General features: G+C 39.0%; 1 protein-coding gene and 1 pseudogene across 2 annotated transcripts; one reads left to right on the top strand and one right to left on the bottom strand.

The window, feature by feature from the left end:
* Positions 1-101,575: 101,575 nt before the first annotated feature.
* LOC111752674 (U6 spliceosomal RNA) lies at positions 101,576-101,673 on the bottom strand (annotated as a pseudogene).
* A 119,599-nt stretch (positions 101,674-221,272) lies between these two features.
* Positions 221,273-570,608, top strand: NR3C2 (nuclear receptor subfamily 3 group C member 2). 2 transcript variants are annotated; one of them, XR_010317445.1, is made up of 9 exons: positions 221,273-221,846; positions 227,275-229,021; positions 404,917-405,056; positions 473,431-473,547; positions 506,712-507,062; positions 508,879-509,023; positions 538,137-538,267; positions 543,560-543,733; positions 545,763-545,864. XR_010317445.1 is itself a non-coding variant. In XM_064267555.1 (9 exons), exons 2-9 carry the CDS (start codon positions 227,277-227,279, stop codon positions 567,291-567,293), a joined length of 2,943 nt encoding a protein of 980 aa, XP_064123625.1. In that variant the 5' UTR covers positions 221,273-221,846; positions 227,275-227,276; the 3' UTR covers positions 567,294-570,608. The 2 variants fall into 2 exon arrangements, 1 of the variants encoding a protein (XP_064123625.1); XM_064267555.1 differs by lacking the exon at positions 543,560-543,733 and adding an exon at positions 567,138-570,608 and having other exon boundaries at positions 545,763-545,920.
* The last annotated feature ends 1,139 nt before the right edge of the window (positions 570,609-571,747 follow it).

The raw sequence follows: 571,747 nt of genomic DNA, 5'->3' as shown, positions 1-571,747 counted from the left end.
TAGGGTGTGTTTTAAGCCAATCACCTTTGAGATATAAAAAGGACAGACTGGGCACAGAGAATGAAGCAAAAAGGGGAAGATAAACACCACATGAAGACTGCCAAGGAAAGAAGCTGGAAAGAGACAAGGACCTTCCCTCCAGAGCTGAAAGAGAGAGAAAGACTTCCCTAGAGCCAGGATTCAAGGTTCTAGCCTCCTAAACTGTGAGAAAATAAATTTCTGTTTGTTAAGCCACCCACCTGCAGTATTTCTACTATAGCAGCACTAAGAAGCAAAGACAGATACCCTCTGAAGTAAACTGTGAGATTTAAGAAACAAAACATAACAAGAAGTGTTACAGCATCAATTAAAATGAAAACAGGAGTTGAAGAGTAGAAGGGAGGTGAGAATCCCAGCACCCTGCGGCCTCTAGCTTGTCTCCCGCACCTCTCTCCACCTGGGACGAGACATCTCTGATACTCATGGTAAGGATGGGAAAAGCAAGTTCCCAACCACAAATACACATCTTTTTGGGAGGAGAGTATAGCCAGAGGTGCCTGCTCTGATTGGTTGTAGGCTCAGAAATTCTGGAAGTGACTAAAGTCAACTAGGAGCACAGTTCTACCCCTCAGCGCCTTTCAAGAGCATGAGATCAGGAGTCAATAGGCTATGAACCAGGGCTCAGCAGTGAGTCATCCCAACATGGCTGAACAATAACACTTCAAATTTCACAGGTGATTTTCATCCATGAGAAATAAAAATTTTAATACATTCATTATCACGAAAGGGTGGGCCGCAGACACTATTTAAAAGTTATATGAAACTGAATAAAAAGTTTGCATATGATGGTGTGCAGAGATGGTGTGTTCTATGGGTCATTATAGCTTGTGTTCTTATAGAAATTCATTTTTCAAACACTGTTTTTCTATGCCTTTGGTTTAGCTGATCAAAAAATAAATAAATAAATGCCTATCAGGTTTAGCTGATAGGCATTTATTTTTGACAGATGATTCCAGTTTTTACAATGCAAAGCACTTCTGGAAATTGTATCTTAAAGGAATCTTCATAAAAATTAAGCATAAGCTTTTGCATTTGGCAGTTAGAAAATATTTAATGTCAGTGAGATATTCAATAAATGAACAGGTCAAGATGAGAAAAAATAACACATGAATGAATGTTTGTTAAGCAATGTCAAACAAGCAAAGCAGAGAAAAACAGAGACCTTCTAGATGCTTATCTCCATCTCAAAGAATATCTGCTAAATAAGCATCAATCTAGATTGCTGAGTCCCAATATCCTAAGTAGTTTACAGTAAACGCAGACATTGTTGCAAACATAAATCTACCACTGGGGGCTCAAGATCCAACTGAGATGTTGTTTGTTTGTTTGTTGCAATATGCTTGACCTTAGAGTTTTATAGGTATACAAAGGCAGCATCCCCAGCCCAGGACAATGAGTGTGGGAGCCACGTTAGAAAGAAGAGATACCTGAAGAAGATGGATCGCCATCACAGGCCCTAGATCCCACTAGAAAATAAAAACAGAGGAACAAAGAAGGAAACAAAGAAACACACAGTCATTAAAGAGTGGAGCCAGGCAGCCATCTGAGAAAGGAATGGGACCACTAAATATTACGAGAACCTCTGAAAAGAGGCCAGTCAGAAATGTCCTATCAGGGAGTCTGAAATTTATGAGTCAGCCCTTCGTATCCCCGGGTTCTGCAACCTCGAATTCAACCAACCTCTGATCAAAAATATTCCGAGGGAAAAAAACCAGACTTTTCTTCTTATCATTATTCCCTAAACAATACAGGATAACAACTATTTACATAGTGTTTACAGTGTATTAGGTGTTATAAGTAATCTAGCCTATACGAGAGGGTGTGTGTTGGTTATAAGCAAATACTATGCCACTTTATATAAGATACTTGAGAATCCTTGGGTTTTGGTATCTGCAGGGATCCTGGAACCAGTCATCCTGAGATACCAAGGGACGACTATATTTCACATGAAATTAGGTTTGAGATGATATATGTGTGTGTATGTGTGTGTGTATATATATATGCACACACATACACACACATGCACATATACATAGACACATACAGACACATATACATAACCAAAAAAAAAAAAAAAAAGCCCGTTGCGGTCAAGTCAATTCCAACTCACAGCGACCCTATAGGACAGAGTAGAACTGCCCCACAGAGTTTCCGAGGAGTGCCTGGTGGATTCCAACTGCCGATATTTTGGTTAGCAGCCGTAGCCCTTAACCACTACGCAACCAGGGTTTCCCACACATACATACACGTGTACATATATATGCATTTATGTACATGCATATATATGTATGAATTATGTTACATATAAACACATATATATGTACATATACATATACAGTATACACACATGTACATGCATATATACAGGGCATGTCATCGTGCATGGGGTTGCAATGAACTGGAAGCCAGCTCAGCTGTAGCTAACTGTAACAACATATGGGTATATATGTATGTATAATGTTATAAAACATCTAGTTGCTGTCAGTTCGATCCTGTTTCATGGCAACCTCATGTGTGTCAGAGTAGAACTACACTCCACAGGGTTTTCATTGGTTCTTTTTTTGAAAGTAGACTGCCAGGCCTTTCTTCTGAGGCACCTCTGGGTGTGCTCGAACCACCAACCTTTCAGTTATCAACCAAGTGTTTTAATTGTTTGTGCCACCCGAGACTCCATATTATGTGATATGCACACATGGACATGTACATACATATATTGAAATGCTTGGAACTCAGGTTCCTGCAGCAGTCTTTAAGAACTAAGCTTGTAGGTTATGGCCCTCTGATCACATTCTCAGTGAAGGACAATTTGGTTAAGAGGTAAGGGCTCTTCCTTGGGACCTTATGTTTCCTACCTGAAATCTTGAGAAGTTTTCCACAGTTTCTAAGGATGCTTGCTATTCCTTGGATAAATGACAAAACAAGCAGAGGCTGGCCTATCATTATGTATTTTTACTTTTCTATATTCTGTTCTTGGTGGTAAAAGTAGAAAAGGATTTAGGAGATGCAATGTTAACATTTGCATTAATTTACACTTTCTTTGGAAGTTTAATCCTATCAGTCAGGAAATGCAAAAATTTAAAGTTCTTCCATTTATGTTAATTTGCATGCCTTTAATTGGCTGCATTTTTAATTACTTAAGGAGCAATCATTATTTTATTGTCCCATTTTTACAAAACAGCAAGTTAAGTTTCCTTTGTCGCAACTAATTGCCGTGTCATTCTTGGATTTTGAGTTCAAACTGGCCAAATTACCATTTCTCAATGCAGAACACTGTTGTAAAGAGTGTATATTTTGCACATCCAAAACAACATGCATGTACAGTAATTTCATGACTTACAATGCTAAATGATGTTATAAAGGAGTTGTAGAAAGCACATTTCTAAGCCAAAAACCGAAGGCTTTTATAAATGTCTGAATGCAGCCTCCAGTTTATCCACATCCCTGACTTCTGTCTCTCACTGTCTCCCTCTGCCTTAGAAATCTCAATGATCATTAGCACCTCCACCAGGGAATAAGCAAGCGCAAAAAGTGAAACCATGAAATTCAGAGCAGCTTGTTGCTTTTAAGTAAAAAAAAAAAAACAAAAATTAGCCCTTAGAAAGGTGTGTTGGAGAAAAAGTCAAAACTAATGGCTAAAATGAGATTCGGAGAATATCAGCTAGATTTCACTTATTCATGTTCTTCACCACTTCCCCAGCCCAGTACATAAATAATTGAACGTTTGCTTCATTTATCATAGCCCACTAAGAAGTCCTGTCATTTTAAGTTAAGACCACAAAAAGAAAACAGGATTTTAAATTGTTCTAAGAGGGCCCCTTACAGAAATAAACTAAATGACTGCAAGGAAGACAAAAGAAGTTGTTACCAAAAGAGGTTATGGACTCTCCTCCTCTGAGGATTTTTAAGAAAAGCTTCAATGATGACCTGTTTGGAGAAAAGAGAAATTAACCTAAAATTTCTCAAGGTCCTGAGCTCTATAGTTTTACATTGACTCAATTATTTTTAACGTACAAACTACAAATTATTTGAAAAGCAAGGAAAAAATTGGCACAGCTTAATTAGTAAGATACAACTCAGAAAGCCCCAGACCTCACCAAACTGTGACTACAAAATTTAGTTGCATTGCCTTTAAATTCAAACGGACAATAACTCCAATCTCCACCTTTACCGAAGATTAATAGTGTCTATCCCCTCACCCTACACACATACATAACATTATGAAAAATCTTCAGGTTTGTGTACACTCCCCTGTGAATGAGACACACTGTGTGCAGAGGTCTACCCCTGGTGACTTCCGGAGAGCCTGACCCTGACCTTGGCTCCCTTGAGTTCCTCTAACTGTAACTATAACTACTAGAGCCTAAATATACTGTGGAAATGAGCTTGTCCTCAGGCCACCCTCACTACTTGCACAGCTACTAAGGAAGGGCTCTGTTAATGAACCTAAAGTTTAGCAATTTCTTGGAGTTCCTGGTTGGCACAAACAGTTATGTACATGGCTACTAACTGAAAAGTTGGCAGTTCAAACCCACCCAGAGGCGCCTCTGAAAATAGGCCTGGCGATCTGCTTCTTAAAAGTCACAGCCTTGAAAACCCTACAGAGCAGTTTTACTGCACACACATGGGGTCACCATGAGCCAGAATCGACACTAGGACAATTAATCACAGTGGTTTCCTGAGATATAAGGAGACATATCCCTTTCCTTAAAACAAAATCAAAACCTTCATCAAAAAGAAACTGCTTAGGCCCCGAGCATTGATTGGTGGTGTAGCTCTTAGTGAATGAGCAATTTGAATCCATACCCATTGCATTTCCACAGAAAATTGTTATTCTTTCTCTAGTAAAATTATGCTTCAGACCAATTTACATGAAGAAATCTGGGCTATGTATATTGCAGCAGGGATGTTAGTTAGCTTCCATGCCCACCTACTTTCCTCCAATTCCCATAGGCTGTTTGTCCACATGGTAAACCATTATTGTGAACAGCTTATACATTTCCTTAGGAAAATGAAGGTGGCTCAATTCAGTATTCTTAACTAAGCAATCATGTATTGTATACCTATTACTGGCACCTACTGCAGGTGAACATGACATGGTGCCAGCTGTGCTCTGCCCGCAGAAATACAAGACACTGTGGAAACACATAGGAGACACCTGACTCAGTCTGGGTCAGGTTTTCTGGAAGAAGTGACATCAAAATTGAGACCTGAAAGAAGGTCAGGAGCTTATAGGGTAAAAAAAGGAAATGAGTGCATTTAAGGGAAAGAAACTAGATTTGTGCCGAAGATTATGTACGCAGGAGAATATGTTGTGCTCAAGGAATTTCACACGGTTCTACGTGGCTGGGCAGGAGAGCAGTGAGACTCCGCTAGAGAGGTAAGTAGGAGCCAGGTCATAAGGGATCTTAAATGCCACGCTGTAGAACTCGGCTCTTATTGTAAGGCCAACAAAAGTCGTTAACTGGCATTAAACTGAAGACATTTTCAAATTTGTGCATTAGAAAGATAATTCTGAAGATAGGTGGTAGAAGAATGAGGCTAGAGTCCCTAATAGAGGTACAATGTATAAAATAGAATAATTAATTCTGTATAAGAGTATCTAAGACTTCTGTGAAAGAGATATTCATAGTTTTCTAGGTCTTCCATAACAAAACACCACAAACAGGGCAGCTTATGGAGCCCTGGTGGCACAGTGGTTAAGAGTTCAGCTGCTAACTGAAAGGTCGGCAGTTCAAATCCACCAGCCACTCCTTGGAAACCCTGTAGGGCAGTTCTACTCTGTCCTATAGGGTCGCTATGAGTAGGAATCAACTAGACAGCAATGGGTTTGGTTTTTTGGTTTGGGGGCAAGTTATAAGAACAGAAATTTATCATCTCACAGTCTGGAGGTTGAGAGTCAGAGATCAGGGTGTTGACTATGTTGATTACTTCTAAAGCTTTGAGGGAACATCTCTGCCATGCCTGTCTCCCAGCTTCTGGTAGCTCCAGGTGTTCCTTGGGCTACAGCTGCAGCATCACAAGGTGTCCTTCCTCTGTCTTCCTGTCTCTGCGTATCTTCTTTTCTCTCATAAAGATATCAGTCTATAGGATTAGGGTCCATCCTACTCCAGTACAATTTCATGTTACCCTAACTGATAACATCTTCAAAGACCCTATTTCCAAACAGACATTCACAAGTACAGGGCTGAGAATTTCGAGATACCTTTTGGGGCACACAGTTCAATCCATAACAGAGGCAGAGTTTGAGTTGGGCTCTAGACTTGGAGAAGGATTATGCAAGACTGACGGAACAACAAGAATAAGGTTAAGGAGACATGAAAATTTAAGGGCCAAATACATAAGGAACATAAAGCAGATGACAGGGCCAAAGCGTAGGCCTTGAGGAGGAATGTGGTACACAATAAAGCTAGAAGAATAATTGAATATCACACAGTTATCTCAAAATGCATGCTGACTATGTTTATTCTGATAGCAATGCAGACCCCTTCAAAGTTCTTAACATGATCCATTTTTAGAAAAATTCAAGGGGTGGAGCAAATGTTATATTACACTTCTCTAAGACTCAACAGCATAAAACAACAACTAAGCTGTGAGCTTTTCAAAGGCGAAGATCATATCTCATTCATATTTGAATTTTCAGGACCTACCACTGTGTCACTATGAGTCAGAACTGACTCGACAGCAATGTGTTGTTTTTTTTTAACCACTGTGTACATTTGATAGGTTCTCAAACAATATTTATTTATTGGTTTGATAGAAGAGCGTTGGATGGATGGATGGACAGATGGACGGATGGACGGACGGATGGATGGATGGGAGGAATGGATATACGATGGATGGACAGATGAATTCTTGCATCACATGGATAAATGTGTTTGGGGTGAAATAATTGATCTGAGCAAGTAAAAAACCTAGGAAATGTCTAAAAATGGGACCCTCATCATGCCCTATAGGAGATAACAGAAAAAAAAAAAAAAAAAAAAAACACCTTCCTCATCCTCTCTAGAGAGCTCTCCATTTGTTCCTGGATGACTTTAAGTGTGCCATGTGAACTATCCTTGGAGATACAGCTTCCTCCAAGACTATCTTCAAAATCTTGAAATTTTACAGCTATGGGCTCTCACGTGTCCTGAGGAATTGGAAAAGGAAATGCCTGTCTTTTGGGTCATATACTAAGGCCTGGAGACTGAAATGAAAGTACAGTATGTTTTATGGGCAACCATGTATTCTTTTCCCCCCAGAAATCAACACACCTCTCACACCTAAAATGAAACTCTTACAGCCAGCTCCTTAATTCGAAAGAATAAATTGTTTCCTTGATTAACTGCACATTGCAGGCAAAAGACTATGTAGGAGGTAATAATTTATGGCAGCAATTTGAGGTGATTTTGTCATAAACGTTCCATGCTTTCATATGGTAGATTTTGGAAAACATAGTACTTTGTCAAAAAGGGAGGGGGGCAGAGGAAGTAAAATAAATATTTAAGCCCAGAGAGATCATTCCAACAAGTGTTCATTCTTCGATCATCTGTTCCTCATTTCATGATATACATTATAAACAACAGCCTCGCTCCAACTCTCTCATGCCTGCATACTTTAACATTCAACAAATATGTTCGTCCACATCTATAATGCATTGTTGTCATTTGCATTCACAGATAACCCTACTAATGGAGTCATTTGCAGTGTCTACGGGTGAGGTTAAAAATCTCAGAGAAACACCAACAGTTTCCACATAGGCAGGCTCATGTGAGGACAGAATTATTTTTGTAGCTTTCAAGACCATTTCAGAACAAATCAGTTCTCATGACTCTGTCTCTTAGCTCAGTGGGTTACTGGTGTTTTTGTTCTGAAAGAGCTACATGGATTTACTCACCGCCAAGTGGGTCTTTTGGCTGCTGTTGCACCCAGCATATCTTAACAATATAACATGGCTTTAAACTGTATTTCAGAATGTCAAGTTAACTTTTTTTTTTTTTCCTAGAATCTGCAGTCTTCTCCTGCTTCAGTCTTCTACCCAGCTGCTGAAGTTTTTCTGTGTTTTGGTAGGGAAGTAACATAGTATCAGGCAGGGTTAGGAAATGCTGGTCCGTGGTTAAAGTTTTAGGATTTACAGAAAAACAAACAAACCAACTAAAAATACACACGCATACACACAAAATATTGTGTTTTTCAAAAAGCTAAATTTATTCAGTTTGGAAGACAGAACTTTATTTTGAGGTTATGCCTTTCTTACTTATTTCTTCAATTAAAATATACTTGCCCTTCTGAAATGATAATGGCAAAATGCAAACAGTAATAGTACTTACTTCATGGGTTTGTGTGAGGATTAAACAAGATAATCCATGTAAAATCTGGCATAGTGCTTGTCTCATAGTAAATGATTAATAAATGTTAGGTATAATCATTCTCCCACTTACTTGTCTATCAGTCTACTATTCCAGGAATGACAACTTGAAGAGGAATGGTGTTGCATTCATCATCGAAAAGAACACTCCAAGATCTATCCCGAAGAACAATGTTGTCAGTGATAGGATAATATCCATACGCCTACAAGGAAGACCAGTTAATATGACTATTATTCAAATTTACCACCAACCACTAAGGCCAAAGATGAAGAAATTGGAGATTTTTATCAGCTGCTACAGTCTGAAATTGACCAAACATGGAGTCAGGATGCATTGATAATTACTGGTGATTAGAATGTGAAAGTTGGAAACAAAGAAGGATCTGTAGTTGGAAAATATGGCCTTGGTGATAGAAACAATGCCGGAGACTGAAGGATAGAATTTTGCAAGACCAATGATTTCTTCATTGCAAATACCTTTTTTCACCAACATAAATGGCAACTATATACATGGACCTTGCCAGATGGAACACACAGGAATCAAATGACAACATCAGTGGAAAGATAAGATGGAAAAGCTCAATGTCATCAGCCAGAACAAGGCCAGGGGCTGACTGTGGAACAGACCATCAATTGCTCATATGCAAGTTCAAGCTGAAACTGAAGAAAATCAGAGCAAGTCCATAAGAGCCAAAAGATGACCTTCTGTATATCCTACCTGAATTTACAGACTATCTAAAGAATAAATTCCATGCATTGAACACTAATGACCGAAGACCAGAAGAGTTGTGGAATGACATCAAAAACATCATACATGAAGAAAGCAAGAGTTCATTGAAAAGATAGGAAAGAAAGAAAAGACCAAGATGGATGTTAGAGGAGACTCTGAAACTTGCTCTTGAATGTAGAGAAGCTAAAGCAAAAGGTAGAAATGATGAAGTAAAAGAACTGAATAGAAGATTTCAAAGGGCCTCTCGAGAAGACAAAGTAAAGTATTGCAATGACATGTGCAAATAGCTGGAGGTGGAAAACCAAAAGGGAAGAACACATGCGGCATTTCTCAAGCTGAAAGCACTGAAGAAAAAATTCAAGCCTCAAGTTGCAATAGTGAAGGATTCTGTGGGGAAAATATTAAACAACGCAGGAAGCATCAAAAGAAGATGGAAGGAATACACAGAGTCATTATACCAAAAAGAATTAGTCAATGTTCAACCACTTCAAGAGGTGGCATATGATCAGGAACCGATGATACTGAATGAAGAAGTCCAAGCTGCACTGAAGGCATTGACAAAAAACAAGGCTCCAGGAATTGACAGAAAACCAACTGAGGTGTTTCAACAAACGTATGCAGCACTGGAAGTGCTCACTCATCTATGCCAAGAAATAGGGGAGACAGCTCTCTGGCCAACTGACTGGAAGAGATCCATACTTATGCCTATTCCCAAGAAAGGTGATCCAACCGTATGCAGAAATTATCAAACAATATCATTAATATCACACACAAGCAAAATTTTGCTGAAGATCATTCAAAACCAGCTGCAGCAGTATATTAACAGCGAACTGCCAGAAATTCAGGCTGGATTCAGAAGAGGACATGGAACTGGGAATATCATTGCTGATGTCAGATTGATCCTGGCTGAAAGCAGAGAATACAAGAAGGATGTTTACCTGTTTTATTTACTATGCAAAGGCATTCCATTGTGTGGATCATAACAATTTATGGATAACATTGTGAAGAATGGGAATTCCAGAACACTTAATTGTGCTCATGAGGAACCTTTACATAGATCAAGAGGCAGTTGTTCAGACAGAACAAGGGGATACTGATAGTTTAAAGTCAGGAAAGGTGTGCGTCAGGGTTGTATTCTTTCACGATACCTATTTAATCTGTATGCTGAGCAAATAATCCAAGAAGCTGGACTCTATGAAGAAGAACACTGCATCAGGATTGGAGGAAGACTCATAACAACCTGCATTATGCAGATGACACAACCTTGCTTGCTGAAAGTGAAGAGGACTTGAAGCACTTACTAACGAAGATCAAAGACCATAGCCTTCAGTATGGATTGCACCTCAACATAAAGAAAACAAAAGTCCTCGCAACTGGACCAGTAAGCAACATCATGATAAATGGAGAAAAGACTGAAGTCAAGGATTTCATTCTGCTTTGATCCACAGTCAACAACCATGGAAGCAGTGGTCAAGAAATCAAAAGACGCATTGCATTGGGCAAATCTGTTGCAAAGGATCCCTTTAAAGTGTTGAAAAGCAAAAATGTCACCTTGTAGACTAAGGTGCGCCTGACCCTAGCCACGGTATTTTCAATCACATCATATGCGTGTGAAAGCTGGACAATGGATAAGGAAGACCGAAGAATTGACGCCTTTGAATTGGGATGTTGGCGGAGAATATTGAACATACCATGGACTGCCAAAAGAATGAACAAATCTGTCTTGGAAGAAGTACAACCAGAATGCTCCTTAGAAGCAAGGATGGCGAGATTGCATCTTATATACTTTGAACATGTTGTCAGGAGGGATCAGTCCCTGGAGAAGGACATCATGCGTAGTAAAGTACAGGGTCAGCAGAAAACAGGGAAACCCTCAATGAGATGGATGGACACAGTGGCTGCAACAATGGGCTCAAGCTTAACAACGATTGTAAGGATGGCCCAGGACCAGGCAGTGTTTCGTTCTGTTGTGCATAGGGTCGCTATGAGCCGGAATTGACTCAATGACACCTAACAACAACAACAAGGTGTGATCATTATTATTGGTGTTAATTTTCCTTACTTTTTGTTGGTTTTGCTTTTATATTGTCGTTGCCCTTTTCCAAAGAAAGATATTGCTTTTTGGAACAAGAAAAAAAGTTTGCAATGTTTTGTGAGCTCTTCCTTTTGTGTTTAATTTCTACCAGTTCATAAAATCCAACTTCTGGAAACAACTCCCAAAACCAAGCCCACCGCCATTGAGTCGATTCTGATTCATAGCGCATCAGTTCCCAAGGCTGTAAATGTCTACGGAAGCAGTCTGCCACGTCTTTCTCCCTAGAAGCCACTGGTGGTTTTGAACCGCCAACCGTTCAGTTAGCAGTCAGTCTCTTTAATCACTGCACCATCGGGGCTCAAAACTAGTGGAGGGAAAAAAGACCTGAAAGGATACTCAAGAAACCTGTGACCAAGCATGGGCTCACTTGTTACACTGGCTATGTGATCGTAATGAGTCAAACTCTGACGTTTGTGTGGCTGAATTCCCTCAGCCACAAGCATCTGTTAGAGTACCAACATACTGTGATTTTAATAGGGTTGTGGTAAAAAAAAAAAAAAAAAAATGCATTTAAAAATAAAGCAGTTAGGACAGCATCTGGCATATAGTGAGTATATACTGTATACATGTTAACTGCTGTTGTTTTTGTTACATGTCATGTATGTTAGCAGTCAGTATCCCTTCTGTGATGAGAGAATTGAGGTGTTCCAGGCCTTCCTTCTTGGTAAAAATATTCTATTCATAATTTTTTTTGTTAGAGCCCAGGATGTCAGATACGTAGCCATAGTAGATATAAGGCCAAAAGTCATAAAAATATCAAAAACATAAACTATTTGGTGATGTATACAGCTTTATAAAATGATATATTACTTATTGTACAGAATTTTCCCACAGAATTACACAATCAATTGTAACAGATTTTTTTACAAAGTACTCATATGTTTTTCACTGGTTACACTTTGGAATGGACTATTGCAGCAAGTTGTAGACAGCCCTTCAGTGAAGACTGAGGTATAATGATCTGTCTACATGGATGTTCACTTGAGATTCTTCCCAAATCTGTAATCCTCTTCAGTAATAAGCATGTTCATTCCTGCTAACAGAGTTTTCATCGTGGTTATAATGACCTTAGTTACCAACAATACCAAATAAGATATTTTCTCCCTGAAATACAATACTTCAGTCATTATTTATTGACAGCTATGTGCGAAGGGGGCAATGGTGGTGCAGGGGTAGAGCTCTGGCCTTCCGTGAGGGAGATCCGGTTTGATTCCCGGCCAACACACCTCACGCACAGCTGTCTGTCACTGAAGGCTTGTGTGTTGCTACAATGCTAAACGGTTTTCAGCAGAACTTCCTCCCGACAAAGAAACTAGGAAAAAAGGCCAGGTGATCTACTTCGGAATATCAGCCTGTGAAAATTCTATGTATCACAACAATCCAATTTACAACCAGTCATTGGGATGGCCCAGGACCCAGCAGTTTTTTGCTTAGTTGTTCCTGGGGTCTCTATGAGACGGAGACCAAGTCCACAGCAGCTAACAGCAACAGCCCTGTTCAAGCTACTCTATTGGGTGATAGTCTCAGTCTCTACAGGTCTCAGCTTCAATAGCAAGACAAACAAGTAGCCAAAATATTACAAAACAGGATGCAAAATGAAGGTGACAGGGGTATGTATTCCTGGGTGCTGTGTAAACTTGAAGTCGGGGTCCTTAACCCAGGGTAAGTATGGAAGTATTGGGAAAGCCTTCTTGGGGCAGAACATTGAAACTGAGACTTGAAGGATGAATCAGCACTAGCCACGCAAAGGGCAATACACTGTACAATAATAGTCTTTAAATAGAACTACTCAACTATTTCATACGCCACTTCTCTTGCAGATTCTTGTCTAGGGTACCCAGTGTGTCTCTTACCACGGATGTGCTAGCAAGACTCCATTCCCACAAATCCAAATCCCTTCATCCCTCAAAAAAGCTCACATGCTCTCGAAAGAGTAAATGTTTAAAATACATTTGAAATATCAGTTTATAAAGAACGATGCCAAAGTTCAAGGTGAACTGAGTGTAAATAAAATGTAAATTCCATCAATGAAGATGGAATAACGAAATTATCTCACTGGTAAAAAAAAAAATCAATATTAAAAAAAAGTGTTAGAGAGCTTTATCTCTAAAGCAACAAAGAACATCTTTATCTTCAACCAAATTAGCAAAAATAAAAAGAGGTGAAATTTGAAAAACCAGGGCACACATTTCTGGTGTCAGTATGCATTGTTTCTTCTTTGGGCTAAAAGCTGTCAGGACTCCCAAGTGTCATAAAAATATTCATGCCCTTTGACCCAATAATAACATTTCCAGGAATTTATTCTAATGAGATAATAAAAAGAAAGGGAAAAATATATGGGCAAAGATGGTTATAGCAGTTACGTTAATATAATCATAATTTTAAAAATATAAATGATCAAGCACCCAGAAAGCTGAGTAAATTGTGACATATTAACTAGAGTGAAATAAGAGCCATTTAAATGCAGGAACATGAAGACTGTAAAGGCACAAGTAAGTGTCTACAAATAAGATTAAAGGAAAAAATAACTTCACAATTGCAGAACATAATGATGACAGCAATGGATAGCTAAATGTATAAAGATATTTATGATGTAGCTGGTGAAATAATTATATGATGATTTGTTGGTAATTTTTATTTTATAAATAAATGCCAGTCTAAACTTTCTTATAACATACACGTATCTACATAATTTGACATAAATGCCTAAATGTAGTGCTAACATATATACTAAAACCTGCAAAAGCCACAAGCTCTGTAAGGCAAAAATCTGTCAGAGAAGGAAAACTCAAATACTTTCCACTAATAGAAAGCAATAGAAAAGCAGTAAGGCTGGATCCTATCAAAGGTGGAAAACTTGGGAGACCCAGAAAAACAAGGCAGTCTCCTGGAGTTCTAGCTTTCACAGATTTCACTGTGAAAGGCATTTTTTTGCAGTCTTACGTTTCCTGTTATACTTGGCTCCCTAGTCACCGTGTTCTATCCCCTGCTATGCTTATCACCCAACTCACAGTGCTCTCCATGTTTAAAAACCAGTTACACATTGTTCCTTTTTTTCTCCATTTTCTTATAACACACATAGTTATAGGCATACCATTTCATACACACATACATATATTAATAGTTTTCCTCTTTGCTTTACCAAAATTACATATATTTTATCATTTTACACTCAAATAATGAAAATGCTTCTTAGAAACCTCTCCAAGTCAACTTATATAGCTCTAATTCACTCTCTTTAAATTAATAGTTGTGTACTGTAGCATGATGTGTACATACCAAATTTTGTAAAATCAATAACTCTATTTGTACATTGACTTTCTTTCCAATTTTACCTTCTACAAACAGTGCTGCAATGAACAAATTACACACACACACAGACACACACACACAGGTGGCCCTGCTGGCATTGAAATACCAGATGAAGAGCTTCCTGCATCATAGCAATTCTAAAGTCACATAGTACAACAAACTGACAGACTGGTGGTGGCTTCCAGATTAAGATAAACTAGGAAGAAAGGCCTGGTGATCTGCTTTCTAAAATTAGCCCCCCCCCAAAAAAAAAACTCCTGTAGGTCACAACAGAATATTGCCCAATATAGTGCAGGAACATGAACCCCCTAAGTTGGAAGGCACTCAAAACACACAGTGGCCACAAGGGACTAGAGCACTCCAAGGATGGTGAAAGTGGTGTAGGACCAAGCAACATTTTGTTCTGTTGTGCGTGGGTTCACCATGAGTAGGAGCTGCCTCAATGGCAGCTAACAACTTTATATACACCATGTTTTAATGCAAATAACCCACTCTTTTTCCATTTGTTTGCCCCGGAGGTATTTTCATAGCACACACGGAGTCATAGACATATAATTCCATACGCATATACATGTATTAATAGTTTTTCTCATTGTATTACCAATATTATTATAGATACATATATATATATAAAATTTTTTTTTTAATATATTTACTGTTGTTGTTAGGTATGGTTGAGCCAATTTTAACTTGTAGCGAGCCCATGTGAAAGAGTAGAACCGCCCCATAGGGTTTTCTAGGTTGTAAAATATATGTGTATGTATAGATATAATCCCTGGGTAGTGCAAACAGTTAACACACTCAGCTGCTAATGAAAAGATTGGAGGTTTGAGCCCACACAGAGGTGTCTCAGGAGAAAGGTCTGGCAACCTACTTCTGAAAAATCAGACATCAAAAACTCTATAAAGCACAATTCTGTTCTGACACACATGGGGTTGCCATGAGTCAGAATTACTTGACAGTGATTGGTCCATGTGTGTATGTGTGTATTTTAAATATATATATAATTTTATTTACATATAATTTGGTAGCAGAGCTTTTATTTCTATGAAAAACATTTTCAGATGTGACATGTTTGGTCCAAATTATATGTGTTTTTGGTTTTAATTGGTCTTGTCAGATTGCACTCCAAACTAGTAATTCACATTTCCGCCAGCGATGTGTCACGTGCTGCTTTAGTTTCTTGGTGCTGCTAGAACATAAATACCACAAACAGGTGGCTTTAAGGAACGGAAATTTATTTTCTTATAGTTCTGGAGGCTAGAAGTCCAAATCCATGGCGTCAGCTAGGGGAAGCTCTCTCAGCTCTACAAGATCTTTGTCTTTTTCCGCTTCTAATCCTCACTTCCTATCATAATATGGCATCTATCTTCCCTGTTTCTTTGCTTGCTTCTGTGCCTCAAAAACAAAAAACCCAAACCCACTGCCGTCAAGTCGACTCCGATTCATAGCGACCCTATAGGACAGGGTCGAACTGCCCCATAGAGTTTCCAAGGAGCACCTGGTGGATTTGAACGGCCAACCTCTTGGTTAACAGCTGTAGCACTTAGCCACTACCAAACCAGCTGCTCCTTTTATATCTCAAAAGTAATTGGCTTAAGGCACACTCTACACAGCTATATGGCCTCATTAACATAAGAAAAGAAAACCCTATGTCCACACATTTAGGGATTAGGATTTAAAACACATATTTTTGGGGGGATACAATTCAATCCATAACATCTGCTTTTTAATTTTTGGCAGGTTCATAAGCGTAAAAGGATGTTTCATTGGTACTTTAACATGCATTTCCTTATTTGTGAATTTGTAAGCCATTTAGAATGGTTTTTCTGTGAATTTCCTGTTTACTTTTTTTAACGTTTAGATTGCCTGTTCTTAAACTTCATTTAAGCATTTGATATAGTAAGATAATTATTGCCTACTTTTATTGGTCAATGTTATGTCAGGAAATTGAATCAATCTTTTCACTGATTTTTATATATTTCGTTGTTCTTGTTAGGTGCCGTTCAGTTGATTCTGACTCATAGCAACCCTATGTACAATAGAACAAAACATTGCCTGGTCGTGTGCCATCTTCACAATCATTGATATGTTTAAGACCATTGTTGCAGCCATTGTGTCAATCCATCTCCTTGAGGGTCTTTCTCTTTTTCTGTGACTCTCTTTACCAAGCATGATGTTCTTCTCCAGGGTCTGGTCCCTCCTGATAACATGTCCACAGTATGTGAGAGGAAGTCTCACCATCCTCACTTTTGAGGGACATTCTGGCTGTACTTCTGCCAAAGCAGATCTGTTCGTTCTCCTGGCAGTCCATGGAATACTCAATATTCTTCACCAGCACCATAATTCAAAGGCATCAATTCCCCCTCAGTCTTCCGTATTCATTTTGCATGTGTATGAGCAATTGAAAATACTACGGCTTGGGTCAGGCACACCTTAGTACACAAAGTGATATCTTTGCTTTTTAACACTTTAAAGAGGTCTTTTTTTTTTTTTTTTTTTTGCAGCAGATTTGCCCAATGTGATACATCATTTGATTTCTTGACTGCTGCTTCCATGGGTGTTGATTGTGGATTCAAGTAAAATGAAATCCTTGACAACTTCTCTATTTTCTCCCTGTATCACAATGTTGCTTATTGGTCCAGTTGTGAAGATTGTTTTCTTTATATGAACATACAAGTCTTCTACAATTTATTTAAAAGTTTTTTTTTATTTTCCGTTTGAGGGTATTATGAATAAAGATGCTAAAATATTGTTTTATGTGTATTTTGTAAACATACGTAATCGTTTCTTTTCGGTATATAACCCATTGCTGTCGAGTCGATTCCAACTCACAGAGACACTACAGGACAGAGCAGAACTGCCTGATGGGGTTTTCCAAGGCCGTAGTCTACAGAAGCAGACTGCCACATCTTTCTCCCACGGAGTGGCTGGTGGGTTAGAACATCTGAACTTTCTGGGTATATAATATGACAAAAATTACAGGAACACAGAGCAGGCATATATTTAGATAATGTAAAATGGATTCCAAAGAGGTCGTACCAATTTACACACACACTAGAAATGTATTGGAATTACAGTTGCTCCTTATCCTAGCCCATGTGTGGTTCTGATTATCAGTCTTCAATTTAGCCATTCTGATGGATGTGAAATGGTATCTTATTTGGTTTCAATTTGCATTTCTTCAGTGAATAATCATGTTGAGCATATTTTCATGCCTTCATTAGCTATTATGAAGTCAATTTTACTAAATGCCTATTCAAATCTTTTGTTGATTTTTTTTCTGATTGATTTGTTAAGGTTCTTTACATATTCTGTATTCAAGTCTTTGTTATATGTATGTATTGTGACTATCTTCTCACAGCCTATGGCTTCCCAAACGGTATCTTTTGAAGCACAAAAGTTCTTAATTTTAATGAAGTTTAGTTTTTCAATCTTTTATTTTGTAATTATTGCTTTTGTATAGTATTTAATAAAACTTTGCATGTCCTGAAGTAATATATTCTTCTACAAGATTTATTTATTTGCCTTTCATTTTTAGGTCTCTGATGCACCTTGAATTAATATTTTGTAAGAGATCAAAGTTAAGTTTTTCCCATATAGATATCCAATTTTTCCAGTATAATTCATTGAAAAAAACCATTCTTTTCCTCTGGAAAGTGGCACCCTTATGGTAAGTCAGGTAACATATCGGTGGAATTGTTTCTGCATTCTTATTCTGTTCAAGTGGAGAAATTTTTATCCTTGGGCCTGTATCACACTGTCTTTATCACTGTCGTTTTTTAGTAAGTCTTGACACATGGGTTTTCTAAGAACAGAATCTGGTAGAATACACACCCTTCAGCCTTTGTTTTCTTCAAAATTGCCTTGACTATTCAATATTACAACCCTGGTGGTATAGTGGTTAAGAGCTGTGGCTGCTCCTTGGAAAGCCTATGTATGGGGTGGTTCTACTCTGTCCTGTAGGGTCACTATGAGTCAGAATCAACTTGACAGCGTGAGTCTGGATTTTTTTTTTTTTTTTTTAATTCTATATAACCTAAAAGACACACCCACACACTGCTGGGATGGATTTTGATGGGGATTGCTTTGAATCTAATTTGGGGACTAATGACACCTTAAAGACATTAAGTCCTCTTTACATGCAAATGTGAATAGCTCTATGTATTTAAATCTTCCTTAATTTCTCTTAGCAATGTTTTGTAGTTCTCATTGAGAGCCATTGGAAATATTTTGCATCATTAACTTATTCCTAGGAATCTGCATGATTTTTTGGTGCCATTGTAATTTTTTTTTCAATTTTTTGTTGCCAGAAATATACAATTAAGTTTTACATTAACTTTTCATCTAAATTGTTGCTAAATTTACATAGTAAATCTATTTGTAGATTTGTTTAGATTTTCTACATACTTAACCATGTATCTGCAAAAGTGACAGTTTTGCTTCCTTTTTTTCTTTTTCCTAGTCTTAATACATTGGATTTCTTTCTCTTCCTTTTTTTGCCTTAAATATGGCTTCCAGAATAATGTTTAGTAGAAACGACGATAATGGATATCCTTGTCTTCCTCCCAAATTCAGGGATGGGGGAAGCGTGTTAGCCGTAGGCTTTTCATATGTGCTCTTCATCAAGTTAAGAACACTCCTTTGTATTCTCAGTTCCCGAGAGTTCTTATCATGAATGTGTGTTGAATTTTATCAAATTATTTTTCTGCATCTATTGAGATGATTATATGTTTTTCTCATTTATTTTTGTTAATGTGATGAATTACATTGGGTTTTTTTTTTTGATTGATTGATTTTTTTCACGTTAAACCAATCTTGCATTTCTTGGATTAGCTACACTGGCTCATGGTGTTTCATCCTTTTCACAGATTACTAATCCCAAGTTTAAGAATTCACATCTCTTTTCATGAGAGCCATAAATCTCTAATTTTCCCTCCTGTAACGTCCTTTTTAGGTTTCGGCGTCAGGATTATGACAATCTCATAGAACAAGGAGTGTTCCTTCTTTCTCTAATCTCTGAAAGAGCTTGTGAAAGATTGATATATTTTCTTCCTTAAATGTTTAGAAAAATTCACCCCAGCACCATCAGTTTCTAGGATTTTCTTTGTGAGAAGGTTTTCTTTTGAGGCTTCAATTTTTTTAATAGATAAAGAATGATTTATATTTTTCAGTTAATTCTTGTGTCAGTTTTTATAAGTAGTGTTCTTCAAGATACTTTTCCGTTTAATGTCAGATGTTAAATTTATTGTAATAGAGGTTTCCATAATATGCTTTTTTATATTTTCAGTTTCTATAGGTTGTATGGTAATATAAACTTTTCATTCCTTGTAGTGATTTTTGTTTTCTTTCTCTTTTATTTCTTGATTAGTCCTGTTGCGTGTTCAAAGGAGCTACTTTAGAGTGTGGCAGTTTGCTGCACTGTTCCTCTGCTTTCTGCTTCATGTATTTTTGCTGTTACATTATATAATCCTTCTTTCGGTTTTGTTTGTGTTTAATATGCAATTCTTTTTTCTAGTCTTTTGAAAGAAGAGCTTTGATCATAGATTTTCAATCTTCATTTGTAATATATGCATTTAGAGCTAAAATTTTCTCTGTAAGGACTGCTTTAGCTGTAGCCTTCAAGTTTCGATATGTCATATTTTCATTAGTATTCAGTTTGGGATATTTTATAATTTCCCATGGGTTTTCTATTTAATTCAATGAGCTATTTTGAAACGTGCTACTTAATTTCCAAATATTTAGAGATTTTCCAGCTGTGTTTCAGTCACTGATTTCTAGCTTACTTACAATATGGTCAGAGAATATTATCTGCATTTTTTCAGTTCTATAAAATTTCTTGAGACTCTTTTATAGCTAAGAAAATACTCTCTTTTGGTAAATGTTCCATGGCCACCTGAAAAGTGTATGTATTTTTTCTTATGACACTTAGGTCAAGTTGGTTAATCATGCTATTCAAATTTTAAATATCCTCACTGCTTTTTGGTCTGCTTATTTTATCTCCAATTCTGATTGTGGATATGTGTATTTCTTCTTTTAGTTCTGTATGTTTTTTATCAGTTCAACTTAAAACTATGTTACTAGATGCACGCAAGGTCAGGATTTTTTTTTTCCTTTTTTTTTTCTGTATGAACTATGCTCCCTTTCTTAAAATCTGTGTCGCCTGACATTATTATAGTCACTTCAGTTTCTTTTGGTTAGTGTTTCATGTTGTATCTTTTTCCATCCTTTAACTTTTCACCTATCTGTGTTCTTTTATTTAAAGTTTGTCTTTTTAAAATAGGATATAGTTAGGTCTTATTTTTCTTAAATACTGTCTAACAATCTTTGTATTTTTAATTGGAGTTTTTAGACTATTTGCATTTCATGCAATTTCTACTATAATTTATTTTAAGTCTATCTTGCTTTTTTTTTTTCTATTTGCCTCATGTATTCATTTTACCTTTTTTTCTCCCTTCTTACCTTCTTTCGGATTAACCAAGTATTTTTTTATTTCATTTTATCTACTTTACTAACTTTATAGTTATAACATTTGTTTTCTTTTAGTGGTTAAAATTCTGAGATTAAAATATTCATCCTGAGTTCATTTAAATTAATTCTTTTAGCATTTTTCAATCAATGCAAGAACACTGAAGCAATTTAAATTCATTACCCTCCCACCCTTGTACTATTGTCGAAACCATATATTTTAACTCTACATATCCTATAAATCCCACAGGACAGTATTAAAATTTTTGTTTTAAACAGTCAATATTCTCATATTTATTATACATTTACCCTTTCCACTGCTCTTCATTCTGCCCTGCACTTTTCTTCATTGATCTGGAATTGCTTTTACTCAACTTGAATGGCTTCCTTTACTACTTCTTAACATGCACTGGCAACGAATTTCTTCAGCTTTTCTTTGACAATATTTATATTTTACCTTCATTTTCGATGGGTATTTTCACTGAATGTAGAAATCTTGATGGACAGGTTTGTGTTTTTTTTTAATTGTTTGTTTTGGGGTTTTTTGTTTGTTTGTTTGCTTGGTAGTTTTTCTTTCAGCACTTTAAAAGAACTTCATTTCATTGTACAGGTATCCCCTGCTCATTCAAAGTTCACTTTACACCACTTCACTTTTCTGAAAGACCTACATTAATACCTGATTTTCATAACCAACAGAAATCCCAAGAGAAATTTCCCTTTTATGAAAAAATTCAAAAAGTGGAAATAGCGTTCAGCATTTGTTTTGCAATGAGACGTCAAAGGGGCAGCATGCACCCCGACCGGTGAGAGTGGCACTGCTCCTACCTTGGGACTCAGGGCCTTCCACAGGTCCCTGAGGGTAGAAAAAGGGCAGCAATGTGAGTCTCCAACCTGCCCTCCCCACCTGGTTACCCCTCCTTTCCTCCAGCATACCTCTTCTTCACCTCACTTCCTTCGTCTGCCCACCTCTCTCCAGACTCCAGCGGGGTATGATCCACAGTCTCTAGCCTCTCACAGAGCCTGGGCAGTCAAGCCAGGGTCTGGTCTCTGCCCTTTTCCCCTAGGAGAGGGATCCTGTGGCAGCGGTACCCCAGGGCCAAGGCCAATTTTCCCCCTCCCCAGCGTGTGCCATATGCCACCTGTAAACCTCTCTCTGATGGCCTCAATATCAGGCACTGGTGAGGGTGGAGGGAAGTGGCTGATTTGGCCTCTCCTTCCTGGCTTCTTCCCAGGCACCTCACGGCCTCTGTCCTTACCTTGCCCCCTCTCCGCCTAGCTCCGGCCATCCCTGAACTCTAGGGAATAGCTCCAAGTCCCTTCAGGAATGCCAAGATGCTGGACACTCAAGATGGGGAGGAGGGTAAACCTAGGGGTGGCAGTCCCAACCTGGGAAGTGGACAGCCCTCAGGTCCTGTGTCCCAGTTAAGGGGTGTCTCTGTCCTGGGAAAGCTGGTTCCCCAGGAACTACATTGAACATCTCAGCATCAAGCCTTCATAGCTTTGAACAGTGTCTGTGAGCATCTGTGCTTTATTTTGATTTATTTATCATACCATTCCTGTTTTTACTATATATTAATGTTATTTTAGGTTTTATGTGTTATTTGGTATGATATGGTAGGTTACTTTTTGGGTCTGGGAACGCTCAAAAAATTTTCCTTTATAACTTAGTGGTAATTGCTTCTTTGCCTTATGCCATTTCCACTTACTGAAAGGTTACATAGTAACACTCTAATTTTGGATAGCTGGGGAAACCTGTATTGTGGCTTCTATAGCTTCTGTTGAAAACTCAGCCATCAACTTCATTTTTTCTCTTCTGAAAGAAAATTGTGCTTTCTTCTTACTCTAGCTGTCTTTGGAAAAAATTTCCCCATAATCTTTAGTTTTTAACATTTTGAATGTAATGTGCGCATTTGTGGTGTTTTTGTATTTTTCTGTATAGGGTTCACTGAGCTACTTGTGTTTTTGAACTGATGTTTTTCATTAGTATTGAAAAAATTTCACCATTAGGTCTTATATGTTGCCCCATCCCATTCTCTTTCTTCTCCCCAAGACTCCAATTACGTGAATTTTAGACTATTTCAGTGGATCCCACACATCTCTTACACTCCATTCTGTTTCTTTCCATTCATTAATTTTCTACATTTCTGTTTGACCTGTCTCTGGATCTACTGTGCCCAGACTGTGGTTAATCGATCCTGTCTTAGTTACCTAGTGCTGTTATAACAGAGGAAACTCTGGTGGTGTAGACAGCTGCTAACCAAGAGGTCGGCAGTTCAAATCCACCAGGCGCTCCTTGGAAACTCTACGGGGGCAGTTCTACTCTGTCCTATAGGGTCGCTATGAGTCAGACTCGACTTGACAGCAATGGGTTATAACAGAAATACCACAAGTGGATGGCTTTAACAAAACAGAAATTTATTTTGTCACTGTGAATTCAGGGTACCAGCTCTAGGGGAAGGCTTCCTCTTTCTGTGGGCTCTGGGAAAGTTCTTGTCTCTTTTCAGTTTCTGTTTCTTGGTTCCTTGCCAATCTTCATGTTGTATGACATCTATCTTCCTCCATCTATATTTGCTTCTCTGTGCTATCTGCTGGTTTTATTTCTCAAGAGTGATTGGCTTAAGACACACCCTGCACTGATATGGCCTCATTGACATAACAATGAAAATCCTATTACCAAATGGGATTATAATCACAAGTATAAGGGTTAGAATTTGAGCATATATTTTAGGGGACACATTCAATCCATTACACAACCCGATGAGTTCTTAAATTCAGATATTGTATTTTTTCAGATTTATAATGTCCCTATAGTTCTCTTTATACCTTATTTCCAATTCTCTGTTGAAATTCTGTACCTTTTTTTCATCAACATTCTTTAATATACTCAAAATTGGATTTTTAAGTCATTATCTGTTGACTCCAGTGTCTGAATCATCTGTGGATCTGGTTTATATTCCTTGTTTCTTCTCTTAATTTTAAGTCTTACTTTTCTGCCTCTTTACATGTTTAGATTTCCTCTAGGTTTATTGTCTACTTTTAATTCTTTAATCCACCTGGAACTTCGCTTTAATAAGTTGAAGATTTTATTTTTTTCACCAGATGACAGGCCATGGCACCATTGCCCTTTATGAAGTAATCCATCTATTTTCTACCAACTTTAACTATCACCTTTGTTATATATTGGTTCCTCCAATATAATTTAATGTATCTGGATCTGTCCTTCTGTATGTCTATTCATACACCAATACCATATTAATTTGATTGATACCTTTACAGTACATTCTTATATCTGGTAAAGCAACTCCCCTATCACTGCTTTTCTTTTTTGTCTGTTTGGGTTTTTTTGTTTGTTTGTTTTTAATTTTATTGTGTTTTAGGTGAAAACTTACAGTGCAAATTAGTTTCTCATTTAAAACTGTATACACAAATTATTTTGTGACATTGGCTGCAATCCCTGCAATGTGTCCAGTTTTTCTGTCCATCCCTAACTTCTTCTCTTGACTTCTGGGTAGTGTGGCCCATTTGGTCTCATACACTTGATTGAACTAAGAAGCACGTTCCACACGTGTGTCATTGTTTGCTTTATAAACCCAAAAAATAACCAAACCGATTGCCATCAAGTCTATAGGACAGAGTAGAACTGCCCCATAGTTTCCAAGGAGCGCCTGGTGAATTTGAACCACCGTCCTTTTGGTTAGCAGCCGTAGCTCTTAACCAGGTTTTCCCTTTATAGGCCTGTCTAACCTTTGGCTGAAAGATGGACTTCAGGAGTGGCTTCAACTCTCAGCAGGGTGTCCGGGGACCATAGTCTCAGGAGTTACTCCAGTCTCTTTCGGACCAGTAAGCCTGTTTGGTTTTTTTCTTTGTTTTGTTTTTGCAAATTTGAATTTTATCCTACATTTTTTTCCCCACTTTGTTCAGGATCCTCTATTGTGATGCCTGTCAGAGCCATTGGTGGTGGTAGCCGGGCACCACCTATTTCTTCTTGGCTCAGGCTGGTGGAGGCTCTGGTCCATATGGTTCATTACTCCTTTGGACTTATATTTTCCTTATGTCTTTGGTTTTCTTCATTCTCCTTTGCTCCAGTCAGGATGGGTCCAATAGGTGTATCTCCTTAGATGGCCACTTGCAAGCTTTTAAGACCCCAGATGCTACTCACCAAAGTAGAATGTAGAACATTTTCTTTATCAATTGTGTTACACCAATTGACCTAGAGTCCCTCAAGATCATGCTCTCTAGCCCTCAGCCCCAGCAACTTGGTCCCTCGAGGTGTTTGTATGTGTCTAGGAAGCTTCCGACTTTGCCTTGGTCAAGTTATGCTGATTTCCTCTATATTGTGTCTTGTCTTTTACTTCACCAAAGTTAACACTTGTCTAATATCTATATCGTGATTTTGACACCCCATCCCTCCCCACCCTCCTAACCATCAAGTTTTTTTTTTCTGTGTCTAACCTTTCCTTGGGTTTTTATAATAGTGGTCTCATACAATATATGTCCTTATGTGATTGACTTATTTCACTCAGCATAGGTCCTCCAGATTCATACATGTTGTGAGATATTTCATGGATTCATCATTGTTCTTTATCATTCTGTAGTATTCCGTTGTGTGTGTGTACCATAATTTATTTATCCATTCATCTGTTGATGGGTACTTAGGTTGTTTCCTTCTTTTTTGTGAATAATACTGCAATGAACATGGGTGTGCATATGTCTATTTATATGATGGCTGTTATTTCTCTAGGACTTATTCCTAGAAGTGGGATTGCTGGATCACATGGTATTTCTATTTCTAGCTTTTTAAGGAGGTGCCATATTGTTTTCCAAAGTGCTTATAACATTTTCCATTCCCACTAGCAGTGCACAAGAGTTCCAATCTCCCCACAACCCCTCCTACATTTGTTATTTTCTGTTTTTTTGATTAGTGCCAGTAATGTCAGGGTGAGCTGGTATACCATTGTAGCTTTAATTTGCATTTCTCTAATGGCTAATGATCATAGGCATTTCTTCATGCATCTGTTAGCTGACTGAATGTCTTATTTGTTGAAGTATCTGTTCATATTCTTTGCCCATTTTTTGACTGGATTATTTGTCTTTTTGTTGTTGAGGTATCAAAGTATGCTACAGATTTTAGAGATTAGACCCTTGTTGGATACATCATAACCAAATTTTTTCCCCAGTCTGTAGGTTCTGTTTTTACTGTTTTGGTGAAGTCTTTTGATGAGCATGAGTGTTTAATTTTTAAGAGCTCCCAGTTATCTAATTTATCTTCTGGTGCTTGTGCATTGTTTGTTATGGTTTGAATTCTATTTATGCCATGTATTAGGGGCCCTAGCATTGTCCCTATTTTTTCTTCTATGATCCATTTTGAGTTAGTTTTTGTGTATGGTGTGAGGTATGAGTTCTGTTTCATTTTTTACAGGTGGACATACAGTTTTACCATCACCATTTGTTAAAAAGACTGTCCCTCTCCCCGCTCCCCCGCCCCCCCCCCCCCCCGTTAATGGGCTTTGGTCCTTTGTCAAAGACCAGCTCACCATGGGTGGATGGATTTACGTCTGGGTTCTAGATTCTGTTCCATTGGTTTTTATGTCTGTCATTGTACAAGTACCAGGCTATTTTGACTACCATAGCTGTATAATAGGTTCTGAGATCAGGTAGTGCAAGACCTACTTTGTTCTTTTTCTTCAGTAATGCTTTGCTTATCTGGGTCCTCTTTCCTTGCCATATAAAGTTGATGATTAATTTTTTCCATATAGTTAAAGAACACTGCTGGTATTTGGATTGAGATTGCATTATATCTGTAGATCTCTTTGGGTGGAATTGACGTTTTCATAATATTAAGTCTTCGTATCCATTAGTATGGTATGTTTTTCCATTTATGTAATTCTCTTTTAGTTTCTTGCAATAGTGATTTGTAGTTTTCTTTGTATAGGTCTTTTACATCTGTGGTTCGATTAATTTCTAAGAATTTTATCTTTTTAGGGGCTATTAAAAATGGTATTGTTTTTCTGATTTCCTTTTCAAAGTTCTTGTTGTTAGTGTACAGGAATCAACTGATTTTTGTATGTTGATCTTGTATCCCGCTACTCTGCTGAATCTTTCTATTAGTTATAGTAGTTTTCTTGTGGAATCGTTGGGATTCTGTATGTATAAGATCATATTATCTGTAAATAGGGATAGTTTCACTTCTTCCTTTTCAATTTGGATGCCCTGTATTTCTTTTTCTTGCCTTATTGCTCTAGCTAGGACTTCCAGAACAATGTTAAATAGGAGTGGTGATAAAGGGCCTCTTTGTCTTTTTCCATTTCTCAGGGAGAATGCTTTTCAGCCTCTCTACATTGAGAATGGTGTTGGCTGTAGATTTTGTATAAATGCTCTTTATTATGTTGAGGAATTACCCTTTTATTTCTATTTTATTGAGAGTTTTTATCAGGAATGGGTGTTGGACTTTATCAAATGCCTTTTCTGCATAGATTGACATATCATGTGATTTTTTTCATTTGTTTTATTTATGTGCTGTATTACATTGATTGATTTTCTAATGTCAAACCATCCTTTTGTATCTGGTATGAATCCCACTTGTTTGTGATGTATTATATTTTTGGTATGATGCTAAATTCTATTGGCTATGATTTTTGCATCTATATTCATCAGAGGTATTGGCCTGTAATTTTTTTTGTGGTGTCTTTGTCTGGCTTTGGTATCAGGGTTATCCTGGCTTCCTAGAATGAATTTGGGAGTATTCCTTCCTTTCTTATGCTCTGAAATAGTTTGAAATAGTACTGGTGTGAGTTCTTTGACTTTTTGTTGTTGTTGTTGTTAGATTTTTTATTACCTCTTCAATCTCTTTTCTAGTTATAAGTCTGTTCAGATTTTCTGTCTTAGTTTGTGTTAGTTTAGGTAGGTAGTGTGTTTCTAGAAGTTTGTCCATTCCCTCTAGTTTCTCAAATATGTCAAGTATAATTTTTCACACTATTCTGTTATGATCCTTTTTATCTCAGTTGGGCTTGTTATGATGTCCCCCATCTCATTTCTTATTTCGGCTATTTGCTTCCTCACCTGTTTCTCTTTTGTCAGTTTGGCCAGTGGTTTGTTGATTTTGTTGATCTTTTCAAAGAACCAACTTTTGGTCTTGTTCAACAGTTTCTCTGTTCTCTATTTCATTTATTTCTTCTCTAATCTGGTGCCTGTGGGCTTCTTTTCCTGCTCTGTTTCTCTTTGTTCAAGTTGTAGGGCTAACATTTTGATTTTGGCCTGTACTTTTTTGATGTGTGTATCCATTGCTATAAACTGACCTCTGAGCACTGCCTTTGCTGTGTTCCAAAGGTTCTGATGTAATATATTTTCATCCTCATTTGATTCTAGGAATTTTTTTATTTTCTCTTTGATTCCTTCTATTAGTCAGTTGTTTTTAAGCAAGTTGTTATTCAGTTTCCATGTATTTTTTTTTCTTGCTGTCCCTTATTAATTTCAACTTTTATGGCACTGTGATCAGAGAGACTGCTTTGTATTATTTCGATGTTTTGGATTTTATTGAGGGTTGCTTTGTGGCCTAAAATGTAGCCTATTCTGGAGAATGTTCTGTGTGAATTAGAAAAGAATGTATACTTTTCTGCTGTTGGGTAGAGTGTTCTATATATGTCTATGAAGTCAAGTTTGTTGATTTTGGTCTATAGATATTCCGTATCTTTGCTGAGTTTCTTTCTAGATGTCCTGTCCTTTACCTACAGTGGTGTTGAGGTCTCCTACTATTGTTGTAGAACTGTCAATTTCTCTTTTCAGTGATGTTAGAGTTTGCTTTATCTATTTTGGGGCCTTATCGTTGGGTGCATAGATACTTATTAAAATTATATCTTCTTGGTGGATTGTTCCTTTAATCATTGTATAATGTCCTTCCTTGTCTTTTTATGGTTGATTTTGCCTTAAAGTCTGTTTTATCTGAGATTAATATTGTTACTTCTGCTCTTTTCGGTTACTCTTTGCTTGATGTATTTTTTCCCATCCTTGGATTCTTAATATATTTACATCTTTGTGTCTAAGGTGTGTCTCTTATAGACAGTATATTGATGGGTCTTTTTTTTTTATCCATTCTGCCACTCTCTATCTCTTCATGGGTGCATTTAATTCATTAACATTCAGTGTAGTTATCGATAGGTATGAGTCTATTGCTGTCATATTGTTGTGCTTTTTTTTTTGTGGTGCTGACATTTTCTTTGTTCCTCTTACTTTCTTGTGCTGAGTTCCTTTTGTTTATGGATTTTCCTTTCTTTCATTATTATAGATTTTGTGTTTATTGAGTCTTATGTTTTTTCTATTTTATTCTGATGAGTAGGTTTGTTAACTTTTTTGTGGTTACCTTGAAATTCAACCTTTTCTTCCTAAGTTTGAGCTAGTATTTTATTACTTGATAATGCCTTGACCTCCTTTCCATTTGAAAGTTCTATACCTACACCATTTATTCCCCCTTTTGTTGTTTTGACGTAGTCATCATTTACAGATTGACATCTCTGTTCCCCTCTTTTAAGTCTTTTAGCTTTGTTTTATTTTGGGGAGTTATTTACCTAGGTTGGTATCTGGCTTATGCTGTCCTGTATCCTAGACTCCAGTTGTTTTCTGATGCTGTTGACTTTCTAACCGAAGGACTTTCTTTAGTATTTCTTATAATTTTGATTGGTTTTTCCGAGTTCCCTCAATTTCTCTTTATCTGGAAATGCCCTAACTTCACCATCATATTTGAGAGAGAGTTTTGCAGGATATATTATTCTTGGTTAGCAGGTTTTTTCTTTCAAGGTTTTATATATGTCATTCCATTGCCTCCAAGCTTTCATGGCTTTTGCCAAGTAATCAGAGCTTAGTCTTGTTGTTTCCCGTTTTTAAATGACTTTTCATTTTTCTCAAGCTGCTCTCAGGATTCTTTGCCTTTGGTTTTGGTAAGCATGAATATGATATGTCTTGGTGACTTTTGGGGGGATCTATCCTACGTGGGGAAACCCTGGGGGCTTAGTGGTTAAGTACTCCGGCTGCTAACCAAAAGGTCGGAAGTTCTAATCCACCAGGTGCTTCTTGGAAACTCTATAGTATGGTTCTACTCTGTCTTACAGGGTTGCTATGAGTTGGAATTGACTTGACAGCAATGGGTTTGGGTTCTTTTTGGTTAACCCATATGGGTTTCATTGAGCTTCTTGAATGGCCAGCTGTTCATCTTTCATGAAATTTGGAAAGTTTTCTGTCAGGAAATCTTTAACAATCTTCTCTGTGTTTTCCGTTTTATCCCCCTGTTATGGAACTCTGATCACGAGCAAATTTTTGCTCTTAATTTTTTCCCAGATAATTCCTAGGCTTTCTTCATTTTTCTTTATTGTTTTCTCTGATTTTTCCTCAAACAAAGTGGTGTCCATGGATTTGTCTTCAATATTGCTGATTCTGTCTTCCATTGTTTCAAATTTGCTCTTGAAACCTTCTACTGAGTTGTTCATTTCTGAATTTTTTTTATCTTTTGGATTTCTATTTGCTGTTTTTGTATGATTTCTAATTGTTTATTAATTTTGATGTTTGATGTTTTTATTTGATGTTCTTGTATTAATTTCCTGAATTTTTCTATTGCTCTATGTTTTTCATTATTTTGTCTATGTTTTTCCTTGGTTTTGCCTGTATTTTCCTTGATCTCTTTCTTAATCTCTTGGAGATCCCTAAGTATTAGTCTTTTGAATTCCATATCAGGTAGTTTCACTGCCTTTTCTTCTACTGCAAGGTTATCTGATTCTTTATTTTGGTGTCTTGTTGGAGCTATCTTGTCCTTTTTTGTATATGTTTTGATATTGTCTGCTGTCTCTGAGACATTATTATTTTCTGTATTTATTGATTGCTTTTTTGTTTTGTTTTGTTATGTCAGGGTGTGCATATTTCCTGAAAATTCTTACATATTCATTTGTCCACAAAAACTTTAAGATCTTTTTATCCAATTCTCAGTCTTCTTTGATCAGTTGGTATCTAGTGAAGCACGTAATAAACAAATGCAGTTTCTTCACATTTAATATGCTATCGTTATACATTTTATTACTGTTACTATTTATTTTACTTATTTGTTTCCTTATCATTTTTTCTTTTCATGTACTTGCTATTCTTTTCTGTTTTCCGTCTTGTTAACTTAGAAATTCCACCAAACTGTTCTATCCTATTAAGATTTAACTTTCTTTTCCCTGAACTCTTTATCAAGTGTATATTTCTCTGGTATTCTTAGAAAATAAGAAAACAGCCATTTCTTGTCAAATTGAATTTCCCCTATACTTCTCTTTCACTCTATTAAACTGAGACCTCTGTCCTCATTGTCTAGTCTTGCTAAGATAATTGAGTATTTTTATCACTAGATTACTCTTCAAATTTATCATGTGGAAGGCCAGCTAGTATATCATTATCCATATAGGCATTCATATGTATATATAACAAGGTTAATTGCCTGCTCCTATTTCCTTTCCTCTTCATCTCTCCCTACTTCAATGCCCTGTTTTTTGCTATTTGTCCAGAGTCCTCATATAAGGTATATATGTGAAAAGCTCTACAAATTATTGGACATCTTCATATATGTTTCTTCCTCCTTAATAGGTGAATGATATCTAGACTAGATAGAGGATTCATGGGCTATAGCATTTTCTTTCCATAATCTATAGATATTATTGTACTGTCATCTGCCTTCCAGTGTTGCAAATAGATAACTGATGATATTCTATATATTTTTCTTATAAGGAAAACTTTAAAAAAAAAATTTTAACCTAATATCATCATATTTAGGTTTCAAGAATTATATGAGGATGTTCATATATGTGTATCTTTTCCCCTCAATACTACATGAAAGTCAGCAAGCTGATGAACTCTGCATTTAAGTCTCTCTTCAGCTTAGGAAAAAAATATTCTATGATTTGTTTAGTTATTACTTCTCTCCAGCTGTTGCATGACCTCCTAAAATGTCTTTTTCATATTAGGTATTCTGAAAATATTATACAAGTTCTCAATCCTTTCTTCTGTGGTTTCCAACTCTTCATATTTTTGCTCTGTGCTTTGAAACATTTCATCCAATTGGTCTTCCATGATTTTAATTTCATCTGAACAGTGGCCATCTTCTCTTTCATGTTATCTACTGATTTATAAGTATCCTTCAACAGGGTTGAAGAAGTTCCCTCTATTTTCTGAGAGTAAGTGGAGAACACTTTGATTTTTCTCTTCATATCTTGATATGATTATATGGCTTTTCTTTTTTCTCTGTTATTATTGGAAAATACACTGACTTGCAAATGTTAAAGCAATTTTGCATTCCCAGGAATAAAAATATTTGATGATGGTGTATCATCCTTTTCATACTTTGATGGTTTTATTTGCTAATATTTTGTTAATGATATTTGTATCTATGTTCGTGAGGGATATTGGTCTGTAGCTTTCTTTTCTTGTAATACTTCATCTACTTTTTGTATCAGGGAAATTCTGGTCTCGTAAAATTAGTTGAGAAATGTTCCTTCCTTTCTATTTTCTTAAAGAGTTTGTATAGCATTGGTATTATTTCACCCTTAGATATTTGATTGAAATAACTGGTGAAACCACCTGTGCCTGGAGTTTTCCTTTGGGAGAATGAGGGTTAATTCAATTAAATAACAAATTCAAATAAAGAATGAATTCAATTTGTTTAATAGAGGAATATTCAGGCTTTCAATTTTGTTTCAACTCAAATTAGTCTAAAGTTGATCATAATAATCCTTTGTCATCTTTCAATGTCTGTAGAATCTGTAGTAATCTCTCCTTTCATTCCTAATGTTGATTGTCTTCTCTCCTGTTCACTTAATCAGTCCAGCTAGAGTTTATCAATTTTACTGATCTGCTCAAAGAGCAAGCTGTTTATTTCATTTATTTTCTTTAACGTTTGTCCATTTTCTATTTAACTGGATTATGCTCTGTTTCATTATTTTTTCACATTTTTCCCTTGTCTGTTTTAGTCTGAATTGTTAATATTGCCGTATCTTCCAGTTCACTGATCTCTTTTTCTACAGAGTCTAATCCACTATTAATCCCATCATGTGAGCTTTCTTCATACATTGTAATTTTCACTTCTAGAAGTGTCATGTTTCATTTTACATCTTCAATTTATCTCATTATATTCATGTTTTCCTTTAAATTCTTAAACATATCTATAATAGCTGTTTTAAAACCTGTATCTAATATTTCTATGATCCGGGTCCTTTCTGAGTCATTTTCTATTGATCAGTTTTTCTGTTTCTGATTTTTTATGTCCAGTAATTTTTAGTGATGCTGGATATTGTGAAATAGTGGATTCTGTTTTCTTTCCTTAATGAGTGTTGGACTTTGGTCCAGCATGCACACGAATTTCTAAATTACTGGCACGCTTAATGGTTTTGTGTCTTGTTTTTAAACTTTCTTAGGATGGATAGGGTTGCTATGAGTTGGAATCAACTCACTGGCAATGGGTTTGGTTTTTTTTTTTTTTTTTTTTAGGATAGACCTAGTGTAGTCTTTATGCTGTAGTTTTATTTGTACTAACACTATGGCATGACTCTTTTGCAGTTTCCATGGAATTCCCTGGAAAATTCACAGTCACCTCACTCTGATTCAAACACAAATGTCTTCCAAATCTATATGAGCTCTGAGAATTGCTCAGCATAGTTACCTTGCATTTTTCCCCCCAGTCTTGTGGAGTTTTACCCTGCTTATGTTTTTAGTTTATGCCCAGTTTATTATTCAGCAACAGATTCAGGGGGACTCCTATGTAAATTTATGGAGCACTTTTCTGAATAGTTCACTCTTCTCTGGTGCTCTCCTTCAAAACTGTAGCTGCCTTGACTTCCCTAAATTCTGATATCTCCTCAACTTGGCAAAACTTCTACGCTCTGCTTAGAGTCCCTGCCTTTGCTACAGTCTGAAAAATGCCTGCAGGTAGAAAACCTGATTATAGGACTCAGCTCTTTTGTTTGTCTTCTCTCAGGGTCACTGTCCTATGCTGTCTGTTTTCCACTTTCAGAAAACTGTTGTTTCATGTATTTTTTTTCAGTTTCCTGGTTGTTTACTGTGGGAGAGGAAGGCAAGTCCAGTTACTACATTATAACTGGCAGCAGGTTCTCTCACCACTGATTTATTTCACTGGAAATTCATGTTTTTACCTAATGAACGGCAGTTAGGTTGTGTGTGAGTGTATGTGTGTGTGTGTGTGTGTAGCTCAATTTTAATTTCTTCAAGTGTGATTATTATTTTATTTGTTCATGTTGTCATCTGTCATTCAGTAGCTCTAATTCACTGGGTATATGGTCGTTATCTCATGTATTTTTGCTCAGGCTTTTGAACCCACTAAGTCATTGGTAGTAGCAGTAGTAGCAGTAGTAGTAGTAGTATTCTGTACACTTTGGAGTTTTTTGTTTTGTTTTTGCTTTGATTGTTCACTGGGGCCCATGGTTGTTGGATTACTCTGAGAGGCAACATTCTCAAAATGACTGGCATTTAAGCACTGTTCCTAACCATGGCCTTGAGACTCCTGCTGAGAAATCTGAAGGAAGCCTCTCTCATACTCTCCTAAGTTCAAGACTGAATGACTTAGCCACTTCTCCTTTGGAGGGCATGGAGATCAGTCATATTCATGATAGAGGGTGAATACCATCCCCATAATCCTGATTCATAATGTTGCGTATATCAATCTATTTTCCAAGATAGCTTACTTTACAATCCCAGTGCCCCCATTCAGGTCTCTAACCACTCATGGAGCTCACTTAGGATGACACCTTTCAGCAGTGTTCTCTGCTAATGCTCCCACAGAACCATAGGTCTCACTTGACTACAGAAACATATAGGTCTCAGTAGCTGTTTCACTGAGAAGATGCAGCTAGATTACAATTGGATGAGGAAGAAAAGGCAACAGTTTACCTATTGCCATTTCCTTGAATGCTTTCCCAATACTAATTTTAAAATTTAAAACAGTTATTTTTCTCCCTCCATGTGTCATTCCTTTAGTACTCTTGTCTAGGAACTAAAAGCTAAGCTCACAAAATAATCCATGTTGTTGATTAATAAATAATTCCTTCAATTAAGATATTTGCATTACAGCCACAACCGTTTTTAAACAGCAATTTAATTTAAAGGCATGTATTTTTTTTTTATCTGTTATAGGACTTTTAAATATTATGACAAGTTAGTAAAGAAGACATTTTCTGTCTGACTACAATTACAGTCATCCTATTCTACTCATAGGATCCCAATAGGATCTCCTGTTAAAAGAGTTTATTCAACTTCTCTAAGTTGCCTTCATCAAAGGGAAGACTTATGTAACAATAGCAGCAAATGCTCCAAAGGCAGAGGAGTTCGACATAAAATCCTCAATTGGCAATGCTGCTTTCTGCCAACCCCCAGATAAGTCATCACCTAAGACTGTAGAAGACCTAAGCCAAAACCCTGGGGAAAAAATACTGCTTGCAATTATGATATTTATTTAAGAAATATTTTCAGAGAATATAATGTACAATAGTTGTCTCAATACTATAAAAATACCTATTTATGAAAAATTAGAATCAATCCATATGTCAACCAATAAGGGAAAGACTAAATAAATTAGACAGATTCATTAATACAATAGTGTATGATGTATCAATTGTAAGTGTAAGGATATTTAATGGAATAGAAATCTGCGTCATTATTATTACACAATTAAGTGAAAAAATGTCTCTCACAAAAATGTATAGCAGTATAATCTCATGTTTTTTGTGTTAAGTAAAGTAAACTTGACAAATAGATCTGTTTATATTTCTTTTGTTGACTATAGACTTAACATTTATATACATGCATATATATTATATACCTACATATATGGAGTTTTTAAAAGACTGAAGAAAAGCATACTAAAATTAGTTCAATATTCTGGAAAATCAAATTATGTGTAACTTTATTTTTTTCTTTTTTTTTAAATTAGACAAACGTTCTGAAGTTAGTATATGCAAAAATAGAGAAAAATTAAAGATATTTAAAATAAAAAGTATCCATTTCAACAAGGAGATAAATACAAACAGCTCTATTATCTGATTGAGAAAGTAAGTCACTTCTTTGTACAAAAAATATTTAAACATGTATTCTTCATTGTCAAGATCCAGTTTCCATTGATGAACTTTTGATGCTGTAAAACCCAATGCCATCAAGTCAGTTCTGACTCATAGCAACCCCTTAGGACAGGGTAGAACTACCTCATAGGGTTTCTAAGGAGTGGCTGGTAGATTTGAACGGCTGACCTTTTGATTAGCAGCCAAACACTTAACCACTGCTACAGCAACCATAATTTAAACAATATTAACCCAATCAAAATAGCATGAAAGAAAAATTAAACAATTGGAGAAACAAATTTGTGAGTTTGAAATACCTCTGACTTTTTTTCTGAATTAATTTAATGTTTTCTATGTGAGAAACTTAGAACAAAGAGAAAGCAATTATTTGTGAATACTACTTGACATCACATGATCTGTGCAATAAGAAATAACAAAGGAAAAATGAAAAATTGAATGTATTTTTAAAGTTGAGAGATACTTAAACAATAAATAAAAACTTTCCTAACCCCCGTTAGCCCTATAATCTTAGTTAATATGAAGAGTCATTAGGAAAAATATTGGAATATGTGTTCTAGAGCTGGTTGGTTGAGTCATTATGTTTGTAGAATGGTGTAGCCAAGTGATACGGCTGCTAACCAAAAGGTCAGTGGTTCAAATCCACCAGCCACTCCTTGGAAACCCTATGGGGCAGTTCTATTCCATCCTATAGGGCCGTTACGGGTCGGAATTGACTGGACAGCAACAGGTTTGGCTTTTGTTTTTTTTGTCTATGAGGTTGAAACCCATAATCAGTTTGGCGTCATTTGGCCTAAAGTTGAAACTCTAAAGAATTTGAGTATTTGTCCCCTAATTTGGGGTGTGTTGACTATTTTTGGCAAAAAAGGAAGAAGAACCAGTGATTTAATCAATCAAAGTTTTTTGTTTACTCTTGTGGACATTGTTATCATTTTTCTGTGTCTGCAATTATGATAGAGGATAAAACAAGCCTCAGAAGGTAAAGGTTGTGTTGAATCAATTCACTGGGCCATTGAGAAGAGCTTTTTGTTTCAGGCAAATGAATGAAAGGATGATTTATAGGAAGGAGTGGTGGCCCTCCTACAAGTGATAACAATTTATTTTTACCCTTACTTTCCCTTGTATTACAAAGTTTGTAAAGAAAATTGCCTGCAATAAAAATAAAACATTTTGTTATATATTTTTTAAAGTCCTCAGAAATTTCATAAGTGCCTCTTCAGTCTAGTATTTCGTAGGACCTGTTTTTCCCGTTGCTGTCAAGTCAATTCTGACTCACAGTGACCTTACATGACAGAGTAGAGGGCTTCTAAGGAGTGGCTGGTAGACTGCAGATCTTTTGGTTAGCAGCCGAGCTCTTAACCACTGCACCACCAGGGCTAAAATCCAAAACACTGTGTTTTGTCTTAACAGTATATCCCCTCTCTTTAGTTGTTTATATATGGAGGTTCTCAGGATCTTTATATATTTCTTGAGGTACTTTAAGCAGGACTTCAAGGAACACGGGCAGTATCTTACTCTCAGAGGTACAACTCCCCTAGTCTCAGTACATTTCTAAAAGAAGTCAAATGTGCCAAAGGCAAATAAGTTGGTAAGTGGAATTCTTGGCCAAATGTGAAAAAAAATTTATAGGATATCCCAAATTCCGTTTCAACTTTTAAACATAATGTTTAATATATGTTTGTGGCATTTATGTAAGTACTTTTTCTTTCATTATAAAATATCTCACACAAAATGTGCAAAGAATAACCCACAACCCAAATTTAATAGTGTCGCATATTTCCATATTTGAGAATTCCTATTTTTTAGAAAGAAAAATGTTGCAGAAACACTTGAAAGTTCACCATCTTCTCCGATTCCATTTCTGTTTCTCCCTCTGGAAAATAAATTCTATTTTATAGTGTCGTTATAGGGTCGCTATGAGTCGGAATCGACTCGACTGCAGTGACTTTTTTTTTTTAATATTTTATAGCGTATCCTTTCAGTTTACGTTTTATGCTTTTACCACACCTATATAACTGCAAGTGATGTGTATTACTTTATCATTTGTTTTTAAAAATTTTATAAATATTGTCTCTTGTGGTCTTTGAGGCGGTCCAATAAATAGCACTCTTTATTTGTATTTATTTATTTATTTATGGCCAGATTCTAAACAAGTTGAGAAATAAGACAATGGGGATACAGATGGAGGCAAAGAAGCATCACCTTAGTTGCAGATGAAAACTAAATTGGATGAGAGATCTGAACGAGCAGACTTCTTCACTGGGTCTCAGCATTGCATAGAGGTAAACCTCCCAACGCTAGGGTCCTACAGGAAGCAAGAGTAGTAATCATAGTAGTCCCACTGAGAAAGGGAAATGCTGAGCAGCCTATTCCCACTTCAGTCTTCTCAAATTTGCCAGTCAGCTAAGTTACTCTGCCTCTACTAGAGCTGAATAAGAAGTGGGACAAGAGGCCAGGAAAGTTTAAGAAAAATCCTTTCTCTAGAAACAATAAGAATGGAGGTATGGCTTTCCACATAACCATATCTTATTCATTCAACAACTCATTTTTTTTCCTTAACATTATATTTCTAAAACTCCTCGATGATGATACGTGCAGTCTAGTTCATTCATTTTAACTATAGTGCATTCTTCCAAAGTATACGTATATACTGGAGTCCCTGGGTGGTACAAACAATTACAAAACTTGTCTGCTAACTTAAATGTTGGAGGTTCAAGTCCACCCAGAGACAACCTGGAAGAAAGGCCTGGTGATCTACTTCTAAAAAACCATCCATTAAAAATCTATAGGGCATGTTCCACTCTGACACTGGGGGTCACCATGAGTTGGGGTCAACTCAACAGCAACTGGTTTATACATATACAACAAATCATCTATCTTCCTGCTGATGAAAAATTGGATGGTGTTCAGGTTTTCAAGTTTGCAAACAATGCTGCTGTATGCATTCATATACTTGTCTTCTTGGAAAACCTGGTGGCATAGTGGTTAAGAGCTATGGCTGCTAACCAAAAGTCGGCAGTTCAAATCCACCAGGAGCTCCTTGGAATCTCTGTGGGGCAGTTCCACTCTGTCCTGTAGGGTTACTATGAGTCGGAATCAACTCAACGGCAGTGGGTTTCTTTTTTCTTTTTTTTTGCTTGTCTTCTTGAATTTATTTGCTATATTTTCTACAGCATATACCTAGAAGTGGAATTGCTGCATTATAGACTATGAGCACATTCAAATTTACTATATATTACCTGTAATTTTACCATTAGCCATGTATCAAACTCCATACCCTCTGCAACACTTGATATTGTAAGATATTTAGAGTTTTGGAAGTCTGATAGCTGTAAAATGTTAATTAATTTGGCTTTAATTTTGTTAGTATTTGCCATTTTGATCCCCACTTTTGTGAATCGAATGCATATATTCTTTATATCATCCCAGACTTTTTTTTCTTATTTATTGATAGATGGTCTTTGAATATTCTAGGTAATAATCATGTGTTAAAATATTGCAAATATTTTTCCTAGGTTTGTGGCTTGTCTTTTTGATCACATACATTTTTAATGTCAGTGTTGTCAAGTTTATCAATATTTTACTTATAGTTGGTACTTTCACCTCTTGTATTCTCACCTTCTTGTTTAAGAAATCTTTCCAACACTGAAGTCATGAAGTTATTATCTTATATTTTCTTGTAATATGTTCGTAGTTTTTCTGTTCACATTTAAAACATCTATCTACAATTGATTTTTTGTATGGTGTGAAGTTGGTACTGTATTTTTATGCAAATAAGACACACCTTCTGCATTTGTTTGCCAACCACACCCTCCACCCCCCACAAGGTATTTTCATAGCGCATTATGTTTTGTTTTGTTTTTTACAACAACTTATAAAAAAAAAGTTGGCATAGTGGCATTTACGAAAATAACTTGCAGGAGGAAGGTGCCATTGGGAAACCAGTATAGAAGGTGTGTCTTATTTGTATAAAAATACAGTTTATAATTATTTTATTCCTTAGGGTAAGTCCATTTTTACAGCTTCATTAATTGAATCATCTTTCTGTTGATTCACCACTGATTGGTAATGTTATTTCTGTCTTATACCAAATGGGTCTTTTTCTGAGCTTTCTCATCTGTTGTATATCCCTGAGTCAACCCCACATTGTTTAAAAGAATTATTGCTTTATAACATTTTACTATCTGGTAGGGAAATTTCTGCTCCTATCTTGCTATATTCTTCTTCAAAATTTTTGGCTACTTATATACGCTTTTTCTGCCATATAGATTCTAGGATCAACTTTATAAGTATTGCAAAAATTCCTGTGGGATTTTTACTAAAATTATATTGAATTAAGAGATACATTTGGAAATAATTTATATCTCCATAAATACTGAATTTTTAGATGTATTCATAAGATTATTGGACCTGATTTACAGGCTTCTTCAGATTCTCTCTCAGCCATGTTCTCACAGGTCTATTCTCAGAGCTGTAGCCTGTAGCCATGGACTTTCTTCAGGCTTCATCAGGCCATCCCATCACTCATAGACGGCCTGGGTTAGGAGAAGTAGTCTCTACCTAGGACTGTAGCAGCCAAGCCTGTGAGGGAAGACACGCCTCCATCATTTTATCTCCTAAAGCCATCTGTAATCTCAGGGTCCCCCAGGAATCAGGGTCTCCATTCTGCCTTCCATTGCAGGAGCTTCTGCAGGTCCAATGCCCAGGTTGGACACAACTGGACTACCAGAAGATCTGACTTCCTCAGTGGATGAACAGAGGAGCCAGGTAGCACAACCTGGAAGTTCAGAGAATTAACAACTAAGATGGGGAAACCTTTGAACAATTAGAGACAGACGTCAAGAAAGGACTCATCAGCCATGATTGACTGTCCCAATTGACACAAGTTCTATATGCTTTCTCCAGGAACATATCTTATGCCTAAACAACCATCTTGAGAAGCCTGTGGTCAGCTCAGCAGTACACTACTTTGTTTTTGCTTTCTCCTTTCCCTGCCTCGCTTTGCTCTTGCCCTTACTCATGAACTCTTCAAAAACCAGAACTTTAATAAACCTCAGGTTTTGTTTTCTAGAGAAACCAAGCTACGACAATTAGTACCAGGAATTACCATAGAAAGTTGACTCTTAGTATGAGATTTTGGAATTGGATTGCCTCCATTCTGAAGACAATAGGAACTTTTTTTGCTGGTGATGAGTGTGGTGGTGATAACCACTGACATCCTATGGCAATTACTAGAGCATTCACCTGGGCTAATTCGAATGATATGCAGATGGAAGACAAACTGATGGGAGCTCCAGTGGCTGCTGCATATTGTATGAAAGTGATGATAATTATAAGGGCTATGGTGAAGAATGACTTTTTTGAGGAATGTTGATGCTCTTGTAAATGAGAAAACAATGGTCTCAGGGCAGCTAATTTCTACTTAAGGCTCTCTATGAAAGCAAGTAGACTCCTACAGCAGCTTTATAGTAGGCACTCAGCTTCTGCAGGAAGATTTACTAATAAGGGTGGCAGGTTAGATCTGCTGACTTAACAGGTCTAGCATGTCAGTCAGAACCCTGACAGAGAACAATTAAGACCCCGAAAAATGAAATGAAGATACTTAGGTAGATGATTCTGCATCTTCAGCCACCAAATTTCCCAGAATTCACCTGGCTGGCAGAAGCAGTCTATCCCCCCTCGTCATAAGAGAAAAGCCTTCCATTTCTTGGAGGCTAAGCAGTGATCCTACCTGAAAAAAAGTGCCTTGCAAGATACTGCTTGTTTACCTCAAGATTTCACCCCACTACTCCTTATTTCTTCCAAAGTAATAAGCAGGGTCAAGTCTCAGCATAACCTGAATGGAGAAGTATAAGACCTACTACAGAAACAAACAGTATACATGCCAAAGGCATTGCAAGCCCTGGCTAAAAACTTTTATCAGGAACCATAGGTATGTGCGTGGGAGTGAATCTTAAGGGTGCTAGATCAGGAGAAGGCAAACTATAACGCTAAATTGGAAAAAACTCATTTACATAAAGACACCCATGACTCAGTAGTCAATGTTCTGGGTAGTGTTGCCTCTTGGATTTTACCCTACTTTTTTTTTTAGTATTAGTTAATAAGTTAGCCTGTTACTATTCCAATATGTTGGCAAAAAAATAAGACTCTTGGATAAGAGACAAAGGAATTTATTAATCATGGCACAGCAAGCAACCTGATCATCAGCATGTTTGTGTCCATTATCCTTGCCCCCCAAGTCCCATAGCATGATATGACATGCCACAGGTGTATGCACTGCAGCTAAGAAACACCATGGTTGGGAATACACTATTTTAATAGCAAGAAGTAAGCAAGCCCATTCCTTCTCCTAGAGAGAGACATTACCTCATCTTTCAAGGTTTCTCAGTGCAAACACAATTCTGAAAAATAACTCTAGAAAACGGTGGTCTTGAATTCTTTGTATACCCAGCAAGATGCACAAGATCCATGGGTCCATGGAGAACAATCTCTCCTAACGGAGTAGACATCTGGAGTTGGCCCTAAACTATTTCAGGGATGACTCCTTGAAACTTGAACACAATTATGGCCTAAAATAAACAATAAGTACATGCTGAAACTTCCTTGTCATGGTATTGCAAAAGAGATCAGAAGGTTCCGAGAAATTAAAATGTTAGAATGGATTTACCACCTGCCTATATTCTCAGGAGTGCACAGAGATCAATGTATTGTTAGGGTAGAGTGGAATTTTTGAGTTGTTCAGTGGTGACTTTCCTCTGCCGTAGAATTGAGCTCCAGAATGGTAGAATCCTGTTAGAAACACCAAACCAACAGAGACGAGGTTGTTGTTGTTGTTAGGTGCCGTAGAGTCATTTCCGACTCATAGCGACCCTATGCACAACAGAACAAAACACTGCCCAGTCCTGTGCCATTCTTACACTCGTTGTTATGCTTGATCTCATTGTTGCAGCCACTGTGTCAATCCACCTCGTTGAGGGTCTTCCTCTTTTCCTATGACCCTGTACTTCACCAAGCATGATGTCCTTCTCCAGGAACTGATCCTTCCTGAAAACATGTCCAAAGAATGTAAGACACAGTCTTGCCATCCTTGCTTCTAAGGCATATTCTGGTTGTACTTCTTCTAAGACAGATTCATTCGTTCTTTTGGCAGTCCATGGTATATTTAATATTCTTCACCAACATCACAATTCAAAGGTGTGGATTCTTCTTCGGTCTTCCTTATTCATTGCCCAGCTTTCACATGCATATGATGCAATTGAAAATACCATAGCTTGGGTCAGGCGCACCTTAGTCTTCAAGGTGATACCTTTGCTCTTCAACACTTTAAAGAGGTCCTTTGCAGCATATTTACCCAATGCAACGTGTCTTTTGATTTCTTGACTGCTGCTTCCATGGGTGTTGATTGTGGATCCAAGGAAAATGAAATCCTTGACAACTTCAATCTTTTCTCCATTTATCATGATGTTACTCATTGGTCAGTTGTGATGATTTTTGTTTCCTTTATGTTTTTTTTTTTTTTATGTTGAGGTGCAATCCATACTGAAGACTGTGGTCTTTGATCTTCATTAGTAAGTGCTTCAAGTCCTCTTCACTTTCAGCAAGCAAGGTTGTTTCATCTGCATAACATAGGTTGCTAATGAGTCTTCCTCCAATCCTGATGCCCTGTTCTTCTTCATATAGTTCAGCTTCTTGTATTATTTGCTCATCATGCAGATTGAATAGGTGTGGTGAAAGAATACAACCCTGACGCACACCTTTGCTGACATTAAACCACTCAGTATCCCCTTATTCTGTCCGAACAACCGCCTCTTGATCTGTGTAAAGGTTCCTCATGAGCACAATTAAGTGCTCTGGAATTCCCATTCTTCCCAATATTATCCATAATTTGTTATGATCCACACAGTCGAATGCCTTTGCATACTCAATAAAACACAGGTAAACATCCTTCTGGTATTCTCTGCTCTCAGTCAGAATCCATCTGAAATCAGCAATGATATCCCTGGTTCCATGTCCTCTTCTGAAACTGGCCTGAATTTCTGGCAGTTCCCTGTCAATATACTGCTGCAGCCACTTATGAATGATCTTTAGCAAAATTTTGCTTGCGTGTGATATTAATGATCTTGTTCTATAATTTCCACATTGGTTGGATCACCTTTCTTGGGAATAGGCATAAATATGGATCTCTTCCAGTCAGTTTGCCAGGAAGCTGTCTTCCATATTTCTTGGTGTAGACAAGTGAGCACCTCCATCACTGCATCTGCTTGTTGAAACATCTCAACTGATATTCTATCAATTCCTGGAGCCTTGTTTTTCACCAATGCCTTCAGAGCAGCTTGGACTTCTTCCTTCAGTACCATCGGTTCCTGATCATATGCTACCTCTTAAAATGGTTGAACATCGACTAATTCTCCCCCAAGTGTCTGTCAGTTTGTCAAACTGTGGGGGCTTGCATGTTGCTGTGATGCTGGAAGCTATGCCACCAGTATTCAGATCCCAGCAGGGTCACCCATGGAGGACAGGTTTCAGCTGAGCTTCCAGATGAAGACAGACTAGGAAGAAGGATCTGGCAGTCTACTTCTGAAAAGCATTAGCCAGTGAAAACCTTATGAATAGCAGTGACACATTGTCTTATATAGTGCTGGAAGATGAGCCCCCTAGGTTGGAAGGCACTCAGAAGATGACTGGGGAAGAGCTGCCTCCTCAAAGTAGAGTCGACAGAGTCGATCTTAATGACTTGGATGGAGTAAAGCTTTCGGGACCTTCATTTCCTGATGTGGCAAGACTCAAGATGAGAAGAAACAGCTGCAAACATCCATTAATAATCAGAATCTGGAACGTACGAAGTATGAATCTAGGAAAATTGGAAATTGTCAAAAGTGAAATGGAACAAATAAACATCGATACCTTAGGTATTAGTGAGCTGAAATGAACTGGTATTGGCCATTTTGAATTGGACAATCACATAGTCTACTATGCTGGGAATGACAACTTGAAGAGGAATGGTGTTGCATTCATCATCAAAAAGAACGTTTCAAGATCTATCCTGAACTACAACACTGTCAGTGATAGGATAATATCCATACGCCTACAAGGAAGACCAGTTAATATGACTGTTAGTCAAATATATGCACCAACCACTAGGGCCAAAGATGAAGAAATAGAAGTTTTTATCAGGTGCTGCAGTCTGAAATCGATTGAACATGCAATCAAGATGCATTGATAATTACTGGTGATTGGAATGGGAAAGTTGGAAACAAAGGAGAAGGATCAGTAGTTGGAAGATACAGCCTCGGTGATAGAAACAATGTCGGAGAACGAATGATAGAATTTTGCAAAACCAACTGCTTCTTCATTGCAAATACCTTCTTTCACCAACACAAACAGCCACTATACACATGGACCTCGCCAGATGGAACACACAGAAAACAAATTGACTACATCTGTGAAAAGAGATGATGGAAAAGCTCAATATCATCAGTCAGAACAAGGCCAGGGGCTGACTGTGGAACAGACCATCAATTGCTCATATGCAAGTTCAAGCTGAAACTGAAGAAAATCAGAGCAAGTCCACTAGTGCCAAAATATGACCTTGAGTATACCGCACCTGAATTTAGAGACCATCTGAAGAATAGACTTGGTGCATTGAACACTAGTGACCGAAGACCAGACGAGTTGTGGAATGACATCAAGGACATCATCCATGAAGAAAGCAAGAGGTCATTGAAAAGACAGGAAAGAAAGGAAAGACCAAGTCGGATGTCAGAGGAGACTCTAAAACTTCCTCTCAAATGTCAAACAGCTAAAGCAAAAGGGAGAATTGATGAAGTAAAAGAACTGAACAGAAGATTTCAAAGGGCAGCTCGGGAAGACAAAGTAAAGTATTATAATGACATGTGCAAAGAGCTGGAGATAGAAAACCAAAAGGGAAGAGCACAATCAAGCTGAAAGAACTGAAGAAAAAACTCAAGCCTTGAGTTGCAATAGTGAAGGATCCTATGGGGAAAATATTAAATAACGCAGGAAGCATCAAAAGAAGATGGAAGGAATACACAGAGTCATTACACCAAAAAGAATTAGTCGATGTTCAACCACTTCAAGAGGTAGCATGTGATCAGAGGCAAGATGGATGTAATTAATCAAAATGGGCATCAAGACCGGAGGTGGTATTTGGTGTGGTTGACCCACAGGGATCTCTGGGGATGGCTAATAGGTTATCATGCCTGTAGAGGTGAGATAGAAAAATAGCTTACTAAGGAGTTTCTTTGATTTGTGTAACAGAAAGAAATTCAGACCTGGTGAGCAGAAGGCTGAGGTCAGGTACTATAACGGAAAATCAACTCTATCAGTTTCCAGATCTGTATCTATCAACATGGTTTGAAACAGAGGCAAGATCCCTTTGAAGAATGACCCTGGAATGCCACTACATGTATATATAGCAAGCATTCCCTCTTTGCCCGATCCTGCACCATCCTCACAATCATAATGCTTGAGCCCATTGTTGCACTCACTGTGTCAATCCATCTTCTTGAGGGTCTTCTTTTTCACTGGCCCTCTACTTTACCAAGAATTATGTCCTTCTTCAGGGACTGATCCCTCCTGATAACATGTCCAGAGTATGTGAGATGTAGTCTTGATATTCTTGCTTCTAATGAGCATTCTGGTTATACTTCTTCCAAGACAGATTTGTTCATTCTTCTGGCAGTTCATGGTACAGTCAATATTCTTCGTCAACTCCACAATTCAAAGGCGTCAATTCTTCTTCGGTATTCCTTATTTATCATCCAGCTTTTGCATGCGTATGAGGCAATTGAAAACACCATGGCTTGGATCAGGTGCACCTGAGTCTTCAAGGTGACATCTTTGCTTCTCAACACTTTAAAGAGGTCTTTTGCAGCACATTTGCCCAGGCTAATGTGTCTTTTGATTTCTTAACTGTTGCTTCCATGGGTGTTAATTGTGGATCCAAGTAAAATGAAATCCTTGATGACTTCAACCTTTTCTCCGTTTATCATTATGTTGCTTATTAGTCCAGTTGTGAGGATTTTTGTTTTCTTTATATTGAGCTGTAATCCATACTGAAGGCTGTGGCCTTTGATCTTCATCTGTAAGTGCTTCAAGTTCTCTTCACTTTCAGCAAGCAAGGTTGTGCCATTGGCATATTAATGAGTCTTCCTTCAGGCTTGATGCCCATTCTTCTTCATATGCTCCAGTTTCTTGGATTATTTGTTCAGCATACAGATTTAACAAGTATGGTGACAGCATACAACCCTGACGCACACCTTTCCTGACTTTAAACCATGCAGTACCCCCTTGTTCTGTTTGAATGACCACCTCTTGATCTACGTACATGTTCCTCATGAGCACCATTAAGTGTTCTGAAATTCCCATTCTTTGCAATGTTATCCATAATCTGTTGTGATCCACACAGTTGGATGCCTTTGTATAGTTAATAAAACACAGGTGAACATGTTTCTGGTATTCTCTGCTTTCAGCCAGGATCCATCTGACACATCCTCTTCTGAAATTCTCTTGAGTTTCTGGTAGTTCCCTGCCAATACACTGCTGCAGTCACTTTTGAATGATCTTCAGCAGAATTTCACTTGTGTGCAATATTAATGATATTGTTCAATAATTTCTGCATTCTGTTGGATCACCTTTCTTGGGAATAGGTATAAACACAGATCTCTTACAGTTGGTTGGCCAGGTAGCTGTCTTTCCAATTTCTTGGCATAGACAAGTGAGCACTTCCAGTGCTATGTCTGTTTATTGAAACATATTTTATCACTTAATTTGGTACTGGAGAATAGGAAAAAATGTGTGCATGTGTATATTTATATGTGTATATATGCTTTTTTCTTTGAAAATACTAACAATAAACTATCTGCGATAACAATGATTTCCCATTTCATCAGTTTCCATGTTACATGGGTAGACTAATTGAATCTAAAACTTTCTAATGAATTGGCCAAAGCTTTCATTTGTTTTTTGTTCTTTCTTCTTCTGCATATGTTAAGCACGTGGAGCTCAGATGTGGATTTTCCTTTGACATGCAATAATCTTCAGATATTTCAATTGAAACAAAAACTTTTCCATGTCGCCATTTCACGTAATAAGAATACTGAAAAACTCTTCAGCCTGTTGAATACCTTCTGCACAATGAAATGCTGTGGCTTTAGAGATTACTAGTTGATTTCAACATACAAATGAAGCTATCATGATTTCTTTATTCAGACTCTGATATTTCTGCTACATTCTACATTCTTTACAAATCTCAGTGCTGAAAGATAATAAAAACCTTTTTGCAAAGCATTTTTAAACTTCTCCATGCCTAATTTCATAATAACAACCTTTTTGTTTGGCTCTACGGTATTCAGGCTTCACATTCGTCCCATGATGCACCACTTTCATTTTCTGTACCTATTTTGTTAACCTCTCAGGGGTTACAAAACAGATAGCAGAGAAGAGTTGAGCACTAACAATCTGTCTTTACAGACGTGCTTTTTTTCTTCCTCATTAGCAGACCTACCTTCTATCTATGGATTGGCCTCAAGTAATCACACTTCAATGAATAAGACATCCATGCTAAGGCTGTCTTAAACCAACCCACCCACTGCCGTCGAGTCAATTCCGACTCATAGCGACCCTATAGGACAGAATAGAACTGCCCCATAGAGTTTCCAAGGAGCGCCTGGCAGATTTGAACTGCCGACCTCTTGGTTAGCAGCCGTAGCACTTAACCACTATGCCACCAGGGTTTCCAAGGCTGTCTTAAGGGAGAAAAAAAGTACATATGTTCTCCAAAAGATATCTAGTTATTTTCGCATTTAAAGGATTTATTTATCTGACTATTTAGGTGACACCTTTGGAGCTGAGAAAATGAGAGCGGTAGATAATGGAAATAGATGTTCAAAGACACAGGCCAAGACATACAAGTCAGACCTGTGAAGGAGTTAAGACGATGACTAGGAAAACACCAAATGCAGATTCCCCCTAATTCACAATTTTGCTTAAGAACAGTAGTACTTATTAATAACTAGTTCATCAGAGAGGATCGGAATAGTATATCCCAAAAATCAGACTCATGTGATAAAATGAACTGAAACTTTTTGTTTAGCTCTGACTTCACACGTCAATCTATCACTTATTAGTACAAGTTACTGGTCTCAGTTTTACCATCTGCAAATTGTGAATAGTAATACCTACCTCAGAGGATTGTTGTGAAAATTGAGTCATGACACATATGGAACACAATACCTAATACGTCATAAGGGCTCAATGAATGTTAGCTTTTTTAAAAAAAGAAAAAAATTTCCAGAAACAAGAGAATTAGACAAGATGGTTACTTAATCTCTGCCAGTTTTGTGTTTCTGATTCTGTGATTCCCAATGAAGACAGAAGAGTCAGGGAAACAATTCACGCTTAGCTATTATGTACAAGTTCAAAAGGCCACCAAACTGCCCATCTGCAGCACAGTGTTCTCACATATACTTGGTTTCAACTTGTATAAGGCAATTTGGCCATGCAGTATTTACTACACCACTGGGACAAGAACAAGTATTCTAGTTAAGAAGACAGGCTTTTCTTGGATTGGAATTAGAGTCACACTTAACTCCCAAGATATATCCCTTTCTAAAGTGCCTGAGAACACGGAATAATCAAATCCACATATCCCCTCCCTTAAGGGAGGCTCTGTTAACAACTTTGTAAATGCTGCTTTTTACAAATCTTAAAAGTCAAGTTTAACAATAAAATTAAATGTGCACTCCTGGGAGATGCTAATGATAAAAATGATCACGGGATTGCCTCTGGCTACCTCCTGATGGAAAGTTTCTAAGGGTTCTTATGTTTGTTTCGTTAAAACCTCTTTTGTTTTTCCTGGGTCTTTTTTTGAAGATCAAGAATAAAAAATAACGACAGTATAGCGTTTATGTTGTTCATACTTGATGTTTCATTCGGTACCATCTTAGAAATACTAAAATGGATATTTGAAAGAGAAGTCCCTAAGTGGTACAAATGGTCAACATGTTCAGCTGGTAACTGAATGATTAGAAGTTCGAATCTACTCAGAAGAACCTAGGAAGAAAGACCTGGCCATCTCCTTCCAAAAAAATTATTCATCAAAAACCCTATGGAGGGAGCATAGTCTACTCTGACACACACGGGGTCACCTCTTGGTCAACTCAAAGGTTACTGGTACTGGTATACTTGAAAGAGCATTGCTTTTAGTGCCTTATTAACCTGGTTTGAATTCCAATCCCACCACTACTAGCTATGTAACTTTCTGCAAATACTTAATTTCTCTTACTCTGAGTGTCCTTGTTTGCATAAACGTGGAATATAGGAATCTTCCTTACCTGAAGATTAACCTAGAAGGGATGAAACAAATGTAGAATAAAACTAAACCCATTGCTGTAGCGTCGATTTCGACTCATAGCGACCTTATAGGACAGAGTAGAACTGCCCACTTAGGGTTTCCAAGGAGCACTGGGTAGATTTGAACTGCCGACTTTTTGGTTAGCAGCCATGGCTCTTAACCACTGCGCCACCAGGGCTCCAAATCTAGTATTGTAGGCCGCAAAATGTTAGTTCTTGCTTTCCATTCCTATATTTTCTCTGTATTAAGTCATCAGACGAATCCAACAGTGTTTAATAAAAAATATTTTCCTAACCCCTCTTCTTTTGTCACCTATAATTTTTTTCCTGGTTACTTCTATCCTCTTATATCATCCAAAAGTAGTATCACGTGGAAGGCAAATAAACCTAAGGAGCTTTTAAAATGAAAGAAAACTAAAGAGACAAGACAAAAGAATGCAACATGTGATTCTGGGTTGAATCCTGAAATAACAAGGAACATTGGTGAAATTTAAAGATGTGAAGCCGCAATAATAAAATTGCACCAAGGTTAATTTCTCAGTTGTGATAATTGTAATGTGGTTATACAAGAAAACGTCCTTGTTTTTAGGCAATACACTCTGAAAATGTGTATGTGTGTACATACATTTATATACATGTGTATTTTATACATATAGATAGATAACAGGTAGCTAGGTAGATAGATAGACAGACAGACACAGAGAGGGACAGAGAATAATAAAACAAACGTGATAAAACGTTATTATGGGGAATCTTGGTAAAGGATATACAGGACTTTTTTCTACTATTTTTGCAACTTTTCTGTGAGCCTAAATTTTGAAATGAAGTTAAAAAAGAAAGACAAGAAAAAACACTGAACCCTGGTACAGAAACCTCCTCCAGGGCCAAGAACAATCTAGGAGTGCTGAACAAGGGAGAGAGGGTGGTAGAGCAGGCTACACTGACCGTGAGATGCTGAGGGGCAGGCATGGATTTACACATGGTGGCCAGGGGCAGCATATCTCAGATGGCATGAATATGGTCAAGAAGGGAAATAAGAGGTACAAGAAGGCATGAAGAGCGCTGAATGTGAAGAGAGTCATGGGATCAGCAGCCACTTAAAGTAAGGAGAAACTGAGAAGCAAGGTATAAGATGATTTAGAGAAAGAATTTCAGGCTTAAAGCCTTAAACAATGCAACGTCATTGGAAATTCTGCTTTTATGGTTACTACTTACATGGCACCGGGTCAGCCTCATAACTTAAAAAGAAGCAGGAGGGACCCAACCCTTCGTTCCTCTGCATTAATATTCATCTTTCCTCAACACTGTATTCTTCCAGATCCATTTGCCAAAACTTCTTCCGATAAAAAATGAGGTAAAAAAGAATGATCAACAACAACAAAAACCTTACGTTATACCCGGAAAAAAAATAATAATAATTTAGTCGTGTACTGAAATTGATGTGTTTATTTGGTTTGTATGTACTTGGGAGTGGCTTTTTGCTTACTTGTTTAATACATAAGAACATATTCTGGACAGATTTTAAGTGAACTTGTTATTAGTGTTGTAACATACATACAAAAAAAGTGCATAAAGCATAAAGGTACAGCGTAATAACTTTTCACAAAGTAAGCAACAAAGAGAATGTTATCAATATCACAATAGTCTCCTTCATACTCCTTGACAATCTCTCTTTCTACCAAGGTCACCATTATCTTGACTGCCATAGATTAGTTTTGTCTATTTTTTACTTTATATAAATGATGTCATAATTTAATTCATTATTGTCTTTAAGAGAGTCGTGTATGCCATTCCATATGGCAATGTTTTATTCTGTCTCATTGCTGTGTATTATTGCATCATTTGCATATAACAAAATTTAGTCCGTCTACTAATGAAAGGTATTTGGTTTCTTTCCAGTTTAGGGCTATTACAAATAGTATTACTATGAACACTCTTGGATTGTTTTGTGTTTTGCTATACATATGTACACAGGGCTTATACCAAGAAAAAAAAAAACCCACTGTCACAGGGCTCATACCTAGCTGTAAAGTTTTTGCATTATAGGGTATATGTATGTTCACTGTTCAGCTTTAAATTGCCAGTTTTCAAAGCTGTTAAACCAATTTATTTTCCCACAAGGAGTATACCAGAATTATTCTAAACAAGTTTTTATTATTGTTTGCTATTTTTATTTGGTTATATTCAGAGAACATGCTCTATAAAACTTATGCTTTTTGGAAGGTAAATTGTTTTATCGTGACCAAGTATCTAATCAAACTTTTAAAATATTCTGTGGACATAGAGAAAGAAATGTATATACATATACTCACAAAATTGAGACCTGAATAACTGGAGTGATAGCATATTTCTGTATGCAAAGCCAAAATCATTAAAATGCAGTCTTTGCCAGATAAATATATAAATTTAATTAATTTCCAAATGACTTTCAATAAGGAGTTTTTGGAATGTAAAATTTAGATTTTTAAAGTTCATATATGAAGACAATTATGAAAAGTTGACAAAAAACAATTGAAAATAAGAAAATAAATAAGTGCTTTTTTTACTAATATAATACATTACCATCAAGTTCCTATTATAGTAATAGAATGGGTTGGCACAGGAATGGTAAAATAGGAGAATATAGAGACTATCCTACCCAAGTACATACAACTTGATATATGATAATTATGGTTTTTCAATACATTGCATAAAATGTACTTTGCTTTGTTCAATAAACGGCATCAACATAATTGGTTATCTATCCAGAAAAAATAAAATTATATCTTATTTGATACCACAGAAATAAATCACACATGAACTTAAATCTAAATGCCAAAAACGTTAAGTACATTAGAATTTTTAAAATAATACTTCTATAACTTTGGGAATGGTAGAGGAATTCTTGAGAACATTGTGAAGCTCAGAAGTCATAAAGAAAACGATCAACAGATTTGACTACATAAATTAAAACTTTCTATCAAAAGTTGACCCTGGGGAGGCGGGGCCAAGATGGCGGACTAGGTGGACGCTACCGCGGATCCCTCTTGCAACAAAGACTCGGAAAAACAAGTGAATCGGTCACATACATAACAATCTAAGAACTCTGAACAACAAACCCAGATTTAGAGACGGAGAACGAACAAATACGGGGAGACAGCAATTGTTTTCAGAGCCAGGAGCCAGCGTACCAGTCAGCGGATTTTCTGGAAAAACTAGTTTCCCAGTGATGGCTCAGAGACAGCAGTCCATATCAAACCACATAAAGAAGCAGACCATGACAGCTTCTCCAACCCCCCAAACAAAAGAATCAAAATCTTTCCCAAATGAAGATACAATCCTGGAATTATCAGATACAGAATATAAAAAACTAATTTACAGAATGCTTCAAGACATCACAAATGAAATAAGGCAAACTACAGAAAAAGCCAAGGAACACACTGATAAAACTGTTGAAGAACTCAAAAAGATTATTCAAGAACATAGTGGAAAAATTAATAAGTTGCAAGAATCCATAGAGAGACAGCATGTAGAAATCCAAAAGATTAACAATAAAATTACAGAATTAGACCACGCAATAGGAAGTCAGAGGAGCAGACTCGAGCAATTAGAATGCAGACTGGGGCATCTGGAGGACCAGGGAATCAACACCAACATAGCTGAAAAAAAAACAGATAAAAGAATTAAAAAAAATGAAGAAACCCTAAGAATCATGTGGGATTCTATCAAGAAGGATAACTTGCGAGTGATTGGAGTCCCAGAACAGGGAGGGGGGACAGAAAACACAGAGAAAATAGTTGAAGAACTCCTGACAGAAAACTTCCCTGACATCATGAAAGACGAAAGGATATCTATCCAGGATTCTCATCGAACCCCATTTAAGATTGATCCAAAAAGAAAAACACCAAGACATATTATCATCAAACTTGCCAAAACCAAAGATAACCAGAAAATTTTAAAAGCAGCCAGGGAGAAAAGAAAGGTTTCCTTCAAGGGAGAATCAATAAGAATAAGTTCAGACTACTCAGCAGAAACCATGCAGGCAAGAAGGGAATGGGACGACGTATACAGAGCACTGAAGGAGAAAAACTGCCAACCAAGGATCATATATCCAGCAAAACTCTCTCTGAAATATGAAGGCGAAATTAAGACATTTACAGATAAACACAAGTTTAGGAATTTGCAAAAACCAAACCAAGGCTACAAGAAATGCTAAAGGAGATTGTTTGGTCAGATGACCAATAATATCAGGTACCAGCACAATACAAGGTCACAAAACAGAACGTCCTGATATCAACTCAAATAGGGAAATCACAAAAACAAACAAATTAAGGTTAATTCTAAAAAATAAATCAATAAATAAAATAATACACATAACAGGGAATCATGGAAGTCAATAGGTAAAAGATCACAATAATCAAAAAGAGGGACTAAATACAGGAGGCATTGAACTGCCAGATGGAGAGTGATAAAAGGTGATATAGAACGATACAAGTTAGGTTTTTACTTAGAAAAATAGGGGTAAATAATAAGGTAACCACAAAAAGGAATATCAACTCCATAACTCAGGATAAAAGCCAAGAAAAACGTAACGACTCAACTAACATAAAGTTAAACATTATGAAAATGAGGATCTCACAATTTACTAAGAAAAACGTCTCAGCACAAAAAAGCATGTAGAAAAATGAAATGGCCAACAACACACATGAAAAGGCATCAAAATGACAGCACTAAAAACTTATTTATCTATAATTACGCTGAATGTAAATGGACTAAATGCACCAATAAAGAGACAGAGAGTCTCGGACTGGATAAAGAAACACGATCCATCTATATGCTGCCTACAAGAGACACACCTTAGACTTAGAGACACAAACAAACAAAAACTCAAAGGATGGAAAAAAATATATCAAGCAAACAATAAGCAAAAAAGAAGAGGAGTAGCAATACTAATTTCTGACAAAATAGACTTTAGACTTAAATCCACCACAAAGGATAAAGAAGGACACTATATAATGATAAAAGGGACAATTGATCAGGAAGACATAACCATATTAAATATTTATGCACCCAATGACAGGGCTGCAAGATACATAAATCAAATTTTAACAGAATTGAAAAGTGAGATAGACACCTCCACAATTATAGTAGGAGACTTCAACACACCACTTTCGGAGAAGGACAGGACATCCAGTAAGAAGCTCAATGGAGACACGGAAGGCCTACTTACAACAGTCAACCAACTTGACCTCATTGACTTATACAGAACTCTCCACCCAACTGCTGCAAAGTATACTTTTTTTTCTAGTGCACATGGAACATTCTCTAGAATAGACCACATATTAGGTCATAAAACAAACCTTTGCAGAGTCCAAAACATCGAAATATTACAAAGTATCTTCTCAGACAACAAGGCAATGAAACTTGAAATCAATAACAGAAAAACTAGGGAAAAGAAATCAAATACTTGGAAAATGAACAATACCCTCCTGAAAAAAGACTGGGTTATAGAAGACATCAAGGAGGGAATAAGGAAATTCTTAGAAAGCAACGAGAATGAAAATACTTCCTATCAAAACCTCTGGGACACAGCAAAAGTAGTGCTCAGAGGCCAATTTATATCAATAAATGCACACATACAAAAAGAAGAAAGAGCCATAATCAGAGAACTGTCCCGACAACTTGAACAAATAGAAAGTGAGCAACAAAAGAACCCATCAGGCACCAGAAGAAAACAAATAATAAAAATTAGAGCTGAACTAAATGAATTAAAAAAAAAAAAAATTAGAGAACAGAAAAACAATTGAAAGAATTAACAAAACCAAAAGCTGGTTCTTTGAAAAAATTAACAAAATTGATAAACCATTGGCTAGACTGACTAAAGAAATACAGGAAAGGAAACAAATAACCCGAATAAGAAACGAGAAGGACCACATCACAACAGAACCAAATGAAATTAAAAGAATCATTTCAGATTACTACGAAAAATTGTACTCTGACAAATTTGAAAACCTAGAAGAAATGGATGAATTCTTGGAAAAACAGTACCTACCTAAACTAACACATTCAGAAGTAGAACAACTAAATAGACCCATAACAAAAAAAGCGATTAAAACGGTAATCAAAAAACTTCCAACAAAAAAAAGTCCTGGTCCAGACAGCTTCACTGCAGAGTTCTACCAAACCTTCAGAGAAGACTTAACACCACTACTACTGAAGGTATTTCAAAGCATAGAAAAAGACGGAATACTACCCAACTCATTCCGTGAAGCTACCATCTCCCTGATACCAAAACCAGGTAAAGACATTACAAAAAAAGAAAATTATAGACCTATATCCCTCATGAACATAGATGCAAAAATCCTCAACAAAATTCTAGCCAATAGAATCCAACAACACATCAAAAAAATAATTCACCCTGACCAAGTGGGATTTATACCAGGTATGCAAGGCTGGTTTAATATCAGAAAAACCACTAATGTAATCCATCACATAAATAAAACAAAAGATAAAAACCACATGATCTTATCAATTGATGCAGAAAAGGCATTTGACAAAGTTCAACATCCATTTATGATAAAAACTCTTACCAAAATAGGAATTGAAGGAAAATTCCTCAACATAATAAAGGGCATCTATGCAAAGCCAACAGCCAATATCACTCTAAATGGAGAGAGCCTGAAAGCATTTCCCTTGAGAACGGGAACCAGACAAGGATGCCCTTTATCACCACTCTTATTCAACATCGTGCTAGAAGTCCTAGCCAGGGCAATTAGGCTAGACAAAGAAATAAAGGGTATCCAGATTGGCAAGGAGGAAGTAAAGCTATCACTATTTGCAGATGACATGATCGTATACACAGAAAACCCTAAGGAATCCTCCAGAAAACTACTGAAACTAATAGAAGAGTTTGGCAGAGTCTCAGGTTATAAAATAAACATACAAAAATCACTTGGTTTCCTCTACATCAACAAAAAGAACACCGAAGAGAAAATAACCAAATCAATACCATTCACAGTAGCCCCTAAGAAGATAAAATACTTAGGAATAAATCTTACCAAGGTTGTAAAAGACCTATACAAAGAAAACTACAAAGTTCTACTACAAGAAATTCAAAAGGACATACTTAAGTGGAAAAACATACCCTGCTCATGGATAGGAAGACTTAACATAGTAAAAATGTCTATTCTACCAAAAGCCATCTATACATATAACGCACTTCCGATCCAAATTCCAATGTCATATTTTAAGGGGATAGAGAAACAAATCACCAATTTCATATGGAAGGGAAAGAACCCCCGGATAAGCAAAGCATTACTGAAAAAGAAGAAGAAAGTGGGAGGCCTCACTCTACCTGATTTCAGAACCTATTATAAAGCCAGAGTAGTCAAAACAGCCTGGTACTGGTACAACAACAGGCACATAGACCAATGGAACAGAATTGAGAATCCAGATATAAATCCATCCACATATGAGCAGCTGATATTTGACAAAGGCCCAATGTCAGTTAATTGGGGAAAAAATAGTCTTTTTAACAAATGGTGCTGGCATAACTGGATATCCATTTGCAAAAAAATGAAACAGGACCCATACCTCACACCATGCACAAAAACTAACTCCAAGTGGATCAAAGACCTAAACATAAAGACTCAAACGTTAAAGATCATGGAAGAAAAAATAGGGACAACATTAGGAGCCCTAATACAGGGCATAAACAGAATACAAAACATTACCAAAAATGACGAAGAGAAACCAGATAACTGGGAGCTCCTAAAAATCAAACACCTATGCTCATCTAAAGACTTCACCAAAAGAGTAAAAAGACCACCTACAGACTGGGAAAGAATTTTCAGCTATGACATCTCCGACCAGTGCCTGATCTCTAAAATCTACATGATTCTGTCAAAACTCAACCACAAAAAGACAAACAACCCAATCAAGAAGTGGGCAAAGGATATGAACACACATTTCACTAAAGAAGATATGCAGGCAGCCAACAGATACATGAGAAAATGCTCTCGATCATTAGCCATTAGAGAAATGCAAATTAAAACTACGATGAGATTCCATCTCACACCAACAACAACAAAAAAAAAGGCTGGCATTAATCCAGAAAACACAAAATAATAAATGTTGGAGAGGCTGCGGAGAGATTGGAACTCTCATACACTGCTGGTGGGAATGTAAAATGGTACAACCACTTCGGAAATCTATCTGGCGTTATCTTAAACAGTTAGAAATAGAACTACCATACAACCCAGAAATCCCACTCCTCGGAATATACCCTAGAGACACAAGAGCCTTCACACAAACAGACATATGCACACCCATGTTTATTGCAGCTCTGTTTACAATAGCAAAAAGCTGGAAGCAACCAAGGTGTCCGTCAACGGATGAATGGGTAAATAAATTGTGGTATATTCACACAATGGAATACTACGCATCGATAAAGAACAGTGACGAATCTGTGAAACATTTCATAACATGGAGGAACCTGGAAGGCATTATGCTGAGTGAAATTAGTCAGAGGCAAAAGGACAAATATTGTATAAGACCACTATTATAAGATCTTGAGAAATAGTAAAAACTGAGAAGAACACATACTTTTGTGGTTACGAAGGGGGGAGGGAGGGAGGGAGGGAGGGAGAGAGAGGGTTTTTTATTGATCAATCAGTAGATAAGAACTGCTTTGGGTGAAGGGAAAGACAACACTCAATACAAGGAAGGTCAGCCCAATTGGACTGGACTAAAAGCAAAGAGGTTTCTGGGATAAAATGAATGCTTCAAAGGTCAGCGGAGCAGGGGCGGGGGTCTGTGGAACATGGTTTGAGGGGACTTCTAAGTCAATCGGCAAAATAATTCTATTATGAAAACATTCTGCATCCCACTTTGAAATGTGGCATCTGGGGTCCTAAATGCTAACAAGCGGCCATCTAAGATGCATCAATTGGTCTCAACCCACCTGGAGCAAAGGAAAATGAAGAACACCAAGGTCACACGACAACTAAGAACCCAAGAGACAGAAAGGGCCACATGAACCAGAGACCTACATCATCCTGAGACCAGAAGAACTAGTTGGTGCCCGGCCACAATGGATGACTGCCCTGTCAGGGAGCACAGCAGAGAACTCCTGAGGGAGCAGGAGATCAGTGGGATGCAGACCCCAAATTCTCATAAAAAGACCATACTTAATGGTCAGACTGCGACTAGAGGAATCCCGGCGGCAATGCTCCCCAGACCTTCTGTTGACACAGGACAGGAACCATCCCCAAAGACAACTCATCAGACATGAAAGGGACTGGTCAGCGGGGGGGAGAGAGATGATGATGAAGAGTGAGCTAATTAAATCAGGTGGACACTTGAGAGTGTGTTGGCAACTCTTGACTGGAGGGGGGATGGGAAGATAGAGAGAGAAGGAAGCTGGCAAAATTGTCACGAAACGAGAGGCTGAAAGGGCTGACTCGATAGGGGGAGAGCAAGTGGGAGAAGAGAGTAAGATGTATGTAAACTTACATGTGACAGACTAATTGGATTTGTAAATGTTCACTTGAAGCTTAATAAAAGTTAATTGGAAAAAAAAAAAAAGTTGACCCTGGTGGCACAGTGGTTAAGAGCTACGGCTGCTAACCAAAAAGTTGGCAGTTCAAATCCACCAAGCGCTGCTTGGGGAACTCTGTGGGGAAGTTCTACTCTGTCCTATAGGGTCGCTATGAGTCAGAATTGACTTGATGGAAATGGGTTTGGTGGTTTTTTTTTTTTTTGGTCAAAAGTCAAAGATAGACTGGAAGAACTTATCTGCAATCTATATTACAAAGGTTTTGAAAAAAGAAAGTGGCTGAATAAGTTGTGTTTTAAAGCTAAATGTTATTTAACTATTAGAAAGAACAAGTTAGATCAATATGTATTGACCTGGAAGATGGCCATAATTTTTAACACAGAAAAAAAAAGTGCATTCTTGGAAGACGATAGAAGCAGCACTAATTGTGGATCTCTCTTAGTCCTTACATAAACACAGACAGAACAACTAGAGGATGAAACCCAAATAATTATAACTAAAATGGGTAACAGGCTAGCACCATGAAATACAATCAGGTAGAGACAAACCACCCACATCCACAAGACCTAAGTGTTATTGGAATATACATGAGAGAAAGAAAGTATACCTAACAGAACTAATAGGATAAAACAAGATAGTCATCTTAAACTTTGGCACGCCAATTTGAGGACAGCAACTGCATCTAGAAAGGGTTTTGCACCCTTCAGTAGTGTGTAAGTGCAAAGAGTTGATGATAAAGCCTAAAGAGTTTGAAGGAGACTTTTTAAGTTGTTGTTGTCAAGCGTTGTTAAGTTAGTTCCAACTCATAGTGACCCTATAGGACAGAGTAGAATTGCCCCATATGGTTTCCAAGGAGCAGCTGGTGGATTTGAACTGCTGACCTTTTGGTTAACAGCCAAGCTCTTAACCACTATATATGCTACCAGGGCTCCTGCAGTAGTCTAGCCCCTGGTAACTTTAGAAACTGAATTAGCAAGCCTCTCTTTCAGGACAGGGCTACAGACTAAGGAGAAACTTCTGAGAACAAAATGAAAACAAAGCAGGACTGGAATATTACAGGCAGAGGAAAAAGAAGGTCCAAAAAAAAGTGAGTGAAGGGAATAAAACAAGGAAATCTCAGAAAACAATATGCTATATTTTTAACGTCACACAAAAGCAATAGAAATGAAGCTGTTTGAACCAAGTTCTTTCTAAAAATTGAGAACTAAAATTACAAAAAAATGAGCAACATAAAAGTACTGAGATCGAATCCCATACAAAATTATTACAGAAAAAAGAATAAAAACCAGGATGACATCCCTATAGACAATAAAAACACCAAGAAAGACATACTCAAAGACAGATAAAAATCATAATATGTGATTTAAAAACAGGCTAAGAGACATTAAGACAAATAATATATGAAAAAACAGTTACTCAAAATTATAATCATTCAAAATGATGCAACAAAACTCAAGAATTAAGACTAAAAGATAAAATCATTTTAGAAATCAAAACTAACCTAAAAGGAACTTAACAGTGAATAAACACAACAAATTTTGCATAAAAAGAAATAATTGTTGTAAAGGATGAATTTTTTTTAATTAAAAATAGACAAGATTTTAGAGAAAGTGACAAAATGAAACAGGCAAAGAATATCCAATACATGGATAATACGAGTCCTTAAAAAACGAACTTGACAAAGCTAAAAATTTAGTTTAAGAAAATTTTCCTCACATAGTATTTTAAAAACTATTTTTTTGCAACTACATATTGAAAGAGCATAACATGTATTTGAGAACATGGGCTCAGAACAAAAAAAAAAAAACCCCAAAACTCAGAGCAGCCAACACCAAAATATCCTAGAAAAATTACTAGACCATTAAGGAAAATAAAAATCTTTGGTATCTAGGAAAAAAAAGAGCACATAACTTACAATGGGTATAAAAGTATTGACACTGTATCTTTACGCCAGAAGAAAATTAAGGAACATCTTTTAACACAATCAGAGAAAGAAAACGTAAACCAAGGATTTTATATCCACTGATACTGATCTTTAAGAATAAAGAGCACTAACTGTTATCAACATGCAAGAATTCAGGGTATATTTTTTCCGCGAGACCTACTCAATAAATCTGCTAGGAAAGTAGCTTAAATCAATCAAAAAGACTAAGGAGGCATTTCCATAAGGACTGGTGGTAAGAAGTAAATATATAAATACATATAAATCTAATTCTAAATGAGGATTAGAATGGAGAAATTATAGAATAGCACACATAGATGTGTTAAAACCACAAATGAATGAGAGAATGTGGAAATAAAAAAAGCTTTAAATGTTTTAAATAATTGTAATTGTGATGACAGTGTTAGTATTATGAAAATGTTATATACATAAAACAGCATAAAGGAAATGAGTAATTATGGGATATTTTAATTGTAGTGTTCTCTGCGATCTTGCAGTATTCTCAGAATGTAAGAAAGAAGATAGACATGTAATATAGAATAAGTTAAGTAAGAACCCTGTATCTCTGAATTTTAATTGAGGTATGTGTGTATGTGTCCTAGTTCTGTTAATTTAAAAGACCTAAAAACAATGAGCAATTAAAAGCAATGAGCATCAATAGAGCCCAGATTGTGATCTTGAAATACTATTTCCCAACTTTAAAAAAAGGGGGAGTAGGGGCTTCCAGGAGAATGTAACTAAGTCTGACCAGGGAAAGGAAATGAACTGAATGAGTAGGGAATATTTTGATAGATGGCAAGGAACCTATTAAAAACTGTTTTGATGATATCAGAAAGATTCAATTTGAAGAGAGCCCACTATACAAAAATGGAAATTTTGAGCTTCAGTAAGAATAAGAATTGACGCTCATTAAAACCCGACAAATATGTCTAAATCCATGATTTCATAATAATATTTAAAAAAAAAAACTGATGTGTCACCTTCTAAGGATGATTGGGAATCAACTCATCACCTTGAAAGCTGGGTAAATAAAAAGAGAGAATCAAGTCTTCCTTGAGCATTATGCTATTTTAAGAACTATCTATATGGGATCAAATTGACAACAGCAACTTGAAAGATTAGACAGGAACCTTAGCAGCCAGTAAGTTTATGTTACTAAGGGAGGAACAACTCAGAAAAGGAGGGTGAGAGTGGTTGCACAACTCAGCGAATGTAATCTATGTCACTAAATTGTACATGTAGAAACTGTTGAATTGGTGTGTTTTGCTGTGTATATTCTCACCAAGAACAATAAAATAAAATGTAGGGAAAAAAAGAGTCAAACACTTATTCTGTGTCTTTCCAATGGAAATTATACTCACGGGTAATAAAAAAGTAGATGAGGGAATTGCTTCTTATAAAATAATATAAATCAAATAAGTAAAATAATAAAAATGAAATTATAGAAGAAGAATATCATCATTTTCAGGACAAATGTTTGGTAATGGCAGACTAAATTCCTAATATACCAGAAAACAACACAAACTCTGGACATAACACAACAAGCAGCTACTAGAAATCACTACCTGTTGTCATCAAGTCGATTCTGACTCATAGCAACCCTGTAGGACAGAGTAGAACTGCCCCCATAGGGTTTCTAAGGCTATAATCTTTATGGAAGCAGACCGCCCGTGGAGCAGCTGGTGGGTCCTCAAGGCCTATCTTTCAGTTAGCAGCACAGCGGTTAGCACAGGCTCAAACGTAGCAATGATTGTGAGGATGGTGCAGGATCAGGCAGCATTTCATTGTGTTGTACATAGTGTCGCTGTGAGTCAGAACTGACCTGATGGCACCTAACAGTAACAACAATAAAGGACTGTCAAGTAAACAGAAATTAGAAGATTCTGGTGGGGTGCCTACAACTGGAAGAGTGGAGTTATATGCATTGAATACTAGTTCTTATAAATTTATCCAGGGACCAGACACATTCAGCACAGGTTAATGCTTTGAAGACCCTATTATTTTCTGCCTTTATATATATATATATATATATATATATATATATATATATATATGTTTTCATTAATAAAAGTATGCTGAGTCATGAGATGTGTTTAATTTTTTGATTGGTAACGTGGATTTTGATAAATATCACCTGGGACTACATGGTTACCAATGAACTTCTTGAGTTCTCAAGCCTGCTGACTGACAGGCAATGGTCAGTCCCAATGAACCTTGGTTGCTGAAATTATGGTGTGGCACCTTCCATTAGGTTACATGGGGAAACTCTGGTTTTCCAAATGTAACACACACACACACACACAAACAAAACCAAGCCCACCAAGGCTCCCTTACTATCACACAAAAAACAAAAAAAAAACTAACCTATTGCTGTCAAGTTGATTTCGACTCATAGCAACCCTATGGGACAGAGTAGAACTGCTGCATAGGAATTCTAAGGAGCAGCTGGTGGATTCAAATTGCCAACTTTTTGGTTAGCAGCCATAGATCTTAACCACTGCACCACTGTAAATATGCTTACGAGACTTACCTAGTGGTACGAAAGCCAAAAGAGACAAAAGTTTTACTCAATCATACTTCCTGTTCGCACTGCCTTACTTGCAAGCCTCACACTCCAGGTATTTTGCTTCAACTAACATTCATTTCACCTTTCACCATTATGCAAGTCTCCACTGAAAGAGAGTAGTACTTTCAGCAGGAAAAGTATATTCCCAAAGAACTCCAGAGGCATAAAAAGTGGTTAGGATACCGTATGTCCACGGGTCACGAAAGGGCTTTAATCAGTGAAAAACTTGCAGTGTTTCTGGCCTAAGGAACCAGAAAATTCACGCAGAAACCATGATCACTAGAAAGAGAGGGAGAATTCTGGAAGGGAAAAAGCCAAAGAGGGAATCTCCAAAGCATGTCTTCCTACATGTTTCACTGACTCCTTCACCATGCATATGTGGTGGAGGCTCAAGGTAGCTCAGATAAAGAAAAAGACTGATATTGGAGCTGCCTCAGAAGAATCAGAGTTTAGTGTTCAAATTCAAACAAACAAACAAAAAAGACTGGATAAATAAATTTAAAAAAAAATACTCTTCAGAGAAAAATAACAGAACCCAGGATTTCCACAAGTTAAAATTAAAAATGCCAAGTATACAATCCAAAATTACCAGATAAAGGAAGATGCAAGAAAATACAACACATTCTCAAGAGAAAAGAAACTCAACTGAAACCAAATTCAAAATGACCCAGATGTTGGAATGAGTGGCAATGATTTTTTAGAGTTTTAAAGCTGCTATTTTTACTATCCTCAATGAAGCAAATTATGCTATCAATAAATGAAAAGCAGAAAATCTCATTAGAGAAACAGGAATAATAAAAAGAACTAAATGAAAATTCTACAACTGAAAAATAGAATATCTGAAGTTAGAAACCCACTGTATAGACTTAGAATGGAAATGACATAGCAAAGAGTAAGCGAATTTCAAGATATAAAAATAGAAATTAAACAGTATGAAGAATAGAGAGAAAAAGCATTGGAAAAAATGAATAGAGCCTTGGGGATATGACACATAATATCATATGGTCTAATGTATGTGGTTGGAGTCTCAGTAGGAAAGGAGAGAGATTGGAACAGAAACAACTTTGAAGAAATAATAGCCAAAATTTCTAATATTTCATGAAAGACATAAGGTTATACATTTAAGGTGACTGATGAATACCAGGCCCGAAGAAGGTCATGCTATGATTTGCAATAGTCAAATTGTTGAAAGGTACATCCTGAAAGCAGGAAAAAAAAGATGACATATTACATAAAAATGACACTAAATATTAAACGGAGCCCTAGTGGTGCAGTGGTTAAGAGCTATGGCTGCTAACCAAAAGGTCAGCGGTTTGAATCCACCAGTCAATCCTTGGAAACTCTATGAGGCAGTTCTACTCTGTCCCCTAGGGTTGCTATATGAGCCAGAATCAACCTAACGGCAAAAGGTTGTTTTTTTTGTTTGTTTTTTGAGACATTAAATTGAATTCATACAGGGCAACGATAATTCAATTAACAACTGATTTCACATCAGAAACTATGAGAAACCAGAAAAGAGTATAGTAATATTTCTAAAGTACTGAAAGAAAAAAACGGAGCCTTGGTGGCTTAGCGGTTAAGACCTCAGATGCTAACCAAAAGGTCAGCAGTTCAAAACCACCAGTTGCTCCTTGGAAACCCTATGGGGCAATTCTACTCTGTCCTATATGGTTGCCATCAGTCACAACCGACTTGATGGCACATAACAACAGTAACAAAAGAAAAAAGTAAGTCACCCAAAATTATAAGTACAGCAAATATTTCCTTCAAGATGGAAGTCAAAATATATTTTCAGATAAAAAAAAGTTAAGGCAACTTATTTCCAACAGCACAGTACCACAAAAATGCTAAAGTAACTTCCTCAGCACAAATTAAAATAATGCTACACGGAAACACAGATCTTCAGAAAGAAATGTGGAAAAACGGAAAGAGAAATAATTGCATTTAAGACTTTTTTTTCCTTTTTGTATTATCTTCATGATACATATAATGTATTAAAAACAAAAAAATGAAATTCTCTTCTGAAGTTTATAAAAATATATGTCGTTGTTGTTAGGTACCATGAAGTCAGTTCCCACTAATAGTGACCCTATGCACAACAGAATCAAAGACTGCCCAGTCCAGTGCCATCCTCACAATTATTGCTATATTTGAGACCATTGTTGCAGCCATTGTGTCCCTCCATTTCCTTGAAGGTCTTCCTCTTTTTTGGTGATTCTCTACTTTACCAAGCATGATGTCTTTCTCCAAGGACTGGTCCTTCCTGATAACATGTCCAAAGTATGTGAGGCAAAGTCTTGCCACCCTTGCTTTTAAGGAGCATTCTGGTTGTACTTCTTCCAGAACAGATTTGTTGGTTCTCCTGGCAGTCCATGGTATATTCAATATTCTTCATCAACACCACAATTCAGAGGCATCAGTTCTTCCTTGGTCTTCCTTATTCTTCGTCTACCTTTTGCATGCATATGAAGAGATTGAAAATACCATGGCTTGGATGAGGCGTACCTTAGTCCTCAAGGTAAAATCTTTGCTTTTTAACATTTTAAAGAGGCCTTTTGCAGAAAATTTGCCCAATGCAATATATTGTTTGATTTCTTGACTGCTACCTCCACGGGTGTTGATTGTGGATCCAAGTAAAATGAAATCCTTGACAAACTCAATCATTCCTCTGTTTGTCATGATGTTGCTTATTGGTCCTGTTGTGAGAATTTTTGTTTTCCTTATGTTGAGGTGTACTCCATACTGAAGGCTGTGGTCTTTGATCTTCATCAGTAAGCCTTCAAGTCCTTTTCACCTTCAGCAAGTAAGATTCTGTCATCTGCATAATGCAAGTTGCTAATAAGTCTTCCTCCAATCCTGATGCCACATTCTTCTTCATATAGTCCAGCTTCTCAGATCATCTGCTCGGCATACAGATTGAATAAGTATGGTGAAAGAATACAACCCTGATGCACACCTTTCCTGATTTTAAACCAGGCTGAATGACTGCCTCTTGGGCTATTCACAGGTTTCACATGATCACAATTAAGTGTTCTGGAACTGCCATTCTTCATAATGTTATCCATAATTTGTTATGATCCACACAGCTGAATGCTTTTGCAAAATCAATAAAACACAGGTAAACGTCTTTCTGGTATCCTCTGATTTGAATCAAGGCCCACTGGCATCAGCAATGTTATCCCCTGTTCCACATGCTATCATAAACCCAGCTTGAATTTCTGACATCTTCCTGTCGATGTACTGCTACAAATGTTTTTTAATTATCTTCAGTAAATTTTACTCCTGTGTGATATTAATGATATTGTTTGATAATTTCCACATTTTGTTGAATCACCTTTCTTTGGAATGGACACAAATATGAATCTTTTCCAGTCAATTGGCCAGGTAGTTTCCTTCCACTATTCTTGGCATAGACAAGTGAGCTCTTCCAGCCCTGCATCTGTTTGTTGAAACATCTCAATTGGTATTCCATCAATTCTTGGATCCTTTTTTTGCCAATACCTTCAGTGTAGCTTGAACTTCTTCCTTCGGTACCATCAGTTCTTGATCATATGCTTCGCCCTGAAACGACTGAATGTCGACCAATTTTTTTTTGCTATAGTGTCTCTGTGTATTCTTTCCAACTTCTTTTGATGCTTCCTGCACCATTCAATATTTTGCCCAGAGAATCCTTCAATATTGCAACTCAAGTCTTGAATTTTTTCTTCGGTCCTTTCAGCTTGAGAAATGCCGAGTGTGTTCTTTCCTTCTGGTTTTTTAACTCCAAGTCTTTGCACATTTCATTATAATATTTGATTTTGTCTTCTTGAGCTGTCCTTGAAATCTTCTGTTCAGCTCTTTTACTTCATCATACCTTCCTTTCACATTAGCTACTCTATGTTCAAGAGCAAGTTTCAGAGTCTCTTCTGACATCCATTTTGGTGTTTTCTTTTTTTTCCTGTCTTTTTAACGACATTTTCCTTTCTTCCTGTATCATACTTGATACCATCCCACAACTTGTCTGGTTTTTGGTCACTAGTGTTCAATGTGTCAAATCTATTCTTGAGATTCAAGAATAAATTCAAGTGGTATATACTCAAAGTCATACTTTGGCTCTCGTGGATTGGTTTTAATTTTCTTTGACTTCAATTGGAACTTGCGTATGAGAAATTGATGGTCTGTTCCACAGTCAACCCCTGGCCTTGTTCTGACTGATAATATTGAGCTTCTCCACCATCGCTTTACACAGATGTAGTTGAATTGGTTTCTGTGTATTCTGTCCCATCAGGTCCACACATAGAGTCACCATTTATGTTGTTAAAAAAAGGTATTTCTAATGACTAGGTCGTTGATCCTGCAAAATTCTGTCATGCAATCTCCAGAGCCATTTCTATCGCCATGGCCATATTTTCCAACTACTGATTCTTCTTTGTTTCCAGCTTTCACATTCCAATCATCAATAATTATCAATGTATCTTGATTGCATGTTTGATCAATTTCAGACTGCAGAAGTTGTTAAAAATCTTCAGTTTCTTCATCCTTGGCATTAATGCTTGATGCATAAATTTCAGTAATAATTGTATTAACTGGTCTTGTGGATATTGTCCTATCACTGACAGCATTGTACTTCAGGATAGATCTTGAGATGTTCTTTTTGACAATGAATGTTATGCCGTACCTTTTCAATTTGTCATTGCGGCATCATAGACCATATGATGTTCTGATTCAAAATGGCCAATACCGGTCCTTTTCAGCTCATTAATACCTAGAATATTGACCTTCAAGCATTCCATTTCATTTTTGACAACTTTCAATTTTCCTGGATTCATACTTCATAATTCCACATTCCAATTATTAATGGATGTTTGCAGCTCTAAAATATATAGATGTAATATATTTGACAACTTTAGCATTAAGGGGGGCAGGTATGGACTATACAGTTAGAAGTTTTATAAATTTTACATAAATGGTAGTTTTAACTGCAAGTGAATGGTGAACAGTTAAGGATGTTATAGAGTCAATCTTAAACTCTTTAAATTCATTGATATTTGTTTGATGGCCCCGCACATTGTGTATCCTGATGAACATATAATATGTACTCTCACCTCAGAAAAAATGAATTTTTATTTGTTTGGTTTGATGTTTTACAAATATCTATTAGATCATGGTGGTTGACTGTGTTGAGATTTTCTGTTACAGCTTATTTTTGGTTATTGTCTGGTTGTTCTTTCAATGTCGAGTTGTTTGGGATTGGAAGAAGAGAAGAGTGAGAGGTAGAAATTACAAAGAAGCATAAGGAAACTCTTAGGGTGATAGATAAGTTCATTTTCTTGATTGTGACAATGGTCACTTGGCATATACATTCAATCGTATACTTTAATTATGTACAGATTATAGTGAAATAATTGCACCTCAATGACGCCATTTTTAATATTTAAAATTGAAATCATATACATTATGTTCTCAGATTACAATTCAAAATTTATAACAATATTTGGAATTAAACAACACATTTCTAAATACTCCATGAGTCAAAAATGAAATCACAGGGGGAATTACAAAATATGCTGAACTGAATGATAAAAAAAATGTACATATCAAAATTTGTGGTATGCAGCTAAAGTAGTTAGTGCTTAAAGAGAAACTTACAGCTTTAAATGCATACTTTGGAGAAGAAAGATGGTCTAAAATCAATGATTTAAGATTTCACTTTAAGTAATTAGATTAAAAATGTTAAACCAAAATTAAATATAAGAAAGGAAATAATACAGGTAAAAGCAGAAACCAATGACATAGAAATGGGCCAAAAAAAAAATAAGGAAAATTAATGAAATTAAATATGGTTCTTTGGAAAGACCAATAAAATTGATAATCCTCTGTCTAAACCAGGAAAAAAATACAGTAATTACCGCTATTAGAAACTAAAGAGATGACATCACTAAAGATTTTAAACATGTAAACCTATATAAGGAAATATCATAAACTACTCTGTGCCCATAAATTTAGAAACTAGGAAGAAATGTAGAAATTTCTCAAAAGACACACAGAAAAGCCAGCCCAGGAGAAATAGAAACCTTCAATAGCTATATGCCAATTAAATAAATTGAATACATAATTTAATTAAAAACCTTCCCACAAAGAAAACTCTAGGCCCAGAAGACTTTGCTGGTGAAATCTATTAAATATTTAAGGAAAAAATGAACTAATCCTACCCCAAACTCTTTTAAAAAATAGAAGAGTAATAATTGCCAACTCATTTTATGTCAGCAGTGTTACTCTAATATCAAAATCAGACAGAGACATCACAAGAAAACTACAGACCAATATTCTTCAAGAACATAAAAGCAAAAATCTTGAATGGATTATTAGCAAATGGGATACAATAATAATAACAATAATACATTATTACCAATAGGTTTTATCCCAGTATGGTATAACATCTAAAAACCAGTCAATGTAATTCACCATATTAACAGGCTAAGAAAAACCCTGTGAGCATAAAAATAGATGCAGAAAAAGCTTTTGAAAATACTTAATATTCATTCACGATTTAAAATAAAAAACAGGAAACTAGGAACAGAAGATAACTTCCTCAACTTAATAAAGAGCAAATGTAAAGAGTTTACAGCAAACATCATCCTCAGTGGTGAAAGATTGAATATTTTCCACCTAAGATAAGGATATCTATGTTCAACACATCTATTCAAACTTGTATGAAAGTCCTAGCTTGTGCAATAAAGCAAGAAAACAAACAAAAAAGTATAAGATTGAAAAGAGAGAAGTAAATCTGTATTTGCAGAGACCATGATCATTTACACAAGAAATTCCAAGGAATCTACAATAAAACCTCTAGAATTAATAATAAATTTAGCAAGGTCACAAGATATGAGATCAACATAAAAAATAAATTATGCTTTTATACACTAAAATATAAAATGAACAATTGGAAACTGTAAATTTAAAACAGCTCTATTTATAACAGAATATTAAGTCCTAAATAAAGAAATACGTCATATTTATGAATTCAAAGATTAAATTTTTTAAGTTATGATTTTAACCAAATTGTTCTATAGATCCAATACAAGCCCAAATAAAATACTTTCAGGTCTTTTTTATTTTGGTGAGAAATTGATAAACTGTTTTAAAATTAAATGGGAAATCAAAGGACTGAGAATAACCAAAATATTTTTGAGAAAGATAACCAAATTTAGAGGACTTAGTTATATATTGGATTTCGAGAATTACTGTAAAGCTATGGTAATCAAGACCGTATAGTATTAGCTTTTTCCATATACACCAATGCAAGAGATTCAAGAACCCAGAAATAGACATAGCTATATGACTAACCGGTTTCATCAAAAGTGTCAGAACAATTCATTGCAGAAAAGAGAGTCTATGTAACAAATGATGCTGGATACCTGGATATTCACACGAGAAAAAAGAAAAAAGAACCTCCACCCTTACTTCAAACCATTCACAAATATTCACTCAAGTTGGATAACTGTCCTAAATGGAAAAGTTAAATCTAGGATAAAATATTTATGACATTGAATTATGCAAGATTTTTTAAGCAATACATAAAAACCTGTGAACCATAAAAGAAAAAAAAAGATAAAATGAATTTTATTTAAATTAATTTGAAGTCATTCTTAAGGAAATAAAAAGGCAAGACACAGACTGCAATGCACCATTTTCTACAGCACTTTGTCATGGTTAATGTTATGTGCCAACTTGGCTAGGCTATGATTCTCAGTGATTTGGCAGACATTGTGTAGTCACTTTCCATTTTGTGATCTGATATGAGCAGCCAAACAGTTGAAAGGTGAGTTTCCTTGAGGGTGTGGGCTACCTCAGGTATATAAATGGATATTTTGGCAAAACTCCTTCTCTCTTTCTTGACCCACACTCTTCTCATTGCCTGACCTCCAGTTCTTGAGAAGTAAGCCTGCAGGCATTGGACAAAAACAAGGCTCCAGGGATTGATGGAATATCAATTGAGATGTTTCAACAAATGGATGCAGAGCTGGAAGGGCTCACTTGTCCATGCCAAGAAATTTGGAAGACAGCTACCTGGTCCACCGACTGGAAGAGATCCATATTTGTACCCATCCTGAAGAAAGGAGATCCAACAGAATGCAGAAATTATTGAACAATATCATTAATATTGGAAACCCTGGTGGCATAGTGGTTGAGTACTACAGCTGCTAACCAAGAGGTTGGCAGTTCGAATCCACCAGGCACTCCTTGGAAACTCTATGGGGCGTTTCTACTCTGTCCTATAGGGTCGCTATGAGTTGGAATAAACTCGATGCCAGTGGGTTTGGTTTTTATAATTAATATCACACATAAGTAAAATATTGTTGAAGATCATTCAAAAGCACTTGCTGTAGTACATCTACAGGGAACTGCTAGAAATTCAGGCCAGATTCAGAAGAGGACGTGAAACAAGGGATATTATTGCTGATGTCAGATAGATCATGGCTGAAAGCAGAGAATGCCAGAAAGATGTTTACTTGTGTTTTATTGACTATGCAAAGGCATCCAACTGTGTGGATGAAAACAAAATTATGAATAACATTGAGAATAATGGGATTTCCAGAACACTTAATTGTGCCCATGAGGAACTTGTACATAGACCAAGAGGCAGTCATTTAAACAGAACAAGGGGAGACCGTATGGTTTAAAGTCAGGAAAGGTGTGTGCAGGGTTGTATCCTTTCACCATACTTACTCAATCTGTATGCTGAGCAAATAAACCAAGAACCTGGACTATATGAAGAAGAACTTGGCATCAGAATTGGAGGAAGACTCACTAACAATCTGCAAAATGCGGGTGACACAATCTTGCTTGCTGAAGGTGAAGAGGACTTGAAACACCCTCTGATGAAGGTCAAAGACCACAGCCTTCAGTCTGGATTGCACCTCAACATAAAGAAAACAAAAACCTTCACAACTGGACCAATAAGCAAAAACTAAAAAAAAACCAAACCCAGTGCCGTCAAGTCGATTCCAACTCATAGCGACCCTATAGGCCAGAGTAGAACTGCCCCATACAGTTTCCAAGGAGAGCCTGGCACACTCAAACTGCCGACCCTTTGGTTAGCATCCATAGCACTTAACCAATACGCCACCACGGACCAATAAGCAACATCATGATAAATGGAGAAAAGATTGAAGCTCTCAAAGATTTCATTTTACTTGGACGCACAATCAACACCCATGGAAGCAGCAGTCAAGAAATCAAAAGAAGCATTGCATTGGGCGAATCTGCTGCAAAAGATCTCTTTAAAGCGTTAAAAAGCAAAGATATCACTTTAAGGACTAAGGTGTGTCTGACCCAAGCCATGGTGTTTTCAATCTCCTCACGTGCACTTGAAAGCTGGACAGTGAATAAAGAAGACCAAAGAAGAATTGATGTCTTTGAATTATGGTGTTGAGGAAAAATATCAAACAAACAAATCTGTTTTGGAAGAAGTACAGCCAGTTTTTTTTTTTTTTTTTTTTTTTTCCACAGCCAGAATGCTCATTAGAGGCAAGGATGGTGAGACTTATTCTTACATACTTTGGACATGTTATCAGGAAATAACATCCTGGAGAAGGACATCATGATCGGTAAAATAGAGTGTCAGTGAAAAAGAGGAAGACCCCCAATGAGACAGACTGACACAGTGGCTGCAACAATGGGCTCAAACAGCAAAGCATGTAAGGATAGCACAGGACCAGGCAGTGCTTTGTTCTGTTGTACACAGGGTCTCTATGAGTTGGAATCAAGTCAACAGCACCTAATAACAATAATAACAAGCCTGCATAAGTCTTCAGCCTGCCCCCGACCTGCATATTTTGAATTTGTCAGCCCCTACAACCGCATGAGCTAGCAGAGGCCTCCAGCCTGCTGCCTGACCTGCAGATTTTGCGTTCATCAGCCCTGCAACAATATAAGCCAGGAGAAGCCTTCAGCCTGACACCTGATCCATGGATTTGGGCCTTGTCAGCCCCCACAATTGCATGAACTATTTCCTTTAAGTAAATCTATCTGTGTATATTTACATATACACTTCACTGGTTTTGCTCCTGTAGAGAACCCAGACTAAGACAGGCTTGTATGCAGAATATGTAAAGAACACTGACAACTCAATAATTAGAAGGCAAACAATTTGATTTTCAAAATGGGCAAAGGATTTGAACAGACACTTCAGAGAAGAATTATGAAAATGAAAAAAAAAAAATTCTCAACATCATTAGTCATAGAAAAATGTAAATTAAAACCAAAATATCACTGCACACCCAGTAGAATTGCCAAGCATCTGGGAGGATATAGAGCCACTGCTACTTTCATACATTGCTGGTGAGTGTGCAAAATAGTACAGTCACTTTAAGACATATTATGAGAGCTTCTTATAATCTTTCACTGAACATCCGATCCAGTAATCTCACTTCTATTTACACCCTCAAAAAATGACAGGATATGCCTACACAAAGAAGTCTTGCACTCTAATCTTATACTCTAATATTTCTGGCAACTTTTATCAAAATAGGCCAAAACTGGAAACAACCCAAATGTCCATCAGCTGGTGAATGGATTAACAAATTATGATACGTTATTATAATGGAATATTTCTTAGTAATGAAAAAGGAACAAACCACTGATTTATTCAGGAACAGAGGTGAATCTCAAAAGCATTATGCTAAAATGAAAGAAGTTGGACTGCAAAAAACTACATACTGTATGTCTTAAGCTGGGTTCTCTAGAGAAGCAAAACAAGTAAAGTGTATAAATATATGTAGAGATTTATATCAAGGAAACAGCTCACGTGACTGTAGAGGCTGGAACATCCCAATCCGTGGATCAGGATAGAGGCTTCTCTCGATTCACTTAGGCGCAAGGGCTGGCAAACCCAAGATCGGCAGGTCAGAGAGCAGAGAGCTCCCACTCTCAGACCGTGAAGATCCACAAATCCCAAAATCTGCAAATAAGCTGATAGCTCAAGGCACAAGAGCCAAGGGTCAGATGAACAGGAGACAGCCACAGGATCCAGAGTGAGCAAAAAGATAGAACTGATTGGCTACTCACAGCAGATTCCATCACGGGAGTGATCACATATAAATACTGAGAATCACAGCCCAGCCAAGTTGACACACAATATTAAACATCACACTGTATAAATCCGTGCATCTGAAATTCGGGATAATGACAAGCTATAATGATAGAACCAGTGGTTCCCAGGAGACAGAGGATGGGCAGAGGGGTTTGAATGTAAAGAGGCCTGAGAGAATTTTAGGGGTGATAGAAATAGTCTATATCATCTTTGGGGTACATAAAGATGATATAGGTATCAAAATCCATCAAATATTGCATTTAAAATTGGCTAAGTTTCCTGCATATAAATTAGGCCTCAGTAAAACTGATTTAAAAATAGAGCAAAAGCCAGGCTTCATGTGCCTCCTGCTGAAGAAACTCAAAACCACTTAGTGCCTTGCCAAAGTTATTGGATGTGAGTCTGATGGAGCCTCTGGATCCAGCTGCCACTTCGAAGGAAATAGAGGACAGAGAATTACGTTAAACTGCACTAAAAAAAAAAACTAGGAGTATAAAATCAGCAAAATTCAGATTGTGGGAAACGCTACAGGTCAAATGCCCAGGATTCTTCAACAGGTATTTTTTAAGGAAAAAGAGTGTAGAAGGGAAAGGGAAATTATAAATTAATAGAGATTTAAAAGACTTAACAAACTAAAAAAAAAAATAAAATAAAGCCAGTTGCTGTTAAGTTGACTCTGATTGATGGTGACCCCGTGTGTGTCTGAGTAGAACTGTACTCCACAGGGTTTTCAATGGCTGATTTTTCAGAACTGGGTGGCCAGGCCTTTCTTCTGAGGCACCTCAGTGGTCTCAAACCTCCAAACTTTCAGTTAGCAGTGGAGAGTGTTAACTGTTTCTACCACCCAGGGTCTTCATTAAAAAAAATAGGCAAGGTTAACTTGTCTGGAGATTTAAATTCGGATGAGAAGAACACAAAAGTAATGCAAGGAAGTGATTACTATAAATGACAGGACAGTGATTACTTTTGAAGAGAGAGGATCTCTTATTGAAATGGGCCTCCTGAAGGGTGTGCTAAGGTAGCTACAAAGTTCTAGTTTTTCACCTTTGTGGTTGTGGTTACAAAGGTGTTCATCTTATAACGATTTACTGAGCTTGAAGTTCTCCAAGTGTGGGCCCAGGTAAGTAGTCAGCATCACCTGGGAAAACTTGTTAGACATGGAAACTTTTAGGCCCTACCCCGGGCCTACTGACTCAGAAACTCTCAGGGTAGGCCTTAGCAGCCGGTGTTTTAGATTGCACCCCAGATGCAAGCTAAAATTTGAGAATCACTGCAATACACCATGTATTTGTTCCATGTGGTTTGCTGATTCTGTTTTATTTTACAATAAGATTAAAACTTTTTTTAAAGTTGTAATGTGTTGTTGTTGTTGTTGCTGTTTTTTGTTTGTTTGCTTTTTAAAGCAATGGAGGAACCTCTATTATATTGTCGTGGTTGTTGTTAGGTGTTCCTGAGTTGGTTCCAACTCATAGCCTGGTTCTGTGCCATTCTCACAATCGTTGTTATGCTTGAGCCCATTGTTGCAGCTGCTGTGTCAATTCACCTCATCGAGGATCCTCCACTTTTTCACTGACCAAGCACGATGTCTTTCTCCAGGGATTGGTCCATTGTGATAACATGTCCAAAGTATGTGAGACAAAGTCTGGCCATCTATGCTTCTCAGGAACATTTTGGCTGTACTTCTTCAAGACAGATTCGTTCCTTCTTCTGGCAGTTCATGGTATATTCAACATTTTTCACCAACATCGTAATTCAAAGGCATCAGTTTTTCTTCGGCCTTCCTTATTCATTGTTCAGCACTCGTATGCATATGAGGTGACTGAAAATACCATGGCTTGGGTCAGGCACACCTTAGTCCTATATTATATATGTAGATATAAGGTATATATGTAGATATAAATTTTATATGTTACATAACATACACCAAACCCTTAGCATTCATTAACTTAGGGAAGTGAAATTAAAAGGATGAATTTAGCTTATTTAAATTCCTTTGTATTGCTGGTTTACTAATTTGAGTTGAATACGACTTTTGTAATTTAAAAGAACTGTAAAGTTTAAAAGATTAAAAAATACAAAAACTAAAACTTTGTCTTAATGTTTTTCTTAATTGTGCTCCCTGAAGCACCGGTATCCCACAAGATGTTAATAGATGTTTCAATGAAAATGTTTAATAGTCATATAAATGTACAAAATCTCAGATTTTCAAAATGCAAATTAGCATTTTAAATGTAGGAATTTCTACAAGTCTTTAACTTCAGCCAGTGTTTCCCAGTTTTTTGTTTTGTTTTGTTTAATTTTGAACACTTTCTTTGAAGAATTCCTATTACCATCTAGCAGCAGTGGTAATTTGGTGGAATTCCAATTGTGCAAGTCCCTTCCGAACTCTGTGTTCAGGTACATCAGGTTGGTAGCTTAAAATTGGCCATAAAGAGAGTATATGCACTATGGAAAGCAGCCCTCATGGTGCAATAATTGAGCACTCTGCTGCTAACCAAAATGTCGGTGGTTTGAACCCACCAGGCACTCCCTGGAGAAAAGACCTGGCAACCTGCTTCCATCAAGATTACTGCCTAGAAAACCCTGTGGGACAGTTCTACTTTGCCATATAGGGTCACTATGAGTCAGAATCACCTGGACAGCACACTGTAGAAATGAACACTGCAAGTCAAGACACACCCACTCCCAACCAGTTGTTAAACATTTTCTAGCACACCACATCTGGCAGACCCAACAATTCCTAGGACACAGGGAAATTCTGCTTTATAGTACTTCTTTTAAGTGAACTGGTGGTCCTTAGTAATTTTTGAAGTTGTTATATTTCTGATTTATAATCAATAAGCAAATCAAAATTTTACTACTCCTAAAAAAAAAAAAAAAAAGTCAGTAGTTCGAATCTGCCAGGTGCTCCTTGGAAACTCTTTGAGGCAGTTCTACCCTGTCCTATAGGGTTACTGTGAGTCGGAATAGACTCAACAGCTACGAGTTCGGTACAGTTTTTTATCTTACTAAAGAAGCCCTGGTGGAGCAGTGATTACAAGCTTGGCTACTAACCAAAAGGTCAGTGATTCAAATCCACCAGCTGCTCCTTGGAAACCCTATGGAGCAGTTCTACTCTGTCCTAGAGGGTAGCTATGAGTTGGAATCAACTCAATGGCAATGAGTTTGGGTTTGTATCATACTAAAACGTATGGATAAATATTTTTGGAAAAGCACACACACTCAGAGGAAAGTGTAAAAGTTGAAAGAGTAGAAGAAGTTCAAAGTTACCTCCTGCTGGTGTTGTTGTACAAGGTTAGAAATGAGAGTAGAACAAAACATTTATAGTACTTTCAAAGCAACAGGAATAGACAATTGTGGTAATTTTCTATTTCTGAGATATTGCTTTTCTTAGATCATACAAAGTTCCAATTATCCTTTTCTCCAGCCACAACTACCCCCAAACCCTATCATGCAGAAATCGCTCCAATTCTTCCCAGGATTGTACAAGGATTGTTGGAAAGTAGCTCTCGGTTTGTATATTCTTAGGTGGAGATGACCAATGTCCTAAAGCAGGCTGGCACATCTACCTTTGAACCACTAAGCAACTTCCTCGGTGAGAACAGTTTGAAATGTGTTTCCAGTCAAAGCTACCCTTGCTGACACACGGGTCATCATTTTATGCCCTCTCAGCTCCTTTTACACAGACTCCACACAGATGAAAACTCAGTACACCAGCAAAATAGTGGAACAGAAGCCAGCGGTTGAAGGTTTTTGAATAAGTGGTGGCAAGCAAGGGTATGTGGCACCAACATCAGTCAAGTTCATCTTTATAATGGAATATTTATATTATTCCCTAACCTTTTAACAAAAGAGACAGATGTTATACAACCAAAGCTCCACGTTGCCAATTCAAGCCTGGGTTGCTGGCAGCAGCCTTCATTATACAGAATTAGAACACACCACACAGATAAACTATGTAACACGCGTCTATGAAAGCAGAAGCTGGAATCCCAGCAACGGGAAAACAAATTCTGTTGCTCAGTAACACTGTGGCCACGAGCTGTACAGTAACACTGAGCCCAACCCTTGAAGCAAGACACCAATTCCTCCTCCATGGAGTCATGCATACCAGAATTACAGGCTTGCATGCCGTAGGCTTCTGAGGGAAAGAGGAAACCCCGATTGTGAATTGAACTGTGGGGTTTCCTCATACACAGCAGTAGAAACAGGCCGTGAGTTCAACTAGAATTTTCCCTCCAACATGACTGTTCCAGGGCTGGTGCCAGGCCATTTGTCATTTACTAATACATGGTCAATCACCATGAAAAGAGATACAAATTATGTTAACATGTTGACAAGAACATTCACTTGGTCATTATATTCATGTAATTTTAATGTATAAGAAACTACATCACATTTAATCTGCAGAAAATTAAATAAATGGCTGTTTTTATGACTCAGCTTTCTCTCCACACACACACAGACGCACGCGTGCGCGCACACACGAAAGGAAACAATAAAGATGGAAGACTGTTACGAAAAATCAAGTCTGCTTCTAGTCATTTTCTCCACTGTCAGAACATCTCAGACTTGTAAAACATGTTTGTTTGTAGTAGTGATTCTGGGTGTCGCCATGCTGACAGGTGAGCTTCAAACATCTTCGTAGGCTTATGCGAGAAGCGTATATCATTCTTATTTCATAACAAGACCCACAGGAGATGAAGATTCTCTAAGGAGTTCTTAGGTCTTCGGGCTTATTTTATGTTCTTGATAACTACCATTGCTTCTGAACTCTTTATCTATTGAAAACATAGCTATCCACATTCAAATGAAAAGGAATATTCTAATCTCGGTGATATTTTCATTCATCATAATAGCTACTACTTACTGTGTTCATTTTCTAGATATTTTACTGTATTTTATACAGATAAGGATACTGAGAATCAGAAAAATTATAGAAGTTGTCTAGGGTTGCGTAGTTAGCAAGAGGTAGAACTAAGATTTTAATTGTCTTCCTAAAAAGCTTCTGAGCTTTCCCGTTCCAATATTTGCCCACATGACACCATGTAATCATGGTACACTTCTCTTAATCCTTACCTCTTTGATTTCTTCAGCAAGGCATAGACACTATATTCTAACCATTCTTGTGAAAATTAAAAAAAAAAAAACAAGGAAATAAGTATCCTAGTTTTTTTCTTACAGGGTATTTCTGTTGGGAACCCAGTGCAAAAGCTCTGAATTGCCTCTCAGACACCCATTCAAGAGTGTAGCTCTGAGGAAGAAGGCCATTACCAGGCTGTAATTGAGATGAGCTGACTTTTGTGTTCCCTTTGTGAGATCTGCCCCTGGCACTCACATTTCCTGGCTCTTAGCTTGATGAATGTTGGCACAGCACGGTGGCTATTGCTTGCAGGAGTCTTAATGAATGATTGCATTCTGATTGACTTTAGACCAGACAAATTGCTGAATATACTCAGTTTCAATACCCAGTGGTTCTTCCAGTAATGCCCGGGTAGATTTTACATGTAGATCAAAGTCCCACATAAATTCAATGGTTAGATTCAGTGCCAAGAGTTCAAGCCATCCAATGTGACTTGCAGCATATAGAGAGACATCAAGGTAATAGATGTAAATTTGTCATTCTAGGTTTCCTCCATGTGTCTCAAAATTGGTAGCCCGATGATAAGTAAAACGAAATGAATGTGATTTTTTTTCTTGGTAAACACAATTTTCCTCATTAATTTAGTTTTTAAGTTAAAACTATATTTAAGATAATATTTCTAGAATATTGTTTATAGGAATAATACATTAGTATATTATTAATTATATTATATAATACATAATAACATATTATAAACACAGATAACTGAGCTCTTTCCAGCACTATGCCCTATTGATATCTGAAACAGCATGGTGCTCTTACTGGAAACCCTGGTGGCATAGTGGTTAAGTGCTACGGCTGCTAATTAAGAGGTCAGCAGTTCAAATCCATCAGGTGCTCCTTGGAAATTCTATGGGGCAGTTCTACTCAGACCTATAGGGTCACTGAGTCGGAATCGACTTGACGGCAGTGGGTTTGGTTTCTTTTTTTGGTTTGGTGCCTTACTTCCTCATTCACCTCCCCCCTTGAGTTTTTCTTGGGAATCATATCAAATGGTTCCTAAGATAGATGGAGAAACATTTATTCCTAAGAATAATATATCAATAACATTATACATATAACAAATGTATTAACATACTTTATATTATATTCTATTAATATTTATTGCATTATAGTCTATTAATATAGATTACAGTCTATTATATTAATATATTATGTTACTATATATTACATTGTATCACATAATAAATTAATACATCAATAATTATTCCTAGGGAAAAATGCTTTTCTTTTTTTTTTTTTACCTATATATTAATAATATTAACTTATCATGTTATGTATCATGATATATTATTGTCTTAGGTTGGGCTCTCAAGAGAAGCAAAATCGGTTAAGTATGTATATACACAGAGAGAAAGAGAGAGATTTATATCAAGGAAATGGCTCACATGGTTGTAGAGGCTAGAAAGTTCCAAGTCAAGCTGGAGGCTTCTCCTGATTCACGTAGCTTCAGGGCTAGAGACTTCTCTTGGCTCACGTAGCTATAGGACCCGGAGGCTTCTCTTGACTCATGTAGCTGCAGGGGCTGAAGGCCTCTCCTGTCTCACATAGCACCAGGAGCCGGAGGTTTCTCTTGACTCATGTAGCTGCAGGGGCTAGAGGCTTCTCCAGACTCAAATAGCTGCATGGGCTGATGAACCCAAGGTCAGCAGGTCAGATGGCAGGCTGTTGGCTCAAGTCTCAACACCCAGAGTTCAGATAATGACAAGCCGAATGCAGGATCTAGAGCAGATCAAAAGCCAGTGAGTTTTGCCAAAAAGTCCATATGTATTGGGTGCAGGCCATACCCCCAAGGAAACTGCCCTTTAACTGACTGGCTGCTCATAATCTCATTGTGGATGAGATTACATCCGATCTCATCATGGAGGGGGTTACATCATTAAATAACTGCCAAACTACATCGTAACTACCAAATCACTGAGAATCATGGCCCAGTCAAGTTGAAATACGGTCTTAACCATCACAGTCCAACCCTTGTCAACTTAGCACCTGTACCTTAAACCATACATAATCTCTAAATAAAGACAATTATAAAGTCATACTTATACCTAACATGATACAGTTAATACGCATACAATCAAAAATGCACTAGCCCTGTTTACATTTTATTTTTTATAAGTGAAGGAAACAAAAATATTTGATGCACACATACAAGGAAGAAATACTCATAAAAATTACAATCCTCATTTCAGCTACTGGTCACATGGTCATAGCTGGTATTTAGATTTACCTTCTTCCACCACTTATTCCGTATTCCCTTTACCCTTACCAAGCACATCAGCTGGTTGTGATTCTTTGCCTGGAGGAGTGACCCAAACCTTCATTCCTCGAGGGTCTGGGCCATTAGTAGTCATGTCAGAATTGGGTTGCTGTAGTTTTCCATTGACTTTAATTACAGGCCTTAAGGGATCTCCTGCTTTCCAGACACACTATTCTTTACCTCCATTATGTAAATCCTATTGCCTCTTGGAAATCAGGATCAATCACACCATCCAATATGATAACTACCTTCTTTTCCTCTTAATTCAGAGGCATAAGGAGCTCAAAGTGGCTGGGTGGCATTCTTGACTTCCAGTTCAGTGGAATCAGCATTGTGTGTCCTGGTGGGAGCATTCCTCCCTTTGGAATCAAGACCTCTAGACCCACAGAGCATAAGGCTGTGAGGACAGGAAGCAAAAATTTTGCAAGTGGGTCACTAAGGGTAATAGAAGTGGTGCCACTCCCATTTCCACCTCTTGATTCCTGGACCTGTGAATCCTGGCTGTGGGAGAAACAGCACCATATATTGGACGCTGGATTAGAGCATATATGGCCTACTTGAGAACATCACCCCAACTCTGCAAGGTATTGCCACCTAACTGGCACCATAATTGTGCCTTTAAAAGGCCATTAAATGTTCTATCAAGCCAGCTGCTTCAGAATGATGGGGAACATTGTAAAACCAGTGAACGTCATGAGCATAGGCCCATTGCCACATTTCCTTAGCTGTGAAGTGAGTCCCTTGATCCGAGGCAATGCTATGTGGGATACCATGACAGTGGATAAGGCATGTTATAAGTCCACAGATGGTAATTTTGTCAGAAGCATTGCATACAGGGAAGGCAAATTTCTATTCCAGTAAGAACAAAATGCTGCCCTTTCCACAATGGAAGTGGTCCACTGTAATCAACCTGCCACCAGGTTGCTGGCTGATCACCTTGAGGAATGGTGCCATATCAGGAACTCAGTGTTGGTCTCTGCTGCCGGCATATTGGGCATTCATCAGTGGCTGTATCCAAATCGGCCTTGGCGAGTGGAAGTCCATGTTGCTAACCCCATGCATAACTTCCATCCCTGCCACCATGGCTGCTTTGTTCATGAGCCCACTGGACAATGACGGGAGTGACTGGGGAAAGAGGATGACTGGTTTCCACAGAATGTGTCATCCTATTCACTTCATTGTTAAAATCCTCCTCTGCCTAGGTCACCCTTTAGTGAGCATTCACATGAGACACAAGTATCTTCATTTCTTTGACCCATTCAGAGAGGTCTATCTACTTACTTCTTCCCCAGACCTCCTTGTCTCCAATTTTTCAATTATGTTCCTTCCAAGTCCCTGACCACCCAGCCAAACCGCTGGCCACAGTCCATGAATTGGTATACAATCGCATAGCTGACCACTTCTCCTTCCAACCAAAGTGAACAACCAGGTGCACTGCTCCAAGTTCTGCCTGTTGGGAGGATTTCCTTTCACCACTGTCCTTCAGGGAGGCCACAGAAAGGGGCTGCAGTGCTGCCACTGTCCACTTTCAAGTGGTGCCTGCATATTGCACAGAACCAACTTTAAACCAGGCACGACTCTTCTCTTAGTCAACTGGCGACAAGGAACTCCCCGTGAGGCCATAGGTGCAGACTGGGAGATGGAAGGTAATGTAACAGGAGTGGAGACCATGAGCATTTGGGCAACTTCCTCATGCAACTTGCTAGTGCCTTCAGGTCCTGCTTGGACCTGATCTCCTGTATACCATTTCCATTCAATGAGGGAGTGCTGCTGTGCACATCCAACTTTATGGCTCTGTGGGTCAGACAACACTCAGCTCACGACGGGCAGCTCAGGCTGCATGATTACTTGGTGGCCCGTGGTTAAGTGTTCAGTCTCTACTAAGGCCTGGCAACAAGCCAAAAGTTGTTTCTCAAAGGGAGAGTAGTTTTACAGAGTAAGGCAGGGCTTTGCTCCAGAATCCTAAGGGTCTGCACTGTGATTCACCAATAGGGGCCTGCTGAAGACTCCAAACAGCATCTCTATCTGCCACTGACACTTCAAGTGCCATTGGATCAGCTGGATCATATGGCCCAAGTGGCAGAGTGGCTTGCATGGCAGCCTGAACCTATTTCAGAACTTCCTATGTTCTAGGCCCTACTCAAAACTAGCAGCTTTTCAAGTCACTTGATAAATAGGCCAGAGTAGCACATGCAAATGAAGGATAGGTTGCTTCCAAAATCCAAAGAGGCCCACCAGGCATAGTGCCTCCTTTTTAATTGTGGGAGGGTCCAGATGCAGTAACTTATCCTTCACTTTCAGAGGGAATATCTCAACATGCCCCACACCACTGGACCCCTAGAAATTTCACTGGGGCAGAAGGCACCTGAATTTTTGTCACACTAATTACCCATCCTCTAGCACATAAGTGTCTACCAGTAAGTCCAGAGTCATTGACACTTCTTCCTTACTAGGTCCAATCAGCATAACGTCATCCATGTAATTGATCAGTGTGATGTCTTGTGGAAGAGAAAGGTGATCAAGATACCTGCAGACTAAATTATGACATAGGGCTGGAGAGTTGATATATGCCTGAGGCAGGACAGTGAGGTGTATTGCTGGCCTTGCCAGCTGAAGGCAAACTGCTTCTGGTGGTCCTTTGAAACAGGTTTGGAGAAAAAGGCATTAGCCAGATCAATAGCTGCACACCACGTACCAGGAGATATATTAATTTGCTCAAGCAATGAAACCACATCTGGAACAGCAGCTGCAATTACAGGCATTGCCTGGTTAAGTTTTTAATAATCCACTGTCATTCTCCAAGATCCATCTGTTTTTTGCATAGGTCAAATAGGCAATTTGAATGGGGATGTGGTGAGAATCACCACTCCTGCCTCCCTGAAGTTCTCGATGGTGGCAGTACACTCTGCAATCCCTCCAGGAATACGGTATTGATTTTGGTTTAATATTTTCATAGGTAGGAGCAGCTCTAATGGTTTCCACTTAGCCTTTGCTACCATAAGAGCCCTTACTCCATATGCCAGGGATCATACGTGTGGGTTCTGCCAGTTGCTGAGTATGTCTATTCCAATTATGCATTCTGCATTCTGAAACTGGGGAAATCCCTACAGGATAGGTTTGAGGACCCACTGGACTGACCGTGAGATGGACATGAGCTAACACTCCATTAATCATCTGACCTCCATATGCCCCCACTCCGATTGGTGGGCCACACTGATGTTTTGGGTTTTCTTGTATTAGTGTCAGTTCAGAGCCAGTATCCAGTAATCCCAGAAAAGTCTGATTATTTCCTTTTGCCCAAGGAACAGTCATTCTTGTAAAAGGCCATAGATCCCTTTGGGGAAAGCTGAGAGAAATACTAACAGTATAAATTTTTGACAGTGTAGTGGGGTCTTTCCTCAAGGAGACCTGGCGTCCCCTCCATTCAAGGGGGTGTGGATCTGTAAACTCACCATGACTCTCTATTCTGCTGATTTGAGTTAGACTGTCATTCACTTGAACTACAATTTTTCTGCTTGTACAGATAAAGCAAACATTTAGTAGATCTCCTATCTATTTCACTCCTAGGGATACCATGTCTAAGCAGCCAACACCATAAGTCTGTATGAGTCAGAATATTCTGTTGACTGCTTTGACTCCACTGTCCATTACAGTAACCACACTCACCCTGTCTTTGTAAATTGAGTGCCACCACTTGGCCCCTACCACCATGGGGTCCGATCCACCCCATTGTAGTTAGGAGTCTTAATTCAGTTAGGGCAACTCCCACTGTCAAATCTGACTTACATAAAATAGCAATTACAGCAGACTTCATTTTTTTTTTTTTTTTTCAAGGATGCTAAGGCTTCCTTCACAAATTTGTTCCTCTCATTTGTGGTAAAGGTGCACCCTTTGTGCACTTCATGTGTGGATCTGTGGGTCTAATCTGATAAACCCACTCCAACATGCCAATTTCTCTAAGCTTTTAAATACCTTCTTGTAAAGTATACAAAGGCAGGGCTGGTACTTCAACTTTATTTAGTGGAGGCCACTACATAATCCATGCTTCAGTGAACCAACCAAATAAACTATTAGATCCTTTCCTAACTTCTTGAGCTGAAACACTGAAGAATCTATGCTTGGCTGGCCCATATCAATAAACTCAGACTGGTCCAATTTTATGTTCCTTACACCATTATTGCACACCCTTAATAGCCATTCCCACATATATTCCCCAAGTTTCTATTTGTACATAATAGAATCTTGGAGTATAGCCTATCTCCTCCTGGGTCACACTTTGTTTGGCGGGGGGGGTTCACACTTTTTACTTTCACATTTTGAGGTTCGCTGGGACTTAAGTCTGGTCATAGGTCTAGAAGAAAAAGTGGTGGCAGGGATGTGTTTTGAGAACATTCAGTAATGTCTTGTAAGTCATCTGCCTTAAGCAATGTCCCAGGCGATGACTCAGGTGCTGACCCAAGCGATATCTAAGAAAAAACCTCTTGAGACAGAGCTGGGTTAATGTAATCAAATGGGGGTAGAGGGGCTAATGGTTTTATTGGTAGAAGCGATTCAACAGAATTTAGGCTCTCAATGTCCCCAGCTTCCTGATTATCTGCCCATATGTCCCCATCCCAAATTTCGGACCCCATTTTTTCCCAATCAATGCCCTCACTTTAACTTCAGAAACCATTTGAGGTTGGAATTCAATTGGCGTTGTAATTCAGCCACTCTTACAATAAAACTCTGTGTTTAAAGTTTTTGATAATATCAGCTCTGTTACTACAAGCAATAAGATTTTCTTTCAGGGCACAAGTGGCAACTTTGAGGTTGCTTATGTGGTGCTTGAGCTTTGACTCTGAAGCCCTGAGCTCATCTCTTTCTTTCACCACTTTGTCTAGCAAAAGTAGGACCAACCAATCAGCTTCCTTATACTCCTCATTCTGACCAAATTGTAGAAATGTATCAAACATGTGATCACCCAGAGCCTCCCCTTTCACCAATACTTGATCTATTTGTGGTGACATTTTGAGTATTTCTATTGTCATCTCATGCCATGGATTAGTAGTGCCCTCTTTACTACTGGAAACAAAGTCATGAACATCTTTAAGACTAACTAGACTTGGGAACCAATTTAGAAAACTCATCCTTATAATTTTGTTTCTCTACAACCACTCTTGGTACCAAATATCTTAGGCTGGGTTCTCTAACGAAGCAAAACCAGTGAAGCATATAGAGAGAGAGAGAGAGAGATTTATATCAAGGAAATAGCTCAGGCTGTTGTAGAGCCTGGAAAGTCCCAAGTCAGGGTGGAGGCTTCTCCTGACTTGCGTAGCTACAGGGGCTGATGAACCCAAGATCGGCAGGTCAGATGGCAGGCTCCTGGCTCAAGTTCCAAGAGCCAGAGTTCAGATGATGATCAGCCAAATTCGGGATCCATCTTTGAGCAAAACCAGTGAGTTTTTCCAAAAAGTCCAAATATATTGGATGCAGGCCCTACCCACAAGGAAACTCCCTGTCAACTGATTGGCTGCTGATAGCAGATCTCCTCGTATATTACATTATATCAGATATCATCATGGAAGTGTTTACATCATTACATAACTGTCAAACTACATCGTAACTACAAAACCACTGAGAATCATGGCCCAGCCAAGTTGACACACAACCTTAATCAACACAATTATATATTGTATAAAACATGTTATAATATAAAGATAGTTACTCCTGGGAATAAAATGTTTTTTTCGTCTATCTTAGGGACCATTTTACATAAGAATCTTAATAAAAACTTAAGGGAAGAAACTAACAAGTAAGAGCACCAGGCTGTTTCAAATACCAGTCTGTGTAAACAGTACATGGGGAGTGCTAGAAAGAGCTCAGGAATCTGTTTGTCTTCAGGCAAGTATGTTTATTTTTTCTAAGTCTTAGTTTCCTTATCTGGGTATAGTGGTAACATCTTCAGAGAATTGTTGTGAAAATTAAATGAAGTAATGGTTGTGAAACTGTTTTTTTACTCTATAGGGTTCTGTAAAATACTAATATTCATTAATACGATAGTGAAACTTGTCATTATTTGGCTGCTATTCCAAATTTTCAATCACACTCAGTATTGATAGATCTTGTTGTGGAAAGAACACAATAAAGTTGTATGCTTATTTATAAATATTATTTCTTTCATAACAAAAACACAAAAGTACATTTCAAAAACTATACTTTTCAAACATTTCTCTTCTGAACATCTGCTTGGCAGTTCTCTCTTTGCCCTTTCTTTTCTAAAGATTTCTTTTGTTTTTTATTATGAGTGACGACACATCCTTAATGAGTAAATTAGAAAATAAACAGAAAAGGGCATGAAAAATTATTTGTAACACCACCAAGACATAACACTCTTAACAGTTATATGCATTGCCTCACATGCATGCAAAAGCTAGACAATGAATAAGGAAGACCGAAGAATTAATGCCTTTGAATTATGGTGTTAGAGAAGAATATTAATATACCATGGACTGCCAGAAGAACAAATAGGTCTTGGAAGAAGTAGAGCCAGAATGCTTCTTAAAAGAGAGAATGACAAGATTCTGTCCCACTTACTTTGGACATGTTATCAGAGGGACCAGTCTTTGGAGAAGGACATCATGCTTGGTAACGTAGTTGTTGTTGTTAGATGCCATTGAGTCAGTTCCGATTTTACATAAAGGGTCAGCAAAAAAGAGGAAGACCTCAATAAGATGGATTGACACAGTGGCTGCATCAATTGGCTCAAACATAGCAACAATTGTGAGTTTGGCACAGGACTGGGCAGTGCTTTATTCTGTTGTACATACAGTCGCTATGAGTAGGAATTGACTTGGCCACGCCTAACAACATTTTAGCCATATTCCTTTTTAAGTAGGACTATGCCATATATTAAATCATGTATAATAAATTTTTATTTAATCATTTCTCTACTAACAGGTATATTATTTCAGTGTTTTTCTATTCAAAGAATCCCACAATCAACATGCTCAAATATAAAGTTTTGTCCAATCTCTGTCTCCAGGAGGTGAAAATACCGCATATAAGTACACATCCATCAGCCATGAAAAAGTCCCTTGCAGTATGTGCTTGTTAACACTGGTTATTATATTTTCAAAGTTATTTTGCTTACTTGATGGATAGAAAAAGTACCTCACTTTAATTTTATTTTCTTGAATTTCTAATGATGTTGAAACTATTTACGTTCTTAATAATTTAGTTTTCTGATCTATCATCGTGGCTAAAAATCTCCCACCATAGGAAAATTTTCCTGAAATGTCTTCTATTTCCAAAAGGCTTCACTTTCTGTATTAGTGATGCTATATTATTTTGTACATGAGGATTTTTCAATTTATCTTTGTTAATAATTGCATCATCTTCTCATTAATAGCATTTAATGTTTTTGCCTTAAATTCTACCTCCTCTCATGGAAATATTAGAAGAACTTATGCTTCCTATGTTCCAGGCACTCTTGTAAAGACTTTAAATACATTAATGCATTTAATCCTAACAACCCTGTGAAAGTACATTCGTTACCTGCATTGTAATCTTGCTGAAAATGAAGCACTTTGCCCAAGCTTATGTAGCTAATACCCAGTGGAGCCAGGTTTTGAAAACAGGCAGTCTTGCTCCAGTCTCCCCATGACCTTGACCAGTAACCTCTGTTCCCCTCGATTCTAGCATTTAACAGCAAAAAATTTAAAAGCCAGTCAGTGAACTTTGTAGGGAACTTGGGGGACCTATGTTAATATTTTTGTTTGTTTTTCTTGATGTTTATACTATTCTGATTTTTAGGAATTACATAACAATGTGTCTAGGTATGGTTCTGTTTTCATCAGCTTGACCTGTACTTCAATGTGCATTCCGACTTTTGAGGCTGAGATCATCCTTTTGCCAGGATGATATGTTCCTTCTTATTTTGACCATTGCTCTTGATGAATCCTTTCTATTTTCTGTTTAAAGGATTCATAATTTATACAGGTTGATCTCTTGAATGTGTCTTCTATGTCTCTCATTTTTTCTCCTCAATCTCTGAATTCTGGGAGAACATGTTTAATTTATCTTTTACTGCACTGATTCAGTGTTTAGCAGATGGTCATCTGCTATTTAATTCATCCATTTTAGCTATCGATTAAACAATTTAGTTTTCTGTATGCATGCAGTACTTCCAGATGATAAGCTGTTTACAGTATTCTTTTAACATTATGGCTTCTTCATTCTCATTCTCTTTCTAGACTTCAAAAAATTTATCTTAAGTCTGGCAATTTTTTTGCTTGCCCATCCTACAGAGGGCTATCTATGCTTGCCTAGTAGTGACTTATCATCATATAAAAGACTGTTAGAATTTACATGTGTCCCTACCAAAACCTTTCACATTTTAAAGACCAAAGGTTAAGGCAGAAGAAAAAATAGGGGGAATTACACTCACAGTAAATTCACATTATAAGTTCTGAGATCATAAGTCTATAGGGAGTTAGGGAGGGCGTTAGAGCCATACAGACAATTACAGCAAACAACTTCATTTCAGTATTTGTATAGAAGCCCTGCTGCACATTAGGCCTTGGCATTACCGGAATCCCACAAGGGTTGCAGCTAGCTGCTGCTGTCAAAAACCTGTCCTATCTCAGCCACTTCCACCAATTCACTGCTCATTCTACTTGCCAACCTGCTCACAAGCCAATCAAGCACAATCTTCTTGTAATGCACTCATCTCTAGAGACACAAAGGGCACAGGCTTCCTTCCTCTGATGGGCCTAATAAGAAATACGAACACAAAAAAAGAATGGTAAGGGATATGATATGCTAATATCGGATACTATGACAGTTTAGAGAATGGGCACATATCCTTATCAGGTGGTAATACACCACATGCAAATGGAACTATTTCTGTAGAACTACTAGTTGAATCCACTTTGATTGATTTGATCTTTGAATGTGTTGGAATAAACGTATGAGCTTGCTTTGTTTTTCCTTACCTTATTAACCTACTATCGGGTTATTTTGTTCTTAACACAATTTAGTTTCGTTTTCTCCTCTCTAAAATCATCTTATGCTAAAATCAAGCTAACAAAGTTTTCTCCTTACATGTTGACTGATTCTTTCTATCTGCCTCAAAAGCCCACCCAAACAGTTGCACCCAGTGAAATCAGATCAGAGGCAAAACAACCAGCTTGTTCTACCCATGCACTGGAAAAGCAACTTACACAGCAAGACAAGCAGGATGAGAAAACTGTATATAAGACTATCCCCCATCTCCTTACAGCTTGCAAGTCAGTTGCCATGGAGGAGATTCTGACTCATGGTGACTCCATGTGTGTCAGAGTAGAGCTGTGCTCCACAGAGTTTTTGATGTCTGATTTTTTGGAAGTAGATCACCAGGGCTTTTTTCTGAGACATTTTTGGGCAGACTCTATTCTCCAACCTTTGTTTAGCAGCGGAATGCATTAACCATTTCCACCACCCAGGGAATCCCTATAGCTTGTATCCAAAACAAACCCAGTGCCGTGGAGTAGATTCTGACTCATAGCGACCCTATAGGACAGAGTAGAACTGCCCCGAAGAGTTTCCAAGGAGTGTCTGGCAGATTTGAACTGCCGACCTTTTGGTTAGCAGCTGTAGCACTTAACCACTATGCCAGCAGGGTTTCCGATAGCTTGTATAGATTATCATAATTCACCTTGAGCTAATTATTTAATAAATTGAACATGAATTTTAAAAGGGTAAAGAATTTAAAAAGGGTAAATGGATAAACCTTGAGGGCCTGACCCAAGCCATGCTTCATATGCATGTGAAAGCTGGACAATGAATAAGAAGACTGAAGAAGAAGTGATGCCTTTGAATTATGATGTTGGCAAAGAATATTGAATATTGGACTGCCAGAAGAACGAACAAACCTGTCTTAGAAGAAGTTCAGCCAGAACGCTTCTTGGAAGTGAAGATAGTGAGACTTTGTCTCACATACTTTGGACATGTTATCAGGAGGGACCAGTCCCTGATGAAGGACATCATGCTTGGTAATGTAGAGTGTCAGCAAAAAAACTGGAAGACCCTCAACAAGATGGATTGACAAAATGGGCTCAAATATAGCAACAATTGTGAGGATGGTGCAGGACCGGGCAGGGTTCTGTTCTGTTCTGTTCTGTTTTACATAGGGTCACTGATGAGTCAGAACTGACTCAATGGCATGTAACAGCAACAACAACAATACATTTAATATATATACACGTTGTAATGCGTTTATTTGAAATTTGACAGTTTATTGGTGGGAACCTGTGTATAAATATTTGCATGGGGATTTACACAGTGTGCAAAATCATTATGTCTACATGGCAGTAAGGCAAATACTAGAAATCAAAACAAAAAAGGAAGACTGCGGATGAAAGTTCAAAGCCTTGACGAATCATTGCAACAAGGGATTCTTTTCTCATTTTGCCGATGGTCTGTTTCTCTAGATTAATGGTAATCCAATACCATATGTTTAGTTCAGCCCCTACGGCTCTCAGTATACGGCTCTTGCAGACTCAGGCTGCTAGGTCAGCAGCCTTGGCTGCTTTTGGCAGTGTTTTGGTTTTTCACAAGAATTGTTACAGTAACTCCAAATCTAAATGAGTTTCTTAGATAAACTTCTAAGCTAAGTCATTTTATCTCTTCACTTGGCTACCAAACAGCCAGAGAAGTCAACAATGTTCACGCATATTTATATTTATTCAGCTATATGATCAGGAGTTATAAATACTGTCCAGCAGCTTATAAAAAAGTTTGAGAAACTGTCAATCTTATATGATATTTATGTCCAGGTTAAATTTTTAGCATTTTTTAAATTAATAATATTATTTGGATGTGTGGATAATATTTCAATAAAACTGGGATCCCAAATGCGTAGAAAAAGACTATTCTCTGTATACTTCATCATAAACTAAAGCCTTTTCATAGAAACATTACTGTTTGACTTTTAGGGAGAAAAATATCTAACACACAAGTAAACAAAAGACAAAATAAATGATAAAACCAAAGACCCTAATTTGTTTACAACAAATGTGCCCAGTTTATTGTTAATAAACAGAAGAGTCAATAAAGTGATAAGCAAGTGTTCACTACAGAGGACACTGTTTATAGTTATCTGGAAGATGTTGGATACTCTCAATTTATAAGGAAAAATTGTTTTTCAGATCTGTTCAGATTTTTCTAAACATTATTTGGCTTTAATTTTGTTTGTTTGTATTGGTTTGGTTTGGTTTTTGCCAGACGATAAAATATCACTGCATATCATTCTGTGAAAGACTTTGAACCACGAAATTTGAATTTTAAGGAAAAAGAATAACAGTTATAGGGTAACAGTTATAGGCCATGACTTCAATATTCCTGGGGATATTCACCTCACCCTTTGAGAGTGGACTGACTTGGAAAGACAGAGATTCTCTGGGACAACTTTGCCAAGTCCTGGGGTTTAAAATTGCTGCTTGGAGAAGTCTATTCCTTACAGTAGCTCTAATAATTCATTTAGGGAAAATGACCTTGTTGTGCAACTCTGTTTGGAACTGTTAATTAAAATTAACGAGGGTCTTGCTGTTTTGCACTGGCTTATTTCTTACATCAAGCTAGCTTAATCTGGACTGGTCTGACGTCCTGCCTGGACAGGTCTGACTTTCTGCCAAGAAGCCGGTAATAGGCCATGGAAGGTTAAAAAACTGAGCTGGCAAGCAGCAGAGTTCTGAAAAGTTGGAACTGGAGCAGAAAGGAGGACTGAAGCTCAGAAGTAAAGGTGGCAAAACTCTAAATTAGCAGTGGTGAGGGAAGCCACTCCCTCCCAATCAGAAAGATTTCTTATGCTTCTGTCAGTTAGCGACTAAAAGCTATGTGTAAACATTCAGAACATTTCAATAACTAGTTATAATCGCCACTGAAAAACACGAAGATTCAAGGAATACTAAAATATTCAATGCTATAGAATTGCTTTAGAGATCCCTCTTTATTTCCTATTGTATGTCTTTAAAAAATAACAATAAAATAGATTTGTTTCCTATAGGAGCTCCAATTTTCAATTTTAGGAGTTTGAAATATTCCACCTTTTCAACATCTTCCAAGAAGTGATGATTTTTAACTACTTACTGAAATTCTTAAAGACCTACAAATGATATGTAAATTACACTTGGTATATATAGATACTTCCCTCACACTGGAGGGGAAACCAGCAAAGTAAGAGGAGGCTGCAAAAAAAGAATCAAATATCGCTGTTCTTTCCAGATCAGCACAGAGAAATCTCCTCTCCTAGCCAACAACACAAAGTAGTAGTATTTTGATTATATTTATATTCTATGAAAACTTGGAAAAGACAGTGTTCACAATTTCCCGATCATTTAGAAGACACATTTTAATAAACATCTTTCTTTTATTATACAGCTTATTTTCAGTCCTTCTATTTAACTACCGTTAATAATAAAGTAAGGAGAATATTGTTAAGTTGCCAGTTCTCCCCAAATTGATCTAGAGATTCAACAGAATTCCAGTCAAAATCCAGCAGGATTTTTTTTTTTTTAATCATCAAGCTGATTCTAAAATGTATGTGGAAAGGCAGAGATATTAACATATTAACATAGCAAAACAATTTTGCAAAAAAAAAAGAACAATATTGAAGAAATAACACTTCCTAATTATCATACCTACTAATACAGCATAGTATTGGAGAAACAATAGACATATAGATTAATGGAACTGAATAGACAATTCAGAAATACCAAACCAAAACTGTTGCTGTCTAGACGATTTCAATTTATAGCGACCCTATAGGACAGAGTAGAACTCCCCATAGGGTTTTCAAGGAGTGGATGGTGGACTTGAACTGCCAACATTTTGGTTAGCAGCTGAGCTCTTAGCCATTGTGCCGCCAGGGCACCTAGTTCAGAAAGAAAAAATCCATTGCCGTCAAGTCGATCCTTACTCATAGCAACCCTATAGGACACAGCAGAACCTTCCCATAGGGCTTCCGAGGAGAGGCTGGTTGATTCAAACCACTAACCTTTTGGTTAGCAGCCAAGCTCTTAACCATAGACCCACACATATAGGGTCAATTGACTTTCAATAAAAGTGCAAAAGCAATTCGATGAAAAAAGGATATTCTTTTCAAAAAATGGTGCAGGAACAACTAGATGTTCATATTTTAAAAAAGAGAATTTCGATCCATACCCTGTACTCCCTATAAAAATCAACTCAAAATGGATTATACATCTACATGTAAAACATAAAACCATAAATGTTTTAGGGGAAAATCTTTGTGATTTTGGGTCAGCTAAAAATTTCTTAGACATGACACCAAAACCACAAACCATAAAAGAAAAAAAAAATCGAATCCATCAAAATTATGAACTGTTCTTCAAAAGACATTATAAAAGAATGAAAAGACTAGCCACTACTCTGGAAGAAAATATTTGTAATACACATTAAAAAAAAAATCCCCAGCAAGTCGATTCCGACTCATAGCAACCCTATAGGACAGAGTAGAACTGCCCCATAAAGTTTCCAAGGAGAGCCTGGTGGATTCAAACTACTGACCTTTTGGTTAGCAGCCGTAGTATGCCACCAGGGTTTCTGCAATACACATATCTGATAAAAAAAACTTATACATAATATTAAAATATTTCTCAAAATTAAATAAAAAGAAAGCAAACAACCCAACAAAACAAAAAGACAAAAGATTTGAATAGACATTTCACCAAAGAAGACACACAAATGGCAAGTAAGTACTTGAAAGGATGTTCAACATCATTGTTGTTACATGCTGTCACGTTGGCTCCAACTCCTAGCAACTCTATAGGACAGAGTAGAACTGCCCCCATAGGGTTTTCAAGGAGTGGCTGGTGGACTTGAACTGCCAAACTTTTGATTAGCAGCTGAGGTCTTAAACACTATGCCACCAGGGCTCCTCAACTTCATTAGTCATTGGGAATTGCAAACTAAAATCACAATGAGATACCACTAAACACTATTAAAAAAATTAGAACGATTAAAATTAAACAAACAACAACAAAAAAAGGCTGGTAAGGACGCGGAGCAGATAGAATTCTCATACATTGGTGATGAGAAAGCAAAACGGTAACTCCACTTTGGGAAGTTTAAAATGTTAAACATATACTTACTGTAAGAGTCAATGACCCCACTCCTACATATTTACTTAAGTGAAATGAAAACCCACTTTTGCAGTAAAATCACTATGCAAATACTTTCAGTAATTTTTTCTTAATCATCAAAAACTGGAAGCAACCTAACTGTCCCTCAACTAGGGAATGGATAAATAAACTATGGTGCAGCCATACAATAGACTACCCAGTGCCGTCAAGTCGATTCTGACTACTACTCATCAATTACGGAGAATGAACTATCCATACACCTAACAACTTGATGACTCTCAGGTGCATTACATTAAGCAATAAAACCCAGACTGGAAAAAGTATACATGGTATGATCCCATTTATATGACATTCTTCCAAGGGCAAAAGCATAGGGAAAGAAAACAAATCAGTGGTTGAGAGAGGCTGAGAATACAGGGAGGAGTTGACTGCAAAGGGTCATGGGGGAACCTGAGGGTGATAAGACTGTCATATATATTGGTTGTTGTGGTGGTGGTGATTAAATGGCTGTATATGTTTGTCAAAACTTGTAGAATTTTGCATTGCAAAGAATAAATCAGAAAGAAATGTTAACGAACATAGAAGGAAAACAGAAGGCGAAGTTTAGAGTCATCGAGCAAAGGTACAGAATAGTTGGATGACTATGTGACAATACAGGCTAGGGCACAAATCCTATGTCAGCCAATTGTGACCTTAGACATTAACTATATTTGGATCCTTGGGCAAGTTACTTAACCTCTAAGCTTCTGTATCTTCTATGAACCGCAGATATATAACTGCCAACTTATTGGGTGGCTGCGTGGTAAATGAGAAAATGTATGTGTTTTGTCTTAGTACAGTGTTTGACACATGAGTACATGCAGTAGATGGTAGCTGTTGCAAATGCCTCTGGTGCCCTGTGTCACATCCGTTGGCACAACTCCGATTTCAGCCACAGATGGGGTCAACATTTTCATGGGTCTCAGACTCACCCTCTCACTGACAGCATCCTATCTCAAGCATGTGTTTCTGAAACGTGCTGGACCTTCTCCAATGTCCTGGCACAAGCTGAAAGTGCAGCCCAGAAATGTAGGGGGGTTAAGACCCCTGACAGGCAGCCCTCAACAAATGTTGGAGAGCAACTAGCTTCTTGTCCTAAGGAGAATTGTGGTGGTTGCAGCAGAATAGAAGCCTGTTGCTCACAGCTGTGACCATAAAAATGTACCCTAATATTGTCTTCCTCTTCCCAATCTCAGACTCTTTCTCACTCTCCCAAGGTTCCTGAGATCACCCCTCAAATAAACTACCGATCCCAAGTCCAAATTTCAGGTTCTGCTTTAAGAAGAACGCAAATCAAGACAATAGCTATTACCAGGAAGAACCGTTTTAAACTTTGATGCAATGACTTAATGATATGTCCTTCCTCATATCCCCAACCCTACATGCTCCTCTTCAGTAACAACTCTATACGCTGTGATTTATAACTTGTTAAGCACCTGTCTCTATGTTTTTCCATTACTCGACAATCTCTTGCAGTCTTGGAGTGAAGAATTCACAACTACAGACACTAATTCGCTGCCTGTGGCTTTGTGTCACAATCATGTTCCGCTCTGAGCTCCGCCCCTCGTTGCTGCCCAACAGAAAATCCCTATGGGGTACCCCTGTTTTCACATTGCCAATCTCTGCTGTGTCCTATTACATGCCTAGTCCCTCCCCATTCAACTCAGCTACTCTACAAAGTGAGCTGGAACAAGCCAATGGGCTCCTGCAGACAGACTCACCTTCAGCGCCCACAGGAAGCTTTGACTGTCAAGACAAAATAGAAACACAGCGCACTCAAGCAGAAATAGTCGAAGGGATAAACATAGACATCACAATACCTGCCCCATCCCAAGGCACGAATGCTTCGAGAGTCTCAAAATATTCTCTTTCGCTGTTTCGTCTACCCCACCCCTTTTCATTCATAGTTATTTGGAAAACAGCTTGCATCTATTTGCAAAAACTACTTTTACTATAAAAGAAAGTTTAACCCTTGACTGTGTCAGGAATAAGCCTCGTTGTAACAAAATTTAACAAACACAAAAGCAATCTTGAAATATTCTTGTATTCTTTAAAATGAAATTACTATCTATATACGGGTCTCCACGACTGGTCATGATACTAGGTTGTGGTATAGATGGTTTTATAGCTTATACCAGTGCTGTCTAATAGAACTTTCTGTGATGATGGAAATGTTCTATCTGCACTGGCCATTGAGACGTGGAATGTGGTCAGTGTACCAGTGGAACCGAACTTTTTATTTATCTGATTTTAATTAATCTAAATTTAAATTTCCATATTTGACTCCTGTCTTCTGTATTGGACACCTCAGGCTTGTACTTTCATTATCGACTATCACAGAAAGTAAACTTGTGTTTCCTAAGAAGACTCTTTTTTGTTGGCTTACTTAGTTTTATTTTTTCGTTGGGATTGACAGGTTAGGATTTTTCTAGGAAACTCTGGTACTTGAATTTGAATCTTTTTGAGTGCAATCATTAGTATATAGAACCACTTTCTTGGCTATAACATGCCAGGAACTATCAACAAGATATATCCTTCAAAAAGTTTTAAGAACTTAAGCAAACAAACAAAAAAGGCCTCTTGAATAGGAAGGCTTTCCTCAAAAACTGAATGTATAGTTCATCACCATAAATACACCACACATACACAAACTGATAATAAATGACAAGTGAGTGAATGGGCAATATTTCTTTCTGAAGATCAGAAGAGGCTGACCACATGAAGGACCACATGGAGAAGGTGGAATTGAGCGGGGACTTGAAATAAGCCTGGTTTGGATGACAACATGGGGAGCAGAAGGCATTCTGGGACGGCTTGGGAGAAGCTATGCAAGCAACAGTTCACAGGTACAAAACTGCAGTCTGGATGGAGACTCTCTGGCTTCCTTATGAAGAACAGTTTTAAGTAGTTTTCTAAATAAATCTAGGCCTCTAACATTACACTGTTTCTTTAAGTAGTAATATAAAGAGACCCCAATAGTGCCATGTCCTGCTCCTTTATCACCTATGTCATTGTTTAAAGTCTGAAAACATTAATGATTTTTTCCCTAAACAATCTAACCTACTTATAAACTATCAGAATGCAGGCAACTGATAACATCAAGTAACATGATGTGGCCAATAAAAATATACAGGCTACGATAAAGTCTTAATCCCCAGTGGTTCACTAAAGCTGTAATTTCAGATGTCAAGTGACTTCATAATTGCAATTCAATCATCTTTGCTCAGCCCCTTTTCTCTTTACATTCTCTGCAACATCAGATATTACTGAAGACAACCGACTTCTCAAACCTCTCTCCTCCCCTGCTTCCCCATAGCCTATGCTATCTTTGTTACAATCCCCCCTCCCTATTACTTATCTTGCTCCTTTGTTTCTGCCTCCACTGTTACGCATGTTTTCTCCTTAGTCTTCTGTGCTTCTCATTCTACAACTTTTGGAAGCAGAATTTGTCCATCCCCTCCAATTTAGCTTTCACCTCAGGGCTGAGGACTCTCGATATCTAGCCTCACCTATAAATTTCAAATCATGATCTATAACCTTGTATTAGAGACAGCTCACTGCTACCTCCATCTATCATTTCTAGAGCCCAACTCATCACCTACCTTCCGTAAACAGAACCTCAATTTGTTGGTCACCTAGACCAGGGAAATAAGGGTCATCCTTCTTTGCTTCTGATAACAAATGAAGAAATCAAATCCTCCATTTTCTTCCTACCATCAACTTTAGCTGAGTTTCCAGACAGATGAAGGGAGTCTTCTAGTTCTGCTTAGTCTCTCTAACTCTACTTTTCCTCTCTTCGCTCCCACTAGCACTTTTGTCATGTAAATCTTCCAAAATTATTATTTTGAAACCAGTCCTCTTTCCCAAAACCTTCTCTGGATCAACATTACCTACAGAGTACCAAAACCAAAGCCCACGACTTGGCAATTAATTCCACCTTCTCTATCATTTCTTCCTTCCTAATACAAATTCTATTTCTCCATCCAGACTGCAGTTTTGTACCTGTGAACTATTGCTTGCATAGCTTCTCCCAAGCCATCCCAGAATGCCTTCTGCTCCCCATGTTGTCATCCAAACCAGGCTTATTTCAAGTCCCTGCTCAATTCCACCTTCTCCATGTGGTCCTTTATGTGGTAAGCCTCTTCTGATCTTCAAAAAGAGATATTGTCCATTCACTTACTTGTCATTTATTATCAGTTTGTGTATGTGTGGTATGTTTATGTGCGTTCGTGTGTATATGTGTGTGTGACAAATAGAAAGTCAGAATACATGTAAGCACTCAAAATTGTCCCTGGCAGATAGTGAGTACTCAATAACTACTAGCTATCATTCATATGAGTATCCCAATTATTACTACTACTAATGTTATTATAATGAAAGTGATCTACTGACATGTTTTACAGAGCCTACTGCAGTGTCTTGAAATTAGTGTGTACTCAGTATATGCATATTATATTGCCTATAATTGTGCAGGAGCCATGCTAATCTTTTCTATGTTGTTTCAATTTTAGTATATGTGCTGCCGAAGTGAGCACATAAAGTAATGTTCATGTATGGATGATTTGCAAAGCTATTCATAGAAACATAGAAAGAAGTGAGTGATGGGGGGCTTAACTATTATGAATTTGGAAAATAGATTTCACATTAAAAATTCCTCTATGAAAATCTTTATCCAGTTTATGTATACATCCAAATTTTAATACATTTAGTCTCTTCTTGGGGATAACAGCCCTCCTCCTATCCATCTGTCATTTCAGGTTGCACTGAGCAAATGCTAATTTACCTTTTTGATATACCACTTGACAATTTCTGGTTTCAGATATCACACGCAAGGTTGCACATCAGTGGATCAAATTTGAATCCGTGTTGTCAAGTGCTTATTTAGAATAAAAGTATGTTGACTCTTTCATAAAATCTTAAACCGTAAAGTTGTATATCAAACATGTTTGCACATGTAACTTAGATGCAGAAGATAAAAGCAAGGCAAAGGAAGACATTATCATCTTATTGGCTATGAAATTACTGAACCAGCTCAGTTGGTTTATGGAGGAGAGGCTAAATACCTTCAACTGAACTTCTGTGGTGCAACTTCTGGACGCCCATTCCATTAATTCATTAAATAAAAAGAACACTCTTTTAATTCTAATTATCTCAGCTACATGTTTTAAATGTTTAAAAGCTAAACACAAGTAATAATATTCCTATCATTTTTTTATCTGCCAACTCCTCAGAAATAATTAACCTATAACTGAGAGAAGTAATTCTTTACTCAAAATGATTTTTACCAACGCAAAAGAAGCTGCGTGCAATAAAAATTTCTGTAACCTAGTCATTCAGTACAAAAATAGAACTGAAAAGGCATTAACAGCAATTTAGTTCATTACAAAGGAAAAATTTGCTGTTTACTTTAATTTCATAGTATAAATATACATTTCAAATATTGTATATTCTTAAATTTTGGGGGGGAATTTTAGAGATTAATTTTATTGTAACCAATAGTATTTGGAGATTTTCTCATTTTTGCATCAAAAACATCCACAGCGACCAATAATGTTGATATGATTTCTGATCTCCAAAGTCAACAATAGAGGCAAAAAATCAGAGACATGAAGAACAGCTTCAAGTAGGAAAAGACAGAAATGGGAGTTTTCCAAGGAGCTACAGTGTGAAGAGGGATTCATATTTTTCTGGGCACTTGGAGGGAGAAACTAACTCTAAGAACTTCCTCAGCCCCTCATGCTAATAAGATAGACAGATAGATAAATAAGTAAGTAGGTAGGTGAATGGTGGGTGGATGGATGGACGGACAGACGGACGGACGGACAGGTGGGTGGGGGGGTGGGTGGATGGGTGGATGGATGGATGGATGGATGAACAGAGATAGATAGGTGATAGATAAAGATAGAGAAAATCATGATCATTACAATTTCTACAATTACGATGTAGCTGCTCATACACAAAAGTCACCTTGGCTCATACATGAATTTTTGTAGGTCCTTAATGTTTTGCACCACCAAGTAATAATAGCTAAACACAATATACAATAATACAGCTCACCGCAAAAAGTGACAAGTGGGCACCATACCATACCCAGTGAAGCATGCAGTCTTAGAAGAGCTGGGTGGAATATTTTCCTCCTTTCATGCATTTTGTGCAGAGCCTGTGACTTCATAACTTAGAAGCATCAACGTTTTTTAATATGCTTTCATTAAGCTACATTCACCTTTTTTTAAGTAAATCCAAAATTTACTGTAAGTTAATTTTTGTACTGAATTAGTATTTTAATTAGGGTTGCTATTTTTTGTTATGCCCTGGTTATAAAGTTGCACAGGTTTGGTGTTACCTGCCTCAATTCTATTTTTTTTTTTTAATTAAGTTTTGTTATTTTTTAGGGATGATTTTACAGAACATGAATTTTCTTCCCTCCTCCCCCCATAAAAATCACACCACAGCAGGGGGAGAAAATGCTTGTATTCTGTTTGGGGGAAATTTCTCAATAAAATGTTTCATCCTTACATTAAAAACTATATTGCCTATGCTCAAGTTTTAATTCATCATACATATTTGTTTCTAAGATCTTCTCAAGGTTTTTAAAAATCTGTTTTTCCCCACAGCCTGATTTAGCCCTGAATTGTAGAAAACCTCCAAAATAGTCAGTTTATTAATAAATCTACATGAAGGTAAAACCTATTGTTGTCAAGTCAATTCCAGCTCATAGCGACCCTATAGCACAGAGTAGAACTGCCCCATAGGGTTTCCAAGGAGCAGCTGGTGGATTTGAACTACCAAGCTCTTAACCATTGTGCCAACAGGGCTCCTACATGAAGGTAGTCATCAAAACTTATTTTTTGCAAAAAAATATTATTTGTTTTTAATTGGTTAAGTCATTAAAGTTTTTTATGCTACCAATAATCTGTGATTTACAATGTTCCCCCTATCTAATTATAGCACTATGACTCATCTCTTCTAATTCATTGCACTAGACTTCTTTTAAAAGATAAAGGGTTTTTGTTCCCCTGTCATTTTTCTTTTCCTTGCTTTCCCTTCCTTTCCCATATTGGCTTCAGTTACGTGGACTTTGGGATGCCAGTCACCTGCCTACTATCTTTCTGACATATCCTTGCAAGTATTTTTGGCATATCACTGTTCTCCAAGCTTGCCCTTTCTCTCACATAGGCCGCATACTTTAGTGCTTTCCCCCCTCGACTGAACTCTTCCATCTGTCTAATAAGTGATTCATTCCCTTAACAAAAAAAAAAAAAAAAAAAAGAGAGGCATCAGTGACAGTCTTCCAGGATTCCAGTTTTTAATATCATAGCAAATGGACCAAGTGAATGCCTTGGTCCAATTCAAGTAGTACTCATACTCATTTAACTAAGTTTATTTTTTCTTTTCTTAAGTCGGAGTTGTACAGTGTGGAAATTGAGAGCATAAACTCTAGAGCTAAGTTGAGGAGTTCATATCCTCTCTCCATCATCCACTCACTATGTATTCAAGCTACCTAACCTCCCTGGGCCTCAGTCTCCTCACAGAGTTGTGATGATATTTAAATGGGTAAATATACATGATGTGCTTACAGTATTTCCTGGCACATAGTAAGACTCAGTAAGTGTATGCTGCTGTCTCTTTTACTGTTATCAGAATGGTGGCCACCACGTATCTTCCCATATATTGATTTTTATGCTACATCACTGCTCAGTGCTCTGATACTGCATGTTTGAGGGGGTTGAGACATGAAGTACGCTTTGGAGTTTTATGTATCAAGATATGGAAAATCAAAGATAATATCCTCAAACACACACACACAAACACATGTTAGGCAAGAGGGTTTTAAAATCTTGCCAGCCTCTCTACCACACTGAAATAATGACTAATGCAGTAGGCTCTTGGTAATCTGGGATCTCACATCTCTGGTTTTACTCTTCTAAAATCAACCCAAGAGCTTATTCCATTGAAGAATCTGTAATATTGATGAAGCGTGAATTTGAAACATACTTTGTAAGTGACATTTCATGAAATCGTTAATTTTCTGAGAAAATAAGTACTGATCTCCTTTAGTTCCAGGTGCAGTGGAATGTGCTAAGGGTGTAAGACAAACAAAAAAGTTATGGTTTTTACGGCTCAGAGTTTACAATTCAGTGGAGAAAACATACTAAGAAACAAATCCAGTGAAGCCTAAGAGATAAAAATTGAATAATATAAAGTTTCATGACAGTACATGGGAATGGAAAGTATATTGAACTTCTGGGATCAGGGAAGGCCTTCCAAGGAGATCTACAAGTTGAGAAGGAATTAGTCCATATAAAAGCCTGAGTCAGGAGTTTTCTAAGCAAAATGAATAGCATATGTGAAGACTACTGTATCTACAATAGACTGCAAAGACTTAATTGTTTTCATTGTACTTATCATCATACTGTTGTTGTTAGGTGCCATCAAGCGGATTTTGACTCATAGAACCCCATGTGACAGAGCAGAACTGCCCCACAAGGTTTTATTGGCTGTAACCTTTATGAAAACAGATCAGCAGGTCTTTCTCCAGCAGAACCGCTGGGTGGATTCCAACCACCAACATTTCTGTTAGCAACCTAGCATTTAACTCTAATGCTAGAGCTCCTTATCATCATCTTATACATTTATTTGTTTTTTGTCTATCCCCTACTAGAACAAGGGCATATAATTTCTGTAACTAGTGCACTGCTATATATCCAGCTCCTACAAAAGGACATACACAGTGGTGTACAGGAGAGCTCTATAAATATTTGTGGAATGAATGAATAAATTTCAACACAGCTCTGTTATTTTCCACTTACAGCTTTCAACCAGGAACTCTGGTTAGTTTAATCTAAGGATTAAACTTGAGGGTTTGCAGTAGTATCATTTATGCATGCCAAGGATCTACTGTACAAACAATAGTACATGTCATCCTCATGCTCATATCAAAAGCTATGGCTTACTCTTCAATGGTATTAAGAAACAAAAAGACAATGAATACTATCCATTTAAGAAGAAAATGATACATTTCTTGCCTTTTTTTAAACTTTATAAACTGCCATAACAACTCAGCTATACAGATGTGCGTGTGTTCATTCAGGTGCTTGTACACCAGTATTTAGTGCAGTTTCTCCACTATCTCCCTGTCTCAATCACAGAAAAAGTAGTGGAAAAGAACTTGCAAATTGTTAAATTCTGGTCAGAAAAAACATTTGGATTTAATATAGAGTTCAAAATGCAACTTCAGCTCTAGATCCAAGATAAAAATTTCATCAGCATTCCTAAGTGAATCTTCTTGAAGAATCACAGTAAAATATTGAGCTGATGCAAACCTAACAATGGTGAAATGTAGACGAGATGGTTTCTAGGAATCAGTCATTTTGATGCAAGCAAGAGGAAAAATTGTGAACCAAGTTTATTTCTGGCATTATTGTACTTCACCTTTCAGAAACTTTTCTCTCTTTCCCAAACTACCCCTCATCCTGTCCCTACGTAATGCCTATGCTCTCAAGCAATACCCCAAACTTTTGACTTATCTCTTTATCCTCCCATCTTTCAAAAGCTCACCTACTTTAGAGACTTAATTTCTGTGTATTAGAGGCAGTCATGAAGACAGTATGACCTACATGGCACAGAGTTGAAAGTCCAGTTCAACCAGCTACCTGCTGTGTAATCCTGGGCAAGTTATGTGACCTCTCTGAAGTTCTATTTCCTAGCCGTTATGATAATATGCTTTTATAAAAAGCCTCACTCGCTATCACATTGGAAAAATGTTATCAGTGAATTCACACTGGAAAGTTAATAATTAAAATACTCACTGAGTCCTTCCAGAAATATTCACGTTTTCAAAGGACATAAAGCCAAAGGAAGAAAATACTCACAGAAGACTTCCAAGCATCAGTCTGAGTATAATGAGGACAAAGACTTTCCCAAAGGACCACAACCCACACCTCATGGGCAGCTGCCTACTCTACCAACTCCACCTAGTATAATGTGAATGTAGAAAGTGATTAAGATACAAAAGCTGTTAGATAATCAAATGATTCCAATTCAATTATAGGATGAGGTTTAGCCCAGAACTAAGCATATATTAAGTGATTAGTGAATTTTTAATTAAATGAAATGGGTCACTATCATTTATTTTACTGTGCTGTTGACCTCTGAGTATATTTGGGTACTTCCAATAGTGCTACCACTTTTCACCAGTTCTAAAATGTACATTTTTCCTCATTTTTACAGCTCTGAATTCAGGATACATCTTAACAATTAATTAACCTCTTTCTTCTTTCTTGGTGGTCCATAATTGTTTGAATCTTAGCCTCGCTGAAATGTGATAGATAACTCCAGACGATGAATTCAGCAAGTCCTATTTGGAAGTCAGTCAATAGACACTTTAGTGGATCAGCGTGACCTATTTTGCTTCTTGGATGTTTAGTCTCTGAACATTAACTTTAAGAATATTAAATAAAATATAGATATGAACAAAATTCATGTGTAAAAAGGCATATACTTCAAGACTGCTTAGTGCACAACTTTTAAGTATATGCCAGTCAATTAAGAAACCATTCAAACTTTAAGAAGAGTTGACATCCTAGAAGTATTTGTTTCATATTTTGACATTTTTAATCAACCATTAAGACATGGATTTTTTTTTAATTAAAGTGAATATATATTCGCTTATTTTGATATTTTCTCACACCTCTTGAAAGAATTATATATTCCCTAGGCCATCACAATATCTGAGTTTGAAAGTTATTACCACGTAGTCATCAATGTTTATATAAAAACTTAGTTTTATGACTCCTTTAAGCAGTATCCAAACTGTTCAATCTACCCAAGTGATTTAAAAAAAAAAAAAGGAGCCCATGCATTGATAACATCAGCCCAGCAAATTCACATTTCATTGGACAAATCTTCCGTTACATAGGATTAATGCAGACGTAGCCATGTGACTCCCCATGGAATAATTCATGTTCCTGTATAGCACAATGATCAGTGTTGACTTTCATTTACTCACCTTCTCTAAGAGACTGTTTGTTTTTGACATGATATTCCAGTGTCTGTGAAGACTCAACATCCTTATTGCCTTGATATGTTTTGGTTTTGTATTTTTGATTTAGTACTTTGAGTGCACTCATCCACAGACTGGATGAGAATATATAACAAAAACAATATATAACATAAAAACTCCAGCCTTCTGCCAGAGTTTCACACATCTGTGCTAGTCAAAGACTATAATCAATTCCAGATGCCTCACGCCTATAACATTCCCTGAAGTTGTGGAAAATATTGTATTGGTCAGACCTGTTGCACCACAGATTCTCAAAGTTAGTGTTTCTGAGGCATCTCATAACGGTACAGCCTGCTAAAATCTGTAGCTCTTTATCACAGCATCCAATATATTTCCTGTGAGTACTTGAACAATTCCCATGTGCAAGAAAAGACATAGACAAATACAGGGACATATCAATGGGTCCATAGAAATTTCAAAAGCAAAACAAAATCTTACAACTATTAAGCAAAGCACTGTCTCTTCATTTTCCCTAAAGTTTGACCATAGACGACAAAGATAAAACTTACAAAAATCAGTTTTAGAACGTTAATCTTACAAAAAGCAACGAAAATAACCCAAATGCCCATGAACTAGTGAATAGATAAATAAAATGCAGTGTATATACAATGGAATATCATCCCGCAATAAAAAGGAATGAAGTACAGGTACATGCTACAACATGGATGAACCTTAAAAACATTATACTAAGGAAAGAATTTAGTCACAAAAGCCCCATACTGTATGATCCCATTTATATGAAATGTCCATCATATGCAAACCCATAGAACAGGAAGTAGATTAGTGATTGCCTAGGCTCATTAACAATCTGTGATATGCAGATTACACAACCTTGCTTACTGAAAGTAAAAACTTGAAGCACATACTGATGAATGTGAAAGACCAAAACTTTAGTATGGATTACATCTGAACATGAAGAAAACGAAAATCTTCACAACTGGACTGATAATCAACATCAAAATAAATGAAGAAGAAATTGAAGTCGTCAATGAAATTACTTGGATTAACAATCAACATCCATGGAAGCAGCAGTCAAGACGTCAAATGACATATTGGATTGGGAAAATCTGCGGCAAAGGATCCCTTCAAAATTTTTAAAAACAAAGATGTTACTTGAATGACTAAGGTGCACCTGACCCAAGACGCCATCTTTTCAATTGCTTCATATGCATGAGAAAGCTTCATATGCATGAGAAAGCTAGATAGTGAAAAAGGAAGACAGAAAAAAAACAATATGTTGGTGAAGAAAATTGAATATAACATGGACTGCCAAAAGAATGAACAAATCAGTCTTAGAAGAAATACATTCAGAATGCTTTTTAGAAGTGAGAATAGTGAGTCTTACCTTGCTTACTTTGGACATGTTCATCAAGAAAGACCAATTACTAAAAAAGGACATCATGTTTGATAATGTAGAGGGTCAGCAAAAATGAGGGAAGGCCTCAATGAGATGGATTGACACAAAAGTAACAGGAATGGACTCAGATACACCAATGATCATGAAGATGGCAGGACCAGGCAACATTTTGCTCTGTTATACGGTAAGTCTTCATGAGTCAGAATCAACTCAAGGAAAACTAAGGACAACAACAAGGTTGGGGATGGCTGGTGGATGGGAAGTGACTACTGGTTGAGTACGGGATTTCTTTTTTGGGTGGTGAAAAGTTTCCAAAATTAGATTGTGGTGACAATCACACAACTTCATGATTATACTAAAAAATTATTGAATTTTAGCACTTTAAGTGGGTGAATTGTATAAGTGACTTACATGTCTACAATGCCATTTAAAGAGAAAGGCGATAGTTTAAAGGCAAAACTTCTTCCTCCCAGTAAATGGAAAAAACTTTCTCCATGGTAACAGAGGGAAATGCTCTACTGCAAACACTGAACAATAAATATTTGCAAGAGAAAAGGGGATTCATAGCAGAAATTTACTTAAGAGGACTCAGGATGGAGGCAGTTATATAATTCTATTATCTGTGTTTAAACAAATGATTCTAGTCGCCAGAGAACAGTTTTTGGAGCCTGAGTAGGGTTGTCAGATAAAATGCAGAATGCCCAGTTAGATATAAATTTCAGACAAGCAATGGATCTTTTGCAGCGTAAGTATGTCCCAAATATTGCAAAGGACATGCTAACACTAAAAAAAAAAAAAAAAGAACGAGAAGAGGAAGAAAAAACTCGTTTGTCTGAAATTCCTATTTATCTGGGTGTCGTGTATTTTTGTTGTTGAATCTGGCAACTCTGGCCTGCAATTAATTATTTATTTTGTTTAGATATATGGAGCTTTCTTACGAAGAGCTCAGAGCAGGTGAAAACAAAACCATGAAAGGTCTAGGTAAGAATGGCAGAAACTGTTTCATACCCTGTATAAATCCATTTATTTATTCAGTGCTTTATACATGCCCAACACTGTAAACTGTACTGCAGAGACCACAGTGAGCAAGATGGACTAAGAGCTTAAAGTCTGACAAAGAAGACAATCAAGTGAAAAGGCAATAACAATGAAATGCAACAAATGATAGAAGATGAATAAAAGCTAGCAAGTGAAGAGGAAGAGTCAGGAAATTCTTGGCAGAAGGAAGAAATGGGTAAAAGCTCAGAAGTGAATAAGATCATGATTAATTCAAGGAAACAGAGAAGTTTCATATGAAAAAGCACAGCAAAGAGAAGGATGGCTTTAAAGAAGTACAGAGAAACCAGACCATGGTAGATTTGCAAGTCATCTTCAAAGCAATGATTTTAAGCAGAGAAGAAATTTGATCACACTGTTCAAAAAAAAAAAAAAAAAAAAGTCACTCTGGTTCTAAACTGGAGAATAGGCTGGAGGGAGACTAATTAGAAGATTATTGCGATAATTGAGAAGGGCAATAAGGATGGTCTGGAAGAGTGTGGTAGTGGGTATGGAGAGAAGTGGTCATATCCGAGACATAACAAGGAAGCAGAACCCTAGATTTGGTGACCGATTGGATGTGACCATGAAGGAGTGGGAGAAGTCGAGTCAGAAGCCCAGGATTCTGGTTCAAACTGCAGTGCCATTCACTAAAACAGTGCTGGGGAGGGAGGAGAGAGTTGTGGGAATAGACAAGGAGGTCATTTTTTGGCAAACTGAGCTTCAGGATTCTCCAAGTTCCCTGAACGGTGACTTCAGTTACTAACGGGGAACTCAGGAAAGAAGTCTGACTCCTGACATAGATTTGGGAGCCATCAACCCAGAGAAGGAAACAGAGGCTCAGAAGTGGGTGAGCTCATTCAGAAGAGAAGAGGGATTATTAGGACAGAAGCCCCTAGAACCTCAACATTAAAAGTGCTTGCTGAGGAAGTGACAGCCATCAGAGGTGTTTTCATGGGAAACTAGGAGTTGATGGCATCACCAAATAGAAGAGAGTTTCAGGAAGCAGGAGTTGGATTAAGACTTTCAGAGACTTTAAAAGATTCTGGCATTCTCTTACAGGACCCTGGCATTTACTCCTGGTGAAAATGGGAGCCGTTGTTGGGTCCTGAGGAGTAGAAAGATGCTATCTGATGTGGGCTTTAACAGAACCGTTAGGGCTATTGCATTGAGAATAGAACGAAGGGGGTGAAGGGCAAGAATAGAAACAAGGGTCGGGCAGTTAGGAGTTACTGCAGTAATCTTAGAGGAGATATGGTGTGGACTGGGAAGGACCATGGAGGATGCAGAGACGTAGTCAGAGTCTAGGTATAGTGTGAAGGCAGAGCAGACAGGTTGTCCTTAAAGAACGGAGCTGCCAGTTCCCACCACCCCAGCCGGAATTTCCCTCCCGTATGCCCACAGCGCATCCAGGTCATGATCCAGCCCAGTGAGGACATCGTGCGCCCTGAGAACGGTCTGGAGCAGCCCCAGACCAGTAGCTCAGCCAGCAAAGAGGCCTACATCTAAGGGTGTGGGGCCACGCAGACCCGACACTCACACCCCCCTATCTGGCTGAGCAGGACCACCACTTGATGTCTGAAGATACCACCTATCTCAACCTACCTCAACTGGCGAATCCAGACACTGTCACCAGGCAGAGAGGGGAGGTGGGGGACAGTTAATCCCCTGGGTAGGCCCCACTGTGGGCAAAGATTCCGGTGACTTCAGCAGCCTGCTGGCTGGTAACCTTTTTAATCCGGGCCCCAGAAGCACCTGGAAATCTAAGTGTGTAAGTGCCATGGTAGGTCATTTCCATTCCACCAGTGAGTCTGCTGCGATGCGGGCTGCACTCCTGATTTTTCAGTCCTATATATATTTTTTTTTATTCCTGACTGTTCTCTTACTGCCAAAACCCATGACTGTTACCTTGGACTTTGCAGGAGTAGGGTCCCATTGGAATGCTGCTGCTTCGTACCCATGACAAGGGCATTTCGTACAACGGGAATTTCCAGGGAGAGCTCACGCTAATTGACAGGGAGTCAGCGTAGGTTTTACTTTTATCTTTGGGTTTTCTCATTTCCAAGGCAGCTCAACAAAACACCCCCAAAGACCTCAGCCCTATTCCCAGATCTGCTTCCCAAGCAATCTACACAGCTTCGCATCCCCCACCCCCCACCCAGCTAAGCGGGCATCATTGCTGCTAAGCTTCCCTGCAGGCGCCTCCCCAGGCTATACTAACTGTAACCGGCCCAACAGCAACCATTCCTGAGGGGCCTTGCATGTTGGAAAACAGCCACAAGCACAATTGATGTTTTTATTGCCATTTTCGGGGACTGGGAGACTCCCTAATCAGGGCCTCCACTTTATCTTAAGCTGGCCAGTTTTACAGAGCACAAAACAGCTGCAGAGGTAACCAAGTTGAAGGGTCTATCAGAAAGTTCAGAGGGAGCTAATTATATTTTGGTTTCCCTCTTTAACTCTCCCCTCACTGCTACCCCATTCCAAGCCGCTGTCTCCATAAAAAAAAAAAAAAAAAAAAAAAAAAAAACCTCCCCTGAAATTGCTCAGCAGAAATCTCCTCACTGTCACTCACATCAACCCAGCCCACTAAAAAAAAAAAAAAAAAAAAACTGAGGAGCTAGTGTTAATCCAGAGCCCCCCTTCCCAAAGTGCTTCCAAGATTAAAACTGCTTCCTTGAGGAACAGTATTTGTTCCTTTCCAGAACTGGGCTCCGCGGTGGTAGTGGTGGCAACAAATCAAGTGAAGACAGTTGTTTGCAATCTCCAGGAACTCAGCATTTCTCATTTGCCAGGAGAATGGGTTCCCATGTAGCGAATCATATGTTGTGCCCTGTAGCTCCTAGCTAGTTAGCTCACAAACTGTGTTTTATGACTAATCCTTAATAACTATGGTAATTAACTGTGACTATGGATTTTTTAATCTCTTGTCATTCTGATCCAAAAGTGACCAGCATACCAGTTCTTGCAATAAAGTATTACCCTCAGAATATTAAGCACATTATTGTAGAGAAGAAAAAAAAAAAACACTGTACATGCACACATATAGAAATGCACACACGTGCACATTTATTTTCAACGCGTGGCACCTGGGGTCTTCTTTGATATCGTGTGGGAAACCTAAACCTTTTCCTGAGGTCATCTGTAAGATAGTCTCATTGCTAAGATACCCCCAATGCCAACTGGTGGATCCATGATAAAATACAGAAATCTTGTGAAATCATAGGGTTTAGAACGAAAAGAAGACTTTCACTGTGTCCCATGGTCTGCCTTCCACCCTACGTGTGAATTCCTTTAGAATAAGGGCAAGCAATCTTCTTTCTCTTTGTTCTTCAACGTGAAACTGAGATCATGTTGTTCTAAGACAAATGCAGTGTATTTCATGTTTGTAAGCAATTCTAAGTGAGATGTTTGGCAAGAAATCTCCAAATAGATTTCGACCCAAACTGACCTTCTATAGCACAATACTAAGTGTCGTACAATTACTGTGAGAACTGTGAACATGTGTAACTTTTTTTAGTATTGCCCTGGGCAGGGGAAAGATATTGTATTATCACATATGCTTTTTTTCTTTTTTTTTTTTCGCAATAAGGACTTATTCTCAGAACACCAAGTAAATTTATCTCTATATAAAAAAAATATGTAATATATACATATTCAAACTATATACAGAGCCTGTTTTAAAAATTACAGTATTATTTAGCAAAATGATCTGTTCTAAGGACCAACGGTAAAGACATTTATAAATGAAGATGCATTTTAAATGTCTATAACTAGAGCATGGGCGTTATGTAAGTTTCTAAGAATTTAGAGGAAAAATAATAAAGATCCTATGATATTAAAAAAAAGATTCTGGAATTCTTGCTCAATAGGGAATTGAAATTTAAAAACATGTTTTATATATGCAGACTAAAATTAAAGTACATTAAAATTGTTTAAAATTTAAATTATATATATTCATAAATAAATATAAGGAGCCCTGGTGGCACAGTGGTTAAAGTGCTCGGCTGCTAAGAAAAAGGTCAGTAGGTCAAACCCACTAGCCACTCTGTGGGAGAAAGATGTGGCAGTCTGCTTCTGTAAAGATTACAGCCTTAGAAACCCCTTGGAGCAGTTCTACTCTGTCCTGGCTATAGGATCGCTATGAGTTGGAATTGACTGGACTCAACTGGAGTGGTTTTTTGTTTGTTTGTTTTATAAATAAATAAATATATACAATGCCCATCCACAAAGCCAAATTTAGCACATGTCAAAATGGCTGCTTTCTAAATTTTTCTTATTTTAAATTCATTGAACTTAAATGTCTTCAATTTTTTTTGTTTCTGGTTTTGAAAGAGGCTCAAGCACACGCTTAGTGCTTGATTACCTGTTGGATAATCTTGTTTTCCTGGGAGGGGATGGTTAGCAGTATTGAATGTTACCAAGAAGACAATAACATACAAACTGCAAAAGGCCCATTGGTTTTAGAGACAAGGATCCCGAATAAATTTGACAAGTTCAAGTAGAGAAATGGGTAAGAATCCAGACTGCAATGAGTTGTAGACTAAATAGGAAGGGGAGGGAGGGAATGGAAGCATAAAATGTACACAACCCTTTTAAGAAATTCGGCTCTGGAATGAAGGAGAAGTAGTACAAAGACTGGGCTGGAATGTGAGGTTAAAAGAGTTTTTAAAATGGAAAAGTCTCGAGTGTGTTTAGATGCCGACATGAGGTACTGGGGTCTGCAGAAAGGGAGATGCGGGTTCCAGAGAAAGGTGCCGGGTTTGGTCTCAGAAAGGATGGACAACTCCTGCTTTGAGAGAGGAAGAAAGGAGACAAGAAAAGCTGTAGCTGCTGGCAAGCTTAGCGGTTTTGTGGCAGGAAGTTGAAGGTGTTTGGCCTAATGGCTTCACTTTCTTATGCAATAGGGGGAGAAATAATTGACTGAGCATGTGGATTAAAAATGGAGCAGTCAGAGGTTCAAGGTGAATGGTAAAGAAATGGCTGCTGGGCAGAATGGCGAAGTTGACTAGGAAACGATTGTGGTTAGGAAAAAAGAACACTAGGACAAAAAGTTAGTGACATAGCTCTTCTTTTCACTGAGTAGGTATTCTTAGAGTAACATAAGACCACTTATATACACACATAGTGGAAGCCCTGTTGGTGCAGTGATTAAGTGCTCAGCAGCTAACCAAAAGTCGGTGGTTTGAACGAACACACCAGCTGCTCTGCCAGAGAAAGATGTGTCAGCCTGCTCCTGGAAAGATTGCAGCCTTGGAAACCCTGCGTGGCAGTTCTACTCTGTCTTATAGGGTCATTATGAGCTGGAATTGACTCGAAGGCAATGGAGGTTATACATACATAAAAAAATAGACTCTAAAAAATAGGAATATCTTCTTAACATCATTTTTTTTCCATTTTTTTAAATAATATTTTATTGTGTTTTTGGTGAAAGTTTACACAGCAAATTAAGTTCCTGTTTAATAATTTTTATACAAATTTCTCCATGCATTGGTTACAATTTCCACAATGTGTCAGCATTCTCATTATTTCCATTTATTTGTTTTGTTTCCATTGACCTAGCTTCCCTTCCCTCCCTGCTTTCACATCTTTGCTTCTGGGTAAATGTGGACCCTTTGGCCTCATAGCATTGATTGTTTAAGGGAGCACATTACTCACCGGTGATATTGTTTATTTTATGAGCCAATCTATTATTTAGCTGAAAAGTGACCTCCAGAAATAGCTTCACTTTCAAGTTCAAATGGTATCTTAGATGATAGTCTTTGAGGTTCCTCTATTCTCTATCGGTGCAGTAGGTCTAGCCTTTTTTAGGAATTTGAATTTTGTTCTATGTTTTCTCCCATTCTGTCTGAGACCTTCTATTGTGTCTCTGGTCAGAACAGTCAGTAGTGGTTGGTAGGCACATCTAGTTCTTCTGGTCTTGTGTTAGAAGAGGCTGTGGTTTGTGTGAGCTATTAGTACTGTGTGAAAGCCGGACAATGAATAAAGAAGACTGAAGAAGAACTGATGCCTTTGAATTATGGTGTTGGCAAAGAGTACTGAATATACTATGGACTGCCAGAAGATGGAATAAATCTGTCACAGAAGAAATATAGCCAGAAGTCTCCTTGGAAGCAAGGAGGCAAGGCTTTGTCTCACATACTTTGGACATATTATCAGGAGGGAGCACCCCTGGAGAAGGACATCATGCTTGGTAATGTAGAGGGTCAGCAAAAAAGAGGAAGACCCTCAATGAGATGGATTGACACAGTGGCTGCAACAATGGGCTTGAGGCACAACAACGATTGTGAGGATGGCAGAGGATCAGGCAGTGTGTCCTTCTGTTGTACATAGGGTTGCTATGAGTTGGAACCAACTCAACGGCAATTAACAACGACAGCATTAGTTCTGTGAACTAGTTTCTTCTTTGAGCCTTTGATTTCCTTCATTCTCTTTTGCTCCATACGAATAGAGACCAATAGTTGCATCTTAGATGGCCATTGGAAAGATTTTAAGACCCCAGACACTGCTCACCAAACTAGGATGTAGAACATTAACATAACTTTAGATGTATCATAAAGATTCAAATTAAAAGAAATCCATCTACAGAAGAATAATCCCTCCTTCAAAGCAGAATACTCCAGAATGAGAGTCCAGGAAAATAAGTTGTTGCCACCCAACTGCTTGTTATAAATGTGGAGAATCAGGTTCAATTTATTAATCATCTACAATTCTATTATCCATGGTCAGATGCTGGAAGCATTGATCTGAATAATCTAAAAGAGCAGATATTCCAAAATGATTTAAATTAGGTTTTTAAAAAAGTAATTATTTACATTAAATTTACATTTTTAATTTGCCTCACTTAGCCAAATATTACAACTATGTGAATTCTCTGGAAAAATATTCAGTGATATGGGGTTTGAAGATGATTAGAGTTTAGAAAGAATTCAAACCAAGATTAGCAGAAACAGATCATGAAGAAATGAATCCCCTCAATTGTACTGAACAAAATTTCTAACAGAATTCTTTATAATTATAAAGTAATTGACAAGTAAATGATTATAATTTCCAAGCCAGAGTTCTGAAAATTTCCTAAATTTTCAGAGCCAGACCTATTCCCATGCTCAAGCTGATCCCATTCTTACATGAGCTGAATCTTGACCTAAACACCAAGTGTGTCCCTTCCAACATGGAGGTTTACCTAAATTACTGCTTAGTAATAAACAGAAAATATTGAAGCTGTCGAGGATTTCATTTTACTTGGATTCACAATCAACACCCATGGAAGCAGCAGTCAAGAAATCAAAACAACTCACTGCACTGGACAAATCTGCTGCGAAAGACCTCTTTAAAGTGTGAAAAAGAAAAATGTTATTTTAAGGACTAAAATGCCATGGTGTTTTCAATTGCCTCATATACATCAAAAGCTGGAAAATGAATAAGGAAGACCAAAGAAGAATTGATGCCTTTAAATTACAGTGTTGGCAAAGAATATTAAATATACCACGGACTGCCAGAAGGATGAACAAATCTATCTTGGAAGAAGTACAGCCAGAATGCTCCCTAGAAGCAAAGATGGCAAGACTTCATCTCATGTATTTTGGATACATTATCTTTTTTTTTTATCAGGAGGGGCCAGTCCCTGAAGGACATCATGCTTCATAGAGGGTCAGTGAAAAAGAAGAAGACCCTCAGAGAGATGGATTGACATAATAGCTGCAACAATGGGCTCAAGCATAACAACCATTAAGAGGATGTCGCAGGACCAGGCGGTGTTTCGTTCTGTTGTACTTAAGGAGCTATGAGCTGAAACCAATTGACAGCACCTAACAACACAACAACAATAAATAGTTCCACCACGGGTGTGCATCAATTGGAAAAATATCCAGGATTGGTGGCCAGCTGTAATCTAATTACATTCTCTTCACATCTTCCATCCACTCATTCATTCCATCAATTCATTCAATCTCAGTAATAATTCAGGTACTGAGAGCTTACTGTCAGGGGCTGGGCTGACTACAGCAATCACACAGGTGAACAACAGAGATAACCTGAGTAAATCACAAATTAAAAACTATGGGACATGATTTATGATAATTGTTTACTATAAAGGAAGGTGGCTGTAAAGACTCTGGGAGGCACAAATGGTTTGCAGTGGGCTACTAGCCTAAAGGTTGGCAGTTTGAATCCTGCTAGCACTGCCATGAAAATAAGGCCTGGCAATTTTCATCCAAAAGATTACAGTCAAGAAAACCCTATGGAGCAATTCTACTCTATAACATATAGGGTGTCCGTTAGTTGGAACCACTCTGATGGCAACGAGTTTACCCATCTCAGTCTGGTGTGACCTATGAATACTTCTCAAAGAGGATGCTCTTTGAATTAATTCTTTAAAAAATGAGTAAGAACATGGTGGAGAAGAAGGGGGATCGAGAATATAATTAAGGACAGGGGATCTTTTTGGACAAAGAGGTGAGAGATAGCATGATGCTTTCAGGAAAGTAATTTCCTCTGACTGGCACACAGAGGTTAGATCCTGCAGAGACTTGTATGCCAAGCTAAGGAAGGAGGTCATATCCTAAAGTTTAATGGGATTTATTAATTAATGGAAGTTTTGGGATAACAAGATTTATGTTTGGGACAATATGCTCTAGATGGATTGGAAGGGTTTTGGGAAGACTTGAAGCAGGGGGAAGAGCTGAGAAGTTTGATTGAGAGAGATGCATTAGAAATGGAGGGGCTGAAATCAAGAAATACTAAAAGGACACAATCATAGGCTTGGTGATTAGAAGGAAGCAATGATAGGAGAGAAGGAAGAGCCTAACCACGAGTTTCCGATTTGGATAGGAAATGACTATTGGCATTACCACTCGCTAAGTTAGAGAATGGAGAAGAAAAACATTTGGGCAGAAAGCAATGAGTTCAGATCTGGACTTACTGAGTTTTGAATGCCTGTGGGAATATTCTGGTGGACATAATGAAATAGGTCTGTTTCTCAGAAGACAAGTCAAAGCTGGAAATAGAGACTGGGAATCATCATAATGTAGATGGTTGTGGATGAAGGCACAGTCCCCAGAAATAAAACTATGAGGAATAAGCAGAAAAAAATAAAATTTAAAAAAAAAGATACCTTGAACGCTTTCTACCAATTAAAAGATAGTTTCTACTCAGTGGGGCGAAAGGGGTTAAAGTTAAGGTAGAGTTCAGTCTTTTTGTGTCTTGATCAATTCACCCTAGTTATTGCACTCAAAATATTTTTTTAATTTTTTATTATATTTTCCTTGATGAATTATGTTTCTTAATCTCTAATTATAATTAAATCCTACCTTTTAAAAATATCTCCTAAATTAAAGGAAGTAGGTTGATAACATTTGCTTACCTTTTTTTACTTCAAGAACCTGAATCAATCTATAGATCACATAATATTTACATGATATTAAATTCATTGGCTTCATTGACAGAGGAGAGTAAAATTTAATATTGTAGAATACATGGCTACCGATTCCTCCCAGTGTTGTAAGCGTACTCCTATGCAATGTCACTTTTCTGTTCCTCCCAACAATAGAGAAAATTATTTTCTTCCCCCTTTGATTCTGGAGCCCTGGTAGTGCAATGGTTAAGAGCTGTGATGAGCTATGGCTGCTAACCAAAAGGTTGGCAGTTTGAATCTATCAGCTGCTTCTTGGAAACCCTATGGGGCACTTCTACTCTCTCCTATAGGGTTGCTATGAGTCAAAATTGACTCAACGGCAATAGGTTTGGGTTTTTTTTTTTTTTTTTTGATTCTAGTGTTGGCTTTTATTGATTTAGTGAAAAGGACATTGGCAAATACGATGAAAAAATAGAGACTTGAAAAGCACTTTAACACTGGGGCTTTCTTGCTTCTGGGAAACCTTCCATCACCACATAAAGAAGTCCAGTTGTCTTAGTTAGCTAGTGCTGCTATAACAGAAATACCACAAATAGATGGCTTTAGCAAACAGAAACTTACTCTCTCACAGTCTAGTAGGCTAGAAGTCCGAATTCAGGGCACCAGCTCCAGGGGAAGACTTTATCTCTCTGTCAGCTCTGGGGGAAGGACCTTGTCATCAATCTTCCCCTTATCTAGGAGCTTCTCAGTGGAAGGACCCCAGATCCAATAATGTGCTTTCCTCCTAGTCCTTCATTCCTGGTGGTAGGAGGTTCCTCTGTCTCTCTGATTGCTTCTCTCTTTCATATCTTAAAAGAGTCTGACTCAAGATACAATCTAATCTTGTAGATTGAGTCCTGCCTCATTAGCATCATACAGGTAGGATTTACTACACCTAAGAAAATCACATCAGATGGCAAAATGGTGGACAATAACACAATACAGGCAATCATGGCCTAGCCCAGTTGACACACATTTTGTGGGGACACAATTCAATCCATAACACCAGGCTAGACTACTGGAGAATGGGATCATCTAGGGTAGAAATGAGCCATCCCAGCTGGAGGGCCCTAGACCAACCAACCTTCCACCTGACAGACATGCGAATGAAATCATCCTAGATTCTCCAACCTTAGTCAAGCAGCCAACTGATTGTAGAGACGAACCAAACTGACTGAGAACAGAAAAGCCACCCAAATGACCCAGAAAACTATAAGCAAATAAAATGTTATTTTGAGTATTAAAGTGTTAGGAGTGTTTGTTACTCACCAATGTTATTCTACTTTCTAGCATTCAACAAGGAAGAAAGGTCTAGTGACTATTTCCAAAAATTAGCCAGTGAAAACCCTATGGATTACAACAGAATATTGTCTGATATAGTGCTGGAAGATAAGCCCCTCAGGTTGGAAGGCACGCAAAAGAAATATTGGCCGCAACAATGGATTCGAGTATACCAAAGATTGTGAAGATGGTGTAGGGCAGGGCAACACTTCGTTCTGTTGTATTTGAGGTCACCATGAGCCAGGGCCAACTCAATGGCAGCTAACAACAGGGTTGAAATCATTTAACGTGTTTTAAATTGTTTCTAAATTTTAATTTTTGATATATGAAGAGAACCTCACAGCAGAAAACTATGTACCTCCTCTATAACTTTAATGGAAACCCTGGTGGTGTAGTGGTTAAGAGCTACGACTGCTAACCAAAAATGTTGGCGGTTCAAATCTACCAGGTGTTCCTTGGAAAATCTATGGGGCAGTTCTGCTCTGTCCTTTAGAGTCACTGAGAGTCAGAATCGACTCAACGGCAATGGGTCAGCTGGTTATAACTTTAACAGAAAAGCCAGCATGCTTAGAGTATACACAGGTAGATTTAATCATGACAATTAAGAATCTTGAATTTTAATTGCAATTAATAGCCTGGATTAACCTTGAGCCGAAAGACAAGAAGCTCTGACACATGTTCAGCCTGTAATTACACATTTCTGAACTTCATAATTACAGTGAAGCCACATAATTACATTTCTTATCCAAAGAGCACACTGATACTTATTACTGACCTTTTATTTTATTTTTGTTTAAAGTCCAACAAATGTTTTAGAAAACTATATTGGGAAGGATGCCATGGAAATGTCTCCAAAAATTTAGGATGAAATTATTTCATAAGAGACATTAATATTGACCCCCCCCAATTCAATAGGATTCTTTTAAAATACCAATCTCACAAGATAAACTAGTTTTATTAGAATAATGACAGACGAAGTTTATAAATTATTCATCTTTGTATCACCCATAATCCCTCTGGCTTAGGAGGCATTTGACATCTATTAGTTGAATGAGTGAGTGAATGAATTATTGAGTGAGTGAATGATTAATGGGCCAATTGCATTGTCTCAGGCTTTACTATATGTGGTTGTTATACTTCAGGAGATGTGATCTGACCCATGATATAAGTGAATCCATATAATTAATAAGTCATTTCGTGACAAGGTTCTACCAGTTTTGTACTCATAAGTGAAACCATGCTAATGACTCTGAAAGAATTATCTCAACTAAAATCCCTGTCTACAAGTTAGACAAGCCTGTTTCTACCCAGTATCTACAATGGATTGTATTCTTCTTTCAAAAGAACAAAATCAGGCAATCTAAATTCCTTCTAATTACAAGTTGTGTGTGTAGTTACAGACATAGATATATAAGGCGTATATTTATCTTTGTATTTAAGATAACACTACTGGTGGCGATTCCTAGCTGAGTGAACAGGTGTGGCTGAAAAAACCTTTGCCTGACAACTGTTCTTTCCATACTGTACACATATAAAGGCTATTCTGTGATAGGCAGCTGTGGCCCTATTTGCAAAGCCCAGAGCTATTTGTGACTCCACCATTTAGACTCAGGCTCTGCCCATTACCATTATTCAAAAATAGCTATGTTTTTTCTGATAAAAGCAAGTAAAGACGTTCTGCCTATTATTACATGGAATTCCAGAATTACACTGAATCGTCTGAGGCTTTCCTTTGTGGGAGCTTTATAGAGTTTCTTCTGCTCACTGTGTTTTTGCTTACCATCCTTCAGCTTAGCAAACAGCATCTATGTGAGTCTCCTATTGTCATACATTCTTCACACCTGTCCAGTCTCAGAACCTCATGCTTCAGGGAGAATAAACATACTATGTGTGCCAATGGTTAACACGCTCGAGTATCTAACCAAAAAGTTAGAGATTCAAGTCCACTCAGAGGTGCTTTGGAAGGAAGGCCTGGTGCTTACTTCCAAAAAATCAGCCACTGAAAACTCTATGGAACACAGCTCTACTCTGACACTCATTGGGTTGTCATGAATTGGAATCAACTCCAAGGCAATTGGTTATTGGTTTAGCTAAGCTTCGTCCTCACTGGCTGACTTGCCTATTTAAAGTTAAATATCACTCACTGGGGAACTAATGAAACTACTCAAGAAATCATTTATTTATTCATTCACTTGTCGCTTGTTTATTGAAGCACCAGGCACTGTTCTAGGCACTGGAGATTAAGCAATAAAGAGTCCCTGCCACAATGGAGCTATTATTGTGGTGAAACACATTCTCTTCCTACTTCAGAGCAGAGGTAGCATCTCTTCTTTAGTATCTCTTAGACCACAATTGTGCACCTTTGTTGCTGTTTGTTGTTGTCCAGTGGCTCTGACTCATGGCAACCCCTGTGCACTGGAAATAAATGCTGTCCAGTCCTGCACCATCCTCACGATCCTTCGTATGCTTGAGTCCATTGCAGCCACTATGTATTCTGAGTTACTTGCAGCCACTGTGTATTTTGAGTTACTAGGGGAGACTTGTGGCTTAGTGGTTGAGAGCTATGGTTGCTAACCAAAAGGTTGGCAGTTCAAATCCACCAGGTGCTCCTTGGAAACTCTATGGGGCAGTTCTGCTCTGTCCTATACGGTCACTATGAGTCAGAATTGACTTGATAGCAATGGGTTTTAGTTCCAACCTAGGCGGCTCATCTTCCAGCACTATATCAAACAATATTCTGTTGTGACTCATAGGGTTTTCATCGGCTCATTTTCAGACGTAGATCACGAGGTCTTTCCTTCTGCTGTCTTCATCTGGAAGCACTGCTGAAACCTGTCCACCATGGGTGACCCTGCTGTTATTTGAAATATTGGTAGCATAGCTTCCACCACCATAGCAATACACCAGCCCCCACAGGACAACAAATAACAGATGGGTGGTGGTTGTTTACCTAATAGACGCTTAATTAATGCCAGTAGAAGATAGGCCAGCATTCTAGAAAACCCCAGTATATGATGGAGTATGATTAGATAGATAGATAGATAGATAGATAGATAGATAGATAGATAGATAGATAGATAGATAGATAGATAGATAGAGAGAGAGAGAGAGAGAGAGAGAGAGAGAGAGAGAGAGAGATATGCCAGTGAACCCTGAAGAACACTGTATTTCTGATCGATTTCATTGTCCACTCCTACTTACCTGGGTCTCCATACTACCTAAGTAACAAAAATCATGATGGCAACTAGCTCTCTATTGCCAATTAAAAGGACCAACCTGGTGGAGCAACGGTTAAGTGCCTGCCTACTAATCAAAAGTTTGGCAGTTCAAACCCACCAGCCAGTGTGTGGGAGAAAAGACCTGGTGATCTGCTTCCTCAAAGATTGTTGTTGTTATGTGCTATCCAGTTGATTACGACTCATAGTGACCCTATAGAACAGAGTAGATCTGCCCCATATGGTTTCCTAGGCTATAATATTTACATGAGCAGATTACCAGATTTTTTTCTCCCACAGATCCACTTAGTGGTTTCAAAACACTGATCTTTCAGTTAGCAGCCGAGTAACCACTGCATCTCCTGGCCTCCGTTTGTAAAAATGACAGATGGCAGCCTAGGAAACCCCATGGGACAGTTCTACTCTGTCCTGTAGGGTCAATATGAGTCAGAATCAACTGGACGGCACACAACAACTTTGCCCTTTATAATAATCAACTGTCTACTTTGTTTTCTTTCTGCAAACTGGGACATGTCTTTGTTCTTTCCAGACTTACTTCAGACCTATTGTCCTGTTTATTCTCCCAAGTTTTTCATACTTATCTTGAGTGCCCCAAATGTATTCTAGGTATACAAGCACTGTTTCACAGCATGGATTTTAGGGGGCTTGTATGGGGCTTGACACCCTGCCTCCCCTTCTCTCCATGTGTGCTTTTCTACACTAGTATTCATTTGTACACCCACAGCAACTGGAGGCAAGACACAGAAATATTAAGTAGTAAACAAAACACAAACATTCATTTACCTACTTTCCGGGACCTACTGGCTATAATAGCTTAGAGGTTTGATGATCATTTGGGCATTTATTCCAAAGATTATAGTTTAGGAATCCTAAAGAGTTACTGCTACATTGCTACTACAAAAGTTCTTTGTCAAATTCTACCTACTGAACTCCATACTTCCTACTCAATGTAAATTCTCCTAACACCATCTTGTAAGTTATATTCCTAAATTTGGGTTCAAGTAGGTTAGCCATTTTATTACCCAAATTTCATTTCCTTTTAGATTTTTATAAATACCAGATATTTACCAAGATTTACCATCTGTCCAATCTAAGACAGAGTTGGGGGTACGGTGGGAAAGGAAACTCTAAAATCTCTTAACAAATATTCTCCTGGAAAATCAAGAATTGGGATTGTGTGAATTACATTGTAAAATGGACGAAACAGCAGCTTGTATGTAATTACATTCGTTAAAAATACCTGACCGTGATCTCTATTGCTCAAGGCTCAAACCATAAAAAAAAAATAGAATAATCAAAAAGCAAGCATCGATTCTGTACCTCCTGTGTTAATATCAATATGCTAGTTCTGATGAAGAGAAAGAGGGCAGTGGTTGTTCAGCGGTAGAATTCTCACCATCCATGCAGGAGACCAGGTTCAATTCCCGGCCAAAGTACCTCATGCACAGACACCACCTGTCTGTCAGGGGAGGCTTGCAGTTGCTATGACGCTGAACAGGTTTCAGGGGAGCGTCCAGATTAAGATGGACCAGGAAGAAAGGCCTGGAAATCTACTTCCAAAAATCAGCCAGTGAAAACCCTGTGGTTCACAATATTTCAATTCATAACCAATCGTGGGAATGGCGCAGGACCAGGCTTGACGACAAGTAACAACAAAAGTGAATAGAAAAATATTATTCCTCCCCACAAAGGATCCCTAAAATTGTAATAGAGATAAGACCAAATAATAAAATGCACGGCCAACAAGATGGTATTTCATACTATTTTTAGCAAAATCACAAATAACATTAAGAAGGCAAAATCAAGGGGTGATTGAATGGAACCACCAATTAGTACTAAAGGAGTTCAGAGACAATTGGGTATTGAGTAGTCCAGGAGCTTCACTCAAGAGCAAGTACTGTCAGAAGAGGGATCAAATTTACAGAATTGCATCAGGGGCTTGGGGCCAGTGGCTGGGTGTAACAATATGAGGCAGTGAGGCAGAAATGAGCATGGAAGTGGTGGCCTGTGGGAGGTGGGGTGGACATCTGTCACACTTCCTTAACTGTCCAGCAGCATTTGAACACCCATCTTATATTGGGGAATTTGTGCAGAATAACATATACCTCCCCAAAGTAGAAACTAGAAATTTGCTTTTCCAGCCTCCCACAAAGCTAGGGTGTGGGCACATAACTTGAGCCCCTTCAATGCACCCCATGCAAGACATGAGTTTGGAAGAGAATGGAGTAATGAAAGGGTGCGCTGTTGAATTGATGCTGGCAAGGCCAACAAAGAGAGGCAGCCTTCAGAGGCCAGAGTGACAATGGTCCTAGCACAGGCATCCCCTGCAAACATGAGCACTTATGCCCACCAGTAAGTTGATCAGTGGAACAGCACAACACTGAAATTTGGAAATTGTTCCTGGCTGCAAGTCCGCTAAGCTTGATTCTCCAGCCACCTCAGAGATTTTATGAGATGCCCACTATCCTTTAATAAATCCCTTATTCCACTAAAAATAGTAAAAGTGGACTCTGTTATTTCCAACTACAACCATAACAAAGACAAGACTGACTAGAGCAGAATATATAGTATTTGTCCATGAACAAGAAAGAAAAATGTGTATTAGTAAAAATATTAAGCTCAGAACAAGCTCTGGAAAACTAGGGGGAAATGTAAGTAGCAAAAGAATATATATACACACACATACATATGCACACACACACATACACTCATCATTATATATATGTATAGCTGTTCTGGTTGTTAGGTTGTTAGGTGCTGTTGAGTCTGTTCCAACTCATAGGGACACCATATGCAACAGGAGGAAACACTGCCCAGTCCTGCATCATCCTCAAAATCATTGCTGAGTTTGAGCCCATTGTCGAAGCCACTGCGTCAATTCATCTCCTTGAGAGTCTTCCTCTTTTTTTTCTGACCCTCTACTTTACCAAGCTTCATGTCCTTCTCCAGGGACAGGTCTCTCCTGATAACATGTCCAAAGTATGTGAGACAAAGTCTCACCATCCTCACATCTAAGGATCATTCTGTCTGTACTTCTTCCAAGACAGGTTTGTTCCTTCTTTTGGCAATCCATGATATATTCAATGTTCTTCACCAACACTGTAATTCAAAGACATCAATTCTTCTTCAGTCTTCCTTACTCAGTGTCCAGCTTTCCCATGCAAACGAGCTGATTGAAAATACCATGTCATGGATCAGGGGCACCTTAGTCCTCAAAGTGACATCTTTGTTTTTTAATACTTTAAAGAGGTCTTTTGCAGCAGATTTTCCCAATACATGACATTTGATTTCTTGACTGCTGCTTCTGTGGGCGTTGATTGTGGATCCAAGTAAAATGAAACCCCTGACAACTTCACATTTCATTATAATGCTGTGCTTTGTGTCTCAAGCTGCTCTTTGAAACCTTCTGTTCAGCTCTTTTACTTCATCATTTCTTCATATATATCTATATCATGATATTTATGTGTGTGTGTATATAATGATAATTTTGATATATTTGGCCTAATATGGAAAACCAACAGCTTTAGTGCTGGATATTTGATATTTGCTCCTGCCTCCTCTGCACTGCTCTGTACCCTGGGAGGCTGAACTGTCCTCTGCATCACTGGGCTTGCCTTGTTTCTGCATTTCTGCTGGGTTTGTTTTTCCAGTAAGGAGCATCATTAAGGGAAGATCTGAGATCAAAGAAGTCTATTCCCTTAGGTCCCTCTCTGTAAGGTTTTGTGGACTAAAGCCCACCTTGACCACAAACCTTTCTGTTAAACAGCCTTATTCACACCACATTCTCTCTGTGTACCTTCACTTAAATTGTCAAAATGAGGAATGGTAAGGCAACATCAAAGCTACTAGTCCCAGAGTACTACCTTATCTTTTGGGGTTTCCTGTGCTCTGCCATATGTCAGCAAATATTCCTTTTACTAAACTCCATTTAATTTACCAAACGGGGTGTACTATCATTTTCCTGCTGGAACCCTGACTAATAAAGTATGATATATTACTTGGGAGTATGTGTGCTTAAGAGTATAAATACATACAGGGGAAAAATGAACACAAGACTCAGGAGAGTGGTTAACTCTGGGGGTGGGGCAGGAAGGAAAGTAATTAGGAAACCCAGGAGACATATGAAGCAGCAACTATATACGTAATATATGTCATATAAAGATGTATTATTAAACTGAGTCATGGGAACACAAATGTTTTTATATCATTCTTTACAGCTTTTGTATGTTGTAGCCTATAATTTAACAACGTAACTTTTCACTCTCATAATGTCTTGTTTTAATGCATAGAAGACTTAATTTTAGTGGAACCCAACTTATCAATATTTTCTTTTATGGGTAGAACTTTTTAGGTCTTATTTTAAGAAATCTTTGCCTATTTAAGAATAGCTTAGTGCTGAAGGTAGCCTCAAGTGTTATTTTCTGGAAGCTTTATCAGATTCCAGATAATCCATTTGGAATTTATTTTTTGTATGGTGTAGATGAAGAATCAAGGTTTACATTTTTTTCAGTATGGATATCCAGTCAATCCTGTAACATTTCTTAAAAAGATGTTCTTCCCCATGCCAAAGGAGCAGCTTCATTATAAATCAAGTGACCTTATATTTGTGGGTCAGTTTTTGGACTATTTATTCTCATTTATCTACCCTTGTACCAATGTCTCACTATTTTAATTACTGTGGTTTTATAGTAAGTCTTAACATCTAATCATATAAGTCTAAATCTTTGTTCTTCTTTTCAGAATATTTTGGCTATTCTTGGCCCTTTGCATTTCCACATAAATAGAAACTAACTTTTCAAATTTCCCAGGCCAAACAAACAAACCACATATACACACACCCCCAAACTTTCTGTTTATTTTTGTTATTTTTTTCTATTTTTATTGAAATTGCATTATATCTACAGAAAACTTTAGGAAGAATTGATGCCTTTAAAATATTGAGTTTTCCAATTCACAGATACAGAAAAATCTCATCGTTTATTGAGTTAGTCTTCTTCTCAGTCTTGTTTTATAGTTTTCTGTGTAAAGATTTTCACAACTTTAATTATTTTTATTCCTAAGTATTTGATGCTTTTAATGATATTGTTCATGATATTTTTTTAAATTTGATTTTCTAATTATTTGTTACAGAACATATTAAAGTTAGCATATTGAAGTTGTCAAGGGTTTCATTTTACTTGGATCCACAATCAACTCCCATGGAAGCAGCAGTCAAGAAATCAAGCGATGTATTGCATTGGGCAAATCTGCTGCAAAAGACCTCTTTAAAGTGTTAAAAAGCAAAAGTGTCACTTTGAGGACTAAGGTGCACCTGTCCCAAGCCATGGTATTTTTCAATCATCTCATACACATACAAAAGCTGGACAATGAATAAGGAAGACTGAAGAAGAATTGATGCCTTTGAATTATGGTATTGGTGAAGAATACTGAATACACCATGGACTGTCAGAAGAAGGAGCAAATCTGTCTTGGAAGGAGTACAGCCACAACGGTCCTTAGAAGTGAGGATGGCAAGACTTTATCTTACATACTTTGAACATGTTATCAGGAGGGACTAGCCCCTGGAGAAGGATATCACGCCAGGCAGAGGGTCAATGAAAAAGAGGAAGACCCTCGATGAGATGGATTAACACAGTGTCTGCAACAATGTGCTCAAACATAGCAACGAATGTGACGATGGCACAGGACCAGGCAGTGTTTCATTCTGTTGTACATAGGGTCACCATGAGTTGGAACCATCTCAATGGCACCTAAAAACAACAACCCAACCACAGTGCTGAAAACAACAACAGCATATAGAGATAAAATTGATTTTTATGTAAATTTTATTTCCAGTGATTTTGCTAAATGCAGTTATTAATTCTAACATTTTATGTGCAAATTCTTTTCAATTTTCTATTACACAACAATTTTATCTGTGAATAACTACAGTTTTGTTTCTTTCCAATCTTTACAATTTTTTCTTGCCTTATTGCACTGGCTAGTATAACGATAAATAGAAATGGTGATACAATCATTCTTATTTCCTATCTTATGGCAATAAATTCCAATATTTCACCACTAAGCATGATGTTTTCTATACAGTTTTCCTGTATATACTATTTGTTAGAGGGAGGAATTTTTACCATAAACAAGTATTGTATTTTAGAAAATATTTTTACTACATCTATCTATTTTTTTTTTCTCCTTAACATTGTAAATGTCATGAATTAAACTGATTAATTTTTGAAAGCTAAAACAACTTTCCATTCTTGGAATAATATGATATGGTTATTGTCCTGGGTTGAGTTCACCTTGTAACAGGCCCTATGACAAGGATTTGTTTGTGAGAAGTCTACAAGTGAGTTAAAGAAAACTCTGATAGGGAAGTGAAAACATGAGATGGGGGAGGGAAGAAAGCCAACAGAGGGTGAATTATCGAGTCAGTGGACATGGTGGGTGACTTAATCATACCAGGAAACTCTGGGAAATAGTGTAGGCACATGTCTTGGGGTAATTCCACCTGAGAGATGAGGGAACTGGGATATGTATAAATCAACCCCCACCTTCATCAATCATTTATTGAGGGTTATTCCGGGAAGATGTTAATTGTCTGGTAACTCTAGCCTCCATGCATGAATGCAGAGTGGTCTTTGATCAGGGATAGCTCTCAGGCAAGAGATGAAGATACTGAAAGATAAAGGCCACATCTGCTACACTGCTGAAATGTTCTTTTAATATATTCTGTGATCCTTGTGGCTAATATTGTGTTTAGGGTTTTTAGTTTTATGTTCATGAGCGATATTAGCCTGTTGATCTTTTCTGTAATGGTATAGTGACTAGCCATTAGTAATATTTCTTTCTGAATGGTTTGCCATCATTCCTTGGGCTTGGATATTTCTTTCTAAGGTTTTTAATTAGAGATTCTGTTTCTTCAATAGAAGTATTCAAATTTTCTTTTCTTGCATCAGTGTCATGGATTGAATTATGTCCCTCCCAAAAATGTGTGTTAACAATTTGGCTGGGCCATGATTCTCAGTATTGTGTCATTTTCCTGTATGTTGTAAATCATGCTTCTATCATGTTAAAGAGGGAGGTTGGGCTTTTGGGAGATTGGATTGTGTCTTGAGCCAATCTCTTGGAGATACAGAAGAGAGAAACGAGCAGAGAGACAAGGGGAATTCATACCACCAAGAAAACCGTGCTGGGAGCAGAACGCATCCTTTGGACCTGGGGTCCCTGAGCAGAGAAGCTCCTAGTCTGGGAGAAGAGTGATAAGAAGGCTCACAGAGAAAGTCTTCCCCTGGAGCTGACACCCTGAATTTGGACTTTTAGCCTACTTTACTGTGAGAAAATAAACTTCTCTTTGTTAAAGCCATGCACTTGTGGTATTTCTGTTATAGCAGCACTAGATAACTAAGAGAATCAGTTTTAATAAGTTGTGGGTTTTAAAGCTACTTGTTTATTTCATCCGGGTTTTTTAATTTATTGTCATAAGATTTTATGACATACTGATGCAAGACGATAGTTTTAACTCCTTAAACAGAACACATGACAATTCTGGAATAGATAACTTCACTATCATTCGGAACCAACCCAAGAACAAACATCAGCCTTATATTTGCACAACTTAAGAAAGCAAAGGTCTGCTCCTAAATGAATCTCTGCCTCCATAACTATATACTACTAGTAACTTTTCAATACAATTCACTCACTGAAACAAAATTAGCCTCCACCTCACCTGGCACTAATTATGAAAGTTAAATATATAGGAAGCAACTGGAGACTAAAGAGGGCACTTTGAAATCAAATGAGAGCAAGAAATTTAGATGAAGTGGTAGATGAAGCCATAAGAAAGGGCTTGCATTTTTGGGGGGAAAAAACGTACACAGAGAAAAGTGCAAACTTTGAAAAGGGAGGAAAGAGCAATGAAATGTGCAGCCAAAGTGAGATAGAAAGGGTGAAAAGACAGGGAAAGAGCCAGAGTGATGGTGTTGGATATGCCAAAGGAGAACAGTTTCCAGAGGGAAGAGTTGGTCAGCCAAGCTCAATTTTGAATAGTGGTCTTGGAGAAGGAGGACTGATTAGAAACATTGGTTTTGGAGAAAACATCAATGGTGACATTTACGAGAGTGGTTTCTGTAAAGTAATAGATGTTAGTGAGGAAAAAAGTAGTTAGAAAATGTTGGCAATAAATTGTTTTACTGGTTTCAAAGAAATATCCATCCTGAATAGCTGTGGTGCCGAGTAGTTAAGAGATTTTGAAACGCTCCTGTGTAAAAAAAGAGGGAAAGCTCTATATTGTAATCTTAGCAATCAAGATACAAGGAGGATAAACAATTTAAACAGTTACAAGTGAGCCAGGTCTAACACCCAAAGGTCAAGGACATTACAGCTCAAACAACAGCCCCTTCTTCCTTAAACCTGGTATTTACAGTCCCACAGAGCTTTATATTAAACAAAAACACTGCTCTTCCTCTGGCCCCTTGTATCACTTAAAGTGTTTTACCAACCTCTATAATAAAAGGGGCAAAAAATACAACAATTCTCAGAGGAATCATCACAGTCTATCATTTTAGCTACGTTTACATGAAGCAAAGATGTAATGTGCACCCTGGGAAACCGAGCAGAGTGAACTCCTGCTACCCTTACTCTATGTTTAAGGACAATCTAAACTTAAGTGATTTCTGGAAATGTGAAGAATGCAGGGCTATTCTAATTCCAGAACCTCGGGCGGGACTTTGATAAATCTAAAGGTTCCAACAGTGAAATTGTTGTCCACTCCCGCCAAAAAAAAAAAAAAAAGATTTTTTAAAAAGACTCCTTGCTTTTAGGGAAAATTTCTATTTCTTGGAAGCTTGTAACATGCTTAAAGAAAATTCTGCCATATTGGTATAATGAAAAAGCCATCGCTTGGCACATGAAAAGCCATCTCTTCAACAAAAGCATTCCCCACGTCATTGCTTCAGAGGAGTGACCAAAATACCTAAGTGCTAAAGGGCTAATTATTTATCATAGATCTTTCTCAAACCCTTGCTAATTGCATAAAAATATGAATTCCAACTAGTCCAGTGTTTCAGGGTATTGTTTAGCTTTTCCCCACCTTCTCTCTGGGTTGTCTTCTAGGACTGATACAGTTAGGGAAGGGGTGGCAGAGGGAATGGAAGAGGTGAATGATCAGGACTCTCCCCTGGGCAGATTCAGCGATTCTAGGGGCCTCCCTCCATCTAAGTTGGAATACCGGTTACCATCGACTTGATTCAGATTCATGGTGACCCCATATGAATCAGAGTAGAACTGTGCTCCATAGGGTTTTCAGTGGCCGATTTTTGGAAGGTAGATTACCAGGCCTTTCTTTTAAGGCACTTCTGGATAGACTCAAACCACCAACCTTTGTTTAGCAATGAGCCAGAGTAGTGGAGGGTAAACTGGTAAGACTGCTTTTTTAATCCCTTCCATCTAGCTGAAAACAGTTTCCCCTCAACTGATTGTATCCGTGGTTAAAATGAAATCATGAATGGGTGACATTTCCCAAATACTATGACTATTTTCTAAACAATACAAACCAATTGCCCTGGGCCGTATGAGTTATCAGGCCAACACTGTAACATTGCAGAACTGGAAAGAACTTCTAAAAGGTATTGGCCGAAACCCCTTATTTTGTTGTTGTTATTGTTAGGTGCCATCCAGTCAGTTCCAATTCATAGTGACCCTACGTACAACAGAATGAAACAATGCCTGGCCCTGCACCATCCTCACAATTGTTGCTCTGCTTGAGCCCATTGTTGTAACCACTGTGTCAGTCCATCTCATTGAGGGTCTTTTTCTTTCTCACTGATCCTCTACTTTACCAAGCATGATGTCCTCCTCCATGTCCAAAATATGTGAGACACAGTCTCACCATACTTGCTCCCAAGGACCACTCTCGTTGCCTTTCCTCCAAGACAGATTTGTTCCGTCTTTCAGCAGTCCATGGTATATGTAATTTTTAAAGGTATCAATTCTTCTTCAGTCCAGCTTTAAAGTGCATACGAGGACATTGAAAACACCATGGCTTGGGTCAGGTGCATCTTAGCCTTCAAGGTGACATCTGTGCTTTTTAACACTTTTAAAGACATCTCTTGCAGCTGATTTGCCCAATGCAATGTGTCTTTTGATTTCTTGACTGCTGCTTCCGTGGATATTGATTGTGGATCCAAGTAATATGAAACCCTTGACGACCTCAATCTCTTCTCCGTTTATTATGATGTTGCTCGTTGGTCCAGTTGTGAGAATTTTTGTTTTCTTTATGTCGTGGCGTAAGCCATACTGAAAGCTGTGGCCTTTGATCTTCATCAGTAAGTGCTTCAAGTCTTCTTCACTTTCAGCAAGCAAGGTTGTGTCATCTGCATAACACAGGTTGTTAATGAGTCTTCTTCCAAATCTGCTGCCACGTTCTTCTTCATATAGTCCAGCGTCTCACATTATTTGCTCAGCATATAGATTGAATAGGTATGGTGAAAGGATACAACCCTGACCCATGCCTTTCCTGACTTTAAACCATGCAATATTCCCTTATTCTGTTCGAACGACTGCCTCTTGATCCATGTACAGGTTCTTTATGAGCACAATTGAGTGTTCTGGAATCCCCATTCTCTGCAATGTTATCCATAATTTGTTATGAGTCATACAGTCGAATGCCTTAGCATAGTCAATAAAACACAGGTAAACATCCTTCTGGCATTCTCTGCTTTCAGCCAGGATCCATCTGACATCAGCAGTGATATTCCTGGTTCCACATCCTCTTCTGAAACAGGCCAGAATTTCTGGCAGTTCCCTGTAGATATACTGCTGCAGCTGCTTTTGAATGATCTTCAGCAAAACTTTGCTTGTGTGTGATATCAGTCACATTGTTTGATAATTTCCACATTCGATTGGATCATCTTTCTTGGGAATAGGCATAAATATGGGTCTCTTCCAATCTGTTGGCCAGGAAGCTTCCAAATTTCTTGGCATAGACGAATGAGCACTTTCAGCGCTGTATCTGTCTGCTGAAACATCTCAATTGGTATTCCTTCGATTCCTAGAGCCTTGTTTTTCGCTAATGCCTTCAGTGCAGCTTGGACTTCTTCCTTCAGTACCATCAGTTCCTAATCATATGTTACCTCCTGAAATGGTTGAACGTCAATCAACTCTTTTCGGTATAGTGACTCTCTGTATTCCTTTAGTTTTATTGATGAGGAATTAAGGGCCCAAGGATGTGTAATGACATGCTCAAAGTCACCCAATTACTGCCAATTAAGGACTGAAAATATTCTGCCATATCAGACTTTTCTTGATTGAATAAAAATGGGGACCATGAGACTGATTATGTACAATCAAAAACCTCATGGGATTTGGTTCTTTGTTTTGGAGATTTAGCGCCATGGTTTCATGGGACATCCCAGTTATTTGGCCTAATAACATTTTTAGTGCTTCTGTTTTATCTCCTAGTCTGTTGCATAGTGCCTGTGGTCCTAAATTTTGCAAGTAGCCATTCAAGCCACAATTGGTCTCTATTTGCCTGGAGCAACAGAGGGAGGAGAGTCAGGAGTAGAAGGAAGGTATGGAATGTATGCCTAATTGCCTCCAGGAACAACTGCCACCTTTGCCATGAGACCAGAAGAATGGGATGATGCCCTGCTACCATTACTGAAAATTTTGATCAATGTTCCTTTAGAGGAATTCTGATCAAAAGGAGGAAAATGCAGAACAGAATTTCAAATTCTCATGCACTTCAGACTTTTTGGAGCCATGAAGGCTGGATGAACCCCTGAAATGATTGCCCTGAAATAATCTTTAAACCTTAAACCAGAAAATATACCCTGAAATCTTCTTAAAACCAAACAATAGTTTAGCTTAACTAGTAAAAAATGTCTGCCTTGAGAATTATGCTCTTTTTAGAAATATCTACCATAATTTTACACAAATTAATGCATGCCTTATACATTTGTTTGCCAATTTTTTCTTCTCTCCCCCCCCCAGAGATATTTTTATAAGCATGCTACTCTAATTTTTTACAGCAACATGTGAAAAAAAATTGGCATAGTGGCACTTATGAAAATACCTATTGGGGGTAGGGACCAGTTGGCAAACATGTAGAAGGCGTTATTTGCATAAAAACACAGTATATGAGATCAAAGTGACAACAGCAACTCCAGAGATTAGATAGGAACCTTAGGGAGCGGTGAATTTATGTTAATGGGGGAGGAACAATTCAGAAAAGGAGGGTGAGAAGGGTTGCACAACTCAGAGAATGTAATCAAAGTCACTGAATTGTACATGTAGAAACTGTTGAATTGGTGTATGTTTTGTTGTATATATTCTCAACAACAACAAAATACATAAAATAATAATAATTATAAAAGAATTGGAACCAAAGATTAAAAATATTGCGTACTTTTTCTCAACATACCGTCTAGGCACCATTAAGAAGTTTTTAGCAGTTTCTTTGGACTGGAACTTATAAGTTCTCAGCCTAGACAAAATCTTATCTGTTTTTTTATAATTTGAAAATAATTCCTATGTATCTTACATTTTTTTAGAACTTAGCAAAATTTGGTTTATCTCTGTGCTATTTTAATATTTGTTTTCTGTGCATAAATGACCAAATCAGCCATTAAAGTCATTTAAAATGTATCCATTAAAATAGTGAGTGAAATTTTGTGATGCAGGTTGACAAAATTCAGGATGGTTTCATGCATCTGGATTCATTTTAGCACATTAGACCTACTTTTAACCTGACCTTTACACTAATAGAATTTTAAAGTCGAAAAACATAAACTCAAACGCTAATCTAGTTTTACAAGGTTATCTAGGTAATTAACAATACAACCAGCACTAGAATCCAGGCCTCCTGGGTGGATCCCCAGTTCAATTATTTGTTCCACAGCATCATGCTGCCTCCCCAAAACAAGGAGTACAGATGATCACACAGCTTTTTGTGTCTTTCCAGTCCTAATGTTCCTAAAATGAACTTCCATCTCAGAGTTTTGATCCAATAATCTTTCTTTTTATTTGGGGGATGGAAAGGGCAGGGATGTTTTGGTTCTGTTTTCCAATCTTGGGTTTCACCTTTCTTTCATCTTTGAGCTTTTGCTGTAGTTGCCCTGCTGAAGTGAAAAAACAAACCTCCTGATTCTTGTCTGATATTGTGAAACAGGTCTCCCTCCTGGCTGGTGCAAACCATCAATTCTCACGCATCAAGAAGTTTGCTCTATAATTCCTCAAGGATTTGGGCATAGTGGTAGAGGGCAGAATGAGGCTCAGTTTGCATGTTTCGATTTTACAGAGATTGTATAAATTCATTCTCAGGGGAAGAACATAACTTTATCATTTCACAAACAACATTCCCTCCGAGTCAACTCTGAATCCTGTTCACTTTGACTTCCCGAACATTGAATCAAGTGTCAAGTCTCATTGCTTTTATTTCTGAACTTTCTCCCTAATCACTACCCTTTCTTTCATTCTTAACAACATTATAGTAATTCAGATGCTAATCACTTCTTTGAGAACTGGATTCTTCCAATGACCTCCAAATATCTCACTACCTGTATAATCACCTCATTTCAATCCTTCAAAATGTCTTCATCTTACCTGAATGTCCTACAGCTTATGACACTGTTTAATCACTCCCTTCTCGACACTCTCAATTTCTTTGACTGACAAATCAGCTCCTTCTCCTGGGTCTCCTCCCAGCCTTTAACTAATGCTTAGTCGGCTTTGCAGGCTCCTCTTCTTATGCCGTCTCTTAAATATGGCACCCTCCTCTCTTCTCAATATACAAGCTCTGCTGGCTAACTGCATCTATTCAATCAGCACCTAGCCGATCCCTCACAAACCTACATTCCAGCCCACATGTGTCTCTCATATTTTACAGATAAAAACTTCTAGAGCTGTGCTCTTCAACACATAGGCCATTAGACACATGTCATTATTTAAACAAAATTAATTTAATTAAAACTTAAATATATAATTTAAAACTCAATTTCAAGTGCTTGTGGTTAGTCATTAACAGATTGGGCAGCATAAATATTGCACATTTCCATCAACGTAGCAACTTTTATTGAACAGTGCTGCTCTAGAACTTTCTACAGAAGGCATCCAATTACTTCACCTCTGCCTTAAAATGTCTGAAACATCACTTATATGAATGTCTAGATCTGCTCTTCCATACAAATTTTCTATAAGGGAATGACACTATCTTTACCCGGTAACATAAGCCAGAATCTCCCTACCCATACACTTCACTCAACTATCACGTCCCGGAGCTGCCCAATTCTTACCTGTCTGTTCCGCATAACCCTACTGCTACTGTATTAGTTCCCATAAATTTTGCAATGGTATCCTAACCAATCTCCCTGCACCCTCCGAACTCATTTTTCTCAATGGTCTCTTTCCAAAATGTAAATCCATTTGTGTTAACCTCCTGCTAATAACCCTTCAATGGTTTCCCATGGGGTTATAGGGTGACCACATAATTTATCATCTAAACTCAGATAATCTTGATAATAAAAGAGAGTGCTAATGATAACTGCTCACCACTCGTCTGTCAGTTTGTGGTCGCTTGCATGTTGCTATGATGCTGGAAGCTATGCCACCTGTATTTCAAATACCAGTAGGACCACACATGGTAGACAAGTTTCAGCGGAGCTTCCAGACTAATACAGATTAAGAAGAAAAGTCTGCCATCTACTTCTGAAAATGAGCCGATGAAAACCTTACGGGTCACAACAGAACATTGTTCAATTCACTTGCTCAGGACACTGCATCAGGAGGGATCAATTGCTAGAGGAAGACACCATGTTTGGTGAAGCAGAGGGCCAACAAGGGTGTGGGAGACCCTAGGTGAAATGGACAAGCACAGAAGTCACAACGACGGACTCGTACATGCCAGTGATTGTGAGGATGATGCAGGAGCCAGCAACATTTTGTTCTGTTGTACATAAGGTTACCATGAGTCAGAGTCAACTCGATGGTGCTAACAATAATAATTACGCTGCTACAATAAGAGCAAACTGGGATTCTCCCAGGTAAACCAGTGCGTTTGGTTACCCTACCTAGTGTTTAAACTTATGAGTTCTTACATGAACTGGCTCTGTCTCTGTTGCCCTATAGAACTACTTGTGATTCACCAAATGTGGCATCCTGGTTTACACCCCCGTGAACATGCTTTTTCAGCTCCCTGTGGCTAGATTGTTTCTACTCTCTTTGTGATGCCTGCTAACTATCAAATTTTAAAAGGTGTACACAGGTACTATATACTCTCATTTTAAAATTATGTATATATACACATAAATTTCCTCCTTATGAAATAACAAACTTTTGTTTAGAAATTTGGAAAATGTAGCATAAAGAACAAAATCAACCATGCTTTTACTCAGAGACAACCAACATTTGATTTTTACCATTTTGCAACAAGCTTCTTTCATGTAATACATTATTTGTATTTTCCCGCGTTGTTAAATTTCTCCCACAATATGAGTTTTAATGACAGGCTATTAAATCATTGTATGGAGATACAATAGTTTAATCAACTGATTTTGTATTGGGTACTTAGATTGCTTAGAATTTATAAATAATACAATTAAATAAATTTCCTCATAACAAAAACAATTCATACTCACTGTCGACTTTTGGAAGAGAAATGTGCAAAAAAAGAAAAGAGAGTTATCACATTCTGAACGATGACTTTTATGAAGTTTGGAAGATAAGTCTGTATGAAAACACTTCTGAAATTGTTATTAAGTCGATGAAATAATACCAAAATTTCAGAATGTAAATATTTATAGAGGAAGATATGCCTGAAAGTACATCTTTTACAGCAACGAATATTTGTCATCCTAATACTTAATACTGCAACTAAGCTAAATTCTTCTAAATGCTTACACGTTAAGCATGTTTGTAAGAAATACTTAAGGTATTTAGCAGCATTCCAGAAATTCTACCTGTGAACATCAGGGTGGAATGTCATTTTTCTGAAAGTTTCTACTGCGTTTTGATATCAGACGAAATAGAGATTCAGTCTTCAAACATTATGCAAAAATTTTGACCTAAGTTTTTTTTATATATATATAAATTACTAATCCTAAAGAGATGTAAGACTTAGCCAATCCTAATTGAAGCTGAATTTGCAGTTCTAGGAATTATAAATATGGTTAATATAACACTATACAGTCACCATTTGCCATTTCAGCAAAAGAAAGATTTGTGAATATATGAATACCAAAACATGCCAAAACACTACTGTAATTTTGTTAGCTCCTGCTGTTCTGCTAATTTTAAAATTACTTCATTTGACCTCAAAAAGTTTTTAACATGCCACATCTTGGTCTTATTTGTACCGAGGAAAAATGTCGCAAAATTATTCTGCACACCTACATATAGAAGCGTTTTAACTACCTGTTTTCAAAAATAGTGATATCAAAATATTTAGAACAGAGAATGCCACTGGCTAGGGTATGTAGTAACCGAGTCATATAAATATGCAATTGGATTTTGGAGGTGGTGGTTCAGAACTGTTGTTGTTGTTAGGTGCCATCTAGTCATAGCAACCCTATGCACAACAGAACAAACACTGCTCAGTCCTGTGCCATCCTCACAGTCATTGCTATACTTGAGCCCATTGTTGCAGCCACTGTGTCAATCCGTCTCATCGAGGGTCTTCCTCTTTTTCACTGGCCTGCTATTCTACCAAGCATAATGTCCTTCTCCAGGGACTGGTTCCTCCTGATAACATATCCAAAGTAGAACTATACAAATATAAATAACTTTTCTCTAGTCCTTATAGTATAGAACCCAAAATCAAGGTTCGGAAAAAAAAAAAAAAACCTACAGAGGATGGAAAGAATTTCAGCATGCAAACACCACACCTAACTAGCTGCCATGTTTGCATAAGAGAAACTAAGAGGTAAGTGGCCCTTGGCCATTCTGAACTAAACCAAAAAACCAAACCAAACCCAGTGCCGTCGAGTGGACTCCGACTCATAGCTACCCTATAGGACAGAGTAGAACCGCCCCATAGAGTTTCCAAGGAGCGCCTGGTGGATTCCAACTGTCGACCCTTATGGTTAGCAGCCGTAGCACTTAACCACTACGCCACCAGGGGTATTTGGTTGTATCTGGGAAGGACGGGATGGACGAAAGTAGCCTGCAGGCTGCATACACTTGTGCAGGATAATTATAGAAACGTAGAAGTGTCAGCATACACAACTGGACCCCTTTGGCCAAAGAAAAAAAGCTGAGGGTAAGGTCACCTATGGTGGACAGGTTTCAGCAAAGCTTCCAGACTAAGAAGAAAGGCTTGGTGATCTATTTCCAAAATTTAGCCAATGAAAACCTTATGGATCACAAGTATTGTCCATCATAGTGCTGGAAGATGAGTCCCCTAGGTTGGAAGGCACTACACAATAGCCACACAACAATGGACTAAAAAATTCTAACAGTCTTGAAGATGGCGCAGGACCGGGCAGAGTTTTGTTCTGTTTTACATAAGCTCGCCAAGAGTCGGAGCCAACTTGACAGCAACTACCATAACAACATGTTTTGTTCGGAACTACCGTGAGCAAAAGTTTTGTTAAAAACAAAAAATAAAAAAACTTTAGATCACGGACAGTAAATTGGAAAATAATAAATGTAACAATAAATAGAACTCTGAGACTAAAAAAAAACGAAGTAAGAAAGCCAAGGGCAATGACACAGAGCAAAACTGAGCCCGCTTGGTGTGCTGGTTATTTCAGGGACTGTAGCTTTGAACGCTTTCTGGTGAAACAAGCGTACGCAGCATACACTGACACAGGCATGAAACCAAACAAAAAAACCCAATGCCATCGAGTCATGAAGGTAGGTGCTAATCCAGATGTCTAAGGGGTGAGTCCAAATCAGTTCAGATACGTCGCTTTGCTTCCATGTTCTGTTTAATTGGAATCATTTCAGATTGCCAGTTTACTGATAGGAAGAGCTCCGTATACATCCCGATCATCATTATGGCTTTCACAGGACAGCAGGGGGAGGAACAGATGATTAGTAATAGCACAAAAAACTAAAATAAAAATTATAATAACAGCTGCCATTGAGTCGATTCAGACTTATGGTGACCCCATGTGTTTCAGAGTGGAAACTTTATATATATATATATGTATATATACACATATATATTAAGTTTCTAGAGAGAAGAGACTTTATCTGTCTATGTTCTTTAATTCCACAGTTATCCCAACACCGGGAAGAGACAAGGACAAAGCATTTCCTCTGAAGTGGGAGGAGGAGTGGGAACATGAACCCCCCTCCCCTCCTACATGGGAAGAAATGCCAAAGGACGTAACTCTCCACCCCGGAAATACATAAAGCATGACTCATCTATTTTCAGATAATGATGATGGTCTCTGGACTCTAAAATCACTTTTTATACTTGGAGAAAGTTGGCAGAATAAATTCCAACCTACAAGTCAAGAATTGCAGCACTTGGAAGTTTTATTTAAATGACTTTTCCTTTTAGCAAAATCTGAATGTGAGACTTCCTTCTGCTTCTGCGGGCCTCAGACTTGAAGTAAAATAGGGCCAACAGAGAAATTAAAATGTCAACAAGAATAAAGTAAATAATAGACAAGGAGTCCCTGGGTGGGGCAAATGACTACCACACTAGGCTGCTAACAGAAAGGTTGGAGATCTGAGTTCACCCACAGCCACCTTGGAAGAAAAGCCTGGCAATCTCATTTCAAAAAATACAACCATCGAAAACCCTATGGGGCACAGTTCTGCTCTGACGCGCATGAGGTTGTCATGAGTCAGTGTCGACTCAATGGTAACTGGTGGTTTTAAATAATAATAAAAAAAGGATAATACCACAATAGATGATGTTCAAAAGAGAGTTGAATTTAAAATATGGAAATGTCAAGTGAAGGCAAGATTTGTGTCAGCTGACTTAAATTTCTAAATCTCTTAGGGATAGTTTTTATTAAATCTCTTAGGGATAATTTTTATTAGCTGAAAAATATTAAGAGATACTGAATTGTATTTGTCAATGCAACACTTACTGGGGCTTAAATCTTTGTTTTATTTGGGACTCCAGTGAGGCAGTTTTGTACAATTATGTCAACACATTGCCATTGTCAAGAAAGGCAAACACTTGAATTCTTGTCAGTCAGTCATTTCGTTTTCAAAAAGGATCTAAGAGTCGAGAACAACGGGCAACTATTCTTGGTTTCATTAGTGCCTTTATTTTGATCTTTTCCTTTGGCACTCTCAGGCACATCTGGGCAAGTCTAGTTACACTAAGCCCAGTTTAAAGGAAAGTGAAAACTCCGCAGTGAAGTTCTGCACTTGACTAAAAGTTTTTCACAATCAGAAAGGGTGGGGATTGAATATGATTATCTCTCTCACTTTGAGATTCATCTATAATCAGAACAGGGGCATCAAAGTCAGGTTGGTATGAGTAATGAATGGAGGGTGAAACTGTACTATTAGGTTCAAGATCTGAACAAATTTAGCAGGAGTAAGACAGAGAGGCTGACAGAGAGATGAGATCAAGAATAAATTAAATACCACAAGTCTCGTTAGTTGGTCCCTAGAATAATAAATAGTAAGGACTGTTACATTATATTTGAAATGAAAGAAAACATACACCACGAAGGGGTACCATATTTAATTATTAATTAGGCACATAAATGTTACTCTTAATTAATTCACATTTCCCAAAGTAAATAAACACCCAGAGACGAAGTTCCTCTATTAACTAATAACGATGTTAGAAATGCTATGCAGAAAAAGTCAGTCCACGGAGAGCGTAGATCTGTGCCTCTCGAGCTATTGGCATTTTTTAAGTAGCTTCTTTGCAAAGATGGAAATATTCTTAATATTTCTAATTCTAGGTGTAATTAAATCTCTAGGGAGACAACCTATGGTGAGTCTTCAGTATCTGCACTTACCTGGGGAGAAATGATTGTCTCTGTCTTTCAAACAGACTGAAAGAGTCTTTCCATAAGAAATATCTTGGCAATCTTTAAAGGAAAAGTGCAAAAATCAAAATGACTGCATTTCATTCTTATTTTTCATAACACTGATTTTTTCTTTTGTTCAAGTAAGCATTTAGGGGCTTAAAATAGCACTTTTCAAAAACAGGTATCTATGTTTTCCTCCATATGAGAATGGTTAATTGTCAAACTCTCCCACAAGACAGTAAAACTCTACAAGGGTAGAGATTCCCCGTGGGTTTTTTTCATCAGTTTAGACTCAACTCTTATCACAATACCCGAAACACATACAAAGCTCAATAAATATTTGTGAAATGAATGAGGGAAAATGACTTGTATTTAAACTGGCTTCTTGCCTGTTAAACATCTCTACACCTGGAAGAAGGAGCTCAGGCATTAGAGTTAGACAGAGCTGAGTTCTAATTTAGGCCGATGACCAAATTAACTGAGCCTCAGTTCCCTCATAATACTTATAATATTCACTTTGTCTACATAAAATGAGAATTAGAAATAATGCATACACACACACACACACACAAAGACTATCTGCTATACATTATTAAAAAAAAAAATCCATTTCCATTGAGTGGATTCCAACTCATAGCGACCCTGCAGGAGAGAATAGAACTGCCCCATAGGGTTTTCTAGGAGTGGTTGATGGATTCCAGCTGCCGACCTTTTGATTAGCAGTCGATCTCTTAACCACTGCATCACTAGGGCTCCACTATACATGATATGTCCAATAAATACAGATTATTTTTTATTACTTTTTTTTACTTAGATCATTTTATTAAAGTTTAAAATGAAAAATTAAGCCAAAGACTGATGCAACCTCTCACATGATAAATGATGAAAATTAGCCTAGCTAGAACAAGGGATTTGCCGAAGATTCAAAAATTAGTGCTCGCCAGGCAACTGGGGTTCTGTACCAATTCCAGCTGAAGGTTTTGAAGGCAGATGTCACTCAATCAGTCTGTATCATTAATTGCACATCTATCTTGGTACAGTTCAGCATATGTTGTTGTAGGTCTCAGGAAACTCAATACATATGGATTGATATTAATCTTAACCTTTTATATATTTTTAGCTTCTCTTTGAAACAAGGTAAATAAACTTAGAAACCTTATATGATAAATCATTATTCCCAATGAGTGAGTTACGTACACTGGTTGAACTAGATGGTTACATTTTTTTTTTTTTAATGTAGATTTTAGATTTTAATTGAGAGCTAAATAATGCTTGGTTAAATACTCCTTCACCTTGCCAAAACCCTAGAAAAATGTAGTCGGTGCCTAAGGCAAGGTATGATACTGTTAGATGGCATCCTGCCACTTTGCAGAGGCCTCAAATCACACCATTTTTTTTTTTTTTTTGAGCAAATTAAAATTACCCTGGATGTCTTGGAAACATCTGGAGAAGACTTCAGCTCCTCCACTTCCTAGCTCCAGCACTACAATTTCTTCCCCTGTCTGCTTCCAGCACGCCTCCATCTTGACTGCATCCTTCACCACTATCATGGCTTCTTTAATTGCTTCCATCTTGATTCAGTATGTATAGCTAAGGGTCTGAACTGCCAGAGTATTCATCTATAAAAGTCAGCTACAAAATCCAACAGGGGACACCTGGAGCATCAAAAAGTATAAAGATTGGGGACAGATACTCACTGCTTAAATCCTGGCTCTGTCACTCAGAGACAATAGGCCTTGGCTACACTTAACTCCTTTGACCGGCATTGTCTCATCTGTGACTTGATAATGGTGAAAACATTAACTGTAGTAATTGCTTAAGATTATTCAGAGGCTTCAAGTCTATGGGTGCATTCTAAACAAATGAACAACAACAAAAAAAAAAACCCAGTTGCCATCAAGCCCATTCTGACTCATGGCAACCCCACGTGTGTCAGAGCAGAACTGTGCTCCATAGGGTTTTCAATGGCTGATTTTTCACAACTAGATCGCCAGGACTTTCCTCCAAGGTAGCTCTGGGTGGGCTCACGTCTCCAACTTTTCAGCTAGCAGCCAAGTGCACTAACCGTTTATGCTACCCAGGGACTGAAATCTCTACAAATATGAGTTGCTCTTAGGATTATTACTAGATGACCTCTCTTCCTCCCTACCTTCCCCTCCCCACCCGTGCTTACTTGCTAAGAGAAAGTGGAGGTTGATAGCCGCTAAAAAGATGAGCTACAACAACACTGGTGGGTTCCAGTATGTAGTAGTATGGGGTCAAACTATTTTGAAATATCTGAGGCATCACGATGTGTGAACAATGCACTGAACCGGAAGTTAGGATGCAGACTTTTAATACAGGCTCTACAGCTAGCTCTATGAGTCAGCAATTAGGTATGTGTCACACACTGGGCTAAAGGATGCAATTCTTATATGTTAGCCCTAATCTTAAAATACTATTGCGAGGTAGGTAAAATATCTATGTTTTGTAGACACTGACATTGAGCGGTTAAGTAACTTTGCCTGAGCCTACACACTTACACTCGTTTCTGCCCTACTTCTCTCTCCAAAGTCCCTCCTCTCTCCACTCTATCCTGCTGTTGCTTTTTCCCATGGTTGTGAATTGAACGATCACTCCAGACGTTTTCTTTGTTCCCCTTAAATTCTAAAACTTGATGATTGACTGTAGGCCATGAGAATTTGGGCCAGTTAATGGACTACTCAGATAAGGTATTAGAGCCCTTGATAACCTCTGACTCATAGCAACGTTGTATATCCAACTCACAGCGATGTTGTATATGACAGAACTAAACGTTGCCATGTCCTGCGCCATCTTAATGACCATCAGTATGCTTCAGTCCACCGCTGTGGGTATTGTGTTCCATCCATCTCATTGAAAGTTTCCTTCATTTTCGCTGACTCTCTATTTTACAAACTATGATTTCCTTTTCTAGCTATTGGTCGTTCTGTTAAAAGGTTCAGAGTAAGCAAGCCGGAGTCTCTCCATCTTCAGTTTTAAGGAGCATCCTGGTTGCATTACAGCAATTAAAGTGGCTCTAAATAAATCAACCTATATACCTATGAATACATTATAGAGGTGCCAAGGTGCTGATTCTCTTTGCCCTCAGGGTTGTGGGGAAGGGCCTGCAGAAAATGGAGCCCCTTGTCCTACCACTTGGAGCAACTTCTTTCATATATCCCAGAGTGCTATGTAAATAGGACAATTTTCTGGGTACCGTGGCCAAAAGTGTTCTGGAAGCTCTGTAGTAAATGAACACATTGCTAGGTACAGCAGAGAAAGTGCTTTGTAGCTCATAACTATAGATTCTGTATCATTCGAACCATGCTGTGACTTGGAAATGACTTGGTTTCCCCATCAAAAAAAAAAAACACACACAAAAAAAAACCATAGCATATTTTATACATTCTTCAGCCCGTGCAGTTGGAGCAGCAAATATATGGTGGAGGCAGTCAGACTGAACCCAAAAAATTAAACATCAATCCTTTGAGCAGTCCTAGATGACCGTATTTGCGTGAAAGTTTACTTAAACTAATAGTCTCGTTACATGTTTAAAACTTTATTAGGCAAAACAGGGCATATATGCCAGGTTCACCTACTATTGCTGACCAAAATTAATTTCGAATTCTGAGATGTAATATGAGATTCTACATAAATGACCCTTATCATCTCTTTCCATTTATTCAGTGGTTTCTAAAGTCCATTACATTGTAGAAATATGCAAAGTAGTTGGCACAGAATACACACATTGACCTAGCTGAGGTTTAAAATGTTATCACACAAGCGCGTCTTTTAAGATACTAAGATTAGAATTTCTTGGTACTTCATCTTGGTTTGGAGGTCAGACCTTGCATGTTATAGCTAGAAACTGACCTTGAACTGGCTTTATGAAACAGAACTGTGGAGATACAGGCTGTTATGGTTTGTATAATACTCTCCTTTCCAGGCAGTCTTCCCAGGGTGAGAAAGATACTGAGGGTGAAAAGAGAAGAATTCAAAAACACAGCATCCTGTGGGCAAAATCTCACCCTTGCAATTGACTGACTCTAACACTCCTTGGGACCAAAATCAAAAAACCAAACCTGTTGTCATCAAGTCACTTTCGACTCATAGAGACCCCAACCCACGTGGTATAGAGTAGAACTGCCCCTAGAGAATTTTCTTGGCCATAATCTTTACAGAAGCAGATTGCCAGGCCTTTCTTCTGTTGCACCTCTGGGTGAGCTCTGTCAGCCTTTAGATTAATAATAGAGCTCAAACCTTTTCTCCCCCCATGTCTGTCAGTTTGTCCCACTGTGCCGGCTTGCGTGTTCCTGTGATGCTAGAAGCTATGCCACAAGTATAAAGATACCAGCAGGGTCATGCATGGAGGACAGGTTTCAACTGAGCTTCCAGACTAAGATAGACTAGGAAGAAGGACCCGGCAGTCTACTTCTGAAAAACATTAGCCAGTGAAAACCTTATGAATAGCAGCGGAACATTGTCTGATATAGTGCTGGAAGATGAGCCCCCCAGGTTGGAAGGCACTCAAAAGATAACTGGGAGAGAGATGCCTCCTTAAAGGAGAGTGGACCTTAATGACATGGATGGAGTTAAGCTTTCGGGACCTTCACTTGCTGATGTGGCACAACTCAAAATGAGAAGAAACAGCTGCAAACATCCATTAATGATCAGAACCTGGAATGTATGAAGTATGAATCTAGAAAAATTGGAAATCGTCAAAAATGAAATGGAACTTATAAACATCGATATCCTAGGCATTAGTGAGCTGAAATGGACTGGTATTGGCCATTTTGAGTCTGACAATCATATAGCCTACTATGCTGGGAATAACAACTTGAAGAGGAATGGTGTTGAATTCATCGTCAAAAAAGAAAATTTCAAGATCTATCCTGAAGTACAACGTTATCAGTGATAGGATAATATCCATATGCCTACAAGGAAGACCAGTTAATATGACTGTTATTCAACTTTACGCACCAACCACTACGGCCAAAGATGAATAGGAGATTTTTATCAGCTAATGCAGTGTGAAATTGAATGAACATGCAATCAAGATACATAAATAATTACTGATGATTGGAATGTGAAAGTTGGAAACAAAGAAGAAGGATCAGTAGTTAGAAAATATGGCCTTGGTGATAGAAACAATGCCGGAGACTGAAGGATAGAATTTTGCAAGACCAACAACTTCTTCACTGCAAATACCTTCTTTCACCAACATAAACAGTGACTATACACATGGACCTCACCAGATGGAACACACAGAAATCGAATTGAGTAGATCTGTGGAAAAAGACGATGGAAAAGCTCAATATCATCAGTCAGAACAAGGCCAGGGGCCGACTGTGGAACAGACCATCAACTGCTCAAATGCAAGTTCAAGCTGAAACATAAGAAAATCAGAGCAACTCCATGAGAGCCAAAACATGACCTTGAGCATATCCCACCTGAATTTAGAAACCATCTGAAGAATAGACTTGATGCATTCAACACTAGTGACTGAAGACCAGGCGAGTTGTGGAAGGACATCATCCATGAAGAAAGCAAGAGTTCACTGAAAAGATAGGAAAGAAAGAAAAGACCAAGAAGGATGTCAGAGGAGACTCTGAAACTTGCTCTCGAACGTCAAGCAGCTAAAGCAAAAGGAAGAATTGATGAATTAAAGAACTGAACAGAAGATTTCAAAGGGCAGCTCAAAAAGGCAAAGTATTATAATGACATGTGCAAAGAGCCGGAGATAGAAAATCAAAAGGAGATAGAAAAAAAACACGCTCGGTGTTTCTCAAGCTGAAAGAACTGAAGAAAAAATTCAAGCCTCGAGTTGTGATAGTGAAGGATTCTATGGGGAAAATATTATAAACAATGCAGGAAGCATCAAAAGAAGATGGAAGAAATACACAGAGTCATTACACATAGAGTCGATTTTCAACCATTTCAAGAGGTGGCATATGATCAGGAACTGATAGTACTGAAGGAAGAAGTACAAGCTGCTCTGATGGCATTGGCGAAAACCAAGGCTCCAGGAATTGATGGAATATCAATTGAGATGTTTCAACAAACAGATGCATCGCTGGAGGTGCTCACTCATCTACGCAAAGAAATATGGAAGACAGCTTCCTGGCCAACTGACTGGAAGAGATCCATATTTATGCCTATTCCTAAGAAAGGTGATCAAACCGAATCTGGAAATTATAGAACAATATCATTAATATCACACGCAATCAAAATTTTGCTGACGATCATTCAAAAACGGCTGCAGCAGTATATCAACAGGGAACTGCCAGAAATTCAGGCCAGTTTCAGAAGAGCACGTGGAACCAGGGATATCATTGCTGATGTCTGATGGATCCTGGCTGAAAGCAGAGAATACCAGAAGGATGTTTACCTGTGTTTTATTGACTATGCAATGGCATTCGACTGTGTGGGTCAGAAGAAATTATGGATAACATTGCAAAGAATAGAAATCCCAGAACACTTAATTGTGCTCGTGAGGAACCTTTGCATCAATCAAGAGGCAGTTATTCGGACAGAACAAGGGGATACTGATTGGTTTAAAGTCAGGAAAGGTGTGTGTCAGGGTTGTATTCTTTCACCATACCTATTTAATCTGTATGCTGAGCAAATAATCCGAGAAGCTGGACTATGTGAAGAAGAATGGGGCATCAGGATTGGAGGAAGACTCATTAACAACCTGCATTACACAGATGACACAACCTTGCTTGCTGAAAGTGAAGAGGACTTGAAGCACTTACTAATGAAGATCAAACACCACAGCCTTCAGTATTGATTACACCTCAACATAAAGAAAACAAAAATCCTCACAACTAGACCAATGAGCAACATCATGACAAACAGAAAAGATTGAAGTTGTCAAGGATTTCATTTTACTTGGATCCGCAATCAACAGCCATGGAAGCAGCAGTCAAGAAATCAAAAGAAGCATTGCATTGGGTGAATCTGCTGCAAAAGATCTCTTTAAAGTGTTGAAGAGCTAAGATGTCACCTTGAAGACTAAGGTGCACCTGACCCAAGCTGTGGTATTTTCAATCGCATCATATGCATGTGAAAGCTGGACAATGAATAAGGAAGACCGAAGAAGAGTTGACGCCTTTGAATTGTGGTGTTGGCGAAGAATATTGAATATATCATGGACTGCCAAAAGAAAGAACAAATCTGTCTTAGAAGAAGTACAACCAGAATGCTCCTAGGAGGCAAGGATAGAGAGACTGCATCTTCCATACTTTGGACATGTTTTGGGGAGGGATCAGTCCCTGGAGAAGGACATCATGCTTGGCAGAGTACAGGGTCAGTGGAAAAGAGGAAGACCCTCAATGAGGTGGATTAACACAGTGGCTGCAACAATGAGCTCAAGCATAACAACGATTGTAAAGATGGCTCAGGACCGGGCAGTGTTTCATTCTGTTGTGCATAGGGTCGCTATGAGTCGGACGACTCGAGGGCACCTAAGGGCAACACAAAACCTTTTGTGCCACTTGGGGATCTCTTAAAGGGTATGTACCCTAAAAACCTTAATCTTCCAAGAAGAGGCCAGGTATTGCAAAGTGACACACAGAGTCTAGGACAAGCAGATATGCTCACATTGCCCGAAAGAAGAAATAAAAACTCTCCGTTGCTTCTCACTTCAGTCTTTCATCCACCCATGCTTGCTTCGGGGACTGTATGGACCCAGATAAAAATTATGGAGTTCATCAGGCTTGTTTTGTTCACCTTGAAAGTTGAAAGGAAGGTAGACTTTTCTCTAATGGAGAATAATAAAATCATTGGTTTCAATGATGAGCCCTTGTGGCACAGTGGTTAAAATGCATGGGTGCTGACCAAAAGGTCGGCTGTTCAAATCCACCAGTCGCTCCTTGGAAACCTTACGGAGCAGTTCTTCTCTGTCCTAGAGGGTCACTGTGAGTCGGAATGGACTCGACAGCACTGGGTTTTTTTGTTTTTGTTTTTTTATGATGAGTCTTAGATCACATTCTCTCTTAACTTTACGTCATTATTTAGGGTATGCTGCTAATATTACTAAATGACAGTTTGAAGTTAGATGCTACTACCTTATGGATTTAGCAAAGAAAACCAGGAACTCATAGATACAGCCATGACAGAGGTTTCCTTTCTTCCTCAGAAGTCATATTTTACTTACTGTTTTAAAAATAAGAAAGTTGATTTTGGACCAAAGTTTACTATCCTTTAAGTGCTTGTGCAAATTACAGAATGAAAAGAAATTAGCTTTCTGTAAATATAAAAAGTATCTCTAATTCAGTTTATTTTTAAGTATCAATATTGATTTCTAAGATATAAAATGCATTAGACTTTTGAGTAAGGCCAGCCAATTTGTATAAACCTGAATGAAGATTTTCCAGGATGGAACATAAAAGCTAAGTCCACAAACAGTCCTATAAGCTAAAATGTCTGCTGAGACCTCAAATAATAATACCCAGTCAAATAGCTGACGGGAAAAGTTCAGTAAAAATAAGCACTATGTCAGGGAGGTGTTTGCTTCTGCTTTATTTTATTTTATGTTTTCCAGAGATAAAGAGAGGTATCCTGAGGCCCTGATGAACACTGAGGCTTTTTTAGACTGTTTCTAGAATGTGGTGTGCTGTATCAGGTCTACTTGCTTTTCAAAGCCTGTTCCCTCTGCGTTGAGTGCCCTGTGCCCTCTTCTCCTTCTGGAAAAAGTAGAGCCATCATTTAAGGTCCAGTTCCAATGCCACTTTTCAGAAAAGCCACCTTACATACAGGTTAAATGGATCCGTGCATTTGCTGTGTGACAGTTACATTCTAGCACGTCTCACGTTATTTGATTGAGAAAGTCCCCCTGGCTCATTGCTAGGTTTTTCCCTATGAGCAGAAACCAAGTTAGACTTTTCTTTATTTTTGCCTGGAGTTTTTGATAGGATTAAACATAATGAATTAAACCACCTAGACAAGATTATATGTTTTGACTGTAGTAAATAAATGCTTTCCGGTGTTATCGTTGTTATTATGATTAGGTTGCACAGCCCACAGAGAACACAGCTAAAATTCGGCCAATACAGACATGCTGAACTTATATGGCAGCACTGGTGGGTCACCCCAGCTTTCCTTAGACACTCAGGTTCTTCACACCCTCCACTCTATTCTGATTACACCTTAACACACAATGGGTGCTTTGTGGTGTGTGAGAGAGGTGGGGTGATTGACAGATTAATGAAGGGAGCTTTCTATGCATTTGGTCATATAGATACTCTTTCAACATAGATCTGAGTATTTTGTTCACTGACTTCCATTGGAATCCCACACATTTATCTGGGATGTAGAAGTATTGGTTTTCTTTTTGCTTTAACTACTAATATATGATAAATTGCACATTAAACAATCACATTGCCAGGTTTATATATTTAGGAAACTTAGCCACTATTTACATCTTTGCTACTACTTGTTCTTAAACAAGGAGAAAGATTTTGGTATAAAATATTTCTGCAAAAAGTGACTGATCAGTTTGTTCTTCACAATATTGATTTCCATAGACATTTGGAAATATCTAAATATTTGGAAATACTAGCCCTGGTGGGGCAGTGGTTAAGATCTCAAATGCTAACCAAGAGGTCAGCAGTTCAAATCCACCAGCCGCTCTTTGGAAATCCTATGGGGCAGTTCTACTATGCCTTATAGGGTTGCTATGAGTCGGAATCCACCCAAGTCAGAATCACCATCTTTGGATTTTTGTTTGCTTTTTATTAGCCCAGTTATAAACTAAAACCTACTCTCATATTTTCTCTCATATAATGTCAAAGTAGTAAAACCTGAGTCCACAAGTTGTACGCAAAATTTAGTCTGTTGGATCATATTACTTGCATACTTTTTCTTGTTTCAGAGTTGCAATGCATTAAACCAATAGTAAATGCCAACCATGTGCAAAGCACTGTGCTTGAAGATCTCAAGGATACAATGATACATTCCTGATTTCTAGGAACTTGTAGATTAGTAAGGGAGTCCGTGGATGGGTGATGCAAACGGTTAACATACTTGGCTGCTAAATGAAAGGATGGAGGATCAAGTGCACCCAGAGGCAACTTGGAAGAAAGACCTTGCAATCTACTTCTGAAAGTAACCACCCGTTGAAAACTCCGTGGAGCACAGTTCTACTCTGACACACACGGAGTAGCCGTGAGAGGTGTAATCGATTCCACAGCAACTGGTCTGACAGTTTAGTAACATATTTCTTGCCTTTGAATTTGTCCTGTCTTTCTTTTTCTCTTTCTGACAGAACATATGAAATTTAACTAGCAATTTTAAAAGCCTATAAAATTTAAAGCATATTAACTCTAAATCTTTAAAGATTTTTAAGCAGAATTATAATAGCAGTATACAGGAAAGTACAGGAGTAAAAAAGTAATGTTTGTACTTTAAGATCATCTCCTTAGTTAACTAATATGCACTCTGAAGTTTCATGTTAACGAAGATTAGTATGATGCTTGTATGACCAGGTCCCTGGTAATGTGGTAACTCACAGTAGTAGAGTCCCCTCCCTCCCCACTCCTATCCTGCATATATACATACTCCTCTATTATTTTTAGCCACTGTTTGAGTAGCACTAGTTTTCTGGGATGGGTTTGGTCAATGGAGTTCTAGTATGTTCTCTGACCCCTAGCCACACTGTTCCAAAAGTCAATCATTTAAATGTTCTACATCCTACTTTGGTGAGTAGTGTCTGGGGTCTTAAAAGCTTGTGAGCAGCTATCTAAGATATTCTACTGGTCCCACCTTGTCTGGAGCAAGGGAGAATGAAGAAAACCAAAGACACAAGGGAAAGATTAGTCCAAAGGACTAATGCACTGCGATTACCACAGCCTCCAGCAGACTGAGTCCAGAACAATTAGATGGTGCCCAGCTACCACCACAGACTTTTCTGACAGGGATCACAATGCAGAGTCCTGGACAGAGCTGGAGAAAAATGTAGAACAAAATTCAAACTCACAAAAAAAGACCAGACTTACTGGTCTGGTGAAGGCTGGAGAAACCCCAAGAGCATGGCCCCCAGATACCCTTTTAACTCAGTACGAAAGTCACTCCTGAGGTTCACCCTTCAGCCAAAGACTAGACAGGCTCATAAAATTAACAATAATACACATAGCTCAACCCTGTACATGAGACTAAATGGGCACAGCAGCCATGGGGCAAGAACGAGAAGGCAGGAGGGGACAGGAAAGCTGGACGAATGGAAATGGGGAACCCAAGGTCGAAAAGTAGAATGTTGTCACGTCTCAGGTTGGCGATCAATGACACAAAACAATATGTACAGTAATTGTTTAATGAGAAACCAATTTGCTCTGAAAACCTTCATCTAAAGCACAATTTTTTAAAAAAATGAATCATTTTACCAATAGAAAGTAAATAGATTCCACATAGCAAAAGAATTTCTACTGGAGTAGAATATTCCAGATTTTCTATATACACGAAAATTTTAAATACAGTGAAAATATTTTCACAATCTATGAATATAAGTAATCTCATTGTAAAACTTGTCCCTTAATATTTCTGAAGATTCTTTCAAAACCTCCAAGAAAGAAGATTAGGCAAAGTATAAAACACAGCTGTCATGAATCTGCTCCACAACTCAGATGTGAGAAATGTCACATTTGTTGTTTCCGTAAATTAGATTTAATCTGACCAACAGACTTAGATAAAATAAATATTAGTTATTATTGTGGCTCTATTACCCATTCTCTGTCTCCCAGGATCCAGCGTAGATCTTGAAAGTCTTACCTGGCTGAGAACACAGCAGAGAAAGCCACTGGTCTTCAGTCCACATCAGTTATCACTGGTAGGCTACTTATTGTCCAAACCACACGGTGGTTCCACAGCTAAATTTCGGGGTAGGACTCTGCTGAGGGTGGGAGCCCAGACATCTAGAGTTCTCCTACCTCCCTAGGAGTACAAGGGGGGGAACAAAGCAGAGGTTTTTTTATACTCTCACAACCCCAAAAGCCATCCACTTCCCCTCCATTTCCCAGATTTAGAAAAGCTCTCTACATCTTCCTCCAGCCTAAAAAACTCGGTTCGCATTAAGTCAACTCTGATTTATGGTGACCCCATACATGTCAGAGTAGAACTGTGCTCCATAAGGTTTTCAATGACTGATTTTTCAGAAGTAGGCCGCCAGACATTTCTTCTGAGGCAACTCTGGATGGGCTCGAGCATCCCGCTTTTCAGTTAGCAGCCGAGCACATTGCTGTTTGCACCACCCAGGGACTCCCCGCCAGCCTAACCACTTCTGTTTCCCTGTCACTTAGCTCTTTGCAGAGAATTTCCCCTTAGTGGGATTTAATAATGCAGGCCTCTCCTTACGTCAGTCTTTTTTGTTTATTTCACTACCACAAAAACAAAAATAACAAAAGGCCTGAACTGAGCTGTCTTGTAGGCTGACTTATTCAGTAGAGATGACAGCTGAAGTCTACACAATATCCATGGAAATAAAAAATTCCACATCTGTCTCATCTTAGCAGCCAGGAGGAGAGCATGAATACCCTCTAAGAGACAATGAGAGGCTTCATCAAGTGAAAAGGAAAAAAATTGATTGAGTTTCCTTATTAAAAAAAAAAAAAAAAACCATTGCTGTTGAGTTGATTCTGACTCATAGCAACCCTATAGGACAGTGTAGAACTGTCCCATAGGGGTTCCAAGGCTGTAATCTTATGGGAGCAGACTGCCACATCTTTCTGCAGAGAGGCTGCTGGGTTCTAACCACGACCATTTCGGTTAGCAGCCAAGCACTTAGCCACTGTACCACCGGGGTTCCTTAGTTTCCTTATGGGCTTTTTAAACGTCTTTTAATTGTCGATGTTTTACTTTCCTCACCAGCTTTGAGTGTCAAAATGCACCTTAAGCCTTCTTGGTGGCAGGAGGAAGACAGATGGCAGGAGTGAGTTGATGAGTTGTGCCTTTGCCACCAACACAGTCTTTCCCATTTCATCTGACTCTACTCTTCTAACTTGATCCAAAGTTCTGGAAAGCTACTCACTTGGGGAAATCTTGATAACTCAATGGCCACCCTAAAGTCAAACAAATTCTACAAATATGCTCATAAGAAATTCAATTGGCAGAATACAAATATATATAAAAACAGTTGAAAATGCTTTCCAGCTGAGACACCTGGTCACCACTTTTACTGGTTGGATATTTTACTTATTCCTACCAGCTAGCTCCCAACGTTTAAACACGATGGCCAAGATTCCTTTTCCTCACCTGTGCTATGACTTAGGGTTTCAGCATTCAAGATTTTTATAATGAAGAGACATTCTGCATGACTACTTTTTTATAATTAAATAAATAGAAGTTAAGGATGGCAAGACTTCATCTCACATACTTTGGACATGTTATCAGGAGGGACCAGTCCCCTGGAGAAGGACGTCATGCTTGATAAAGTAGAGGATCAGCAAAAAAGAAGACCCTCAATGAGGTAGATTGACACAGTGGCTACAACAATGGACTCAAACATAGCAATGACTGTCACGATGGCACAGTGTTTCATTCTGCTGTACACAGGGCACTGTGAGTTGGAACTGACTGGATGGCACCTAATATTAACAACAACAAATAAGATGTAAGTCACATGTCATAAATTTGGTTAAAATTGCCACGTTAAAAATGGTACACTAAATTGTCCCTCACTATGCTTCTTTTGCCATAACTTTTTTTTTGTCGTATTTTAAAAAGAAGTAAAGCATGAAATAATATGATATCTAGGATTTGCTTCCAAATATTCCAGGGTTGGGATTGGTGATGGCAGAGGGCACCTTGAAACGAGATTGGCCATGGGATGTTCACTTTTGAAGATTTGTGATGAATTCTTGAGGATTTGTCACATTACTCCCTCTACTTTCGTATATGTTCCAAATGTTCTACAGTATGAAGTTGAAAAGAAGTAAAAGTTCAGAAGTGAATTTAGTGTCCTTAAGATAAGGAACAGCAATAAATATGATAGAAATGTAAACTTATAATTTTACTAGAGAACACCAGACAAGTGTCAGGGTGATTCCGAACATTTCAAGTTCTTCTTCAGTCAAAATGCTCAGAACCCCAAGGGAACCAAGTCCTATTGTGTCCTTCTGTCATCACTGTGGGAGCTGATGGGCATGTCAGTCACCCCAGAGAGTGGTGCTTTGGGGAATAACATCACTGAGTCAGCTAGTGCCAGCTGGTGCTCATGCTGTTTTAGTATTCTCTAAAGTCTTGTCAATCAGCAGCTGCAGTTCTGCGAATTTCAAACCAAACCCCAGTGACAACTCTCCTTTCCACTCCATCTAGGAATGGGCTAGAGAATAACAAGAGGAGAAAACGCTGGTTATTGCTCCTTCTTTGACCTTAATCTTGGGAGTGTGGGTCTCACTGCTGAACAAATAGACTCATTCTAGAACTGTCTATTAAATGGTGTAGGAAACCTTGCCAGGGGTTACCAGAGATACAGAAAAGCATCAGCCATTCTCTCTTCCTCCAAAGGGCTTACAACCAAGTTAGAGTTAAGACACAGCAGGGTGAAATAAGTTAAAAATGCAAGGCAGAGTAGGCTATATGCTCATTGAATAACACAGAAATCAAATGCTATAGGAGTTCAGAGAAGGGAAGGGCCTGTAGTCAATGGAGTAACTTGGAAAGGCTTCATTAAAACGTTGGGATTGAAAGCATGGCTTCAACCATCTCCACATTCACATAGAGTCAAGGACTAAGCTAGAAACACCTAGTGCGGTAGGCAGAGAAGGAGAACGGGTGTCAGACAGATCTGCCTTCCCATTCCAGCTGCTACTTCTGATCTTCTTTTCTCTTATTTGCAAATCTTGCAAGGTTGTTGTAAGAATCGAAAACATTAACATTTGGGGGAGTGCCTTTAGCTTAGCAGACCCCCAATAAGTGCTCGCTTACTTTCCTTTGTGTAGGAAGCCATAGGATAAAAAATTGTAAAGATAGATTACAGCCAGATTGTGGAGACCCTGAGTATCAGACTAAGGGATTTGGTCTTTATTTCTATAGCTGTCCAATGGCTTTAGCTGGAAAGTAGTATGGTGAAAACGGTATTTGGGAAAAATTATTGCAGTGGCTGTGCAACATAGTTAAGTGTCGAGACTTGATCCAGAGAAATTAATTAGGATGTGAATGCAATGATCTGAGCACAGGGTATGAAGGGCTAAAGCCAGGGTTGAGGCCAAAGTGAATTTACCATAAGGCTAATGCAGCTTAACTTTTGGCCCTTCATTTGCATGGTCCCTTTTCAAGGTCCCAGAAAGCACCCTAGAAATATCTTCACATAATTATGTAGATTTGTCAAATTTGCAAAAATAACATGTTAAGACCACTGTCTCTTTCCACCCCTACTTTCTTTCTATGTCACCTTCTTCCTGTTGACTGTGGGCATTTCTGGAATCAAACTAGGGGCAATTTGAGTAGAAAAGTGACTTATTTTGGGTTTAGTGGGGCATGTTTTTGTGGTTAGCAGTAACTTCCCTGTCTAGTTAGGTTATTACTGGCCTTCCTGGTACAGCAATGGTTTCAGAAATACTCCTATGCCCCAGTGCTAACTCACCTGAAGTCTTAACACAAAGGTGCTTGGTCACAGGTTGTACTGCAATACAATATGCCCTAAGGCCTTAGACACAAAAGGATGTAGGCAGTAGAGGAGAAACAAGTTTTAAACTGTATGAACCCATAAGCAAGCCTGTGGAAAATTCTTCCAACCATCATATGTATAAAAATGGAAGTGGAGGATTTGTTTCTCATTGATAACTAATCAAAATAGATGTTCTCTCCTGTCAGGAATATATTTGCTAATTCAGCATATACATTAAAAAAACAACTCTGTGGTTGAGTCGATTCCGACTCATAGCAACCCTGTAAGACAGAGCAGAACTGCCCACAGCGTTTCCAAGGAGCGAATAGTGGATTCGAACCGCTGGCTTTTAGGTTAGCAGCTGAACTCTTAATAACCACGAACTCTTAATAGCCATCAGGGTTCCGCATATACATTATAGCTGTATAATTATGTTACAATTATAAACACAGCATACTTTTTTCATTTTAGATAAAAAACCCACTGCTGTTGACTCATAGCGACCCTACAGGACAGAGTATAACTGCTCCACAGGGTTTCCAAGGGGCACCTGGTGGATTCAAACTGCTGACCTTTTGGTTAGCAGCCATAGCACTTAACCACTACACTACCGGGGTTTCCCATTTTAGATAGGAATTACATAAGATAGAATTTTATCAGATTTCCTAGCTTTATAAAGATACAAGCTTTTAGCCAACCTCATAGTAAATCTAAAGCAGCCCATTTATGAAAGACATCTGATAGTTTTTTTTCACAAATTTGAGAACAATAATAAAAATTCACGACATTACCAATAATGAGCTGGTATGCTGAAAGACACTTTTCTAAACTATTAATTTTTTTTTTTGAAATTTCAATCCACCAAGCCGGTGAAAAGATGGAATTGTCATAATATTCCCACTATAGAAAATAGGACACAATCCATAGCTCATAAAGAGATGATAAACAACCATGGAGCCAAAGACATGGGCGGAAAAGTTCATACTGAACTATATCAGTCAATGAATTAACAAAAATCCCGTGTTGTTTTGTTCTTTTTCTCGGTTTTGTAATGATGGTAGTGTTTGTCAGCTGTGATTCTTTTTCCCAGACTAAACAAAAATTCACTTCATTCCTATTTTTGTATTAATCTTTTTTTTTTTTTCTAAAACAGGCCTCTCCAACCCTGAATCTATTTCCTGATAGGTTCAGGAAATAGGAATAAAACCACAAGGATAGATACAGATGCTACGGACACCTCAAAACATCTTAGTGAGTTGTATGTGTCATGCAGGGGTAGTGAAGAGGGAAGAGGCCTGGGTAATTGGGAGAATGACAGCATCACTTGAGTTGGTTTTTATACATGTTGGGTTTGACTTGATGGACTGACTCCAAAATAGAAATGTCTAACAATCCGCTGGGGATATGGTACTGGAGCTTGCAAAAAAAAGAGTTCAAGCTAAAGACGGTTTAGAGCAGCGTATTCTCTGGAACCACCTTGAAGCATGGTTGGAAAAAGTAACAAAAAAAAAAAATTTTTTTTCTCTCTAGGGTCTCTGTGTGGTATTTCCAAAACAAAAAGAGATAATACTGTAAGCTCTTCACAGGTATAACATGAAAGAAGATCTTCCCTGACAATTAATTTTAAAGAGTTCAGCTGCTAACCAAAAGGCTGGCAGCTCGAATCCATCAGGAGCTCCCTGGAAACCCTGTGGAACAGTTCTACTCTGTCCTGTAGGGTCGCTCTGAGTTGCAATCTGCTTGACATCAATGGCTTTGGCTTTTGGGGTTTGGGTCAAAGAAAACTGGACTTTTTTTCTTTTCTCAGATCCTTTTACACCATTAATCTCCTGTTGAGTTACCATTAGCTGGAACTGATTCTATAGCAATGGGTTTGTTTTTGTTGTTGTTGTTGTTGGTTGTTGTTGTTGTCAGCTGCAATCCAGTCAGGCCCCAACTCATGGTGACCCCATGCACGACTGAAGGAAGTGCTGCGCCATTACCTTAATCTGTTGAGGATCAGACTGTTGTGATCCATAGGATTTTCACGGCTGATTTTCAAAGTAGAGTGCCAGGCCTTTCTTCTTAGTCTGTCTTAGTCTGGAAACTCTGCTGAAACCTGTTCAGCATCATAGCAACACACCAGCCCCTGCTGGCACATAGGTAGCAGTTGCACGTGAGGTATGTTGTTTGGGAATTAAACCTGGGGCTCCTGCGTGGAAGTCGAGAACTCCAACACTTAACCCCCACTGCCCCCACATTAATCTCCTAGAAAAGTTTATTTTATTGACCATGAAAACATTTCCCACCCCTCCTTCGGTGCCAGACTTTTTGGAAAAAAATTGTTCAGATGACACAAGTTTGGAAAACTCAATTCTAGTAGACATGCATGTAAATTAACACCACATGGGAGCCCTGGTGGCGCAGTGGTTAAGAGTTCCACTGCTAACCAAAAGATCAGCAGCTGGAACTCATCAGCCACCCCTTAAAAACCCTGTGGGGCAGTTCCACTCTGTCTTATAGAGTCAGAGTCGCTATGAGTTGGAATTGACTTGACAGTAACAGGTACGGGTACGGTAACACCACATGCCCTCAATTACTCCACTGCTATTACACAGACCTCTTTCTTTCTCATCTGCAGCACGTTCCCAGCTCATCTTCCTTTGTTTAACCTTATCACCACCACCTAATCACTCCAAACCATTCTCCAAATTCTGGCTAAAGTCATCTTTCTAACACACAAATCAAGTTATATTACCATTTTGCTTATCACTCTGCTACTTTAAGGAAATTACACCAGTCCTTAACATGGAATGCGGACAGTGGAGTGTCCCTTCTCAAGCAACGGCTTCCGTGAGAGCTACATTATTACTCTAGCCCCTGGATTTTAGGACTTGGGACTGCGGCAGTCAGTGGTCACATTTTCTGCTATGTGACCCTTAAAAGTAGAGGAATCTGCAGAGAGAAAGAAGGCTGATGCACATAGTCAAGCAAAGATGAGAGGCTTCTAATGGCATTCAAGTTCCTGGCTTCAGATTCTCCTATGGACTAGCCCTATTCTCGTTTTGGGATTCTAGAGATGGTACAGCTTATTTATGATAAGTTCATCTTCTCATTTGACTTGGCAGAAGTACTCTCCCAGTCATTGAAACCAGGAGTCCCCTGCACTTTCTCTCCTCGTGTCCATTCGGGCAGCTTCTGGCTCCTTCTGCCTTCTCATCTCCCCTCCAGACAGGAGATGCCAACATAGTCTCATGTGTCTATTTGATCCAAGAAGCTTGTTCTTCACCAGTATTATTTTCCATCCCATATTCCAGTCCAATCCCTGTCTGAAGAGTTGGCTTTCGGAATGGTTCCTGTCTTGGGCTGTCTTGGGCTAACAGACCCTACTTAATTTGCCAAGCTTGTATCTGGCCACCCCCAACCTCACCTTCAATATTCATTCAACATCACAAACCATGTTAGAGCCCTCTCATCATCAAACCCTTCCTTGCCATGCTCTTTCCTTTGTCTAGTCATCCCCCAGGTCTCTGTTAAGATCTTTTTTCTCTACAGAAACCATTTCTGACTTCCAAGTCTGGCTCATGTGCCTTCGACAACTGTTGTCCTCCTATGAGAAGATGTATCTCACTGTATGTCATCCCTGTTTGTTTGTGCCACTGTGTATTTCTTCATCAAAACCCCTTCCAAGAGACAAGAACCATGATTATCTTATTCATCAGTGTATTCTGCCTAACATGTGCTGGGCACGGAGTAGACCCTTAATATATATTTGTTGAATGAGTAAGTAAATTAATCACTCAATCAACCTGGATAAAAGAGCGGTAAATAGAGAGTGGAATGAACACCCATGAACACATTCCTCCATCTTAAAAGTAAAGCATTATTGTTGTTAGGTGCTGCTGAGTCAGTTCCAACTCATAGCAACCCCACACACAACAGAACGAAACACAATCAGAACATAGAAATTGCTTGTGTGTTCTGCACACCCTGCCACTCACAACCCCCAGAGGTCATTACTATCCCAGATTTTGTTTTTCTTTTTCTCATTATCTTGCTTTTTCCTTAAAGTCTTGCCACATACGCATGTATCTCTAAACAGTAAAAATGTACTGTTTATCTTTTACTATGTTGAACTTTAAAAAATAATTATTTTGCAATGTAAATTTTTTTATTGTACCTTACACGAAGGTTTACAGAACTAGCTTCTCAATAAGCAGTTAGTACACATATTGTTTTATGACACTGGTTAACAACCCGACAACAAGTCAACATTCTCCCTTCTCAACCTTGGGTTCCCTGTTACCAGTTTTCATATTTCCTCCTGCCTTCTAGTCCTTGTCTCTGGACGGGGGCACCACTTTGGTCTCATTTTGTTTTATGTGCCTGTCCAATTTTTGGCTGAAGGGTGAACCTCAGGAGTGACTTCATTACTGAGCCTCTCCAACATTTGTTATTTCCTGTTTTATTTTATTTATTTATTTATTGATTCGTGCCAGTAATGCCAGGTTGAGGTGGTATCTCATTGCGGTTTTGATTTGCATTTCTCTAATGGCTAGTGATCACAAGCACTTCCACATGTGTCTGTTGGCCACTTCCATGTCTTCTTTGGTGAAGTGTCTGTTCATTTCCTTTGCCCATTTTTTAGTTGGATTATTTGTCTTTTTGTTGTAGGGTGATGGGTTTTCCTGCAGATTTTAGAGATTAGAACTTTCTCTGATTTGTAATAGACAAAATTATTTTCCCAATTTATAGGTTCCCTGTTTTTGGTGAAGTCTTTTGATGAGCATAGCGTTTAATTTTTAGAAGGTCACAGTTATCTAGCTTATCTTCTGGAGATTGTGTGTTGTTGGTTGTGGTTTGTATGCTGTTAATGCCATGTATTAGGGCCTCCAGCGTTGATCCTAATTTTTCTTCTATGAACTTCATAGTTTTTGGCTTTAATTTAGGTCTTTGATCCATTTTGAATTAGTTTTTGTATATGGTGTGAGGTATGGGTCCTGTTTCATTTTTTTGTAGATGGACATCCAGTTTTGACAGCAGCATTTGTTAAAAAGACTATCTTTTCCCCATTTGAAGGACTTTGGGCCCTTGTCAAAGATTAGGTGAACACAGGTGGATGGAGTTACATCTGAGTTCTCAATTTTGTTGCATTGGTCAGTGTACCTGTTGTTGTATCAGTTCCAGACTGTGTTGACTACCATAGCTGTATAGTAGGTTCTGCGATCAGGTAGTGTGAATCCTCTTACTTTATTCTTCTTTAATAGTGCTTTACTTATCCAGGGTTTCTTCCCTTTCCATATAAAGTTAATGATAATTTTTTCCATCTCTTTAAAGAATGTTATGGGTATTTGGATCAGGATTGAATTGTATTTGTAAATCATTTTGGGTAGAATACTCGTTTTCACAATGTTGAGTCTACTTATCCATGAGCATGGTATGTTTTTCCATTTATGTAGATCTCTTTGGGTTTCTTGCAGTTGTGTTTTATAGTTTTCTTTGTATAGGTCCTTTACATACCTGGTTAGATTTATCCCTCAATATTTTATTTTTTTCAGGGCTATATAAATGGTATCGTTTTCCCGATTTCCTTTTCATCATTCTCTTTATTGGTGTAGAGGAATCCAACTGAATTTGTATGTTTATCTTGTATCCTGCTAATCTGCTGAATTTTTGTATTAGTTTCAGTAGTTTTCTCATGGAGCCTTGTGGGTATTCTATGTATAGTATTGTATCATCTGCAAATAGGGACAGTTTAACTTCTTCTTTACCAATTTGGATGCCCTTTATTTCTTTTTCTTGCTTTATTGTTCTAGCTAGAACTTCCAGCACAATGTTAAAAAGGAGTGGTGATAAAGGGCATCCTTGTTTTGTTCCTGTCTTCAAGGGGAATGTTTTCAGCTTCTCTTTGTTAAGAATGATGTTGGCTGTTGGTTTTGCATAGATGCCCTTTATTATTTTGAGAAATTTCTCTTCTATACCTTTTTTATTGAGGCTTTATTAGGAATGGGTGTTGGACTTTGTTGAATGCCTTTTCTGCATCATTTGAGATGATCATGTGATTCTTTTCTTTCCTTTTATTTATGTGGTAGATTACGTTGATTGGTTTTCTAATGTTGAACTATCCTTGCATACAGGGAATGAATCATACTTTGTTGTGGTGTATTATTTTTTCTATGTGATGCTGAATTCTATCAGCTAGAATTTTGTTGAGAATTTTTGCGTCTATATTCATGAGAGATATTGGTTGTAATTTTTTTTTGTGGTGTCTTTAAAAAAAAAATTTTTTTTTTTTTTTTTTTGCCTGGTTTTGGTATCAGGGTTATGCTGGCTTCATAGAATGAATTCAGAAGTTTCGCTTTCTTTTCTATGTGCTGAAATAGTTTGAGTAGTACTGGTGTAAGCTCTTCTCTGAATGTTTGGTAGAATTCTCCACTGAAGCCATCTGGGCAGGACTTTTTTTTGTTGGGAGTTTTTTTTATTATTATTACCTTTTCAATCTCGTCTCCTGTTACGGGTCTGTTCAGATTTTCAACATCATTTTGTGTTAGTTTGGATAGGTAGTGTGTTTCTAGAAATTTGTCCCTTTCCTCTAGGTTTTCAAATTTGTTGGGGTATATTTTTTCATAATACTCTGTTATGATCCTCTTTATTTCAGTTGGGTCTGTTGTAATGTCTCCATTTCATTAATTTTGGTTATTTGCATCCTCTCTTGTTTTTCTTTTGTCAGTTTGGCCAGTCGTTTGTCAATTTTGTTTATCCTTTTAAAGAACCAACTTTTGTTTTTGTTGGTTCTTTCTATTGTTTTTCTATTCTCTATTTCATTTATTTGTGCTCTGATCTTTACTATTTCCTTTCTTCTGGTGGCTGTGGGCTCCTTTTGCTGTTCTCTATTTGTTCAAGTTGAGTAGCTAATGCTTTGATTTTGTCCCTTTCTTCTTTTTTGATGTGTGCATTTATTGCTATAAATTGACCTCTGAGCACTGCCTTTGCTGTGTCCCAAAGGTTTTGGTATGATGTGTTTTCGTTCTTATTTGATTCTAGGAATTTTTTGATTCCATCTCTAATTTCTTCCATTACCCAGTGGTTTTTAAGCTGGGTGTTATTCAGTTTCCATCTAATTGATTTTTTTTTCCTTGCTCTTCTTGTTGTTAATTTTTATTTTGATGGTGTTGTGTTAATACATTGTATTAACTCAAAGTTTTGGATTTTGTTGAGGGTTGCTCTGCGGCCTAAGATGTAGTCTATTCTGGAGAACATTCCATGTGCATTGGAAAAGAATATTACCTTGTGGCTGTTGGGTGGAGTGTTCTATATATGTCTATGAGGTCAAGTTGGCTGATTGTGCCCTTTAGCTCTTCCGTATCTTTGTCAAGATTCTTTCTAGATGTTCCGTCCTTTACTGAGAGTGGTGTGTTGAAGTCTTCTATTATTATTGTGGAACTGTCAGTTTCTTTTTTCAGTGCCGTTAGAGTTCGTTCTGTGTATTTTGGAGCCCTATCATTGGGTGCGTAAATGTTTATTATGGTTAAGTCTTCATGATGGATCATCCCTTTAATGATTATATAGTATCCTTCTTTGTCTTTTATGGTGGATTTTGTTTTACAGTCAATTTTATCTGAGATTAGTATTGCCACTCCTGCTCTTTTTTTGGAAGTTATTTGCTTGATATATTTTTTTTCCAACTTTTGATTTTTAATAAATTTACATCTTTGTTTCTCAGGCACGTCTCTTGACAGCATATTGATGGAACCTGTTTTTGTTTTTGTTTTTTAATCTATTCTGTCAATCTCTGTCTCTTTATGGGTGCATTTAGGCTATTTACATTCAGTGTAATTATTAATAGGTGTGAATTTATTGCTGTCATTTTGTAGCACTTTTTTTGTGGTGTTGACGTTTTCTTTGTTCCTCTTACTCTTCTTTGCTGAGCTCCTTTTGTTTGTGGATTTCTTTTTTTTTTTTGGTAGATTTTGTTTTTATTGAGACTTTATGTTTTTCCTGTTTATTCTGATGAGTAGGTTTGTTAACTTTCTTTGTGGTTACCTTGAAACTTACCCTTATCTTCCCAGGTTTGAACCAGTTTATTATTACTTGGTATTTTCTTGCCCTCTTCTCCATTAGGAAGCTCTATACCTACACCATTTATTCCCTCTTTTATTGTTCTGACATTGTTGTCATTTACAGATTAACCTCTCTGGTTCCCTGTTGTAATTCTTTTGGTTTTGGATAGTCCTTGAGAGTTCATTTCCTAGTTTGGTATCTGGCTGGTACAATCTTGCATCCTAGACTAAGGCTGTGGTCTGATGTTGTTTGTTCTCAGATCAAAGGACTCCCTTTAATAATTCTTGTAAGTTTTTGTTTTTACATGTTCCCTTAATTTCTGTTTATCTGGGCATGTCCTAATTTCACCATCATATTTGAACAAGAGTTTTGTAGGATATATTATTCTTGGTTGGCAATTTTTTTTCTTTCAAAGTTTTATATATGTCATCCCATCGCCTTCTTGCCTGCATGGTTTCTGCCAAATAATCAGAGTTTAGTTTTATTGTTTCTCCTCTGTATGCGACTTTTTGTTTTTCTTGAGCTGCTTTCAGGACTCTTTCTTTGTCTTTGGTTTTACCAAGTGTGATTATGATTTATCTTGGTGATTTTCTTTTGGGATCTATCCTATATGGGGTTCGTTGAGCTTCTTGGACAGTCAGCTTTTTATCTTTCATGATATTAGGGGATTTTCCTGTCAGCAACTCTTCAATGATCCTCTATGTGTTTTCTGTTTTCTCCCCTGTTCTGGAACTCCAATCCCTCGCAAATTTTTGCTTTTGATTGTATCCCACATAATTCTCAGGATTTCTTCATTCTTTTTTCTGATTTTTCCTCAAACAGAGTTGTATCCAAGTGTTTGTCTTCTCCTTCATTGATCCCGTCTTCCATTGTTTCAGACCTGCTCCTCAGCCCTTCTATGACACTGTCCATTTCAAAAATCTACTTGTTTATCTTTTCGGTTTCTAATTTTTGTTTTTGTATGATTTATAATTGTAAATTTATTTTAGCATTTTGTTCCTGTATTATTTTCCTGAATTCTTCCATTTTTTCTTTTGTCTGTATTTTCCATGAATTTGTCTATTTTTTCCCCATTTTTCCTGATTTTTGCTTCAACTCTTGGATTGCTATGAATATTAAAGATTTGAATCCCCTATCAGTTAGTTCTAGTGCCTTTTCTTCTACTGGAAAGGTCATACTGGAACCAGCCTGTCCTGTTTTTTTCATATGTTTTGATACTGTCTGCCATCTTCCAGACATTCAGTAGTTATTTTCTTCTTTTATTGATTGTAGTTCTGTTTGTTTCATCCTGCTTTTTTGTTTTATTTGGTTATGTCTGAGCAGGCAGTCTGTGCATTCTTTGTTGTTTACTCATCACAGTACTTTTTACCCCCTTGTCCAATGAGCAGGGCCAATCACTCAGGTATGGTGCAGCAGGGCAGGTCCAGCTGAAGGGAAGGGGCTGGGATGGTTTCTTTGTGATACATACTAGGGCCAACAGGGCGAGCTGCAAATCAGTGCTGAGCAGGTTCTGGTAGGCTGTGCCTGTGGTGTTCAGGAGTGTGATGTTCAGTGCGCAGTGCAGGTAGGCGGGAAGGAGGAGGGAGGTTACGATGTATGGAGCTAATCTGGGTGTGAGAAAGAGGAGCCGAAAAGAAAAAAAAAAAAAGAGTGCTAAGGGAGCTTGCTGTTGGCGGGGGGGTGGAGATGAGAAACCAAGACATGGAGAAAAACGAAAAGGAAAAGAAAAAGCGAAAAAGAAAAAAAATAACTAGATAAACATTTGGAAGAAAAAAAAGAAAAGCCCCCAGGGGTCCCACTGGTGCAGCTGCAAAGACTGGGAAATGGCTCCCAGCCTGCACAGTATAACCCGGATAGAGGGGTTATAGATGTCACACAGGTAAGTACAGAGAGACAAGAACTGAGAAAATAAGAAAAACAGGAAGGAAAAAAGATTAAAAAAAAACAAATGCCCCCCAGGGATCCCACACATGTGGCTGTGCAGATTGGGGGAGTGGCCCCTAAGCCGTGCAGTGCAGCCCTGCTAGAAGGGGCTCCCAAGCTGTGAAAAGAAAACAAACAAATAAACAAGATAGAACAAAGCAAAACAAAACAGAAAAAAAAAGCCCTGGGGATCCCACCAGGGTGGTGTCACAGGCCAGGGGAGTGGTCTCCAGTCAAGTGGTGCTTCACAGCCTTTTAAGAGGAAACAAAGATGGCACACAGAGCCAGGTGCTCAAGAGAAAGGAGGAGGTGGTGGCAGGAGGCACGAAAGAAACTGAAAGAAACGGAATAAAGCAATATCAGCAACAAATGCCACTCAGAGAGCCAGCCAGTGTGGGTGGGGTGAATCCAAGCAACCTGAGACTGAAGCAATAGCCTCCAGGCCAGGAGACTGCGGCCAGTGGGAAGAAGAGGAGGACAAAGGAGGCAGGGAAGAAGGGAGGGCATTAGGAAAGCATATATCGCTGGTTACCAGGTGCTCTGTCTCCTGCTGGGAGTTCTGTGAAGCTGCTTTCCTGTGTTCCCTGTCCATCAATCTCCAACAGGCATCCAAGATGGCAAATCGTTGCTGCATTAGCTGATAGAGGACCTCCACACATATCTCTCCTCTCTGTTCTCTGTCAGTTTCTTATTCCATTCAGTGTTTGGCTGAGTTCTTTATTACTTCATTTGACATGTAGGATTCCAGGACTGATGTTTGCCTCTGTTTTACTTAGTTTTTCAGGTCTTTGCTGTGGAGGGACAGCATGGTGCTTCTGTCTATGACACCATGTTGGCCGAAAGTCTGCAACTTAAACTTTTAACTACACAAAATTTGTAAACTTCATCATAATGTATATACCTATACTTCAATAATTTTCATTACTGTATATAAAAAAATTTTTTTTTATGGCATTGTATTGAATAGGCTCACAACTGATTCCTTTTGTTCCCTTTCTTCTAGCCACTCAATTCCCCAGATTCCTTCCATGATCTCTGGAATAGATTTTATTTTCCAAAGATGGCACAACAACATGCCTAATACCATGTGCTCTTCTATGATGTGGCTTTATCAGTACCCTATTAGGAGACGGACAGAGTTTAATTCTCCTCTCCTTGAATCTGGGTGGGGTTGAGACTGCTTCAGTCAATACAGTATGGCAGAAGTGATACTATGCGATTTCTGAGGCTGGGTCATAAGTCCAATGATGATGCCACTTTGTTCACTGGAACAATCATGCTTGGAGCTGCCATGGAAGAAGTCCAACTACCCTGGGGCCACCATACTGTTAGGAGGCCACACATAGGCACTCCGGTTGGCAGTCCTAGCCTTCAATTCAGTGCATGCCTGGTGCCAGGCACATGAGTGAAGGAGCCTACAGATGATTCCACACCCCATCCATTAAGCTATCCTTAGCCTTTGAGTCTTTTCAGACATCTTGGAGCAGAAGCTAGCTGTGTGCCCTGTCCAAATTCCTAACCCACATAATCTATGAGCACAATAAAATTGTCCCTGCTTATGCAACTAAGTTTTAGGGTACAGTTATCCCTCAGTATCCGCTGGGGGTTGGTTCCAATATCCCTATGGATACCAAAATCTGAAGATTCTCAAATCCCTTATATAAAATGGCACAGTATTTGCATATAAAGCTAGAGCTAGGGATAGGGACTGCAAGGCACCCACTGAGTCTGTGCACCCGCTCTGGCAGGTTCTGGTTCTCACCAGGGAGAGGGTTAGGGAGAAAAAGGGCTTTGTTTTTCCTGGTCACCCTCTTCCAGTGCCTGGAAGTGACAGAGAGAGTGGGCACCCTGGTGGGCATGGCGTCCACAGAGGGACGCCTGGGCACGAGGGGCAGGGGCCCAGCCATAGAGCAGAGTTGGCATGTAGAACACAGGAGACACTTTCCTAATTGCTTCTTTGTTTTCAGAAATTTCTGGAATTTTTTCCCGAATATTTCCAGTCTGCAGTTAGTTGAATCTGCAGATGCGGGACTTGCAGTATGGACGGCCAACTATATTTTGTTGTGCAGCTATAGTAACTAAACAATCTCTTTAGGAATTATCCCTCCGCTGGGCCCTATAACTGCCTGGGAAAATCCTCTCCTTGCGTTAAAGGCTATTCTACTGTTGATCAGTTAATGTCCTTTGTTCTGATACCCACCATAGCTCCTTCTAACCAAGTCAACTCATAATTCTTTTTTAATGTTCCGTAAAAATGTTTTATTAAACTCTTTCTTCCTGCCCTCGCAAATTTCACATATTCTAGGCCTCTTGTACGCCACCTGCCACCCATTTGTCATTCATTGCAAAATCCAGCTTCTTAAAGGCTTCTTTACCTTTGAGTAAATTTGTCCAAACAGTGTTTCTCACAGTGTGGTCTACAACCCACCTGCATCAGAAGCACCTGGGTCCTGATTTAAAATACAGATTCTAGGCAACACCCAGACGTGCTGAATTGGGATTCATTTATAGCAAGCTCCACAGGTGGCTTTAAGCACACTAAATTTTAACCATCATGAACCTCCTGGGAAAGGTTTGGGAAGGGGAGAGGACAGCACTTGGAGTAAACTTAAGAAAAGAGACCTGGGAGAACTCAGAAAGAAATCCTTTTCTCTTTGCCAACTAAAGCAATTAAAACCCCCAGTGTTCTACATCTCTAGCCCTGCTTCTTTTCCCAGGCATTCTAAAACCATGACCCCAAAGTTACACAGCAGATGCTCAGAAAGCACAGATTTTGAATTTAAGATAACGACATAAATGATTAAATGAAAGAATATAGCATTTATGGTCTACAAATCATTACGGAAGAGGTTCTGATTTTCAGATCATGGTATGGGTTAGTGTTGGGGCTCAGGAATATTTAAAAAAACATAATGGTTATGTATACAAACATGCATGACTAAATATTATGTAACTTACCCAGAAATGAGGATTTCAACTGAGGCTAAGTAATCTCTCTATGGAATTTCGTATCGTTTACCCTTAAGAACATTCTTTCAGTTCTGTTTTTCTGTGTCCAAAATTAGATTTTTATATGTTTATATGTATATACATATATATATATCTCCTGCCTTGCTTCAAAAAGGATTTTGAGTATTTGTTCCATTTGTTCCATAAATGCTCAGAATGGACAGTGCAAATGGTTAATGTGCTTGGCTGCTAACTGGAAGGTTGGAGGTTTGCATCTCCCCAGAGATACCACGGAAGAAACACCTCGCAATCTACTTCTGGAAAAACCAGTCATTGACAACTCTACGGAGCACAGCTCTACTCTTGACACACAAGGTGATACCATGAGTCAGAACTGACTCAGTGGAACTGGATTGGTTTTTATGTACAGAAAGAAATACAGAGAGGTGGCAAGAGTGTTTCCATGCTCAGCCCAACCTTTTCCCAATATTAGAAGAACAGAAGCAAAGAGCCATCTTCTCTCCACCCCTGTTGATTTGAGAAAATTGTAAAATTTGCCAGTTGCTTCACTTGTCTTGAAACTATCAGTGTTTGAATTTAGTGTGTTTTTAGCTATATTCACGTGAATATTTTAAGTTCTCTTTAAGCATTATTTATTGTTTGTGTTCTTCTTGTAAGCCACCTCAAAACTTGTGTGTGAAAGACTGAAAAAAAAAAAAAAAAGAGAAAGGAGAGAGGGAAAGGGGAAAACAGTGGTATGAGGAAGAATTCCTAAATAGAGAAATCCATTTCATTGAATCACTGAATTCTGGAATCTTGAACCTGCCATCAACCTGACATTTACTTTGCATTATTTTCTCTCGGGTTATGCTTCTTTTATAAGGAGTTCTTCCAGTAGTTTACAAATTTTTTGAAGGTAGAGATAATGTGTATTTCCACTAATTAACCTCAAGATTACGGCAGTTGCTACCTGTCCTTAAATTCTCTGTCAGAGAATTCCTCTCTTTAAATGAGACACGAAGTAGTTCACTTTCCAACAGTGAGCTGTAAAAATAGTAACTACAACAGCAATTAAAATGAATATAATAGTTAACAACATACAGATCACATACATTATTTCATTTGATTCTCACAGCATCCTACAATGTAGGTAAAAAAGAGATTCTTCTTCTCAGGCTTTTTATATTTGCCCTTCCTTTTTTCTGAAACACTCTCTGGATATCCACAGGGCTTTCTCCCTCACTTCTTTCAAGTTTTTGTTCAAATGCTACCTTATCAAAGCATTTCCTTGAATACCCAAATATCATAGTACCCCACCTCCTGCCTCCACCCGTATCCCTCTTGTTGTTGTTGTTGCTTTTAGTTACCATAAAGTCAGTTCTGACTCATTGCAGCCCCACGTACAGCAGAACAAAACCTTGTTCAGTCCCGTGCCGTCTTCATAGTCGTTGGTATGCTTGAGTCCACTGTTGTAGCCAGTATGTATTTTGAGTGCCTTTCAACCTAGGGGGCTCATTTTCCAACACCATATTCTGTTGTGAGCCATAAGGTTTTCATTGGCTAACTTTCAGAAGTAGATCCCCAGGTCTTTCTTCCTAGTCTGAAAGCTCCTAGTCAGGCTTTTCTTCTGTCTTAATCTAGAAGCTCTGCTGAAACCTGCCCACCATGGGTGACCCTGCTAATGTTTTTTTCTAGCACATTCTGTCATCTGACAAAATGTGTTTGGTTTTCGTTTGTGTTTTTTATTTGTTTGTTTGTTTTTTTAATTTGTCTTTCTCTGCTTGAATGTAAGCTCTCTGTGAATGGGGAATTTATTTATTTAACTTTTCTTTACTACTCTTTCCCCAGTCCCTAAACAGTTTCTAGCACATGGAAGATGAAGAATAAATACACAAATGAACACATTATTGCCATTCTGTGAATAACCAGGCAGGAACAGCAGGCTTAAGGGATCCGACCAACATTATACATCTAATGAGGGGAAGATTAGGTTCTAGATCACAAGTGTTAACTCCAAGTTCCCCTGTATTTTCATGACCATCACAGAAGAATTGTGCTAACTGGGTATACACTATTGCCTTCACCGACATTAATTTCGGGAACAATTTGAGATTTAGAATTTCTTTTACCATTTTGTAAGTGTTATCCAGAGCAGACAGTACAATTAAAGCAGGCTACATTTGCTGATATTGAGTAAGATGGTTAAAACCTCTGATCTGTGGTTTCGGCAGAGCAATCCCCACCATGGGGAGAAACGATACACATTTCTTTCCGTGTCAATCTTACTTCCATGATCCTTGAACAAGCCCTTTGCACACCATTCCAAAGCACTCTGTCGATAAGCAAATAGCTATTTCTGCTACAATTATAGCACCTTGAGATACGATGTCATTAAAATAACAAAAGCCATTGGCTACTGTTAGTGGTCGATCATTTAGCAGCATGGCAGGTATATGATAGCACACTAGAATCAGAGAAGGGAACAGCCTTTGCAGGGCAGTGCTTCAGTCTGATTATACATACAGCCATAAAGAAGATCTTACATAATTTTAGTTAATATTTTCCCTTTAGGAGCCCTGGTAGCTTGGCTGCTAACTGAAAGGTCTTCAGTTAGAGCCCACAAGCCACTCCGCAGGAGAAAGATGGGGCAGTCTGCTTCTGTAAAGATTACAGCCTTAGAAACCCTGTGGGGCAGTTCTACCCTGTCTTCTATGATTCAGAATCAACTTGATGGCAAAAAGTACTTTCCTTTTGCTTTTTTAAGGATGATTAAAACACTTAAAATTCTAAACATGGTTTTGACTAACCTCACTCATTAAGAAAATAGTAAACTCTCCATTGACTTCCATTCTGTTAGCCTGAATCTCCTATTAACCAGCACTTTCAAACAAAGCCTAGAATTGAATGTTAAAAATGCAAGAGACCTAAGACAGCACCTATTTAAAGCTTAGTATTTTAAAGGTGAAGAAATTGAGGTTAAAGTGTATTTTCAGTCATATCCATCCAGGAGGCAGTGTAGAGTCAGACCTCAAACCCCCAGTGCTCTTCCTGCTACCCAGAGTAGGACCACTTTTTGCATAGGATCTGCGATACTGTAGGTCTCCAATGAACTTTTTTAAATGGGTGGATTCTCAAATTAATGACCTCGAAGCATGGCAAAATCACGACGTAACTTTGAATGACTTGTAAATTATTGTGGGAAATATACATTAAATGACGTTCATTACACTTTTAGTGCTCTTTGGATAATACTCTATGTCTTTGAAAATGTTATAAGGTCAGCAAGGATTCTATATAATAAATGTTAATAATGAAAATATTTGGTTAAGCAGTACAATCAATTTCCCAGCCAAACCTAATATTACAATGTTTATCATTCTTGAATTACAATGCTGGAAGCCAATAAAGAATCTGAAAGGTAAGAACACTGATATAGAATTACTTCAGCTAATGCCTATTTTAAAACGATTAAGTTAAATTATTCACTTTACAAACACACATACTAACCACCTCCCACATGCCAGTGAGGAAGACATTCACTAGATATTCACCAAACCGTCTCCCTTTCTCTCTTGGACAGAGCTAGAGCACTCTTTTCAGCCTCCATTGCAGCTAGCTGTGCCATGTGACTGACTTCTGGCCACCAGATTGTCAGCAGTAGCAATGTATGCCGTAAAATCCTCCACATGTGATCCTCCATGTGCTTCCTTCATCTTGCAACCAGTTGCAGAGGATCTAGTGGAACCTTCTGAGCCCCAGGAGATGGCAGAGCCACAAGGTAGAAGGAGCCTGGGTCTCTGAGTCATTGTTAAGAGGAGAGCATTGTAAGTGCTATGGGAAGACAACAAAAAACCTTCAGAATGGCTCTTCAGAAGTTATACCTGAGAAGGACTTTGAATTAAGGCTTAAATGGAAAGAAAAAGGAAGTAAAGGCACCTTGTGCAGAAGAGGAAGCATACACAAAGCTTCAGATATGAAAACCTTAGGTTAAGCTCTGGCTGGGAACAGCAAATTGTCTCATTTGGCCAAAGTACACAACAGAACACAGGCAAAGCTTTGAGCCCTGAGACAAAAGTTGAGATGGGCTCATATTACAGGGAGCCATGTAGGCCATGCTAAAGATTTAGACTTTATCTTGCAGGCAGTAGAATCTAGGAATGATTTCTAACTGAACTCGATTAGCAGGTAAACCCTGGTATAGTATGGAAAATAACTTTGGAGAGGACACAAATGTGAGAAAGAGACTGATTATGAGACTATTGAAAAACTCTAAGTAAGAGACAATGAAAGGGCAGATCTAAGCTGTATTAGAAGAAAGCAATACAAAAACAGATACAAGAGGCCATTCAGAGTTGTTTTGAAAGCATAATGTTCAAGTAGCTGTTAAAAAGAACCAGGAGAGAAGAATATCATGAAAATCAAGGGAGGAGAGACTTTAAGACTTCAGCCATACAGAGGAGGTCAGCCTAGATCCAGCAGAGAAACTAGCCTTAGGGTAGGGTTGTATGTCAGACACTGTGGACGTGTTCCAAATATTAAGCCAGAGAATGCAAAGCTGTCATCAGATTCAAGTGCTAAGTTCAGTCTGGAAATTAGAGATGGAGTGAGAGGTCAAACATCAAGTAAATGCAGACCTAGGGAGATAGAAGATTAGACTGAAATAACACAGAAAAGGGCCAGGACTTTTGCCAGAGCTCCCTCTTATCAAGTCTGCTCAGATGGTAGCCTGGGTCAGAATAAAATCAAGCGATGATCAATGATCTCAAGAAAGAAATGGCCCAAAGAACCACTGGAATTGGCCATTAGTGGTCCCAAGCAGCTTTGTTAATTTTGGAAGCAGATGCCACATTGTGCTGGCATGAGGGAGAGGTTAGTGAGTGAAGGCAATGAGTGAAGATGTCTTCCTCAACGCTGTTGAACATTAATAGCATTTTGTGATGGAAGCTCGAGTATTACGCAAGGTGGAGAAAAAGCTATTTTGGAGATGTCTGTAGGCTGAGGGTAAGAATTTCTAGGACAGGGAGAAAAGGAAGCTAGAAAGAAGGCCCAATTTAAGGAATCAAATTAGAAGTCAGAAGAGATGGGGCCAAAATACCTATGGCGAACTGGCCTTGGAAGCAATGTCTTGTCTTGCCTTCTTCTTCTGAAATTGGACCCAAGGAAGGATAAAAGTATAGACAAATGCTGAGAGACATCAAGGATGTTCATAACTGATGGTCTTTATTAGCAAAGCCTGGTTGTGTCATCCACTGAGAATGCTGGAAAGTGGAGGGGCTAGAAGCTTGAGGACAGAGTAAAGGTTTAGAACGGCAGCTATGGAGAAAAAGGGCTGTTTGGGCCATGTGAGTGATAAGATTTGCGCTGAAGGCCCAGTTCAAGCAGGGAGTCATGAAGAGACAATATGTTCTGTCCCAGTGATTACAGCCAGAAGGTTTTAGAACAGAGGGAAAAAAAATGTGAAACAGGTGTTTTTCCAGGTGAGACCAAAGGAAAGAAAAGGCCGTGAGGAATCTAAAAGTGTCGATAAGGGTAAGACTACAAGGACAGGCTGATCTAACTGAGCCATGTCAGGGCTAGGGCCATGTCCTGTCACAGTTCTATCACAGTGCTCAATGCTGAAAAAAGCACTCAATAAATGTGGAACTAATGAATGAATGCACCCTTGAAATTCAGGCTGGTTATGGGGTAGATGAAGTGGAAGGCCATTGCTAGCCCAAAAGTCTAGGCAGGATTGGAGAAGCAGGAGTATGTGACGAGGTAGAAGAATAGGTTTCGGGAGAGTGAGAGTCTGAGAGGAGAAAGAGCACAAGGTTGTGGGCAGAGGGAGTAATTTCAAAATTCAGATTTTCAGAGGAGCAGTTCCAAGTGATTAAAAGGTCAAAAAAATGCTCCTATCAATGGGGCTGGTAAAGTAGAATGGAGGTAAATGTCAGTGTGATGGCAAGCTGTTAGGTGGTTCACCAGGACATACGAAGCCACTTAAGGTAATAGCAGACACTGGAGTGATAAAAGAGAATCTGTCGGCCAAGCTCCAAAGCCTTTGAGGATAAAGAAGAAATGACTCAGAGGTAACAGTAACAAGCACCTGTCTGTATTATTGAGATAACAATACCTGCCCCCTCTACTCCCAAGAATTCTTGTGAGGATCAAATAAAAAAAAACAGTTGTTGTTGTTGGAAAGAGAGATAAGAGGATAGTGTGTCCTTCAAAAGGGGAGGGACGGATGGAAACTGTATAAGTGAAACTACATAAAATTGTCAGAAAGAAGTTGCAGGGAGCCAGGACAATGCAGGGCCCTCTGCGAGAAGTCCAAATGTAGGAGGAACCCCTGAGAGTGCTGTGGAAAAAGTAGTGTCAACCGGGGTAAAGCTGGTTTTCAGTAAAAGGAACTAGAGAAAATCCATTTTAGCTATGTAACTATGTGCCAGGTCCTGGGAATTTCATCTAGATCATCTTGAATTTCCACAAGAATCATGCAAGGTAGGTAATATTGTCTTCAGTTTACAAATGAGGAAACAAGCTCTGGCTAGTAACTTTCCCAGGGCAGCACAGTTGTTAAACAGAGCAGTCAGGATTGGATCCCAGTTCCGGCAGATTAAAGCCCGTTCTCTTTCCACTACATTGCATTAAACTTTGATGTTACCGTTGCCCTTTGCCATCAAATCAATTTCGATTCATAGCGACCCTCTAGGACAGAGTAGAACTACCCTGTAGAGCTTCCAAGGAGCACCTGGTGGATTTGAACTGCTAACCTTTTTGGTTAGCAGCCATAGCACTTAACCACCACACCACCAGGGTTTCCAACTCTGATGTATTCGGTGCTTTATAGGGGAAATGGTGATGTAAAACATTGGAATGGTGCATAGTCTAAGAAGTAGATGAAGATGGAGGCAAAAGATGAGAAAATTTAAGCGGGGGTAGGGGATGAGAGTATCAGCAAGGGTAAGTGACAGGAGGGGTCTGCCACTGCTGATCTCGGTTTGGGGAGGTAGGGAGTTGCCGGGTGGTGTGTAGATAGGAAGAGAGCAAATGGAACTAACTAGCCTTGAATTTCAACTGGAAATTTGATGTTCAGTTTTGATATTCGGGTTGTGGTGCCTATATAAAGTTGATTCCCATTAGCAAGGAGATTAACTGACAGCTTTTTTTTTTTTTAATGTTAGATTTTTTTTTTTTTTTTCAATTTACTGGAACAGTCAAGCAACCATCTTGCCACATTAACAAGCACCCTTGAGGAATCAATTAAAAATTCCCATCTCAGAGGACTTACATATGTACAGTAACAGCTTGGGTTAATTTACTAATTCACCTAATCAGCCTGCTATATTATTAGCCGATTTCCCTAATCTTGTTATAATTTTCACATTAAAAAGGGAATTTCTTCTGATTATCTTTTTGCAAAATTAGAGAAAACATATAGAACATCCTTTTACGCCATCAGTTATGATGTTTAATGTATTTTATGGAGGAGAATTGATTAAATTATGTTCCTAAAGTATTTATTAAACAAATAAAACAAAACCATTGCGGTTGAGTCGACTCCTACCCATAGTGACCCTATAGGACAGAGAACTGCCCCATAAGTATTTATGGTATTTGAAAATTACTCTTTCAAGTATTTTGAGTGCCGTGTTTAAGACCTTGCTCGTGTCATTTATTTGCCTGGCAAATCCTTTCTTTATACGTAGTGCAGAGATACATACATATCCGCGTCCCAAATGGCGTGTCAAAAGTTCCGAGTTAGAGAACTCGGAATAAAGAGAACTGTAACTTGGTAAGAACAAGGTAAAGCAGGGGCAGCCTACACCCTAAGATTTTTATATGTGTAAGGTATCTTACATATTTCAAATATGAGTGGCCCTTTTTGGATAGCTTCTCTCCTCACTACTGACCCATGTTAGCACCCCTAGACACATGTATTGTAATCCTCAGGCCTTCGCCTCACCCCTTCCCAACCTGTCCCAGGATTCTAACTCTGAAAGTGCTGGCCAGGTTTATGGCGAAACTCTCCACCATACTGAAGAAACCTTCCCAAACTATCCCATTAGATGTCTTTATCTAGTGACATCTTCTTTCCTCTCTCTTTTTCTCCACTTGGCTACTCTCAAAACCCCTCTCTATCATCCTCAGCAATTCACCTCTTCCCCACAGACCTTTAGAAGAGAGAGAGGAATTAATTTTTTTTTTTTAACTTCCCTCTCACACAAAGAAGTCATTTAGACCAAAGCGCTCTTTCTCTCTCTCTTTTTTTTAAGGGTTACTTTTTTAAAATTGTGTTTTAAGTGAAAGTTTACAAATCAAGTCGGTCTCTCATACAAAAACTTATACACACCTTGTCATGTAACCCTAGTTGCTCTCCCCCTAGTGAGACAGCACACCTGTCCTCTCCACCCTGTATCCCCTGTGTCAATTCAACCAGCTCCTATCCCCCTCTGCCTTCTCATCTCCCCTTCAGACAGGAGCTGCCCACGTAGTCTCATGTGTCCACTTGAGCCAAGAAGCTTACTCCTCACCAGTGTCAATTTGTGTTTTACAGTCCAGTCCAATCCCTGTCTGAAGAGTTGGCTTCGGAAATGGTTCCATCTTGGGCTAACAGAGGGTCCAGGAGCCATGACCTCTGGGGTCCTCCAGTCACAGTCAGACCATTAAGTCTAGTCTTTTTACTAAAATTTGCGATCTGAATCCCACTGTGCTCCCGCTCCTTCGGGGATTCACTGTTGTGTTTCCTGTCAGGCAAAGCTCTCTTTTTAGTGATCATAAACTTTGGGCAAAAGAAGGTACATATGGCACAGCTGGAAATAGGCTGTTGTTGTTAGCTGCCATTGAGTCGGGCCCTAACTCATGGCCTCAACAGGGGGCTTAAACCATGTTGATCCATAGGGCTTTTATTGGAAAAGAGATCACCAGTCCTTTCTTCTGAGGGAATAGACCAGGGCTCTTCATATACTATTGCTTTTTTTTACCACCACGTTCAGTAACCTCTGAAGTTCCTTCCAACTCTAAAATTCTGTCATTTGTCTGCTCTGTGGCTCGTGATGATTTGGGCATTGGTAAATAATGGCCTAAATAAAACTATAATAATAAAAGAAGGGTTTGAGTGGGAAGGGGACCTCATATTTTGATAGAACGGTCCTTGATCAATCTAAAATGCCCATAACCAAGTGAGAATTGACACCCTTTCAGAATATCACGTGCCCATCCATGACTGTGCAAAAACCTGATTTATTGTTTGGTTTTCAGTGGGTTTTTGAGGTTGTTAGGTTCACCTTTTTTTGATTTTCAACTTTAAACTATTTAACATAAAAAACATGCCAATTAACCAAGAAGCCACTTTTTGCATAATTCTATACAGAAATGTAGATGTGTTTTGTATGGTTAATTTTTTTTTTTAAGTTACTAAAAGGCAGTGACTATCAAATTGATTTGTACACAGCCCTACAAAATATCTTTATTAGTTCAACACATGATAGTCCTTATAAGGATGTAGTTCAAGGTATTTATGTCTTCGGATCCTAAGTTTCTAGCCTCTAATCTCAGGTGCTGCAGCATTAATGAAGGACAGTGGAGTATCAGTTCACTGTTTGTTTAGCTCATGGCGACGTAGGCTGTGCTCAGCTGGGCATTCTGATCTTAGCTGGGCTCCCTCTTTTGTCTGTGATCAGCTGTAGATCAGCTTCAGGTCACATCTGTTGATCTTGGTGGGCTCCCTCACACGTCTGGCATCTCTGTTGGGCTAACTCTGCCAACTTGATTCTGATTGTCACGCTTTCATCCTCTCACTATAGCTCGGGTTTGTTTACGTGATGGAGAAGAGGTCCTAAGACAGAAAATTCCGTAGTTTCTGAAGGCCTAGGCTGAGCTTGGCACATCATCACTTCTGCCACATTCTGTTGGTTACAGATGACAAGGTCAACCTCGATTAAAGGATTGGTGACAAAGACTGCACCACTTGATGGACAGGTCTACAAAATTTCATTCCTAAGGGCATAGGAACTGGGATGTGTGAACAATCATGGCCACTGTAAGTGCCTAGCACAGTGGTGCTTGGCTTCAGTGACGAAATGTTTTATTGGTTAGCTAATTAAATAAATTTAAATGGCCCTACTACATTAAGGTTATCTGAATTAATCAGGTGACTGAGACTATGCAAATTGTTCACACCTATTCAGTTATATTTTACAAACACAATACATATTTGAAAACTTAGAGAAAATGTACAAAAACTCAAACAAAATCCATTGCTGTGGCGTCTATTCTGACTGCCCCTATAGGGCAGAGTAGAACTGCTGCATAGGATTTCCAAGGCTATAATCATCTTTCTCCTGTGGAGTGCCTGGTGGGTTTAAACCACTGATCTTTCAGTTGGCAGTGAAGCACTTAACCACTGCACCAACAAGGGATCCTTGAAAAAATGTACATAGTCCTTTGAATTCCCAATTTCCTTAGACTTGGGGCAGTTGGGCATTTCACAACAGCCTGTGGGGTTGTTTTGTGCTTTCTTAAAGGCAGTGTAGAGAAGCAGAAGCAGTATTTGATGTGATATGATTTTTACCTAGAAACATGTAGGCAGACAGCCTCACAGGAATTCACCTTCCTGAAAGGTGGTCCAATCATCTTTATCGACTAGATGTGAAAAGAATTAGAGTAGGTTCAGAAAAACTTCATTGTGCCAGGTATTGGGATCCCTGGTTCTCATTCTGTAGTTTATATCCTAAATGTTGTTTTGAAATCAGAATTTTATTAAGTGCTCCATTATAAGTAGTGTGTTCAGATTAAGCTTTTGAATTATTTTCATTCACATTCATATGATGAGCAAGATAAAACCTGCACTCAATTTTTAAGAATCTATTTCTGCATCATATAGATTTATTCATTGTATTCATACCTTACAGCAATGTTGAACTGTTGATGCAGCAATGCAAATAGCTACTTACCTACTACTTGAAAATGCGGTATTGCTTTAACTTTTTTGCACAAAAATGTGAAATGTACTTTTCCAAGTGTCTTGTCTTGTATGTTTGCCATTTTTGAAATCTCATTCTGGATTTTTCTGGTTTACTTGTTTGCTTTGTATGCTTATTTTTTACAAAAAAAAAAAAAAAATTACATCTAGGTTTAAATCTAATGATGCTGGATTCAAAAGCCAGATTCTTTTCCTAAAAGTTCACCAGTGAGGAGAGACAGTGACTTTTATTTGACTTTTTTGATGGACGCTGAATTATAAATCAGGATTGGAGAGTAGCTGATTGCTGGGACTCCAGGTAGCATCTCACTCATCCGTCTAGTTGTCTTAATCATTAAATGCCATCTAATTTAGTATAAGAAGTTTGCCAAACTGGCTGCTGATTTATGAATTTATGAATATATTAAATTATTTCACCTGTAATAAGCAGAGAAATAAACTATTTATTACATAACTAAACTTTGATTACTTTTACTTTGAAAAAGTTGCATCTCATCAGAAATGAAATAGTACACAAGAAAGAATAAAAAATTAAGTACAAAACAAAACTGAAGTTCAAGATTTGAATATTTATGTATGTCAATACCTACAATTCAGCTTTAGAAAGACAGTTTAATTTTCTTTATCTGCTTGTATGCTTATATTTTAAAATGAAAAGCAAGGACATTGATTTCAAAGCAATATTTTTCCGATTAAATGTAGCGCTTAAACTTAATTTTTAATGTAAGAAACACTATTTTTCACAACCATGAATTTGTTTTAGGAAGAAGAGTCTAAGAATCAAAATTAGAACCTACAAAGAATTGTTATCAATCTCACACCAAAGTGACATGTGAGTTGAGGGTAACCACTTGCTCTTCTCAAATTCAAAAGCTTCTGAATCAGCTAGTTGCCCTCAAATCAACTCTGACTCATGGTGATCTCACGTGGGCCAGAGTAGAACTGTACTCCATCAGGTTTTCTAAGGTTGATTTTTCGGAATAGGTCAGCAGGCCTTTCTTCCAAGGTGCCTCTGGGTCGACTCTTGGTTAGGAAACAGACAAGTTACAGGTAACCATTTGCACCACCCAGGGACTCCAGGTCCACTTAACAGACCAGAAACATTTGCATTCTGAAGTCAGGTTGCGGGTGGGGAGGGGAGCTTGGGAGAAGCATTGGAAGGAAAGGAAGGGAGGTGTTAGAGATGGTAATTTTATGTAAGCAAAGATAAACCAACTAAAGAAACTAATTGCTTCAGTTTACAAATAATGGGATTCACACTTTTAACTCTGCAGTGGGGTTTTCATTCACACTTAAAGGCAACAGGAATGATTAATTATAGTGATGAAAATAATGTCCTACTCCAAATCTCAATAGCCTTCCCTCGTAGTTTAATTAAAACTTGCTGTAGACAGGATATCATCGTTTGATATGTAACTTAAAAGCAAGTAATATATTTATGATGACACTGTGAATTTTATTCTTGAAAATTAACTTTTGCTTTTACGACATGACACTCTCATAGAGAACACAACTTCAATTCAATATAAAGTATGCAGATTTCTCTATGTCAGAGATAAGCCAACTGAACAATCACCACGACTTTGAACTCTTCATCCCAAAGATGCTTTGGGTGCATTTTTTATAAATTGAGATAATAAATAATAGATTGAGTCTAAAAGTAATTTGTGTTTTTGCTGAGCCATCTACTCTCATAATATCCGATTCTGAGACTCTAACACATCACACTATGAATTTTCTTCCTATCTCAAACTCTTATATATGTAAGCAGAGGTAAGGCATCAGTAGTTCCATGTTTCCTTTAAAGTTTTGGTCCCCCTTTTCTTCCTATTAGCTAAAATAGTTCTCTCTTTATTCAAAACACACAAAAAGAAGGGGAGGATATTAGAGATACTGCAATATTCTGCTGTATCCATTCCAGGATATCAGCTACTCTAATTTATTAAAATATGGAGTTTCATTCCAAAGAAGTAATTCCCTAATTCTTATCTAAATTTTCTAAGGAAAAAAAAAAAACAGATTTTATGAAGGCACAGGCAGCTGTCTGTGCTGCCTCCTTATTCTGGCTGGGCCATTTTCTCATCCAGCCAACGGCACTATGTCATTTGCTGCATGGTAAGATAAGCAGATAGTTTTTGGGCTTTGCCAGATTGGGAAACTGGCGTGTTTCCTTTTGTTTTCTTATGCCGTGATGGAAATTTACAGAAATGCTAATCACCCTGGTGGGTGTGTTTGAGATTTAAAATCTTATTCATCACACTTCAGGTGAGAGATTCAGAATAATATATCAGAGTGCATTTTCACATGACTCGGTGAATGCTGGTTAAGCACTTGGCTGCTAACTGAAAGGCTGGTGCTTAGAATCCGCCCAGCGACTCTGCGGGAGAAAGACCTAGCAATCTGCTTCCATAAAGATTACAGCCAAGGAAACACTATGAGGCTGTTCTACTCTGTCACATGGGGTCACTATGAGTTGGAATCTATTTAATTGCACCCAACAACATACAACAGTGAGTCCTATGATACTCAGATCCAATAGTCAGGAAATGTAGTTACCAGTTCTAACCCTCTCTTCACTGTGTAATCTTAGGCAGCTTCGAGATTCTGTCTATACCTCCTTATTTGGCAGTGATAATGTACTTTTATTGTTCTTCTATATGTGTACATATTATCTTTGTAAACGAGTTGCCAACCTTAGGTGATTAAGCACCCCTTATCCAGTACATTTTTTATTTCATAATCTGTAAATCCTACAAGAGTATTGATTGATTTTGCAGCCAATTGAATAGGTAAAAAAAAAAAAAAAAGTTAATTTCTATGGAAATTTTATTCTTGTAAAAAGGCTTTTAATTCTTGGGCCCTTTGTAAATAAGTCCCAGTGCTATTCTCTTCACTTCCAAGTAGACCTGTTGGATGAGCTTAATTTGGAATGGAAAGAGGAAGATTGCTTAGGGCATAGTTTCTAAAAATACGTTCCCCTGCCAGGTGGTAATAGATATTATTTTCAGGGTCCCATGAATGAGTTTGTGGAGTGAAGATTAAAATTAGTCAAAATAAGTATCTGTATGGAAAAATTGCTCTGGAAAATTAATATGTTAATAAGCAACTATAAATCCCAGACACAGTAATAAAATTATGTAGTTTCTCTACCTAGTTGACCATAAAAGCTATGACTTTGGACAGCAGCTCACATCTTGTTTTCTCCAGAACACACTTTGTGAAACCCTGATCTGGAGAAAATACAAGAAAGATTATTAAGCAAGTATATATGCCAAGAGGTTAGAAGAGAGATCAAAGATGGTAAAAGTGATGTTTGGAATCAGAAGGCAATATCAGTTAGGATAACCTAGGTTATGTTGCAGTGACATATAGTCCCAGCAGATCAGCGACTTAAAACAGAAAATCTTTACTTTTTCTTCATGCATAATGTGGATCACAGGACGGCTGGGGGCACCTCTCTACATCTCGGTTCAAAGCTGCAGCTGGAAGAGGCTCTGCCACCTATAGAATGTCACAGTTCACCATGGCAGTGGGAAGGGAATTGGAAAGCCACGCTTGGACTATTAAGAGTTTCTATCCAGAAGTGACCCATATAACTACTGCTTACATTCTGTTCATCAAAGCACATTACATGGCCCTAGCTAGCTTACAGAACATGGAGAAGCATAATACTACCATATGTCTAGGAGGAAAAAAAAAGCAGAATATCAGTGAGTATTCCTAACTATACAGAGGCTGAGCAGAAATGCCTCCCTCAAGGTCTCACACCTTCCTGAGGCAGCCATACCCAGTGATTCATCACTGCCGGGGTATAAAGGCCAGGGATAAAGGCCAGGGCCCTCACTTCAACTCAGGACAATTCTGAGAGCAATACCAGCTTCAGAGCTCCCCATGAGGTTGATGGAGCCACTGTGAACGCTGAATCATAGACCAATCTCTCCCTCTGTCCAGTCCTGCTTCTTCACTTCCCTTCCACAGGCGTTGGTACCTCTTACAGAACCAGCCTGCTATGCTACACAAATATACGTCTTTGAATAATATAAAATATTGTTTTGTGCGTTCTTAAACTTTATATAAATGATACCACACCATATATATTCTACAATTTTCTTTTTTCCCTTCAGATTATGTTTTTGAGATTTATTCATGTTGATCCACTTAGCTCTAAATTTGTGTATTGTAACTTATTTTTGGTATTCTGTTTTTATGTAAATACTACAATTTACTTATCTATTCTGCCATTAATGAAAATTTGAGTTTTTCCCAATTTCTCACAATCTATGCTGTGATTTTTTTGTACATACCTCCTAAAAGAAGAATTGCAACGAAATACAGTGTGTATATCTTCAGTTTTATTCAAAAAACTCATTGCTGTTGAGTCGATTCTGACTCATAAGAGTCCTGGTGGCACAGTGGTTAAGAGATTGGCTGCTAGCCAAAAGATGGGCAATTCAAATCCACCAGCTGCTGTCAAGTCAATTCCAACTCATAGCAACCCTACGGGACAGGGTAGAACTGCCCTATAAAGTTTCCAAGGAGTGCCTGGTGAATTCAAACTGTAGACCTTTTGGTTAGCGGCCATAACACTTAACCACTACGCCACCAGGGTTTCCTACACCCAATGATACCAAAAAACCAAACCCATTGGTTCAAGTTGATTCCAACTCATAGCCATCCTATAGGTCAGAGTAGAACTACCCCATAAGGCTTCCAAGGAGTGGCTGATGAATTTGAACTGTTGACCTTCTGGTTAGCAGCCAAGCTCTTAACCACTGCGCCAGCAGGGCTCCACATCTAATGATAAGTGTCCTTATAAGACACAGGGAGGGGAAGGCCACATGAAGATGGAGAAAGACATTGTAGTTATGCAGCCACAAGCCAAGGAACACCTGGAGCCACCAGAGGCTGGAAAAGATAAATGATTCTCCTCAGAGCCTTTGGAGAAAGTGCAGCCAGGTCAACAACTTGATTTCAGACTTCTGCCCTCCAGAACTGTGAGACAATAAGTTTCTGTTGTGTTAAGCCACCCAGTTTGTGGTACTTAATTACAACAGCCACAGGAAACTAATGCCATACGCTTGCCTGTTGTGTGTGTGTGTGTTCTCAGTCTTTTTCCTACTGAACTTATAAAATGCATATTCCCAATGCCAATCCTTTGTCAGATACATGGTTTGAAATCTCTTTTTGCAATCTATGACACCTTTTAGTTTTATTTATATGTTTTTATAAATAAGCTTTAAATTTTAATGTAGTGAATTTGTCCATTATTTTCCTGTATGGCTTATGCATTTTCTGTCTTGTTTAGGAAACCTTTCTTACCCCAAATCATGAAAATATTCTCCTGTATTTTTCTTTAATGTATTGTAGCTTTTAAACTTTACATTTGAGTCTTTAATCCACCTGGGATTTATTTTAGTTTTCTATACGGTCTAGTGGATATACTTTTTTTCATATGTTCAGCTAATTGTCCTAGCACCATTTTTTCAAACTGATAATCTGTAATACCATGTCTGCCTAATTTAATTTTACATGTCTAAATGTATGTTTGTGCCCTCTGTTCTGTCTGTCAATACCTGCACCAATATCACATTGATTTAATTATTATGGCTTTAAAATAAATCTTAACATCTGAAAAATCAAGTCCCTTTCCCTTATTCTCTAAAATTATCTTGTCTCTTTTCAACCTTTTATTCCAAAAGAATTTTAGAGTCAGCCTGCTAAATTCAACCAAATAAAATTCTCTGTTGGAGAATCCCTGATGGAGCTGAATAACAGTGCGATGCAGACCTCAAATTCTCATAAAAAGACCAGGCTTAATGGTTTAACTGAGACTAGAGGGGCCCCAAAGGTTATGGTCCCTGGACCTTCTGTTAGTCCCAGACTGGAACCATTCCCAAAGCCAGCTCTTTAGACAGGGATTGGACTGGACTATAAGACAGAAAATGATACTGGTGAGGAGTGAGCTTCTTGGCTCAAGCAGACACATGAGCCTATGTGGGCAGCTCCTGTCTGGAGGGGAGATGAGAAGGCAGAGGGGGACAGGAGCTGGCTGAATGACACAGGGAATATAGGGTAGAAAGGAGGAGTGTACTGTCTCATTACGGGGAGAGCAACTAGGTGTACATATACAGGATGTATATAAGTTTTTGTATGAGAGACTGACTTGATTTGTAAACTTTCAAATAAAGCACAATTAAAAAAAAATTCTCTGTTGGGATTTTGATATGAATTGCATTGTTGTATGTTTACTTGAGGATAATTTATATATTTATGATATTGACTATTTCCGTTTATGAAAATAGTATATCTCTACAGAGATTATCTTTTATCATATACATGCCCAAGTCCTATTTTTCAACATTGTGGAGCATGGTAGTGAAGAGGCAGGCTATGCATTGCTCCCCTGTTCCCTCTTACAGTACAAATAGACAGAATTTGGCACAAAGGTGATCTGAAGTAAATGCAGTGTTTTAAGAATGACTGATGCCACACCGAAGGTGCTAGGTAGTAAGTAGCATCTGAAATTATCTGAAAGGCTGAGAAATTCAACAAAGAATGTATGGTTATCAGCTTCAGGAGACTTAAGAAAAGGTCTTAACCATAGGTGGGAAAGACAAAGAAAACAAAAACTGGTCTTCACTACTAGAAATCATAAAGACTGACAGACCAGTATTCATTCATTCATTCATTCATCCATGGGTTCAACAAATATTCATTGAGTACTCCCTGTTTTCCAGGAAATGTTCTGGCATTGGGGAAAGAGTCAATCAGGGCAGAGACTCAGTAAGTACTGAGCACCCACAGTATGAAAACTACAAACCACTATTTCAGCCCTCAAGGTGCTTATAAGAAGTTTAACCATCATTAAATCACTGAGAGAGCAATAATTAAGTGCTTTGTGGCATGATATAAACTTTAAATGCAATTAAAGCTATGAGAAAAAGGAGAATTGGAGATTGCTTGAGAGTCAGAATACTTTCCCTGGAGAAACTGTGTCTTGTGTTGGAATTTGAGGGCAAGTAGGGTTTGAGTGGGTACAGAGGAGATTGCGAGGGTTTTAGGTGAGGACAACTGCATCAACAAAGACACTGAGCGGAGACTGGCCGTGGGTAGGCTTATCAGGAGACTCCGAGGGTAGACAGAGAGAAACTCAACATTCCTAGAAATGAGAATTCTGTTGGGGAAGACAAGATAAGTTTGGATAAATGGGATGAGGCCAGATAATGGAGGGATTTGACTGCCAGGCAGAGTTGCTGGATAGTGCAAAAGGGTAACACCCTTGGCTGATAACTGAAGAAAGACCTGGTGATCTATTTCCAAAAAAACTCAGCTATTGAAAATCCTATGGAGCCCATTTTTACTCTGACACACATGGGGTCACCATGTGTGTGACTGGTTGACCTCCAGGCAGAGGCATTTAACACGGCCACAAAGAGCAATTACAAGCTGTCCTCCTCTCTCTCTCCCTCTTCTTCTCCTTCTCTTCCTCTATCTCCTCTTTGTATAAAGCATGGAACTGACATCATAGAAGCAAAAATTTTAATAGGAGGCACTGGAAAGTGAAGAGACAAGGGATAGAAACAGTTACTGTGAGCTAACTAACAGTGTGGGAGCCTCTGAGGCAGAAGACAACATGGTCCCTACTGCATGAAACTTACAATCAACTTAAAAAGGCAGGGCTAATGTGTCTAATACTAAACTAATAAACACTTATATGCCAGGTGTTTGCTGAGACCTCCTGTACCTTGGCTTGTACCCCAAATTCAGACCTGGTTAAATTTCAACAACTTCCCCATGATTTCTGAAAACCCCTAGGGATTTATATCCTCATAGTCACCTCTGCCTGCAACACCTGCATCCATGTGTGTAGCCTCTGTCTCTCCCTACTGACCATCTAAACCCCAAACTCTATTCCTTCACCAATTTCCATAAAATTCCTTAAAATATTTAGATGCTCTCCAAGCATTTTATGAGTTTATTTTCATTTCCTGAGCAATTGCAGATCACGGAGAATGAGCATGTTGGGCTACGTACAACCTTATTCCATTTCATGGTTCTGCTCCCTCCCTTCGTCTCACCCTCCCAGCCTCCCATCTTTGATCCTCATGTCTTTTTTTTTTAATTGCTTGCAAGAGTCACATATTCTGTTCTCTTTTTTGTATAGACCAATTCAATGCTCCCCCACTCCTTGCCCCAAACTGTCATACCAAAACAAACCAAAAGGAACAACAGGGAAGATGCAGGTCCTTAAAGGCAGTTAAACTTGTAAGCAATAAATAATCAAACCAAAAAATTCCCTTACACAGAAAGCACAAAAGAAAACAAACCAAAGCAGAAAAATAAATTTGTTTGAGGCAATGTGGTAAAAGCTTGGGATATAACAGCTGTAGTAGTTCAGGGAAGGAAAAGATCAATCAAGAAGAGTTTTAATGGAGGAGATAGATCTTGAACTGGGCTCTGAAGAAAGGCTAGAATTATTAGTGCACAGAGAGGAGGCAAGAGGTCATTTAAGGTAAGGAAATAACTTTAAGAAAACCTCAGAGGAAAGAACAAGCCTGGCATCTGGGAAAAGACAGCCCTCAACTGAGCATTTAGAAGCGAGATAAGGCTGACTAGGTGCTAGAAATGCTGGACTGTCAGACTCAAGGATTTGGACCAAATCCAAAAAGAATCAAAATAAGCTCTAAAAAATACGCTTTGGAAAACAGGGACCAGGACAGCTCAGAGCTAGGAACTGGAGGTCCAGACGCCACCTGAACTCTCTTTCTGTTTCTGCCCTCTGCTTCTTTCTATAGCTTAGCTTCAATTTCTCCTCCTGAAAATCAGTTTTCTCCACTCAGGGATTGTCATGATTCAGCAGCTTCCTGGCTCATGATCCATGGGTAAAAGGATCTTACTTCTCTTCAGCTTCAAAAATTCAAGATAAGTATTTTTTCTTTGGCTTGGGCTGAATCATGTGTCCACTCCTAGAACAATCACCGTGGTCAGGAAGCAAGGTTGTGGAAGAAGGCGGCAGTTTCTAATGGACCACACAATAGAAGAGGGAAGGGAGAAAATAGGGAGGGAAAGGAGAATGGGACATGGGCATCACCACTGGAGGAGAGTTGCTGTGAATTAGGAAGCAACCACAATTTGTTTCTACCAATATGCAATTCTTATGTAAACCCAGTACCCAGTGCCGTTGAGTCAATTCCGACTTATAGCGATTTATTTAATATTCAATAAGCATTTAACGAAAAGCTACTATTCTTAAGTTTCTATTACAGCTCCCGTCCTTTTTTTTTTTTTTCCCCCTTTCTTCTGATTTAAGCCTTTAGGCAGTATTTTGTGTGTCCTTAAAAGTCACCTTAAATACTTTTTGGGGAAAAATATAAAAAATTAAAATCTATTAACATCTGCTATGTACAAATTATTATGCTCCTGTAATAGTTCATATTCTCGAGAAACATAGACACCATGAGTAACTACTACAACTGATAAGAAATGATAAATCCCACTAAAGAAGTATAGATAAAATGTTGCAAGAGTTCAGTTTGTCTTGTTATATGGAAATGGTGTCATTGAACTGGTATTTTAGAATAGATAGCACAGAATAGATCAAGTTGAGACCTGAAGATATGGCAATGAAAGACACTCTACAGGGAGGAGCAGTATGAGCCAACAGCATGGAAGTAATAAAGAGCGGGAAACAGTTTATACTAGACACAATGAATCTGGGGCAAGAAGAGGAATGGATCAAGAGAAATGAAGCCTTTCCAAATCTGCACCTAGGCAGTAAGGTAGCCTTGGGAAGGTAGCAAAGACATACATTGAAAGGATATTTTATGGAAAAATTATGGGACATTGTGGCACAACTGGACCAATAAGCAGCCTCATGATAAATGGAGAAAATATTGACTTTGTTAAGAATTTTGTATTACTTGGATCCACAATCAACATCCGTGGAAGCAGCAGCTAAGAAATAAAACAACTCATTGCATTGGGCAAATTTGCTGCACAGGACTTCTTTAAATTGTTAAAAAGCAAAGATGTCACTTTGAGGACTAAGGTGCACCTGACCCAAGCCATGGTGTTTTCAATCGCTTCATATGCATGTGAAACCTGGAAAATGAATAAGGAAGATGGAAGAAGAATTGATGCCTTTAATTACAATGTTGACAAAGAATATTGAATATACGATAGACTGTCAGAAAAACGAACAAATCTGTCTTGGAAGAAGTGCAGCCAGAATGCTCCTTAGAAGCAAGGATGGCGAGACTTCATCTCACATACTTTGGACATGTTATCAGGAGGAACCAGCCAGTCCCTGGAGAAAGACATGGTGCTTGGTAAAGTAGCAGGTCAATGAAAAAAAGGAAGACCCTCTAGAAGTGGATTGACACAATGGCTGCAACAATGGGCTCAAGCCTAATAACAGTTGTGAGGATGGAGCAGGACCGGGCATTGCTTTTTTCTGTTGTACATAGAGTCACTATGAGTCAGAACCTCCTCAATGGCACATAACAACCACAATTGTGGTAGGTTAATAGAGGAACTGGAGCCCTAGTGGTGCAGTGGTTAAGAGCTCGGCTGCTAACTCAAAGGTCAGCAGTTCAAATCCACCACCGCTCCTTGGAAACCTTATGGGGCAGTTCTACTCTGTCCTATAGGGTCACTATGAGTTGGAGTTGACTCAACAGCAACATGTTTGGCTTTTTTTTTTTTTTTAGTTTAATAGAGGAACTAAGGTGGAGAAGCACAAGAGACAGCAAGATTTGGAGGGTAAGAGAACAGGGAAATTTGTAGTGTTCAGGAGCAGGTTTACATTACATAGTAAAGGCCATCTTCACAATAACAAGTGAGCACCTCCCATTTCTGAATACTCCATATCAATCTTAATCCCATGGGAATGGTGGGGAGAGGAGAGGAGCGTCTTCATCTCCTCCCACACTAGCTCTTGCTAGAGGTGGTGGTGCCTCTGTGTGGCCTGTGGAGCCCATCAGCCCCTCGTGCTGTCACTGAGAATCCCCCATCGCTTAAAATCTAGGTCAGCGTTGTTCAAGCCTATAACCCATTCCTTGTGGAAATGGAAAGATTTTTGTGAAATCCATGCTGAAGGTGGTGAGGGAATTACATTTTCTTGATTACCCTGGTTACAAGGTGCTGTTTCTCTGAATTAATCAACCTTTCCTTTTGGGCTGTCCGTTTTCCACACTATGTCAGATAAGAAACTCATTCCCTTCCTTGATGGTCAACAAGTTAACTACTCAGGCATGTTGTTGAAGTGTATGGCAGACTTTACTGAAGGTCTAGGGCAATGGATAAGGTGTTTATACAGAAAAAAAGCTTCAAATGAGGTATAGGAGTACCTGTGCGTTAAAAGAAGTCCCTGTGATGCGAACGGTTAACACACTCAGCTACCAACTGAAAGGTTCGAGGTTCTAGTTCACCCAGAGGTTCCTCAGAACATAGACAGGCCTAGTGATCGATTTGTGAAAAATCAGCCATTGAAAACCATACGGAGCACAGTTCTACTCTGACATACATGGGGTTGCTGTGAGTCAGAACTGACTCCATGGCAAATGGTGCTGGTTTTTTAAACTTCTTCAGCCATGCCATCACTAAGGATTTTTCACAAACCGCTTCGCCTCACATAGTGCCCATCCTTGCACTATCTAGCAGACTCTTTCCACTCTTCTCACCCCATGCTTCCTTTTCAACTCTTCCAGTCAGGATTTCCCCCCAGGAAGTTCAAACTCTTCCAAGTCTATTTTATAGAGCAACATTTCTCAACTAGGAGTGATGTTTCCCCACCAGGAGACATTTGACAAGGTCTAAAGACATTTTTGGTTGTCATAACTTTGTGAGAGATGCTGTTAACAATCTACAATGCACAGGGTAACCCCCAATAACAAAGAATTATCTGAGAAACAATGTCTATAGTACTGAGAATGAGAAACTCTGATCTAGAGCAAGTCTTCTCTCGCCAGCCCTCATAAACCCAGACTCAACATCTCCCCATCTTTGTACACCCACAACCTATGAGGTGCTCACCCAGTTCAATCAAAGGGGCTGCCGATTCCCGCTACGGCACACGAAACCAGCAGACCCTGGAATTTCCTTTAACACGAACTGCTGTTCTCTGAAAAAGTTGTGGTTTTAAACAGCATTTTTCCTCAAATCCATATAGAATAAAGTTCTCATCCATACTCAAACTAGACTCACTCTGCCAGAAAGAGAGAGAGAGTGAAAAATGTAAATAGCGTGGGTGATTCTGCCCTGCGTTCCACAAGAGCATATGCCCCAGAGGAACGTCAGGAGGGAGATGTGAATCTGATGTTCCTTCGGTTGGTCTCAGTTCCCAAAATGCACTCATAGTATGAGCATCTCACCATGCTGAGTGTGATTCAAGTGTTTAAAGATACCTTTTTTTTTTTATTTTTGCACAACATGGACCCTAAATGCAAGCCAACTACTTCATCAGGTGTTTAGCTGAGAAAACAACAATCTGTTCCAACGCAGGAAGAAAAACTGGCTGAGTTGGATAGTATATCAGCCTCAAATGTGGTGCATAAAAAATGGCCATGTGTGCTGTACTCTGGGCAATTTAAAAGTTTTTTTCAAGGGTATTTCTGACTTTGTATGGTTTTTCACTTTACATGCTGACTTTAGAACCAAGCTCCATGTAAAATCCAATGGCACATTGTTGTTGTTAGCTCCCACCGAGTTGATTCTGACTCATGGTGACTCCACGTATGCAGAGTAGAACTATTTCATAGAATTTTCAAGGCTGTGACCATTCAGAAGCAGATCACCAGGTCTGTCTTCCTTGCACTGCCAACCTTTTGGCTGGTAGTTGAGTGCTTAACTGTTTGCACCACCCAGGGGTGAAAGAAGAGATCTTAGGCTAGAGCCTTCACAGGTATTACAGGTTAGGATGATGAGAAGAAAGTGAAAAGAGAAGATGGTGAAGGAAGACCAAAAAGGCAAAGAGGACCAAGAAAGCACATATTTACTCTCTCAATCTTCAGGGGCATCTATCTGATAATTGAAAGGAAAAGTTTACCAATTTCATAAAAGGGAAACCGTGCCATATGGAGCTTAGTTGGTTGCAGTATTATCTTTCAAAGTCATTTCTGTGCAGTGTAGGATCAAGGTCTGTAAGATTACAGCATAATACCTTCTGTATTATTAAGTCCCTTTGCTTGTGTGTGTAATGTAAAATTTTTGCCAGCTAACTGTATTTGTCTTTTAGTTTAATAAGCAATATGCTAGCTTGATTTTTTTTCATTAAAAAAAACCACCAAGTATATACCATAAATTCTAAACAATTTGCTTAAATATTAAACACTGACAATGGCAGTTCTTGCAGATGTGCCTTTGAAGTCCGTGTTTATATTGTGTGTGCAAGCGGCTTTGTGTCTGTATGAATGGAGTGGCTGAAACGGGTGGTCTCTAACTTTGCTGGTGCACATCCTGCAGGTAGCCCACCCTCAACAATTTGTAATGGAGAGTAGTCTTCTGATTGTTAAGATGAGATAGGGAAAAGGGAAATTAACTCATAAATATTGCATGGGTCAAAAATTTTATGTGAGGCTTTGAAAGATAAATTCTACAGTAATCGTTTCAGAAATTCCCATTTTAATTAAATACAATATTTTCAAAAGTGTGCTTCGGTGCCTGGCATAGGCTTTCTAACTTGGGAACTTTCTGAATAATGCTCTAAATAAAGGGAAAATTGTTCTCCACTAAGTACTATTTTCAGTTAATAAAATTTTGTAATAATTTTCTTTCATTTGGGTACAAATTGAGTATATGGATATTTTTTCTGGACCAAATTGCTACCCTTTGAAGTCAAAATGGAAGAATACCAATCCTTTAGTCCAATTCTCCTATACGGTCAAATTCTGAAAAGTAGTTCAGAATGTGGAATCATGTAAATATTGGAAAGCATGTAGGGGTGGGAGAGAGTTACCTAATAAATTTTAGTTGATTTATCCAAAGGTACTACTAGGAAAATAAATATATATGTGTATATTATTTGGATTTCACAGGCAGAGTATATTAAAGTCAGCGCTTAGTGTCTGAAACAGAATTTGAATCAGGTTCTGTGGGATTCTGTAGTCCATATCCTTCATTTGACAATATTTCACTCAAAAAAAAAAAAAAAACAAACCCATTGCCATTGAGTCAATTCCGACTCATAGTGACCCTAAGGGACAGAGTAGAACTGCCCCACAAAGTTTTCCAAGAGTGCCTGGTAGATTCAAACTGCCAACCTTTTGGTTAGCAGCTGTAGCACTTAGCCACTAAACTATCAGGGTTTCCATATTTTGCTCAACTACCTTAATACAAAAACAAATTCAGTAATACTATTTTCTGGTATAAATACATTAAAACATCACTATAATACTATTCACTATAAACATATTCTGTTTGAATATTCCTACTCTGTATTATCTCTATTAGCCAGAACAAGGCAAATCAAACCAAACCCGTTGTCACTGAGTCCATTCTGAAGCACAGCGACCCTATAGGACAGAGTAGAACTGTCCTATAGGGTTTCCAAGGCTGTAATATTTACAGAACCAGACTGCCACATCTTTCTCCTGTGGAGCGGCTGGTGGGTTCAAATGGTCAGCCTTTCAGTTAGCAGTGGAGCGCTTAATAACTGTGCCACCAGGCAGTAGCATATAAATTTCCAAATCTCATGAGGTTTCATCCAATCAGGATTTATTTCACACTCCCATCACAGTCCAGTGCAGGTCAGGCAACTCTCCTTGGAAGCTTTTCTCTAAGAAGTGACTCAGGGATCCAGTCTTCCATGCGGTGATGCTGATATCCTGAACTCGAAGCCTCCCAGGCATTCATGGAAAGGGAAGTGAGAGCTTGGACAATCAAGGGGGGTTATGACCAGCCCTGGAAGTGGAGTACATCACTTCTACTAATATATCAGTAAAGGGAGCCCAAAGCCAGTCATATGGACCCAACCTAAATGCAAGGGAGGCTGAACAACACAGTCATTCTGTGTGCCTCAAAAGAAGAAAACAAAATTGAATGTGGCAAACTCAGCATTGTCTCTTCCACAACATCTAAGGGGATTTGCTTCCTCAAGTACCAGCAGGGCTCTGTAAATAGAATCTAAATATTACCCAAAGGCCAAGGTCAACTTCATGCCACAGAGTGCTAGATCACAATAGCAGGGACAGAACTGTGCCACAATAGCAGCAAGTTTTGCAAAGGTTGGTTTGACACATCAGAAGAGGGAATACCTGAATTTTAGTGGGAGGAAGCCAGAGAGGCCATGCTGAATAGCCCAGCAGGGAAAATGAAAAATGTTATAAAAGGAGAAATTTTCCATAAAGTCAGATGTCAAGTGCATGGAGAGAAGGAAAGAATAAAGGTAGATAAATGTATAAGAGCAAATGGTTTAGAATTGTTGTTGCTGTTACTTGCTGTCAAGTTGGCTCTGACTCATGGCGACCTTATGTGTAACAGAACTCAATGTTGCCTGTTCCTGTACCATCTTCACGATCATTGGTATGTTTGGATCCATTGTTGGGGTGATTGCGTCAATCCGTTTCAGTGAGGGTTTCCCTTGTGTCTTAGTTATTTAATGCTGCTATAGTAGAAATACCACAAATGGGTGGCTTTAACAAACAGGAATTTATTTTCTCACAATTTAGGAGGCTAGAAGTTCAAATCCCGGGTGCCAGCTCTAGGGGAAGGCTCTCTCTCTCTGTTGGCTCTGGAGGAAGGTCCTTGTCTCTTCAGCTTCTGTTTCCTGGTTCCTTAAGATCTTCACGTGGCTTGCCATCTATCTTACCCCATCTTTGCTCTTCTCTTGCTTGTTTAATCTCTTTTATACCTCAAAAGAGGTTGACTCAAGATACACCGTTTACTAATCCTGTCTTATTAACATAACAAAGACAACAATGCAGTCACAAATCGGATTGCAATCACAGGCATGTTGTTTTTAGGTTGTTGTTAGGTTCCAGTAGAGTCAGTTCCAACTCATAGCAGCCCTATGTACAACAGAAGGACATACTGCCCTGTTCTGCATCATCCTCACAATCATTGCTATGTTTGAGCCCATTGATGCAGCCAATGTGTCAATCCACTTCATTGAGGGTCTTCCTATTTTTCACTGATCCTCTACTTTCCCAAGCAATATGTTCTTCTCCAGTGACTGGTCCCTCCTGATAACATATTCAAAGTATGTGAAACGAAGTCTCCTCATCCTCACTTCTAAGGAGCATTCTGGCTGTACATCTTCCAAGACAGATTTGTTCATTCATCTCGCAGTCCATGGTATATTTAGTATTCTTTGCCAACGCCATAATTCAAATGCATCAATTCTATTTTGGTTTTCCTTATTCATGGTCCATCTTTCACATGCATATGAGGCAATTGAAAACACCATGGCTTAGGTCAGGTGCACCCTAGTCCTCAAAGTGGCTTCTTTGTTTTTTAACACTTTAAAGAGGTCTTTTGCTGCAGATTTGCCCAATGCAGTGCGTCATTTGATTTCTTAACTGCTGCTTCCACGGGCATTGATTATGAATCCAAGTAAAATGAAATCCTTGACAACTTCAGTATTTTCTCAGTTTATCACAATGTTGATTACTGGTCCAGTTGAGATGATGCCTAACCACAGGCATAGTGGTTAGGATTTACAAGACATATTTTGGGGGGACATAATTCAATCTATAAAATTCAATCTATAACACCTTGTTTTTGATGACCCTCTACCAAACAAGATGTCCTTTTTTAGTAGTTGGCCTTTCCTGATGATGTTTCCAAAGTAAGCAAGTCGAAGTTTCACAATTCTTGCTTCTAAGAAACATTGTGGTTGTCTCTCTTTTAAGACTGATTTGTTCCTTCTTCTGGCAGCCCACAGTATATTCAATATTTTTTGTCAACATAAAACTATTATAGCTAACATTTACTGCTTACTCTAAGCCAGATATTGTTAATAGGTTGTTAGTCTCCTCAACAACCCTCTGAGGTAGACTGTAATTTCTCATTTTACAGATGATGAAACTGAGGTACAAAGTCGAAGTAATTCACCTACAGTCACACAGCTGCTGGGTGGCAGAGGGGGGATCCAAACTCAGGGTAAGTCTTACTCCAGAGTCTAACCTTTTTAACCTTTACACTTTACTGCCACTGTAAAAGACAAACAGTGCTGATTCACCCCTTTTATGTGATACCTGGCCTATGACACAGAGGTAACTTTTAAAAAAAAGTGTAAAAGCCTGGATGCCAAAGTTCCAATGTGCTTTCCGACCCACCGATGTACTGGGCCTTTCTTTCTTTCTGACCTCATTTCCCCTTTGCAAAACAATTATTTGAAAGGTTAAAACAAACTGATAGATACCTTACTCCATCGCCCTGCCTGGAGACCCCTAGCTTTTCCATTCCAGATCAGAGGAAATCTGACTTCTAAATTCCTCCAGTCTAGGAAGTTAATAACTTATTTTGTAATCTATCTCAACATTTAGCAATCTCCACTGAACAGAGAAGAAAATGGAAGAGGCTTAAACTAATATGGCCCACAGAATAGAAGATGTATGGCATCTGGAATGTATGGGATATCTGGACTTCTTCATCAAAATCCCAGGAAGGCCAGTAAATTCTGGATAGTGTATGAACCAAGAATGGCAAAAGTACACTTTCTGTGGACCCTCAAAACTTATCTCAAGAGGTTGACAAATAAACCCTGGTGTTGTCTCTTTCTTTATACATTTTATCTAGCCCATAATCAGAGATTTTGCAGATTGGAAGAGAAGAAACTACTACTTTTTCTCTAGGAGTCCTTCTTCCTTGGCCTTCTGTGGTCTGAATTTCTCTCCAGAAAATTCTGAATAGCCCTTAAAAGCTGGATAACACTGATAGTATTTAATGACCTGATCAGCTGCACTGATTTATCAGGCATGGGAATCAGCCAATCAGGGCCGACACTGGGTGTAACCAAGGAGGCCAATTGTCCTGGTACTGGCCAACTGAATATCAGCTCAGCCATAACCTTGTGCTGTGGTGTTCTGGTAGGGATGCTACAGGTTGTGATCTCCTGCACATTTTTCTCTGTGCTAAGATACAGAGGGCCACATAAGAGCTCTCTCCCCGTATCAAGGATAGATTAAGGTCTGTGCATGTTGGGCTTTCTATGGAATAATATTACTTGCGTTTCAGACGTTGCTGATTTACCCCCACGTAGCTGACATTCTTGTTTCAGCAATTATTATCTAAGATTGGTTTGTATCAAGTGTGCTTCTCACTTAATAATAATAATAATTGATTCTATCCAGTTCTGCAGATTTACCATGTGGCTCAGCAAAAGACTAGCTCATCTTCACTAGGCTATTTAACTCTACTGTCTCGGTTCATTGCAAAAGGTGGCCTCCTTGATTTTGAGAGTGTACTTCCAGATCTCTGCATCTGCATCCTAGCCCTTGGCCTCCCACCCCTTGCATGCATCATTTCTTACCTCCTTCTTTAGCTGTAACCTTAGCTCTGTGCCATAGTTTAAGTCCATCTCATGTTCTTCTCTGCTCAATGGAGCTGATTATCAATCATCTATGGCAAAGACTGTTAATTGCCCACCCTGTGCTCATTCTCCCCTTCTATCTTTTAGCAGTACAACTCCATTCTAGCTGGGCATATGGCCACTCAGCCTTTCTTGACACTTGCTCTGGCTAATGGGATGTAAGCAAAAGTGATATGTACAATTACCTGGCCAAGGTTTTTATTTTTTAATAGAAAATTGTGGACCTGGTACTGGTGATCCAGCCACCACCATAAAGATAAGGATAACACTCTATGGAATGGGGGAGCAACCAGGGTTTCCTAAAGACCTCAAGCAGTAGAACCATCTACCCACCCTGGACACATTAATATTCTTTGACTTTTATGTGAGATAATTAAGCTTCTTTCCTATTTGAGCAATTGTATTTTGGGCATTTCTTTGTATAGAAGCTTCACCCGTACCTGACTAATACACCCAAGTATATATGAAATACCTGAAGATCATTTTTAGGTTAAAGATCAACATATTGCCAAATAAGTGAGTGAATTAGTGGTTAAAGGCACTGAATAGCTAACCTCTGCCCATTTTGGACTAAACATTTTTCTCTAGAATGAGAGTCAAAATACTTAACAATTCATACAACACAGGTAATGACTTAAGATGAGTATGTAGTGATTTATATCAGCCCTGCTCCTGGTTGATAAAAGGTGATTAGAATCAATTAGGCTAAGAAAGAAGAAGCTTGAAAGGGATCACATAAGCAGAACCATTGGAATAAACCGAATTTGAACTGTCCTGTTCTAAAGGATCGGTAGTCCCCTAGGTAGGCCGTTCTCATTCCTGAAGATCTCAGAAAGAACAGTGTGATTTTTAAAGCCATGCTCTTAACTACAAACCATGAAGTGGGATTATCTACCAGCTCTCCTCTGAATATTGTTTGGACCTGGATTCTCTGAGGCCATTCAAGTTTTTAATGTATTAAGAATATATATTAAGATTTCCTCTCCTCAAGCTCTGGGGCAGAGAGTGACTGTAATAACCAGAGCTTATAACAATGGGATTGACACCCCCAGGTGATAAAAGCCCTACTTCTCATATTTACTGGTTCCCTCTCTCTCTAACAGTAACCTCCATCAAGAAACTATAAAGCATCACTCCCACACAAGTTCTTATACTTCTGTAGTAAATATGACAAAATGTGCACACCTGGTTGTATGAAGGTGGTAAGGATAGTGACTACACTGGAGCCTGCGATTGTTTCATGTGCTTGAAATATTTCATGACATATTATATTTATGAAATGTTTTATTTTTATAGTGTCTACAATTAAATATTAATATAACCATATTAAAGCAGAAGCAGTCAGAAATCCAAAGTGTTTTCACAATAGCAAAAAATAAAATGAGCCCAATGGGTTTACGTGATTCATTACAATTAGTTTGTTATGAGGTCACAATCTACCAGGTAAAAGGGAATCTAACTAATTTTGTAAGTCTTACTTGCAAAACTGTTAATGATATTAGTTTCTTTCTAAACTGTGTCCACAATCTATGGATGGACCCGGTGCTCCACTCAGCCTACTGCTAAGTGTAACACCAAGTTTCCTCACAAACTGTGTACTCTACACAGCCTGCCCTTCCCCATTCCCCTCCCCCCTTTTTTTATAACTCTTGCTCACTCCAGGCCAAGTTTGAGTTTAAGTAACACTAGGAGCATAGCTTTATTTTATTTCTATTGGTTTTTCCTTGATCATTCTTCAAGTGTATCTCTATAAACAGGAGTTTCATTTATCTTGATTGAATTTCATTTTTCAACTCTTAAGGAAGTAAAATCATAGAATGTCAACATCATTTCTAATGGAGAGATGAAACTGTTACAGAAGTAAACAGGAAGCTTGGCTATCTAGGGACAATACTGGGAATTCTTGTCATAAACTAGGAATGGTCACTACAGCTTTATCAAAAGCTCTTCATGTCCAATTGATCTAATTTTTCCTTTCAACTGGAGGAAAGCCAAGTGGAATCAGTTAAAATCTATTTCAAATATAATGAGCTGTTCTTCAGGACACACTTAGGACAGAGGGAGAAAACATGATCTGGGCTTGACCACAGTGAACTGCATGCAAAAATAATTGAAGGAATTTGGTCTATCAATTTTCAACTCCCAGAAATAAACCAAAGATAGTGCCTTAAGATAATATGATAGCAAGCTAATAGGTTCTTTAGGAGCCTGAATGAGCTTGGTAAAACCAAACCCAAACCAAGCCCATTGGCCATCAAGTCGATTTCTACTCATAGCGACCCTATAGGACTGAGTAGAACTGCCTCATAGAGTTTCCAAGGAGTGCCTGTTGGATTTGAACTACTGCCCTTTTGGTTAGCAACCATAGCACTTAACCCCTATGCCATCAGGGTTTCCCGAGCTTGGTAAAGTACTTCCCAAATACCGATACATGGGAAGAATCAACAGGTCATGCACAGTCAACATACAGTCTGAGAGCTGTGTATTGTAAGAGAGAAGGAAGTCCTTGACAAGAGCTAGCCAACCCTGTTACAAGCATTCCAATGATTATGTGACTGTGAGGCCCCATTGTTTATCACTACATGACACCTTCTTTCTGCCATCCCCTATGTCTTGCCTTTCATTCCTTCTCCACCCCATCCCAGTAGTAGTTGACAGCAGTAACTTAAACTCTACAAAGTGAGCATCCTGCGAGCAATTGTTTCATTTGCTATACCCTAGTGCCAAAACTGAAACCCATTGCCTGTCAATTCCCACTCATAGTGACCCTATAGGACAGAGTAGGACTGCTCCATAAGGTTTCCAAGACTGTAATCCTTACAGCTATCACTCTTCTCTCAGTTTGTTGTACAGCCATACCTCATTTTATTGTGCTTCACTTTATTGCCCTTTACAAATTGAAGGTTTGTGGCAACCCTGCATCGAGGAAGTCTATTGGCACCATTTTTCCAACAACATGTGCTCACTTCATGTCTCTGTGTCACATTTTGGTAATTCTCGAAATATTTCAAACTTTTTCATATTATTATACCTGTTATGGTGATCTGTGATCAGTGATCTTTGATGTTACTACTCTAACAGTTTTGGGGCACCATGAATCTCTCACATATAAGACGGTAAACTTAATTGATAGATGTTGTGTGTGTTCTGACTGCTCCACCGACCAGCCGTTCCCCCATCTCTCTTCCTCTCCTCAGGCCTCCCTATTCCCTGAGATGTGACATTATTGAAATTAGGCCAGTTAATAATCCTACAATGGCCCCTAAGTGTTCAAGTGAAAGGAAGAGTCACACATCTCTCACTTTAAATCAAAAGCTAGAAATAATTAAGAAAAAAAATTTTTTTTTTCCTTAGTGAGGAAGGCATGTCAAAGCTGAGATAGGCCAAAAGCTAGGCCTCTTGCACAAAACAGTTAGCCAAGTTGTGAATGCAAAGAAAAAAATTCTTTTTTTTTTTAATTGTGCTTTACCTGAAAGTTTACAAATCAAGTCAGTTTCTCATACAAAAACTTACATACATCTTGCTATGTACCCCTAGTTGCTCTCCCCCTGATGAGACACCACACTCCTCCTTTCCACCCTGTATTCCCTGTGTCCATTCAGCCAGCTCCTGTTCCCCTTAGCCTTCTCATCTCACCTCCAACAGGAGCTGCCCACATAGGCTCATGTGTCTGCTTGAGCCAAGAAGCTCACTCCTCACCAGTATCATTTTCTGTCTTATAGTCCAGTCCAATCCCTGTCTAAAGGGTTGGCTTTGGGAATGGTTCCAGTCTGGGGCTAACAGAAGGTCCAGGGACGATGACCTCCAGGATCCTTGTAGACTCAATCAGACCATTAAGTCTGGTCTTTTTATGAGAATTTGAGGTCTGCATCCCACGGTTCTCCTGCTCCATCAGGGATTCTCTGTCGTGTTCCCTGTCAGGGCAGTCGTTGGTTGTAGCCGGGCACCATCTAGTTCTTCTGGTCTCAGGCTGATGTAGTCTCTGGTTTAGGTGGCCCTTTCTGTCTCTTGAGCTCATAATTACCTTGCGTCTTTGGTGGCAAAGGAAAAATTCTTGAAGGAAATTGAAAGTGCTACTCCAGCGAACACAACAAACAATAAGAAAGTAAAACAGCTTTATTGTTGATATGGAGAAATTTTTAGTGGTTTGAATAGAAGATCAACCCAGCCACAAGATTCCCTTAAGGAAAGCCTAATACAGAACAAAGGCCTTAACTCTCTTCCATTCTATGAAGGCCGAGAGGGGAGGAAGCTGCAGAAGACAGTTTGAAGCTAGTCGTTCATGAGGTTTAAGGAAAGAAACTATTTCCATTACACAAAAGTTCAAGGTGAAGCAGCAAGTGCTGACGTAGAAGCTGCAGCAAGTGAGTTCTCCAGAATATTTAGCTAAGATAATTCAGCGACACTAAACAATAGGTTTTCAATGTAGATGAAACAGCCTTTATATGAGAAGAAGACGTTATCTAGGACTTTCACAGCCAGAGAGGAGAAGTCAACGGCTGGCTTTGCAACTTCAAAGGGCAGGCTGTCTCTCTTGTTAGAGGCTAATGCTACTGGTGACTTTGAGTTGAAGCCATTGTTCATTTACCATTCAAAAAATCCTAGGGCCCTTAAGAATTATGCTAAATCTACTCTACCTGTGCTCTTTAAATGGAACAGCTATGCTTGGATGACAACACATCTGTCCATGACATGGCTTACCGAATATTTTAAGCCCACTGTTGAGACCTACTGCTCAGAAAGAGATTCCTTTCAAGATATTACTGCTCATTGACAGTGCACCTGGTCACCCAAGAGCTCTGATGGAGTTATATAAGGAGATTAATGTTGTTTTCATGCCTGCTAACACAACATCCATTCTGCAGCCCAGGGATCAAGGAGTAGTTTCAACTTTCAAGTCTTATTATTTAAGAAATATATTTTGTAAGGCTATAGCTGACATAGATAATAATTTCTCTCATGAAACTGGACAAAGTAAATTGAAAACCTTCTGGAAAGAGTCACCATTCTAGATGGCATTAAGAACATTTGTTATTCACAGGAGAAAATCAAAATATCAACATTAACAACAGCTTACAACCTCCACGGATGATTTTGAGCGATTCAAGAATTCAGTGGAGGAAGTAACTGCAGATATCGTGGAAATAGCAAGGGAAGTAGAATTAGAAGTGGAGCCTGAAGATGTGATCGAATAGTTGCAATCTCATGATAAAACTTTAACGGACGAGGAGTTCCTTCTTACGGATGAGCAAATAAAGTGGTTTCTTGAGACGGAATCTACTCCTGGTGAAGATGCCGTAAATATTGTTGAAATGATAGCAAAGGATTTAGAATATTACATAAACTTCGTTGATAAAACAGCAGCAGAGTTTGAGAGGATTGACATCAATAGTTCTACTGTGGGTAAAATGCTATCAAACAGCAAGGCACTGTACAGAAAAATCATTCGTAAAAGGAAGAGTCAATCGATGCAGCAAACTTCATTGTTGTCTTATTTTACGAAATTGCCACAGCCACCCCAGCCTTCAGCAGCCACCACCCTGATCAGTCAGCAACCATCAACATTGAGGCAAGACAATCCACCAGCAAAAGGATTACAACTTGCTAAAGGCTTACATGATGGTTAGCATTTTTTAGCAGTAATGTATTTTTTAATTAAGGTATGTACATAGTTTCGTAGGCATAATGCTATTCCACTCTTAATAGACTACAGTATAGCGTATGCACCAGAAAACCAAGAAATTCTTGTGACTCCCTTTATTGTGATATTCACTTTATTATAGCAGTCTGGAACTGAACTGGCAATATCCCCAAGGTATGCCTATAGTTTGATGGCATAAAAATCCAGATCCTAGGCATTAGTAAGCTGAAATGGACCGGTATTAGCCATTTGGAATTGGACAGTCATATGGTCTGCTATGCTAGGAATGACAAATTGTAGAGGAATGGTGTTGCATTCATCATCAAAAAGAGCATTTCAAGATCTATCCTGAAGTACAATACCGTTAGTGATAGGATAATATCCATATGCCTACAAGGAAGACCAGGTAATACGACTATTATTCAAATTTATACATCAACCACTAATGTCAATGATGAAGAAACTGATGATTTTTAACAACTTCTGTAGTCTGAAATTGATCAAACATGTAATCAAGATGCATTAATAATTACTGGTGATTGCAATGGAAAAGTTGTCAACAAAGTAGAGGATCAGTAGTTGGAAAATATGATCTTGGTGAACGATGATGGAGATCACATGATAGAATTTTGCAAGACCAATGACCTGTTCACTGGAAATATCTTTTTTCAACAACATAAATGGCGACTCTACACGTGACCCTCGCCAGAGGTAATACACAGAAATCAAATACATCTGAGGAAAGAGATGATGGAGAAGCTCAATGTCATCAGCCAGAACAAAGCCAGGGTTCAACTGTGGAACAGATGATCAATTGCTCATAAGCAAGTTCAAGTTGAAGCTGAAGAAAGTTAAAACAAATCCACAGGAGCCAAAGTACCTCCTTGACTGTGTACCACCTAAATTGAGAAAGCATCTCAAGAATAGATCTGATGCACTGAACACTGACAACCAAAGGTCAGATAGGTTATGGGATGACATCAAAGACATCATACATGAAGAAAGGAAAAGGTCACTAAAAAACAGGAAAGAAAGAAAAGACTAAAATGGATGTCAGAAGAGACTGAAACTTGCACTTGAACTTAGAGTAGTTAAAGAGAAATGATGAAGTGAAAGAGCTGAACAGAAGATTTTAAAGGGCAGCTCAAAGGAAGACAAAGTAAAGTATTATAATGAAATGTGCAAAGACCTGGAGTTAGAAGATCAAAACAGAAGAAAACTCTTGGCATTTCTCAAGATGAAAGAACAGAAGAAAAAAGTCAAGCCTCGATTTGCAATATTGAAGGATTCTATGGGCAAAATATTGAAAGACACAGGAAACATCAAAACAAGATGGACGGAATACACAGAATCAATGTACCCAAAAGATCTGGTTAATGTTCGATCATTCCAGAAGGAAGCATATGATCAGAACCAATGATACTGAAGGGAGAAGTCTAAGCTGCACTGAAGGCACTGGCGAAAAACAAGGCTCCAGGAATCAACAGAATACCAATTAAGATGTTTCAATAAACAGATGCAGCACTGGAAGTGCTCACTCACCTATGCAAAGAAATTTAAAGACTGTTACCTGGCCAACTGACTGGATGAAATTCATATCTGTGCCCATTCCAAAGAAAGGTGATCCAACAGAACTTGGAAATTATCAAACAGTATCAATGACCGTGAACACCCAGAAACTCAAGCCAGATTCAGAAGAGGAAGTAGAATGAGGAATATCATTGCTGATGTCAGATGGATCCTGGCTGAAAGCAGAGAATACCAGAGAGATGTTTACCCGTGTTTATTGACTATACACAGGTATCCGACTATGTGGATTATAACAAATTATGGATAATGTTGTGAAAATGGAAATTCCAGAACACTTAATTTTGCTTATGAGGAACATGTACATACACCAAGAAACAGTTGTTCGTACATAACAAGGGGATACTGCATGGTTTAATATCAGGAAAAGTATGCATCCTTTCACCGTATTTATTTAATCTATATTCTTAGCAAATAATCCTAGTAGGCAGACTATACGAAGAACACAGAATCAGTGTTGGAGGAAGACTCATTAACAACCTGTGATATGCAGATGATACAACCTTGCTTGCTGAAAGTGAAGAGGACCTGAATCAGGTACTGATGAAGTTCAAAGATTTCAGCATGGATTACACCTCAACATAAAGAAAGTAAAAATCCTCACAACTGGACCAATAGGCAACATCACGATAAATGGAGAAAAGATTGAAATTTTCAAGGGTTTCATTTTACTTGGGTCCGCAACCAACACCCATGGAAGCAGCAGTCAAGAAATCAAAGGACGTATTGCATTGGGCAAATCTGCTACAAAAGACCGCTTTAAAGTGTTGAAGAGCAAAGATGTCATTTTGCAGACTAAGATGCACCTGTCCCAATCAATGGTATTTTCAATTGCCTTATATGCATGCGAAAGCTGAACAACGAATAAGATGAAAGGAGAATTGATGTCTTTGAATTATGCTGTTGTTGAAGAATATTGGATATATCATGACTGACAGAAGAACAAACAAATCTGTCTTGGAAGAAGTACAGCCAGAATGCTCCGTAGAAGTGAGGATGGTGAGACTTCATCTCATTTACTTTGGACATATTATCAGGAGGGATCAGTCTCTGCAGAAAGACATCATTCTTGGTAAAGCAGAGGGTCAGCAAAAAAAAAAAAAGGAAGACTCCCAATGACATGAATTGACACAGTGGGTGCTACAACAATGGGTTCAAACATAGCAATGATTGTGAAGATGGCGCAGGACCCGGCAGCATTTTGTTCTGTTACGCCCAGGGCTGCTATGAGTCGGAACCGACTTGATGTCACCTAACGACAACAACAATCCTTACAGAAGCAGACTGCCCCATCTTCCTCTTGTGGAGCTGCTGTTGGCTTCGAACTGCTGACCTTTCTGTGAGCTGTCCAGCCCTTAACAAGGTGCCACCAGGGCTCCTTGGTCTGGAGCAGTGGTTCTCAAAGTGTAGTGGTTAGATCAGCTGGTTAGATCAGCAGCATCAACATCAATAAGGGAACTTGTTAGAAATGCAAATTTCCATGTCCCATCCCAGACCTATTGAATGAGAGATTCTAGGGGTGGGGTTTAGCGATCTGTTTTAGCATGCCCTCCAGGTGATTCTAGGGAATCCTGGTGTCAAAATGGTTAAGATCTGGGATGCTACCTGAAAGGTTGGCAGTTGGAACCCACCCAGCTGCTGTGCTGGAGAAAGACCTGGCCATCTGGTGCTGTAAAGATTACAGCCTAGAAACCCTATGGGACAGTTTTACTCTGTCACATGGGGTGACCATGAGTTAACAGCACACAACAATAACAACCAGCAGGTGACTCTAATGCCTGGGTAAGTTTCACAATCACTGTACTGGGTAAGAGAATTCTTAGAAGTATGAAGCATTTGAGAACTCCACCTGAATCTCTGATTATCCAGGAACCTCAAAAACCCTTTGAGTTGGCAATATGATCTTTACTCCAATCCCCAAAAGGAGTCTTTCCTAGAGAAACTGAATCTTGAGTCACTATGGCTAACTTCTGGAGGTAGATAGCTACCATTTTTTAGAGCATTTACTAGATCCGTGAAAACCATGGTGGCGTAGTGGTTAAGAGCTACCACTGCTAAACAAAAGGTCAGCAGTTCAAATCTGCCAGGAGTTCTTTGGAAACCCTATGGAACAGTTCTACTCTGACCTACAGGGTAGCTATGAGTCGGAATCGACTCCCCGGCAATGGGTTTGATTTGGTTTTGGTTTTACTAGATCCAGGTAGTGTGTTAGTGTGTATCGTGCTGTGGCATCAACAGCCTCATTTAACAAAGGATGACATCTTAATTTAGAAAGATTAATGTGTCATAAATTTAGTAGGTGATGGAGCCAGGATCAAAGCCCTTGCAAGCTGACCGCACTCTACTCTTTGCCTTGCTGGTCTTGTGAAACCAGAAAAAAAAAAAAAAACGTTGCTGCCTAGTCAATTCTGAATCATGGTGACCCCGTGTGTGCCAGAGTAGAACGTCTCCATAGGGTTTTTTCATGGCTGTGACTTTTTGAAGAGAGACTGCCAGGGCTTTCTTTCAAGGCATATCTTGGTGGGTTCAAACAACCAACCTTTCCGTTAGTAGCTGCACACTTAACCATTTATGCCACTCAGGGCTTCCTTGGTCCTGTGAAAAACAAACTCGTTGCTGTCAAGTTAATTCCAACTCACAGTTACCCTGTAGGACAGAATAGAAGCGCCCCATGGAGTTTCCAAGGCTATAATCTTTAGGGAAACAGACCACCACATCTCTCTCCCTTGGAACGGCTGGTGGGTCCAAACGGCAGACCTTTCAGTTAGCAGCTGGGCGCTTAACCACTGCACTACCAGGGCTCTCTATCCTACAAAAAGAGGTGGTGAAACACAGCTCTAGGCTGAAAGTTTCTACTTAGACTTTTTGTTAAGGACACTGGACGTTGGGACTCCTTACACCTGGGGCTTTCTGAATTTTCTGCAAAAGTTAGTGTTTGAATTTCTCAGTGAGTATAATTGCTCTGATTGATTATCTTGATTTAGCTACTAGGTCCACTGTTTGTTAATGTGCCATTAGTTGTGTTCTAGTATTGTAATCTCATGGCGCCATAAAATAACATTCAGTAGCAAAAAGTTAAGTGTATATGATATTGCATTTTGTTCCTTGGCAATTGTCATTGAATTATAACAATAATATATATTTTTATTATAAACAAAGATAATTTCAAATTGCTAATTACATTTTCAAACAAAATACCAGTTCATGTGGTACTCAAACTGGAAATTAAAACAGCATAATTCATAAACAATACCAAACCAAGCCTATTGCCATAGAGTCAGTTCTAACTCATAAAGACCCTATAGGACAGAGTTGATCTGTCCCACAGGGTTTCCAAGGAGCAGCTGGTGAATTTGAACTGCTGACCTTTTGGTTAGCATCCAAGCTCTTAACCACTGTGCCATCAGGGCTTCATAAATCAATAGGGTAATAGTATATGTTGAAATAATATAATTATAAAAATTAATTTTTCTGGAAAAATTTCATCTGTGAGGTATGTAATTTATTGTAAAAACGTACTTTTGTGTTAAATAAAAACAACAAAGTAAAGGTTACATTTATAAATGCACTCTTTAAAAAAACCCAAGACTTTAAGTGCATATTTAGTCCTTTACGCAAGCAAGCAATCTCCACTGTCATCATGCTTTAGCAACGCAAGTCTGCTCAGCCTCTACTAAGACAGGTGTAGAAGACATGGTTCCACCACGTGAAGGCCCTTCAAGAGTTTTTTGTTTTGTTTTGTTTTTGAGTAACGAGTAGGTTAAAAGGAAACACGTGTACTTGTTTTGAAAAAATATTAAAGTCTAGCTATAAATATAAAAATTTTTTTTTTTTATAATTAGCACTAAGTATTTCAAAACAGATTGTGGTTTAAATATTAATAATTGATGTAGCATATACTTTCCATGAGGAAAATGTTTATAGATGCTTCATTTTTACATGTGGATATTTCATGTCAAAAATCGATGCATTAATAAAATGATACAACGCTCTCTGAAACACCACCACACTTAAGAGATTTGCACCTGGCAGGGGATTTGTGCTAGGAAAAAAGAAATGTAACCTCAATTTTTACTAAAATTGCTTATGACTTTTGAAAAAAAGTCCTATCGAACAATTAAAATTCTTCATATTGAAAGAGCTAATAGATTGGCGTTCCCAAAAAGATTTTATAAAATAACTGCAATAAAATAAAACTATAATTTTATATAAGAATGCATAAATTCCCCCCCCCCCCCCCACTGTACCAGCTAGATGAAATGGGAAATACTCAGCTACCTTAGTTGGGACAGACTCAAAACTTGAATTTAAAAAAACAAACCAAACCCAGAGCCATGGAGTCAGTTCTGACTCATAGTGACCCTATAGGACAGAGAAGAACTGCCCCATAGGGTTCCCAAGGCTGTCATCTTTACAGAACCAAACTGCTGCATCTTCCTCCTGAGGAGCCCTTGTGGGTTCCAACCGGTGACCTTTTGGTTAGCAGCTGAGCACTTAAACACTGTGCCACCAGCGCTCCTGGTAAAAACTTGGATTAGGTTCTCAAAATGAGTCAGAGGGCCTTTGAATAAGATCGTTCAGGAGGCAACTTCAACAATGTATCATTACCTATACTTTGGCTGGAACAAAAATCACCCAATTTGGGGAGACTACAGGTGGAAGAGAAATTTGACACTTGCAGAGACTTAGTTTTAGTTTGGTTTGTAATGCATTACCCACAGCAAATTTACCACTATCTTTAGGAATAAAGATGACGTCTGTCATGAAGCTTCTTACATTTTTCTGTCTGCTGTTCCTAGTGTCATATATCTGTCATGTGATAACTTCCCTTTATAAACTCTAATGTTAGGGGGAAGATTTTATTCACTTCAGATGCCCACATGGCTATTTTTGACCTACTTGTGAATATACGACATGATACACGATGCATCCTCTTATTTTGACTTTTCTGCTTCTGACATTGAACACACCTTTTAAAAATAAAATCATCTTTTTTTATGTGTACATAGACATTAGAAAATTAAAGTTTAAAAACCTACTTGGCCTCATTTTACGTGGACATCTTATTCCCTGCCCTCAATACACTCTTAACATTTTATACCACAACAAAATATATCTTTAAAACGTTTTTCTAGCTAAAAATTTAAACCCCGAAGCATTTTGTTTCTTTGCAATCATCTTTGTTAGAATAAAGAAGAAAAAAATAGTGTTGATCAAAATGTTGTTACTGACAGCTGTTAAAATGCTGCTAAAAATAAAGTGCCAACTACTGAAAAGATAACTGCTCCTGTGAGGTCCTAATGAGAAATTCTAAACGAGTTTTTCATCAAGTTCAAAAGAGACTCTTAGGTTTTCCACACTTGACCCACTGTAACTGCACAAACTACCAGAGAAACAAGCTCCATGCCCAATCTTAATGAGCACACAAACCAGGCAGTTATTTATGTAAGATTAGCACAGTTATTTCAAGGTGATGAATTTCCTGTACTCAACCAAGAATATACGAGAAAAAAGGGAGAAATGGAAAATGTCTTTATTTTGTTAAAACATACCGCTCTAAGTTTCTCCACCCCGCCCCCTTTTCCAACTACTGTACATTATTTCTAAATTTAGAACATCAGTGTAGGCACAGTGAAATCTGATTTGCTTCTAATAACATGGCATACTAATTGTGATGCATATGCTGTTTGGTGTGCTGTCATTTCAAAATCTTGCCATAGAAATGTATCAGGTTTGTGGATTTTCTATTTAAAATGGCTACAAATGGAAGAAAGCAGACAGATGAATAAACAGGTAAACAAACACAGAAATTAATGAATAACCAAAGCTAATAAAAATATTCCAAGTAGTCTAGAAAACTGAGCTTGGGCTATTGTCGGTTATTAACAAAATCCTGATATGTTTTGTATTTATCTTCTGGTCCACAATTTCTTATTTGCTTGCAGTGTTTATAAACTGTAACATGTGTGTTTTGCAATAAACAAAGAAGTTCTATCTTATATTATTCCTCTATTCATGTTCTCTCGCCAACACCCCCCTCCTTTCTCTCTCTGATGCTCCCTGTCTTTCTCAACTCTTTCCAACAGCTGGTAACAGACAGGGAGAGAAAAAAAAAAAAAAAAGCCTAGCTTTTTTGAAAGAAGGGCGGGGGGGTGGAAAGCCAGCATAGCTAGGCTTATTAATGTAAGCTAAGTATGACCAAATGCTTAGCCTTTAATTTTTAAAAATTACTAAATACAATTAAATTATATGATAGCTAATGGTCTTTACTTTCTTGTCAATAAATAAAGATTTAAAGGAGAGATACCTATCATATTTCAAAATATGTTCTATTTATTTATTTATTTTGGGGGCTTATGCTTTTATAGTTTAAACAACTTCATGCCTCATCCCATCCGTCACCCCAGCCCCATTCCAGTGTCAGCTGTTGGAGACATAGGATCAGGAACAGGGAACTAAGGAGTAGTTCTGTTAAAGCTGAAACAAAAAGCACGGGAGGATTTTTTTCCAACACAAACTTAGATGATATTAGGCTTTGTATCTGAAGTTACATAATAGAGGATGTAATGTCACACATGTAAATTGCAAACGCTGAGTCGTGCACTTTACCTTGGCAAACCTCAGGGAGTTTGACACTAATGGGATGGGGGAGGGAGGTGTCCTGAGGCTCGGCGACTGCGAATGGGGGTGAATAACTGTCAAAAAGGGAGATGTCTGAGGCTGCTTCGAGATTTAAGACTATTTGGCAGGTGTACAGGAGAGAAGGTTAAGGTCCTTTTTAATACTTTTGTTTCTTAAAAACAAATTTCCAACCTTTTGCAAAGAAAATATATACTTACCTAAAAGGATGAAAAGAACGAACTTAGTTAAGAGACAGCTTAAAAAAACAAGCTAGCAAATAACCTTGTTAGGCATACACATTAAGTAGATAGGGCTCTTTGTTAGCCGGCATTGGAATGAAAAATATTCTGAAAAGCCAGAAAACACTGCACTGTCATCTTTGATAGAGTCTCTCAGAGGCATCACTTGTGGGGCAGTTGCAAACAAAACCTGTGTTCCCTTCTCTCAGATGAGGGAGCTGTGGATCTTATCCCAGAGCTGCTCTCCTTTGGGGTGGTATAGACCACCTCTTGTTTAACTGCAGGCAGAGCCCAGGAAAATACAGAGAAGAGGGTTTTACCTAATGGAAATTTAATTGATGAAGCATTTAGGCAAATATCTAAACATTCAGATATCCAGAAACAAAGCCTTGTCTATTGATAATTGCAAGATCCTGAAACATCTCTCCCAAGGGATAAGAAAATCTGCTCTTTTTTTTTTATGGGTATAAGGACTTTTTTAAGGACCCACCTCAAGATATTTTGATGTGAAAAACATTCAAAAGAATGTCTATGTATGCTTAAAAACCTCAGTCTTAGCCTTGTAATACCAAACTTTTCAAGGTACGAAAGATTAAAATTTGAGAATAGTTATTTGTGAGATGGACAAGAAAAAGCACAGGCATGCATCACCTAAGTTCAGTTATAATAACCCCACTTTACATGATAATTGGGTCCCTGACAAGTGGTCTGTAATTGAAATTATTAAGTTAATTAGAATAGTGATGGACTAACTAGGTAGCCTTCTTACGATAAATCATCAATAATCAATGCCTAATTTATCAATTTTGTAAATATAATTTACGTATATATGTTACCTTAAGTGGGGCTCTTTTTCTCCAACAGTTTATTACGAAAATTTTCAATTATATGAGAATGTTGAAGGAGTTTTACAGTGAACACCTGCATACCCACCACCTAGTTTCTACCATTATTATTGTACTACATGTCCTTTATCACATACCTCTCCATCTAGCCATCTGTGTCCATTTTATCAATCTATGTAAATACATCTTATTTTTTATGCATCTTAAAATTCAGTTTTTGCAGATATCAGTCTACTTTCAAATGGAGTTTCTTTTTAAAGTTAATCGAATATATGTTAATTGTGAAAATGATGGTATGTAAATACTATTTTCTTGATTTTACCTAACACTTTAAGAACTTTACAAACCTAGAAGCCATACTTGTTTCACGAGTAAGGAAACAGGCAAAAGATTGTTGCCAGAGGCCAAAATGCCACATGGAGCCATCTAAAAACTGAGTAATGCCAACGCTGTGGGTGATGGAGGCAATGGGAAACTCAATATTCGGACAGTGAGAACGTGCTTAAGAAACGCAGTGATTGTTTTAACCGGACAGCTCCGTGTTTAACATGGTCTGGTGTGCGAAAGGATTAGCAAACAACTTTCACAGCTATTTAAGAAAACGGGGAAGAACCCAGCTAAGAAAGGGGCCAACAGAACCGGTAGAAACAGTAGTGTTCAGCCAGGAAAGAAGTGTGTGTGGTCAGTTTCTCGGGATATAATTTACAGGTGAGCCTGTTAAGTGGTAGTGCCAATCACAACGCGCTCCCACCCCCATCTTACAGTTGTATGTAACGGTGTGGTGGGGGAGTCTGGGGCTGAAGTGTATCCCACACACACGTGAGTGCGCATGAAGGCGTGCCAGCGCACTCACACATGCACACATATCCCCTGATGGGGGGTTCTGTGTGGCGGAGCGGGGGAAGGCGTGGGACTTTGGGGTGGCTCGGGAATAAGGAGGGGGCAGGCGGCTCCGAGAAGCAGCGGGAGCGGGAGAATCCCGGGATCGCTGGTCACCCTTCCACCCCCTCGCGGTGCCTGGGAGCCGCCGGCCGCCCTACAGGCTCCTTCGCCCCCCGTTTCACTTTCGCGTCTACGTAGGTGCCTGCCCAGCTTCGCAGGCGGGCGCGAGGGCGCGGGGGCGCGCGGGGCGGCTCGGGGGCGCGCGGCGCTCGGCGCTCGGTGAGCTGAGGGGGAGGGGGCCTGGAGCGCAGCCCCTTCCTCGCTCACTCCGCGGAGCTGCTGCCGCCGGCGTCTGCGCTTGTCAGAGCGCAGGGACCCGCCGCGGCCTCCGAGCCTCCCCACTGTCCCCGCACGCTCCCGCGCGCAGACACCCAGTCCCTCCCCGGTGCCCCCCCACGGTGGGGGTGGGGCAAGGCGCGGCGAGCAGGGTGGCGGGGAGACAAGCAGCCTCAGCGGGTGGGCAGCGGAGGAAGAGAGGGAGGAGGAAAAGAAACTTTTCCCTTCTGCCCCCCGCGCGTGCTCCCCAGCCCACGCCTTTCCCAGCAGGTGGGAACTGCACCTGAGGCCGGGACAGGAGGACAGGGCCGGACTTTGGGGAGCCGTGGGGAGGGGCAGGGGGACCTGCGTGCATTTTGGTTCCTTTCCCTCTGCCTGGGCGCTGCCAGCGGCTGGGGTAAGCGAGCGGCCACTGGCGCCCCCAGCCCCTTTTCTAGAAGCCGGTGGCTGGACGCTGTGTTGCCTCCTGCCGCCGGTGAGGGTGTGACCCCGGGGAGGGGGCCGCGGCGCCGCGGGCTCCCCCTTCGGGGAGACACACAGACACACACACGTACACACACACACTCCGCCGCCTGAGCTGTCATCTGGCATCCTAGGCCCAGGGAGGGGGCGCGGAGAGCCGCGCTAGTGGGCAGCCAGCGGGATCGTCCTGCCGGACTTCCCGGCTCCCAGGGCTGCAGTCTTCAAAGCTGGGCGGACAAGCAGCCCGGGGAGCGGGGCCCTGCCTGAGCTTTGCCGACGCTGCTGGGGGCGAGCAGACACCCGCGGCCCCTTAAGCGCGATTTGGCGCCGCAGCCTTGCCGCCTCTAACGGGTAAAAACACTGCTGCTTTATTGCTCTACCCACCGTCAGTAGGGCGACTGCCGGGATTATCATCCTCTCCATCCTCACCGCTGCTCTGCTAATATTGGACTTGCTGGTGGCGGCGGCGGCGGCGGCGGCGGCGGGAGTCTCGCTGCCCTCCCCTCTCCGCCAGCCTCCCCACCATGTCCTAGAAAAGGTGAGTGCAGCGACAGTTACTTTGCGTTGACAGCGGCGGGAGGCGGCAGGAAGGGGCCCGGAAAGCGCGGGGGCGGCCTTGAGGAAGGCAGGGTCCGTGCAGAGGGCGCGGGGTGGCGAATGGAGGTGGGCTGCGGGCGGGAGGTGAGGTACCCGCCGGGCCGCCTCGGGGCAAGGGTGCTGCGCGGCGGGCGACAGGTCGTGGCGGCTACCCCTGCACGGTTCTAACCTAGATTTTGCAAGAAGCTGAGATCCAGGGCAAGACCAGCCCTCCCCAAAGGAGGTAAAAACTTAGTAAAAGAGACACGTCCGTTCCTTTAATAATGAATAATTCGGCAGCACAGGCTGAGCCGCCGTCGCCGCCTGTCGTGCCCAGGCGCTAGGTCCGGGACTCCCCTCGCTTCTGCCGCCGCCCGTCCTCGGCCGGGGGTGCGATCGATGCCCTACCGTTCGCCTGGTCGGGAGAGCGCGCGTGACGGCGGGCCCCACGGGAAAGTTAGGACACTCGGCGGGGACTGCTGGGCACCAGGGCCGGGGATCGGGGCCATTTCGCAGGCGCAGCCACCGTCGCCGACGCCGCCAGGGAGTTCCGACCTGGAGCGGCTGAGAGTTCGAGTCTCCTTGGGTTAGGGGTCGGGACTCCCGAAGCTTAATTAACTGTAAGGATGGGGGGAGGGGGAGGCCTTCGGGAGCTGGGTGTCCCTTTCTTAGGCTTTGGCGGGTGTGGAGCAAGGGTGCGGGAGGAGGCTGCACCGCTTCGGCCGCCGGGTTGCGGGTCGCCGAGGGCCAGGGGACCAGATTTACTGTGTACGTCACTGGCCCTGACTCCGGGCCAGCCAGGAGCCTAAAACGGAGCCTAATACGCGGTGCATAAAAGTCCTTAGAAATGAAAGTTAAGAAGCCCATCCTTTTGCTTAGTAACTGCAGCGTTTGGGTGGGCGGGAGGAGAGTCGAGGTGGGGGCGGTTGGAGGGAAACCGAAATTTCTTCCTGCAGACACTCTATACTTCGAAATTTGGATCCTTCCCCCCTCTGGTATGTTTCTCCCAATTACGTGCACCCCCGCCCCCATTTTAAAGAAGTGAAAAATCTTCGATGGTGAGTTTTCTTTTAAATAGAACTAATGGAAAAATCCAATACTAAGGTAGTAAGTACGGCAACAAAATTATAAGGAAGGCGTGCAGCAGTTCTTGACCCCGCACTTTTGTGTGTGTGTGGGGGGGGGGGGCGAGTATTTAAAGACCTTTAGCTGCACTGCAATCACCCGCTTTTCCTGCACGGTTAAAACAAGGAAATTCAAATCCGAGTGGGAACGTGATCTGATCCTCTTGCTGGCTGGCAGGGGAGAATGTGGCTGCTCGGCTGAGAGGTAACTCGTTAGACTGAGGAAAGGGGCGGGGAGAGGAACCTTGGGGGTCGGTGAAGCCCACCCGGAGCCCTCTCCTCTGTGCGGACACTGTGCGCGGCGCCAGGGACAGGGCTGCCGCTCACCTGGCGCTGCAGGTGAAGAGCGTGAGGAGACAGCACCTTGACTGCTCGCGGAAAAGACCGAGTTCTTCCGCGTCACCATTCTTTTCACGTCTCTCCAGAAATGCTGGGGTCAGCCAGGAGGTGGGGCGGGTGGGCGTGAGCAAATTTGGGGGTGGCCGAGCGGAGAGGAGCATTTGGCGGGTGTCTCGTGTCCTACTCGCTGCCCGGCACCCCAAGCGCCCGCCGCTGCTGCGGCTTTAAGGGAGCTGCGGAGTCCAGGCTGTGTCGCAGCAACTTTGTAGCAGTCATGTCGCCCGCTTGCTGACTGACAATTCAGGTTGTCCAATGAGAAGCCCGTCTGGCCCGTGCAGCGTGGAGCCTTGCTTCCCTCCAGGCCAATGGGAAGGGCTCAGGGGGGCGGGCTAGCAACCTGAACTTTATCTGGACATGTGACCCCCCTCCGGGTTTTCGCCCTCCCTCTCTCCCTCTTTCTCTTCTTCCCTCCCTCCCTCTTTCGCCCGCCCTGGCCCTGCCCCCTCCTCCGCCCCTCAGTGCCCGGGGTGTCATTGGGCGGGGGATAAGGGAGCCAACTTCAGGCTGCACTGAGGAAGCCCGTGCAGTCACCTGGGTGCAAGAGCGGTGCTGCCTTGGGCTCTCCTGCTGCAGGGAGAGCGGCACTTGCTGGCCTGGATGTGGTTGGATTTAGAGGGGCTCCGCAACAGGGGTGTCGTGGCGGTGAGGAGCGCTGCAACAGGTAGACGCCCAGAGACGGACCCCGGCCGAAGCAGGTGTGTAGGGACGCGCAGCGGGGCGCCTCCTGTCCAGCCCGGCGTGCGGCCGCGGCTCGGGAGCGTGCACTTTGCAGGGAGAAGTGGCTGCGTAATCCGGAGGCACAGTCAGTATGGTGCTGTGTGCTTGTTGTTTTGTTTTGGTTTTCTACTTTTTCCCCCCTTTGGCCGCCAGAGGACTATTTTGGGAAAGTTTGACCACTTTGGATAAATGCCTCCCAACAAGCAGTTTTGAATCGCCTTTGGCAGTGGGAGGTCTAGCACCCTTCCTTTTTCCCCAAAGATGAATTTTGGGTCGTTTTCCTTGTACATTTTTTAAAGGACGTTTGAATAATTTTTCTTTCCTCTATTAATTGCGGAAGCTCCAAATCTCAGCCAGAGGTGTAGCTGAGTAAGGGCAGTTGTAGGAGATACACGAATCCTGATAGATCCTGTGTAAAAGGGGCTCTGGAGATTCGTGCTTTTCCCGTTCCCTAGTATTCACGAAACTCTTGAGGGAGATTATGATTTCTCTGGCATCACTTGGAATTCTAAGGGCAGGGGAGAAGGGGATGAAGCTTCTTTTGGTGGCATCCTTTACCTGTTAGGTGCCTGGCTTCCTATTTAATATAAAAATACCGAGTTTAAATCCTAATTGTTTATATAACCATCAGTGTTAAGTATTTATTATAACGTAGTTAGGGAAACTTTTATCTGGTGGCAGATACATTTTGAGACCAATGAATTTCAAATGCACCAGATTGCTTTCCAGCATGTTGTATTGCCATTTTACTAGGTGGTGTTATTGATATCTGTATAGAAATGATAGAAGCGTTCTCCATCTTTGAAGTCCTGCTGTGAAGTTTTAATTTTACGTTTGACATCGTGGCATGGTATCCTGGAAATGCTTGAGAAGAGGAGTTCTTTAAAAAATAAAGGGGAGCTTTTTCCTTTAAGGTAGAAATAGTTTTGTTTGAGGATTTTGGAAAGATCAGGTGCTCAGTGAATTAGGTGAGTGAACAGAAATCAGGTGTGCTTAGTTCTAACTGGTTCTCCTGCTCTCTTAGGTGACCTTGGGCAGGTTCCTGTCATTTACTTCATCTGTAAAAGAGGGAAACATAATAATAGTTCTGTAGTGCCGATGGCAGAAAAATAGTTACATGTTGGAAACTTTTACAAGTATGCAATCTAGCGATGATTGTGAAATTCTTAAGGGTCAGTCTTTAAGATGCCAGCTCATAGTGCAAGAGCTATAGAAAATGATGCGTTTAAAATAGGTCTAAGTTTGAAGGGATATTAAAAGTGAAAGTATTTTCAGATAAAACACAAACTGAAAAGGATCTTTGCTAATATTCCTGAGAAAACCACTACCTTTTGGAAAACGGCAACTTAACATAGACTATACAAGACAAAATTTCGTTAGATTTTCCTCATTAAAAATAGTGTTTGAGAGCATACGAGGCTTTAAAGTAGAACCTCTGTCAGTACTTCTTGCTTTTCTTACGTGAAACTTGCTTTATGTTGGGGGGGGGGAGGCATTTGCAAGAAAATTAAAGGGTTATTTTGGCTTTTGCCTTTGTCCCAAGGGAGTCTTTTTTATAATTCCCACTGTGAGGGAGAAAAGCTTGATTTTCTATAAGTGAGATATACTTCAGCAACAAATACTTTCCCTTTACCCTTTGGATATTATGTTCTATGAGGGTCATAATTCATCACCTAGTATTTTCAGCCTTCACTAGGAAGTTGGAGTTGACTCATGCTGCTCAAGGCATGGTCATTATGCCAGTTTGAAACAGGCAACCTGGGTTTCTTGGACAACATAGGAAATAAATTCCGAGCCTGATCCTTTAGATATTTGAAGAGAAGACAAATTAAAATGATAGAGTTCCGCATAAAATATTTTCAGTAATCCTCTTAAAAAAAAAAGGATCTTAAAAAACTGTTTGCAGTGGCAGCCTGCAGAGCTTAGATGACCTCCATTCTATTGTGTTTGTTTCCAACTTTTCTTTCCTTTGTTGAGAGGTGTACTGGGTTGGTAGATGAGGGGAATATTTTAAACAGAACTATTTCAGATTTCAGCAAAGCTTTTCGGAAATTCTTTTAATGGTAGCATTGTCGATAATGTGGTGAAATACAGGCCCTATTATAGTTAAGAGAGTTCAAGGCTAACCAAACAGGGCTTGGAAAGCTGTGATTTGTTGCATTATGTTACCTGATAAGGTGCTTCCCTGTAGAGTGCTTTAAGACTGTCCTTGGGGTCACCATCCCTGATATAGATGCTCTTCAAATCATCACATTGCATCACAAATACGAGGGTATAGCTAATGCTTTAGGGCAGGGCGATGGAAAGTATCTCTCAAGATATTAGTAGGTGTCCTGTGAAAAAAGGATGCGTGGACAAATTAGGTAGGGACTACAGGATTAAAAAGTAAACCGGTTCTGCACTGTAGAACTTCTCAGGGGGTTAACATGCAATAAGGTGATCATCTTTCTCAAATGACAGTTTGGAGGATGGATTTTGGAAGGAGGTCTGGGTGGGGGATCCCTCCTTCAGACCCAGGGCAGAGAGGCCTGTTGTTGCCTTGGACAAGGGGACAGAGATGAAGAGGTAGCTGTGGAAGTGGGGAGGAGTATGCCCACGGGAGGCCTTTAGGAAGGGTGCCTGGGCAGGGACACTTTCAGGCATTTGATTAGAGAGTGGTGCAGTTCACAAAGACAGAATGTGGGCTTAGGGACAGGGTTGGGGAGTGAGTGGTACCCAGTTTGAACACAAATGGATATGTTTCTTATGGTGTTTAATGGATTTGACTTGAAACTATATGTGTGTGTGTGTGTGTGTGTATATATACACATATGTATATACGCATATGTGTATATGTATGTGTGTGTGTATATATATATATATATGTGGTCCATCAGTCTGTCTGTTCAGGCTTGGTATGGGGAGAACAGAATATTGTTAGGTAGAAGGAGAAGGTATTTTTCAATTCATGGCTGTGACTGAATGGTTTTTACAGTCAAGTTCAAGTAGACAGGGTCAGTATTAGACGCATAGGTCCCAATTCCCTTTTTTTAAACTTTTACTTGGCTTTTATCCATACCAATTTTTTTTTGGGGGGGGGCTGGAATTCCTCAACCTTTTAAATTTATTTTCCACTCTTTTGTGATTAATTTTCAGTTAGGAATTCATAGGATAGCATTCCTTAAGTAAAAGAATGCTATTTAATTGGTAGGTTTTAATAATCACAAATTATTCAGTATTGATTATATCATAAGTTTTTTTTTAATCCGTGCTGTTATGTCCACTTGAGATACAGTGGCGAAATCGATTTTCTACCTCCTCAGAACTTAGAATCTAGTGTAGAATACAGAAAAGTAAGAGGTAATTATAGTACTCAATTTGGGCATAAAATTTCACTATAGAGCCTTGTGATATCTACTGCCAATTTATTAGAGCCATTGTATTAAATTTTTTTTCTTTATTGTATTATTTTTCTGCATTAATTAGTATAAGTTCTGTAGCAGAAAGACTTACTAGGGTCTCTTTAGTGAGGGAAGGTGGGGAGGATAAAGGGGTGAGTGGCAGAGGCAGAAGGGCGAGAGGCCTAAAGCGTTGCTTGTGGGCAGAACTGCAGAAAACTGCATGTTTTAGGTCAGGATACTAATTTTGGGGGGGTCGTAGCTTGTTTGCAGACCTGAAAAGATGTGAAAACTGAACATGCACACGTGTTGATTTTAGGGCTTTTATATGTTAGCGTATACAAATGAAATTTTACTGGGAATTTGAGTTAGTTTTCTTTTTTTTTTTTCGGAGCAGTGGTTCTCACTCAGGGGTGATTTTGCCTCCCCCCCCATGGGCATTTGCCAATGCTCGGAGACATTTTTGGTTGTTACAAAAATGTCTGAGGAGGGGGTGCTGCTGGCAGTGGGTAGGGGCCAGGGACGGCACTAAAATCCTGCAATGCGCAGGACGAACCCCCACTGCAAAGAATTAACCCACCCAAAATGTCTGCCCCCACCCCCATTGCCATTGAGTTGATTCTGACTCATAGCGACCTTAAAGGACAGAGTTTCCAAGGAGTGCCTGGTAGATTTGAACTGCCAACCTTTTGGTTAGCAGCTATAGCACTTAGCCACCAGGCCATCAGGGTCAGTAGAACTGAAATTAAGAAACCCTAGTATAAAGACGTGGGATCATATTCCAGCTCTGTCACTTGTTAGCTGTGGGGCCCATGCCTCAGTTTCCCCAGTTATGTCATTTGATTACTGCCTTTACCAAGCTTATGGGGTTGTTTGTAAGGATTAAATAAATTAATACATCTAAAATGCTTGTAACATAGCACTGAATTACACACTGCGTAGTTATGTAGACACAGGCGTATTATAATTATGCTGTCCAGGAAATAAATTTGTACATAGGGCCAATAAATATGACTATATGTCTAAATCAGTCGTGTGGGCACCCTGAAAACCCTGAAGATGAGGACTGTGTTTGCTTTGTTTATCACTATGGGTTCAGTGATCGCTCATAGGCTCAGGATATCGTAAGCACTTGGTAAATGTTGAATGCACACACGCTTAAATTATGGGGACTCATCCTGAACTTCTTCCGTATTTTTACTGTTACGAATCCTTCTAGCTGCAGTACCACTAGGTCAGGATGCATGTCAAAGCCCTCGCTGGTATTGAAATGCAGGGGAGAGGAATCCTGCCATTCTGAATGGTCCTTTTGCCTCTCTGAGCCATGGACCCTTCCCATGGACCAGGGTATATGCATTGTAACATCTCATAATTGATGTTAAATTATAATTATTAGTAATCCAGTTTAAAGAAGTCTTAAAGATAATTCCTAAGTTATTTTTTTCCTGTGGTAATTCCCTTGGCAAGTTTATATTTAGAAACTGCACATTAATTGCATTTCCTTATTGATAAAAATATGTTTTTAATGATGTCTTGTATTAGATATGCAAGGCAGCTTCCATAGGATCCAAAGACTCCAAAGGCTTTGGAGTCAGAAGACTTAGTCACTTACTATGTGTTTGACATTGGGCAAGTCACCCACTACACCGAGTCCTCAGTTTCCTCTTTTGTCTGGTTTATCAGTTCCTAGGATTACTCTGAGTATTACATAAGCTAACATTTGTAAATGTTCTTTGCAAACAGTAAAGGCTATTTTATAACAAACACGTTACTTGTATTTAGAAGCAAAATAGTTTTATAAGATATGATTACTTCTTGTTGTTTTGGTTTCCCGACAAGTTATAGTCTAACTCTTGTTAAGTCAGCGCCTTAGAAGGCCATAGTTTTTAATATAACTAGAGATACAGCTTATAATAAGTAGAATATGTATTTTCTAGCTTAGTAAATGTAATCTTAGGATGTCTTTTAGAATAATACCGCTATAACTGACTTTGATTTAATTTTTTTTTAATATAAATTTATTTGTTAGCCATGGAGACCAAAGGATACCACAATCACCCTGAAGATCTAGATATGGAAAGACGGTGGGGTCAAATTTCTCAGGCTGTGGAGCATTCTTCCCTGGGACCTACAGAGAGGACCGATGAGAATAAATATATGGATATTGTCAACGTAAGCTGTGTTTCCGGTGCTATTCCAAACAACAGTACTCAAGGAAGCAGCAAAGAAAAACACGAACTCCTTCCTTGCCTCCAGCAAGACAATAATCGGTCCGGAATTTTAACATCTGATATTAAAACTGAGTTAGAATCTAAGGAACTCTCAGCAACTGTTGCCGAGTCCATGGGATTATACATGGATTCCATACGAGATGCTGACTATACCTATGATCAGCAGAATCAACAAGGAAGCATGAGTCCAGCGAAGATTTATCAAAATGTTGAACAGCTGATGAAATTTTACAAAGAAAATGGCCACCGTCCTTCCATGCTCAACAGTGTGAGCAGGCCTTTGAGATCATTTATGTCTGACCCCATGAGCTGTGTGAATGGTGGAGTCATGCGTGCCATTGTGAAAAGCCCTATCACGTGTCATGAGAAGAGCCCATCCGTCTGTAGCCCTCTGAACATGGCGTCGTCAGGTTGTAGCCCTTCTGGAATCAACTCTGTGTCCTCCACCACAGCTAGCTTCGGCAGTTTCGCAGTGCATAGCCCGATCACCCAGGGGACTCCTTTGACGTGCTCCCCTAATGTAGAAAACCGAGGCTCCAGGTCCCATAGTCCCGCACATGCTAGCAACGTGGGCTCTCCCCTCTCAAGTCCATTAAGTAGCATGAAGTCGCCAATTTCCAGCCCTCCGAGCCACTGCAGTGTAAAATCTCCTGTATCTAGCCCTAATGTCACCCTGCGATCCTCTGTGTCTAGCCCTGGAAATATCAACAACTCACGGTGCTCTGTTTCCAGCCCTTCCAACACAAATAACAGATCCACACTTTCCAGCCCTACTGTGGGATCTATCTGTAGCCCTGCAAACAGCGCCTTCAGCTACGCTGCTTCTGGCACCCCTGTTGGATCCATTGCAACTCGGGATATGATTCCTAGCCCAGACACACACGAGAAAGGTGCTCCAGAAGTCCCTTTTCCTAAGACTGAGGAAATAGAGAATGCCATCTCAAATGGTGTGACTGGTCAGCTCAACATTGTCCAGTACATAAAACCAGAACCAGATGGAGCTTTCAGCAGCTCATGTCTAGGAGGAAATAGCAAAATAAATTCTGATTCCCAGTTTTCAGTACCAATAAAGCAAGAATCCACCAAGCATTCATGTTCAGGTACATCTTTTAAAGGGAATCCACCAGTAAACCCATTTCCATTTATGGATGGCTCATATTTTTCCTTTATGGATGATAAAGACTATTATTCTCTATCAGGAATTTTAGGACCACCTGTGCCAGGCTTTGATGGTAGCTGTGAAGGGGGCGGTTTCTCAATGGGGATTAAACAAGAACCAGATGATGGGAGCTATTACCCAGAGACCAGCATGCCTTCATCCGCCATTGTTGGTGTGAATTCAGGTGGACAGTCCTTTCACTACAGGATTGGTGCTCAAGGTACAATATCTTTATCACGATCTGCTAGAGACCAATCTTTCCAGCACCTGAGTTCATTTCCTCCAGTCAGCACTTTAGTGGAGTCGTGGAAATCACACGGTGACTTGCCATCGAGAAGAAGTGATGGATATCCAGTCCTAGAGTACATTCCAGAAAACGTATCGAGGTAAGTTGACCTCTTCTCCTTTCTTGAAAATTGTGGCTTTATAAGCATGCTTCCCTAAAAAATGTTGGCGATTAGCATTATATTTTCAGTTGATAAAGTTAAACATACTTCAGCTTACTGTTTTGTTTTTGATATGGTCATTTAGCGCTTCCCCCCCGCCCCTCGCTTGTTAATATAACATTATTGTTTTTTGAAGTAGAAGAACAAAAATGAAAAACAAAAAAAAACTCTTAGAAAATATTTGTGTTGACTTTGCAGAGGTGTATATAGGGGTTTCCCCCCCTTATATTGCCTATTTTTGGTATTTGGAAAATATTTGTTTCAACTGCCTGTTACTATGTTTACTGTAGCTGACTAGTGCTAGATTAGTTTTTCTTTAGGCATCTACTGGTTCACTAAAATTGCTTTAAATTGGGTTCTTCGTGATTTTAGCCTTTTTTTCTCAACTTTATCACTTCATTGGTTGTGAAAAATAAAATTGAATCTCAAATCTGCTACCCACAAGCTCCCCACTCTTCCCCATGCTTTCCTAGGTAAGTTAATTGTATGAAAGTTGTGGTTTTCAATACAAATAAATCACTTCCTTAACTGTTGAAGGCTTTTAAAGACTCAGCACATCTGAATTTACTAAGTGGACAATCTTGCTTTCTTAGTCATATTGAAAGTGAAATATGTCACTGCAGTTTTGAATTGGTATGTTTATAATTTTCAGATCTGCAAGAAGACATACTTTATTTACTGTAAAATATCTCTTGGCTTTGCTTGTTGCAGATAGCATAGTGTATATATTTAGAAAAAACAAGGAAGAGGTTTTAGATATGACTGTGCAGGGTGGTTCTAAGCTATAGAAGGAATTGTTGCATTGGACTTTGCTTCAGTACTATTTTTATTACATGGTTGTGATAAATGACCCCTTTATTGAATATATAAAAAATAGATTTCCTAGATATAATGCATTCCTTTGGGATTTAGGAATATGTGGATATTTTCCTCTATTTGCCTGTAAATTTATTTTGTGGAAAATGTGCCTATCCTGTTAACAGAACATAAGGCTTATTTGTATTCCTGTATGTTCTATTTTTTTTTTCTTTCCAGACAAAAACCAGAAACTTTAATTTTTGCATTTTTCCTTTTCTTTGTCATTGGCTGAAATCTTGCTCCTTTTGCTTTTATGGAAGCAAATAATTCATAAAGGATACATTCTTATAGTTAATTCTTAATAATGTGAACTATTCAATTCTATTCTAATGCTGCCCCTAGCTCTTAAATTCTAAACTCTAACAGAAGTCATGAGATTGCATGGCTTCCATCAGAAGCAAACTCAGCGCGAGTTTTACCGCTATTGCTTTATTTTACTTTTAGAGAAGGAAAATCTTTGCAGGTGCTGTGGGTATTTTTGTAAGCAGTGTTTGTAGTAAGCTAGTAGAGCCAGGTTGCCTTAGTTCAGATCCCAGCTCTGCTGCTTAATTGCTTTGTGTTTTGGTGGAAATCTCTTCACCTCTCTGAGCTTTAGTTTCTCTCAGTTGTAAAAAGGGTGATCAAATAGTACCAACTTTAAAGGTAGTTAAGACAGTTGAGTCAATTTATGAGAAGAACTTCAACTATTAGCTGACACATAGTATGCATTACAAATTTTTAGCTGTTGCTATTAGATGTTTTCATAATCTTTATTTTCACTTCTTTGAGTTTTCTTTTTTCTTCATTATATGAAATTCCACAAAATCTTTTAGAGGAATATTATAGAGATAATTTTATAGAGATAGATTTTAAAAAAAGTTTTTGTTGTTAATTTCTCGTGACTGTGATTTTTACTTTTGCCTATGGTTAGGCATCATGAATTTGCTACAGCAATTCTACTTATGCTCTTTTGGTTTAGAAGACTGTTGCTTTGAGTAGTGATATTTCTGGTTGGAATACTAAAGAGACAGTAAACAAACAAACAAATGCTGTCCAGTCGATTCTGACTCATAGCGACCCTACAGGACAGAGTAGAGCTGCCCCATAGAGTTTCCAAGGAGAGATATAGTCGCTAAACATTAATTCCCTCTTATGTTTATTCTATCTCCTGTTTTCATTCTAACTGTGTTTTTCATACTGAACTCATGAAGCCCCTCCTGATGGTCTGGCAGCTCATAGTATTAGACGTGCTTATATGAATCAATAACCTTGAGTCTACCCTGCATTCATAGGTATGGGATGTATAGTTTGTCTGGTGTCTCATCTCGAGTATTCCAGAATTCTTTACATTCTTGATAATATCGTTGTAGGGGACTTGTTATATCTATGTACATACTGGTTTTGTGCTGTTAAGTTTTCCAAAAAATTTAATATTATTTGAAGTCTCTTATAGATTAATAATTTGTTAAACTCTTCATGACGAATATCGTCCAGACCTATTTGTTTTGATCATTCTCAGAATAAAGGCTCAAGGGTCAGAGAATATTTAGATTGTTTCCCTAGATTTCAGTATATGTTTTATAATATTCAGTTTAAACTCATCCAGACTTCATCATTGGTTGCCTGTTTTGTGTCTTTTGAACTAAAACGCAACTTTTTTGGCCTCTTTCTTAATTTATGATGATGATGGTTCATTTCAGGAAATGTTGAATAAATTAATGAATTAAAGATTGTGAAGGATCAAGGCACTGTGTGTAGTAGATCTCAAAGTGTGAACTGGGAGTTCCTGAGGCCTGTTCAAGGAGGCTCATGAAGTCAGAAATCATGCATGGGTAAGGGGAAGGAGGGAAAATCACTAACCAGATAGAAGACACATGTTAATATTGGTGAAGGGAAAGGCAGTATACAGTATGGGGGAGGTCAGCACAACATGACCAAGGCAAAGGAAGACACTGAGAATAATGAATAAAGAGCAACTATGGTGGTACTATGGTACAATAATATTAACAAATAATTTTCAAATGGATACGGAGATAGATAGGTATGCTAAAGAGGTATGGGAGAGTAAGGGAGCACACCCACCTGCAAATACAGGTTTGGTTTTGGATATGTCTACATACATAATTGTAAGTGGTACAGGTATATTAACATAGACAATAGAGCACACAAGGGGCACAGTCGTAACTGTTCGGTTATGCTAGACATAACCAAACAGCTCGCAGGACGAAGTTCCTAGGCTCAAAGACAAAGGACCGTAGACTCTGGGGACATCGACGTCAACTGGCACAAAGTAGTTCATAAAGACAATGTTCTGCATCCTGCTTTGGTGAGTAGCATCTGGGGTCTTACAAGATTGCAGATGACCATCTAAGATACAACCGTTGGTCTCTTCCTGTCCAGAGCAAAGGACAATGAAGAAAGACTCAGTGGAGCAATTAGTCCAGAGGACTAAGGGACCACGTGAACTACAGCCTACATGACCCCAAGACAAGAAAAACTAGATGGTGCCCAGCTACCACTACCAACCGCTCTGACTCAGATGACGACAGAGGGTCCCAGATAGAGCAGGAGAAAAATGTAAAACAAAAAATCAAATTCACACACACACACAAAAAAAACAGACTTAACTGTTCTGACAAGGACTGGAGGAACCCCGAGACTATAGCACTGAGACACACCCTTCCCAGAGACCACCTTTCAGCCAAACAATAGGCTCATAAAATAAACAGTAACACCCGAGAGGAACAAGCTCCTTAGAACAATCAATTATACGGGATCAAAAGGACAGCATTTGCCCAAAAGCAAAGATGAGAAGGCAGGAAGGGGTAGAAAATCCGGAGGAAAGGAAACAGGGAACCCAGGGCAGAAATGGGGAGAGTGCTAACACATTGTAGGGAATTAAACCAATGTCATAGGACACTTTACATACAGACTGTCGAATGGGAAACTAATCTTCTCTGTAAACTTTTACCTAAAGCACAATAAAAAATTGTAGAAAAAGAAACCATGCGTGGGTAAAAAAAAAAGATCACTCAAAATACTAGCTAGACCAATGGATGTTAATGTGATTGTGTGTGGTTGCAGACTCCACATTGTAAGTAACCTTTAAGAAATTGCTCCCTGTTAATTTTTGATATACTATCAAAGAAACACACATACAGTTATCTGAAAAGGCTGTTAAAATACTCCTTCCTTTTCCCAGTGAGTTACCTGTGTGAGGCCAGACTTTCTTCACATACTTGAACCAAAACATATCACCACACGTTGAATGCAGACGTAGATGGTGAGAATCCAGCTGTCTTCTGTTAAGTGGGACAAAAAAGAGACTTGTAAAAATGTAAAACCATACCACTCTTCTCGCTAAAAGTTTTTTTTTTTTTTTTAGGGGGGAAGAATATAATAATTTTTTTTCATGGATGTATATTTAGGTTAAGATTTTTCTCTTTACACTATTTAAAGTAAATATTAACATTTCAGTTTTAATTTTCAGTATGGTGAATGTCAATAGATATAACTCCTATAAACAAAAGCTCTTTGAGATCCTTAATATTTTTGATAGTGAAAAGGCATCATGAGAGACCAAAAACTTGAGAAATACTGGATTATTCCATGTTATATAATCTTTGTAGTTTAGTGAAGAAAGAGTGTCACACTATATTAGCCATAATGAATATTACTAGTTGCCATTGTAGCCTTACTGAATATTGGAAGTTCCCAGGTGGTGCAGACTGCTCAGCACTCAGCTAGGCTACTAACTGAAAAGTTGGCTGTTTGAATCCACCTAGAGGTGCCTCAGAAGAAAGGCCTGGTGATTTATTTCCAAAAAGTCGAAGCCACTGAAAACCATAGGGAGCACAGTTCTACTCTGACCCACGTAAGTTGGAATGGACTCAAGGGCAGCTGTTGTTTTTTTCTCCTAGTGAATATTATGCTGAGGAAGGAGCACTGTAGTCAAATAAGAAAAATGGTTCCCATTCTCATCTAGACTAATTTTCCAATCTGATAGAAATGAGTAGAAGCTGAGAGCTGTGTGTTGTCTCCATTACAGTCTATGGGCATTCTGTGAGAGTAGTGATGAAAGTCGTCTGTCTGTTAATAATTTCCAGTGAGTGGATTGCCGAGTGCCAAATTGTAAATTATAAGAGAGCCAGATGTAAAGCCCTTAGGATGGACACTGGACCTAGTCGGGTCATTTAGATGGGCGTTCTCCGGTCAGCCTGGACACAAACAAACCGTGACCTTGGGTGAGTCAGTTTCTTTCTGCCTCAGTTTCTTCATTTTTAAAGTGAATAAGTTGAACTAAATGCTTTCAGAGGTCTGTCAGTAAAACTCTTGAGCAGCCACGAGTCGCATATGTTCAGAATATCTCTTAACATAGTTGCTAATCTGGCTTCAAACAGATTTTTGTCACAGATCTAGCTCCGTAGTTTCCACGGTAGTGTCAATAGGAAAACGTCATTACCATTTAAAAGGGTAATAACAGTAGGAGGGTTGACTTATCGTTTTACTTTGAAAAGCTGAGGGTTTTTTATTATTTTTTTTTAAACCAGAAATTTATAAAATCTGACAGTGTGATTTCCTTGTTTTTTGTGTTTATGGAAACAGAGTATTTCTGTTGACGTAACATTGGATGTTAATGGAGATAGTCACTTTGATAGCGTCATAGCACTGTGCCAGAGTTGACTTGGACCTTTGAATATAAAGTTCACAGTTTCAAAAGTCACATTCAGGTGGATTTCAAGACAAGTAGTTAGGTATTGATCCTAGTATGTCCTGTATTTCTTTTTCGTGATAGAATGAAACAATTTAATAAGTCATCTGTAGTTATTTTTTATTTTTCTATTGTCCCTGAAGTTTGTTCAACTCACCTTGTATAATAAACCAAAAGCTTCAGAATTTAAGTTTATGTTACAGAGTTTGCCCTGTCTTCTAGGAAACTTTCTGAATAAACCGTTGAAATGTAAATATTTCGATGTAATGCAAAGTGTGAAAGAATGTGGGTTTCGTGGGAGTGTGTGTGTGTGTGTGTGAGCATTGGTGCTGACTATAATAAATAAATCATTACAGTGTTGCTCAGGTCATAGAAAATGAAAACATGGACTTTTTTTTCCCTTAACATCGTGTTCATAATGTTTTGATTTTGAAATTGCTAACGTACCTAGACTATCTTCAGGTTAGTATTTTAAATAATATTTTTGGAAATGGTTTTAAAGTGAGACTTTCTTCTCCTGATGATTCATTCTCTTTCATTCATTTACAGTATTTCTGGCGATGATTTTAATGAAAAAAAAAAATTAAACCTTGGTGCTTGAAAATATACAAATCACTATGTATATTGTACTTTCAAAAATAAGCTTTGCTTTTAACATCACAAGTATCTTAGGCTTATATGTAACCATGCCCACCTTTTATCATGTGAAGTATTAGCATACTTAACACTGTTTACTTAATGCTTAAAAATTAAAGTTGGGATAAAAGCCATGGTTTCAGTTAGATAAACTATTCAATTTAAGATGATACCTATTACTAGTGTAATGCAGACATAGGACTTGGATGTACATTTATCATTTATAGAATCCATGCCTTTTGCAGTATTAAAATTCTAGGTGTGCTCACCTTTCCTATCCTTGTAATGCCAGAGTAACGTTGTTGTGTGCTGTCCAGATGATTCTCACTCATAGTGACCCTAGAGGACATAGTAGAACTGCCCCAGAGGGTTTCCAAGGCTGTAATCTTTACGGGAGCAGACTGCCAGGTCTTTTCTCCTGTGGAGCCTCTGGTGGGTTTGAACCACTGACTTTTTGGTTAGCAGCTGAGCGCTTAACCGTTGAACTACCAGGGTTTCCTTTCAGAGTTAATAAAAAAAAAAAAAAAAATTGGTCTCCAGTAATTTAGGAGCAGCACTTGGCATTCCCTGTTTCTTTGGTGGTGTTAATTTTTTTCTCCAAAACAACATCTCCCTGCCCCGCCCCGTCTTTCAACTCTTGCTTTAGCTTTTTATCATATTTGTAATCTACTGATAAAAATTCAGGCCTGCTGTTAAATAATTTATTGTTTTCTTTCATTTACTGAATTGCAATGGAGATAAAAATAATTGGTTTCTCGATTACATTTAAATATAGCATAAATTGTATATCTTTTGTGGCCTGCATTCCACAGTTTATTAGTGAAAACTCCGGAAGTGTAAGCGTGCTAAATGTATAGTGCCTTCATATTAAACTCTAGGACTTCTGATTTTAAACTTGCCAAATATAGGCTTTGTTTTCAGTTTTAAGAGTTTTATTTTGTACTTATTGCAAGAAGTACAGCCAGAATGCTCCTTAGAAGCAAGGATGGCAAGACTTCGTCTCACATACTTCTGAAATGTTACCGGGGGGGCCAGTCCCTGGAGAAGGACATCATGCTTGGTAAAGTAGAGGGTGAATGAAAAGAAGACGACCCCCAGTGAGACGGATTGACACAGTGGCTCCAACAATGGGTTCAAACATAGCAATGATTGTGAGGATGGTGCAGGACCGGGCAGTGTTTTGTTCTGTTGTGTATGGGGTTGTTATGAGTTGGAACTGACTCAACAGCACCTAACAACAACAAAAACAACATTTTGTATAGGTCTTCATACAGTAAGGTAATGCCGAAACCAAAACAAACCTACTGCTGTTGAGTTCAATTCCGGCTCATAGAGACCCTGTAGGACAGAGTAGAACTGCCCCATAAGATTTCCAAGGGAGCAGCTGGTGGATTCGAACTGCCAACCTTTTGGTTAGCAGCTGTAGCTCTTATCCACTGTGCCCCCAGGATTTCCCAGTAAGGTAATAGTGAAGTTAAAACGTAATTACATTTAAGCACATGCTACTTAATTGGTGCTCCAGAAACCTCTGAATTTGATTGTTAATATGTGGCTAAGGCCAGAAATTCTGTGTAGAAAAGAAGTAGAAATTATTTTTATTTTATGCTAGAAATAGAAAACCATGGTCTAAGGAAGGAAACAGGACAAACGAAAAGTAATTTGAATACTTACAAAGTCAATACCCTAGGGAGAGTGTGTGAGATAATAACTGGCAATCTGGACTCACAACTATGGCTGTGACTTAGTTTTATTACTGATGAAAACTTCATTAGTATGTAACCTCACCTTACGTATTAAGAGTTATGAGACCCATGTACATAAAATGCAGTGTAAAACAGAATGAAGTAAGCTTTGTGATAGGTGGAATTGACTTTGGGTGTTTTGCAGGATGAGGTCATCTGGGCAAGTCTGGGAAGATGGGGAGCTTCAGAGTTGGTTTACGCACTTGGTCTTGTACAGTCGTTGTAAAGGGCATGGATACTTCCTGGTGGAGGGAGCTATGTAAGCAAAAGCCTAGAGATGGGTAGAAAAACGTGAGTGTGGTCCAGTCCAGCCCTCTATAGATATTGGTGGGAAGATAGTCTAGAAGAGGTTAGTTGGGACTAGAAGGGAGTTGGACTTGAAGGTCACACTAAGAAATTGTACTTATTTTGGGTTGTTACTGAGGAGCTACTGAAATGTTAGAGCAAGGAAGTGGCATGAGCCGAACTTCACTTTGGAAAACCTTAACTGGGCAGTGGTTGTTGAGTGGATTGGAGCCTTGTTAAGTTATTGCAACAGTCAAGGAGAACGGGACTCTGTAGCCTCTTTGGAACAAGGGTATCAGAGGTAATGGAAAGAAGGGGACAGAGTTGAGATACTGTAGAGGAACTCTTAGCAGTAGTTGATTTTTGAGTACGATTTTTTTTTTTTTAAATAATCATGAACCTACCAAAAAATTAGAAGTCCAATACAAAGAGCTTGTATAAACAAGGATGTTCTCGTACATAACCACAATGCAACCGTTAAAAGAAAGAAATTAATATTGATAGGTTGGTAACATCTGATCGTTAAACCTCATTCTGGTTTCACCAGTTGTCCCGAAATGTCTTTTGTAACAGAAGGGCTTAGTCCAGAATGTGTGTTGTGCTTTGTTGTCCTGTCTTTTTAGTCATCTTCAGTCTGAAACAGTTCCTCAGTCTTCCCTAGATTCTCATGACTTGACATTTTCAAAGATTGAAGGGTAGTTGTTTTGTAGAAAGTCCCTCAGTTCGGGTTTATCAGATGTTTCCTCATGATTAGATTCAGGTTATGCCTCTGGCAGGAATATGGAAAAAGTGATGCCGCATTCTTCTCATTGTAACCTATCGTGTGGCACACAGTTTCAGTTTGTGCCATTTCTATTCACTTGATCACTTGATTAAGGTACTGTCTGTCAGGCTTTCCCACTGTAAAGTTACTCTTTTTCCTTTGCAATTAAGAGTTTGTGGAGAGGTACTTTAAAATTGTGTAAACATTCTACTCTTCATCAAACTTGGTTCATTTATTTATATGTATCTGTATGGCCTCAGAGGTTTCTGTTTTATGCCGTGGGTTATAGTCTGTTACCGTCCTGATTTTGATGTTCAGATTGTCCCGACTTGGCTAGTGGGAGCTTGTTTAAATGAGTTTCTGTGTCCTTTTGCCATGTCTCCATTGTTCTTTGTATCCTTTCTTGCTTTCTTGCTTTAGGCCCGTCTTGTACTTTCCCTGCCCTGATCTTGGAATCAGCCATTTCTTCAAGGAATTACCCTACCCCCTTAGACACTCTCTTCTGCCTGATTTGGGTCTGGCTCCACATTCTGGACCTCAGGCTCCGACTCCTGCCAGTGGATGCCCTCTTCACCCTGCTTGGGTGATACTGTACAGCAGACATGCAAGTGCACGTATGCCATCCTTACTCTGTGTAGACTCTACTCATTGGATATCAGAGCCACCCCTGGGCTCGATACCCTATTATGGGCCACCACAACTGTCTACTTCTCCCCTCCACTATGGATACCTATTTTGCAATGTGTAACCTAATGTGGCGTAGTGGCTAAGTGCTGTGGCTGCTAACGAAAAGGCCGGCAGTTCAGATCTGCCAGGCGCTCCTTGGAAACTCTATGGGGCAGTTTTGCTCTGTCCTTTGGGGTCGCTATGAGTTGGAAATGACTTGACGACAGTGGGTTTTTTTTTGTTGTTGTTGTTTAACCTAATGTCTTTAGGACTAAGTTGTTGAGGAAGGGGGAGGGGAGGAGCTGAATTTTGAGCAGAAGTAGAGAGTAAAGGATGTGGAAAATCAGAAAACTCCCATGGTAGTAGCTTGGCTGTCATGAATAATGGTGAGCATTTAAGAGAAGTGGAGAGGTCAAGAATAAGCTTGAAGGGAAAGTGATGAATTACCTTGGTTACATGAGTTTTAAGTGCCAGAGTCTATATCTGGTTGGAAACATTCACCATCTAGGTGGGAATGTTGGTCTGAAGGTACGGGTGGCACCTTTGTAGAAGTTGCAATTGAGAGGGTCAGTGTAGGTACTGTTGCCCAAAGAGAGAATATATACAGTGACTCAAGTAGAGTTCAGAGTGCAATTTACTGGGTCCTTGGAGGAACAGAACCTCGTTTAGGAGATAAGTAAGACATCTACTAAAGGAGACAGAAAATTGTTTAGAAAATCAAGATAGTGCCAAGCCATGGGTGCAAAAGGGACGAATCATGTAGTCTTAGAATTTCCAAATTAGAAGGGCTCTCAGGCTATCTATAAATCCAACCCTTTGTGGGTAAGGTTACTGAAACTAAGGCCCAGCGAGATGACATGGCTTTTCCAATGTCACACAAATCGTTAGTAGCGGAGCTAGAAATAGAATCCTGGTATTTTGTTGTTCCTTCCTTTATGGCAGGAAATGATGGTTCGAAACCTGCCATGAGGGCTGGGAAGACTGGGAATGAAATGGAATCCTTGGTGACAGATGGGTGCTGGTGATTTTTGAGAAGAAACTACATAGAATGGTGGGAGTAAAAAATCAGATTATGATTGGCCAAGGAGGAAGGGAGTAAAGAAGAAGAGAAACTGAGGAATATGGATGAGAGTGTTTACTCTTGGGAGACGTCTGTTTTGGTGATAAAGAGAAAAGGGGTGGAGGAAAAAGAGAGTTCCATACAAAAAAGCAAGATCAAAGGAAGGATTTTGTTTCACAGATAAAATATGAAAACGAGAATGAACCTGTGAAGATACTGAAATTGAAAATGTAGGGGGGAGGGAAGTTAATTGATGGGGGAGAAGCAGTGTCCTAAAAAGGTGAGAAAAAGAAGGGAGACTGCACTTAATGCCAGCATTAAAAAGGTAAAAAGTTCGAGGTAGAATTGGTGTGTTTAAGTAATTGCTGGCAACCGGTGTCATTGTTTTTAAAGATATGGAAACTGAGGCTCAGAGACTATATGTGATTTGCCTAGGGCCATATAAAAACCAAAAACCAAACCCAGTGACATCGAGTCGATTCTGACTCATAGCGACCCTATAGGACAGGGTAGAACTGCCCCGTGGAGTTTCCAAGGAGCGCCTGGTGGATTCGAACTGCTGACCCTTTGGTTAGCAGCCGTAGCACTTAACCACTACGTCACCAGCGTTTCCAGGGCCATAGAGCTAAGGTAAATGACGAAACAGATACTTGAAATAGAGGAGAAAGCTGCATGCCCTGAAAAAATAAGCAGCCAGAGGGATCTTGTAAAAATATAAATCAGATCATGTGGCTGATATAAAGCCCTCTGGTGGCTCTTTGTTGCAAGCGACATAAAATACAATAATTTAATTTACTAATGGCACTAAATTATCAGGCCCCTGACTATTTTATTTAGTATCTTTCTCCTCCTCGCTTTTTCTCCACACTGACCTTTCTGCTACTCAGATGAACCAAGCCCTTTCTTTCTGAGGGCCTCTGTATTTACTGTTCCCTCTGCTAAAAAAGTTCTGCCTCCAGGTTTTGGTTTCCTGCCTCTTTTTAGGCACTCGGGCTTAGCTCAAATGTAACCCTCTCAGAGAGTCCTTCCCAGACCATTCTATTTAAAATGGTGTGTAACCGCCCCCCTCCCCCCGCCACACATGCACATACAACATCCTCTTCTGTTGTCTCATAGCACAGACCTGTCAGAAATTATCTTCGTTTGCTTCTCTTCCTGGAATTAGAATGTGGTGGTTCAGTGGTAAAATTCTTACCTTCTGTGCAGCAGACCTGGGTTTGATTCCCGGCCAGTGCAGCTCACGCGCAGCCACCACCCATCTCTCAGTGGAGGCTTGCGTGTTGCTATGATGCTAAACATGTTTCAGCGGAGCTTCCAGATTAAGATGGAGTAGAAAGAAAGGCCTGGTGATCTACTTCTGAAAATCAGCCAGTGAAAACCCTATATGGATCGCAACAGTACAATTCCCAACAGATCATGGGGATGGTGTGGGCCTGGGTAATGGTTCATTCAGTTGTGCATGGGGTTGCCGTAACTCTGGGCCGACTTGATGGCGGCTAAAAACGACATTTAGGATGTAAATTTTTTGAGAGCTGGGACCTGTCCTTTTCACCAGTGCATTTGCCATACCTAGAACAGTACCAGATGCACTGCTGATGTTTAATGAATAATGAATGAATGAATTGTTCAGACAGAACAGCTGGTGGGGGGGAGAGTTATGTATCTCAGGTGACTAGAAAAGTATTAGCAGTTGTATAAGATTAATAAAACTCTTGTTAAATAACAGTGACAGTTCTACTGAGTTTAGCAAAAAAAAATGTAGCGGCCTCTGCCAGCATGTATTTAGGATTTTCACAGAATAGTTCATGGACAAATGCTATGCTTGTTTTTTTGTAATCCCAGCCTGATAGAGTAGTTGGTAGTGATGTATTCCAAGCTGGTTGTTGACTTATATTCTTAGTTTTTATTATCAAGTTATTGATTTACTTCTAATTTAAAAAGAATAAACTTCACTCTTCTGTGATGTACAGCTCTACAAGTTTTGCCAAACACCTAGCCATGTAACGAGCACTCAGAGTTATGGAACCGTTCTGTCACCTGCCAAAATTGTGTTGTGTTGTCCCGTTATAGTCAGCTCTCCTGGTCATTCCCAACACTAATATATTTTCTATCCCTTTAGTTTTGTTTATTCTAAATTGTCCTATAGATGGAATCATACCTTATGTAACTTTTTTATTCTGGCTTCTTTCACTTAGCATAATATACTTGTGATTAATCCATGTAGTTGTGGGTATCAGTAGTTCATAGCTTTTTATTGCTGAGTAGTATTTCAAGGTTTATGGCACGGTGGTTAAGAGCTCAGGCTGCTAACCCAAAGGCCGGCAGTTCAACTCCACCAGCTGCTCTTTGGAAACCCTATGGGGCAGTTCTGCTGTGTCCTATAGTGCCACTACGAGTCCAAATGGACTGGACAGCACACAGCAACAACAACCACACTTTCAAGGTGTGGCTGTACTGCTGTTTATCCATTCGCATGGTGAGGGACATTGGGTTGTTTCCATTTGGACTTCTACGAATAAACCTGCTCTAAATATATGCAAACTCTCTTATGGCCATATGCCTTTTTATTTTCCTTCAGTAAATACCTAGGAATGGAATGGCTGATCATATGCTAGGTGCATGTTTAATTTTTAAGAAACTGTCAATCTGTTTTCTAAAGTGCTTGTAACATTTTACATTCTCACCAGCAATGTAAGAGAGTTTCATTTTTATTATACCCATGCCAACACTTGATGTAGTTAGTCTTTTTAATTTTAAGTATTCTTTTTTTTAATAGGTATGTAGTGAGCTATCATTTTGGTTTACGTTGACATTTTCCTAACGACTGATGATGCAGAACATCTTTTCATGTGCTTATTTGCCATCCATATGTCTTCTTTAATGTCTGTTAACTTTCTGGCCCATTCTTATTGGGCTGTTCTTTTTCTTACCTTGGAGGTCTGTTTTGAAATAGTTATTTAAAGTTCTGAATTGACAGAAGGAAGAATAATGGGCAATTTTCAATTTATTCAGTTAGGTAATCAGTATGAAACTGGTTTGTTCCCCACTTTTTTGTAGCCCCAGGTAGTTGGAGATGATTGAACAGTGTGCACAGTCGTCATCTTTCCTAATTACGTGTTTGTTGTGTGATGCAGATAAGAACTGTCACCGAAGATTAGAAAAGGAAGAGTTATACATAGGCTAGAATAATCAACGAAGTCTCCATATAGGAGGTGAGATTTCAGTTGGCGTTTGAAAACTGGTGTTGTTTGGCGAGGAGCGGAGAGAGTATTTTAGGAATAAGTCAATAGAGCAAGTCAAGGGCTGTAGACAGAAGAAACGGAGCCTGCTTGGAGGAGTTTAATGGGAATGCTGAAGTGAGGTGGTTGTCACTTCTAATATAGCACTATGAAACATATTTTAACCTAGGAGTGACATGAAAGGGTAGGAAGATTAATCTGGTAAGGGAAATAGGAATAGTGATTCCAGACACATACACAGAAGCAGTTAAAACCAAACCAAAGAACAAACAAAAAAACAAACCCGTTGCCATGACTCATAGCGATCCTGTGGGTCAAAGTAGAATTGCCCCATAGGGTTTCCAAGGAGTGGCTGGTGACTTCGAACTGCCAACCTTTTGGTTAGCATCTGAGGTCTTAACCATTGTATCATCAGGGCCACAAAAGCAGTTAAGAGGCTGGTAATTTTTTTTTTTTTTTTTAATTATACTGGTGATTCAGGCTGAGGGATGAGGACCTGAGTGGTAAAAATGGTGGGCAAGAGATAGGTAATCTGAATGGACAGTTTAAGGAAGAAATAATTGAATGCCAGAATATTTCACTCAAAGCCTGTTCTTTATACCACGAACCCACATACGTTAACAGGAATGTAGATTACCAAGGAGAATAGGAAAGAACCCCAGAGGTTTATGGGAATAAGGAGAAAATTAAAGCACTGTTAAGACTGTATTGTACGAGGAAAGGAGCTAAATAGTTTTGTTGATAATTTTAATATTAAAATAGAATACTTTGCACTAGGCTACAGAAAAAATAGCCCCGGGGAAATGGAAACAGGAAGAGCCAACTTCTGGTCTGACAAGGTTGGGAAGCAGACTGGTGAAAGATTAAGTAAATGAATTAGCAGCAGTGACACAGGGAATTCTGGTATACGTGTGAAGGTACCTAGGAGCAAAATCTCCCTGCCTTTGGAAGCCCATTAACTGTGTCCTCAGGTACCTGGTGTTTGAATTCACAGGCCTCAGATAACAAACACTCTTTGCAGAAGTGAAAATGTGCTTATTTTCCATCACATGGTAGAGTTTGTATTTATTTAAAAAATATTTTTCTGATATATTTGAGAAGAGATTTTGGGTGCAGGGTTTGGCAGTATAGAAATGGAATGGGAAAAGATTTTCTTTAATTTACTCCAATTTGGAGTCTCACTATTTTTTCTTTTTTTTTTTTGAAATAGAATTTATATTCCAAGAGGCTTTTGGTCTTAGAAACTTTAAGGTATGGATGAAGAATTTATGGTCATATCATACAAAGGTTTTTTTTTTTTTTTTTTTCCTCCATTTTTCTGTCATGTTCAGACCCAGTTGAAGTAAGTGTACCTGCGAGGTATTCCGTTGGGAATTCTGAAGGCATTTTGGGTTTTCTATATGGTAATTACTTTGACACGTACCCTATATTTTGGACTTAGTTGCTATGATTCAGGTGAAAATAGCACTTTTTTCTCTTTCCCAAGTACTGTTTTTTCAGGAATGGAAGAAATTGACAGATGCCTGGGCGTGGGGAAAGGAGGAGTTACAAGCACAGCAACCTTTCATTGTGAAAATCTAAAGCTGAGAGTTTACATTTTTGTGATTTTTAGAACATTTAGCTCCAGGGGTAGTTTTCAGATATCTGTCAGCTGGAACCCCCTATTTTTTTTATGTAAATTCTTTTATTTTTGTTGTTGAGGATATGTATACGCATAGAACATACACCAATTCAACAGTTCTACATGTACGATTCAGTGACACTGATTACACCCTGAGTTGTGCAACCATTCTCACCCTGCTTTTTCCAGGTTGTTCCTCCCTTACTGATATAAACTCACTGCCCCCTAAGTTTCCTATCTAATCTTTCAAGTTGCTGTTTTCCATTTGATCCCATATAGATAGATCTTAAAAGAGCACAATGCTTAAAGCAAACATTCTTTATTAGTTAAGATAAACTTTGGTTTTGAGAAGACTTCAGGGATATTATATTTTTGGTTTAAGGTTTAAAGATTATCTCAGAGCAGTAGTTTCAGGGGTTCATCCTACCTTCAAGGCTTCAGAAAATCTAGAGTCCTTGAGAATTTGAAATTCTGTTCTGCTTTTCCCCCTTTTGATCGAGATTCTTCTACAAAATCTTTGATCAAAATATTCGGTAATGGTAGCCAGTTAACATCTAGTTCTGGTACCCCCAATTTTTGAACTAATGCTTATCTAAAAAGCAAAATATTTTATAAGAGAGTACAATTGTGTGATCTCTGCAGTTTTTGAAGGATGGGTTTATTGCCAGTACATGTGAATGGAGTAAGTAAAAAATAGAAATCAACTGTGAACATCACTTAACCTCTGTGATTTTATAAGACTGATGAAATTTTTTTTTTAAAGTAATTCTTACCAATTCTACTGTAGCAGGAATAACCAAATCTAGTACCCTGAGGGCTTTAAGGAAAGGTAGACATAAAACAAGTTAAAGAAAAAACACCAATGTTTTATTTAATGGAGGAAAATAATTAAATTTCCATGACCCTGTAAGAGTCAGTACAGTGTGCAATCTCTCCTAGAGACTAAACGGCTACTGACCCTGAGTTACATCAAGGTTTTGAATTAAGGAAGGATAGTTAGTAAAAGCTTTCTGGCCGTATTATACTGAGGCAATATGTCGTGATGCTTTTGATGTTTTAGTTGCGTGACTTTAAAAGAGGGTGTGTTGCCTTGAAATTTGATACTCAATAAAAAATACCGAGGTGTATCGAAATCCCAGTGTGTAAGTCCCTCTAAGTAGCAATTGAGAAACCCTGGTGGGAAGTGGTTAAGAGCTGTGGCTGCTAACCAAAAGGTCGGCAGTTCAGATCCACCAGGCGCTCCTTGGAAACTCTATGGGGCAGTTCTACTCTGTCCTAGAGGGTTGCTGTGAGTTGGAATCGACTCAACAGCAGTGGGTTTCGTTTGGTTTGGTGCCATACTTATCTTTGACTTTCCACTGCCTAGTCAGCACAGTGCTATGCGTGTGCAGTGTTGAGTATTGATATTCATTCTATAAGCATCTATTAAGCACTTGATTCTGTCCAAACTAAGTCCTAGGTGTGTGATCAGAGCAAAAGAAAGAAAGATTCTTCATCCTCAGGAACACCAAATCTAGATGTACCTAATGTCCCATTACAAAGTAGATTGTAATAGGTGCTATTCTAGAAATACCTAATAATATTTTGAGAACATGGGAAGAGAACAATTAGAAATTAAATATTAATTGCATTAACAGAATTACGTGATGATCATAAGTGAATTTAATGCATTTAGACAAAACTCTGTGTTTGTAAGCAACACAGGAACCTAACTCATACGGGCTTAAACAAAACAGAATCTCTTGGTTCACAAAATGGGAATCATTCAGGGGAGTAAACCTTAGATCTGACTAGATCCAGGATTTCAAATGATGATGTTATAACTTTCTTTGTCTTTCCATCTTCTGGAGCTTTTTTTTTTTTTCTTTCAGGTTCATTTTCAGGGACTATGGCCAGTATGAGCTCTGGGTTTACATTTTCATTAAAATTACTGATCCAGGTGATTGGAGCAGCCTCTTTCTTTTTTTTTTTTGGTGGGGGGGCGATACTCTCAGGGGTTCCTTTAGTCTCTACCAGTCCAGTGAGTCTGGCCCTTTTTAGGAATTTGAATTTTGTTCTACATTTTTCTCCCATTCTGTCTGGGAGTATCTATCGTGTCCCTGGTTGGAATGGTCAGTAGTGGTAGCCGGGCACCATCTGGTTCTTTTGGTCTAAAGATAGATGAGGCCATGATTTGTGTAGACTGTTAGGCCTGTAGACTAGTTTCTACTTTGAGTCTTAGGTTTCCCTCTTTCTCTTTTGCCCCAGACACATGGAGGGCAATAGTTGCATGTTAGATGGCTGCTCGCAAGCTTTTAAGACCCCAGACACTACTTACCAAACTAGGATACAGAACATTATAACATTATCCTTATAAGCTATGTTATACCAGTTGACTGAGTTGCCCCAGGAGACTATGGTCCTAAGCCCTCACACCCAGTAAACCAATCCTGTGAGGTGTTTGGTTATATCTAGGAAGTCTCCGTAACTGCGCTCCCTATCATGCAAATGTGTATATGCATTTGCCTACAGAAGCACCTATACATGCGCACCCATGTGTTTACCTTTATAGGAGCCCTGGTGGTGCAGTGGTTAAGATCTCGGCTGCTAACCAAAAGGTCAGCAGTTCAAATCCACCATCTACTTCTTAGAAATCCTATGGGGCAGTTCTCCTCTGTCCTATAGGGTTGCTATGAGTTGGAATCAACTCAGTGGCAATGGGTTTGTTTTAGTTTGTATATAAGTAAGCATACCTACCTACATATGTAACCATGCATGTGTTTTTTGGTTGTTATTAGTGTTGTTGCAAAATTGTATATGTTGTGGCTTTTACCAAAATAGTCGCTTATTCTTGTGTACTTCTTAGTGTCATCTTCTACCTCGGTCAAGTTGTGCTAGCTTCACCCTTACTGGGTAATAGCCTCTTTCTTGATAGATTCTGATTGGCCTGGCTTGACTCACATGACCAGCCTTGAGTAGGGTTGGTGTGTGTATGTGTGCATGTGCACATATACACATGGGAGGTGGGTGCTTGGCCTCACCCAGCCCTATGGATTGAGAATACAGAAAGATGGTTCCCCAAAGCATTCTGGGCAAACAAAAAGTATACTCTGTATCAGTAGTTTAAAAACCAGATCATACAGTCAGTTGAAGATTGGAAACGGCCAAAGCAACATCTGTTTTAAAGAAAGAGAGAGGCTCTGATAGTCTCTTCTATGGAGTACATTTTCAAATACTTCATTGGTGAGAAAATTTGGTAGGAACCACAGTGGTGTTCTAAAAACAGTGTTTAGTCTCATTCTCTGATACCACAGGGAAATTTGGTGTCAGTATAAGCCTAGAAGGTTCCTTATTTTCCCCCCATTAGTAAATATGGCCCTAGACTCCCCACAGTGGGTTATCATTGCTATATATAAGCAACTAGGAGGTATCTTAGATACCTTAGGCAGAGGCTCCTCAGCCTGTTCATTGGGAGCCTCTGCCATCCTTGGTACAAATTTATTTTTTCTGGGTGTGGAAGGATTCCTGACACCTTTCAGAATGAACGTATTCCTGCTCTAGAAAAACATACATGCACACTTATATTATTTTTCATATGGTTTCAGAAGATTCATGTAAACGGGCCAGGGATATGGCCGAAAAAAGATGAGTACTAGTAGTTTTGCAGATGTTGAAAGACATGGCATTGAAGTCAGTGTAGTCTTGGTAAATTGGAGAAAATGTAAAAAAATAAATATATAGGAGCATATATTTAGATGGTGGTATATAGAAGAGCCAACTTTGGGGTCCTACTTCGATGTACATCTTGTATGACTCTCGGGAAGTTACCTAACCTCTCCAAGAATTATTTTCCACATCTGTGAAATGGTAACAATAGTAGTCCTCATGTCGTGTAGTTATTGGGAGGTTTATCTGAGCTAGTTTGTGTAACGTGCTGGTATATAGTGAGCAGTCAATAAAAATGTTATTATCGTAAATAGTGATTTTATTATTGTTTCCATTAGATCTAAAATAGCAGAGTTGGAGAAAATAGGAATTAAAATAGACAAATGATTTTTCATGTGGAAGTATGACCTGGGAGGTTCCATCATGGAGAGAGTTAACAATGTAAAAAAAAAAAAAAAATAGCAGAGTTGGAGAAAATAGGAATTACAATGGACAAATGATTTTTCATGTGGAAGTACGACCTGGGAGGTTCCATCATGGAGAGAGCTAACAATGTTTCGTAGTTTTTATAAATTCAACTACAACACTATCATGATTTTAGACAGAGGAAATCCTTCTAGTTCTTTGTGCCCCCGTGAGATCCTTAATTGGAAACTCTGTTCCTCTCTGAATTTTAAAAGAATGGGGAGACTGTTACGAAGATAGCTTAGTCTCGCAGTCCTCAACTGCTTTTAGAGTAATACAGATGAAGATTACTGTATCGCATACTTGATGGCAGAGTCGACTTAAGAGCAGTTGACTGGGTCTGCATGTGTGGGCAGTAAAGCAAATAGCACCATAAGCTTTTTGTTTTTGTGGTATTCATAAAAATCAGTACTCGGCATAAAAATACCACTCAGTGAGAAGAGCTGACTATGGGCTCTAGCATAGGTGAGTTAGACTGCGTGTTGGTCATTTAACATGTTGGTTGTAACTTCTACCCCTTCTTCCACTTGTGAAAACATCAAGTGCAAATGAGCGAATGGCTTTATTGTAGGAAGAATCTTGAACCTGTTCCGTGTTTCTGTTTTAAAAGTAAATCGATCATAAACAACGTTTTTAACAAATTGCTTGGCACACGGCTTACAGCTGGTCAGACCGTTTTGTAATACTCTGATTGTAGGAACCTCTGTTTTAGAGAAATGCCTGAGAAGTCAGTATAAATGCCAAAAATCTCCTCACATCTCTTAACAGTTAAAATCACTAAATATAATACCACACCCAAACCAAACCTGTTGCCGTCCAGTCGGTTCCGACTCATAGCGACCCTATGGGACAGAGTGGAACTACCTCATTGGGTTCCCAGGGAGCGGCTGGTGGATTTGAGCTGCCGACCTTTTGGTTACAGCCTGAGCTCTTCACCATAGTGCTATCTATAAGAACTATTAAACAGATGATGGAGAAATATATAGTTGTTATCTTCTTTGGCCAACAGAATAAAACAAGAAGAAGACCGTTAGGGATTTAGATCAGCTATGAAATATTTACTATTATTGGTTATAATCTAATAACTTATTATTATTAAATATTGAGCTAGAATTACATTTGGGAAGGCCCATGAAAACTTTGACTCTGCAGTTTTTAAAGGTAAGAATAACTTTCATGTTTAAGATGCTTTTAATTGGAATAGAAGTGTTTTAGATTATCACTTTTTCTCAGATTGAGTAGTTTTGTTTTAATAAGTCACCATACGTTGCCATCTAGTCTAGAAACTGTGAGAGGATAAAGATATATTATATAAAACCATCTGTAGTATCAAATCTTTACAGTGTCCCCATGCTTAAGATTTAGTGCTGATATCACATACCAAATAATTTCCAGATTGTTGAAAGAGAAACTTAATGGAGAAAAACAGTTGCCCACATATCTGACTTTCAGATATATAAGTACTTTGTCAGAACAGAGCAATGAAAGGAAGCACACACACACAAGCTGAGCATTTTTATTATATAAAAAATGTAAAATGTCTGTATGCCAAACAAAATTAAGATAAAAGGTGGAATGTGGCGGTTAGGTTAGTGTATCTTTATATTACGAGCTAATACAAATTGCTGAGAAGACCGTGAGGGCTTTCAGTAGGGGAAGGGAAAAACAGGCAGAGGACATGAACACATGAACAGACAGCTGGAGCGTATGCAGTCCTAAACTGTTTAGTCCTAGTCTTAAAAAGAGAAGTAGAAGTAAAAAAAAAAAAAAGAAAAAGAATAAAAACAATTAAGTACTATTTTTTATCCATCAGATTTTCAGTGAGAACAAGTGGTGGGAAGGGTGCGTTGAGGCCATCACTCTGGGATATAGCTGATGGAGGGGTATGAACGGGAGTTTAAAGAAACACAAGTAATTTAGCAGCATGAACCATGACAAGTAGTACGGTGTGGTGATTCCAGGGCTTGGACTCTCCAGCCAGATGCCCTTTGTGATTTTGGGCAAGTAACATAGGCTCTTATCTCTTGGTTTTATCTGTACAATTTTAGAGATAATGATAGAATTTACCATATAGAATTGTGAGGGCTCATTGAGTAACCCAGACCCAGTGCTGGAGTAAGTACACGTAAAGTACTTATAAAAGTACGTGTCCACGGTAAACCCTACGTAAGTGTATTTGCTTTTTTGTTGTTATCATTAATTATCATTTCTTTATGTGCCTCAAAAGGTCTAGTTTCTAAGACTGTATCATCAGGAAATGATTACACATGGGGAGCAGGTTTTATGTATAATTGTGTCCATTTTAGCATAACTTATAAAAATTTAAACAGCTTTTTTCCTAATGAATTGGGGATTAGCCCAATTATGGTAAATGTATTTTTATTATTATTGTAAAATATATGCAATCATTTCTGTGGAGAAATTTTAATAACATGGGACATAATTAAACTCTAATATTTTTATTTAACATGATACGGAATTGTATATGTAGAATTTTTGTGTGCACATTTATGTTATGTGTGTAATAAACACGTATTTGTGTGCACGTATGTATATATTTTATTCTCAGTGGAAGGAAATGCCTACGAATTAGTAGTGGTTATCTGTGTGATAACCTGAGTGATAGGATTACTGACTTGTTAATTTTCTTTCTTGTGTTTCTTCTTGTAATACCACCAGATGTGTTGCTGTCAGGTCAATTCTGACTCATAGCAACCCTGTAGTACCACAATTTATTTACTGTGGTAAAAAACTTATATATAACAAAATGTTTTGCTAATTCAACAATTTTTTTATGTATAATTCAGTGGCATGGATCACTTTCATCATATTATATCACTATTATCACTATGCTTTTCAGAATTATTCCACCATCATTAACAGAGACTTAATGCCCCCTAAGCAGTAACTCCCCCTTCCCCCTCACTCCCACCTCTGGTAACCACTCGTAAGCTTTGTTACTGTTAGTTCCTGTCAGGTCACAGTTTCTATGTATTTGCCTATTTCAGATAAGGGAGCTCGTATACTATTTGTCCTGTTGTGACTTATTTCACCCAGTGTGTCTTTAGGTTTACCCATGTTGTTGCATGACCACATTTTTCTATAGAGGGAATGTATTATTTCTTTAGCAAAGAAAATAGAAATTATTAAAAGAATACGAGTAATGATACTATTTCAGAGTACAATAAATCTCTCAAATCTAAGAACAAGATAATCTTTGCCTCCAGGTGGCACTACCATTTTCACAGAAAAGTAAAGAATTCTGTGCTGATGGACATATTGTTCAGCTATGACCTAGAGCTTGATGGCTTTCCCTGCCTGCCCTAGGAGACCTGGGTGGGTGTGCGAAGAAGATGGTGCAGAAAGAGAGGTGGGTGGGCCCTGCACAGTGCCCATCAGAACTCAGCTCTTTTTCTTACACCCAAGTTTTTGCTTGCTTTTAGATTCTCTAAGGCTGTAGGGCCGTATGTTGTTAATATTTTTTTAAAACTACTTGACAGTAAATTAAATTGTTATGTTTATAATTACTTGAATAAACAAGCATGATGAAGAAAGCGGGTTTTTCATACTATAGTTTATTTTCTAAGCTAATTATATAACGAGAGCTATTAGTGCAGAATGAAAATATTGCATGCAAAACTCCATTATTCTCACGTTCATTCCTCCCCTACCTTAAGGATCCTTCCACCTGTTTGACTGTGGGGCCTCAGTTTTCTCAGGCCTGAAATCTGACCCCTTTAACTCCTGTAGTCCTGTAAGAATGGGCCTTTCAGGTCTTTATATTAGATGGATGGTTCTTTGCTTTTTTCTTTTCCTTTCTTTTTTTGAAGTTGTGCTATTTCATGGAAGGATCCTGTGGCATAATGATATAAAAAAAAGTTAAGTGGGAGTAAATAGGAAGAGTTTTACTTATTAATCCATGTTAGGTGAATTATTGGAAATATTGTGAGCCTAATCAATTTTTATGTCATAGACTAATTGCTTGCCAAATTTTAAAGATTGACTTTTATGGATATCATGAAATACTGTTTTAAGAACCCCTAATATTGTTTTTTTTTTTAATATTAATGGAAACCCTGCTGGCATAGTGGTTAAGCGCTACAGCTGCTAACCAAAAGGTCAGCAGTTTGAATCTGCCAGGCACTCCTTGGAAACTCTATGGGGCAGCTCTGCTTTGTCCGATAGGGTCGCTATGAGTTGGAATCAACTCGACGGCAGTGGGTTTGGGTAATATTGTTAATGGATCCCTGTGGCGCAGTGGTTAAGTATTCGGCTGCTAACCAAAAGTGTTGGCAGTTCACATCCACCAGCCACTCCTTGGAAACCCGATGGGGCAGTTCTACTCTGTCCTGTAGGGTTGCTGTGAGTTGGAATAGACTTGATAGCAATGGGTTTAATTGTGGATAACTTCCTAGTTTCAAATTGGTCTACCAGCTCAGTAGTATACTCAATGAGGCTCTGATAACCATGGCAGTAGTGACTTCCTAGATTTACATTTATAACTTATCTGTTTTTGGTCAGTAGCATTACTTTACAGTAAAAATTAAATTTTTCATAAGGCAAATTAAAGGAAAATAATTTATACGTACTTTTCCCTTTCAGGAGTTCTCGTGTTTAATGTCAATATACATGACAGAATATCTTTGAAAAGACATTAATGTATATTGGTAGTAGTGTTTTGGGAATAATGTTTTAGTGTATTTTTTGGAAATAGTGTAAAGTTCAGAAGGAAATTATTTAAGAAACTGTTATCTCCCAAGGAGCCCTGGTGGTGCCATGGGTAAACGCTGGGCTGCTAACCAGCAGTTAGAATCCACCCAGTGGCTCCCTGGGAGAAAGACCTAGTGATCTGCTCCTGTAAAGATTGTTGTTGTTGTTGTGTGCTGTTGAGTAGTCGTTTCTGACTCAAAGTGACCATACACAGCAAAGTAGAGCTGCTCTATGGGGTTTCCTAGGCTGTAGTCTTCACGGGAGCAGATTGCCAGGTCTTTTCTCCCACAGAGCAGCTGATGAGTTCTAACAGCTGACCTTGGTTAGCAGCCCTGTGCTTAACCATTGTACCACCAGGGCTCTGTCTCGTAAAGATTACCAGAAAAAAACAAGCTACAGCCTAGAAAATCCTATAGGCCAGTTCTTCTCTCATACATGGTCACTATGAGCACAATTGGCTCCACAGCACCTAAGAACAACAATAACCTTTAACTCCCCTGAAGCTGAATCAGGTCACTAAATCAGGAATTAAACAGAGGCCGCATCATCTAGGTAGGGGTTAGGAACTTTCACATGATGTCTTATTTCTGTCTCTTCCTTGTTTTATTCTTGTCAAATGAGATACTGAAGAGTAAAGACAATAATAAATATCCGTATGCTCTGCCACCCAGGGTGAACAAATGTTAATTTGTCATTGCTTTTTGATCTTTCTTTAAATGAGAGAGAAAATATTACAGATAAATTTCAAGTCCTATTTGTATCCCTTCCCTATTCCTTCCCCTGCCTGTCTTTACAAAGGCAGTCTCTTTTGAGAATGTGGTGTGTATTCCCTGCCTGTATTTTTATCCTACATGTATATATGTATATGCATATATTTAAGTATTTTACAGAAATGGAAGCTTACCCTTGCTAAACATCCAACAATTTTTGAGCTCTATCCATGATGATACATTTAGCTGTAGTTCATTCCACTTTAATTGCTTTATAGTATTTTGTTCTTTATCTGGAAGAAGAGGAGGGTAAGGAGTACCTGGGTGGTGCAAATGCTTGGCTGCTAGCCGAAATCTTGGCTGCTAGCTGAAAGTTTGGAGGTTTGAGTCCACCCAGAGGCACCTTGGAAGGAAGGCCTGATGATCTAAAAATCAGCCATTGAAAACTGTATGGAGCACAGTTCTACTCTGACATACGTGGGTTTGCTGGAATCGACTTGACAGCAACTGGTAAAAATCCTTTATCCTAGCTGCCATCGAGTTGGCCCCTGATTCACGGCAAATCCACGCACAAAGGAATGACATGCTTCATGGGCCTGCCCCATCCCCATGGTGAATTATGAATTGGACCATTGCTGCAATCATAGGGTTTTCATTGGCTGAATTTTTGGAGGTAAATTGCCAGGCCATTCTTTTTAGTTTGTGTTAGTCTGGAAGCTCCCCTGAAACCTGTTCAGCATCATAGTGATACCCAAGCCTCCACTGAGAGGCAGGTGGTAGCTGTGCCTGAGGTCCAGTGACTGGGAATTGAACCCAGGTCTCCCACATGGAAGGAGAGAATTCTACCACTAAACCACCACTGCCCTCTTTAGCTATCTAAACCAAAAGAAAAAAAAAAAAAAAATGAAACCCATTTCTATCCAGTCAATTCTGACTCATAGTGACCTTATAGCTAGCAAGCTCCTTATTAATGGACATTTAAGTTGTTTACAGCTTTATTGCTAATAAAAATAGTGCTACAAAGACCAATTTTGTAAATGTCTCCTTGTGCACATGTGCAGTGATTTCTCTAGAATGTATAATCAGAATTTCAATTTCTGGATAATGGAGAATGTATATATCTTGAATTTTACAGATTTTTCAGTGATGCCCACCAGTAAATCTGTATTGGTTTACGTTCTCAACAATAGCATGTGAAATACTGATTTCCCCAATTCTTGGCAGACACTTTGTATTGTAGTTAGGAAATAGTATATCATTTGTAGTTTAAATTCCAATCTATTCATTACTAGTGAATTTGGGCGTATTTTCATAGGTTTTATCAGACTTCCTCTTCTCTAAATTGCTGTTCACATGCTGTTTACTTATATTTCTTTTGGATTGCTTATCTTATGTTTACTGATTTGTAGAAGTTATTAATCTGTATATTAAACCTTTGGTTATGTGAGTTGAAAATATATTCTCCTTGTCTATGGCCTGTCTTAACCTTGTTGATGATATAATTTTTATACAGATGCTTTAAATTTTGATGCAGTCAAATTTTCAATTTTTCTTAAAAGTTTGTGCTTTATATGCCTAGTCCAAGAAATCCTTCTCTAAGTTGAAGTCGTGAAGATATTTTCCGGTTTGTTTTTGCAACAATATTTCTGTCTTCCTTTAGGTCTCAAAGCTTTGCATGTAGTAGTTGATAAAATATTTTTCAGAAATATGGCTACTTTAGGAAATGATCTGTTAGGGAATGATCCAGTGCTGCTGTCATCTTCTAAAAAAATCTTCACAGCAATGGCAATAATTTCCATATGATATTTTAAGGGGCCAAGAACAGAAATCTGTTACACACTGTGACTTACGTAGCTGTTTAGAAGCTTTCAATAAACACTAGATAAAATACAGAAGTCAGGGGTGTACTTATTTCTTGTTTGGTTTTGAGGTTCAAATATTTGGGAAAATAATATACTGGTGTGGGAAGATGACCTAGAGGAAGCTTCTAGATTTGATAATCACAGTTATTCAGTGTAGATTTAGATTATTATCTTAAACTTCTTTGGAAATAAATATAAGGCCACACAGACTGGAAAAGTTCACATGAGATATGTATATATATCTGTGCTCTATACTCACAACGTAATTTGTCACCTGAAGTGTGATAGGGACACTCAGTAATTCTCTTAGGATAATCCCTAAATGAGGCAGGGGTATGGCCTGGGTCTGGGGGGGGAGGCTCAGCCACAGATTAAAAGATAAAAATTACACAGTTTTTGGTTTTTTTCTTTAATTCAAGTAAATAAGAGAATGTTGTAAGCCTAAAAGTGGCTGGCAGTTGAGGTTTTGGGATACAGTTGGTGTTGCCATTATAAACTTGCAGACAAAACCTATTTCTTGTTCCTAAGAAAGGAAGAAGCATTATTATTATTTTTTTAGTCTCTTTTCCTACTTCTCTTACTTCTGCCTCTCTCTTCTTAAATTTAAATTACTGATAGACATTGCCTACATTTTACCATGGAAGGGCTAAATCTGAATCCCAAACTGTGAATGTTTAGTCAAGAAACTAGTTAGAATTCCAGCTCGATCTTTTTTTACTTCACTTATGTATTCTAAAACAATTTCAGCCTTCTGAAATTTAATCAACTTGAAACTACACTTTTAGGAACAATTCAGTCCCCAGAAAATAAGAGATTAAATATAAGGGATTCATTGCTTTTCTCTAACAGTAAGAATGGCAATGGTCCACCCATCCCTCCCCCCAAAAACTGGTTGCCATGGAGTCAGCTCTGACTTGCGAAGACCCTTTGTGTGTCAGAGTAGACTTGTTCTCCATAGGGTTTTCAGTGACTGATTTTTTGAAAGTAGACCACCAGGCCTTTCTTTTGTGATGCATCTGAGTTGACTGGAACCTCGAACCTTTCAGTTAGCAGCCCAAGTGCGTTAACTGTTTGCTCCACCCAGGGACTCCCCTCCTCACAAAGAAGAAAGAAAATAACCCACTAACGTGTGTCCTGGAGCAATGTGCAGTCGCATCACTGGTCCATCAGATAAGTACCCAGGGCTTCTTATAGCCTTACTTACCAGCAGTAATCAGCGTTGCCTTGAGTGTTCACTGGTGCCAGTCACAGTTGTTTAGGTATTTTCCATGCAGTAGTCTATATGGTGACCCTAGTAGACAGATAGCATGGTACAGTTTTGCTGATGAAGAAAATGATGCTTTTGAGAGACTCTGTCACTTGTCCAAGATCTCATAGTTCATAAGTGCTGGTACTGGGATTACAACCCAGCCCTGATGGACTCTCTTGGTACTGCTTTATAATTTTATGGTTTTGTGCCTTTTGTGAGTGGATTTTCATGTTCTTTACATGGGAAGAGGTGGGGTAGAAAGAGAAGAAGAGCCATGGACTTCCTCCATGTTTGTATGTGCCTGCCATGGAAGCAAGATGAGGTAAAAGAGAACATTTGCCCCAGCAGTGCAGAAGACTACAGTGTGCCCACTCAGTTAATCTCAGAGCTTGTTGTGGATGTATATGCAGACGTCATGATGTGACATCTTCTGAAGATGACATGAGTAGGATCACACTGTCCAGAAGGCTAGCGGAGGGATCTCAACAGCATTATGTTGCATTAAATAAAAGCAAGTTATGGAACAATACATGATTGTTCATGGGATGCCATTGATGTAAAAATTTTAAAACACATAAAATAACTCTTACTATTTATATGCGAATATATAACGGAAGGCTAAAAATATAGAAGAAAGATACCCCCCAAAATTTAATGATTGCTAATTGTCGCTCTGTGGGAGGAGGGACAAAGGAGATACCAGCCTTACCTAAAACATTTTAATTTTATATTTGAAAAAGTTCTGAAATGGATTTGATAAAATGTTAAGATTTTTAAAATCTAGATGGTAGGTAGGTACAGGGGTGTTTTGTTTTATGATACAGTCTTGCCTCTACTTTTCTGTATTTGAGTTTTTTTTTTCTTTTTCTCCAAATAACAACAAAAAAGTGATCATAGCCACGAGGATGTGCTACTAATTGCTGTGTCCCCGAACAAAACTATTCTGGAAATCTAGAACCACGTAGTTTCTTTAATTCTTCATTTGGACCACTGAAAAGAAAGGCTTCCTCATTTTTCTCTTGTCACTACTATTGTGTTCTATGATTACACGTAAGAGAAGTACAGCCTCAATTGTTTTAGGGAAGGAAGAAGTCTGGAGATCTAGTCTACAAGTACGTACTGCTTAGAGTGACCTTTTTTCCCCTTCACGGTCTGAGATGTTAAGGTAGCTCACAGATAGGCAAGAATAACAGTCTCTTTCAGAGACCCTACTTCTCTGAGTCATTGTGAAACCTGGCCAACCGTGGAGGTAGGTCATGGAACTACCTTGTATTTGAATTTTATTTCCGTATCTTAAACTTTATTTAAGTTTCTGCAATTAAACTAGATTGTGGTATTAACTGTTCCCTGAATTGTCTTTATAAATTTGAAGCTCATAAACTGCTGTTATTGCTCAATTAATAGTGGAATATGCTGTGAACTGAGGGTTCACGAGAATCTGGGTTTATGGAAATCCTGGTGGCTTAGTTGGTAAGTGCTACAGGGGCTAACCAAGAGGTCAGCAGTTCAAATCCACCGGGTGCTCCTTGGAAACTCTATGGGGCAGTTCTGCTCTGTCCTATAGGGTCGCTATGAGTCAAAATCAACTCGATGGCAGCAGGTTTTTGGTGGGTTTATGTTCTGGAGGATGGATGGTCTAGTTTCTTGGAGACTTTTTGGTCCATTGCCTCATTTTAAAAATGGATTTGCATTTAAAACATTATTGATTATTTGGTAATTTAAGCACTGTTTCATGGAACCCTGGTGGCCCAGTGGTTAAGAGCTAGGCTGCTAACCAAAAAGATGGGCAGTTTGAATTCATCAGTCACTCCTTGATAACTCTATGGGGGAGTTCTGCTCTGTCCTTTAGGGTCACTGTGAGCCAGAGCTGACTTGATGGCAATGGGTTTGATTTTGGTTTTGTCTTAGGAGGACGGGTGACCTGATTGATTTGGAGTGCTTGCTTGGGATGAGCCTAGGCCTAGTGTAGAGAGCATTTGATTAAAACTTACACTTCATGATAATGGGACATTTATATGTAGAACATCATTAGTATATTTCTTATAAAACTTTTGATATGATTACTATTTGAAAATTGAATAAACGTAGGTTGTTTTTAAAGGGTTTTCTTTTATGTTAAAAATGACCCGTTGTTTTGTGCCATTGAGTTAGTTCCACTCACAGCAACCCCATGTGACAGAATAGCCTTCATGACATAGCAACCCCATGTGACATAGGAAATCCTATGAGGCAATTCTGTTCTGTCACATGGGGTCGCTATGGGTCGAAATTGACTCAACAGCACACGACAACATGTTTATGGGAGCAGATCACCAGGTCTTTTCTCCAGTGGAACCACAGGGTGGGTTCAAGCCACCAACCTTTTTGTTAGCTGAGCACTTAACTGTTGTGCCACCAAAAAAAACCTGTTGCCATCGAGTTGACTGACTCCTAGCTTCCGTGTAGGACAGAGGAGAACTGCCCCGTAGGGTTTCCAAGGCTATGATCTGTACAGAAGCAGATCGCCAGGTCTTTCTCCTGCAGAACCACTGGTGGCCTTTCTGTTAGCAGCCAAGCACCTACCTACTGCACCACCAGGGCTCCTTAAAAATGAAATGATCCCTTAAGAATACTTAGTTCTTTATACAATTTGTACTTTATGGTTTTTATGGAAAACATCATGTATAATGGTAGTTTTTGGAATTTATATAGAGGTTTCTTTATAAGATTTTAACAGAGGTAGCTTAAGTTTTATAGCTAGTGTAGCATTTAGACTCATAGCATAGCTCTCATGTGACTATAGGAAAATTCTCAGACCTTCTATTATGTATAGGGAAATTTTTAGTAGAGATATATAAAGCACATTTTTCTTGAGGTCCTCACAACACCTTGAGGGACAGAGTTACTGGAGCAGAGTGCTGGGGACCATGGTCTTGGGGAACAGCTAGGTCAGTTGTCCTAAATAATTCATAAAGAAAATGTTCTACATCCTGCTTTGGTGAGTAGTGCCTGGGATCTTAAAAGCTTGTGAGCGGCCATCTAAGATACATCTACTGGTCCCTTACCTTCTGGAGCAAAGGAGAATGAAGAAAACCCAAGACACTAGGAAAATATTAGTCCTAAGAACTAATGGACCACATGAACCACAGCCTCCACCAGTCTGAGCCCAGAAGAGCTAGATGGTACCTGGCTACAACCACCTATAGCTCTCACAGGGATCACAATAGAGAGCCCCAAACAGAGAGGGAGAAAAAAGTAGAACAAAATTCAAATTCACACACACAAAGACTAGACTTACTAGTCTGACAGAGACTGGAGGAACCCCCGAGACTATGGTCCCTGGAAACCCTGCTAACTCAGAGCTGAAGCCACTCCCAAAGTCCACCCTTTCAGCCAAAGATTAGACAGTCCTATAAAACAAACAATATCACGTGTGAGGAACGTGATTCTCAGTTCAGTCAAGTATACAATGGGCAATACCTCCTAAAAAGCAAAGACGAGAAGGAAGGGACAGGAAAACTGAAGGAATGGACATGGGAAATCCAGGGTAGAAAGGGGAGAGTGCTCACACATTGCAGGGATTGCAACAGTGTCACAAAACAATTCATATATCAGTTTTTGAATGAGAAGCTAATATGCAGTGTAAACTTTCACCTACAGCACAATAAAATTTTAAAAAATTATAAAAAAAGTCTTCAGGAAAATCATTGGTAAAAACAGAATTTAGGACTTAGTAAATTACCTTCCTAGGACATTTTATCAGGAGCTTATTTAAGGTATTATAGTTAAAAAGACCAGCCGGACAGCCAAATTTTGGTATATGAATTTAAAATGTAAATATGAATATGCTTCTACTTTAATACATAATATATTTTTAATTTCCAATATTTTATTATATAATCTCATTTTTCAGAATATAAACTAAAAATTGACCTAATGTTTAGGGACAATTTTCTTGAATTTTTTTATTGTTATAAAATATAAATTTTGCTAACTCAGTATTAGATAACTAATTCTTTGGAAAATAAAAATGACATTTAAAATACACTATAAGTGAAGAGAAGGTCCATCAGATATGACATTTAGATTTATATGTTTTGACAAAGACAAAATTGTGGCAAGACTGGTAAAGCCTAAGTGTGTAGTGGATTAATGGATATAGACTTGAGAAGGTATGACTGCTCCTCAAGATGGCAACTCGTGGATTATTGAAATAAGATTCTGAATAGTTCATGGCTTAATGTGTTGAGGAAAAACACTAGGAATTTTTATAAAGGAAAATGTAAATGACTAATAAATAAGTGAAAAAATATTTTATCTCACTCGATGTCAATTATATGTTAAAACAATAAAATATATTGTTCGCATCCCATATTGACAAAAATTTTCAAAGAATTTTTATTTCCTTCAGTGAGAGATACACATTTCCTTCACAGTGTAAACTGCGATGTCCTTATTGGAAAGCAGTTTGGCAGTTTGTAAAGAGCCTTCTTTCTTTACTCTTTGACCCCATATCCTCACTTCTAGGAAACTCTCCTAAGGGAATAATGTAGAAAAAGTCTCACTCCGTTGTTAGCAAGGGAATTAGTCAACAAAATTTGGTACTTTTGTATTTGGACTATGTAGCTATTTTAAGTATTTTCCGATAACTTTCAATGACATAGGAAAATACTATTTCTTATAATACTGAATGAAATAAGGGTATAAAACAATATATACAATATGATCTCAAAACTTTCCATATATCCATATATGCAAAAGTAGACATTTCTAGGAGTATTCATAGATAAATAGATTCATAAATGAAATACACAAAAATGAATTTACTTTGCTGGGTGGTGGCATTCTGAGGTGATTTCATTTTTTTAAATTCACACTTTATTTTCTAAATTTTGCCACAATTAGCCTATTATTTTTATATACAGATAATTAAGTAGTTAAAACTATTGTTGTTTATAAGCAAAAATACTACCTAGCATTAAAAAAAAAAAAAAGGAAATCTTCATTTTTGCCTGGTGAAGTTTTTATAGACAATGATTTGATTATTTTAACTGAGTATAGATCACTGGGTTAGGTGCTGTGAAATACAAAGAAATCATGATCTCTGCCTTCCAGGAGTATAAAACTTGATGGAAGAGTCAGGATAAAACTCTTCTTGAAAACACTGCAAATGAGATCTCTGAGTTTTCAGAATCTACCTTTAAAATTTCTGTAGAAGATGGAAATGTAGTTTATGTCCTTATAGCTATCTCATGAGTGACAGTGATTAATAGAATTAATCATTCTGGTCATTTGCCCTAATACTCAACGCAGCATTTTTGGACATGAAGAATTGGTGGCATTGATGGGCGGGACAGCAGGCTTTGCTGTAATCAGGTGCCCCATTGAGTCCTTCTTGGGCCCATCTGTGACATGTAACCATCCCCTTCTTTCATGCCTAAACTAAACTTTTAAAAATGTTTACTTGCAGGCATTGGGCCCCCACTAGTTCATATGTGACAGCTAATAAAGGACCCCTTTTTATTTTTTTTAAACTATGAATATTAATTTGGCCACATGTTGGGCCGCCTCTGCTGCAACACAGAAGCAGGAACAGGTAGGTGGGAGGGAGGACTTTTATTTATTTTGTTTCATTGTTGTTTTTAACGCACTCTGGATTTATATAAAAAGCGTTTCTCTTTTTAAGCTTCTAGGAAGTTCTAACTCAAGGCCTGTCATCAGCTTTACATCAGCTTGCTAATATAAATAGCTAGAAGGAAATACTATAATACCAGTGTTGAAATTCAAGATCGAACACCATTCCAGGAGTAAATAGTGGTGTGCAAGATTGCTAATCTTTTATGGAAATAAGAGTGGCATTTTATAATACTGCCACAAAACTAAAACCGTTAGAAGTACTGCTAACTACGTGAAAATGGGCCGGTGAACTAATTTCTTCAGAAGGATGTCTTACTAATGAAATGGAATTGTTGGTAGATTTGAGTGATTTTTTTACTCACCAGGAGCCCCGGTGGCACAGTGGTTAAGGCACCTGGCTCCTAACTGAAAGGTTAGCAGTTCAAACCCACCAGCCGCTCCAAGGGAGAAAGATGTGGCAGTCTGTTTTTGTAAAGATTACAGCCTTGGAAACCCCATGGAACAATTCCACTCTGTCCTGTAGGGTTGCTATGAGTTGGAATCGATGCCACAACCATGGATTTGATTTTTTTTTTTTTTACATTCATTTAGATTCATAATGTGCATATGCTTGCAAATCATATTCTAGAACTTTAAAAAGAGATAGTTGGCATACTTAGAAGTCTAGTGAAATCCTGTCTATCAGTGGTAATTTATGCAGACTTTACCACTGTTTTATTTGAAGAATAAGCTGTTTAATGAATGGATCAATAAAATTTTAACACAAGTAAACCATTCAATCAAAACTAATTATATGTTTGGGAGACATGATAAAATTGTTTCGATATGAGAAACTATGTGAAAAGGGAAGGAACCCTGGTGACGCAGTGGTTAAGCACTTAGCTGCTAACTGAAAGGTCAGCAGTTCGAACCTACCAGCTGTTCCATGGGTTAAAAATGTAGCAATCTGCTTCTGTAAAGATTGCGGCTTTGGAAACCCTATGGGCAGTTTTACTCTGTCCTCCAGGGTCACTGTAAGTTAGAATAGACTTCACAACAACAAATGTGAAAAGGGATACATTTTTATGATTTTATAAGTAGTTTACGGCCACAGACTGATGTTAAGTCTTTGGTTGAATAAATTATAATCTCTGTGATAATTACTTAATTCAGTAGGTAGTTGCGAAGATGAATGAGATAACCTTTGGCACAATGCCTGACACTTAAATGTTAACTATGCAACTGAATGCCATTATATAATTAAAACACACAATTTTAATGACTTGGGTATTATATTTTCTTTGACTAAAAGATTTATGTCCATTAATTATATAACTTAAATTCAGATCTTCTTGAAAACTGTCAACTGTCAGATTTGAACACTGAGATATGTACCTCTTTTTTGTTTTCTAGACCGTAGCATCCTGATGGTCAAGCAATTGGAAACAAGTTTTTCTTAACAATTATTTTGTATAATAATGAAGCATTTTTTACAGTCTTAGAGTCTAAGATTGAAACAATCCTAGATGTAAAAATTTAGGATTCTATCAGTCAGGAATCCTAAACCTTTGGTGGCTTCCCATTGCCCTTAGGATCAAAAGTCCAAACTCTTTAATTATGGCCTACAAGACCCTGGCCAAACTAGCTTTGTGTCATTTCTTACCTCCTCTTTCAGAGCTTAACTCTAGCTGTGCTAAATTTCCTCCCAAGTTTTTTAGCTGTATTTATTCTCATCTGTGGGTTGTTTCTTCTGCCTGGAACAGCTCTTTCCATACCTCCCAACTACCCCAACTCTCGTGTCTCACATCTGTGTCCTGCATGCTGGTACTTCAGGGCTTACCATCAACAGCTGTCCATCAGGGAGACGTTCCAAACCTTGTGACTTTACATCCGCCTTCCGTATAGTCTTACTGCTTTTCATAGTTCTCTATCAAAATATGTACATTATTGTTATTAATATTTTATTATTTTTTATTACTTGTTTAACTGCCCTCCTTTGTAGAATGAATGTCCCATGAGGACAGTGCCGTGTGTCTCTTATTCACTCTTGTCTTCTTACTGAGTTTAGCTTTCAAAAGGTGGGAAGCCTCTGAGTTGAACAATGGTGGCAAGGCCAGCAAGAGCTGCCTAGGGGACTCCGAGCCACTTTGATAGCTGCTGTATAGGCAGGTGTGCACACACATTCTTCACCACCTGCCTTCTAGGTACAAGGCAGGATGTCCCTTTGATATCTCCTTAGAGATCCTGCAGTTGTAAAATGTTTTATAATTCCAAAGGGCTCTCACATTTTTATCAGCACAAAGCATTCAAACTTTGCTGGAAATAGGGCACTTCCTCGTAGTATAGGTAAAAAATCAATTATGACTAGTTCAAGAACTGGTTAGTATTTTGTTGCAATGCAATTTTGTAAAACTTCATAACTTCCAAAAGCGAAATCCCTCACCAGGAAGAAGTGTGGTCTTTACCTCTCTGCAGTGAATGCATATGTAGGAAGAAATGATGCCCCGGTGCTTGAAAGTTACCTCTTGAACCTGCCATCTCTTTCCTAATCCCAGTTTGGGAATGTATGAGAAAGGGGTGTGTGTGTGTGTGTGTGTTCACACATGCCTGCATGTGTGTTGTTGGTGAAAGATTTACGAGATATTTTCACCCTTGAGATTAGAAGAGAAGGGTCATGACTGTCTGATGATCTTTGTTAGTTTTTTGGTTAGCATGGTGTATCTTTTTATACAGAGGCATATTACATGTCAAATGAATTGCTTTGGTGGTATATAATTTGTTTTTTCCATCTTCTGAGTGTTCTTTAAGTGAGGTAAGTCAATTTTGGATTTTGGATGTTACATGAGCAGAAGACAGTTTCTAAAACAATGCCATTTTACTAAATATTCATATTCAAGAATATAAAATATTGGAAATGTAACAGCCCAACAACTTTATAGACTAAAATAATGCACTGAAACTCCAATGCATGAATTTGGAACCATCTAATTCCCCACGTGCATTTTAGTTGAGAAGGTACTCCTAAATACGGGCTTTTATTCCTGGTTATTTTAAGTCAGTTAAATTTGATTATAGTTTTTTCCCTTCAGGTAACATTCTGAGAAGCAAATATTACAAATAAATTGTGAATGTAAATGAAAAACCATTATATAGACTTTCATCATTGCTGAAAGTATGCCCCTAAGTACGTTTCCCCCCTTTATGATGTTTTCTTGTGCTTTGATATTATGTTTTAAAATCATTTTATCATTTTCCTTTCAAAAAATTCATCAAGATCTATGTATATTAGTTTGAATTTGAATTCCTAGATGAGATGGTATATTATGAGTGTTAGAAAGACTGCCTGAAATTAGCAGAGCATTATACCAGCATTATGCTTATGGTGGGAGATCAGAAATATTTTGTTTGCATTTTTGTGTGCAGATACTTGCTTTCTTTGTTATTACAGAGGCCTTGGGAGCCTTGGAATAGTGTTTGTCCAATAACAATAAAATTTTGATGATTAAATATATGTACCTCATTTAATTAATAAACTATTTTTTTTTTTATGATTTATTTATCGTAAGCTTAGGTTCCATATAAGTCATATTTTAAGTTCATTTGGAAGAGCTGTTCTTTAAATGAACCCTATTCTAAAGAAAATACCATGTAATGTAAATAACCAATGAATAATTGTTCTGTTTCAAAACATTAATCTTTATAAATTGGAGTTTTTGGTTATTGTATGCAGGTGTGCCAGACTTTAAACCTATTCTGTAAAGTGAAATGAAGGCAAATTGGAAATGAATTTTTACTTCGCAGAAGAGCTCCAAATAGAAAGCATCAGAAGCAAAGATTTTGAAATCAGAAGTATCTGAGTTCAAAATCTGACCCAACTCTCTGAGCCTGAAGAGAACATAAAACTTCTTACTCTTGGCATCTCCCTCTGAGAAATGGGGATAAAATCTACCAAATAATATGTAAAATTTGCAGTAGAATGCTGAAACTTTATATATTTAAAAAGTGCTATTTCCTTATCTTTTCCTGTCACTGGCCTGTCCTAGGTGAACTGTTTCCCTGATAACATTTAAAGTAGAAAGTACTGAAAAGAAAACTTGAAAATTTTGAGCATTTGAAAAGTCTTCAGAAAATATATCTTCACTTAAATATAAAGACAATAATCTAAGATTCAGAGGGAGTATAAAAAAGCATTCAGAATTTTTAGATTCTTCAATTTCTACACTGGTACTTAAATTTTCTTCTCTGTATTATTTGGGGTATTTAATTTGACAAAATATAGTACAGTGAAAAGTTTGTCTTAATAATTTTATTGCCTCATTTTTTAACATATGGCTCTATATAAAAATGAATGTTCTGAAGCATGAGAGTAATTTATAAAGAATATTCAGAAATAAAGTTGATATTATGTAGCGAGGGCAGACATTAAAATCTGCTTTTTTTTTCCCTCTATCTTTAGAAAATAGAACATCTCCCTGAACTGTTTTCTTTTGGGCTTTATTACTTTCCTTTCAACACCTGACTACTTTTTAATGGAAGATTTCCTTTTGAAGTCAGGAGGGATTTAGTCTGTAATAAAGAGATATATTACCCAGTACATGGAAAGCAGACCATAACAAAGTAAAAAAAATTAAGGGCTGGTGGAATAGAGAGAGGTCCCCCCCCTCCCCTGCCTTTTCAGCATCTAGTGTGATTTAGATCTCCAAAAGTACCAGTAATTTATTGAAACATATAATTGCAACTTTATGCAATGTAAAAGTGAGAATGTTGGGATTTTGTCCTGTAGGCTTTTTTACGTTTGTGATTTCAGTTTTGTGAATTAAGCTATTTGGATGATACCTTTCATTTTACGATTCCTCAGTTAGTTCTAAAAATGATTTTAAGTGCTTTGCTATGGAACGTATGCTGTAAAAATGCATGTGTACATATGTGTGTATATACACATGTACATGTACACATGAAACAGTACAGAATTGTATAAAAAGTTCCCTATTGCTCCCCACTGCCAAAAAGGAAAACTCTCTCAAAACCAAAGATAGCCACTAGCTGTTGCATACCCTCTCAGAGATTTTTCTCTGCATTTACCAGTTATTTGTAATTTGTCTGCAATTTGATATCTTTAATAATGAATTTTGGACTTACCTCCATGTCAGACAGGAAAGCCATTTAACCTTGTTTTGTTTTGCATTGTATGCATACGTTTTCACTTTAAAACTTTTAAAGAAAGAAATTCCAAGTATTTCTTCATTCTTGTAATACCTATATTGAGTGATGTGTGCATATAAAATTAATATAGATAGATATTGAAGATTCTAACTGCAAATTCAGCAAAGTCTTACTGAAGAGGAATCCACTGACTTTAGGGTCTCTACATCAATCTCTGATACACTTCACTCCTAGAAACTTCATCTGAATCTTATGTCTACCACAAAACATGAAACTCAGTAAATACCAGCTTATTGATTGGAATATAGTAAGCAATATATCCTGATCAGATATTTCATGTTAATTTGTCATTTGTTGTGATACAGATCAGTATAGTTACTGATAATGTTTCCCTTATTAAATATTGGATGACATTCCTCCTCCTCCCACATCCAGTTATTCCTAGGTCAGAATAGTTACTGAAAGATAATTTTAGTCTGGCAATTCATTGTTAAGAATTCAAAGCCCAGAAGGTAAATGTTATGTCTACTTTTTGTTCATGAGTCTTTTTTACTGTATATATAATGCTGAGCTAATATTAAAAATCTGTACAGTGTCTGACACCAGTGCCCCATTTTAGAACCTAAAGCCTGGGAAGTTTCATTCTTAGAATCATTTATTGTTGTTGTTGTATGCCGTCAAGTCGATTCTGACTCATAGTGACCTAATATGGCAGAGTAGAATTGCCCATAGGGTTTTCTAGGCTGTCATCTTTATAGGAGCAGAATGCCCAGTCTTTTCTCTTATGGAGCCGCTAGCGGGTTTGAACCACTGACCTTTCAATTAGCAGCAGAGCACTTAACCATTGTGCTGCCACAGCTGCTTCACTTAGCATCATACACCACAATTTTTGTATACTTTTCTACCACTTAATTTAATTCTTTAAAGTAGTTGTAGCTGTCCCGTACCATTTAGGACTTATATCAGACTGTGGGAAACCCTGGTGGTGTAGTGGTTAAGTGCTATGGCTGCTAAGCAAGAGGTCAGCAGTTCGAATCCACCAGGCACTGCTTGGAAACTCTATGGGGGCAGTTCTACCCTGTCCTATAGGGTCGCTATGAATTGGAATAGACTCGACAGCAGTGGGTGGGTGGGTTATCAGACTGAGAGTAACAAAGACCTCAAAGAGAGTGGCCTAAATGATTTAGGACTTTTTAGTTCTCACATAAGAAGCCTACTGAAAGGAGAAGTGGTTGCTGGCATTGGTTTAGAAGCCCAAGAGCATCAAGATTGAGGCCTTTGTGATCTTCTTGGTCACAGCGTTAGGAATAAGGAAGGGAAGTGGTGGACGAAAGGGTAAATGCCTGTCTTAAGAAAGAGAGCCTTTTTCAGAAATCCTTAGTGGTCTTCTACTATGTCCCATAGGCCAGACTGTATCACAAGACCCTCTGTAGCACCAAGGGAAGCTGGGAGATGTAACGTTTTAGCGCATTTGCCACTCCAAGCAAAATTGAGGTTCTAGTGGTTGGAAAGAAAGGAACATAAATATTCTTCTAGCAGTCTTTGCTGAACTTCCCCAGAAGGTAGTAAGCTCCATGTAAGGGTGATTTCTTATGTATCTCTCCTTCGGCGCACCGACTACATCTTTTCAGCTTGCAAGTTCATGCCCTGGGCATGCTGTTAGTCTCACCAGCATATGGCCGCCATGGTAGTTAAAATGCCTACTTTGTGAAGTGGTTGTGAGAATGAAATGAAATCATGGTGTAAAGCATCTGGCTATCACCTGGCACATAATAAATGCTCATGGCGATAGGTGATGTTATTATTAGGAGCTCAGTAAATACTTGGAAAATAGTAATAAAATGTTATATTAGGCACATTAAATACATAAAATCTAGGATTGAATCTCTTTTACTGATTAAGAATTAGAAACAATCTCAGAGAGAAAGAAAATTAAGAAATACAAAGAGTTACTTTCCGTCCCACCACCTGTGTATTTCTCTGTTAGCGCATCACAATTGGCAATTACCCTGTGGGCTTGTTTATGTTTCTCATTACTAGAATGTAAGCTTCATGAGGGCAGGGATTGCTGTGTTTGCAGGTTTGTGCCTGTTACATATGGAGCATTCAGTAAATATTTTTTGAATGAATGAATCAGGAGTTGGAACACTGTCCCTGGCGCTAGTCCTTGCTAACTGTGAGGCCTTGGGCAAATTATTTAACTTTTGAGCCTGTTTTTTTTTTTTTTCATTTCTGTATTTGGGAGACTTATACCTTGGTTACTTATCTCAGAGAGTTATTATGAGGATTGGATTATGTGAGTTAAGGTGATATATAATTTCAAGATACATTATATAGAAATACATGTGCATTTAATACAGTACAAATAAAATACATGTACACATCGCTAGTTTCAGAGAGATAGTATCTGGCAGTTTTTAATACTTATTTGATTTTCAAAAACTGACCTAGAGGAAAAACATTCTAACTTCTCACTTGTATTTATTTAGAGAATTGAATTAATTTTGCAGGTTTTTTCATCAGTACCCCGGATATATAGGGCTTACCAAAAAAAAAAAAAAAAACCCAAACCCATTGCCATCAGTTGATTCTGACTCATAGCAACCCTGTAGAACAGAGTAGAACTGCAAATAGGGTTTCCAAGGGGCAGCTGGTAGATTTGAACTGCCAACCTTTTGGTTAGCACCTGAGCTCTTAACTGCTGCACCACCAGGGCTCCATATTGTGCTTAGTGAAAACCAAAAGAGTTGAGGTGATGGTTTCCATCCTTGAGCTCCAGCTGTCCGTATGATGACCCATTCATTCTCAGGTTACCATAGAGGGCCATATTTGCACATACAAGAATTTCTTCAATTAAAAAATTAAGTATCGAAACTATCCTTAAAATAAGGTGCTAGGGGACTCGAAGGGGATGGGAAGTTTTCCTTTTAAGAATTGTCAATAAATTATGACAGCGCTGTAAAACGAGAGTAACCCTTAAAAGGGAGAGACAGATTTTTTTTTTCCCCTTTATGTTTTTGGTTTGATAATGAGAATGCATTTTGGTGGCATTTTTAGCTGAGAGGTGGGTAACATTGTGTATCTACCTTGCAGACATTATCTGACTGGCTCAAAAACACATAGTTCTTTGGAGGTAGAGCCAGGATTAGAACCTGGGACTCTCTAGCTCCAAAAGCCTTCCTGTTTCCACCGCACCAGGCTGCCTGCAATAGGTTCACAATGAAAGCCTGTAACTCACCAGGGATGGTGCCCTGGGCTGTGATGGGCAGAGGCCTGGGTCAGGAGTGAGGCCACTCTGCCCCTCAGGACTCCCAGGCCCAGCCAGTTGGTCAGGACGGAAGGTCACAGACCAGAGGAAAGGAGGGGGTGAAGCCTGGGAGGGTTGTTCCGTGCAGCAGCTGTTTTGTAACAGGACATGTAATCCATGAGGGAAACGCCAAAGTAGCTGTTCCAACGTTAAATATCAATAGGCTTATGTGACAAAGTTTGCTGTTGTAATTTCTGGAGAACATTTGTGAAAATCAGTTTATATTCAATACTTAATGTTTTCAAATCCATCAAAAAGAAGGATCCTTAGATTTTTAAAAGGGAGGAAATGTGCAAAACATCAACTTCTGTAAGTTGAATAGTCCTTTATACACAGAAGTAAGGATTTAGAAAGAACCATGTTCCTTTCGTAATATAGTACTTAAACTTTGTTAGGAAAAGTTGAAGTTAATGAAAAGATTCAAAATTACTTTAGATTATTGAAAGTTTATTATTCAGAGCATATTGTTTTCAGCTAATGAAGAATGACTTTTACTTTATGGAGTGTATTAAAAATGAGCTGTTATGTGATTTCTAAAGGAATTAAAAATATTTTTTAGTGCCTACAGTGTTTTTAAGGATGTAGTTTTATGGCAACCTGTTTCCAGGTACTTAAATGATTTTCTCCCTATATTGTCATTTAGGTTGAAAAATATCAATTTGTAATATTCAAGTTATGCTTTTTTTTCATAGTTTAATGAAACCATTTTCCCCAACTTACTTTGTTGACTGTGGAAGGAAAATAATGTTTTTTTGTAATTAAAAAATCCAATCAAGTTAGGCTTCAGTAACTTTTCTGGAGATGCTTAGTTATACAATACCAAGGATAATTTAAATGTATACAGAATAGTTGGATATACATTTTTCTCAAATAGCCTTGAACTTGTAATGGATAAATGAAACTTTGCCCCAGGGAAAATAGAACCATTTCAAGTTTTACTACTCATAAGTACTACCATATGAATTTTTAGTCTCTGTTTATATATGTAATTTATTTTATGTGTTACTTTATATTTATATGATGTATCATGAAACATTGCATACGATATGTTCAGTACAAATTTGGCATTGGGGTTGTTCCAGATAGCTGAGAGTTTGCTTAAAATTCAAGACTTTTACTTTAGACATTTGGAATAAAAAAATCTGTCTAAGATAAATTGCCTATTTTCCTGTCTTCTTAAATAGATTGTTCTGAGCAAAATCTTTTCCTTGGTGAATGATCAAACTACAGTTCATTTTAAAGCTCCTTGGGGCTTAGTTGCTTTTATAATAAGCCTGGTAGAATGTCTTACTCCCAGTATGACTACCACCTGTATGGGTTTGTAAGTACAGAGGGCAGGATTCAGATTTTTTAACCACCACACTAGCACAGCATCCATTTAGCACTAGCATAGCAATCATTTTAGTTGATTGAATGAGTGAAACTATTACCCCAAAATATGGTGCCTTTAGGATCAACTGGTATATTTAGTGTGCTTTACTATCATAATGTCCTCGAGTGGTTCAGATGGCTAATGCACTTGGCTTCCAGACACAAGGTCGGAGGTTCAAGTCCACCCAGAGGCACGCTGGAAGAAAGGCCCAACAATCTACTTCTAAATAGGCCATTAAAAAAAAAAAAACAAACCATTGTTGTCAAGTCGATTCTGACTCATTGTGACACTATAGGACAAAGTAGAACTGCCCCATAGAGTTTCCAAGTAGTGCCTGCTGGATTAGAACTGCCAACCATTTGGTTAACAGCCATAGCTCTTAACCACTACACCACTGAAAACCCTGTGGAGCACAGTTCTACTCTGACACACATGAAGTCACCTTGATATGGAATCCACTCAATGGTGGTGGTGCCATCATAATAAACGACTTCAGGCTGCTGCTGATGCTTCCTCCTTTGGCTCCAATCTTGTATAGCTTTTACAGCTCATTCTAAATACCTTCCTCCCTCTGTTATGAGTTCAGAAAATTTAATCATGGTTAAATGTGTGTACAGTGAAAGCAAATAGGCTCTAAGTAAGAGCCTGACTGACTGTATCTGTGTCTGTATCTGAGCACTTTTAGCACATAGATTTGTTATCGTCTGTTTTAATCATGGAGATCTCTTTCCCTGAAGTCTTCTGCATTTGCTTTAGTCCTTTTCTTTAGAGCAATGGATTTGTTAAGGTTGGGATAATCCTTGTGATACATACAGGTAATTCCACGACTTCTTGTTGCCATGCTTCCCAGCTTGTCGGGATCTTTAACTGGTGGCAGTTTTCTACAACGTGTGAAGATTCACTTTGGTGGGTTATCTCACTGTTACTCAGTCTTCTCCACCAAGTACCTCTAATGGTGGAAGAGAATAAATGCCTAGACAGAGAATTTAGGGGTGTATGCCCAAACCACCCACCGTAAAATTCCTGTGAAGCCTAACATCTTATCTTCCAAATTTATACCCATTTGTACTATATGCAAAGTCACATTCATGTTTATTTTAATGTAAAATAATATTTTAAATAATTAGTCTGAAAACATTGATTCTATCTCTGCATATACACATGTATATATTTAAGCATATATCCTGTTTTTTTTCAAGTATCCCATCTCGTCCTCTCCCCTCACTCTGCCTCCCTTCCCCCTTGACACACACACACACACACACACACACACACACACACAGTAATTGATTGCTTTGAAAACGTTTTACTGGCTTGGGAGACCGAGGGAGATGAGAGACAAGTTTATTTTCAACCTTTCTATTTTTTTTTTAAATTTGCCTCCTACATCCTTATTGAAACTGAACAGTTTTTTCTTTAGCTTATCTCAATTTTCCTGTACCTTTATCATAAGCAGCTAAAAGTAACTAAATGATGTTTTCAACATTCTATCTAGAATCTTAGATTCTGTAGTCTTAGAGTCTTAGAATCTTAGCATCTGTCTGGCCTTCTTAGATTCACTGGGAAGCATAACCTAGGCATATGCCTCTTCACAAAGCTTCCCAGGTGAGCCTAATGTACATTGATCATCAAGAACCACTGATTTAAGATGATGTTCTTGTGTATTAGTGTGAATAATTGAGAAATGATATACTTTGAATTTATTTCTTTCCTAAAAAATGTAATGTCCTTTCACTTTTATTGCATTTTTGTCTGAATAGAATATGTGATAAAACTAAGATAGGGAAATTAATTTGTGAATTGCTGGGAAATTTAATTTTGTCTCCTAAAACTCTGACTTCTCCATATTTCAAAAAAAAAAAACTTAAGTGTTTATCATAGCTTCATTTATTACAGTGAGTTACTTTGTTATAAGAAACTCATGTAGAAACAATAAATTTTGGTAATGATTCTTTTACTAGAACCTGATACCTACCTATTGAAAGATATCTTTACTAAAGATATGAGAGGATGCGGACATTGGCAGCTGTTGATATATATACACATAGAAGATATATTATCAAGATAGTATATGTACCTTGAAATTAAGGTAAAACTTTACATTAAAGGAACAAGGAAGTACATAGAATGTATCTTCCTCTTCCTGTGTCTCAGGAAGCAGCTTCTATTACAGTATTTTGTTTTACTAAAACATTTTTACTTTATGGTGTTCATAATTACATGTCTGTATTTTTAGATATGGTTGACTCTTACTTGAGTTTTTTTTCAGACCATGTTTTGAAGTCATCCTTTGTTTTTCTTGACCTGCCTTTTCAATTTTGCTTTTCTCTTTTGGTCTCTTGGTGCCCAGTGTTCTCTTTTGGTGTAGTAGACATTGGTAGAGTAGTTAGTGAGGGCTAGGCTAGATAGAGGGGACACCTTAAAGCATGCCTGTCCTCAGTGAGCGCAAGGGGAGTAGGAAAAAAACACCTTGAGACAGGTTAGGATGCACTACAAATGCCATGACAGAGTTCCTGCTAATTGCTCTTCAAGTCTACAGTAAAAACATAATTTAAATCTTGCTTACAGCAAACATATCAGAAACACATTTGTTCCCTAAGGTGAATTTCGTGACATCTGAACCTATAGGGTCGCTATGAGTCGGAATCGACTCGACGGCACTGGGTTTGGTTTTTTGTTTGGAACCCTAAATGGGGCTAGCCACATTATTATCTTTTCCATTTTATACTTTAAGGTATTCATATAAAGTCTGAATTGGTAGTGTGACCTGAGAAGAGCCATGAAGCAATTTAAAATTTCTAGTCAAGGTCTACCTCTTTTGATTCAAGTTTCTCGGTCAATATTTGGTAAACGCATCATCTGCCCTGTCAGTTCTTCTTGCAGACATTTTTGAAGCTGTTTACATTCAGTATGTTTGGGTGACTGGGTTATTTTCAGGCCTTTGAGATGTTGCCCCAAATTTCAGATTTAGTACTCTGTGTTTAAATTAAGCACCTGGTAATAGTTATTATTTTTGTATTTAGAAAATTATTCACTCTCTTGAAATATGTAAATTTCTCATACTTCACTAAAGGTTGTTTTTACTATTAATTGTAATGGTTTGTTTTATAAAAAATTCTCACGAAGTCTGTAGTGAAGGAGACATTTGACCTTTTATTTAAGTACTTCACAAATCGCTTATTAGTAATGTGGTTTGCCAACATTCTGCTAAATTTGAAACAATCCCATGAAGTATGCCCATCTCTTTGGGGGAGCAGAGGGTTTTGCATTACTTGCAGTAACTAGTCTGCTTTGTGTGCACTAACTATTCAGTGGATGCACAAGGTTAAATAAAGTATTATCAAGGCCAAGACAGTATTTGTAGGAATTATACAATACACTATAAAAAAAAAAAAAATTTTATTAAAATATTTTCTAAAATCAAGAAAAGCTTGATTTTTTTCTTATACATTATGATAGCTCACTTTAAATATATAGCCCCAATTGTAAATCAAGGAAGAAATATGATAGAAAACCATTTGTGTTAGCTATTTCATGCATTGTTACATGTCGTGGTTTTGTGAAACAGATTTTCTAAGCCTTGGGATCTAATAAGAGGCTGAGGCCCTGTTTGGTTTATAAATATGTGTGGGATATTATTTAGGTCTTCAGAAATAAAAGCAGTGAATCATTTCCTTATGTTATCAATTCCTCTACGGGAAAGCATATTAAAATGGAGAAAATATAATAGTATATAATTTAGCAGCATAATATACAATGTGGGTTGAGAGACAATTACAGTGTTTTATTTCCCTATATTTTCCGTCTTAACCGAATGCATTTTAGCAACAATTGGTTTCTGGCTGTAACATTATTTTAGCTGTTTCTTAAAGCTTTATAGCAAATTACTGTTGTGTACCAGATAAAATAAATTTCTGGCTTCACTCTTAAAAGTCATATTATGAACAGGCATAACTTTTTACTTTTATAGGTAAGCAGGTATTTCGTAACAATTTTTTTTTTTTCTGTCAAAATCTTAGTTTAAGGCTGTTGTTCCTAACATTGTTTTAGTGGTTTCTCCTTTGTTTAAAATTAAGGATTCATTTTGAACAACAAATCAGGCATCCTAAAGGCTATTTAGTTCATAGTAAGCTGATATACAGAGTACTGAATTCTGGGGTCACATATCACAAGGTAAACAGGATCTGCTTGAATAAGAGCTTGTTGTGTTTCCCATTCACACAGTGCCTGTAGTGTACTGCCTCCCTGGACAGTCTCACCTTGTCCTCTTTTCAGGTGATCCTGGCGGTCCTCTTTAAAGGGCCCTTCCCAGCACCCTCCCTGCTAGTCTCCAAAACATCTGAGTTCTTACTATAGTGGACACTTCTCACCTGACCTCAGATCCCATGGGGGCACATTTTTACCCAAGAATGTTATAATTCTACCCGCAGGTTTTTTTTTTTTTTTTAATACAGAAAAGCCTAAAAAAGACTAGAACAAACGCTCATGCATTTATCTCTTGGATTTAATTGCAAGTTTAACTTGCATATGTATTGCAGATCTCTTTTTTTTTTTTAAAGAACTCAAACCTGTTGCCATCGAGTCGAGTCCAACTTATAGCGACCCTATAGGACAGAGTAGAACTGCCCCATAGGGTTCCCAAGGATTTGAAGTGCCGGCCTTTTGGTTAGCAGCCCAACGCTTCACCACTGTGACAGTGTTACTTACGTATATAATTGAAGGGCTCCTACTCGCATTTTCTTCCCTCTTTACCCAGGTGTTACCACTGTCCTGGGTTTCCCTTTCGAGTCCAGGTTTTATACTCTATCACATTCCTATCTGTCCATAAACAATATGAACTATTATTTTACATGTTCTTAAATCTGTGTTGGAAACCCTGGTGGCGTAGTGGTTAAGTGCTATGGCTGCTAACCAAGAGGTTGGCAGTTCAAATCCGCCAGGCACTGCTTGGAAACTCTATGGGGCAGTTCTACTTTGTCCTATAGGGCTGCTATGAGTCGGAATTGACTCAATGGCACTTGGTTCTGGGTTTAAATCTGTGTGTTTAAAAGCTAATGACTTTAAAAATGGAGGCATAGTGTGGCCGGTAAAATTTTTTCAGTAATATGATTATATTCTTTAGAATGATAATTTCATAATTCAGTTTTTAATATGAAGAGATAGTAGTGCATATAGGTTTTTAGCCTCAGTAATGTCCTTTATCCGTTGAGTGTTTTTGTCTTTAATGCTTTTTGGCAGTCGGTAGCCAATAGAATGCCTTCTGTGTATTTAACTGAAATAATGTACAGGTGTGACTTGATTATTTTTGTGTAATTACCTTTGAAATGCATAGGAAATACAAGATGTCTTTTTATCAATCCTAAAAAAGTACTCTTTTGGTATACTTTGGTTTTTAGTTACTTTGTACACAGATCAAAAGTCAGTCTGGTGCCTTCCTTAAATGAGATGATCTTTTTCCTGGAGTTACGGAGAGAAGAATGCCCCATATCACTTCATAAAAGTAATGCTAGGAGATAAATGAGGAGCTCCAGGTAGAAAGGATAAGGAGACTTCTAAAACTACATAACAATATATTTTTAAAATATACTGAAGAAAGACAGGTAAAGCTACCAAATTAAAATTCTTAAAATTGTACATTTATGTTTGAAACTCTTATTTGTTGAATTTTACGGCCAGACTACCCTCTTATCCATGCATACATAGAATCAGTGGCAAATTACTTTTCATATACAATGAGCCTTTTTTTTAACCTGGTACTTTGCTTTCTGTAGAATCTGGCCAGGCCCCTGACTGCTCTTGATTGCAAGTTGGATTGCTTGAAGACTGGGGTATGACTGAGATAGGATGTCTTTACTGTAAGGAAAAGCCCGTGTAGCACTTTGGTAGTTGATGATGAGAAAGATAGCCCTCTAACTTGATCATCGAGTCAACTGAGGTGTAAACCATATGTCTTTAAAAAAATTGAGATATAGTACAACTCCATTTTGATTTGTAAGCCAGGCAAAGCCTTCCCTTATAAGCCACATGCTGTAGGGTGCCTTGCAGAGGCGTTTCGTATGAGTGTATGTGCTGCTTCCCAACCTGCCTACCATGGATCTCTACCACCAAGTCCTCTAACTGAGGTTGACTCGTCTGCTAAGCAAGCAAGGAAATTCTACCTTCTTGTCTTGGGTCTTCCCATGACCAAGGAGTGCCTTTCAGTTGTCAGTCATTCCTACTGGCTCTCCTGACTTACTGTCCCACTTTGTTAGCTTTTGGGAAGACAGTGACTAACGGATAAGCAGATTGATTTAGTGGGGGAAAAATGAGTGTTTAATGTTCTCCCCAACTTACATTTAAACATTGTGTCATTTTCTATCTGATTTTATATTTTGGAATAGTTGTTGATGGCTGATATTTTCTTTATATGAAGTGCTATGATATGCTTTCATTTTGAAGAGTAAAATTTGTATAATTTAAAATTGAGGAGAGTGGCAATGTAAGTCTGATGCAGGCTGTCAGTCCTTTATTGTTTTGCCCGAATGTGTTAGGCTTTTATTTACTTGTCTAGTAGAGAAACAGTAAAGAAAACTACTGTAGCATGTAAGTTATTTTCTGAAGTCATTTCTCACTTCAACTTATTTACTTAGAATTTACGAATGAGACAAGAAAAAAAAAATGCATCTGGCAGAGACAGGCAGCAGTAGTTCAGAAGTTCTGGGTAGTCTCTGGGATGAACCTGGACATAGAAAATGACTTATTTGAAATGGAGTGTAGGTGGCAGGTCTTTCAGTGTGTGCTCAGATTCCGACTGTGTTTCTAGCCACAAAGTATTTGATGATAAATGGGTAACAGGTTGCCTAGATTTTCTTCTTACCACCTGCAAAATACTGCTTGCTCTAAATTTCAGAATTAAGACATTGGGGCTTCAGCTAATGTAGAATAAAAACATGGTTCTGAGAAAACAATGTGCCCAGTTCAGGTAGGTGATGTTGCTGTCACTCTTAAATTCTTAAAGATTACCACAATTACTGAACAATTTACTTCATCATTTCTCGGGATATAACCATTTTCAGCATGTGTGCAGTGAGATGACTGTGTTTTTACAGTGGAGCCATTTGGTATCACCCCGGAGCGCTATGCCACTCCAGCACGATGTTTTTTACATGTTACTTCAAATAAATTAACATTCAGTCAGTGGGAGGTCTAACCATGCTTCTATAAAATTTAAAGTGTATGATTAAGGTATGTTGTTGTTGTGTGTCACTGGGTCGAGTCCAACCCATACTGACCCCATTGATACAGTAGAACTGCATCATAGGGTTTCCTAGACTGTAATCTTTACGGGAGCAGATCGCCAGGTCTTTTCTTATGTGGAGCCACTGTGGGTTTGAACTTCCATCCATTTGGTTAGCAGCTGATCAGTTAACCATTGCACCATCAGGGCTCCTTAACCGAAGGTATAGAATTGTAATTTTCTTTTTCTTGTTCGTGGTGACACCCACTGATACCTGATGTGTCAGTCAGGAATAGGTTTAGCTGCATATAATAGAAAACTCAAGTCAGAGTAGCTTAATCAAATAGGATCTCTCTTTCCCTAGTCTAGAACAGAGGTGCACAAAGCAGGTATGGCAACTTCACAGTGCCATTTGGATCTGAGACTCTTTCTGACTTTATGCTCGGCCATCTGTATGGCTGTGCAACGTTCATGCTCATGCTTGTTGCCCCATGACTGCTGCACCTCCAGGATCCTTCTAGAAGGAAAAAGACAAAAGGCAAACAACAAAAGGCACAAACCAGTCAAATCTCCCCTTTAAAGAGCTCTCCTGGAAGCTCCAGGACTCTGCAAGAGAGGTTGGGATATATAGTTTCTTAATTGGGAGTTGCTACTCTGCACGAGATAGGGATTGTGTCTATTAGAAGAGGGTAGCCTGAACTAGGCAGATGGATGTCCACCACAGGAGGCGTATGTGTCAGAGATTGCAATGGTGCAGAGGTCAAGAGGAAGCCCAGAACAGGGCATGTGCGAAAGAGCTACATTTTTTTATCATTGATTTAGGAGCAAGACAGAGCTCTTTTCTTGGAAGAGTCGAGTAAAAAGAGGTTAACGTTCTATAGTCCTTTTTTTCTGAAACTGACCACAGGGAGTTCTTGAATGTCGGCAATTTTTGGTATAATAGAAATGTTACCGAGCAGGAGTTAGCATCCATGGGGTCTGCTCCTGGATCTGCCAATATCTAACTTTGTTACACTCAGCAGATCTCTCCATTCTTTTTGGCATAAGGGTTTCTGCCTTCATCTCTAAAATGAGGGAATTGAATCAACCACTGTGATTGCTCCAAGGTAAAAGACTTTTTTGATTATCTGAGTTTGTTGCTTACCATTTAACTCAGTTTGACTCCAAATCTCTCCCTTTTTTCCATTACCACATGTGAAGATGGTTAAGTACAGTATTTGTGGTCTTTTGTGAAAAATTGCCATCAGGTTACTTGCTCAGACTTCATTGTCCATGTGGAAAGCTAAGACATGCCCTTTTCCAGGACTGTCTCTCACTCCTTTGAGACCCACCTGTGACTTGGACCTGTGACCACACAGGGAGTGGCCCTGTTAATTTTGGTGTTAAAACTGGATTTTCTTTTTTGGACTGTGATGTTCAGAGAGGTGGAGCAGGGAAGGGTGGTCCTCAATTTGATGTGAGTGAGGGGAGCGCATTACTGAGTGTTCTTTGGCCTTGGTGCTAACGTGGCTCCTGTCGTAGGGAGTGGATGGTTAGGTTTGAGGCTTGCAAACATCCACATTTCAAAATCGATTGTAAAAATACCAGGAACTTAGTGTGTTGGCAACCAACCCACAACTATAGGCCCAGTAATAATTGCAGTGGAAAACTAAAAAGTAACGGAGGCCATCAGGGAAAAACCTGTACAACTCTGCGCATGGAAGGATGATCTCCCAGAACTGGAATCCCCCATACCCCTGTCTACTTCTCTGGCAGAGAGCAACTTTGGCGTGCCTGTGTATTTGGAACAGTCAGACGATTAAACTGGTTACAATAGCTATGTCTTTAGGGGCAAAGTGTGCCAGAAAGCAATGTAAGGAGACAGCACTGGCATCACTCAGATGATCCTGAGTGATGATAGGAAGCAATGTGGACGTTTTTGGGAAGTTTCTGGCAATGCTTTCGCTCTCATTTGGGCAGCTTTGGGTCTGCAGAGGGTTCTAGACAGTGAGAACAGCACAGGGTATGGAATGCAGGTGGGTCAGCAGGGGCTCATGGAGCTGAAGTACAGGAGGAAGATCCCTGCGAAAAGTCTTGTTAGAGGTTTATGTGATTTAGAACGAGGAAATTCTCTCTCTCTCTGTCTCCCTCCGTCTCTTTCTCTGGCTTTAATTTAGTATTTTATTCTAAGCAGCGATATCTTTGTGTTCACTTGTAAACAATGGATAGAAATTTTGGTCTCTTAAGGCATTTGCCCTTGAATGAGATAGAAATCTGAGCAATCTGAGGTTTCTGTATGGAATATAAGAAGAGCTGTGATGAATAATTAAACAAGTTATAGCTAATAAAATATACAGCACATTGCTTCAAACTCAAACCTTCTAACTCTGCTTTGGGGATGAATGTTTTTCATTATTTTTTAATTGTTGCCAGGGTTGACCTTGAAGTCTTTTCTGGCAGATAATTTGTTACGGTAAGAATGAGATCATTAAGCATTTTAGCATTCGCTGTGTGTAGATGCATAGAGTGTCTTCCTATTATATACTGGTGATGCGATAAGTCTGTTTTCCTGGGAATTTGTTCTTTCCTTAGGTGGAAGCTTATTTCTCAGACCCTGACTTTGGCAGTCTCATGTTGCTGTCCTTCAGGAGTATCTTCGTGGCCATGATGCAGGTCTCCGAGTCCATGTTATACTTGCAGTTATATAATGACTGCCCACCCCTAAAGACTCAGTGAATACCAAAGGGATAGTCCTCCACTTGGATTGGGTAAAATGGACATGGGAGAATGTAGGACCTACTTTCTACCCTCAGGAAAATGGCACCCTGGGAGATCACTCCTCCATGTATAGAGTTGTACAGATTTTGCGCTGAGGGCCTGTAGGCTTCATGGCTTTTTAGTCTTCCTTTGCAGTTACTATAGGACCTATAGTTGTGGATTGGTTACCGATACGCTTAGTTACTGGTATTTTTACAATTGATTTTGAGAAGAAACACAGTAAATGCAATTTTTTTATATTAAATTAATTAATGGTTTTCTGTTCATATTATATTTTATGCAGAATAGATAATTGAACATTTTGGCTACAGAATTGATAAAAGCATAGGAAAAATCTATGGATATTCACCAAATAGAGCAAGGAAACTTGTTTTATTCAATTTGGAAATTAAATTTAGCAAATACAGCTTCTTGTTGGTTTGGAATGTGTACTGAATTTTAGACTTGAGTATTAAGTTTCGAACCACATGGTACTGATATGCATAATATTATCAGGTTTTATGTATATAATTTGAATTAAAAAACAGTTGTTATTGTACCATATAATATGGTAATAATATACTTCTCATAATACTTTCTGACAAAAATAAATCCAGTGTGATTTTAAATAAATACAAAATTTGTACTATATGTAAAACATATGTAAGGATAAAAATAAAATTACTACCACTAGTAATTGTAGAAGACATCTATTTTTACATTTTTAATAATAGAAAACAATTTTTTTATCATAAATGATTATTCGAATTTTATTTTGAATATGTAGAATAGATGCCAAGTTTAGTCTTCATAAAATGTATTGTTTTTCCTTCCCAGAAATTGGCAATGAATTTTTATTCTTCAGTAACAAGAACAAAAAAATGCCTGGTCATTTTCCTGAATGTGTAGTTCCTTATTGCTGTCATTCAGCTTTAAAAGGTGCTTATTTATAGGCCCTGTGAAGTCAAACTGTCTCCTTGGGTGATAGTGTAAACTTAGACCCTTTGCTCTGGTGATGTTAGTTTACATTTTGGTATGGTAAATCCCTAGTCAAACAGCTGTTGTTTAACATTCATATAACTTCATAGAATTACAGCAAAGCTGTCATGTTTAATTTCAGATATATTTAAAATACAGAAAAACCTTAATTGTTAACCAAGAGCAACAGTATGGAATCATCTGAAAGAAAACAAAGATCTGTTAGATATCTAGGATACTGTAACCTGAAGTGTAAGAAAAATACAACTTGCTTGTTGTAACACGTAGAGGTAAAGTGCCTCTTAATACAGTCAGATTTGTCTCTATTTTTAATGCCTAAGGCTTGGCTTTTCCAATGCAAAAAGCAAAATGATGGAAAATAATAAAAAATTGCCACTTTATTTCTTATTATTATAGCCCCTTTTGTATAATAGAATGAAATATGCAACATAGTGATGTTTCACGCCATGCTACATGTTGTTATCTATTAAAAATAATGAAGTCGTGAACATTTTAACTCGTCATAGATTAGTTCTGAGAATATTCTGAGTGTTTTCCTTCCTTGTCCAATCTATAAGTCTTCTTTACACTTTGGGCAAATTATCTTTATCTTGATAGTTATAAACTGGATTTCAAAATAGTGTCTCGGAGGAAATAAGTCGAGACGTAGTTTACTTACATTTTTGTTGTTTCTAGGATATGGGGCCAGTTTTTTTTTTTTGTTGGAAAGAAGGGATAGCATTATTTTATAGCTTTATGTGCAATTCCACTTTGTTTATAAGATCCTGTTTCTTTTAATTGTACATATCATGACTTTTACTTTACTCTTTTTTCCCAAAAAAGATCTCTTGGTCGGCAGTAGGAAGTCAGTAACCTATAAACAGGGTTACATTATAAAAAGGTCTATTATTAGATCACTGCCGTTCATAGATCGTTTTTTAGAGGAAAGATGTTATGCATTAAAATTAAATTCACAGGTTAGCCCATTCAAGTATAATGTCATAAAAATTACAGACATTAATTTTATATGTTACAAATACAAAATTATTGCATCTGTATAATACACGGAATCCTGTGGGTGCAGCAGTTAAGAGCTCAGCTGCTAACCATAAGGTCAGCAGTTCAAATTCACCAGCTGCTCCTTGGAAACCCTATGGGGCAGATGTGCTCTGTCTTGTAGGGTTGCTATGAGTCAGAATGTATTTGATGGCAGTGTTTTTGTTTTTGTTTTTTAAATATAATACATATTTTATACCTTCATACACTCCTCACCCAATTGAGCTGCTTGAGGCATTGTAGTTGGGTGGCTTTGGAGTTGTACGAATCTGTTTTTGTGTGCATGTATGTGTGTGTGCTTTTGGTGAGAGTTTATAGAGAAAATTAGTTTCTCATTAATCAGCTAATACACAAATTGTTTTGTGACATTGATTGCCAACTCTGTGGCGTGTCAACATTCTCCCCTTCTCCATCTGGTGTTCCCTGTTTCCATTCGTACAGTTTTCCTGTTGCTTCCTGCCTTCCTGTCTTTGCTTTTGGGCTGGCATGCTCATTAGCCTCCTATACATGGTTGAACTAGGAAGCACGTTCATGTGTGTTACCGTTTGCTTTTGGCTTGACTACAGGCTGGTTTTATGAGTTTGTGCAATCCACTTCCGAGCCCATTTTCTCAATACCCACCCATTGCTCTAGAGTCAATTCCAACTCATAGCCACTCTGTAGGTCAGACAGAGTAGAACTGCCCCATAGGGTTTCCAAGGAGTACCTGGTAGATTTCAGCTGCCAACCTTTTGGTTAGCAGCTATAGCTCTTAATCACTAGGCCACCAGGGTTTCCTTTCTCTGTACAGTGGGCATAATAGTAGGGTCTGATCGTAAAGATTAAAAGTAATAATGCAGACGTAGAGCAGACTTTACATAGATGTGCTTGATAAATGTTATTTATTAAGAACGTGAGTATCTTCTTATTTTTATCCTGAGCTTATCTTGAGCACCTAACCCAGGGATTGGCACTTAGGAAGAGGTAGAATAAAGGTTGAATGAATGAATCAGTAAATAGTAACTCATTTAGAGGTCCTGGAAGGGACCGTAGCTATTATCACACCCTTAATGAAAGGATACCATTCAAATTCGGAGATCGTTCTTTCTGACTTGACTCATAGCTTCACTAAAGGCTTATGTGGAAGAGAGTGTGCCCTTCTACACAGTCAACAAAGCTAGAAAATTAGAGGAGTTATCCTTGATTCTTCAGAGTCAAGCTGCCTTTACCCACCTGTTAATTTAATTGCCTGCATGAGCCCTGGTGGTACAGTGGTTAAGCACTTGTTTGCTAACTGAAAGGTTGAAGGCTTGAACCCACCAGCTTCTCTGCAGAAGAAAAGACATGGTGATCTCCTGTAAAGATCACAGCCTAGGAAACCCTATGGAACAGTTTTACTCTGTCAGACTCGGTGCCTAGGAGTTGGGGTGGACCCATGAGCAAACAACAGTGATATTTTCTATAGCTGTTCAGGGAAAGGAGTAGTCAAGATCAGCTTTATACAGAATATGGAGTTTGTATTGGATCTGTGCAGATGGCAGCGGTGAGGAAAACGAAGACAGGTGAAAAGAAAATTCCAGGCAGGGAGACTTGCATGAACAAATGCTTAGAGGCTAGAAGTGTAGAACTTATTGAGGGTTAGTGATTAGACCAGACTGTGGAAAACACAAAGAGAAGTGTCATCAGAGCGCACTGAATGGGTTTGGTACTCAGAATGGAAAAAATTTGGTGCCATTTATTAAATGATGAAGTGATTGTAGCCTAATGGAGGTAACGGTTGCTGGCAGCGGTACGGAACCCTGGTGGCGTGGTGGTTAAGTGCTGTGGCTACTGACCAAAAGGTCAGTAGTTTGAATAGACCAGGCGCTCCTTGGAAACTCTATAGGGCAGTTCTACTCTGTCCTGTAGGGTCTCTATGGGTTGGAATCGACTGGATGGCAACGGGTTCGGGTTTTTTTTGGTCAGCAGTACTCTGTGCTTTTAATTCCTTACTTTAGGTTTTTTAAAATAGGAACACTTTGATTGAATTTTCATATTTTAATCACTCTCTATACTAACATTTTTTACAGAGGCCTTATATGTCATAAGTGTGAGCAGTAATGTTTTTTGTTTCTAGTACTTGAATTAGTAATGAAATGTTTCTGAATATAATTCAAATTAATATTTATTTTAATCTAACAAGTAGAAGTCACACAAGTAAGTTTTAAAGCAATTTAGAAACTTTAACAAATAATGAAAACTTTAGTGATCGTTTAGACTCAGTGCATATATTTCTAAAGAAATAAGAGTATAAATGGCCTTGGAACAACCAGGCTAGCTCACTTACCGTCATTCACTCCTTTGCTTTTAAAGTATGGAACTGCTTTTTCCATCTTTATTCTTATCCTAATGTTCATTTTTGGGAAAGCAGAACAGAGTGTGTGTGTGTGTGTGTGTGTGTGTGTGTGTGTGTGTGTGTGGTATAAGTATATAAAAAGAACTTGTTGCCGTTCAGTTGATCCTGACTCGTATAAACACAAAATTTTGTATCAGTGTTATATAATTTTTATTGCTCTTTAATTATGGTCTAATAGTTTTTATTCATAAAATTAATACTGTATATAAGTCTGTTAGTGAGGTTTAGTTACATAAGAAAAAATTATTCAAGAATTAGAAATATAATTCATCATTATTGTTATAGCACTTTTGGTTTTTCCATATAGTTTAGATTGATTTGTTATTCTCGAAGTCCGTTGTCTGCTGAAAAGATGCTCAGCATTATTAGTCACTAGGGCAATGCAGATCAAAACCACAGTGAGCTACCATTTCACACCCACTAAGATGGCTGTAATAAAAAAGACACACAATAATGAGTGTTAGCAAGGAGATAGTGAAATTGAGACCCCAACCTATTATAGGTGGGAATCTAAAATGGTGCAGCTGCTTCAGAAAGCAGTTGGTCAGTTCCTCACAAGGTTTAAAAATAGAATTACCACATGACCCAGAAAATCAAAGAGAACTGAAAATATATGTTTACACAAAAATTAGTACATGAGTGTTGTGAGGGCAGCATTATTCATATTAGCCAAAACAGTGGGAGCAACCCGAATGACCATCAGCTGATGAATGGATAAATAAAATGCGGGATGGCTATACAGTGGAATATTATTCCGCCAGAAAGAAATGAAGTACAGATATGTGCTACAAAATGGATATACCTTGAAATTATTATGCTGAATGAAAAGAACCAGACACAAAAGGCCGTATATTGTCTGATTGCGTTTATTTGAAATGTCCAGAGTAGGTAAATCCATAGAGACAGAAAGTAGATTAGTGGTTGCCAGGGACTAAGGACGGGGGGGAATGGAAGTGACTGCTAATGGTATAAGATTTCTTTTGGAGATGTTGAAAATATTCTAGAGTTAGAATAACTTGGTACTTGCACAACTTTGTGAATATACTAAAAAAAAAAAAAAAAAAACTGTACACATATAGTACCAAACCAAAAAAAAAAAAAAGAAACCAAACCCATTGCTGTCGAGTCGATTCTGACCCATAGCTATCCTATAGGACAGAGTAGAACTGCCCTATAGGGTTTCCAAGGAGTGCCTGGTGGATTCGAACTGCAGACCTTTTGGTTAGCAGCCATAAATCTTAACCACGGAGCCACCGGGGTTTCCATATGTAGTACCATTGGCATTATATCTACCCTAAACCACTATATTTTACAAAGATACCTACGTTTCATTTATGCCTTCTTGAATAATGTAGCAATCGTTAGAATCTATTTTATGAATTTTTTCATATAATCCTTCATTTTGGCTTTCAAAACTAGGTGAAAACAGAAGATAAGCTGGTATTAAAGTATATTTATGCTGAAATCTGGACTTAAGTGAGATCTGTAAGGAACAAGGACAGATGCCAGGTTTAATGTCATACTGTTTCTTATCATCTTTAAGCTTTTAAAATCAATTTTTAAATTATTTGAACCCTTGTTTGCATCTCATCTTTCTGTTCATTACTTGCATCATTAGAAAATGGAAGTGGCTTATTCAATAGATAATAGGGGAGAATACTATAAAATTTTGTTTCTCTGTTGTTTCAAAGCAATGGCCATTGAGTCGAGTCCAACTCATAGTGACCCTACAGAGTTTCCAAGGAGCCCCTGGTGGATTTGAACTGCTAAACTTTGGTTAGCAGCTGTAGCACTTGACCACTACGTCACCCGGGTATATAGGGTCGCTACGAGTCGGAATCAACTCGACAGCAGTGGGTTTTTTGGTTGTTTCAAAACTGGCCCATTATCTCTTGTCAACTTGTTACCAAATGATGGTGTCTTAGACCTCTTTGAAAATTAAGGGTAGGGCATCTCCTAATGCCTTATTGGTGCTTCACCATGACCTTGATTCCAGCGCAGAGCCTGACTGTGGGAAGCAAGAGTGGGCTTGCTTTGCCAGCTCCTGTGAGCTGTGCAGCTTACTCTGCCTGTTTACAGCACACATTTGACTCCTTTACCTTCTCCTTGCGGGAATCAGGGAGGAGTTATATTCTTTCCAGGATTTACTGATGAACTCCTAACTACCTTGATTTGAGAATTTCTAGTGTAAAAAAAATTTGTATCTTTAAATTGGGCCTTTAAGTAAAAATTATGTTAAAATAATTGGATGCATGCTCTCAAAGCGATCGCCAGATTTTTTTTTGTAGAGTTAAAATTTGTCATTGCTGTTAATTGTCGCCTTATCGATTCTGACTCATGGTGACCCTGTGTGCAGAGTAGAGCTGCTCCGTAGGGTTTTTAAGGCTGTGCCCTTTCGGAAGCAGATCACCAGACATGTCTTCTGAGGCACATCAGGGTGGATTCAAACCTCCAACCTTTCAGTTAGTAGTTGAGGGCTTAACTGTTTGCGCCACCCAGGGACTCCATGGAGTTAAAATTTAGGCAAATAATAATATTGTGAGGTAAATTTTAATTCCCAATCCTTTTCCATTAGATGCATTATCTCTTCCTCGTGGTGTTTTCTAGCTTTCAGTTGTCATATAATATACCATTCCGTGTGGGTTCTTTGTAACTTGTTTTGTTTAAAACTCGGCTTTATTTTTTTTTAGGTTTTTGCTGGTAACGCTTTGATTTAGTGAATTCATTTTTGTTGCCATGTAATACTCTATGGAAACCCTAGTGGCGTAGTGGTTAAGTGCTACGGCTGCTAATCAAAAGTTCAGCAGTTCAAATCCACCAGACGCTCCTTGGAAACTCTATGGGGCAGTTCTGGTCTGTCCTATCCTATAGGGTCGCTGTGAGTCGGAATCAACCCAACGGCAGCGGGTTTGGTTTTTTATAATACTCTATTATATGAACACAATTAGTTTCTTCCATCTCCTATCCATGAAAATTCTTTTCTATATTCTGAACATTCTATAATGAATACTTTTATGTGTTTCCTTGTCCAGATATACAATTCCTCTAGGTTATCATTTCTGTAAATGAAAATGTTAGTGCATATGTGGTATGCGTGTCTTTATTTTTTTTCTGTTAAATTCTTCTACAAATGTTTGTACCACTTTGTAGTCCTACTGGTAGGGTATGAGAAGTCTCAGTGTTTCACAGTCTTGCCAAAGCTGATGTTAACAACTAAGTTTTTTGCTAGTCTGATGGGTATGAAGTGTTTTCTTATTGTTATTTTTCAATTGCTTCATTCTCCTTCAAGAGCTCCTAAGCACCTAGATTCAAGGGAAATTGTGTCCTAGAAAAGCTCCCTCCTGCACCTGGACAAGGCAAGGAAAAAAAAAAAAAAAAAACATGGAAAGAGAACAAAATGTAAATCTTAGTAAACTATCCTGAGTCTGACATTGCTCGGTGATTTCTCTACTGAGCTGCTCAAACTCTCATGAGGTGCCTTTTCTAGGCCGTAAGAGTTTATAAACTCTCTTCACAAATGTTTAATGTCCAGTTATTATAATTACTATTATTACTATTTAGGGCAGGACCTCAAATCATCTCCCTTCACGTCATTGCCTAGCTGTCTGTCATTTCGTGGCTTCTCCCTTACTCATCTACTCTTCCCTTCCCTTTTCTCTTTTCCACACACTTCCGAGCTGTTGCTGTTCCTTCTATCACTGAGCCAACACCATCTTCTCATTTTGCTGACAGCACCTATGCTTAAATAAAACTGTTTGTTCCCCTTCCCACTCCCAGCTTTGGGAAGAGCTTCCCAGTCATTGAGAACACTTAATCATGCCTTCCAAAGCCCACCACCTGGCTGGAATTCCCTGTGATACCCACAGGGCTCGTTTCCAAGTCTACAGGTTTTGACTCCAAATTGACCTTGAAAGAGACCTTCCCTGAAGTCCCTGGGTGGCACAAACAATTTGTATTCAGTTGGCACCTTGAACCCGCTCAGAGGTGTCATAGAAGAAAGACCTGGTCGTGTGCTTCCGTGAGATTACAGCCAAGAAAACCCTATAGAGCAGTTCTACTCTGTAACACATGGGGTTGCTATGAGTTAGAACCAACTGAACAGGTTTAGTTTTTTTGGTAACAGCTTTCCCTGGTTGCCCTACCCAAAATCTCATACTCTCCTTTCTGCCCTGCCTATCCACGGCCCTTCGTTCATTTAAACTTTTTTTTTCTCTTTGGCAGCTGTCACTATCAAATAATCTGTATATTTTACTTATTTACTTTCTTTTTCTATTCTTCCCCCAGTAGAACAAAATGTCAATGAGAAAAATAAGTCAAGTCAGGGAGATGTTGTCCTTGGCATTGATATTTAAGATAATACTTTGTAACCTAGGCAAATATGTAACCCCAAGTATACATAAAAATATAGACATTTTAGCACACTTAGCCTTAATTCCCATTATATTTCAGCATAGTTTCAAAGGAAGTATAACTATGAAGGGAAAGAGTTTTGTTATTATTGATTTCAATATGTTCATAAAACTGTAACTTAAAAAATTACTTCTGGAAATAAACTAGGAATGTACTCCATTAAAATCGTAGTTAAGTCTCTAATATAATTTTCCTACTTTTGTCAGTCCATTTATTTGCCAAAGATTTCTAATAATATAACGTACGGAATCTATTTTAAATCTTATGTAGAAAAATTTAGCTAAGGGTCTTGTTTTAGAGTTTAGCTGTTGTTAAAACAGATTTACGTTTATTGCTAGACACCAAGTGCTTTTGGGCTTTGACTTTTTAAAGTTCAAAATAAATTGATAGATAGGTTTCATTTTAGTAAGTAAAATAATGGTTATTTAAAGTTTCAGCTAAAACTCTTAGAGCAGTAAGCTCTCTTACCCCTGTATAGACTTGTTTGACCATAATTTGAGAGCCATTGAGGAGAGAGAACTGTAAAAAGGAAGGGTCCATTGCATGTTGGGTTACATTCCTTCTTTCTACAGTATTTGAAACACACAAAACCAGCAGAACTACAGTGAGTCCTTTGTTCTTCCTGTTGGGCAAAACACTAGATAGCTTACTGTAAATATGGCCGACTGCCAAGCTGTGGCGCAGATTCTTTTTTTTTAAATACTGTAAACTGGCACAGGCTCAAGAATTACAGTTCTTCCTTTTATTTACTTTCTCCTTCTAACTGACCGAAGAGTTTCATCTATCGTGAAATGGAAAAACAGTTGTGTTAGGAAAGAAAAAGGCCCAAAGAGTTCTTTTTTTTTTTCTGCCTTACACCTAACCTTGGGTAGACTTCCGATGAAATAAGCATAATAATTTTATTCCTCTTAACTTCTGAAAGAATAATGTCCTTTCATAACAAACGGAAAAAACTTGAGTGGAAAAGGGTCAACTGAGTAGACTCCAGAATAGCACTTTTTAAATACCACACTACTTTTAAAATTGATTCTGTATTGGCGTTTTTCTACATCTCTTGTGTTAATTTCAGAGATATTATTGTGTTTTCACATTTTGTTGTCCCAGAATGGTTTTGGTTTTGGATTCCAGTTTTAACGTGCATGCCTACTTGATTTCTGACATTACTAAGCAGCCTCCCCTTGTGTTGGAATTTGAATTGAAAAGAGGTACAGGGAAATAAAGGGTGTGGAGTTCTGCCTTTCACCTACTGGGTGTGTCCCTTTTTGAAACTTTATTTTAATGTAAGAAAAGGCTTGGCAATTTTATGTTTTTGAAAGGATTGTTTGCTAAGTCATTCAAACAGATGCCAGAAAGTAGACAATACTTTCTTGATACAAACAAATCTTGTGAAAATTTTTAAATTTTGCAGCTCTATCATAGAGAAACTTTTTTTTAGATGCAAGTAGAAAATAAATATAAGTTCTGATTATTTTTCAAGAAATTAAGCTAAGATTGTATGTACTGCCCTTGCGTACCTCACTGATGTTGAAATAATTTTATGTAATAGACACATGTCAACATATTTATTTTTTCATTTCACTCCTTAATCTCTGTCTCTTTGAAAAAAGAAAATTTCAGTAGGATGTAATTAGAGGATATTTGTCCTGTTTTCAGATACAATTAAAGGTAGACAAGATTATTTTCATGTTCAGATGAATTTTATACCAGTGTTTTTAGGATATGTGGAAGATCTAAGAAATTGTAGATGATAACAAAAGATAGGGAGCCTGCTTCTACGAAGATGCTCTGCCAGTTACTGGGATGGCTGTTCTTTATACCCTAATATATTTGTAATTGTTTGGGGGAGGGAATTTCAGTGGACTGGTTGAAAATAACTTTAAAATTTGGGCAGAATACATTGGCTATTTATGTCTCAGTTTCCTCATGAAAAATATAGGTTGTTAGACTAAAGCCTAAGGATTCATGAAGTTTTTATAGGCATCAACACTATGTAGTCATTAATAATTATGTTCAGTGTTCCTCTACAAATTTTGTATATAATTCTACCAGTGCAATGAACCCAGGATTGGGCTGGGAGTGAGGAGACCAGATTCTTAGCTTGACCCTGAGGATAATGAATCATCCTATGCCTGTTTTCTCATCTGTAAAATACAGTAAGTCCCTGGGTTGTGAATGTCTGCCTAATGGACAGCCAGTATTTGCCTTTTAATGGTAGGTAAATTTGCCCTCACTTTGAAACAATTGAACCAGCCTCTGCTCACAACAGATTCTTCATCACAATCCTCTTCACTTGCTGCATGTGCAGCTTTTAAATCCTTGAAAAGGCTTCGAGCCTTTTCTTGCACTAAAACCAAAACCCACAGCCATGGAGTTGATTCCGACTCATAGTGACCCTATAGGACAGAGTAGAAATGCCCCATAGTTTCCAAGGAGCACCTCGCGGATTCGAACTGCTGACCGACCTTTTGGTTAGCAGCCATAGCACTTAGCACATAGCATAGCCATTACGCCACCACTGTTTCCTCTTACACTAAAAAAAAAAAAAAAGTAAGGCTAAATAAGAGCTGTATGTACCTGTTTCGACTTGCCTACAAATTTGACTTGAAAAGGTTACTCTTAGGAACGGATCTCTTTCATAACCTGGGGACTGCCTATAATGAATACAACTAGATAATCTCGGAGGTTCCTTCCAAATTGAAAAGCCTAGACAAAATTCTATGATTATTTTGACTTTATTTTTAATAGACTGAAATTGGTGAATAATGAGAACATGATACTCTAAAGTAGTGAATATTTAATTTACATTCATAAAATGTAGGTGTATAATTTTATAATGTTGCATAATTTGAAGAAATTTTTCTTGTCTCCTTAGTTCCTACCGACTTTAGAATTCTTTCTTTTTCATTTATGATGATAGGCCGTTGTCAATTGATGTCATTTATATAGAGAATGTGAGTAAAAATGGCTTACAGGTTAGGATATTTGGTAATCTGAAGATATTGCAGTGCAGATGAAAACCTCCTAGGACTGGGATGCCATGGGGAATCTTGAGAGGCAGTTGCAGAGTACCGTGCCACAAGACCTCGAGCTCAGACACTGGGCTTGACTCCTGGTTCTGGTGCCTACAAATTTTGATCCCTAGGATAATTCATTAAGACAGTCTGATTCTGAGTTTCCTTGTTGCTGACATGAGGTACTGAGTATTAACTAAGTTTAAATTAGACTGGTGTGTGACTACACTTGACATGTTAAAATCAGAGCTATCAGCTGAAGTAGGCAAATCTTTGTTGGGCATCTAAGGTACCATGCTAAGGAAGCAGATACATACCTACGTAATTAACATGGAAGGCACGGTATGTCAGAACATTAGTTGTAAACCAGGTGAATGAGACTGTAATCATGTATATGGAATCATGGGTTTGAACGAATATGATCGTGCAAAACTTCACAAGAAGGTGGATTTGAGTTGGTCTCAAAGGATGGGTAGGACTTTACCAGTGGAGGAATAAAGAAGAGAGAGCCAGGAGAGGCTTCCAGGCAGGAGGAAGAGTGAAATCAACATTGGAGGGTTTACGGTGTTGATGGAACTTGGCTCCCCTTGAAAAGGAAGACAAATAGAAATTATTTCAGGAGCAAATCAAAGTATAACATTGTTTTATGAAGTAAGTAACGTTTAATCCCATTAGATTTAATGGGATTTTATTTGTACTACTTGCACAAAGTGTTGATTTATTCTAATGTCTTATCAAATATATCCAAATTCTTGAAATACTTTTTCCAAGTCATAAAAGAGGTGTGTGTATATATATAAAATGAGATGTTGCTGAAAAGTCTAATTACAGGTGGTATATGAATTGCTCTAGGAGTAGGAGAGTTTTAGAACTGGTTTAGGAACTAATCAAGATGAGAGTTCTTTAAATGGGTTAAAACTGTCTGAAGGCTACTCAGAAATCAGTGGAAGGATTGGTGTACTTAATCTTGCTTATTATCCCTTAAAAGGATGTTGTAACATAATAACTTTTCTTTGGAATTGGTCCAGTGAATATCTGAATTAAAGTGTTAAAAGACTTTGAAGAATAAAAATACTTCTCAGATTTTCCCTTTTCTATGCCTTTATGCCTTCTATTTGATAACAAGCCAATATTAAACCATTTTTAATATTTGATAATACCAAAAAAATATTTGATAATACTGTGTATAATTTAAGATAAGCTGCTCTGAATTCGATTTCTTGTGGGCACATGGTTTTTCCAACCGCCAATAGGAAATTATTCTCTCACTATTTGAATCTAGTATTTTTGTTTGTTTTACATGTTAACCAAGATCCATTAGTGTTTGGCAGCATCTGCTTTGTTTTTGGGAATCCCTAGATTGCCAGTCATGTCATCTTCAAGGATGTGAGAGGATCATTGAGAAGTAGTAGCCAACGCCTGCTTTGTTTAAAGGAAGGATTAATAGGACATCTAAATGAGAGGGAATATAACATATTTTAGAATAGGAGATCAGGGTATAGTGTACAGAATTCTGTTTCTGCCATTGCCATTAATTCACTAGGAGATTTTTAGAAGCTAAGACATCTTTCTGCTTTGGTAGATTAGAGAGATTAAAACTCCATTGCTGTTGAGTCAACTCCTACTCATAAAAAAAAAAAAAAAAACTCATAGTGACCCCATAAAACCAAATCAAACCCAGTGCGGTCAAGTTGATTCCGACTCATAGCAGCCCTATAGGACAGAGTAGAACTGCCCCATAGAGTTTCCAAGGAGTGCCTGGAGGATTTGAACAGCTGCCCTCTTGGTTAGCAGCCATAGCACTTAACCACTACGCCACCAGGGTTTCCAGTGACCCCATAGGACAGAATGAAACTGCCCCATAGGGTTTCCAAAGAGCGGCTGGTGGATTTGGACTGCTGACCTTTTGGTTAGCAGCCAAGCTTTCAACCACCATGCCACCAGGACTCCAAACAGATTAGAGAGATCCTTTTTTGAGAAAATTTAATATTACTTCTTACTAGAGAATAGATCTTAATTTAAGTATATTGTTGAAAGACTATTCTCAATTTGCCAAAACATCATGCAAGTGTGTTACACTTCTAGTTTTAGATATATTTTAATAATAATGTGAAGATGAGTTTTTTATATATGAGACAATATTTACCCTTGTTATTTCTTTTCAGACTAGGGCTAATAGTATGTGGTACATAATAATAACAAATGTTTGCATAATGAATGAATGAAAAATCAAGGGCATAAAAGTAATCATTTTCATGGGAAAAAGTTGAAAAGCTGTGTTTCTCCCCCTGCCCCTTTTAATCTGCTTCTGTTTAGGCTCTGTCACTCACTGGCTTATGACTTTAAGCAAGAACTTATTTAACCTTTCTAGCCTTTCGTTTCTCCATATCTAAAATCCACATCACAGTACTTAAAGGTAAGTGGGGGATTAAATTAGATAATATTTCCATTTTAGCAAAATTTTAAGGAAAATGTACAGTGCAAATTCTGCCCCCCCCCCCCCCCCGGCATTTGTGAATACCTTTCCCTCCATTTTTCTCTTCCGGTGAACTAGAGTCCATGTTTAAAGACCTCACTGACCCTCCCTGTACAAAGTTATTAGGTATAAAATTTTTATACTTTCTAAAGGATGAAATATGCTGTTTAATTCTGTGGTGTACTGGTGTACCCCAGAGCCTCTTTTTTCCTCTCTGTATTCACAGAGTTATAGGATTATAAATGATCAAAGCCAGGGGTCCTTGAGCATTTATCTAGTTTCTTCTACAGATGGGTCCAGAGACATTTCTACCAGCTAACCTTTCTACTACATGCTTTTAAGAATTAAAAGTAAAGGAGAAACTTAAAGTTTTTAATTTATTCTCTAAATAAGTATTTATTGGAAAGACTGTCTCTTTTATTTTATCTTATTTTAAAGTAAACTAGATTATGGGAGTGTCTTCTTTTTTTCCCAGGTATCTAAATTTCAGCACCCCCCCCATTCATCCATTTAAAAATCTCATAAACTGCATACTTAGGGACACTCCCACCTGAATCCCTTGATTTCTACAGCATCCCATGTAATTTTACACTAAACAATGCGCATCTGTTTCTTTCACGTGTAGACTTACTGACACATACAGTGTTTGAAAGAAAGTTATGTAGGAAGGCTAATTACATGTTTCTTCTCAGTCTACCACCTTCATGGTTGCATTCACAGCAAAAACTTTAGCAAAATAAAATCGAATAGCAATCTTTTCATTGCTTAGTACTTTTTACTGTTGAATTACTTTAATGGGGTTGCAGCAAGGTGGCTTCAGATGTTTGTTCAAATAAGTATTCAGTAGACAGAAACTTTGCCTTCTAAACTCTTGAGTTGACTTTTTTTTTTTTTTTTTTTTGGCTTCCTTAGCCTGTTTAACCAGCTCAAACCTGGGACCCATGAGGCCCAAAGTGCAGGCCTCCTTCCATAAGGAGTAGGAGACCTGCTTTGTTCTGTGGTCAGATCACATGGGACAGTCTGGACAGTTGTCTTGCATCTGCCACTGGCCATCTATCCCCACAGGACAAATCTGAACATCCATCACCACTACTGGAAAAACACTTCAGAGTGTATGCCTTCCTGTGGATGGGCTGGCTAAATCATCTTGGCTCACAAGAAAGCATGTTGTTGACTGATTTAGAAAGTTACAGCTTCTAAAAAGGTAGTGCTTGGTTCCAACCCTTCCAGAAAAAAAAATAAATAAATAACGCTGTTGCCGTTAAGTCAATTCCAACTCATAGTGACCCTTCAGTGCCCATCAGTTCCATTTGATTCTGCATGGCATATGGAGAGACTGTGTCAGCCAGCATGATCGTGTGCTCGGTGGCAAGTCTTGTCACCTTTGGGAGTGTAGCTCACCTCCATCACCTTTTCTTCTTCAAATCTATTGTGCTTGCTTTGTCTTGTCTCCCTCTTTCAATTCCTGCCTTGGGGGCAGATAGGCTTCCCTAGATAAAAACTTATTTAGTGGCATCACAGTGGGTGCAGTCCATTTGCCATGGAGAAATAGCAGAACATGGTTTTAAATTTAGAGAAACCGTGAAGGATTAATGATAGAGATTTGGTGAGAGTGGTGATTATACTACCAGTGCTGAAGAAGTATTTAAATGTCGGATTTCAGATCCATTATCAGTTAAATTTTGTTACTTGGTTTCTTTCATTCAGCGTTCGTTTTTGAGCCTTCAAAACGAAGAGTATGTTTCTGATAATGCTGTCATATTGGGTCTTAAATTTCTGTATGCAATACCGTCATTATATCATGCCTGGTGGAAGTTGGGCTAAGTGCATGCATGGTAAGGTGGCTTGTATGTGTCAATGTGAAAATGTGTTCTATTTTTAATTCACATATGACTGCTTTCAGAAACAAATTTTCTAAAAAGCTATTTCATCCGTTTGTAGCAAACCGTTTAAAACCACATAAAATCACTAGTGCCATGCCATGTATGGAATCACAACTTAGATTCTTGCCCTTGTAATCCCTTCTGGATTATTTTTGCATCAACCAGATTAAGGGAATGTTTCCCCTACGAACAGGTACTGCCAAATGTGACCAGCCCCATTATTCCCCAAGAACTCTAAAGTACAGACTACATTTTTCTGCAGAATGTGGTTAATGGTGACCAAGCAGTGGAGGGGTAGAACTAGAAAGGAGCCCAAAGTAACAAGTTCAGAAAAGGCCAAGAAAGGTTAGTGAGGGCCAGGGAAAATAAAGTGTAAACAGCTTTTGTCTTCAAAGGGCTATGTCTTTTAAGAAAGCATGTGGGATGAAGCAGAGCTGGAGACTTGAGAATTGAGATTCACCGTTTGCTGGGATACCCCTGTGAACATCTCCTGAATATTCATTTTTGCCTTTTATATTGTCCTCTCTTCTCTTTTGCTCACAGTCTTCTTTTCAGTGCCAGTTTCCATATCAGTGCACTCTTCAGATATCTTCCTGCTGCTTCCTTCCACACCCGTGTTTGGAATTCAGCGAACGATTATGTACTGATGTAATGCATAGGAATGCTACCTAATAGTATCCCTACTGTGGTTGGTATAACAGCGACCCAGAAAGGCTTAAATTCATGATTTGTATATGTGAAAGTACCGTGTTAATTGTAACAATATACCATGTTGGTTATTTATTCTTATTGTGAATAATAATGATGATGTAATAACAATAGCAGAGATGGGGACAGGAGCTAAAAATCAACCCCAATGTGTAAAGCACTTCATACTGCACAGCTCAGGAATCTGTTCTCTTGACACCCTGTTTGAAGAGGCGGTAGTTAAATTGTACACACTCTCTTAATATTAAAATACTTCCAGCCCAAAGAACTGAGCAACTCTTTTTAGAACTCTTCCTTCTCCCCTAGTAGGTGACATTTAAGCTGAAACCTGAAGAGTGCAAAGGTTGAGAGGTAAGAGACCCAGTTAAGAGTGCCAGTATGGTTGGTGATATCTCAGGGAAATGTGGAGGGAAGGAGGTTGGAGAGTTAGGTGTCTGGCATTATGTGGAGAGAGGTGGGTCCACCACCCTGGGAGTGATGGATCTGAGAGATACTTAGGTGGATCAGTGGGACTTGGTGATTGATTGCTGGTGGGGACTGAGAAGGGGAAGAGTTCAAGATGATGCCCGGGGACCTGTTTTGGGCATCTGGGTAGATGGTAGAGAAAATGCAGCAGCAGGTCAGGTTTGTGGAGGAAGATTGAGTCTTGGCTTTGGTGTATTTCTGGGTGAGGGGATATGGGTAGTTTCAGGAGAACCCCCAAAACCAAACCCATTGCTGTCAAGTCGATTCTGACTCATGGAGACCCTATTGGACAGAGTAAACTGCCCCATAGAGTTTCCAAGGAGTGCCTGGTGGATTCGAAGTGCCAACCTTCTGGTTAGCAGCCATAGCTCTTAATCACTACGCTATCAGGGTTTCCGGTTTCAGGAGAGGAAGATACATTTCTGTTTTTCAACATGTTTGCATGGGACATACGAAAAAATAACAGGTTTTTAATGCTTTTTAAAAAGTTAAACTTCTTCCTCAAAGACTGTTCTAGTTCTCCCTTCACTGTCACTAAAGTTAATGCTGAGCATAAATCCTTCCTCAAGTGAATAATGAAAAATTTGTGTAGTTCTCTAAACTTAGGAGGTATATTACATTTGCCTTTGTGACTTTATGGATATTAGGTTGGGATTGTGGTTAAGCTAATGAACTGAAGAACTCAAGCTGATGGTCTCATCATTCAATCCAGCAGCCTGTCTTAAATTTCAGGCTAATATCAACGTTCATACATGATTGCTTAGCTAGAATTCTTCTGGTACGTTAACATTTTTCATATTAAACTCAAGCTGAATTTTAATAGTGAGACAGAATTTTTTTGCAGATTATTTGAGAATATCTTTAAACTTGTTAATATTTTATAATTTTCAATTGAATGATGGCATTGTTGATTTAACATTATGATTATGTTTATGTAATGTGACATAGACCTAAAGAACAGTTATACTGAAAGTTTGTTTATACTATTTAGGTTGCTATATCAGCTTAAACAATCCCATTCATTTACACTGGTCTTAATTTTCAGGCAGCTTTTGAAATGTAGTGAAGCACACAGACTCATTCCAAATCCATTTTATTATATACTGGTATTTTGATTTTCGGACAGTGACTTTGAAATGTAGAGGTACTGGAGCCTTTTGTATTTCTCACTTGACAGGAACTCTTGTTTGATGGGTAACCCTGGAGGAGACAAAACAAGGCAGGAATATTTGGGCTGGATTTATAGAGTGTAACATACTTCTGTCTGAACTTTACAAGAGCTGTTTACTGCTTATTGAAAGGTTGTACGATGTTAGCATGTTGTTGTTAGGTTGAGTTGGTTCTGACTCATAGTGACCGTATGTACAACAGAACAAAACGCAGCCCAGTCTTGCTCAATCCTCACAGTTGTTGCTATGTTTGAGCTCATTGTTGCAACCGCTTTGTCAGTCCATCTCATCGAGGGGCTTCCTCTACCTAAGCTTACATAAATCATGAGTGAAGTATTTTTTTGTAGGTTGGTATTACTGAAATTGCATTGCTATTGTTTTATTAAAGGAGCCCTGGTGGCACAGTGGTTAAGTACTAGGCTGCTAACTGAAAGGCTGGAGGTTCAAATTCACCAGCCACCCCTTTGAAAAAGATGTGGCAGTCTGCTTCTGCAAAGATTACAGCCTTGGAAACCCTATGGGGCAGTTCTGCTGTGTCTTATAGGGTCACTATGATTCAGAATTGGCTCAATGGCAATGGATTTGGGTTTGGTTTTTATTGTTTTATTAACAAAATCCACATGAACTAATATAATGTTAATATAAAATCCCTTCACTGATGATTCGATGTTCTAGAAAATTCATTTCTATTACAGTTCTTGTAGATGGGCTTTTTTTTTTTTTTTTTGGCATTTTACGTTTGATATTCAGGTGAAGTGCAATCACTTTTTATGTATGTGGGAAGAAAAGGAAAGAAAAAGCAGAATTTTTTGATGATTTGATAGGGCTTATCTTTCTTTGCTTATGTGAGAAGACTTATGAATTAATACAGAGACAGTTTGGTTTGAATTTATCAATTTAGACTTAGTTTATGTCTTGAAATTTATAAATCCTAGAGCCAGAGGTTTTTCTTTTTTTAGTGTATTTTCTAGAATATCATAATGTTTCTAACAAATATATTTATAAAAAAATAAGCTGAAATTGCTTTAGGAATTCTTAGGCACTTAACTCGTATAACTGATGAAAGAACCACCAACTCTCCTTTAAGCACCCATTGTGTGTGGTTGGCGTGTTTACCAGCTGTGGTGCAGGAACACACTAATAAGGTCAGCCTTTTTTTATATTGAAGGGAAAAAAAAGCACACTTGCCCATATTCACATTAAACCAAAAACCAAACCCGTTGCCGTCGAGTCAATTCCGACTCATAGCAATCCTATGAGATATGCACATTAGTTGTTCCATAATAGGGACTTCCCAGGAGCCTTCTGATACCAAATATTCTATTTTTCCCCTGTAAGAATGCTCAGTGTCTGTCAAACTATGCTTCCTTATTTGGGGTTCAGAAACTGAAGTCTCTATATCTACAAAGTGAATTTGAGACTGCGTCGCGATTTCCCTACACTGGGTACCATAGTGTTAGGTAGACCTGTACTGGATTCTGCTGAAGGCAAAGAGCAAGCAACCAGTACACAGGATTCTTGGGCAAGGTACAGAGAGTAAGGAGAAGGGCACAGGAGTGGGCTAGGGGGAAGGTGTGGAAACAAATATATCCGATGTCATAATTTTGAATATCCTTGTATGTGGCATACCTGCTGCATTACCATTTTCAGTACTTTGGAAACCCAAGTAAATTTATCCAGCATCCAGTATTTTCAACAGTTTTTTTTTTCTTTTTTTTGGTAAATTTCATTGTTTCTGAAATCTTTCTAGAGGTTTGTATAAAGATGTGGAATATTAAGATTAGTGGAAGTTAAGACGTAAAAGCTTCGGATTTATGGAACAGAATATTCTGGGTTTTTTTATTTTAGATGTTGATACTGATATTAAGGACAGCTTTTGTCATATATTGGTATACTTTGAAACTCCCTGTAGCTAGCTTATAAATTGGTGAACTTTGTTGGGAGACTTGGGAGGAGTCCTAATGGGATCTGTGGCTAGAATTTCCAGGGGTTCATGAACTTTGATTTTCACTAATCTAACGCAATAGGTATATCCATGCACAAGAATATTCAGAATTATCGTGTTGGATATATTTGTTTACATGCTTTCCCTCAAGCCCTCCTTCAGTTAAGAATGTAGGCAATAAACCATAGCAGCATTAGCAAAACCTGTGACCTTGCCACTGATAAAAATCCCAGATATCTTCATATCCCATTACAGTTGTTACAGATATCTCAAAATAGTTAAGCTCATACTGCATTAAAATTACAGTATTGACTGGACCCAATGCCAGATCTTGCTATTTAATACATTAGTAAAGCAGTACATTGCCATATCCTATTTTAAAATATTTTGATAACTCTCAGTCTAATTGACTTGTTTGTAATCTGGTTGTACACTTAACTTCATTTTAAGAAGGAGTCCATAGACTTCTCGAGATTGCTAAAGGGCTCCATGACACAAAAAAGGTTAAGAAACCCTCGCTGGGAGAACCGAGGAGACGTACGTTCTAGAACTAGTTTTACCAGTGCTTCGCTGTGTGACCTAGAAAGATTATGCCATATGGCAAATCTGTGCCATATGATGACAGCACCCATCGACCTAGGGAATTATTGATAAAACAAGAGCGATGGTTTTGAAAACTTAGTTGTCATGCATAGAGTAAATGTTATTAATGGAAATTTTTTTTTTTTTGGCTTTTTAAGGACATGATGCATATTATTAATAATTGTTAAGAGTATAAATGAGGTCTTCAATGTAAATTTCTGCTTTTATTCTAGATTCAGGGTGTGGCTCAGTGTCATTGCACTTTACAGTGAATCGCTACATGAACGTACCAATTTCTATATAGCACCAAAAACGTTACCATTAAGGGAAGCTAAGATGATTACTTTTTTCATAAATTAGAAAAAAAAAAAAAAAAATTCCTGTATTTCCCAATCCTCTAATCCAATGGGTGAACTTCAGTGCTCCCAAAGTGATATGTCACTCAGGCAGAGCACTGGAGAAAAGTGTATGTGTCGTTTCCAACGAAATAAAGTATAGCAGCATGGTAAAGCTCCTCTATTTATTAAATATTATTAATCAAGAAATATAAAAAATGAGAGGAGAGAAGAACAAGTGTGTTGAGCATTGTATTTGATATTTTATAGAAGTTTCAGTTTTTATATCAAACTTATGTGGCTCATAACAATGGAGTAAATACTTCTCCATTTAACAGATCAGAGGCAATGGTGATTCAGTGGTACAAGTCTTGCCTTCCACATGGGAGACCCGAGTTCAATTCCTGGCCAATACATCTCATGCACAGCCACCACCCATCTGTCATTGGGAGCTTGTGTGTTGCTATGAAGCTGAGCTGGTATCAGTGGAGCCTCCAGACTAAGACAGACTAGGAAGAAAGGCTTAGTGATTTACTTCTGAACATCAGCCAGTGAAAACCCTGTGGATCACAATAGTCTGATCCCCAGCCAATCATAGGGATGGCGCAGGATCTGGCTGCACTTAGCTCAGTTGTACATGAGGTCACCATGAGTTGGGGGCTGACTCAACGGCAGCTAACCACAACAACAAAACTGAAATTGGTTAGGCAGCTTACTAAGTGGTTACATTGCTTATAAGACTCAAATCCAAGACTGACTAATTTCAAAACCGTATTATTGGATTCAAATATAATTACTGAGCAAAATTAATTAGGCATTAATTTTGAAATTATTTGAATTTTCTGTTTCTTTTTTTTTTAATGCAGAATTGGAAACCCTGGTGGTGTAGTAGTTAAGAGTTCCACTGCTAACCACAAGGTCAGCAGTTCGAATCCACCAAGTGCTCCTTGGAAACCCTATGGGGCAGTTCTACTCTGTTCTATAGGGTCACTATGAGTTAGAATCAACTCAACAGCAGCCGGTTTGGTTTGGTTTTTTAATACACAGTTAATTTTTTCGTTGATGTTTGAGTTGGAGTACACAAAACATTTCGGGCAGAAGAGTATTTTCCTCACTCTTTGAAATTGTAGCAGGACTTGATTTAGAGATGTCAGAAGTCTAGACTTCAGTTATTATGAGTCAGAGCCATATTGTTACTTTAAAAATCCCATATCCTAGTGCCTATGACTTGACTTGACTGATATATAACAAATTTTTTTTTGAAAGTTTACTACATGAGTGACTTAAAAACGGAAGGAAGGCATGTTGTGATGGGCCAAATTTCTGACTAGAAGAAAAACAGAACTTTAACTTGGGGTATCTAAAATCTTCAGAGAAAACTTATAGCGTTGAAGAGGCCATTGAAAACAGAGAAAATAAGAAAAAAGGAAAAATGTAGTATGAAAAATGACTGTTGACACTATTAAACAGCCCCCGATAGTCACCAAGACCTTTGGCCTGCACCGTTTCAGTTAGTCCTCCTGCTCAGAAACTGTGAGGTGATTCAGGCAGATGTCCACCCCATTTTACAGAGAGATCTCAGAACGATGAAGCAACTGGATCACCTTTACAGAAGAGACTCAAAGCTAGGTCTTTTGATTCAAAACCTGTCAACCTTTCAGAAACCGTATCCCACCATTGCAGTGTGTGGAGAGAGAGAAAATGGCAGAGACAAGGACAGACTGCAGAGCTAAATATGGAAAGATGCAGTGAGCAGAGGACCGTGATAGTCTTGGTCTAGGGACTGAGACACTCTTCCTTCAAACCTCTGCTTAAACATACATTCCTCAGAGACCCTTTCCTCAGTCCCCTGTCTGATGTATTCCTCAGCAGTTACCACAATTTGTAGTCATTTATTCGGATTTTTTTTTTTGTTTTGTTGTTGTTAAATGGCTCATTCTTCCTCAAGGGTCTAGATTGTAAATTCCATAGCAGTGGGAACTATGCTCATTTTCTGCTGCTAGAGCCTCAGAGCATAATGCCAGGTGCTCTCTAGCTTTTAAGTGGATGATAGCAGGAATGAATATATATGACTGTATAAAAGAATGAAAATAAAAGAATAAACAGCATAGAGGTAAAGACTCAGACAGATATTTAATAAAAGGAAATAGAGCAAACAGCCCACAAACTGGGGCAGGCCATGGGTCCTGAATTTTACGGGAAATCCATGTGTTAAATATGAGTGTAGTTGTATAGTTAAGTACCTCGATTTTTGGTTCCTAAAATATGGTCACATCTGTACTCGTAGGAAACCCTGCTGGAATAGTGGTTAAGTGCTACAGCTGCTAACCAAGAGGTCAGCAGTTCAAATCCGCCAGGCACTCCTTGGAAACTCTATTGGGCAGTTCTACTCTGTCCTGTAGGGTCGCTGTGAGTTGGAATTGACTCGATGGCACTGGGTTTGGTTTTGGTTTTATACTTCAGTAAACATTAAAGATCAGGTACAGCCTGTAAGAATGGAAGGGGAAGGTAGGCCCTGATGATACTGATTATCTACCTTGACACTAGTCAAGTGGTAGGTGGTATTAACTCCAGTTTAATAGTTGAATCGATGGTGGAACGGAGAGATTTAACTTGTTCAAAATTCAGGTGATAAGACATCAGGGCTGAGATTAAAACCAGAGCCCATGATTTTGCATTAATCACATTGTGTTTGAGGAGAATGACAAAGAAAAATGTTAGACAGCTCTGTGGGCATCAGCTTGCAGAGCTACTGCTAGGGCAAGTTTCAGCCTGGCCCATTCATACTTTGGCTTATCTATACTTAACAGCAGCCTCCAAAGTCCAGTGTAATAACCAGTGTTCACAATGATTATGAAGTCATTGACAAAATGTTGAATTGATTACATTTAAGAAAGGAAAGGCTACCATAGTCTCGAAATTTTCCTTCAAAGTGAGTAGATGTTTAGCACTTTAATTCTGTTATTGAAGAGTCTCGTGTTCGTATTGATCGCGGGTAACGGATGTGAGCTATCAGTTCAGAGGTTATTTTTATTTAAAATTTGTTTTTGATTGTATTGTCTTTTCATTTTTAAACCTCCAGCTTCTGTTAGGTCATCTGTCAAGCACTTTATTCAGCAGAGATTTATTATCAGGTGTCCAGAATACAATATAATTAATATATGGTTTCTGCCTTCAAGGAACTTAAGTCTACTGGAGAAGAAAGACTCATATATATGTAATTAAAATCCAGGGTGTGGATGCCATAAAGGGGTTTGGGCAGTATCCTGAGAAAGCTCTCTAGGAGGGCGACAGCTGTGGCTGAAGTCAGACACTCTGTAGTCTTTATGGCTCTGTAATATAACCTACCATTTACTGTTACTGGTCAATTCATGCTTTATGTTGTGTTTTGTTTTTGGCTTTATGTTGCATTTTGCTGTTGTTGTGTGCTGTTGCGTTGATTCCGACTCACAGCCACCCTATATGACAGAGTAGAACTGCCCCATAGAGTTTCCTAGGCTGTAATCTTTACTGGAGCACATCACCAGGTTTTATTCTCCCATGGAGCCACTGGGTGGGTTCGAACCATCTTTCAGTTAGCAGCCAAGTGCTTAACTGTTCCACCACCAAGGCTCTTTCATGTTGTATTTCAAGTGATGTTAACATGACATGATTATATTAAGATGAAAACTATGGCTAAATGCCTGTTAAAAATACATGGCACATAGCAAAGAATTTTAAAATACTCTCTTTTATAAACTCAGTCAATTACTATATGAACTGGAATGTTCTAAAATCCCAAGGCTTGTCATTCAATCTGTATATTTAGAACATGTACGTATTTAGAACAATCTACATATTTGGAACAACGACACAGCTAACTTTTCCCCCTTGCTGTTTTGTTAGTTTTTAGTATTTATCGTTTATACCTGGGACTGGCAAAATTTTTTTAGCAAAGCATCAGATAATAAATATGTTAGTCTTCGTGGGCCATATGGTGGCTTCTGTTGCAACTACTCAGCTCTGCTCTTCTGGCATAAAAGCAGTCATAGTTAATATGTAAACAAATGAGCATGGCTGTGTTCCAATAAAACTTTATAAAAACAAGCACCCAGCTCACAGGCCATAGTTTGCCAGCCTCTGTTTAGAGTGACATATACTTAAGCCTGGGCTCATTTAGTGCCTTGCTGTATCTTTGGCATTTGTCTCACCCAGAGAGGAGAAAAGGAGTATTTCATCTTTAGTCTCTCCATGATCTCTGACTCTCATTCTCCCTTATTGTATGCCAGGAAACTGTTGTAGAGCTCAGGGTACAGTAGTGTACAAGTAAGACAAAAATCCCTACCCTCATGAAACTTACATTCTTGGTGGAAACAATAGCTTCAGAGATGTCCTTTAGAAGGAGATCCCTAGCCTGGCCTCCATTGCTCTGTCTCTTCATCTCTGGCTGTTTTAACTAAATGCTTTTTTTCAATCTGTGATGATGAGAGCAGTATAACCTTCTTTTCCTTTTCTTTTCTCGTTTTACCTCTAAATCTGTTCATATTCTCTGGGATGCTCCCTGTTAGCATAACTTATACTCTAGAGGAAACAATTTATTCTCCAGATGACACAACCTCTGATGGGCATTTATAAATGTTTTTTAGAAGAAGTACAGTCATTTACTAGTTGAATGTCCTGCATGACCAATCTAAGAAGGTGAAATCCACTGCTTCCCTAAAGCTGTCTTTCTGCCCTTGGTCCTACCTCTTTCCAGGGATGGTAGCCAAGAGGGACAAGATATGCTTAGAATATTCTTTCTTTCCTCATTCTTGAACAGCAGTGAGATATATAGTGATTAAAAAAAAAAATAGCCAATTTAATTTACGTTGGCACGTATAAATTTTATCGGTACTCATTTGTCTCTCCTACAGTTTTGTAGATATATGAGCCAGTTGTGAATGTTGAAACCAAAGGTAACTAGAAACTTTTTGTTTTGGGGGGGGTACAGATACATGCGTAACCCAAGTGGATGTGAGAGGATGTGAGAATCTCCTGTTATAAAAACAGGTGATAAAAATCCTAACTTCTGTCAGGAAAGTATAAGAAAAATACAGTCTAGTACATTCTAAAAATTTTATCCATGTTATGAGGTGTTCAAATTATTAGCTCTCTTTTTTTTATATATATATGTATACTTACAGTGAGGACAATGTTGAGAAACTTAACACGTTTGATGTAACATTGGGTGCAGTAGTTCAAAGAGAACTGGCTTATAATCTTCTGTGATAATATCCGGGTTGGATGGTCCAGGAAAGAAAATAAAGAGAACTGTGTGAGGAAGTTGGACCAAAATTATAGATACAGCAGAAGCAATTCATTTATCAACTCATTCTAGTATGAATTCTTTCTTTATGCTGCTCTCTTCTGGTAAGATGATCCAAAGGAATGATGCTTGAAAAAATGGGTACCTTTTATGAGCTAATCAGTGAATCACATATTCAGCATTTTAGAATATTTTTTGCAGTCTTTTTTTTTTTTTTCTGAATCGTGTTTTAGCTTATTTTATATTATCTACTTAGTACTTTGTAGATCCTTTTGTTTCTCAGATCAAATTTGGCTTATAGAATGCTCTTAGTAGTATTCTGTTATTGTTTTTTAAGGACATTGTAAATTAAATATTAACTTATTAGCCAAGTATTCTAATGTTTTAGCTGTAAGCACAGCTATAAGCGTCTTGAAAATGGAGGCATTTTTTTTTCCCCTTGAGATTCTAAGACCTACTGCTTTTAGAATTTCAGTGATTAAGCAGTTTCACATAACTTAAATTTAGCAAACAATGAACGGAGGCATGACATTTTAATAAATAGTTTACCTCCTATTGGGAATGCATAGCTGAAGAAATACAGCCCTTTTGAAAGAGGATATTTTCATAATTTAAAGATATTTATTATTTTCTCTTATTGTTCGCAATTTGTTTAACCCTTCTTTGTCTCTTTCCTCATCTATGTAGCCTTTCCTTGCTTTTAATTTTAACATGTTAAAGTGGGTTAGACTTAGTGGATTTTCTTTTTAAATGATAATTTTAAAGGAAATAGATATAATGGAGATTGATAAAGAAAAATAAACATAACCATGTGATAATTTGTCAGAATAATCAATGTTAAATAAGAGCCTATGTTGTATTTAACATAAAAATTTGTCATGCTGGTATTTTCCTAGATTCTTTGGTGAAATTTAATTGTTTTTAGGTATCATAGGAATGTTTTATATTTGGAAAAAATATGTGTGTGCATTATATTTCTTAATGCTGATAAAGTTATGACTTGGGAGAGACTTCCATGTTACATTTACCATATTAAAAAATGCCTGGAGTTTAGCCCTTTAAAAGTCCACTGAATTTATACTGAGAAATATACACATGTGAAGGAATTTGATCTCTGACTATGGAGGAGGATGATTGTGATGTTAAAGATCATAGGGACCTTTTCAATAGAATAAATGCGCTTGTCTTAATCAGATTAATGTAATGTAAACACATTGCTCACATGTGTTAGGAATTTTCCAAAATAATCTGGGTTGTTATGGGTAAAATAAACACTAGAAGTTCAAAGAAATGGAGTTCATGATAGGAAGTAAAAGCGCTACCCTGTGCCTGTGGAGCCAATGGACTGGATTATTCTCACATTTTCAGTACAGAACTGAGTGGATCCTAATTTTAAAGATTTACAAGTGAAGATTTAACAGCCATTTTTGTAAGCTCACTTCAAAATAAAAAAAAAGTTTTTAGTTCAAAAGTGTTACATAAGAGTTTGCCTCTGTATCCCAGATCAGCCTCAGAAGTGAGACACACACACACACACACACACACACACACACACACGTGTTACTCCATTATCCACTATTGTTGTCATTAGGTGCCATCTAGTTGGTTTCAACTCGTAGGGACCCCATGTGACAGAGTAGAACTGCCCCATAGGGTTTTCTAGGCTATAATCTTTATGGAAGCAGATCACCTGGTCTTTCTCCCACGGAGCTACTGGGTGGGTTTGAACCACCAACCTTTTGGTTAGCAGCTGTGCACTTAACTATTTTGCCCCAGGGCTCCTTATTATCTACTATAGATGATAGATTTTTAGAGTATTTATGGATTCAAAATGCTCAAGTTGCATTACATTTTAAATACTTTCCTCCACAATCATAGCCGTTTATATGATGACCTTTTTTATGGTACTGTGCCTTCTGGATCACAAACAAAAAGCAAAAATCCCCTTTTTCATTCCCCCCCTTCCCCAGTCTTATTTTATGTCTTTGTTATTTGAAAATATAAGCATATGTGGGAAAGGCTAGTTAAGCAGACTGTTTGAGTCACTAGATCATTGTCTCTTTAGCCATGCTAGTAACCAAGGATATTTTGCATTAGAAAGTGTGGGAAAAGTGAAATTTTAATTTGGTAACAAAACTTTTCACATATATATACACTCCTGTGACAGTGTCTTTTTGTAAATCATCTGAACTTGAGATATGTGCATATTCATAAGACTACTTTAAGAAGTGGTCGTTTTGATTGTGAAATAATTTCACAGATTTTATGAGTCCTACTTTTTTTTTTTTTTACTTTGGTAAATTTCAGTTTATAATGGATAGCTTTATATTAAGCTCTCACCATATATACATGTAGAAAATTGTAGCTTGTAAAAACAGCTTGGGGGCAGTGTGCCATCTCCTCCAGCCTCACCAGGAGAAAGGAGAACCAAGATCAACAGTGCAAGGCTGACTCCCCTGAGGCAGAGGCCAGACGAGGCTCCTCTCTCCGCCATCTTTACTAATTCTGACACCAGCCGTCCCTCACACAGCAGTCTTTACTTCTCTGCTGGGTTCAGTAATTCATTGCAATGGCCACACAGAACTCAAAGACCATACTCGCTATTATGGGATTCATTATAAGGGAAGTAACACTTTCAATGCAGGCTCAGGAACACTTAAGGATACAGTTCTTTTATTAGGACAGCCTCTCCGCAGCTGTGCTCTCAGGCACACCTCTCCCTGGCCTTAGGCCTCTGCTCAAAGCCGCTCAGCTTTCTCTGTCTGTGGGCCAGGACGCCCACTGTGCCTCTCCTGCTGCCAGGGCTCTGCTGCTCGGTCTCTTCTGCTGGTCTCTTCTTCCTTGGTGGTGGTGGGCTCTTCCCTCTCCTCTGGAGTTGCTCTCTTTTAAGACAAAACTGACCAGTCCCCTTGGATTAGCTATCACACAGTCCCACCCAGTCACCTGGGTGGGAGTTACAAGACCATGGCTAGAAAGGCCACACAAAAATAATCAATCACACTGTATACTTAATAAGGTACAGCATAGATATACAATCTTTATGGCTGGAACTCCTTTATGAATCTCTTTTTTGTCCTGAGTATCTGCTTCACAGTCTTCAATTGAGAGTTTGTTGTTTGGACATTGATATAGTCCCCCTCTCGTTTTTTATATATATATGTATATATATATATATATACACACACACACACATGCACACACAAAAACACACACAATTTAATGGAATTAGAACTGTTTTTACATTTACAACAGATTTTAATTTTCACCACTATTTTAAGCCCATTAAATTATTTTGAAGTGCTTTGAAATGGAAACCCTGGTGGCGTAGTGGTTAAGTGCTACGGCTGCTAACCAAAAGGTTGGCAGTTCAAATTCACCAGGTGCTCCTTGGAAACTCTGTGGGGCAGTTCTACTCTGTCCTATAGGGTTGCTGGGAATCAGAATCAACTCGACGGCAGTGGGTTTGGTTTTTGGTTTTTTGAATGAAATTATCTCAAATACACAAAAACAAACTTTGTCATGTAAACAATGGCTTCCTGTGTTTAATAACTGTAATATGTAAAATGTTTTTTTTTAATTTGCCCCTTTTGTCCTATTTACTTGTATTGATTAATAGTGGTGCTCAGTAAACACTAACTACTTGTAAGTATTCTGTAACAACTTGATCTCCATGACTTGTTTAATACTCACCCTAACCCTGTGTGGTAGGTACTAGCAGTGTTCCCATTTAAACAACAGGAAAATTACAGGCTCAGAAAGGTTAAGTAACTTAGAATCAGGTAGCAGAGCCACGGTTTGATCTCCAAATCCTTAACTTTTATTTTCCCCTTTAGATTTCTGACAAGAAACCTCTTTATTTCAAATGTTATTCTTAACATTGTTTTTGAGGTTTGTCGGTAGGTAGCTTTCCAGAATTATCAGAGTGAACCGCCAAGCTATAGACAGTTGGCCCATTGTTTGCCAATCATGTGCTAAGGCTGTTTAGACAAATGAGGGGGCTTCCCTGTACTTCCTCCAGAGGGGCAGGTACTTCAGGTGGTGCAGTGCACAAGGGCCCAGGTATCGTTGACCCTGGGGGCCCTGGGAGTTCAGAGGTGGTGCTGCCTGGAAAATCCAGAGGAGCTTTCTTCTGGAAACTACACCAGAATTGAGGTTACAGTCATTCATCTGGAAAAGAATTGGACCTGGGTGGTAGGGCGTTCTGGGTCAAAGAGGTAGAATAAGCAAAGACCTAAAAACATAAACTTTTGTGTGAGATACTTTTCTTTGAGGTATTCTACTCCCTAAAGTAAAATTAAGGTGACCTGCCATATTTTTTTCCTTGGGACTTCAATTCCCTTGTACACCTCAGTTACCCCAGGAAGCATACAGACCCCATCCTTGAGGAGTTTGATATGGTGGAGGGGGGAGGGGTTTAGGAAACAGGGAGAAGAGTCCTTACACCTAGAGGATTTCTGACAGTAAGAACAGCTCATTTTAAACTTTTGAATATTATTTAAATAAGTGGTAGTTCAATGTTGTTTGTCCATTAAGCACTGTTATTTTGTTGTATCCCTTCATTGAAATGGAAAACTTGGTGGCCTAGTGGTTGAGAGCTACAGCTGCTAACCAAAAGGTCAGCAGGTTGAATCCACCAGGCACGCCTTGGAAACTCTAAGGAGCTATAGGGTCGCTATGAGTCAGAACTGACTCCACAGCAGCGGGTTTGGTTTCATTGAACTAATTTAGTGATATTAGTTATTTGATGGTTAGATGTGCTTGTTTTTTTAAGTTTAAACTCAGCCTGAGATCATCAAATCACTTCTTAATTTCCATTGCTAATTTGGAGTAATGTTTCCTCTTTTGTGCTCCTCCTAGCCACAAAGATTTGTTTAGTTTTATACCTCTAAAATGTAAATTTAGACATGTTGTCAGGAGGGACCAGTCCCTGGAGAAGAACGTCATGCTTGGTAGAGGGTTACTGAAAAAGAAAGACCCTCAATGAGATGGATTGACACAGTGGCTGCAACAATGGGCTCAAGCATAACAATGATTGTGAGGATGGCGCAGGACAGGGCAGTGTTTCGTTCTGTTGTCCATAGGGTCACTATGAGTTGATGGCACCTAACAACAACAGCTAGAGCTCATTCAGTACTTTTGCATTCAGAGATGTGTACAGTATAGTTTTTTCCTCTCAAGATGGAAAAAAAGGAATAAAATACAAAAAACAATAGAAAGGTATTTTGTGCCAAGTTTAAGGCCATTAATTTAATTCTTCTTGGTAAACATTTATTGAATTAATAAAACTCATTTCCTGCCCTTGAGCTCACAGACTCTTAGGCAGGCGTGTGACAGGTACCAGCCACTAAAAAAGGGCTCTATATCCCACGCCAAGGAGATTGGAATGTGTGGTACAGATGGTGAGAACCATGGAAGGCTAAAAGCACAAGAGAAGCACATTTAAATTTGTGTGTTTGATATTTTACTATGGTGTCCGTGCGTTCAGCGATTTGAGGGCTTCAGTTAAGAGACTATTCCAGTATTCTGAGAAAATATCATGGCCTGAACCAAGGTGTAATTTAGAAATTGAGATAAAGAAATCCCAAAACAGCATTTTAGAGATATTTCTAAATCTTTGAGCCTTTTTTTTTTCCCATTTCTTCTATATATTAGTACTAGTTTTTCATGTTTTTTGAAAAGTGAAGAAAAGATTACATAGTTGGTCTTTCCTATCCAAATATATTTCGGCTAAAAATCTTCTTCATGTTACAAAGAATATTCTAGTTAGTTTCACTCTCACAACCTGAGATTTGGAGTAATGTGTAATTCAGTAATCAATGATTTAAGATGAGTCAGTATACAGGGGTACCTACTTCAGACTCAAACAGATAATCTTTGGTACTTCATAATTCTGTATTTTGGGTGATTTAATCTTTCACAACCTCAGCATTCTCACCTATAAAATTGGGATCATGCCTGGTACCCCAGGCTGTAGGATTAGTGAGATAATGAATGTAAAGTACCTGGCACAATACGAGCTCACATTCTAAGCAATAAGTAAACATTGGTTGTTTTTATTTATAATAAGATACTTGTCTTTCAGGAAAGAAAACTATATTGTAATTTGGGGCTTCTTGGTTTATTTTGCCATTTGTATAATAGAACCCTTGCTTGCCAGTTTCCTCAATTTTGTGTTTATATATCTTTTCTTCCTCCAAATGTTTTCCCTATGCCTCATAACATTGCCTTGGGAACAGTATACTGAAACATTCTTTGATACCAACAATATACACACCATAAACACATATTTTACACTTTTCTGGGGACTCAAAGAAGTTTAGCAAATAATGAAAAATTGCCTAATGGGAAATGGAAGTCATGAAATTACCTAGGATATTGCTTGTCATGCCTTAGCATCAACAACAAAAATCAAACGTGTTATAGACATTAGGGAAAGTGGTCATTATGAATTCTTTTCCCAAGCAACCAACAGAGCCTTCTCAAAAGGGAGATGATTCTCATTAGAAAGGTTTGCTTGGCTCTCAGGCCAGGTAACATCTATGTGGGCTTTTGTGATCACTTTTGTAGGAATCCTATGGGGTACCCTAAAGAAGATGACAGACATTTGTAGTGTGCTCTTCTCTAAGTACAGTTCCTATATTTTTATGCCGGTTTTCCAGTTGACCTAACCAGCATTTCCAACAGGCAAAGTCATGTAGCTGTCCCTGGAAAGTTGCTATATCTCAGACTTGGGTTATAGTACAAGAAAACCATGATGAAACCAGACAAAAATATAGAGCCAGCCAAATAAAATGGTCAGCAAAAAGAAGGGCCTGTTTGGAGAGAGAACATTTTTCATACCAGAAATATGAGGGCTTATTTAGCATAGCATGTAGTGGAATTTTCTACACCAAAAGATGACCCACTCTGAAGCCATTGTTTTATCCATATTAGATTATAGGTTAATGGTGAGGAAGCATCTCCAGACCTTTTGAAGTTGTTGCAATTTATGTGAAACAAATCCATAAATAAATTTAACACATGTTCGGCTATTCTGTTTTCTTTCTGAATTTATTTTCCTTCTGCATGATAATACTGCTTTGAATACAGCGGAAACAGAGCAACGCTTAAGGTAACCCTAAGGCTTGAAAATGGTTAGAAACTCAGCAGGAAAAACAGAAAAGTCACTCAAGTAGCTAAAAGAGATAACAACAGAATCCCTACTCTAAAACCCACGGCCCTTTTGATAGGGCCGGTAGACAAGGATGAGGCTTCTTGGATCATTGTGTATCAGAAGCGGAAAATTAGAGGACGAGGACAAACAGAGCGGAAGTGGTGGGATAGGACATTAAAACCCTTACAAGTAGACAGAAGCACTTAGCCGTGTGATTAGGAAGCTATTTGTTATCCAGGCAAACGACCCTATTAACCTCATTAGCCTCTGATGGCATCCTTGTATTTACAGCCAAGTACCAAAATTACAGTTTATAATGATGACCCTGAGAACGTGTATTTACATTTACTCTGCTCTATACAAGAAAGCAGGAAAGGATAAGAAATTTCCCTTTGGTAAAAATAAAAGCTAGGTCATGGACACCAATAAATTTCTTGAACTTGGAAGTTCACTTTCATTCATTGAACAAATATTTATAGAGCACCTCCTTTGTTTCAGGTATTTTTCAGGTGCAGGGTATAAAAAAAAGGTATATAAACATAATAATCCATGCCTTCATGAGTGTTTCCCTGGGTAGTGTAAATGCTTAAGCACTTGATTACTAGCCAAAAGGTTGGTAGTTTCAACCCACCCAGAGGCACCTTGGTGGATAGACCTACTGATCTGTTTCCAAAAGGCCACAGCCTCGAAAACCCTGTGGAGCAGTTTTACTCTGTACACGTAGGGTTGCATGAGTCAATGACAATGGAAAAAAAAAGAAAAAAAAAAAAAAGTGAGTGACAAATCCCAAAGATATATGGGGGTTACACATGAAAAGATTAGATGTGTGAGTGAGGGAGAGAGCAGTGTCACTGGAGCCCCAGTGGCCCAGTGGTTAAGAGCTCAGCTGCTAACCAAAAGGTTGGCAGTTTGAATCCACCAGTCACTCCTTGGAAACCTACTCTGTCCTGTAGGGTCACTATGAGTTGGAATCGACTCTGCAGCAATGGGTATGGGTTACTAAGTTACATGGCATTTAGTTAGCACTTTTTTTTTTTTCATGAATATTTGGAAGGATGAAAGAACAGATCCAAGAAGAACCCACCGTGGAGGGCTCTGGTTTTAATAATCCTTTAGCTAGTACACGAGTCATCTTTAGAACCTCTCAGCCTCTGTCTGAATAACTAGTGATGGAAATCTCACTAGGCAGATGGGCATTTCTTCTTTGGAACAAGTCATAATTAAACGCTGCTTCATTATACATAGAGAGAATCTGTCTTATATAAGAAAGTAGCTTTTGTGAACTTTAGAGCATTATACCCTCCCAACAAAATCGTGAGATAAAGGTAGTATTTTTCTAAGTACTCTGTTTTGACTTACGTGTCATTGTTGAGTTTGGTTAATAGTTGCATCATGAATTTCATATACCATTGAAAAAGAAAACAACATATATATATATTTAAATTTTACCAATTGGTGTCTACCATGGAGAAAAATAAAACACATGCCAATTCATTTTGTTGTGTTTACATGAGTTTATGTGTGTATGCATTCATATGCCCATGTGCATGTGTATGTATTGTCTGTTTCTCTCTGAAAAAAAAGAAAAGTGATCTCTCTAACTATAAAGCATCCAGTGTTTTCCATTAGGTCTCATTCGCTACACATTTCTGCTTTTAAATTACTTCTGAACCACAGAATCTGGCAGGGCCCATTGGAAGGCATTTGAGGATAACTACTCTATCTGGAATCCAGCCATTTACAGTATTTGAAGGCAAAAAACAAAGCAAAGCAAATTGAGATTATTTTACTTAATGTTTAAAAAGTTTCGGAAAGAACAATTAAAACTAAAAAGAGACTTCATTGGTGCGTGCTTTGAAAATACTAAGTTTTCTCAACCTTTAATTTTGCGCATTCGAAAACTGACTTGAATATGTTTGTCTTTAATCCTTTGCTAATCAGTGGAAAGTAAACAATTTGCTAATCCATATAACCCAGAACCCAGCGCTGTCGAGTCGATTCTGACTCATAGCTGCCCTATAGGACAGAGTAGAACCGCCCCATAGAGTTTCCAAGGAGCGCCTGGCGGATTTGAACTGCCGACCCTTTGGTTCGCAGCTGTAGCACTTAACCACTACGCCACCAGCGTTTCCTGCTGATCCGTAGGATTTGGAATTATGTTAAAAGGAACCAGATAGTGTAATGGGTTAATCCGTCTATACATTTTAGTGTCAGATGCAAATCTAGCAGGGGTGCACAACTTGATCATGTGTATATCCCCGCTCTTCCTCAAGAGAATGTGAATTTTCTAATCCAGCTTTTAGAATTTCTAAAACTTCTTAATAATATTAAGCATGGTGAGCAACAGTAGCAATGTTGACTTTGGAGTAATAATGGGTGGGCAGTGGGAAAAAGTTGAACTTTGGAGGTCAACAGATGTGGACTCAAATCCTGGCTGGCTGCTTTCTGCTCTTGCTAATAGCAGCTAACGTTGAGTGTTGACTCGGTGCCAAGCATGGCACTAGGTGTTCTATGTGTGTTATCTCATTTAGCTTTGAGGACAGTAGTGGCATCTTCATTTTATAAGTTACAGAGAGTGAATAATTCATTGAGCTTACATAGCTCCCAGTGGAGTTTGAACTCCAATCCAGGTGTCCAGCTTTAAACCCCATGCTTTTTCTAGTCATACTGTCTTTATGTTATATGGTTTAGATTTCTTGAGTTTTGTTGTTACTTATAATGACAGTATTTCACTCTATTAGATGTAATTCTATAATAATATTCTCTCTCTTTTTTTTTAATTGTGGTAAAAACACACCAAAACATCTGTAAGCACAACTTTCACATTTATAGTTCAGTGACTTGGGTTACGTTTTTCATGTTGTGCCACCCTTATTGCTATTCTCATCTAAAACCTTCTACCACCATTAACATAAACTCAGTGACCCCCAAACAAAAACTCCCCTTTGCCCCCTCCCTCCCACCCCTGTTTACTATTAATAATTTTTGGTTTCCGTATATTTGCCTATTTCGTGTAAGTGAGGTCATATAGTGTTTGTCCTTTTGTAACTGACTTATTTCACTCAGCATAAAGTTTTCAAGGTTCATCCATGTTGTGGCATACATTCGAACTTTATTTCTCTTTATGGCTGCATAATATTCCATTTTATGTACATACCACGTTGTGTTTAGCCATTATCTCTTGTCAGACATTTCGGTTATTCCTACCTTTTGGCCATTGTGAAAAGTGTTGCAGTGAACACTGGTGTACAGATTTCTGTTTACGCATTTGCCTTCATTTCTTCTGGGTATATACCTAGGATTGAGATTCCTAGGTCATGTGGTAATTCTACGCTCAATTCTTTGAGGAACCACCAAACTATTTCCACAGTTGCTGCACCATTTTATAGTCCTAACAGCGGCGGATGAGGGTTCCAGTTTCTCCAAAACTTCGTTGTATTTTTTTTTTTTTGATAATTGCTATCGTAATGGAGGTGAGATGATATCGCATTGTTGTTTTAATTTGCAATTCCATAATGATTGATGATGTTGAGCATCTTTTTCCTGTGCTCATTGGCCATTTGCATATCCTCTTTGGTGAGATGTCTGTTCAGGTCCTTTGCCTATTTTGTGATTGGATTGTTTGTCTTTTTGTAGTTCTAATAATAATTTAACTGACTATACAGAATAAATTCGAGTGTTCTCAGGAAGTTTAAATAAAAGACTATAATTTTTAGTATTTCTGAAGATATAAACCTGCAAATAGCCTTTCTATTACTTTAAGAGAGAATGCATGGAAGTTTCTTTTTCTTGTTGGAATAAAGTTAGTCCTAGAAAAAATAATAAGTTTTGGACTATTCTTCACATAGTTTTGAATAAAACCTGGATCTCTTGTCCTTTTCTTAGATCTAGTTTATGCCTCAGTTGGCATTCAGCATTTAATTTAGAGCTATATCAGGAATTGTCAACTTTAGTCCTACTTATCCTGGGGGAAAACCCGGTGGCATAGTGGTTAAGTGCTGTGGCTGCTAACCAAAAGGTCAGCAGTTCAAATCCACCAGGCACTCCTTGGAAGCTCTCTGGGGCAGTTCTAGTTTGTCTGTAGGGTTGCTATGAGTCAGAACCGACTCAACGGCAACAGGTTTGGTTTTTGGTCATTATCCTTGGGGCTCAGCAAATAATAATGCAGCCAGCCTTTTAAAGGTTCTGTAGCTGAGCCAGGTGCCGCTCTGCCACCTGTCTTTCCATAGAGCACCCTTAATTTAACCTCCAAATTCTCTTTCCTTTGCTATTTTTTGGGAGTGTGTATTTGTGTATGCATGAGTGTATGTCAAGGAGTCCTGCTGGCCCAGTGGTTAAGCACTCAGCTGCTGACTGAGAGGTTGGAGATTTGAACCCACCAGCCACTCACTGGGAGAGAGACCTTGAGGTCTACTCCCATAAAGATCACAGCCTTGGAAACCTATGAAGCAGTTCTACTCTGTCCTGTAGGATTGCTATGAGTCGGAATTGACTATCTCAACAGGTATGGGTATGGGTATATGTTACCCATTGACTTTGCTCTCTAATCTGACTTTAACTTTTCTCATGTATCTTTAAAGAGATTTGAGGGGCATGCTTATGTCTCATTTATAGGGAGTTTTAGGCCTAGTTTCTAAAAGCTTAGGCTGAAATTGTTTCCAAACATGAGAAATCTGGGCTCCATTCTACCCACCTCAGACTTTCATGATTGAAAAGAATGAATCTGGTAAATCTTGGTGACCAAAAAGCATGCTGCCAGTCAGGGAGGGGTTTGGTGGGGAACACAGCAACTAGTATTCTAACCTATCTTCCCCCTCAGTTCCATTGGGTGTAGTTGGGATGCCCCCTACTGCCTGGCTCCTTGTATCAATGAGAAAGCCTAAGTTTGAGCTGAAGTAAAGGTTTTAAGCTCTCTCATTGTTTAGTAGATCCCTTTCAGTGGCACAGAAGCTGACTAAGGCAAAATAATTGACCTTGTGATAAAATAATAGGGACTGGGGAATTGGTAAAAAACCCATTGCCCTCAAGTCAATTCTGACTCATAGTTGACCCTATAGGACAGAGCAGAACTGCTCCATATGGCTAGAAGGAGCAGCTGGTAGATTTGAACTGTCAGCCTTTTGGTTAGCAGTCATAGCTCATAACCACTGTGCCAGAATTGACTTGACGGCAGTGGGTTTGGTTTTTTTGGTGGGGTATTGATAAATGGTTGAGTGCCCTGGTGGTGTAATGGTTAAGCACTGGGCTGCTAACCAGAATGATGGCTATTTGAAGCCACCTAGCCACTCCATGAGTGAAAGACCTCTCAGTCTGCTTCTGCAAAGATTATAGCCAAGAAAACTCTGTGGGGCATGTCATAGATTAAAATGTGTCCCCTAAAAATATCTGTCAACTTGGCTAGGTCATGATTCCCAGTATTGTGTGATTGTTCACCATTTTGTCATCTGATGTAATTTTCCTATGTGTTATAAATCCTATCTCTAGGATGTTGATGAGATGGGATTAGTGGCAGTTATGTTAATAAGGCAGGACACAGTCTGGAGGATTAAATTGTGTCTCGAGCCAATCTCTTTTGAGATACAGAAGAGAGAAGTGAACAGAAAGACGTGGGGACCTTATTACCATGAAGATAGCAGTGCTGGGAGCAGAGCACGTCCTCTGGACCCAGAGTTCCTGCACAGAGAAGCTCCAAGACCAAAGGAAGGTTGATGACAAGGACCTGCCTCCAGACCCGACAGAGAGTGAAAGCCGTTTCCTGGAGCTGATGTCCTGAATTTGGACTTTTGGCCTACTAGAGTGTGAGAGAATAAACTTCTGTTTGTTGAAGCCATCCACTTATGTTACTTCTGTTATAGCAGCACTAGATGACTAAGGGCAGTTCTGCTGTATTACATGGGGTTGCCATGAGTTGAAATCAACTTGACAGCACCTAACAACAACAGAGGACCATCAGTCTCCCTCTCAGAGTCTGGCATATGTTGATGGTGGGGAACTTCCTATCTTTGCTTCATGGTCTTCAGTGTTTGGGCTGTTTAGTGTTCTTTCCTAAGTTTGACTAGAGAAAGGATACCAGGATATTTGATCTAAAAATTACCCTGAAGTCAGATGACCTCCATTCTATATCTAACAACCGTATTAATCTTCATAATGGTTTATATTTTTCTTTCCAAGAATGGGCTGAAAATCTGCCCTTGTCTTTAATGAACCAAAGAAAGATTACTTTTATATCTGATGCAGTTGCATTAGTAATGGATTCAATCCAGGGACTTTGAAGTCTCTCATACCCCTTAAGAGATGTAAATTAATCTTATAGCTAAAGTAGTTTACAGTGAAAATACAGACAAAAATGATTTAAACAGTATTTCTGTGAAAATCTTACTATTAGTCTTTAAAAAGGGTGAGATTTAGAAGTAAGACAAAGTTTTTCTCAGTTCTTTAATGCTACAGCATGGTAATTGTATGTGTTAATAATAAAGGCATAGCAGGGGATTAGAAGTTTTAGTCATTGCTAATAGCAGTTTAAAAAGATCCCACAGCAGGTTCAGATATGTGGGAAAGGATTAGAGTAAAAGCACAGCTTAGCTCATAAGGGGCTTATTATGGATCAGCAAACCAGGGCCACATCAGATAGGAAATACAGGTGTATTCTCAGAGTTGTTCTGCTTTATGCCACTTGATACCTCTCATAGTACATGTATGGAGTGCTGAAATGGAGATGTTTCTATGGTGCTATTAAATGTTCGATCTCTTGATAGGTGGTGCTTTTAGGTAGCCATGATATTAAAGAAAAAAACATGATGGATTTCCTCATACGCCTTTTCCCTCTCTCACTTTCTCAGCTGTGTTCTCTTGGTTTCATTTAAAACGCCTCTGTTCCCTAATATGAACGGCACTCTTTTTTACAGCTCCTTGCTTATGTCACAGAGCAGGCTCTTGAGGAGAAGTTTTATTTGGCATACACTGTCATCTTTGTTCTTACGCTCTGAGAGGCCACAAGATGGAGTTGTTCAAAATGATGTCATGAGTGTGAGCTGTTCTCACCTTAATGTCTCATTTATTTGAAATCTAAATCTTTGGAGTAAAAACAAAACGAAACTTTAAAATATGTGACATTGAGTGGTGAAGACTTAGAGGTTATTTATTTAAAGCCACGTATAAATGTTTCACTCACTTAAAATCTTCAATAGCTCGCACGTTCTCCGGTCTTGAAATCAGATATCTTATAGAAATAAGTAATCACAACCTGATAACAACAAAATGTACAGCATCAGTCCATAAATGCTAACTTGCTAGAAGTTCGGTAGAACAAAGCCATGGCTGCCACAGTACTTTGTGGTGCGTTGAGCTGCAGGCTGATGGCAGCCCTGACTTTCTCGATGCTGCTTGCTGAGAGTGGAAGGATAGCACCTTCTGCTTTCGTTAGAATGCGCCAGTGGCGATGACAGGGTCCGTAGGAAAAGCTGGCCACCTACAGAAATGTTTTGATCATAGTAACTGGGCAAACTTTATTTAAGTGACTGCTTAAAAACCAAAATACCCAACCCAGCCATCGTCGAGTCGATTCCGATTCATAGGAACACTTTAGGACAGAGAACTGCCCCATAGAGTTTCGAAGGCTTTAAGGAAGCAGACTGCCACACCTTTGTCCAGTGGAGCAGCTGGTGAATTCAAACTGCCAACCTTTTGGTTAGTAGCTGAGCACTTAATCACTGCACAACCAGGGCTCAACCAAACACCAAACCCATTGCCGTCGAGTTGATTGTAACTCATAGTGATCATATGATCATATAGGACAGAGTAGAACTGCCCCATAAAGTTTCCAAGTAGTGGCTGGTAGATTTGAACTGCTGACCTTTTGGTTAGCAGCTGAACTCTTAATCACGGCACCACCAAGGCTGTGACTGATTATTGTAACAAAATTGTTTTGACCTATTCATTGATAGTTAAAATCCTTAAACAAAAAGCACCAGAGAGTTTATTGTTTTCTTAAGTAATTTGTAATCTACAGTCACAATTCTGAGTATAAAAACAAACAAAAAAAAACCTTTATCTCTATCATTAGGAACTTTAAGTGTTCAAATCAAATTTTCTGGATAGCTTGAGTATTTAACTCCTTAGGAGAAAAGCACAGACTGATTTCAGAGTTTAAGGCACTTTAGAGATGTTGTTTAACCTATAAGAAAGCTCCTCAACTAATTTTGATCGAGTGTTTATAATGGCCCAGGTCCTCGCACATAATAAACCCCAGACCAAACCCATTACTACTGAGTCGATTCCAACTCCTGACAACACTATAGGACAGTAGAACTGCCCATAGGATTTCCAAGGAGCAGCTGGTGGATTCAAACTGCGTACGTTTTAGTTAGCAGCCAAGCTCTTAACCACTGCACCATAGGTTTCATATAAATGTTTGTTGAATTAAATAGATAACTTTCTGAAATGTAATACTGACAGTCATAAACCTTCCATCTGAGAACCCATGGTCATGGTTTTGTGTGTGTGTGTGTGTGTGTGTGTGTGTCCTTGTGTGTTATTTATAGTACTAACTCGAACTATCATGCTGTTTAGGAAAGCCAGCAGGACTCTTTGGTAGGTACTTTACAGTCCTCTGAGCTCTGTGGGTCGTATTGGGGAAGGGGACCCTTCACCAGAGACCTCAGATCTAAAGTTTGATTCCTAGTAGCTGTCACACTGTCAGAGTTTTCCCGTCACCAGGTCTACTTGTTATCAGTGGGACTGTTTTCAGCACTCCTCCCCCAATTCTGGCTGCAAAACATGTAAACCAGAGTAAGAAAAGTTAGAAGGCAGCACGTGTGCAAATCAAGGGCGTGAATTTGTGACAAGTCATTTTGATTGTTGGTTATCTTTTGACTGTGTTGTGAGTAGGCAAGATTGGAAGGTATCTAGATTATAGACATATGAGATATTATTCTAGTTTTCAGGTAATTTTTCTTGACATAAAAATAATTACGTATATGTATGGAAATGAATGTGCACATATAAAATACAAGATTTTTTAAAAATTAGAACAACATTTGTTTCAATTTCAGACACCCTAAAAGGGGTTACCAAAAATGGCTGGGAACACTTGTATCACAGGTCACAAACTGACATCAGTGCCAAATTTGGCCCTGAAATGTGTTTCGTTTTGCCCCAACATGCTTTGTTTTTAATTATAGTCTTCAACCCTTAAAATGGCTTTATTTCTGGTTCCTCTGAGGAAGATGGAGGGGACCTGACTGGCACTATTGGGAGTCCCTGAATGGTGCAAACGGTTCATGTGCTTGCCTGGTGACTGAAAAGGTTAGTGGTTCGAGTCCACCCCAAGGCACCTCAGAAGAAAAGCCTGATGATCTACTTCCATCTACTTCCAAAAAATCAGCCATTGAAAACCCTATGCGGCACAGTTCTAGTATGACAGACGTGGAGTCACCATGCATCAGAATCGACTCCAAGGGAAAGCACTACCAGACCTGAATTCTTGTTTGTCCAGAGCAGCTCCTTCTGTTGATGGGGCACATGGTTCCAGGTCACTGCATGTGCCACCACTTCCTGTTCCTTCATGCTGAGACCAAGTATTCGTTGTCACTCTTCAGCAGGTCTACCCCGTCCCACCCTGCCAACTTTCCTCCTCTATTTTACCTGCTTTCACCTTATAACCATTGGGGTTTTGGTCCCTAATTTAGATAAATAAACTAATCCTAGATAAATTATGAGAGAAGGTTTACATCAATAGCTAAATAAAATGCAACAGTGAGACGATGAAGTCTGACCCATGTGAAAATAATTTTGGAAAATAACATTTTTTGAAATCACATTACATTTAGCTCTTAGGTATCTTATTTTTTATTATTAGTCTGGGCTTTGGTAAACCAGATGATTTAAGTTATGGAGCCTTGAATCTGCTTAATTTGTCATTTAACATTTCTTTCTTGATTCGTTGGATTTTTAAGTATTGTAGTCCAGTAAAGAGAGGAGCAAGTTTATAACTGAGTGTATTTTCTTCTCAGGTAGTTTTTTACAGTATAGGAAACAACTGAAAGTTTTAAAGGAAAAGTGACTTTTTTTGTGAGTTACACTGTAGTGTGGCTATAATAATGATGGAAAGACTTCCTTTTTGGGAGCCCTTCCTGTTCCAGCAGTGACAATGATAGCAGTCATGTATTAGTGCTCACTCTGTGCCTGAGTACTTGACCTAGAGATATAATCCTCACAGTATTCTTATTATCCTCATGCTACAGATGGCAGGGAAAAAACGAGATCTGGAAAGTTTAGAGCCTTTATACCTGGTGACAAAACTGGTGAGACATCCAAGACAGGAATCCAGGTTATCTGTCTTTATACGCACTTAACCACCATGCTGGGCTGCTTCTCCAGAATTCAAAGGAGAAGCACCCTTTCCTCCACTCTCCTTCCTCCTTCACAAAACAGGAAGTGAATTCCCATTTTCTCTCCTGACTTCATTGCATTATAACTGCGTTAATAAGAATACTGATTTGCTTTGGCTAAAATGTTAGGCTAATTTTGGAAACATACCATACATTTCTGCTAGTCTAAAGGGGCATTTTAAAATTGATTTTCCTTTCAGTTGTTATATTTACCCAATACTGAAGCCAGAGTTCTTCAGACCAAGTTAATTCATTTAAAAAAGCAGGCAGATTATGTTTAGGTTTGTTATTAGCCGCAAATCCTAGTTGTTATACATATTTGAAACTTAAAATAAGACCTTTAAAAAATGATCTTTCCCTCTTAATACTTCTACTTCACAGTGTACCTGCTTAAAATCCAATAAACCAACTGCTAAACTATGTCTACTAGAAATAGAATGAAATTCAGGGATCATAGAAATAATCTGGCAAAGTCCACAGGAACCGAAAATCAACTACATTTAGGCTTGATCCTTTTTTTAAAAGGAAAGAATATTCAATCACCTGTGTTTATTTCGAGTTCTTTGCATTCTAAAAGTAATATAACCACATTTTAGAAGAAACTATCCCATTTTCCCACGTTCCTTAAAAAGAGGAAACAGCAGCTATTGGCGTTCTGATATGTTTCTTCACAGGCAGTTTTTCCTATGGGCTTAAAACAACAACATACATGACATCATACTTTCATACATGTTTATGTTCCTTCTTTTTTCCCACTGTATTATAGACATTCTTGACGTAAAGTTCTCATGCCATTTTAATGGTTAGGCAGTACGTATGGTTCTTCATCCACAAACTTTGGTGTACAGGAGACTTATATGTTATTTCTTTTAAATCTAAGACTCTGTACTGTCAGGGTGCTGTTTTCCCATTAGACGCCCTCTGGTTGATTCTGCCTCATAGCAGCCTCATGTGACAGAGTAAAACTGCCCCACAGGGCTCTCTTGCCTTTAATCTTTACAGAAGCAGAACGTCAGGCCTTTCTCCTGCTGAGCAGCTGGGTGGGTTTGAACTGCCAACCTTTTGTTTCGCAGCCTAGGGCTTAACCGTTTGCACCACCGGGACTCCTTATACGGTCGGGTGAGGGAGAGCCATATTCATTTTTTCCACTGGAGTTCCTTCTCCTAGAGTTTCCCAAACGCGCTCCTGAATGTGAGTGTGTATGGGTGTGCGTGCGTGTGTGTGGGTCTTAAATAGAATTGTGGAGGTCCTGCAGCTAGGGTCTTGCTGCCCTCACCATTAATATGCCTGTTATTCAAGTCACCACGATCCTTTGAAATCTGATGAACCTCCTGCTTTAGTGCTCTATTGAGCATGAAAGTCCTGTCAGGATTACCACCTGTGGAGCTTGGGACTCTGCCCACTTACCAAAAACCCGTTGCCATCTAGTCAATTCCAACTCATAGCAACCCTGCAGGACAGAGTAGAACCACCTGTAATGGACTGAATTGTGTCCCACTCAAAATGTGTCAACTTGCCTAGGCCATGATTCCCACTATGGTGTGGTTGTCTTCCATTTTGTGATCTGATGTATTTATCCTGTGTGTTGTAAATCCTAACCTCCATGATGTTAATGAGACAGGATTAGAGGCAGTTGTGTTAATGAGGCAGAAGAAATCTACAAGACTGGGTTGAATCTTGAGTCAGTCTCTTTTGAGAGATAAGAGAGAGAAATGAGTAGAGAGAAGAGGAATTTCCTGCCACCAAGAATGAGGAGCAGGGAGTGGAGCACGTCCTTTGTTCCTAGGGTCCCTGCGTTGAGAAATGCATAGACCCCGGGGAAGATTTATGACAAGGACCTTCCTCTAGAGCTGAGAGAGAGAGAAAGCCTTCCCCTGTAGCTGCACCCTGAATTTGAACTTCTAACCTCCTAGACTGTGAGAGAATAAATTTCTGTTTGTTAAAGCCACCCACTTGTGGTATTTCTATTATAGCAGTACCGGATAGCTAAATTCTGCTGCTATTCATAAGATTTTCACCGAACAGCAGCGGAACTTAGCTAGTTTACTTGGATCCACAATCAATAGCCATGGAAGCAGCAGTCAAGAAACCAAAAGACGCATTGCATTGGATAAATCTGCTGCAAAGGACCTCTTTAAAGTGTTGGAGAGCAAAGATGTCACCTTGAAGACTAAGGTGCGCCTGACCCAAGGCATTATATGCATGTGAAAGCTGGACAATGAGTAAGGAAGACCGAAGAAAAATTGATGCCTTTGAATTGTGGTGTTGGCAAAGAATATTAAATATACCATGGACTGCCAAAAGAATGAACAAACCTGTCTTAGAAGAGGTACAGCCAGGAATGCTCCTTAGAAGCAAGGATGGAGAGACTACGTCTTCATACTTTGGACATGTTGTCAGGAGGGATCAGTCCCTGGAGAAGGACATCATGCTTGGCAGAGTACAGGGTCAGCGGAAAAGAGGAAGGCCCTCAACAAGATGGATTGACACAGTGGCTGCAACAATGAGCTCAAGCATGACAATTGTAAGGATGGCTCAGGACCGGGCAGTGTTTCGTTCTGTTGTGCATAGGGTCTCTATGAGTCGGAACCGACTCAACGGCACCTAACAATGACAACAACAGATAGCTAAGATACCACCCCATTGGGTTTATAAGGAGTGACTGGTGGATTTGAACTGCTAACTTTTTGGTTAGCAGCTTGAGCTCTTAACCACTGTGCCACCAGGGCTTCTCTGCCTGCTTAACCCCACCCCTGCCCTCCACCCCCACAATAAGACCATTTCTCGTGGCAGGCCAAGCATTCACATATGCTTATCCTGTTCTTGGCTTGGCAAGATCTTTTTTATACTGCCATCATCCCCTAGCTCTCAAAGGCATGCTTCCGTCTCCCGCTCCCACCCAACCACCCATAGGAAAACTTGCTCCAATCCCCTTTGGGAGCATAGGCTACCAGAAAATTACAGGATTTCGGGTTGCATCTGCCTCTGACTGGAAACCCTGGAGGCGTAGTGGTTAAGTGCTACGGCTGCTAACGAAAAGATTGGCAGTTTGAATCCTCCAGGTGCTCCTTGGAAACTCTATGGGGCAGTTCTACTCTGTCCTCGACGGTAGCTATGAGTCAGAATCAACTCGATGGCAGTGGGTTTTTTGGGTCTGCCTCTGACTTTCTGACACATTGTTGCCTGTGGCAAGAGAAAATATACAAGGCCTGGCCACTGGGGAAGGGAGGGAGAGAGTGGGAAAGAGGACACAAACGTAAATCAATAACCTCATATATTATTCTATCACAGTTGCATAATAGTAGCTTGAGTATATTGAATTTTGCTAACCATTCCCCATTTCTCAGGTACATGTTGATCATTATATTTTCGGTGTTATAAATAACACTGCAGTGAACATTTTTGTGCATATTTTTCTGTATTTACCATTTCCTTAGGGTAAGTTCTTAGAAGTAGCATTACAGGTTATGAAGTTTTTTTTTTTTTTTTTTTTTTTTTTTAATGGATTTGTAGATGCTCAGCTGAAAATGTTTCCTAACCCTGATTTTGAAAACTGACTAGACTATTCCCCTAGGGTCCAACTGTGTTGTGAGTAGACCAGGCTTTCAAAGTCATTGCCCTTTTCATTTCAGATTTTGTAGAAATACGAATATCCAAACAATTTTAATGCCTGCTTTTAATAATTTTTTTTTTTTTTTCCAATTTAACCAAGCTCACTGAACGCACTGAGATACTTGAGAGGAGACGATGCTGGCCGTGGGTGATTCCATGGCTGCTGGTGTGTGCTCAGTCTGAATAGCTCCTCTGTGGGCAATCGCTCGTGTGGTTCTGCCTGTTTCACACGCAGCCTCGTCTCTGCACATGTCCGCACGTTTTTCTTTGGTCACTACCACTGAAAAGCTCTTAATTTAGGTACACATTTCTTCATTTGTTACTTCGTCATTTAAATACTTTGCAAGTTAATATGTCTCAGAGACATATATATGTATATGTAAATACAGGAACAAAGATAAATATTAAATGGTACGATTGTTAACATCCACTTGCTTTTAAATTCAGAAATATGGTAAATAATTAGATTAACCTTGGTCTCTTAGGGGTTCATGAATGCTTTAATCTGTTTGATAGGTAAGAGTAACTAATTTTTTTTCTTATTAGGTTAGTTTCTCCTTATCTTTATCATCTAGAACAGATTATGGTCACATTAATACTAAATTTTCTATTATGTGCACTTCCTCGTTGTCAGCATTCTCCAGAGAAACAGAACCAATAAGATATATCAGACAGAGAAGCAGAGTGGGGGAGGAAGGGAAGGAGAGGGAATAAAGAGGGGGTGAGAGAAGGGAGGATAGGGAGAAAGAGGAGAAGGGAGACATTAACCGATTTTAGGGAATTGGTTCACGTGATTGTGGGAGCTGGCAGGTCCAAAATCCATAGATGATTGACACACAGGAGGAGTTACTCGTATTTCAGCCTTGGTCTGAAATTATTAGCCAGGCAGCGGCTGGAAACATCAGCAGGTTAGTCGTGTTACATTCTGGGGACAGAATTCCATCTCCTCCTGGAAACCTCAGTGTTTGTTCCTAAGGCCTTCAGCTGATTGCATGAGGGTTACCTCCTTTACTAAGGAGCCCTGGTGGCACAGTGGTTAAAGCGCTGGGCTGCTAACCGAAAGGTCAGGAGTTTGAACCCACCAGATGCTCCACTGGGAAAAGATGTGACAGTATGCCCCTGTAAAAGTTATAATCTTGGAAACCCTAGGGAGTAGTTCTGCTGTGTCCTACAGGGTCGCTCTAAGTTGGAATCGACTTGATGGCAGCTGGGTATGTGTGTGTGTGTTTCTTTTTTTTTTTAATATGTTCTTAGAGGCACCTGGCTCTAATGTTAATCACAGCAACAAAATACTTTCATAGCAACATCGAGACTCGTGCTTGACCAGTCTGCACCATAATGTTGACACATGAAATTAACAATCACATCCATCCATGTCAGTTCTCTAACTAGCCTTGAAGGATGCGTTAAACAAATTTTATGTGCTTTTGTGCTTTCTCTAGACCAAATTGTCTCTCCTTTTAGCTATAATTGTTTCTGGTATTCTTCATAACTTTTCCGAAGGCTTGTGTGAACTTTGTGCCCAAGTCAGTGATGACACTTCAGGACTCTGGTTGTTGAAAGCTTACCTGATTGTTCTGTGTATTCCTGCTTATTTCAACATCACACTTTTTGGTCGAGGTTCCCTTGGTGGCACGAACAGTTAAGGGCTCGCTACTGAGTGAAGGGTTGGTGGTTCGAACCCTCCCAGAGGCACCTCGGGAGAAAGGCCTGGGAATCTGCTTCTGAAAGGTCACAGCCATGAAAACCCTATATAGCACAGTTCTACTCTGAAACACATGAGATTGCCATGAGTTTAAATCAACTTGACACCAACTGGTTTTTTTTTTTTTTTACCGGGGTTATTCTCTGTTGAAAGAAAATGTAAAATTATTTCAATTTTTAAAGTGAATAATCAAAAGTAGAAGTAGAACACTGGTTTTTATACAAACACATTTTTCAAAGATAACTTGCTGCTCGAGCTTGCTAGGACCAGCCCTGAAATCACCAATTTTAGCTCTTTAATTCCTGTGGGCTAGCACTAGCTCTGTGAGCAGTGTTCTGAGCACAGTCGATTCTTGTGGCAGGAACATACCTGTTTTACTTTGGAACAACTGGAATGTTAATATTGCCTTGTTTGTCCTAATTTTGTATCAGCTAGGGTTAAGTTCATACACACACATGCAAATAATGATTATTTCATGTCACAGAAGCTAGGAGATGGCATTCTATTGGTATCATATTGACTCTACCTTGTCATCGGAGACATCACACTTCCAATTTTTTGTTCTCTTATCACTAGGGAGGAAACCCTGATGGTGTAGTGGTTAAGTGCTACCGGCTGTTAACTGAGAGGTCAGCAGTTCGAATCCACCAGGCAGTCCTTGGAAACTCTATGGGGCAGTTCTACTCTGTCCTATAGGGTCACTATGAGTCGGAATCAACTCGATGGCAGTGGGTTTTATCACTAGGGAGATTTTAAGGAGACTTTCTGGAAGGACATTGAGATAGCTCTGCTTATAGCTCATTGGCTAAAACTCAGTCACACGGTGACATCTGTCTGCAGTGGAAACTGGGAATGTCATCTTTAGGCAAGTAGAAACATGTCCAGCTTAAAATCAGAGTTCTGTTAGCAAGAGGGGGAGACTGGATATTGGCTCTCCACTGATGATACAAAACTGCCAACTTCTCTGGTTGTTCACAGCATCGAAGTTTTTTCTACCTTGAGCCCCCCCTTTTTTTTTAATGAAAAATACATAAATTTAATAATATGGAAAAGTAAGTTTTTGTGGATTTTACTTGTACCCTTATATTTAAAAAACAAAGACAACTTTGGGAAAAAAATTAAAACGTTCCCTGGAATTGAATAAAACTGATAGTCCATGAAGACATACCACCCATATCCCATGGCTGTCTGTACCATCCCGTTGCACTGCGTGCCTTTTGGGACACAGGTATCCTGGTGTGAAAAACAGGGCCCTAAGCTCAGATGGCAACATTAGACACGCGTGTCGTTTTCACTGTGACGTTTTTCCACCAACATCAGCGTATTAAGGATAGCCTGAACCATTTATGATACAGGATATTTTGACATAAATGGAAAAAGCAAACATATCTCTTAGAGATAACTACGGCTAACAAATATTTGTATATATTCTTCCAAGCTTTATAAATGGAAGGGTATGTGTATTCATATAGATATCACCTAAGCATTAAATATATATACCCAATGGATTCTATATCAAAAGCTATACATGTTTTAAATTTTAAAATATTTTGTCAAAATAACTTCCTAGAAGATTGAATAAATTTACCAGTGGCAGTGACATTATACGTATCATAATCTTGGCCAAAAAGTAAGGTTCTTATTTTTATTTGCCTTTTTTTTAATTGACCTGATTATCTACTTTCCGAGGCTTATTGAACATATTTCTTCATTTGTTTATTCTTTCTTTTGGGGGCTGACACCTTTATTAAGATATAACTTAGTATCATATAATCCACACATTAAATATGTACAGTTCAGTGGTTTTTAGTGTAATCCCAGAGTTGTGAAATCACCATGACATTTCTTTCTTACTTTTTTTTTTTTTTAACTTTTTGGATTTCTTGCTCGACCTGTCAATCTGATTTGAAAGAACTTGGAATTTACTTATCATTCTGTGTGTGACTTTTATATTTTTTCATGTTTTTTAAATTGACTTAATATTTTTAAAGTGCTTTCTTAAGTGGTGGTAGTGGCTTTCAACTTTTATCTCTGATTTCTGGCTTTAGGGACAAACTTAGAAAGTTCTTTCCAACACAGAGTTTATAGAACCATCTCATTAGACAGTCTGCTGATATTCTTATAAACCATCAGATTTATAGGATGTTTTTAAACAAATAATTTACCCACCTCTCCAGCCTCATGAGATGGAGCTATGAGGAAGAATGGATGAGGCCCAAAGTGGTAGTTACATTCGTTACTTAGTAATAAAAGATGGTAGTTCATATCTGACATAGTCAGATGTCCTCTGCAGAATGTCCTATTTCATCATCTCACATCCTTTGCTCACCTGGATGTGGAGTATCAGAATATATAGATACTGTTATCTCCTTTTGGAGTGTCATTAGCCCTCTTTTTCTGGGAAGCTACTTATTTTCTTTATCAAAAATTAAAGTGTATCTATATATATTTATGAAACGGGCAGTTTTATCATAGGATTCATAGAATTTTACACAAGTGTGGAAGAAAAACTTGGGGCAAACTAATACTCTAAAGCTTCGGTAGATATGTCATTTATGTAAGTTTCATCCTGGAAATACCTCTGATATGTAAAAATTTTCTAATTGCCGTGTCTTCGTTTTTTGAATGAAAAGGGTTACCTTGGACCTAAATGTAATACTTAGACTCGAAAGACACTCTCACATCTTCTTACTGGCCCCATTATGTAGATGGGTATCCTACTCTGAGTGGAATTTCCTAAACTTTTGCTCTACTGATTTTTCCATGATCTGAGTAATCTTTATTTCATAGTATTTTTAGTTTTTGTCTTTTACTTGTTTCTTTTTTCTTTTAAGAAGAAAATCCCAAAGAGTTCTAAGTAAAACTTTCAGAATGACTTTTTTTTTTTTCCCTTTACCCTGATGAGACTTAAAAATGGAAAAGAGTAAGATTAGATATACTTTCTATTGACCAGTTATGGAGAATGTCTACATCTCTTTTATATCAAGTCAAATAGGACAATAGGAGTGTTCCGGTGTATTACAAGAGGTTATAACATGAGTATATAACATACAAAGGTTAGAGTTCGTTTTTTTTTTTTTTTAAGAAAAGTATGGGGCTTGTTCTTCCATCTTTATTTGCCAAAATCAGAGTAAGAAAGAGTAAATAGTTTCACAAGGTATAAAAAGACTATATGTAAAAAAAGGTTACACTCTGGCGTTTAGATTGGGTTGCCCCTGCTTGTGACAATGAGGGAGTTGTTTTCTGGGATGCCACAAAATTGGAGGGCAAAGGGATAACCAGTGGGACCTCTGTGAAACATTGGGTTATAAAATTGATGAAACAGAGGTGGTTATTTCATCAAGACTTTAGGTGGGCCAGTTGTGACTCTAAGGTGGTAATTCATAACGTGTGTGATCCAGAGAACCTCATAAATTGTGAAACCACGACTTGCCTAGTTTATAAATGCCTATTGAGAATGAATCCAACCTTATGTTTACTGTGGGGCTTTCATTACGATTAAATAGTTAATATTCGCTGAGTTTTAGGAAGGTGAGCAGCCCGTGTAGGTGCTAAGAACCATATGAATTGTTTTTCGCTTCTGCTAACAGCAAAATATTTTCTAGAAAATGAGATATTAGCCTTGGAAATCCACAGTTGAATTTTCAACATAATCACTCATTTTTGAAGCTTGCCTCAAAATTAGTATTGCAGAAATGTTTATATTGTTGGAGCACACACTCCCCAGTGGTCAGGAATAGATAAAAAATGATCAATGGCCAAGCATCTAAAGGTACCAAGTGATCACAGAGTGAAAAACTGTTAAGCACTGGTTATGATTTAAGTGTCAGGTTGGGCCAGTGAGGTAAATAAAATTTTTTTCTAGTTGACACATAAAAGATGCATCTTAATCTCAAAATCTAAGTGATTAAAAAGAATCACTCAGCATGCTTATGAGTCAATTATGGGCTTTAGAATTAGTCAGACTGGAATTCAAATCCATCCTCTACCACATTGGGCAAGTTACTTAAGCTTTCTCAACCACCTTCCTTACCTGGAAAATGTAGGGAGTACCTAAACATTTTTATGGTTTTTGCAGGAGGTCCATGAGACTAACCTGTTTCCACTGAGTCAATTCCTACTCATAGCAACCTTATAGGACAGAGTAGAACTGCCCCATAGAGTTTTCAAGGAGCACCTGGTAGATTCAAACTGCAGACCTTTTGGTTAGCAGCTGTAGCTTTTAACCACTATGCCACTAGGGTTCCCCCATGAGACTGATGAATGTAAATCTATTAGTGTGCTACATTCAACATGCGAGATGCTGAGCACGTGAAAGTTGCCTTTGTCTTCTTTTTTTACTTAAAAAAATTATGATATAACAGAGAAATCACTTATGATGAAAAATAGGTATTGTGGAGGAAAGGGGTTCAGGTATAAGATGACACCAAAAAATGCAGAATCTGTAAGCAGTGGAAAATGAAAGAAATCCTAATTGTTCTTTAAATAACTTGGAAAATGAAGATGTTCTATTTTAGATTAGTTAGGAGCTAGGAGCTTAAGTGTATTGAATAAAGTAAGAGAGCTGATACATATGAATATGACATATATATTCATTTATATATATGGTATATGTATATATATATATATACTCATTTTCTGTAGTATAGTACTTTCTAAGATTGAATAATATTGCATCAGTTGGAGAGGCAGAATAGAAAAACAAATGTGTAAGAAAAAGAAAGAAAAACGGCTAAATACATACCGGTTCACAGTTCTTAAAATAGGGAAGTAGTCTACACCCTGTGCCCTTGGGTGTTGCAGGAAACTAGGGCTAGTGCCCCTTCTTTGCCATGGGCCCCATACGCATGAGCAGCTCACACCTAGGCCGAGTTTCCTCATCTCTGTGACCTGTCAGGCCCCTGAAGACATTTGCGGTTTTGTCCTCTCATGTAACTTCATCACACCATCTTGTTTTCTAGTCTTTTATAAATTTTACGTTTCTACAGGTATAGAGAATGAAAGGGGACAAAATCAAAATTTAATTTTTCCATCAGCGATTCTTGTAGAAGTGTTGTTGAACCTAGCAGAAGGCTGGTTGAACCTGCACACTTAAAGTAAGGTTTTGAGATATTGGAGAATCCATTTGGAATTGGAAAACCTTGGTTTAGAGTTGGTACTTCAGCATTTGTTGGCTGTCAGGCCTTGGATAAAGTCTTTTAAGTTTTCAGAGTCTCCATTCCCACATCCGGGAGTCATAATGTACCTGTCTGTGTTATATGAGACAAGACCTGTGTGGTCTCATGCCAGAACAATACCTGACTCACTGGGGCTAGTCAATCTATTGTCAGTTTATTCCTTTTGTTACCATGGATAATTGAGACTTGAATATAACCCTGCATTAACAATACCCTTTTACTACTCAGCTCAGACTAAGATCTGAGTAGTAGATTGTTGTTATAGATTGAATTGTGTCCCCCTCAAAATATGTGTTGGAATCCTAACCCATATACCTGTGGATATAATCTAATATAATGTAATGCAGTCACTTTCCACAATGCAATCTATTGTAGTCAGTCATTCAGTTGAGGTCATACTAGTGTAGGGTGGATCCTAAACCTAATCATTTCTGAGTTATATAAAGAGCAGCATAGTCACAAGCACATACTGGGGAAGGACAGCTGCCTTGTGAGGATTGCCAAGGAACCAAGGAACACCCAAGACCACCTACAAAGAAAGAACAAACATGGTTGAAACCTTGATTTGAACTTTTAGCTTCCAGAAAGAACTATGAGAAAACAAATTCCTGTTCTGTAAAGCCACCCACTTGCTGCTTCCCTGTTACAGCAGCACTAGAAAACTAAGATGGCGCACATTTGAGAATGTGGATTAGGTGGGTGGATAGCTGCTGAAAGTTGAGGGTAAGTAGCTTGGGTGCTGTTAAGTTACTAGAGAAGTCTGTTTTTGCTTTGCTTTCTTTTTTTTGGGGGGGGGGGGTCGACTTTCACCCCCGTTACACTGTTCATACTTGGTCACCGTCTCTGTTTCTTTAGCAGAGGAAGATGAAGGTGCTAGGGCCTGCTCCAAAGGCAGGGCTTCAGCTCTGGATCTTTTCTCTCTTTGGAACAAATTATGTGCCTGCCTTGCAAGAAAGATTTGCGGAGTGTTCAGGTGGGGAGCAGGTCTGCCACACAAATGCTTCTCTTCCCTTTAGGCACATTTCCCCCCATACTGGTTCTTTCTCTACCTTCCCTTCCCTGCTTTCCATGATGGGAAATGGAATCGTCCATCTGTAGCCATTTAATGCCGCCACCCTAAGTGGGCTTCTGTTGCTGTAGGCAAAGAGGGAAGTAGGACAATTCATTCCTTCCCACAGCTGCTGCCACCTCCTTCCTCACTATTGCAGTCATTTCTACAGCACATGCCACCCTGGCTACAAGTGGCAGAACCCTGGCAGGAAACCAGCATGGAAATAAATACCCATAGCTGCTGGGGTCCCACTGTTTCATCTGGAAGCAAGCTGGGACACGGTGTTAAGGCAAAAAGGGGCAGTTGCAAAGATCAAGATGCCCCACAAGAAGGGAGAGGCTTTAGGTCTAGGAATGGGGAGACACTTTCGTTAATGTGTTGGTTCACACTGCTATCTGGCTAACCTGGGTACCTCTGCAAGTAGGGAAGAATGTGTACATGTGAAGGGACAAATGTAAAGGAAACAGAATAAAGTAAAGTGTAGGACGTTAAGTCTGTGCTGATAGATGAGAGCAATAGATTTAATATCCATTTGGTAACAGTAATAGCTCAAATAATGGCAAGCTAGCATCACCCCGATACCAAAACCAGACAAGGACACCATTAAGAAAACGACAGACAGTTATCCCTTACGAATATAGATGCAAAAAACCTCAAAAAAAATGCTAGCAAGTCGAATCAAATAATAGCCAGGATAATAAACTCTATTTGACATCTGTCACGGTTTGAGCACCCACACCCTGCCCTTATCCAAGTACGCTCACTTCTGCCCCCTCACTCTCCTCATGCTTGTCTCCTTGGGTAGAAAACCAAGAGGATGTCACATGGGCATTGCTGAAGGGTCCTTGGGAGATCCAGTGCACTGATGTTAATCAGCTGGTAACTGTGGAGAAACATGGGCTTTCCAGACATTGGAGGTGCTACAGATTATAGACACATTTTTGCCACCAGGATCCCCTGTGCTCTTGGGACCACTGTGGTGGGTTTGAAGAATAGATAGGAGCATCCACTTTTTAGATTCAAGTTGAACAAGGCTAACTTGGATTTTGAAATAGCACATACTTCAGTGAAGTTAGCTGTATATATCCTTTATTATACTTTTTCTTCCCTCTACTTTTTAAAGTTTCAGAAGTAGAGGTGTTTCTTTCAGTCAGTGAGAACATGTAATATGGGTTTCTTTATCTTGTGAAATCAGTGCTGCACTTTATCATTGACCATGACGAGAATTGAGAAGATAAGAGATTTTTTATTTACATTCCTATTGAGCTACACTGGTTGTTGAAGATTATTATCCTAACTCCACTCACATCTTTTCCAATTTAATTTTAATTTCTTCCCATTGGGTCTCTTCTCCTTTTATGCAGACCTGGAAATCTAGGTCTAGAACTGAATTATCAAACAAACAAAAATCCTTATTCAAGCATGGACTGGTCTTGGATGATGTATCTGTAAAAAAGTATTGAAAGTAGTATTGTAGATACATTTATGTTTTATAAATATATTTTTAATAAGTACCAAATACTAAATGTAGTAAATCTTTATTTGCTATTGCTGAACTTTCAGTTCTCCAGTAATTCTTGTTTTTCTATTAATTTTCAAAGCAGACTTTCTTTTTAGAAAAATTTAACAATATTTTTATTGAGTCTTAAGCATTAGATAATGAAATTACTCAGCATTACTCTGTGAAAGCTAGACATTATTAGTAATGGTGAAGCTTTGTGGTCACAAAGGCCATGACCTTTACGTAGTGTTGAAATCTGCATGTTGTATAAACAATTGGTGTCAAAAAACCTCAAGCCCTAAAAAAAGAAACCAGAGAAGCTCAAGTCTTTCAAAGATTGATGCCTCGCATACTAAAACAATAAAAATAATGGATAATAATAAAACCCTTGCCAGGAGCACCACTAGGTGTTGCCACCTTCCTTACTTCTTTTTCTAAAGAACTGTCTTACCTCGGTATATTAACTCTGACAAGCAGTTTTTTAAATATGCTTTGAAGAAAATAATGTTTTTTTTTTTTAAACCAGCACAGATATTTAGCTAAGCATCTGTATTTGCAGCACGGGCTGGGCCCAGTGATCTTACTGGTTGGAGTTCACGTTTAACTGAATTATAAATTAGTTATTAAGTGTATTTCTGAGGATCAGACTTGTTGACAATGGTAGGATTCACTGAACAAAATAAAACATAACTAAATCCTAAAGAATGTTGGTAAATTCAGGTAAACTAGCATGTGTGTCTCCTACTTAATGGACAAAACAAAGCAAGATCTTAGATACCACCTACTACAGTAAGGATCATATCTGAGTATATATAAGTGTAATCAGTTGTAGGCTGTAATCTTATAGTTACATATGTCAGGTGGGTATATAGTTTTGTTAGTAGCAGTTGGGAAAAACTTCCTTTACCATTTACTACCAGTCTGCTTTCTTAACAGTAATAGTAAAAGTCTAGGTTTTCTGTCCTGGTGAATAAATTATCTGTTGTTTAGACCTCTGTTGACCTTGCCTTTTTTATGCCGTAGCACACGTGATAGATGATCATCACATGTGTGAAACATCTCTCTTGTCATTAGAGAATACCCAGATTTCATGTAGAGTTACTGCATATTACATGTCATTCCTTTGTGCTAACCCCAAGTCCAACCATCTCTCTCTCACTAATCTACAACATACCTGCATGTGGGAAAATCTCAGTAGAAAAACCAAAACCAAACCTGTTGTTGTTGAGTAGATTCTGACTTATAACGACCCTATAGGACAAAGTAGAACTGCCCCATAGAGTTTCCAAGGAGCGCCTGGTAGATTTGAACTGCCAGCCTTTTGGTTAGCAGCCATAGCACTTAACCACTATGCCACCAGGGTTTCTAAAATCTCAATAGAGAGGGGGGCAAAATAGGGACAATGGTACTGGAGATAAAGAAGAGTTAAAACACACGCAACACACACATATAAAGGCTGCCTTACAACTTTTGTTACTTGATCAGCTTATTTCCCCACCTGCACTAATTTTGGTGAATCATAATGTGTTACATAAGAAGGACATCATTTTACAGATGAGATGCCAAGACTCAAGGCACAGTCTCACTCAAGGTTGCAAAACTATTTGGTGACAGAGCTGAGAGATCTCTGTGTGATGAAGTTTCGTATTCATTATTGTAGCCGCTACTTACGCCCGCTTACCTCTCCACTCCTTGCCTGGTTACAGCAGCAGACTTCCTGATAACTGATGAGAGTAAAAAAAAAAAAACATCTTGGTAAATTTATGTTTACACAAATGATCCAGTAACTCCTAGATCTCCTTGCAGCGTAATACTGGTTTTCTCTCTCATATCCATGTAATTTTTAAGGTAGAATTTTTGTCACAATATCCTGCCATGTTTTAGTTTGCTAGTTTGTGAGAAAAAAAAAAAAAGACTTCTACAACAGTAGTTAAGACAGGATGGTTATTTATCAAATTAAAGATGGCTAATCTTTCTCAAACTTGTTGCCCTCGAGTTAATTCCAGCTCATAGCAACTCTAGCCCTGATGGTGCAGTGGTTAAGAGCTTGGCTGCTTGTTGGATACCTTGTGGGGCAGTTCTTGTCTATCCTGTAGGGCCGCTATAAGTCAGAATCAACTCAACAGCAGTGGGTTTGGTGGGTTTTAATCTTCCTCAGGAGTCTGTGGGTGGTACAAATGGTTAACACACTTGGCTGGTAACTGAAAGGTTAGAGAGGTTCAAGTCTGTCCAGATGTGCCTTGGAAGAAAGGTCTGGCGATCTTCTTCCAAAAAATCAGCCATTGGAAACCCTATGGAGCACAATTCTACTCTGACACATGTGGGGTCACCATAGTTGGAATCAACTCAAGAGCAACAGGTTTACTGGTTAATCTTTCTCAGAATATGGTATTTTCTCTGGTTAATAATGGAACATATAGGCAGATAACATGGTAGTGGTAAGTGATGGTGTCACACACAGGCTGGTTGTCATCCTGCACTGGCATTTAAATTTGTTCTTGTTAGAACCATGTAAAGGTTGGAGGTAAGAAATTTGTGAAATAGAAGTGAATGCATGCATTTTAAAATTATATAATGTTTAAAGAAATCTTGAGATTGAAGACTTCTTAAAAAATGAGTTAGACTCATTCTTTTTTTTTGCTTTCCATACAGATCTATCATGTTTCCATTTTTTACCAAAACACTTATTCTTCATTTGTACATATATTTAAAATAATGCCTAAGTGATTTATGATGAATTTTTCAAGGAAAATGAAAACTAAATACCTTCTCTTTGAGGTCATTTTTGGCTTGTTTCTATGTTTATCATGTTCAAATCTTCAGATCGTCTCTCTGCATCTTCATATTAACCATGCCATTTTTTTAAACCTTTTTATGAGTTGCACAAAAATAGTTTCAAAGCAACCTGCCTCAGTTATATTTAGTTATAGTACTGCAGTTTTGAAGAAAAGTGATAAACTGTTGTTTTAATTTTTATAACTGAGAATTTGAAAGTTATAGTTTTCCCTTAATAGCTCTGTCTTTACAAGAATCTTTTCAATGTATATATATAGATTGAATTTCTAGTGTCATAGGTCAATAAATTCCTAAGTATTAACAAGGCAATGATGTTCTTTTTAAAATACTAATAAAAAACATTTAATTTTTAACTTGGAATGTTGGAACCCAAAATGCATGTTTTCTGTGTAAATATATGGTATCAAACTGGAATCACAACTTTAAATAGTCCAAAAACCTGTGTAATTCCAAGCATAATTTTGGCTACTTATAAAAATTTCCTTTTTTAAAACAAATTGAAAAGGGAATTTTACAGGTAGCTATTTATTCTTATCTCTCAAAATTCTAAACAGCACTTTATACTGATAGCTCTATCCCATCCCATTAGTAAAAATGTATAGAATAGTATTTTTCTTTCAAATTCTAGAAGATTTGGCAGTTGTATCAAATCATTACCTTAGAGAAACATGAAATTAAAGCTCCATTTGCGTGGGTTATGGCAGCCAAGAAAGTAAATAATCTAAGGTCAGTTGTAATTATTTTTTCCACTTAAAAAATACATAAGGAACAAAATAATACAAGCTAAGATAAATATATAAATACATTTAATTTTTTAAATTATGTGTAATAAATAACTATATGAAAACTAGAATAAGCAAACTCAAATTATTCAGTCCCACCAAAGATAACCACTATGGCTATTCTACGTAATTTTCTTCAAGTTTTGTGTGTACACTAGCACATAGGTACTGCATATAAGTGAGATCATGTTTTATATTACAGTTATTTTCTGCTTTTTTCATTTAAAACCCAGTGCCGTCGAGTAGTGTGTATATATATATATATATATATGTAAGCATTCTCACTACAGGAAATATTTTAATGCTTAGAAAAATTGTCATATGTATCATAACATGTTTAACTTTTCTCCTGAATGATCAATTCAGGTCGGTGTTTGTTTTTTTCTCATAGAACTAGTGTAATATACATTTTATATATAAACCATTGTCTGAATTCTGACTCTTTAAGATGAATTCCTAGAAGAATTTCAAGAGTATGAATTTTTGAAAGATTTTTGGCACATATTACAAAACTGTTTTAAGAAATGTATTACATAACTATCAACATTGTAGAGATTCTACTTCACCGTTTTGCCATGAATCTTAGATATTTCTTTATTGTACAAAATTTAGATTGAAGTATACATAATGACATATGCATCTCTAAGACTTGTAAGGTCCCTAGAGGTGGATAGTGTAATGGTTGGCGGGCTTCCTGTAAGTCCGCTTTCAGAGAGAATACTGAAGGCCTTAGACTGGGACATGTAAAACCAGTTAAGGCAAACAATATTTTATTCTGTTGTTCATAAATACTTCTACTTCTTTAACATATTTGCTAAATGAAGTGTTTCGGTTAATTGAAGAGTCTAAAAAAAAATAATTTTCAGAGTTACTCAAAAGCAAAACATCCTTATAAGCTACGTCAAGAAAAAATATTCAGAAGGTCTTATAGGGTCCTGAAACCTTAGCACCTCATTGTGAAACAGAATTATTTATTGTTTAGACAGAGAGCAGGGAGCTCAGGGTTTTCCAGATGAGTTCATTTTTATCTTCCCTAAAGTTTTACTTAGATGTCGGGTAGTGGGGAATACTAACCCAGCTAGACATGGTAGCTGGGAGGCAACTCTCCAGATCACTTTGCAGGACAGGTTGGGTGCAGGGTAGCAGCAGCTTCAGGCCATCAGGCATGGCTGCGGTTTGCCATGGACTGAATGTCTGAATAGGAGCTGGGCCTCGCAATCCTGGGAAGAGCCTGTGGGCTTTGTGAGTTATTGGCAGATCAAAGTGACTGGATAGTGAGCCCTGATGCAGTCGCAACGAGAGTGTGGGCCCACACTATTCTGGTCCCATCACTAAAAAAAAACATACTGCAAAAGCTGCTTATTGAAAATAAGTTCTCATAGCCACTTTGATAGTATCAAAACATTGGTTATTTAAAACGTTTGCGTGTCTGGATTATGGATAATCAAAAGTGTTTTGTGTTAAAAATAGATAATTGGCATCTATTGTATATTGTTCCCAGAACACCGTTTTTAGCGTTAGGGTTTTACATGGTAGAGATTTTACATTATACTCATGGTATAAGATGCATGGCTTATCATGTTAATTAATGGTGCTTGGGTAGTCATTTGGGTTTATGTTTTCTTAGTTAGGAGAATATTATATGGTCATTTATTTTGATAACAGAAATAGTATAGAATTTACACTTGTGATACATGAGTTGTAAGGGGAGACTTTGGATTTTCATTAAGGCCTTCTGGGTTATTAGGAAGTCAGATATTTGATTTTCACTTCAGACCCAAGGTTGACATTGTTGTTTTTAGATGCTGTCAAGTTGACTTTGACTCATAGCTACCCTCCTGTGACGGGGTAGAACTGCCGCACAGGGTTTTCTGGGCTGTAATCTTTATGGAAGCAGATCTCCAAATCTTTCTCCCATGGAGCCACTGGGTGGGTTTGAACTGCCACCCTGTTGGTTAGCAGCTGCGTGCTTAACCATTGCACCACCAAGGTTCCTGGGTAGACATTAAAAAAAAAAAATTTTTTTTTAGACACCTCAAAATGGAGCTGTCCTTTCTAGGGGAAGGACAAAGCTGTTTGCAGATGATGATTAAAACATCTGGACCATGTTTAAAATATTGACAAATAATGCATGTAGTTTTGTAATACTTCATTAAAATAGTGTATTAAAGTATTTTAAGTACTCAATTTTTATTACTCTGCAGATTTTAACACAAAAAATATAATTTCATAGGAAATAGGCTGTTTAATGTGAAAACCTCTATAAAATTATCTGCACAGTAAATGCACAACTGTGTTTTCATGATTGATACTGAATAAAACTCTTTAATGTAAAGAGGTCTTATACTTTAAACATGGTTATATATAGGAAAGAATAATGTATTTCATAGAACTTGAAAAAAAAATGGCCAAGTTACCTTATCTGCTAGAAAGAGTATACTTGCATCTGAAACTCTACTGGTTTTGGCTGAATGGTGGAAAGATGGCTGCTTCATCTCCCTCCCGTCCCATCAGACGTGTTCTTCTCTTTTCTTTCCACCTCAAGCTGTATGATCACATTACTGTTAAAGATTTCCCCTGTACGGCCTGTTCGTTGTTTAGTTTATTAACTGAATTCCTCCTTGTTGCCCTCAGTAGTGTTTGTGATGCCCCAGTCCTGTAGGAGACTGCAGTACGATGCACTAGCACGGATAATAAAATATACCATTGCTTTCAGGTAGAGGTTGCAGTGTTTGCTGCTTCTCTAAATGAGACCTTTCCATCAGCTACTTTCCTCCTAGAAGAAAATGTGCAGCAGAGATTATATTAGCCAACTTCATAAAACCTACAAGTTTGTGCTCGCAAGAAAGGTTTGCCGTAATAGCTACTAATGATTTGGGGATCTGAGTAAGTTTAATTAAAGTTGAGTTTAGCAAGAGAATGGCTTTGCCTGGAGAGCGTTGGCTGTTTTTTGTAAGACAGGATACATAGAGAAAAGGGAGGACTAGGCCATCGTAGGTAAGGTCAAAGCAAACTTCTAAGCAAATAAGAATTTTTAAACGTTATCTGAAGAGTATTTGAACACTCAGTGAGTTATGTATAATGGAAAGGGCAGAGAATTCAGAGTCCAAGCCCGGGACCCATCTTCCTACATTACTCACTGTGTTAGCCATTTAAGTTTGGCTTTCTTTCATTTTTAAAATGGGGCCAATAATATCTTCCTTGCAGGACTGTCCTTCAATATAAAAGGATGGTAGCTTTTTATTAAATTTGTAATAATCAGTTGCTGCGTAGTCGGTTCTGACTTCTGGTTGCCCTGTGTGTTTCCAAGTAGAGCTGTGATCCATAGGGTTTTCGCGGATGTCCCTTTTTGGGAGCAGATCACCAAGCCTTTCTTTCGAGGCACCTCTGGGTAGGTTTAGCTTACCAGCCTTTCAGTTAATAGCCAAGCTCTTAACCATTTGTGCCGATTTTAAATCTATCACTTTTATTATTTCTCTTTAGTTGTAAATTTACAATCATACAGTTTTATTTCTCGTAATAGTTTGTAAAATATTAATCAGAAGATTTTCAGTCAATACATAATCTAGTAGGGACCATACCAAAGTGTTTTACTGTTATCCACTAGGTAGATTGTCTTACAAACATAATGCATTTGATGCTTTAAAGTATTTTAATACATTAAAACTTGCATTGAGTAAAGTGGACTTGTTTAAAATTTGAAGTTTTTTGGGATTAAGTATGTTAAAAGTGGTCATGTTTTGTGGTCTTTCTTTTTTAATAGATTGCAATACTGTACTGTGTACCTGTTGCCGTCGAGTCGGTTGAGACTCATAGCGACCCTACAGGACAGAGTAGAACTGCCCCATAGAGTTTCCAAGGAGTGCCTGGTGGATTTGAACTGCCGACATTTTGGTTAGCAGCTATGGCACCTAACCACTACGCCACCAGGGTTTCTGATAGATTCCAATAGATCTGATTAATAGAAGATAAACTTTACTGAACTGTAGCCGGAGGACTTTCTAAATACTGGAGCGTCCCTTTTCTCTCATAAATTATCCATCACGTTTTATCTTATTTTGATACGGCTTATTCCCTGCAGTTGGTAATAAAATAGAGTACTGGGTCGTTTAAACAAGTAATGAACAGGACCATTTACTATTTCTTGCCTTTGAAAACTGTTAATTTTATTTGTTGCCAGTTAATTATGCATGTATTGTCTATGCTTACAGTTGCCAGTAGTTCAAAGGTGAACATTCTAAAAGTAAAAAATATATACTTTTCTTTGTAATATTTAATTGTACTATTGATCTTTAAGGACATATGCTTTAAAAAAAACTTTTTATATATTTGCTGCAATGCAGTAATAAACATAACTCTGAAGCAAGACTGTATCAATTTAGAAAGTGTGATCATTTGTTTGGACAAACACCAGCTGTAGCTAAGTTGTGTCATCATGATTTTATGAGACATTTAGTTGAATTGATGTGGTATCATTTAATAGGGACAGTACCGTATAAACCTGTCTGTGATAACGTCTTACAATTCCTTCTCTTTATATTTTTTCAAGTGACTTTCTGAAAAAGTCATTCATTATTTTAGTGCTTTCTCTATGTGGCAGGCACTGTACTAGGTGCTGGAATATAGCATTAAACAGTACAGACCAATATCCATGCCCTTCGGGAACCTATATTCTAGTCAAGTGAGTCAGTCAGTGCTAGTAAAGGTAAATGTGTGACAACTTGTCTGAGGAGGAAAAGGCCGTGGTTTTTAGTGTGTTTGTCGATTTCCATGGTGTAAATACTCCTGCCATGGTCGATTTCAAGCTACCAGTGTGATTGCACTGATTGCAGAACTGGGAAGAGGTGCCAAGAGTGCACCATTATGTAGTATTTCTACTGTACTGAAAAATAGATGTGAATAACCTGAAGAGCATGTGGTAAAACAATTAGGAAGTGATGAGTTTTGAGTATGTATTACCTCAGTTTTTTTTAATATAATTGCCAGTTTATATAATATGCTTTTTAATAATGACGGTAGTTTAACAACCAGTTTGCAGAATTCTTGAAAATTTAACAATTGGCTTTTATGAGTGGGCGCACACTATCTCCAGGACACAACTTCAGGATAAACAACAACAACAAAAAGCCTACAATATGTTAAATGATGAAAAGTGTTATAAAGAGAAATAGGAATTAAGAGTTTAGCAGCTCACCAGAAGGTCGGCAATTCAAATCCACCAACTGCTCCTTGGAAACCCTACAGGCAGTTCTACTCTGTTCTGTAGGGTCGCTATGAGTCAGAACCGACTTGACAACCACGACTTTGGTTTTTCGGGTTTTTTGGTGCACGCTTGTGCAACTGTATATGTGCTGGTTTAGAAATGGCGGTTAGTAGAAGCCTCACTTTGAGCAACCTTCTGAAGGAGGCAAAGGAGATAGTGATGCAGATGCCAGGGGGAGGAGCAATCCAGGCCCAGTGAATGACAGATGCAAAAGCCCTAGGTAGTAGTTCCCTGACCATTTCAGGAGCATTAGGGAGGCCAGTGTGGCTGGGGCAGACTAAGTGAGGCGGTGGTGCAATAGGTGATGAGGTCACTGACTTAGAGAGCCTTATCACATAGGCCCTTTTAAGCCATTGGCGGAACATTGGCTATTATTCAAGCAAGGTGGGAAGCCATTGAGAACTTTGGAACAAATAAATGACTGACTCAGGTGTCACAGGGTCACTCATTCTGGCAAGAGCAGAGGTATGGAAATCTGTCAGAACACTATTATACTAATTCATTTGTTGCTTACTTGGACCACAGAGGTGTTGTGCAGGTAGTGACCAGATGCTGGAAATATTTTTAAGGTAGAGTTGATTGGATTTGCTGATGGATTGGATGTGGATGTCAGCGAGAAGAAGTCAAAGATGACATCAAGGCTTGGGCTTGAGAAGCTGGGAGAATAGAGTTATCATTAGCTGAGGTGGGGGAAGACTGCCCCAGATTTGGAGGGGAGAAGAATATGTTAGGTTTGAGTTGCCTGTTAGTAGATGTGTTGAGTGGACAGTTAGATTTAAGAATGTGAGGAAAGATTTGGTTTAGAGATAGAAATTTGGGAGTCGTAAGAATAGAGGTGGATGAGGTCACCAAGGGAGTAGCGAAAAGGTTTTTTTTGGTGCCACATGTCGGGAAGATAAGGAGGAACTGGCAAAGAGATTGAGAAGTATAGCCTGTGAGTGAGAAAGGGAACTAAAAATGCACAGTGTCTGGAAAGCAAGTGAAGAACATGTTTCAAGAATGAAAGAGTGATCAAATACATCAGATGGTGCCGGTCAAGTAAGGTGAGACCTGAGAACTAGCCAGTGTGAAGGTCACTGGGGACTTGATGAGAGCAGATTTGGAGTGTCTGACTGTGTGCGGGGAGTGGGTTTATGAGAGTGTGGGAGGAGAGAAATTGGAACCAGGAAGCATAGAGAATTCTGTCCTTAGTTTTGCTGTGAAGAACAGAGAAACTGGGTGGCAGCTGGCTGGGAAAGTGGGGTCAATGTGTTATTTTTTTTTTTGGCTCTTTTTAAATTTCTTTGTAAGAAATAATAGCATGCTTGTATGCTAGTGAGAATGCACCCAAAGAGAGAAGAATATTGAAGAGGAGCAGCGTCCTTGAGTGGGCACAGATGTGATGCGAGGGTCTGATCTACAAGGGGAACAATTAGCATTAGCTAGGTGCTTCATCAGCCCATCCAGAGAACCAAGAGGGGAAGCAGAGTATATAGGCCCAGGTGCAGGTGGGCATCGTGCTAGTAGCCATTTATTAGAGATCTCTTCTAATTGTATTTGTTGTCTCAGTTGAAGGGAAGAGATAAATAGTCGTCTAGGTCCATGTGAGGGTAAATAGACTAAGGCAGTGCACTATGATGGCTGGGAGTTTTCTGGGCAGCATTAAAGTTTCACCTGCATGTGTTGGTCATGCATTTAAAAAGAGATCCATCCATCATCATAGTGGTTTTATCTAGCCATGTTCAGCTGCATGGATGCAGGTGTAGAGTAGCGGGACCTTTGGGTTTAAGCAGGGTTGGGGTTTTGCTAGGCAAGTGTGAGGAAGTGAGCATTAGGTCTCATGAGTGGTGCAAGAGAACTGAGAGTGTACGCAAGGGGGGTGGTTGGAGTGTATGTGTGTGAAATAATCTAATTCTGGCATAAGCAGTTAACTGTCTTAGGAGACAGCTAAAACTGTTCTGTTATTCTTCCTTGTAAACATAATTTTAATCATTAATCATGGTTAAAAAAATTTATCACATTCTTTTATAGTTCTTACTAGCAAAAACAGTATTTTTATAAGCCCTGTGGCTCCTTTCTAATTCTCCCTTCTCCTCCCTGTCTCCACTCTGGAAAATCACTAATTTTTGTTTGTTCATTCATTACTCATTCAGCATATATTTATTAAATGACTACAGGGTATCAGGTATTGTCCTAGGCACATTTTGCTGATCAATGTAATTGTCCATTTAACACATTCTGCCAGTTGTATTTACTAGGATAAAAGACAAAACCAAACAAAAAGCAAACCAAATGCATTGCTGCTAAGTCGATTGCAACTCATAGTGAACCTATAGGACAGAATAGAACTGTCCCATAAGGTTTCCAAGGCTGTAAATCTTTATGGAAGCAGGCAGCCAAATCTTTCTCCTGTGGAGCGGCTGGTGGGTTCAAACTGCTGACTTTTTGGTTAGCAGCCATGCTCTTAACCACTGTGCCATCAGGGCTCCTCGTAAAAGATAAAACCAAATCAAACCTGTTGCTGTCAAGTGAATTCCAACTCACAACAACTCTGTAGGACAGAACAGAATTGCCGCATAGGATTTCCAAGGCTGTGATCTTTACAGGAGCAGACTGCCTCATCTTTCTCCTGTGGAGCGGCTAGTGGGTTCTGGTGGGTTCGAACCACGACCTTTTGGTTAGCATCCGGGTACTTAACCACTGCGTCACCAGGGTTCCTTAGAAGACCAAGGAGTCAAATAATTCAAATTTAAGTACTACATTGCTCCTTCTGCCCCACAGATGTGGACAGTCCCCATGATCTTCTAAGGCCTCAGTGTCCCAGTCTGTGTAAATGAGAGAAATGATTTGAAGATTTCTAAGTCCACCCCTGCTCTCAAAAACACTCCATCTTCTAACGGTGTGCATATGTATCTCCTTACTCAAGTGTGGGTTCCTGGAGGACAAATGGTGTTCTGGTCATAAGTAGAGTAATTACACAACACGTGCTTATTAATTAAATAACAACTTTAGTTTTAAACACAGAGCTTTGAGACGTTGTCATCACTTTTGTATTTAGCGTATTTTTTCCCCCAGCACATAATAGCAATAAATGATGGTGTGCTTCCTTCTTTTTGGTGGCAAATGTGTTATAAAATGTTTAGAGTAAATATATCAACTTGATAGGCTGATGGATCTCAACTAAAAAAACAGACTGGCTAGGCAATTTGGGATTCATATATATAAAAAATTTTGCCAACGTTTTTCTAACGTTCACAATGTTTAAGGGTTTGTTCTTTAGAAATTTTTCCCCAAAATGCATAAAAGTGGAAATTTTAATATGGGTTTTGTTAATGTGTTTGTACACATTTTATATTTGTGGTGTTTTAGGCAAAAAGAAAAGACTGGCCTCTTGTCCTCATGTGTCAGCACATGCCCTTCTCGAGTTCACCTGGACACAGAGCTCAGCATGTCTTGAGTTCTTCTAGAGAATCCAAACAGTGTAAACTTTCTTAAATGTTTTGTAGTAAAGGTGAAGAAAGGAGGTTGTATCTCAAAATGCCCTTAGCTGACAACTTAATCCCATTAGATGGTTCTCTTCTCCGAGATTCCTTGTTCGGCCCTGATGCCTTGTGTTTCTTCTGATCCAGCCTCTTGCAGGTGTCAGCCTCTCTGCTTCCTCTGTGTTCCTCCTGCATAATTTTTTTAGAGCACTTTCAAATACCCTTTTCCTTCATGATGCAGAGCTTAGCTTTATACTAGGTTTTTCACCCATATACAAACTTAATTAAAATAAAATTGTTCCCTTCATTCAGTAGGACTCACTTTCCTTAGAAAGCACTTTGTTGCCGTCTTTAAGACTTTACTCTTCCCTTTGGGTCCATACTTCTTCACCCCCCTGAAGCTTCTTCCACATGTTTCCCAACCCCAATGTAGTGCTAATATCAGCTATTAAAGGAATATATTTTTAGATGGTTGTGCATATTATTTAAATATAAATCTGAGCTTCTGAAATGAAGACCCAGTCAGGTTTGGCTTTGTGCTGTGTACAGCAGCATTCATAAAGTACAGTTTTTTGTTTTTTGTGATTTTGATATAAAAGATATTTTAGCAGTTCTTCTGTGTCATGTACTCATCTCTCACATTCTCTGAGTCTGTAATCTCATTTTATCCTCAGAAGAACCTGTGAATTAAATTTTTGGTTATTGTGTTAAAAACTATTAAGTATAATAGGAATATAAAATAATTGATTGATTTCCTCAGCTCACTGTCCATTTTTACCTTGTAGTAGGTGGTAACACATATTTAACTGCTATAGTAAGATTTGAAATCATCCTCAAAAATGAATGTTCCAAGAGAGAATTCAACAGAGGAAGCCATCTTTAGTTGGAAAATGTCCTTCAAAGAGAGTTGTCATTTCGTTTTGCCAAGTTTTATCTTTTTGTGCTTTTTACTTCATGTAATGTTAAACAATAACTAGCTCTCCTAGTATTTCAATATAACTTGGTATCTTACTCCCACTGCCATCAAGTCGATTCCAACCCATAGTGACCTTATAGGATAGAGTGGAACTACTACCCCACAGGGTTCCCAAAGCTGTAAATCTTCACACAAGCAGACTGCTACATCTTTGTCCTGTGGAGCAGCTGGTGGGTTCGAACCGCCATCCTTTGGTTAGCAGCTGAATGCTTTAATCACTGCGCCACCAGGGCTTCTTTGGTATCTTATTAGTAAGGTAGAAACAGAAAAGAAAAAAAAAAATTTTAATTGAACACTAAACTGTCATAAAAATATTTATAATAAAGAGGCTTTTCTTCTTATACTATATTGAGATATAAAGCTGTAAATTAAGGAAATAATCCTAGTGCTATTTATAAAGCTATCTCATTTGATCCGTTAATTCTATTAAGAGACATGTAATTGTAAAGAAGTATTATCTCTTAAATATGAGTTTATCCACTATAATTCTCCTATTATCATTTCATTTGCCCAATAAGGCATTTGTGCTACAACATATTTTTAATCTTGCAGCATATTTGTAGGATGAAAGTATTCATTTAACTCTATGGTATGTGTTTGGATACCATCTGTTAGAATATTGGAAAAATGTAACTTCCTTTATTAATATATATTTGCTTATTTTTTGAGACTTAAACATTTAGTATTATCTTTCCTAGTCCACACTGGAAGAATGAGAAATATTATTGAAAATGAGTTCTGCTTTGCTCCCACAAGAGAATCTAAACTTGCCTGTCTTGTATTGTCATATATCAGAATATGTTGTGTTATAAAAAGTAAACATTTATGATACCCAGTCAGTTAAAAAAAAAAAATTGCCCAGTTAATTGTGGTTTAGTTTTTGAACTTCAGTATATGTTGGAGGAATAAAGATGATAGACTTGTCATTTGATATAGGAAAGGTATTTATTTTTATTTGAAAATTCACCCCGTTGGTGAGGGAGGGAAGCAAGGAGTGGATTAAAAAATGAATACAACGGAGTCCCAGCTTTCAAGGAAATTAATAGAGCTGTAAAATATGCTTAGTAATCCATAACTGGGGGATATGAGTATCAAAAGAGGAGTACAAGGATTTTATTTTATTTGTTTATTTTTTTTTAGTCATAATATGCTTCAGTGTAATTAGTTTATAGAAGACTGCTCTCTGAAAATTATACTGTTCTCCCAGAATCTTCTCTTTTTAGAAATGAACCAGTATTATCAGACTTGTGGTGTCTTCTGCTCTCAGTTTTTCTTTTCTGTTATTTAAGAAGTTTTACCTTTTTTATGTCTATTAAACAACAACAAAAAAAAAACCAAACCCATTGCCATAGACTCCATTCCAACTCATAGAGACCCTACAGGACAGAGTAGAATTGCCCTACAGGGTTTCCAAGCTATAAACCTTAATGGAAGGCAGATTGCCACATCTTTCTCCATGGAATGGCTGGTGAGTTCAAACCACTGACCTTTCAGTTAGCAGTCATGTGCTTAACCACTGTACCAACAGGGCTCTTTTATGTGTATTAAATACCCCCTAAATTATAGAAACATTTATAGATGTCATTCAATATGAAACAAACCCATTTCCTCAAGAATTGCAAGTTCAAATATTTCATTGACTTACTGTAAAAAATTAAAAGTGCAGGGAGAAAAGGACAGTCAGGAGTAGAAGGAAATAGAATGTGTAGCTAATTGCCTCCTTGAACAACTTCCTCCTTTGTCATGAGACCTGAAGAAGTGGATGGTGCCCAGCTACCTTACTATTTTGATCAAAGATTCTGTATAAAAATCCTGATCAAAAGAGGGGGAAATGCAGAACATAATTTAAAATTCTAGTGGAATCCACCCTTTCTGGAGCCATGGTAGCTAGATGAACTCCTGAAACTATTGCCCTAAGATAATCTTTAAACTTAAACTAAAAATATCCCCTGAAGTCTTCTTAAAACCAAATAATAATTTAGCTTAATTAGAAAAGAATGTCTACCTTGAGTATTGTGCTCTTTTAAGATCTATCTGTATAGGATCAAATTGACAACAGCACCTTAGAAACTTAGGGGGCAGTGAGTTTGTATTAATGAAGGAGGAACAACAACTCAGAAAAGGAGGGTGAGAATGGTTGTATAACTCAGGGAATGTAATCAGTGTCACTGAATTGTACATGTAGAAACTGTTGAATTGATATATGTTCTGCTGTGCATATTCTCAATAACAACAAACATAAAATAGTTTTTTTTTAAAAAAAAAAAAAAGAGCTGAGACACGCACAGACACAGGGAAGAGTGCCATGTAGAGACTGAGGCAGAGATCGGAATTATACTGCCAACAAGCCAAGGAATGCCTGGGACCAACAGAAGCTGGAAGAGGCAGGATCCTCCCCTAGAGCCTTCTGAGAGCATGGCCCTGCCAACACCCTGAGTTCAGTTTCCTAGCCTCTGGAACTGTGAGAGAATAAATTTCTGTTGTTTTACCGCCCCCCGCCCCCGCCAAAAAAAAAGTGCAAGGAGAAAATTTTTGCAAAGCACATGTCTGATAAAGGACTTGTATCCAAAATATACAAAGAGCTCTTAAAGCTCAATAATAAGAAAACAAACAAACCAATTTAAAAATAAAGACCTGAACAGACACCTTACAAAAGAAGGTATGGAGATGACAAATAAGCATATAAAAAGATGCTCAGCAGCCTGTCATTATCCTTTGCAGACTGCTCCATAGGGTTTTCAAGGAGGACTAGTGGTTTTTACTCAAACTGCTGACCTTTGGGCTACGGGCCAGCTCTTAACCACTTCACCACCAGGGCTCCATCCTGTCGTTAGGGAATTGCAAATTAAAATAACAAACAGATACCACTACACACCTATTGTGGGAACACCTATTAGAATGACTAAAATCCAAAACACTGACAACGCTAAATGCTGATGAGGGTCTGGAGCAACAGGAACCCTCATTCATTGCTGAAGGGAATGCCAAATGGTACATCTACTTTGGAAGGCTGTTTGGCAGTTTCTTACAAAGCTAAACATAGTCTTACCATACAATCCAGTAATCACACTCCTAGGTGTATATTCCAATGAGGTGAAAACCTATGTTCGCATAAAAACCTAGACACTAATGTTAAAAAAAAAAAAAAAAACTAATGTTATAACAGCTTTATTGGAAACAACCAAGATGTCCTTGAAAAAGTGCATGGATAAACTGTGGTATAGCTGTACAAAGGAGTATTGTTCAGCAATAAAAAGAAATGAGTTATCAAGCCAAGAAAAGACATGGAGAAACCTTTAATGCATAGTGCTGAGTGAAAGAAGCTAATCTGAAAAGGCTAACATACTATATGATCCCAACTATGTGACCACCTGGAAAAGGCAAAACTTTAGAGACTAGAAAAAGTCCAGTGGTTACCAGCGATTTGGATGGAAGGGGGTGTGGGCGGGGATGAATATGTGGAGCTCAGGGCATTTTAAGGGCAGTGAAACAATTCTGTATGAGACTGTAATGGTGGATACATGACATTATGTATCTGTCAAAACCCATAGGACGGTACACCACCAAGAGTGAACCCCATTATAAACTATGAACTTTAGGTAATTATAATGCACTGGTATTGGTTCATCAGGTGTAACAAATGCACCACAGCAGTGCAAGATGTCAGGGGATGTGCAGGGGATGAGGGAATAGATAGGAACTCCGAAACGGTTAAGCGTTCAGCTGCTAACCAAAAGATTGGCAGTTCAAGTCCACCAGCCAGCCCTTGGAAAGCCTGCGGGGCACTTCTACTCTATCCTGTAGGGTCACCATGATTTAGAATCGACTTGACAGAAACAGCTTTGGGGTTTTTTTTTTTTTTTTTTTTGGTCTGCACTATTTGCTTAGTTTCCCATAAGCCTAAAACTACTCTAAAAAAAAGTCTGTTAATTAAAAATAAAATAATCCATGTCACATATATACCTGTAAAATCAAACTGCCAATGTGAAGAAATGAATTTAAATCAAACAGGGAGGAAGAGGGGCCTTACTGAACGGGGTGATCTAGGTGCTGCTGCCATCATCGCTGTAAAACTGCCAACAGCACAGGGAGGTTCAGACGCAAAGAACGACGCTGGTTCAAGATCCACATTGACACATGTATTTCAAGATTATTTAAATTTTTATAAGTAAAATATGTGTGTGTGAGATGCTGTACAGAAAAGGATGGCCAGATATGCATGGGATGAAAGATCCCCAGTGTACATCTTAAAGCTGAGCAAGTTCATATTTTCTTGAGTTTACTAAAATCAAGGGTCTTATGTCCTAGAATTTTTTATTTACCTCAGCCTCCAAAAGGCTCTTTGGACTTGCTGCTGCTTTCTTTTCTCCCGGGCTTTAAAGGAGGACTGTGTTGTATGTTCAGAGAAATGGAGGAGAAATTTCTTTTTTTTCTTTGTTGAATCCAAAAGAAAATGGGGTGTAAAACAAAAATTGAGGGGGGAAAAAAGTTAAACATGGATCTGAATTAATTAGATAAGAAAGAAATGAGTTCATACATTCCTTTTGAATGCATATATAGCAGGAGTTTTCTTTATTCCAATTGTCAAAAAAATGCTTTACAGTTTTTTCCTTATTTTGCAAATTTAAGAAATTTTTATTCTGTCATTTTATTGATCGCTTAAGAACTGCAATGGGTGGTAAATTATGTAGAGCACTGTACACAGATTGTTATTCATTAAGGACAAATTCTAAGCATGATAGCCTCATGCTATGTAAGACAGAGCGTATTTGCAATTTGTAAATTCTGTGTAGCAGCATGACTAGAATTGTTGTCCCTTCTTGAACTTGACCTGTTTAAGTGCTGATGAACAGTGGGTAACGGAAGAGTAATAAGGAGCGATAGTTCTGCAGGAAGCGCTCTTTGATGATTGCTCTGATCTCCATTCTAAGAGGTCCATATAAATAGTTTGATCATTTTGCCACATTTCAGAGTCTCAGTTTGCCATTATTGATTTTTAAATTAGCTGTGCCTTCACTGATAAAGAGGACACTCAATTAGCAATTTCTTATTTTATGCCAGTTCCTTATTTTGGTTAAAAAGCAAATCCCATTATTTCTAAAAAAAATAGTCATAAAGCTATAGCACATTTCAATCCCCCTAGCTACTCCCTAGAAGACATCATGTTTGTTAAAGTAGAGGGTCAGCGAGAATGACGGAAACCCTCAAACACGGCAGATGGGCACACTAGCCGCACCAGTGGACCCCAACATACCTGTGATCAGGAAGATGACACAGGACCAGGCAACGTTTCTTTCTGTTATACAGAAGGTTGCCATGAGTCAGAGCCAACTTGATGGCAAGTAGTAACGGTCCCTCCCTGCCCCTACATTCTCCCACAGGTGATCACTCTTCTGCTCCATCTTTTTGATTTTAGCCATTCCAGTGAATGTATAGTATGTGACTTTGTAATATATAGCAATATTTTAAAGAATTCTAAGATTGAATGCTGTGAATTGTCCTACATTATACGTATGTATTTTGATATTTTTTAAGAAAATTAGAAAGTGTGGGGCTCTTTTCAAACTTGCACAGATACATTCATTAACTGGTTTGAGCTAAAAATTTCTTATATAAAAGATAAAAAAAAAAAAAAAGCTTCCTTCACATTTAGTGTTGAAACTTATGTTTTTAATACATTTGCTTGTTCATTAACTAACTTATTTATTCAGTGATTCACTCATTCATAAACAGTTTTTATTATGATTGTCTAACAGTATTGTCCAATATATCTTTCTGCATTGATGGGAATGGTCGGTCATTCTGTGCTAACCAACATGGTAGCCACTAGCAACATGTGGCTATTGAGCACTTGAAATGTGGGTAGTGCAACTGAGCAATTGATTTTTAAATTGTGTTTTGTTGTAATTGTGGCTAGTGGCTACTGAACTAGGTAGGGCAAGTCTAAATTAAATACATCCAGATGTTACCTGGATTCATGTTACATTACAGAACAAAGAAGATGTCTTTCTGATTTACATACTTGAAAGTGCAAACCCGACTGTAATGATTGCCTTTAGTATCAGTTAAATTTTTTATAATTGGAATTTTAAAACACAAAATTCTCAGTATTGTGAATTTATATTTTATGTGTAGTTGATCTTATGCTTATTTAGAATAATAGTGACTCACAGTAGGATTCATTCTGCTGGTCAGTTGTGTCTATGCATAAAATGAAATGGGCAGTGGATTCACACCCCCTCTGTTTCTCACATGTTCCATTTTCATTATAGCCACATGTGCTTTTTTAATTGGTTGGATCATTGGCTGAGCAGATTGAAGTCATAAAGAAAATGAATCATTAAAAACAATCCAGTTTTCTTAAGAATGAAGTCATTTGGTTTCAATGATTATGTGATTATGAAAGGTATAATGTCTCGGTGTGGAGAAGGAAAACAAATAAAGATTCTAATTAGATATTGTTCTCTTTTACTATTGCGTGTAATGAGACAAAATGCAGTATTACTAGTTTCTGGGTTTTTTTCCAATCTAGAATCTTTGATAGATCTTAAGGAATAACTGTGAATAATGCTTTTTTGGGTCAATTCCCAGAAATGTGGTAACATCTTAAGTGATGTTGGAACACTGATAAATAAGTTGACAGTAAAAATATTATTTTTCATCCTTTGAAATAATTTTTTTTAAAAAATAATAAGTCTACAATATCCTAGAAATAAAAAATTAGTACAGTACAAGATAATAGATGTTAAGTAAGTTAATGCTTTGGTAATTGATTTAAGAAGCATGTGAGGCCAAGAAGGTACTTTTGACTTTCCTAAGCTCATCATGGGTCTGCCCAGTCCTGTCTTGTTCTATTTTTTCCCCCTAAACTCATATTAAGGAACTTTGTGTGTATCTCTGTGCTTCGAGCAAGGTATCAAGTTGAATAAAATTGTCCATTGTTTTCTGTGCTTGCTGTGTTTCTAGATGAAATGGGTTGATTCCAAAATAACAAATAAAACTCTTTCTAGTTCCCATTGGGCCACAGGCCATGAGTATTCTGGGGTATATGGAGATATGGAGAGGGGAAGGCGTGCTAGCCTGGGAAGGTGGGACACCATCAGCTGCGATTGTTGAAGTGCCTTCAGGACACATCTGTGAATACTTTGTACAACTGTAATGAAGTGGAGATGAGTAGATCTAATCCCTGTGTTTATTGAGTTTACGTTCTAGTAGAGGTAGTGTAGGATAGTGCAGACTGCGAGGGTCTGGAAAGAGAGAGCCTCTGTGTCTTGGATGAGCAGGGAAGTTGTGTGAAGTTGCTGGCACTTACTCATGGCCTTAAAGGTTGGGCAGGGATTTTGACTGGAAGAAAATGGCAGGAGAAGGCATTCTAGATGGAGGGAATGACATGGATAATGGCTGGGAGACTAGAAACACAAGAAGTGTCTATGTATGTAGTCTCTGGAGTATAGGGTGCATATAGAGATTTTGGATGAGGATTTCGGGAATTAGATGTTACAGCTGGGGCCTGATTGTGAAGGCTCACAATCAGGACTGTGAAGTTCGGACTTTATTCAGGTGGCTACTTCTTTTCGTATTTAAATGTACTTGTCAATTCATTCTGTTTTACTACTTTTTCTACAAATTTTTCTTGTCTTATTATATCAGCATGTCTTAAAAATGGGTAGGGTTCCAGTAAAGTTGATCTTACAATATATTTTGTTTTAAAGAGAAACACATTTTGTGAAATGTCTAACATCAGGTTAAATTTACCCCTCTCTTTTTTATATTTTCATAGTTTTTATCTTCTTTGTGGATATGCTTAAATAGATTTTTAAATATTTCACATTTTTGTCAATTTTTCTACATCATTATGAGAATGCTTATTTCGCTGGCATTTGATTAAGTGTTACAAATCAGCATATTTTTATTTCAATAGAGAACTCTTACAAGAATTTTTGAGCTAGAAAGAAGGTGTAGGTACTCTAATACTAAGTTTTTGATTATCCACAGTAAAATATTAAAGAGAAATATGTATTAATATTACAGCTTTTTTGAAGGGGACTTCATTGTATGTAGTACAAATCAGTGTTATTTCAGACAGCGGCGCCTCAAATTTACACAGCTACCTTGTAACATGGCTGTACTTGCACTTAGTTTTTCAAATCATTGAATAAATTGCTTTTATTCATAGTTTTCAACTTCAAGGTTTATTTTTTTTTAAGCCACAGAAAAAAAGAATTATTTGAATTGAGGGGAACGCATTCTTGATTTTGTTACTTACCGTGAATATAGGAATAATCTTGAATAAATTGTAGACTGTTGCTCATTTCTTATACTATGTATTTTAGCTTAGGACTTGATTTTTCTTTTTTTAAATAAGGTAGTTCGGGAACTTGCACTAAGTTGACTTTCTTGTCTGTAAGTAATTGTTTTGTATATGGGACTGTTTTGTTTTGGAGACTGCAGAGCGTAGAGGAAAAAATAAATAACTTTTACATTGTCAGTGGTTGTTGTTAATTGCCGTTGAGTCTATTCTGACTCATGGCAACCCCACTTATGCGGAGTAGAACTGCTCCATAGGATTTTCAAGGCTGTGGCCTTTTGGAAGGAGAATGCCAGACCTTACTTCCAAGGAGCCTCTGGGTAGGTTTGAATCATCAGCCTTTCTGTTAGTAGTCCAGCAATTAACCATTTGCGTAACTCATGTATGTTCTATCCGTTGAGGTACCTATATAAAATTACAATAAACCAAATACCAAACCTATTGCTGTTGAGTTGATTCCCACTCATAGCGATCCTATAGGACAGAGTAGAACTGCTCCATAGGGTTTCCAAGGAGCAGCTGCTGGATTCAAACTGCCGATCTTTTGGTTTGTACCGAGCTCTTAACCACTGTGCCACCAGAGCTCCAAAATTACAGTGGAATAGAATAAAAGTTGTTTTGTGAGGGAAGTAGTTGGTAAATATGCTTAAAGTATTCCCAGATGAATTAAATATTATACTGGCAAAAATAGCATCATACGTATTTTCTATAGATACAAAAATGATGCACGTATAATTTAGTTGAAATCGCCTGCAATTTATTAAAAAATACTGGAATTACCATGTAGGATTTGTCCACATTTATGACAATGTATTTGGAGATTGAGTATGGACATGGCCCTGGCACTGTGCCAAACATGCCTCAGTTGGTCCTCAAAACAACTGTGAACCAGGTACTGACATTATCCCCGTTTACAGATGAGGAAACTGTGGCTCTGAGGCAGTACATAAGTGTTTATTTCAGATCATACATTGCTAAACAGGACACTGCAATTGCACTTAGCTCTGTTTGACCATAGAGCCAGTGCTTATAACCACCGATAACTTGACAGGATCAGCTTTAGAAAGAATTCGCACGATGTAGCAGAATAACTAACAGGGCCGAACCCCCGATACGGGGCTCGGGGCTTTGGGTATCAAAGACAACGATTTTGCATGTAAGATTGGCCCTGTACCCATGGAGAAGATTTTGCTGTGACAGAGAAACTAGGTCAGGTGGATCAACGAACTGGGGTCATGTGTGAGCAGGTGGTTGGTGGGAGGTACATTTTCTTTCCTGGAGGAATTTTGTAAAATTGCCCCAAGATAATCTGAAAATGGTGATATCTAACATGTAGATCTCCACACTGACCTCTGCCACTGTTGGAGGCAATGAGCAAGCAAGTCCTGTGTCATGTACTCGGCTGTTCTCTTCTCCTCTGCCTCTGAGATTTATTCAGTGTATAGGCCAGACCCTAAATGCTTTATGACAAGCAAGGAAAGCACTCTCAAAGAATGTAAATTTCTCAGAGTGAAGAGCAAGAACAGTTGTGATTATAATAAAATAATTTAAAATGTCAGCATTTTAGGTGAACGTATATTGCTGTTAAGGCATTTGCAGTTAGTAATGGATTAAAATGGGGGCAGTGGTGGATCAGTGGTAGAATTCTTATCTTCCATGTGGGAGACCCTGGTGATGCAGTGGTTAAGAGCTCAGCTGATAACTAAAAGGTCGACAGTTCGAATCCACCAGCTGCTCCTTGGAAATCCTATGGGGCAGTTCTACTCTGTCCTATAGGGCTACTATGAGTTGGAATCAACACAACGGCAGTGGATTTTTTTGGCGGGAGGGGGGCGGTTTTTGGGGAGTGGTTTATGTGGGAGACCCGGGTTCTATTCCCAGCTGATACTGCTCAGGCACAGCACCCACCCATCTGTCATTGAAGGCTCGCATGTTGCTATGATGCTAAACAGGTTTCAGCAGAGCTTCCAGAATAAGATGGACTAGGAAGTGGTGATCCACTTCAGAAAATCAGCCAGCGAAAGAGAACCCTCTGGATCCAACGGTCTAATTTGCAATTGGTCGTGGGGATAGCGCAGGACAGCGTAGCGTTTTTTTCTGTTGTGCCTGGGTGAGGTCAACTTGACAGTAGCTAACAGCAGCAATGGATTGGAGGAACAGACCACACTGAAGCAACCTTAGCATGGGAAGGCTTCCTCTGTGGGAGGGCAGAGTCAGTGTCTGGCACTCTGCACAGTCTCTTCTGCTGGACCTCCAGTGTGCTCACAGCATCATTTGATTAGATACCTCTTATCTGGTTGATTCTGATACTGAGTTTGATCTGAAGACTAGCATAGCAAAATCACTTCCCTGCACATGCCTAAATATGAAATTTGATCTTCTAAATGAATGGTTATAAAATGGCTAAATTGCTTTTTTTTTTTTTTTTTCAAGGAGAAGGGTTTATATTTAGCTTGATCTTCCTTATGGTCAACCTTCTGATATTATTATGTATGGGTGTATATTATTATGTATGGGTGTATATTATTTTCTAGTTGTTGGAAAGGGTTATAAAACTTTCCTCACTATTATTCTAAGTTAAATAGAAAACAGAAAAATGTTTGCCATGAGTTCAGATGTTCTTATGTTGAGATTTTTCAAGGTCTTCAAACTGTGAAGTTAATTGTTAACCTTGTTTCATATCATGCATTCTTTCAAAAGCTCTAAATCAATATATATTTTAGTGTTCTGTACAGCTATTACTCAATGTCATCTCCATATTCACTTTACCTATCAGAGCCCTGATATCTAAAAGGCAGCAAGAATGAATTGCTTGTTTAACAGGATATACAAGACAGATAGATACATTCTACAAGGAAATTTTATCAAATCCTATTTTTGTGTAAACTTTAGTCTGTCATGCCAGAGTTATGACTGGTACCATTGCCTAATTTCTGGCAAGAGCCCTGAGTAGCCCAATGACCTTTGAGAGCTAGAGTTGGGAGACAGTCAGAAACTCACCTGTTTAACTTTTTAAAAGACCTTATTCAAAACCAAAACTAAACCCATTGCCATCAAGTCAATTCCAACTCATAGAGACCCTATGTGACAGAGTAGAACTGCCCCATAGGGTTTCCAAGGCTGTAATCTTAAAGAAGCAGACTGCCACATCTTTCTCTCACAGAGCGGCTTGTGGGCTCAAACTGCCAACCTTTCAGTTAGCAGCCAAAGTGCTTAACCCCTGCCCCGCCAGGGCATTCTGATCGCTCACCCTCATTTAAACCACAGTCTGAGAGAAACTTCATGCCTTGATCACCAACTTGGAATGGCTTATAGGGACTGGGGAAACCAGAGTGTTTCTATGTGTAGGTCTTTACATTCCAACTTTATAGCAGAATGTTGTCTAGAATATAAGAATTTTCTCTTTCTGGTTCCTTTTAAAGGTACGTATCACAATTGTGGGAAATCCTGGTGGCATAGCAGTTAAGTGCTACGGCTGCTAACCAAAAGATCGGCGGTTCAAATCCTCCAGGTGCTTCTTGGAAACTCTGTGGGGGCAGTTCTACTCTGTCCTATAGGGTCGCTATGAGTCGGAAGCGACTCGATGGCAGTGGGTTTGGTTTTTGGTTTATCACAATCATGGTTTTAGCAATATTAACATGAAATTTTTATTTATTTTTAATATATGACTATATAAAGCAGCAAACATTTAGTGGGCATTTAATACATGCTGGACAACATTTCAGTTCCGAAACAATGAGATAAACCTACAATCAGAATAACAGTTTCTTACTGAGAGTATCAGGAGGACAGCTGATTTTACATGAATGAAGTAGTTTGTCCTCTCCACGCTGTACATTATAATAAGAAAATGCTTTAAAGTAGAATAAATATGAAAAAGAGGATTTTGGAAAAATAGAAATATAAAGTGTAATATGAAAGTATATTGGAGGAAATGAAGACAGATTCATAGGAAGAAAGCAAATACATTAACAGGAATAAATGCTACAAAAGGAGAAAGTAGCAGTGCTTGTGTAGTATTTGCTCATTGGGAAACTCAGTGTTGTACACTTCCTTGAAAAATGTTAATTTAAGAAAAAGTAATATCATTCACTTATACTGAAAGCATCAAAGAAAAAACAGAAGGCAAGCGGCATCCCTGGTGGCAGCTGACTAAAAGGTAACCCTTGTGGACAAGAATTAGATTTCATTGACTAATTTTCAGTAGCACACCAAAATATTGATAGTAACTGTTTGAAAAGATATAATTGCTTTGTCAAATCCCAAAAGCAAGATCAATAAAAATAATATATTTTAAAAATATTTGACTAAACAGTCCTGTAAGGAGGACTTCACCTTCTAAAACATAAGCACAGAGGCATTTTTGTGAAAATAGTATTTTAAATTTAGGGTGTCATCCATAATTTTTTCTTACATAGCAAACTAGAAATCCTTGATATAAAGATTTAAGTGGTAAAGATTTTGTTGAATTGCTAGGAAAAAACTTCTGAGTCATTATCTAGTTATAGATGTATAGTCAGCAGGGGCAACAAATAAAACCAAATGGAAAGAGATTGTATCTTTTAGGCTTTGTGTCATATGAATCATTCCTTTTAAATAACAAATGGAATGAAGAGTAGATGTCAGTCTAGAGAGCTGATGTGTAAAGAAAAGGTTATGTGTACCATTTTGCAATTAAAACTATGATTTGCTTGATACGGTTTGTAATTAATAACAACCGAAGGTAGGCTTGTATACAAAGGTGAATGGAAGGAAATAGATGATACAGAGGTGAGAAAATTCAGTGGATTTATCATTCTCATGGGTGACCGTAAATCTAAAAATGAAAATACTTTTCAAATATAGAGCAGAAAAAATGACCATCTTCTCTTCAAACCTACAAACCTCAAATTTTTCGAAAGTATTGCATTTTGATGATGCAAGTGCAAGAAAAAGTACTGGAAGTAATGATAAACTTGAACCTATCAGATAAAAAAAAAAATTTTTTTTATCAGATATTTAAAATCTGTAATCAGTATTTTAAAGGATATGCCGAAGGTACATACATGATAGTTGTTAAGCAGTTTGTTAGATTCAAAGGGCATGGACCATTTCAGGTATATATAACTTCAAAACTCGGAAGATAAGGAATAAAAATTTGAGTTTGATATGTTTAAATTCATGTAAAAATTTTTGATACCCTTTTTTTTTTTTTTTTCACTGAATCCAGATGGTGAAATGGTGATGACTATTATACCCGGTTTATTATTAATTATCTGCTGCTGCATAACAGACCAGATCTTAGTGGCTTTAAACAGCATTTACCATCTCCCATGTTCTTTAGGTTAGGAATCCAAGAGCAATTTAACCAGGTCCCTTGCAGACTGTGGTCATCTCAAGGTTCAGCTGGGGAAGGATCCACTCCCAGGCATACTCATGTGATTGTCAGCAGCATTCAGTTCTTTGCAGGCTGTTGAACTGAGGGCCTCTGTTTCTCACAAGTTGTTCTTTGCCACTTGGGCACCACCGTAGGGCAGCTTGCTTGCAACATGGCAGCTTGCTTTGTAAGACCAAGCAAGCAAGCAAGAAGGGAATGAGGGAGAGAAAAACTCTTGTAGTCTTTTATAATCTAATTGCCAAAGTGACATCCCATTGCTTTTGCTGTATTCCATGTGTTAGAAGTGAGTCTGTAGGTCCAGCTCTCACTCTGTAGGAGGAGATTACGCAAGGGGGTGGGGATCATTGGAGGCTGGCTTAGAAGTCTGCCTACCACACCTGGTGTTCTGAGTCTTCATGGAGTATGTATATGTTGTAAAACTTATCTGTGTAATAGAGAGGAAACCCTGGTGGTGTAGTGGCTAAGTGTTTGGCTGCTAACCCAAAGGTCGGCAGTTTGAATCCACCAGGTGCTCCTTGGAAACCCTATGGGGTGGCTCTGCTCTGTCATTTGGGTCGCTATAAGTTGTAATCAACTCAACAGCAATGGGTTTGGTTTGGTTTTTGGGTATAATGGAGAAATATCAGAGTGTGGATAGAGTCTCAGTGTAGTCATGATTATATGTGATTTGTAAACTATTTTCCTTATGGTGGTTACTGGGTCGTTTTAGTATTTTTTAAACATGATAATTGGATTATGTGATTTTTTTAAGTTCAAACCTAACAATCTGTGTAGTTCTAATTTTTGTAACTGAAGAAAGTTTAAGGCATGTTAAAGTCTGTAAATGCCAATAGGCACTGAGAATGCTATATATTTTTAAACTTTTTATTATGAAAGCTATCAGATATGGAAAGTATAAAGAGAAGTGTATAATGCACACTCATCACCTAGGTTGAGAAGTTGTTGACTTTTTACCATTTTTATATCATTTTTTGGCTGTAAGTATTAAAGGCAAAATTATAGACATAATGATTTTCACTTCTAAATACTTCAGTACTCACTCGTCTGTTTTTAAAAAAGTATATTTTGCCACAACATACTACTATAGCCCAATCCATTGCCGTTGAGTCGATTCCGACTCATAGGGACCCTACGGGACAGAATAGAACTGTCCCCATAAGGTTTTCAAGGCTGTAAATCTTTACAGAGACTGCGATGTCTTTCTCCCCCAGAGCGGCTAGTGGGTTTGAACTGCTGACCTTTCGGTTATCAGCCAAGCGCTTAACCACCATGCTACCAGCGCTCCTTAATAAAATTAACAGTGACTACACATCCGCACATCCAGTTCATATTTAAATTCTCTTTGGTTGTCTCAGAAATGCCTTTTCACAGCCAGTATGTTCAAACCAGAATCTAACCAAGAACCACATACTGCATTTGGTTTTACATCTCTTAAGTATCTTTCAATGTACCACTCTCCCCTTCTCCACATATATTTCTCATTCTGTTTATTGACTCTTTAAAGAATAGGACATATTTTAAATCAGTGATTTTTTTTCCTCCTAAACATTCCCTTAGCCTTAAAGTATTCATCTGAGACTCTTGCTCTGAAGTCTAGGCCATAAAACGTAAAGTAGGACAGCTCTTCTTATACAGGCAGGGCCGAGGGTCTCTCCACGCCAGTTATCCCTATTCCTGGACACCTCGGCTGAACCCCTATGTTTGCCATAACATGCTGCTCACTCTTTAAACCACATGTGGTTGAGATTGGAAGACAGGATAGGAAGAAAAGGAGCAGAGTAAACAAGAGAGAAAAAGGAAAGCAGCCGGGCAGGATTCAAATCTTAAAACCTTTTATGTGCTCCCGAGCAATTGGCTGCTGCCCACTAACCATGTGTTAAATGGATGGGTGAGGACAATTGGCCGAGGGGCCACGGGGCATTTATGCCACAAGCCAACCTCTTCCTGATTATTGCTACTGTAATGACAGCTCCACGTGGCCAGAGGCTTTGCCTAGAAATAGCCAAGAGTAAAGAGAACCAGATTTTAATCGCAGCTTTTCTACATGGTATTTACAGATTGTATCATTTTATGGAAATCATTTTGGTTTTCTGTTCTTCAATCCCCTTATGAAAAATGTAGTTAATATGTCTTCATGGATCATTATAAAGGTAGATTTGACATAGTGTAAGCAAATGCTTTAGAAAAAACTTAAAGCCCTATCCCAAAGTATCATTGATATATCTACTATGATGCTTAGCATGTAGCTGGCACTCGTTTTTACTTTTTGTCTGACGTTAAGAACTTCTGAATGATAGCGTTTATACATGTCATTTTGTGCATCCTGTATTTTTGTAGGGCTGTGTGGGAATTCACTCCACGGCACCTAACAACTAATAGCTAACAAATTTCTGGTTGTAATCAGAAACCATTATACACTTTCCTAGAAGTTACCATGTATAAATAATATTTACAGTAACACACCCAAGGAACTGTGTAAAGTACTTTATTAGACTAGAACTTTGTTGAATGTAACACTGAGCTAAAATGAAAATAATATGGTACCTGATTCTTTCATCACATAGTTTTCTGTTAATGGTATCTGCCGTAATAGATGTTGAATTTTTTTTTTAAGTATAGTAATTTTATAGGAAAACTTTGACACTTTACGTTGCCAATTCCAAGTCAGCCCACTCATTGTGTTGCTAAAGTGTTCTTCCAAAAATAAATGAGTAGGTTGGCATTGTGTTTTAAACATCAAGCTAATTTTGGCTAATTACATAAATCTAAAAGCCATGAGCAAGGCAGCAATTCAGTCTTACTAGATGATGATCAGTGAAATTGTAAGACAGCTTGCTGAATGATGTACATCAAGCCAATAACCTGAATGCATTGTGTCCAAAAGGACAGTGCCTGGCAGAGCATCAGATAGGAAGCCTTCCCAGCGCTTTAATAAGGGGCTTGTGAAAGCTTGAAAAAGAGGGTACAAAGTTAGAAACAGTAGTAATGGTTCTGATCAGAATCCAAAAACGTTAGAGAAAAAAAAAAAAAATTGTTACCATGCGTAGCTAATAATTCTCTGTTAAATAATAGAAAGCTGGGTTGAGCTGACTTGCCGGCCATCTCTTACTTCCTCCTTATCACTCATTTTTGTTTAAATAAAATGAGAGTGTTCCATTATGTGAGGCTTTCATTTAAATTAGCTGAAATTAGTATTCTGCCACAAGCGAAACAGGAAATACAGATGCAGAATAAGAATGTGATGAGGCAGGAGAGCTTCGAGCACTGACTCTCCAGCGACTCCCCCATATTCAGCAAAGAACTGTGACCCCCTTTGTACAGCCATATAAAATAGAATGAGCAGAGATGTTGCTATTAGATTTTTGCTACTATTGAGTTAAACTGATATGTTGATATCTAAAAATAAAAGGTTGAATTTACTAAAACGCTTCCGTGATGGGATGTGGATTTCCTTAACCCCATGTTCCTTCCCAGGCCTGGAAACTCTGTGCATAACTATTTAGAAAACATCTTTATTCTTGACAGTTGTATAATTTCCTCACCTTAGTTGAACTGATCCTGTGGCTGTCTCTTGGATTTATACAGCCAAGAGATGCATCTCCCCTTCATCCAGATGCCATAGGATGAATTAAGAATGACTGCAGGCGATGTTATCTAATGAAATAACACATTTGAGTGAATTAACTTTTTTCAGTGACCATATGGTCACTGTGAAGACCCATGCCGGTAGTTATTTGTAGAAGTGAGTCACAGAGAATTTGGAATGCTGTAGAATCTAAACAATTGATTCGTTTAACCAGATTATTTTCCTCAGCCTCCTGCAATCTGATTTTTCCTGATGTATATACATTCACAAGCAGTTAAATCAAAGTACTCCATGAGACAGCAGAATCTGACTTCAAAGACAGTCACAGTTGCTGAGTTTTTACAGTCTTTCAGTTTGCTCTGTTACTATTATCAACTAGTTTATAATTTTATAATATTTTAACAGTTTAGCATGTCCCAAGAGAATTTGCTTCCTGTTTCTTGTGGTCTGTTTTAGAGTTTGACACTGCAGGCAGAAATTTAAATAACAGAATTATTTGTGTCACACACAGAGGACTGCCTTGTGATATCACTTTAGACAAAGCCAGTATTTCCAGTTATTTCTGTTTAACACATTGCTTCCCAGCTCTCTGTCATATATGAATTACAAAACAAATGATGTATGAAATTTCATTGGTTTTATCATCTTTTTAACACACCTTGTAAAATCATTCTTTGCAAAAATCAACTAACATGTTAATATTCCACATGTGTGAAATAAAACACTGATAGAAATTATTCAAGAATATTTAAATCCTCATTTTCTTTAACAGTGCATTGACTGTGACTGGTGTTACCTTGCCACGCCTCCGCATGGAAGGGACAGGGAAGCAACTGCAGTATGTGTTAATGTGGAGCGTTTTTTAATTTCAGAAGATGAATTATGCTAACAATTCCTGGCCCTTTCTGTAAACTAAGCTCGCTGCTTCTCTTGTGGCTGCCACTGGAATCTGCACAGCTTCCAGATTTGTGCTTAGGGAAACAGCCAGTTTTCCTCTGTATTCCACAAAACAAGTTACTGATTAGAAAGCCCTGAGCATTTTTAATGCATTCATTTCCACAACGAAGGCTACAACAAGGGGAAATAACTTTGTAGCTACAAAACCTAGAACTTCTCCTTGGGACAGAAGACATTTGGGTCCTGGCTCTTCAACCATCCTCAGTTGGCTCTTTCAGCATGAGATAAACCCATGACGATCCCTGTGTGTCCCTCTCCTTGGTGCTCTTCACCGTCTGATGGCTTTGGTCTAGAGCAGAACCCTCAGAGCTGCTGCAGTTCACGCCAGGAGATCTGGGCTCAGAAAATCAGGTTGCAGTGATCCAGAGAGACGGAGAGAGAACTAGTTTCAGAGACAAACCTGGCTTCAAATCTGCCTCTGTCGGATAGCCACTCTGTAACTAGAGGGCAGTTATATTTAGTTTTTCGGGTCCAAGTTATCCATCTATAAAATGGGAGCCATAATATATACCAGGAAGATTTGTTCCTAGGGTAAAGTAAAATAATATGTAGAAGGACCCTAGCCTCTCATTGCTTTTAGGTTTAGCACTTCAGAGGGAGCACTCCTTCCCTTAAAGGTCAGACGGTTTGGACAGTGGCCAAAGATGATGGACCTGTGGGCCAGTGTGCCATCTCATGGCAGAAAGCACTAACTGGAGCTCTGCACTTCAGTATAAAGCTAGGCTCACAAGGTAGAAAGTTGTGGATCCTTCCACCCTCCTTGCGGATAAGAAGGCACTAACGGTGAGACTCTTGACAGCAAGATGGACTATCAGGAATCCTTACAATGAATAACCTAAATGCATTTGTTTATTTATTTATTTATTTAATCTATTATTCCTCTAGGTAAAAATACAGATCACTGGCGTTATTGAATGTGGAATCGGTACCTAGACTTGATTCTGCCATGAGCTATCTGAAAACTGAGGCAGGCTCATTCAGCCTTTTGTTCATCCATTCATGCATTTATGTCAGCAAATATGTTGTTAGATGCCGTCATGTACTGAATATTAATATATGTCACAGTCTTTGCTGGGGACGCAAAGATTATTAAGGCCAACCCTCTACTCTCTAAGAATCCATATACTTATGGGGCATACATATATATGCAAATAACAACCTGGAGGAGTAAATATTACTCTTTAGTTGTATATCCAAGCCAAGTGCTCCTCGGTGCTATTTTTGGGTCCCATCCCTCCACTCTTGCATTTCCTCAGTCATCTTTATAGCCTTCTGTCTCATGTGATTCAAGGTACATGGTAGAAGGTCAATAAAATATTTCCTAAAGTGAGCTGAATTGGTATGGGAACACCTGCATCGGTGGAGATGGGCTGGTAACCATGCGCAGACTCAGTTGTCTCATATGTGACACGAGGGGTTCACGTAAGTCACCTGGAATGTTTCTCCCCTTTACAGTCCTTAAAGTCAGCTTGACATGAGTTGTTCATGTTGTATACCTTTAGTCAGATATCACTTTATCATAATTGTTGGCACCGAGAGTGATAATGTCTAAAATTTCCTTAAGTATTCTTGCTGACTGACTTTGTTCTACCTTGAGCGGGGCAGTCCTGGGGACTGCGCTCCAAAGGCAGTGCTCAGTGCCCATGTAGACTCCGTTTGCCATATTGCCAGTTGCCACTGAGTTGACTGAGTCATGGCAGGGGGCGACCTGTGTGTCAGAGTAGAACTCTGCCTCGTAGAGTTTTCAAGGGCTAATTTATCGGAAGTAGATTTTTTTTTTTTTTTAGATCTCCAGGCCTTTCTTCTGAGATGCCTCTGGGTGGAGTAGAACCTCCAACTTTTTGGTTAGCGTCTGAGCGTGTTAACTGTATACACCACCAAGGGACTCCATTTTTAGTATAATATTGAGCAGTCAGTTACATTGCCTGTCTGTTTATCCATAAAATGGATTAATACCTTTGTTCTACCTCAGAGGTCAAGTGAGATATTGTATGTAACACACAGTTCCTGGCCCATAATTGCTGCTCAGTAATATTAGTTAGGTTTCCCTCCCCACATGCTTCTTCCACATACTCTTTGCCCTGTATTAGACAAATAAAATAATAATCGTTTAATTTACTGAGGTTGATCCATATCACAAGCTATCTCCTACTTCAGAAAGGGAGGTTTTAAACAGTAATAAAGCAGAGATGAAGTTTATATTGGGCCAAAACCATATAGTGTACTGTAGTAAAAACAAACAAACAAGCAAAATGGGGGTCAGGGAATCAGAAAACCTGCATTGTAGACTGTGCTCTGTCCCTCACTAGCTTAGGACTTTGGGCGAATTGCTTTACCTTTTGAGTTGTTTCTTCTTCTCATCTATAAAATGAGGGTTCTGAAGCAAATAATCTCTAGGTTCCTCCCTACTGCTGTCTCTGTTATTTTACAGTGTATTTGATATCTGACCTGGTTCTAGTTTAGTTTCTAGGGCTTGGGACCTTTAGAGGGAGTTAGATCTGGTCAGAACTTTTCTTTTGGATATATAATTTTAGTGGCTCAATGCTCTAAAAGTTTTCTAAAGAAGTAACTGGAATGTAGCTGAGTTCATTCACAGGCTCACGGTATCTTCTAGGAAACATATATCCTGAGATTGGATGGAATTCTTCTGAATTCTGTTTTTATTACTGTTAAAAATCAAATAATGATTTACCAGAAACTGATGTAATCAAAGATGAATTAATGAACTGAGTTATTTTGCTGTCCAGCCAGCAGTTATGAATTAACCAAGAATTGAATTTTAAGTTGCTGTTTTTTTTAATTGTGTAGATTATATAATTTTTAGCATTTTTCTTATTCTGAAAGCCAACAGAGAAATTTTGCTACTTGAATTAAAAGGAGAGGCAGACATCACATGGAATGTGTGATTATAAATTCAATTCAGCTCACCTGAAAACGGAGATCATCTGAACCTCAGGTTCTTAATATTGGTCTTCAAGATTCTTGAAACAGTTGTAAACAGCAATCACAATGGGAAAAACCCTTATCAGAGGATTTGTTCTTTCCCTTGCATGAAGGGGAACACTTTATAAATCTTTACAGTCATAAACCTGCTAGTGCTTCTTTCAGTTTAATATTCTTTTGTAAAACCTCTTCATTTATGTAATGTTGAAAATGCTGTAGAACTAAGACTGACCTATGGCGATTATATTTTTCTGATCCCTGCAGTTGTGTGTAATGGTTAAAATTAATTTGCCTAACTGCTCCTCATCATGGTTTTCAGTTTTCATTTACCTTTCATTTACATTTCTTTTGCGTGTGACTTCTTATGTTCATAATGTCACAGTTAGTTTGATTTTTTACTTCTTTACAGTGCTGTGTGTTTGTGCTTATAGCACATAGAATATCTTAAATTTTCCTTGTTGTGAGTTATATTTGATTTTTTTCTCAGCTGTTTTTCCTTCCTTTTCCTTCTAGCTTCATCTTTCACTTCTTTGTTGTTTTCTGTTGCCTATGTTCCCTTCAACTTTAATCCTTCTGGACGACACCCTTCGTTTCGTCACCCAGACATGCCATGTTTCTCTTATGTCCATCTTATATTCCTTCCTTGCTACTCTGTCTTTTTACCTACCCTTGCCTTTCCTTGACTTTACTTTTCCTTCCTTTGTCAGTCACCACTCCTGGAATCCTTTAGACTATTCTTGACAAAGGAGTTTTAGGCATGTCCCTGGTATTTATGTCCCTTTGGATCTACACCTCCTACCCAGCCACCTTTACCACCATCACACACATGCATACACTGTGTTTAATTTGAGACTTTCCTCTTTGTTTCCTTGCTCCCTCCCAGCAGGGACCTTGTTACTCTCCTCTCTGTAGTCTGCTAATATCACTTGCTCACTGTATATTTGTTGAAGGAATACTTACTGATTTTCTACCTTTATCCCTATTGCATGTACTCTGTATTATAAGGTATATTAGACTTGCCTGTAGTGTTTGTCTTGAACGAATTTCTTTTTAATTTTCCTATTGCATAAGATGGTTCTATTTATTTGTAATTGTGGTTGGCTGAGCCTACTATGTGGTAATTAAATAATCTGCAAGAGATATTTAGAAAAATTAATAAAAATTATGGGTATTAAATCTCACTTAGAATTCAAGGCCCATCCCAAGTGTTACTGCCTCTAAAATAAGTTAACTCTTCCCATTTTGTTTTCCATGACACAATTGCTATATATTTTGTAGTTAATACATATTACGTGTGGTTATCTTTACATGTTTATACCTGACTACTGTTATTGTGTTGTTAGGTGCTGTCAAGTTGGCTCCAGCTCATAGTGGCCCTATGTACAACAGAACAAAACACTGTCTGGTCCTGTGCTTGTGCCATCCTCACAGACTTTGCTGTGTTTGAGCCCATTGTTGGCAGCCACTGTGTCAGTCCATCTCGTTGAGGGTCTTCCTTTTTTTTTTTGCTGACCCTGTACTTTACCAAGCATGATGTCCTTCTTCAGGGATCGGTCCCTCCTGATAACATATCCAAAGTACATGAGATGAAGTCTTGCCATCCTCACTTCCACGGAGCACTCTGGCTGTACTTCTTCTGAGAGACTTGTTTGTTCTTCTGGAACTCCATGACATATTCAGTATTCTTCGCCAACACCATAATTCAAAGGCATTAATTCTTCTTTAGTCTTCTTTATTCATTGTCCAGCTTTCGCATGCATCTGAGGCGACTGAAGATACGAGGGCTTGGGCCAGGTGCACCTTGAGTCTTCAAAATGACCTTTGCTTTTTAACACTTTAATGAAATCTTTTGCAGAAGATTTGCCCAATGCAATATGTCGTTCTTTCTGTTGTACATAGGGCCTCTATGAGTCAGAACCAACTGGAAGGCACATAACAACAACAACAATACGTCATTTGATTTCTTGACTGCTGCTTCCATGGGTGCTGTTAGTGGATCCAAGTAAAATGTAATCCTTGACAGCTTTAGTATTTTCTCCATTTTTTATGATGTTGCTTATTGATCCAGTTGTTAGGATTTTTGTTTTATATTGAAGTGTAATCCATACTGAAGGCTGTAGTCTTTGATCTTCATCAGTAAGTGCTTCAATCCTCTTCACTTACAGCAAGCAAGGTTGTATCATCTGCATATTGCAGGTTGCTAATGAGTCTTCCACCAATCCTGATGCCCCATTCTTCTTCATATCGTCCAGTTCCTCAAATTATTTGCTCAGCATACAGACTAAATAGGAATGTTGAAAGGATACAGCCCTGACACACACCTTTTCCAGATTTTAAACCACACAGTATCCCCTTGTTCTGTTCCAATGACTGGCTCTTGATCTATATACAGTTTCCTCATGAGTACTAGAGTATTAGAATTCCCATACTTTGCAGTGTTATCCATAATTTGTTGTGATCCACACAGTTGAATACTTTTGCATAGTCAATAAAGCTTTCAGCCAAAATCCATCTGACATCAGCAATAATATCCCTCTTTACACATCTTCTGAATCTGGCTTGAATTTCTGGCAGTTGCATATCGATGTACTGCTGCAACCATTTTTGAATGATCTTCAGCAAAATTTTACTTGCATGTGATATTAATGATATTGTTTGATAATTTCCTTATTCTGTTGGATCATCTTCCTTTGGAATGGGCATAAATATGGATCTGTTCCAATCGGTTGGCCAGGTAGCTGTCTTCCAGATGTCTTGGCATAGATGAGTGAGCATCTCCAGTGCTGCATTCATTTTTTGAAACATCTCAATTTGTATTCCATCAATTCCTGGAGCCTCATTTTTCGCCAATGCCTTCAATGCAGCTTGGACTTCTTCCTTTGATATTGTCAATTCTTGATCATGTTACCTCCTGAAATGGATGAACACTGACCAGTTCTTTTTGATACAGTGACTCTGTGTATCTCTTCATCTTCTTTTGAAGTTTTCTGTGTCGTTCAATTTTTTGCCCATACTATCCTTCAATACCGTAACTTGAGGCTTCAAGTTTTTCTTCAGTTCTTTCAGCTTCAGTAATGCTGAGCGTGTTCGTCTCTTATGGTTTTCTAACTCCAGGTCTTTGCACATTTAATTAAAATGCTTTGTCTCTCGAGCTACCCTTCGAAATCCTCTGTTCAGCAATTTTACTTCATTATTTCTTCCATTTGCTTTAGCTACTCTACATTCAAGAGCAAGTTTCAGAGTCTTCTGACATCCATTTTGGTCTTTTCTTTCTTTCCTGTCTTTTTAATGACCTTTTGCTTTCTTCATGTATGATGTCCTTGATGTCATCCCACACCTCGTCTGGTCTTCACTTGTTAGTGTTCAGTTCATCAGATCTTTTCTTGAGATGGTCTCTATCAGGTGGGATATATCAGTGTCATATTTTGGCTCTCTTGGACTTGTTTTAATTTTCTTCAGCTTAAACTTAAACTTGCATAGGAGCAATTGATGGCCTGTTCCACAGTGTGCCCTGGTCTTGTTCTGACTGTTGATGTTGAGCATCTCCATCATCTCTTCCCACAAATATAGTCAATTTGATTCCATCAGGTGAGGTCCATGTGTATAATCACTGTTTATGTTGTTGGAAAAAGACGTTTGCAATGAATAAGTCGTTGGTCTTGTGAGATCTTCTCATGCCATCTCTATTGTTGCTTCTATCACCAAAGCCATATTTTCCAACTACAGATCCTTCTGTTTCCAACTTTTGCATTCCAATCACCAGTAATTATCAATACATCCAGATTGCATGTTTGATCGATTTCACACTGCAGAAGTTGGTAAAAATCTTAAATTTCTTCATCTTTGGCATTAGTGGTTGGTGCGTAAATTTGAATAATATTCATATTAACTGGTCTTTTTTGTAGGTGTACGGATATTATCGTATCACTGACAATGTTATAGTTCAGGACAGATCTTGAAATGTTTTTCACGATGAATACACCATTCCTCTTCAGTTTCTCATTACCAGCATAGTAGACCATATAATTATCTGAGTCAAAATGGCCAACACCAGTACATTTCAGCTTACTAATGCCTAGGATATTGATGTTTATAAGTTCCATTTCATTTTTGATGACTTCCAATTTTCCTAGATTCATACTTCATACATTCCACATTCCAATTATTAACATTTGCAGCTATTTCTTCTCATTTTAAGTCATGCCACATGAGCAAATGAAGGTCCCAAAAGCTTGCCTCCATCTATGTTCTTAAGGTCCACTCTACTTTGAGGAGGCAGGTCTTCCTCACTTGTCTTTTTAAGTGCCTTCCAACCTTAAACTTGACTACTAGTTCCTCGAAATAAGAATCACCTTTCTATGTATCAAAGAATTTAGCATGATGCCCTGCATATAATAAATACTTGATAAATATTTGTTGAATTGAGAGGTGTAATGGAGGTAGAAAATGAAAATTCTGAGAATGTCGATGTTGAACCAGATCTCCTGATAGGTCAAAAGACAGAAAGTAGAGGAACCCAATGCATAAATAGGACCTTAAATTGAGAAAGCATAATGTAAAGGGCATATCTCAAACCAAAAACTGATTTCTGAAGCTTTAAAATACATACTGAGAATCTGAATATTTTGAAATTGGATTTTATCTATTATTTGTTGAGGAGAAAAATGTACATAAAATACTTGGTAGTAACAAAGTATGTAAATGTACGTAAAGTGTTCTTTTTGGTTTTTATTAGGAAAGGACCCAGAAGTCATTATAAGTGGTACATAAAAGATGCTCAATAATGTTTGAATGAATTGGAACCTTTATTTCAATTAAATTAACTACACAGTTCAAACAGTTATCCCTCTATTTGCATATAATCTAGCAGGCAGTAGTTTTGTGAAGGAAGATAAGAAAACGTTTGTTTCAACTTTTATCCACCTTTTTTTCCCATGTGGGAATGACTGGCTAATTGCAGTTGACTTGACTCCCACTCATGGTGACCCCATGTGTCAGAGCAGAACTGTGATCCCTAGGGTTTTTAGTGGCTGATTTTTTTAAGTAGATCACCAGGCCTTTCTTCCAAGGTGCCTCTGGGTGGACTCGAACTGCCAACCTTTCAGTCAGCAGCCTAGCTCATTAACTGTACCACCCAAGGACTCCCTTGATATACTAGGCAAGGTAAAAGCCTTGCCCTGTTCCTGTTATTTCTAAATCCATTGTATTTTTCTTCCCTATAATTGACATTCTTTTTGGTATTGCTCATAACTTTCCAGGTGATCCCTCTTATAAACTGGAAATTGCAGAACAAGTAATTTTTATTTCTCCAGGGAAATAGGATCACGCTAACTCTGATAATAGCAAAAAGTGTACTTCAGAAAAACTGTGAGAATATATTAAGCTTTAGAATTTCTTTGATCAGTTGTTGAAAACTACATTTATTCTCCCATAGGAACTCAGTGAAATTCTGTTTAAGTCTAAGTTTTTCTACTGTTATTAAGTTTATATTTTTCCTGCTGTAAACAGATTATTTTAGGATAAAAATAAGATATTTTTGTCAGTTTGAAGCCTGCTAAAATTACTGCTTTAGAATGTACGGTAAGGAAAGCGTGCAATGCTTGATTTGATCAGTGTGAAAATCTTAGTTTGTCCTACATCAAAGGTAATAGGCGCACTTTTGTGTTTACATAAACTTTGTCAACATACACATTGCTTTTTTGTTAAGGCTTCAAACCCTTTTCTGAACTAAAAGGCTTAAAGTTTGGCTTTGCTTTTTTTTTTTTTTTAATTGTTAGTCATAAATTTTTTGAGTGTGTTGTTTCCTTTTTCCATAAGCCTGGCATAGAATGCATATTGTTGATAGTTACAACACTGCCAATAACAGGAAGAAAAAGAAATTAAAGGTTGTGTTCATTTAGCAGTCTGCTCTCAACCAGGTTTTGGTTGAATTTAATCATTTATTATTTTATCTCATAATAATGATTTCAGAAGTTTTCCCAGCAATATGTTAGGGTGAAATTTAGTTATTTCACAAATCAAGAGATGAGTCCTGGTCCCTCCCCCTACTCCCATCCCTCTGACAGTACCTAGGGTCACATTTAAAGATTGGTTTCAAAGCCAGAATGCTAAAAAAAAAAAAAAGTGTGGGTAGTTCATGTTTTGGTCAAAGAAGATGTACTATGGCTCTTTGTAAGTAGTCTGAAATTACTGCATATGTTACGTGTTTTTTCATTTGACAGAGTTTCTTAGAGAGGTATTTTCTGACAAAGTCATAAGAAATATAGAGCTTTCCTGAGAGATAACAGGCTTGGGGTCAGGTAGGGGAGAAGAACCATACATTACCGCAAACATGAAAAGAATACGGTATTTCTTTTATGGCCATGTTTTCATATTTTAGTCTTCCCAAATTATCATTTGTAATCAGACATTGCCTGTGCACATCTGTTTTCATCAGGGAAGCCCTGATGGCGCAGTGGTTAAGCATTGGGCTGCTAACCAAAAGGTCAGCAGTTTGAATCCACCAGCTGCTCCTTCGAAACCGTATGGGACAGTTCTCCTCTGTCCTATAGGGTCGCTATGAGTCGGAGTCAACTTGACAGCAGTGGGTTTGGTTTGGTTTTAATCAGACTAGGGTTTTTTGAAAATTTTGTATACCATTTAGCAAATCTGAATACAGAAGGTCTTTGATTAACAAATAAACTATATTTTGAACGTTGATTAGGTAAACACTTTGAAATTTATTCCCTTAAAGAAATGTTATTAAGAGAATAGAGTTCCATCTTGGAATGCTAAGGATATGTTTCCACCTCTTCTAAAAAACACATTGTTGGCTCCCAGGAAGGTAATTCATTCCCTGACTGAAGTTGTGAGCATTCCTCTCTTGTGGCCTTCTAGGCGTAGAGCTGTCTCCTGCCTCCCAGAGTCCTGACCTCTGCAGTTGGCTTTGGGTGCTGATGACTAGTCTACCAGCTGCCGTATAGCTAGCAGGGTTTTGGCATGACTGGTGGGGTGGCTTAGCGCTAATGGGAGCTGTCTTCTGAGGTGTGGATTACTTAAAGTTGGGCATCATTTGTAAAACTTCTATCTCCTTATTTCCTGTTATTCACTTGAACTTTACAACTCAAATAAAAGGAAACATAACTTGGATATAGGCTGATTTATTAGCTATGTAGAAAGCTCAATATGATATTTAAAGTCATATAGTAATTCATACGCCCATGAGGCTGACCCATAGTCTGAATTGGAGGGTGTATTATTTTCTGTACAGTGATGATTCATATAGTTTTAATAGCTATTAAATGTCCACATTGGGTACTTCCATTTTCTTGCACAATATTACCAATAACAGCCTTGAACTCTTTTTAGAGCTGAAATTTAAGCATTTATTTATGTGAATATTCTATTTCGTGGGGCTTTATGTTGATATTGACAAAAAGTAAGTGATAATGTTCTCTGGTATCCGATTCCTCTAAAATGTTTGGAATTTAAAGAACAGTACAGAAGATTTTATTTATAAATATTTTGATCCCTGTAGCTGATTGAAAACTCACACCTAAAAATCAAGCAAAATAAATGCTATTAAATGTTATCATCAAGTCACTGAACACATAGTAAGTTACATTCAGTCTTAACCTTGCTTAAAATAATATACAAACAAATGCTTCAGCTAGAGTAAAAGACAGCTGTCAATATTCTGGAAACAGTTTACAGAAGAAAAATCGTATCACTGCATTAATGATACTAATGTTGTGAACTTGGAGTAAATGACTTCACAATGTAAAAGATAAATAGTGAAACTACTGCCTTCCCTCATACCTATGGGAAGTGGTACCCCAGTTTTTTCCTGAACGAACAGTAGGACATTGTGGTACGCTTCTGAATGATTGAGCATATTTCTTGGTAACAGCTATTACTAAATTTGGGGGAAGGGACATTGCCTGTGCACATCTATTTCCATCCATTTCCACTTGCTAAACAGAACACCATTATGTAACTGGTGTTGCCAGATGATAAATCTCATCTAGATTTTGGGTAAGACGTCCTGGGACTGAACATATCATTAGGAAGAGGAAACCCGTGTCCCTGTATTACTGTAATACCACTGCTTGTTTACATCTTATATTAGGTCTCTTTGAATAATAAGAGTAAACTCTCCTATCTTTGGTCGTTCTTTGCTATATTCTGGATTGACTTAAAGCTCTACACCTGCAAATCATAAAGTCCAACACGTCAAAGTTGTTTTGGTATTTAAATAACAAAAATAAAAACCACGATTAAATATATCCAAAACAATCAGAACCTGCAATTAGTAATTTGTATGTAAGATTTCAGTATTTAATAGGAAATTCACAACAAATAGCATCTTACCCCTTTGGTGTCCCCACTCTGCACATGCTACAAAAATGGTCTGGTGTCAAACATACTAAAGGTCTCATAAAATATTCACAATAGGGATTCCAAGATCCTGACTGAAGTGAAGATCTTACATTGGTCTCACTGTACTCTGTATATTTTAGAATTATTTTAACAGTTTAAAAAAAAAGAGTTTCTGTAGTATGTTGCTGTTGTTGGGTGCTATCGAGTCAAATCCAATTCACAGCACCCACGTGTGACAGAGTAAAACTGCCCATAGGGTTTTCTAGACTGTAATCTTTATAGAAGCAGATCACCAGGTCTTTCTCTCTTGGAGCCATTGATGGGTTCAAAGCGCCAACTTTTTGGTTAGCATCTGAGCACTTAACCTTTGCACCACCAGGGCTCCATGAATAATAGGTAGTACTATGAAGTTTCATGAAGTAAAGCATCCTGTTTTTATTATGATCCCCTTTTATGGTACTCATACATTATATGTTTATTTAAATAAGTCTGTGTTGAAATATTTTTTCCTATTTGAGGAACGGTAAACTAAAGTAGCAGTTTTCTCAGAGTTGCCTTGATATTTGTTGATTCTTGGAATCTCTAGATTTTTTCCATTCGTTGTATGAATTATTTTCATTTTATTTTTTAATTTTTCATATGTTTTATAAGCTTTATCTACTTTATAGTACATTGAGTTCCTTTTAAACTTTCCTTTTATAATTTATATTTTGCAAGTTAAAAAAAAAAATCTTAAGCTTACCTTTGCTGTTGTGTTGTTGGTTCCATCAAGTTGGCTCTGGCTCATGGCAACCTTACATATAACAGAACAAAGCGTTGTCCGGTCCTTCATGATCAATTGTTATGTTTGAATCCAGGGGACTTAAACATGTCAAACCAAGCTTAATTTTAGATCTCAACAAATTATCTTCTTGCTCCACAAATATACAATAGAAAGTTCTTTCTTCTAGCCTAACAGGTCCTTTTTCCTACTTTCAATTTCTCACACTTGCCAGAAACATTTGTCAACTTACCTGTGAGCTTTAAGATATTGAGCCCTTTGCAACCCTTTTCATGAGCAGATATCCAATGATCTTTCCGTTTAGCGTGGCTGAATTATTTGAATTAATAAAAAGCCACCTTTGCGCAAAAGATAAACAGTGAATTTAGATGGTACTTCAGAATTATTTCCCTCTATCTTAAATTTATTTGTACTTTTGTTTTCCCTGCGTAGTGGTTAATAGCTACAGCTGCTAACCAAAAGGTCGGCAGTTTGAATCCGCCAGGTGCTCCGTGGAAACTGTGGGGCAGTTCTACTCTGTCCTGTAAGATTGCTATGAGTCGGAATTGACTCGACAGCAACGGGTTTGGTTTATTTTTATTTTTTTAATTGTTTTCCTGTTTCTTCCTTGGAAATACCTGCAATTTTTAGGTAACTTTTCTGACTGAACTTGTATATATTTATTTTCTAGGATTCAGATAAATTATTTACCATTTATCTCTTTAAACGCCGTCTGTTCTTAACAGAATTTCCCTTAAAACACTTAGAGCATATGCAGAAGGCTTATGCTGTTTCTGGTTACCTGTTTTGTTTATTTAAGATGTCTTTTTTTGCCCTTTCCTTTCTCACCTGCATCAACTTTTTCTGTTCTTTCCTCCCCTCCCCACCCCCCCTACCCCCGCCATGCACCTGCTTTTTATCATCCATTTAACTTACTGTCTTCTCTTGCTGAGCACGGCATGGCCTGGGATGAGGAGACCTACTGACTAGACTGGGCTCTAGTTTGCATGGGAAGTCCTGGGAGATCTCCCAATGTCAGTTGAACTTCCCCCATCCCCACATCATTATCTTCCTTTGTCCCCCAACTGTACCCTGACCTCAGCCTGGGAGCTCTCTGGAGCTCGACCCTGTGCCCACAGCGCTATCTCGATTGTTATGTTTCTGTTGCCTGGTTTCTGATGGCCTTTCTGATTTGGCAGCTTGCATTCATCTTAACTTCTGGCATCTCCGTCCTCACTGCCTACAGTGGGTTGCCTTGCCTCGACCAGGTGCCTTCTCTGTCTCCCAGTTCCTTCTCTTTCTGCTTCCTGACTTCCTCCTCAGTCCCAGCCTTGTGTTCCTCCTCAGGTGGCTGCATTGGCTCTTCTGAGTTGCTTCCTGTCCCTGTAACCAACTGTTGCTAGAAGGAACATGGCAGAGCACCTCTGGGACTGACTTTCTCCTGTCTTATGGCTCCTTAAAATTATATTATCAGATAAGTTTGTGTGAATTTCACTAGATTAAGGGGATGGGAATGGAAAAGACAAGCTGTCATCCTGATTCATAAACATCATTTTTACTGTATTGTGTAAGAATTAAATAATATATATATATAGAGTTGCCAAGGAGCAGCTGGTGGATTTGAACTACTGACCTTTTGGTTAGTAGCCAACCTCTTACCCACTGCACCATCAGGACTCCATTGCTGAAAATATTTTTATATCCATCACTCTGTACCAAAGAGTATATATGATATATATACATTATCCCAAACACTGGAAAAAGAATATTGATATAGTTTTTTTAAAAATTTTTATGGAATGTCCTTGAAATCAAGTCAAAACACCTAGTAATCCCAACTCCATGACACTGAAATTAAGCATAGTAGGTTTAGTAAATATTATTTCAGGTACTTCCATGTAATAAAATGGCCACACACACCCCCGCCCCCGTATCTTTGGTGGTGGATTGTCAGGGTGGCATCAGAGGATTGTCCTTCTATCATTAGTTCATCCCAGGGAAACATTTTGACATAGGAGAGACCTAAGTGACTTCTTCCCTTGTTGCAATTAAAATCAAAGGAATGGTTTTCCTCACCTTCTTCATCATCTCTCATTACTATTTTTAGGTAGACCGAAACCTTTTTCTCTTTTCACAAATTCCAGTGGAGAGACTTCTGACCACTAAACGATGTCATGTTGACTTTGATGCATATCTGTGCCACTCGCCTTGTTTTGAAACCCTTTTCATCTTTTCTCAGATATGCTTCCAAGTCAAAAAGACTCACATAATTTGAAAAAAAAAAAAAAACTTTGGAGAATTTTTTTTTTTAACTTTAGAAGTTGCTTTTAAGAGTGTTAGGGCAAAGGAAAAGTTATTTGGGTGTAAGTTCAGAGTTTTTTTTTTTTTTAACTACAGATTCCTTAACCTTGAAAAATAGTTAAATCAAACATTAAAGCCTATAATAAGAATATGAATGCTTTCTTCTTGGAAGAACTACCATGTCTCACTGAAAGCAAGACTAGCGTCTGTACTTAAATTCCAAGGGTACATTCACACACAGACACAGACACACACAGACACACACACACACACGGCCTAAGTGGTAAAAGCATGTAACTGTTTAAATCCTGATTCAACACTCTTGGGAGTACTTCTGTAATCCTCATGATTCTCATCTCATTTATAAAAAATAGAACTTACACTGAGTTGACTGAATATAAAACTTTCATTTTGTTTTTTCTTTCTCTGAGGGAAGACTTTTAAGTAGGCTCGATGTTTTTGTAAGAGTGAGGAAAATAATCTAACGGTGTTTCAGAGGTTATCCTATGTATTAATAAATATTAGTTTTCATTTCCTTTCTAGTAGAGATCTGCCTGCACCCCACCTTTGCACTGCCTTCACCCCAGCACTCAAGTATGAGGTACAAACATCGGGGGTTTTAATGTGTTTTGTTAGCTGGTCTGTATCAAAGACCTCAGACCAGTGCTTAGCACGTGGTAAAACCAAACCAAACGAGTTGCCCTCAAGTTAATTCTGACTCATTGCAACTCCTTGCGTATCAGAGTAGAACTGTGCTCCATAGGGTTTTCACTGGCTGATTTTTCAGAAGTACCATATTTTTACACAAACAACATTCATCTTCTGCATTTCTTTGCCGCCACGTCGTCCCCCCATGAGGTATTTTCAGAAGCTCACTATGCTAACTTGTTTTTACGTTAACTTTGGAAGAGGACTGCCACCGCAGCACTCGTGAGGGTGCTTCAAGAGGGGAGGGTGCAGCCAACAAACAAATGCGCAAGGTGCGTACTGTTGGCTTAAAAATACGGTAGGTCACCAGACCTTTCTTCTGAGGAGCCTCTGGGTGGACTTGATCCTCCAAACTTTCGGTTAGTAGCTCAGTAATTGTGTTGAATAAAGGAAAAGAGGGCCAAGATGGTTTTTTCAAAACTTTTTATTACCCACAGCACATAACTCACAGGTTTGAAGAGATATTTGGAGGTAATCATCCCTAGTTTTTGATACCAGGATAGCAGCAGAGATAAGGTAAGGAAGAGGTACAAGGAATTGGCTAGGAAAAAGTAGACCCTGATTGGTTCTTCCTTCTCCCGCTCCAGCTACTAGCAGATATGTAGCTGGCCCTTGTAACTTAAATTCAGCATTTAAATAATGTTAATTTCTGCCTTAATAAGGACCAAACATGCCCACACTTCTTGTAATTATGGTAGCTTTTTTTCCTCAAAGACAAAATATGTACAAGAATGGGGTAATAGGGGATACAGAAGCCTGTGGGGGGGGGGGGCGGTGGGAGGGCAGAGAGGAAAACAGAATTAGAAAGAAGGGGAAGAGGCAGAATATTAGGTAGATGAATATATATTTTTTCCTGATTTGCCTTAAAGGTAGACAGAGTACAAGGTATCTAGAAAAGACGCTAGCTAAGTATATAAACAAATACTGCACTTTTTGGGCATCTTCTGCTTGGCCACGAGGCCAGCGCTGGTTCAGTAGCCCTCTGTTAGAACGTATGTGCACATGAAATCATAGGCTTCAAGTGGTTTTGGAGGGAGGAAATCAGAGAAACGTCCAAACTTCACACCCTAAGAAAAACAAAGACCCAAAGAAAATACCCCGTGCTCTGTCATTGTTCTGCTCATGCCAAGTCAGGAAATGAGCGTACAGATTGGCTTACTAAAACCTTTTTTTTTTTTAAACAGTACTTTCGTTTAAAAGTGGAAACAATGAAATCGATCAGAAAAGAATTAAAAAGTATATAATAGGAATAATAATAATAATACAAGTAGTGGCCAAAATTGGTGGAGAATTTGGTAATGGGAGAGAACTCAGCAGTCTGGGGTAGCATTAAGCAATATCAGCTTCACCTCAATACCTTAACTGTGTTACCCTTGAGGGCCTGAGGCAGTCCGGTTTAGTGGCGTGCTATTGCCCACATGATAGTAAACACTCATTTTATTGATTTGTTAATGCCGCCTTATGGCAGACTCTGGTTTCATCAGTAAAGCCAGAGGCCAGAAATGTATTAAATTGATCCACATGCAGTTCTTGATTTTGCAGGTCAAAAACAGAAAACAGCAATCTCGTATATGGTTCGATCATGCAAATTGTGTTTAAAAGGGAGAATTTTAAAAGGGAGCTCTGTGTGGAACTTAAAGGTGAGCATAGGAAACTATTGATGGGACAGCACAGCATGGATTCATCAACCTTAAAGATGTGGAGGGTAGGCTAGAAAAGACTGCGCTGAATTTCTTGTAAATCTACTGACTAGTGCCCTGTAGTTACACTCACAAATACCCAAAGGGCAAGAAATCATGGCTGTAAAAGATTTTTGTGTATTTGGGTATGTGTTTCATCTTCGGGGTGTGTGTGTGTGTGTGTGTGTGTGTGTGTGTGATCCTCAGAGATTCCCAGTGAAGCCAGCCTATCCCCTGAGTAGCATTTTGCAGCACTAACCAACAAAGCCATTCTTTTTGGTAAGGCCTGCTAACAGGAGCCAGATCCAAGTCATCCCGCATTTCAGCAGAGTAAGGACAGTGGTGCCTTTTTTATATGTGCTTACACCGTAGGCTTCCATAACGTAAACCCTTGGTGACTGGAAAAAAAGAACCATACTGTTCTCAGAAGTGGTACATTTTTACCTGTTATAAGCTAATGTGTGAATGGAAAAAAAAGATTTTTTTCTTATACATTCTTTATGTCTTTACCGAAGATCATGTCAGAGCATTAAGCTGACTGGAAACAGTTGTTATTTCACAATAAGTTTATTGCCTGAGAATATTAAAAAAAAAATTTTCTGCCTAACTCTCAAGTAATAAATACCTCATTGATTACTCAGATTCTGAAAACTTAAGGAATGATTTTTTTCATCCCATTATATAGATACACTTTAAAATATTTTATGTCATATTAAGATGCTATTTTTAATACTTTGAAGTGTGGTAAATCTGTGCTAAACCAAATGTTGAGTAGATTTGAAGTAAATAAGGCGTGGTGTCATGCTACCAAAGTACAATGACATTAATGCGATTAACTGTCATTAATTTCTCTGAAGAATTCCTAGAATTTGGGACGAACTCTTCTTAAACCCTGTCACATGTCAATTCCTGAAATAATAAATGATATACTTTCATCTTACATGAAAAAACTTAGTATAAGATAGGTAGAAGAACCTGTTGCCATCAAGTCAATTCCCACTCATAGTGACCCTGTAGGATGTAGTAGAACTGCCCCATAGGGTTTCCAAGGCTGTAAATCTTTATGGAAGCAGACTGCCACATCTTTCTCCCACAAAGCAGCTGGTGGGTTCAAACCATGGACCTTTTCGTTAGCAGCCAGGCACTTGACCACTGCACCACCAGCATTCCTTGGAGGTAGAAGAGAGGGTGTGAATTGACAGCAAAGCCCATGTGATTTTATGTACTAGTAATGCCTGACAACTGTAATGGTTAGAACTGGAGTTGGTGAATCAAAGGCTAATAGCAATAACAATGAAAATGGCTATTTCTAGAATGCAGGAAAAAACACTTGGGGAAAAGCTGTTTGAAGCTTTGACTCATTAATTAAATTTACATAAAGCAGCCATAATTCTCTTGCTTTGAAAAATCATGATGTAGCATGTTACACATCATTTTTTGAAAAGGTAGTAAACAGAAAAAATGCTGAAATCATGAACTTCTAAATAACTCAGGTTCAAGGCTCACAGTTAGGTTCAGTACCTGTTAGGCCTCAGTGTTGCATGCCAGCTATATCAGTATCTAAATTTACTTCGAAACATAAAGATAGTTAATGTTCAGGGGGAAAAAGTTAAATTACGTTTAGCATGTTTCAAAAGCAAAGTCACTGTATTCAAGCTTAAGAAAACATTTAGTAAATTACAATCTAGGTAGAAGACACATGTTAATATTGGTGAAGGGGAAGACATTACACAATGTGGGGGAAGTCTGCCCAACATGACCAAGGCAATGGAAGACACTGAGAGAAATGCAAGAATAAGGGGCAACTACGGTAATTACTATAACATAGACAATCCTGCAACAATAGTATTAACAAACTGTAATTTACAAATGGATAACAGCGGGTTTACATAGATAGATAGGTATGCTGAAGAGACGCGGGAGGGTGTAAGGGAGCACAGCCACCTGCAGGTAATAGCTTTGGTTGTGGATATTTCTACATACATAATTGTAGGTGCTGCATGTATGTTAATATAGATAATAGGGCACACAAGGGGCACAGTCATGGAAACTTCCTAGACATAACCAAACACCTTGCAGGACAAAGTTCCTAGGCTTAGAAGGTAAAGGACAGGGGACATCTACATGAGTTGCCACAACAAAGTTGATAAAGACAGTGTTCTGCATCCTACTTTAGTGAGTAGCGTCTGGGGTCTTAAAAGGCTTCAAGTGGCCATCTAAGATACAACCATTGGGCCCTTCCCATATGGAGCAAAGGAGGGTGAAGAAAACCAAAGAGTCAAGGGAACAATTAGTCCAAAGGACTAATGGACCACATGAACCACAGCCTACAAGACACTGAGATAAAAAGAGCTAGATGGTGCCCAGCTACCACTATTGACTGCTCTGACTGGGATCACAACAGAGGGTCCCACACACAGTAGGAGAAGAACGTAGAAGAAAAACTCAAATTCACAAAAAAGACCAGACTTAACTGGTCTGACAGAGATTGGAGGAGCCCCCCAAAAAATTATGGCCCCAAGATACGCTTCTGACCTGGAACCAAAGCCATTTCTGGAGACCACCTTTCAGCCAAACAGTAGGCCCATAAGATAAACAGTAACACCCAAGAGGAACGTGTTCCTTAGAACAATCAGTTATAGGAGATCAAAAGGATAACATTTTCCCAAAAGCAAAGATGGGAAGGCAGGAAGGAGTAGAAAATCCAGAGATAAGGAAGCGAGGAACCCAGAGCAGAAATGGGGAGAGTGCTAAGATATTGTAGGGAATGCAACCCGTGTCATAGGACACTTTATGTACACACTGTGGAGTGGAAAAATAATTTGCTCTTCAAACTTCCACCTAAAGCACAACAACAACAAAAAATTTTTTTAAAGCATTTAGTAATAATCTCCTTAAAACATACTTCATAAAGTACTGACTCACAGATCTAATAAATTCGTAATTTCTTTCCAGGGATTCTAAATAATTAGCTTATAATGTGTATAAATACACTTATACATGCCAGTGATTACAGTGGCAAATAAAATGAGGAAGCATGTAAAAATAGCATGGGTGTAGCATCTGACGTCCTCTGACTTCCAAGGAAGAAAAAGAATCAAGATAAATAGCACAAGGCTGGTTCCTATGAGGTAGAGGTCAGACAGGCCTCTTCTCTTCACCATCTTTACCAATTCTCACATCAACCATTCCTCCCACGGCACTCTCTACTTCTCTGCTGAGTTCGATAATTTATTGCAATGGCCACACAGAACTCACAGACAATACTTATGATTATGGGGTTTAGTAGGGAAGTAAGAGGTTACAGTTCAGGCTCAGGAACACTCAGGGTACAGTTCATCAGGGCAGCCTCTTCCAAGCCATGCTCACAGGCGCATCTCTCCCTGGTCCTAGGCCTCCACCCAAAGACACTCAGCTTTCTCGCTGCATAAGCTGGGAAGCCCACTGTGCTGTCTCCTGTTGCCAGGTCTCTGCTGCTGGGTTTCTGCCTTCAGTGTTACACCTCTGTTTCTCAATGTCTTCTGGTCCCAAGAGTTTCCCAGGACAGGGATCCTGGGTCCAAAGGATGCATTAGTTCCTGGCCGTTCTTCCCTGGCAGTGGCAGAGTCTTCTCCTGCTTCTGGGATGGTTCATTTCAAGACCAGGGGGATGGCAAAACTGGCCAGTCCCTTTGGTGGGCCACAGTTACCATATCTGCATAGTCCTAGCCAATGACGTGGGTGAAAGTTACAAGACAATGGTGAGAAAGGCCATACAAAAGCTGTCCATCATACCACATTAGTATAAAATTTTTGATTAAAATAATTCTTAAATAATTACATTAGATTATTTTCTGTTTTGTTATAAAAGCATGTTTTAATCTAGGTTTATATATTACCCCCTAAATACACTGCATATTTTGCTCAAATGTTAATTTATCTAGTTGCAGTTTCTATTTCAGGTGAAAAGATTCCTTGAGTGCCTTCCCAACATAAACCCTTATTGTTTAAAATGAAATTCTACACATAGTAATGTGGGCTTCAGTTTCTTGTGATCCAGAATACTCCTACTTGGTTTTTTTTTTTTTTTTTTTCCTTTTAGATCTATGTCAAGACCCTTTTCTGCTATTCTGAAGCTGTGTTTTAAGATTTTAATTTTAAATCTTTTCTGGGCAAATTGCATTCATTCAAGTGGAATTTAGAGTCTAGAAAATATATATCTCTTTGAACAAAGGCACTCCAATAAATATTATTAATGGTGTAAATTACTGTAGAAAAGAAAAATAAATTGGGAAAGACTAATCAGTCATTCCGAAAAAACCAAACCTGTTGCCGTCAGGTCTGACTCATAGAGACCCTATAGGACAGAGTAGAACTGCCTCATAGGGTTTCCATGGAGCAGCTGGTGGATTCGAACCGCTGGCCTTTTTGTTAGCAGCCAAGCTGATAACCACTGCGGCACCAGGGCTCCAACTGGTCATTTTCTTTTCATTTATTTTTACATGTACATACTATGCATAGACAAATATAGAGGTTAAATGATGCAACCTGTGGAGAATTACAAGTGGTCTGCTATTAAGAGCTTTTCAATGGATGCTCAATTTTCATTTTTTTATATTCAGATGTATTTTAATAAATTCTAATAGTTTGTCAGCTTATAAAGGGGGAAACAGAAGGCTGGGTTTTTGTTCTGTTTTGTTAAATCTGTATTCTAATTGTATTTCCTTGGACAAAAGTATTTTTAATTTATTTCTTTATAGGCTATTTTGACACAAAACAACAAGAGGTGTAGGAGTTAGTAGTGAGGTAGAAATGGGAGAGGGGAGCATAATTATAAGCTATACGCTGAGGTAATTGCTGTCCCATGTTTGGAATTGGCATCTTTTCTCACTTTCCCTAAAGACTTACACAATCTGATTTCAGAAAAGCTTTCCAATATTCTTTATGAAGGTGGATTTTTGTTTCACACTGTTGCTTCAATGAGCAGCACCACAATGTTAAGCAGACAATGAGAGATACAGGATAAGCAGACAGATGCTTGGGTTGACTTCCATTGATCCTGAAATACAGTGCTGTCAGTTAATAGGATAATATCCATACACCTACAAGGAAGACGAGTTAATATGAACATTATTCAAATTTATGCACCAACCACAAATGCCAAAGATGAAGACATTGAAGATTTTTACCAGCTTCTGTAGTCTGAAATTGATCAGACATGGAATCAAGATGCATTAGTAATTACTGGTGATTAGAATGCGAAAGTTGGAAACAAAGAAGGATCAGTAGTTGGAAAATACGGCCTTACAGATAGAAACAACACATGAGATTGCATGGTAGAATTCTGCAAGACCATTGATCTATACAGTGTAAATATCTTTTCTTCAACAACTTAAATGGCAGCTATACACATGGGCCTCGCCGGATGAAATACACAGGAATCAAATCGACTACGTCTGTGGGAAGAGATGATGGAGAAGCTCAATATCATCAGCCAAAATAAGGCCAGGGCAGACTACAGTACAGACCATCAATTGCTCATATGCAAGTTCAAGTTGAAGCAGAAGATAATTAAAACAAGTCCACGAGATCCAAAGTACAACCTTGAGGAAGTCCCACCTGAATTTAGAGCCCATCTCAAGAATAGATTTGACATATTGAACACTAATGAAGACCAGATGAGTTGTAGAATGACATCAAGGACATCATACATGAAGAAAGCAAAAGGTCATTAAAAAGACTGGAAGAAAAGACCAAAATGAATGTCAGAAGAGACTCTGAAACTTGTTCTTGAATGTAGAATAGCCAAAGCCAATGGAGGAAATGAAGTAAAAGAAGAGCTGAACAGAAGATTTCAAAGGGCAGCTTGAGAAGACACAGTATAGAATTATAATGAAATGTGCAAAGACCTGGAATTAGAAAACCAAAAGGGAAGAACATGCTCAGCATTTCTCAAGCTTTAAGAACTGAACAAAAATTCAAGCCTTGAGTTGCAATATTGAAGAATACTGTGGGCCAAAAATTCAATGATACAGGAAACATCAAAAGAAGATGGAAGGAATACACAGAGTCAGTGTACCAGAAAAGGATTGTTGATGTTCAGCCATTTCAGGAGGGTAGGATATGATCAGGGACCGATGGTATTGAAGGAAGAAGATTAAGCTGCACTGAAGGCATTGTTGAAAAAAAGGCTCTAGAAATTGACAGAATACTAACTGAGTTGTTTCAGCAAACGGATGCAATACTAGAAGTGCTAATCACCTATGCCAAGAAATTTGGAAGACAGCTACCTGGCCAGCCAACTAGAAGAGATCCATATATGTGCCTATTCAAAAGGAAAGTGATGGAATGGGGGAAATTATCAAACAATTTCATTAATATCACATGCAGGTAAAATTATGCTGAAGATAATTCAGAAAGGTTGCAGCAGTACATAGTCAGGCAATTTAAGCCAGAAATTCAAGTTGGATTCAGAACAGGACATACAATGAAGGATACCATTGCTGATGTCAGATGGGTCTTGGCTGAAAACAGAGAATATCAGAAAGATGTTTACCTGTGTTTTATTGACTATACAAAGGCATTTGACTGTGTGGATCATAACAAATTATGGATAACGTTGTGAAGGATGGGAATTTCAGAACACTTAATTGTTCCCATGCAAAACTTGTACTTGGACCAAGAGGCAGTCATTCAAACTGAGCAAGGGGATACTGCGTGGTTTAAAATCAGGTAAAGCATGCGTCAAGGTTCTGTCCTTTCACCATACTTATGCAATGTGTATGTATGCTGAGCAAATCATCTGAGAAGCTAGACTATATGAAGAAGAGCACCGCATCAGGCTTGCAGGAAGACTCATTAACAACCTGTGATATGCAGATGACATAACCTATGATATGCAGTTGATACAATCTTGCTAGTTGAAAGCAAAGAGTACTTGAAGCACTTACTGATGAAGATCAAAAATTAAAGCTTTCAGTGTGGATTGCATCTCAACATAAAGAAACCAGTAAACAACATCATGATAAACAGAAAAGATTGAAGTTGTGAAAGATTTCATTTTAGATCCTCAATCAATGCCCATGGAGCAGCAGTCAGGAAATCAAACCATGTTATTATATTGGGCAAATCTGGTGCAAAAGACCTTTTCAAAGTGTTAAAAATCAAAGATGTCACTTTGAGGACTAAGGTGCTCCTGACCCAAGCCATGGTGTTTGCAGTTGCTTCATATGTATGTGAAAGCTATACAATGAATAAGGAAGACCAAATAAGAAGTGATGTATTTGAGTTATAGTGTTTACCAGGAATATTGAATATACCATGGACTGCCAGAAGAAAGAACAATTCTGACTTGGAAGAAGTACAGCCAGAATGCTCCTTAGAAGCAGGGATGGCGAGACTTCGTCTCACGTACTTTGGACATGTTATCAGGAGGGGCCAGTCCTTGGAGAAGAACGTCATGCTTGGTAGAGGGTCAGCGTAAGACAGGAAGACCCTCAGTGCGATGGATTTGACACAGTGGCTGCAACAGTATGCTTAAACACAGCAATGATTGTGAGGGTGGCACAGGACTCAGCAGTGTCTTGTTCTGTTGTGCATAGGGTCGTTATGAGTCAGAACTGACTTGACGGCACCTAATAACAACAGCTATTTATGTTTTGAGTTGTCTGTGTCAGGTAACTTTAGCTGCAACTCTGTTCACACACCTGAGATTGTAAGATGTACACTGATTCATTACACATCATGATTTAAGAGAATGAACCTTGTTGAGTGATGAACGATCCCTAAAAGCGTTGACTCGTTTAGCAGCAAATATAACACCTTAAGAGAAAAGCACCACAAAAGTCATCCCCAAATCTTTCCCTGAAATAATAGAAAAATTAGAATGAGATACCCCAGATTAAATGTTTTGGCTCAAAATATAAGCTTTCTAAACAAAAGGAAGTAGTCAGCAAAGAGCTTTTTAGTGTTTTGTATGCGTAGGTGAAAATAAGTATGTCAGTAAACCACTTGTTAAAGGTGATTCATGTTTGCAAAATGTGGTTTTTTTTTTAATGCTGAGTGTTCTCCAAATCCTTATGTTTATTAGATTTAGAGTTTTTTACTTTGCATAAGAGTATATATTTGAAACTCAGTAATTGTTTATCCTAAAGATCTAATGTGGCTGTTCCCAACCTTCAGGCAGCAGACACCAGGGGAACCAGAAGTGCTCAAACCCATATGCTCTCAAAATGCTGTCTGTACAGCAAGTAAACAATATGGCTATTGTAGTATTAACTGTTTTAAGATGTACTTTTTAAATAACTTTTCCTCTGCTAACCAAAGCCATACATGCTTATACCAAATAAAAGCATTACGGAAGAATATAATAGAATTCTCTGTAGTTCCACCACTATGGTAGCAATCGTTGTTAATAATAGATCCAATAGTAGCACTAAATAATAACAGCCAGAACTTAAATAACACTAAATATATATCATTAACAAGTCTAAGTTACCTGTTGCCCTTGAGTTGGTGCCAACCAATAGCAACCCTCTAGGATAGAGTTGAACTGTCCCTTAGGGTTTCCAGGGAGCAGCCGGTGGATTCAAACTGCCAACCTTTTTGTTAGCAGCCAAGCTCTTTAGCCGCTGTGCCACTAAGGCTACCTAGTCTAAGTGTTCTTATATAGACAGTAATTTAATCTACAAGAAACCTGTAAGATAGGGCCTATGTTATCACCATTTTACAAGTGAGGACACAGTGGCACCCAGAAGGGTTTAGTAAACCAGGTATATATTGCTCTCAGTTTTTTCGTATGTGTGTACTATCATTTAATATTATTGTCATTGTATTTATTATTAAAAACAGTAACATACCATACCATGTATATTGTTCTATAACTATCAGGTCCAAAACAGTTTCCTCCCAACTCCCAATCTTCTCTTTCCTCAATCTGCAAACAGTTAATGCTCTTGGCTGCTAAGCGAAAGGTTGGAGGTTTGAGTCCCCCCAGAAATGCCTTGGAATAAAGGCCTGTCAATCTACTCCCCAAGAAAGCAGCCATTGAAAACCCTATAAAGCACAGTAGTACACTGACACACATGAGGTCAACTCAGTGGCAACTGGAGTATATCAGTACCACCACCCAGTTTTTCTACAAGTCCCATCATTACTTAAAAAACAGAACTCTTGATCCAGCCACTTCTCATCATCTTTACTACTTTCACCTGAATCTAAGCCATTGCCATTTCCTGTCTGATCAACTCCTGTTTGGCTAGTCTTCTCACTTTCAGTGTCACCCACTCTACAGTCCATTCTCCACACAACAGCTAGAGTAATATTTTTAAATGTAAATCAGCTCCCGTTAACTCTTCTGCTTAAGCGTTGCCATGTTCACATCATTCCTGATTGCCCTTAGAATAGTGTCCAAACTCATTACCATAGCCTTCGAGACCCGTGTGATCCAGCCCAACCTTCTTCTTGGACCTCACATCCTAGCACCCCCTACAGTGCTCACACCCTCCTCTCACCCCTACATCTCTTTCTTCCTTGTCCACTGCATTCCAGCCATATTGCCCTTGTTTCTGGCCCTGGAACGTGTTGTATTTATACCTGTCTCAGAATCTTTGCATTTGTTCTTCCCTTTGTTTGACAACTTCATATGGCAGCCTACTTTTTCATTTCAATGTCCCCAGGAAGCCTTCTCATGCTGCCTTATCTAAAGAATCCCATCCCCTACCTTCCCATTCAACCTCAGTCTTTTTCATTTTCTGTGTATCACTTATGACTGTCTGAAATTATGTGATTACTTACGTAATGTACATCTCTCCCCTCAACAGCAGAAACTCCATGAGGATAGGGTCTTTCTTTTTCTTATTCATCTGAGTGCCTAGAACAGGGGAGCCCACATGAGGCTTTCAGTAAGTAGTTTAATTAACGAATGGTTTAAACTTGGTGTTCTACGTGTTTAATGATTTAGCACAACGTGTTTAGGTAGGTATTTAAGAATGTTTACTGAGGTATTGTTTGTGTATTCCTCCCAATTCTTACTCCATTCTACATAGCTGAATGAAGCTTGAATTGGTTACTGATGGGGAAAAACTTTTTAGCAACTAGTGGTGGTAGAAGATTATATCTGATATGTGATGTACAAAAGATAGTTAAAAAAAATTCATGTTGAGCGAGTTTAAGAAATGAGACAAAGTATTTGTTATAAAAAGAATTTCTTGTCACTGAATAGTGATCAATTTCTAACCTTTTGTTATGCAATTGTTGTAAGAATGAGATAGTTTTAAGTATGGTAATTCCTGTAACAACGTGGTGCATCATAGGCTATCAGTGAGCCAATATCTTCATTCATTTTTTGGTTGGTAAAAATCATCTTTTCTTGTACAGCTTCTTATTGCTTCTCTCGAAGCACCCAACCCTTTCAGGGTAAAGATAGCCCAACAAGTGTTTTTGATGATTAGCTAGGATACCTCCTCCTAATTGTCACCAAAGTCAGCATGAAACTTTTATTAATCTCCTAACTGGGTCATGACAACTATTACATTTGGTAGTGAAAATAGTTACAGCTTATTTATATTTCCCTAAGAGAGATACGGAAACCCTGGTGGCATAGTGGTTAAGAGCTATGGCTGCTAACCAAAAGGTCGGCAGTTTGAATCTCCCAGGCACTCCTTGGAAACTCTATGAGGCAGTTCTACTCTGTCCTGTAGGATCGCTATGAGTCGGAATTGACTCGAAGGCAGTGAGTTTGGTTTTGGTAAGAGAGACACTGTCTTTACAAATGGAAATATTGTAAGGTTGACTCATTTCTGTTTTATAATATTTTGACAGTTGTATAAAATTCCATGAACTAACTTTGCCGGTGATGATAAAATTCTTTCGGTGAACAGTGTTTTTGATTACTACTAAGTCCAAAAATGACCAATTTGGGTAGTTTTTAAGCTCATCAATATTAAACCATTTTTGGGGGGTAGAATACCATTTTAATGCATAAATTTAGACAATATCAGCATAGATAATATCATATAAAGGCAAGAGAATATAAGTGCCATATAATTAGCTGATCCAGAAAGAATAAAAAGTCTTACAGGTAGAATGTTTTTAAATGTTTGATCCAGACCAAACAGTGCTAATTTCCAATATTATAATATATTGTCTTTAATTTGAGCTTGAAACTCCGTTTGGGTAAAACTTGATCATGACCAGCTATCCCACTGATCTTTTATACAAAATGTATCTTTTGTGCAAAATTCATTTGTCTCTATCTTTAGAGGATATGTCAGAAAAGATCTTAGAGATCATCTATCTAGCCTCATGATTTTGTGGTGAGAATTATGGCCCAAAGTGGCGAGGTGATTTTGCTAAGTTTTCACCAAGTTAATGGCTGAGCTAGAACCCACGCCTCCTGATTGAACTTCTGTTCCTGCCTTGGATCCCTGCATGTTCTGCCTGCCCTACAGTACGTGTCTCATGTCCTATGTAGATGCTTCCTAAACAGATCATACTATAAAGATGAATTCTGACGTACAAAATCACTAAATACGCTTTGTACTTTGGTAACGCTCAGTGTCTAAAAAATGAGTTTAAGAGCTGCCCTCTCTCTTTTTTAAATGTACATATGAATTTCTTAAAACTGGTTACATATTACTTTCAGTTTGAAAAGTATCCACATAATAAGGTGTGAGTAAAGACTGGAGTTTTCCTAACCCATCCACACTTGGTAGCCTGTCTCCTCTGTTAATAATGCATATCTTTGTGAGACAGCTGGCTGAGCTTCTGAGAATAGTCTGTATCCCTGGATTTTTCCTGCCTCTGTGCAAAGCTAAAGGAACCATATGGGAACTGAACCTATAACCTTGGCCTCATTAATTTGCCTTCTGTAAAATTCACCTTTTTGTAAATTTACGTTGCTTCGTAATGAGGTTAGGAGTGTGATTTCATTCATTTGATAAGTAGTACCAATGCTGTGCTAATGGCAGGGAGAGCACAGAGATGCATTAGATACTGTTCTTGCCCTCAAGGGATTAGAATAAGTGCACAAGCACAAATGCAAGGGCAAAGTGCAGACTGGTGAAGATGAGGAGTTAGCAAAATGCTAAGGGAGTTGGGAGAAGGGAGAGTGATGCTTTCAGCTGGGAGAACACCCAGGGACCCTTTAAGGATAGATAGGTTTTCCAAGAGTGGAAGTGGGGGAAAGGGAATGGTAGGTTATGAAATGGTGCTATTCACAGCACCTCAGCAGGATGTTGGAGTATGGCCAGCACAAGGTTAGGCAGTGTGAGAGGTCCCTGCAAGGGGAAGGTTGGTAGTAGAGACAGGGAAAAATGTCTTACTAAGGTTTTTAATTTATTGTCGTATTCAGTAGTGATAATTGAAGATTTCTAGGCTGGGAAGTAACACAATCAGAGCTCTTTATCAGGAAAATTTGTTTGGAGCACTGGTGGCACAGTGGTCAAGAGCCACAATAGCTAATCAAAAGGTCAGTGGTTCAAATCCACCAGCCGCTCCTTGGAAACCCTATGGGACAGTTCTACTCTGTCCTCTAGGGTAACTATGAGTCGGAATTGATGATGGCAGTGGGTTTGGTTTTGGTTTTTTATAAGATGGGCTGGAGGGAGGAGGGTCTGGAGCTGGGGAAGAACCCACAGGAAGTAATAAGGGTCTGAACCAATGTTACCAACAGTGGTATGAACAGGACTTAGTAACTGATTAGATTTGATAGTCAAGGAGAAGGAGGAGGGATCAACAGTGAGTATGAGGTTTGAACCTAGGTAACTAGCAGATGGCAGCACCCTTCCAGAAAGAACATCAACATCTGGGCATAAAGAGGATAAATAATGCTTGAACACAGTAAATTTAAGGCACTAATAGAATGTAGAGATAGAGAGATCATGCAGAGGGAGTGAAAACATGAAACTGGAGCATGAGGGAGAGGTGGGAGCTGGATATGAAGATTTGGGAGGTCATTCATCAAGAGAAGCTGTTTGAAGCAGGGAGAGTGGATGAGATCATCAGCGGATAGAACTCAGAAAAAGATAAGTGATGGCCAAAGGTAGAACTTTGAAGAAAGTCTATCTTAGTGATCAAGAAGATGAGAAAGAACTTGGAAAATAGAGGAGGCATTGTTAGAGAATGAGGAAGAGAACAAGTTCAGTACAGTGTTCCAGAAACCAAAACAGCAGAGAGGTGCCGAAAGGCATGTACAGGCAAATTTCCTATTTTGTCTTGGATAGATGTGCGTGAACATGAGGGAAAAATTAGTTCATGTTTGCCTTAATTATGTAATTAAGCAAATATATGTATTTTTAATCTGGATTTCACAATGCATCTTTTTTAGGCTAAATTTTCTCTTCAACTTGTTATCGTTTGGCTCAGATGCATACTTTTCACCCTAAAGACAAAGCGTCCACATTGCTTAATGTAAGGGATATGGTAGGACATCAGAATTAGTGGCATGGTGGGGTTTATGATGACGGTTGTGGAAATGCCAGTTACCTGAAAGTCACTCATTTATTCAGGTGTGGACTGTGTGCCTGCTGTATCAGGTACTCTTCCATGTACTGGGGACACAGCAGTGAATTACACAGAACAGATGAAAAGTCCAGCCTGATATGAGTTTATGTTCTAGAGTGGATGGGGCGGGGGGCGGGGAGCTATGCAGATACCTAGGTGAAGAGCATTCCAGGCAAAGGCAGCAATGCCAGAAGTGGGAGTGCTCCTTGTGTGTTTGAGGGCTAGCAAGGAGGCCAGTGTTGCTGAAGTGGAGTGGGCAAGGGAGGCAGATTGTGGCCCTGTGGTCATATGGATGGGGTCCCTGGGTGACGTAAACGGTTGGAGTGCTCTGCTGCTAACCAAAAGTTTCAAAAGGTAGACTTGGAGGCTCAGAGGCATCTTGGAAAAAGGCCTAGCAATCTACTTGAAAAATCAGCCATTGAAAACCCTCTGAAGCACAGTTCTACTCTGACACACATGGGGACCCCATGAGTTGGAATCAGCTCAACAACAACCGGTTTTGGTTTTTATACTGACTGAGAGGGAAAGCTGTAAGAAGTGAGAAAGGATCATTCTGGCTGCAGGGGGAACAAAGGGGGCAAAGGGAAACAAGATGAGTTAGGCTTTTGTAAAAGCCCAGGTAGGAGATGTTGATAGCTTGGACTAGAGTGGTGCCAGAGGAGAGGTGGGAAGTGGTCAGAATCTGAATGTATTCGAAAGATAAAGGGAATAGAATTTAACAGATTGGATGTGGGATGTGAAAGAAAGGTTCAGGGATGACTCCAAAGGTTTTAGCCTGAGCGCCTGGATGGAAAGTTACTAACTGAGATGAGGAAGTGTGAGGCGGGGAGCAGGTTTGAAGGTGGGGAAGGATCATCAGAGCTTTAGGCTTGTTAAGTTTGAGGTGCATAATGGACACAAGGCAGTTGGGAAAATGGGTCTGAAATGTCAGGAAGAGGCTTGAGCTTGGAGATAAACATTTGGAAGTCCTTGGCATATTGATGATATTTTAAAGCCAAGAAACTGGATGAGATCATTGAGAAAGTGAGTTTGGATTGAAAGAGAGCATTCCAAAGACTAGAGCGAAGAGGCCTTTAAGTATTGGGACTAAGAACAAGGTGCACCAAAATGCAAAATATCTATTAGATGTATGCCTGTAGTTGTGAGAAAGAACTTGGATTTGAATGATGATTTTTAAGTGATGTTCTACATGTTTACAAAGCCATAATTCTTCCCTGTGAAGTGTAAGACTAGTCAGACAGAGTATGAATTGAGTTTTACTGGTAAATGTTGAAGAAGTTACTGATGCCAAAATGGAATGTTTTGAATGCCATAAAGAAGTCAAAGGACACTAATAAAAATAATAAAGAGCATTTTGCTCGGGGGGAGAAACAACTTTGGAGAACACTGTTTCACTCCTTGATTTAAGAAGTCATTTTCCAGGACTGTCAGTTATGCCACAGTGCTCCGAGCAGTTGAGTACTTTGTTTCTTCATCTGTTTATGATGACAGTGTGGTTAAAACATTTTAAATAGCTTCAAAAAATTATTAATGCAATATTACACATTGTGGCTAATTTGAAAAACAAGGAAGCCATCACCGTAACATAACCTTTAGGCTTTTTGTATATTTTCTTTTAGTCTTTTTCCCATGCGGCTGCTGTTTCACATGGAAGCAAAAGCCGTGACAGCAAGGTGACATACAACAAATCTACTGGAAGGTTTCTGAAAACACGTCCAGCCCACATTTCTTGAGCCATTTCACATTCGCTTCCTCTACCCCCTTGCTTTGACTGTGATCTAGTCATGCTTTAAAACTCAGTCCAGCAGTCACCTTTAAGGAAGTGTTTTCTGATTGCATATTCCCACCGTTCCAGTATGGAGGGCTGAACCTACAATGTACTGCCATATTACCCTGAGCCGTAGCAATTGCCATAATAGTTCATATCCTCTCTAACTTTGAGGGAGGAGCCCTGGTGCGCAGTGGTTAAGCATTCGGCTGCCAACCAAAAGGTTGTCAGTTTGAGTCCACCAGCTGCTCCTTGGAAATCCTATGGGGCAGTTCTACTCTGTCCTGTAGGGTTGCTATGAGTCAGAATTGACTCGATCGCAATGGGTTTTTAACTTTGAGAGCAGAGACTTTTTTTTTTTTTTTTTTTCATTTACTCGTCACCTCAGATAGTACCCGGGGGACTGTGAATGAAGAAATTAGCTTCTGTGCTGACTTTGTACGTATCTCAAATGTCACTGAATGATGATTCTTTATTATAATTGGAAACATCTTATTCAGACTGAGCCATTAACTAATGCAGTAATATGTAATATGTCTTGAGGGTTCCCTTTAAAAAAATATTGAAACCATTTGGCTCTTAAAGTGTTACATTTGTCCCTAATAAATGGTTGCCCAGAACTCCTCATTTTCTTACCATTAAAGATTTCTGTGATATTTACCATATGTGACTTTTGTTTTGTTTTTTAGTACTAGACCAGAAACCCTGGTGGTGTAGTGGTTAAGAGTTTGGCTGCTAACCAAAAGATTAGCAGTTCAAATCCACCAGGTGTGCCGTGGAAACCCTATGGGGCAGTTCTACTCTGTCATACAGTTCTACTGTAAGTCGCAATCGACTTGATGCCAGTGGGCTTGGTTTGGTTTATGTCTCCTAAAATTTGTAAGCAAAATGAAGTAATTTGGATACACCTATATAAGATAACATGAATAAAAATTCAGGAGCTTGGAGGCATAAAATTGTCAACAGCAGGGGCAGAAACTGTTTTTTGTTTGTTTTTAATTAGTGTGTAGCTTTGAAAAGAGATTTTTGTATCAGGGATAATGGGAAAATATACTCTGAGTCTGTGTGAAGAGTGTTGAAAAGTGGTATAATAGCTCTTTGATGCCAAAACTAAAGAATGGCAAGTACTTGCGTGATGACTTGGCTCAAGATTCTTCTCCCCACTGCCCACTGAGAATGCAAATAATATTTTTTGGTGAGCTCTCTCAAAAACAGAAAAAGGAGGATAAAAGCTTATATGGGATTATTTAGTATTTCTCAGTACTGGGGAGAAGCTTTGCCATATAGAATTATTGATAGCATTACCCAACTGATAGGATTTTACCTTTATTTTACAAAGTCAAATAGTATGTGTGCAATGCATACTTATTGAATTTACGTATGGAGCCGTGATTATTGAGAAATTTTGAGCTAAGCTGTACAGCATATCAGTTGTGCCATTACAGTGTAATTATTTAAATCTCAATTTCTCTCCCCAGCTCTACTTTACGAAGTGTTTCTACTGGCTCCTCGAGACCTTCCAAGATCTGTTTGGTGTGCGGGGATGAGGCTTCGGGATGTCATTATGGGGTTGTAACCTGCGGCAGCTGCAAAGTTTTCTTCAAAAGAGCTGTGGAAGGTAAATGTTCATGTGGGTGTTCCTTTCACACGTTTTTGTAGTGTGGAATTTATGTAGAGTTTATCTCTATAGTGTTACTGGGAAATTCATCAGAAATACTTTTTGATGTGATACCTGTCAGTGATAAATAGTAATAATGCCTTGTGTATAAACCACCTGAAGCAGAGCACTATTTAATGGGGAAATTTTGAAACTGTGAGCTTAGATCAAGCAGTCATGAAGGCTTTTTTTGTTTGTTTTTTTCTTCTTTGTTTCAGTTTGTTTTTCAGTGAGAATTAAAAAAAAAAAAAAAATTCTGTTTCCCCACAAATTTCATGTGTGTGATCTGGTATAGCATTTTTTACTCAGCATGCACAGGATAGATACATCATCTTTGCCTTCTCTGTGCCTCTGGGTAAATACGTGTGTTTGTGACAAATTAAAACAATATCAGGATCGAGTCTGTGATTTAAGTTACGTTTAATGTAGAGAGGTAATTTCATTTAACAGCTACTTCAGATCCCAGGTCCTTTATTCCTACTGAAGAGTTCTAAGAGTACATTAAATGAAAACTTTGGCAGAGGTTCACTTTGTGTGTTTAAGCTCGTTTTTGGTTCTGCCCAAGTAATTGTACTTCTTAAGGAGTAATCTTTTAGTTTGTTTTTGCCTTTCTCCACCCCCACTTATAGCAATTAATTAGCATGAGACTCAGGCCAGATGGCTTTGTTGACGTTGAATACTATGGGTTGTGAAAATGTAGAAATTTTGCTATTAGTAGAAGTATTAATTGTGTAATTGACACTTATTTTCACTAAGGAGCTCAGCATTAAGACTCTTTAAGGATCGTTTCCCAGGAAAGTTTTTGAGTGTAGAATTGGTGCTTTGGAGTCTAAATAAAAGCAACTTGAATGGTTCATCTGTGTTTTACTGGGGACCACAAGATAGTGGCCTTAGTTCTGGGATGAAAAAGCTGGTCAAGTAAATATTTCATTGCTTTTGGGACTGACTTTACATCATTTAACTGATGTTGCCTGGTTTTACATTATTTACACTGTTAATTATTTAAGAGTCCCCAAACCTAGCTTTGAATTGGTGATAGGAGTTCATTATTTCTTTCCCAGGATAGGGACTCTTGATTACAGGTGACAGAAAACCCAACACAAACTGGCTGAAGCACAAATGGTAATTCATTGTCCCACACAACTGGAAAGTCATAGAATAGGCGTGGCTTCAGCCAGGACATTAGAACTCAATCTCGCTTTCTCCGTTGTTTGACTTTGTTCTGATTCCGTTCTCAAGCAAGTCCTTTCATAGTGGCACGATGGCTACCAGCAACTCTAGGCCTCCATTAAAAACAGGTTTTTCTGTTCCCAACAGTTCATATAAGACCCCGGGATTGTCTTCTTAGACTGAACTTGGATCACATGCCCATCTTTTAACCAGCCGTTGTAGCCTGGGAATGCAGTGGTCTGATCGGCTAGCTGGAATCGGCCAAACTGAACCTTACAGACCTAGAGTGGGAAAGAAGGCTTCCCATAGGAAAACGTGGGTTCTGTTATCAGAAGGCTGAGTTCTGAGAAATGGGGAAGACAAACTTGTATACTACCAAGGCGAAGCTTTTTTTAAAAGACTTTTTAATTTTTTTTCTCTTTTTCCTTAATTAATTGACTGTGTAGAGAGTTTTTAAATTGGTGGATTTTAACTCTGGTACTCTCCTAACTCCACACTGTACCTTCCAGTATAAGAACTCCGCTTCTTAGATTCACTAATTACTCAACGAAGTAAAGTGATACGTAAAAATAAGTCAGTACGGAGAAGGACATTTTGGAGTAGACGATGGTATCCACCATGCTGGCCCTACCTAAGGGTCAGCCTTTACATGAGAACCCAAGATTCTACTGTTTGTAGAGTCTACCCTTCTCTACTTCTGAAACAAAAGATTTTTTTTTTTTAGAAGTTCTTCCTGTGTTTTAAATAGTTTCTGTGGAAGTAGCTAAGGAAAGAATTGTTTTTATAAGTGAGGTATCAGTAAATATGGAAAAGACTGCATGTGTACATTTACTTCATTGGAAACCTAACTAATGAATGAATAATAGAAATTCATCAGTGCTTTTTAAGATTTTTACTAATATCATTATTTCCTATTTGAGAGTTAGACTCCTGACAGTCTCAACTGCATGAAACAAGACTGTAAATCTTATTTACACACACCTAGACCCGATCCTAGATCCAAACTAAAGTCTTAGGACTCCAAATCTTATATTCCTTTTTTTCCATTTTGCTATATCAATTCTAGAATTCACCAAAAATTCTCCCCTAGATGCCACTCTCTTCATGCCTACTTGATCATATGAAGGAAGTGATCTAAACCTTGGGAAAGACATCATTTGGTACTCTTAATGTGTATGTGTGTGTGTGATTGTGTATGAAAATAATCATAAGTATGCATGCACGTTTGAATATTTACTAAGTTCTGGTTTCCCATGTTAACCTTGACAACTGTAAGCTCGTTCTTAGATTACAAAGGCAAAGAATTCTGAGCAGCAGTGGGTAGAAGGAGCTGAGATAAGGGGAGTCCATTAAAGGAGCTGACATCTCTGGAGATGACCACTAGAGAAGAGACAGAAAGAGCAGCACAGTTGTCTGAACTTCCAGTTTATTGGCCTAAGGCTCTGTGCCCTAGAGCACTTCACTGTACAGTTTAGTATGATGGTAAATGTGTATGAAGACTGTAAATCATGTGTAGAAAGTCTAAACTGTGTCCCGTGTGTTCCGTTTAATGGGATATATGTGCTTAATTTTTTTCTTTTGTAAACATTTAATATGAAAACACTTAGAATTCTCATCCAGAATAACTTATTTGCCAGTAACATCTTTTAGGAGCCATATTATTGTAATTTGCAAATGGAAATTTATAGTTTTATTTTTATATTAGAATAATTTATTTGCCATGAAGTTTTTATTAGAACCATTCTATCTTAAAATGAAAAAGACTAAGAATAACTAAGCATATATATGTGTGTGCGTGTGTATATATATATCCTTTTTTTTTTTAAATAAAGTTCTCCCTTATGGTAGAAACTGTACTGATTTTAGAGTCAGAAGACTTTTAATTTCTGGCTCTGCCTTTCATTGGAGCACTGGTGGCACCGTGGTTAAGAGCTATGGCTGCTAACCAAAAGATCAGCAATTCGAATCCACCAGCCGCTCTTTGGAAACCTTATGGGGCAGTTCTACTCTGCCCTATGAGATGCAGGGAAGTTATTTAATTTATCTGGGTCACAGTCTCTTTGTCTGTAAATAAGGATTGCTCTACCTTGGCATTATTATAAAAAATTACATGAAAATAAAATGTTTGCAGATGCTTTATAAATTGTAAAGTGATATCAAAATATGAGACTTTTATTACTCTCTAAGAACAAATGCCAAAAGTTCTTTGGTAATGTCTGTGCACAGAGATGATTTAAATGATGCAGTAACATTACATTGTTAGATCTTCATTTTTCAGCTTTTCATTGTCCTTTATTATATCTTCATTTTTCTTTTAATAGGTTATTTTGTCCATAGAGCTGCCCTTTGAGGTAGTAAAATTCTTCTAGACTAGCACTTCTCAAAGGGTGTATAATGGGAGTGAGAAAATGAAGGGTCCGTTGAAATTTCCGGGAAGATCTTTTCCAGTGTGGCCTGGACTGTTGAAGTGTGCTACTGTAATGAGCCTCTGTGATCTGTTACTGTAGTCCCACTTTTGGGAGTTACACAGTAGAGAAAGAGTATATACAGAGAGCCACCAACTAGACCTTTAGTTCCTCTGTTACAAGTTCTTTAGGGCCATACAGAGTCTTATTTATTTCCAGGACCTAGTGTGACTATAGATAATTTAGTAACTACCAAATAAATATTTGAACATACATAAGCATGTGTTGCATAAGAGCAGTCCGGGTTAAGTGCTTTCCCTCCCCAAATCAGTAAATTAACAATGGAACTGGCCCAAGATTTGTATAAGCCTTTTGATTTCAAATATATAACTTCTAATTCTAGCCTGAGTTTTTACAGTGTCTCTTTCTAACTGTAAATTACCATTTGCTTCATTCCATATGTGTATTTTCTTTTGTGATTCCTCAATAGACAGAGTTGAGAAGGCAGGGCCAAGATGGCAGACTAGTCAGATGCTTCCTGTGGTCCCTCTTGCAACAAAGACCCAAAAAAAAAAAAAAGTGAATCGATTATATATGACAATCTAGGAGCCCTGATTTTGCCCAAAGGCAAAGCTGAGGAATCAGATTGAGCAGCAGGGGGAGGGAGAGATGGTTCAGAAGCAGTGAGGAGTTGCCAGACCTGATCTGGCAAGAACTGGCACCCTGCAGGCTGGGACTGCTGGCACAAGTACATTGAGGCAAGCAGTGGCGTTCAGGACATGGTTTCCACATCAGGAGAGACCCAACAGCTGAGAGTCCACTCGTGCCTCCAGAATCAGCAAAAAGCGGTGCTCTCAGCAAAAGATAAGTCCTTGTGTGTTAACTACCACGCAGAGCAAAAAACATCCCTTAGGGAAAAAACTATCTCCAAGTTACCTGATTCCTCCCCGCTCTGCACCAGTCCCAAGTTGGCTTCAGTTATAGCCGCTTTCCCTGGGCTGGAAGTACGACCTGTCACGCACACCCTGAGCCATTCTCCCAATCTTGGAGGAGGAACAAAGTAACAAACCGGATAATCTGCCAGCTCCCCTAAGCCAGGAACTCAGGGCAGAATCAGCTCCTTTGCCTAGGCACAGGCATAAGGGGTCCACAGACTTTGAATGCTTTTCACCCCTGCATAGACCTGTGTGGGCCCATTTCAGCAGCGTAGGCCCTCATTAACACAGTACAACAGGGATATATACCTGAAGTCTAACTTTAGCTGTTTCAGCTATGTGGTGGAGAGGCAGGTTCATGACATTTGATGCCGCTCTGCCTATTACGCCGGGTCCTCGCCTACCCACATCAGGGGCCTGAGGACTGGTGGCTCCACCCACGCCACCTAGCCACCTGCGACAGGGGCCCAAGGGTAAGTGGTGCCTCTCAGTCCTTAAAGCCAACAGCATTGGGTGTGCATAGTCTGGCTGCAGAGCCTACCCACCTACACACTCTAGGGAAGAGAGGAATGCTTTCCCCACACACTCTCAGGGGCAGTTGCCAGTCCCCTGCCTTGCTCACCATGTGACCCCCAACTGTAGCCAGATACCTGCGCCTACACCAGTCACCCCTGCTCATCTAAAACTGTAAGTGAGAGCCTGCACCACATACTTGGTGACCGGCTACCTGGACACCTGAGGTGAAACCATACAAGAAAAATAAATGGACCCCTGGACCCATACACCTAGTAGCAGCTCTAACCATCTGGAGACAGGATGTTAGAGCTTCAAAGGTACCAATAATCAAACTAGCTCACTTTAGTAGCCTGTTTGGGTATGTCAAAACAAAACAAGAAGCTAGGACACAGTAGGCAAACATAAAATAAATAAGTACAATAACTTATTGATGGCTTGGAGACAACAGTCAGTATCAAATCACACAAAAAGGCAGATGATGATGGCTTCAGCAAGCTCCCAAAAGAAAGAATCAAGAAATCTTCCAGATGAAGATAACTTCTTGGAATTACCATAGGTAGAATACAAAAGATTAATATACACAACTCTTTAAGAGATCAGGAAGGAGATCAAAGAAAATGCAGAACTAACAAAGCAGCACACAGACAAATCATTAGAGGAACTTAAGAAGATTAGAGAAGAACATAATGACAAATTTAGTAGGCTGCAAGAATCCATAGAGAGACAGCAACCAGAAATTCAGAAGATTGACAATAAAATTTCAGAATTAGACAACTCAGTAGAAAGTCACAGGAGCAGAATTGAGGCAATGGAAGTCAGAATTAGTGAGATTGAAGATAAAGCACTTGGCACCAACATATTTGAAGAAAAATCAGATAAAAGAATTTTAAAAAATGAAGAAACTCTTAAGAATTATGTGGAACTCTATCAAGAGGATAGAACAGGGAGGGATAACAAAATACAGAGAGAATTGTTGAAGATTTGTTGGCAGAAAACTTCCCTGATATTATGAAAGATGAGAAGATACCTATGCAAAATGCTCATCGAACTCCACGCAAGGTAGATCCCAAAAGAAAGTCACCAAGACATACTATAATCAAACTTGACAAAATGAAAGATAAAGAGAGAATTTTAAGAGCAGCTAGGGATAAACGAGAAGTCAGCTACAAAGGAGAATCAATAAGACTAAGCTTGGACTACTCAGCAGAAACCATGCAGGCAAGAAGGCAATGGGATAGCATATATAAAGCCTTGAAGGAAAAAAATTGCCAGCCAAAAATTATATATCCAGCAAAACTGTCTCTCAAATATGAAGGCAAAATTAGGACATTTCCAGATAAACAGAAGTTTGGGGAATTTGCAAAAACCAAAACCAAAAGTACAGGAAATACTAAAGGGAATCCTCTGGTTAGAAAAATCAATAACATCAGGTAACAACCCAAGACTAGAACACAGGACAGAGCAGCCAGATATCAACCCAGATAGGGAAATCATAAAAATAAATCAAAGCTAAAACGCTCAAAACAGGGAAACAGATGTTATTATATAAAAGATGACAGCCTTGAAACAAAAAAGAGTCACTAAAAAATGCAGTCATAGGTCTTTCATGTGGAAAGGAAGTCAAGGTGATATAAAGAAATAATAGATTGGCTTAAACTTAGAAAAATAAGGGTAAATATTCGGGTAACCACAAAGGAAACTAACAATCCTACACATCAAAATGAAAAACATAAAGACTCAGCGAATACAAAATCAACAACAGTGAAAAAGAGGAAAAGACAATATGTAAAGAAAAACAGCTCAGAAAATTAAGTGGAAAAAAGAAACTGTCAAGAACACACCGAAAAAAAAAAGACATCAAAATGACAGCACTAAACTCAAAACTATCAATAAGTACGCTGAATGTAAAGGGACTAAATGCACTAATAGAGGTAGAGAGTGGCAGAATGGATTTAAAAAAACAAGCTCTGTCTATATGCTGTCTACAAGAGACACACCTTAGACTTAAAGAAACAAACTAAAACTCAAAGGATGGAAATACAGGATGGAGGAGTGTGCTGTCACATTGTAGGGAGAGTAACTAGGGTCACATAACAATGTGTGTATAAGTTTTTATATGAGAAAATGACTTGAATTATAAACTTTCATTTAAAGCACAGTAAGAAAAGAGAGAGGAACAAAAATGAAGAGAGTTGGCTAGATTCAACTCACTGTTTTATTACTTAATCTTTTCAGGCACTCAATATACGAGCCAAGTCTGGAAGTCACAGCTACCACAAATCACTGAATAGTTACAAGGGTATAAAAGAGGAAGAAAGTTCATTATTATATAAAGTCAGTTGGAAGACCTGTTATGCTAACGTGTCCATATTTTGGAAGGTCAGCCAAGTTATGTGATGTCAGTTTCTACACTCAGACATTTCCCTCTAAGTAAATGACTTACGAATGTATTTCCTGCAATGAAATTGCTTTAAAAGATGTATCTGCAAATTAATCTTGGGATTCCTCACATATACAGTATTTTAAGGCAGCTAAGTTTGTGAAGTACTTTGTTCCTTTTACGTGTAGTTAACCAGCATATAAATCAAATATCTTTGCATTTGTAGATTATTCTGTGGGGAAAATATTTTTAAGGAAATGTAATGGTTGATTACTATTTAATTTTGCGTTTCTAAAATCAACGAGTAAACTTTCCAGAGGAAAGTATGTCTCCCTATGGCATATACCCAGGTTACCTCTATCAAAGGTTCTTGGGTGGTACAAACGGTTTGCACTCAGCGGTTAATCTAAAGGTCTATAGTTTGAACCTACCCAATGGTGCCATGAAAGTAAGGCCTGGTGATCTACTTTCATAAAGATTACAGTCAAGAAAACCCTATGAGGCAGTTCTACTCTGTAACACATGGGGTCACCATGAGTTAGAATGACTTGATGGCAGCAGGTTTGGTTTGGTTTTTGGTATCTCTCTCAATGCTATGTGCATGCTTGTGAGCAAAACGAGAAGAGCAAGCAAGAATGCGAGCTAGCAGGAGCGGTGTGTGTGAGTAAAAGAAGGAGGAATTAACAATACAAGAATTGTGTTGCAAAATGGAAAGCTTAGTGGACATGACCTAAATCAGGATGATGATATAATGATTGGAACGCTGGTTGCTCAGTGGTTAAGAGCTCAGCTGCTAACCAAAATGTCGGCAGTTGGAATCCACCAGCCATTCCTTGAAAACCAGCCTTATGGGGCAGTTCTACACTGTCCTGTAGGGTCGCTATAAATCAGAATCGACTCAACAGCAATGGGTTATTTTTGTTTGTTTTTGTATTAATCAAAATATAGTTATTGCCTTAACAGGTGGCAGCATACTGTAAGGAATTTTTAATTTAAGGCAATGATAAAGCAAGGGAATTTTTACATGTCTTCAGTTCATGATGTAAGCCACAGCCCTTGATGTTCCCATGAACCATGTACAGGAACCTAGTGAGCATTCAAAGGCCATTGTTACTACTGCAGGACCCATGATGGCAGAGATAGGAGACTAAGGACTGCCCTGGCTTCCAAGGATTTCTCATGAAACACCTTAAAGATTAAGTGAGTTTTTTTGTTTTGTTTTTCTTTAACAGAAATTGAGAACCAGGTAACCTGATTCTGTCTATTTAGTGTAAGAGCTTAAGTAAATACCAACCCAGTACGTTACATGTATGATTTTTATAAACGCTCCTTTTTTCCTTATGTAAGCATAAGGCTTTGATGTTAATACCAAATGTTTCCCCAGATTTTTTCTATCCCTTCAGTTGGTCGCTATGGGAACATACAGACCCATGACATTTAGGCCTACCTGGAAGGTCAGGGAAGGCTGGACCCCCAAACTGAATCTTCAAAGATTAGAATTGGCAATTGTGAGGGAAACAAGGACAGGCTGTCTGCACAGGGAACCAGAAGCAATTAGGTGTTAGCTCTGTGTAAAATCTGAAGTACGACGTGATCGAAGGTGAGGCTAAATGAGCAGATTGGGACCTCTGAATTCTAAGGAGGAGCCTGAATTTACCCTTAGGCATAATGGAACCTCTGAATGTTTTCAAGCAAGGTAAGGGCGAACTCAGTTTTGCATTGTATTCTGACTGCGGTCAAGTGTGTTTATTTAAAGGGGGACTGTTCTGGTAGCTGTTGTAATCATTTAGGCAAGAGGTGACCAGGGTTCGAATCAGGCCAGCAGTGGTAGGGATGGAGAGGAGGGGATGGATATCAAGACTGTTTGGGAGGTGATACTGGCAGCTCTGTATTGGAGGCAAGGAGCGAGAAATACTCTGCAGGCTCATAGCATTCGCTGAGATTGGGATACTGGAGCTGCAGCAGGTTTGACAGCATGGAAGGAAAGGTTTATTCCTTCAGTGAACAGTTACTGAACACCTACTAAATGCCAGGTACCGTTCTAGACACATTTAGGCACATATTGGAGTGTATCAGTGAAAAAAACAGACAAAGATCCCTGCCCTGGTAGAGTTTACGTTCTAATGAGGAGTGGGAGAGAGATTAAATATAATAAATGAGTTATTTATACTAGTGTTTAAGAAGTTCATAGATGCTATGGAAAAAAAAAAAAAAATAGTACCAGGGTAAAGGAGTTGGGATGAGTTTGGGTTTAGGACCACGAGTTTGAAATGCCTGTGGGACATCCAAGTGTGTCTAACGTGTAGCAGGAAGTCGGAGGTGTGATTCTGAAGCCCGAGGAACAAGGCAAGATTGGAAATTAAGATTTTATAATCACCATCCATGAAAGTAGAAACAGTTGCCTAAGAAATTTGGGCATATGGAGAGACAAAAGAATAGGCCAAAGTCATAAGCCCAGGAGACTGTTCCCTTTCCAGGTCACACACGGGAAAATCCTAGTTACTTGGTCTCTGGTTATTCAAGGTTTTGCTGAATTTGAGACCTACTGAATCTATGGAATTTTCAATTCCAGTTTTGGTTCTTTGTTCATCATTATGTTCTGATTGTTTTTGAACCTTGGCCAGTCCAGAGCCCCAAACTAACTCTAATATGGAGGGGATCCGATTTGCTAACCAGTGCAGAGGCAGTGCCAACCATGTAGCAGGTGCGTAAGCAACCTTTGTGGATTGATTGCTTGATAACTGTTTGAATATATGTATGGGATTCACCCTTGTTTCTGTCACCATGCCGTTTATTTGTTTCTATGAAATAAAAGATAGGTTAAATAAGGAATTTATTAGAAAGTGATTGAAATAGGGACATGCGGGCCAAAAGTCAATTAGAATTATCCAGAGAGAACTGCCTGTAGCTTAAAATTTTAAATTAAGGTGCATTTCATGTGGTAGATTTGAAAAGGATAAATCAGGAGCCCAGTAAGTAATTTTCAAAGTGACTCCCCATGTTTGTTTGCTTATAACCCATCATATTTAAGAGAAAAAAAAAATCTACGGCAGCACACAGATATACAGTGAGTTAAAATGAAATTTAAAGTAAATGAAGATGAAAACAGAAGAAAGGGAAGATGAGAGAAGAAAAGAGGAAAATAGAGCCAGGAAGGGAATGATGGGTGGAACGTAGACCCTGAAGCCTTCATGGAGGCTGGCCACAAATTCAGCTCTCAGCTTTCTCAAAGCCAACCCAAAAGAAAATGATGAGTCACCTAAATCACGGTGTTCTTAAAAACTAGTTTAGGAGATTGCCTGTTTGTAAGAAAAATTTTTATGAATTACCTTTATTTCAACGTGCCTAGTCATTCCATGCGAATTGTAACCTGAGATTTAAAAAGTAACTTTTCTCAATGATATTAATGGACAGGATTGGTGTAGGTTTAAGGAGCAGTGCTGAAAAAAAACTTTATTCCATCAGTCACCTGCTCCTATTATAATAACTATCTTTACTGAGCACTTACTAGATGCCAGGTGTTGTACCAAAGTACCAAAAAATAAATGTTTTATCTCATTTATTTCTTGAAACAACCTTCATTGGCTGAAGATCTTGTGCGTTTTGAAGGATAGTAGTCTTTGAATCTGAACTTTCTAAGCAGTTGTGACCGGAAAAATTGACAGTTTTTTAGCAAGGTTTAATATGATCCTTTAGCTCTTAAACATAATAATAGCAAATATTTGAGTACTTATTTTGTGTTCACTGTGCCAAGAACTTTATATTCTCTTTTAATCCTCAGAATATTATGAAGTAGGTACAATTATTATCTTTATGTTCAAGATCAGTCAGCAGAGGTTTACAAGAGTTAAGTAACTTGTCCCAGGTCACGCAGATAGAAGGAAGTGGCAGAGCTGGGATTTGAACCCAGGTAGCCCAGGCATTCTGAGTTGCTGTGCTTAGCACATAAGCTATACTGCCTCTCACGGAGTTATATCAGATCTCTACTATTTTTACTCATCAAAAAGTAGGGCAACATCCCTGGCTTTAGAATACTTAGGAAGAGCACATTATAATTTAACAGTTATCCTGCTATACTCTAAATAATTAACTCCCAACCATTCTAAGTTGAAACCCTAATTTGAATTCCTATTGCCCTAATGGGAAGAAAATTGAGTAGTCTCTATTTTTTCTTAAGGTATGAACTTCATTTTTTTTTTTAAATTATCATTACCATCCTGAAGTACCTCTTTAACATCTTGATATTAATCTAAAGTTTTATTTAAAAATTTTATCTTCCTGTATTTCATTTCCTGTGTGTGATAAAAATTGGATGTAGCCTGACAGGCTCAGAGGACCATTGGAAGAATGGTCTTCCTCATGCGAAGCTGAAAGCTGCTGACTTTTCAACTCTCTGATATCCAGCCACTTTACTCCTAAACCAAAAAAATAAAATAAAACCCAAACCTGTTGCCGTCAGGTGAATTCCGACTCATAGAGACCCTATAGGACAGGGCGGAACTGCCCACATAAGGTTTCCAGATGGCAGTTGGTGAATTTGCACTGCAGACCTTTTTGTTAGCAGCCAAATGCTTAACCAGTGCACCACCAGGGCCCTGCTTTATGCTTAGAGGCTCAGAAACAGGCCCAAGAGTCAGAGAACATGAAATTTGCACTCTTGGTATAATTAGGATCGTACAACTTGCATAATTTCATACTCTTCAGAATAATTTAACACCTAAAATGAGATTTACTAAATAGACTGCAATCAAACGCTAAAATAGAGCCCTAGAAGGATGACAAAGATGGGCATGCATTTAGGGGGAGCAGCAGGGAAGTGGGAAGTGGAGATTTGGGCCTGGGTACACCTATCTGAGCAGTTCAGTGAAACCCTGGCCCAGCTAGAGCAAGTCTGTGCCCAGAAGACGTGGAAAAGGAGCTTGAACAAAGATGCTGGGGTCAGATTATGTAAGGGCCCAATATTGGAATGAGAAATCTCAGCCCTTCTCTTAAATACAATGAGTCTTTTTATAAGGTTCTTTACAGAAGTAACTGAAGTAGTGGCTTAGGCAGTTGTATCCCTTGGTGCTATGCTATGAATCAGTCATGTAGGACACCCCCAAGACAGGAGAAGACACCTGGGCTGTGATTGCGGACAACAGAAAATGAACAGAGCCTGACCTCGGATGGAATCAGTGAGGTCGGAGCAGGCAGCCTGGCTCAGAGGTCTCCGTGGTGAAGGAAGAATTGGCAGAGGCTGATGGTGGTTAATTCTGGGGAACGATGGAGATCTCAGGCAGAAACTTGGAAATAAATCATTTTAAGAATAGATGATGAATGGAGTTTAGAACCGTTGAGGTTGTGAAGAGGACTGGATATTAGTTCCCCAAAAGGGAGGAAGCATTCCAGATAAAGAAGAAAAGAAGGGAGACAAAATTGTGAAAAAGTTCATTCATTACAAAAGGATGTTTTCTGAAAGTTTTAAAATAAAGAAGCTGCATAGTTAGGTATGAGGCAGCTTGGCAGCACATCAGTTGGTTTAGGAAGACAGCTGCCAGTGGCTGCTATGGCTGTTTGCAGTATGTGGGACGCTCTGCATTGAAATTGCAAGCCTGGAGAGCATATTGAGCCCACAGGACCAATGGAATAGACGTGCTTGGCAGTGACAACTGGTGGAACTCATGCTGTTGTTACCCGTGATGCTAGAGGAAATAAGTGATGACTTCAGCAGCAAATGATACCATAAAACCCATTGCTGTCTAGTCAATTCCTACTCATAGTGACCTTATAGGACAGAGTAGAACTGCCTCATGGGGTTTAAAAAAAAAAGGCCATAAATCTTTACAAAGCAGACTACCACATCTTTCTCCTGTGGAGCAGCTGATGGGTTCGTACCACCAACCTTTCGGTTAACAGACAAGTGCTCAACAACTCTGCCACCAGGGCTCCTTTAGTGACACTGTAGTATGAACCTACGAATGACTGGGAAGGCAGAAAGATCTTGTTCCAAATAAAAAAAGATGCCGGTGTTTGAACCCCCTTGCCCCACAAATTTGTTTTTCATGTAATATTTCTCTCTTTAAAGCCATACACATCTTGTGTAATTTTTTTTTCCTTTTCACTGTCTTCCTTGGTGTCCACTTCACTGTTTATGCTGACCTCTCAGATAGGAAAAAAGAAAAAAAAAAAAAAGAAGAGGCTGATAATTGTCTTTCTAGAGATAAGGAGATAAGTGTAAAACATATAGCACACACTCATACACTTTCCAGAGCTCTGTTCCCCCCCGCCCCCACACTCAGTGATTTTTGTCCAGGGACAAAGGAGGGAAGGGGGAAAACCTTGAATGTCAGCATGAAAACTTAAGAACTACCTGAAATTATTGTAAAACTGTCTCTGTACGTGCTCACATTTCTCTCTCCCACTCACACACATCCCTCTGATACCACAGACCAAATCCAAGTCTAGGGAAGAGCAGGTGGACACCAAGCAAGGAAGCTTACAGCACTCACAAAACAGGGCGGATTGTATCTCTTTTGCCCTGAGGTTGGCCCCATTTGAAACTCTTTAATACATGCTAGCTCTTGGAATTTGTTGACCACAACATTACATTGACAAAAGCATCACCTTCCTGTATGTGCTGTGTTGCTAATTAACAGTGAACTCTTATACCTCACACAGCCACACAGCGAGGAATGCTCCCCAAGGCGAGGTGAGAAAGGTATTTTCTCCCTACAGGTATAAGATTTAAAAAAAAGCCTCCATTAAATCACTGCTATTTGCCTGCTTAATGCATCTTTATAAAAATATTTAAAAAAAAAAAATATTTTTATAAAGATGCATTAAAAATAAGAAATAAAGCAAAAGATTAAATAATATAAATGTGGAAGGGCATCGTAACTATCAACAAGAATTGAAAACATCACATAGCGAGTTAGCTGAGGAGTGGGTATGTGAGGTTTTTAAGAAATTTGATATAAATTCATATATATATACAGCACTGTAGATATAATACAGGCTCATTAAGTTATTTTTGTTTCAATGGAATTAAAACTATAAAATCTGAAATAAACAAAAAAAAGAATACCTTCTCCTTCCTAATCCCTCATATTTTATTTCCTTATCCAATTTGGAAATAAGAACCAGTACTTGAGTTTAGATATTCATACCACTGCCTAGAAGCCTTATTGTTGTTGTTGTTAGGTTCCAACTCACTGGGACCCTGTGTACAACAGAGGGGAAGTACTGCGTGGTCCTGCGCCATCGTTGTAATCGTTGCTGTGTTTGAGCCCCTTGTTACAGGCACTGTGTCAATCCATCTCATCAATGGTCTTCCTCTTTTTTCACGACCCTCTACTTTACCAAGCATAATGTCCTTCTCTAGGGACTGGTCCTTCCTGATAATACGTCCAAAGTAAATGAGAAAAAGTCACGCTATCCTCGCTGCTAAGGAGCATTCTGGCTAGACTTCTTCCAAGACAGATTTGTTTGTTCTTCTGGCAGCCCATGATATATTCAATATTTCTTGGCCAATAATTGAAAGGCATCAACTCCTTGGTCTTCCTTATTCACTGTCCAGTTTTCACATGCATAGAAGGCCACTGAAAATACTGCGGCTTGGGTCAACTGCACCTTAGTCTTCAAGATGACATCTTTGCTTTTTAACACCTTAAGGAGGTCTTTTGCTGCAGATTTGCGCACTGCAATGTATGTGATTTGATTTCTTGACTGCTGCTTCCATGGGTGTGAATTGTGAATCCAAGTAAAATGAAATCCTTGACAACTTCAATTTCTTCTCTGTTTATCATCATGTTGCTTATTGGTCTCCAGCTGTGAAGATTTTTGTTTTCTTTATGTTGAGGTATAATCCATAGAAGCCATACTGATCACGTATTAATTTCTGAGCAAAAGGCTACTTGGATATTACTCAACAATTCTTGAACTCTTACTGTGAGAGTTCTCCAGGCAGAAACTGTATAATAAGGCACTACCTATTTTTTTTTTTTTTTTATATAGGTTCCAAAGTCATTTCTATGTAGAGATACTGTGCAAGTAGGAAGAGAACTGGCCTTGGAATCAAACGGCATGGAGTTCAGTCCAGAATGACACTGGAATGAGACTCGGAGCAAATAATTGAGCTTCCGTTTCCTTTTATAATCAAAAAATGAATATAATCTTAAACTCGTCTGCTCTGCCCTTCTCTTAGTTTGAGGTTAGAAATTAGTTTATGTATGTTTAAACTGCTTTAGAAAGCAGTAGACAATTGTTACAAACAGCACATTTAAAAAAGAGTTTTCCCCTTCTTAGGAAGTAATTTTATCAGTATGCCTTGGTTCTCAATGAAATGTGGAAATATTCAGACTTAAAAAAACAAAAACAAAAACAAAACTCATTGCCACTAAGGTCAGTTCTGACTCATAGCAACCCTGTAAGACAGAGTAGAACTGTTCCATAGAGTTTCCAAGGAGTGGCTGGTGGATTTGAACTGCCAACCTTCTGGTTTGCAGCCGTAGCTTCCCATAGCTCTTAACCACAGTGCCACCAGGGCTCCTTTCAAACTTCAGTTATTTTATGTACATGTAAAATATTTGCTCTGATTTGAAGGAAAAAAACAGGAAAACATTTATTACTTTAGGCAAGATTTGGAATTTTGACCTCTTTGCCCACCATGCTAATGAGCATTACACTCAAGGACCATGGTGGGGGAAACCTTTGTATTTAAGACTAGGGTTTAATTTAATCTGCCTGTATTGAGAATCAGACAAGGGACAATGACAGTGTTTACACCCTCTACATCTTAAACAATTGGGAAGATCACAACTACTTTTTATTCAGTTCTTTTTTTTACCTAACTGTACCAAGATTTCTAAAACCCATTCCATTCCCTGCCCTCCACTCTTGTTGAACCACTTAACTGGAAAACCAGTGTGAAATTAGTCCAGGTCTATTGTTTTTCATCTCGCCTGCACCATAGCATTCTCCCAGTTGAACCAGGCTCAGCGATTTGATATTGCCAGGATTATGTAAGTACTAATTTTATGTGTGCGTGTGTGTGTGTGTGTATGTCTGACTATCCAGTAAGACCTGAAATTGTATTCCAAATAGGAATGAAAAGAGTATTAATAGCTATTAATTTAGTAATCTTAAATAAAACTAATAGTTTTTAAAGGAGAGTGGATAGAGAAATTGTTATGGAAATGCCATTATTAAATGATATTAGATAAAAAATTCCTTCAAACAACTTTCCCTTTCAGTTTTTAAAATTAAGTGTACTTCTGATAAACCTGATTGATTTATTAAAATAGCCTCAGTTGCTGTACTTGATATTAAAAATTTTAAATATTTATGTTGTACCCTCAAATATTGAAATAGTTGACCTTTGCTAATTTGATCAGCGTCTCAGAGAACAGTACTATAATTGTGACTAAAGTCAAGTGTCATAGAAACATGAAAAACCAGGTTCAGAACTTGGAAAGTTAGCCAGGAGCAGGTAGTAAGGAGACAAATAAGGAGGTAAGGAATCAGCTGGGCCAGAGCCCCTCTGGGATAAAGCAGTCATTGAAAATAGAAATGAAGACACCCCACAAGTGCCCAGAGCACAAAGCCAGGCAGCAACCAAGCACGTTTACTCAATTCAACAAACATCCCTTGAATGCTTACTATGTGCTAGGCACTGGGGGTGTGCCACAGTCCATTCCCATTAACGAAAAGGCACGAGAATCCCAGATGCCACCTTTTACTTCATTCTGAACAATATGCTTTTCCCCCTTCATCTATTACATTTTCACAATTACTTGTAAATCAGAATAAATCATATTGAGCCTTAGGAATTGATTTCATCATTTTCAGCAAAGGAGTACAAATTATGGAAAAATAGAACGAGACCTGATAGATTTTTCTTTTCACAAAATTTCTTACTGTTGAATTCATTTTACTAGGCAGAAAATTGGAGTTTTCAGGTACCAGTAGACATTTTCTTTATTAAGTCTAAATTGTAATTTATAGCGGTGACCCACAGAGAAGGGATGTGAATGGGAAAGAAATTATTTTAGTAGCAAAAATTAACCTCTATTAAGCCATTAATACATTCTTACAAAGCAAACTAGAAAATTAGTGCAATTTTAAAAATAATTACTTCAAAAATCAGAGCACGTTGTATTTCCATAGTGAGGGTTCATGTCAGAAGTGTAACACAGAGTATGTTTCTTCATTTATGTAGGAAAACAGAGTAGGCTCGATGTTGTCTTTACCATAACTTATCACATATATACTCATGTGCTTCCCCGCCCCGGCCCGGATTTTTGTTTGTTTGTTACTATTTAGTATGACCTGAAATAACATTTTAAAAATGAGTAGGGATAAAGAGTATTAATAGCAATTAGTAAGAAATCCTAAATAAAAATAACTGTTTTTAAAGGAAAGTAGATGGGGAGGTACTTAACAGAAATACTATCATTAAATAATTTTAGATACAAAATTACTTCAAACCTCTTTCCCTTTAAAATTTTTAAATTAAATGTACTCGTAACATGTCTGATTAGGATTTATTTGAAGAGCCTTAGTTAATAATTGGACTACAAGAAGAATGTGATTTTAAATACTTGTGGATACAGTACCTTCAATAAAGAATTTCTTAATGTCGCAAAGTCTGTATTAAATATTTTTTATGATTACTGAAATATGTTTAAGATTTAAGTTGAAACATCAGTAAATATTTTTCAACTCGTAAATAGTTTTTCCTTTAGTAACTGTTTTTCTAAAATCAGTATAAAAGTTGAACTTGCCTATGATATGTGGTAGAATGACATCATTATATAGTTGGTTATGCAGAGAATTACATGTATGTGATCTAACTGTGCTGCCTAATGCAGACCAGTCTTTTTTCAAATAGAAACCGCTGCATACAGAATCATGTAAAGAGCCTGCTGTCCTGTTTTCCCATCATTTGACAGGGCACACCAGCCTTTTTCTTACACCCAGGTCTCTAGAACATACCACATGCAACTACTCATTCTAATTGGACAGCTAATTAAAAAAAAAATGGGAAATTAATCCTACACAGTGACTTGTTTTATATTACACAGGTAAATCATAGGATAAATGATCTTCCACTGCTTAAGATTCTATTAAGATCATATAATAAAATAAATCTATTGGTGTATGTAAAAGAGATCATAATTCCATTTCTTCATATCAAGATTCAGTCCAATAAAACTTACTGTTTAAGGTTTCTGTTTATGACATATGCTTTTTCTTAAACTGTAATCGAGACTTCCTGTTGTTAGGTACCATCGAGTCAGTTCCAACCCATAGCGACCCCATAGGACAGTGTAGAACTCCATAGGGTTTCCAGGGAGCAGCTGGTGGATTCGAATTGCCAACCTTTTGGTTAGCAGCTGAGCTTTTAACCACTACGCCATAAGGGCTCCAATTGAAACTAGATGATATTATCTCACTTTCCATACTCCGTTTAGATGTACCGTCTATAGTCAGCATCATAACTCTAGGAGCCTGTGTTTAAACTCTAGTATTTTATCACCATAGTTAATATTTATTAAATGCTGCTGTGAGCTAGGCACCGAAATGGCCACTGTGCAGTTTTATTTTTTCAGAATTTCTCTAGGAGTTAACTAATATCCTGATATTCCGATGAGGAAATTAATTCAAAGAGTTTAGCAGTGTTTCCAAGGATGCTCAGTGAGGGACAGAGCAAGGAATTGCAGGCAGGTTTTTCTGGCTCCAAATCCTCCCTTATTTAATTTTGCCATGTGCACTACCAGCCCTGGGACCAAGGGAAGTTACCTGGCCTCTCCCTGATTCCTAGCTGTAAAATGAAGACCAGGAAATACCTAGTTTATCGTGGTGTTTGGGGATTGGAGATAATATGTACCAAGTACCTGGCACATTGTAGACATCAAATAAATGGTAACTGTTCACAGGGCTCTTAGGACTTGTCAGACTGGACATATACCACATGGCGTGCAAAGCTAAGTGGTTATTTGATGGAATATTATGTAAAATGTCGGGAACAATAATTTTATATGTCAGATTCCAACAACCCCTCCTCCCCCATACACTAAATATAAAATGTGTATTTGAAATCAGTAAGGGCTGCCATGAATCCTGGTGAGAATAAAAACCATTGAAATTTGATGTAGACCTAGGGCAAACAGCATTTCCAATGTTAAAATAGCTCTGTTTTATTATCAGATAGATTGATGGATGACATTAAAAGCTATAATGCTATTTTGTAGAAGAGATTCACTGCATGCTCTTAGGTGTGGGCACAGATCAAAAACCCTGAACTGTAATTTTTCTAAAAGGAATCATTTAAATTCTAACTTGAAAGAAATTTTTACCAAAGTTCTGCCCATGTACCCTAAAATATGGAGGTATCCTTTTTAAAACTTTCTGAAAGAAAGAGAGGAGAATGCAATAATTGAGAAAGATATTAGGGGGTTTCTGTCTTCAAGATCTGGTGGTCTACAGTAAGCAGATTGCACAAGCAACCTGTAATAGCATAAACTAAGACCCCGTGGGCTTGCTCCTTAGAAGAAATACACACTGAAGTTCACCTCTGTTTCTTTATGTACTTTCATGATAATGTCAGTTTATATTTGTGCATGTGTTCATACCAGTAAACATATGTAGTTAAGTGATTTGGCAAGATCACACAGCTAACAAATGGCAAAGCTTAGACTCAAACCTACATCTGACTTCAAAGCCAGTGCCTTTCCCTGACCTGTTGTCGTTGAGTCAATTCTGACGCAGTGGAACTGCCCCATAAGGTTTCCAAGTTGGAGCTGGTGGATTCGAACTGCTGACCTTTTGGGTAGCAGCCTAATGCTTAACCACTGTGCCACCAAGGCACCTAAAATCTTTGAGTGGAAAGTGGAAAGAGTGCTCCTTGGTTAGAAATTTTAAATTGGAGTTGATATAAAAAAATATCCAAAATGTTTTTTGTTTGTTTGTTTTTTAACTTCTAGTGGTTTTCCCTGGAAAATCTTGGGATTCAAACCCCTCTTATTCCAAAACTCATCACTGACTCTTTATGAAGCAAATGTGTAAACTAGAATTAAGAAAAGTGATGTTTGCTGCTGATGGCTTTTGTGTCATTGGCATTTTAAATCAAGGGAGTAAATGTTTTGAGATAGGACCACAGGCACCATCTGTCAAGGCTGTAGTTTTCTCCAGAATTAACTGCCAGTTCCACCTATACATGCAACTCATTCTCTTGGTACATATTAGCCAGAGTTCACTATGATATAAACTCACTCTCTTGCGTAAATGACTGTCTTTCCCTCAGACCAACCCGTTTTAATAACTTTGTACACAGTGCTAGTTGTAAATAACCTAACCACAGGAAACTTGTCAATTGCAGAACTTATGGTTGTAATTCTTCTGCAATTTTTTTCAATAAAGTGATGCCAAAGTCATATGTGACACGCTGTTAAAATCAACAGATGACCTGCTTTCTGAGAGTTCTAAATGCGCGATACTGTCATAAGAAATCACCATGGCTTCATGTTCTCGTTCTATGAATGTGTCATTGTAGGTTTTCTTTGACGTTTTTAGAACACCAGGGAGCCAGTAGTCACGAGCACTATTTGGAACTATTCAAGTGTACCCCAATGAAAGAAAGCCCACTATTGTTGGAAGGAAAATTATATAAATGATTCTTCAAGTGGTATCTGTTGCTCCCCAGTGTGTGAGGAGGTGCCATGTAATCCTTTGAAATCTAGGGAAGCAGGGTTGTCTCAGACAGAACTTAAATGATACTAAGTGGATGCTGCAAATCCTTTTGAAAAGGAATCATTGAGGCAGTTAAATGAAGTAAAATAAACTTTGTTCTCAGCTTTTTATGATAGGAACTGTCTTATTAGTGGCACTTGAGGAGATCCTATTTCTCACTGGACCATCTTTTCCAAAGTTATGCCATTATAGCCAACTACCTATTTTATTAAAATGAAAACAACAACAACAAAAAAATCTGGAAAGTCCTGCTATCTAAAATGGTAACCTTCTTGCAATTAAGGCTATACTTTTATGAGTCATTTTAATAATATTTCCTTTATGTCTAAAGTTAGCCTTATTAAGTAGACATAACATTTTTGATTTGGCAAAATGTTTTGGAAAATTTGAAGCTTAATGTGATACTAATCACTCGCATAGCTTAGCTTTTTTGTGTGTAAAAATTATTTCTCTTTACTTTGTCATAAGACTTTTAAAATTCTAATCCTAAAGCATAGTTGATGATAAACATGAATTGATTTAACAGTTTTTTAATCTTTTCCCTTGCTTCTATAAGAAGATATTTTTGGTAAAATTTTAGGAAAAAAAGAAGACAGAATATCCTTTAAGCATAGCAGAGAATTATATGAGAGCCAATTTGTTTGTGGTATTTCCTTTGTCATCCAGTGAATTTGGGGCCCACAGGAACACCAAACTATGTGTCTTGTGGCCCCTTCCACATGCAGCTCACAGTCTAATGGAAAGAAAGTGCTTTGAATAAACTAGTTTTTATGATGGAAGATGACACCTTAAGATACGACTTGCCCTTCTAGTCAATAATGAAAATCAATACTTTGAAGAGCATTCATTTATTTACTTAACCGTAAAATATTTCTTGAGCATCTCCTTGGTGCTAGATGTGGTTCTAGGCCCTGAGGAAGGAGTGGTACTTCCCTCTGAGGGAGTGCATTCTAATGGGGAAGAAAAACAATTTACAAATAAGCATATGGATGAAATAGATCTTTTCAAAGCAACTGTGAATAAGCACCAAGAAAAGAAGATGAGTGATGAGATGGAGTAACTGGGGTGAAGGGTAATGGTTACTTTAGACAGTGTGATCTGGAAAGACCTCTTTGGAAAAGTAACTGAGATCTGAAGTAAGAGAGAGAATCCAAAATGTGTTCTGGGCACAATACAAAGGCCCCGAAGCTGGAGAGATCTTGGAGTGGTAGAGGAATAGGAGGCGGCCTGTGTACCTAGAGAGAGGTTAAGACTGAGAAGAAATGAGAGTGGCGTCAAGAATTAGGGTGGAGAGATAGGTGGGGCAGATTGCATAGCATCTCAAGGACTGCTGGAAAGAGATTGGATTTTATTTTTTCTAAGGGCATTTGAAAGCCATAAATGGTTTTTACCCTTTACAGTTCTAGAGAAGCACATCGTTTCATCCTAACCACATGTCTGGGATGAACAAATGAGAAAAGTGACACTTAGGAAGAACTCACTCTGCCAGGCACAGCAGGAGCATGGCTGCATTTCTCCCATTTTATAGGTGAGGTAACTAAGGCTTAAGACTTGCTTCCCACTATCTTGCTGCAACAAAGATGAGCTAGGTACGGTCCTTTATTTCCAGAAATATCCTTCTGTTTTAGGTAATAGGAATGGATGGAAAACACAGTTTTAAGGAGTACTAAGTTTTAAATTGTCCAAGTCCATCTCCTCTGCTGATTTACCATACGCCTAACCCACCCTTGGCCCCTATACATTTCTTCTGCTTCCCCTGGGTATTCTGGCATGAGCCTGAGGAAGCTGGTATCTCCTAGCAGCCGGAGCTCCCCCTAATCCTAGGCTGGCTGCTTCTGCCCTGAGAAAAATGTCGGTATATTCCTGAAGGCTTTATATAGTATAAGGCACATGGAATGCCCAGTCGAATACTCTAAACCTGAATGGTCCAATAAGGCCAGTAACCACCTGTGGCTTTTGAACTCTTTGAAATGTATCTATTCCTCACTGGGATGTGCTGATAAGTGTAAAATACATACCAGACTTTGATGACTGAGTAGGAAAAAAGAATGTAAGATTTCTCTAATAGTTTAATACTGATTACATGTTGAATTGATACTATTTTGGTGAAATTGGGCTAAATAAAAGATATTATTAAAGTTATTTTAATCCGTTTAGTTTTACTTCTTTAAGGTGGCTACCAGAAAGTTTAAAATAGCTACCTCAGTGCCCTTTTGTTTTAACTGATTATTTGCTTTGGAAGAGTACTTTTTGCCAGTCCTCTCTCACTCCTCCCCTCCCTCCCTCCCTCCCTATCGCGCGAGCATGTGGGGGCAAATGCACGTGATACACACACACACACACACACACACACACACGTCCTCTCACACTGTACTTTTCCACCAGACTTCCCTATGTGCGCTTACTAAATGCCCTCCTGCCTAGAGAAGAGAGGAGAACTCCAGATCTCACATAAACTGCCCTCTCAGGAGCTTCTACGGTTTGACCACTATGGAAAAAACTTGAAAAATGTTCCACAAAAACTGAGAAGGTCCCACTCTCCCAAACAACGGAGTCTCTCCTATAACACTTCATTTTTCACATGATGTTCTTCATATTCCCAATGGACCAAAAAAATAAAACCTGAGAGAATATTTAGAAACTATGGGTCTCATGGAGCTTCGTATAGCCAGACACGTTAAGCTTATTACCAAGTTTTAAAAACAGTGCCTTCTGGTGGCCAGTTGGCCTTTCACCAGCTTAGGAAGTTAATGGCATTTTCTGACCATGAACCAATTGCCTATCTTCTCCCTCTTTGCAGTCTTTGTGGTACTCTTCACCTGTTAGAGACTTGTAGAGTGCAGAAGACTCTTGGCATTGGTATATGTAATAGTGGGATTACTCTCAAATAATCTAAACCAGAGGCAAACTCAGAAGCCCTGTGAGGGTGGATGGTATCTAAGTGTGTGCAGCAACCAGGGAAGGAGAAGGTATGAGACCCAGTGATGAACTGAAGGCTCCATGCCTTGCATAGGACCCACAGATACTAATGTTATAAACCATGCTAACCAAACTTGTCTTTCCTATGAACTGCTAGTCTGAGACCCCAGCCTTAATTGAGAAGTCCATTACATTTAATAATGTTGCAGAAGTACTGTATTTGAATCAATGCAGTGATAGTGGCCCTGGATTCAGATCTCAGAGAGCAAATTAGTCTACCCAGGATTCACGTGTCCACTGGCTTTGCTTTTCAAGGTTCCTCAATTCTTCAGCATTAATGTATGAACTTTAGAGTCCCAGGGTGGTACAAACAGTTAACACACTTGGCTGCCAACCAAAAGGTTGGTGGTTCAAGTTATGCCTTCTAGAAAAATAGCCATTGAAAAGCCTGTGGAGCAGTTCTACTCTGACACACATAGGGTTGCCATGAGTCAGAAACAGCTCCATGACAGCTAGTGGAACCCAGCTACCTCTCTAGCTTCATCACTTTCCACTCTTGCCTCAGAATGTATTCTTCAGCTATGAAGAAAGCACCAGTCTGTCCCTCCTGTATGTCTCTCTGCCTGTCCCTCACCCCTGCCCCAGTCTTTGCCTTTGGAGTTCCCACTGATTGATCACTCCTTCGTCTTCCCTCTCTCCCTCTTACCTATGCTAATTGCTACTAGGACTTCAGTTCTTGGGTTAGAGGTAGTCTCCTCTGCAAAGCTTCCTTGGCTCCTGTGTGTCCTGTGGTATCTATCCTTGCCCCCTCACAGAACTTGACATGCTCTGTTAAAATTGCCTGTTTATTTCTTCCCACTAGACTGCCAACAGCAGAGACTGTGTCTTGTTTATTCTTTCATTCCTACGAGTAACACAGTGCCTAATATGTAGTAGGTGAATAAATGAATGACTTGTAAATCCAGGTACCAGGGCCTCCTTAAAGTCATAGGTAGGTGTTGAAAACTTAAGTGCTTGTCTTGTATCAGATCTTAGAAAAACAATATTTAAAAAATTATAAAAGAGGAAAAGGAAACTTATTATCTTCCAAATTGGGTCTCTGTAGTGTGCTGTAATTCAATACTCGATGGTTTTTTGATGCAGTTTATATCTATTACTATTTTAAAATTGTTCTCACACTGTTGATAGCTTACTTCAAAATCTATTTCTGCATTGGTCTCTCTGACCTCTCATTTGTTTTGGCAAAATGACTTTTTTTGGTTGCAGTTGCTGTGTTAGTCATCTTGATTCACTCAGATTTCTCATATTCTTAGAGATGACACTAAGAAAATAAAGTCATTTTGGGGTTGCAGGATCAATCCAATGGTAAAATTCAGCTGAGTGGCAACAGTGTTTTGACTCTGGAAAACAAATAAACCAAAAACTAAACCCGTTGCCATTAAGTCGATTCTGACTCATAGCGACGCTACAGCAGAGTAGAACTGCCCCACAGGGTTTCCAAGGAGTGGCTGGTAGATTTGAACTGCCAGCCTTTTGGTTAGCAATCAAGCTCTTAACCACTGTACCACCAGGGCTCCTGGGAAACATGCCAAGAATAAATTGGAGTGTCATTTCCATCAGTGACTGCGCAGTCTTTCCTGCTGAGTGCTTCTTTAGTGAATATACAGTACCCCCACCTTCCTCTCCCAGACTCATGTACTGAGCACGCCCAGCGAGAATACTAGAAAAAACATACTTCTGCAAGTAGACTTTCTAATTTTAAATAAAAATACGAAATAACACTAGTAGTGAAAGCAGTGATCGGCTCAGAAATGGAAAGTGCATTTGATGATGTCCTCAGATGGTTTGTTCTAAGTGTTAGTAGAAAAGTCACGTTGAATTTTTTCATTTGGGCTCTACAGAAATTTTTCTAAATTTCTCCTTGTGATTGCTGGAAATGGGATAAGAGTCAGAATTGATATTTAAGCTGGTCTGTTCTTAATATCGGAGTATTTAAATGAAGGATGCTAATAGTTTTGGAAGCTCAGTCAGAAATAGTTCCAGCATGTTTATCGCTTGTTTCTTAGGAAGGAAATTCCCATCACTACTATTCTTATAAACTACGTTAGCCTCACAAAAGAAACACAGTCTACTATTTTAGTCTATAAAATTTATCAGCTTTATGCATTAGTGTTCTTAACTTAGTGTTCTTAACTTGATTTTTAATGGCATGTATTTTATTCTGTAATTTCATTTTAAAATGTAAATCATTTTGGCTTCTGCATAAAATGCAACAAAAAAAATTCCCATTGCGTTTTTGGGCAGTGTTCCAACTTATAAAGTTATTGAAGTGGCGCAGAATGTAAATTCATTTAGCTGGTCTAATAAGTTCATAAAATTATGCCATATTTCATTATAATCTCTTTACCAAAGTGGAAAATCCTTTTGGTTTATAAATTCCAGCTGCTTTTAATTTTTTAGTTTGATTTGGGTTTTAATGTTCATGAATACACGTCGTGCTGAGAATTTTAATTATTACATTTTTAGTGTGGACGGCCTTAAAGGAAACCGAAATGTTATTCCCATTCTAGAACTGATATAAATAGTTATGGAGAGCCCCTCCAGGTTTACTCTTTTTTCTGTTTTGGATTTCTAGTTCAAGTTTATACTCTGAATCTAAATATTGTTGTTAGTATTTTGTAGTGGTAATGGGTTTTGGCAATGTTTCTTAAACAATTCAGTTATCCAGCCGGGAATGAAAGCATATCTTCCAAAAAAAACCCAAACTCATTGCTGTTGAGTCAATTCCGATCCACAGAACTGCCCCAGAAGGTTTCCAAGGAGCAGCTGGTGGATTCGAACTGCTGATGTTTTGGTTAGTAGTCATATCATCTAACCACTGTGCCGCCGGGGCTCCGTGTCTGCCATGGAATTATTTTTTTCATAATTTGACAATTCGGTGATTATCAAAATTTTCTTTTGATGAACTACAACCTGTTTTATTACATTTAAAATTATTTATTAAAGTCTGTAATTATATCTTGCATATGATAAATGCAAATATAAGGATATTAACAAAGGTCAAATATTAATCAGAGTTCAAGGGATGAGATTATAAAAGAGATTGCTTTTAGCTTCTTCCTGATGGCTAAAACGTTTTAAACGTTAGATGCTTGAGGATAAGTACTGGAGACTCAATTGTGGCCCCTGAAGAACTAGTAGACGCAGTTAAATCTCATTAATCTTAGATGTTTTTTCATTGAGTTGCTTATAACTGGAATGACCATGTGTCTTGGTTTGCTGGGGGCAGTTCTGGTTTGCCCCTTTTGTCCTGGTGTGATTTTTTCATAGCTCCTCATTTCACTCTTACAATTGTTTGGATAATAACTTGTATGGCTGCTGTATGTATAACCCATTATAATTATGACCAGGAGTGTCCAGCTACATACAACACTTCCTCCAAAGCATTTAATTTTTCCAGTTCTCAAAACAATGAAAATACAGCATTATTACTGATTGTAACATTTATATATTTTATTTATGGCATCCCCAAACCTTCAAAGAAGATTTTTCTGAGCTTTTTCTTTTTTAATGTTAAGGGATACCAATTATTAATTGTATATTTCAGTTCCATATATTAATGATATGAGTCCAAAGTGAATTATTCTAAGTTTTCTTTTCTCCCATATGAAAAGTCCATAGCATTTCGTTAGAAAAATCAATTTTTTTTTTTTTAATTAAGACTGGAAATTCGATACTGAAAGCACACCTGCTGATTCCTCCAGCTGACACTGAAGTAATACAGAACTATTTATATAGAAACAGATATCAGAAGGCCTTGTCAGTTGGGGGATAACCTACCCCAGTGGGGGTGGAATACAACACAATCAGCTTACCTGAGAGTACAGTCCCATTTGGCCTACTTCCGTGTATTCATTTTTTTTTTTTTTTTCCATTTCCTCAGAAGTGGGAAAGATAAATCATTCTCAGATATTCCCCCAGGAGACCTGGAGGGGGCAGGGTGGAGCCCTCCTCTGGAGCTGCCCTGTCTTGCCTTAGAAACGCACAAGAGTCAATTCAGATCTCACATTTGCCCAACTGCTGTTGGCACTGGCAGGCAGCCAAGGGAGAAGTTATATGGGAGAGGGGAAAAAATGTGTATTTCTTCCTCATAACTTGGCAGGGAGGAAACATGTCAGTAAAGATGGAGGGGAAAAAAAAGACTGTTTAGTCACAAAATCTAGTTGCTGATAAACACTGTTTTTTTTAAAGTTACTGATATTTCAAGAAGAGAAAAATAGGCATGGCTCTAAAGTATGGCAAGCTGTTCTGCTCACTATTATTTTAAGTAGTACTTTTTTTACAGCAACAACAAAATAAATACTCTCCACTGAACCAAAAAATGTCTCCTGATTTAAAATTAAATCACTGTTCTGATGGCTGCACAACTGTGTAAACTTACTAAATATCAATGAACTTTAAGCTCACAGTGAGTGAATTATATGTATGTAAATTATTCCTCAATAAGTATTTAAAAGTTAAAAAAATTAAATCAGCTTTCAGAGTGGTTGTGTAATATCTGGCTTTAAAAAAAAAAAACAGTCCACTGAACCATTCTGTGTTTAATCCCTTACATTTAAATTAAAAAAAAAAATTATAGAAAATGTTTTAAATATACAAATGTAGATAAGATAGTATAATGAGCCTTTATATGTCCGTCGCTCAGCTTCAACAATTATCAACATATCCCCTTTTCTCCCTCACTGTATTATTTTAAAGCAGATTTCAGGCATCCATAAATCATAAAGATCAATAAGTATCTTTAAGATATAAAGACTCTTATTTAAAAAAACTAAAATGTAATTTTCACTTAAAAATTTTTAAATACCCTTACTACTAAAAGAATAATCAGTGAAAAATTCCTTAATATCTCATAAATATTTTGTCACAGTTGTTCAAAAACCAAGCAAGTTCCATAAATATTAATGTCTTAAATAACATATAAGACTAGGAGCTTAATGTCTAGAAGTTGTCGTTTTAAATGTGATTTATTGACCATGCCACAGCTTCTGTAAGTATTTTCATTATATAATAGGAAATGGCAGCTGTAATTAGCTATATAGCCCATCGCATTAGTTTCATTTTTAAAGTCATCGATTATTATGTTGTCTTCCTAAAAACTACACCTGCTCCTCACTTACCGACACGGTTAGGTTCCAAAGACCAGGTCATCACGCAAAAATCAGCGTTATACGAGAGTCGGGTGCACCCCATCTTCGGTGCCGGTGGCTCACGGTCAATCGGACACCCCTGGCTGGTCTCAGGATGCAGTGGCACAGCAGCCCCCCTTCCCCTCCACACCTTCCTGACCACCACAGAGCAGGTTAGGGGTAGTGGCAGCGGTAGTTGGGGTTGCCCAGCACCTCCAGAGCAGCAGGAGCCCGCCATCACCTGGCCGCGTCCCGGGCCTTTGCGCAGACCTGGGCATTTTCGCCTCTCCACCTTCCGGGCGGGCGGCTCCCAGGCCTGCGGGCAGGTGAGGCCTAGCACTTGGGTCAGCAGAGGCTACAGGGTGGAGAGAGGCCTCTTTGGAAAAGGAGACTTCTGAGCCTCCCACCGGACTTCTGCTGCATTAGTTCCTGCTGCTCCTCACAGCCAGCCACCCCACGCCCTGCCCACCGCGGGACCGCCCCATACTTGCTATAGGTCCAGCCTCGCTCTTCGTCTGTCCCAGGTAATACGGGGCCACCCACCGGTGGCTCGAGGCCGGGAGATAGTCGATGAGTGAGGAGTAGGTACAATGTGAAGAAACTAAACATATGGATGCAATGTATTCGGTAGGCAGAATGCTTTAAGTTACGGCCCTTAATTGTACGAAGGAAACCAAACTTGTACATGGAAGAGTATAGTATTTGGGGGAACTGCTAGTGGCTGATGGTCAACCCTATCATTGTTCAGTAACGTGAGTCATTTATTTCAAGTTATTTATAGTATATCTTATTTTATTCGCACAGTGAACATAAGCAAGAATTCCTCAGTAGCAAGTCTTGTTTACCTTTTGTGTTTTAAGAGGAAGAGCTGATTATAAAAATTTTTAATTAGTTGTGTAAAATTTCATTATTAGTTATTGTTCTGGACCTTACTTGCACTAGGGGAGTATGTCTGTCTTGGAAAATGTTGCTTCCAACCATCAGTTCAGAGCACTGCTCTTTTAACAGGATACAATTTGCCATGATTAATTTGCCACAGAAATGGGAATACTCACCAAGGGGTGAAAATTACCTTGGCTAATGGGACCTAAGACAGGGTACTAAGAATAAAACAGTTCTGTCTCCCAGGCCATATGACCTCTGTGCACGTTTGTGAGTTTCGCACGTTAGATTTCATTTGGAGTTTATATTAAAAAAAAAAAAAAAATGCAACCTAGTGAATTCCGGTTCATAGCGACCCTATAGGACAGAGTAGAACTGCTCCATAGGATTTCTAAGGCTGTAATCTTTATAGAAGCAGACTGCCACATCTTTCTCCCGCGGAGCAGCTGGTGGGTTCCAACCATCAACCTTTCGGGTAGCAGCTGAACGCTTAACCACTGAACCACCAGGGCTCCTTGGAGTTTGTATTAGGAGAGCTTATTTCAGTAATTGATAGTTAATTTTTTATAATTTGCTGAACAGCTTTTTCTTATTTTTAACTGTTGCTAAAGTATAGTGTAAGATTAGGAAGCCACATGGTCTGTTAAATTTAGGACTAAGACTTAAACACAGTTACCTTCTCCTGTTTTTTGTGTAAACCTTGACCTTGTGGTTACTCTTACTTTATCTTACTAAATGATTATAACTAACCATGCAAACTTAAATGAAAACAGAAAGAAATTAGTTAGCTTAGACAAAGGTATTGGATGTTATGTAAGATATTCTATTATCTAGAATGCTTTGACTGTAATTAATTTTAAAAAATCCAACTCAAGCTAACTTCAGTAATACAAGTATTACTGGATCACATGATTGCAAGCCCAGAGGGATGACAGGTACCAGGGTTAAGTAATAGAGGAGAATAACAATATCAAGATTCATGTTCTTTTCATTTCTCTGTTCTCCACTCTGTGTGACTGTCTTACCCCAAGGCTGGCTTCTAGGAGTGACTAGAGCTATGTTCTTTCTTATTTATGTATAGGAGGAAAGAGAATTGTCTCATTAAAAAAATGAGGCAATGACACCACAAGTACTAGCAACAAAAGAAAAAAATAGATAAATTGGGCTTCATTGAGATATTAAAAAGAAGCTTTGTGCATCAAAGGACATTATCAAGAAAGTGAAAAGACAGCCTACAGAATGGGAGAAAATATCTGCAGATCACATATTTAATACAAATAACCCATTGCTGTCAAGTTGATTCTGACTCATAGTGACACTATAGGACAGAGTAGAACTGCCCCATAGGGTTTCCAGAGAGCACCTGGTGGTTTTAAACTGTTGACATTTTGGTTAGCAGCCATAGCTCTTAACTGCTATGCCACCAGGGTTTCTATATTTCATAAGTGTTTATATACATAGTATATAAAGAGCTTCTACAAGTCAACAACAGAAAGACAAACAACCCAATCAAAAAATGAGCAAAGACCTTGATTAGTGGTATCTCCAAAGAAGATAAACAAATGGCCAAATAAGCCATGAAAAGATGCTCAAAGTCATTAGGGAAATGCAAATCAAAACCACAATGAGATACCACTTTACTCCCAGTAGGATGAAAAAAAAAACAGCCCATGAGAAAGTAAACTTTCTTCTCATAATTTAAATTAGCATATTTGGCCAGAGGTGACTCTATGACTTTAATTCGGTGTCTTTTTTGCGTTGTTGTGGCTGCTAACCAAAAGGTCGGCAGTTCGAATCCACCAGGTGCTCCTTGGAAACTCTATGGGACAGTTCTACCCTGTTCTATAGGGTTGCTATGATTCGGAAATCGACTCGATGGCAATGGGTTTGGTTTTTTTTTTTTTTTTGGTAGCAGATATTAGAACTGAGAGACCTGGATATCAGAAAAATTTATGTGGCCTGTCATGACAACGCACCTATGGACTGAGAATGTCAGTACTCTCTGACCCTATCTCATCCCTTTCAGCCAGGAAAGCCAAGCCCAGATAGCATTTCTTTCTTTCCAGCCCCAGTGTTGGTCATATATAGTAGTCTGTAATCATACTTGCTTTTGGTCTCCATTCAGCAAAAAGCTGAGATGGCTTCTTAGCCTATACAGTGTTTCTTTGCTCAGTTGTCTTCCTCATGGCGTCTGGACAAAATATATCTTAGTCCCCAGCTCTTTTACCATAATTGTTAATCTCCTCTATGCTTCCCAACCATTTTATCAGAATCATACAGCAGTTTGGACTAGGTCCTTGCCTTTCTCTCCTTTCAGTAGTCTGGCTGCAGTGGAAAGACACTTTCTGTTCTTCTGAACATTGTTATTATGTAGGCTGGAATATGAGGTTTCCTCAACTGCAGTCTCCTGCTTTGCATATTTGAACCACTTTAAAAAAAAATAGATACTCAGATATCTTCTGACTTTTTAAGCCTTCTTCCACTTTAGTATCTTTTAAAAATTTGGACTCATGAATAAATTGAACCTCATCAAAAGACACCATTGAGAAAATGCAGAGGAAAGTCCCAGACAGAAGAAAATATTTGCGGTATGCATCTGACAGAGGACCTGTTTCCATAATGAATAACAGATATTATATGTATATAATGAATATATATAATAAATTCTATATGTAATCTGTATAATATATATAACAAAACACTAAATAATTTATATGTAATAAAAATATATAATGAATATTATATTTTATATATTTCCATTATATATTATAGAAAATCTCTGTGTATACACAAACTTGAAAAAAAAATATAGACTCTAGTAAAAAAAATTAACAAAAATTCATTACAGCATTGTTTTTAATTGCAAAACATTGGAAACAACCTGAATATTCATATATAGGAGAGTGGTTAAGTAAACCGTGGTACGTCCACACGATTGGGTGCTCAGCAGTTTTATAAAAGAATGAAAAGATCTCTCTGGATTGATATGGATTAACAAGGATAGATCTGCTGCAAAAGACCTCTTTAAAGATTAAAAGCAAAGATGTCACTATGAGGACTAAGGTGTGCCTGACTCAAGCCATGGTGTTTTCAGTTGCCTCACATGCATACGAAAGCTGGACAATGAATAAGGAAGACTGAAGAAGAATTGATGCATTTGAATTATGGTGTTGGCCAAGTATACTGAATATATCATGTACTGCCAGAAGAACAAACAAGTCTATCTTGGAAGAAATGCAGCCAGAATGCTGCTTGGGAGGGAGAATGGCGAGAGTTCATCTTACGTACTTTGGACATGTTATCAAGAGGGACCAATCCCTGGAGAAGGACATCATGCTTGGTGGAGGGTCAACGCAAAAGAGGAAGACCCTCGATGAGATGGATTGATACAGTGGCTGCAACAATGGGCTCAAACATAATGATTGTGAGGATGGTGCAGGACTGGGCAGTGTTTTGTTCTGTTGTACATAGGGTAGCTATTAGTCAGCACCTACTCAATGGCATCTAACAACAACAACACCAAGGAGGATATATATTTTAAGTGGAAAAAGCAAAGTGCAAAAGACTATGTAATGCTACTGTTCACGTGAGAAAGAAGATATAAGATAATATGCATATATATTCATATTTGGACAAAAGAAATACAGGAAGGCTAAACTAGAAGCTAATGAGATTGGTTACAAATAAGGAATGAACCTGTGGTGTTAAACTGGAATAGACAGTATCGGTATGACTTCTAGGAATAGATGTAAATGTATATGTATGTTTATGTATACATACATATATTTCATTGCTTTGTCTTTTGAAAAGGCCCAGAAGCAATGACAATCCATAGCAATAAACACACTTAGCACTCAACTTCTGATTTCTAAATACCATTCTCAAATAAAAGGAGATCTTTTGAGAAATGGCTGAATTCAGAGCTGAGACAGGAAAAAAAGTCAAGTTGAGCCTGGAGTGTCTCATGGTGCCCAAAACTAAGAAAGTTCTCAAAAAATGATGGGGGCATGACAAAGAACACAAGAGCCAAATTGAAGGAGCCCCCAGTAGGAAATCTGGGACAATTTGCACAAAATAAATAAATAAATGATAGCAATGGATTGTAACCCATACTAAAAATTAAGTATGTATGAGTCCAAAAGGAATAAATAAATGCGAAATTATTGGAGGAACGCTTAAGAAGCAGGATATTTGCAAAAGCTTGAATATCTCCCCATAAGATACTTAGTAATAACAAAGAGAAAATAATAACAGTTTAGTGGAGAAACCTGAGTGATACTACCTCAACCAGGTGATCAGTTGACATCCCCAGTAATATCACTATCATGTGCCACCTCTTATGGTGCACTGACAAGGGTGTATTGCTTTTGTGATATTCTTTCTAAAAGTGCATAACCTGAATTTATACATGAGGCTATGTCAAACAATCCCAACTAAGAAACATTCTGCAAGATAACTGGCCAGTGCTCTTCATAAGTGCCAAGGTCATGAACGAAAGAAACTGAGGGACTGTCCCAGATTGGAGGAATCTGAGGAGATACGACAACTAAATGCAGTGTAGGATCCTAGTTTGGATCCTGAACTAGGAAAAAAGGACATTAGTAGGACAATTGATAAGATATGAATAAGGTCTGTGAATTAGTTCATAGTGCTGTATCATAATTCTGTGATAACTATTCTGTCATTATGTAAGATGTTAACATTTGGAGAAGTTAAATGAATGGTGTATAGGAACTCTGTACTTTTTTCAACTTTTTGGAAGTCTAAAATTATTTCAGAATTAAAAGTTAGAAACATTTACAGAAGATTTCACCAAAGATGGTAGCTAATGAGCACACGGAAAGATACACAGCATTGTTAATAATCACAGAAGTAGAAATTGCAAAGTAAAACCTTGATGAAAAAAACTATTTTACACCTACGGAAATTTATGATAAAGACTGACGACCCCATATTGACAAAGATGTGAATTAGCCAGAGCTCTCGTACTTTGCTGATAAAACCCAGTGCCATCGAGTCGCCTTTGCTGATAGGAGTATAAAATGGTACAAACTACCATATTTTTGTGGAAATAATGTGCGCATTCTCCGTTTGTTTGCTGGCCGCATCCTCCCCACACGACGCACTGTCACAAGCTCTGCCATGCCAATCCTCTTCCCCATATTGCTTTAAAAAAAAAAAAAATTAACATAGTGCACTAACAAAAATACCTTGCAGGAGGAGGGCACGGCTGGCAAACACAGAAAGTGAACGTTATTTGTGTAAAAATACAGTACTTTGAAAAGTTTGTCATTTTCTTATAAAGTTAAATATATACCTATCCTGTGACCCAAGAATTCTACTTCCAGGTATTTAGCCAAGAAAATGAAAGCACCTGTCCACTCAAACACGTGCACATGAATGTTCATTGCATATATATTCATAATATGGGTAACCTGTGCATAGTCATATAATGGGACACTTCTCAACAATAGAAAAGAATGAACTACTGATACATGCAGCAATATGGATCAGTTTTAAACACTTATTATGATGAGTGAAAGAAGCCAGACACAAAATAGTGCTCACTGTATGGTACCATTTATATAAAGTTCAAGAAAAGGCAAAACCAAACGATGGTGAATAAAATCAGAATGGTGGTTGTCCGGTGAAGGGTACGAGTTTGAGGGGAAGGTGACTATGGGGAAACTTTCTAGGGAGATGGAAATATTCTGTATCTTGGTTCAGTGCATGTATATATTTATCTAAACTTATTGAATTATTTAGGAGATTTTATGTCAGTTAAAGAAGGCCTAGAATGTCACAGAATGCTGGGAATGGAATAAGCTCTTAGTAAAAGGGTTAAAGTGTTAATTTCTAAGTATGTAGAGGTTTTATTAACTATTGTGTGGTAGAACAGTAAGGAAATTTTCTTGTGTATTGTTTTTCTATAAGATATACCTTAGGAAAGCATAAAGGCCGTGTTTTATCTAAATTTTATTAGTGTATGTTTTGAACTACAGATACCTGAAAATACCTACTCTTACTTCAGTAGACTTCTGTGTGAACTAAGGTACTTATTCGTATATCATAAACATCCTTGTCAAAAGGAGCAAAATGACCAGGGTGTAACACCAGACGTTTAAACCAAAAACCAGTTGCTGTAGATTCGTCTCCAACTCAAGGCGACCTCGTGTGTCAGACTCCACACAGTTTCCAGTGGCTGATTTTTCAGAAGTAGACTGTTAGGCCTTTCTTCTGAGGTGCCTCTGGGGGACTTGAACCTCCAGCCTTTTGGTTAGCCTTACCCATTTGCACCACCCAGGGATTCCTGCCAGATGTTTAGGCCCAGTTTAAGTACGAATGTAAAAAAAAAAAAAAAGAAGAGGTTTATAATCTAGATGAGTCTGCTATTTAAGTACCTTGCATTCATTTCATTTTCTGAGAAGGGTGGTTTTTGTTAACAAAATTTTTTTCATGTGTTTTATTTAGTGACGTTTTTTTGGAGCTGAGTGAATTTATTGCTAGTATAGAAAAGATACTGAAATTTTCTCTTCAGAAGAACTTTAATTATTTCAAAATTAGTCAAGTTTTAATATTCACAAATTATATGTAATTCATTAGGTGATGATGGGAATGAATATTTTCTAAATGAGTATTTGTGTCAGTTTCAGCAGAGAAAAAATTAAGCTCCCAGAGAATTCATAAATTTGTTATGTATAAACTTTTGAAAACAAAGTTCTGGAGATAAGGGAATTTATCCTTTTATATCTTTTGAAGCATGATTTTATGTTGTTTTCATAAAGAATTATATTCGCAAATATGAATACTTGCTGATATGTAGGTAGATAAACTTTAAACCCGCACAACATTTCATAGACTGTTGTTTGGTCGCTCAGCAGAAAGCTCCTATCAGATTGTCAGTCCTCAATGTCTGTACTGCAATCTACCCAGGACCCTATGGATTGGCAACAAGATTCTCTCGTCCTGTGTCAGTTGGGATAGGGGGAAGAAAGACTGAATTTCAGGTTTGTTTTATAGCTGCTGTAGACCAGGAGAGGAATCCCTGTGTGGTACAAATGGTTAACTGATTCAGCTGCTAACCAAAAGTTTAGAAGTTGGAGTTGACCCAGAGGCACCTTGGAAGAAAGGACTGACAATTCTCAAAAAAAAAAAAAAAAATCAACCTTCTGAAACTCTGTGGAGCCCACAGTTCCACTCTGGCACAGTTGGGGTCGCCACGAGTCAGAATGGACTCCATGGCAACTGGTTTATTAGCTTTAGGTGAGGAAGCCTTCTGTAGAATGAGAAAAATAGCAGATGTTTCATCAACATCTTCAAGGCTTCTAGTCTTCCCCAATAAAGATTTATGATTCCAGTTTTATACATGACATCGTGCTTAGGTTATAATACTTAATTCTGAGTAATAAGTTCTTCTTTGTTCATCAATTTTGTCTTCTTGCTTCAGCAAAAAGAGGAAATACTTGATTAAAATGGAAATGAGATGCTGAAATCTCAACTCTGAGGTTTTTTTTTTTCCCCTGAAGGGAACTTTCCTGAAATAAGAGGGAAAATAAACTAACATTTTTAAATGTCCTTCTTTAAGTCAGGCTCTATCACCTGTAATACTTCTTTTGCCCCTTATAACAATCCTATAGGTTAGATATCTTTATGCCCATTCTTTAAATGGGGAAATTGAAACTGTTATTTTCAGAAGCCTCACTGCTTTAAGATAAATGGCAGAGCTGGAATTCTAACCCGTATTATTCCACTCAAAAGTCCAAATATTTTCCCACATGCCACACTATCTCTTGAAAGTTTGAATCTTTTGAAATACAGAAAGAGTGAAAAATTTTTCAATGTTCTCCAGCTAAAGAATATGAATACTGGATTTGCTGTAGAGAGAGAGAGAGTCTCATTTTCCTCGTTTCTGTAATTCACAATGTAATGCTTCCTCACTGCTTCTGATGTAGATGGAAACATTTCTCACATTTATTTGGCAAACATTTGTTCAGTATTTTCTCTGAGCTTCACTGTGTGTTAGGGCTGAAGAGATGAAGCAGACAAAATCACTGGGCTTTGAATGTCAGATCATAAAACAGTACAATAAATTCTGTTTCTACTAATATGTTTATGTTATAGTCTTTTATAAAATCTCTGAACTAACATTCCATTTTCTTCTTAATTATAAAAGTCTTGACTATCCAGCTCATTTAATTTACTGCACAATAGCCTACTTGTTCCTGTGAATTAGAACTTCTGTATTATCTCTGCCCCCTCCCCAGGTTGTCTCTGACACCCTCCCTCCCCCCCCACCCCCACCGCCATCGCTGTCAAGTCAATTCTGACTCAGCGACCCTATAAGACAAAGTAGAACTGCCCCGTAGGGTTTCCAAGGCCATAACCTTTACAGAAGCAGACTGTAGCATCTTTCTCCTGCAGAGCAACTGGGAGGTTCAAACCATTGAGCTTTCGGTTAGCAGCTGAGGACCCAACCACTGCACTACCAGGACTCTTTGTTGTCTCTGCTGTTGTTGTTAGGTGCTGTCCAGTCGGTTCCACCTCAGCCCTATGCACAACAGAATGAAACGCTGCCAGCTTGTGCAGACGCTGATTCCTCTGCTTTGGGGGGGCACATTCTTTCTCTTGATTCATAGTCTGCCAGCCTAACTTGAGATTCATGACTATCTGGTCTTTTCCTTTTTTCACTAAATCCCTTTGGTACGTTCAGTCAGCATAAGTACATGATTGTTTCCCAGATCAACCTCTTCCTCTTCCCAGCTCCAATTCTCAATCTTCTTTTGCCTATAAAACCTTTCTATGAAGGTATTTTGCAGATATCTGAAAACTAACAAGATGAAAACTTAACTTCCAAATCTCCCTGCAAGCTTGGCAGCCCTTTCTGACATCCACATTCCTGTTAATGACAAGCAACATTATTTCAGGCACCAGGTTTTATAACCTTAAAGTCATTTGTGATTCATCCCTCACCTTTGTTCTTCATGTAAAGTCAGTCTCCAGGTCTTATTAATGCTTCATTCAGAATATCTCTGTTCTCCCTCCTCTTTGTTCCCAGTTTCTATTCAGGTTTTTATTCTCTCTAACTTGACAGACTCTGCTCTATCCCTGAACTAACCATACTTCCACTCAGCTGGTATTTCTCCAATGCTTATTTCTTCGTGCTTTCTTTTAATAAGAGCTTATCGTAGCTCAATAACAGTCTGACTTTGTCTGCTGTAAAATAGGATTGCACCTTAATCAACTACCAAATATTTACTAAAAGCCTGCCAGGCACTGTGGGGAATACACAGACTAGTATAATGCGCAGTCCATGTACTCAAGCAGTTTATAGCCTTGTTGGAGAATTAAAACCAATGTGTGAAAACAAGACTAACAATGCATGGTACTGCTTAAAAAAAAAAAAAAAACCTGGTGCCGTCGAGTTGATTCCGACTCATGGCAACCCCATAGGACAGCACAGAACTGTGCCATAGAGTGTCCAGGACTGTAACCTTTACAGAAGCAGAGTCCCACATCTTTCTCCCGAGGAATGGCTAGGTTCAAACAACTGACCTTTACGGTTAGCAGCCAGGTGCTTAACCATTGCACCACCAGGATGCCCTCTGAGTGATTCTTTATGAGTTTTAAGCCAAGTCTTGGAGACTCACAAGAGTTATGCCAGCGGAGAAGTAGGAACACGCTTGAGGGCAGAGACGTATTTGGAACTTAATGCATCGTTGTATGTTGCTGAAGGGGACTGTCAGCGTAGGGCAGGGAGGAAAATAACATTGGAAAAGGGAGTGTCTTCTCAAGCTATTTAATTTCTATCTCTTTTTTAATACTCCTTCTAAGTCTTTCTAAAGAATTTTAGTTCACATTATTTGTTCTCTTTTACCTAATCGCCCATATTATCTTTAGCTCATATTTTTACCCCTGCTAGCACAGGCCCTCTCTACACACACCCACACACACACACACCCCCACACCCACACCCACACCCCCACACACACCCACACCCACCCACCCACCCTATGTATATGAGTCTTGTCACATCCAGTCTATTCCGTGAGCTCCCACGGTTGGATTCCTGTAGCATGCAAGAAGCTGATAGGCATACAGTAACTGGTCAATCAACACTTGTTAAATGGAATTGCAGTAAAATAAATGACAAACTTCTACCGTTTCTGCTCCTTCCTAGTACACATTTCACATAGTACCTTCTAAAAGTACCTGAGTTAAACAAGGAATCTCAGTCAAGAAGAATGTGAAACCTACCTTTTAAATTATGTTGCTTTTATTATGTTTTGTTAATTTCCTAAATGCTACCATTTATCATGAAAACAAAGTGTACTGATCATTTCCAATAATCTAGTGTTTAATAAATCTGTGTGTACATGATGAGGTATGTGGCTTCTCCTTCAGGAAAATTTCAGAATTGAAATTGAAAATTTCAGAATTGCTGTTACATTTATCAGAGAGTAGCTCATAGACAAAAATACAGATTTGTGCCAGCCTCTTCCTAATAGTGTTAGATAACCAGGGTGTATTTCTTTCAGACAAACATTATAGGCTGAAGAGAGCATGAGGTTAATTTATTAAGTCAATAGGCTTTTTGAGTACTTAGCACACAGCCACCTCCTAAGGAATAGGAATCTGTTGGGGAAGTTGAATTATTCATGCTCTCCTTATCCCCCATAATTGCAAGTAATAGAATGTTAGTCATTTCAGATGGTGTTTTATGACTCGTCATAAGGTATCTTTAATTCCAGTGAGGCTTCATTTAATCTCAAGGCCCTGTGATGATGGTGTTCCATAGATTATAAACAAACAAACAAAAATCCTACTGGGTATCAGTGAGTTTTCTTTATTATCGATAAGCTAACACATATTGATTGCAAACTATGTTTCAAACATGGCTGTTTACATGTATTAATTCATTTAATTCACACACAAATCTGTTAGTTTGCTATTACTATTTCATATTAGACTATTAAGATTTTAAGACTTTTTCTAAAACTGACTTCACAGTGTAATAAAGATATTTTATCTGCGATTTAATTGTTTATAGTTATTAGATTTTGCTCATTTCTAATCTTGATTAAACAGAAAAAAGACAAAGAAAATATGTTTATTTTAAAGAAGCTTATCTAATTTACCTCTATAATTTCCTTTACCAGCTTGCTTTTTCCTTTGTAACACTTTATGAGATATCATGAAAAGCAATTAAACAAAGTCCCTGGGTGGTGCCAGTGGTTAAGCGCTTGACTGCTAACTGTAAAGCTTGGCAGTTCAAACCCACCCAGAGCCACCTGGGGAGAAGGTCTTGGCAATCTGCTTCTGAAAGGTCATAGCCTATGAAGTACAGCTCTACTCTGAAACACATGGTCACCATGAGTTGGAATCAACTTGATGGCAACCAGTTTGGTTTTTATAGTACTACGACTACTGTGTTTGGAGTCGTGGTAGTGCAGTGGTTAAGCTCTTGGCTGCTAACTGAAAGGTTGGCAGTTCAAACCCACCAGCTGCTCCTGGGGAGAAAGATACAGCACTCTGCTTCCATAAAGATCACAGCCTTGGAAACACTGTTGGGCAGTTCTACTCTGTCCTATAGGGTTGTTATGAGTCAGGATCAACTCAGTGGCAATGGGTACTACTGTGTTTGGAAATCTTGTTTGAGTTTTAGCCGATGGATTTAGAAGAAAATTATTGGTAGATTCGTGTAATAATAAAGGCTTATAATTTACCTTTCAAGCCCCTCAGCTGCTGTCTTCTGACTACATTGTACAGGAGGTAGATGAACAACGTAATACTGTGGGGGGAAGGGTGAGGAGCGACCCATATACCTCAGAGTTCACAGGTTTTCAACAGCAACCTCATCAGAAATTTGGTCCCACTTTCAGATATTCTTTGTACATGTTTTCTTAGTTGCTGATGTCTTCATTTTCTTCCTCAGCATGTGATAGCACAGGCTTAAAACCTTTTAAAAATGTTGGTTAAATCTAAAGTAGAGAAGCAGATGTTAAACACCTGGGGTTGATCAGAGTCTACTCTGCATATCCTCCTACATCAACAAAATATACTCCCCGACACACCATTCCTGCGCGCTCTGGACCAGATGAGGTGCATCTGCCTTGTCACCATTCACTAGGAACCTGTCCATGAGACCACTGAACCTCCCCTTACAGATGGGTGCTACTTTCTTGTCTGTTGCACCTCTGCCTGAATTCCATGACGAAGTTTCCTTGACTCTGGCCTATGGAAATGTTTTCTGGCATATAGACACAAGTCATCTCAATATTTCCTTAGCTTATGGTTTTTCTACCTCAGTGGTTCTCAAGCCTTGGTTGTAGGATTCCTTTACACTCAAAAATTACTGAAGATCTCAAAGAGTTTTGGTCTGTCTGAGTTATATCTATTGATACTTTTCACACTAGAAATGAAAACATAGATTTAAAATATTTACCAGTTTATTTTGAAATAACGTTAAAATCCATTACATGTTAACATAAAGTACATATTTTTATGAAAAATAACTGCAAAAAAATGAGAAGACTGGCTCTGTTTTATATTTTTGCAAATATCTTAAATATCGAGTTTAATAGAAGACAGCTGAAGTCTCATGTAATTTTTGTTGAGGTATATGAAGAAAATATGGCTTCACATGGATACATAGTTGGAAAAGGGAGGGGTATTTTAGGAGCATTTTCAGATAATTATGGATGCCTCATGTAGCCTCTGGAGAACTCCACTGTATACTGGTGAAGGAAGGAGAATGAGAAGGCCAACAGAATCTTAGCAGAATTGTGAAAATAGTTTTGACTGCTTGGACCCCCTTGAAATAGTAATTGAGACCCTAGATCATACTTTGAGAACCCCTATTTTAGTTTATTAAATGAAAGTTTAATTCAATTTGTAGTATTCCAGTACAAAGTTAAAAATGCTAATTGGGGGCTTGTATCCAGAATATAGAAAGAACCCTTAAAACTCAATAGTAAGATGATAAACCTATTAAAAATAGACAAAGGATTTGAACAGACACACACCAGAGAATACACAAATGGCTAATAATTACATGAAAAGATGTTCAACATAATTATCCATTAAGAAAGTACAAATTAAAACCATGAGATACCACATCATAAAAAAAAATACACATTAAAAAAAAAAAGAAACCAAACCCCTTGCCATTGAGTCAATTCTGACTCATAGCAACCCTAAAGGACAGAGTAGAACTGCCCCATAGGGTTCCCAAGGAGCAACTGATGGATTTGAACTGCCAACTTTTTTGGTTAGCAGCCATAACTCTTAACCACTAAGCCACCAGGGTTCCCATTAGAATGGCTAAAATAAAAAAAAAGAGACAATGCCAAATGGTGTAAGGATGTGGAGAAACTAGAACCATCATACATTGCTGGTTAGAATGTAAAATAGTGCAGACTGTTTTTGTACTATTTCAACTGTTTGAGAAACACTTTCGTAAAAAATTAAACCTAACCTTACCATGGAGACCTGGTGGTGCAGTGGTTAAGAGCTCAGCCGCTAACCAGAAAGGTCAGCAGTTCTAATCCACCAGCCGCTCCTTGGAAACCCTATGAGGCAGCACCACTCTGTCCTATAGGGTCGTTACGAGTCAGAATCAACTCAATGGCAACAGGTTCAATGGGTTAAGCTTACCATAAGGAAAAACAAAAATAAAAACCCAGTTGCTATCTAGTCATTTCTGACTTATGCCACCCTATGTGTTGCGGAGTAGAACTGCTCCATAGAGTTTTCAATGGCTGCGATCTTTTGGAAGTAGATCTCTAGACCTTTCTTTCGAGATACCTCTGGGTGGATTACAGCTGCCAACCTTTCGTTTAGTAGCCCAGCGCTTAATCATTTGCACCATTCAGGAACTCCAACCTTAACATATCCAAGAAAAAAAAAAAAATGTTTGTTGCCATTGAGTTGATTCCAACTCATGGCAACCCACGTGGTTTTAACCTTACCATGTTGTTGTTGTGTGCCATTGAGTCAATTCTAACTTACAGTGACCCGACAAGACAGAGTGGAACCACCCCATATGGTTTCCTAGGCTTTAATCTTTAAAGGAGCAGATCACCGGGCCTTTTCTCCCATGGAGCAGCCAGTGGGTTCGAACCGCCAACTTTTCGGTTTGCAGCTGAGTGCTTAGCGATTGTGCCACCAGAACCTAGTAATTCCACTCAAGAGAAATAAAAATAACTGCCCATACAAAAATTTATATGCAGATGTTCATAGAAGCATTATTCATAATAACAAAAACGTTGAAACAATCCAGATGTCCATCAGTTGGTGAATGAATAAACAACGAGGACCTCAGCCCGTTACACATAGATTCTGTCTGCTGTTTAGATAAAGTTATTTTCCATGTTGTCTGTCTCTGTTGATAGCTCTAGGCTTCTTGAGAACTTGTCTTGGAATAAGCACTCAGGCTTACCCTCGAGGTGGAAACTTTAGACTATTCCTGGTCACAGAGCCCTGGATTGACCACATGGTAGAATAATGATTCACCAATGAAAAGGAATGAACTACGAATGCATGCTGCAACATGGACAAACCTCAAAAAGCATTATTCTAAGTGAAGGAAACCAGAAGCAAAAGACGCCATATTCTATGACTGCTCTTATATAGAATGTCTAGAAAAGGCAAATCTAAAGAGACAGAAAGCAAATAAATGATTGACCTGGGGGTGGGGGTGGGGTTGGGGGCTGGGAACAGGGATTGACTGTATATAAGCACAAAGATTCTTTCGGGGATTATAGAAATGTTCTATAACTAGATTGTGGTGATGGTTGCACACCTAAATAAATTGACTTAATAATCATTGAATTGCACACTTAATACAAGTGAGAATAAAACAATTCCTGTCTAAAGAAATTGTATACTTGAAAAATAAGACAAAGGAAATACACCAAAACATTAACCAAACCAATAAAACCACCAGATGTATATCAAATTCTTTTTACCTTTGAGAGAATCTGTGGTTGTGTTTTGTAGTCTTTGAGATCCATTCGGAAGGTAGCATTACATATGATTCTAGATAATCACGCATCATTTGTATAATGGACTATTCAACTCTAATGCATTGTTTTTTACTTGATGATTCTCTTTGGACCACACTTTTAAAAGTATTATTTTGTTTTTGCCACTCTTTTCTGGTGTTGCTAATGGTGCTCATACATCTTCATCACTGAAATCTTCCCTTATTTCCATTTTCTCTCATTAATGCAACAGCTATTAACTATAGCTATTATACTTGCCCTTGTTTTTGTACTTCAGCTCATAGCAAATTTACAGCTGTAACGCACTCCAGCCACTGGGCTCCTAGTGTTTTCAGAACTTGAGATCAAATATTGGTAACTTTTTCTTTTGTACCACTCTGCTGAGATTACTTGGTACCCCTCTGAAAATTAGAACAAGACAGCAGAGCTATTCATCTGATTGAGTTAACCTCCCAGCAAGTGTAGCTGTGGTAGATTTGTCCTGGTTTTAAGAGGTTTATTCTCATTGTCCTTTATGTTCAAAGGTGACATTGTTGAAGTTTCTTGCTAGTGGCTACAGATGTTCTTTATGAGGGCCTCAGCTGATTACACATAGATTCTGTCTGCTGTTTAGATAAAGATATTTTCCATGTTGTCCTTCTCTGTTGATAGCTCTAGGCTTCTTGAGAACTTGTCTTGCAACAAGCATTCAGACTTAACCCAGGGGGTGGAACACTTTAGACCATTCCTGGTCACAGAGCCCTGGATTGACTTTATGCATCAGAAACATATAAGTGGGTAAGAAGTGGAGAAGATTGGTTAGTGTCAGCAGAGATAGAGGCAGGCATATCAGCATAGGTCCTCAAAAAGAAAGTGGAAGGAAGCAGGAGCTCCGTGGTAGGGTACGATCATAGGATCATAGTCACAGAGTAGATCTGGGCAGGGAAGACTTAAGGAGAGGCAGTCATAGGATTTAAGTGAGTTCACATGGTCTATTGCACTAATGGACGTCTTTACTGACTGAGGCCTATTACCCTGAACAGTTCACGGAAACATGGCTGACCCTGTACCCAGGTTGGAAATCTGAGAGGCATAAAGTCCTACCAGGCTGAGCTCTGTGGAGCGCAAGAGATTTTCCCATACATGTTCTCATTGCAGTTTATACTTCTGTTCTGAGGTAGAGATGCACATTCTCTGGGCAGATTGCCTTCTCCTGTGGTTTCCATTGGGTTAAATCTAGCAAAGGAGGTCACTCCCCAGAGCTATAAGGGGGATTCTGACCACCAAGGCCTATTGCAGGCGTGCAAATAAATGCTTTGCCACAAATCTGGTTGGTTTATCTATACTCATTCTGTTTAGATGAATTCTTCAAAGTTGTTTTGTGACTTGTATTGCCTTTTCTGGTTGTCTTCCCACTTTTTGCTGTTAATGTAGCTTAGGCATCCAATTTTAACTTGGTTTTGGCTCTTCCCCAGTGGTGCATCTCAGGGGGTTTGAACAGATACGGCTTAGTAACAAGACTCTGGCCATCATCTGGGACTTAGCTTCTTGTGGGCCTGACTATAATTTAATGCCTTTAAAGAAGTTGCCTATGGTTGTGAACATGAACTAAGTCTCAGATCCAAATAGCAGGCAGGGTATTCTACATTCAAGATGTATGGACTCTTTATGCAATAGGATCATGTCCAGTATTATTCTGTACCACAAAGCAAATGTCTAGGCATGTAGTAGGTGCCAATTATAATTCAGAAATGCTCGTGGGTTTCTTGTTTTGATTTTTACATGGAGATCCTTGTGTCCCATGCCCATTCATTTTGATTTAGTAAATTGGGGTATCCAGGTGCTGTAATTTGATATATTCAATCAGGTTCTGATTCCCAGCCAGGGCTGAGGACTCATGTGTGCATATCTGGCCTTCAGCATGTAGCATGGGGCCCAGAGCCAGTCTGCTTGGGTTCAAATCCTGGCTTCTTCACTTATGGGCTATATAGAAGACTTAGGCAATGTAGTTGACTGCTCTAAGCCTCAGTGTTCTCACATATAAAATAGAGATAGTAAGAATATCCAATAGGGTTGTTGTCATAATTAAATGAAATAATCCAATAAACTGCTTAGCACAGTCTTGATTTATGGTAATTGACCAGGAGATGCTATTTGTGGTTGTTTGGCCATTACTGTAGACCAGGGGCTAAATCCGGCCTCCTGACCATTTTTGAGCTAAAAATAGAAAAAAATCAATAAGAAAAATAATATTTAGTGATATGTGAAGTATATGTGAAATTCAGATTTCAGCGTCCCTAAATTTTTACTGGAACATAGCCATGCTCATTCTTTTACATATCATCTGGGACTGCGTAGTCCAGTAGTTGTAACCAAAGCCGTATATTCCATGAAGTCTAAAATATTTACCATTTGGCCTCTTTTACAGAAAGCTTGCTGACCCCTGTTCTAAACCCTTGGAGAGCTCAGAGCTTAGCAGGTTAATTGTGCCTGGTCTCAAATGGACAAAGACTATGGAAGCTTTTCTGCCTTGGTGTTGTCTTGTTTTGATGCCCAGTATTGCTTGCCAAAGCCTGTGGGAGGAAACGCCAGTTCAATAGCTGTTTTAATTCTGATGTTACAAGTGCATCTTTGGCCTTGTATGTGGTGTTGCTGTGATCCAGACTGATAAGTTACCTCCACCTTCTCCCTCTTATTCACCCACAGTGCTTCCTTCCTCACAGTGAAGGCCCAAATCAGCTTCTGTAAGTTTGCTGACCCGCCACCATCAGCATGCAGCATATAGCAGTTGGTGGATAAATGTCTCAAGGGCATTTAATAACGTTTGCAGCTTAGTGAACTGGAATGGTTTTCCAGAGAACTCAGAGTCGATTTGAATGTTTTTCCCGATACTCTATGAAACACCAGAGGCATATGTCAGTGAATCCCGAGGACACGAGGGTAACACCGTTCAGGGACCTGTCTGTGTTTCACATGCAGCCATCTTTTCCTTATGATACCCTAAATAGGGCTTATGTTATCTATCCTAATGCCTAATGAAAAAACAACCCAAAACAGGGCTTGTATTAAATTCCTACACATCAAAATAAGAATCCAAATACAGAAGGCAATAGCAGGCCAAATTCCTGTCCAGCAGTGCTTCCGTGGAGAATGTGCTTGCTTCTCACCCCAAACCACCAACCAGTTGGTGAAGGTTGCCTGCAGTATCAGGCTCCAGCCCTTGGATGCTCGTGTCCTGTGAGAGGTCTTAAGTGGATTTCCCCAGATCAAAACCCAGCCTGCTGAGGTGTTTGGCCTGCGTTTTTTTAATTTTTTTGAGTTTTTGAATTGGTTGCCAGCATTTAAAAATCAGGAGATTTCATATGAAATCTGGACGCCCAGCTCCCTGGAAGCAGCGGAAGATCTGGCAGCAGGGCGCCTGCCTTCCTGCAGGCCAGCAGTTGGCAAGCCCTGAGTAGCAGCTGTAGCAGCTGCGCTTTGCTTGAGCCAGGGCTCCCAGTCTCCTGCTGCCTCACTTATTTCATTATCTCCTGGCCCCAGCCTCACAGGCAATGTGCTGGGCCCTGCCTTTCCTAAATGCGACTCGGGTAGCTCCTCAGAGTAGTCTTCTCCTTCCCTATTTTCTTAGTTATTGACAATTTTCAGTTGTCCGTCTGACATGCTAAGTGGTTACAGGGCCAAAAGCATTCATTTTGACCTAGGCTAGGATTTCGAAAAATTTTTTGTTATGTTTTGTCTTCTAGGATTGAAAAAAAAAAAAAAAAAAGCAAACCAAATTATGGGAACTGGATACATGGTTGTTGTATGACTCTGTAGTTTTCTGTAGTTTCTTTTAACCTCTCAAAAACAAAGCAAAATACAAATAGCCCGGACAATATGGTGGGCTGGCAGCAATCAGGAGATCTTGCTTGGTTCAAGGCTCAACTTTACAATTAATAGCTAAGCTGCTTGGGTACCTATCCTGCCAACCAGTATACTTAAATATGCAGCTGTTTTTTTGTTTTGTTTTGTTTTTACCCTTCATGATAATCTAGCAAGGTAGATTATATTTTCTTACAATTGTATAGATGAGAAAAAAAAAAAAAAAGACCCATTAAAAAATAAAAGTAACTTGCTCCAAGTCACACAGCTAGTGAGTAAGTAAGTCTGGTTTCAAACTCAAGTCTCCTGACTTTGTAGCATCTTTCTATTACCTCTCTGATCTTGGTAAGCCCGAGGTTGGAATTAACTGTTTTCTTCTAACTCTAAATAATTTTCTGAACTTCAAAACAACTAAGGAAAAGCTGTTTTCTTCTATTTAAAAAAAAAAAAAAAGACTTTCTGTTCAGTAATTCAAGACAGTGGCTAGTGTTCAACTTTCAAGGAGAACGATTTGTGCCATTTTCCCCTGCCTTTGTAGAGTTCAAGAACAAGGGGGCTATGGAAGTTGAGCAAGTATTCCAAAGACAGCCACAGTGACTGACGCTTCATGGTATATCTGTTATATGGCTTTACTGGATGAGCCAGAATCAGATTACAAAGGCCTCATTTGCAAAAGTTCTAAGAACCTTGCATGCCCTATTGGGGAAGATTTTATTTTAACTTTAATCAGAATTTCATTTAAATAATTTAGAGTGTTTTTAGGCAGAATGGCTGAAATGGAATGTCTTCTTAAACTATTAGACTGTGTTGACTTAAAGGTTGAGTACACGTGAAAGACCATATCTTTTGGAACTCCTGAATAGTAATGCTTAGCTGTAATTTCACGTCGGATAAATATATTCAGTTCAGAATACTCTAAATATTAAAGTAGAAAACTGATTCTTTGCTAAGTTATCATGTAACCCCAAACCCTCATAAGCATTCCATCAGTATTGGAGGTCAATTTCACATCTTTTATTTGAAAATCCTTGGATTTTAGCACCATTTCTAATGATTTCTCCTTTTCCTAGGGTTCGAAAATACAGTTGTCCCTGCTAAGATTTTTTAAAATATTTTTATTATGCTGATTTTAAAATTAATTCCATGACTTCATTGACTTTTACTGTACACTTATTTGACCAGCTTGCTCCAAGTCCTTTGTAGAAGGCACTGTGTGTGCGCTTTGGGACCCTGTTGATGCAGCCATGACCCCACCCTAGGCAGGGATGGTCTTGTCTGAGAGAAAGCATCAATGTCCTTCTCTTTCCCACCTCAGGTTGGAGAAATCACATTTATCCCTCAAGGTCCAGATGAAAGATGACCTCTTTGTGTAACCTCTCAAATCACCACTCTCCGTCCCCCCTTCCTTCCCTCAGTAGTTTCTTCCTCCTCCCTGACCTCGTAATGCATTTAATACCTTTATTGTAGCACTTAGCGCATTTTCTAGTAGGTAGTTTTATGTAGTTCTGTGAGCTCTTGAGAGCAGGTATCTTTTCTTATGTACCTTTGTGTCCTTAATAAAGACAATGCCTGTTGCAGAACCAAAACCAAACCAAACCCATTGCCATCCAACTCATAGTGACCCTGTAGGACAGAGTAGAACTACCCCATTGGGGTTTCCAAGGAGCGGTTGGTGGATTTGAACTGCCAACCTTTTGGTTAGCAGCCGAACTCTTAGCACTGTGCCACCAGGGCTCTGCCTGTCACAGAGTAGGTTATTTATTAAAGGAAGAAAGGCTGAAAACATGCAGTTGAAAAATACTTTTGCTCTTATCACAAATGTATCATGAGACTGAGCTTTGATTCAATGAGAATTTATTTTTTCCTTTGGGTATTGCAGACCACTAAAATTAGTTTCAGAACATGCATTTCCTTCAAATTTTCATTTCATTCCAATGCACTTCTTTCACTTTGAGATGTTTTCTTGGGACATATGTGCATATTCACCTTACATGGTATACAATGCCTAACAACACCTCTGGGGCAAGGTTAAAAAGATAATTCCTGCTACTCTGCCCGCCTGGGCATTGAGGAGCTTGGGGGTCAGCTCCCGGTTCCCGGCACTGGCTTGGTAGCATCTGCTGAGAAGGGACAGGGCACAGTATCCTGCCCCAGGCAGTGGCTTGTTGCTAGGCAAGAGGCCTACACTCTACGGGGGTTACTTCAGCCCTGACTTCTGAGAGTGAGGGTGTAACTTTGAGCCACTGCTGAGCACTTACCACGTACTAGGCACCACAGGGCTTTACTGATGCATAGTATATGATCCTTTCTGTGAAGATGTTCTGATATAGGTAAGAAGACATTCAAACACCCAGTCTTCACTTTCTAATCTTTCTAGTCTTAGGAAAGAAAATTGGATAATTACCTGTAAAAAGTTGCCACGGCCCTAAGAACAATGTGAAATGGGAATAATTATGATAGTGTATGGTATTCTTGCAAAGCTTATTAAGATAATGCTGTGCTATGGGGCCCAAGTCAAAATAATGCCTAGCCAGGGTTAGCTGGATCCCTGAGGTTCAAATAAAGTACATTGGTGTTTCAGGAAAAAAAAAAAAAGGTATTTCTCTCCAAGGTCAAAGAAGTTTTCAGGGGAAGTCAAGGTTTAATCAGGACATCAGATATGTACAGAAAAGGATGTGAAGGTATTCTGATCTAGAAAGGGAAGAAGAATGGGCCAGTGATAATGGCCAAGGTCCTCTGTTATGTAAACATTTACATGAATTCTATTAATTCGTCATTGATTATTATATATAATAAAACTAAGTCCACCAGAAGATGATTGAATCAGTCCTGCTGTATACATATTGCTGGTATCTGGTGAATGCCATCCACCTTGTTTTGACAGATGGAATGCAGAGCTGGAGAAACGAGGCTATTTTTGGCTGACAAGCTGTATTGTGTTTATCTCCATCCTGCTTCATACAAGCACATTATTTCACGTAACTTGATCTAAGGTGTTAACCACAGAGAACCTCTTTGGTTAATATTCTTCCAGTGAAGCCGGAGCTTATCAAGTGAAATAATCTCTTCTAATTTTTCTTTGACTTATTTCAACTCTTACTTCTAGACTCTTTTCTCACACATTTTATCAATTTTATAATTGCCAACATAAAAATAAATACAGAAGCAAATATTCTAGCTGCCTAAAAATCTTCTAGGACTGCATGCAGTAAGCAGAGAAAAAGAGATGACCAGACCTTCCCTATCTGCATTTTATTGTCTTAATTTGGGAAAGCTAATGAAAAAGTCTAGATCTTTTTTTTTAGAACATAGCTTTGAGATTCTAGTGTGATCGCTGTTTGGTTTTCAATGCTGTTGAAGCTATTTAAAATATGACTGCATAGATATCTATACACGTATATATACCATCTTATTTTTCTTTAGAAAGTGTTTAAGTAATTTCTTTGGAAGTATTTTCAAGAGAGTAATTGACTTCCTTTCTCATAGACCATCGTGACTATTTTTAAATTCTTTTAACTCATTTGAAATTCTAAGGCTCTTATAAGGGTTAATAAGGACGGTGATTACAGATTCCTCTCCTGTCCTTAGTGATTTACACTTATTTGGCTTTTTCACCAAGCTCTTTGTTTAGCTTTACCACTTCCACAGTGCATTTACACAGGTCACAGTGCATTGTTTATTGCTTTTGATTCTAATGATGACTTTGGGTCTATTCTTCTTTTCTCTTTTTGGGACTATAGTAGCAAAGAGATAGAGGGAAGATTTGCCAGTTGACCCCATGTGTGTCCAGGTAAAACTGTGCTCCATAGGGTTGTCAGTGGCTGATTTTCAGAAGTAGATCACCAAGCCTTTCTTCGTTGGTGCCTCTGCATGAATCAGACCTCCAGTCTTTCTCTTAGCAACCACTTGGCACGTTAACTGTTTGTGCCACCCATGGACTCCGGAGAGACAACAGGGATCATCTAATCCCATGTCAACATTTCACAGATGAGGGAAGAGACTTGACCAGGATAACTTAGCAAACTAGTGATTTACAAAGATTGCAGAGGAACTTACATATTAAAAAATGTTTAACATATGAAAGTAATAATTTATTTGTATTTGTGGAGGGAAAAGACTTTTAAAAACACGTCATGGTTGCTTTGCACTTGCTATATCCCAGGGTTTCTTCATCCTTATGGGATGGTGTTGTACTTATGGCAAATCTTAGGGGAAATAGGAATAAAGTCTAAGGTTGAAGGGGCGTAACAGTATCCAGCTGCAGTTCAAGCAAGTGGTTGGCATGAGCCCTTAAAGATGACACAGCAAATGGACAGGGCATAATAAAAACAGTCCAGGCAGACAGTTAGCATGTTGGAGTTTTTCCCGTGGTTTATGGAACTTAAGCCACATTCTGAAGTACAGGGGTAAGAAATGGGGACTATTAAAGGCAAACCAGTAGTATATGACAGGTTCCTGGGAAAGAAACTCAGGATTGGGGACCAAGACAAAGATCCAATCCACCCTGTGTACATAAGGAATACTGACAAGTGTGAAAGCTAATGACCTTGTTGTAACTCACGGCGTTTGGAACCAAACCCCACTGTGGAAGATAGTAGAAACTTTGAGTGAGTTAGGCTTCACAACAAAGCAGACCTCTGTCCACATTCATTGTTCCATTAGCAAAAATGGACTATCCTCTAGAATCTGACCCATGTAGCACCTCCTCCAAGGAGGGAAGAACAGGCAACAGAAGGACCTTGCTGACATGTAACTTGGGGCCCAGTAGGGGAACTTAGGCTGGGAAACTCTTGCATAGCAAGAGAACACTGCTCCATCGCCAGGGTAGGCTGCAGGTTGGGTGAAGTGCAGTGGTACAGCTCCACGCAAACACATCAGACCAAGCATCCTGGATTGGGGGTGGCAGCAGGGAAGGACTGGAACAGTCTAGGAACATGTAGCCTTAGGCAGAATCAACCTGTAACCTAACTGGATGGGACCTTGAGATGAGAGAACTGGACGAGCAGGGGAAGCAGAGGCGGTAAGGCCTGGACACACCATAACAATCCCAGGCCTATTTAGATTCTCCTAAAAAGCTGAATGAAGGCAGTGGTGGGTCAGTGGTAGAATTCTTGCCTTCCATACAGGAGACCCAGATTTGGTTCCCGGCCAATGCACCTTATACATGGCTGCCAACCATTTGTCAGTGGAGGTTTGCGTGCTGCTATGATGCTGAACAGGTTTCAGTGGAACTTCCGGACTAAGACGGACGTGGAAGAAAGGCCTGTGATCTGCTTCCGAAAATCAGCCAACAAAAACCACGTAGATCACAATGGTCTGATCCACACCTGATCATGGGGATGACACAAGACTGGGCAGCATTTTATTCATTGCATATGAGGTCACCATGAGTTGGGAATGACTCAAAGGCAGCTAACGATGGTGAGCTTAAAATCAGCTGGCAGTTTCCAGTTATATAGACCACTAAAACGAGTGAGTCTTTCGTTTGCAGATGACTGCAATGAAAGTTGACCCATCAGTTTGTAAATACTTATACTTCTTTAATGGTCAAAAAAAAAAAAAAAACCAGTTTTTGTGTGTTCCTCTTGACAAGCTGTCTCTTTTTGAGAGAGAAAAAAAATAACAATTGCGAATAAACTAAATGTCATTACTTATTTTTTTCTCTGTGTCTTATCGCCTCTGTGTAAGAAAAATGGTAATAGGGACTTAGAGAAAGGAAATATATCTCTGGAAATTAACAAAGGTAAGGGGGCAAACTGGAAAGGCCTGGAATATCAAACCAGAACTGAGGTGGGCACGGATGCCACAAGGAAGTACTGTCCAGAGGACAGAGTGTAGAAGCCCCTGGTGGTCTAGGCAGGACATGGTGAGGGTCTTTGGGTACAGGAGGAGACAGTATTTAGAAGTTTCGGCAGATGGGCTCTCTGAAAGGACAGTATCAGAGCCCCAGTCTTGGGGCTGGACTTCAGAGGGAGCCAAGGTGTTAGCAATCTGGGTTGACATGGTGGCTGCAACAATGGGTTCAAACATAGCAATGATTGTGAGGATGGCACAGGACTAGGCAGTGTTTTGTTCTGTTGTGCATGAGTCAGAGCCAACTCGAAGGCACCTAATAACAAGCCTAGTAGCTTGGAACACAGTAGATACTCAACAAATGTTAGTCCTCCCCACTTCTACCTTGTGCTATCGTATTTCCATGCCTGCATCACTCATTGGTCCTTCATCCATGACCACCCTTGTCAGACAGCTTATCTTGTTTCACAGAACAAAGATCAGTAAGCACACCTTCCCACCATTTCTCTCCCCTCCACCCTTTCTCATCTGTATTTAACTGTCAACCCCTACTGAAGAAACAATCTTACACAAAATTCTCATATATACATATTTACCTCTTGTACCACTGTTTCCTCAGAAGCCCAAGAATTCTAGTTCAAATATACTAAAATCGTGCATCATTTCTACTGGGAAAAATTGGACAAAAAGGGAACCGTGAAATTGGAAAGATAAAAGAAGAAAATATCTAGTCTGCTTTGGCAAGCCTACGTAGGTAACTCAAAGACTGCCATTTTTATCTCAGGCATACACATGAACTGCTTCTTTTGAGACAATGATGGGACCTGGGAAGCAGAAGTCAACAACACTGAGTTATAAAATCAGGAAGGTGTAGAATATTTGCATGGAGCACAGAAAGAAAGCAGTTAGGATGTCTTCAGCTTTTCACACTTAGATAATGAGTGGGATGTTCAGGCAATTAAGATATGGAATAGCAAGGATGGGGCTAGAGTTAACAGAGATAGATAATGATGATTAATTTAACTGGAAATTGTATCTTCTAATAACTGTCCTCTTCTGAAAGAGCCATCTTTCGTCTGGGCTCAACCGTCCCTCTGCCATTACTGCAGTACATCTTCCACTGCGTTGCCATAGTGAACTTCTTAAAACACAAATCAGACCTGAGCTGACTTCCTTATTGCCTGAAGATGCACGTCGGGACCCAAGCCCAGCATAGCATGTCCTTACACTCATATCTCCTAATACCTCCATGCTCACACATTCCTATGCTTCAGCCATACCAGCCAGGCTCACCCATCCCTAAATATAGGTGAGCCTTGACAGCATTACTTTTTAATTTGGTGTTTCTCCAGCTAGAAAACTCTTTAAACTCTCCCCTTTCCATGTAGCAGACATTTCTGAAGATGCAGGTCTAATGCTATTTCTTCTATGAAGCCTTTCTGACTTTTGAGGCAAAAATAGTGCTTCCTCTTCTGTGTTCCCATAGCCTTCTATTCATTGCTGTTCTTGCCCCAGGGCTTAATTTTGCTTAGGCGCCTGTCTCCCACTTGGCGCCGTGTCCCTCAAGGGCAGGGATCGTGTCTTACTCATGTCTTTGCCCCAGCATGGACACAATAACAGGCATGTAATATCTACCCAATAATTATTTTCTTAATTAATAAAAGAGCAAGCAGACATACTGAATTAATAATGCCTACCTTAACAAACAGGACATATCTACTGTGGTTAAAAAACGTGTGTCCAAGAAAAACTCTAGAAGGCTAGAGAAGTTGATAACAGGTTGCCTTTGGGGAAGAGAACTGGGTGGTTGGAGGAAAGGAGAGGGGAGAAATCATTTTCACCATGTGTCCCATTGTACTCTTCACTTTGTACCATTTGCATACATTATATCATTACACATCCAGATGAGTCTGATTTGATATGTGCATGTGCTTGGGTGTGTATATGTGTGTGTAAAGTAATCGCATATGAAAGCGTTTGACAGTTTCTTTTTTTAGCAGAAATTTTGAATAGGTAGAAATTTATGATACAGTTTCCTTGTATTACTAATATCAGCTCTGATCTGGTTTTCATTTGGGTCTCGAACTTTATGGGTGTTTGGAAACCAGGCTATGGCTGAGCTGGGTTGGAAACCCTGATGGTGTAGGGGCTAAGAGCTACAGCTGCTAACCAAAAGGTCGGCAGTAAAAAATCCACCAGGCGCTCCTTTAAAAACCCTAAGGAGCAGTACTACTCTGTCCTATAGGGTTGCTGTGAGTCGAAATCGACTCAACGGGTTTGGTTTGGTTTGAGCTGGGTTGAGCCCTTCAACTCAGAACAAAGAGCTTGAGGCCAGGGTGGCTGTTCAAGATTCCCTCCTGTTCCCCCAGGCCTTGTTTCTACTTCTGAGATCTTGGGGATTAGCTGGTTAGACAGAAAAGAATGAAATCTGATCATTGAGAACTAGCACTTGTGATGCTTCCAAGTTCCTGCAGGGCTGTGCCTGCACCTCCTTCAAGGTCTGGGGTTTACAGGGTTGTTTAGATCAGGGCAAAAAAGTAGGCGATTAAGTAATATGTAAATATGCCACTCTATGCATATTTAAATCAAGACTTAAATGTTGTTGTTACTGGTGTTAGGTGCCATCCACTGATAGTGACCTCACGGGACAGAGTAGAACTGCCCCACAAGATTGTCTAGGTTGTGATATTTTACTGAAGCAGATCACCAGGTCTTTCTCCCATGGAGCCTATGGGTGGGTTTGAACCACCAACCTTTTGGTTAGCAGCCAAGCTCTTAACTATTACACCACAAAAAAAAAAAAAAAACCACATTGCCACCGAATTGATTCCGACTCATAGCAACCTTATAGGACACAGTAGAACTACCCAATAGAGTTTCCAAGGAGCGGCTGGTGGATTCGAACTGCTGACCTTTTGGTTAGCAGCTGAGCTCTTAACCACTGTGCCACCAGAGCTCCATTGCTTAAATTCATGCAGTTTTCTTTTCCCAGTGTCCGAGTAGTTAATGATGTTTTAGTCTGGGTGTTATTTTTGGACCTCCACATGCACACGCCCCTGTGTTTTAGCCACACGGAGCTCACCCATGCATCATTATATGATGCCTTTTGACATTTATTTTTTAATATGTTGTTTTTCTGGTTAAAAAAAAAAAAGAAACAAACTTCTCTATTATCCCATCCAATCAACACTCCTCAAGACACAGGTCTAATGTTATTTCTTCTGTGAAGCCCCAAAACAGGTAACTTCAGCGTGTTTTTTACTACAAAGATTCTGTTTCTGCCCCATTTTGTCATCAAGGTCTAAGTGTCTTGGGATACTTCTATTACGTATGGAGCCATGGAAAGAGTAAGTGCCATAATCTGAGCTTCAGATATGAATCCCACCTAAGCTAGCCACATAATTTAACCCCTCATTGATAAAATGAGAATAATATTACCAATCTCATAGGGTTCCTCCCATAGGATTTTATTTAAGGATTAAATGATATGATTAGGCAAAGCACCTGTTGGAATAATTGGAATTCAACAAATGTTAGTTCCCTGCCCACTGCCCTGAATAACTTACCAGTTTATCTAGATAACAAGTGTTTTTGCTTAGTGAAGTACAACTATGCTAAATTCCTACTGTTGCATGTGTGTAAGACATAAGTCACTCCTCCTAAAAAAATGTTCCTTGTTCCTTGTCGATGACTTGCTTGTTTTTTCTTATTGCGCAGCATAATAAACGTCCCTCAAGGTTAAAAGCGTAGTAGCATTTGGCTTTTGTCATATAATATTTTCTTTGATTAGCTTTTACGAAAATATGCTGCGTGCTCAAAATGCAAGTCATGACAATTAAAAGTTTTTTTTTTTTTTTTTAAATGAAAAACTAATATCTTTCATATTGAGAACAATGTTTATCTGGGAATTCCATGTTTACCCATTTGGGAAGAACTCCTGAAACCATACAGGAAAAAAAAAAAAGTCCAATCTAACTTTGAAATTAAAATCTTAGAATCCCCAAAAACATAACTTCCAAAGACTTGTGTTTAAAGGTGGCAAAGGCAACCCATACTTACTGCTCACATGAGGATTTTTTTTTTTTTTTTATGCCGGCATTTTAAAGCATGTTAATCCAGGCTCACTCATAAAGCTTAGCAGCAGGGATCATTGTTCATTGGTTTATTATGGTCAGACTGGACTGGTTTAAACTGAGCAGAGGAAGTTAATTATCAAATGTTTTAGTTGGCTCTGACAATGAATAACCAGTTCTTGTGGGACACTGCCTTACTCACCATGCAACACTGTAAGATTTAGGCGGGAGGGGGCTGGGAAATCGCCCGTCAGAATCTGCAATGCGGGAATTTGCTGGGACTGCCCTAATCTGTTTCCCAGGTTGTTAGAACCAGTTCAAGAGCAGTTAAACAAGGTTATGTAAGTGACATGTGATGTAGCCCAAAATAGTGACTGCAAACACAGGCTGCTGTTGCTGGGCAGTTGACAACTGCTTAAAAAAAAAAAAAAAAAAAAAATTCTCCAGCAGGACAACAGCAAATGGACCTTTAAAAATGAAAAGGAGATTTAAACAAAAAGTTAATTTTGAAGGAGATTTGGTAAATTGCCTTTCTGCTGCTGAAAAGGAATGGTTCTTTTGAAAAAGAGAAACATTCAGGGCTTCAAACCCGTGCTGAGAATTTGCATTTCTAACAAGTTGCCAGGGGAGGCTGATGCTGCTGGTTAGGGACCAGTTCTGAGAACCACTAGCAGAGCCATCAAACCAAAATACAAAAGAAAAACCCACTACCTTCAGGCAATTCCAACTCATAGCAACCCTATAGAACAGAGTTGAACTGCCCCCATAGGGTTTCTAAGGCTGTAAATCTTTATGGAAGCAGAATGTGGTATCTTTCTCCCACGGAGCAGTTGGTGGGTCTGAACTGCAGATCTCTTGGTTAGCAGCCAAGTGCGTTAACCACCGTGCATGCCACCAGAGCTCCTTTACTAGTAGAACAGTGGTTCTCAAAGTTCATTATCCACAAGAATCACCTGGGGATCTTGTTAAAATGTAGATTCTGATTCAGTATATCTGGGATGGAAATGCAGATTCTGAGCAGGGATTTGAACCGGCTTGAAGCTGTGCTTAATTGAACATAAAGTCTGGTTATTCTAGAATATCCATCAGGGTAGTTAAGTGAAGAGATACTCTAACAAAGCCTGGTTACCTACTAAAGAGTGTAGTTCCCATGTTTTAATGAAGAGCAACAACAAAGCACTCAGGTTTGCTAATGGCTCTGGGCATGTAACAAATTATTAAGCAAAATATTGTTCAAATAGTGATAAATATTAAACTGTTTTTTAAGTTCCTATTCCTTTCATTTAAACTTTCTTGCATCTTCAAGGTGTGAAAGAGAAAATTACATTTCATGTAACATGATAAGCGTGAAAGTAAGGTTTGAGAGGAAAACAAGACTCGTTGGTGAAATTTTTTTGACGAGATTGTTTTTTACAAGAAAAACAAGCACAACAATAGAAGAAGCTTTAAAATATGCCTTACCTGTCATCACGATGTTTGCACCCCAACATTTGCCTTCCACAGTGTCCATATTCTTTGGGATCCCAGCCTAATAATGAGCTTCAGATCTGGAGAACTAGGAAATGGGGAGCAAAATGGGGAAATTGATTGTGGGGAACCATGGGACCCTAGTTGTGGGATTGAGTGAAGCTCAGGAACTCTGTGTTGTGTCCCTGATGCTGAGATCTGAATCTCAGCATTTCTGGTGTTGGGCTGTCTCTTAATCTCTAACCAGTACCGGATGCTGTGGGGTTGATTCGGACTCATGGGAACCCCATGTGTGTCAGAGTAGAGCTGCGCTCCATAAGTTTTTCAGTGACTGATTTTTCGGAAGTACATTACCAAGCCTTTCTTCTGAGGCACTTCTGGGTGGATTCAAACCTCCAACCTTTTGATACAATAACCATTTGTACCACTCAGGGACTCCTCTTCATCTCTCTGGGACCCATTAAATAGCGCTACTGCATTTTCCCGCCTGAATTCTGAACACATTGAAAAATAAAACAAAGGAGTGGTTGGTGGAAGATAAAAATCCATCAGTGTACTGCGCTGGTAAGTAAGCTGAAGAATATAACTTAGTGATAAGAGCCGAGAGGGCCTGCTGCCTGGACTCCGTAATTAGACACAGGTCCAGGCAATGCTGGATGAAGACATGCCTCCCTCAAGGGTGGGGCTGAATGCTATTCCTTAAAGAAGTCTCCCCAAGAGGAAGAGGACTGTGCTGAGGCACGCAAACCCAGTTTACTCTTCTCAGACTTAACTAATCAGGGGCAGAGTTAGAAAGGGGATAGAGAGAGGCCATAGGGGTCTGTCCCTGAGCTTCCTCCATCTGGAGCTGCAGAAGCGTTCCCCTCTAACAGCTCAGTCTGAGACCCCGGCATTTCACCTTTGAAAGGATGGGAAAGGATGACCAAGGCTGGGGCACCGGGGCAGGGATAAAGGTCAGTGTTCCATGCATTCTCATTTTCTGCAAACAGTAGCCCACTATGTGTAAAAGGGTTGTGCTCCCAAAGTTTGATAATAGGTCAGTTTTTTTCAAGTCAGAACGTGGAGCATTCTCTGCTAACTAGCGCCTCTTTAACATCCTGCCTGTTCATTAGCAGGATCAAGTACCGTCTTCTCTGTGAATCTTTCTTTAAAGATTCTAAAAGGTATTGCTAGGGCTTCTTTTCAGATCTAACTTTTCCTGAAAACTTTAGTATTTTATTTGACAAAGGGTTACTACTCTGATGGGCAGCCATGGTTATTGCTTAGCTCCCAAATGGAGTGGAACAGGATAAAGTCTATTTCCAGATATAGTTAAAGAGGAGCAGAACATTGATGGGGAGTTGAAGTGGATGTGTGTTATTTATACCAAAACCAGACCAAACCCGTTGCCATCTATGAGTGTGTCTATAGATTGTCACTAAATAGGAAATCAGCTGAGCCAAGGGAAGTCAGGAATAGGGCCCCTTCCCAAGGTTAAGAAAGGAAGTAACAGGGAAGCTGTGCCACAAGTGTCGCCACAGCTGAGGGCTGAACGTGAGCCAGGGTCAGATGGGCAAGGGGAGTGCTGGCCGCAAGCTGCACTGTCCCTCTGTAGTTTTGGGTATCTGTAAGTAAAGTGTTTATGATTCAGGACCTACCTGTGTGTCCGTACTTGTGAATAAAATTAAAAAAAAAAAAAAACACCATTGGCGTTGAGTCAATTCCGACTTATAGCAGCCTGTGGGACAAAGTACAACTGCCCCCATAGAGTGGCTGATGGATTCGGACTGCCCACCTTTTGGTTCACAGCTGTAGCTCTTAACCACTGCACCACCAGGCAACAGAGATATGATTATACACAGTGACCAATCTTTTAAGTTTTTTTTATTTTCTGAAAGTAAGCCACGGCACATGTTATCCTCCATGCCCATAATAACAATACCAGTTATCGCCGAGTTGATTCTGCCTCGTGGAGACCCCACGTGTTACAGAGTAGGACTGCACTCTGCAAGGTTTTCAAGGCTATGACCTTTCAGGAGCAGTTTGCCAGGCCTGTCTTCCGAAATGCCTCTGGGTGGGTTTGAACTGCCAACCTTTGGTTTAGTGGTAAATTGCTTAACCATTTGCACACCCAAGACTCCTAAATAAAAACTGTATAATACTGGTAATAAAAACAATGATTTGGTGTTATTGGGTCAAGTACTTCTGATCCAAGCTTTGAATTATTTTTCTAGAAATGGCAAAAATTGTGCAAAGTACGTCTTTGAGCTCTGATAAAACCACCTCCCCTTGTTGTGTCCCAGTAGCTTAATATAACTTTGAATGTGGTCCTTTAGGGGCTTGGACTTACATGTTTATGGAGTGAAGGGTGCTCTTGTTCTTGTTAGTTACCGTAGAGTCAGCTCCGTCTCCTGAGAAACCAATGTACAGACATACCTCGAAGCTATTGAGGGTTCGGCTCCAGACCACCACAGTAAAGCAAATATTGCAGTAAAGCGAGTCACTTGAGTTTCTTGGTTTCCCACTGTATATAAAACTTATGTTTATACTATGCTATACTATGTTAGGAAACCCTGGTGGCGTAGTGGTTAAGTGCTACAGCTGCTAACCAAAGGGTCGGCAGTTTGAATCCGCCAGGCACTCCTTGGAAACTCTGTGGGGCAGTTCTACTCTGTCCTGTAGGGCCACTATGAGTTGGAATCAACTCAACGACTCTGGGTTTGGTTTTGGTTTTGGTTTTATAGTATGTTAAGTGTGTAATAGCTTTATATCTGAAATAACAATGTATACACTTCAATTAAAAAATACTTTATTGCTAAAAAATGGTAACTATCATCTGAACCTTCAGCAAATAATTTTTTTTCTGGTGGAGGGTCTTGAAGTTGATGGCCTGCTGACTGATCGAGGGTTGTGGTTGCTAAAGGTTGAGGAAGCTGTGGCAATTTCTTAAAATAAGATAACAGTGGAGTTTGCTACATCGATTGACTCTTCCTTTCTTGAAAGATTTCTCTGTAGCATGTGATGCTGTTTGATGGCATTTTACCCACAGTAGAACTTCTTTCAAAATTGGAATCTGCAATGGATTGTATTGTGTCCCCCAAAAATATGTGTCAACTTGGTTAGGCCATGATTCCCAGTATTGTGTGTTTGTCCTCCATTTTGTGATTGTAATCTTATGTTAAAAAGGTTTAAGGTGGGATTGTAACACCCTTACTAAGGTCACATCCCCTAGCCCATGTAAAGGGAGTTTCCCTGGAGTGTGGCTTGCACCACCTTTTATCTTACAAGAGATAAAAGGAAAAGAAAGCAAGCAGAGAGTAGGGACCCCATACCACCAAGAAAGAAGCACCAGGAGCAGAGTGTGTCCCTTGGACTTGGGATTCTTGCGCAGAGAAGCTCCTAGCCCAGGGAAAGGTTGACAAGAAGGACCTTTCTCCAGAGCTGACAGAGAGAAAAAGCTTTCTCCCAGAGCTGACGCCCTGAATTTGGACTTCTAACCTACTAAAGCTGTGAGAAAATAAATTTTTTATATTTTGTTTTTCTTTACCATTCAGTTTGAAATGTTCTGTAATTTCCATGACCCATAAATTATTTAGCAGTGTGCTGCTTAGTTTTTGAATATGTAGAGCTTGTCTATATATGTTTTAGTTATTGATTCCTAGTTTAATTCCTTTGAGGTCAGAAAACATTCTGTGTAATTTCAGTCCTTATCAAATTTGAGACTCATTTAATAGTGTAAGATATGATATATTCATATATCTCAGTGAATGTTCCGTGGGTGCTTGAGAAGACCGTGTGTGTTATGCAGTTGTGTTACCTAAATGTTAATTGGGTCAACATGGTTGCCAATATTGTTCAAATCTTCTATATACTTACTGATTTTCTATACAGTAATTTCTGTATCAGTTGCTGAGAGAGGGATTTTTAAATTCTCAGCTGTGATTTTGAATTTATCTTTTTTGTCAGGTGTTTCTTGTTGTATTTTGAAGGTCTGCTATTAAGTGTGTACACATTTAGGCTTTAGGATTGTTATATCTAAAAAGGTCATTATAAATGACTCGCTTTATCTTTGGTGTTACTCTTTGTCTTGAAGTCTACTTTGATTTTAATATAACCACATCAGCTTTCTAATGCTTATTGTTTATATGGTATGTCTTTTTTATCCTTTAACCTGTCTCTGCCTTTATGTTTAAAATGCATATCAGTACACACTTCAGTCTTGCTGTTTAAAATCTAGTCTACTACATTGCCTTTTAATTGGAGTGTTGAGACTATTTACATTTAATTTATTGCTATATTTGGGTTTATATCAATTTTCTTGGCATTTCTTTTACATTTATTACCTCTGTTATTTGTTCCTGTGTTTTCCCTTTTCTGTCTTCTTTTGGATTTGGTATGACTTTTTATACCTCTGTTGTCTCTTTAGCACCTCTTAGTTCCTTTATGCTAGTGGTCGCTCTAAGACAATGTTTCTCAAACTTTAGTATGAGTCAGAATCACTTGAAGGTCTATATAAAACACTGATTTCTAAGCCCTGTCCCCAGATTTTCTGACTTAATAAGTCTGGAGTACAGCCTGTGAGTTTAACTTTCTTACAAGTTCCTAGGTGATGCTCATGCTGCTGGTCCAGGGAGCATACTTTGGAACTGCCACCTTACAGACTACAGTATGTCCTCTTATCATAAACCACCTGTGGCCACTGAGTCAATTCCAACTCAAAGCGACCCTATAGGACAGAGCAGAACCGCCCCATAGGGATTGCAAGGAGTGACTGATAGAGTCAAACTGGCCACCTTTTGATTAGCAGCCAAATTCTTAATCACTGTGCCTCCGGGGCTCCCATCCAAACCAAAACCCATTGCCATCGAGTCAATTCCGACTCATAGCGACCCTATAGGGCAGAGTAGAACTGCCCTATAGAGTTTCCAAGGAGCGCCTGGCACATTCGAACTGCTGACCTTTTGGTTAGCAGCTGTACCACTTAACCACTATGCCATCAGGGTTTCTGGGGCTATAAAAAAAATAGGCTACCCTAAATTAATATTATGCCATTTCAAGTATAATGTCAGAAATTTACATCAGTAGAGTTTCATTTATATCCCATCTTGTCTTTATGCTGTGTTATAAAATATTTTACATACATGTAAGGATAATAAAATTGTATTATGGGATATATGGAAACCCTGGTGGCATACTGGGTAATATCCATTTGACTTTTAAAGGATTCAAGAAAATAAAGAAAATTTCCTATAAAATTTCCCATATATTTACTATTTCCAGTTCTCTCCTTTCTTTTCTGTATATCCAGATTTCCATCTGGTATCATTTCCCTTCAGTTTAAGGAACTTCCTTTCTCATTTCTTGTAATGTGGTTCTGGTAGTAAAAAGATTCTCTTAGCTTTTGTCTATCCAGAAATATCTTTATCTCACCTTCATTTGGAAAAATATTTTCATAGATTATAGAATTCTAGGTTGACAGCATTTGCCAGAATGATTGATATAATTGCCTTCTTTTATCGAATATTTACTGTGTTTCAGGCTTAGGGCTAATGTAAAATTTACACACATCTCACTTATCCTTGCCAGGCAGGCACTGTTCTCATTTCTTGGGTTCCTTTGGGGAAGTAAGGCTCAGGAAGGTTAAATTGCTTGCCCAAGGCCACATGAGTAGTAAGTGGCCGGGCCTGTCTACTTTGAGCTCAAGCTCTTGATCTCTGACTCTATAGTTCTGGCTGGGGCTGAGATGAATGCAAATACAGAGCCTTTGCATTATCAACTGAGAAGGTAGCAAAATATAGTAACTGCTTCTGAGGCTTCCTATAGGAGTCAAATCATACAAATGATAATGTCTAGAATGATTTAATGACTCGTGATGTGATTTTTAAACTCATTTTAACTAGGTCAAAGTTGCATTCATGGTCTTCTCACCTCTCTCACTTTCCCCCTTTATTCTTCTCCCCCTCTTCTCCCCTTCTGTCCCTTCCCATCTCCTCCCCTCTCCTCTCTATCTGCCATCCATGTGCTTCTTCCTGATATAAATGCCATTAAAGCGTACTAGCCAGTGTCTCATTCCCCCATTACCTTTCTTGTTAGATGATTGGATGACTAAAGCTGAATTCTTGCTGCTAATGACTTGCCTAGTTGCCAGGTCTTAAAAGAGGATTCCTTAAGCAAAGATGACTTAAGCTAAGTAAAGGAATCTCTGACAACGAAAGTTTGAGTGCTATGTACTCAGTTTGTCAAAAATGGAGCCCCTCTTTTCTACCACAGTAACTTCCCTCTTGTGTTTCTGTCTGTTTATAAACCCACCATTCTCATAGTCACTAGTTACAATATGGACTAAGAAAAATTCTGGCAAGTAAAATATCTTCTAAGTTATGGAAGTTTGATTTTTTTCAGCCCTTTTGTGGTACACATACGGGATTTCTGCTGGAAATAGTCTCCCAGGTTGGCAGTATGGGAGAATGAGGTAGTATTAGACAAAATTTCTGACCTTTAAGTCCTATTTTCTCATATTAGTTTTCAAGTAGGGTACTGGGCAGAAGGGGGTGCTTTAGAGCCCGTTCACTGTTTTATAGTAATCACTGGGACTTTCTCTTCTTGAGTCTGGATATTTTCAGTGCCCCATAACTTAGTCCTTGGACCTCTTCTCTTTTCAGTTTGTGATCACTCTTACATGATCTCCTCCACTCTCCTGGCTTAAAATAATGAGCATAACCTGTTAACATCTCCAGCCCAGACCTCTCACTAGCTCGAGGCCTGTGTATCCACTGACTTGACACCCACTTAAGTGCCCATCAGACATCTCAAACTTAACATGTCCATGACTGAGCTGGGGTGGTGGTGTTACTGTGGGCCATAATCCCCCATAAACCACATATTCCCACAGTTTTCCCCAGCTTAATTATTTGGCAGTTCCATTTTTCTAGTTGTTCAGTCCAAGAACCTTGATGACTCTTTAACTCGCCCTTTTTTTCTCATGTCCCATATCTGGTCTGTCAGTAAATCCTGACAGCTCTATCTTCAAAATACATCTAGAATCTGACTGTTCTCATGGCCCTCACTGTTACCACATTGATCCAGCCCACCATCATCTCTCCACTAGATTATAGTAATAGCCTCCTATTCCTGATCTCCCTGCTTCTGTCTTTGATCCAATGTGGTCAGTTTTCAACACAGCAGCCAGTGAGATCCTTTTAAATGTAAATCAGCTCACCTCACTCCTCTTCTCCAAGTCCTCTAGGCTGGTGGTTTCCCATCTCAATCGGAGTAAAAGTGCAAGTCTTAAATATGACCTGAGAGGCTCTCCATGATCAGGATCATGCTAGCTTTGTCTTCATCTCCTGCTACTCTCCACTCAATCTTTCTGCTCATCCACACTGGTATTCTTGCCGTTCCTAGAATATGCCAGGCATCCCCCATCCTGCCCCTACCACATTTGCTTTTCCCTCTGCATGGCATGTTTTCTCTCCCAGGTATCTACACAGTGAAGTTTCCTCTTTCCCTTTGGATCATTATTTTAAAATCACCTGTCCAGTGAGACCTTCCCTATCCACTCTGTCTCAACTTTCAACGCCTCTTCCACATCCACCAGATTATATGTCCCTTTCTTTTTCATTTTTCTCCCTAGCACATGTGACTACCTAACATTTTATATATTTTACCTACTTACCTTACCTATTGTGTATCTCCTCCCATTAGAATGAAGGTTAGCAGGAGCAGAGATCTTGGTCTGTCATGTTCATGGCTGTATCCCTAGTGCTTCTAATGGTGCCTGGTACCTAGTAGTTGTTCAGTAAATATTTTTAAATAAATAAATGAATAGTAGAGCTAGGCTATAATTTTATATTTTATCAGTAACTTCTGCTCTCCAAGCATATGCTTTTCCCAGATCTGAGTAATCTAAAGTCTCAGCTATGCCATTAAGCTGATCATCCTATTGTCTAAGTTATCCTTAAAGACGCAATTTCAAGACCAGAAAGGGGAAACTTCATATTCTGGTTGTATATTAGTATAATCATCTTTATTTGAACAATTTTCTTTATTATTTTAATCAGGGCAACACAACTATTTATGTGCTGGAAGAAATGATTGCATCATTGATAAGATTCGACGGAAGAATTGTCCTGCCTGCAGACTTCAGAAATGTCTTCAAGCTGGAATGAATTTAGGAGGTAAGTTTTGTGCTTCTAGTTTCATATAAATTCTTAATAATGTAATACAACACTGCTAAGATCTGTGTACTACCAAAATTTAAGATGAAACTAAGGTTTCTAAAAATCCAGTAAGTTGTGTTTTTCATGCTTCAATATTTTAGGAGAAAAGTATTTCTTAGCTGGAGTTTAAAAAGAGATATGTTATGTTTTCAAACCTGGATTTGCTAAGGTTTCGAGAACTGGTCACTCAACCAAAACCAAAATAAAAATGAATGACTTTTTATATAAAACTGTAGGTAACAGTTTTTATTGCCATGTCTGTTTATAAATAAGACCTACGTACGATAACATTGACCAGGTAGAAATACATTCTTAACTCTAGGAGTACATGTAATAAGAATAAAGGAAAACACATATGAAAAAAAAAAAAAAAACCTTTAAAATGTTACAGAGCTTCACCAAAAGAGGTAGAGGCATGGGAGGAGTAAGAAGAATTGAACCAAATGCAAAAGTATACAATGTCCATGGATGGAAAGATTCAATACCCTAAAGGCATCAGTTTTTCCTAATGTAAAAATATACCACAATCCTAATAAAAATACCAGATGATTCGAAGTTCCTAAAAAATAGCCAGGAAAACTCTGAAAAAGACAAATAATGAAGGGAACGAGCCCTACCAGATACTAAAATATATTATTTGTGGTGGTGGTTATACAGGTACGATAATTAAAATAGCCTGCAAGACTGGTATATTGATTGTCAGACAGATAAATGAAACAGTCTGGAAAGTGAAAAATAGATCCAAATAATACTGTAAGTTTATATATGATAGAGCTAACATTTCATATGGCGGGAGGAGATAGATTATTCAGTAGATAATATTGTGACAACTGAGTGCCCATCTGGAAAACAAGTTGATTCCAAACTCTTACTATATACCAAAGTAAATTCCGATATTTCAAAGATTTAAAGTGTGAGAAATAACCACAGAAGTACTAAAAGAAAACATGGGTTATTTTTATACACTGAGTGGAAAAGAGCTAAATATGAAATAAACCCAAAAGCCATTAGAATTTTTGTTTTTTAGAAAATCAGCACTAATTAAAATAAATTTTACAGAAAAAGCAACTGATAAATAAGAAACTAGGGGAAAATACTTGGGTTTATTTCCCATAAAGTTAAAGAGTTCCTACAAACCCATAAGAAAAAATGAGCCAGCTCATTGGAAAAATGGGTAAAGGGTGTGGACAGGCCATTCATAGAAAAAAGTAATATAATTGGTTCTTGAAATATAAGAAACAATTTTCAGTCTAATCATAATAAGAGAAATGAAAATTAAAAATATAATGAGGTATAATCTTTTACAGATAGGCAAAGAGAAAACATTTTTATGCTGTGCTGTTTTATGAGAATATAGAAAAGTCATATTCAGTGGTGATCTCATGCATTTAAAATGGAAGTGTAAATTGGTATAACTCTATGAAGAGCACTTTAGCTGTTGCAATAAATATTAGAAGGCAGATATCCTATGACTCAGCAGTTCCACTTGTGGGAATTTATCCTGAATGTATTGTTGCAGTGTGAGAAATATGTGCATAAGATATTCATTGTAGAATGTTTGAAATATCAGAAGTACATTAAATACTCATCTATTCAGAATTATTTAAATAAATCTCAGAATATTCTTCAGATATTAATATGAATAAAAGGAGCTCTATATCTACTAATGGAGTCCCTGGGTGGTGCAAATGGTTAGCAAGGTAGGCTGCTAACCAAAAGACTGAAGGTTCGAGTCCATGGTGGGACTTTGGAAGAAAAGCCTGGTGATCTACTTCTGAAAAATCAGCCATTGAACACCCTATGGAGCACAGTTCTACTTTGATACACAAGAGTAGTCATGAGTCATAATTGACTCATTGGCACCTGGAAATAAATACTAATGTGAACTGATCTCCAAGATAATTTTTCAGTGAAAACTATAAGGTTGTAAAGTAATATGTGTGGTATGCTACAAGTTGTATATTTATTTTAGAAAAATAAAATATATTTAATAGAACATTGCTGAAGTGATATATAGGAAACCAGCAATGCTGGTTGTCTCAGTAGGAAGGTCTGTTAGCATAGAAACAAGAGAAGGGAGGAGAATTAATTGTCACGGTATATCCTTTTGTGCCTTTGAATTTTACATTATTTTGAATATGTGTATTATGCACACATAAATAAATAAAATGAGACTTCATCCTTCTTTGCTTTGATGCATGATTCAAGTGGCTGGAAGTCAGGACTGGGGAGTAGAAATGGCATCCTACAGAGCAGAGGGACTCTTAGTAATGAAGGAAGGGAGCCTTGACCAGCTGAAACATGCTAATATGAGAGCGTGTCTTTAATGGTTTAAACAACCTCTGGTAGTGAGAGGCCAGTATTAATGAGGAGGGCAGGCTCCTGTCTGCCACTTACTATCCTTGTAATCTTAGGTAAGTTACACCTCTGTGCCTAGTTTCTTTATCTTCCACTTGTGTTGATGAGTGTACCTGCCTCACAGGCTATGGTGAGGGCTAAGTGAGTAAATGTACAGCCAAAAAAAAAAAGTGATCACTCATCGTGTGTAACTTAAAAGTTGTGGTGGTGGCAAAGCTCATTGCAGTTCACGTTCACTTTCACAAGTGATCTTATTTAAAAAAATGTTTTTGTTGTTGTTGAAAATACACACAGTAGAACATACACCAGTTCAACAATTTTTACATGTACAGTTCCGGGACATTGATTACGTTCTTCAAGTTACGCAACCATTCTCACCCTCCTTTTCCAAGTCATTCGTCCCCCGTTAATGTGAACTTGTTTTATCCTATTAGCAACCCTCTGACTCCTCAGAAAAGGCACTACCCCCCTGTTTGGAGGGGGGTGGTGAGCTTCTAATGCTCAGAGAAGTTAGGCAGCTCGCCCAAAGATGCCATGGTGCATGAGATGAAGACCAAGCTAAACTTGCGCCTTTGGACTCTTGGTCTGGTAGTGTTTCCAGTATACCACACTGCTCTCTCTGTCTAATAGCCCAGTTTCACATGTGACATAAAATACCACTTCTGTAGCGTGTGACTGAGGATCAGGAGAAATTATTAATAATTTAAAATCTAGATGACACAATGATATGGCCATTGTTTTTAATTCAAACCCCAAATCTATTTTGTAAAATCTATTATCTGAATTAAAAAAAAAGAAAGAAAAACTCAAACACCTGGAGATTATGTTTAAAGCGTGCATATGTAATTTTTATATTACTTTATAAAAGCTGTGTAATATATACTTGTATATAGTATATATAGCATCACTAAAAATATATATGTATAATAGGTAGTGTTAATGTACTGTATAGTAATATATATTCTATTCACTATTATAAAATAATAACAAAATAGTCACACTAAGAGTTCCTACCTCATGGGGTTATTCTAAAGATTAACTGAGTTAATCCATAAAACATACAACAGGGTTCCTCAACCTCAGTACTATTGAAATTTGGCCAAAATAATTATTTGTTATGAGGGGCTGTCTTGTGCATTGTAGGATGTTTAGCAGCATCCCTGTTCTCTGCCCATTAGATGCTAGTAGCAACCACCCTCCTAGTTACGACAATCAAAAATGTCTTCAGACACTGCCAGTGGTCCAATGGGATACAGAATCCCCACCTTCACCCCCCAAATCCCAGTTGAAGATTACAGCCTAGAAAACCCTATAGGGCAGTTCTACTCTGTCCTATAGGGTCGCTATAAGTGGCAGTAGACTCTGTGGCACACAACAACCCTAACCATGTCCCCCAGACTACCCTCCCCCTTGGAAAATGGAAAAAAGAAAAGGAGGGAGGGAGGGAGGGAGGGGAATAAATTTGTACTTCTCTGAAATTAGAGCTATAAAATGTGTCTCTTCCCTTTTCTCAAGACCCACTCCCTCCCTCCTGCCACAAGCACGGATTCCTTTTGTTTAAAATCCTGCAGAGTTTTAGGCTGCTTGCTAAGGAAAATGCAGCAGAAGATGTGAGAATGTCAACAGTAAAATTGGAAGGAAAATACCAGCTTTTCTGGCCCCAAGCTGGGCCTGCCACTCTTGCTGTAGCCACTACTAAATCAAAAACCTGTTGCCATCAAATCAATTCCAATTCATAGTGATCCTATCGGACAGAGTAGAACTGCCCACAGGTTTTGAAGGAGCAGCTGGTGGATTTGAGCTGCCAACCTTTTGGTTAGCCGCTGAGCTCCTAACTACTGCACCACTAGGCCTCCATAGCACCTACTAAGCCAATCTAAAAAGCCATGATTCTATACACATGAGAGGGTTTGTGTAGCCTTCTCCAGAGGAATTAATCACTTCACTTTGATGTGTCCAAGTTCCGAAGAGAGTGTTCTACATATGTCTTTGAGAGCTTCTCCTAAAATGTAGAAAGTGTAGTGCTAAAGCCAGCCAGCCCTCAGGCCAAGAACAAATCCTGTGTCGTGTTTCTAGCTTGACTGCACTCTGGCCATGGAATATAGAGGGCATTTCAGAGGTTTTCTCTTCCAGCCCTCCCATTTTACAGATGAGGAGCTTGGAGGCCAAGAGCGTATCATTAGAGACCTGAAAATGCAACATAGAGAACCTACTGCAGTCTTCTTTCCTTTCAGTCACACCAGCCACCTTATTTCATTTCTTAGCAGATATGCTAAGAAGTACACTTTCACATTTCTTTTATGAAGATGTTAAAATCTTGCTTCGCAAGCCACAGTATACTCCTAATTCTGGTTCCAATTTACTTCTAATGGAAATCTGCAATTTCCCTCAATCCCAGGAGCCACTTTCACTCAGTCTCTGCAGGATCCATTCAAGGTGGCCCTGTGGTGGCCACCTTTCCCTTTTGGAATGGGATTTTGTTACGTGAAAGGAAAGAAGGGTCTCAGACAGTGCATTAGCAGCAGCAAACGCCATGATTGCTTTTGGGGGTATAGAGCATAGGCGGCTAGGTGAAAAGGAAGGGTCAAACAATGCTAAGGTTGAGAATAGTTCAAAGAAACAATCTCTCATATATTACTGCTAAGAGTAGAAAACATTTTGGCAGTATGTATCTGTTTGTTGTTAGTTGCTATCGAGTCTATTCTAATTCATGACAACTCCGTGTATGCAGAGTAGAACTGTGCTCCATAAGGTTTTCAAGGCTGTGACCTTTGGGAAGCAGACTGCCAAGACCTGTCTCCTGAGGCACCTCTAGGTGGGCTAGAACCACCAGTCCTTCAGCAAATCATCCAGCTTGTAACCACGCATGCCACCTACAGACGTAAAATTGTTCATTCATTGACTAAGCGATTCTGGTTCTGGAAATATATCTAGAGAAGTAGTTTAAAATATAGAAGTAGCTAAACTTACAGTGTTCTTCACAATATGACATATAAAGCAAAAAAACAGTTTTTAACAAATTGTCCAAAGCAAAAAAAAAATATTTAACTTGGAAGAAATCCACATGACAGAATATTGATCAGCAAAAAAAAATTATCATTAAGAAATTTGTGTAACAACATAAAATACTTCCCGGGAAAAATAACGAATGAAAAAATAACATGCAAAGCTATTTAGGCTACTTAGTCTATGATAACAACTACACATGAAAAGATTTGAGTAAGCCAAAAGACTAGGAGGAAATGTTAGAGGACCAAAAAACGGTTATGTTAGTTAAATAAGATAATGGATCATTGTTTCTTCTCTCTTTTCCTGTTTATTAATAATATGAACATGTTTTATAATAAAACTTAAAGAAAATTTACCATTTTGAACTAAAAAGAAGGGAAACATAAGGCTAATTAATAGTGCGTCTGAACAGGAGAGGTGAAGAATTACGTGATGGTTAAGGTTGTGTGTCAACAGTTAGACATGCAGATAGCCAAAAAGGGATAAGGAACAACTGAAAAGAAGATCTAGAGATTATCAGTAAATTGCCTCTTGTGAAATCCTTTAAAAACTGAAAAGCAGAAGTGCAGGACAAACAAAGGATCCAGAGACTAAGAATGACAGAATCATGACTAACACAGCAAACCCAGAGAGAAGCCTTTTTTTTACTTGAGGAAAATTGTCTTTACCTGCCAGCAACTTCCTTCAACTACTTGCCGTGGTCGGCTACAAAACTCGCCCTCAGTTTAGGCCTAGTAACAGGAATTACAGGATCAACACCAGTGAAAGACTAGGTTTAATATCTGAAAGCCAATAAAAAAAACAATTTTTATATCTTTAAGGGTCTCCTGAGGCAGGGTATGCAGTAGTCTGTAGAAGTTTAGAAAGCCCAGTTGTAGTAAGTTTTATGAAAATACCATTCCTTAGCTTCCCCCCGCCCTTTCTTATCCCTCTTGCTTATGGACAATAACAATTTCAATAAGATTTTTAAACAGTGAAGTGGAGGTGGAAAACACATTTTTATAAATCAGTGAAAATATTTTTTTTGAATTTCATGTGTAAGTTAAAACCGATTGCCATTGAGCCAATTCCGACTCATAGCAGCCCTATTGGACAGAGTAGAACTGCGCATAGGGTTTCCAGGGAGCAGCTGGTAGATTTGAACTGCCGACCATTTTGGTTAGCAGCCAAGCTCTTAACCACTGCACCACCAGGGCTCCATATGTAAGTTACCCAGAAACCCAAAACCCAGTGCCCTCGAGTCGATTCCGACTCATAGCGACCCTATGTTAAGCCATATTAATTGTCATAGTAAAATAACTGCTGAATTAAACAATTGATATTTTTACCCTGCATAATGTCACGGTGGGAGGTTTGACATTGTCCCAAAGCAGATAGAATTTTTGAAATATACTGTATTTCTTCAATTCGAAGATACTGTTTTTTCTTTTCAATTTTAATTATTGTGATGCTTATTTGCAATCAGTATGCGCATTTAATTTTTGTTAGTTTCTTTTAAAACACTAGTTAAATTCATGTTTTATCTTATGACTGAGGATATCTTAGGAGAGAAGAATAAAAAATCCAAACCAGTTGCCATCGACTTGATTCTAACTCATAGTGACCCTACAGGACAGAGTACAACTTCCCTGTAGAGTTTCCAAGGCAGACTGCCACATCTTTTTTCTGAGACACAGCTGGTCAGTTTGAAATGCCAGCCTTTCAGTTAGCAGCTAAGTACTTAAACACTACACCACTGTGGCTCCCAAAGATACACACCTTTGCATACACACACTCACAGCTTGATGAGCATACTCAAGTAGGCGCTGTTCCTAGGTTTTTTTAAATATAAAACCCAGGAATCTTGGAAAAATTCTCTGTAGGTGTACAGATGCCCTTTGTTGCTTTTAATTTTCCTTCATCTTTTTCTTTTGCAGGCTGTCCTGGTAGGTTTTCATCACAGCCTCTGTTAGAGGACCTGAGAGCTTAGCATTTCATACCTTTTGGACCCAGGATATCTTGTCATTTGGCCTTGGTGGTCTTAAGAGACCCCGAGTCAGAGCATTTCTGAGTAGCATCCTTAGATATAGAGTTCTCTTTTGGCCAGTCCTCAACAGCCTTCCGGTTTCACGCATACCCTGTCATTTTCTGTAATGAAAAACCATCTCTTAACTCTCTGGCAAGGTGGTGTTTGCTGTAATGATTATTTGTTTATGGTACCTCATGCTATTGTTATTTTTGAAAACGTTATTAATAACCTGTTGCTGCAGACTTTCAGGTTACCTCAGATATTGTAGTTTTATTATAAGAATATTAACAATTTCACAGTCAGTCCATGTGAAGAACTGGGATGCCATTTAGGACATGGGAGGCTTTCAATTTCTAGGACTATTTCTCTTTAATTTTTTTTTTTCTTTTCTCTTTTTACTTGCTTCTTTTCACTCTTTCCGCCTGCCAGGCTCTTCCCTCCCTACCTTGTTGCTTTTGCTTACTGATAGTTTTCACTACACATGCTTCCATATACTGTCCTCTCTCTGTGTGTCTCACCACTTCATGTCATCTCACTGCTTACACTTCTCTTTGAGTGCTCAGCGTTCAAACTTTCCAAGAAAGGGTTCAATCTGATTGGCTGGTCACTATCCAGAATAAAGCATCTCATTGGATCAAGTCTGCTGCAAGACTCTCTCTGAGGATATAGAAATGGCTGCCTTTGCCTCAGCTGCCCCTGCCTTACAGGCTGGTGTGGCCAGGTTATAAGGCCCTGTGGTACAAAACGTGAAGACCTATGACAGGGATTTTTTTTTTTTTTCTTTGTTGCATGCTAGAGTTTGGGTTTGTTTTTTTAATTGTGGTAAAAAAAAAAAAATTATATACAACAAAACATTTGTCCGTTCAATAATTTTTACATGTGTAATTTAGTGACATTATGTTCATCATGTTATACAACCATCACCACAATCTTTTTTCCAAATTGTTCTACCACCATTAACAGAAACTAAGTGCCCCCTAAGCAATGACTCTTCCTCCCCCCTTTCTTCCCACCCCTGGTAACCACCAATAAACTCTGGTCTCTATAATTTTGTCTATTTTATGTAAGTGGGATCATCCTTTTGTGATTGACTTACTATTTTCCTCAGCATAATGTTTTCAAGGTTCATCCAGGTTGTAGCATGTATCAGGACTTTATTTGATTAAAAAAACCTAGTGCCGTCGAGTCGATTCCAACTTATAGCGACTCTGTAGGACAGAGTAGAACTGCCTCCATGGAGTTTCCAAGGAGCGCCTGGCGGATTTGAACTACCGACCCTTTGGTTAGCAGTCGTAGCATTTAACTACTACGCCACCCCGGTTCCCTTTTCATTTGATAGGAAACATTTTTACCTCATTTTCCAGAAAGAAACTGTGAGTCTAACAGTGTAACAGATGCATTGCCAATAAAAACCAAAACCAAACTCGTTGCTTCCGAGTTGAATCTTAACTCATCGCAACCCTATAGGACAGAGTAAAACTACTCCATAGGGTTTCCAAGGAGTGGCTGGTGGATTTGAATTGCCAACCTTTTAGTTAGCCGCTGAGCTCTTACTGACTGCCACCACCAGGACTCCATCTCCAGTACAAACTCATAATAATTACAGTCAACTGTAATGTCTCCTAATTGTGAAATATCCCCTAAATCATAGCAATTTTCCGAACACCCTGATTTTTATTTACATATTATAAGTAATTCATATATTTAGAAGTAAGGTATCAGTTTTTAGTAAGCAGATTGCTATACCAGAATAATAGCTTTTCAGGCATCTTGGAATGGAACTTCTGAAGGCTTTATTTTGGAAATTCAAGACTTTTTGATACGGCTGTTGGACATCACATGAACCAAAACAAAACACAAAAGCAGACAAATCTTAAGCTTTAAAAAAAAATCAATTATTATATAAGGTAGACATTCTCTTATAGAACCTTTCTCTATGCCTCCGCTGTTCTCTGTCTCAAAACAGTCGCGCTGACGCCAGGACCTAATATTGGGATAAGCTTTGAGGGTGAGGAATGAGTAGGGGCCAAGAGATATGGAGATAGTAGGGAAGAGAGGACAAACCCCTTGTGACCAAGTGTCAGAGGTATACCACACTCAGTCATTTTAGAAGGGGCCGCCTGTCACTCCAGATAAAGCGTCTGCCCTCTCTGAGGAGTCACTTGTATCATCTTCCTCAGATTCTGATTTCTCAAAGTTGTAGTCATTGAATTCCCTCACTTCAGTTGATAGCTGTGCCCACCGAGGAATATAATTTAGTCTTTTCCTATTTGAAGATCTAGTGACTAATGATCTGTTTCTTGTGTACATCCTGAATAAATATCCTCCTCTCCCCATCTTCACAGTAAAACACTGTGATTGTGAAATAGGGAAAAGAAGCCGTTAACGTTCTAGTAAAATCCCCTGTCCTCGCCTCTAGAAGATAGAAAAACCATTCAGCTTACTTCCTACTAGTCCCTCAGTCTTCAGTAGTAAATATGTATGGTTTTTAATATTTTTAACATCTTTTAAGCTGATAATTGTCTGGGACAGGTAACACGCCTTTAGAGGCTAGCCCAATTCTAAGAGATATAAAAAATATTTTTATCGATTTTACAAATTATAAAACACATACTCATTATAATGATTAATAAAGGAGAATAAAAGTTCTCTAAGAAACTGGGGAAATTTAAGATACAGTAAGAGCGAAGGTGTTTGTTGAGCACTTTATTTGCTGATTAAAAAAACAATTATTTACATTTGGATGAGAAGTCCTTAAAAGCTGACCTAGCAGAGCTCATTAAAATGGTTTCATCAGAATATGCTGCTTCGTTATTTTGAGAAGAAGACCTGTAAATAACAGTATAAAGGCAGTTGCTGATTTAGGTCCTAAAAATAAAAAACTCTGAAATTCAATTTTTTTATGCTCTTCCTTCAGTATTTCCTGTGGTATGTGTTTTGAGAAAATAATAATGTGAAATATTTTAAATAATGATGAAAATAGGCAGTAATTCTGTTGCTATATAATTACTTTTTATAATAAGATTAATTTGTATAGGAGGGGATCATAACATTCAAAAGGGTGTCTCTGATGGATGCATTCATTCAGTGAATGAATGAATGCCTCTAGTATACCAGGTGTTCTACTCAGTGATGCAAGGGTAGCAGTGACCAGACAAGCCCTGGCTTTGCTTTCAGTGAGCTTATCTTTAAGAATGAAGACATTTATGATGTTATTGTTGTTGGTTGCTGTTGCGTCAGCTCTGACTTGACAGAATGAAACATTGCCCAGTCCTGTACCGTCTTCATGCTCGTTGATAATGCTGGAGTCCATTTTTCCAACTGTTGTGTCAGTCCATCTCATCAAAGATTTCCCTTGTTTCATTGGCTCCCTACTTTACCAAAAATGATGATCTTTTATTATTATTACTATTATTATCGGCTACCGAGATGCACTGAAAATTTAGCAGCAGGGTAGTTGAAAAGCACTCTTAGTCCAAATCTCTAGAGTTCTTTGCCTTTGTTTTAGCCTGGTATCAGCAATGTCTCGACTTTTATCTCTTGGGACAACAAGGTGGCGTCTCGGGATGGCTCATGTGACTCTGCCCCTTGGTATTTTGGTGGATTGATCCCACTTGTTCCCTTTGTGCTTTGATGCCATCAGTGGGGCCTGTGGCATCTCCTGATGCTTGTGTAGGGTGCTGTTTGGAAAGGAGCAGCCCTGCATCTCCTTCTAAACTGTGTATCACCTCCTGTCCAACTTCAGCACAAGTCCTTCACTGAATTCAGATTGTGAAAATCAGCCCTCCACATTCTTGCTAAACAATTAAATGCACATTTACTCTAAAGATTTCTGGGCCCTTATGGAGTTTTTATTTTATTTTTGTTTTTATTTTATGTCCTTTCTCATGTGAGGACCACTGAGGCAACTCTGGATGGTTTCCTGGGAACACGTGGCATGTTTGTCTCTCTTGTAACAGATTCTAGGAAATGGCTGTGACATAAAGGGCACCCATTTTCCAACAGCCAACCTTCCGTCATCTCCCTTTCATTCTTGAAAAATAAGAGAATAAATGAAAGAAATTTAATATTCATTACTTAGAAGTATTTGCACAATGTTACTAATGTCACTTTTTAAATCCCATAGGATACACTTTTCCATTCTGTATATACTTAGATTTTAGATAAATTAAGTCAATTTGAGTCAGATTAGAAATTTTAAGGCAAATTCAACAGATGATATGAAGGAGTGATGGGAAGCCCAGGAGGACTGTGTGACTTGATGCTCTTGGACAGTTGTTCTCAGTTCCCACCAAAGCCTCTGTAACATCCGTGTTTTAAACACACTCGCCCGTGCCCTGGCCCCGGAGATTCTCACTCCGTAAATCCAGATGGGGCATGGCATCTCACCTTTGGAAAACTCTATATGTTGTCCATCAGACGCTGGAGCTGAGAACTGCTGTTCCAAAGGTTGCTGTAACATGGGCAGCAATTATATTAGGGTAAGAAGTCTCTTTAGTTTAGTTTATTTTTTTTTTTAAGCTTTTAGTTTTATTCCCTGGGTGACACAAACAGTTAAGCACTTGGCTACTAACCAAAGGGTTGGCAATTTGAATGCATCCCAAGGCACCTCAGAAGACAGGCCTGGCGGTCTGCTTCCAAAAGTTCATAGTCATTGAAAATCCCAGGGAGCACAGTTCTGCTCAAACACGTGGTGTTTCCATGAGTTGTAATCAACTCTATAACAACTGCTTTAGTTTTTCTTGTTTTATTTTCTCTCTATTTAATGTTATTTTTGTTTTATTATTTTAAAATAGCACTAAATAGAAAATAAAGCTGAGGACCTTGAGTCCAAATTCCTGTTGCCTTCTTTCTTATGCTTGTAATCACTGGGGTTTAGAGTACAATGTCTGTGTACGTGGTATCTTCCAAACGCCCAAGCTGGTTTATTCCCCTCTATACATTTTGTTCTTTAGAGGAAATAACCCTTGGCCCACTTCTCTATCCTTGCTCAATAGAGATGGTTTGGGTCATATCATTATATGTTTTCAGATATTATCTGAAATAATATGACACTACTGTTTTTTTTGTTTTTTTTACTGTTGGTTCACTAGTGTTTTATGGGTGAAGTAAAGTTCTTTTCTGGCTTTTATATGTTATATTACATAAGTGATTTATTAAAATACCCTGAAGTTGAAAATAGATTTAAAACAAAGGGAAGACTTAAAGGGGTTTGGCTTTATTTATTTATTCGAAGGCTTACTAACTATCCCTTCCCCCAAAAGTCTTTCCTGTCCAGTAGGTCAGTTTTTTGCAAAATATTTGACTTATTTTCTTTTTTAATTAAAAAAAAAAAAAAATGGAAGTTTCCTCTTAGGTTATTTGAAATTGAAACTAAATAGGGTGCTATGACTGAACATAAAGCATTGACCACAATACTAGTTTGTTTTTCAAAGTACACACACATACACACACCCCTCTTCTCTCCCTGACCCCATTCTGGCCCCTGAAAAGTTCTGGCCACTGCTAGGAATTACCCTGTGTGACTGGTTATCCTCCCACCTGCCCCATTGCACCCTCCACACCATCCACAACTTCTCCCACCAACAACTCCTCCCGGGTCAGACTGTAGGGCTCTGCTAAATTAGCTTTGCTGGTTGGAATGATAGGGTCATCCTTTTTAGCCATGACAGTGGCCTCTCACTTACACCAGAGACATAGGAAGGCCAAGAGGAAGGCACCTATATTCCTATGTGTATTAGTTTCCTATTGTTGCTTTAACAAATTTCCACAAGCTTAGTGGCTTAAAAGACATGCATTTTTTATCTGACATTTCCAGAGGTCAGGAGTCCAAAATGGGCCTCCCTGGGCTAAAATCAAGGCTTCAACAGGGCTGTGTTCCTTTGTGGAGGCACTAGAAGAAAATCCATTTCCTTGCCTTTTCCCGCTTCTAGAGGTTGCCAGCATCCATTGGTTCACATCCCCTTCCATATTTACTGGCAGCAATCGCATCACTCCTACCTCTGCTTCCCACATTACATGTCCTTGTTTGACTGACTTTCTTTCCTGCACCTTCTGCTTATAAGCATCCTTGTTGGGCCCACTCAGATAAGCCAAGATATTAAAATCCTTAACCTGCAGAGTCTCTTTTGCCATGTAAGGTAACATATTTACAGGTTCTGAGGATTAGGAGGTGAACTTCTTTGGGGGAACATTACTCTGCTACTACATTACCTTTGTCCATTAAAACGTGTGGCCTCTTTGATTTCTGGATGCCACCCTGATTCTGGCCCTCTGTGTCAAGCACAGTTCTACTCTGCACACGTGGGTCATCATGAGTCGGAATCGACTTGACGGCAACTGACAACAACAACGTGCTCGCCCGCTTCATTTTCCTTTCTCCACATTCCCTGACATGACCCTTCCTTTGCATGAGACGGCTCTGCTTTCTTGCTTACAGCCTTCTGGTTTTGCTTTGATCCACGCAGTTCTTAAATGGCCGACAGTTTCCTTCCTGATGCTAGTAAGTGTTACCCGTTTCAGACCTATCTCAAAAGCCTATTACCTCCACATTAAGTGCGTCCCTCATAGATGGGTCTTTTTAGACCCTTTTAGACAATTTAAAAATGTTATATGTGTATATAATTTAGTAAGGCTTTTTCTGTAAAGCTTTTTGTGAGTTTCTTAGATGGATTAGTTGACTAGTACCTCCTCTATGCTTCCAAAGCCTGTATTATGGCTCTCATCACATCATAATTGTTTGTGTATAGGTATTTCTTACCAAATAGTCTTTGAACTTCTCAGGGACGGGATTATCCTTTTGTTTTCATATCTAGGCTACCTAGCACGAGTAGATGCTTATTGAATAAAAGAATGAATGAACGTGCAGTTAAACCTTGTTAGAACACAACTGAACTGAAGTTAGCAAAAAAAAAAAAACCTCTACCTACACAGTTAGTAAAGACACAAAAGACTTTATTTTAAAATCAGGCCCATAACATAGATTACAAGAATGGTATTTTAAGAAAATTCTGGTTTATTTCCCATTTCTATAGAAAGGTACAGTTTCACAAAACATGATTAATCTTGATCATAATATTGATTTTCATGGTATAATTTGGCAACTTCTTAAGTGGTAATATGTGCAGAAAAGGTTTTCCTTTTCTCATTTCTTGATGAGGGATTAAAAGTGATGTTTGAGCTTCTTGATTACGCTTATTTAACTACACGTTTTATCACTAGCATGGGAGAATGGGATATTGGAATAGCTGTTGCTTCTGTTAAGGTAGGAATTCCCCCTGATCTCGTGGTTTGTAGTGAAACCTAAAATTCAAGGTCAAGGGAAATTAGGTTTAATTGACCTAGAGTAAAGGGGCTGGAAGTACAAGTGCCCAAAATAAATGGGGAAAAAAAAGCAAGGGTAAGAAGTAATGAAAAGAAAAGCAAACCAGTGGACCAAAATGAAGACGAGTAGGCTAAGATGAAGATTCAGTTGAGATTAGGGGAGTAAACCCCCAAAATTGTTAATTAGATCAGTAGAATCTGTGGTTTCCTTAATAGCTGTGACCTAAGGTCAAAGCAGCAGGTGTGTACAGATTTTAGGCAGAGAAGAGCCCATCCTCCCAGAAATTCACCCAAACTGACAGAAACATTCAGCCCGTTCTGGGGGGCAAGTTGAACAGACCAGAAATAAGCGGTGCTGTGTTTGTGACCATATACACAAGGACAGTCTTCCATCCCCACTTGTGGGAAACAGAGAAGCTTGTAGGCTTAGAAAGGAGTATGTAATCAGGGAAGATGTAGGGAGCGTGCCAAGCTAGCTGAACAGTTTGAAACTCTACTCGTGATTGAACTAACTTTGTACAGGTTATACCTGAAAATTCTTCCATATTGTAGTCATGTTTAATTGTGTATTTAAATGGGCTGGGTACAGGCCTACCATACACAGGATAGGGAAAGAAGTGGAACTTGGAAGATGAGAAATAGACTGTAAACCTAAGGGTGTGGTTGGCCAGGTGGTGTCAGCAGGAAGTTGACTGTGGTGAGCAGTGCCAGCAACACAGCTGAAGGGAGGTTATGTGTGGGGGCTCTGTTTCATCACAGGAACAAATATTCTTTTTAATGGGTGGTTAGTAATCAACCATTGTATAAAGCCTAGCTTGAATTTTGATGTGAGAATGAATGTTGAACTCCGCCAGTCATTACTCATTTTTTTTATGAGTGTAATAAAGTGCAGGATACGCACTTGTCAGACAGTATGGACACCCTTTAGGTGTGGTGGGGCTGTGTCTTGTGAATTGTAAACCTGGTGTTGTGTTTACATTAAACTGCGAGTATTTCTCCAGTGTGCTATGTGTTGCTTGTAAATTCTGTTTGTAGTTTAAAAGTGTGGCATTGTTTATAAGATTTGGGTTTCTAGGAAACTGAATGTAAGTTTTCAGTGTATGAATTTGTTGTTGTCGATGGCCTTCGAGTCAGTTCTGTACCATCCCCACAATTGGTGTGCTCAAGTCCATTATGCGGCCACTGTGTGTGTTGAGCGCCTCCAGCATAAGGGGCTAGTATTCCAGCAGTATTTTGGACAATATCCTGTCTTGATTCATAGGGTTTTCATTGGCTAATTTTCAGAAGCAGATCTCCAGGCCTTTCTTCCTAGTCTGTCTTAACCTGGAAGCTCCACTGAAACCTATCCACAATGGGTGACCCTACTGGTGTTTGAAATACTGGTGGCATAGCTTCCAGCATCATAGCAACACACAAGCCACCACAGTAGAACAAACGGACAGACAGATGGGTGGTGGAATACATGAGTAGGTTCTAATTTTTTACAACACTAAGTTTTGCATTGAATTCACCTATCTATAAAGCATGGGGGTGGGTGGGTGGGAACTTCAGTGCTGTGTCTAAAGGGAGTAGCTAGCATTCAGCTGCAGCCATTTGTTTGTTGCCATGGGCAAACCTAGGTAGGTATTGTCAGATATTAAGATTTTTTTTTCAGGGAGGGGGGAGATACCTCAAATACAATTTTTTGTGTGTGAAATATGCCATAGTTGGAAAAATGCAACATTTTTTATTATGCTTAGCTCACTTTCCAGTTTATGACTTTTGCTATGAAGGAAAGGAGCCCTGGTGGTATAGTGATTAAGCACGCGGCTGCTAACAGAAAGATTGGCAGTTTGAACCCAACAGCCGCTCTGCAGGAGAACATGGGGCAGTCTGCTTCCATAAAGATTTACAGCCTTAGAAACCTTATGGGGCCGTTCTACCCTGTCCTGTAGGGTTGCTATGAGTTGGAATTGAATTGATGGCATGGGATTTGGTTTTTGGCTATAAAGGAAACTAATTCTGGGAGCATAATTAATTAGCGTGTCTCTTATTTCAGCAAATTAAATTCTCATTTGATTTTTTTTTTTTTTTTATAGTCAGGTGATTTAATTATTTTTCCACCTGATTGTTCTTTTTTTTAACAACTTCCTTCGTGTAGACCAGTGGTTCTCAACCGGGGCAGTTCCTCTTCTCCCCAGGAGATACTTGGCAAAGTCTGGAGACATTTTTCTGTTGTGGCAACTGGGGGGAAAAGGGTGCTACTGGCATCTAGTGGGTAAAGGCCAGGGACGCTGCTAAAAAAGTGTGGACTCTAACAGCTGAGGATACTGAGAATGATGCATGGGGATGATTTCTTCTCCAAACTAATGCCTGCGAAGTGTTAGGAAAGACCACTTCCACAGAAAGGTTCATTTATGCCCTGTACTTGTCCATGAAAGCAACAGGGTAAGGGTCATAGTGGTAGCTGCATAGGACTTGTCCCTCCAGATGCTACCTGGGACTTAGGTACTGCCTTAAAGCAGCTTCAGTTCACGTCCTAACGTTCGTTTTGTTATAGAGTATTGAATTAAATTCACGGGGCTTTGATGGTCAGGCCCACAGCAGTTATTCAATGTATTCTTGAAGTTTACGATTCAAGTGATACATAATATTTATAGGGTCACTTACTGGTTAAGAGCTTGGCTATTAACCAAAAGGTTGACAGTTTGAATCAACCAGCCACTCCTTGGAAACCCTATGAGGCAGTTCTCCTCTGTCCTGTAGGGTCGCTATGAGTTGGAATTGACTCAATGGCAACAGGTTTTTTATTAAGGCATATCCTTTTTTTTATCCTGTAATTTTTTTTTTTTAGTTTGTCATTACCAAAACATAAAAGTCCTTCTACACAGATAAGACAACTCACAATCATACGAACACTGTCATTCTACTAAATTGTTTGCTACCAGGAGTCATGGATAATTTGTTTTATTCAACCTTGATCACTTCTCATGATAATCCTGAAGAAACATTTTTTGAAAAAGCTGGAATTCCATTTGGATAGTTTTGAGTTTATACCAAATTAAATATTAAACTGATTGTTAGATGGCTTAGGAAGAGGCCTTTAGTCTCCCTCTCATAATTTTCATCAAACACCTTCCAGTAAAGGAAGTAACGATAAATAAATGTCTTGTTGTGCAAACGTCTCTTCACACATTTCTCTAGGCCCCTCCTGTATTGAAATTCAGACGCTGACCCAGCTTACAGGGCAGTGAACTAGAAATGAGGAGACCGAGTACATGTACCACCTCAACCAGCTGGAATCTTGGCCAAGCCAATGCATCTTTGTGGAACTTCATTTCTGTGATTTAAAATGAGGAGATTAGACTGTGGCTCTTTTGTGAATTCCCTTCTGATTCCAGAAAGTTATGATTCCCCATTAGGGTGTTCACAGTTTGGGTGTGAAAACCTTAAGCTGATTACAGTAATTTTGGGCAGGAGACGATCACAGATCTCTGCATCCCCACCCCTTCCACAAGTTTGGGTCAGGGTCAAAGGCAAGGGCATTTCCTGTCATTCCACCTACAAACAAGCAACCTGAGATGTTGGGTCCTAATGGCACTAATTGGTCCCTAATGGGGATGCAGACTGCCTCTTATCATGGATTGTCTCTTGAAATGTGGTTCTTCTATGAAGCCAAAGAGGTGAACATCTTTTTCTTTTTGCCTTCTCCCATTTCATATCTCTTTAGATTCTCTCCAGGTTAGAAGCACCAGTCAGCGAAGCCACCAGCAGACCACCTGTCTGCAGGCAGCCAGGCCCTTCTACTACCCCATTTGCTGCTGCTTGTTATCACACGGAGGCTGGGTTGAGCCTTGGCTGGGGTTGTTTTCTGGGTAGGCTAACCTAGCTCACTGGACTGTACGTGGGGTTTGGAGTAAAACCAGTATCCTCTCCGTTTGTTGCATCGTGGTGGCTTGTGTGTTGCTGTGGTGCTGGAGTGAATGCCACTGGTGGACAGGTTTCAGTGGAGCTCCCAGACTAAGAAAGACTAAGAATAAAGACCTGGCAATCTACATCTGAAAATTAGGCAACGAAAATCCTATGGATCACAGCAAAATATTGTCCAAAATGGTTTTGGAAGATGAGCCCCATAGGTTGAAAACAAAGGGCACTCAAAATACACAGTGACTGCAACTTTATCATACAAAGGACTGTGAAGATGGCACAGGACTGGCAATGTTTCATTCTGTTATACATGTAGTCATCACGTTAAGAATATCTGGCCACTTATAGAGGGTCAGCAAAGCATTCATTTGTTTGTTCTTTCTTTGCCTTGGTTCATTAAACATTTTTTTAATGCCTACTGTGTGCCATGCAATAAAATGCTTAGACAGGTTCTAACATGATAGTCCAGAAACTGAACAAAGAGTGTAGATTACAACATTGTATTGGCCATGGTCACATGCCCTTTCTTCTCTGTGTTTGTTATCTGTGAAGGCACAATATTTGAATATGAAAGAATTTCTTGTCCTAAATGGGAGTCCAAAAAAAAATCATGAAAATATACGAATTCTCTAGGCATTTGTCATCCCTATTCAATTGTGGGGCTTAAAAATTGTATTTTACACGGCATGTGACTCAGAACCACACAGTCTGTTTGAAAACCATAGCATGAAATTGGCTTCAACCCAAGGGAGCAATAAAGAACTTTTTTCCTTCTAGTCAGTAGCTCTGCTCTAGGGTGACAGCCATGGGCCCTCCTGCGACACCAAGCGGGCTCCTTCTAACCCCAGCAAAACCGGCAGTGAAATGAACCCATCAAAGGCGCCCTCCGTTCTTCAGAGGATATATATAAAAAAGGCGCCCTCCGTTCTTCAGAGGACATATATGAGTGTTAAATCGTAACATGCCAATAAAGTCGACTTTGTTTTAAATAAAGGGATACCTACCTTTGAGAAATATACGCAGAATACTCGCTGGAAAATAGCAAGTCGTTTGAGAGAAGAAACAATTAATTGCATTTGTTTAATCTTATCATTGCAAATGTGATGCTACTTTAAAAAGTCCTATCTCAGTGATTTAAATGTGAATTGTGGCCCCAAAGAAAAACTTTTAGAAATGGCCCAGCTGTCCTTCCTGAACTAAAATAAACATCTCCAGTAGACCTCCTCAGGGCAGCTTGCCTCCCGGCTTTGAGGAAGAAGGACTAACTTGTTTCCATGTAAGTCTATGGTTCAGTCTCATCTAGAAAAGAAAAATACAGAGTATGAGGAGTAACTGAAAATAAAAGTTATTTAATACTAAACTTCTCTAAAAAGTGTTTTGGTTTTTTTTTCTTTTTTTTCTTAAGTTAGAGTGATATTAAGAACTTTCTTAAATTCTCTTTTGGATTTTTTTTCATTTTTGGTATTAGCTAAATGATACAAATGTGATTACTTTTGAAACTGAGATGGACATCATGTTTTTTTAAAGACGCTTTTGTTCACCCTGCTGTGCTGAATTAGGTTTTGAGAGAGTCCCCAAAGCTCTGGAATTTACACTGTGGCAGAATACCAAATGAAAAACTAGCAGTTAGAATTATAAACAGAGCTGGGCAGGTAGGCTTGTGTGTTTGTCCGTGTCCTGGCACGGCTCTGCTCACCGCCCGGCCGTTAATTAAGACGGTCCTTCCTCAGCAGTGACTGGGTACCTGCCAACACGAGACATCATCAAAAGTGCCTCAGGATGTTTCAATACCAACTCTGTGTGCAAAGAAAAGCTGGAATGAAAAATGAAAAAATGAGAAGCCAATGCAAGAGAAATCACTTATTCAATAAAAGCCATTTGGTTTGGCTAAGCTTTATCCGGGAGTTTCCAGACCAATGGCAGCCTGGATCCTGAAGAGATCCTCAGCCTAGAAAAATAATACATTTTTTTTTCGAGTACATACATCATTGGCTACTATTAATTGTTAATTTAGACTCATTCTGATAATGTCAGTGGAATAAAACACGAAGTAATATTTATTTAAAATCCATAAATGCTATAAACATTGTCATTTGTTTTCTCATTCCTCAGGCCTATTTAATTTTTTTTTTCAAAATTGAATAGAGTCCTGTTAACTCATTTACATGTACTTATGATAATCATATTTTTTATATTAATGTTAATATCTAACATGAAGATTTTTATAATCTCCTTGGTTTCTTTGTTTAACATTTGTGCAAGGTTCTTACTAATGGAATAATTTTTTGCCCCATTGCCATCGAGTCGATTCAGACTCGTAGGGACCCTATAGGACAGAGTAGAACTGCCCCATAGGGCCTCCAAGGAGCACCTGGTAGATTCAAACTGCCAGCCTTTTGGTATTTTAACCACTACGTCACCAGGGTTTCCTGTAACAGAATAATAGTACTTCAGAAATACAGAATATTTTTTATGTTATCCCAATCGTGAAAAATGTTTTTTGTATTAATTTGCGGATTATTTTCTGTTCCATTATTTGGCTCTTAATAATGTTAATCATTTGGTTATAACTTCAACACGGGTAATCTCAACTAAAGCGTAGTTTAGTTTCCATTTAAATAGTGTAAAACAGTACTTACGACATGTTTAAGGTAATTTTGTCTGAAATATGCAGTTAAGTGTGAATCTTTGAAAAAAATTAAAACTATAGTGATGTAGCTATAAGTAATTATTTTATAGAAAATATTGAACTAAGATAGATGAAATATTTTTGAAGAAAATTGATAAAATTGGAGATGAAACTTCTCTTAGTCGGTATATTTTCCATTCTTTATTCAGTTTCTATTTCTTATATTAACCCAAAACCCAAAATGATTCTGACTCATAGTGACCCTATAGACACAAATAATATTAATAAAAAATTCTGTGAAATTGAATTTAGGGAACTTCCTTAGTTGCCTTAGAATTCTCAGGACATTTCCAAGATGTTAGATCACAGCAGGTAATCACAAGGGACCAACACATGTAAACCATTGTGATAAGTGGGCAGCAAATGCTTAAAGAAAGAAGCAGAATAATGGAAGTACACCTTACAAGTAGTATGCAAACAACTTTTTAAAAGTATTTTTTATTTTATTGTATTTTTGCCTAAAGTTTACACAGCCAGTTAGGTTCCCATTTAATAATTGTTATACATTGTTCAGCGACATTGCTTACATTTTTCACAATGTGTCAGCATTCTCATTATTTCCATTCTGGTTGTTCTGTTTCCATTAATCTAGCCTCCCTGCCGGGCCTTGCCTTCTTATCTTGGTTTTAGGGTGAATATAGACTGTTTGGTCTCATATAAATGATTATTTAAAGGAACATAGTATTCATGGGTGATATTGTTCATTTAATGAGCCAGTCCATTATTTGGCTGAAAGGTAACCTCCAGGAGTGTCTTTAGTTCCAAGTTTAAAGAGTATCTCAGGGCGATAGTCTTGGGGGTTCCTTTAGTCTCTACTGATCCAGTAAGTATGGCCTGCTTTAGGCATTTGAGGTGTGTTCTACATTTTTCCCTGTTTCTGTCTGGGACAATCTATTATGCTCCTGGTCAGAATAGTCTCCAAACAACTTTTTATAAATTATATTGTAAATGTTCTTTGAGAGCTTTATTTAAGACATCTTCTGCTGAATATTTTGTGTAAGGAAAAAATGCCATTTTCTAGAGTTAACAACCCTTTAATGTATCTGTTTTGTAAACTGTTATTTTTATTTATCCCATCTGCTTAAGGTAGATTCTGCTTGAGTCGACCTGCCAGTGTAAGGAGGTACCCATGGGGCCCTTCCTAAAGGGTTTTTTTCTAGCCCGTGTGCGTTCTAGCATCTGACTGGTTCTTATCAGCCTGAGCCTATTGAGACTCCTGCTAGAAATTAGGAAAGCACAGGAAGTTAAGCTGGGGGCTGTTGTCCATTTCCAGGTCACTGCCTTTTGCCTTTTTCTCATACCTTGTTCACCCCTGCAACCTTGTTGGAACAGTAATGTTTCTTCATAAAACATTCTTAATGAGACTATTTACCTTGCATACCCAATGATATCGTGCTCCATGCAATAAATTTTCTGCTCAAACATATGCCAAGAAGTCAGCCCTTGCAGCTGTTAAAGAATTAACTTTTCAACTGAGGGAGAGGCCTTTTGCTGGGTGGCCACAGCTATCTAGTTTTCTTATTTTAAGAGTATTGTAAAACTAGGTGGAGGCTTTCCTTTTTGCTTATTTGTTTGTTTTTTCTGTTACAAACACACCCAAACCAGTCTTGAGCATAGTTATTCCCAAAGAATAAGAATCTACAAAACAAGTAAAAAAATCTCTTTTCTAAGGATTGCTAAGTTGGTTTCTTAAATATTTTTGTCCAAAGAACTCAATTATCAGTTGCTATGGAGCTTAGGAACTTTATTTTTAATCAGAAGTAACAAATTCTTCCCTCAGTAAATTCTGTTGTTTATAAAGAAACAAAAGTGACTGGTTTGATGTCTGTCTCCTTTGATTTCTCCTCCCATCAGAATTAAGGTGTCATAACAGGGAGCAGAAGAAGCAAAAAGCTTGGATTATCTGCAACAGCAACAAAAATACAAGCCAGTTGCCATGAAGTCAATTCTGAGTCATGTCGACCCCATGTGTTGCAGAGTAGAACTGTGCTCCCTAGGGTTTTCAAACCAGTGACCTTCCGGAAGCATCCCCATGCCTTTCTTCCAAGGCACCTTTGGGTGGGTTTGAACTACCATCCTTTGGTTAGCAGTCGAGTGCTTAACTGTTTGTACCATCCAGGAATGACCAGTTGCTGTCAAGCCGATTTCAACTCATGGTAACCCCATGTGTGTCAGAGTAGAACTGTGATCCATAGTTTTCAATGGCTGATGCTTTAGAAGTAGATCAGCAGACCTTTCTTTCAAACTTGGACCTTCACCTTTTCAGTTTGCAGCCGAGGACATTAACCATTAATGTAGAAACTAATATTTGTGTGCTAGGGGATAGGATGAAGAAGGGAGCTGGATGTTCTCCCAAGCATGCATTCCAAGAAGATCACAGTATTTGCACTTTGAGCGTATTTTGGAAAAATATTTCTAAGATTCTGTCTTACCACACTTAAAAGTATAAAGGATTTATTTCTGTTTTCCAGACTGCAGCGCAGTGGATAGCTTTTATATGGTCTTTCTCGCCGTGGTCTTGTAACTCCCACCAATGACTGGGTGGGGCTATGCAAAAATTAGGTGCTTGTGACACACCAAAGGGATCAGCTAGATTGCTAATAATGCAAATAAGGTACATGGCACCTTTGTCGGGGTGGGACCATGCAAATAAGGTATATGGAACCTAACGAGGGGATTGATCAGTTTTGCCAGTTGGCTTAAAAGAGAGCCAATTCCAGAGCAGAGGAGACCTGACCTTCACCAAGAAGAAGAGAGCACCCATTGGATCCAGGGTCCCTGTGCTGAGAACCTCCTGGACCCAGGAAACAGAGAGAGAGAAAGGGAGAGCTGTAACCCCGGAGACAGCACAGGATGGTGAAAAGCAGCAGCAGAGAAATGGCGGCAGCAGAACCAGGAGACTGGCAGGAGATAGTGCTCTGGGCTTTGCAGCCCACAGAGCAAGAAAACTGAGCACTTTGGGGCAGGAGGCTTGCTGGCGGAGTGGGGTGCCTCCAGGCACTTGTCGTTGGAGCTGAGTGCCTCAGACCAAGTCTCACTGGCAGAACGGGATGGGCACTTATTGGCAGAGCTAAGGAGCTTTGTAACACACGGCAGAGGCGGAGCTGAGGGCCAGAGAGAGGCCTGTCTTTGAGCACGGCGGAGGAGAGGCTGTCCTGATTAAAGAACTGAATAGTAACCTGAGTTGTAACCTGTTACTTCTCTAATAAACCCCATAACTGTTAGTACAGCCTGTGAGTTCTGTGTGGCCATTGCAATGAATTATCGAACCCAGCAGAGAAGTAGAGAGTGCCGTGGGAGGGAGGTCGGAAGGTTGGTGTCAGGACCCATAAAAAGTTTGGAGAGAGGAGATTTGTCTGACCTCTGCCTCCTAGGAATCAGCCTTGGGCTGTTGACCTTGATTCGCCTTCCCCCTTGTGAACTTAGAGGAGGTCAGATGGCCCCGCCACATTGTCATTTTCACACAGACAGATTAGAACCAGGATGCAAGCCTGGAATGTATGTTGGAAGGTTTTTACTTCCATCACGGTGCCTCCTGACCTTGATAGCTCATTTAATCATATTCTTCTACCTGAGGGCAGAACTGTGCTCAGGCAAGCAGGGTACCTGCCTACCTATTACTTTAAAGTTTTTGGAAAAGAAAATCACATGTTCTGGCTCGTAAGGCATTCCAGGCTATCTCCGTAACACATTCCAGAACCTTGGAGGACGTTCCCCTAATGCCTGATGTAAATCCCTCCTGCCCTTTCAGCCTTGTGTATCCTATCCAAACCTCAGTGGAAATAGATGCTCTCCTTATTTGGCTTTTAGGCTTTTGAAACATACTATTGGGTTTTCCATATGCCTCAACTCTACCCTAAATAAGTCAACCCAGTCTTTTTCTTTCTTCTCCATAAGCATTTTTCCCCTAGGGCTTTTGTGGGTGGAGGATTTGTCGTTTTGTTTTTCCCTTCTGATACTCTCCAAAGTATATATCAGGACAGCAATGTCGGTGCCCAAGTAGGAGTTTTGATACAGAATAAATCCTCTAGCTGCAGGACCCTGGCTGTGAGGAGCTGGCTACCTACCTTGCTACGTCACCACCCCTTGACATTCTTTATAACAGGTGCCAAAGGGAGCTTTAGAATTACAGTCCAGGCTCAACCCTCCGCCACTCAGGCCAGTGGGTGGCCTCTCTTCTAGTTCAAAACCAGGCAGGGTTTCAGCCGAAGAAAGTTCTGGAAGCTTTCTCCATCACCCAGCAAGGAGAGGCTAAACAAGAGATCATTTCTCTAATGCTCTTCCCCTGAGTGTTCTTGCTTGCCCCAATACAGTCCTCAGCCTGCCTTGCCTTTAATGCTCTGGCCCAATATGAACCCCCCCCCCCACACGATATTCATATGTATACACATTCCTGAGTCTGGCATTAAAAGAAAAAGAAAAAAAAAATGTAATAAATATTAAAAACCAAACCCATTGCCATCGAGTCGATTCCAACTCGTAGCCACCCTACAGGACAGAGTAGAATTGCCCTATAGTGTTTCCAAGGCTGTAATCTTTATGGAAGCAGACTGCCGCATCTTTCTTACATGGTACTTGCTGGTGGGTTCAAGCCAGCCTTTTAGTTGGCAGCTGAGTGCTTAACCACAGCACCACCAGGGCTGCTTATTAAGTATTATAGGAGAAAAAAGAATATAATTATAGAAAACATAAATGCCATAAAAATAATTATGTTTATAATCTGTCTAGCACCAGAAGTACCTCACAGGCTGTGTCTCTTTCTGATTCCCTGTCTGTCTCCAGCGGGGAGGGTATCATTATTTCTTTATGGAGGTGTCGTCTTCCAGAAGTTTGGTATCTCTGTAGAGTCAGAGGACCCTCTTCCGTCTCCCATGAGTCCTCTGCTCGATTCTGGCTTTTGGTCTAAGGGACTGTCTTCTCAGGCAGGTCATTGGGTGGATCCTCACACAGGAAAGTGGCTGGTCCACATGGACCCTCAGTATAATTTGAATTACGCCAAAAGCAAACGAGGACATGCTGGGAATTAACACGGCGGGTACAGGAAACTGTGAACCCTCATAGAGAGAAAGCTATTTCTCCCTACCATTGTCTTCCTCTCCAAATGTATTGTCAGTACCACTGACCCGAAATTTGCCATACCCTGCCATATAAACCTAATTGATTATGTACTGATCCAACTTCTCCAAGATTATCATCTCTTTTGTGAGAGCCCGGATCTTGTTATTCAACATTGCATTGCACACAAAAACAAGGTACTGTCTATACAGTAGGCGGTTATTAGCTATTTGCTAAGTAATTGATATATGTAGCCTACAACAATAGCAATGAAATCTTTGTTGTTGCTGGATGCCGTCAAGTCAATTTTCAACAACTGACAGAGTAGAACCAGATTGAGGAAACCCTGGTGGCATAGTGGTTAAGTGCTATAGCTGCTAACCAAGAAGTCGGCCGTTGAAATCCACCAGGTGCTCCTTGGAAACTCTATGGGGCAGTTCTACTCTGTACTATAAAAATCAAACCAAACCCAGTGCCGTCGAGTTGATTCCAACTCATAGCGACCCTATAGGACAGAGTAGAACTGCCCCATAGAGTTTCCAAGGAGCGCCTGGCAGATTCAAACTGCTGACCCTTTGGTTAGCAGCCGTAGCACTTAACCACTACGCCACCAGGGTTTCCTCTGTACTATAGGGTCTCTATAAGTCAGAATCGACTCCACGGCAGTGGGTTTTCTTTTTTTGGAATCTTTTAGCAAATCGCTAATTCTTTCTCCCAGGGAGCCAGGTTCAAACCTCCAACTTTTCATTTAGCATCTGAGTGCTTAACTTTTGTACCACCAGGACTCCTTTATCTGTCTATAAATGTAGGTGAAGATATCTATGGATATAGATATATACAGACATTAAAATTTAATACATGGAAGTCCACTAAATTCAGAATGTTTTTATCATGTTATCAGAGGTTGAGTTTAAGTGTACCTCAGCATATTTTCTATGCAAAAAGGATCGATAATGCCTATTGATTTATTAAGTTAATTGTATAATTGGAGAATATTTTAGAGATAGGTTAAAAAGCACCCTGTGTTCAAGTTCCTTAGCCACTTTGAGGTATATTTATAAAAATTAAAATTTTTGATCCAGTTTCCATGGGACAACGATCAATTTTTAAGCTAATTTTTTATTCATGGAAGAAACTAGCCCCTGGGCCTTTACCCTAGTATAACGTGTACATTATTAGTGTACATGGTCTTGAGGACCATTTAGATGATCATTTTCCTATCAGTGCGAATTTGGGAGGTTTTACTGTGCCACCAATTCAACCTGTAGAAAGATGGCATTCACCTTCTTGGGTTTCATGACACAAAAATTCTTGGTTGTCCCCCTAACTTTTAAGTGTATTTCTCCTCTGGCGGTGAAAATGCAACCAGAAGTCATGCGAATAAAGAGGATGAGCAAAATGTGAAAACGAATCAGGCATACTCAGATGGTATCAATGTCTGAGGACGGAGAGAGATGGGCCCTGTTAAAGGTGACAGTGGGAGTGAGGTTGCAGTTATTGCCCAATGGGCTTAAGCCAGTAATTACATTTGGCCTGTGAAAATACATGTGTGTGTGTGTCTGTGTATGTCTATGTATGTATATACGTATATATGTAAAAATATAAATATAATCTCACAGTATCCTTTCTTTAATATAATATATTCTTACTGCTAAGATCTGAAATTTCAAAACGTGGCATGAAGGAGTTCTAAAATGACAAAATTTTTACTTTAAGTTTTTCCAGTGAAATCTTGTGACTTTTAAAGTTCCATATATCAATCTTCTGTTTTATTCTACCCCAGAAAGAAAAAAGCTGTCCTGGTTACCCATTTTTAGGACCAAAGAATCATTAATTGAGCGCACTTGAGAAAGACAGTGATGAGCGTGCTGTGAGGACTCTGTTTGTCTCCTGTAGGACTGTGGGAGGCAGGAGTGACGTAATTCTCGCTCCCCCACCACACACCACACCAGTGGTTTATTGGAGGTTACGTAGCAGGTCATTTCAGCCTCAGGAGGTAGAGCAAACCAATAAGGAAACCCTGCCATGCCATATTTGAAGACCTTCACGAATCCTAAGATCCCAGTGGAAATTTTATGAAAAAATTTATATGGTGTTGTCAAGAGGCTCCCTGCTTGCTGTTTTGGATATCGGTCAGATAGAAGGCAGGGCCCTCCCATTTAGCAGCTCCTGGGGGAGCAATTCATGGAAAAGAAGAAATCTATAGAGTTCTGTCTCCTAGCACTGCCAGTAGGAAGTGACTGCCAAGATGCTGCTGGTAATTAAGGACTTGGCGCCTGAAGGCTGCCAATAAGCAAATATTATAACATCTAGGGAGAGGGAGTGAAACACCTCCAAGTGGAAGTGGGATTAGGAACCGTTTACAGTCACATTAATGCAACACACACAGATGTGTGCATGCTTGCACACACATACACATACACACAGCTACTGTTGCTGGCAGTGGAGAAATGGACTGTGGCTCTAGCCAGCCTGGGAGCTTGAGACTCCAGGCCCAAAGACCCTTACTCCTTGTTAATTTAGCAGCGTGGTAACTAGTGCTAAGACCCTAAAGTTACGTTCACTGATGGTTTGGTTAATAGGAACGTATTCATTAAGACTCTTTGGCCAAAAATGTTCCTGTGTAATTAGGAAACATCTTAATTACACCCTTGCATTTGAAGTCTATGCTATTCTTAAGTATAAAAATAATATAAATTAGATAAAGAGAAAAGAATTAGAAGTCTGCATAGCAAACAGGTTAAGACCATGGGCTCTGAGCCAGATGGCTGGATTCAAATCCTAGTGCTAGTATTTACTAGCCCTGCAACCTTGAAAGAGCACTTAATCTCTGTGTTTCAGTTTCTTTAAGTAACAATTCAGAAATTTTGTCTTAAAATCTCAGAAGTTTACCTACATTTCCTACATGGAAGTGAATGTGATAGTTTACTAAAATTTATAAACGTTTTAAAAATCAACTAAATTTGTTAAACAAACATTTATTAAGGGCCCATAAACATCAGGGAAGCAAGATGATGTTATAGGAAGGAATGTTGTGTGTGCCGTTGAGTCAATTCCCACTAACAGCAACCCTATATGACAGAGTAATGGAGCCTTGGTGGAACAGTGGTTAAGAGTTCAGCTGCTAATCAAAAGGTCAGCAGTTGGTATCCACCAGCTGCTCTTTGGAAGCCTTATGGGGCAGTTTATACTATAGAGTCACTTTGAGTTGGAGTCAACTTGATGGCAATGGGTTGTTTATTTATTTATTTTTTTAATGACATAACAGAACTGCTACCCCATAGGGTTTCCTGGGCAATAATGTTTCCAGGAGCAGGTTGCCCAGTCTTTTCTTCCACAGAGCAGCTGGTGGGTTTGAGCTGCCAGCATTTTCGTTAGTAGCCAAGCACTTAACCATTGTACCACCAGGGCTCCTTATAGGAAGGAGTACACGGGCTTTTTACCAACATTGAGAAGCTTAAAATCAGAACACAGCATGTATTAGAAGAGTATAAAATTTTCAGACATTTTGGAAAGGCTGCTTGGAGTGATGTCAGTGTGATTAATGACGTAATCAGAAACGCCATGCTTTTAGAAAAGATATTGAATGAATATACTTGGATGAAGAATCTGTACACTAAGACGTGTATTACCTTGAGCTATTTAAATAAATATAGATTATTACTCAATTCCAAATGCCCTGCATGTATTCACAGAATCACAGCATGAAGCTAAATGTAACCGAAATGCTAAAAGTAATATTGATAATCTGCGCAGTAGGTTCTGCTACAGGCCACAGCCTTGGACATAAATGCTAGAGAAAATATTCAACATTCCTCTTCATGGCATTTCATAGCACTGACCTTAAATCAGCCATGAGAATAAACACAGCATTGTAGACCTCAGGCCTAAAACAAATATTAATTTTCTAATTAATTTTCAAGCAAATATCACTTTTAATAAAAACTTGAAAATATTACAGTTGACTGTTTCTAGTCAAATTATGGTTCTTCGTATCAGCTGTTGTCTTATAAAGGAAGAGAGCATTTCAATGAATTCAAATATTTTTGCTATTTACAAAATTAAAGGAAAGAATGAAAGTAACATTGAAATATCATTTCCGATGGTGGTAATGATTTTCAGTGTGTTTTCATTTGTCATATGCGTGTAGTCTTCTGTAAGGTAGGAGAGGGGAGCAGCATCATCCCAATTTATCAGGTGAATTAATTGAGGCTTAGCGTGAATTTGTATGGCACAGAAGCTGGCCCAGGTATCTAATTCCCGAAATGACCAATTCATGCTCTGAAGGGTTTTCTCAAACTCTCTGTGAGTTATCAGTTGACTATCATTTTGGATTATCTAGGTGTTTGGTTCCTTTCTTGTTCCCTGTTTGCCTAGTTTTTGAGGCACTTTGCTGATTATTTCTTTTTTTGTTTGTTCACTCATTCATTCATCAGAAGCATCATGATTACCTACTATACATGCAGCCCTATTGGGCAGTACTTTGGCAGCAGCTTCTCTTTAGTACATAAGAATAGGATACACCTGACTTTTCTTTGAAACAATTCTGAAAATCAGATTTTTCGCCCTCCACCTTTTATTGAAGAAGAGCCTTCAAATAAATGAAATGATGGAAATTTTAAAATTGTTTTGCTGATTTTGAACTCTGTAAAGACAGGCATTAGGCTTTATGTATCTCTTGTGCCCAGTTCTAATACTTTAAAATGTGTAGAAGATATATGGTATCTTGCCTTTTATCTGAACTGGCAAAGTTTTCTTTGATAAGTATTGATGGTCATAATTGTAAATATGAATGGTTATTATTAAGATCAAGTTAATTGCTGTGGCATGGATCCAGGCTAAATTTGTATCCTTTGAGTTCCACCATATATGTTAAGGGGAAGCAGCAGGTGTCTGATTAAGAATTTTAAAGTAAATTGAAAGTCTTATAATTGCAAGGTAAGTTATTACCATAGCCCAAGTTCAAATTGGCACTGAGCTTTCTTTTCTACCTGTCCATTCATTTGTTCATCCATCTTCTAATCATCCATCCGTCCATCCACCTCCCCCAAAGCCCCCATCCACCCCCCATTCTTTCATTTACCCATTATCTATTTTAAAAGCCCTTGAGAGAAATGTGGGAAGACAGCAACTGCTATTAAACTTAATAATATTTTAGATTTAATTAAGATGAGTACATTATTTATTGTCCAAAATGGGGCACTTTTGGGAGTGAGCAGAGTGATACTGGCCATCATGCTAGGAAAACAAACGTAAACCAGGGCTGTACTGGGTAAATCAGAACGTATGGTCATCCTGGTTGTAAATAACATGACTTCCTAAAAAAATCTAAAACAGAATTCCTATGTAGTATTTTGATATTTTTCAGGTCTAGACTATATAATACGTACATTGTTTAGTTTTATTAAAAAATAGAGCGGGACAGATTTCAGAAGAGAGAGAACGTATGTGTTGGTATAGCTTAGACCTGAAGCTTTTGTCCATGTAATTATTGATTATAGATTCACTACTTAACGCTCCAGTTTGGAATTAATTTCTTCTTTCTTATTGCAGTGGTTGCTTTGAGGTGGATTGCTCTCCCATTTATTCAGCCGGAATTTATGAATCACTGTCTCCAAGTATAGTATTTCCAAGGTCCCCAGGGGCCTGTAAACGAGAAGGGACACCCAGTCTTTGTGTTTCAGCAGCTCACGATGTACCTGGGAGTGTAGGGCTAGCTGCAGGTACATTAAATAGCATGCATAAGCAAGCAGTTACTCATGGACAGCACCGTGAAGAGTAAGTGGTAGATAAACACCAAAGAGGCACAGGTTAGGGGCCAGGGACACCTAATTACAGGGAACAGAGACACCACTAAGATAATAATCTCAATCTGGCCATCCTTGTTGACAACTCTTTGGTGGATGATAAAGCAAAAAACCAAACCCATTGCCATCGAGTCGATTCCGACTCATAGTGACCCTGTAGGACAGAGCAGAACTGCCCCATAGGGTTTCCAAGGAGCACCTGGTGGATTTGAACTGCCAACCTTTTGGTTAGCAGCCGTAGCTCTTAACCATTACAGAGGTGGGAATTATTAGTTCATGTCATATTTAATTGTGACATACATAATTTATTAGCATATGAAGTAATTTGTCCTTTTTCTTGGAACTCTTCATCAGTATTTCGCATATACTGACCGTGCGATCTCGGACAGATTTTTTTAACCTCTCTGGTCTCAGTTTCCTCATTATAAAGTGAGAATCTGAATACTCACTATCATGAAAATTGGTAAATTGGTTAATTTACATGAAGTCTTTAGAACAGTGCTTGGTATTAGTATATATTATGAAAATTTTAGCTATTATGATTTTTAGCATAGTACCTTATTTCTCTCTGCCCTACAATATAATTTTGTGATACATTCCTTATCTCCCCCACTTAGCTGAAAACTTGTTGAGGAAAGTATAAGGCTAGATCTTCCTGAGGATGACTTGGCTAGATTCCTGTGCAGCTTATAGAGTCTCAGACATGCAGAGAAGATTTGTAGCGTGAATTAAGGGAAGGAGGAATTTGCTCTCCCTCATCACAAATAATAAAAATGGGACCGTGTACGTTTTCTTTTAGAAAAAAGTATTGAAAAGTCAATGCTCCTGTTGGTCTAAGAAGACCTGTTTAGAAGGAAAGTATGCTTTATCCAATCTAAGGCAATGTTTGATTGAAACTGAACTCATGTATTCCAAACATAATTTTAATTTGCGCTTATTGTTTATAAATGTTTTATTCTTTTTACAGCTCGAAAGTCAAAGAAATTGGGCAAGTTAAAAGGGATTCATGAGGAGCAGCCACAGCAGCAGCAGGCGCTGCCGCCGCCCCCGCCACCCCAGAGTCCCGAGGAAGGGACGACATACATCGCTCCCATGAAAGAGCCCTCGGTCAACACCGCGCTGGTTCCTCAGCTTTCCACACTTTCTCGAGCACTTACGCCTACCCCTGCTATGATTCTTGAAAACATCGAGCCCGAGATTGTATATGCAGGCTATGACAGCTCAAAACCAGATACAGCCGAAAATCTGCTCTCCACTCTAAACCGCTTAGCCGGGAAACAGATGATTCAGGTCGTGAAGTGGGCAAAGGTACTTCCAGGTAGGATTGCCTCTCCTTTCATGGTCTGCATGCTGAACTAAACAGCTCAAGGCAGTAGACTCCACCGTATCCAAAAGTACTATTGGAGATCGCTTTCCATTAAATCCTGATACCAAATTTTTAAACGGACACCAGCTTGATCAAGTATATAGGAAAAATCTGATTAACGTGCTCATTTCTTCTGAGAATGTAAAGCGTTCTATTGTTATTATATAATGCGTATATCTCTTATGTTGATGACTGAAATGGAAAATTTCATCCCAAGAATACTGGTAAGGTGAAAGACGTTCTATTTGTGAAAGCACCAGCTAAGCCTATTCACAGCAGCTCATACAAGCGGGGCTAATATAAGCATAGGCCCGATAAACCAAGGCTAGCAAGTAAGTTGTAAGAGAACCACACCAACCAAACCCACTGCTGTCAAGTCAATTCCAACTCATAGGGACCCTATAGGGCAGAGCAGAACTGCCCCATAGGGTTTCCAAGGAGCAGCTGGTAGCTTCAAACTGCCAGCCTTTTTGATTAGCAGCCAAGCTCCTAAGCATTTAAGATACCCTGTCAGAAAATATCGTCTCAGCTATTTTACACACCTAAAATTCCTACTTCAGTCATTTTTTTAGCCTGTAGGGCCTTTTTTTTTTTTTTGGATAAATCCCCTATTAAATTACAGAAGGAGTCCCTGGGTGGTGCAAATGGTTAACATGCTCAGCTTCTAGCTGAAAGATTGAAGTTGCATGTCCACCCAGCAGTGCCTCAGAAGAAAAGCCTGGAGATCTGCTGCAGAAAATCAGCCATTGGAACTCTATGGAGCAGTGATCTAATCTGACACACATGGGGTTGTCATGAGTCAGAGTCAACTTGATAGCAGTTGGAACTGGAAATCTACAGAAACACAACTTAGAGTTGATCTTACATTATCCCATATAGTCATTAATCCAAAGCAGTTCCTTAGGTTTCCTATCATCAACCAGTAGCCATAAGAGAAAAAATGAGTGAAGGCTCCAATGGCTGATTGCTTGAAGAGGAGCCTACCCAGATGAAACTCTACAGCAAGAATAACATGATGCCAGTGGGAATATGAACCAAACCTGTTACCGTCAAGTCGTTTCTGACTCATAGTCACCCTATAGGACAAAGTAGTACTGCCCCATAGGGTTTTCAAGGAGCAATGGGTGGATTTGAACTGCCAACCTTTTGATGAGCAGCCAGCCTCTTAATCACTGTACCACCAGGGCTCTGCCACTGGGAATATAAGGGTAAGAAAAGGAACAAAAGAAGGGCTCAAAGCCCAAAAAGGAAGACTTTGGGAAGGGCGAGGGTCAGGTGTCGAGGACGCTTATTGTACTTCAGGATGTGACTGAAGTCTGCCATTACCCTGGACTGTGAGAAGCCAGGAGTAATATTTTTTAGCCACCACAAACTCATGAAAGTTAAAACCTTCCACCACTCTTGCAGATGTGCAGGTGTTGACAGTTTTTAAATTACACTTTAGTGAAGCAAATTGTACAGGTTAATACAGATTTCTTTCAGCGTGACCAAGGATTTTAGACCATCACCCATGCTGGAACTCTCACTGAACATTCCAGTTTCAGTTTGCCCTGGCAGCTCAACCTCTTTGAGAATTTAGAGTGAATTTAAAATGAAACCTTGAATAGGCCAGGCCATGGGAGGGAGGTGGGGTGCCCTGTAAATGACTGTTGGATCCATTCGAGTCTGTTAGAGAAAGGTGGCTGTTTGGAGTTGACTTAAGTAGCTTATTCCTGGGATGTACTTAAATGCTAAGTGTATTTCTGTGATTAATTGTTCCGTTCTTCAGGATTTAAAAACTTGCCTCTTGAGGACCAAATTACCCTAATCCAGTACTCTTGGATGTGTCTGTCATCATTTGCCTTGAGCTGGAGATCGTACAAACATACGAACAGCCAATATCTCTATTTTGCACCAGACCTAGTCTTTAATGAGTAAGTATCTATTAATTAAGTTTTCATAAAATAAACTGAAGTTATTCATTATGCTTGTTTTTATGATTTCTAAACAGATGTACGTTTGTGAAAAAATCTACTCACACTGTCATTCTTTGAACAGTTAAAAAACATGGTTTGAGAAATCAAAAATTGGTTTTTCCAAAAATTTTTATGCACACTATAAGTATATGTAAACTTTGTGTGTGTGTGTGTGTGTGTATTATTACGTGGATGTTGTCCCAAAAGAAAGATGATCCAGTTGGCTCTGAAAACTTGACTAGTGCCTAGCCACAGTTAATAGAAACCGTCTCTTTTGGTATCTACTCCAGTTGGGAAGACCATCTAATTTCTAGGAAGCCTGAATGTATAAAGTGCCAGTTTTTGCAAACGTTCATATAATGGATCTTTTGTTAACAGTATACAGCTGCTCAGGGTGTTTTCATGACAGTCATAATTACCCTTCTTTGAAATCATAAAAAAGCCAAAATGTTATTCTATAGTTAAACATGTTTCGTTTTATGATGCATTTAGAAAGATTGAAAGGATTGAAATGGATTTTTCTTTGGTCATGAATTCCTTCCTGTTTTAACTTTACATCTAAATAATGTTCGCATCCACCGTTGGCACATTTCTCTACGTTTCTATCCAGTTGTACTTCTTCATAATCGTTGGGTCAAGGAACGCTTAAGATTGGAAGGCGCATTTGAATGACGACAGTAACCACAGCCATATTCTACCAGACAGCTGACTCTAGAGACATGAAAATAGAGGATTCAGGAGGGAAAGAGGCAGATGAGACATAGATGGGTGATAGAATAAAGAAAAGCACAGCAAAAAATTAAAAGCAGACACGTAGTGCCAAGACATCTAAATAGTAACCAGTAATAACTCACCCAAGAACATCAGTTCACCCAAATATGGTATACCACGAAGACGGTTTTAGTCCAGAGATAAATTAGGAACATTGGTTGTTGGTTCTTAAGTGACCTCTCTTTTGGAAACTTTTCAAAAAGAATGATAGTACTGCATTCATTTTCACCAAAAATGTGAAGTGAAGCCAAACAACTGATACCCATATTTTAATTTATTTGTTTTCCTCCATAATCCACTGATATTATCAAACAATAAGTCTGTTTTAAAATGTTTTATTAAACCAAGAGAAAAAAATAGTTAAGGAGGCTCCTTGTTTTAAAACATTTTGTGGGTAAATTAGAATCTCTATTAGTGCCATTTAGGGTGCCTGCATTTGATTTTGTTTTTACAGAAATTCGAATGATCCATTTAATCTTATTTAGTGTGTCTGTTAACTTTTAATCATGTCTAAACACAATGCACGGGTTCCCAAAAAGTACAAAATTGCAAGAATCCTTTAAAAATGAAACCTAGGTGGAAGCACCTTATATTTGATGTTTGGGGTGATTAATATCATTATAGCATTTTTGGAAGGAGCCCTGGTGGTGCAAATGATAAAGCACTGGGCTGCAAACCAAAAGGTTGGCAGTTCAAACCCACCCAGTGGCTCCACGGGAGAAAGACCTGGTGACCTGCTTCTGTAAAGATTACAGCCGAGAAGACCCTATAGGGTAGTTCTGCTCTGTCACATGGGGTCATGATGAGTGGGAACAGGCTCAGTGGCTCTTAGCAATAAAAACAACGTAGAGTTTTGGAAATAAATATGAACGAACAAATCTGTCTTGGAAGAAGTACAGCCAGAATGCTCCTTAGAAGCAAGGATGGCGTTCCCCAAAAAATGTGTGTCAGCTTGGCTAGGCCATGATTCCCAGTAGTATGTGATTGTCCACCATTTTGTCATCTAATGTGCTTTTCTTATTTGTTGTAAACCTTACCTCTATGATGTTAATGAGGCAGGATTAGAGGCAGTTATGTTAATGAGGCAGGACTCAGTCTACAAGATTAGGTTGGGTTTTAAGTCAATATCTTTTGTGATATAAAAAAGAGAAGCAAGCAGAGAGACAGAGGGACCTCATACCGCCAAGAGACAAGAGCCAGGAGAATAGCGCATCCTTTGGACCTAGGGTCCCTGTGCTGAGAAGCCCCTTGACCAGGGAAGACTGATGACAAGGACCTTCCTCCAGAGCCAACAGAGAGAGAAAAGCCTTCCCCTGGAGCTAGAGCCCTGAATTTGGACTTCTAGCCTCCTAAACTGTGAGAGAATAAACTTCTGTTTGTTAAAGCCATCCACTGGTGGTATTTCTGTTACAGAAGCACTAGATGAGTGAGACAGATGGTGAGACTTCATCTCACGTACTTTGGCCATGTTATCAGGAGGGATTAGTCCCTGGAGAAGGGCATCGTGCTTGGTAAAGTAGATGGTCAGCAAAAAGAGAAAGACCTTCAATGAGATGGATTGACACAGTGGTTGCAACAGTGGGCTCAAACGTAGTAACAATTTCGAGGATGGCACAGGACCAGACAGTGTTTTGTTCTGTTGTACATGGGGTCACTATTAGTTGGAACTGACTCGATGGCAATAAGAAACTGAAAAAAGAAAAGTTTACATAAATCTTTGTATGCATTTGTCTGTTCTAGAAAATAGTGATGGAGACAACATGAAAGTTACAACAACAGTGACAAAAACTGCTTCCTAATGCCTGCAAGCAGTTAAGTATTATGATACTACATAATTATTGGAACAAAAATTTTGTTCCCTGTTCTTAAAACTTTTGCCCTTCACGCCAATCTAGACTTTTTAGGTTTTCTCTCAACTGGAAAGAAAAATGGCAGAGCTGCAGGAAACATTTGGAAATGCAATAAAGCTTTTTGGTCAAACCACATCAATAACTAGAGCTCAGCGTGAGGCGCTATGATAGATCCTGTATTTTTTAGGGAAACCACCAAGTTCCAGAGGATAACCTGCAAGTAAAGTCAAAATGCATGTGTGCACTTCAGCCTGCATTTATTCAGTGAATATTTGTTAACTGCTAGCAATGTTCTAGGCAATGGTCTTAGAATAATGAGGGGAGGGGGGGAAAGGTATAGTCCTTGTCTCCTGGAACATACAGTTTTTATGGAGGAGACAGAAATTAAAGCATATTCTACATAAAATTATAATTGTAATAAATATTGAAAGGTGAAGTGGTTTGAGAGCATTTAATGGGAGGAATTGATCTAGTCAAGAAAGACTTCCCTGGGAATGAGTAAGCACCATCAGGTGAGAAAGGATAAGGGGAGGGAGGTTGTTAAGGGCTGAAGGATCAGTGTACACAAAGGCCCAGTGGCAGGAAGGGACGTGGCTCCTTCTCATGCAGTGCAGCCTGAGCAGTGGGGACAGAGAGAAGAATGGGAGGCTGGAGGGGAGCTAGAGGCCAGATCCTGTGGGCATTGGAGGCCACATCAGGGGCTGGATTCTTTTTCCTAAAAGCAATGGGAACGCTGTTGAAGTGTACTAAGCAGTGGGGTGTGTTTAGTCTCCTACGCCCACAGCAGCAAAATATCAGTAAGTGGATGACTTTAAAAAACAGAAATTTATTTTCTCACAGGTCTGGAGGCTAGAAGTTCAAATTCAGGGTGGAGTCAGGGCCATGCTCTCTCTGAAGGCTCCAGGGAATATCCTTCCTTGTCCCCTCCACTTTCTGGTAGCTCTGGGTGTTTCGTTGGCTTGTAGGCATTCCTTGGTTTGTAGATGGATCCTCTCCTGTTGTCTTCCCTGTGTCTGACTCTATTTCTGCATCCATTTTCCCCTTTTATGAAACACTCCTCAGAAGGGATTAGGATTATGGCTGACGACACTCCTGTATAGCCTTGTTTATTTTTGCTGATAATAAAAGAAAACACCTGTTTCCAAACAGGTCACATTCACAGGTACAGGGGTTAGGATTTCAACATAACTTTTTCAGGAACATAGTTTGATCCATAATAGAATAATGTTTCCAGATTTGTTACTCAAATAAATGCCTCTGAATTCAGGATGGAAAATAGCCTGGACCTGAGTCAGAGTGGATGTGGGAGAACACCCAGGAGGCTGAGAGGCAAGTGCAGGTGAGGGAAGTTAGTAGCTCGGGCTAAGGTAGTAATGATGGAAACGGAGAGAAATGCAGAGACGAGAAAGAGGTGAAATTGGCGGTAGTTGCTGGGGGGTTAGATGTTGGTAAGGACTGGAGGGAAGGGAGAAGTTGGTGTCCAGGATGACTCCAGGACTCTGCCTTAGATGCCAGGAAGGGAGTGGTAAGGTAGGGAGCAAAGTAAGTGAAAGCATGAGGCCATTTTGAACATATTTAAGTTTTATTGCCTTTTAAACATCACCCAGTAGGAGATATTAAATAGACAGTTGTTTACAAAGCCAGAAGTTTAAGGAGAGGTCCAGGATGAAGATACCCATTTTGAACTCATTTATACTGGTTGCCGTTGAGGTGATTCCAACTCACAGCGATCCTATAGAACAGAGTAAAACTGCCCCACAAGGTTTCCAAGAAGCATTTGGTGGATTTGAACTGCTGATCTTTTGGTTAGCAGCCAAGCTCTTAACCACTACACCACCAGGGCCCTGAACTCATTCTAAGACGTGGTAATTAAAGGAGGAAAGGCAGGAGACTGTTGTGCCACAGAACCCAAGGTAAAAGAGGGCTTCGGGAAGAAGACACAGCCACCAGTATTAACTGCTGTTGCAACCCAGTGAGATGCAAACCATGAAGCATGCCTCATGCAAATACCTGTCACATATCTGTCTTCTGAACATGTCCCTGCACCATCCTTGAGCCATTACCCGTGCTTCCATTCCCTTCCACTAAAGTGAGGGAAGCCACCTGGCATTTTGTGGAAGGGAGTAACGTGTGCTGCTCAGTCCAGGGTAATGTGGCTGGTGTAATCCCACTAACCCCCACGATTTCACACTCCCTCTGACACTGCCTTGGCAGCTGTCGTCAGTGTCAGTGTCCCTCCCTCCCTGTTGCATTGGGCCTCCTCATTGAAGTCACTGACTATCTCGTAATCCTTTTTAATTTCCAGCACCTGACAGTATGCCTGGGGCATAATAAGTACTCCATAAATAATTTGCTGAATAAATGAATTATTGAATAAATTAACCAAGCAATCCATTAATCCATCCGTCTCAAAGGGACTTTAAAAACTATCATTTCGAATTATGGGGATGGAGTTTATGTTAAGGAAGTGTGATGTTGGAATGCATTGTTTTTATTAACAAAAGTCATCAACCAGTTGCAGTCAAGTCCACTGTGACTCATGGCAGCCCCATGTGTGTCAGAGTAGAACTGTGCTCCATAGGGTTTGCAATGACTGATTTTTCAGAAGTAGATTGCCAGGTCTTTCTTCCAAGGCACCCCTGGGTGGGCTCGAAATGGCAACCTTTTGGTTAGCAGCCGAGTGCACTAACCGTTTGCACCACCCAGGGACTCCAACAAAAGCATTAGCATATTAAAAAAAGAAAAAGTGCAGAACTTCACTAGTTGATCATTTGTCTTTGCCTTCAACTGTGAAATGGATCTGAAAGTTCCCAAAGATCTCATTCGTCACACATGCATTAGCTTTTTGGAGGTAGAAGAAAGGTGGGAAGTAGGAATAATTAAGGCAAATATTCTTTTCAGTTTTTTATTAAACATTGGGTGTGAAGATATGAGTTAATACTTTAAATTAGTATAGAACTTTTCTTATTATAAACTCAAAACTTTTCAAATATGTATTAAATGATTAATTATTCAATTTTACCTTGAAACACCTTATCATATATTGCTACAGATCGCTGCAAGTATTCAAATTTCTTATCAATTCAGTACACATATTAAAACTCCCATTTAAGCCTGTAATGAAATTTCTTCCAATTTGTTTTTTTCATTTCTGAAATGAAGGATCAGTGTCATGCTGTCTTTTAAGTCTTGCAAATATTTTAGAATTAAAAGTCCATTTAAAGGAATTTTTATATTGTTTCAAGTAGTAGCCCAAGGGGAAAAAAAATTGGGGGTGATCTTTTATTGTCTTCATAGTTGTGAACCTTTTATTTTCTGAGTTGAGAGCACTTTGCTTGGAGAGAGCAAGAGTGAGACATGTCTGAGGGGACCCGAAGGATTAGCTAATTAGCAAGGAAGGTGAATTCAGCCCACGCTGCACTGGCTGTGTGGTGGCACCACCAGTAGAAAGTATACAATGCAGTTATCAGTTGTTTCATGTCACATTTTTTTATGGAGAGTTGTCTACCTGGTTTGCGTTCCCAGCTGATGGATCAGTACGCTGCTATAGTCCAGTTGTCCTTAGTGAGGGGCTCTCCTGTGCCACACGTCCCACACTCAGCAGCGCCGTGCTCTTGGGGTCCCTCTGCAACTAACACTCCTAAAGCTTCAATAACCAAGTGACTGTTGAGTCTCGTCCGACTCACGGTGACCTCGTGTGTCAGAGTAGAACGTGCTCCACAGGGTTTCAGTGGCTGAGTTTTTGGGGTAGATCATCAGACCTTTCTTTCGAGGTGCCTATGAGTGTACTGGAACCTCCAGCCTTTGGATTAGCAGCCACGTGTGTAACCATTAGCACCACCCAGGGACTCCAGTAGGCCTGGCATATGAAGAGGCTGTGTTTTCAGAAGCCTGTAACACTGTCGTTTAGGCAGGGATCAGATCCGCCTCATGGAGGCCTTTGGCAGTTGGAGTTATAACATGACAAGCCCCACCCTCTCCTCCGCGTGGGGCAGTTAATATTACTGAGCCCCTAGAGGACACTTCTGTGCCTGGACCTTGCTCCAGTGAGGATGAGGAACAGAATTTCTGGTGAGAGGAGCCAGATGAAACCGATGAGCCTGGTCCCCAGGTTGCTCTCCCCTTCGCTGGCTCCTTTTGTTTTTCCTCCTCTACCTGTAACTTACTTTCCTTTCCACTTGTTTCCAATGAGGACTTCTCACTTCCCCGTCACTCACTGGGAAACTCTCCTGTGAGTTTCTGTAGTTTCCCGTTCCTGACCTCCCTCTCTCCACCTCCTTCCTTTTTCTTCTCTCTCTCTCTCACACATACACACACACAAACACACACAGACCACACACCTCCTTTCCTGTCAGTGAGAAACAGTGGCCTTCTTAGATTTCCATTGTTTTTTACTTCTGGATCAATATAAGGGAATAAACTTTAAAAAGATAAAAAGTTCTCCTTCTACACCTTACCTTCCTATTAGAAAATGCCTGTTTTGGGCCCTGTACCAGGTTTTTTTTTTTTTTTTTTACCAGCAGTAGAGGGCCAGTGTCTATAGCAGAGTATTCTGATCACTTTGTGGGACCCCAGTAGCAGCTCCCACTTGAGAGGGCACATGGGCTGTCCATTTCACCAGAGTCCCCATCGCTGCTTCTCTTTTACACCTGACCTTTGTCGTTGAAGACATGAGGTAACTCGATGTGGCTGCTGCTGCTGAGTTACCGCTGTGCTCACACTTAGACAGAAGTTCCTAAACTGAGCAAGTCCAAGACAGGGACTGCCTTTTCCCAAGAGTGATGAAAACGCTGCAGAGAGTAGTGTAAATTTAAGCCTAAAACTCTGTAGGTAGACTTTCTAACTCACTTCTTGAGCTGTCTCCTCTTCCTTGTCAACAGACCCTGCCTCTCATTCTGGGCCACTCTCTCGAGGAGATAAGTGATATTCATTCAAACCATCCTTTCATTTATGTGCTCAATAAATATTTACCGAGCACCTGCAATGTACCAAGCACTGCTCTAGGCATTGGAAATACAACAGTGAACAGAACAAGCAAAATTCCCTTCTTTTCATGGAGCTCACACCCAGGCAGTGGGTGGATAGGTGGGTGAGATAGGGGAAAAATGAAGGAGCATTGTGAGGAAATTCCTCCCACTGTGTCTGCAAGGAATATGGCTCAGATAACATTATAATCATACTTGTATACAGCAAAGAAAGTGGTATTTACAATAGTAAAATGGAGTGCTGATGAATTCGTTCAGAGGGTTTACTAGTGCACTTGATTGGCCAGACTGGACACCTTTCAATGCTTTGTTGAATCCATGCTCATCCTTGTCTGTTTCCCTGTGCAGGAGGATGGCTCTTGCACCCTCTTGTTTCTGCTCAAAACATGCCTTCTTCCGAGAGACTTGACCTGACCGCGAAATCTAGAGTAGACCCCTCCAGTGAGTCCCTCCCCGTTGTATTACCTCTGTACTTTTCCCCAGTAGGCCTCCTGCCCCATGATGTAGGCTGCGGGAGGGCAGGAACCTGGCATGTCTGGTAGACCTCTGCACTGCCCACACCTAGAACAATGCCTGCCATTAGTAAGCACTTGATGAACTAAGTAATTTTAAAATGCTGTTCTCAGCCTTATTTCTTGCTGCTTCTCTGCATAAACTCTGCACCATGCAATGAACTTTCTCCCTTTCTTAGTCCCATCTTTCCAATGCTGTCTTTCCAGCCTGCTGTTTTACATGTGACCCTCCTCACTGTGTCTGCTCCTGACATCTGCCTTCCCCTTCCCTCGCGCTCAACCGGAAAGATGCCTCCTTTCTGAAGGCTTTTCTTACCACCAAAGTCAGAAGTGACTTTTCCTCCCAAACTCTTTGTAGAATTTTTTTTTTTTTTTTTGGCTATATCGATTGTTTGGTGCTTTTTGTGTTCTGTATACATTTATTATCTCCCATACCCTGTGAACTCCTAGAGGACAGAGACTATATCCTTTTTTAAATTATCCACAGTGTCTGGCAAAATATACATAATTGGTGCTCTGTAACTATTATTGGTTTATTCATTAGTACTCTTTCTAATGCAATACCAGAAGCAGTATTTCAGATGTAGAAATATTTTACAATGTCTTTTGGGCTTAGCATGTGAACTTAATGAAAAGGATTCATTTCTAGAGACTTGTATTAAAGTTTTACTTCAAGACCACTGCTGTATGTTAATATTTCTTACCTGGTGTTCCTTGTAGTATAGTTGAGAAATTTCCTAAAGCATTAATGAAGCTGGGTAATTGCTAGGATAGTATGAAATTAAAGGAAAACAGATATGAGACTACAAATGCAGTGAACTGTTTAAGCTCTATAAAACTATATTGAGATCAGATACACTTTTAAAGATGAAAGAAATACATCCAGGCTTTACTCTGGCTAACAAGAGGAAGCTATTTTTTATTTGAATAAAGTTAAATACAGTATAGGATCATATGTTATCTTTAAAAGGCTTAGTGTAGCTAATAGTAGCATATTGCTTATTATTTCAGGTACAGTGCTCAAGGACTTTGGTCTCCTCAGCTAAAAATATTTTTCTTTTCAATACAAAATAAAATCACTGGAGTGAATTTCTTTGTTGAAAATTTGATAGAGAGAAATGAGTTTTGATACAATGCCTCTATCGCAAAAAAAAAAAAGGAGGGGGCAAATGACAAGGAATGGATTAGTCAATTAAAAAATGAAGGAGGGCTTCAGAAGCCCTCCCTCGGCACACAAGACACAAAATGGTAGCTTTGATGCTGCCTCTCTCCTTGAAAGAAGGCCACACACTTGAATATATCTTAATATGTAAGGGGTTTTCAGAACTTGTGTTTTTAGGCACTCCTCGAACTGTAGCTGAGCCATGTGACTACCCATTTTTACTGTATTACACCGGGGAAATGATTTGGGTGCTTGATCCCCCACTTCTGCCCACAAACCCTAAGCTAATTTAATAGAGTTGTGTGTTGGAGGACTCCGAAGAGGTTAAGAGTTTATTTAGTTTTCATCGAGTCCTGGGATTGATACTTTTCTGGAAGAAAAAGGCAGAGGAGAGAGAGGGGAGAAAAAAAGGTCATTTTTTGGAGAGACTCAACCGTTTTATTAAAGCACACTTGTGTACCTGGGTCATTGGGGCAGCAGTAAGAGTGTTTCCGAAGCCAGCATATGTAATTACAGGTGTGGCAACTTTTGTCTAACATGGCCCATCATCTGTGCCCTTCTACCTTGGAACAGACTCCACCTCAGCAGAATTAATAGTTTTATAAACTCAGGATTGCCTTTTTATGACGAGTGTTACATCACTTTCCATTTACATGGACACTGCAGCCCAAAAGTAAGTCATAAGCCAGAAGTTTAGAGGAGCAATTTGAAGGGTTATGAGCAGATGCTGAAAGTTTGTGAAGGGCATTGTACTAGACTCTATCTCCAATGCTTTATCTTACTGAAGCCTCACAACTCTGTGAGGCATAAAATTATTATCCTTCTTTTAAAGATGAGGAAACTAAGGCTCAAAGGTTAGAACGCAGATCTACCTCAGTCCATAGCTCAGACGTTTTCAGCTACATCAAGGCTTCTACATTGACTCTGGAAGTTGGTTTTTTGGGTACACATACCGGGGGCCAATATTGGTTTCATTAGGGGGTTTCAGATACTGTATGTATTTGAAATCTTTACTGACCACTCATATATCGTTTTTCTTAAGAGTTATACTTTAAAAGGAGCCCTGGTGCTGCAGTGGTTAAAGCAATCAGTTGCTAACCGAAAGTTTGGTGGTTCAAAACCACCAACGGCTGTTTGGGAGAAAGATGTGACAGTCTGCTTCTATAGAGATTTACAGCCTTGGAAACCCTATGGGGTTGCTCTGAGTCAGAATCAACTTGACAGCAGTGGGTTTTTTTTTGTTTTTTGTTTTTTGTTTTTTTGGTATACTTTAAAATGGGCGAGAATATGCCCAGTGTATAAGAATACACATGAGAAATCAAATATTCTCAGAAAAATTGGAACTTTGGTTCAAAGTTTGAATTGTTTCTCCAAATCAGTTTTCTCCTCTTTATATTTACTTTGGCAATTTAGAGCTCAATTTAGAATGAAAATTTTAAATAAATTTACCAGGCCTGTTTTCCTCTCTTTCTGATAACATGACAGTAGTTAAGAGCTCGGTTGTTGAAGCTAAGGCCCGGCCCCTGTTTTGTTGCTCAGAAGCTTGATGCTGCCAAGTGAATGAGTTAACTCCACTAGCCTTTGTTTCCCCTCTGCAGAGTCAGGGAATTGGATCAGATCAGAGATTCACAAACTTTTCGTTCTCATTACCCACCTTAACACTCTGGAAAATTATCGAGGACCCCAAGAGATTTTGCTTATGTTAGTTATATCCATCGGTATTTACTGTGTTAGAAATTTCAACAGAAATTTTTAAAAAATAATTGTAAATTCGTTATAAAATAACAATAGCAAACCCACTACATACTAGCATAAAACCAAAAGAAAACTAAACCTGTTGCCGTTGAGTCAATTCCAACTCATGGTGACCCTATAGGACAGAGTAGAACTGCTCCATAGAGTTTCCAAGGTGCACCTGGTAGATTCGAACTCCAGCCCTTCGGCTAGCAGCCGCAGCACTTAACCGCTATGTCACCAGGGTTTCCATAGTAACATAAATGACATATATGTATGAAAAATAACCTTTTTTTCAAAATCCCAAAAACTATTAGAAGAGTTGCATTGTTTTACATTTTTATAAATCTCGTACATTTGGCTTACAAGAAGGGAGTGCAGTCTCATGTCTTCTCCTTACCTTCATTCGGTTGTGATATGTTGTTTTGGTTGAAGTGTATGAAGAAAAAAGCCTACTTTTGGTTGAAGTATATGAAGAAAAAACAGTCTCATGAAGACCTCACAGGTCCTTGAAAGGGTCTTGGGGATGCCCAGAAATCCTCAGACCACACACTTTGTGAATCACTAGACTAGATGATTTCTAAAACTCAATCCAGACTCTAGAGTCCACGTGTCTAATTCTGTGACCAACTAGCTCTTCGCCTTGGAGTCAAGTTCTAGATATTCGTTTCCTCATTCAAGAGAATAATCTGTATTTTAGATACGAGAGAATCAAAGGTAAATAGAACATATACCGTGTACTTAAAAGACTCTCAGTCTACTAGCAAAGTAGCAATTGAACCTACGACTTGCCATTTACGATACCTGATGCTTTGGTATGAATAGTCTCACTTATATTCAATTATGTTTTAAGGTAAGTAGTATTATCACTACTTTTTAAGTGATGCAGCTGCTTCAGGCAGAGAGAAGGTCAGTAAATAATCCAAGATCACATAGTCACTGAGAGATGGACCTCAGGTTTGAGCCTAGGGTTTATATCAAAGCCCATGCTGTTTTCATTGTACCACGTGCCTCCCCTTCTTGGCAAAGGGGTGAAGGTGGAACAGTCTCAAAAGTCCCTTCCAACCTCTTACAGTTTTTGACTCTGGTGGTTTTTATCACGAGATAACTTATTTTTATAGCTTTGGTAGCTTGGTTAGAATGAGGTCAATTAAAAAAATTTGAGGACAGTGTTATAAATGAGTATCCTAATCAGTAAGATTAAAGTCTTTGTTTTTATTTCTCCTGGTTAGCCCAAGTATTATGACCAACGGCTGACATTTCACCCATCAGTGATAAATGTTGAGAATATCGACAATATGCAAAGTACCATAGTGGCCATTGTAAGGAATCCAAACAACCAAAATTTTCATCCTCCAGAATTTGATTATGTGGTTAGTGAGTTCAGACATAGGTACCTGAAGAGTTGCCTAACAAGAGGAAGAGCAAATGAGAATTAAGTTTTGTCAGTGAGTGCTCCTGGAGCATAGAGAGAGACTGATTGCTCTGGGTCGAGTGGTAGAAGAAAGCTGCCGGACAGAACTGACTGGCTTTAAAGGCTGTGTTAGCTTCTAAAGGAGGGCTAGAATTTGGGAAGGCGTGGCGAGGAGGGTGGTACAATCCAGGTATGAGAAACTGTCAAGTACTGTACCAGAGCAGAAAAGGGGATCAGTCTCTGAAACCCAGAGTTGAAGTATCAAACCATGGGCATGGAGAATTGTGGGCTTACAGCTCAAAACAGAGGGGCTGTTTCTTTCCCGCTCCCCTTTTTTTCTTGACATTTCTGCCTTCTTTACTGTAGTTTCCACTTCCCTCCTTCCTTGTATGACGGGCCTTTCCTCCCCCCACTTCTATTCTTACCCTTTCACTTCTGCTTGACTCTGTTTTCCCCTCCATTTTCTGGCTTTCTCTTTTCCTCCCTTCCGTTTTTCTTGTTTTTCTCCATGTTTTTGTTAGTTGTTACCAAGTCAATTCCAACTCTTAGCGACCCCACAGGACAAAGTAGAACTGCCCCATAGGGTTTTCAAGGCTGTAATCTTTGTGGGAACAGATTTCCACGTCTTTTCACCTGCACAGCCCCTGGGTAGGTTTGAATGGCCAGGCTTTCAGTTAGTGTTCAACTGTTGCACCACCAGGGTTCTTTCTTCTCCCCATAAACCAAAAGAACCAAACCCGTTGCTGTTGAGTCGATTCCAACTCATAGCGACCCTATAAAAAAAAGGAAAAAACAGTCGCTATCAGGACAGCTCTGACTCGTGGCCAACCCCATGTGTTTCAGAGTAGAATTGCCTTCCATAGGGTTTTCAGTGGTTGAGTTTTCAGAACTTGATTGCTCAGCCTTCCTTCTGAGACACCTCTGGAGGGATTCAGACCGCCAACCTTTCAATTAGCAGCCAAGCGCTGTTTGCACTACCCAGAGACTCCCATAGTCTCACTATCTGTCATGTAGAGTGGGACGGTGTCACCAGTTATTGCACTTATTAAGTAGAATGGTATACTCCAGTGTCTTAAGTTTGCAGTTAGGTTTGTTAAGGCTTTCACAGATTTTTTCAGGGAGAATAAGCCTGATTAAACAAATTTGCTTTTTCACTTCAGTGTGACCTTTTCAGCTCTTTTCTTTTGGTGGTCCCCTAAATGGAAAACCTTTTCTTGCAACCAGCATTGGTCTTGGCCTTAAAATCATTGAAATTTCTGTTTCAGGAATTAGTTAAAGAAATGGCTTTGCTTTTTTTCTTCTCCTGGCTGCTGTTCCTTGTCTTTGTTGCAAAAATTGTTGCAGCTAACTATGTCCTTAATACTACCTCAGCTCCAAACCACAGTTCCTTGTGCTGAGAATTACATGAGGAAGGGTCTTGGATTATATTTCCCTCTCTCTCTTAGAAGGTTGCAGAGAGCCTAGTACTTCCTAGGGGCAGTGGTCCTGCCTGCTCAAGAGATCACAAGGAGATAATACCTTTGAGGGTGTTGGCCTTTACACTCATCGCATCTACATAATGATCACAAAGCCCAAAGTATAATTCATTTTTGTTAAAATACTGTAGTCATTAAAGAGAAACAGTATGGCCGCTTCTGATTAGAAGGAGTTCACAGAATTTCTAAGTGGAAATGAAGGTGAGAATCTGTCAGCTGCACTCTCCAGTTATCTTGACTACCAGTTTTATACAAGCAGATGAGAAAGATAAGCTTTTCGGTTATACATTGAATAAGCATTCTATTCATTTCATGTGCATGTATAGTAGGTGTTTCATTGTTGACATTTTAATGGGAAATAGATGTCGTTCCTAGTGTAGTGTCCTGGTGGTGTTAGACTTGTTTCACCCCGTAATGAATGATGCAGTTGTTCATAATGTCCTGAACAAAGTCTGCTCTGTGGCAGATGTTCAGAATCGGTAATGAGAAGGGGCACATGGCTCATCTCTAATAAATTAATTGAGATGAACATCACCTTTCTTTTATTCAGGCAGATGATTTCTCAGGTTTTGGAATGATTCAAACAAAAGAAACTATCTTTCAACCAGAATTGTGTCACCTGAAAATGTTTTTTACAACATTCAGCTAATAAATTTAATGTTGTTTTTGTTAGGTGTAGTCGAGTCAGTTATAACTCATGTTTGGCCCTGGAATCCTTCAAAATTGCAGATCGAGTCTTGAATTTTTTCTTCAGTTCTTTCAGCTTGAGAAATGCGGAGCGTGTTCTCTTTTAGTTTTCTAATTCCAGGTCTTTGCATATTTCATTATGATACTTTACTTTGTCTTTTCAAGCCACCCTTTGAAATTTTCTGTTCATTTCTTTTATTTCATCATTTCTTCCTTTCACTTTAGCTACTCTGTTCAAAAACAAGTTTCAGAGTCTCTTCTGACATCCATTTTGGTCTTTTCTTTCTTTCCTGCCTTTTTAATGACCTTGTGCTTTCTTCATGTATGATGTCCTTGATGTCATCCCACAACTCGTCTGGTCTTCAGTTGTTAGTGTTCAGTGTGTCAAATCTATTATTAGGGTGCCCTCTAAATTCAGATGGGATATACAGGATCATACTTTGACTCTCGTGGACTTGTTTGAATTTTCTTGAGCTTCAACTTGAACTTGCATATGAACAGTTGATGATCTGTTATGCCATTGGCCCCTGGCCTTGTTCTGGCTGATGATATAGAGCTTCTCCATTGTCTCTTTCCACAGATGTAGTCAATTTGATTCCTGTGTATTCCATCTGGTGAGGTCCACCTGTATAGTAGCTGTTTATGTTGTTGAAAAAAGGTATTTTAAGTGAATGGGTTGTTGGTCATGTGATCTCCTGTGTTGTTTCTCTCATCAGGATCTCTTATTTTCCAACTACTGATCCTTCTTCTTTGTTTCCAACCTTTGCATTCACCAGTAATTATCCATGTATCTTGATTACACGTTTGATCGATTTCAGACTGCAGAAGTTGGTAAAAATCTTCAGTTTCTTCATCGTTGGCATTAGCGGTTGGTATGTAAATTCAAATAATAGTCATATTAACTGGTCTTCCTTGTAGGCGTATGGATATTATCCTATCACTGGCAGTGTTGTAGTTCAGGATGGATCTTGGAACGTTCTTTTTGACATTTCTCTTCAATTTGTCATTTACCATACAGTAGACTGTATGGTTGTCTGATTCTATATGGCAAATACCAGTCCATTTCAGCTGATTAATGCCTAGACTATCTATGTTCAAGCATTCCATTTCATTTTTGACAACTTGTAGTTTTCCCGGATTCATTCTATGTTCCAATTATTAATGGATGTTTGCAGCTGTTGCTTCTCATTTTGAGTTGTACCACGTCAGCAAATGAAGGTCCCGCAAGCTTTACTTCATCCACACCATTAAACTCAACTTTGAGGAGGCAACTCTTCCCCCCTCGTATTTTGAGTGCCTTCCAACCTGGGGAGCTCATCTTTCAGCACTATATCAGACATTGTTTCGCTGCTGTTCATAATGTTTTCAGTGGCCAGTTTTTTTAGAAGTAGATAGGCAGGTCCTTCTTCATCATCTGTCCACCATGGGTGACCCTGCAAGTATTTGAAGTACTGGTGGCATAGCTTCCAGTATCACAGCAGCACGCAAGCTACCACAGTATGACAGGTGTGGTGAAATGAATTTAAGTGTCTGTGATAATAGAGCCTCTGGAGGTTTAGCTATTTTCCTCTTCCAAAAGCAAGGCTTTCAAGATAGAAGAAGGAAACTGTGATCCTGAAAAATGAGCACAGTGTCTTGCTAACCTCCACATCCCCACCCTAACACGTTCACACACTGCCGAAGTCACCTCTCGCAAGTGTGAGCCACTCTCTCATATTGCCCTGAAGCACGGTTGCACACCTGAGTTCTATCAGAGTAAGTGTACTTCTTTATAACCTATGCCTGATTCTAGTTACTGTAATAATGTGACTTTTGGTCAGGGAAAATATGATTCCATAAGTTACAGGTTAATATAGGTCTTTTATTGTATCAGGAAAAAGTAATCTGCTTTAACCCTTTCCCCAAATAGTCTGGTAGCATTTCTAAATTTAACAATTAACTTTATTTACATTTTTGAAATTTAGTAGTTAATCATTTTTATGGCCCCTTTTTACAATGAGGAAACTGCTGTAGCTTATTGAAATTAAGCAGTGTTTTGAAGTTTATACCCAAATGTCCGTTTAAAGCAATAATAACTCACTGAAAGTTTTCTGTCTTCTGTGTAACCATCTGAGGTCTGCATACCTGTAAATTACCAGAAATTTTAGTGTTAACTATTCCTACAAATAAGAGGCTTAACGATGGAAAATAAAAAATAGATTTCACTGGAGAATAAAAAATAGATTTCACTGGAGAATATTATTCTTTTGTATCCTTTCTGTGTGTATGCAATTCTGGCAGTAAGTCTTAACATGGTTAGCATTTATTCCGTGAGGTACCTAGCATGCTGTTGGGTATTTTAACCTTAACGTAGTGGTTAAGAGTGTAGGCTCAATGACCAGACTGCCCCGATTCAAAACTTACAATTCAGCCATAGTGTTTTCAGTGAGATTTGACTCTTCCAAAACATTTTGTGGGATAAATAAATCCCTTTATCTAGTCTAGTCAAGTACTAGAGCTGCTCTTCAGTCAAGGACATACATAAACCTCCTTACCAAAGCCAAGAATCAAAATGCTTGGTTTCCAAAAAAAAAAACAAACTCATTGCTGTCTAGTCAATTCCAACTCATAGCGACCCTATAGGACAGAATAGAACTGCCCCATAGGATTTCCAAGGAGCACCTGGTGGATTTGAACTACCAACCTTTTGGTTAGCAGCCATAGCGCTTAACCACTACTCCGTGCTTCGTTTACTAGGTCTTAAAATGTCCAGTGAATCATCAGGCCAGTCTGTGTGCCCTTTACTGGAATGGCGATTGATAATAGGGCTTTCTAGTAGGAATAGAGCACCAGTAGTATTTGTTCGTTTATACCAAAGGCACCCAGTGTTGGTGTAGATAACAAAACCAAAATCCAAACCCAGTGCCATCGAGTCGATTCCGACTCATAGCGACCCTATAGGACAGAGTAGAACTGCCCCCATAGAGTTTCCAAGGAGCGCCTGGCAGATTCAAACTGCTGACCCGCTGGTTAGCAGCCGTAGTACTTAACCACTACGCCACCAGGGTTTCCGGTGTAGATAATAGTGAAATATTATTCTCTGTTAATCTTCTGTAGTTCACTGCATTCTTTTTCGTATTTTAGTGTGAGATATTTTACAAGGACCTCATGTAATATGATAGGTAGAGCCATGAAAAGTTGCTTAGAAATCACTTTTTGACATGTACTATATTGTAACTGGCTTAAGGACATTCAGAATCCCTCAAGCCAGTTAACATTGGACAAAGGTTTAAGCCAGAACATTTTCGTAATGTGTTTAATCACAGATATCCCCAATTTAACTTTCTCTAAAATGTGAATTTTTATAGTGGGTTGTAGCTTTATGTTTTCTTTCCTCTATCACAAATATATCTCCTTGTAACCAGAAGAAACTGTGGTGACTACATAAATATTGAAATATCTGAAGTACAAAGGAATGTTTTGCAAAAACCTAAATATAAGAATTTATGGTTAAAAAAAAAAAAGTATCCAGAGTCCTAGGACTATCATTGGTAGATTATGGTTGCCATGTAACCAGGCCTCTTTAGATTTTTCTGTTGTTGCGTGTTATTTTGATCCGTGCGGCGTTCGTTAAAGTCAGCGCAAATCTTGATGCTCAAGTCCAAGGACAGTTCTATGAAAACATATTCCTTCTGGAACATCAATTAAGGAGACAGTCAAAACATTGAATCGGCTTTTAACTATTACTAGAATTGACCGTATAAAATTAATAGAAGATAAATGAACTTCATAGAGACTGCTGAAACACCAGTCTCTCTAGCACATTAGTCCAGTGAAGCAAACCACAAACGACATTCTCAAGCCATTCCCAGACCTAAGCAGCTGAGCTCTGTCCTGGCTGTAGATGAGGGATGTCAGCACTGTAAAAACGAATAGACATCAGAACTGCAACAAGCAAAAAGGGCATCCTACAGCTACATCTTGTTTGTCAGTTAAGGAAAAATCTAGTAAGACTATGAAAAAAATAAAATCACCATGAATGGGAATAATTTGAATGCTCAAATTGGGGTCATTTTTATTCTAATTAAAATTTGGGGGAAAAAAGAAAACTGTTTCTGCATCATGTTTTTTAGGAAAATAACAAGCCCGAGACAGGGACCATCTGTTACGCTGACCATGTGACTAGATGTTAGATTTATTCAGACATAATGATGTGGTTTGTAGTATCATATGTAGTAAGGTCTGGTCTTTATAGATCTGCTGTGGTGGTGTGTGTACCCACACTACTCAAGTTATTTTAATTCTCTGTTGTAAGACTGACATTATGGCTGCATACATTGTAACATATAACATACATATATTCCTAGAAGCAGTTCAGTGAAATAATAGCATGTTAGTTAGCAGACACGCTTCTTAAGAGGCCTCTTTTTGAGATTCCAGGGACTTGAGAGAATTCAAGCCCGAATGAGCATTATTTTGTTTTGCTTATATCTTCAAAGAGATCGTCATGTGTCTACAAAGCAATTAGAATCCATGAAATCCATTGGATTTACCTGTTCTCAATTGCCACCCACCGTGTGTTTGTCAGTTTGTCATACTGTGGGGGCTTGCATGTTGCTGTGATGCTGGACGCTATGCCACTGGTATTCAAATCCCAGACAAAATAAAATGTTATGATAACATGTGCAAATACCTGGAGATAGAAAACCAAAAAGGAAGAACACGCTTGGCATTTCTGAAACTGAAAGAACTGAAGAAAAAATTCAAGCTTTGAGTTGCAATACTGAAGGATTGTACAGGGAAATGACGCAGGAAGCATCAAAAGAAGATGGAATGAATACACAGAGTCATTATACCAAAAAGAATTGGTTGACCCTATTATAAGAACTCAAGGTTTAAACACAGAAGAAAACATTCTTTGATGGTTAGGAGGGTAGGGAGGAAGGGAGAGAGGTGTTGACTGATTAGATAGTCGACAAGAATTATTTTAGATGAAGGGAAGGACAACACACAATACCAGGGAAGTCAACACAGCTGGACTAGTCCAAAAGCTAAGAAGTTTCCTGAATATAACCAAACACTCCTAGGGACAGAGTAGCAGGGGCAGGGGTCTGGGGACCATAGTTTCAGGGGACATCTAGGTCAATTGGCATTACAAAGTATATTAGGAAAACATACTGCATCCCACTTCGGTAAGTGGCATCTGGGGTCTTAAAAGCTAGCAAGCAGCCATCTAAGATGCATCAATTGGTCTCAGCCCTCCTGGAGCAAAGGAGAATAAAGAACACTGAAGACACAAGGAAAATGTGAGTTCAAGAGAAAGAAAGGGCCACATAAACCAGAGACTCCATCAGCCTGAGACCGGAAGAACTAGATGGTGCCCAGCTACCACCAATGACTGCCCTGACAGGGAACACAATAGAAAATCCCTGATGGAGCAGAAGAAAAGTGGGATGCAGACCTCAAATTCTAGTAAAAAGACTGGACTTAATTGGTCTGACTGAGACTAGAGGAACCCTGAAGGTCATGGCCCCCAGACTCTCTCTTAGCCCAAAACTAAAACCATTCCCGAAGCCAACTCTTCAAAGATTAGACTGGACTATAAAACATAAAATGATTCTGGTGAAGAGTGTACTTCCTAGCTCCAGTAGACACATGACACTATGTGGGCAGCTCCTGTCTGGAGGCCAGATGAGAAGGCAGAGGTAGACAGGAGCTGGTTGAATGGACATGGGAAATACAGGGTGGACAAAAACAGTATGCTGTCACATTGTAGGGAGAGCAACTAGGGTCACATAACAATGTGTGTGTAAGTTTTTGTATGAGAAACTGCCTTGAATTATAAACTTTCACTTAAAGCACAATTAAAAAAATAAGTAAATAAATAAAAAAGAATTGGTTGATGTTTAGCTCTTTCAAGAGGTAGCATTTGATCAGTAACTGATGGTACTGAAGGAAGAAGTCCAAGGTGCACTGAAGGCACCGGTGAAAGACAAGGCCCCAGGAATTGACGGAATACCAGTCGAGATGTTTCAGCAAATGGATGCAGCGCTGGAAGTGCTCACTTATCTATGCCAAAAAATTTGGAAGACAACTACCTGGCCAACTGACTGGGAGAGATCCATATTTATGCCTGTTTCCAAGAAAGGTGATCCAACCAATTGCAGAAATTATCAAGCAATATCATTAATATCACACAGAAGTAAAATTTGGCCGAAGATCATTCAAAAGTGGCTTCAACAGTGTATCAACAGGGAACTGCCAGAAATTCAAGCTAGATTCAGAAGAGGACGTGGAACCAGGGATATCGTTGCTGATGTCACATGTATCCTGGCTAGAAGCAGAGAATACCAGAAAGATGTTTACCTTTGTTTTACTGACTGTGCAAAAGCATTCGACTTTGTGGATCATAACAAATTATGGATAGCATTGTGAAGAATAAGAATTCCAGAACACTTAATGGTGCTCATAAGGAACCTGTACATAGATCAAGAGGCAGTCGTTTGAACAGAACAAGGGGATATTGCATGGTTTAAAGTCAGGAAAGGTGTGTGTCAGGGTTGTATTCTTTTACCATACTTATTCAATCTATATGCTGAGCAAATAATCCGAGAAGCTGGACTCTATGAAGAAGAGCAGGGCATCAAGGTTGGAGGGAGATGCATTAACAACCTGCATTATACAAATGACACAACCTTACTTGCTGAAAGTGAAGAGGATTTGAAGCACTTACTGATATAGATCAAAGACCTCAGCCTTCAGTATGGATTATACCTCAACATAAAACAAAAAATCCTCACAACTGGACCAGTAAGCAACATCATGATAAACAGAGAAAACATTGAAGTTGTCAAGGATTTCATTTTATTTGGATCCATAGTCAGCACCCATGGAAGCGGCAGTCAAGAAATCAAAAGACAAAAGACGCATTGCATTGAGCAAATGTGCTGCAAAAGACCTGTTTAAAGTGCTGAAAAGCAAAGATGTCATCTTGAAGACTAAGGTGCGCCTCACCCAAGCCATGATGTTTTCAGTCTCATCATATGCATGTGAAAGCTGAACAGTGAATAAGGAAGACTGAAAAAGAATTGACACCTTTGAGTTGTGGTATTGTTGAAGAATATTGCATATACCATGGACAGCCAAAAGAATGAACAGATCTGTCTTAGAAAAGGAACAACCAGAATGTTCCTTCAAAGCAAGGACAGAGAGACCATGTCTCACCTACTTTGGACATGTTATCAGGAGGGATCAGTCCCTGGAGAAGGACATCATGCTTGGTTAGAGGGTCAGTGAAAAAGAGTAAGATCTTCAACAAAATGGATTGAGACAGTGGCAGCCACGGCTCGAGGATAACAATGATTGTGAGGATGGCACAGGACTGGGCATTGTTTGATTCTGTTGTGCATGTGGTCGCTATGAATCAAGGGCACCTAACAACGACAGTAGTTGCCACCAGGTATTTATCAATCACGTAATCGTGGACCTATGCACCACACAGAAATCAGTCAGAAAAAGACATGCACACTTATCCAGAAGGACAAAGAACTTCAAAATGATGAGGGTTGTCTGTTGTTTAATCCAAGGGTTGAAGTGAATACTTCAAAGGTTTCTTTTTTTTAATTCCTTACGAAATAAAGTGATGTCTTACACACCTAAAAGGTGTTAAGCCGACAAAGAGACGGTTTAGTGCAATATTGCTAAAGGATCTTAAGTAAAAAAATGCTATTGTACTTATTTTGGGCTCCGTGCAGAAGTGTTGGGAACCTCTTGTGCTCTGGCATTTATAAAATCAGCCAGTGTGAAAGGATTAAATGGATTAAATATGAATTCTTGGAAAGAAAAAGAAGTGATAAAGGTGATACTTTTTTCCCTGTTCCCTTCGGTACCAAAACTGTAACAGGCAGGCTTTTGAGGAATTGTTTCTGAGTGACTTTTTGTAAATATGATTTATTTACAGTAAAGCCATGGTTATATACCAAAAAAAAAAGGGGGGGGTTATCCTTCCTATTTTCAAAAAGCATTTAGCACAGCTTGCAATAAAAACACAGATAAAGACTGAAAATTCATCAACACACAAAGAGGCAAGCAATAAAAATAGAGGAGTAAACAAGGGTTGTAGGGATTCTCTTCTAAGTAGAAGTTGGCATTATCCATTCATGAAGAAAGAACCCTTTTCCAGGCCCTAGATTCAGGAGAAGTGTATCACATAAGTCTCTTTATAAGGATAATTAGTAACCAGAAAGAAAAGGGAGCCTCAACAGCCCTTTCACAAAGTTGCAGAATTGTTCCACAAAGGGCTTTTTCTTGGGGCAGCTTTCAGTGGAGGCAAAATATTAAATAATATCTCTGTAAAATGCACTGTCCTAAAGACCTTTGACTTTCTAGTGGTTTGGCTGAGTGCCAGGGTAACACTCGAGAGGTCTTTAAGGAGTAAATGGGAAGTATACTCTTAGAAGTATCCACCTCAAAGATGAACTCAACAGAACCCTTAACAAGAACAGTGGAAGAGAGCTTAGAATGAGGTTGATGGTGGGAACCTGAATCAGGCAGGAGGTAAACTCAAGCCGTCACACAAATTTACAAGCTAGAGGATGGAAGAGCCTGGCTTGCTTTCTCATTGTAAACATTCCGGCTAATCCTTAGAGTTCCCAAGTTCTCTGGATCTCCTTTGCCAGGAAAGTTTTTATATTCTGGGTTTACCAAATAGGTATTTATATCATAACAGAATGTTAATATGATTCCAGGATTGCATTTAGTTTGGGATAGTAATTTTCCCAGTCAAATTGGCTGCTCCAAATGGACCACCAGATATCTGAATAAGTAAGCCTTTCAGGTAGTTCTTTTAGTAATGTCTTGGTAAGCCAGTACCAAAAAAAAAAAAAAAACTTGCCAGTGAGTCGATGTTCCTCTGACAGCCATTGGCCAATGGGTTCACTGAACACTTCTCCTAATGGCAAATAGGGCAACACTGTTAACGTGTAATGATGGCAAGAGGGCTTGGGTCCTGTAGATACAAAAGCTGTTCAGCTTATGTAATTACTAAGTTAAAAGCAGGCAGCTAGCATGCAGATCATTTAAATTTCGAATACCATACTCACTCTGACTTTTATGGGCTTTTTCTAATTCACACTATTATTGTTATGTGGACAAGCCTTCTTCCCAACCCCAAATTTTCTGGAAGAAAGAAAAAAAAAATTCTAGCACTTTGATTATTTACTTTTGTTCCAAGTGGATCAGGTTCAGAGAAGGTATATTATTTTAACTTAATACTTAAAAACTTTCTCAATGATCATAGAATTATAGCTTAATAATATGGATGTAGCACAGTGGTTAAGAGCTTGGCTGCTAACCAAAAGGTCGGCAGTTCAAATCTACCAGCCTCTCCCTGGAATCCCTACGGGGCAGTTCTACTCTGTCCTAAAGGGTCACTTATGAGTAGGAATCAACTCGATGGCAATGGATTTGGTTTTGGTTTGTTTAAGAAAGAAGCAGAGAAAGTTTTTAGATTTAGTTATTTTAGCTATGTTATGAAACTGGTTTCCTAATTTGAGAAAATGACAAGTTATACAGAAATATCGAAGTGTTTCTTTGAAAGTAGTATTTTAGCACTGTAGTTTTTCTTGATCTTAACACAGCATCCTTGGAGTTAGAACTGTGTTTCTGTGCCTTCTTTGGTTGTTGTATGTATGTGTTTATTCCAAAGTAGAGTTTATTCTGTTCCTCCAAACAAGAAGATGTTTGGGATGACATGTCCAGAAATAGAGATTTAAAAAAAACCACACCCATTGCCATCCATTTGATTCCAACTCATAGCAAGATCATCAGATGCCAGTTATTCAGGTCTGGTAAACCAGTTGCTGTCCGGTCATTTCTGCCTCACGGTGACCCATGTATGCCAGTGTAGAATTGTGTTCCCTGGGATTTTCAGGGGCTGGTTTTTGTTTCACAGGTGGATTGCCAGACCTTTCTTTCAAAGAGCCTCTGGATAGATTTGAACCTCCAACCTTTCAGTTAGCAGCCAAGCACGTTAACAATTTATACCATGCAGGGACTCACTTTAATGCAGATGTTTCCTACCCCAGTAATCTCCTACCACCTTTACATAAGTCCACTGCTCAAGGATGACTTCTGGTCATGCATTAACTTTTATTTTTCAGAAGCATTATACAAACTTGTTTTTCTTTCCCTAGTTAGTCTGCATACTTTTATATTATTCTTCTCAGAATGAGATAAAATTGTAAAATGAATAAACACACGCAGCAAAGAGTATTTCTGTGAAATAACATTGCAGAGTTAATACCAGTGTCATTCCAGAATGATCGTCCTTGTTTCAGATTCTTCGGATGTACATTTCTGTACATTTAATCTCATTGCACAAAAATGATGTGATGTAAAATCTATTTTCAAGATGGCTTATTTTCTTGAAATTTCAAACAGTCGACAGCTTTATTGAGTAGACACTAGTCTTCGAGAACTCAATTTCATGCAGTGGAAACAGCAATGGAATTTGAATATGCAAAATTGTACCATATAAACAAATGAGTGAATGTAATAGCAAAATATATAAACCCCCCCCAAAAAAACCCACTGCCGTCGAGTTGATTCCGACTCATAGCGACCCTACAGGACAGAGCAGAACTGCCCCATGTGGTTTCCAAGGAGCGTCTGGCAGATTGGAACTGCTGACCTTTTGGTTAGCTACCAGGGTTTCCACAAAATATATGAGGTACCAAATATCTCTATATGGTTGTATGATGCTGGAGAAAAGAGCTAGAAACTGTACGCCAGCTGGAAACCTGGCAGAAAGGCATAGGTTTTGAAGTTAAAAAAATACCTAGGTTTGAATCTGGTTGCATCACTAACCAAATTTCCTTCTCTCAAACATAAGGATAATTCCTAATAAGGCATTGTAAGAATTAACAAGAAGAAATTTAGCACGGGCATATGGTAGGTACTCCATACCCACTAGGCCTGAAGATGGCCACAGAGGCTATCTAAGAGTTAGAGCCGCTGTTCATCCTGAAGTGGCAAAAATGTTTTCTTTAGGTGCATTTGCCACACATTAAAGTTCTGATCTGTTTTCAGGTAGAATCTGAGGTCTGTCTTTAATCTGTGTGGATGTTTTGTTAACACGTCTGATGAAGGCGTTGACACTGAGGTGTTTAGTTCTCGGGTTCTCTTTTAGGCAAGTCACTTCCACCTTCCCGAAAACCCGCGTTCTCTCCAGTTCTTCGATTGAATTACCGTCCTATAGACAGATAATAGTACTAACAACAATAATAATCCAAGATTGTTTTTCTGCCAAGTCATTTTAAGAATTTGATTTTTTGTTTTTAGGTTTTAACCAAAATGATCATTGGTCCTTTGATAAGAAGCATTTTCTTCTCTCCATTATATCAGGGTATTTGTACAATACTTCATAATCTGTTAGGAACTTCGGTACATTTAGTTCTTAACAGCCCTGCAAGCTTGGAATTATTATTAGTATCCCAGTTTTACATATGATAAACTCAAGTCTCAGAAGTTACACGGGTGTAGGATCACACCCATGTAATTCTACATAAAAATCAGCACACTGCAGGGCCGATGGGCTGGGTCTCTAGGCCCTGCTGCGAGCAAAGACAGCGGGGGCATCTCCCCTAGCTACAACACTAGGTAGTTCGAAGAATCAAATGCATCTGGGTGTATTTTTAAAACTGCATGGTGTCATATGCATGTCTACTGTGTTTGTTCCCTGGGCATCCTGATTGGCAGTCTGCTTTTTTTTACCCCATTTTAGTCCCTGGGTGGCTCAAACAGTTAAGTGCTCAATACTAACCACAAGGTTGGCAGTTCAAATCCTTCCAGAGGTGCCTTGGAAGAAAGACCTGGCAGTCTACTTCCAAAAGATCACAGCCATTGAAAACCCTGCGGAGCACAATTCTACACTGAAAAACATGGGATCACCATTAGTTGGAATCAACTCGACAGCAACTGGTTTTGTTTTGTTTTGTTTTGACTCCATTTTGAAATCTAAATCTTTCTTTCTTGAAAATGTTTTGAGAACTTCACAATGCCAAATCTACTTTTTTAGCCATTTGCAATCTACGTTGTGTAAATTTTCTTGCTCTCATCATCATCATATGCAGATCTCTCAGTCTTCATTTGGTTATCTATGCTTATTCACTTTTCCTTTCCTTCACTCTTTAATTCATTCATGAAATATTTATTGAACAAAGATTGAATATGATATTTCTCTCTCATTCTATATGACATTCAAAATTGTGATACGTTCAAACAAATGAAACTTAACAGCAGTTAAAGTGAATAAACTTAGAGCTACCTGTTTTAAATGGATATACCTAAAAACTAAACATTGAATAAAAATAGGTTGCAGAAGGATGTGCATGTCTAATTTCAAATTACATAAAACAAAGAAGTACTATATTCTGTTTTTATAGGTGTACACTTGTGTAGTAAAGTATAAACATCTGAGTGGAATGATAATCATTCAAACTAGATGGTTACGTTTTTGAGTGAGGGAGGCGGATAGGACCAGGGAGGGAGACAGATAAGGCCTTAGCTGTGTTATTTTGAATTAAAATATATATATAGCAAATATAGCAAGACGTTAGCATTTGTTAGCATTATGGTAGATCCATGTTGTTGCCGTCAAGTCAGCTCCAGCTCATGGTGACCTTATGTAAAACAGAACAAAACTTTGTTTGGTGTTGTGCAGTCTTCATGGTTGTTGGTATGCTTGAGTCTGTTGCTGTGGCCATTGTGTGAGTGTATCTCATTGAGGGTTTCCCTCATCTTTGCTGACCCAAACGTGGTGTATTTTTCTAGCAATTGGTCGTTCCTGATGAAGTGGCCAAAGTAAGTGAGCCGCTATCTCACCATTTTTGCGTCTAAGCAGCATTCATATTGTTGTTGTTAGGTGCCGTTGAGTAGATTTTGACTCATGGCGACCCTAGGCACAACAGAACAAAACACTGCCCAGTCCTGTGCCACCCTCACAGTTGGTGCTATGCTTGAGCCCATTGTTGCAGCCCCTGTGTCAATCCATCTCATTGAGGGTCTTGCCTTTTTTGCCGACCCTCTACTACATGATGACCTTCTCAAGGGACTGATCCTTCCTGTCAAGATGTCCAAAGTATGTGAGACATAGTCTCGCCATCCATGCTTTTAAGGAGCATTCTGGTTGTACTTCTTCCAAGACAGACTTGTTCGTTCTTTTGGCAGTCCATGGTATATTCAATATTCCTCACCAACACCACAATTCAAAGGTGTCAGTTCTTCAGTCTTCCTTATTCATAAGCACCATTCATAGGCTCCTGCTACTTTTCTGTGTTTGAGTGTTCGTGTTCAAAATATTTCCTTAATTAAAAATAGCTTTCCAGCTTATGGGGCAGGGAAGACTTATAATAATAATGCACAGCAAAAAAACACCCCGTTCCATTATGGTTTCCTTATAACTGGCATTCTGAGTTGAGATATAAGAGAATTCTGCCCATTGAGGGGGACTTGAGAACGCATCCCAGAACAGGTATTCCAGATGCATTTGCAATGTGGTTTTCCCACAGGCTCCTACCTGCTTTCATGCACCTTTAGAAACATATGAGCCATTGTGACCTTCTGTTTTTTTGGCCTTTGTCAAGTCTTCTCCCATTTTCATTAATAGCCTCTGTTCTACTTTTTATGCCTGGTCATCACAAAGCCTCCCAAAAGATTATTTTGAGGAAAAAATATCTCAGAACCAAAGTGATGTCTTCCTTCTCAAGCACAGAGGAAATAGTGACTTGCGTTATTAAATAATGCGGATATTGGTGAACATGTTTGTAGAGATTGCTCCACACTCCCACATCATTTTCTCCCTTTATCAGATTCAGTTTGACATTCTTAACCTTTTTTTTTTTTCATTGTTATTGTTTAATTTCCCCTTTTGAATGTGCTGCTGGAAATAGTTAACAAAACCATTTTGTGACCTCCGTTAGGAAAGAGCTAGAGAGTACCACGAGAAAATTAGGTTGGTTCTGAAGCCAGCCACCTCCAGATTTTAAAGTCATTGCCATCCTATATTCATAGCATCTAGCCCAGCTCTTTGCACATAGTAAGTGCTCAGTATCTCTGGCTTAAATGGAACAAAAGTCGATGGGCTTCACCCCACATCACAGCAGTTTCTCTGCTCCTTGATCTCACTGTAACACACACCCCAGTCAGTCAGTATTACTCCTGACATACAGTGAAACAATGGCATACTTTGAAAAGGGTTGGTTTCAGTGCTTCTGACACATTCTTACAGGGCACTTATAAATGGCACGTCAGTGTTGGTCTAGAAGCAATTTACCAATGAGTATGAAAGCTAGCTAACTTGTCTTTAAAAAATACATCTGCTCCATGACGAAGCCAAAAGGAAAGCTGACTCAGATCTCTTATGAAGCTACTTTGGCCTGCTGTGCCCTGGGCCAGCAGCAGGGGTTTTATAATGAGCTTGCATTTTCTCTTTTTCTTTTGCAGAGAGAAGATGCATCAGTCTGCCATGTATGAACTGTGCCAGGGGATGCACCAAGTCAGCCTTCAGTTTGTTCGACTGCAGCTTACCTTTGAAGAATACACCATAATGAAAGTCTTGCTGCTACTGAGCACAAGTAAATTGATGTCCACCCCTGATACTTATTCTGCATTGTCAGATCCTCCTCCCTTTAGAGGACTAGCCTATTTATAGTATGCAGGTCGTTGGTACCACAAAAAAAAAAAAAAAAAATGTTGCCAAGGCAGGAAGAGGGCTTTGGCCCTCAGTGAACTAAGTTACTTGCCGAGTATGAAGCTTCAGACAAATGAAGGGACATGACCCTTGCTTCTGTCATCCATCCACCTACTGAATGTTAAATGTCTGTTATGTGCATGGGAGGGGTGGACAGTTCAGGAAATACAAGAGTAAATAAGGGCAAGTCCTTACCTGCAGGAAGTTTAGACCATAAGACAAGTTCAAAGACAATTTAATACATTGTGGAAAGCCATCATTTACCAGGATAGAGGTAAGGAGTGCCATGGTGGCTCAGAGAAGGGGAAAAGCCCGTGCAGTTCTGCGGTCAGGGAGGGATCCCCAGTGAAGCTGGATCTTGGAGGGTTTTTCCAGCTTTAGGAGTGAGATGACCTTCCTGTCAGGGAACCTGTAAGTGAGTGTAGAAATATGGGAAACCATATCCAGGCAATAACACTTACTTCTGGAGGGTGGTTTTGTCTGTTAACTTTTTAATTTTTATTTTATTTACATACTTATTTAATTTTCAGGACAAATGAAAGGGCATATGAGCATGACCATTTTTTATGTTGGTTTGGGGAGTAGTAGAAAATCAGGTCGGGATGTAGATTGGACCAGAACAGGAAAAGCCTGAAATGCCAGTTGACGAAATCTGAACTTTATTATGTAGGCAGGGGAGTGCAACATTGAAGGGCTTTGAGCAATGGGATGACATTTTCAAAGCTGTATTTTATGGCTTTGTGAAGATGTATCAGGCAATGGAATGGATTAGAGGAGAGACAAAGGGAGGGAGCAAGGCAAAGACACGCAAGGAGAATTTAGCCTGACTGGAAGCACAGAGACACGCTATATGGCTGTTGAAATAATGGCCTGGATTCTGATGATGGTAATATGATGGACAGGAGTAAATGGATTCAAGAAACATTGTGGCATTGGCCTTGGCAACCGACTAGGGAGATAAAAATGCTGTGAGTCCGAAGTTACACAGGTTCCCAGCACAGAGAAATGATCAACATAACATGCCATTCATAAAAATATGTCAGTGTTGGGAGTTGGAGCAGATTTTATAGATTATATAATGAGTTCTGTTTTGGATGGGTTAATTTTCATGTGTCACCTCTATCCTAATAGAGACGGCCAAAAGGTGGGAAAAACTGGGTGCTAGAACTCAGAAGAAAATCAAGGTATTGAAATATAAATTTGAAGTTATCTTTATAGAAAATTGTAGTTGGAACTCAAAGGTGGGTGGGCTTGTCATGGCTCAGAGTGATGAGGGAAGAGCCAGTTGGTCTATATTAAAGAAGAATGGCAGAGGCTAAAGGGACAGAGACAGAGCTGTCAGAGAGATAGAGAAACTGGGAGAGTATACTATATTGGAAGCCAAGAGTTGAAGGTTTCCAAAAGGGGTATGACTAACAGCACAGCTCCCACAGGGAAAATTGAAAATGCTGAGAGAAGCCTGCTGGAGTGACCATTAGGCATCGGGCAGGTGCCAGATGGCCAGGGACTTGCAGATTGATGGGAAGATTTTTAGGCTTCAGTTTCTGGAACCAAGTATGAGAGGAGAGAGAGTTGATGGCATGAGGTACCTGAGGAGACAAAAGGACAGGATTAGCCTCGGCCAAGAGGTTGAGCACTTCTTTCTCAGACAAGAACCCAGGAATTTTCAGCCAAAGGAGAATTTGAGGATGCTCACAGCAGATGAGGGTGAAACCAAGAATGATGGCAGGAGATAGTATGGAGAGGACCACTCTGAACCAAGTTCCGTGGTCACTGAGGAAGCTGAGAAATGTTCTGGTTGTTGAGAGCTAGCAAGGATGTCATGGCGAGCGACACGGACTTTAGAGGAGACATTGTTGAGTGACGACCTGGAAGCAAGATAAGAGTTATCCAGTCCGTGCCCAGCCCCCTCCTTGCACATGAATCAGGGGCTTGGAATAGGGGTCAATTTTTAGTAGACTTCTTGGAACAGAAAAGGTATCACTAGCCAGTGTGATGAAGACAGGAGGAGTAGGGAGAGGTGTTTCTAGCAAAAGAGGGACTGGACCTGAGGAAGGGTGAGCCTGAATCAGGTGGAAGTAAGAGCAGGAAAAGGAGATATGGTGGCAGCTGTGGATAATAACCCTGCTACATGCGTGTAGAGGATGTGACCATTTACATGTTTCCCATGTATCGTCTAATACTTAAAGCAACCCTTTGAGATTAATGTTGTTGTCAGCTGCCTTTGAGGCAGCCCCTGACTCATGGAATGAAATGCCACCCAGTCCCGCACCATCCCATGATCGGTTGTGGATCAAACCATTGTGATCATAAGGTTTTTGAAAGTAGATCACCAGGCCTCTCTTTCTAGTCTCTTATTGTCTGGAAACTCCACTGAAACCTGTTCAGTATCATAGGAACATGTAAGCCTCCACAGATAGGTGGTAGCTGCACTTGAGGTGCATTGGCTGAGGATCGAACCAGGTCTCCCCAGCCTAAAACTGACAAAACAGAGGCACATAGTGTTATTTGTTCAGTATCCCCTATGAGTTAGGACTCAATCCTAGGCCCCTGGACTTCACGTTCAGTGCTGTTTCTCTTCTCCCAGGAGCAGGGAGCAAGGGGTGGGCTGAGGCCCGTGAACAGCAGTGGGGAGGTTGGAGCATTGAGCAGGCAGAATCAGACTCTGCAGCAGAGGTGGCAAGCAGGGAGGTGGGGCCAACAGGTCACAGCTGTGTTTTGTTTGGCCAGCACAGGTTTTGGGGGGTTGTTTTTGGACTTCTGTTTTATTTTAATTGAATCTGATTGCCCAGGGCAGGTATCTTCTCTCTAACTTGCCACAGGCCCCACCATCCCTCATTAATTTCACTCAGCCTGCGCTCCTGCCGCGTTTGCGTTTACAACCTTTCCTCTGCAGGATCCGTGTAGCCAGGTTTCTCCCTGCTCCCCTCCTCATCAAGGTTTTCTATGTTCCCAGTTTGTACTTTCTGGAGTATAACTCCGGAAATATAATCTTTACATTCATTGAAAGTGATTCTATTCCCCTTTCTAAGCTGTGCTTTTCGCTGTTACTAGTTAGAAGAATGAAAAAATACAGTAAAACCTGCAAAAGCTGGGACCTGTATAAAGCTAAAACCTTTCAGAGAAGGAAAACTCGAATATTTTCTGCTAGAATGAGTGCACCCTTATTTGCACCCTGTCAAAGGCGGAAGACTTTCGAGACCCGGGAAAACAAGGCAGTCCCACTGAGTTCCAGCTCTCGCAAGTTTCACTGTATATTTTTATACCAGATGGATGATAGAATTTAAATGAAATTTTTTTTCCTAAAAATGCTGATCGTAGTCATTCTTTTTAAATTTTGGCTACTCAGTCGTAATTGGTATCTTATCCTTTCACATCCATTCACTCATTCAGTCTAAAATTGATTCTGTTATCATTTTGAAGCTACCTGATTTAATGTATTAACTTCCAAGTAGCTCTGTACCTGCAATTCTGTTTTTTTTAGATGGAGGAAAAGCAAAATAAAAAGGCAGGAAAACACAAAGAATTTTACGAATCATAGTTATTGCTGGCTTTAGTGAGTTAATTTTCCTATCCTATTTTTTTATGGTAAAACACATAAAAATTTTCTTCTTACTTAAAACCTGTTGACATTGAGTCGATTCTGAGTCGTAGTGACCCTACAGGACAGAGTAAAACTGCCCTACAGGATTTCCAAGGCTGTCAATCTTTATGGAAGCTGACTGCCACACCTTTCCTCTCCAGAGGGGCTGGTGGGTTTGAACCACCAACCTTTTAGTTTGCGGCCAAGCGCTTAACTCCTGCGCCACCAGAGCTCCTTCTTCTTATGTAGGAATGTTAAATGGCACACCTGGTGTCTGATGTATCACGAAAGTTTTGTAGCAATGATATCAAGAGAATCTTGTGTTGTTTATGCTTATGGAGGAAAGCAAACAAACTTCTACCCCGCTTATCTCTTTGCTCTTCCCCAGCCCCTAGATATTGGATGATTTCCAAAACTCTGCTGCATTTAATAAGTAAATTCAGAGATTCTGGGCAGACCTCCAAAATTTGAGGTTTTGCTTAAGTTTCCTTTATTTGTTGGTTTGTTTCAACTTCTAAAAACTTAGCTTAGAGTTAGTTCAATATATTTCAGCTACAGCAGGAAAATGTAATGAATAATACTTGACACAAGTTGTTTATGATCTTGAGAGCTTTTGATCACACAACTGTCAAAAACAGAAAGGTCTTTGGATGAAGACTCTCCAGGTTAATTTGAATAGACTTGCCAAATATTATTTAAATATAGTTGTGAAATGTCTTCACTCTATTCGAATGTTAGGTGATATTTTAATATACAGGATGACATGCATATAAATAACTATAAAAACTAGAGATTTACTTTGTATAATTTTATAAGCTAATTTAAAGAAACAAATGTTAATCTGTGGATGGGAATTATAGGCTGTTATAGGAAATTTTAGGTTAGCATTCAAATTTTTATAGGAAGTGAATCTCTAGTTTTAATATTAACATCCTAGCTATTACCATCCTTCTTTATGTTTTTTATACTTTAAAACAAGATTTTTATTTCACAGAAAAAAAAGTTACTTGTTCTATAATGGATGGCATTTAACTCTTAATGCGAATGTCACATATTTGAAACTACAGTGAATATCATGGCAGCCTCAGTAATTTGTGTAGTTGCTTATAGGGATTTATTTTTCCCCACAGAAATAGACTTAGATAAATTACAAATCGAAAGTCTCAGGAGTTAAACTCTAACAGATTATTAACAGAATATAAAAGTTAATTTGCAAGATAATTCATATCTTTATAGAGGACCGTCACTATCACCAGTCACCTTAGAGCCAGTTCTGACTCATGGTGACCCCATGTGTGTCAGAGTAGAACCCAGCTCCATAGGGTTTTTAGTAGCTGATTTTTTTTGAAGTAGGTGCCAGGCCTTTCTTCCTAAGCATATCTGGGTGTTACAGAGGATAACAGGGTTTATTTGGAAATAGTGTTATTTCTGGCTCCCAATGTGACATGTAATACTCAAAAATGTACTCAGCCATTACAAAGGACTTGATGACACAAGTAAATTATTATTTACATAAGTTATGGCAAATAAGTATATATGATATGTAATTAAAAAGTGAAAGAGAAGTTTAAACTCTGCATGTTAATATCACAGGCTGACCCTGGATGGCACAAATGGTTAAGTGCTCGACTACTAACTGAAAGGCTGGCGGTTCGAATCCCCCCAGGTTCACGTCAGAATAAAGGCCTGCCACGGAACAAAACAAAACTAAAGGGGCACGCCAGCCCTGGCGCAGGGACTGGAATGCAGGAGGGAACTGGAAAGCTGGTAATAGGGAACCCGGGGTTGAAAAGGGAGAGTGTTGACATGTCGTGGGGTTGTTAACCAATGTCGTAGAACAATATGTGTACTAGCTGTTTCATAAGAAACTAGTTTGTTTTATAAACCTTCATCTAAAATACAATAAAAAAAAAAAAAGAAGAAAGACCTGGCAATCTGCTTCCAAAAGGTCACAGTCCTGAATACCCTATAGAGTGCAGTTCTACCCTGCACTCATAGGGTTTCCATGAGTCAGAATTGAGACTCAATAGCAACTAACAATAGCTCCTAAAAATAAAGTTCTAGGTGACTTTATTTTTCAGTGTTAAAGGGTAAACATAACTATGTATTGGCTTTAGTGGGAAAAAAAAAAAAAGGGTAGATTTTTCACAGGCAATACCATTAGCTTACGCTCTGCCCTACACAGAACACGTGCTCCGGTGCACCCTTTCCTCAGTAACAGCGCTTTCAGTGTGTCGTGGGAAAGAGCGTCTCCTTTCAGCAGGTCGCAAGAAGTACTTGATAAGCTTCCAAGTCCTAAATCCCCAAGTATCCTTTTTAAGTGGGACATTAAAATTTCAAATATAAAGGCTAGCCTCCACCTAAAAGGAAAGAAGGAAACAATCCTTAATTTTCTACCTTATCAGAGAGAAACATGAACATGGGTTATTCTCTTTGAAAGTTTTAAATTTGCCCTGCTTTCAGAACCACTGTTGGTATTAACCCCACGAGGTGGTTCTGGGAGGAGGTCACGTGACAGTTGGCCCGGTGGACATGTGATCTTATAGCAAAGAGGATGGAAAGGGCTTCTCGTGTGCAGTATCTTCCCCTTGGAAGCAGCATTTTTTGGAAGGGCCTTTGATACTTAAATTTGAATATTAATTTTTTACTTTCTAACTCCAGCCCCAGGTTAGGTGGTCTGTGGCTCTTCCATTTCTCCTGGAAAATAAAATTATATTTTCCTACCTCTGAGGTACTGGCAAGTTAGGACTCATAAAACACTTCAGTGACAGGCCACAAGGCAGTGTAGTATTGTGGTTAATAGGCAGGCTCTGGAAACACACAGACCTAGGTGTATAACCATTCTCTGCTATTTATCTATCATGTCCTTGGGCAAGTTATTCAACTTCCAGTTTTTAGTTTCCTCATCTGTAGCATGAGAATAATATAATGGTTATGTCATAACATAAAATTAATGTCAGGGTTAAGTGGGCTAATATATGCAAACTGTTTATGATGATACACCCTCCCCTCACTTATCGACATGGTTAGGTTCCAAAAAACAGATCATTATGTGAAATCAGTGTTATGCGAAAATGGAGGATGACTACTACATCATTACATAACTGCCAAAGTATATCATTATATAACTGCCAAACCACTGAAAATCATGGCCCAGCCAAGCTGACACATAACCTCAACCATCAAAGGCAGCATTATTCTCCCTTCACACCTGGGCATTTGTTACTGTTTGTTACTGCCAGACATACATCATTAATGCACAAAATGGTCAAATAGTAGATTTTTTATATTGCCGTAAATGTGAAATGTTAGACAACGAGATAGTCGGTAAGTGAGGAGAAGGTTATATACCTGATAAATAGTGGTTACTATTGATACTTATTTATATATATATATATATATATATATACACATGGAGCCCTGATGACGCAGTGGTTAAGCACTCAGCTGCTAACTGAAAGATGGGCAGTTACAACCCCCCATCCGCTCTGAGGGAGAAGGATGTAACAATCTGCTTCTGTAAAGATTACAGTCTTGGAAACCCTGTGGGGAAGTTCTACTCTGTCCTATAGGGTTGCTATGAATTGGAGTCTACTCAATGGGAGTGGGGTGTATACACACACACATACCAACAGATAACTGCCATATTTATTCATAAATGCGATCACTTAAGATTCAGTATCAGTCTAAAATTGTGAGCCCAACAACCTCACAATATTCTAGGAGATTTAACTTCTAAGATGCTAAAGCTGGTTCCCGTCCTGAGGATTTACATGTCTGTATCCCTTAAACGCAGTTCCAAAGGATGGCCTCAAAAGCCAAGCTGCATTTGAAGAAATGAGGGCAAATTACATCAAGGAACTGAGGAAGATGGTAACTAAGTGTCCCAACAATTCTGGGCAGAGCTGGCAGAGGTTCTACCAACTGACCAAGCTTCTGGACTCCATGCATGACGTAAGTAGAGCCCCTTGGTGTCTGTTAAAGGAAGGATCAGCAGTTACACACTACTCACCACACGAAGCCAGAGGTCTGATAAAGAGTTCCTAGGGGTGTGGGGGAAATGATCCAGTGGGAAGCAGCAAGAGTTAAAACCAGACCAAGAAGGAAATTTTGTTCAGATAACATGTGAAGAAGGAACAAACCTCATTTAGGACAAAGGGTGTGGCTCATCCCCCTTCCAAGCAGGATCTGAGAACTATATGCCAGAGAGACGAAACCCTGTGCCCTTGATCAGGGAAAGCCTTCAGATTTGCTACAGGTGTCAGATTGGGTTTCAAATTTTTGCTTGCAATTTAGAAAATGTTTGGTTAATAAAAATGTTTGCTTTCACGTTGTATAAATAGTGTCCATCTCCTACAGCTGTTAATCTAATAACCCAATCTTTCACAAACATTGTTAATGGTGGAGGGCCAGCTTGGATCATCTCAAGCTTTGCCAAATTTTGAATCCTATATTCATTATTTTTCATAGGAGTCACCTTTTCTGTCTTGTATAAATACAGAAAATAGACTCTGTGCTTGTTTCTAATGTAATCAATTATAGATACAGTATTTATTTCTGCAAAATATTGATGTGGTGAGCTTGCTTCATTATATCATTGAAAATATGCTTCTTCACTTTGCAAGCAGTTTACCCAATTCTGGCTCAAATAAAGTTTTACACAGTCATGCCAATTTAGTTTTCCATATTTGTGAGATTGCCACTTTCTTTTGGAGAATTTATTGCCCAAGTCCAGGCTGTATGATTTGTGTAAGAATTTCCTTTTCAAGTATATCTCTGTTGTTAACATGTTCACAAGCTTGATGACCAGTATTATTCCTACTGATATTACTGGTATTGCTGGTGAAGCAATGGTGCATCCTTTAGAAGTTTGTTTATGCCATTGGAATGGAATCTCTGTATCTCTGTGTGAATGCTGATGGACAGAGTTGACTGGTAAAAGATTGTCACTTTCTAGTGAGTTACACGAGTTACCCAGAAGACCCTGTGCGTATCAACACTGACCTTTGCTTTCCTATAAGAGTCAAATTCCAGAAAGGTAAATTCAGTAATAGGTAGTTGGGCTGACTATCAGTGGCCTAAAAGTTTAATGGGAAGTCTCAGGGATAAGAGGTGATGGCAAACAAAAAAAGCTTCAGAGAAAACCCACAAAGGATGCTCCCCATGATTTACACAAAAGGAACTAAAGGAAAAGAGAGCAGAGTGTTCCTGCTTTGTATCAAAACCACAGGTTATCTGCATGGGAATACATTGCTGATTGACTTTCTTCTGCTGGTTTTTTTCAAAGTCCTTCTTAGTAGAGCTCAGAAAGTGGTTTTGTGGTTCTTAGTGAATTCTCTTATTTGTTCAAATGTATAAAAAAAGCAAACCAAACCCCTTGCTGTCAAGTCGATTCCCACTCACAGCAACCCTACGGGACAGAGTAGAACTGCCCCATAGGGTTTCTAAGGAGCACCTGGTGGATTCAAACTGCCGACCTTTTTGGTTAGCAGCCATAGCACTTAACCACTATGCCACCGGGGTTTCCTTCAAATGTATAAATAGGCACAAGTGCAATAGCAAGATGGTATGTGACTCTAGTCACAGAGCACGTGATAATAGGTGATACGTTTCAAAGCAGTATGCATATAATGAGACCAACAACAGAAATTAAAATTTCTTTTTCCGGAAACTTGTCCTTTCAGACTCTGTGTGCACAGGGAAACACTGAGGGGCCACACCCGGTGGTCAGTGGGTCAAACCGTCCTCTCCTAGTTTGATTCTAGTGCCAGTACAGAGCTTGGTGCAAGATAGGAACTCACTGAACAGTTGTTAAGTGGCAGTATCATAAAATGCTGATTTTCTGCAAAATTCTCAAGGGCACAAGCGGTGTCATTTTGGTGTTTTTTAAATCAAGGTATAATTGATAGACAAGAAGTAAATGTGTTTAAAGTGTGCAATATGATAAGTTTTGACATAAACATACACCACGAAACCATCACCACAGTCAAGATAGCGAACATATCTGTCACCCCAGAATTTTCCTCATGTCCCTTTTTAACCATTCCCTCCTACCTCCTGGCTCTCCCATTGCTTTTTATATTGCTTTCTGTCAATATAAGTTAGTTTGTATTTTCTAGAGTTTCATATAAATGGAATCATGCAGTTCGTGCTCTTTTTTTGGCAGGCTTCCTTCACTTAGCATTATTATTTTGAGATTAATCCATGCTCATGCATATACCAGTAATTCATTCATTTTTATTGCTGAGTGGTATTCCGTTGTATGAATATTCTACAGTTTGTCCTATTGATGGGTGTTTGGGGGGAGGTTTCCAGTTTGATGATTCCCCTATTGTGGGTTGTGCTTCTTACTTCTTGTATGCCTGATAATCTTTGCATGGATGCTAGACATTGTGAATTTTACCTTGTTGAGTGCTAAGTATTTTTGTATTCTTATAAATATTCTTGAGCTTTTTTCTTAGATATGGTTAAGTTACTTGAAAACATTTTGATCCATTCAGGTCTCATGTTTATTATTTGTTAGAAGGGTCTGGAGCAGTGCTCGGTCTTGGACTAACTGTCCTCCACTACTGAGGCAAGACTTTCCTAAGTACCCTACGCAATACCCTGCAAATTAGGAGTTTTTCCAGTCTGAGTGGTATGGACCAGGCACTGTTCCCAGCCCTCTGTGAGCATGAGCAGTGGTTCCTCGAATCCTTTCCAGTGTTTGTTTCCCTGGCCTTTCGTAGTTTCCTCACAGGTGCTGATCCTAACTGCTGAATACTCAAGGGAAACCCCCTGCAGTTCTCTGGGGTTCGCTCTCCATGCATTCCTCTCCTCTTTAGTACTCTGTTCTCTTACCTTGTAACCAGTTGCCATCAAGTCAGTTTTGACTCCTGGTGACCCCGTGTGTGTCAGAGTAGAATTGTGCTCTGAAGGATTTTCAGAAGTAGATCACCATTCCTTTCTCCTGAGGCACTCTGGGTGGATTTGAACCTCTAAGCCTTTGGTTAGTAGCAGAGCACATTAACCATAGGCACCCCCCAGGGGTTCTCTGTGAACTTTAGTTGCCTTGATTTTCTGATTCTCAACGACATCTCCTCAAACCCAGGTTTTCACTGGCTTCCCTGGACTCCTCCCCTGCCCTGCCTCCTGGAAGCAGCTTCAGAATAGCTGGGGCAATCTTCAGGCTCACTTTGTTTATTTCCCATCTCTCAGAGGTCACTGTCCCTCATTGACTGATATCCCCTGCTGAGAATCTGCCTTTCCACCCTCAGATATTCTGAATCAGAATCTACATTTTAACAAGATCCCCATACCAGTTTAAAGCCCTGACCGATATCCAGACCCGTTGCCGTGAGTCAATTCTGATTCATAGGAACCTATAGGACAGAGTAGAATTGACCCGTAGGGTTGGTGAATTCAAACTGGCGACCTTTTGGTTAGCAGCCAAACGCTGAACCACTGCACCACCGAGGCGCCTGTATCCAGTATCCTGAAAAGCATTTTTTCGTATATTTTTCTGAGTGTCTTTGGTTGTTTCAGGTGGAAGGGTAAATTCGATACCTGGTACTCTCATCTTGGTCAGAAGGAGAAAACTCTTTTTGGTATTATTTTTTAATTCTAACATATATTTTTTAAATTATAAAAAATATGTTCAATCTTAGAAGTGGTGTACTGGCAGCATCTTCAATGTTCTATTTATATTTCTACTCCAGACAGAATATTGAAAAATGCATTGTGAGTCTAGAGAGACCTAACACTCATGCTTACTCAGACGTGAGAGTGCCTACGGCCTTTTCATTAGAGTAACTTAGTGAATCAACAGTTGTGGGATTTTCTTCAAGAGAACAGAGCTGCACAAAGCGCTGACTCTGTGCTCAGAGCCTGGTTCTGGCCACCTTGTGGAAGAAGAGCGGTGGTTCCTAGGGGATCACACAAATACGAGCCCTTTGACTACAGATCAAAAAAAAAAAAAAAAAAATCCAAAGTTCTCCTTAATAGCGTGCATGGCGTTCCAGCTCTGGGCACACACCTATACACTGAGAGAGGCTCTCTTCCACATGGTGCACATATGTGTTGGCAGAAAGGTGCTAAGGTGAGTGAAAGGAACACTCTCTGAAGGAGCAGGTTGGCAGTTAAGCATGTGAATCGGTCAGCAGCTTTAATGAGTTATAAGCCCTCAGAACATCAATCTTTCCCCAAGAAAAGTTTCCAAGAGTGCAGCTGTGGACATGCTCCTAGGAGTTACTTTTGTGTTGTAAATGTTTGGGTATTAATATGTAAAGCAGGTAGATGCCTTATTCTCCTGTGAAAGCAGAAGCAGAAGTCAGTTGCTAACTGTTACTAAAGGAGTGACAATTTCCTATGGGTATGAAAAGCGTATTTCTAATGAACTTATTGGTGACTTTATTCATTCATAGAGATCAAGGACTCTTTCTAAGTTATGGTCAGTATGTAGAACAGTTAGTAAATATTGAATGGCAATATTAATCATTTCTGTTGAAGCAAAATTGCCCTTCTGTTAAATAACAGTTTCAAGGTCGCACAATTATAATCGATTTTATGTGTAAGTACACACACTTAGCAAAAATGTACGCACGCCTAGCAGGATTGACAGAGCTACAGAGGATACAAGATAAATGTATGGCATTGACCCAGTGCTTAAATAGCTTAGCTTCCAGAGAGGGGGCTGGAGTGTAATGCGAGGCAAAAGGTAATCTGGTGTCAAAATTGGTTGCCTGAGCAGTGGGACCTTTGAGAGCACGTGTGATCGTTCGTTCCTTCACTTGTTGATGAAACATTGAGTGGTGGTTCAGTGCTAGAATTCTCACCTTCCATGTGGAAGCCCGGGATTCTATTTCTGGCCAGTGCATCTGTGATGGTCAACATTGTGTGTCAACTTGGCTGGGCCATGATTCTGTGTTTTGGCAGTTGTATAATGTTGTGATCACTTCCCTGTTGAGATTTGATATGTGATCACCCCCATGATGGGATCTGCTATGAGTAGCCAGTCAGTTGAAAGGGAGTTTTCTTGGGTGTGCGGCCTGCATTGAATATAAGCAGACCTTCTGGCAAGGCTTGTGGATTTTTGCTCATTCTGGATCCTGCAGCTGGCTCCTGTTCATCTGACCTCCAGTGGGACGTAAGCTAGCAGCTTATCTGTGGTCTTGTCTGCCGATCTTGGAATTCATCAGTCTTTGCAGCCTGTGAACAAGAGCTCTGCTCTTCAACTTGCTGATCTTGGGTCTGCCAGCCCCTGTGGCTTGTGAATCAGGAGAAGCCTCTGTCCTAACCCATGGACTTGGGACATTCCAGCCTTTACAACCATGTGAGCCATTTCCTTGATATGAATCTCTATATGTATATTTATATGCTTTACCGGTTTTGCATCTCTAGAGAACCCAGCCTAAGACAGCGCCTCAGTGAAGGAACCACCCATCTGTCATTGGACGCTTGTTTGTTACTATGATGCTGAACAGGTTTCAGCCAAGCTTCCAGACTAAGATGGACCAGGAAGAAAGAGCTGGTGATCTACTTCTGAAAATCAGTCAGGGAAAAGCCTATGGATCACAATGGTCCTATCCCATTGTGCATGGGTTCACACGAGTTGGGGGCCAACTTCACGGCAGCTGACGACTATAACCATGTTCAGGACCACAGAGGCAAGTCTGAACAGAATGCCTGCCTTCAGGAACCTCACTTGTCTGGTGGAAGAAGATGTTCACCTCATTCAACAAATACCTGAGTGCTGAAATGTGCCAGGCAGCAGGCTAGGCAGAAGAGACCCAAAGCCTGCCCTGAGGAGCTTAGAGCCTGGTAGTGCAGCCAGACAGCACATGGGAGGTTGAGGGGCAGCAAGACAAGGGCTCTGACTAGGTGGGCTCACCATGAGTTGTGGGCTCGTCATGTGTTGTGATCTCACCATAAGTTCTGGACTCACTGAAGTTTATTCAAAGTTGATAGAAAACTTTGTCAAGAAGGTACAGGAACCATCTGTTCTTTTGCAGGGGTCAAGGAAGGCTTCCAAGAGAATGTCAAAGAATCCTTATTTAATGGAAGAAGAAACAGTCCCAGAGAGTTTATAGGTAGCTAGTGGCAGCTGGAAACCTCTGGATTCACTGCCTAGTGCTCGGGACACCCCCGTTGTGATAATGGGGGCAGTGCAGACTGATAGCAGCTGCTCGTTTTTAGGCTGGGATGCATCTTTGGAAATAAGAAAACTAGCATCTAGGAAGCTTAGAAACAGCTGCACCGCTTGCCAGCTCTTCACACTCCATTTGAATCTTCCCTGGCATCTTCTGGAATACAGTGTTTTTGTGAGGTGCTGGGTTCCATCTTGAAAGCAGTCAACCTGGCTTTGTATAAAGATGTCACGCATGTCTAGCGGTTTCCAAAACAAAACTTTCAGTCTGCCTCAGCATCACTGGTGCTGAACAGGCTTTGGTTCCCAGGGCTTTCATTTCTGCATGTGGTCATTAAAGGCTGATAAGAACTTACCCCTTGGTTGGGCAGACATCAGTGTGTCACTCAGAGCCACGTTCTGCATGACAAAAGGAAACTCTTTGAGGATCGTATTGCTGAATAATTGCTTCCTGTGGTTCCAAAGGAGATGCTTGACAACTGAAGTGGCTCTTGTACATCCAGGCTTTGTGAGCCAAGATTTCCCTTCTCAGAGGGGGAAAGGCTGGCAGTGCGAGCAGCAGACATCTGGTGGTACAGTAACCGCTACACGTGCACGCTGGGGAGACTTCCTTCTTTACGTGAGAAGGGCATCAACTTTCACCGATACGATAACTAACAAAAGAGATACTGCAGCAAGCAGCCAAGACTATTAACCAATTATTCTGAGATTCTCATTGCTCATTTAATTAGTGGGTGCTTTTGCTTTTTTTTTTTTTGCATCCGAGCCATAGTAATTTCCATTGTGATGAGACTATAGGTGGCTTTTGAGATAGATACCAACCTATTTGAGCATTTCTTACCTCACACTGAGGAACGTAGGCCGCAAGTTTGGCTCGTGGCACCGTTTGGGCAGCCCGCTCACGCTCACGTTTGATTCTATTTCACTTCGTTCCAGTCATGGTGTTTCTCCTCAGGGGGAAAAAAATTCCAAGGCCAAAATAGGAGGCTGCCACAGAAACCTGACTGCCGGGAACGGCAGACAGAGCGTGGCAGGTAGTGTTACACCACCCTTCTCTCAGTAACCTGGGACAGCTCAGTATTCAGCCCTCAGTTTCTTCAGCTATAAAATGGAAATAACAGCTATCTTAGAGTGCATTTTGAGAAGCGAATGAATTAACAGGCATCGAAGCATCTACCAAGCAACAGGCATTGACCGAACGTTCACCTCTTCCCTCCCTTTGCTGAGACTGTTTGAGTTTCCCCAAAACTGTGTCTCTGCATTACCCAAGAGCATCAGTTGGGTGGTTTTAACTTACTTTTTGGGCACAGAGACACCCAAACAGGCGCCTAGCCTGTGCCATCAAGAAGCAGGCAGTCTAAAGGAGGCAAGATTAAGCACAGAAATGGGCCATAAAGACCATTTCACAGTGCAGGGCAGGAAGCACATTAAGTTATCTGAGAGTGAACCACTGAGACTTAATGCAGGATGAGTCGTTCCCAGAGTACCTCAGGTTCCAGCGCACATCCAGTGTCAGCGCGCTGTGCTTCCTGCTAGGCGTTCACCAAAGGACACAGGGTGAGCTTGAACCACCTTCTAACTTGCCAAAGGGGTTAAAGGTAATTTGATGATGGAGTTTATTTGATGATGGAGACAATGGCAGATTGCTGTGAGGTGACCATTAGGAAGGATTGATGTTGGTGAACTGAAAACCCTTTCCCCTGGGGGGTTATCAGAATGCTGCACAAGAAGTAAAGGCTGGGATGCTGCTTCAACGTGAGGAGCAAAACTTCCCTCTCTTTCTGTTGCTCAGGTTACTGAAGTGAGATTGTTTGATTCTGTGTCTCTAACCTAAAGTACCCAAGGAGCCCTGGTCAAGGAGCACAATGGTAAAGTGCTTAGCTGCTAACTGGAAAGTCTGTGAGAGAAAAGACCTGGTGATCTCCTTCCTTAAAGATTACAGCCTGGGAAAACCCCATGGGGTCTGTTCTACCCTGCTCTGCCCTATAGGGTTACTATGAGTCAGAATCAACTTGACAGCACACAGCAACAACAAATCAAGTACCCGTGCTGGCTATATTGTGTGTGTGTGTGTGTGTGTGTGTGTGTGTGTGTGTGTGTGTAAGATCGAGATTCAAAGCCACATTCTATCACATTGAGCTAAACAACTATTTAATGTAGTTGTTAGCAGTATTATACTGCTTTTTTCTTTGACAAAACCATGACTAAGAAAGATTCTAAATAAAGGAAGAGCTGTTTATTCCAGAGTCAGCTAAGTGAGCAGAGCATTATTTTCCAAGGCACCAGGCCAGGGGGTGGGGTAGGAGTGAGAATACCAGTGATGCTAAAGACCAGGCCTCTTGATAAAGAAATCTTCATAGGTAAAGATTTTAAGTTAAATGAATAATCGATGTGGAAGAGACTCCACATCTTTGTGTAGTTGGTGAGACCAATGGAGCCATTATTAATGGTTCATCATGGTGGCACAGTGGTTATGAGTTCAGCTGCTAACCAGAAGGTCGGCAGTTTGAATCTACCAGCTGCTACTTGGAAACCCTGTGGGGCAGTTTTACTCTGTCCTGTAGGGTCACTATGAGTAGGAATCAACCTGATGGCAATGGGTTTGGTTTTTTTTTTAGTGTTTTTTTTGGGAATTCCTATAATAGATTGGGACTAGCATTTCCATTTACAGATTTCTGATTTCTAGGGTATGACTTAGTTCAGAACACATTTCCCTGAGTGAATTGTGCCAGTAACTGCTTATTTTCTTGTTAAAATTTTTTATGTTTGGGTATTTGAAAAAAAAAAAATACATCAAATATATTTAAAAATAAAACTGGAAAAAAATTAGGTCAGAATGTTCTGTTACTTCAATATCTGGAATAAACATGGACTTGACAGCCTTGGGTGCAGTGTGAAAAGCTCTGCGAGGGTCAAGGGCTGGTGTGTTTTATGTTCTGAAAGCCGGGGCCCCAAGTTCCAACCAGGATGTAACTCACCACGGACATACGAAGGTCTATATGTTATCCTTTCCGTGTTCATTGTATTAAAGGTATAAAGAAGTACGAGTCAGTGGTCATAATTGGCCTCTCCAAGCTCCCCTGGGATTTGTAATCTGTTCCTGTTGTGATAAGCAGCAAAATAGCTAAATTATTGTTCTTCTTAAACTTACTGAGAAGAGTATTTTAATAACCAAACAAAAAATGTTTTCCAGTGCCCAGTTGTCTTACAATCTATGAAATGAGCCATCCCTATCTCAGATAGTCAGTCCTTCTGCATAGCCTCTAAGGGGGTGTGCAAAGGAAGGTTTGCTGAGAGGCTGTGCTTTGAGAATGAGGGGAGACCATCTGGAACCGTGAGCCCACTGCAGAGTTGCCTCCCCTGGGCCAGGCACTGTACTGCACCATCTCCATGATTGGTCACAGATCAGATAGTTGGGATCCATGAAGCTCTCCATTGGCTGATTTTTGGAAGTAGGTCATCAGGCCTTTCCTCCTAGTCCATCTTAGTCTGAAAGCTTGGCTGAAACCTGTTCAGCATGATAGCAAGAGGAAAGCCTCCACCGACAGACAGGTGGTGGCTATGCTTGAGGTGCATTGGTCAGGACTCAGCCCGGGTCTCCTGCATGGAAGGCGAGAATTCTACCACTGAACCACCACTGCCCCCTCTGTCTTCAAGACACTACGTACATATATGTGAGTGATCTTACTGTTAGTTGCTGTTGAGTGGATTCCAACTTACGGTGACCCTCTGTGTGCAGAGTAGAACTGTGCTCCCTAGAATTTTTAAGGCTGTGACCTTCCATAAGCAGATCACTAGGCCTTCTAAGTCTCCTGTACATGTGTGTATATATGTGTATATATATGTGTCTGCATGTGTATATGTATATGTGTGTATATGTAGATACGTGTATACCACAGAGTTTGGAATCAAAGGTAGCCATGATTCCTCAGAGCTGATCTTGAGTTTCAAGTCCTGACTTGATAATGGTTCTGAGCCCTTTCTCAGCCATCACTTTCACATTACACCTTAATTATAATGACAGGTAATTTCCACTTGCAGCCACAGAACCTTTATCTCCATTGGTTTTCCTGGTTGGCTATGGTTTTCTGTGGCTGACTTAACTCAAAATCTGGGTTATTTCCTTACCTTTTTGGAAAAGGTTGATTTAAAAGCTTTAAACATTTTCAGGGACTAATGTTCAGGCAATTTAAGACAGTCCTCACCAACATACAGGCAATAGCCAGGAAGCATTCTAAGATGCAGTTGTCCTAGACCTTAGTGAAATGAGAAAAATAAATTCAATATAGGAAGTTTGTCCTTCTGTGTGTGTGTGTGTGAGAGAGAGAGAGAATTTTGTTTCTCATGAACTTATAACTGACAACAGCTTGTTTCTGTTAACCCTTAACCGGCAAAATTTAAAATTGTGTCTGATCCCAATTTATTTAAAGTTTCATTTGGTTCATGGCAGGGAGGGGTTGGAGAAAAGCATATTTGTTTTTATGACAGTCATTTCTTTTGCTTCTTTGTTGATTCACATTTTATAAATCGCATACCCGTAGAACATTTGGCAGTATTCATAACTAGTTTTGAAAAATCATTAGAGAAGAAGTTTCTTCAAGAACTGAGGAAAAACTAGGGTCTTGCCTTGTTCTGGAAGGTATAAAGGAACCGCACATTCCATTCCCACCTGGATGTCTGATGCCATAGGGAGAGTTTCTGGAAAATCCAAAATTTCAGGTAGAAAGAGCTTCTGAGGGTCCTACAGGCCACGCTTCTGGGAGACCACATCTGAATCAAACCTGACACACAGGAATCTCATCCTAATCTGAGGTACCTCCAGGGAAGATTTGGAAAGCCATCTCATTGTCTAACACCTGTGTCAATGAATCCCCCCTCTTATCCATCCTAAATCCTGCTTCTTACAATATAATAATAACAGTATAATACTTTGGACTTACATAGTGCTTTCTTCCTAAGTCCTATCATTAAACCCTTCTAATATCTCCATGAGACAAGGATGGGTAAATATTACTGCTACTCCCTTTTTACGGAGGACAGAATTAAGACAGGTGATTAAGTGCATTTTTCCAGGTTCATATGTGAGGCAGGCCCAGAAGGCAGGGATGCAGGAGGTAGAGAGCAGCTATATGCGATGTCAGCCCAGAGCCAACTCTCCACCAAGTCAGCTCCATTGCCCTTAGTAGGTTAGATGTCACTCTAGGATTCTCCATAAAGTAGACATAACAGGGGTGGCTTCAAAGGTGTGTGACCTTGGCCTGTTTAGTCACACAGGACTGAGTGCATGGAAATGCCCACAATTGTTTTAATGTTCTGCTGGAATCCCTGGGTGGTGCAAACAGTTAATGTTACTATTCAAAAAGTTGTAGGTTCAAGTCTACTCAGAGGCACCTTGAAAGAAAGGCCGGGTTATCTAGAAAATCAGGCATCGAAAACCCTGTGTAGCACAGTTCTACCGCTGATACACAAGGGGTCGCCATAAATCAGTCAACACCCACTGGTTTGGTCACCATCTTGAAATTCTTAATAAATCTTGAACAAGGAGTCCCCTATTTTTCGTTTTGCACTGGGCCCCACACATCATTTGGCCTGTCCTGGGCATGACATAATCTATTTAAGATTGCGTTGATCAGAGGAGACGATGAGTGTGAAGAGCAGTTTGCAACCTGTGGAGCACCTTGCAGATATGCCCGTGGAAGGAGGCAGCAGGGCAGTGAAAGACAGAAAGCTTAAGTGAAGCAGAGCAGAAGAATGGAAGGAAACAAGAGACACATTGATATGCTGGAAAGGACCCTTAAACTGAAGGCATAATTTGACACAAAAAGGAAATAGTGAAGGAATCTTACAAAGAGAGACCTTGTTAAGCAATAGAAAAGAGAAATATTATTATCAGTGCCATGTTAGACTAGAGGAGATGATTTTAAATGAGAGGTTTAAAAAGACCAGCAAGAGATGCCAGTTGACCCAAGGTCATGATCAAAGGGACTGGACAGTGCGTATGGTTCAAGTGTATAAATGCATCAAGACCACAGAGAATGGAGGCACAAAGAGGAATGACACCTGAAAGAAAGGCCAAAGATAGGAGACAGCATGATGGAAACTCCATTTGAAGGACAAATTCTGAAACGACTCGATGGCAACTAGTTTTTTTTTTTTTTAAGCTCGGGAAAGTTGTTCAAGACTATCTAGATCAGCCCCTTTGTGTACAGGGATTCTTTCTAAGGCATTTCGTAAACGCTAGAAGAATCTGTGTGATACTTGGACAGCCGAATCTAGCTTTCACCACCGTATCACTTGATTCAGAGACATATTTTTTCACATGTTAATATTTTTGAAACCAGGAGACGTCTTATGCTTGATTTATGTATTTTAACTAACAAACAAAATACTTCTCCTGAAAAGTGTTACTAAATCCCTGAAGTGTCTTCCAGTCCATGGGTCAGCAAATTTTTTCTACAGAGAGCCTGATAGTAAATATTTCAGGCTTTGTGGGCGACACAGTCGCCGTCACAACTACTCAGCTCTGCCCTTGGTAGCATGAAGGCAGCCACAGATAATATGCAAATGAATGAATGTGGTTGTGTTCCAGTAGAACTATTTCATACAATTTTCATACACCACAAAATATTATTTTGGGTTTTTTCCAATCATCTAAAAATAATTTTTCTAATCACTTTTAAAAATCATTTTTTTGCAATCATTAAAAAAAGACTTGTAAAAATCATATAAAAAACAGGCAGTAGGCTAGATTTGGCCTGCAGGCCATAGTTGCCAACCCCTGTTTGTTCTGTGATGTGGCATCATAGCATCAAAGTGTCCCTACTCTGATCACAAGAGGCCTCCTCTGGCTGGTGGATCTGACTTACTGTTTCCAAAAAACCAAACCCATTGCCATCAAGTCGATTCCAGTTCATAACAACCCTATAGGACAGAGTAGATCTATCCCATACAGTTTCCAAGGAGAACCTGGTGGATTCAAACTGCCAACCTTTTGGTTAGCAGCTGTAGCTCTTGGGTTTCTTTATTATTTTTTTCTTTCAGAGATTGAAATAAGGATTTAACTGCTTAATCTATTATTTGGAGTCCCTGAGTGATGCAAACAGTTAACACGCCCAACTACTAACCAAAAGGTTGGTGGTTCAAGCCCGCCCAGAGGGTGCCTTGGAAGAAAGACCTGGTGATCTACTTCCAAAAAATCAGCCACTGAAAACCCTGTGGAGCCCAGTTCTCCTCTGACACACGTGAAGTCCCCATGAGTCAGAATCAAGCCCACAGCGACTGCGGAAAAAGGAAGTCTAAGATTTAACTTGATATTGAAGTTTATCACATATAAACATGAATTGGTTTGGATTTTCACTTTGATAAGTGTAGTGTACATTTGCAAGAATCACCTAGGAAATATTGAAAACAAAATTTGGAAAAGTTCATACTTCTATATACAGTAACATTCCAGTGCGTTTCAAGCACAACCCTTTCATTAGATTTCCTTTTGTTCAGCAATGTTCTAATTATCCCTTTATCTTTAAGCTCTGCTTTCTTCTTTCCCATTGTGTCATTTTTCTCTGTGTTTTTCACATGTACAATAGACCTTATTCACAAGAAGGCGGAGCTGTGATCTAGAACGAGGCTTGTAATACAAGGAAACCTAAACAAAGTAGAAATTAAATAAATTTAAGCACAAAAAAATTAGGAAATTGAACCCATCTTGCTTAGCGCAGATCCTGACAACATATTTTGAAGATTTTGTATTCATCACTGACCAGAGATCAGTGATGCTGTTGCATTTATTATAAAAATAGTGATGAAGAAGACGTTAAAATGTAACTTCAAATAACAATCAGTTGCTAAGGGACGGGGGCAGTTTTCAGAAATGCACTTGGTCTTCCATGAGACATTGAGCAGCACCTGCCTCCCACCCAAGCCTCATATACCTAGTCCATCGGGCGCCTAGTCCACCCAGATATCTGGTGGTTCGAACCCACCCAGTGGTGCTACAAAAGAAAGACCTGGTAACCTGCTTCTGTAAAGATTACAAGTAAGAAAACCCCATGGAGCAGTTCTACTCCGTAACACATGGAATTCCCACGAGTTGGTATTGACTCGATGACAAGTTTTGTTTCCTTTTTTTTTTTTTTTTTGCCCCACCCAGACTGCCCAGCTTGCACCAGCATAAACTCAAACCAGGCTCTTGAGGCCTCAAGGAATCACCCTGCCTTCCTCGCTCCATCAGACAGTGCTGGAGGTGTCATCCTGGCCCTGAGCCCCAGCACTGGCCACCCCCACAGGGACCCCGTTCCCAGAATTTGTCAATGGAGCACACCTCAGACAGCCTTGGACCGAGCAGCCCCTAGAGCCTTGTCTTCCACGACAGGGACCCACTGGGGTCACATGCCCTACTGGCCACTGTGTGCTGCCTGTGGCAGAGGGGGGCTTTCCTTTAAAATGGGGAATCAACAAGAAACCCCTCCTAGGTGACCACTCTACAGCCAGTGCATCTCAGAGCCCCAAAGCATCCCACTAAGTCCTCAAACACCTCTGACATGCTGAGAATGTAGCTCACGTTCTGAGCATGCTCACTGACAAACTTAGCTGTCAGGTGAGAAATGCCTTTTATTGTGTTTTTAAAAACCAAGGTTTTTAGATGCCTTTCCAGACCATCTCTTGGTAAGATGTAGGAGACCTAAACTTAGCCAGTAAGAAAGCTGACCAGGGACTCTCAACTGAGTAGTGATACCTTGGGGCCTGGGTTTTCAGGAAGGAATCCACAAAAAAGTAAAGTGCTCAACTACTGATTGAAAGGTTGGCAGTTTGAATTCACCTAGAGATACCTTGGAAAACAGGCCTAGCAGTCAGCTTCCAAAAAATCAGCCATTGAAAACCCTATGGAGCACAGTTCTTTTCTGACACGCCTGGATCACCAGCACCAGCCCCAAATGTGTGGCAGGAGGGGGACCCCACTGAATGGCACCCTGAGTGGCCGTGGCAGGTGGGGGGCAGGGCGTGGAGGGCAGCGGTAGAGTGGGGAGAGGGCACTGAGCTGCCCGACAGCCTCACTGTGGGAGCAGGCAGAGTGCCGCCATCTTCCCTGTGACCACCCCCAGCCTCTGATGCCCTAACAGCTGTGGCCTGTCAGGCTGGGATGAATTGTGCTCGGCGTCTGGCTAAACTTTGTGATTCCAACCGAGGCATTTTGTACAGAATGAAAAGTCAATACACACGTCTTCTCTGATTCCTAATAATGTGGGACTCTTACGGCTGATTATAATTAGGGTTCTTGCCTCTCCATCCAGCCGGATACTTACCAGGAAAGGCCTGTGGGAATCAATACTGAGGCGGCGGGCTGGGCCAGGCCATCTGTCTCTTTGCAGTGAAGGCATTCGTGCTGACAGGCGGACATGACAGAGCTTTGATCTCTGTCCCCGTGACCATGCCCTCGCCTCCATACCCCTTGAACCACAGTGAGCAGTGACTGGGCGCCTGGCATCATGGCAGGGCATGCAGTCCCACTAAAACCCCGGACACGCAAGTTGCAGGCAATCTGAATTACAGGGGAGGTGAAAGGCCTTAGCTGTGTGCATTGAGTTTTGCAGTTTTTTACTTAATGAAAAAACCAAACCCACTGCCATCGAGTCGATTCCAACTCATAGCCACCCTATAGGACAGAATAGAACTGCCCGATAGAGTTTCCAGGGAGTGCCTGGCGGATTCAAACTGCCAACCTCTTGGTTAGCAGCCGTAGCACTTAACCACTACGCCACCAGCATTTCCTTTTTTTTTTTTTACTTAGTGCCACTAAAATCAAGATGTCCATTTAACTTGCCCAGTTCTTGCTTTGGTTTGTTTATTAAAACTAGCAACATGCTGCCTTAAAACCTCCTGTTGAAATAACTTGTTCTTGAGCACTTAAGAGTTTGGAATAAGAGAAATCCAGGAACAAGAACCTGGGCAATAGTAGATTTGAATTCCTTTAGCACCTTAATCCACGCACCACCCCCCCACCGCCAAAAAAAAAAAGCCTGTTGCCGTTGAGTCACGGTGACCCCATGTGTTACAGAGTAGAACAGCTCCATAGGGCTTTCTTGGCTGCAGTCTTTACAGAAACAGATTACTAGGCGTTTCTTTTGAAGTACTGCTTAGGTTAGTAGTCAAGCACAAATTGTGCCACCCAGGGACCACCACCCCCTCCCACCAGCCACACAGTAATAAGGAGAAGGGGCTCTGATGTGCTAGGCCCTCCCCTAGCTGCTCTGGGATATGGTGGGCATAAGGTGGGTGGCTCCTGTCTTCTAGGAGCTTGCAGGCCACTTAGGCAGCTGCAGCATAAATGTGACAAGTGAAAACAATCAAAGATGTGAACAACAGGCTACCCAAGGAAGTGGTGTCACCTGGATCCATTACTAATTGTCAAGTAAATGAGAAAGACAAAAAAATGCCAACTGTGAGTTATGAAGGAGCCCTGGTGGTGCAGTGGTCCAAGCAGTCGGCTGCTAACCAAAAGGCTGGCAGTTTGAACCCACCAGCCACTCCTCGGAAGAAAAGATTTGGCAATCTGCTTCAGTAAAGATTTACAGCCTTGGAAACCCGCTAGGGTCGCTATGAGTCAGAATCAACTCGATGGGCAATGGGTTTGGTTTTGGTTTGGTGATTTCTGAGGAGAGAAGACCTCTTCAGGCCAGGGTCCAGAGAGGCCTCCAGGAAGAGGGTGCTGCAGGGAGGGATGAGTGAGAGGAAGGAGCCCAGAAACAGGCAGAGGAAGCAGGTGCTCACTGCTTGAAAGTAGAGTTGTTGTTTTTTAAATAATTTGATGCCAAATGAGTATCCAAGAGAATTGCTGGAGGGCTAGTCATGCAGAGTCATCGTCAGGTGTTTTATGTATGTTTTTATTGTGGTAAAAAAGAAATATGTGTATATATAAAAAACCCATTGTCAACGAGTAGATTCCAACTCACAGTGACTATAGGACAGAGTAGAAATGCTGCAAGGGTTCCCAAAGATCAGCTGGTGATTCAAACTGCTGACCTTTGGTTAGCAGCTGAGCTCTTAACCATTGTGCCATCAGGGCTGCAATATATATATGTATATATATATACACACGTATGTATATGTAGAACCAATCTCATTGCCGTGGAGTCAATTCCGACTCACAGCGACCCTATAGGGCAGAGCAGAACTGCCCCATAGAGTTTCCAAGGAGCACCTGGTGGATTTGAACTGCCAACCTTTTGATTAGCAGCCGTACCACTTAACCACTATGCCACCAGCGTTTCCAAATATATATATTTATATATATATAAAACATAAAATCTGGCACTTTAACCAATTTTAAGTATACACTTCAGTGACGTTAATCACATTTAGAATGTTATACAACCATCACCACTCTCTGTGTCCAAAAGTTCATCACCCCAAACAGGAACTTGGTTTCCCGTCAGCAGTAACTCCCTTTCCCTCCTTCCTGTGCCCCACTCACCACTAATCTCCTTTCTGTCTCAGTGCACTTGCCTATTCTAGGTATCTCACACAAATGGGATCATAAAGCAGTTGTCCTTTTGAGACTGACGTATTTCACCCAGCTTGATGTTTTCAAGGTTCGTCCACGTTGTAGCACACATCAGGACTTCATTTCCCTTAATGGTTGAATGACATTTCATTGGGCTTGGCCCAGGAGACGCTCTGGGATATGTACAGAGTGATTGTCAGATCCTTTGCCATTGTATGGCAATTTGGCTTATGAACCAATGTCCATTTGGATTGGTCAGTGTCCTTGGTGGCCCTGGTGTTAAGTCCTTGAGTGTTGCTAGCTCCCATGGCTCTGTCCCCCGACCCCGTGCTTTGACCACCTACTGGGCCTGTTGTGTGCAGTAGGGATGGTACACCCGACTGCAGCCTGACCCACCCTAGACCTTGGCTGTACACCGTTGTACGCCAGCTCCTTGTGGCAGCCTGGGCGGGGCCGGGGCATGGAAGGGCCCTTCCTGTCCATGAACATCTAGGGGCAGGAGCTGCAGCTGGACCTAACTGGCTCCTGTTTTCCTCACCCAGCGGCCAGGCTTAGACTCTCAAAGTTGATTCCTGACCTCACCAGCCGCAGACACTAGCCCAGGACATGCTGGGGTGGGGCCTGCAGAGGTTCTCAGCCATTGCGGAAAACAGGGTGGGCTAAGCAGGCTTCTGTGGCGACCGGCGTGTCTGGTAAGCTGCAGAGCCCACTGATACTCCAGCCCCATGGCCTCCCCACCAGCAAGGGTGAGCCCTCCCTGAGAGTGGTAGATGATGATAGGACCCCCTCCCCCAGGACATCATGCTCTCTGGATCTATGCCTAGCACCTGGAGGCCAGCCAACCCCCACGCTGGCCCCGACGCCGGGTCCACGTGCCCCAGGGAGGCCCCATCCCTGTGCATCTGGCTGAGGCCCCACTGTAAACAGATGCACTGGGCATCAGCTTAGCACTGGGAACGTGCTGCTTTCTCGGTCAGGGAACATGGAACAGAGGTGGGTGGGAAATGCATGCCCAGGTGAATATGCATGGTGGATGAGGAGTGTCTGGGACAGCTGTCCCCAGCAAACCTGTGAAAAAGAACAGCTGAGCCCCAGCCCTGCTCTCTCTGCATTCTGGTCTGTTTTCATCTCCTAGGCGATGTTCTGGGCTGAGGGCAGGTTGTGCAGGTATTACTGACAGGAACAGAAGCCCAGGGAAGGCCTGTGACATGTTCTCATAATAGGTCCCTGAGGTGCTCCCACTGCATGCTGCCTCCATCTTCAGTAATCGATTGGATCAGCGCCTTCTCCCTCATTGCATACGTGAATAGGCATTGCTGTTGCCTGTTTACAGATATAAACCCTCACCTGGCCCTGGCTCTGCCAGGTAACTTGTTTCTGCCAGCAGTCAGTTAACAGGCTGTTCATGGACTCACTGAGTAGCACCCGCACCTTTGAGCCCTCTGCCCAAGGCTCTCCCCTGGTGGCCAAAGAGTTGGGCTCCCACCTCCTGCAGGTGTGTGCCAGTGTCACCTTTCAGAGAGTCCCCTCTGGCCACCCTTTCTGAAACTCCACCCTTCCCATTCTCAATTCTTTCCTAGCTCCAGACTTTCTGTGTCACCTTAACAGAGGGTAGACTCCACACGAGCAGGGGTGTCTGTCCCTGTGGTTTCCCTAGCGCAGGTACTTGGGAACTTTGGTGGTGGAGAGGAATGATGGATTAAGCACCTTGGCCTTCCTGAAGCCTCCTGTGGCCTGGTAACAAGGAACCTTTGTCTCTGGATACAAACATGGTCCAGCCCTGAGGTGTGGACAGTGTAGCTGCCAGCGCTTGTCCTGGTGGTGGTTGATAGGGCCTAGAAACTGAGATGTCTACTGTAAGGTTAAACATTTTTAAATGAAAAAAGAAAAGGGTTTTCCTTCACAGCCCTGCAGGCAGTCTATCAAGGGTCTGTGGGGTGAGCTGGTGAGCTTACCCCAAGGGAGGGCTGCGGCAGGGTGTGCAGGACTGTGAGGCCCAGGGGAAGGGGCTCACCAGCAGAAGGCACCACAGCTGAAGAGCCAGGCCCTGTCGGGGTTTTAGTTTCAGTGGCCAGTGGCCCACCATGTAAAAAATAAAGTAGAAATGGGGTGACATGTGTCCTAAAGAATATCTTTCCTGGGAAGAAAAAACGAGGTACTCCCTCCCATCCCTCATTTTATAGAAGGGGACCTGAGGACCAAGTTACAAAGATGACCCAGAGCCGATTTTTCAGATGTGTCCTGTGGAAGAAAATGATGCTTCCTGGTTGAAGGGGTTTGGGAACAGTGGGAAGAACAGAATGAAAGAGGCTTTGCTTCAGCCATCCTTCTCCATGGGTCACGGGTGACATTATTCACTCGTGCTCCATGCCAGGTGATATTCTAAGCCCATGACGTGGATCACACCCTCAGTTCTCTGAAGCAACCCTGTAAGGGAGACACTGTGAGTGTCCCCATTTTATAGGTGCCGGAACTCAAGCATAAGTACACTCACAAAGTAAGCCAGGAAAGGAGCTGAGATGAGAGGCCGGGCCAGGCACTGCCCACCTCATTAATGTGTGTGAACGTGGCGACATCCCACGAGGGGACGATGCTGCGTGCTATTTCCCACGCTTACTGGGTCCCACATCCTGTGTGTGCAGAACACTGACTAAAAATCTCACAGTCCTTAGAACCTACTTAGAGAAATGTTACTCTGCAGACTAAGGGCAGTCACACAGGCACTAAGGGCAGTCACACAGGCACCAAGGGAAGCACTAGGCATTTTTTTTCCCTGATAAGATTTTCTTGAGTCCTAGTTTTTATTGAAGGCCTTTACCACAAAGTTATTCAGTCTCTGACTCAATTTAATCTTGCTAATTGAGTAAGAAAACAAACAAAAATCATGAGGAAAGTTACAGATGCCGTTTCACCAGAAGCATATTATTAAGATTGTGTTGCTGTTAGGTACCGTTGAGTCGATTTTGACTCATAGTCATCCCATGTGACAGAGTAGAACTGCTGCATAAGGTTTTCTAGGCTGCAATCTTTACAGGATCACATCACCAGGTCCTTCTCCAGTGGAGCAGTGGAGTCGATGGCTGCGTTCAAACAGCCAAGCTTTCAGTTAGCAGCCAAGCCCTTAACCATCGTGCCACCAGGGCTCCTTTTTTTAAGACTAAACCAAAACAAACCAAACCTGTTGCCATAGAGTCGATTCTAACTCATAGGGACCTTCTAGGACAGAGTAGAACTGCCCCATAGGGTTTCCAAGGAGCAGCTGGTGGATTCGAATCAGTGACCTTTTGGTTAGCAGCTAAGCATTTTAACCAGTATGCCACCAGGACTTCCTTGTTTTACATGGCAGGCTGCAGGGGCACCCCTCTCCCTTCCAGGACAGAGGACGTGGCTAATTGAATAAGGCAGTCTCGCAGACATGATCTCCAAGTAGGATTTCTAAATGCTGCCGTTTGAGGTCACACCAGAGCTGGGAGGTGTAGGGGCCCAGGGAAGTCGTGGCAGTGAAGCCCTGATGTCATGTTCCCTTTCTCTGTGTCTGTGTGTTGCAGCTGGTGAGTGACCTGTTGGAATTTTGCTTCTATACCTTCCGCGAGTCCCAGGCCCTGAAAGTGGAGTTCCCAGCCATGCTGGTGGAGATCATCAGCGACCAGCTGCCAAAGGTGGAATCCGGGAACGCCAAGCCCCTCTACTTTCACAGGAAGTGAGAACCGTCTCCATGGAAGAACTTTGCCTTAAGTTTCCCCGTGTTATCCTATACCCACGAAGGACCCAAGAAATCACAGTTTCAACGTGCGATGATGGATTCACACTTGTTCAGCAGTTTCTCAAAGCTGAAAATCACGTCAAGGGTTGGGAGCCTGGAAAGCCGTCTGACGTGGGTTTGGCAACACCTGAGCAATCTGAAGGATTCTTCCCTCTCCAACCCCAGCGCTTAGAAAAACGTTCCTGTTCCTCTGGATGAAAAGCCATATCTAGTCAATAACTCTGATTTTGATATTTTAACAGATGGAAGTTTTAACTATGCCATGTAGTTTCTGGTATCGTTCGCTTGTTTTCAAAGGGTTCAAGGACTAACGAACTTTTTTTGGTTTGCACATAAAACGTATAGTCAATATGGGGCATTAATATTCTTTTGTTATTTAAAAAACACACACACAAAAAAAGAAAAAAAGTATACAGATTCCTGTTGTGTAATAATGGAACACGTGGTGTGGACGTGTGGCCCTCCAGCCCCCGGGGCCGTCGGTCACCCACGTTCCCTGCATCGCTGGTATACATACCCTTTAGTGTCCATTTATTATTTAACTAGAATGGATAAGATGTTAAAACAAATGCCTTGGTTTCAATTTCTGGTATCTACTGTGTTGGCTTTACAAACCATTTTTTGCAGTCTTCTGCTGTGCTGTACATTACTGTATGTATAAATCATGAACGGCCTGAAACAAGGAACTTTTGTAAATGAGACACATACAAAAAAAAAATCTTTAATGGTTAATAGGATGAATGGGGAAGTATTTTTGAAAGAATTCTATTTTGCTGGAGACTATTTAAGTACTATCTTTGTCTAAACAAACAAGGTAATTTTTTTTTTTTGTAAAGTGAAAAGTTCTGCATGCATAATGAACCGTTTACAGTGTATTTAAGAAAGGGAAAGCTGTGCCTTTTTTAGCTTCATTTCAAATTTCCCATTTTACAGTCTGTGTTGTAAATAACCACATGTAAACCTCTTCGGTTGTCTCTAAGCCTTTCTACTTTTTCCGTACTTTTTTTTTGTTTGTTTTCTCTTGGTCTCCCGCTCGGGATGTCTGTGGAACTTGAGCACGTTTTCCAGCTTCTGCTTCCTCCGACTTCCATCGGGGAGCAGCACACCATGGTGTTTGCAGCTCCCGGAAGGTGTCTTGTGGCCATGCACATTCGAGAAATGGCCTGGGAGTGTGCACGCAGCTGTCGGAGAGCTGCCCCATTCCCAGAAGCGGAAATCAGCGCTAGGAGAGCGGGGCTGGGAGCTCAGTGAGGCAGAGGGCATTAGCATCCCATTTTTTTTCTCCCTCCTTTGGGAAAAAAATATTCCATGCACTTTCTCTGCCTGTAGAAGACCCCATTTTCCCTTCTGATCTTGGAAAGGGGTTTTTGCACTCCTGGAAGTGGCGGTAGGAACACACAGAGATCACTGATTGCAGGACATGGTGGGAAGATGCACACTGGCAAAGTTCAGTCAGAGTAGCGTGGAGACCGGAAGACAGAGGGTTTTTAGATTTTTAAAAGGTAGGTTTTAAAAAGAAATTTTATACATAAACAGTTTTGAAAAAAGAAAAAAAAATAAAAACACTACAGATCATAAAAGCAAGACAGTGGCACTAAAATTTTTAATTCACTAATCTGTTTGGCACTGATGTAATCAATGGCTTTTCTCTTGCCCTGAATCACGAATATATGTCTATCTTTGGGGGGAGCGGATAATATGATTGCACTAAACTCCTTTGAGTAGAGGCCAAATTAATCTTTGAAAAGTGATGATAATCATCAGGTACTCAGATCACATTCTTTTCCAAAACCTAAAAGCTGCAGCCGGAGAAGCCCAGGCCTGGGAGAGGGCAGCATTGGAATGGACACTTGTCTCCAGGGTTCACCATGCAGGCAACATTACCTTGTCTTGCCAAAGACACCTGCCTTATGCAAGGGGAAACCTGGGAATGCTGTACTCAGAGAGAGGAGCTTTTCGTACATAATTTGCAGTTTCAGGAATTTAATTTATAGGCAGGTCTTTCGATGCAGTCAACTTACACGCACAGCAACAGGAAAACCACACTTGGAAGGTGATGGAGACAGCATGCAGACTGGGAGTTTCTGGGACGGGAAAGGCTTACAAATGCAGCGGCTTTTCGTTCACACTCACTTCCTTATGGAATTGGAATCTTGACAGAACCAGGTTTGGGATGGAGACGGTATGCATCAGCTTTTTGTATTAACAAAGTTACTGGCTCTTTGTATGTCTCCGGGTAACTTTGCTTGATGATGCAGCAAAGCCATATTCTAAATTCACTGTTGAATGCCTGTCCCAGTCCAAATCGTCTGTCTGCTCTTATTTTTGTACCATACTGCTCTTAAAAAATCTTGATTTGGTACAATTCATAATTCACCAAAACTTCTTCATATAATTAAAAAAAACACTAAATTAGTTTAAAATGAAGCAATTTATATCTTTATGCAAAAATATATGTCTGTCTTTGCAAAGAACTGTAAGCAGATTACAATAAATCCTTTTCTTTAATCACTTGTCGTTTTGGAGACCACTCATTTGACCGTCAGTAGGAACACCTGGGTTCTGCCCTGCCTCATCTCCAGTCTATGGGCTTCTGCTGACATCCAAGATGGAGTAAGCAGTATTTTCCCCCCTTAGAGCCCTGTGTTGGCCACATGTTCATTCTACTCTTTTGGGACCTATTAGATGCTTTGTTTCTTACAGCTAATACTTGTTCAAAGAGCCCTGGTGGCACAGTGGTTAAGCGCTCAGCTGCTAACCAAAAAATGGGAGGTTCAGACCCGCCCAGTGTCTCCATGCGAGAAAGACCTGTCGATCTTCTTCTGTAAAGATTAAAGCCTCGGAAACCCTATGGAGCAGTTCTACTCTGTCACGTGGGGTTGCTATGAGTGGAAATCGACTTGACTGCACCTAACAATACTTGTTTACTAAAATACCTTGTAACAGTTTAATAATAACTGCTACCATGTAGCTGATTAAAAAAAAAAAAATAGGTACACTGTCTTAATTTATCTTCACAACCCCAAGAATCTTTTTATGCATTTTACAGAAGAGGAAACTGAGGCTCACATAATTGGACCCAAGACCCACCCTTTCCCCCCGTCAAACTCCAAAGTTCTTCCCTGGGGAAGTCTCGAACTCTTGCCATCCAGGTCACCCGAGCTATCGAGACTCACTCAGACACCACTGGTATAATGCTTTTCACACTCCTTACAGGCTACCCCCCTTCACTTCACTCGTTAGTAAGGGCCACAAAGAGCAGTAAGCAATTATCAGCTCACTTAAAAATAGAAAACATCTATTTACCACAAGATAAATTCAAGTAAAATTTTCATGTGTCATTTAATTGGTGATTGTTCAGATTACTTGCTTTCAGAAACTATTGGACAGTTAAATTCAGCTTTGCCTTTGTGCAATAGATATACAGAACACAGCACAGCCATTAAACACAGCAGAGGAAAACACAATTCTAATTTTAAAAACTTTGAAGTTGTACACGCAAATTTGTAAAACACCCACTATCAACAAAAGTGATTTTATACTTAAAAATTTAAGAAATTTGACCTATTAAAGAGGAGGGCTTTTCACAGTCCCTATTTAATTTTAAACAAAAGCTACCGAGGCTGGCCAGTGGTCCCTACCAATGAGCCTGCTTGCTTAAAGTGGGTGCCCTTTCTGAACAGGGAAGTCTCATTCTTTGGCCAGGGGTATTACTCTGACTTTAAGAATTCCTAAAAGTGATGTCAGGCCCCAAAACCCAGCTGCACACTTAGGAATCGTTAGCTAAGAATAAAGTCTCCGTCATTGAGACAGCCAGCCACTGCATGTCATAAACAGTAAAAATTATGCATAATGATGCATATATAATTAGGGGTTTGTTTGCTTCTGTGTGTTGCATGTGCCTCAAGCAAATAGAAAACATTGTCCCTTTATGTTAAAGTCAACTATAACATACTTTTTGATAAACTGTGCAAGCATACACAGATTAAAATGACTTGATCTCAAGTATTTGTAGCACTTGAATTTCAAGTCATCCAATTGCTAGTGCAGCAGTTTTCTCGGAAATAAAATAGTGGCTTCCCACACAACACTGGGTACGAGAAGGTTCAAACGCTGTCTTACCTCTCAGCGTGGGCTATGTCCAGAGCAAAGTGGATGACAGGGCAGGGTAGGAGGCAGTTAGCTACTGCTGCATAACAAACCACCCCCAAATTAATAAACAGCCCACCATATACTATTTCTCACAAGTCATCTGGAGGGTTCTGCTGATCCAGCCAGGCTTGGCTGAGTTGGGCTGGTTCACGTGTCTGCGGTCAGCCAGCAGCTGTCTGGTCTAACATAGCTGTGTTCCCCATGGCCCTCAACCTCCAGTAGGCTAGCCTGGGTTTATCTTCA

Source organism: Loxodonta africana, chromosome 13 (genome assembly GCF_030014295.1).
Source record: "Loxodonta africana isolate mLoxAfr1 chromosome 13, mLoxAfr1.hap2, whole genome shotgun sequence".
Taxonomy (NCBI): domain Eukaryota; kingdom Metazoa; phylum Chordata; class Mammalia; order Proboscidea; family Elephantidae; genus Loxodonta; species Loxodonta africana.
The sequence above is the reverse complement of the archived record's forward strand: the minus strand, read 5'-3'. Positions and strand labels throughout refer to the sequence as shown.

Coding starts and splice junctions, on each gene's coding strand:
- NR3C2 (XM_064267555.1), top strand. CDS start 227,277: ATGGAGACCAAAGGATACCACAATCACCCTGAAGATCTAGATATGGAA. Junction 405,057..473,430: donor CTTCAAAAGAGCTGTGGAAG/GTAAATGTTCAT, acceptor TATTTTAATCAG/GGCAACACAACTATTTATGT. Junction 509,024..538,136: donor CCAGACCTAGTCTTTAATGA/GTAAGTATCTAT, acceptor TTTCTTTTGCAG/AGAGAAGATGCATCAGTCTG.